Source organism: Chlamydotis macqueenii, chromosome 5, assembly GCF_036417535.1.
Source record: "Chlamydotis macqueenii isolate bChlMac1 chromosome 5, bChlMac1.mat, whole genome shotgun sequence".
In the NCBI taxonomy this organism is placed as follows: domain Eukaryota; kingdom Metazoa; phylum Chordata; class Aves; order Otidiformes; family Otididae; genus Chlamydotis; species Chlamydotis macqueenii.
In genome coordinates this window covers 69,346,445-69,906,870 of record NC_141560.1, presented here as the reverse complement: position 1 = coordinate 69,906,870, position 560,426 = coordinate 69,346,445, and the positions used below count along the sequence as shown (strand labels likewise).

Sequence of the window (560,426 nt, the reverse complement as noted above, 5' to 3'; positions counted from 1 at the left end):
TGACTAAAACCTCATCCTTAGCTGTTTACATTTGAGCATGCCTTTTTTTTGCCAACGCACATCATTTGTGTACTAACGGCCATCTAATCATCAAAGACTATTCTTCCCTAATCTACTTCTCAATATTAATTGCTCTCATAACCATTCATCCCTTTTTTGGGGGGGAGAGGACACAAGTTCACAAAGGAGTTATTTTGCCCTACGGGAACAAGAAGAAGGAGCTAGCAAATGGAAGCTGCAGTAGCAGCAAGTGATGTGTGTAGAAATTTGTTTTTGTGATCTCCCTTGGCCATTAATTCCTCCTCCAAGCCCTCATCGTGCTTTCTGCCTTCCATGTGGTGGTGACCAGCTGTCTTTCGGCTTGAACCATGGGCACGGAGAGCTTGGAAGCCCCGTGGTGCTGGTGGGAAGGTGGGACTGATACCCCTGTTTGGTAGGCATTTGGCTTTATCCTGTCTGAAGTCCATCTCTAGTTTTGCCATCACTCATGGAAGGGAAGGTGGGATGTCTCCACGCTATTTCAGGGTGCAGGAAATGGCGAAAAGAAGCAGATGCACGGGGAAAACTAGGTAGGCAGAGCAAGCAATTTCCTCCCACAGCTTGTCGGAGTGAGAAGAATGAGGAGGCTGACCAGCGAGGAGCTTTTATTTTGTACAACGGAGGAGGAATTGCTAAGATAATGCAGTAGCGCCAACAGAGAACGGCGCATTAGGTAACGTGCTCTTGCGCTAACTGGGGCATCTGTGTGCTGCCATTATATAAATATTAAATGCGCTTAATAACAGCAGTGTTCCTCCAGCTGGAAGAGAGTGTGGGGACTCTGAATCTCTGCGTGTCTCTGAGGGGCTTGCATCTTGCTGGTAAGCACAGTCAGTCCCAGGGCTGGCATCGTAGCAGGGAAGTTAGGCTGCAGGCTAGGCCTAAATATTCAAGCCAGCATTATCTGCAAGATGCCTGTGTGTGTTTGGGCAGAATCTAGTACACTGCGCTTTCTGACTCGATAACGCCGTGTTAATATCGCACTAACAGGGTGGCGGTAATGGCACTCTGCATTTTAGAGAGGGAGAAGAGAGAAGATAATTGTCTATGAGATCCCTGAAAGAAGTAGGTTGTCATTTCCACTCCCATCTCTCCAAGAATAATTTATACATTGGGATAAAATAAAGGCCTGTAGACGATATTATCTTTGTATTACAGTATGATAACTTACAGCAGAGGAAAAATTGTTCTGGAGCCTAGAAACGTGAAAACTTAAAAATACTCTTGGTTTCTCGCACTAAGTGGAATAAATTAAAAAAAAAAGTTTGGAGCAAAGTTACAGAAAATAAAGTTTTCTGAAATGAGAAACCAGTTCTGAAGGGTCAGTGAAGATGACGACACAGGTGTAAACACGGAGCAACGGGACCTAAACGCAGAGCGTTCCCCAGGCAGCACTGACATCCACATCCCACATGGGTGGCTAAGGACGAGCGTGAAGCACGTGGATTCCTGTTTTTTCTCCTTCCTGACAGCTGTTCAGAGATGCCACTTTGGGGCAGGTGTGCAGAAAGACAAACAAGGCTACGGAGATAGCGCAGGATGGGGCTAAAATCATGAAGGTGACAGGTTGAGCAGATGGAGGCTGTGGTCAGATGGGCTCTGGTATTTGTTTCGGAGGCTGCTGCAAACCTAAATTGCCTGAAGGAAGAAATGGTGCCAACGTGACCGTCTACCTTGTGCGCTGCTGGATGCATGAGGAGGACTAACTGGTGAGGGTAGTAACGAGAATACTGGCTTAAAAGTTTCCATTGCTTTGTAAGGATACAGATTTTCTTGGGTTTTATTAAAATACCCAGTATTTTTGAATGCCTAGCTAGCCCAACAGCATTTTGAGGGTGCGACAAGGCGCTTTTTTCCCCGTTTGTGTGAATCCCAAAGAAGTCCTTATTCTCATGGCCGCTCTGCGCTGCATTCAAGCCCGTGGTGCTGTAATTCATTTCATGCTCAGACCCCTATTTCCAGAGATGCTAACGTCTTCCAGAGAACTTCAGGCACCCGTCACCATCAGCCGTCACACTACTAAATGTTGAAGCCGCGGATGAAAACATGCACAATGCAGTGCAATCGTTTAGCTCACATCCCAAATGAATGAAGACAGAGTCTGCAGCGTGGCACCAGAAAAAAAAAAAAAAAAAGATTAAAGCGATTAAGATGACAACCGCATCTGAAATCTAATAACTTTTACAGTCTGATGGGTTTCTTCCTTCCTGTTCCCAGCCATTTTAATGTTGTAGTCTCCTGTAAATTAAGGCTTGTTCTCTGTCCCGTGTACCGTGGGATGAGCTGATTGACGCTTGTCTGGGAAATGCTGGGGCTGCAGCTGGGCCACACCAGAAGCCAGCCAATGCCAGGTACTGCAGTTTGCACACCGAAAAAACGACGATCCAAACTATTGCAGAAGGCAAAATGTAAAAGCTGCTGCTGTCAGACAGAATGTGCAGCTTGCTTTTGTGCTTGTGAGTATGTTCTACCCCGGAGAACTCAGAAAAAGGACTTTCAATCCCTTCCTCTCTCTGAAAGCAAGATAAATATAACAATTGTTCTGAAAATTCCCTTCCCTAACTACGCGTCAGCCAGTCGTTATAGTATGAAAGTGGTTTATCTTTGTTAATGTCTGTATTAGTTCACTTTATACACTGTAATGTAATGAGGTAGTGGAATTTTACTGGAGACTTTGGCATTGTTCATGCGTAAGTATAACAAACTAAAGGACAGCTCGGCCCTGGAAAGAAGGACTTTGCTTCTCGGAAGCGTAGAGCTCTCCGTGAAGGATAGCAGATACCCCTGAACAACCGAGACAACGCCAGCGTCGTGTTGTACCCGCACGTTTGAAGGGTGTAAAACCCGGGATGGGGTGTCCTGGTTTGGCTGGGACACCCCGCACACGTGGGCGCTTCGCCTGTGGATTTCTTTCGGCTGCATCCAAGCCTCTCTCCTCGGTCGGCACGCGCCAGCCGCGAATTTTCATGACGCTGTGTGCGCCTATGCCCTTACTAACCTCGGCCACTTCCGCTGCGTGACATCCCTTCTCTCTACGGGAGATTTATCAGAGGGCCTCACTTTTTCCTGGCGTTTGACTTCATTTTCTTGCTGAAATTTAAGTGCATTGCGGTCAGGCCCACACACCGGTCGTTTTTGCAGGGCCGTGTTTCTCTCCCATGGGAATTCTTCATCAGGCTGGGAAGGTAGCACCAGTTCATCCAACCTTTCCTTGATCATTCTGTTTTCTTCCACTGAATAATTACCTTTATCTCATTTTTTATTGTCCTGGAAGATAATTTTTTCCACCCCCTCGGGTGGCACTTTTCCCCTGGTTTTATTTGCTTGCCCAGAGCACAATTTGAACAGTTTGCAGTCGGATGTACGTTAAGCTTTTGCTGGGAGGAGCACGGCACCTTATCCATCACCTCCGAGGAGCCGGGGGGGGACCGGAAGGGGGACCGGATTGGGGGGGGGGGGGGGGTGCGACCGCCACAGGCCAGGCCGCGGGTCCTCCCCGCCGCCAGGGGGCGCTGGCGCCGCCGGCTGACGTCTCCCGCCGGGGCGTGGCGGATGCTGCGGGGGCCGCGCTGACGGGGAGGAGGCGGCGGTGACCGGCTGCGCTCCGCGGGGCCTGGCCGCCCCACCGGCACCCCGCAGGTGAGTGAGGCCGTAGGGGTCCGCTCCGCCGTGCACCGTTACCTTCGGCTGGGCTTCGGCGAAGCTCTCCGGGCCCGTCCCCGCCTCCCGGGGACGGGCCCGGAGAGGCAGGGGGAGCAGGCCGGGCCCAGGGAGGTGGGGCGGGGAGGGAGGCTCCGGGCCCTCCTCCCGAGGAGGGGGTGTCCCTGTGTTGCGCCCCTATCCGAAGCGGACTGTGAGGTGCTCCGTGCTGTGGGGATGAGGCGTTCAGCACGGGGACCCCCGCCGAAAATGGAGGTGTGGGGCGGGCGGGCGGGTGTCGTGCACCTGCGGTCCGAGGCAGCCGGTAGCACCGCAGTGCAGGGGCGCCAGGCGGGAGGAGCTGCAGCCGGCTGCTCCGGGGGAAGGAGCCCGCTCTCGGCACCGCACCGCACCCGCGCTTCGCTGGGGGCTCCGCGCCGGTCTCCTGTTTCTCCAGCGGTGCGCTGTTACGGAACAGTGCTTCCCATGTGTGTTGTTTTTGAGAGGAAAATATGCTCAGCGTTATTAAATTGTTTTTATAACAGGCACAAGTAATAGCAACGTCAGTGTACTGCTATATTAACTGCAGAGTGCTTGTAGTCTGATTAATGCAGCTTCAGCGTTGGTGCTTCTTCGCTGTATGTCATATGTTTGTGCAGGTTTTGTCCAAGAGCTTTTGAGTCACAGATGGCACAGACCATTTGAAAGCAAGTTTAGCTAATTCGGCAGAAGAACCAACGTCTTGGTAAGCCATCAGACAAGGATAAAAGCAAAAACATGCAGATACGATAAGAAAATAATTACATCTTTCAGGGTGTGCATGTTTAAAACACAAAGTTGTTGTAGGAAATTGATTTAAAATAATAAAACACTTACCTGAGTTTTTACACACTTCTGCTATTGTCTGTTTTTCTGCTGTCCTCTTGAGAAAGAGAGGAGAAGGGGGTTGCCTTCTTTGGTAGTTAGAGGAGCAGAGTTCTGCCTCAGTGTTTTCTTCCATTGTCTGTATTTCTGCAAGAGAAGGGGGAAAGGTCCCACCTTAATAGCTTCGTAGTGAGAACTCAAATGAGTGCGCTTTGAAGCCATTTTTCTATCAGAATGGTTTTGGAATAAATGGGAAAGTAAGACAAACATGAGCAGTTCTGTGGGAGTTGGTGGACTGTTTCTCTGCCTGAGCAGTCAGCCAAATAGGTGTTTGTAGCAATGCCGTGCGGTATGGTACCGTATAGATTGGTCACCCTCAAGCTGTGGGACTTGTGTGACGGCTTCAGTGCGAGCTGCTGCTGAAATCTGTCCTGTTTGCTCTTGTGTGCTCCTGAGTGCCCCTTGAGCTGGGCCCTGAGACATCTGACTCAAGGGAGTAAATAGAGTGGAAACTATCCAGATGAATAATACACAATTAGTTGGTTTTTTTTTAGCTGGATTTGGCTGCAGCCAGTGCTGTGACAACAGAATGGATGAGTATGAAGGGAAAGCTGTTAGTGAGATCTTTCTTTCTGGTAGTATTCTGTTACGATAAGAGCCAAAGCCTCAGTTGTGCGTTGAGCATCAGAAGAAACTTGTTTCATAAAATCAAGTAGGTGTCTGTTGTATCTTGTGGAATTTGTGAAAGGTTCCGCTATCCTGCCTCTTCTTTAGTGAAGAAGAGAAGTGAGTGCGCAGTGGATGGCAAAGAGTGGTTATCAACACAGTAGAATATGCAAGATAAAGAGCAGGATGAGATACTGGCGGTGATGAAGGAATGTGGAACCTTGGAAGTGAGGGTGAGCAGTTTGAACTTACAGGGGAAAGACAAATTTTCCGTTGCTCTGAAAACTTCACATGCTTGGTGCCTGATGGTGCTATGTCCAGGACATAGGCTGCCAAGGGAAGGAAAATGGTGATAGAAAACTGAATTGAATTCTATTTGGATGTACTGCAAGGAGAAGGGATCGAGTTGAGTGGTCCAGCATTCAGATCGTAGCTTCACCAACTTCAGTGCTTTAAGTTGCTCTCTGTAGCTCAGAACAGCAGCAAAAAACTTTATTGGTTGGCTTCGTGCTGCGTAAGGAAAGTCTGGTCAGTTTTGTTTCCCAGCTTGATTTGGAAAACTCATCAATATTTAGTGTCCCTAATGTAAATACAAATACATCAGACAGTAGCAGCTAAGGTATTCAGGTCGGAATGCTGGCACATGAAGCGAGCAAAAGTGACTGCATCAAGTCAGAGCTGGAAATGAGCTGAAATACTCATAAATTAAATACAAATGCACCACCGTGTTACGTCTGGTGAGTCATTTTGCCCTCTTTGTACCTGGGTAACCTTTTTATGTGTCTGGAAATGAGCTCTTCACCGAGAACAGTTTTGATGTTACAGCTCTGGAAGAGTTACGAGAGGAGGTTTTTACTTACCAGTTCTGGAATTCTGATCCCCAAGCCCGTGCCTCGTTTGTTGATTTTAACGTTAGAAATGATTCTTAGCATAATCCAGTTTGGCCTTGTAGGTAACATAGACCATCGATTACAGCCTGTGATTCCTGGATTTAGCTTTGAAATGATAAACAGCTTTAAAAGCAGCCTCTGCTATCACTCTGCATGCTTTTTAAGATAAGCTGTGTGCTAACGTTTATTATAAACTGCTTTCCAAATTCAGTTCTTTAAGATAAGCTATGTGCTAATGTTTATTGTAAACTGGTTTCCAAATTCAGCATTGATCTGCGTGTGCGTATTTCCAAAGTCTGTAATACAGTTTAGAAAGGACACATTATTTTCCTTGGGAGTGAAAATTATTGAACAGGTACAGCTTCTCTTCTCACTTCATGCTGCTATTTGGAATATTATCCAGAGGCTGAGCAAGATACATTAGTCTGCTCCTAAGATTATGTCTCCAAGACACAATTTGGAATTTACTACGTGGGCTGTTTAATAGATTTTGCCCGTTTTTTTTTCTCAACCAAGTTTGTCACTGTTCCTCAGTAAAAGATCTTAACCTTTGAGCTGCCTTTTACCTACACGATCGTTAGGATTTTGCTTTTGAAAACCTTGCTGTGGCCTATACTTGTGTTTATTAGGAAGCTACAGCTTTCCATGATCGGAAGCTGCGGTTATGTATATGTCTGGTACTCTGGTGCCGTTTAGAAATTTGCAGTACGTGAGCAAACGTGAGCAGAAGAGGCAAGGAACACTTGCTGGTCCCATGGTTTCAGATGCAGGCATTTTTTATGCTCATCAGTGACCTCAAGGGTAGCAACTCTCCTTGTATTTTTCAGATATGCAGCAGTTGCACGGTAATTAAAGCAGTTTGATGTTCTTGTTTTTAGCCTTTATGTATGATTTTATAGAAATATGCGTTGATATCATCCATGTTATATTGCAGTGGAAGGCAGTGTTTAAGGTCGGGTTAAATATTAGCAAACTATATGTGGTTTGTATCCTGTATTTATATGTGGGAGAAGCAACTAAGCTGAGCAGTGCTTTATGTCATTTACTCTTTAAAGAAGTCACTGGATTATTTTTGATAGCGTTGACATTTTACTGATGGGCAGTTTTTAGAAAAGGCAGATTATGCGTATTTTATACATAATTTCATTATTTCTCAGCAACTAGTAGTGTGGTGGAGATCACAGGTGCTGTCAGAATTCAGCAAACAAATTAGTTTCAAGCATTTTACAGTGAAATATGTAAAGAGAAGTACAAGTTAATTACAGTTACCTGAGAGTCACTGATACTGACTGTGGAATGATTTCATTTGTTTTTTCATAGCCGTCCTGAAACTATGTGGAAATGGGGTGGTGGAGATGATTCTCCTTCCAAAACAGGAGTAAGTATTGAATTACTATTAAAATAATATTTTCTTAAGAATTTCTGATGTAGAGAATCTTTAATCGATGATATACTAATCGCATGTATTTGCTCTTTTGCAAATAAGTTATTTAACTAGTTTTACCATGACTCAGTTTTAGGACTCTAAAAAGTCAGGTTGGATTCTTGCTTCCTGTCTACTTGGTTTCTAATTTCTCACACAGCTGTTCTGTTCCTCTTCATTATGCTTATCTTGCTTTAAGAAGACATCTGTAGGAATTACATAAGCTTTATCCCAATGTATTTTTGTGTACAGTATGTCCAGTGTCAGCGTTTTATTGCCATTAGGTTCGGTTACACTGCTGGTTGTTACAATGCAAATCCAGTAAATGAGGAAATTTGTTTTTAGATACCTAGGATGCTTTGTTTGTTCTTCCTGTATTTCAAACAAATATTCCTGAACCTGTTTCCAAGGTTTGTAATTTCATGTGTCTGCTGAAACCAGTCTGGTATAGGTACATAAAATACATTTAAGTTTTAGCATTGCAATCTACTAGATTTGCTGAATGTTTTTTAAAAAAACTAAACAAACACCAAGTGAAGAGTTTTTGCAGAAGCAGTATTGCCTGCACCGTTTCCTTTGTTCAGAGTATACTTACCCTCTGCAGGCTGCAGGCTCACAAGATGCAAGAAGCATGTCGGTGACAGATTTGACCGAACAGCTGACAAGTACTGAACAGCTGGTAGCACAACTAAAGGAGCTTGTCAGAGAGAAGGATGCTGAGCTTCGAAATAAAGATCTTCAGTTAAAGGTACCGTGCGTGTGTTCTTGTCAAGACGACTGTTTAAAAAACCCCTTCAGTCTTGTTCATCGTGAGCTATTTTCGTAGATAGAGTCTTATATTTAGTTATAGCGACTCTGGGAACACACGAAGTGTTGGTCACGATCAACTGTTACGGTTCTTGGGTGTTACTGGTTTTTGCCAGAGTGTCTTCTATTCCAGAATTTTAACTGGGTTTGGGTATTACACGGGCAACGTGTGTTCCTTGTATGAGCAGATGCACTTAATAATTGCAAGGGGACAGACTGACTTTCCGAGAGCTAGGGGTGCATGGTCATTTTAGGCTAAATATAGGGAAAAATACCATCCAGATCATTACTGGGCATTTAGTGAGATGCCGGCTTACCTCAAACTGAATTTCTGTAGATAATTTTAAAAAATTTCTCCTTCCACTGTAAGTGTCTTTTCATTGTATAATGATCTTACTGCTAATACCGCTGTGTATTATCCTCTGCTTTTGACTGGCGTTAGGAAGGAAGGAACCAGAAAAAATTTATATCTAATATCCTAAAGACTTTCGAGGGTTTGTCTTTTTTTTTTACTCTGTTTTTTAAACAGTCATAAGGTTGGTCTGTTCCTGCAAGAGGCTATTTTTCCACTTTTAAAAAAAATATCTTCTGTGGGCACTAAAAGCCCAGTGTTTAAATACTGCATTTTCTAAAACCGATTGTAAATTAAGTCATCTCTTTAAACAAAATGAAATATGCATTTATATACGCTTATTATGAAAGTGTCTCTCTTTTTGCATTAAAAAAATCGAACAAACACCCTCTTCTTGTTAAAAAGTCAAGCCCTGAATTTGTACTGCTATCAAAAAATAGTAACATTTCTAACATTGTGTTGCCCTGGATTCTGTACAATAATAATAACCGTGTACAGAAAGTTGTAATAATGAAAGCAAGATTGTTTCATATATGCCAACCTGTTGCACATGACGTTATAATGTCTCTTCAGGGGAAAGATTTTTTTGGTAATAACTTTTAGATTTCTCTCCCTCCCTCTCTGTCTCTTAAATGGAAGAACTGAAAGATAACCATTCTATGATTCTATGCGTTTTTTCATGTAGCTAATTTAGTCCTTCATGACTCTGATGCTTGTAGGAGGAGAAGGAGTCTGCTGATGCCAAACTTTCCAAGTTGAAACTGCAAAACAAAGCCAAAGTTGCATCGTTAACCTCGCAGTTGGAAGAACTTAAGAAACAGTTATCGGTATCAGGAGGCTTAGAGGCAAAAGCAGAACAGAAAAAGGTAAGTGTCTTTACATTTTAAAGCAGACAGAATTTCTGTAAGGCTGTACACAGTTTTGCGTACTGGACTCAAATGTGGAACTGAAGTTCAGATTTTGAGCTGAGTCAGATTAGGATCAGGGTAGACCATGTGTGTGCTGTCAGTCCATCTGAATATTTCTATTTCATTCTTATTTTATTTTTTTTCTATAGACATTTAGAAAATTGTACATTCATTTAAAATTGTTCCAGTAAAAAAAAAAAAAAAAGATCTCAAACTTTTAACATGTGAAACAGGAAGATAAGTTTTTGAGAAGAAATGAAAACAAAACCTAAGTTGTTACTTTAATGTCCAAGATAAAACTAGAAATATAAAAATATCCTCGGAGACAAAATGTAAATTAAGTGCAGGAAAGTCTGATTTAAGTGATCAGTGTTTTACCATTAACAGAGACTCTCGGATTGGTTTTTAGTAGTGTGGTTGTATTTCTTCAAAATAGCATTTTTTTAGTCCATACAGGTTCTGAAATAACTTTAGTGAGATTTTACTATTTCTAGGACATAAATTTTTTAAAGGTATGCTGAAAGGGAGCAGAAACAGATCAGTTTGAGGACACACTTCAACAAAGACATGCAGTGTTCATGCTTCTGATCTCTTTTGTTAATAAAACATATTCTTAGGGATTGCACTTGATTTCTTTTGTAGTGGCAAGTAATTTTTGTAGCCCAGTAGTTACACCTACTGAAATTCTGATTGGAAACACTCAGAAACAATTTATGCTTTTTTTTTCCGCTATAGTCCCTTTCCCCTTCTGAGTTGTTGCCAGATAATAGGGGTTACAATTGCCAGAGGAAATGAGTGCCCTTATTGCACGTTCCAGTCCACTTTGCAGTCGTAATTATCATTAATAATTTAAATATGAAGATTTTTTTATGAGCTTGATGTAAGTTCTGTGCCTGCTTTGTCTTGCTTCTACGTGGAATGTGGAATGTGTAAGAGAACTGAAACACAAACCATGAGTAAAGTCCACTTTTTCTCACCGGTATTATCTAAACAGGTAGAGGTGCGGAAGTCAAGTGTTACCTGTTTACAGAATGCAAAACTCCTTGTTTTGGCAGGCTTCAAAAGATGGGGACCAGGAAAATGCTGCGGCAAATCGTGGGAAAATACTGGTACTGAGAAGGAGAATTGAAGAACTGGAATCCCAGATCACACAAAAAAATGAAGAGTTACAAAAAAAGGTGGTGTTTCACATGGTGCCAGTTGTGTGGCTTTTCACATTTGTGGTACAGGATTATGTTTAAATAGATTTATTTAAATACATTTGTGTATTAATTATATGTTACATTGCTAAACAAATATTCGGAGAGTTTTCTGTTGAGTAGCCAGAAAAGTTTATATGCTACAACCTGCCTGAGCAAACACGGCGAGAATTCTGTCCTTGTGTCTTCAGTGAGCAGTGAATCCTTCTGTAGTAATTTGAGAACGGGTGGGATAGGATACACAAATAGGAACTTTGTGGGTTAATGTCGTAGTTGAATCTTAGCATTTTGAACAAAAATGCTGTTTTGCTTCTTTTTTTTTTTTGTTGCAAAAATAAGTCGTAACAGGAAGAAATGTAGACGAGGGATGATTTCATGTTATGATTTGTAGCTGTTGTGTGCAGTGCTGTGTTTTGTGGACCTCACTGTTGGCTGTGGAGAGTGGCAACGTGAGTGCTGCAGAATTTCAGAGAGCAAGGCTCGCTAGTCAAAGATTACAGTTAAAATTGAACCAGGTTATAAATTTAACTAGTTTTTTCAGTACCCGAATGCAGGCAATAGGGAAATAATGCAAACCGTTCTGCGCTATAGATAGCAGAAGTACAGATTGCAAGCAGTGCTGACTTTTCATTTTCAGACTGTTGAACTGGAGGCCCAGCGGTGTCGCGGAACTGAGATGGATGCAATGCTGGCAGAGAAAGAGAAGAAGTTAGCTGAAAGAGACGCTTATATCATGGATTTACAGATAGCCTGTGGATCAAGTGGTGCTGCCAATGAAATACTCTTGCCCAATGAAGAATTGAAGGTATATTAGAAGCTCAAATATAAAATCCCCATAGAGGTTTCAAGAAATCAACAAGTTCTGGTGCGTTGTATGGTGGATCCTTCTCTGAAGCACAAATCCTCTGCACTTGCTCATGTGAATAAAAATTCTTTACTGATTATTTTCATTTATGGTTGTAGATCTATGTTTATTTACTACTTTTGTCAGTGTTATATATTTCAGTTTTGACTTCAGAAGCTGCTGACAAATTTCATTCAAATTAAATCCGAACCTGAATGTTGAGTTTAATGTTGCTTTAACTGAGGGAAGGGCTAGGAGGTGGCTTCGTGATGATTGCTTTATCTTTTTTTTTGGGTCCATTCTTTTAATTGTTTTTTGGTTTGCATTCTAAAGAATCAGCTGGCTCTTCAAGAGTCGTCACTACAAAGCATGCAGATTCTAGTGCAGAACCTTACCAAGAAGGTTGGAGACAGTGAAGAAAAATGTAGTTTGTTCCAGGAACAGATTGAGAGTCTTAAAAATACTCAGAGCAAAGAAAGAGAGCATTTCCAAGGAAAAGAAGCTACTTATATGGAAAATGTAAGTAATCACACTGTAGTGATTTTGGATTATTGTAATCATTCTTGGCATAAATGGCTGTTCGACAGACCACTTTCAATTTTGCTGTGAGCTGTCTGGCACATTTTTTAGCGTGAAAACATGGAAAAAAATTGTGTTTTCCTCCTGATGGAAAAATAGCTGAAGAAGTTTGGGGAACTTCTCCAGAAGTTAGCAGCTGACTAACAGGCCAAGACAAACAACGACAACTTGTTAAATAATACTTTAAAAAAAGAAAAAAGAAGTGAACTAGGGAGCATGTTACCCAGTCCTTGATGTTACCAGGTTCATCCAACTCCCTTGGAAGCTAAATCTCAAATTTTAATGTGATGTGGCTGATCTCTCAGCATTTGTGTTCTACCATGTATGCAACTATTAATCTGGCATCATTTGATGTCTGAATTTATTTTATCTGTGACAAAAATGCAACTTTTGATCCCAAACATGACCACACGTGTTCAGTAGTACACAGGGAACTAGTTTTGATACAGGAAAGAAAGAAAAAGACAGACAGTTGAGACTGTAAAAGCCATTCTGGAGAGCACAATGGTGTCACTCAGATACAAATCTAGGCAGGACTGTGTGTGAATTTATTCAAAAAATCATTAGTGAGATTCCAAAAATTATATCCAGTTTTTATAAAAATTGTAAGATAACTAACAAAGACATGTTAGAAGTAAAATACAAGTTTTTGAGGAGGAGGCAGCTAGGTTTCAAAGCTACTGTTTGGGCTTAATAGGTAGAAACTTGGGTTGGACTAGATGACCTTTAAAAGGTCCCTTCCAGCCCAGACTACTCTATGATTCTATAATCAGTGCAAACTTTCAGAAATTAGAAGTTTCAGAACAATGGCATCCAAAAAGGAAAGGTGAAGGTCTGTGATATTAAACAAAAATGAACGGTACCATGCTTCTCGTTTAAAGTTTGTTACTGTGGAATTGAGACAAAAGTTCTGTAAGTTGGAGGTTTATCTGCATGCACCACTGATGTCAGTAATCACTGACTGGATACTATGTTGGCTGTTAAGTGGAAGCAAAATTCAGACTTAAGATAAAATACACCATCTTGCTGCACCTTTAGTTACACAATTCAGTGTACTTCTACTATACCTGTGTGGGCTGGTTTTGTATTTACTTTCTCTGTGTTTTTAGATACGTGTGTTTCAAAATATCATCCAGGAAAAGGAAAAGGAACTGGAAGCACAGAGAGAAAAGCATGAGCAGGAGCTCTTTAAATTAGCTGCTAAATCTGACGCGAGTGCTGACCTAGAACAGGTATGTTGCTTTGGAAACTCAGTAGCTTGCTTTAATTTAGACAGACATGGGAATTTGGAACCTAGTAATTACTAACCTCTGCAGCACAGTTCGGATGTCTGGTTGGTAAAATAAAGATAAATCCTTTTTCTTTCTCTTCTGAAAGTTTTAACTCCTTTATTGATTGCTTGATTTTTTATTTTTTTTTTTCTTCTGCTAGCTACTGAAGGCCTTGAAACAGAAGCTCCATGAAAAGGAAGAAGTCATGCTGGGAAGGACACAGGTGATAGATGTCTTGCAAAAGGAACTGGATGCCAAGGACCAGCAATTGAGAGTAAGAAATAGCATATGTGCACAACTGAACTCATCAGGTCAAATACAGGTTGAAAAAGCTTTTTGGTTGTGCATAACAAGACAGTTTTGCATAACATACTTGGACAGTTTTCTGGGAGACTTTGACATGTGCTAATAATGCAAGCATAGTTTTGCAAACGAATCTTAATGCCAATTAGGAAATTAGTTAAAGGAGAGGTGAAGTCCATAAAGTAGAAAACTGTCAGCTCTCACGCATAGTTTGTCTTGATTCATTTTGGGAACTTGCCATGTAGGGAAAACTTTTTTCTGTCAAAAGATTTCAACTTCTCTAACTAGAGACTGGAGTGAGCCCCAAAACTGAGCCTTTCCTTTTGCTGTATTTCTGCTGATTGCAAAAGCAGTAGCTAAGCAAGGTTCTTTCTGTTTAAGCACCTAGCATGAACTCTGTTTACACCCTTTTGAGTGCTGCTGCTTCAGTTCAACCACGTAGAAAAAGGATGTTTCGGTCTCTCAGATAGGCTTCTGGGACTCTTGGCCAAAACGGACACATTATAGCCTGTCTGGGATGTGCCACGTCCAGCATTTTAGCTATGCTATCTCCAGCAAATTTTCCACTTACCAAGAGGGCTTCCATCATCAAAATCTTACTAGAAATACTTTCAACTATGGACCCAGGTAGTTGTCCTGCTCAGGTAGTTAAGCCTGTTTCAATTATCCTTCCCATTTGTTTTTCTCCTGTCTTATGAAGGGTTGTTTTGTTTTGTTTTGTTTTGTTTTTTTCTTTTGGGTTAGATATGTCTTCCTAAAGTGGTGGTCTGCAAGAACTGATGGTACCTAGTGCTAGTACGTTGAGGAGACAGAAATGCACACCTTCAGGGGAGGGGGAAGGTTTGACTGTGACAACATGAACTTCAAGCACTTAAAGCTGAGATTCCATTACAGTTTAAGTATTAAAACAGCAGGAAGCCTTGCTTTATTTACATAAACAGTTTTAACCGTATTTTGGAAATATTCCCTCTGCTGTTCTGCACAGCTTCTTAGGACAGTTTGTATTCCTAGGTTTACGTATCATCAAAGTAGTTTTTTGAACAGCAGGTCTAGTGGCTGCGTAGCTTTTGTAGTAGAGGCAAGTTACCAACAGTAGTCCTGATTTCTGATTAAAATATATGTAGGAATACAGATGTAATACTTGAGAGTGGTACTAAAAATACTTTGCATTAAAATATAAAATGTTGTGTGTTTTTTTTTTTTTTTTCCCCAGGAGATTAATGAAAACCTGAAACGTGTTCTGTCTGAAAAAGAAAACCTCCAGTCTAAACTGGATGCTGAGAAACATGTAATGAGAGCTCAGTTAAGAGACATGATGGAGAAACATGAGCTTGAAATGACAAAAGTTAAGGAGAAATATAATGCTGAACTGCACGAAATTCAAGAGAAACATGAAACTGAGCTGCAAGAGAAAGATCAGGCTCTGTTTCAGCTTAAGAAACAAGTGGCAGAATTAAGTGCTAATGGACAGACTAACTCAAAAGAAGTCGGAGATCTGGAGTCTGTAACCAAAGAGAGGATGGAAGATTTAGAAGGTAGTGTATTTAAACAGTTGTTACGTATAAAGGCTTCCTTTGCCCCATACTATTACATATGTACGCCAATGTCGTACCTGTTGCAAGTAGAATCACATTAAATTTGGTGGAAGAGTTACTGCAGTGCTAATTAAAAAGTGTCTGTGATTAAATACTATAATAGTGAGGGTTATAGGAATACTAAGATAATCACATGAACTGTAAATTTCTCACTATGTTCCTTAGTGTTATGTTCTTCTTTAAATGCAGTTGTCTTGTATAAGTGTGTAACTTCCAGTAGCTAAAGAAATTAAACATAGGTCTTGTGTTAATAATCTTTGTAGAGTTTTAAATAATTTTTTGTGTCTTGTTTCTTAGTACAAGTGAAATTGAAAACAGAAGAGGCCAGCAAATCGGAAGCAAAGTTTCTGAAAATGAAGGCTTGGTCTAAATCGAGAATCAAGCAACTGGAGGATGAACTAAAAAACGTATGTGTAACATTGTTTCACGTTACATACTTGTTTTTAAAACTACTGTGCTTGGAGATTTAACTGAAAAAAAAGTCAAATATAGGATAAATAGAATAGTAAAATAATTTATTTAATGGATCTTTATATATGAATAAATGTATAGAAGTTGAATGGACCTAAAATGTTGATACAGGATGGATTTTAACAAAAAAATAGTACAAACTGGTGTTACCAGCATTCAGGAGTAAATTTGTTAGGGATTATCTGGTTTATAGCACTTTCAAATATTAGAAGAACAGTTATTCTAAATCTTACTAAAAATTCAGAAGAAAAAGGTTGCACTGACTTTGCTGTGTTTTTGGTATTTTTGTGCATTTCCAAAACTCGTAACTTTTTCATTTTAGTTTTCGTCAAAGAATAATGATGTATCTGCCTTAAACAATCGTGTCTCAGAATTAGAAATTGAAAATGAAGAACTACAGTCAAAACTGCAATCGTTACATGAAATCAGAACTCAAAATGGTAAGAAGAAAAAAATCTATTTTGCAGATGATTGAAGTTAAAGAGCCAAAGACAAATGAACTTTCTCAGTTTCATTTTCAAAGTGTGTCTTTTTTTAAAACAGATTCTGAAGTAACTTCATGCAACTCTGAGCAGTAGCATACAGAATTTAACTCAGAGTTACAGCTCAGCTTTTCCTACCCTAAATCCACCTGTGTGTAATACTTGTTGCATTTCAGCATAGGCGGAGTATGTGTAAACTTTTCCAGGAAGTAGAATAGGCATCTTTTTAGGAGTGAAAATGAGACCAGACGTATTTGGGAAATTTATCAGAGTATATACAATAAACTTTTGAGAGCAGTATGTTTCAAGTAAAATAAGAATTATCGCAAATATTTTTGTTCTGTAAGAATTTGAGATAGGAATTTTGCTTAAAGCCTCAGATAGTTTAAAGTAGAGCTCTGTGAGAGATTTTTCTGTTTCACCATGTGTTATTTTCTCTTACTTCCTTCCTGTAAATGGAAAATGGTAGAATTTTTAAGTTCATCAGTCTAAATTGTTAGCAGGTTAGAATTAAAGCACTCATCAATATTTAATAATCAAGAAGTCAATTTCCTGGGTAGATGGACAACACAGCTCAACAGAGATCTTCTAATTGAAATGAATTATCGTCAGAAATTTCATTTTGAATCTTTCTTTTAATTTTTTGTTGATCTCCCTACTGGTTTTGTGTCCTAATGAGCCAAATTTATTGTGTTTTTATAGAAGAATTGCTGACTAAGCTGGAAGTCTATGAAGAGCAGCAAAGGAAGTTACAAGCTGATCTTGACCAGGTTACAAAGAGGGCAGCTTCACAGGTTAACTTGAAAATTGATTTGTATGAGCTACTGATTAACTCAAACAGTGCTAATTAGACTTTGAAATGTGTCTTAACTGGATTTTGGAGATGAAAATTAGTGATGTATGGAACTGTCAGTGTCAGTAGCTGCTCAGTGGGATAACAAACTGACAGGTTTTGAATTACTTAAAAAGATTGATTTCTACTTACTTTTCAATGTACGTTAAATTACGTTTTTCCAAGCAGTTTACTATTAACATGAGTCATCCAAGTGTGGCTGTTATTCTGAGTACAAAATGAATAGAATGGAATAATAGCTGTAACCTTGCCAAATGTACGGGTCCGGATAACAAATTGAGACGACTCAGAAAATCCTGTGAAAGAGCTTTAGATGGACATCAATCACAGTGACTTTGTGCAGCCCTAGCAGCAGAGCCAATTTGAAACAATGATATTTTGCTAAAAAATAATTGGTTTTTTTCCAAATTTTATGGAGAAGTTTTTTTTTTTTTTTTTTTTTGTAAAAATCTTGAAATAGTTTTAATTTTGATGGGAAAGCAGAAACAGTTTTATTCTGTTTGCAGAAAAAAAGGTTAATAGAGGGTTTCTTATCCTGTATAAAGACAGTTGAGTATTGTTTTACTTTGTAACATTGCTAAGATGAAAATGTGCAACAAAAATATTTTGATTTAAAAAGCCATTTTTTGTTTAGGAGTGTTTCAGATTAAAATCGCAACTGGCAGTAGCATTTTTGATATTTCACAAAGTGATGAGGCTTGCTTTTTACATCATCTACGGTAGCAATTGTCGTCACTTTCGTAGATTTTTATTTATGCAGAGTGGTGAATTACAATGGATTGTTTTCTCTGTGAATGGTTTGCCCACTTAAAATGGTTTTTATGTTTGCGGTGGGGCTTGGTAAATATATTTTCAATGCCAATTTGTCTTGTTAGGCCAGCGAATCAGGTAGTGTGGATGAATTGCAGAGTCAGCTCTTGGAGTGGCAAGAAAGCATACCAGAGTCAGAGGAGCCGCATGATCAAGTCAGAGAAGAGAAATCTGCTATGGCCTTGAGAATGGCTCAGATTGAGGAGGAGAGAGAAGGTGAATTGTTTTATTTAAGATAAAATTATCATACTTATACGTGATATATACATATGTGTCTGATAGCACACCACCATGACGCATGTCTGTGGTCACAAGATTTGTATAGTAAGTGAAGTTGCTTAGATTTGCAATTTCTGGTTTTCCCCATTTCTGTGAATCTGTTTTTCATACATTGATTTTTTTTTTTTTTGTCATTTTTATGAGTAGATGTGCTTGCTTTACTTGTCTTCTGAGTTGCTGCTCTGTAAGACTGCTTGAATTTACTTCAAAAGCTTATTGTCTGCGTATAAATGATCAATAATAAAAAGTTCACCGTTAAAGTATTAAAACTGCCTGCCTAGAGCAAGCAGTGAAGGTGTGGGGAACTATAATATTAGTTAGAATTTGATGAAAGAAGGTAGTGCTTTAATAAAATGTACTTGAGACAGTTTCTCTTTAAATATAATTAATGAGAAACCTTTCTTAGAATATTTAATAATCTGTTAGTAAGTGTCACTTCTGTAAGTCAGCTGAATGACATTAACTGGCAATGGTTTGGAGCTGATTAAAAATACTAAATTACCTACAGAAAATAGCATTACAGGTAACCTCAGGTTTTATAATTTTCTAAATAATTAATAAAACAGATGATGAGAAAATGAAGCAGCTTTTATTAAAACTTATAAAAGTCTGGTTAGCTTTTACTGCTTTTTTCCATGCCATCTAATACTATATTATAATTTTTGTCCTGTTAGTTAACTCCGTGGGGATAAATGGCAAATTTTAATGTGCGCAACCTACTATTGTAATTAATGAATTAGTTAACTTAGGCCTTCTGTTTTTAATCTGTGATAGAATAATGTACAAGATCAATTTGGAAGTTCAGTGTGTAAGCATAGAAATGTTTTAGGGATCACGTCTCTTCTTTTTGAGCAATTTAAGCTTATAATGCTTTGGAATTCAAAGAGAATAATATTCCCTTCATTGAAACTACCTGTTATCTCATCTGCAGTAACTACAGATCCACGTGAAATATTAATAACAGTTGTAAAATTCATCTGCGTCAGCCCGTGGTTTAATTTTGCATTTTTTTCCCCTTGGGATAAGCATGACTTTTCTGTTTCTTTTTTCCTGCCGTTACACCTGATGAGCGCTCAGCGTCCCTTCCCCCTCCACTCCTACCCTACACTGCGATTTGGTCAGCCAGTGAGAACATCGTTTCCCATCAGTTTTGTGCATGCAGGTTCCTGCAGCGATGGCAACTTGTAATGTTCTGTTGCTGATTTCTTCTGGTTTTTACTTCTTTTGAGGAAATCGCCAACAGTACCTTATAAGATTTGCCATTGGTGGTATGTGGTTTTTAGCAATACATGTAACAAATGCTGGTTTTAACTTGATTTTTTTTTTTTTCTGCCTTGCAATACCTGTTTCTTTGTTTATATTAACAGAATCAGGTTTCTTCATTTTCCTTTGTAGTAACAGCTGACTCCATATTTATGTTGTAACCTTATCTAGAGAAAAATTTCTTGGCTTGCTGCAAGTGGTTGTGACTAAGTAAAAATCAAATTCATTTAAATATTCTTGGTAGTACTTGAAATTCAGCAGTATTTAAAAAAAAAAACCCAAAAATCCCAATTGTGTTTCATTCCATAAATTGCAGAACTTTACATGCACTAATATTAGGTACCAATTTTTTAAGCGATGTGTAAACCCAATGTTCATTCCTATGACAGTTTGCCATTTGGCAATTGTCTCTTCTGGGTTGAACGCGTGGGGAGCTGCAAAAGCATAGAGGATGACAGTATTAATTACATTTATAGACTGGGGCTTGTTTCCTCTGCAAACCGCTAAAGATTTAGCGTGAACAGTGACACAAGGAAATACAGACACATCATTAGTTAATTGAAATGCAGTGTTTATCTGAAGAAAAGTGTTCTGGGAAGTTTCTCAGTTTTTACGTTAGGTATAATTGTAAATTAAAAGCTCCATAAGCAGCTGTAAAGCAATAGAAAATGTATTTATTTACTAATTGTTGTTAAAGCAATGCTTTAACTGAAAGTGTTTTAACACTTGCCTAAGTGTTCTAAATCATTCTAAAACTCTAATTTCTATACTTCCATTTTTCATGTGACAATGGTAATGTCATTCTTTTTTCATTATCAAATACTTAGGAGCCTAAATATTTTGGGTTCCTCAAGGACACTGTGTTACTCATTCTGATTATACTTAAAAACAGGTTGCCTCAATTTCAACTTTGAAGAAATTGAATTTTTGGTTTTTTTTATTTTCCAAAGAACGGGTTAAGTTATTATCTGGAATAATGCTTGCTCCTTGAATTGCTTCACTGACTTCAATGTCAGTTCTGGTAAACAGAGCTTCAAGGCATGTGATCGAAATTTGGCATTCTTTTTATGGCTTTTTATAGCTTATGCGTAAGGATTAAAAAAAATTATAGAACCTATACTTGAAAATAAACAAAGATGTGTAAAATTACTGCTGATAAAGTGACAGTGCCAGAAGCCAAAGTGTAATTAAAGTCAAAAGTAAAACCCAATTTAGCAGTTCTATCTTAAAAGGGTCCTTAATTTTTTTCTTTAACTGTTTTCCTCTAATCTTTTCTGACAGAACTTAAATCTAGTAGGTCTTACAGAATTGGGCGGTAATGAAATTTGTGGTATAAGTAATGCTGGCACAGCTCAGAGGAAAGCTGAGTATTCCCCGAAGGGCTGAATCTCCTACTAGTTTCTGGTGTTTACCTCACAGATTCATCGACATAAGTTCTCTGAATTCTGCATGCTGTGAGGACAACTGTGGAGTGATGTGGTTAAACTGAAAGCTAAATTTGTAATGATCTAATTAATCTAATTTTCAATTAAAGTATGGAGCCACCTTTACTTTCATTTCTGTTCTCTGGCTGTTCTGTTTTGTCTGCTTTGCATGAAACATCTATTTCCTAATCTGTTACCCCAAACATGTTTTGTCGTATCACAAAACAGATGGGAATGTACTTTAAATGAAAAAAATCATTTCTAACAATGAACAGGATGCATACCTAAGCTTTCATAGTCTCAATTTATTCAGTGTGGTTATTTACAAGTGATTCTGTATTTGTCTTCCAAAGAATGGTATTATTAATTTATGATAAGATGGTGTGATGCCAGTTTGCAGTGTAACACATGCTTGTGACTTCCTCAAGTTATCTGGCTTTGTAGCTCATACTAAAATTAAAGTTGAGAGGCACACATGTCATTTCCATAAAAATGACTGTGATTGTTCAGATTATGAAAACCACAGCTGTTTCAGCTGATGCCTTTATCATACAAATTAGGTGTATTTCAACCTGGTAAATGGAAATGAGACGTAATTTGGCATTGTAATTGGCTGGCTTTTTTTTTGGTATCGGCATAACCTCACCCTTTCCAGTCTCCTGTATAAAGTCTTCATTTAGAGCTGATGAAGAAGTAAAGCTAGGCTTCAGTTTGCTTCTTCTTACTGAGATATGCAGACTTTATTCTGATGTTTTACGTGGTGATGTTGGAGGGAAATCACAAGGTGAACGCGATGGATTGCTTCCTTAATCTTGTTCCTGTCAGTCATTCATAGGGACTTCAGCCTGTCCCTGATCTCTTTTCATGTAGTCGTGTCTGATATAAATGTAACTGCTTTCCTGTGGCACAAAACTGATTGAGGATGACTGGTTCTTTCCTGGCTGCTCTGATCCAGCCATGGTCTCAGGGCAACAGGAGCTGGAGGAGGAACTGACCACAGTTCAAGGAATGGGCAGGCTGCAGCAGGCAAGAAGAAAAGGCAATCAGACCAGCAGGAAGCTTCAGGTGGGTTAAAAGAGATAAGAGTTTATTTTTACCTGTATGTTAATGAAAGTATGAGAACTACTATTATTTATATGGTGTTCTGCACTTAAAAACATTAAGAGCTTAAGAACTTAGATTAGTTACGTCACTGAAAACTTTGGTTAATTTAATGACCACATATGTAGCCAGGAAATGAGAAATTCCTGTGGCATCACACCTCTGTTCCTTGAATAACTAGGATACTTGATTTTACATTGAAAAATAACAAGCTTCCATCTGGAGTAATTCACGTGCTTGAAGCTATGTGGACGCTTAATATGTGAAGGCTATTTTTTGCGTAGATACAATCTTTACAAATCTATCTGTTGGTTTTGCTTTCCTGAATAATTAGTAAGTAGTGTCAGTTCATTCAGGTGTACTTCTAGGCAGCTGATGCTATAACTTGCATGAAGAAATGATAATCTTTTGTGAGAAGAATTAGGATATCATTGTCACATTGACATACCGTTGGAAGAATGATTTTGTTCAGTTAACTGATACTCTGAGATTCAGAGGACTCTATTACCTGTAGAAATGAGGGGGCCGATTAAGGTATCCAAACGTAGTTATCCGTTGGCCTTTCAGATGCCTGAGAGTGTCTTCAAAAGCCTGGCAGATACCATACAAAACCTCAGAGAGACTTGGTTTTTCTGGAAATAACAGCTGGAAGTTGGGCAGGCTACTCTAGTGTCCACAGCAATCCCACCTGAATCAACTTGATGAGCTTTAGGACTTTTAGTTGAAACTATGCTTTTAATAACAGAATATGTATTTTACCCTTGCTTCCTTTCTTCTTTAAATTAAACTTCATCCTCACGTTTTATGTGTAGGAAGAATACAACTTTGATGGAAAACCGTGCTTTCAAGAATTGAACGTCACCTCGGATAGCACTGATTCAGCTGAAGGAGAAAATATGGGAGGTTGGTGGCCAGAGTACACTTCACCTGATGCAGGTGTGATAGCGACTAGACAGTTTATTAAAGCATGCACAGCATCTGTATTTTGTGTCTATTTTTGTTTTCAAATTCAACTAACAGCCCATTTGTGGTGTACTCTAATCTTTGTTGAATTTTTTTGGCTTGCGTTTTCTTCCTTTTCATTTTAAAGCATGTGCGTGCTGGATGAACTGCCTAGTTTTGGTTCAGAAGTAGAATATAAATACGGTTAAACACTGGAATTGGCTGAGCCTCGGTGCCCGTGAAATATCCGATGTGGCAAGATGATGTGTTTTTTAAGTTACAAGTCTTGTTCCTGTGACTGTCTTTCCAATCTATATAACTGTTGCGTTGCAAGACAGAATTGCATTCCATTGCTGTATGCTTCTTTCAATTTAAAAATCAAATTACTACCATTTGAATGCAAATGTTTTTATATTGGTGGTAAAGGCTGTACATATATGTTGTTAAAATGGAGTAGACTCACTTGCAAATTTTGATACAGACCAGTTTACTTTGTTTATTAATAAGTGTTTAAGATCTGATCCTGCAAGTACACAATTAACTTGTGATTAAAGTAACGTGCGCCACACTATTGATTGAGCCACAATATTGTTTAGAATATTCCTGCCAGGTTCTCAGAGTTCTTGAGCTATGCAACTTTATTTTGGTTTTTCAACAGTTAAGGGTACTTCTGCCATCTAATTTTTGGAAATGCAGGGCCTCAGGCATTTCCACTGGAGATGGTTGAGATCAGATTGTGCCCGATACTGGTGAGAATAATGAATAAAAAGCTGGAAGTATTTCCAGACTTCAGGAGTTTTAGTACACCTTTCTTGAAATAATATTTCTTCTCTAACTTAAGTAGGTTTACGGAGTGTGGTGGAAGAGTTGGAATTGGAAAGAAATCAACTGCAGGAACAAATTCTTTTTCTAGAAGAGCGTTGCCAGAATTTGGAAGATAGGCTGCAACTTCAAGGTAGAATGGAGACTCTTCAGGTGAGCTTTTGTAGATATTCTTACAGTCGTAGCCTACAGTAAGTAAAAAAAAAGTCAATTTGCAGCTAGCAGGAATGTCTAAAGCCTACTTTACACTTCATAATTATGTTGGCAGAGTGTGCACATGCTATATTATGCTCTGAAGTTGAAGCCGGTCACTTCTGTTCAGCACACTGAGAAACCTGTTGGGAAGTCAGGCTTTGTTTTTTGTTTTAGAAACTTAGTAAAAGGCAACATGATTTTCATTATTCTTTGCAGGTGGCCTTTGTCAAAAGGTCCAGAATGAGATTTTGTTACTACTGGCATAAGGCTTCCTCTTCTTACATCCCTCAAGTTTCTTTTCTATAAGTGTGTGTATCATTATTGACACACACACGTATTTATAGAAAATAAACTGTATAAATACAGAAAAATAATTAATAATATAATATTTGTTTATATACATATACAATCTAAACACTAGATATTAATTCAATACAAATTTATGTTGTAACATTATTCAGTGAAGACACCAAAAGGAACAGTAAAGTATATATTTCTCAGCAAAGTTATTTTTAGTGTTGCCTGACTGACAAGTTATTATGTTTGATAAGTTGTAAACCTTATTTTCACTAAATTACACAACTGATCTCTTAATCAAACTCTTTCAGGCATGGTTCATTACTTGTAGTTCTTTATCTGTTAAATTGCACATGTATATAAGAAAAAATAATGATTTAAAGATGAAAGACAACTGTATGTTAATTGTTACTTGAGAATCTTGTAACCAAGCCTTTCAATGCAGGTAACGTTTGGTGTAGATGAAGAAGGGCAGCTATTGAGGGCGGTACAGGTGTGTTCTGCCTCCTCCAAATGCTAGCTTACTTTCGTTAGAGGTGACACGTTTGCCGGTTTGTCCTATTTGCTGTTGATTCTGGATATGTGTTCTGCTTTTGGTTTTTGGTTGCTGTTGTGAGATTTTTTTTTTTTTTTTGTTTTATTTTTGAATTGGTGCAGTGGATCTGCCTAGAGTAGGGCATTTGTACTGTGTTTGGGGAAAAAAAAAAAGCTGTGTGAATGAAGCTTGCTTCCTTTTTTCTCTTCTCCACAATCTGCAGGTTTCAACTTTCAACCTAAAAATATAGGCAAAAAAATTTGCAAGTTTGGTAGTATTTTCAAACCAATGAGGAAAGTATTTTTTTAAAGCAGTAGTTTCCCCCGTTGAGATAAGTAAGCTGCCTTAACACAGTGTGAGTGTGTGTGTTGGTTTGGGTATACAGCAATTGTCCTTGAGTTCATGCTCAAGGAAGTGTTTCTGAAAGGTGAGTTGTGTCTATTTGAACTAATATCATGTCTGAATTTTTTATATTAGTGTTTTATTTTACACTGATATCTGCTGAAGTGCTAGAATAACGGTCTCTTACCATGTAGGATGTAAGTCTCCTGAAGAGTCAGATCTTCATGACTCCAGTTATCTCATGCTGTTCTGGGTGTTTGTTTGTGATAATGCTCTTCGTTATTGTTTTGTTGCAGAATGAAAATGAACGTTTGCAAACTCAGCTCACCCAATTACGCAACCAACAAATGCGAGATGCGGAAAACCATCAAATTCTGATCTCTGGCTTGAATGAGCAGCTTAAAGGGTAAAACAAAGGTTCTTTACAACTCCATCTAGGACTAGCTTTGTTTGCTTTAAGCTTGAACTTCTAGTGAGAAGTATAATCTCTTAAAACACTTGCAAAAGAGTTACTTGATTCCTGCTTCTGTTTGCAGCAATGTTATTTTTGTACTTAGAAGTTTAAATGGAAAGTGTAAAAATAATTATTCTGTTAGGAAAATAGTTTGAGGCTATGAAGTCTAGAAATCTTAAAGCAAGCTTTGGTTTCAAAATATCTAAATCATAGAACAGTTTGGGTTGGAAGGGACCTTCAAAGGTCATCCAGTCTGACCCCCCTGCAAGGAGCAGGGACATCTCCAGCCAGATCAGGTTGCTCAGAGCCTTATCCAACCCGATCTTGAACGTTTCCAGGGTTGGGGCATTCACCACCTCTCTGGGCAACCTGTTCCAGTGCTCTATGGCCCTCATTGTAAAATTTTTTTTTTTCTAATATCTAATCTAAATCTACCTCCCTCTATTTTCTTCTTAGATTAAGTGACAGAAATAGCTTCCTTGAAAATTCACTTGGAGAAAAAGAACAAAAACTGTTGAGCACAGCAGAAAAACTGGAACAAATTGAAACTTTGAGGAAACTGCTTCAAGAAAAGGATCTTCTGAACAAAGAGCTTGGTGAAAAGTTTGTGCATAATGAGCAAAAAGTAAGTTAAAGCTATCGTTAAGTAGTATTTAATTTATTAAAATGGGTGAGCATTAGCCATAACTTTCTATTTGTGTCCCAGCAGCAATATTGCTCTTTTCCGTATCTGAAGGTTTTTGCCCTGTTTCTTTACAGGTTTGTTCACTTCGTATAATGGCTTTGCTTTAAGTTGGGTGTAAGGATTTCTTAGAACCAACACAGAGCTTTGCATTAAAGTATTTATGTTTTATTGGGGTGATAAGTTCGCCTCATTTATTAATTTCCAAGTATGAACTCCATTGTTGTGTAAATGCAGTAACTCTAACATCACAATTTTAATATAATTCTATATATTTCTATCACATTGACTTTTATTTTTAATACTAAGCTGAATGAAGCCCTAAAGAAGTGCAGTGTGTATGAAGTGGAGAACAGTGAGCAGAAAACAGTCATCAGTGATCTAACAGAAAAAGTTGCTGCGCTGAAAGAAAAGGTAACTCGTTAAAATAGAGAAGAAATTTTACGTTCTTCTGACATGGCCCTTTTAAATGTCAGCAAAATAACAGCATTGGCTGCTTTAAATTTCATATACTAAACTTTCCGTATGCTAAAACAATCTAAAGAATAACATGGTTATCTTGCGACTGTACACTTGGGTACAGAGTGATTACCTTAGATACTCATTCTACCTGTGGAACGTACCTTCCATTTCCCTCTAACTTACCTTTGAAGCATTCTTGTAACATTATTTTCTTGATGTTTAGACTTTGAAACAAGATGGCGTGGTGGAGTCGATGCAGCTGGACCTGGACCAGACAAATGAAGAGCTTGACAGATTGAATACAAGCCATTTAGAGGAAAGATCTCAACTTATACAAGATCTCCAGAAACGTGAAAGAGAAATTGATAATCTTAAAGAAGCGCTGGCAGAAAAAGACAGGGAGATGTCTGTCCTGTCTTTGAATATGACAGAATATTCTGAACAGGTTATCATCCTGAAGCGTCAAGTGCAATGCAAAGAGGAAGAAATACAAGGGATGGAAGAGGCTTTATCAAAGGCTGAGAGGGAAACTCATTTACTGAAAGAAGTGCAAACAGCTGATGTAAGAGATGCAAGCGTGAAGATATCTGTCCTTTCTGAGCAGAGTAATACAATGAGAGTAGAGCTAGAAAGAGTTCGAGTTGAGAATGAAGCCAAAACCAAAGAAAACGAGGAATTAATAAGACAAAGCAGTGAGAACAGCGTTACAATTAAGGATCTCCGTTCTGAAATCAAGGCCAACAATGTCGCGTACCATAACAAACTCGCCGAGTGTGAGTCACAAATTACTTTGCTGAAAGAACAAATTAGTAAATCATCTGAAAAGCTACAAGAAACCGAGGATAAACAAAGAAAAGAAACTGAATATTTGAAATCTCAGCTTGAGGAAAAATGGAACAATTTGCTTAAAGAGAAAGAGAGTAAAGCACAGACACTTGAAAATGAGTTAAAGTCAATTAAAGATTCTTACAACAAACTAGTTTTGGAAAATGCTAAAAAAGATGAAGAGTTGGCTGAGTTATCTAGGCAGCTTATAGAACATACTGAACACCAGGAAACAATAAAAAAAGAATTACAAGAGAAACAGGAGTTCATTATTTCATTAGAGCAGAAGCTTGGGATTTTGGAGCAGCAAAATGAAGAGACTAAACTTAAATTAACTGGAGATCTGAAAGCCAAAGAAACATGTTGCGAAGAACTTAATAACCAATTAAATGAAATACATAAACAAATTAACAAGATGGAAATAGAGACGCGGGAGAAAGCTTCAGCTAATAAGCAATTGCAGGCAGATCTTGAAGGGAAAGAAGAAAAATTGGCAGAGCAAATGAAAGCAAATGAACATCTGAAAAAAAGTATAGATATGGTGGAAAAAGAGAAGGAGCAGCTAATCGGTGAAAATGAGAATTTGTCCAAACTCCTGGATGTAAAGGAGTGTGAATTGTTAAAGAAAATCCAGGCTCTGGCAGAAATAGAGAATAAGTTATCTGTTAGCACTGCTGAGTACGAAAAAACTCTTTCAGTACTAAATTGTGATAAAAACACTCTGGCAAAAGAGATTGAACAACTTTCAGTACTTGCCAAGCAAAAAGAAAATTCAGTTGCAGAGCAGCTGCGGGAGAAAACAAAGGAATGTAATGTGCTGGCTGGTCAGTTGTTGGAAAGCAAGGAACAGACACAACAGTTGCGTGAACAAATGCAATCACTTCTCATTCAGCTGAAGGATACTGGGGACAAAGAAATAAAGAAAGAAGAAATGTTAAATAATAAGTTATCTGAATGCAGTAGCCTAATCCAAGAGCTCAGCCACAGTAAGGAAAAGAATTCACTGCTGCAGGAACAAATTCAAAGCGTAACTTTGGATTTTGAAACTGCAAACAGGTCTCTAGAAGAGAAAATCCTTCAAAACGCTTCATTACTTAAGGAAGTGGAAGAGAGTAAGCTTTGTATTGTAGAGTTGCAGGGTGAAAATAAAAGTCTTAAGGATGAAAAAACAAAGTTATCTCAGTTGATAGAGGAAAGAGACCTGACTGTAAAAAGTCAGGGTTCAGAACTTGAAAAGTTTCATAGGCAAGCTGCTGAAAAAATGGAAGAAAGTGCAGTGTTGAATAATCAGCTACAGCTGTTAAGGAAAGAAATGGATGTGCTTAAGCATGAAAAAGAGGACTTTTCAAGCTTATTGAACAAGAAGTCACATGACTGTGAAGTTCTTCAGTCACAGGTGGTACAGCAACAGTCTGAAATTACTTCAGCAAGGCAACAAGCACATACAGCCGCTCTAGAAAATGAAAAATTGAAAGTAGACATTGAAACAGTTAATGCTATGGTAACGAAAAAGTCAGACGAAGTAGCTGCTTTAACTTCACACTTGTCCCAGCAAAGTCATAATATTTTAGCTCTCAAGGACCAAATTGATGGCCTGTTGATCGAAAAAGAAAACTTTAAAATTGTCTTGCAAGAAAAAGAAACTCTCCTTTCTGAAAAGGAGGCTTTGATTCAGCAAATGAAAGATAGTAAAATGGCGGGAGAAGGGCAATATATGCAAATCATTTCAGATCTGCAAAACCAAATACAAGCCCTAGGTTTTGAAACTAGCCAGCTTAAACATGCAATGCAGGAAAAAGAAAATGAATTTAAGAGGCAAGCTCAAGAATTAAAGTTATTAAAAGATAAATCTGAAGAGTCTGATGTACTTAGAGTTCAACTGTCTGAGAATATGGAGGTTATTTCTGACCTTCAGTATCAGCTTAGAAATGTGACAGAAAGATCGTCCCAGTTGAATGATTTAATTATACAGAAAGATGAATCTTTAAAACAGAAGTTAGATGAATACATCAGCTTAAAAGCACAGCTTTCCGAGGTACAGGAATCTTCTGTTTTGCAGCAGAAACAGTTAGAGCTTTTAGCCTCTGAAGCAGAGCAGTTTAAAGTCCTTGTTTCGGAAAAGGAATTAGCCATCAACAATATTTCATTACTGAGTGAGAATTTAAAGACACAACTTCAAGAGAAAGAGAATGAACGTGAGGTGTTAAAGCAACAAGTGGTAGAGCTGGAGGAAGTGAAAGTGAATTTACAGAAAGAAATACAACATCAGAAGACTGTAATAATTGAGATGGAGCAGTCCTTATCAGAAAAGGAATCTTCTCTTATGGAAAATAAAAGTCTCCTCAAAACTCTGAAGGAGAAAGCAAGCGAAGATGAAGAGAAGACAAATTTGATTTCTCAGCTCCAAAGTCAGGTACATGAACTAACACAAGAACTGCAGAAGTCTAAAGAGCTAGTCCATGAGAAAGAAAATGCCTTTTTATCTCTTCAGGAGAAAATTGAAGCACAGTATGATTTAAGAACTGAGTTGAATGTAGCTCTTGGGAAAAAAGAAGACGTTATTGCTGAACTGCTTAATTCTTTAAAGGAGAAAGATACCAGTATACAACTGGCAGATAGCAATGTTAATGTTCTTACTAGTGAGATTGAGCTTCTCAGAGAAAAATTAGAGAAAAGTGATATAGCCATGAGAAATCTTAATAAGGAATTTCAGGAAAAGAACGAGAAACTTGATATTAATCAGAAGAAAATAGATTCTTTGACAATTGAACTTGACCATCTGAAAAACGAACACCAAAAGGCACTGGACCAAATAAGTACATGGAAGGAAGAACTACAGCAAAAAGAATTGGCTGTGGAGTCTCTGCGTGTGAAGTGCACTGAACAGGCAGATAACATAGCATGTCTGAAATTGGAGTTGAACAACGTAAGTTCCAAATCATCTCAAGACTGCCATGACAATGCACTATTGATAAGTAGTCTGCAGTGTCAGGTGCAGTCTTTAGAGAAAGAAAAACTTCTGTTACAAGAAGATGCTGAGAAACTGATGTCTGAAAACACGCAACTTACTGCGTCTCAAAATCATTTGCAAAAGAAATTGGAAGAGCTCCGAGAAACCAATGAAAAACTAGAAACCAGTGAAAATTATTCAAGAATGCAGATAGATGCTGTCAAACTGCAGATGAAGACTGAAAATGAGAAGTTACAGATGCAGGTTAGTGTGAAGGGTGAAGAACTTTCTAAATTAGAACTTAAGCTTGAAACTCTAGAACAAAATCTACTTGAGTCAGAAAACAAATGGGTGACAGAACTTGATAGGGCAACTTTACAAAATAATAATCTCTCTGAGCAATTGAGCAGTTTAGAAACTGAAATGAAGTCGAAGGATAGCAAAATCCAGTCTTTGCAGCAAGAGCTGGATCTTATAAAAGAGGAATTAACTCAAAGCATAACTCCATTACTTAGTAGTAGGTTTTTATGTAAAGAAAAAAAGGCACAGACTTCAGATTCTGAACTGCAGCTAAATGATAGTAAAATTCAGTTGGAAAAATTGTCCGCTCTGATAACCACTATTTTGAGCAAAGAAACAGAAGGAGAACAATTGCAACTGGTGCTTTTAGAAAAACAGAAAGAAATAGACACCATGAAAGATGAATTAAAAAGTATGCAGTCACTTGAGAAGCAGAAGGAGTTGCTGCAGGATGATATTGAAAAGATGAAGGACAAACACAAATCTGAAATTAAAAGTCTGTCAGAAGAAATGGTCACAGTCAAGGAAGCATTGTGTAAGCAACAATCTCTCTTGCAAGAAAAGGAAGAGTCTTTTGCAGAGGTAAATAAGCAGGTTGAATTTCTTCAAGACAAGATAAATAAATCAGAAGAAATAGTAAGAACCAATCAAGAAAAACTGCACGTTGAAAGTAAAAAAGTAGCAAATCTCGTTGAAGAAATGGGAAAAAAAGATCAACTCATCGAAAACTTGACTTCGCAGGTAAATCAGCAGAAGGATTTAATTTCTGGTCTAAGCCAGCAAGTGAAAGAAAAGGACTATTCTGTTACCCAGATCATGGAGTCATTGTCTAATGAAATGCTGAGTTTTTCTGAGGAGAGAAATACATTAAATGCCAAACTGCAAGACCTTGAAGCTGTTCATAATAGTTCTGTTGGAGAACTAACTCGAGTATTACAGGAGCTTGAGGACTGTAAGAAAGAACTGGAACATAGTCAGGTTACACTAAACAGCAGAGAAGCTGTGTTTAAAGATTTAATGAATGAAAAAGAGGAGATGCAGTTTAATCTTGAGAAAATGGGCAAGGAAAAAGAGAATCTGAAAAAGAAGCTTCAAGCAGCATTGATAATAAGAAGAGATCTAATGCAAAAAGTTGGAAAACTAGAAAAGAGCGGACAGGAGGAAATAGAAAAAGAGCAAAAAAAAGCAGAGGAGTTGTTGAAGAAAGTTAATGAGTTAACAGACAAGCTAAAACTAGTTGAAGTACAAAATAAAGATTTTGAGTCTCATCTTGGAACTCTGAAGCAACAACTTTTAGAAAAAGATGCTAAAATAAGTGATTTGACTGAAATTTTGTCTTCAAAAAACTCTTATTTAGAGGAACTTCAGAACAGTATTGCAGAACTAAATGATGTTATTGCTGAAAAACAAAATATATGTGAGCGGAACCTAAAATCTTTAGAGGAAAAGGACTGCATGCTTGCTCATATGCAGTCTATGCTTGATGAAAAAGCAAGTGCATATGAAGAGGAACGTTCTCAGCTGCTCTTAGCTCTTGAAAAGGTGAAGTCTGAGGTTAAGAAGAAGGAAGAATTGTTGCAAAATTCCAGTTCAGAAGAGCCTGATTTAGGTGCTGGGGACAGGAGGAAGTGTCTGAACGCTAACGATGACAATGTCATGAATCAATTAAAAAAAGAGAAAGAGGCATTACAGAGGGAGCTTTTGGTCATGAAAGAAGATATGAAAAAGTTTCAGAAAGAAAGGGAAGAGCACAGTAAGCTTGCAGCAGATTTTGAGGATCAAAAAAATAACCTTGGGCAACTCAAACAAGACTATAAAGCACATTGGGAAGTTCTTCAGACAAAATGTAAGGAACTTGGCTTTGATCAGTTAGAAGAACACCCTGTATGGAAAGAGCTGGCTTCACTTAAGGCAGTGCTGGGAGAAGAAGCAGCTGACCGAAGGAATTTGGAATCAGACAAACCAAGAAGCAAACTTCAGGTTGCATCCTTAAAAGAGTCAGAAAACATGATCACCTCAGTGGCAAGTAAAGACACAGAGTTAAGAGAACTAAGAAGTAATTATGCAAAACTTCAGGAGGAAATGGAAATGTTAAAGAAAGAGTTGAGAGAAATATCAGTTGAGTTTGGTGATGAAAGAGAAGAAACAGTCAACTTAAACTCTTTGAGACATCAGGAGCAGGACCAGGAGCAATATAAGGGCAGCTTGTTGGAGGACATAAAGCAACTACAGAAGAAGCTGAAAGCATACGAGGGTGAAGCTCTGGACATTAAGACAGCGCTTGAACACATGAATAATGAGAAAAAAGCACTTATTAAAAAAAGTGAGGAGGATTACAAGATGTGCCAGGAGAAACTGCAGAGATTGAGAACTGAAGCTAAGAAGGAGGTTGCAGAAAAGAATGAGGAAATAGAAGCATTGCGTTCTTCACTTACGGCTTTAAAAGATAAACTTGATCTGGAAAAGGAATTATTAAACAAAACTATAAAGGAGGGACAGGAAGAAGCCCACCATTACAAAACAGCATTTGAAGAAATGAAGAGCGAAAAAGAGAAACTTGTCAGTTGTTTAGAAAAGTCCGATTTAGAACTAATTAATATGAAAAAGGAGGTAAAACATTTCAGTGAAGAAAACAAAAAACTTCTGACAGAGCTATGTATGCTACGTGAGAAGGCTGAGATGAGTAGACCTGTGGTGTCGCACAAAGAGCTTAAGGAAGAAAATGATACTGAAAAAGAATTGGGAGAGGTTTGTTCAGAAAGCAGTTCCCTTCAAGGAAAGTTACAAGGTAAAGGCACCTCTTTGGAACTATCAAAAATTGATAACTCCAGGAAAACTCAATTGAGAGTAGCAACAGAATGTCAAATCCAGGAACAAATGCAAATGATGGAAGAGCCGTTGGCAAAAACTGCAAACGTTGATGATTCTAAACCACAAGAGCAAAAAACTATAGCAGAAGAGAAGTCCAGAGAGCGCCTTCAAAGAAAATTACAGGCAGCTTTAATATCACGTAAAGAAGCCCTGAGAGAAAATAAATGTCTAAAAGACCAGGTTGATAAGCTGATGTTGGAAAGAGAAGAACTGGTGAACAAGATAGGGATGCTTGAACACTTGTTGGAGCTTGGTAGAGAAAAACAAAGTTCAAGTACTGTTTCTCCGTTGTCTGAAGAGGAGAGCCTTGTTTCTGAAAATGCTAGACTGTTGACTGAAAATGAAAACCTCACTGCGGCATGTGAAAGTCTTAAATCCACCATGGAGACTATAGTTCAGGAGAAAGAGGCCTTTTCTTTTCAACTAAATACCTTAAAAGATTCTCAGACAGTTGAATTAACAGGATGGAAGGCTAAACATAGTGAATTAAAGCAGGAGTATGAATCCCTTCTTCAGGCGTATGAGAATATCAGTGGTAAAATAGCAGATATGAGGCAAGTTATTGATCTCAGTAGAAAAGAGAAGCAAGAGGTCATTCAAAGACTCAGGGAAGGAGAATCTGAGAAGGAGGCTCTTGAGAAGCATTTACAAAAACTCATTGATGAAAATGAGGTTATTAAGAATCAGCTGAAACAACTCAGCGAATCCAAGAAAATGGAAGTTGAGGAATTACAAAGTAAAGCAGAAAGGCAGATACGTGAGCAAGAGGCGAGGATGCAGGAACACCAGGATCGTCTTCATGAACTTACTGAACAGAATCATCAGCTAATGGAGGAAAATGAGCAGCTGAAACAAACTTCTGAAAATTTAAAGCAGGCTTTAGAGAAAATTCAGGATGAAAATCATATTCTTCATAATAACATCACTGTAACTAAAGCAGCTTTGGGAGAGCTCCAAGTTCAAATGGAAGTGTACCAAAATGATACGCAATCTAAAATAAATGATGCATTATGTGAGAATGAATCATTGTTAAAGGACATTAATGTGTTAAAGGATAAACTCTCTGAAAAAGAACAAGATGTGTTTGTCCTGGAACAAGAAAGAAAATTGATTTCAGAAAAAGCGCAAGAGACTGAAAAATCTTTGGCCCATAAAAATCATTGTCTAACAAAGCTGGACATGGAATGTAAAAGTCTTATGCAAGAAATTGTTAGTCTAAACGAAAAAGTTAAGATTTTAGAGGATGATAAATGTCTGTTACAGGAAGAATTAGAAAATGTACAAGAGTGTTCTTATAAAGTGAAGAATGAGAGAGAATTTCTTGAGACAGAATTGCTTAATCATGTTAAAAAAGTTGATAATCTTACTGATAGAATGCGATCAGCACAGGCACAGAATAACTTGCTGTTACAGCAACTGGAAGAATTAAAGGCAGAAAAATGTAACATGATTAGAGAAAAAGAAGAACAGCAGTTACATCTCGTAAAAATTTTTGAGGAGAAGGTGAAAAGTGCTCAGAGGGATAATAATGGAAGTAAAAACAAAACGAAAGAATTGCAAGAACTCTTAAAGGAGAAACAGCAGGAGATCAACCATTTGCAAAAGGATTGTATAAGGTTCCAGGAGCTGATCCTGGATTTGGAAAGATCTGTGAAACTGTCACAGTCAAAGAGTGAAAAATTGGAAAAGGACTTAAGTAATACATCAGAAAAGCTTGCAAAGTCAAATGAAGAAATACGTCATCTCAAGGAACAGCTTTCTTCGCAGATGAACTTGTTGCATCAGTCAAAGAATGAAGTGGACAGGCTTACAGATGAGAATCTAAATTGGAGGAAAGAACTTAAGAAGAAAGAAGACGAACTGCAGATTCAAAAGAGGCAATATGAGAGAGAATTGGAATTTAATCTTCAACAATTAAAATCGGTTCACGAAAGAGAATTTTTGAACGTAGAGGAAAGACATGGTGCCCTTGAGAGAGAAAAAGATAGGTCAATTAGTGAGATGCGTGGTTTGCAAGAGGAAGTCAGCATGAAGGACTCTCAAAACAAGAAACTTCAAGCAGATCTGAATGCAGCTTTGGCACGATTAGCTGCTTTTACAAAGTCTATGTCCTCTCTTCAGGATGACCGGGACAGAGTGATCACTGAAATGAAGTGTTGGGAAATGCAGTTCAAAGAGGCCATCCAAACTAAAGAGAAACAGATAGAAGACAGTCAGAAAAAAATCATGTCTCTACAAGATGAACTGAAAGACAAAATGACTGAGATTAAAGAATTAAATATCAGATGTTCTGCGGTAGAGGAGAAAAAGGATGAACTGTACTTGAGGCAAAAATCTGTTGACCAACAATGCTATGAAGAGCTCTGCAGAATAAAGGAAGAAAATACATTTCTTTTAAACAGGCAGCGAGAATTGGAGAGTATTCTTCAGTCAAAGGAAGAGGCTTTGCAAGCACTCCTTAAAGAAAATAATTCCCTTAATCATCTCATAGAGAATAGTGAAAGTGCAGGAAAAGAGATAAAAGCTCTGGAAAGTAATTTTACAAGACAGGAACAGGAATTGCAACAGCTTCTAGCTGAGAAGGAAAAAACAAAAGCTGAATTGCAAAAGCAGGTTACCATTTCGGAGCAACTGAAGATCATGCTAAATAATAAAGACAAAGAAATTTCCTTACTCATTTCTTCAAAAGGTGATGAAATTTCTGACTATCTGATTCAGGTACAGACTCAACATAGAAAACAAATCCAGGAATATGAACTTCAGTTAAGGTCTTTGCAACTAGAAAGACAACAGTCTGAGGAGTCCTGCCAGAGGATGGAAGATGAATTGAGAAATCTCCAGATGAAAGCAGACAAAGCAGGCCAAGACAAGGCCGCAATTGCCAGTGAAATAGATGCCTTTAAAAAATCAATGTCATCTCTTCAGAATGATCGGGATGACCTTTTTTCTAAATACAAAGAGCTGGAACACCTTCACCGAGATGTATTAAATCAGCGAGACAGTCTTATGGTTGACAGTGCAACTGAGAATAATGCTTTGAAACAAGAATTGAGGGTCCTTCTCAATCAGATAGATGATCTTCATTCTGAAAATGCAATGCTAAGTGCACAGTTGATAAAGTACAGGGAAGATCTTAACCAAGTTTTGTCTCTGAAAGACCATCAGCTGAAAGACTTACTTAAGCAGAAATTGGATTGTATTAAAAGCCTTGAACAAGAAAAATATGGTCTTCAGAAACAAATAAAAGAAATGCAACTTGCCAAGCAGCTACAAAAGGATACCGCTCTGTCTTTGGAACATGAAAATAAAAAATTAGTATCTAAAGTAAATGATTTAGAATCTTTAATTGCATCATTAAACAAAGATAAACTTGTTTCTGAATCTGGAGAGAAACTACTAACTAGTGATAACACTCAGAAGAAAGAATCTGTATCCAATGGACAGTATGGAGAAAATCTTCAGAAGAAGATTCAAGAACTCCAGAAATCAAGCAGCAGAAATACTAAGGATGAGAAATACAGTAAGACTCTTCTGACACTTGAACGTGGAGACGAACCTGATGCTTTTGCACAGAAGATGATACTAGAAGTTCAGTCTCAAAATAATGAGCTGAGGTCCCAAAACGAGGCCTTTGGGAAAGCAATGACTGCTCTGCAAAACGACAGAGATAGGATAATAGAGGACTTTAAGATACTTCAGAGCAAATACACATCTGAACTCAAGACGGCAAAAAAGAAAGGAAATAGACTTGAAGCTGAATTGGATAGCTTTAAATTACATCTTATCAGTATGCTCAAAGAAAATTCTCTTCTGAATCTGGCTATTTTTGATGCTGCAGATAAGGTTTCACTTGATCAGATTGCTGATGAAATTAAAAATCTCTGTAGGACGTTAGTCAGTCGTGAGATGGAGATTAGCAGGCTCTTGTCCGAGCGTGGGAACTATGTTCACCAGATTGAAGCGTTTTCCAAGGCTATGGCCAGTCTTCAGGATGACCGAGACAAATTGCTGCAGGAACTCAGCAATCAGAAGGTAACTTCTGAAACAAAAGAGGGCACAGCTTCATTTCCCATTGGTTGTAACAGAATCAATGAGATGAATTCTTTAAAAAGTAATTTGAGTAGGAAAAGATTGATAAGTTTTAATTAGCTACATCACTTTTTTTTTAATGCGGAGAATGCTGAGAGATATTATGGATTCTGAAGTTTAACTTTGTAAAGTATGAGTGCTAAGAAAGCATTGTGTGACTAGAGAAGGGGTGCTTACAATTTTGAGAGTTTAGGTCGTTTTCCTGTTGAACAGGAGCAAATCGGGGAAAAAAACATTACTCCGTAATTAGAATTCTAGCAGTGGCAACACTTCAGTCATGTAGTTTCCATTCCAGTTCACTAATCATGTTTATTAAACTCAGGCTAAAGAAGGAGCCAGCCTTGCAGCTATTGAAATATCAAAACTGAAGACCAAGGTTGATGATTTGGAGAAGGCATTGCATCAGACAAAAGCCTTCCAAGCAGAAACGGAGAGAGAGATCGCATCGTACCAGAATGAGCTTGCTGGATTGAGGTATAAATGTTCAAATTAACAAATAGTACATGTGGCTGTTTAGAATTCTTCAGTGACTTCACAGCCTGATGTAAAGCTGACACAAAACCAAAATTATGTGTAGTTTAACAGGAAGTAGGATAAGAATATTTTCTGTAATGTGCAAAACCAACTTCCACAGAGTTGTCTTTGCTGTTATCCTTGTATCTTTATGTGATGGTCTCTTTGTTTATGTAACGTTTCAAGCAGTCTTAATTAGAATCATAGAATGGTTTGTATTGTAAGGGACCTTCAAGGGTCTTCTAGTCCAGCCCCTCTGCAAGGAGCAGGGACATCTTCAACTAGATCAGGTTGCTCAGAGCTCCGTCCAACCCTAACCATTTCTCTTTTTTGGTTTTCTCTTCTGTTGATGAGCATCAATAGTTTTTTCTAATTTTTCCCCCAACTTTACATTTAATTGAATTCAAAAGGATGTAAATTATTTCATGCCCTATTACAGCATTTTCTGGAGATGTGGCCTGTTTGTTTATTTTAGTCTTCTGAGTCTAGGGTGTACTTGCAGAGGGTAGACTGGCTAGCTTGAGTGATGCTCTCACGGCTGCAACCTGGAGTTGCTTTACTGCCTAACCTTATTGTTTAGGTAGCTGAAGTATTTATTGCATTAACAGCTGTTAGTATCTTTACAGCCAGTGAACTTCTCTCTTCTCCAAGCCAACGAAGCAAACATGATGTTATAACTTTCTTGGCTTTATTTTCTCATACTTTTTTTTTTTTAGCAGATGTCTTTAAACGGAAGTATATATTGCGAATGTTCATGTAGTGCTCCATATTTGCATGTAACTGTTAAAAAAATACGTTTATTTCAGAAATAATAGTAAGTACTGCATTATCCTTTTCATTGACTTGTATGTAGAATATCATCATTTAACATCTAGTCTAATATCTTATGTTCAGAATGGAAAAAAACCTCCTCCTCTCGGAGTCCCAGGCACTGCGAAATCAGTGTCAGATCACCGTTGCTGAGAAGGACCGACAGATTGCCGAACTGCAAGAGCTGCAACAAGACATTGTGAAGAAATCAGTCTCCGCTGGCAGCAGTTACCCAGTCAAGGTAGACAAATGGAATGTAGCTGGAGGCACGGATCTGCTTCCATCAGTTTATTGTGTTAAATTTGCAGCCTGCTTCCCAAATGAGAACGATACAGCATATGATTGTGAAGTGCGGAAGGCTGATGAGTGCGTTAGCTGTATTTCAGCGTTGCTTGGGGTCAAATCAGCAAGTTACAACTATTCCAAGCCAATGAGTTGCAATTATTAAAACCAGTTTTTAATGGAGTCTGTTATATTGATCAACTTCTTTTAAACAAGGAAAAATCATGAGTTTCTCATATGTTGATAAAATAACAGAGAAAACTCGCTGGTGTGATGAAATGAAATGGAAATGTGTGGAAATGAAATAGTTGTGAAGCAAAAGGCGAAGGTCGTGAACCAATAATGTTTACTGATTCTTAGTTAAAAAGGAGTAACAATTTGCTGATGACTTGGATATATCTTATTTTTAGAAAACCAGTCTAAATCAAATAAGTTACTTGAATGTTGAAGAAACAGTAGGAAAAGTGGTGCAGAAAACATAATTCTTGATTGTAAATAATTTGTAGTACACTTCACCTCAGCTTCACAGAAGTATTACATGGCAATACAAAGTTTCAGAGGAGAGAGGTGGAAAGCATCTTAATAGAAAAACTTCTATGAAGAAAATTCAGAAAAGATTGGGATTGTTTGCATTAAGAAAGAAATAACTGAGAGGGGAAAAAACCCAACCTATTAGTACTGTGGGATGTAAGTGAAATGAGATCTACACTCTCGCTTGTTTTAAAGCCAGAATAGGGCACATGTGGTCACAAATACAAAACTAGTAAAAAGATGTGCTCTTTCAGGTAATGTGAACGTGTTTTCAGGTACGTTACAGCTGCAGCCTATTTTTAGGGACACAGTTTTTAAGAGGATCAATAAATAAACCTTGATATTTTACTATTATCCCAGTTTTTTACAATTTGTGTACTTGATGCTAACAAATTTTAAAGATCTAATAAAGCTCATTCTTCAGAGCCTACTTCAGTCTCCAATTCCTGCAGATTAGAATAGGACCTAAGTGGGCGAGAGGAGAGAGATTGTCCATAATGGAAGTGCTCTTGCCCTTCCATGCAGCAGCTGGAGTTGGCTTCTGCCAGACACAAAATAGGAGATTTAGAGAGGCAGCAGCTGAGACCCAGTCTGGCAATCGCTGTCTGCTTCTGTGGGCTGTCATTAAAGGTTCAAGGAAAGTGTTATTTTTAGAATAATATTCCTATTTGCCTTTTCTGTGCTAAAGGAAGTAAACTGTATTCCTTTTTAATTTCATTGAAAACAACGTTTTAGGTGGTCGAGTTTTTGTCTCATATGCTGTTCATTTTCGGTGATTAAAATAATGAATAAAAGCAAGTGAACAGTAATGTCTGTTGGGTTATGGAATATTTTATGTGGTAGGAGTCATTTATTTCATGATTGTATAGGAAAATAGATTCCATAAAGCATTAGAGATGGCACACTTCCCTCCATTATTGGAGATTAACATCAAAATGTTGACCTGCCAGAGATAACAAAGGCCAAAGCTGTTAATCAGTGATAAAGTTGGGGTTTTCTTTTGGTTTTGCTTTTTTTTTTAAATGGACTTTCAGCTTTAAATTAGTATTTACAAAATAGCTGTTCTTCTATAAGTCATGAATACCCTATGGTATTAGTTGGAAAATAATTTTTGAAAGATGTTACATATTAATCTGGCTTTTTCTATTTTTTCTCCTTTTTTTTGTGCTTCACACTATTTGCAAATTAAAAATTAAATCGAGTTGCCTTTTCATGGTCATTTTTTTTTTAAATTGAAGTATTTAGGTTGAAAAGACTAAGTAGAAGGGTTTTTTTTACAGAAAGTCTCTTGCAAATGTGGTATTAACTTATGAAAGGGAAATGATCTTGTGAAAAGGAAATTATTGTGTAGTCCGTGTATATTTTTAGTGTTGGGGTTGTATATTATTTAGAAAATTCCTATGCCATTTACTGTAAATCTGCTTATACTTTTTAAGGTTTTAGAAACTGCCTCCCTCGCTGGAAGTGCCGATACGCCGGAGGAAGTGAAACATGTCTTAGCTGAGAAGAACCAGCTTCAAAATGAACTGCAGCGCTGTCTTCAGGAGATGCACCAGAAGGATCTGCACTTCCAGCAGATTAATTCAAAGGTAACTTAGAACAGCAGCTGTGATCCTAAATAGCTCGTGTGAACCTGAGCTGGTGTCAACATAGAAATATTGCTAAATTAACCAAACTTTTGGAACGGGTGTAGAAATCTCAAGCTCTTACAAGTGGAGATGAGTGTTTGGGTAACGGCTGGAGACCCCAGTTACGATCTGGTTTTTGAAAAGATGAAAACTTTACTGTGCGTTCCTGAACTGCCTGGTGAACATGTTTATATTATCAGGTTTATTTGGCTGTATGCATTGCCATGAAGTATCCTGGTTTTTGCCAGGTGGTGATATCATAGCAAACACGGGGAGGAAAGCATTGGGTTTTAAACCCCTGAGTTTCTGATTTGAGCCCACTGATGACAGGGGAAGTCAATACTCAGGTTTCATTATTTCCTCTGCTCGTAAAACAGCTAGTTAAATCTTAGCAAATGGTGACCTTGCCAAAAAATTAATGCAATTTTGAAACTGGTGCTCAGTTGTTTTTGACAGCAAGTCTCGGATCTGTAGTGATTTCCTGGAGAAGATAATAATTTATGTGTTCGTTTCTTTCAGGTTGTGCAGTCAGCAGAAGAGAATGCTGTCTTGTCTGCCCAGTTGAAGACTCTTTCCCAGACTCTAAGGGATAACCAGCTTCGTTACACTGACTTGCAAAATCGTTATTTAAGGCTGGAGAGGGAATGTCAGGCAATGCAAGTGACATCTTTCCAAGGCACTGTTCAGGTAAAAAAAATATATGGAAATGTTCTTAGTTTTTTTTCTTCTATGCTTATACTTTTCTGGTTTTTGTGCCAAAATGAAGTAAATACTTTTTGTTCTACTGATTCAGTACTTTTGCTAGCCAACAATGTGCTGAAGAGAACTGTCTTTATTGTTGTAAAGCTGTTTTTATTTGACTTTTCATTTAAGGAAGCTGTTTATACATCCTTTTTTAATTGTGAAGTATCATTGTTTTTTAATTGGTCTAGAGCTGACAGAGAGAACTGGATGATCACTAATCATTGGATCAGCAAAGTTTAGTGATAATTTCACAGCAGTCATGAATCATTTTGCAAGGTGTTTCAATAATATTTTCACAAGTGAGGTCTGTATCACCAGTTCAGCATTTCAGTACACTTTGCCAACCCCTGATATAGATGTAAGCTTATTCCTTTCTGATATCTTCATTTTTAAGAAGTTTTTCCTGTACTGCATTGGTTGTTCAGTAACAATCAGTTAATATAATACCCTGAAATAGCTTATGGATGCATGTGTAACAACCCTTACTGTTGCATAAACAGAAATAAACACACACAAGGAGAACTGTAAACTAAAAAAAAAAAATTAATAACTGCATCACTTATGAAACTGCAGTCAGTGCTGTATTACTGTGTGGATGCATTTCTTCCACTTCAGACATTGTTCAGAGATCACTGCGTTATGCAGTGTGCATGTATCCTTCAAGTCCCGCAGCACACAGGCAGTATTCTCCATCAGCTTCCTGTTGGAAAACAGGTTTGGAAAAATGCAGCTCTGGAAATTAAAAGATTAGATGGCACAAAGAGTGATTTGTTCCACTGCTTTGTGGTGCTTAAGGCTTTAAAATTGAAATAAAGATTTTTAGCAACTAGAAAAATGCTGACTGTCTTTTTTTTTTTATTTTTTTTTTTTTCCCCCGTTTTAATATTTTCTAGGATGAAACCAGAGCAGAAGTACCCCCTGGAGCACCACAGGAAAGATCTGCGGTTATTGTTGAAATAGACAATATGGAGCTAAATGAACTCCGAAAAAGGTCAGGATTAATGGCATGTATTAGCAATATTGTTTTCCTGACAGCTGTGTTGTAATGCTTTTCTATCCCTCTAAGGCATTTTGGGGTAAAAGGGACAGAAGTGGATTTACAGTGGATTAAATTAATCATAGTCATATTCTTGAATTATTATTATCTGGTAATATTTGTGGTTTGTTTTTGTAAAGATAGATACTTATTGGTGACTGTATTTCAATATCTAATCTAAAGTCTCTCATTATAATTAAGTTTTTATCACAAAAAAATAGCATTTCTTAATGAAAAAGAAGAAGAAAGTAGTTCTTTAAATATGTTACATATTTATTTCAGATTTAATTTTGTCATAGGCTTGCAGAGACCGAGCAACAGTATGAGTCAGTGCAGCAGGTGCTCTCGCAGCTGACGGAGACGCTGTCAGAAGAGAAGAGGAGGAGAGAAGCTGCAGAAGAGGCTCTTGAGCTCGCTGACGAGCGAAGTAACAGGTAAAATACTCCTCTATGTAAAACATGTTTTTTTTTCTTTTGAAATAAGTGTCTATAGAACATATTTACTTTTTCTTTCATATGCTTTTGAAATACGTGACAGTTAAATCGCTGCATTATATGGGTATTGAAAAACTTGCTGTCTCAGAGGGCCAAAGCCATCTTTTGCTTCTCCTTCCTCTTGGACAAATGCGTAGTGAAGTTTTCATTTACACTGTGCGTGGAGTAAATGCAAAGTGTGCTACACAACTGGAAAATGGAGGGTCAGGTTTTTTGTTTGCTTTTTATTTTTAGTGAGATTAGCGTTCCATTTTTTCCTATGGGTGTTAGATTTCTGAGCAAATAATAGAACAAATAGATAATAGAACCTGTTTCAGGGTTCACAGTACCTGAAGCAATTAAAGTGCCTGTGTGACTGTGTTAAAAAGCCAGGTCTAACTCTGGATCAAGAAAATGTTACGGGCTTTGAGATTTTTTTTTTCTTTACTTAATTTCTTGCTTCAGATGTTGGACTCAGTAGTCAGTGATACTTCTTTTTTTTTCCCAAGTTAGAAGAAAATCTCACAGCTTTGGTACAGCTACTGTTTAGATTTAAAATATCATTATCCATCTGCCTACATAAAGTGTCTGTCACCGCCATCATCTGAAAGTCACTGTTCCTTCAACTAGCGGTGGTGGGGGTTATTCTGAATAAATGAAACACCTTGAGGGTAGACTGCAAATAGGGACTGAAAAAGACCTGGCAGCATAAACTAAATCTTACTGGTTTTTATGGGGTTCTTCCCCTAGCAGTGTAAGTACACAAAATAATATTTCTTATGTGTATTTGGTGCTTAAGAAGAGCAGATAACTCAGTACTCCGTTGTCTCTCTTCAATTTTTCTCTAGATTTGAAGTAAGCAGTTACAGGTCTGTACCTAGCGAATACACTGTTCAGATGGAAGCTGAGGAGGAAAGGGAAGCCTTAATCATCAATCCTAGCGAACATGTTATTGTACGAAAGGTAAGTAAATGAAAGCTTTTAGAACCCCTGAATTATAAACTGCTTACAAGTGGTGTGCTAGTTACAGATGGGATTGAAGATAGAACAGCTCACTGTCTCCCTTTTTTTTTTTTTTTTTTTTTTTTTTTTTTTTTTTTGTCTTTCCTCTGCTATATCTTTCTTTCAACTGTCATTCATTCTTGGAGTGTGGATTTCCCTTCTGTGACTGGGAGTCACTGATTTTGAGTTGTCCTCCTTATATGTAAACACTGGCATGAAGCAGCTACTTGTGTCATCTGCCTGCCTCTGAAAAGCTGACTGGGAAGAACTCTTTTATTGTGTCAAGTATCATGGGGATGGGTGGGCCGTAAGGGTGTCTGTATTCAGAGTAGCAAGCTACTACTGAAACTACATTTTACTGAAAAAACGTCCTTAATTTCTTTCTGTTTGGGTTGTGGATGGTGAGGCAAATACAGGCAGCTGTGTAAACCATGCCATAGAACACATTACATACGTGCAAATTAAAATGTGGGTCATCACATATATATTACACATGGCCATTAAATAAAATGTGTATGCATATAACTGCATTTTCATCTCTAGTATGCATATGTAATTACATAACATACAAATCCATTCCTCTCCCCTTTTACTAATGCTGCTTTCTTTAGCCTTTAAATCATTTATGCTTACAGCCTGTGCTGCATCGGCGACAAAAGGTGTATGGGGCCTCAGAAATCTAAGTTGCAGTGGAACTTCTTGTCTCTATTTGTGATGACTTATTTGACGTTTTTTGTTTCCTACCCAGATGAAAGGAGGAGCCCTTTCCTTCAGAAGATGGCTTCGAGGACGAAGTCTTTACTGTTCGAAGCTGCTGACCTCCAGAGCAAAATCCCGCTATTTATTCCTCACGTACCTAGTTACACTACACCTTGTTGTTTTACTGTGCCTCACTGGTGTTCTCTGAATAGACTGCGTTTTCTGGTAAATTATTTCCCTGTAGGTAACGGTGTGCCAATTCAAGATCATAGACTCTTCACATGCTGCTGTTAAGCTATGCACTGGACACAGTTGTATATATTCTTGTTACACTACATGAATCTTACGCTTCTGAAAAGAAATTTGTGTCTATCACAGTTGCTCCAAAGTTGACTTGAATTGCTCTTTAACAGTGGAATATTATATTTGCTAAGGAGAAAATATTCCCCTCTGTTTGCCCTATAAAGAAACTGCTGCATACAAGTTATTTAATATTGTTTGTGAGTACGTAATGATTGATTACTACTGAATGGGTTGTAAATGATATCTTTTCTATATAAATTTTATTTTAAGAGTTAAACTATAAATTTTAAAGGAATATTCAGCAATTACTGTTTATTGGCTTCTTGATTATAACAAGAAGTTTTATAGAGTGCAATAAAGGAAGAACTACTGGATTATTGATTTTTTTTTTTTTTTTTTTTTTTTTAACTGAAAATAAAAGATTTAAGAAGGTTGTTCTTTGGCCATGCAGTTCGTAATGGCTCTGGCAAGGTGCAGAGATATGTATGTGGTAATGAGGTAAGCCGATGATTAAAGATTAAGAATTGAGATGACAAGAAATGTCTTCAACTTCTTATATTCCTTTGCTGTTGTTAAAAGGTGCAATTTCTGTCATTTTCCTCATGGTTTTTTTGTTTGTTTGTTTGTTTCTTTGATTATTTTATTTTATTTTATTTTTTTAAATTCAATTGCACTTCTTGTCTTGGTGGGCTTAGCTACTGTGTATTTTAGTGGCAAAGTGCTACTCAGCTGCTCAACAGGTGAAATTCAAGCTTATAAAGACACAGCCTTACAAATTTTACATACTTGGGCTTCGAGATACAAACAAATAAAGGGTACGCTTTCAACTAAGAGCCCATAAGAAGCAGAGGATTTGTATTCAGTTTTTGTAGCCATGTGATAGTGTTACGTGCTGCGTATTAATACATCCATCTTTTGTTACAGTGTTCTCTGAAACTGTGCAACTATTTCTCTGCTTCAAAAATAGCTTATTTCTGAAGACTGTGGCCACTGGAAGCTGGAAGGTTGTTTTTACACCCCATATTGTTTGTTGGTGTTCTCTTCTCTCTGTGTTTCCGCTCACATCTGTATAAAATGGAGATATAAACCAAACAAGCAGAGTCTAAAGGAGTAGACATGAAGTCACAAAAAAGGAGTGGCTGTTTGATTTCCTGTTTGCTGGACTAAAATCCTAAAAATCTTGTGGGAAAAGAAAAACGCAGTGAGTATGGAAATGGAAGGATTCCATCAGTTTTACTGATGGGGAGGTACAAGGCTGATTTTGAGCAGATGTTGAAGTAAATGATCCGCTTAAGGTCCAAGGATTCTTTTATTTGAGGTTTGCTGCGCAGTTGTGTGACAAGTAAGAAAGAGAGGTTGGTTGGCATTTACATTTGCAGAGTTAACATTTACCAAATTCTGCATCATTTGTGTTTGTCGTATGGAATGGGAAATACTTCCAGCCGTAGTTGCCACTGGAGGCAAATCCTGTAAACTTTCTTCTTTTGGTTGTTCTTTAGTAGTTCTTAGTCTAGTAAAGATCTGGATTTCTATATAGCTGCAGTGTATTCCTATATAATGGATGTATTTTTTTTTTGTAAAAAGGTAATGGCTCATCTCTTTTGAATGGCTGATTGCTGATTCAGCCCCCGTTTTCAGCCGCAGTGTCACCCAAATACTGAGATAAGTCGGCTATTTTCAGTCTTTGCGCCACGCGAACACCAGGTACAGTTGAAACATGAGTACTGTACATGGTAAGACTTTTCCCTTCCCAGCTTGAAGATGGCTGTTAACAGAATGATAATGAGCTATTCTTAGCTAATTGTGTTATAATGAAGCAGAATGCTTTCCAATGACAACAGTGGACCTACAAATCCTTCCAGTCTTACTCATCCCATGTGAGGGATTTTTGTCTTCGTGGGAGAAAACAGCCCTCTGTCATGGGGCATAGCAGGTTGGTGAGTGGGAAAAGAGCCAGAGATGTTAGAAATTGTGCCCTAATTTATCCAGGCCTTTGTGCTGTCACTGTGATAAGCACAAACTGAAAACAAAAAAAAAAAAGTTTCCAAAAATGGCTTGACACGTGTTGATATTCTGCGAACTCCATTCCAGAAGCTGATATAAATGTAATGGAAGGTGAGATCATGTCATTTACAAAGAGGCTTTTACAAATCGTCACCTTTTCCTGGGTAAGTATTGCCCTGAGAGGTTTTTGTGTTGCAATTCATGATTTTAATGCTTCGCTTCACTTGGTCTGAGATCTTTCGGGGATTTACACGCTTGCTGGACTTGGATGCCGTTTGCCTCAAGCTTTGAAGGAATTCCAAAGGGTCTCCTGGTGTAAGGTAATTCAGATTTGACTGTGTGGTTGCAGGGAAACGTGCAGATCTTCCTTGTCCTCATTGCTGGAAGGATCAGTAGAGTGCAATGAAACCTACTTAGTCTATCCAAAACCTGGAAGAACACTTCAATAGTGTTTGCTGTCTGGACATCAGGCCTTATGCAGACACCAAAAAGGAAGTTCTCTGTTAATTGTATTTAATTTTGCACTGGGAATTAACAGAATAAAAATTGAAAATAAAAAATTAAAGCAAACTTAGGAAATTGATTTAGGAACTTCATCTGGTGACAAGATTTCCAAATAGCTGCTTTGTGAAAACGATTATTAAACCTGTAAATTCAGCAGCTGTAAAGCAATAACATGACTCAATCAACGAAAATTTTAAGTGGTGCTCTTTATCAGTTCATTCACCTTGTAATTAAGTAATGATGAGCAAAGAAACAGTTGCTGCCGGGACTGTGAAGTGTAACTTGTATGGATCAGCTGGGCTTTCCCTCTGAATTTTGTTTCTCTGAGTACGGCTGTAGTTACCTTAGTTTTACATACATGACTGCGTATGAAATTGCTGTGTGCATGAATGATTTGGAGTATTTGGAGTATTATTCCTCACCATGGAGGATTAAATATCTTGGTCCTGTTCAGCCTTCTTCAGAGCCAAGGAGTGATGCTGAACTCTCACAGCTTTGTAGCATTTTTCTGCTTTAAAATTCTTCACTTTTGAATCCTAGTATCCCATCTGATGTCATTTCTGATGTGTTTAAGAACTGAGTTTCTCTCCGGATGGAGTCAGAGTCAGGGTGCAGTTCTGTAATGTTGGGTACTGCTGGTAAATGGTTGGTTTATTGCATTCTAAAAGCCTTTTCCTGAGGATTTTAGAAGAAAATAACAATCCATGGTAGCATGAACAAATGCTCCAAAATACCAGCTATGGGAACTAATTGTTAAGCATTCTTGTATTAAAGCTGTTAACAAATTTATGTGATAAAATCATTCTGCTTCCTGAAGTGCAAAAGAATCTTCCAGTCACGGGTACATCAACAAGGATTAAAATTATTTTTCCTGTTTAAAATAATGTCGTATTTTGGAATTATGCTTCCATTTGACCTGCGAGCATTGGGATCATTCCCAGAGCATCCAGGAAAGGGTTGAACAGGAGGAGCTTCATGCAGCTCAAACTTTAAAACCCAAAACTCTTCCTGTTTGTAAATCTCCAGGGACTTTGGATGTTCTTGCAGGGACTCTCTGAAGAGCATGAGAAATTTTAAACTCTGCAAAGAGGATGGCATGAGGTGATTGCAGGGCAAACCCAAACGCTGATGGCTGTGGTGCCACCACTCCTGGCCCGCCTGTGTCCACAGCATTGAGGTGGGACTGCAGTGCCCTCAGAAGTCAAGTGCATTCTTGCATTAATTGAAAAATGATACTTGATACATTTTTTTTTTTGCATTCTTAGGGACCAGAACATTGCTGAACAAGTGCTGTTTTAAATTCCTTTCCCATTTCTGAAGTATCCTTCCCTACCAAGTGAAGTTGCCAGAGAAGGAAAAATAAAATCCTTCCCTCTCCTTGACTGCCTAAAGAGGCAATCGTACAGTCCTAAAAATAGCTGAGGAATCTGAAACAGAAGTCTTGGTGAAATTCAGGCCCCCCTCCTCGATGGGAGTTTTGCCATGAATTTCAATGAGTTCAGGACTTCGTCTGATGTGTTGGCCAACCGCTGAAGTTGAGTTGTTCCTGGGTGGTTGTGCCAGCTGCCTCTTGTTCTGCTTCCCAGAATAACCACTTTGATAAGGTGGTTACCACTTACAAATATGGACCGGGTCCCGTAGAGAGCACTTCACCTTACAGAGGAGCTGTCGTGTAAAAACACACAGCAAACGCTTCCCTGAAACTTTTTCAGGGGGTTATTTTTGGTTGGTTGGTTAAAGTTGGTGGTGACCCTCTAAGAAAAAGGCAAATTTAAAAATGCCAGTGGGGATCAACCGTGGTCTTTGAAGTAATGAATATTGGGTGATTGTTATTTATCATCTCTGAGATTATCTGTTATTTACCATACTGAGATTATACCTGGTAGGTGCATGTGATCAATTCATTTTTAACAAATGAAATTTCTAAAAGATAATTCAGCCTTGGAAAAGCTTGGACTTGCTTGTGTCCAAGTAGACCTGAATGTCTATCCCTAGCTGGACTTGTCTCATGGTCACAAGGCCAATTAACAGAGAATCACAGGACTCCTGGAGGCTACAGCACAGGAGATGTCTCTTTTGGAAACGAAGGCTGAATGTCCTGATTAATTTGCTTCAGTAAAACCTATTCAAGCTGAAATTTATATGGATAATTAAGATGCTTTGGAAGACTGGGGCTTTAGCATAGACTTTGCTATTGAGGTTTTTTTTTTTTTTTTTTTTTGCCAAAATTACAGCATTTTGCTGTCTAAATAATGGAGAGTTGCTTCTGTCCTGTTCTATCTACTCCCCCCTTCCAAATTACTATTTTGCAGCCAAAATTGTGAGGCACCATGTGTGATGAGGATGAAACCACTGCCCTTGTATGTGACAATGGTTCTGGGCTTTGCAAAGCTGGGTTTGCAGGAGACGATGCCCCAAGAGCTGTATTTCCATCCATCGTTGGACGTCCTCGACATCAGGTCAGTTGGGACCAAAGTGGAGGTGCTGACTGGTTTGGGTGGTTGTTTTGGGTTGGTTTTGGTTTTTTGGGTTTGTTTTTTTTTTTTTGAGTCTTTAGGCATGGCAATGATAAAGCATCAGATTTATTCCGGTAGGGGTCCCATCGGCCTTTGTGGGAGTTTGGCTTGTTAACTGGAGGATTGAGCTGCATCTCTTTAAGGGAAACTTCTTGATCCTTTGGAGAAGATGTTTTTCAGCCATAAAATGTTAACCATAGGAGAACATCAGTGTTACAATGATAATGGAAGTGTATTATGGAAAGAAAACCCCCAGCTTTTTGGATTAATTAATACTTGCTGCATCAGTACAAAGAGAAAAAGATAGACAGAACATTGCTAACATGAGAAACCAAACAAATAATAGTGAAAAGTTCATTTTCTTCCATTAAGCTACAATATGGCCCAATAAACTTCAAAAAAAAAGGTTTCTAGCACATGGCTGTATCAACTCAAACAGGACTGGAATGGATAAATGAGGCTTTTCTTAATCTCAGAAGGGGTCTTTCTGCTTAATTAGTTTCCCAACAGTTCCTTTATAAGTAGAAGATGCAGATTTTTGTTCATTTTATTCATATCTGAGTCAGATTTTAATTTTCTGGGCTGTAAAAACCCTTCCCTGAAGTTCTGTGTGTTCTTTTGCTGCACTAAATAAGCCTGGTTTGACAGGCACAGAATACTATGCATTTTAAGGAATACGTTTTGAACACCACCCTGAATTGCTGAAGGTGAACATCGGTGATTGGAAATGTGTCTATTCTCTAACCTCTCAAATTGTTCATTGGCTTTTATTGGTGATTAGAGCTGACATGGAATTTTGCACAGTTAAGCAACTGAGCAGCTGTATTATTGAATCCATGGAATTAAAATATATCTATGAGAAAAAATAAATATTTTTATGCTAGTTGATAAATAATATTTTACTTTGTGTGATGTTATGTTATTTGAGGCAATCATGATAGGCTTCCTAACGCAAACATGATAAACCTAGCAAAACTATTATTCAGTAAGTGAGTTTTCTTTTAGAAAATCTCTGTTTTATATAACTGAATGCTTTTTATCGATACGTATACTTTTCAAAACCACTTCACTTCCAACAAAGAGGAATAATGTCACCATTTAAAGGCAATGGTGGAACTGCCTATATGCAAAGTGCGACCGAATATATAATCTGTGGAGCCAAAATGAGATGACATCTCTTTCACCTGTAATTCCTTTTCTTCATTCCTTTGTGCGATGACAAAGGGCCCATCCCTCGTGGAGAACCATGAGCTTGCTGATGCCTGCCTTGGCTGGGCTCCTGCGTGGGCATTGGTTGCACCAAGTGCTTGCACCAAGATGCCTTCTTTCCTTTTTGAAGCCACCTTGCTTTTCCTGGTGGGTTGATAGGAGATGTCCGTACGGAGTAGGTGATTCCCAATAAATTCACATTTTACTTCCTTGTGGGTACGTTCTGGAACAGCAGTAGCAGGTACAATATTTCACACGAAGTTTTAACTTAAAAACGATGTTCTTTCTCTAATGTGCATGATGTACTGCAATAATATTAGAATAATATACTTTGCAGGGTGTTATGGTTGGCATGGGTCAAAAAGACAGCTACGTAGGGGATGAAGCACAAAGTAAAAGAGGCATCCTGACACTGAAGTATCCCATCGAGCATGGAATCATCACTAACTGGGATGACATGGAAAAGGTGGGTGCTTATTTTTAGTGTAGTTTTTTTGAGGCATCATCTTACTCAAGACACACAATTTGCCATTAATCTTCTTGCAAAGCAAAGGGAAAATCCTTGAAGAATTTGTAATCTCAGTATAGGTAAAGGGATCGTACCATATGCTAGTGCAGGTCTTGGCACTTCCAGAGTTACTGTTCTTTTAAAAAGTAAATGCTTATTACTCACCAGACTTGGCAGTATGTTATGAAAGTGTTTTATCCTTTATACATACTGTTTTCAGTCTTGAGGCTCATGCTGAGGCAGAATGCTTGACAATGATAGAAAGTAGCTAAAGTAAAAAAATAACAAAAACAAACAAACAACCAACCAAAACACAAAAAATCCAACAGGTTCCAATTCATCAGAGGGGAATCAGAGAAATATTAAAGATACATTACTGAAGTTGGGATCAAAAACTGAGGTGGAGGGGTGATTTTTCCCTCCTCAGTACTCGCCTACATGAAGAAGATGATGGGTGATGCCCACATCTCGTATTGCACATGACATTCTCACTGTCAATTAAAGAGGAAAAGACAGATTGCGGCTTCCTATCCCTACACCAGTTCTTTGAGAGTGGGATTTTTTTTCTTTTTTTTTCCCGGAGCATGTTTTTCTGTTGCCAGTTCTGGTTAGTTCTTAATGTCTGGATGGTGAGAAGGTGCCTTTATTCCGTATCAAGCGCGACTCTCTTGACATGTGGCCAGTGCAATGACCGCTCCGTGAAATGCCCGCTGAAGGACATCCCAGACCAGGCGCAGGCGACAATGAGGTGTGCTCGTGGCAGACGCTGGAGAGGCAGGAGGAGTCCTGAGGGCACTCTCGCTCTGATATCCCAGATGTCCTGGTCTCCTCGGGGAGCATCTGAGTCTGTGGGTGGAAACATTGTACCTCCCAGTTAGAGACAGGTTTGCCAGCCAGTCCCTTGTTGTCTCCAGGTGGAATGGGCTGGGAAGGAAATTCCACAAGCTAATTCTTCCAGTAATGTTTTCCTGTGGAAAATACCACTGAAAGGAAGACATGGGGCCGGTGGTGTTCTGTACTTCCACTTGCTGAGACGAGATGTACGCAGTTATAATGCGCATATCTAAAGCCAGTTATGGTGTCATGTTCATGACCCCAAACTGGTAAGCGCAGAGTGTTCCAGATGAACAGATCAAAGTTGATACAGGAGCGACGAGAGTGCCTCAGTTCATCTTTGGAAATAAATTGCCCCCCTGCTCCTCTAGATGGAAGCATAGCATTTGCATTTCATTACTGCACTGCTTCCTGGGAGGACACCTCGCTCGTTTCTGCAGAGTAGAAAGTCACCTCCTACATCCCATTATGTTGGTCTTCCTCATAATTTTCCCGCTGTCTGCATTCAGCAAGAAATTATATTTTCTTGGTTTTGAGTGTAATGTGGTGGAGGCTTCAGACAGTGCTGTAATTCAAATAATGGTCAGATACCATACGGGTTCTTGTCGGTTGAATTTTCCTTTTCTTTGTTACTTAGATGGATGAAGGAATTCCTTGTGAGAGCAGGTTCCTAGCCCAAACTTACCTTCTGACATACAGCTTGCAACGTGCAGCAGCTGGCAAAGACGCTCCGACACGGAGTTGTGCTTGGACTTCGTGCTGAGCTCAGGAGCAGAGCGGGACAGAAAGCAGAGGCTGCTTTCAAGCGAATGAGCAATGAGTGGAAAAAAAGGAAAAAGAAGCATGAGAGAAAGGCAGCACTGCTATTTGTGATTATTGCAAATAAATTCTGAAATGCAATTCCTAAAGTTTTAATGCTAAGGGAATATATTTGTATATGTATATATATTTTTCCTCCATAAGATTTTTTTTTTTTTAAAGCCAATTGCATGATTTTCATCCGTAGCACAAATTTCTTTCCACTGCTTGGGAATAATGTGGAAGAAACAAGAGAATTACTGGGTAATGTGCCAAAAAAATGGGACAAAGGCATAACAGTGCAGCGCCCAACCGCCCACACATTACAGAAAGCAGGGGGTCACCAAAAGATGAGGCTGAGTGCGCGTGAGGATGCCGCAGGACGCGCAGACATTCGTGTGAATCGGGCGGAGGACGTGTAGGCAATGAAACAAAGCATTCTTCTCCTTGTGTGCTTCAGTTCCCAATATTCAAATTGGGACCGCTCTGCTTCCCGCGGGGTGGGAATACTGGGCATTGTACATCACTGTTCATTTGTTCCCAGCGACCGAGCTGACAACGTATGGGAGGGGAAGCGTTGGGGTGGAGGTTTTCTGGCTCTGGTGACTACCTAAATATTTAATTTAAGTGTTGGAATAATTCTTCCTCAGTAATTTATCTTTGCTGTTGCTCTCACTCCTTACGTCGAATTCTTATGACCTATAAAATCCAACACCGAACTGTTTCTGTTTCTTGTAGAATATCATTATCCGTTCACGTTAGGGTTATCATTAGGTTGAATCTAATGGGCTGTACAGTGCTGAATCCTGCCTGGGTTGGAGGAGAAACCTACAAACTGCCCGAGCTTTAGGCAGGGTCCTGCTTTGTGAGTCCAGGTTTGTTCCTCGCTGCCAAAATTGCCGGTACATTGAATTGTGTAAGCACTGAGGTTTCCTTTTCTTCCCTTAGTTCTTTCCTGTCTGAAATAGCAGTCTTTTTCTTTGTACGTCTGATTTATATATTTTTCAAACTTTTACATGATTGCTTTCTGTTTTATTTAATTTCTCCCTGTATTGGTATTTTAAACCTTCAAATAGAAGATGGCCTGACAGCCCAAGCCCCAGTTCTGGAAACATCTAATTTTTTTTTTTTTTTTTTTTTTTTTTAGGGGACTGAGATGAAATTAAATTTTTTTGAGGGGCCGCATAATTTTCTTAATGAATAATTCCCACTCTGGACAGCTATTGACTTTGTGGGTGCTTCAAATTCAGAGAAGATCTTTTTTCCTCTTAAGTTCATTTTGGAGCATAATAATAGTTGTTTCTAGGATATGAAAAAATACACTTACCCATAAAACTATCCTGATGTTTTATGCTCAGAAATAAGCTTGTTGGGTCAGACCAAGCTGAACTAAAAAGAGAAAAAAAAGAAATGAGAGTAGAAAATAATTAAACAAGAAGATAAGAGATATTTTGTCATGTTACTGAACAGTCTGTCTTTGAGCTGGCATCAAGGAAAAAAATCCTTTCAGTTCCTCACAAACATAGTCCTCAGACAATCCAAGCAAGCTTCTTTTGATAGAGGTAGCACCTTCCAACGTGGAAAAATATGACAGTGCTTTACAGACTGTGACTAAGAAATTTAGTTACTCTATAGTAAATGAGAGTTTGATTCAGGATCTACTGGGTGAAATATCTGTGACGTAAAGGGCCTTTTGCCTCTGTGTTAATAATTAGATTTCTAACGATCATCTTGCAACTGGATCGGTCTCCAGTCTACGGACTACACAGTCTCTGTCTAGTTCTGTGGTCAGAAGAAATAATTTTCAGAACGCTTTTCTAAAGCGATTTTCCTTTTTTAGATTTGGCATCATTCATTCTACAACGAACTCCGGGTTGCGCCGGAGGAACACCCCGTCCTGCTGACCGAGGCCCCCTTGAATCCGAAGGCCAACCGTGAAAAAATGACTCAGGTAATCATCTGAATGTTGTGCCGCAGATCATTTCTGCACATAAGCAGCTAAAAAAATATAAATAGTCCTGGGTAGTCAACTTTCTTCTTAATCTGGCCAATAATCCCTTAAGGTTTATTGTGGATTAGCATGCTGGCTAAGGCATGGTGACAGAGCAAAAGTTTCTTCTGCTCATGCAAGTTCTCTGGATGGCCCAAAAATGTTTCATGCTTGTGCATGGCAGTGACATTCATGAAAACAGCCTCTTAAAAGCTTGAAGTAATTTTCTTTCTTCACAAGACCGTGTGTGTGCTCAGTTTTGGAAGCGGAGGCTATGGCGGCTTCTGTTGCCGAGTTTCGGTGTGTAGGACTGTGTGGAGGAAACGGACCTGGGGGTACTGATTGATGCTCAGCTGAGCATGAGCCGACAGCGTGCCCGGGTGGCCAAGAAGGCCAATGGCATCCTGGCTTGCATCAAAAACAGTGTTACTAGCAGGAACAGGGAGGTAATTGTCCCCCTGTGCTCGGCACTGGTGAGGCCGCACCTCGAGTACTGTGTTCAGTTTTGGGCCCCTCACTGCAAGAAAGACATTGAGGCCCTGGAACACGTTCAGAGGAGGGCTACGAAGCTGGTGAGGGGTCTGGAGCACAAGTCTTATGAGGAGCGGCTGAGGGAGCTGGGATTGTTCAGTCTGGAGAAGAGGAGGCTCAGGGGAGACCTTATAGCTCTCTATAACTTCCTGAAGGGAGGTTGTAGTGAGCTAGGGGGTCGGCCTTTTCTCTCGTGTAGACAGTGATAGAACTAGAGGCAATGGTTTCAAGCTGCGCCAGGGGAGATTCAGGCTGGACATTAGGAAATATTACTTCTCGGAAAGGGTAGTCAGGCACTGGAATGCACTGCCCAGGGAGGTGGTGGAGTCACCGACCATGGGGGTGTTCAAGAAACGTTTGGATGTTGTGTTGAGGGATATGATTTAGCTGAGAAGTATTGGTGATGGTTGGACTGGATGATCTTTTAGGTCTTTTCCAATCTTGATAATAATTCTGTAATTCTGTAATGTCAACCCAGGATCCATGTATTTTTTTTGGACAGAGTTATGAGTCATTGATGTATTTAAATATGAGGTTTGCAAGCGCTGTAACAGGGGTCATGTGCCAGCTGAATCACGCTTCTGTGTGAGTTTTGGATCAATGACACCTCTCATGTGCTTACCTCTGGCCACCAAGAGTGCTCAACTTGTAGAGCAACTCCTCAGCTCATGCTCTACCAGCTCCTGCTTTCTACCCTGAAGATTGTCACTTTATCAACACTTTTGCATCAGACAAAATGCTAGTTATCTTATCAGAACGGATTTTTTTCTTTTTTTTTTTTTTTGAAGGTTTGAATAAACATGTTTGAAAGCCATCAACCAGATGACTTTGTGGAGCTCCCAACTGGAGCTCCTCTTCAGGGATCGGGGGAAAAATGTTCAAAAACTGGAATGTTTGTGCTGGCTTGGGAAAATATGTTGTCTGAAGCATTCAAACTGAAATGAGGCTTTGCTAAGCATTTTTGCCTATGATATACCCAGTGATTTAGCAAACTGAGATCAGAACCAAAAGTCGACCTCTGAAGTTTGTATATTTTCAAGGATCATCTTGGCCAAAAGGCCACATTATAAATTTAGCCAGTGATGTAAGCAGAAGGAAGTGCGATTTAAGTACAGATATAGGTGTAAAATCTGCTGGGAAAATTAGATGTGGCTCTGCGCTTTCCTTTGTGCCCACTTTTGGCATATATTTAATAGGAAGATTATGCATCAATTTAGCAACGGTGTAAATAAACTAATTAAGTAGTGAGCTTGACAGCGTGCATTACTGGGAGAGAATACAACTGGGACATAAACAGCAACAACAGACTATAAGAAAAGCCTGGTTTATAACAACTGGGAGGTGTGGTTTATACAGTAGGCATGCCTAAGACTGTCTCTCTGTCATTATACTGTAATGATAAATCCTGTTTTCCAGATTGTTTAAAGGCTTATTGTTTATTACTGATTGCATTAAATTAATTACATTAATTAACTATGAAATATCAGTAATTTGTGTATTCTTTAATTGAAAGCATACTTTTCATTAAAAGTAGACTTTGTTGGCGAAGGTATTAGCTTACGAAATCCGAAGTTTACGTTTAACCCCCTGATGTCCGTGGCTCTGATGGGTACAATGGTGATGGTTGAGTCACCATTGCTGGAGGTTTTTAGAAGACGTGTAGATGGTAGACTAGGGATGTAGACTTAGGGACATGGTTTAGTGATGGACTTGGAAAGATGGAAAGAACTGGAGCTTGTTAGAGCAGAGGAGGTGGGGGATGAGACAGGAGAATATGGTTGGGATAGCCATAAAGAGAAAAGACAAACTGTTGTGTTTGCTGGGGGAGAAGAATGGGATGTAATGAGTTTAAACTAGAGCAGCTGAGGTTTTAGCTAGACATCAAGAAAAATCTGGTTATATTCGGTATAGTGTATCACTACATTTGTTTGCTGGAGAAATCCATGGATGCTCCAGCAGAGGAATTTCTGAGATGTGATGTCAGGAACGGCTGATTCTTCCTTGAGATGGGAATAGGCAGATTATTCCTCGTGACTTCTTCCAACTGTGTCTTCTATAGATTTTTTTATATATGTGTGTTTATGTGTGTATGTATGTAAAAACCTTAGACTGCTGCATTGCTGTAGTCCTTCCATTATGGTAAAAAAAAAGTTATCCCGTGGTGTCATTTTCACTTAACATCATCAGTAAAATCTGACCTACTCTGAGGTTAATGGAAAGATATCCACTGACTTCAGTGATGATTTTTTTTTTTTATGAAATATTAAAGAAAACATAGTGTGCTGTTGATGAACCGCAGTTGAGGAGATGACTGAGGAGTAGTAACTGGCAGCATTCATTAAAAAAAAAAAAATTACTGTCTCTTCAGATACTCTTGATCCTAAAGGTTTTCAAATTCTTGATCCTAAAGTTTTTCAAATTCTTCGTTCCAGATTATGTTTGAGACATTCAATGTGCCAGCCATGTATGTAGCAATTCAGGCCGTGCTGTCTCTTTATGCATCTGGAAGAACGACTGGTGAGTCTTTCTGGGAGCCGTGTTTTCCCCCTATCTTTCCCTCGTGGATGTACACGCACGCACACGCGCAGATATCTGTCAGTTATGGGGCCCCAGCTGTGTATGAAGAAGAACTGATAGCCATATGGAAAGGGAATACTTCCCACCGTGCTCTGCAAGTACTTCTGTGTTGTTTTCAACTTCACGGCAGGTACGGCTGTAGTTTTATGACTTTCTGCTTCAAAAGCTCAAGTGACTGCAGCTCAACAGATGAGAGACCATACAGTTTGATACTGCCCTTAATTGCATGGGATGGAGAAGAAGCTGTATCTTAACTAGATTGTTCCAAACCCACGGTTCCTTCTTACTTTAGATCTACCTCTATTGTTAAGCTCCATTCCCAGTAGAAAAAAAAAAATCAGTAGCTAAACGAAAATATTTTATTTAAAAGTTGAATTTCAATCACCTAATGAAGTCTGCTGTTAAGCAATAATTAGAATTGGTGTGGAGCTGTCTTCTTGTTGCCATTTAGAATCTGATCAAGCGTTGAGACAATAAATTACATCTTAGCAGCCCTTGAGTCTTCATATACTTTGAAAAAATTAAAATACCATCTGTCTTTGTAGACTGATGCCACAATATAATTTTGAATAAAGAGATCACCAGCTTATAGGAATTATAATTGTCATAAATACTTGTTTTATGCTTAAAAATCAATTATGCCTGTGCATGTTAGGTATCAGAAATGCCTTATTAATTTTGAGTGGAAAACATGTACTTCATTTCCTATCCAAGAATATAAGTAACATGGCTGTGCACAGACAAACCATTGTTGTATTTTCCCTGGAATGGCTTATGTCAATGGCAGTTGCATGTTTCTGTTGAGGACATGGAGTACGTGGAGACTCTCTATCACTGGGAAATAACCAACTTCTCCTTTCCTTTCATGTTCCAGGAATAGTTTTGGATTCTGGGGATGGCGTGACGCACAACGTGCCTATCTATGAGGGCTATGCCTTGCCTCATGCCATCATGAGACTCGATCTGGCAGGCAGGGACCTGACTGACTATCTCATGAAAATTCTTACCGAGAGGGGCTACTCTTTTGTCACCACTGGTAATGAGCTGGGCTTCGGATGCACTTTGCATACATTTGTTCTGTTGTCTTATTGGGCAGGAAGCGTGTAGCTGGTGGGATGCATCAAAATCCCTATGGCTAGGTTGGCTTGGGAAAAATAGTTCGTGTTAGCTAACGGGATTCTCCTGACTTTGGCGTTCAGCGTATATGTAGAGCATCAAGGATGAGGCTGTGACCTTATTAGGAAATCCTAAGTCACTGACAAATACAACTGGTTGTTGTGTCTGATCATACCCCTTTCACGGACAAAGGAACCAAGTTAGTAGCTGGCAATGGATGAACCTCTGGGGATTTTGGGACGTAGACGTGTAAACATTAATTTTTACAGTATTCTGTAGCACAATATATCTTTTATTTGTTGATGAGGGAAATCTGGTAATGCAAATGGAAAATCACGTTGTTGAGACAATAGAGAGGTCAGAACCCAATGAACCGTATGACCCTCATGAACTTGGGGAAAAGTGCGTGAGAAAATCTGTGTCCTGGCTGTCATACTCTATCTTGATTAAAAACTTATTGGCTGTCTGCAGCGGAACGGGAGATTGTGAGAGACGTCAAGGAGAAGCTTTGTTACGTGGCTTTGGATTTTGAAAATGAAATGGCAACTGCTGCTTCCTCCTCCTCCCTTGAAAAGAGCTACGAGCTTCCTGACGGACAAGTCATCACCATTGGAAATGAACGGTTCCGATGCCCGGAAACTCTCTTCCAGCCATCCTTCATAGGTGGGACAGGACTTTTTTTTTCTAGGGACTTGACAGGGAATGAAAATAAGAATTTCTTAGAGAGTATAGACAACCTTCGGCTGTAGGAACCGAGGTATTTATTATCAAATGTCCTTAGAAACAGGCAGCTTCTTTTGGACTTAATCAGCTCTTCACAAGCTGTGAACGCTGCTGCCTCAGCTGCTGAACGAAAGACGCTTGCCAGTTTAGAAATACCTGAATCCGAAGGTGATTTCAACTTCTTATGAATGCAGTAGTTTATAAGGTGACATTTTATAGTACTGTCAGAAGATCATTCTTTTTGTCCTTATTAAAGATAAAACTACTGGAAAATAATATACAGTTTGATTTTGTATTATTAAATTACAGATTAATATAATAAAATGATAAACAGAAGCAGGATCTAGATAAAAAACCCACATAAGCAGCTTATGCAGATCTTGAATGTTAAAATTCCCATTCTATCCAGTGGATGACTGACACTTGATGTGGTAACTCATGCTGCCCTCACAGATTTCCCACTTCCCACTTGAATTCCGCTCTTGAGGAGAGAGCAAAATGGTTGCAGGCAGTTTGTCACGATTTCCATTAAAATGAGTGGTGAAGATAGGTACATATTTATGTATCTAGGAAGGAAACTACTCAAACATTAATATAGCTCTGAGTTCTGTATTTGGACATCAGCAGGATAAATTCTCTTGAGTAGACAGAGGGAACTGGCTGCCAGAAGTTTATCAGGGATCAGAGTTGGTGCTCAACAATGGTCAGTATCAGAAACGTAGCGATGGAAATCAGGATTTCCTGGCTCACAGATCTTTGTCAAAATGTGAGTGTTAATCTAGTTAAAAAGTCTAGTACTTAAAGTTCAGACCGTATTCCCAGTGCTGTGTCTGGTCTGTTCATTTTCTTTAGCAAAATTAGTACTGTGCGTTAACTTTACTGGCATTCAAATTAAACCAACACCTCAAAAGCAAGGTAGCTCACTGAAATGCCAAGTGGTCTTCTATTTCTAACTAATGGCATCATAAAAGATTATAAAAATGGCAAACTATTGCAGTAAGACCTCATTTTATATTTTTCCTGGGTTTTTTTTTTTTTTTTTTTTTACTTGAGGAAGTAAAAAAACCCGGTATGAAATCATGATGTGGATCTTTCTTCTTTGCAAGTGTATTTTGCTTATATAATTACTATGCTGAGATGGTAAAGAAGGTGAAGAGTATGTCTGAGTATGTCCTGTCTTTCTCCGTCCTCTCCTAAGCATCACATAGGTTTTTTTTTTCTGGAGTTTTCCTAAGGGAGACAGCTTGGACTAGTGAGCCCTCCTTTCATTATAACAGTAAGAAGAAGGAGGAAACAAAGAGAAGTAACATGTTGAAACTTCTTTCCACTCAGGGATGGAGTCTGCCGGTATCCACGAAACTACTTACAACAGCATCATGAAATGCGATATTGACATCCGTAAGGATCTCTATGCGAATAATGTCCTCTCCGGAGGAACCACCATGTATCCTGGGATTGGTGATCGTATGCAGAAAGAGATTACAGCTTTGGCTCCAAGTACTATGAAGATTAAGGTAATTTTGAACACCTGCACTTACCAAAGAAGCTTTTGTTGGAAAGCTAGATCTTATAAACAAATTAAATTGTCCATAAGAGAACGTCCTGACTTTAGGAGAGGCTCAGACAGCCTGCTTAATTAAGACTTGTTTTCTTCTACCAACCAAAGCAGAATTAAAAGAGGGACTTGAGAGGTGCTGGAATAAAAATAGTTGCTGAAGCCATGTGAGTTGATGAGGTCTTTTGGAGAAAATGTGAAAAAACAGTTAAGGAAGAGTCCTGTGGGATTTCCAGTGAAACAGGGCTATGAGGGAGGAAGGACACCACAGAACAACAAGGGAGGTAGGGAGGACCCTAGAGAAGATGAAGCTGTAAATACTCAAGGGGCCACGAACAACTTGAGAAGATACTGGGAATATTATAGACTTCAAGGCTTAGCCATCAGTGAAAGTCATTAGTGAAAAGGGTGAAAGAATAAATCCAAAATCCAAGCAGCACGTAAAGTCTGCAGCTTGTTAGCTATTTGAAAGGACCCCTTCGTCTGGGACTCAAGGCAATGTATAGGAAATAGAGAGGCCTTTTATATCAGACAGCAGACGGCGTGTTGAACAGACGTGACACGGAGCGCCAGGAATGGAAACAGGAGCACGCAGAAGCAGGGGGGTTCATCCAGTGTATTTTAACAATTCAGTGGCTGAGGGGGAAATCAGCAGGAGGTCTTCTGGCTTTACATCTAGTGCTTAGCTAGGCACACAGTGCCGGCGTATCTCAATGTTTTGGGCTGGGATTTTTTTACATAAAATAATTCTTCTATCCTTTAAGAAAATACTCAGGTCATTTTATGAAGTCCCAGCGGTCTTTACTTACAACCAAATTAGGTTAATATTTCACAACTTTCACATATGCTTATAATTTTTGGTAGCTATGTTATGGGCCATCTACAGATGTCTCATGGGCTGCCATATTTGTCTGCTCACAGTAACATCAACTTGAGGTGGAAGAAAAATATGGCAGCCTTTCTACCTCTAAGGTGCTTTACTTCATCAGAGTTGTGCCTCTGTGATGAAGAGACTTTAATCCAGTTATTTCATCCAAAGAGACGTTTACTGTGTTATCTGCTTATCACTTCACTTACAACGGATTGCACTTCTCTTCTAGATGATTGCACCACCAGAACGTAAATACTCTGTCTGGATTGGGGGATCAATATTGGCATCTCTGTCCACTTTTCAGCAAATGTGGATCAGTAAAGATGAATATGAGGAAGCTGGGCCCTCTATTGTCCACCGCAAGTGCTTTTGAATACTTCCATCGCATACTGTCAGTGATAAGTAGTGCTCTTTCTCTACGCATCACCTGCCCTCGTTCCCCTCTGAGGGTGGTTTGGCTTTCCTCCACATGTTAAAAAACCACACTGTATGGATGTCATATGAATTATCAAATTACTTCTAATTTTTGATGCTAAAATGAGAGTAATATTTCAGTGATAGGTGTTTTCCAAGACTAATAACAGTAGTTACACTGTACATTTTGATAGACATCCCTTCCCCCCCCCGCGTTTGTAAGGGTGGCGCTGCCATCCAGGAGGTGACGCACAACGCTGCTGTGTGCTGGGCTCCGCTTACCGCTGGTGAGTCTGAAGTATGCACAGAAGTGATTCTTCCAAACTCAAACATAATGCAAGATTTGGGTAACAAAGAAGGCTTATTTTAGGCAGTTAAGGGGTACAGAGGATTCACCTAAGGGGGTTTCTTTTACTGAGGATGTGGCGGATTCACGTGGGTACCCATGTGCGTGTGGGTACCAATTCTTCCAGTAGAGCCTGAATGGGTATCTTTCCTTGGCATCCCGCAATTGTTTACCAGGAGACCTTTGCTCCCCGTGACCACCGCTCCCCATCAGTAAGGAGCTTCAGCAAGCTACAGTACTTCTGAACCTACGTGTAACAGGTTAATTTATTGGATGCATTATTGCTTTCTTAATCTCTCTTCCTAAGCAGTTATCTGATGTTTCATTTACTTCTGCTATATACGTGCTATGCTAAGCTAAGCTAATGATTATGGAGTAAATAATAACCTTTTGCACATGTTACTGAACTGCTCCGGGTTTAATGGATCAATAAAAGTGTAATTATCCATGTAAGGCTGCTGTGGCTTACATTAATTTCATAGTGACTAGTTTATCTCTTAAAGATAACATAATAATTACTAATTTATATTTTAATTTTATTATGAAAATGGTTTCATTCCCTCTGAGTTTTCTAGCTAAGCAATTTTAAAATGTAAACAGAATTGTTTCACAGTTTCTATTTTAAAAAAAAAAAATCTTCCTGATGACAAATTTTTGTAATATTCTCTATGAAGATTAGAGTCAACTATGAAGACTTTACAGTTTCAGATACCAAGTGAATGTATTCTATGTGATTCTGGGTGCCACGGACTTTGAGACGATGTGATGTCAGGTTTGATGTGCATTTCAGGATTTAAATCAAACCTGTCAAGTTCTTGCCAGTTAACACAATATCCTCTTTCCAAAGATGGGGAAAAGATGCAAGTTGGACTTACAAACTTCTGAAAATGCATCTAGGGGATGTTCTAAAGAATCTTCTTACTACTATGAGTTCCACCTCAGGGTGATCTCATTTCTGTATTCAAATGATCTCTTAATGGCCAAAGCTGAACGACCTAAAAGGGAAGGATTTTTCAGAGGTCTGCTGTAGCTAGTTGATAGTAAATCAGTTTACGTAAAGGAGTAGCCCTGTTAACTGGCCGTAAGCAACATAACTTACAATTTAATCTTGACTGCTTGTAGGTGTGATGTTCAAGAGCATAAACCTGGATATTTGGATCTCTGAGTTACATTTGCAATCCCTTGTAGTATCTCAGCAAAATTCCCTTCATTTGGCTAATTATACACTTGTCCTTATTTCAATATTAAAAATGAAGGATCTGCTTTAGATTTGCATTTTTTAAAATATATTTCAGTATATACTTACACCTTGTTAATCAGGAAAAAAAAAAAAAAGAGAAAATGTTTAAAAGTCTGTATTATTTTTTTTAAGTGGCAAGGGAGGTACATGTTTACAGCATCTGCATATACCTGAAAGAGATTTTTGGGCTTTTCTTCTTCCCTCCCTTCCCCAGGTCTCCTTCTCTCATTCTCCACAACAAAATTCTGTTCGGTCCTTGGTTGGCATCTCTGGCTCCTGGCACAGCTGGGGCTGAGACGCGAATGCTCAATGGCCAGAATGTGAATCCTCATCCTGCAACTGACTCCTTTTTCAGTCTGGAAGAGCGTGATTATGCTCTGAATACCTCCCTAACAATCTGTATGCGGAATCTTATTCAAAATTAACGTGCATTTTGAAAATAGAATTAATTATGGTGCTAAAGAGCAAATACAGATAAAAATAAGTAAAACTATTAGGCTGTTTGTGTGATTTGGCAAACCTCTGCTTCTCTGAGAGGAAATTGCCTTAGCCACCATGCAAGCCCTGCTTTTCCGTATGTGGGTGTACAGAACGTGAGAGCGGTTGGAACAGAGAGTAGGGAATACCCATAGCCAAGAAAATAGTCCACAGTTTTCTCCAGACACTCTCTTGGTGTTCCCAGCTACTCCTTGGTTGCCATTTCACTTTACGATTGTCTGCAAACCCTTGGAGGTGTTGACCTTTATACCTGTGTCATGCCTGACTCTGTAATCTGAAGTGGAAAAGTAGTATGGCTGACGGTAAGTATCCTAAATTTGAAAGAGCTTCTGCAGAACACGTCTGTGTAATATCAACAGTGCCACCAGTGCCAAACATGCAGAAGTCACCTTGTTCTGGAGAATGGCTTTGCGGTTCAGTTTTCTAATTTAGCAGGTTTTGCATGCTTAATGTTCACTCAGATGTTCTTCTCTACTGCCATACAGGCTATAAATATCTTCTTTAAAAAAAAACAAACAAACCAAATTTCTCTCAACTTTAGAAGTTAGGACTCAGAAGACACCTCCTCACTGAAATAATGTATCTTGAGTTTCATGATAATTCATGGCTTTAGTGTATCATATCAAGGAGACCTCATGGACAGAGGTAGTCCAGAAATTTTTTATCTTGGAAGCAGATTGTCGTAGTTCAGCCCCAACGGGGACCAGACTACGCAGTCTCTCTCTCACTCCCCCCACTCTCCGAGAGAATAGGAGGAGATTTGACAAACAAAAGAAAACCAGGAAAAAAAAAAACCAAGCACGCGGGTTGAGATTGAACAAAAAGTAAATTTAACAGTAATGACAGAAGAAAACAAGAGAGTGATGGAACACAAATACAGTACAATAGCTCACAACAGATCTCCACACCCAGTCTCTTCCAAGTAGCAGGGCCTCCCTTCAGCACCCTCCTCACTTATATACTGAGCATGATGTCAGATGGGATGGAATAGCCCTTTGGCTAATTTGGGTAAATTAACCCCAGCTGTTAGCTAATTAGTTAACTATCCCAGCCATACGGGCTACCAGCTTCAGTTCTCCACCCAGCTCAGGTGAATATTAACTCTATCCTGGCCAGAACCAGGACACAGATGAACTTGATAGAGAAAGAAGAAAGATTGCCTTTGACAATGAGACTTTTAGGTAAGAGCTATATATATTTTTAATAGATTCTGTTGTTTCTGTAAATAACATCAGCTTATAGATGAGACACTCCAAAGGTAGAACACTTCTCAGAAATGTAAGACAGCAAATCAAAGGCTACAGATACTCTTTGTATGGCTGGGGGCGATCTACTTTGTTCAGTCCATGATGGTGATTTAATCACATTTTTCTAAAAAGCAGGTAGACTATTATCAACTGAATTTGAGTCACTGTTTTACTTCCAGGTAAGTATATCAAGATCTTTTAATTAGAAGTTGCCTTAAATCATTAAAGTGTTTGTGTCTTTAGAGCAGAAAATAAGAGCAATTGCTATGCACAGTCAAGGTGAAAGGAAATTCAACAGCTTGCTTGGTACAGGCCAAGAGCTGTCATATCCTCACTACGCACAAACTGATGCGATGCAAAGGAAGCGTGTTGCACTGGTCAGAGTTTGTGGCTCTCTTGGAAACAGCATCGTGCAACAGAAATACTAAAGGTAATGGCTGTTCTTCACTGCTTTTTTTTTTTCTAGTTGTGAAGATGTAAACTTACACATCAAGAGCGTGCATTCTGTCTGGTGGGGACTGTTACTGTTCGCAAAAGGGAATCCTCAGCTTCCTTTGGGTGGTTTGGGCAAAGAGACTTCTCCAGCTTCAATAGTGAGCCATGTTCAGTTGTGGATGCTATGTCTTTGTTTTCCGAAGGTGTGATTTTTTTTCAATATATTTGCAAGGTAAAATTCTTAAAATTCTCAACACCTGTTTGGTTAATGCCACATCCTTTTATTTGACCTTTACTAATGCAAAATATACTCCCTAACAGATCATTTTCCTAGCGTGACTCTAATTATTTTACCCCCTTCCTTTATCCAAGAAATGTACGTCTTCACATTCAAGACTCTTTTATAGCTTTAGTCTGTGTCCTCTTTTTCTCTATCAAATAGTTGATTTATGCTACTGATCAGCTTCTCTTTCAAATCAAGCATGCTGGTGCTTTTTTTTTCCCTGTGGAGCCGCTCCCTATAAACATCATCTTCACAACTTTGGTCTTTCTAAATGCTTCTATAAACCTTTATAAGTTCTTGATGCCTCTGCATCCTAAGCAGAATTAGAAGCTCAGATGGTTTTCTATCAAGTGTTGCCCTGCTTTTTGCCACCCCAATGTTACACTTTCTCTTAAATTAAAAAGTTCTCATGGATAGGACCCATTCTTCAAAGCAAAGATGGTCTTAAGTAAGAATAAGAGTGCTTTTCAGACTAATATTTTTTCAGACTGATGTTGTGCTAAATATATTTGATGTCCCTGTGTAGCCCATGAGGTTCATCTCAGAACCCTGCTGCTTTCAGACTGCTCAAGAAGCTGTCTCCTACATACTTTAAAATTTTTCAAGTTTTTTTGAACTTCATAGTTGCTTTTTTTTTTTTTTTTAGTTTGGTAATAGCTGAAGGATAATAAGCTTTCATTAACATTGTCAGAATTGCTTTGCTGGCAACATGTTAATTAATGTGTCACTGCAAAGCAACCTCTTCTCCCATGTTCCCCCTAACAAAGAAAACTTTCTCACCATCATTTAAATGTTTCTTCTACCTAATGCAAGAGTAAGCAGATATTACTCCTCATTCTTTCTCCCAAGGGGAATTCCTTCTATTCATTGGAATAACTTGTAAGGGAAAATATTAATTCATGTGAAGGTTACATGTAAACTAGCATAGCTGCAGTTGCTTCTCTGTGGATGTAATTTATTAAATCCTCTGAATGTTTGACATCTAGCTTTTAAGTGTGAATGTTATCTTGCAAGTGATTTCTGAGACCTCAGTCTCCTGTAACACTGCCTTTCAATTCTGCATTTCGCATCAGCGATGCTTTCCTATTAAAGCATCGGGATCCAAGGTGAAACACTTGACATCAGTTATATCACAGATCTTGATGTTCACTCAGAAAATACCAACATCTTTTTGAAGGTCTCTTTTGGGGGCTTTTCCCTCCATTTTTTCTTCAAAGTTAGATGTTGCATCTTTCGTGAAATAGTATTTTCTTGGAACTTTGAGCTGGTAAACTAGTCAACTTGGTAGTAGGGCTTTGCTGACATTCTAAGAATCTCTAAAATCTTAGAGAGTTAAGAGCCTGAGGACATTTTTTTTTTTTTTTTTTTTTTTTAAACAAGGAAATCTGTTTTAAAAAGCAGTAGCATTTTGGAGAGACACAATATGCAGGCACTTGGGTAGCTCCAAATGTCAAGGTGATACAAGGGAAATGGAAAATCCCCCAACTAATCATCAGCTTTTGATCAAAATGATCGTTGGTCATTTTAATCGGGGACGGTGGGCTTCAAAAAGCAAATGACATCTGCTTTACCTCATGTATGCAGAATAGGGAGGGAAGAGAGAAAAATGTATGATGAAAGCAGATCTCCTTTGTAGAAAGCTTCTTGAAATCACTGGGGGAACCATACTTGGGATGAACAGACCCTTTTCTTCTATCTGGAAAGCTTTTAATGAAAGAGGAAAAGGACCTGGTGATCTTTTACTGCAAAGGTTAATAACATAAAATACCGATGAGTGTTTTATGTAAGAGGCAAAGCCCGCAGATCTCATTACCTCCTGATTGTGCATTCGCGTCCAGCAGGAGAAGTGGAAAATACATTTGACACATTTCAAGGGTTATAGTGGACAGCATTCACATTTCTGATTGCATTCCCACTGAGGTAATCCAGGCTGTCTTCCAGCCCAGGCAAGCTTGTTCCCTCACCAGACACTGAGAGCTAAGAGACGTGTCTGACTGCAATGAACATCAAGGTGAGGGCAAGATTTGGGCCCCAATTAATTGATTAGCAATTACTGTAACTCATCATCGGTTTTGCTTGTGTCAGTTTTAGATAAAGATCTTGATTTCTGTTGCAAATCTACAGCTAGAAAACCTGGGGAGAGGTGCCGTCAGTGACTATAGGAAGTGCCACAGCGTGGCCGAGTCTTCGTCGCATCGTGCTGGGACCAGTTTGCAAAGCATTGTACAGTGAAACCCACCCAAATGACATACCGCTCTTTAACAGGGGATTTCAGAAAACAGCAGTCCTGAGAGAAAGAAGACAAGAATCGTAATGTAGCGGCAAGTTTTGACATGAATTAAATTTGCAGAGATGGAAGCCATGCCCAACAACATGACAAGTTAATATGGAGGAGAATGAGATTAATGAGTTGAAATATCTCTTTCCTGTTTAAGGTTAGCCTCAGGCAAGAATAAGTTTGTTGGTGTAATGTCTTGTTGAATTTTAATATGGAAATGTCTCTTGGCATGTATTCCAAACACCCTACAAACAGTGATATTGATCTGACCTTCAATTAATGTGAGAGGCCCTTTGCAAAAATTGGATCTGGGTTTGAATGGCAAATAGCTTTAATATTCTGAGGAGAGCAGATCAGTTTGAGACTATAAATCACCAGGATTATGGCTTTTTTTTTTTATTATCATTTTAATGCAGGCTTGCTTTCCCTGGAGCAAAGGACCAGAAGTGTGGTGCATCATTAAAAATCACGGAGAAGATGTCAGCAGGTACAGACAACAAATAACATATTTATACAAAAGGGAGTTATTTGAAAGCCATTCCTGCTCTCTGTCACCATATTTTTCAGGTATCTGCTCTCTTTTTGGCACTGGGCTCGAATGAGCACTCCCCATCTTCAGCATTTGCACAATCCCTGGGTGTTTTTCCTCTTTCTGATGGCCAGCCTGTGCCTCCCCTTCTCCGCGATGCAGTATCCCATATCCCATCCTACAGTAAGGCATCGTGAGGCATTTGCACTCACAGCTTGTTGGTACCAAGACTACAAAGCAAGCTGAGTGGTCTTGATACAGCCATCTGTTTTTTTAATTAAAAAAACCAATTTGTGTATTTGTTTGCTCGTGACAATAATACAAATCTAACAAGGAGGCTTATATACTTTTATGTGTTCTTGAAATCTTTATATCATCTTTATGTGACCAGAGTCTCAATTCTCACACAGTTTCATGAGTACAGTAACAGCTGGGAGTACTTCTGTGGCTGCCCACCCCTATTTTAGGGAATACCTTAACTCAATTAGGCACCAGTCCACTTTTCTTACAGATAATATTTTTTTAATAGCAGTCTTCTTCCATCTTTAGCCAAAAAACTTTCTTAGCCATGAATTAATACATAGTTTCACTGATATTGAGTAGTTTTTTATAGAACTGTTTATGATCCAGGTGTGAATTTTGGAGGTTTACTCTCAAATTGATTTCCCGTCTGGCCCAGAGAAAATAATGTTCTTACAGGACTTCAAAGCCTCTTATTTAAACCAGAGGAGAATTTCAGCCAGTCATGGCCTCCACTGGTCTGTAAAATACCCAAGCTGAAAGGTCAGGTTGACCAACTGGACTCCATTGTTTGACAGTAGAGCTGGGGTTGACCTCATGCCTGAAGAACCATCCTTCTGTGAAAGTTTGACCTTGGAAGCATCACTTCTATTTAAAAAAAAAAAAAAGTGAAGATGAGCTCTGCCTAAACTTGCCCGGATCCAGATGACAATGCTGACTGTCCGCTTTCTGCTGCCGCTTAGTCTGACCTGTGTTATTGGATGAATCTACATACTCCTCTGCTTGAAGGTGGAGAATATGGATAAATTGGATTGAGCTGAGAAGATGGATGAATTGGATAGAGCTTTGCTATAATTTCAAGGTGAAAAAGCATTAAATAAGTGTTGAGGTCTGGTCTTGGATTTTTTTTTTTTGTAAGATTTTTCTTGTACAAGAAAATATCAAAAGTCCTCTTCTGATTTCTTCTATAGACTTACTGTACGTAGCAGTCCACAGGAGTTTGTCTTGAGAAAATATCACTACTCTGGGCTTTTTCCTACTCCCATTCCAGCTGCTGAATATTTTGCTCTTGGCCTTGGTAAGTACGAGGAGATGTGACTCTCTGAATATGTGCGATTCTCTGAATATTTCCGATTCCCTGTGTAGCTAACCGCTGTGAGGGCTTGTGAGGAAGGATTCCTTATGGTAGCTCTTTCACTCTGGTAGTCTTGTAAAGAGCATTTTACATTGCAGGCTGCACACTACATCAGTTGCTTGGCTCTCACACAGAGCTGCTGAATTAACATGATGTGACCCAGAGATGCAAAGGGATTTCTTTCATTAACGGTGCCGGGATACCTGGGAGAACGCGAGATGTGTTTCCTAGACAACAGCTGATGTTAGTGAGTAACTGGAAAAAGTACAAAGGCTGAAAAGGGAGTTTATGAAGAGTAGGGCTCAATTCAGGAAAAGAATGTGAATAGCAAAATTAAAGTTCTTTTACAAAATGTAAACCAAATCAAACATAGGGACCTGCTATAGAGTCTGTGAAACAGCTGTGATGGCCTCAGAAATAAAAAGCCCCACAAAAAACCAACAAAGAAATGCGGTGTAAAACACGTCACCTCCTTACGTCTGCACGCGCTGTCCTGTGAAGAATAAATAAAAGTCGGCTGAAGTGCCATCTCTCCTCTGCTCTGGATGCTCGCGGTAGGAAGAGTGATGCAGACTTTTGGTTAATATTTAAGTGGCATTCCTGACAGCGGAATACTGTGCATCAGCCTGAGAAATCAGCTTGTCTCTAGCCCTGTGGTTCATTTTTGAAAAATAGGTTAGAAGCTTGGATGCATCGCTTGCCTGCTTTGGTAGCTAGAAAAGCATGAATTAAATTTCCCTCACCTAACCATCTAAAAATGATTGAAAAGATTATTTTTCTGTGCTTACAATTACAGTTGCCTGGGCTGACCATTACACTAGAGAACTATTTTAGGACCTAAATGTGTATGGTATTTAGGTTGCGGTTTCACAAACCTCCAAGCTGGTCTGTTGGCTTGCTGCCATCAGAAAGGCACGGTCTTTTTCTCCCCCCTCAACTCTTATCCTCCCTTTCCTTTTGCCAAGACTGCAGTGACTTTTTCACTAACCTGACAAAAAAAATGCCCTCTTTTGTTTTGGCGAGTTAGCTTTCAGATGGGTTAGCGAGTTGAATTGTCTTTTGGATAGTCCTGGCAACCGCCAAGGCTGACACAAAGCCAAGCGACGCGGTGGGGGACGACGGGGGAGTTGGCTGCCCCTTTCGTTGGCAGGATGCTATTGCTTTACCCTCCTGTTTCGTGAAATTGCAGTGTTAGGGGAGCGAATTTTATCTCCAAAATTCAGTAACACCTCTTTCTATGGTCTTGGACCAGGGCCCTTGCATCCTGTAATTCACCTGAGGATTTAATAATATTTTACAGTTAATTCTCATGAATTAATTAATATGATAGGAAAAATGAAATGCTACATCACCTTGATGTAGAAGGAAGGGAACTACAGGCCAGTCAGCTTCACCTCAGTCCTTAGGAAGATTATGGAGCAGTTCTTCATGAAAATTGCTTACTGGCACATGAGGAAGAAAAATTTGAAAGGCCAACATGAGTCTGTCAAGAGGAAATAATGCTTGAGCATCCAGACTGACTTTTATGATGAAAGGACAGGTTTTGTGGACGAAGGGACAGGAATTGTTCATGTTCACTTGGACTGGAGTGGACCACCTTTTGGTGGTCTCTCACATATTATATTAGGAGCTACATTAAAGAGATGTGAACTGGATGGGTGGAGTACGAAGTGAGGGAAAAACTGGTTGAAGGGCAGCAGTCCATGGTTCAAAGTCTAACCAGCATCTACTTACTTTTCTGATCTAATTTTTTTCTTCATCTGTGATTACTCTACATTTATAAAAGAGAAGAAATAATTTGTTCACTTGCCCAAACTGTCAGAAAAAAAAAATCAGCAAATCTGAAAGCAGACGTTATTGCTGCAAAACTTTCTCTAACCAGCTATGCTATCAGTTCTGTTTATTAAAAAAGGAGAATTATTGGAGAAAAGGGGTAAACACCTCTGACTTTATTGCTCGCTTTTAATTAATATCTTTTTCTCTCTCAAAAGTATTTACTAGACAAATATCACTCTGTGAGGCTGACATTGGGCAAATATGTTGGTAAAGTTTGTTGGAGTAAGAGGTTACATGAATGTCGAGCTCTGGGACGCTGCAGTTTATTGAGCTGCTTGCTCCAGAGGTTTTACTCTCTGCTACCTGCCAGTGGGTGTCACACTTACACAAAAACGGCCTATCTAATGAGCCAAATTTCTACTTTTTCCACTAAAAAAAAGTGTTCTCCCGCTAAATCTTTACATCTCCTCAAATGAAGTTTTGACCTTAGCGGGACTGTAGCCTGAGGAAAGACAACAAATTTCAACATAGACTATGTATTCAAGGATTAAAAATATTTTTATGACGGTTGCATGTGTATAAATAGGTTTTACAACTGAATCTTATTTGATGGTGAAAATACTGTCTCTTGCTTTACCTTTATACGTTCTTTACATTTATAGTGGAGAACTTTGGCTTTGACTTTTAGGAGAATAGGGTAGAGACAAATGTGGTTCCTGCTCTCTGGTATTCTGTCTTGCCAGTGATGGACCAGATGGGACACAATTTCTGTCTAATGACTGTATATTAGTACAATGATGTAAACTGTGGTTGTATTACTGGTGCTATAGTGGTAAGACAGAGATCCCAGATACAAAATCGATGGGCTATGCATAGAAGATGCCTACAGTTGAGACACGTTGCAACTCAGTTTCCTGTGCAGAACTTAGAAGGTGAGCTCTCGCTCGGCCTGCTTGCTTTGACCACAGCTGTTCCTGGTGGCCGGGATCCTTGCATGACCCAGCAGAAGGCTGGATCCAGTCCCCATGAGCTGAAGGATGCTACGCTGTCTACGTGTCCTTCGTACTACTACTGCGTGAAACCATGCTGTAAAGCTTATCGGCCACCTACCTACCAACATGATTGTCACTGTGATGAGAAGGGGGTGACCTTAGGTGCAACCTGAAGGGAACATTCTCAGTGAGGCAAGAGGGGAGACCAAGAAATATCTTTACATCTTGTAACGGTGTCTGCTGTCACCGTTAAGTATTTCTTCCTGGCCAGCACGATGCCTCCAGGGAAGGACCTCCTCGGTGCACCTCAATGGCAGAGCCTTTAATGGAAGGGAATGTGGATTATGTTCCCGGAGCCTCCTGCTTTGGCAATGGAGATAGAGCTTCAACATGGGGAGTAACATAATCATAAGATTTTTGACGTTTAGCAGGAGAATGGATGCTAATTTGTACAGCGGTGCGTGGCCGAACTGTGCCGCTTAGAGGCGAGCGCCTGATCTCCTACTGACATAATCCTTTGTCAGAAGATGCCGGAGAAAAGGAATTATCAGCTGCTCCAACAATGGGAGCTGAGATGAGAAAGCCTTTTCTACCTTGATAATTAGGCAGGGACTTGCCTAGCAGTGCAGCCCTGCAAAGAGGGGAATTTGGGAAGCTGAGTTTGACTGTGGGAGGGCGAGAGGAGGACTGTCAGCACCCGGAGTTCAATGTGAATTTAAATGAAACACCGGCAGTGACAATGGAAGTGACATTTCCTAGTGCTGGAAACTGCATTCTAACATAAATTCATTTTTCTTTCCTATTTGCTTCCTCGGCAAGGTTTTAAAGAGACTTGAATACACTTACACGGATGATTGCGGAGGCAGAAGTTTTGTATTTTGGTCCAAGTCTGTCCAGACCGGTTACAGGTGGTTCAACAACCACAGGTTAGCTGGGGAGGGAGGGATGTGTAGAGACTGAGCTATTTGAGCTCTATATTTTTGTTAGGCAGACGTGGAATATAATAATTCCACTCTAGATGTCAGTGGGTAGCAGTCTGAGTTTGTAGCGAAAGGGGATACAGGCAGCAAGTTGGAGATATTGTGACATCACAAAGTGTCTAATAGTGTAAATAATATAGTTACAATAGAAAACAATAGATACATTTACAATATAAAACATCTAATGAGTTCTAGCCATTAATCATGAAAATTGGTTAGCAAATAATTTTTTTTTTATAAGCAACATGCCAAATTTCAGTGACTGAAAGGAAACCACCTGTTTCCAGCTGTTTATTTTGCAATCAAAGGAGAAAGAAAAGTAAATTCCAAATATTTCTTTTAAACTGGGATGAATTTTAACAGTCTTCACCTCTGCAAATCAAAGGAGCAGACTTTAAGGAGATTACAGCTTCTGTTTGATATAAATCAACCTCTTGCTTGTAAAATAGATCGGTTTTGGTCAGCTTTATGACAGTTATCAAGACCCAGCAAAACACGTCAGAGACTGCCACGTGTGAAATCGCTCCAGGCGTTAAGTATCCTCAATTATTTGTTGCAATTTTTTTTGGTATTTAAATATATTAGATTTTGGTAAATTATGTTAACGTTTTTCTTAAACATGCATCGGGATCATAGCTTCTTTACTATTTAAGTTATAAAATCTTCCTTTATATCATAGATTCGTTCACGTTGTGAGGGGCTTTGGGAGGTCTCCAGCCTGAGCTGATGCTCAGAGCAGGGTCAAGCCTGAATTCGCGTGTGGCCAAGTCAGGGCTTTGTCTAACCAGAGCTTCAAAACCTCCAAGGACAGAGACATCACAACCTCCACGGGCAATCTGTTCCGATATTGAATATTTCCTTAGGACCAGTGGGAAGGTAGCTCCCTTCTGTAATGACAGCCTCAAACCTGAGTTAGCCGGAAGGCAGTTACATAGATTTTGAAGGCAGAGGTGGCACAAACGAACTCTCCAAACAAACAGCTCTTGTGTTATATCAAAAATTTCCCCCGGCCGAAGCAGCTCTGTCCCCTTTCCCTGCTCCGCTGCCCTGCGTGCACAGCCTGGTGATACCTCCCTTGTCATTTTGTTTAACTTCTGCGTTAAAAAGTACAAAGTTTTCTGATGCTTTTATTTTTCTTATAATACAACTCAGCTATAACATACAGCTTTTCATCATCATTAAGTAACACAGATGTTAATTAATTAATCATGCTTACATATCCCTCTGTTAAATTGCTTGTCTACGAAAATTTATCCTTTCTATTTCCTAAAGGTATTTGATATATGAGTGAGGTCTTCTGTTAATCTTCTCTTTTCCACAGCACGTTTAACCTTCTTTCGCTTCTCATTTAGGGTCATTAAGGCTTATTATCTCAGTGAGCCTCTCCTGAACCTTCTGTATTGTCCGTTCTTTTTCTTCCTCTAACCAGGGCTGTGTAGTTGCCCCAGATTCTCTTCTGATTAAGTGTAAAAAATCAGGAAAAACCGAATCAGGGTTAACTCTACCAAAAGCCAGGCTGTAGAGCCATTCTTGGGAATTCAGATATTAATAAGATTTGTCACTGTGTGCTGATCAGGCATTTCCTAGTAAATTGTGTGCAGCGTATGTGGGCACACGCTTCCGAGAGAAAATCAGAAATTTGGAAAGGATGGGAAAAAAAGATTCCAAGAATGATTTGGAGTCTCAAAATCACGATTGATAATGAGAAACTAAAGAAGTTCAACCGACTCCAAGATAAAGTAACTTGAAGTAAACCTGTGGAACCTCCAGGGAGAGGATTGCAGAGCTCGGAAATCTTAACAAAGGTGCCACACAACCCGGAGTGTGAAAACCTGGAGACAGACTAATTCAGAGTACGTTTAAGATTCACTGAGAGTAATTAACCATGAGAACAATTAACCTATGGACACAGTGAATTTGTTGTTAAATGTAGACTAAGTGTATTTCCTGGATATGTGGTTGTCCAGCCAGAAATTACTGAGATTCATTTGTATTGCGTTCTATATGAAATCAGAATAACTCATCACAGTCTCTTTAAGCCTTAAAATTTAAGCCTCTCAATCTCATATGCTCAAAACTTCTTTTTTTTTTTTTAATTTTTTTTTATTTTTTATCCCCCTTCTAGGTGTTTGGGGAAGGGGATTTGGCTTATTCCTAATTAAATACAAAACATCACCTCTCTTGGGATTCTTGCCCACGCGCATTCCCAAGTGTTTTCCTGGGAATAGCGCTGAAATACGCCTTGTCATTCAAGACCCTTTATTTCCTTTGTGTCCTGTAGCGTAAGATCTCTTTTAATTTATTCCTGTTCTTTACTATTTCCCTTCCACCACAACAGCGCATTGACTGAAGCTGGACTGTTGCGGTTGCTCCCCTGTGGATGTTTAACTTCCAGCTGGTTATTCTGTCAGAAGTGTTTTCTGCAGGCCGTGTAATTATACCCACGGATTCTCACGCTGTAAAATCTTTTCAGTTATTGCTGCTTCTTCAGTGAAGCAGTACGAGATTTGTCAGGCAAGCTCTCTGTGGGTAAGTGCATGCTGACTGTCTGCAATTTAGCTATAATTTGCTAAATGTTCCATGCCAACTATTTTCTGCTATTCTTATTATTCAAATCATGCTTGTAGAGCCTTCTCGTTCTGGGTTGGTTGTTTTTTTTTTTTTTCTTGAGATCCATAATAAATGTACCATGGACTTCATCCTTCTCCTTCTGCCTATTCTGTCCATCCCAAGGAATCTGTTATTGCTGTTAAGGCCACACAGTAACGTTTGGCTGATTTCTGCAAAGTCAGAGATTTGAATTGTCATTTATCTGCCTCTCTCCCCTCTCTGCGTTGTGTACAGTCCCTCCTCGCTCTCTTCATGAAAACCAAGTGAAGGATAATGGGGCTTTATACCTCTTATGACAATTTTCTTCCATTTCTACCTCTTTTTTAACCTGTTTTTCCAGCTGTGTTTTTTTTTCCTCCATAAACATGCTTCTCTTGTCTACCTGTTGCTCCTAGCCTGCGAGCACATCCCATGTTGCAAGCATTTGGTCCTCACCTTTACGGCCCAAATCCCTTTATTTCTTATGGTTCCTACTGGCAGTGGGCACCCTTGGTGATGAGTGAGTTAATCTGTTCCTCACCGTTATGTGTTCCAGCTCTCCAGCTCTTTCACTTCACCTGGGATTTACAGAGTTGAAAGCTGTCTTTTGCATGGAGTAGACGATTGCTTTTCTCTGTATCTCACGTCCGTGCTGCAAGTGGAACATCTCTTCAAGGACCGGCTATCAGAGCCTCTTGCTAACGCATTGGTGACCCATTTTTATTTTGCATCGTGCTGTTCAAAGACAAAAGAAGGTGAGACCATCTGAGGGAGCTCTCGTGATTAATTGGTCTGCGCTACCTGTCCCAGAATGCAGATTGAAACTGGAACGTGCTGGCTCCCAAAGCTAAATTCACAGAAAGCAGCTGTTTTTTTTTTTTTTTTTTTTTTTTTCCAGATAGGAAGCAGAAAGGCACACCTGCCACTTAGTGTGTGAATGATCTTTAAAATACGGGGTTGTTTCCACCAGATCAAAGCAACAATGGCTTTAGATACAGTCAGTTAAACCCATTTGCATCCTCTTCCCTGTTGTGTGTCACAGCCATCGAGAGGCACTGTTAAGAGCGATGCCTTCCCGTTCATTCTGTTCATGTTCCAGTTTAAAGCCGCCGGCGGGAACTGATTTCCATTCTTTTGACTGTATGAGATCACGTCTGATAAAACCGTTCATCTGGCGCGCGAGTAATGACGGGGAATCAAGCTACAGCACTCGTACCATCGTTGTGACGCTCGAGCTGCTTGCTATTACATGTGAATTTGTTTTCCAATACTTATGCAGCGAGAAAAGTTATGTCCCTTTTACAAAAACGAGGAATAGAAGCATACAGATATCCAAACGTTTCTATCTCTGTATGACGAGTAACACTGAAATCAGCAAGCCTCCTCACAGGAGTAAATTCAAGCATTGAAATGAGTATTTGAAGAAATCAGAGTAGAACAACTACACTTTCAGCCCAGGAGCATAAAAACGCTTTGAACAGATGGGAAAGGGATCTCCAGAGCCACACGCCAGCACTTAGAAAGCTCTGCAGCCGGATGGAAGGATATCTCAGTTAGAATAATGCGTAAGGGGAGAAGGGGCAATAGGAGATATGGCCACAGCTAGGGGATAATTAACTGGGCCCTCTGAAATCTTTACAAATGAAGTTAGTTATTTGATGGAGAAACACTTTGGAATGACTTACTCTGCTCCAAAAAAGAGATTGTTTGTTGATCCTTGTTTATGTGTTTGTTTTTGGGAAGGGTAGGTAATGTAAGGATCCTGTTGGCACTTTTAAGATGTTTAAGACACCTTTACTTTAGGTTTTTGTTCCCTTTAGAAGCCTGAAAGCACATACCTCATGGGCTCGCTCCGCAGGTGTCACAAGCTTAGCCCAGGTAAGCACGTCTTTGGCTATCAAAAATGCTGGGTCACCAGGCTTTGTGTTCTTCCGAAGTCGTGATTTGTATGAGGGAGCTGTGCCCAGCTGGACAGGCTTTCAGTCTGGGTCAGATCGCCCAACTTTGCTCAGTTTTCGCTTGGTGATAGGTGGCCATCTCCACTCTGCCTCAGAGCTACGCGCTTTCTGCTATTCAAATTTCATGGTGCAATGAAGCAACCGATACCTGCGTACAACCGCTCTTGCTGAGGATGTGAAAGTGGAGAACCTTAATTATTTAACGCTGTAAAGTGTTCTGGGGATCTAACCTGGTGGTACAAACCCTTTTCTTGTTTGTTTTCAAATGCATGCAACACATAGGAGAGCGTAAGGGCTTTCCTAATTATTGACACCTCTGGGTAATTCTATTCAGGGGCAAATAAACCATTTCCATACCCTGCGCAGGCACCTGATACCCATGGCAGTATCGCTACGAAGAGGAGGACGTCTGCTTCTGTAGGGATCTTACGAGGACGCACGGGCGAAGACCAGCCAGGTGACGGCTTGTTTCTATTTAGCAGCTGTCACAGGTAGACTCAAGTATCCGTATTAGCTGTCACCCGTTGGATGGACAGCAAATTTGTTTTCTAAGAAGGGCAGAGGTTTTATTATTCCCTGGGAAGACTATGAGATCTGGTAATCATTCCGAACGTGAAATGTGGCATCTTACATTTCTTACATTTCATTTCAAGCTGCCCAAGCAGCTTTCTGAAGGGAAGGCTCCCACAGCTCGTGGCAGCCTGGAAGGGAAGGTATGTTAGTCGTGGGGAAGGACAGACTTTGTAATGGTTGTATGTATGATATGATTTTAAAATTTTATATATATATATAATATATTTATTATATACATGGCATTTAAGTAACTGCAGGTTGTTGGAAATCACTGTTGTGTACAGAAGATAGACACTCAAAACAGTAAAAAGGCTACAGCCTAATTAATGATCAGAATATTAAGACAGAAATAGTAACTGCGGTGAACACTGTCATGAACACAGATAACACATAATGCTGTTCTTGTACGTGGGCTGTGGTCAGACCCTGAGGAAATCCAATCTGTTACAGCCGTTCTCGAGACTTCTGTGCCAGTTCACATAAATTCACTTTATCTTTAGCGCTGATGGTTGGTATTTAGCTCTCTTGGGGCACTACGAACATCAAAGGTGCAGCCAATATTTTACAGATTTTTCTTCTAGAGCTAATCCAACCCAAACTCTATGTTCTGCCACAGCACAACGACCCGGCAGGATGGGTGTTACAGTCAAGGATAGCACATAGCTCCTTATTTCTGGGTTACCATAAAATGATCGTGCCCTGCAATCTACCGACAGACAATCTGGGACAACAAGGCGCATAACATCATTTTGGTATTTTGAGAAACGGGGACAAAAGAATTAGAACATTCTTGTCGACTGCCTTAAAAATTTCTTCATGACAGCAAGTAAAAATTTTACAGTAGGGAAAAATTCCTAACCTTTTCTATGGCAATTTTTTTAAAAAGCAAAAAGGCACTTTATTGATATTTTTAGCAGTAAATGCAGCTATTTAAAAAAATTAATTGAAAAAAGGTATTCTGAGCCTTCCAGCAATGAAACTGTATGATTGCATTTCCCTCACCAGCATAATTTCCCGCAAAGATAACGTTGATGAAATTTAGATAAGATTTTAAATTATATATAATGATAACAGGAATTTAGTGTCTGTTCTAATGGCAATGCATATGCTAGCTTTCTAACAGAAATTTAATTATAGGATTTGAAATCACTGTTGCTGGACCTAACACATTTGTAAAACTTCATGAACAAATACCTTTCATCTTGACTTGATAAATGACTTGATGCCCTGTGCATCAAATTTTGAATTATAGAAACAAGCAATAATCTTTGGAATATATATTTTTTTTCTGCTGCCTTTGGATTTAATCCACTTTCCTATTTTTAACTTTTACCAAAGTTAAAACCTTATAAGCAGCATGCAGACCTAAGTTGTCTTTAAAGTACCACTTAAAAAATAAAACATTGCTTAAAGTTATCCAGAAAACTGGATTCAAAGAACTGAAAACATGCTAAGATAGCGATTGTACGGTAATTATTTCAGAGGAGTGGACCAAGCATCCTCTGCCTGGGAAAGTTGTCCCTAAATTCAGGCTTACACTGGGGTATGGGTTCAAATGGTGTTCACCTTATCGACGTAGAATTAAATGGCTGCTTCGTGCTGTCTACTTCATTAAGACAAATCCCATATGGAAACCAAACCACCTTTGTCTGTTCCTAGGCTGTACTATGAGTTTGGTGTTCAAGTTATTACATAAACACTCCGTAAATGACTGGCACGGATGCTGCCTGCTGTGAAATGTGGAGTATTCTGTGTTGATGATGAAGAAAAACTTTGAGACAGAGATTATAGCCAAGGAGGCTTTATTACAACTGAGAGCTAAGTAACCTTGGTGATGAAGGAGGAGAGATGTGTGTCCTGTTCTTATCAGGCTAGCAACACTGACCCTACAAACCACAGCTGGTGTGCACCAGACTCTTCTAGACCCTTAAATAACCTGTCACCCATACAACATGCATGCCATAGCAGATAAAAACTCAATTACACTGCACTTACCTTTCTTACCATGAGGACCCTTTTTTCCCCCGGGATTTTGTGTAAAGACCACAGAAAAACTCAACTCATCTGCCTTTCCCTATGGGATTAAGTTAAAGATGCCCTACTTTACCGTCGCCTTATTATCTGAGACCCAGCGTTGACCATCCTCATAAATTATCTCAGTTAAAAGCTGTCTCTACCACTTGGGATAAAATAGGTTTTCGAGATGTTACCAACATAATTTATAAAGGAATATGGATAACTAGGGAAAGTTTTCAAGAAAGTTAGATCAAATTGGCTAAAATAAGCCACGGAATATTTTACATGTCTGAACATTGTCATATTTTACACGTGCAAGTACAGCAGATAAACTGAAAATCACTCTGAAAATCCAACAATCAGCATTTCTGTATCTCGCCAGATGTTTACCTATAGCATGGTTTTTAATGTCAACTGCAAGTTGTTTTTAAAATCTGATTTTATGCAAACTCTTTTTTTCAAAAGAGTGCAAACAAGCAACTTCACTGGCTTTAGAGGAGCACTGTATGGTTGACTTAGCTCCCTATTGATGTAGAGAGGTTTGCTTGGATGCAAATTCAAGCAGGGAAATGGGATGGCAGTTAAACAGCGAGAAGCCAATGAGTGCAGCGTGACATTAAATGCCCTGAGTGTGTCACAGTGGGCTCAGCATGGTTTCTTCATAGTGTATGAAAGTCTTGGATTTTTGCAAATCGAGACAGACCATCGAATGGTTTGCGCACGCTTAGCATTACCTTGTTCTCTGCTCTGCAGGTGTCCAGTGTGCTTTGCAGAAAATTCACAAAGGCAATGATCTCAAAATAGCACAGAAAAGCAAAGATGGAAGTGGTGAGAACTCTTCTTTCTTCTTCTGCTTCTTGGAAATTTATGGACCCACAGGGGTGAATGCTGTGCACCATCCAGATGAGTTTGGTGCATCTTCTTGACTAAGGCTCATGAGTAAAGTTGGGTCCAGGTGTCTTTCCTTCACTGCTTCCCTTACAGATTTCAACTGGAGATGTCAAGGTTCAGTCAGTCAGTTAAAATCCTTAGGCTCAACCTTAAAAGCAAGTGATTTTTTTTTTGGTTGGTTGGTTGTTTTTTTAATGGCTAAATTAGTTTTATCTTCCATATCCCTGGGTAAGTTAAAGCACATTTTCAAGCTGTTCACAACTATCTGAAATGGGTGACAACACAAAAAACAATTAAGAAAAGAGTGAAAAAACACAAACAAACAAACAAACAAGAATGTTTCTAGTCTGAAACTCAGAAAATTGAAGTAGGTACCTACTTTTTACGTTAGTTAAGTGATCGAGCAAAATCACGTACTTTCAAAGAATGGCCTTTTCTGAGCCTGTCGATATCAGGACCTTTAACGCAGAGACACCTGACATCTATGTTTGTGTCTCTAAATGATGCTTGTCAGGAGATTTCATTCTCTCCCCATGGCCCGCTCCCAGGGTCTTTTTCTTAAAAAAAGGATGTTTCTTTGTAAATGCTCCACTCCCAATCTTCTTATTTCATATCCAGTGTATGCTTCCTTGGCTCCAGGAGGTGATGGACTCTTTGCTCTAGTTTCAGAGTATACATTGTTTGTATAATTGTCCTTCCTAGAGTTGGTAACTACTCAGTTTTGTCTTTAAATAGAAAGTATTTTCTCATAACTCCATCTTAATTTTATTCAATCCCACAGGAAATACTGACAAATTTGTGCTGATCTACCACGGAGATACAACAGTTGCTTCTGAAGGACGCGTACTGGAAAGAAAGCAAAGCCACGAAAATCCAGAAGGCAGTATTTTTAAATTATTGTTTGTAATTTTGTAATGGAAAACTGAATCTCTGTGCATCTGCACTCAATTTTAGGCAATCCCTCCAGAGCGGAAAGCTTTTAAAAGCTGTGCATAGGGTACTCACAATATAAATGTATACTTTTATATACTTACATATAAGTATCCTTATATTCTAAAGGTAGTGTAAGTTAGTTTTAATTAAGGTAGTAATCCCTGAGGGAGGGGAAAGCGAAAGAGGGAAATTTTATTTGCTTGTAAACCTGAAGTAAGGCAAAGGGCAGTTAGTTGTTAAATTATATTGCAAATAGCAGATCAGACTAACACTACAGCACAGAAACTGTCACTCTGGAAGATCTGACAGGGTGATTGTTACAGCAGGGCATGTAATTTCTCCCCAGTGAATTTTCTTGCTCTTTTAATTTACAGAACTGCTCTGAAGTAGATTCTCTCATTTTGTTTCAACGTGAGGATTATTCACGTTATGCCTAGCCATGAATATTCAGAAGCTGAGCTATTATTTGAATGCATTTGGCCAGATACATTGCATGTAATGCCTGCCTCTTGATTGGAGAAAAACAGAGGAATTCTTTGTTCAAATATTTGCATTGACACATTTTCCATTTGTTTTTAAACAATATTCACACATTTGACTTTTAAATGATTTTTTTTTTTTGTGAACATTGGTTTATGAGAAGTTGATTGCTCAGATCTTTCCGCAAAACACGCTCAATAACGACGTGACTGTGGCCAACCTGTTTTAATCTGAAAACAAGTAGGAATATTCGGGATAGATTTTTCTATCCTTTATGCCTAACTTTTATGAAATCTATTTTTTTTTTTTTTTATGCACAGGTGGCTGTGAATCATTCGACTGCAAAAGCTGCTCAGCACAATGGTGGTGCTGGTATCTCGGTCCTAGTGCTTCTGAAGGCAGTGCTTACTGGTAACGGCCTGACTGTTGTTATTAAATATTCAGGAAATTCTTAGTGAAGCACTGCTTTTCAGCTGTGATTATGACACAGTTTGATACTCAGAAGGATATACCTTGAAGGATAACTGAGTGTTGAACTTAGAGAGCAAATCTGTAAATCACACAAGTACGGTTGATACGTTTGCAGCATCTTGTTTGCCTTTAAGCTCATAATTCAGGTTGGAAGAAACCCTTAAAATCATTGAGTGCACCTGTAAACCTAACACCGCCAAGTCCACCACTAAACCTAAGCGTCACATCTACATGTCTTTTAAATTCCTCCAGGGACTGTCACTCAACCACTTCCTTGAGCAGCCTGTTCCAATGCCTGACAACACTTTTGGTGAAGAAATTCGTAACGTCATGCCTAGGCAAAATGTGAAAACAGAATTAAGAAGGTCAGTATCCCTTGGAGAATCTGGCAGAGAATTTCTGGCTGCTTTGGGACTAAAAAATGAAGCTTGGGCTCCGTGTGTCTATGTTTGTGTGTCTAGTGCTGGCTTTGCAGAGGTGGAGTTACTCTTCAGTTAGAAATTATGGACATGGGGTGAGAAGAAGCAGCTGTAAGTCATGTTATCTGCTTTGATTATGATGAATATTAGGCTACTTGACCCCTCCACTTGTTCAAAGGACACGTGGAGAAAGCTACAGGGTGAGACCTGCATGGAGCCCCTCAGAGGTGCTCTCACTATGGGCGCACAGAGGAACTGGTGGAAATTTCTCAGTCTGCATCTGCACGTTTGCTCTGAGTAGCTGAAATCCATAACCAGAGCTCATGATTGTGTTGGTTGCTCACATTTGGATTTTTAAACATTTTTTAATAAAAAAAAAAACATTGAGGATTCATGTCTACTTTTAATTTCAGTAGCTGGTTTAGGGCTTCATTTTGTTTTTCCCAGCTATTGGGCTGCTCCTTGTAATACACGTCGTACTACCACTGCGTCAGGTTTCACGCCAAAGGAGGGATGAGGGCGACGGCCTCTTTGCTGCTCCCCAGTTAGGGACAAGGCTGCAGTTTCAGCTTGGATGAGCCAATAAAGAGAAATGTGTGGACTCATAAGGCGAAACAGCACTGGAAATCACCTGTCATATCATTAGTCACGCTCGCATTAGTTCATACCACTGCCATCTGAATTTCCCAGCCTCTCTTCAGACAGCTGCTTGTTTTCCTTCCCGTAACGACCATTGCCTTCAGCAGGAGGGGGAGGCCTTGCAGGTTTTTCTGCTATTCCCCAAAATCTCTTCGGGACCTGACTGACCTCTGCATCTCCTGACACTGACGAAGAAGAACTTGTACATCAGCACAATTTGCTGGTGACCGTGTATCTGTCTGCCTCCTGCATTTGTACCAGTGAGTGCTGGGAAAACCAAGTCCCATTTTCCCTGTCCCATCAGGAAATAGTAAAGCACCTAAATATTATGCAGACAGAATGACCTCAGAGCACCAACAATTTAGATTAGTTCATAGCAGGGGCAACTTATAAAATGCATACATTTTTAGGTACCGTAGGTTGCTCTGCGTTGCGTTGAGGAAGGCACTGGTCCACCCATGACTCCTTGGTACCTGGAGAGCAGAGTAGGGCTGGCGTACGGCCACTACGGCTGCTGTTTGTCCAGTCTGGTGCTCATGGCATGCCCGGGAGACCACGATATGGGTCTCATGGTCTTTTTTGCACTCAAGAGAAGCTGTCTCTACAGCAGTCCCCTTGGCTGTCTTGCTGCAACAGGTCTAGCAGGGGGCTGAGGCACCCCAAAATGTAACTGAGCTATTGGAGTTGCAGGGGAAAAAGGACAGTATTACTGTAAGTAGCACATGATTACTGGTGACATTCAAAGGGCCGAGAGGGTAGCAAAGCTGCTAAAAGGTGCAGAACACCCAACACTGACGTGGCTCATGGAATTTGTTACAGGCCGAGTAAAGACGCTGATCCCGAGCAGCACGATGTAAAACGATCGGATGCCCAAGTCAGGGCCGTTTTTTTCCCTCGCTGGGGTTTCTGAGGTGACCAAGTGCATCCCTAAAGGGAAAGAAACCAGTCTGCTCCATCCGTTGTCAGTTTTAGTATAGCAAACATGTATAACAGAATGATTTTTTTTTTTTTTTTGAGAGCAATAAAAACTGTATGAGATTGCAAAAGGTTTATGTATGTTTTATAGCAGGAGCAACCATGAGAGTAGAACTACATTGTTTTCCTCTTTCATGCTTCCTTTCTGCTTTCAGACCACATTCCCTGTGAAGTCAAGCAGGAGGTTCTTTAGTTTCAGTGAAAAAAAAATCAGCAGTTACAACGACGTATTTATGCAGCGGCATTAGGCAGATTGTAAATCAAACATTAGAAATCAAACAGTACCGCCAAACAGGAGGTTATTTATGGTAATGCAGTACGTCTCCCCCTCACATCCCCCAATCAAGAAGGGAAGTCGGGGTGCAATATTTTTGATGCAATTCACTAAAGTCAACGGCTGGAGTTTCTCAGGTCCAACTCCACTGGGTCTGCTCCACCTCTGATTCTCTCCATCTTATTTCCAGTACAAAGGGATTTTCAGCAATGTGAAATGATGTCCTGAAAACGCTCCGTGACAAGCCCATAGACAGTATAAAGTGATTTAAATGAAGAAATGCTGTGCATGTTTGTTTTTTTTTCTGTAAGTAGATGTTGGACTGAAATGGAGCTCTCGGGTTAGAAAATTCCATGTGTTGCTGTTAAGTGCAGACATATTTTGAGAGCAGGTAATTTTCCAGTTCCCAGTACTCCTGGAAGGCTGGTGGGCTTGTGACACCCAGAAATCTTCTTCCAGCTGACATTGTTCTGTTTCCTGAAGCACAGATTGACTCCTGTCCCCCCTGAAGTCAGGGTCAATTTGTTGCCTTTGAAAGTAATAGGAAAAGATAACTGTTTTGAATTAGGGAAGAGTCAGGAGCAGAGGAGGAATGTACGATCCTGTAAAACGTGTACGAGAGCAAGCTGCCTTCTGACTCAAAAAAATAAAAGGATTTTTTTTTTTAAAAACAGAAAAACAAAAACCCACAAAGAATTGGTTGCACCATTGACTCAAAGGATTTATGTTATGTAAAACAATTGCCATGGGAGGCTATAAATGTTACGGCGCTCTAAATTAGCGGAGGATGACGATGTCCTCTAAATTAGGTGAGGATCAGTGTGTCCTCAGACCGCCTTCTGACTGAGGGAATGTATTGCCTATCACTACAGTAATCTGCTACAGAAAATCCAAAACTAAACTGAAGTTGAGGCCTTTCCCTACCCCTAAAACAAGCACTGTAATCAATCGTTACATTCTAGTAGTTACAAGTCAGTTTAAATACTAATTAGCATTTAAGTGCTAATTAATATTAGCATTTTGCATCAAAGATTTAAAATGAAAAATCTAAGCATATCATAATGGAAAAAAGTTTTTCTGCAGGAAGGGTGTTTTGCATCAAATGAAGAATACAACTTCCACCACTTTTAACTAAGGAAAAGCCGGCTTTTTCCAGTCAGAAATACCGTTTTCACCAGAGTCTCGTTAGAAAAATACCCATTACAAAAATAATGTGCTTATTATAATTTTACTTACAACACCTGAAATTACTTTTAAAACAAGATCCCAGTCCAGTTGGTTATTTTAGACGCAGCTTAGATTTCTCCTCTGTTGAGTAAGGCATTTAAAGACAGGTTTATCTTCAAGAATTTGGTTAAACTCAGTTGTTATTAGGTACAAGCATAAGTGCTTTGCGGAATGGGGATAGATTGCTGCAGCAGGCTCTAAATGGACACGGAATCAAACGGATAAAGGGATGCTTCGGGTAAACTGTGCTCAGTTTTAGAGAAGTTGAGATCCCCGCTACAGTGAACACCACGCATCCATCTTAATCACGGGGTTAAAATTAGAGTCTCCATTTTTCTCATCTGGAAATTACGATGCAGGTGGAGGTAGCAATTTGCTCTGGTTTGTACGGTAAGTGGGATGTGATTTTTCAGACCACAGCCAAACGCGGATAAGTTGGGCTTTTCAGTAACGACGTCTATTCCATTCTCATAAGGGGAATATTTTCCTTATTGATTTGAGATTTCCATCTGATATTAATGAGCGCTATGCATGGCCCTTGAGGAAGGACCACGCCACAAGGTAGTCTGGTTCTGTAAAGTGGCTACTCCATAACGAAACCTCCTATATTTCTGAGCTGATGGACCAAACGCCCTCCCACTGACTCAGTGATGAACCTGGCCCATTATTTCCAAGCGTTACTGCCTGCACATGTTCTTACTTGACTGTCGTACGGCTGAAATAGGCCGGTGAGCGTGATTAGACGCAGTGTGTGCACAGAGGACCATGGCAGAGACCAGTGTGGCTCGTTAGGACTGACTGAGGGTGAAAATGAAAAAGTCTCGTTGTGTAATGGGCTGTTCCAATAGAGATCTTGTTCAAAATGTAAGTAAAAAAGGACAAATTCTTCAAATTAACTTTCCAAAGCCTTGTTTTGTTTTGTTTAACTTCAGCTGAGATACAGAATGAATCATTTTCTGTAATTGACGAGTAATCCTGAGAAGGCAGGGAAATACTCTACGAACAAGTTCCAAACACATTTATAGCTTTCACATTTCTATAATATCAAAGTGAAGAGTCGCAAAGGGAAACTGCTAAAACATAATGTTTTTCTGCAAGACGGTGCTGAATTCTGTGAAAAACTCAGACTTTGCAGTTTGCAGGGGTTGATCACGATCATCATCTTCTGTGACAAAACTGAGGAAAAAAAGAAATCCATAAAATAACAGCCTGCCCATTTTTCTTAGACTAATTCCAAGGGGTTGGATGATTACTTTGAATATTTGTAGTACTGAATTTGTGTTCTGATGTTTTTGTAATTTCAAGTTCATCTTACACTGGCCAATTCATAACTAGAAAATAGTTGGGTATTTTTTTTCCCTTTTTTTCCCTCAATAATATTTCACTCTTTGAAACATTCTCTCCTTTTATAGGCACTTTCTAGTAGCTCTCGTGGAGTCCAGGACTTCGGGAACGACCCTTAATTCCTTCTTATCAAGCAGTAACAAAGAGAGGTACAGAAAACGTGGTTGCTGACAGCCTGCCTTGTTATCTTCTATCAGACAGGATCCAAGGAAAAGACTTTGTTCGAGGCATGTCATCTACTAAGTTGTGAGCTATGATTTTGAAGTTTTTTGCTTTTTTTTTTTGTTTACTTATAAGCTTTATGATTATCAGCAAGATTGTTAAAACATCCCGGATTACGCTGGAAGAGTGTATACCCAAGATATATCCAAGTTTATCCAAATATTTATCTGTCATCACTGAAAAAGTTAAAAAAAATTTACAATAATTTTAAAAAGTTAACAATAATACCATTTTACTGAAATCTGGTAAAACTTTCATGGACTTCACTGTAGCCAATATACTATCCGGGGCATATGCGTATGGAAATGTAAGGCTGAGTGCATCACCTTCTGGGATGCGTTCCAGATAACAGCTCTGCCTTGGACGTATGGATAAGGGAAGAGGAAAAAAAACTGTAAAAGCTGAGAAATCTAGCAGAAAATAAGCCCTTCTCTGTTTTGGAAGTGTTACTTTTAACAAGTCCTACAGAAACTATGACTTCTTTCAGGCTTCTGCCTTCTCTTTACCAAACCCCAGCTCTTTCTATAAACAGTGAATGGATTTAGGACCTGGTCTTGCATTCAAAACTGCTGCTGTGAATCATTATACTCAAAACCACTAGAACTTTGTGCTGGCTCCAAGGTTTCACTCACATATAACACCCTGCAGAATAAACTGCAGCCACAGTTGTCCTAGGAAGAGCCTTGGGAGGATGCCTCAGTCAATATTGTGATCAGTTTTTAAAATATATTTGGTTATCATCCTTGTTACTGCTTTACAGTACAGGGACTTGTACTTTGAAGTGAAAAAGAGAAATATTCTACACAGAGAACTAAACAAAGCCATCAGGTCCATGGAGTAGTCGCTGAACTCGATACAAATCCATGATACAGCCGGTTGCCGCATCAAAGTTTTGCTCACTGTGACCAATGCCTTCAGCTTCTGTTAAACTTGGAGAATTGTTTGTCATGTTCACAGACAGATGCCGGAGCCCGTGATGTCTGGGTTTCTGTTTCATGGCTCTGAAACCCAGCAGATGTTACTAGAAGCAGCAGAAGCAACACACTATACGGGGCCTGAGAATTTGTACTTGAACTTTGATTGTTCCAGGTGAAACTTGCTGGTAAATAATAAATAATAAATAAAAGAATTCATTCCACTTTGGTATCTCTACTGTCAAATCTATAGAAATATTTGACAAAGCTGGCCTTGCATGTATTTCAGAAGATTTCTCATTTTAATCCATTTGGGATGGCCATAGGAGCCTAAGCGTCACAGAGAAGAAAGTTATTAGCAGTTTCTTGTTTTGACTTCTTGAATTCCTAAATATTTTAGTTTCTGTCTACAATTCAGGTTTTGTTTTTCTACTGCGTTTCTTGGGTGTTTTCCTGGAATCAAGCTGAAATTGTGTAGCTGTTGCACACGCTCAAGGAGTTTTGCAATGTCGACCTCTGGCTCTCTTCTGACCCCTCCATATTATCTGCCAGTATTTCTAGGACTCCTCATGACATACGAGTATTTGCAGGAAATGCATAAACTGCCAGTGAAATTGTGATCTTTTTGTTTTCAGTTGTTTTACACACAGAGATTTACTTTGACGTCAAGTGATTTTTTCTCTTTCTTTACGTTACCTTGGAAAAAATAAGTTATTAGACTTTCAGTTGTCTTAAACTGTTGCTCAAGTCAAGAGCTGGTCGAGGTTGCCAAGGTGTCTCCAGGAGATGGTTAGTGACATTTTGAAGTTGGCACATGCGGGAGCTGAATTTCAGAGGGCAGTGAGCTTTGTGAACAGCTAGAACTTTGCTCTTTTTAACTGCCTTTTACTTGCTTGAATAACTGTAATTTCTATGAAACTAAGTAAAGCAATGGTGAAGGAAATTAGATGTAACGACTATAAAAATAAGTGAAGGAGAAAGAGGACATACATGACTTCAGTGTAACTTTGACATGCTGATCTGTTGTTCTTCACTGATGTAAAGGTTGAATCCATTAACTGGTGGTCTTCCAGTGAGGACAGGGAGCTGACAAGGCATGAAGGGCTCAGGCCAGCAAAACCACCAAGTACTTGATCTTTGGATGTATGACTTTTATTGTCAGCAGCAAAAATGACTTGACTTTCATATGTTCCCTCTACGTGTGAGGAAATGAACGTAAATTAATAGCTACAGTAATTTCCTCTGGGTAAATCCATCTAAACGATCTTAAATATTAGAATGCTGAAGGGCTAATGGCTTGACTATCTGGTGTGATGAACATCTACAGCTGTTTGTGAAGCCAAAGGGAGGTCTGGGTGCTCACTGTCTTTGAAAATCAGGTCACAACACCAACGACATCTTTATACAGAGAATCCCCTTGATTTCAGTAAAATTTACAAAAACTTGCAGCATCATAACAGCCTGATGTACCAAGACTATAGTTGAGCCTCTGAAAATCACAAGGCTTGGAAATGATTGCCTTGATTGCCTTCCAAGAGATGTTAGACTATGGGTGGAGTGTTTTTATCCCTAGCTGTTGACTGTATCAGTGGTTTGCATTTATTCTGAAGAGTGAAACAGTCTGTAGACCTGAAGAGTAAATCGTAGGAAACGAACAGCCGATCTGGGGTTTGCAGTTCACATGTATGAACTCCCCCTGCTAGAATTACTGTTCAGTGATAAACCAAACTAAAATGTTCATCTCAAAGTGATTACAATTTTTCTGTGTCACAAGGTATTTGTAAATCTGTTACACAGGATGGCTATATTTTTATTTTGTATTTATTGTATTTTTTTTTTCTGTGAGGAAAATGATTTCTTGTCAATATTGTCATTTATTGGATAATCTTACCAGAATATGCCTTTAAGGGAAATAATTTTAAGATTTGCCTACGCTGTATTTGTCCATTAGGACTCTGTGCTGGTGTGCTGTAATGGTCCAGACCTGACTCAAAATACAGCTCTCACATGTTTTCTCAGCTTCTTGTAGTTTTACTGTAGCAATCATTCACTCAAGATACAGCCAGATAATCAAAGTGACCAAGTTAGCAAATTTTAGAAAACTGCTTCCCAGTAATGGTTATGTACATGCAGCCACTCTTGCGTAACAACAAATAAAATAGATTAGCCATGAAGATCCAATTAGTTTATTTGAATACATGGCTATTTAAATCTGAGTTTACCTGCCCCCCCAGCTGAGATGTGTAACCACGTGCAAATTCCTCCACCGTTGCAATGAGAAGCAAACCAGGTTCGTCCGAACGACTACATCTCGTAAGTGGCAGACAGGACTCTTGCTCGATGACTTGCTACCATCTACTGTGGTCTGTGTTGTCAATTGAAAGGAAGGAGTGATTGTGCCAAGCCAGCAAAGCAACAAAAAAAAAGAAAAAAAGCCCTATATTTTCTCTCCTTTCTCTTTGCCCAGGGTCTCTGTAACATGGCAGCCATCAGACAGTATTCTCATATATTTCCATTTAAAAAAATGATTAATTGATTTACAGTTTGCATGAGCCTGAGAAGCAATAAAATCTAAGCTTACCTAACACCTGGTAGCATTAACTACAGTTCAGCTACTTCATACTAATATAAGAGGGAACATCATTTGGAGTTAGCAAGAAGCAGGATTCATGGATTCTCTATCCACTGTGACTAATTCATGCCTTTGGGAAAGTTTCTTAATCCCTATTTTTACCTTAACAGATCCACATGGAAAATCAACTTTCATGGGAGTGCATTGAAGGTATTTATGAACTTTGAAAATTTTATATAAATAAAAACAAGTAGCCAATGATTCATAAAGACATTTAAATGCTAACCCTAAAGAAAATAATCTATCTGCTTTTCTTTATAAAAGGTTGCTTCGTTCTCCCTGAGGTGCTGATTAGTGAATGCAGAATAAAAGAGAGCACTGCTTTGCTTCGTTTACAAATTGGAGATTACAGACTTGCGGAACAAAAGACTGGTTTACCAGCAAGCATCTCTTCCCCTTGGTGAGCAACCACCTCACTTGGCAGAGAGGAGCCGGATAAAGACAGAGCGCATGCTTAGCTTGACAGCAGAAAGCCTTCCAGGTTTTTATGAACTCAGTCTTTTAAAAAAAACCCTTCAATAAACTCTTATTTTTAAAAACGTGGGCTCTAGGTAATCCCTACTTTGAATAAATAAACTGTAAAAATCTCATTGTGTAACTTTCAAGCAAGTGCCAGTGTTAGTAAAAGAATATGTATGGCTCCAAGTGGTTAAATGTGGCATATTCCTGATCCTGAGGAATAAGTTTTGAGACAGAAAACCATAACGTGAAAAAATGTTAGTAAATATTCCTATTGGCATGAAAAGGAGAACATCTGCTGGAGTCACGAGTGGTTTGTTGCCTGAGCTAGCAGCAGGGCAGCCTACAGCTGATTAGCTATGGCTTGATAAGGGAACAGGAGGGCAGTGGATAGAAATGTTTGTCATGTGAAGTTGCTTGAAATCACTCTAAAAGCATTAAAAACATGACAGTTCGCTTCTTTTTAATTATTTCCTTGGTACCTTCAGAAACTGCTGTAATGACTGCTTAACTATTAGTACATCTCCAAACTGATATATGTGCATAAAATGTCCTGATTTGATCTCATCTTTGCTGAAGTATTTAAGCATTTGCCCGTTCCTACCCAGAAATGTACATAAGCCTGTGCAAAACACTGAGTGCGTCTTACAAAATCAAGTTTAAACAAATATTTAGAGTTTCCCACATAGGCTGAGGCAACACCGAGATTAGCCAGAATTAGAACATTTGCATTCTTTTAAGCCCATGTTGTGGGTTTGGTCCTGAGAGCTGCGATGCCAGTCTGAACTTTGGACCACAGGCTGCAAACAGTTCTTACCTGCTTTTTTCCTAAACTCACTCCGTGCATGGATATCTCCGATTTAAAACGGATCCAGCAATTCAAGCACCTTTGAATCTCAGCACATTGTTTTAAGGTGACATATGGTATCGTCCCAAACTGCACATCCCCTGACACTGCCTATCCGAACACTTCTTGAATGGGGAAAGGAGAGGACCTTCTGTCACTACGGGGTGACGTGATGAGCGTCACATCGTGTGGGATGGGATGGTGACTCAAGCCGTAACTGGAGAACTCTTCCTGGCCCCAATGGAATTGGGTGAGGACAATCTAGCTGGAGGATGGATCTATTTAGCTGGAGGATGGCAGCTTTCTCAGCCTGAAGCCATTTTCCCTCTCTGCCTCCAGGACCCTGGCCTTAACAGGCCATGAAAATTCCATTGCCTGATATTCTACAAATGAGCCTACCAAAGGTAATTCTGTGCTGGCTAGATAGTAAAAAGAAAGTTTGTTATCCCTGCCTTACTCAGTTTTGCAGGTGAATAAGGGCAAGCTTTTTTCACTCTAGTATCATAATTTATATTTTGTGTAAGATGCTTCATTCTGGCATCGTTCTTGTGAGAGTTAAATTCTAAATTCCTCTGAGAAGAATATAATTTTTTTAAAATGATACCTATTTTTTTTTATATAGGAAAAATCTATGCAAAGAGCACATGCATTTGAACAAGGTAAGTACCGCTTGCTTTTCCTTAGTATTTGTGACTGACACACATCTCTGAATTTTCTTAGGTTCCCTGCACTTACCCAGCTTTGTCCTTTAGCAAAAAGCGTGGTAAATGATCTACTTCTCTGATTATTTCTGAAAGTGTATGGATGACTTCTGATTTTCAGTTTTGTTACTACCCAGATACAGTAAAGAGCAATGGTAAGCCTTACCTTACCTGTACTACATTTAACAGTGGACAATGGATCTGGTGTCCAAAAAGCCAAGCAGGACCGGAAGAAGAGGTGGAGAAGAGGACACTGCTCCATAAAGTCTGTAAGAAAAGGACTGTTAGTGTTCAATCTACTGAACCCAATAGTGCATCTTCATTTCTTTACTCTACACTAAGATCTGGTGGCTCCAACTTAAAAAAAAAAAAAAAAAAAAGAAATTAGCAAGAATCCAGATATGATGGCAACTATAGAAAGCATGGAGAGACTTCACGCAAGAAAAAAGGTTAAGAGACTGGAATTACTTAGTTTAAAAAATAGATGTGTGTACAAAATAAGAAATCGTATAAAACAGCATAGTTGGTCACAAGAGTTGGGGAACTTTCAACGAAAGCCAGAGGTCCTATATTTAAATTCCAGGTTTTTTTTGTTGTGTTCTATTTTATTATTCTCATTTATTTCAATTATTTCAGAGAGTAAATCCAATTGATTAAAGGCTTGCAGTGAATGAGGGTTCAGTGTGAAGCAGAGGTGCACAAGTACAATGTCTGCTTGCACCCAACAATAAAAATGAGGAGATTATTTCAAAATGACATTTGTAGCTGGAAGAAGCTGTGGTGATGTGGAGGGACGGCTGTGCGGTGGCGCAGCTGCTCTGAAACACGCTCAGGAGCGAGCACGGCTCCGGGGAGGAGGAGAGTGACCACTCGTACCTCAGCTCTGGACTAAAACACAACCTTCCTTCACAGCTTCAGAGCAGATTAAGCAAGACGTCTTTGATACTAATCTTTAAAAATTCTTGGGTCGGTTTATGCACCTCATGAAGCCAGTTCTATTTCTGTTGCTTCTTGTCTCTGGTAAACGACTGCCAGCAGAGCAATAAAACCAACCAAGACGAGAACTGTAGAGGTACCAATGGAAGATGTGAATTCGGGAGGTCATGGTTATGTATAATACTCATGACAGGCCAAGTGCAGCCAAGTTCTTAAAATAAACGCTTGTGTAACTGTGTCATTATGCATGTAACCTGAGGAGGAAATGAATTAGCCATTGAAATCAGAACATGCATATTACAAATCACAAATTTATCAGAAGAAAAAAAGAAAGACACTCCAACTTTCGATACAAGAAAATTAGATAATTTATTGTTTAATGTTTGCTATATAATAATAATTTTTGCTTGTATACTAATTTATAGAAGAATTACTTTCTTCAACATGAACAAGGTAAGGAGGGGAAGTTAGGGAAGACTTTCGTTCTCTTTCTTTTTTTTTTTAATAAATGACTTCATGGTAATTTACCTATAACAGAAAAGGAACAGATTTTTTTTCCTTATCAGTCATTAATTTAAAAAAAGTATTTTATCTTGGAGTGCAAGGAACCTAACAAAAATTGACACAAAGCATTTAGATTTAAATGGCTTATTATTTCAAAAGGTACAATAATCTTACATCAGGAGATATTCATGTGCTTTACACCTCTTCCAGATCTGTGTCTAGCTGGTGCTTTTAATGACTTTTATTATTCTTAAAGGACATAAAGGACTGCTGGAGAAATCTATTCACTGTCACAGGAAAAAAAGTCTGCATTAATTTAACTTGATCTTGGTTTAAGCTTAATAACATGGCTTATTAAGGCCAGCTGATAAACCATTTCGGAATAGAAGGGGGAAAACAGTTACTGAAGAAGTATGGAAGCAAAGTACAAAAATGGGATAAAGATGTCAAAACACCTCACCCAAAAAGAGCTTAGGAAGTCCAACTTTGAGATTATTGAACAGAGCTTAACAAGGATTGTGAATTCAGCGGGGAAGATCTTACAAGCAGTACTTGTAAGAGGGGTGAGTGAGTGAGGGGTTTGAGATCTTATGGGAAAGCAAATATATTCTTCAAAACTATTTAAAAGGTTTAATTTGAAAGTGCTTTTTATGGGTTTTAGTAAATGTGCAAAAAAATCTAAATAAAATTCCTAGATAATTTATTCAACTTCATCTTTTTGGAAACATAAAAATGCTAAGGAATATGTAGGGTTTTTTCAACAAAATATTTCACTTTTTACCTCTTGTACAAGAAATCTGCGTTTGGAGTCTGCCACATTATTGTTCTAGTCCTACCTTGATTTCCGTAGTTCAATGCCATGCAGGTTCTGTTTGACTGGAGTTTTAAAAATCTTGTAATCAGACTAATAATAAGTCTAATGCTGAACTTGCATTCAAAATTATCAGAATGCGCGGAAACCAGGTCATTGATTTAAAACAACAAGAGTTTGAAAAGTCCTTGAAACTTCCTTTGCTGTGAATAAGAAACATGGGTTTCATCCCATGTAACCCTCTCAGCCTACAAAGTGTTTGTTCTCCAGTTTAATATGATTCCCGATACTTCTATAATAAAAGGAAAAAACTGAGCAGCTGCAGGTGGCCTGGCTCAGACAGTGCCCAGGATCAGATAAATCCCATCCGTAACGGTCAGGAGTCGCCTTTTGCTGGTTCAAGGAACAGAAGCGCAGTAGCCCCCAGTGCTGCTGGAGCTTTATGGGCTTCCCGAAGTTTTATGGCCAACCATAAAACGTTATAGAAATGAAGAGTCAAACACAGTCCTGAAAGAAAGTTCCCCGAAGCTGCAAAGTTGTGTAATTTCAGATAGGGATTTGCTCTTGCTGTACTTCCCTTCCTATGATTTTGGGAGGATAAAATGTTACAGACAAATTTCCTAATATCACATCGCAACTTACCACGTTTTTCACGCAACTGGTTATAGTTGGGAGTAGCTGCTTTGTCCCAGTTTTCTTGGCTCTTATTCAGCTGAAGCCCCTGAAGGTCATCGTAATTTTTTTTTTTAAAGGAAGAATCCTAAAGATCTAGAAACGGAAAAGGTATTTAATTATAGGTAAAGCACTGGCAGGACTTAACTCATCAAGGGAAAGTTTTAGACATCACAGTTAAAAAACTGGGGGACATAAATTTGTTTGTGGCTTGCTGTTGTTGCCATCAGTATTTATAAAATACTTGATGGATGCCAAATTTTGATTTGATTTGATCGTACTTTGCGACTTTTCATTTGAAATTGATGAAGACAGTATGTGTTAATTAGATGCCAGTAAAAATACGGAGGCAGAATTCTGCCCTTCATGCAGAGCAACTGTCAGCTGTTGCCACTGATGTAATTTTCATTTGCACTTTTTCTACACTGGCCATTGGATTCAATATCGAGTTTTGAATTATAGCATAAAAAAGAATGAAATACTTTCCACTGTTTGTTGTTTTATGATTTTTTTTTTTTTTGCTGCTGTTGCTGTTCACTGTTTGCAAGTTTTTAATTGTAAAAGATGCTGCAGATGGAGTTTTTCTTCTTAGCACTGCTGTCCTATTTTCCCCATGATATCCCCCGGGGATCTAACATGAGTTTAAGTAAGTCCATTTTTTCTCGACTGACAGAACAAATGTTCAGATGCTTTAAAATTTAAAGAGCAAAATGTAGGGACGGGTAAATCAGTTTAGAGGAGGTAGCAAATTCCCATTCAAATCAAATAGCCTTCTTTTTGTTTGTTTGCTTGCTTGCTTGCTTCTGGGTTGTTTTTGTTTGCTTTTAATTTCCTATAACGACGTAACATTCTGAGAGCTAGGCAATCCCAACATCCTTCCTGATATCTAAAAGGATATCTAAAAGGAAAGACCTCCCCCTATCACCAAGGGCTTGCAACCAGGAGGGAGAACTACACGTGAACTTTGCCAGTGAATGCACCTATGTGCGTAAGACCCTTTGCGTGAAAATTATTTTCATGGCACGCAGTTTAATATGCATTAATATTCATGAGGTGCATAGCCGTTCTGTGTATATTAAAAAATATTCTCCTTTTCAAGGACGTTTCTTGTTCAAAAAGGGCCGTTTGAGAGCTGCCACAGTGAGTTGTTCTTTAACTATACAAAGCCGTTCAGAAAGTCCAAAAGTGAGTTGCTAAAACTATTTACACGTATTTCATGTTCTATTTACTTTGAAATGACTTATATTGAAAAAATACAGCAAGAGTGATTGTTGCTAAAGATCAGTGTGACATTGTGCCTTAAGGGTTGACTCCTTAAAGTGGTCTAAAATCCAAATTATCACATGAAGTAACTTGAAATTTGCACTGAGGGGCATTATTGATTTGAAATTAACGTTGGTTGGGTTTGAGGATAAAGAGTCAAAGATACAGCTTTTTTAGAATGATGTTCTACCAAGTACTGGTCCCAACGTTGTTGCATCCACCAAGGACTCAAACGCTGGTTCTCATGTCTCCAAATCCTCTCAGCGGCTTGGCAGTGACCCGAGCTGGAAATGAGCGTTTACCAGCGCGAGCTGTTGGAGATCCAACCCGTGCCGTGACAAACTGCGGTGTCAAGCCGTAGCTACCCCCTGTGATGTCTGGGATGATGTGGAGAAAAAGCAGGAGCGCACGCACCATTGGAGATTGCACGAGACGCAATCCCACTGCGTTTGCGTCCACGTCTCCATCCACCATTTCACCTCAGCTTGACATCTGGGATCCTTGCACCCCCACCCTACACTTGGATCTCCCTCTGGGTCGAGCCCAATAGCTTCCGCTCCTCTAGGAAAGGATTGTGGCCGTAGAAGTTTCCAACTTCTCGCATCAGCTGGGATATTTGCTCGTCCCTACCGCTGGCTGTTGTGTGGTTCTGCGACCCGGCCTGCCAGCTCGTAGCTCCCCGGAGGCCGCAGCCTGGATGCACCCATCGGGCTGACAGGGTTGGGACCCATCGCCGCAGCCCCTCAGGGAGCTGGCAGGGCCAGCTGCGGGCGCAAGATTAAAAAATAAAAAGAAAATAGCCAAGAAAATTCAGTACGCAGGGACGGCTGGTAGCTGAGCTGCTGGACAGCCCCTCCAGGCTACGGGGACTGACCCGGCCCGCCCCAAAATGCAAGTATCCCGCCGGCTCGCCCCTCGCCCCGCCGCTTCCGCGGAGCCGTAGCTGCGGCCCCCGCGTAGGTTACGCGCTGGGAGGCGGGCAAGGGGGCAGCGCCGGTACGGCGGGGCCGCCTCTCCCACGGCCGCGACCCGCCCGGCGGGGACAGCGGGCGGCAGCCGGTAAGCGCGGCGCCGGGCACCGACGGCGGGGTGGGGGGCGGGGGGAAGCAGCGGGCCGGGGAGCAAGGCGGGCACTGCCTGTCTGAGAGCGGGGGGGGCGGCTCCCGGGCCCGGCCCCGGCCCCCCCGGTCCTCCTCGCTCCGCCGCCCCGGGAAGCGCGGCCCCGGCGAGCGGAGGTGGCGGCAGCCGGGGCGCGAGGGCAGCGCCGTTCCCGCCGCCCCCTCGCAGCTTCCCGCCGCGTCCCGCCGCAGGTAGGCACGGCCCGGGGGGTGCGGGCGGGGGGGGGGGGGTGTCTCGCCTGACGGAGTGAAAATTGGGGGTCGGGGGAACCCCCTGGAAACCCGTGAGGCTGAGTTGCCGGCAGCCCCTTGACTTTTTGGGTGCCGGCTGGGGACGGGAGCGGTGAGATGGCCGGTTTGGGGGTGAGGGGGGTGCGTGGCTGTGGGGAGGCGGCGAAGGGGGAGGGCGCGGCGTGGGCCGGCCGGGCAGGTACGCGGGGGGACCCGGCTCTCAAATAGCGGGGGGCGTGGGGGGGGAATGGGCAGGATGGGGTAGGAGAGGGATTGGGGTGTGAGCGGTGGGAAAGCAACGGGGAATTCTTGGCATCCTTCGCCGAAACACCTGTGTAAGTTAGGCCGCGCTCCCTAAGTCACAAAACCTCCCTGCAAGTCACTGAACGCGCCAGTGAATTTATTCTTCTCCTGAAAGTTTTTACATCCTTCCCTTTTTTTTTTTTTTTTTTAGGTCTTCCTTTTATCCTTTCCTCTGGTCTTGGCTCTGTTTAGCTCCTCTCAGAACAACCTGCCTTGTTGAAGGGAGTCTCTGTCAGAAGGGACAAAAAAAAAAAAAAAAGTCCTCAGAAACAAACGCTATCTTTGTTTAAAGCTATTTGTGGATTAAGGTTGTGACTTAACTGTGAAATAGCATGGCTCTTCTTTGCTTATATTGAAAACACAATAACACGTTAAAATAATCCAAGTCTTGGGAGGCAACTGGGCTGAAAATGCGGTTCAGCAGCGTGAGACTTCAACGTAGGTTTTACAGTGCCCCATCTCTCTTGTGGATAAACGCATAATTAGTGGGAGACCTTTTTGCAGCTTCTGATTTCATGTTTTATTTGAAGTCGTACTTCTAGGTAGGGATTATAATTGATAATACTTTTAACCTTTCCCACTTTTTCCTGAGGTCTGTAGCTGCATCTTTAGGTGTTTGTTTGTGATGGTATTCTGTGTTGTTTTATTGGTGCAGAATGTTATTGTAAAACCTGTTGTGTGTTGGTGTGTGGATTAGATTTCCTGTGGGCCTGTCTGAATTAGATTTATGATTGCCTAATTGCCCATGATTGTGAAGAATGAGGGTCAATAAATAACATCGTCCTCCTAGTCTCATGTTCCTCTTATAATACGTGTGTATCACCTAGCACAGCATGGCCTTAATCTGCTTGTCATTGTGGAACAAATAATAGGGAATAGCAGTGTTTTACCGGAGGGAGTACGTCGCCAAAGCAGCAGCCGCGGTTGCCCTGGAGCATGGTCTTCAGGCTCAGTAAGGTGCTGATGAACACCCCACCTCCCGTCTGCACTGGGAAACTGGGAGCGCTACATCCACCAGTTTAGATGTAACAGGAGACAGCAAGAAAATGGGTTAAGGTATAGATCGGTTCTTTCCAGGTTTCTGTTCTGTTTAAAAGTTGCAGCTACAATTAGTGAAGTGGAGCACCTGCTGTTAAATTTTTAGATCCATTGCTGGATGACTTCACAAGAGTTTTCAAGCTTGAGCATGGATGTGAGTGGAAGCTAGCAGGTCCTCAGAATCTCTCAAAGGCAGGGATTTTTAAACAGACGCCTATGTATATTTCATAGCTCCGAGGCACTGAAGTCCTAGCTGTGCTCCTGGGTTTCCCAGGATGTTAACTTTGTCTGTATTAAAAATCCAAGGACTCCAGTTAGCCAAGTGTGTTAATCCCCCAGAAATAAAGTGAGAGCAGAAGTGGCAAACAGAGCATAGGGAAGCAGAGATGTCGCAGTGGCAGGAGGTAAGCAGGTTAGCTGGATCCCAGTTAGGAGAAGCACTTTCAGTCTTGTAGGAGGAGGCAAGATGGCTTCAAAAGGAGGCCCTTCCTGAATAGGGCCAACACTTTTCCCAGTCCCAAATTTGGCAGCCCATATAATCTTACATATGTTAGGTATCAGCCTCACCTAGGCATTTGCAATGATTTTTTGCAGCACCGTCAAACTACAGTGCAGCTTTGGTATTTCTTCTCTGGCCACAGCTGGTCTGATGGTTTACAATAATTAAGTTGAAAGAAGTTGCAGCTGAGTTTAGGTAGCCAGGCTTGAAGGCTGGCCAAATGCAGCGTTATTCCTGTGAACCTTTTCCAGGTGTTTCTCTGTAAACTGGAATTAAAAGCCCATGAAGTACAGCTGAGAGTCAAAGCCATCTGACAAATTCTTTCTATTGATTCTGACTAGCTCTTTTGATAGCTGCTGTTTTATTCCACAGCACTCATGCTTCCTCCTGCTGTTAGGGCCAGAAAAAAATAATTTTTAATTTCTTCAGATTGATTTTCCCCTGCTGCCATCCCGACTTTTCTCTTTTTCCCCACACTTGTGCTTCTCTGTCTCTCAGCTGAAGTTATTTAAGCTTCCTGTTTTCCTTTAGCTCACAAATTTCTCAGATGCTGTAAGCCCTGGGTTACTTCTTAGATCCCCCACTCAGAAATAGCCCTGGCTCTTTCTTACTGTGGGCTGCTCACAGCTGGCAGCCACAGCGCTTTCGGAGTAGTTTGCATCTCAGAAACAGGACTTCTCCTCCTTGTGTTCCTGGAGTGGGTGGTCCTGCGGCTTTTGCCCTTTAGGACGTGCCTCGGGTAAGGAGTCTGTAGGGTATCTGGGATGTGAGCAAGGAGGAGGGCTGGGGGCGTGGTGCTCCTTCTCCAGATCAGCCAAGAGCGGTCCAAAGAAGAGAAAGTGAATTATGCAAGAGACTCCCATGGCTTGATCAAATTTCTTTCTTAAGTTTCATTGGCAGACTTCAGTTTCGCTGCTTCTGAGGTCAGACTCTTTGGTGAGCGTTCGCTGTGTAACAGAATTGCGAGTTTCTAGAGAAGCCCCTCAGAGCCCCAGTGTGATGTAGGTCTTCCTATCAAACTAGTTTTCTATTAATTAAAAAAGTATGCACCCTAGATAGTGTGAACTCTTTGCTAAGGATAGTAAAGACAAGTTATTTATCTTCAGCCTTTTAGTACTTCTTTTGACCTTTGCTTATTTCTTCTGTGTTTGTTATTCATGTCTCTTGCATATCCGAATCGTCTTTGCTGAAACCCACAGCAGGCTCGTTGCTCTATTTTCTAACTTCTCAATCTTGTCCTAATCAAAAATGTAAATACATGCATAGCGATTTGCATTCCATTAACTTCAGAAAAACACTGTCATGCTAAAATCAATGTTTTTGGAGTCTAATTTTCCTGCCTGTCTGAGAAGTAGCACCTGGAATTCGCAAACCTAGAATTCTGAAAATATAAACTACTTTCAGCACTGCTGTTTACTTTCTGCATTTTTCAGTTCTGCCAGGGAAGAACAATAATTAAAAGATATAGTGATAGTGCTTTTTCTAACCAGTTTCTCTCTTTAGTCTTCATGCTTCAATAAAAAGCTTTATTGCGTTTTTATTTAAAAATGAACAAACTTAGTATGGTATATATTTGAACACAACTTGCCAGCACTGGTCTCATCGTGATCATTTACAAACACAGCATCTAACATGTTCCAGAAATATCAGGGAACGTACCTCCACCTGTGGAGAGGAACTTGCAGGTTTGGAGGAATACAGGGAAACCAGGAGAAAATAAGGTTGTTGGAGCTAGGGTAGCAGTGTAGCTGACCCTGGATTTCAGTTTCCCTAGCGCAGAGCTGTGTGTATGAACTAAAGATCAGGCTGTCAGGCTCTGTGTGGAGCAGTCGGTAGACGAGGGTATGACACAGGCGCTTTGCCAGCAGTTTACGCAAGTGTTTTTGCCTGATGTCAGAGATGCTGAGAAAACAAATTCTTGGGTTCTCGCTTGGTTATGGAGATGATTGTCACTGACATCTCAGACATGCTGAGTATGTGTATTTGACAGTCGTTCTACCTTTAGGAATACGCAGGTGAGATTTAATTCATGTTAAAAACCTAGGGTCTGGAATGAGCCCTCGATATTCATCGTTTGCCCAGAACTCAGGTCTTGTTTTAATAGGCTGCCTTCAAGTCAGTGAGTCTGTAAGCCAGCCCAGGGTTACTTTGGCTCAGATGCCATAGCGTGCAAGGGCTATCCCGATCCGAAAGCGCTCACAGTCTTTGAAAACAGGATTATCAGCAGTGGTGCAACTACTGCGTGCTGCTGGAGTGCGTTATCCTGTTGGTTAGAAGTGCACATTCTGGACCCCTTAGGAGCAAACAGAAAATGCCACTGTTATTGATGATTCAATATAACAGCTTTAAAATGTCTTTTCTTTCAGGAAGGAAAGGAAAACAATGTACAGCATTTCTGTTGACACAAATAAAGACCTGCTTCTAAGTGGTGAGATAAAACATAACGCAAACTGTGGATCAGATTTAAGTTCAAATTATATTTGAAAAAACATTTTGATTTTCTTTGCTACGACACATTTAGCGTATGGTTCTGTCTGATGCCTGAGATATGGAAGCTGTATTCCATGCTTGACATTGTTTCTAATAAATTTCTGTATTAGAAGTAAACAGTATATTATATCTCACTTTAAAAAAAAACCCCTCAAACAACGCCCTTTTTTTTTTTTTTTTTGTAAACCAGCTAAGTTTTTAGAAACCAGCTAGGCTGTTGTGTCTTTTTGATGGAAAGAAGCACAGGAGAGCAGTGCACTCATGTTCACTCTTGAGCATTTATTCTTGTGTGTAGGGGTCCGCTGTAGCGTATGTGGAAATGTGCATTGTGCTCAGCAGCGTGCGTGCTGCGAGGATCTCGATAGCTCTGCATGGCTGAGCAACAGGATGCTTAATGCGGGGATGCTGAACGATGCAGTACGTGTTGTGCCAACACCTTCTTAGAGGCACCAGAGACCATGACTCTGCAATTAAATAAAATAGGCCAGTGGCTGTTCTCCGTCCCCGAGGCCAAATGGCACGGCACGGCTCCCTCCTGCACACCTGAGCTCGCTTTCTTTCCGAAACAGAGTGGCGGTGACCAGACTGTCTGTTGGGGATGGGTCCTGGGTTCTCTGAGCATCCAAGTTGTGCCTGTGCACTCACTGCCTGGGATCCTGGGGCGAGTGGGCAAAAAAATATGCTAGCAAGAGCGCAGACGATTAAGCAGCACAAACAATCTCTGGCCTATTTTGTTTACTGGTAAAGCTGTAGCTGTAATGTTCAGGACCTATGGCATCATTCTTCCAAAATCATTATTCATGTAGAAAGAGTTGTTGTACATAATTGATTTAAACCGCTTCATTCGTACGTTTGGATTCTAAATGTCTCTGGTTTAGGTTTTGGTAACACCGTCATACTTAACCATGTACACCAATTCGTCGTTGCAATTTCAGATTCTCAGTGCATGTGTGCTTTTAGTTTAATTAAACTTTACAGACAAAATATCAGCAGAGTAAGTACTTGACAAAATTTAAGAATTGTAATGAGGATGCAGTAGTTATGGAAATACAGACTAACATCCTTTCAATTACAAACAGGGGATATTTACTCTGTCTGAGTAAATTTTGAAAGAGAGCCTTAGAAAAACAGTTTGTTAAACGGTATTTTTATGTTCAACACTGAGACTGCGAAGCTATTGAAGCTTTAAATCTGAAGTTTAATCACCAGAGTATAACAGAAAATACATTCAACAGTCCTTATCAAGATACTCCTCCTTTAATTTGTGTTAACACTGCAATGTAAGTATTTTAAATCATCCAACCATTCCACTGTCATGACTTTTAGCTGAGGGTGTGAGAAGAGGCTGTGTATCTTGAATAGTGTGTAACTTCTGCAGATTGTCCATTTCTTGGTCATTTACAGGAGCCAGTGGTCACTGGTGGGTTGTACCAGCTAGAATGAAGCTCAATTAGAGTGCTGAGGGGAAAAAAGAGTAGATGAGACAGAGGAACAAAGATGACAGATATTAAAGAAGGAGAGAAGTACAGATGGAGAGAAATGACTGAGAGTGAAGCCCATCACTGTTAAGGTGTTGCGTTATGTTAATCAGAACCAAGGAGAAAGTGTTTGCTGACCTTAACGTGGGACGTTTGGGTAAAAATGATCAGTGGAAAAGGCACCAAAAGAAGTGAGAGAAAAAGTCTTTAAAATGCCAAGTGTTTAATCCTGCTGGTAAAAGAATCTCTGTTGCTGGTGAAAACTGTCTGTTTCCCACTCCATAAGAAACGTAGAATTTTTCCCCAAATTTAACTTTGCTTCTTAATGCACCCTTTGGCTTTCCGCATTTCTGATTGAACTGGTGTTCAGTTTCTTCATTAGCTGTAAAGGTCGTAGTTAGTTAATTCTGCAGCTGAAAGTCTGTGATGTTGACGTAAGTGTAGAAGACTCAAAGTTACTTGCCCCTTCTTGGGATATGTTTTAAGTGTCTCCACTCCGAATTTTTTTAATAAAAAATCTGGACCAGTCGTCTTGGCAGCTTATGGTGTCACAGAAAGTGCGTTATACACCGACTCTAATCTAATTTTTAACCAAAATGTAGGCATATAATTAAACTAGGCATATAATTAAAGAATTGGAGATAATACTTTTCTGGGTACAAAAAAAAAAAGATGCTTTTGTAATAAGAAAAGCCTGTGCTCAGATCCCATCAGCCTATTTTAAAAGGAGGGCTGATGGCAGAAACTGTGATGTGCAGTAGCCTGTTAGTGAATTACGTTGTTGTTCCTCATATGTATGCATTTTGAAAGCAGCTTTTCCTGTGAAAGAGAGTGATGGAAATAGTGTGTGTCACTGGAAAAACTGTTGCATTTTTTGTTAACAGTCACGTTTTGCTTAAAATTGTTGTGTATTAACATTTTCCCGTTTCCCCACTGTTTTCAAATGTTTTACTGACCACTGTAGCATACTGAGATTTTTTTTCAGTTAATCAAAAAGAGCGCACGGAGTTCCTCCACCACGTAACGCCCCTTATGAGGTTATGAAACTGGAGGGATTCCCACCTGAATTGTGCCCCACTGCCACGCTGCAGACGGGGAGGAGGAATTGAGCAACCCCCGCTACTGCTCACCTCCTCTCTAGAGTGGGACTTTCAAAAGACCTGAAAAAATGAGTGTAGTAAAACTTGTGCCGCTTGCCAGCCTTCAGGTTACTCCCAGGACATGTCCTTACAGGTTTGATGTTAGCAGAGAGAATAAAAAAAAAACAACCTGACCTCAGAAATCTTCCCCTAGCTCTTTTATACCAGCTGCTTTCCGATTAGGTTCCCCTTACAGCATGCCATCAGTGTAGCATGCGCAGTAATTTGGACCATTAATTTAGTCTAGCGTGTGTACATATCTGTAGCCATCATTTCTGAAAATAGATTTTTAAGTACACCATAAATGATGGTAGCTGTATGAAACATTATGTCCCTCTTAAATGATATCTATCCAATTAGACAATATTCTCATAGGACGTGACTTTGGGGTAGTATATTGTTATTTGTTTTGTTATTATACATTGCTTTAATAAGACTACAGACTGATCCTCCCATCAGTGCAGTGGACTGTACAATTTCTGTCTTCTCCAAAAAATATTAAGATAGGATTTTCTGAAGCATATTGTAGCCTGAAAAACAGAAGCAAGAAGGTGCTACTTCTTCCTGCTACTGATAATCACATGTTTTTTGTTTGCCGTTGTCTGTTTCTAGGAATAATAAAAAGAAGTGTGACTGCAGGCTAATTAATTTTTAAAAAACTTTGTCCTTGGTTGTTTTATATATTTTTCGGTAAGAATATCTCGTGTTAACTCACAGAAGCTGAAATTGCTGTGGGAGCAACGAAAGTTGATGTGTATCCAAAGACCTTAATTCGGCTCAGCCGCTGCCCCTCTCCTATCACATACTGATGTGCTGTTCAGATTAGACCTGAAAAAGTTAAAAAGTTTAACATGAAATGGCAATATTTTTCGGTAGACAAGGCTTGTCTACCTGTCTACTGCAGGCAGTTGCAGTTTATAAGTGTGTAATTCATATTAGGATCAGCAAGATGTGTCAGCTGTGGGCTCCTGGGAGGAGGGATCTGGCTGAAGACTCCAGCAAAGAGACATCTTTTTGGTTTTTTCACTGCCTGCTATCATGGTGAAGCAGGGCCAGGAACCAAGGCAAAATTGTGGCCTGCAGTGAATGGCTTACTGGCCTTTATTGCTTTAAAAGACATTTAATTAAGGATTGGTTTAATTTCACCTAACTTAAATGTTTAAATGCCTACAGTGGTGAATAGAGAATGGTCCTTCTGGAGACCCTTTCTTTCCATGTGGCTCAGCCATCTCTGCAGGGGCGAGTTCCTTTATCCTGCCTGAGTTTGCTTGGCAGGGACGGCAGACCTGGCTGCTGGATCCCGTAAAAATCTGCATTTGTGCTCCGGTGACTCTCTGGCTTGAGAGGGGAGGATCCGAGGACCTTCCAGGTGGAAGGCTGGTCCCTCCCCTCACTATCATCTTCTGTCTAAAATGGGCCAGTCAACAGCTCACAGAAATTTAACATTTTTCCTGTTTCTCACTTTCAGCCCTGTTACATCTGCTTTGATCCGTCTGCTTCTCATTGGAAAGCACAAGCCCAGCAGGAGGGAGAAGCGGTCTATGGGCTCACCTTCACAGGCACCAGCTGCCATACGAACCACTCTGCTCTTGGACACGAGGTAAGGTCATGAAGGGGCAAGAGTCTTCTCATATGAGGGAAGAGCAACCTCGAGGTCAACACTACATATCCCTCCTAGCTTTTCATCCCACAGAAGTTGTCTTGTGCCTGTGGACACTGTTTTTTTTTTCTGTTTTCTTTCCCTTGGCTCTGAGATCCCCCAGTGCTGTCCTCTGTGTAGTTACAGCTGTGCGAGGGATGTGAGCTGGTGACAGAGAGGCAGCTGTCCCTCTCCTCCTGCAGTCTGGCCTTAGTTTCGAGATTTCCTACGACTCCCACTGCTGCTGCTAAGTCTCTGCATAGCATCTTTACGGTTTGTCCTCTGATGTCTGCTAGCTTGCCAGCCTGTAGTTGAGGGGTTATCTATGCTTTGAAAATACCATGAGCACCACCTGTAAAACTGAACTGAACCTGGCATTTTTCTATCTGATGGAAAAGCACTACAGAAGAAAAATATACTTTTCTTTATTTTTTTTAAATACTCCTGCTGTGTGAACTAGAAAAATGTGCTTCACCTGATAGAGAAGATTACCTCTAAACAAATATTTGAAAATGTTATCGTGAAAGAATTTAGCTTTTCACAAATTCTTCTTTTCACTCTGGCCTTTGCACTTTTACAGTCAGATTTGAAAAGTTATGTTTTTGTATCACTGTGAATGCCTCTTAGCTTGTCAGTCATCTGTAAAATGGATGTGCAGAATAAAGCAACGTGAAATTTTTAGACTTCAAAACCCCTGAAAAACATTTGAGGAACAAAAGTGTTTATTTTACGTACTTTGAGATCTTCAGCTGGTGTGAGCAGCTCTGCTGAAGTCAGTTATTTATGACACCTCAGAGCTGACTTCAAAATCACAAGCGTTAATGCAAAGAGCAGACACTGTGAAGCTGCCTTTAAATGCCAGATGGAGGAATATATGTCAAGGTCTCTGAAAGATCCATACTACAAAAAATAGTCCAAGGTAGTATTTGGCTTTTTTACGCTTCTCCTTTCTCCTCTTTCCCTTCCTATGGTATCCCAGTAACACTGTATTCTTTGTTTTTTCTCCCAAAAAGAGTGATACCTCCCACACAGCTGTGTGATGGCAGTGCCGTGGCTTGTATCCCATGGAGCTGCATCATAGCGTGTCACTGTTTCTTTGGTTTCCAGTGGATTATATTTCTAATCCCAAATGTCTATATGCAACAACGTTCTTCTGTCTGATGGCTTTTCCGCCTTCCCTTCTATTGAGGACATGGTCCTCATTTTTAATGAGTTTCTGAAATAAAAACCTTCCGTATGTTTCAAAGGCAGAAAAGAGAAAGAGGAGCCTTTTAAAAAGTTTGACTGAAAACTTAAGCATTTCCTTGAAATTTTCTTTCTTGTGGTAATCCACCAATTTGGTATGACTTTCTCTTCTGTTAACAAAGCTGGACTGAAACTTTGAGGATTACTATGAAACTTTCCTCACTTGAGACTTCAGATTGGCAAAGAAGTTGTAAAACTCCGTGAAATTAAACTCGTCGCACTACTTTCTGCTTCCCTTTTTGCAAAGCTCCCTCACTTGCCAAACCAGATGAGATGAAAATGCAATGCCAGTTACGCTGAATGTAGCAGTTTAGGAGTATTCCTGGCTCTTGGTAATACACCTGTAGCGGAAAATGCATAGTGACTTTTTTTTTTGTACAGTTTGTTTACACTTACTATTTTTATTCAGAGTAACAGAATATTGTGTAGTACAAAATGACATGTATGGTAGTATATTCTTTGTATTAATATTTATCGATGCCTAACATTCTATAGTTTTTAACCTAAACTGAGAATAATATCTTACTGAGGTCCTGAGGTATCAAAATTTCCTTACTGGTCATCTAGAGGTGTAAAATGGTCCCATGAAGTGGCGTCTAATTAATGGCCTTTCATAATTTATATTGCATATAAGCGTTAACTCAAGCCCTGCTCTCCAGTGTTGTTGCAAAATTTTTTGTTCTTATTTTTTTTCCTCTTAGCCCTCTAAGCATTTGACTACAACTGCATTGTTTATGAAATAACTGCTCAGCATTTCAGCTTCTCTCCAGTTCTGTTAACTCGCACTTTGAAAACTACTTTTAAATCTCTCTCTCTTTCTTTCTTTTTTAAATTTAGTTTTACTGCTTGAACTAAATAGTAGCTTTAGCCTTTCGGTTTGGAAGCTTGGGATTTTTTTCTTGGTAAACAATTTATTCTGTTGTAATCTCTCAGTAAGTAACTATGAACTGTAATATTTTGAAAAGTTTGTAGAGCGAGAAGCATCACGTACACAAACTTTTAAATATGTCATCTTTGAAAGGCATCTATTCAGCTGGTGACCAGAAGAGTGAACAAGATTACTTGTTTTCTAGACCTTTATTTGTATGCCAGGTGGTTAAGAGGTAAGGACTTTACATGTTTCCCTGAGTAATAAAGAAATTCTGTGATTGTAGATTCAGATTCACGGATGCAAAACAGCACAAAAATCAAGTTCAATATGAAAATGCACAACAATTAATTTAATTCCTGCTTGGATCCCCGTGGGAACTTCTGGCTAATGCGCAAATTCTTTATTTACTAAACATCCTATGTTTCATCCTAGAGTGTGCTCACCCACAGATTAATTTTATCAGTTTCTCACAAACTGTATACAAATGTTGTGTCGACAGTTGCAAGTACATACAAAAATGTTTGTGCTCCAGTAGCACCTAGAGGTGTTAAACAAGTGGCATTCCATCGTGCTACATACTGTAGAGAACATTGGTTTTGCCTTGAAAGCTGCCTGGCTTAAATGTGATGTTAAAATGGAACGGAATTAAAAAAACAAACCAGCAATAGAATTGGGAAAAGTAATAAAATTTGGGCAAAATTTTGGGCTATAATAAAATTTGGGCAAAATTTTGTGAGTTAAAACCATGCTAATGTTTTTTTTTGAAATGGATTAATATATTCATATGAAATACTTGAATACTATGAGAAAAACCAGTAGTGTAACCACTGAAGTGAGTTTATTAGGTAACTATAAATACTGCTTCCAATTTGCTGCAGGAAAAAAAAACCAAAACATTTTGTACATTTTTTTCTGCATGAGTATCTTGTATACTTGATATTTCTGCTGTGTGAAATGCTGAGAGGCTGGTGCGGTAGATGTCACACCTTGTACTCTCCCTATGTCTGTAAGGGTTATTTGGTGAATGTTTATTTTATTTTCAGACTTCTTGGGGAGCTTGTAAAGTCTCTGTCACTGAACACTTGTAAGAATAAGTAAGAGATACCTGCTGGGATATACCAAGGTCTATTTTGTCTTTTTTTTAGGGGCAGAGAATGCACTAAACACCTTCTTGCTCTCTGTTTGCCTGGTATTCAATCTACCTGAAGTGGTCAGCTAAAAGCTTGCAGGAAAACAGTTTATGGAGCTGAGAAAGTGTAATTGAATTTATTTTTCCTGAAGAAATGTATTCACTGAATGTTACACTCTGGTTTTTTTTTCTGCTGATGATAATCAGTTAACTGTTTCTTCAAAATCTCTTCATTAATTCACCTGTGAGTGTGAGGAAGAGCAAAATCACTTGTTCATTAGCATTTTGCTAAAGGAATGTGTAGACCTGGCGACCTTTCTGGAGTCAGGATGTACCCAGTATGGACCCATTACAAAGCCAGGGAGAACTGGTGGTCTGGAACAGGATGGGGATGTAAATTCCTGCTCTAGTTTCTGGATGTGGATTAATGGACTGGCTGATAATGGGGACACGCCTTTAATCCAGGCATTCTTAAAAAGGGCAGAGTGTGGCAAATTCCCAGCAGTCTCACTGAGTTCTAATGCTTTCAGAAGATTCACTGAACTAGTTCAGAAATATTCTAGGTGCGCCGATCAGGTGTTTAGCTGGGTGAATGCCAACAGGATGTCTGTGTTCCCTGGCTGGAGCTGCTCAGAGGTAGATGGAGAGACTGTTGGCTATTGTCACTCCTGGCAATATATAAAACTCACTGGAATGCTTGAAATTACATTCCCATGTACTCTTCCATTGCAAAGGCTGTCGTTATTTTTTTTAGGTCATGGTGAAACTTGTTGCCCTGAGGACTGATCAGTGAGGTCTCCTAAATGACGTCACTAAGGTGGTCTGTCCTTTGTAAAATGCTTTGGTTTCTGTAAAGAAGGAAGAGTGCGGTGGCCTAAGAACAGTTGTTCTCAAGTTCTTGAAAAGGCTGAGAAGTGTGTTTCAAAACCTGCAAAAATAAAATTACATGTAAGCAGCTGACAGTTGGGAAACTTTTTTTAAACTATTGCATCCCAAGGCACAGTAGCAACAGTGATCCCAAAATCAGGTATTGGTAAGGTACAAGGTTTTTGTGTAGTACATTTAAACTCAAGAACAGAGAAGTGTGCGGAAGAACAACTCTGCTGACTTTTAGTTCTTCCAAAGTAAATGTTATTTTAGTTCTGCTGGCATCCTCCAGAAAAGAAGCTGCAAACACAATTAAGTTGGCTTAATAGGATTTTAGAAATTTTATTATGGCAAAAGAAATACCTAAGTTAGATTTTAGTTTGTCTTACCCAGAGCATTCACATCCACTTTATCCCTTGCTAGGGAAAAACCTTTAACCGCTCTGTTTTATTTCTTATTTACTGGATGCATTTCAGAGTTGCTGTGGAGACTGCTGTTGTAAATGTCATTGGTGGCCATGTGGTAAGGGAAGCATTACCTACCAAAGTCTTTGGTAAAAGTTTTCTCCCTTTCTCAACAGAAATTTAACAGGCAGTTAAAAGCAGAGACTGTAAAAAACGTTGGGCCAGGCAATTGTGGGAAAGAGAAGGACAGGGCAGCTATCAGTCAGCGGTGGGCGTGGGTGGAAGGAGCAGGACTGATCTCCTTGCAGAACAGTCCTAGAGCTACAGGAACCAAAGAGCGGTGAAGCTGAAAGTCAAACATTATAATCCTTTGAACTTTCTGGGGTTATTGTGATTTAAACCGTGCAAGGAGAAAGGGTAGCGCGTAGCTTTAGGGCACTTGAATTAGACGTGGTTATAGGGATTGTCATGAATGCTGGCTGTCCTTTAATAAGCAACAATTCAAGTGTGTTGCAACTGTTTCCTTTATTTTAAGGTTGAAGAGAGGTGATCAGTGTTGTAATAGGGAATTGGGTTATATGGGTTTGAGATAAGGAAAATAATACACTTGAGGTTTGAGAGAAATACAGACAAAAGCTTGAAAGTCACATCAGAATTATCGAATTACATCATTCACATACAACTGTGTGGTCCTTCAACAGCAAAAGGCCTCACAGGATGTCAGTAACATTGTTTAAAGCAGTTTATACAGCGCAGTCAATATGAGGAAAAGTGTTGGTTGTTTTTTTTTTAAAGCCTGTATTGATGCCTAGGGAAAGACTTTAACAATAGGGCAAATATACTGCAATACGTCCCATTCTGCCCTCCAAGTGTTTGTTTTTCAGGGAGTTTATTTAAATCTCTGTCATGTAGCCTGCGTGCAGAACAGTTACTCGGTGAATTCAAGTCAGTACATGATTTATTTTCTCAGAGGTCTGTGTGTCAGCTATGCCATGGAGGGATGGGTTGCACAGCAATAGTTACTGCATTATGATATACAAGTTCTAATTTTAAAGACTGCTGTTTTTAATTTTCAGAGATCTGTATTGTGTTAGGCCTGAACAAGAAGGTCCTGAGAAGAAGACTGAGGGCATCATTTTTCTGAATGTGAAGGACCTGAGGGATTGCCAGCATGACGGTTGTCGGAAGGCACTTAGGAATTGCGCTTTATCTGGGGAGAAGAGAATCTGATATTTTTTTTTGTTCTCTCTCTGTGAAACAAGGTCTCAATGGATAGCAGGTTTTCAAAGCATCTAGGAGCTCCAAAAGTAAACCTTAGTGCATTATAGGGAAACTCAGTAACCTCCTAATTGAAAATGTTACATTTCAGGGGCTTTTACTGATAATGTTGTGTTTTAAGGTATTCAAAGTACTGTTTGCAAATTGAATGATAGATGATGAGCATAAATATCCAATTTGCTAATTATGATGCTAATAGGTCATTAACAACTGATTCTATTGGCACTTAGTGATGATACTTAATTTGGGTTGCTTACTATTGTGTTTGCCTTTATTGGTACTAATGAGGCACGGATATAGTCCTGTGATTTGTCCTTTGAAGATTTATCTGAAAAATACTGCTATAAACCTAGTCCTTATTGTTTTCCCCTCAATACCATTTATTCACTTTTCTGTTTCCTGCTAATAATCAAGTAATTATAATTTCCATGTCTGTAATTTCCATGCAAGTGCCCTGTGAAATTTATGTTCAAAGAATGTTCTCTGTACTCCTTTTCAGTGCCAGATTAATTTATTCCAATTTGTTTGTGATTGGTAGTGTTATAATGCACATAATACCAATAAGAAGGTATAATGATCTGACTTGTAATTGAGATGCTGTGTAGATAGCATCCACTCACACCGCACTCCGAAGTGGAGGTGGGGAGTGGATAGAGAGAGACAGAGACGACTTGCAGTGCACGGTGTGGCCAAACTGGACCATGGCAGGTGGGCTTGTTAATATGCTACCAAATTAGATTTTGACTGGATAACATTGGATAGGTTAGATTAATGGTTTTGCCCTGATGCTCGTGGTGTCTCTCCCAGCTGAAGCTATGGCCTCACTGAGGCACTGATGCAGTATCTCCAGAGCCCTTGATAGGTTTTCCTCCAGAAGCGTGTTCCGTTGCTCTTTGAACTGACTTTCGGTGACTTTTCTAGTTCCACCCTAGCCCATTAAGGACTGGGAGAAAGCAGAGGAAGACAGGGAAAAGAATAGGGACAGGACCTACATTTGACGTATTTATAAAATGACTTAATATACTTCAGTTTGTTCTTTATTTCTCTCCTAATATTCTAGTTATTCTTGTGAATGCAACACATAAAGCTGACATTTGCAAAATCCTGTCTCTCTTGAATGGCAGTAATTAGCTCAGTTCTCATTGCTGTTTGTGTAGAGCTGTTTTTGCCTGTGTCACTTCATATTTATCAACTGCATAGTCGATCTGCTGTTTTCTTACCCAGTCATCACTTTCTCCTGCTGCTCCCTGCAGCCAGCTTCTTTCCTCCCTTCAGATTTCTCCCAGACCTTGTTGAACATTAAGCTGGAAACACTCTGAGAGCGGTGTAAGTTTTACTATTTGATAGAGCTCCACAGACAACTAGTGATCCCTTCTCTGTAGGAAACAGGACCCAGAACTGTTCTTTGGAGGAAGAGCTCTCTTGGGAATTCCTCAGGATAGCTCAGAGAGGTCAGGCTGCTCCGATCTTACTCTCTGGGTTATTGCCAGTAGTGACTTTTACAGCTATCTTGTGCTCCCTGCTTTTATTTATTTCTTCCACGTTGCCAGAAAAGCATACCTGGTTATCTAGAGATGAAAGAATTGCCTAATGGAAGCCATACACTTCTTTCAGCACATGAATATTTTTGTATTTCACATGCACAAATGCACTCTTTGCTTTTTTTTTTTTTTCTTCCTTCTTTTTAAGTAGTGGTGCACCTTGGAATGGTAGCTCAGGTCAGGGTGACACTGCGCAGCATTAACTTTGCTTAATTCTTGACAGACGTACGCCTTGTATTTTTGGGGGGAGGAAGGGAACGATTGTTTCTGGCTGAGATTGCATTTGAATGAAAATATTCTGTTTCTCAGGGTAAAGGTCCTCAAGCAGAGCTTACAATTACCCTGTGTATGTGAATATCTGAATTCACTTAACAGGCTGCAAGGCCATAGACTTGCTTTGGGGCATATTAACATTTATTTTTTCTGCATGGAAGCTCAGTTGCCCATATAGCAATCTACATATTAGTGGAGTGGGTTTAATATTCTATAGTAGCTGAGCATCTTTTTATATGTATATATGACTTTTAATACCTTATTTTTGGGGTATAATTTTGCATAGTGTTGCATTACTTCATAGTATTTATGGGGTTAAACAAACAAATTTATGGATAGCGAAACTAGGTCACATGGACAAGACTAATTAACCTATATGTAGGCAGATAAAACCAGGGAAGGGAACAGGCTGTGAGTAGAAGAAACACATGACAAAAAGCAGCATGACCCATATTTGAAGTTAGGGAAAAATGTATGTGCTTTCTTTAATTGTGTTGAAACTTCCTATGTCTAGACAGGTCCAAGTTTGTAAAAACTGAGGACCCTAAATTACATTCAGACTTTGAGAAGGGATGTAGAGCTGAATAAATCCCCTGTAGAAATAATAGCTGATGTTCTGTGCTGTAGATCCTTACTGGAAAATCCAAACAAATAAATGAATTGATGCCTGATGTAACTCCATTTACTGCAATATGTTACATGCGCAAGGATTTTATATCCGTGGCTCAAACCCTTTGTTGGCATTAAGAAATGAAGTTCCACTAATGTGCTAAACACCTCTGTGGTGATGCTGAGAAGGGACAATATTTTTTTTTTTTACTTATCCACAGTACCCAAGTCAGCAGTCCTTAAATTCAATATGTTGATAATAAATGGGCCAAGCCATCATATGTGGCATGCACGGCCATGTCCAGCTAGGCACATAACTAGCAAAAAGCCACTGGGAGGGCTCACTGGGACAAGGCTTGTGCCATCCATGGGAAGGAGGTGCAGTGGGGAGATGGGTGCACAGCCGCCTGCCAGAACACAGTGCCAGTGGAACAGCTTTCCTGCAGAGTGAAACCGGTGCATCGCTGATACGCCGGTCCAGAGCTCATGTCTTAGCATCAGTAATGGTGTGCAAACACAGGGAACACTGCCTCTGAGATGTGTTTCATGAGGGGAAGTCAGCGTGGCACAGCTGTGTCTCCTGGGAGCTCGACTTGAGACACCTGGAGTCAAGTGTTCTTTACATAAAACATCAGAAGCTGCCTTCTTAGGGGTTTCTTTTCCTGCTGTAATTCTTTTGTCATGAAAATTTCGGTGTATTTTCAGTGAAAGTAAATAAGTGTTGCATAATTTGGTTGATTGGCGTGGGTTTTATTTGCCTAACTCGAGATCTCCACTGAGATTTGTGTACATCTGTCATTTTTATTCTCCTTTCTCTCATCCCTTTGTCAGAGAAGGTGCATTTGCCTGGGAACAGTGACTTCCCTGGGGATAGTGGCTTGTTAATGAGACTCAAAATTGATACCTGGTTGTTTTGAACTGAGATTGTGATCTTAGTTCATTGCTTGCATGTGGTTGTCCAAAATCTGCAGAGACTTACGAATTCGTAAGTTGTGGAAAGCTTTTCTGTTCTTCCATTTGTTGTGCTTCCAGTTTCATTGACTCTTGTTTGTTTGCTATCTGTATTCATAAGGGAAAAAATAGTATGCTATCCTAGAGTGAAAATATTCATTTAAAAGACAGTTGGTACAGACGCCTAAGATCTGCTTCCGCTCTACATATCTGCTGTGTTAAAGCACACAAACGTGTTGTAATATAACTGAGTTTAAGCTTGTTGAATACTCTCCAACATATATGGGATTATCCCATTTAGGCAGCTCACAAAAATCATGGGAATATTTTTTTATCTACTTATGCTGGCAAGTCTCATTCGTTGTAAACTGTGCTCATAGCACGGTATGATGCTCACGTTTTCTTGTGGTTTTGTTTCCTCGTCTGGTTCCCTTCCAGCTCACCACATTACACAAATAAATCCAGGGCTGGATTAGGAAGCTACATCCCAGATCCTGTTGAATCGAGCGATTGCAGTTGGGGCGGCAAACTCCCTCCAGGAGCCTGCCTGAAATCTGCTGCAAGGAAAGGCTCGCATGCTGCTCGTGTAAAAGGGCATCTTTCCCTGTACCGTGTTAATGGAGTGAGGAGAATGTATCCCTGGTGATCTGAGTTAAGCGGAACAACTTGTATTTTGACAAGCAACATATACAAATTTTTCAATTGCGTGTGGTTTTCACTCCTCCTTGTTTGTTTTGCTTGTAGTCTTCTCTGTAAAGAGACTGCAACGTCAGATTAATTGGGCCTGATGAATTTCTGGAGATCATATGGCAGCAGCTCTTAACCTTTGTAGCTTGTTATATGCACAGTGATTTACTTGCTAAACCTTAACAAAATTTTAAATTAGCACAAATATTTTCTTTATTATTGACATGGCTGTCATAGTATTTTTAGTAAGAACAGTTTAATCTTCCATGACAGGTTGATAAAATTATTTGAAATATATTGCTGCATTTTATCTTGCATTCCTATTTCCTTTAAATACTGCTAGCATGATATAAATGAGTTTATTTCTTCTGATAATGGCAAATGTTTTTTTTAACCACATTTTTTAACCCAATCTCCCTAAATACTATCAATCCTGTCATCTCTTACACCAGCCTAAATATGTTACTGATAAACTGAACTGGATGGGAATGGATTGAGCTGAGTGTTCACACCGCTGGAGTTGCGGGCAAGACCTGGCAGTTGAATAGTTTATTTCTGAGCAAGCTGGCTCTCCTTGCACAGGTCAGCCACAACTCCTCTTTCTCTCCCTTTTATTACTCCATCTTTCATCTCTCTTCACTTAGCATAGCTCAGCCAGGTAAGTTAATAAATTCCTGTCCTTCACTAAAATTCCTGTCTTTAAGGGAATGACAGAGGCTGCAGCTGCCCTCAGTGATTTGTGATTTATAACGGGGAAGTAAACTTCCTCCTGTTGTCAAAACAGTGACAAGTGTTTCCACAACACAGCAATGATTGTTTAGATGGTACACGTAAATAAAATGGAGCCGCCTGGGCTGCTGAAAGCATGACAAACACAATACTCTGCTAGTTTGGGTAGATTAACGCTCTCTTCCTTTTAGGTAAAAGTAATCTGTGGATTTCATTCCCTTCTTGAAAATATTTTCTTTTTGGTCAACGGCTGGTAACATTTACAACCCTATGAATGTGGGGAAGGCAATAAACAAGCAGCCCACTTTTGTTTGGTAAATACAATTGACGGGCTTTCCTTGGAGGTTAGACGCAAAATCCAATTACAGGGTTAGGTAGAAAATGGGCACAAGTCGTTCTGTGAATCTAAGTTTCAAAGTTGTCCACCTTATAGAAGAAGAGAGTAGAAATTTTGCAGTGCAAAATTTAGGCTTGACTTCATTGAGTCAGACAGATCTGATGAGTTACATGAAAAATTACATCCAAGGTGAGCACCTTCTGGCTTTTTGAAAAGCTTTTATTATTTATTAGTTATCATGGATTTTGCAGTATTCGGGAAATGAAATAATTATGAGCCATGAACTGAGGCTAACACATTTGTCTTTCAACACTGATTGCTTATTAATTGGCAGTAATACGTATTACTTTAATTATATTGCCATTTTATGTTTAGATACGCATAGGCAGGAGGTATTTCTCTTTCCATAACTGAAAGTTTTTTTTTTTTAACTTACTACAAACAGGCAACAAAAATGCAGGATCTGATTCTAGTCTTTGTTTCATTATCGTAAACTTAGGATTTAAGCTGTTTGAGGTTATGTTATTCTTTATAGACCGTGGCTTTCTGTTGTAGTAATATGAGTCTCTCTCAGCTTACTTTTTGAAGTGAAAATATTTCATTTTAGAAATGTTCAACATAGACATTGAATGAGTTTCACATCGACTATTAGTGAGGCATCCTGATATTTTTCTGGGATGGAGAAGGATTGTTGGCAGTGTACATTTTATTCTTGAGCTTGACTTTAATCCTCAGTGTAAGCATTGAGTATACTGCAATTGTTTTAGTGGCTACAGACTGTCTCTTAATGAGGTGCTGCACGAAAAAAATTGCTTTTTGTGGTCTCTTCCCCTTTGAAGTGTCCTGAGTTGATGACACGCTCAGAGGTCTCAAGATTCCTCATCATATAAGTTAAACCATGCTCCGCTTCAGGTGATTGTCAGTCCAGCTCTTTGGAATACAACTGCTATTTAAACATCTTGCAAGCTCTTCTGATCCTGACTCTTCAGTGTTTTCCCTGAAGGGACCTTGTTAATGAAGGTTACACCACACTAAGTAAACTGCTAGAGAAGCCAGCAGCCGGGAGTGGTACGCTCTGAATTTGTGACTGTCCCACTTTACGAGAGGAGGAGGGAGATCTGGAAAGCTGTTGCCCTAAGGGTTCCTTCTGTAGCTCCTGTACTTGGGAAATCTGTGGTGTAAGGCAGCACAGTGACATGTTGGATTACAAGTTCTGCGAGACTGTTTGGGTAGTGGTGCTGCCCAGTAGTGTTTGGAGTTTGGGAAGGATTTTTGACAGTTACTGTGCTTGTCCTATTTAAGGCCCCTGATTATTTGTTTTCTACTTAAAAGTGGGGAATATTTGTATGACAGACCTGAATTCTGCCTAAATTGGATCAGCTAGTTACATCCAGCTTATTTTAAGATAGTAAATTCTGAGACTTCTTAGATCCTGATAGGTTCATATTTATATAAATTCATTTTTTTAATATAAATTCATTTACTTATGAATTTACTTATGGATTACTACACTCCACATTTATTCAGGCTGATCAGGCTTCATACATCAAATAAGTAAATCCCTGGCGCTTGCTGTCACAAGAAGGTTTTGCTTCATATGCTGGTGCTGTTAGCACCACACACCCCTTTTGGCTTCCAAATGCAAGCAGTCATAATGTTCTGGCCAGTGGTGCTCAGCTTGTGTGGCCGTGGAGCAGAGAAAGTGTGTCATTGCGCTTCAGCGAGGGAGTAGCACGTACTCTTGACTTCACCCGTTCCTCTGCATTATGCATGGCCAAGGTGTTAAAAGATCTGCTGTTTGCATGCGGGTCACAACTACTAAGTGAGGGCTAACAACTATTTAATTTGCTAAGTATTTTGGAAATGGGCTTAATAACGGCCAGTAAAATCAAGTCAGGTGTAACACAGGTGCAAGTGGGGTCGTGAACATTGCAAAAAACTCTAGGAAAAGTAAAAATAACTCTTGTTTAGTCCTCTGCTGTTGCACCGTCTGGGCAGAGTCTGTCATGAAAATGGTCTGGGTCTGCTGAGCTGGCCCGTGAGGTGACCGTGAGCAGCTCAGACAGGTGGGATAACGTCCTGCTCACGACTGTGCGCTTTGTCTTCCCTTCCTTCTCCAAGTCCAGGGAACTGGAAGAAGCTGACTAGTGCCTGATCAGGAAGGGGTGGCTGAGGGATCTTTTCTGTACGTCTGCTTTGCACTGACATGGAACATCCCTGCTTTTGTGCTAACTTGTCTCATTTTAGCATATTCTGTTGTCCAAATTCTTGATGCTGCCTTTTTCCTGTGTCTGTTAAGTGTTTTTCAAGAGGCAATGTGTGGGACTGTGGAGGTTCTCTGTGTCTTTAGTGTATATGAAATTAACAGTACATATTTATATTGTCTGTATATTGACAGGAATTAAATTTGGGGTTTTTTTTTTTGCTGCTAGGATGAACTTGCTGCCCTAAGTAGTGAATAATCTGAAGCTGCAAAGCATCTGGCATTTTTGAAGGCCATTCTCTGCCACCACACAGCATACAAGCATTTAAACCGTTATGTTTGGACTGCTGAGGGAAAAACGAATAGAGTAGTTGAGCACAGCAAAAAAAAACAAGAGTCACAAATATGTGAGTTCATTTCAGTAAGTGTTCCAGCAGCTGTAGACTTCATATTTAGTTCTACAAAGGTCCGTGTGGAGTTCCTTCTTTCTGAGTGTTAAATGCATGCCCAAATGTGGTCTCTCCTGATGAATGAAATAACTATTTCTCCACTTCCTCAAACTGTTTGCCTGACTCTGTTCACATTTCAACCTTGTGAACAGACTTTGTTTGCCCTGGCTTTACATAATGGCAGAATTAGATGATAGTAGTCTCTCAAAATCTCAGATAGCTCTTCCCTGGCTAAATTAGTTTTTCAGCTTGTTGCTTTGTTCTTTGCTGAGCTGGAGTCAAATCAGGTTTGCTTATCAAGTCTCTCTCAAGTAGAATTTGAATCCATCATGTACGTACATGCCAGAGACACAAGCCTTGGTCCTAGTACTTACTTCAGTTTTTGAGCTCTCAATTCAACACGGGGAAAAAAAATACAGAATTCAGTGTGCGTTTGGGGTCTATTAGTGTTGAAGATAACTGTGAGTCTCTGAGTATCACTAAAGTAACTCGGTGACATTTTTGTGTACATGAAAATAGAGAAGGAACACTTCGAATGCTATGATAGTATTAATATTGTAAGGGCTGTTTGCGTTCAGAAAAGTTCAGGATAAATTAATGAAAGGTGTTGTTTTAAATTGTCTTAATTAAAACATGCTAATCCTTCAGTTGCGTACTCCCAAACGCCTCATTTTTGAGTGTTTCAGTATATCCATTTTCTGTGCCATCTTGATGCGTTTACAGAGATGGATATTTATGTCTGTACAGACATCTGTGCAGATAAGCTGCCTGGTCAGCTGGGAGACAGTTCAGAACCAGAAACCGGGGCCGCTCTGGCCCCCGTAAGAAGTTATGCAGAAATATTGAGTTTGCCAATGCGGTTGTATAATTTTTTGTTGACTTGTGCTTGTGTGAGTCAGAATGCTGCCAGAATAAATGCATGTTTGTCTGCCAAGAAGCTTATAGACATGCCTTATCTACTCAGTGGCTGAATTTACTTGAGCTTTGCTCTTACTCGTTAATAACCTTTACTTTCTTAGGTGTGCACCGAAGCATAGAGAAATACCCACAACCAACCTTATCTTCCTGTCTGGAAGATTCATTAAACATACATATTACCCTCAAAAAAAGGAATGCAAAAATTTTGACGTTTTCATTCCACTCCTTAAAATTCATAGAAATATCGAAGAATTTCTAATTTTGAAACTTGCCAAATCTGGGGGAAGGTTTGACCTGTGTCCTTTCGGGGGAATGTTTATTCCTCCTGCAATGGAAGCAGCTGCAGCGCTCTGTGTTTGGGAGGCGGCATCCCGGTTAATTTGCCGGGGGGGGGAAGGAGCAGAAAAGGGAAGCCTCAGAGAAGCTGAGGAGGGAGGACGATAAATACTGCATGGCTGCAGCTATGCTGCTCCGTAAACCCAGTTGCTATTGCTACATTGCACACTGCAAAATTCTCAGATCTCTTCACTGTACAGCACTGAATTGTGTGGAAATAACTAACTGTGCCGTTCCTCTCTGTTTTGGCTTGGAGTTATGATTTGATGTTTTTTTTGTAGATAAATTTGATAAGGAAAATAGCTTATGTGACTGTGCTGTCAGTCTTTTCTCCCCTCCTTATCCCTCTCCTACTTTCCAGTGGCTTTTGAATTTATTGCTCAGCTTCAGCTAAATTTTTTTCAAGGGAGCAGAAATCTCTGGAGATTTTATGTTCCTACAAATGTGTTAAAAATGGGCTATGAGGTACAGGAGAGACCCACGCTAGAGCTCCCACGGAGGGAAAGGCATGAGGTCAGCAGTTCCCCATCATGTCTGGTGCATGGCCTGAGGGATGGATGAGCCTGTGCGTGGCTCTCGCCCAGCCACACGTGAAAGCAACGTCTGGAAGAGAAACCTGTTTTGATAGGAAGTGCTAGGGATGTGCGAGTAACTTGGGATTTCACCGCACAGAGGTTTATTTAGGGACACGTTGGAGGCTCTGAGGTAAAGAGGAGCTGCTTCTCTACTGATCCTGTGATTGAGGAGATGAGAAAACAGGATCTGGGGAGAACTCAGGAATTTTTGTCTGCATACAGCTGTTAAGATGATCCTTTTGCAGAAGCAGAAGATAGGATGGTTGCTCACTTTTCCAACGATGGTGTCTTTCTTCTTAAAATTCACCCAGCCTCATTAAGAAGCCGGTATTGGCACCATTTAAGTTGTTTTCTATGAATTTGCGGTATGCAAATACTCTCATTTAAAGAGCTTTTGCTAGCTCTTGGCGAGCCACTGTTTTTGACGTTGATTTTCTTATCCTTAGGGTTAGCTCTAGCGAGTACTGTGAAAAATAAGTTAACATCCAAAATGCAAAATGGAGTCATGCCACTGGGTAGTTTTTGTAAACAAAAGCATTTGGCGCTAGCATTCTCCTCCCTTCCACAATGAGGTGCAAAAATTCCCTGCAATGAATTTCTGCAGCCTTTATTGTTGTTGGGTATTTGGTAGCTGAATGCTTAACATTTTTCTTGCTTCTTTTATTTATGTAGTTTACCAACAAAGTCCCAAATATATACTTAAGGTTCAGGCTATTGCTGTGGATATAACTTTAGTAAATCTTAGCAGTAGCTACCCAAAACTGAGGAAGTTGTAAATCTTTCCCTAAAACCAGCAAAGCTTGTTTTTGGCATGTGTTGAGCAGATGTGTCAGCATTTGAGAGCAATTTTGGAAAGTTTCATCTGGGATGGGTATTACCAGTCTCAGGCAGTTCTTCCTCCTGTGCCTCTGGATCCGTGTAGAAACTGGAAGCTGGTGTGTGTGTAAAAGAGACGCTTCAAAAGCGGAAGCGGTTTATCTGGTCTCTCAGAGATTAAGAAACCTGTTAGGTTAGTTGGTTTGGGTTTGCTTTAAATCTGCTGGCTTCTTTCCTTGTGTGGATTCTGGTTTTTGCCTCATGAGAAACAGCTGATGATCCTTCCTTGCCTACCTTTCCTGTGACCCTCACAATTGTGGAGATCACGTTTATATCTCCTGCTCTAAAAATGCAAAACTTATGAGGTTTAATCTCAAATGAAACTTACTTTCTCCTCGGTACAAAATACAGTAGTTCGGTGTGGGAAATATCCTTAAATAGCTTTTTTGTTGTTGTTGTCGTTGCTGTAAGATAGTTGTGCAGAATTATGCAGGTGCAGGAAACAGATTTGTAAGTGTTTTCTTCCTACTCAAAACTTCTGGATAGGTTTGTTTATATTTAGTAAAATATGTCAAAGTCTGTCTTTACTTAAAATAAGGAATATGCTTAAATACACTGAAAGTATGTCTGAGTGTTTGAGTACGCGTGTGTATATTAGCATTAACTATTACTTGAATGTGCACAGTGGGAAGGATTTAATACAGCACAGAAGAAGGACGGGTGAATTTAAGGTGAATTCTGTTTTTATTTCTATTTGAGTAAATGGTGCAGTGCCAGTGATGTTCACAGGATTATCCTTGAGTAATTCCAGTTTCACTTATGATCATGTTCTGTATTTTTTTCTGGCACTGCATGACTGCTTTCCACTTTTCTTGTGTCGAATAGAGAGTGCCTGTTTAGACCTCTTAATGCTGTTAGAAGTAACAGATAGAACGTAATCAAGTATTATTTTTTTGATGGAGTACTGCACACCAGAGTAGCAAAAAGTAAAAAAGTTTGTGAAACTTGCTTTCTCAGTGGAAACATCTGGATTTCCCCTTCCATTTATATCTATAAAAGGAAGAAATATGTGACAGACAAGACTTTCTTCAGCATGAGTTTTTACCCGTCAATGAAGACAATAAAATTTGAATCTGTTCATACAGGTGGCTCGCTGTAGGCTGTCCCTTACTGTGCTGAGAGCTGGGCTGTGATGCTCAGCACAGGTCTGCTGATCTGGGGATGTCTGCTCTTTGTGGGGCTGGGAACAGCAGATTGATTTCTGGATCTGAGCTGGACTTGGGAGAAAAAACCAAGCGTCTTGCTGCTCGGATTTGGGTTGTTCACCAAATGCATGTGCCCAGGACACTCAGTACTTTGACAGTGCTTAAATCAAGGAAGATGTCCGTGGGAAGCAGCAGAGCAGCATCTTTCACCTTCTGTCAGATCTGGCCTGAGATGATGTCTGCCCTGATAACCAAGAGAGCCTGGTTTTGCCTGAGTGCTGACCTCATGCTGCCAGAAGCACTCTGGAGTGAGTGAAGTTACGTCAGGCTTTGCCCTTGCAAAGCGACACGTAATATTTATGTTACAGCATGACAAATATGTTGGAAATTTGCAATGTGATAAACTTCCTTTCTCTGTTGCAGACTATCATATCAAAATCCCCTTCATGCTGTGAGCATTTCTGCTTTATAGATGTTAAATGAGGTGGCCATTAGGTCACTGAATTTCTTCCTCCACAGGTCAATCTTCTTTACATCTTCCTGTATTTTTTTACAGGAATCGGAGATGAGAGCGAGCTAGATTCCAATGATCATCTTGACACCGTTGCTGTCATCTGTATATTGACAGGTAAGTGTGCCAAACTGTTTTTTTTTTTTTTTGTGGAGAAATCATTGAAGTTACTCATAGCAGGTGGGCAAACCTACAGTTACAGGCCAGGATTTCAACCGTGTGTCTTGCTGGATTCTGCTAAGGTGTATTTCAGACTGGTGGTGAAAATTCTTGAAAAACCTACTTGATCCCCAGCAAGGAAAAGGTTGCTCATCCTGCTTGGCAGTGTTGGGTGGATTACAAGAATGATCTCAGAGCAGAGGAGTTTGCGGTTTAACTGTAACCTGTAGTGAAGACGGCTGGCAGGTCTTGTTAACTTTTATCCTCACGCCTAACAGCTCTCTTCCTCCTCCTGAGTGTACTTGAAACAGGAACTAGCAGGTAGACTAATGTTATAATACTTCTTGTATTAGACATGTTAAACCCCCTATTTTTTTTTATAGGAGCAATTTATTAATGAGTTCACTGTAACTTTGCAACTGCTGTTAGATTTGGATAAAGAATTTCTGGGGTTTTGTGCTGTTATGCCCTTATCATACAATTCGGTGAGAATTGATGGGCTAGAGAGGCAGTGTAGAGCCTGTTGTGATACAGCACAAACATGTTCCTTATATCCTTTTATTTTTTACCTTATCTGAATGCTGCATTTTCTGTGTTTTTTACTCAAACAGGCTTCTAGTCTCTACCTTTTTTTTTGAATCTTATATTTTCTATGATTCTTTTAAAATACCATTTTAAAAGTTTTGGTAGTACTCCAGAGATGACGTGGAAGTTTTTGTGCAACACAATTTCTTAAACTAGAATTTTTTTATTGGCTTCCAGTTCAATCATGGCAAAATAAATAGAAGCTTTAAACTCAGAAATCAGAAAATTAGGACAAAAAGGACAGTGATTTAAAATTTGGTTTCTTTTGGTAAAGCTTGATACTTCTGTATGATCTGAAAAGTAAAAAAACCTCATTTTCTCTGTGGTAAGAAAAACTGAAGGTCTCTTTTCTTACATTACTGCTATGGTTTCTGTGTTAATTATGAACATTATGAACACAGGTCCTAGCGCTGTCTTTGGATGAGCACTGAAAGGAGAGTGAAAATACAAAAATTACGTAAAATGTGTGAAAGAGTTTGCCGTAAAGTGTGTGGTGACATGAAGTACTATAATTTGGAGCAATAGCCGATATAAATGGAAAAAGGAAAGAAAGATTAAAAAAATTGCATACCTCACAGACCAGTGCAACAAAAATTTCTGGCTTATCTGGCATTTAATAATTGACTGTTTGCTTCTGTGGCTAGTGCCACTGTCAAAGATAAATATTTGTGCCAGAAGAGGAAGGTAATGGTACCGAAACGGGTGTGCAAATTTGGATTCTAAGTATGGAATTTAACAGGGTGTTGAGATGATGTGAATAATTATGTTTTATTGGCCGAAGCGTTTAAGTGAGTTTGCGGTTGTGGTTAGGAGCTTTTCAAGAGTCAAGCTGGTCTTTAGTCTGTGGTGTGACCCAAATGATCCATCTGCGCCCGCGCTGTCGCTCCCTGGTAAGGGATGTGTATGTTTGAGTTGGATACAGAATTGAGAAAGTGTGGATTGTGAAAGGAAATATGTGAAATAATTCTAAGAACAGGAAAATGAACTTAAGTTGCTCAATTTTGAAATTATTTGCTCGGTTTCCCACTCTTTGTTGGAATAGAAAGACCTCAGTGTGTGGCTGAAATAGCTTTCAATAAGTTTAAGATATAGATGTGATTGTGTAAGGCTTCTGCTTGCCTTTTCAGTCTTGGTTTCTTTTTTTTTTTTTTTCTTTTTAATGCCCTTCTTTCCCATTTACATTCCTAGCATTCACAGTCCCTGCAGATGTGAAAAGCCGACGTTCATGACTGAGCACGCTGCGGTTGCGTAGTGCGAGCCAGCGGTGACAGCGATGTTTGATACAGGCTGTAAACACTCCTCTGCGCTTTACGTGCTTTGAGTAGTCAGTGAAGTGCAACTATCGTGCCAGTTCTGGTTTTCTTAAAAATATTATTGTAGGTCTTTGTTGCGCATTTGGTTTTGAGTCTTAGGTTAGTGGGGTTTTTTTTTTTTTTTTCCATACTTATATCTATTTAACATCCTTTATTATAATATACAAAATGTAATTTTATATTTATATATCTGGTTATTTTTAATATAGCAAAACATGAATTTTGTATGCCTCTTTCTGACTTGCTATGATCTAATGAGTCTTCCTGAGGCTAGGAGATGGTGGATCCAGCCCTGCACCCTGAGTACCTGCCTGGATCCAGGCAGCCAAGCCAGCAGCCTGGGTGCTGCTGCAAGAAGAGGTGGTCTGAGGGCCATCCCACCTTGCCTGGTCCTCCTGCAAAGGCAGTGGTGGTGCCTAGTGTGGCTCAGGTAGGAGCGAGGGAAACCCTCCACGGCAAGAAAAAGCAAGCTATAGTGGTGGGAAGTGCAGCTTCCAGGGAGAGAGCAGCCCCTGGTGACCTACCTGTTGGGTGGAAAGTTAGGAGACAACCTGAAATCTTGTACAAAAACCTAGGAAGGAGCTGGTGGCTCCCTGAGACAGGAGAAGTGTCAAAATTATGAAGTAAAAATGAAAGCATATAAGAAAATTAAACTCTGATATGCTTCCAGTACCGCACAAAGGGCAGAAATGGTCACTGTCCACGCGTGGCTGAAAAGCAATATGAAGAAGGGGAGTTTAGATTTAGTAAGGCCTGCGGAAAACTTTTGAGAGGAGGCAAGTGTTAAAAAAAACCAAAACTGTAAGGCAGACTAAGTAAAATCAATGGGAGAGCATGAAACAGACATAAAACCTAATGGCAAATATCTTTTTAATGCTTCTTTCCTTTAAAAGTGTAAATTGACCAAAATATATTTCTAGTTTTATATTAATGCTGAAAAAAAGAGGACTTTTCTCTTTCTGTCTCTGCCTCGTTTGTTCCTACAAGCAGCCAGGCAGAGAGTGGGTTCAGTAAATCTCAATAATGGGTATGTCCTGAAGGATTTGGTCCACATGATGGGCTTAATTATTTCCTTTCCTGCACAGCAGCAGTACATGGCAAGTGGAGCTGCCTAGACGTTGTTCTTCCCTTAAAATGAGATGCAGGGATAGGTAGCTCTGACAGCATCAACAGCGGTCTTAGGAAATGAGCTTTGCATAGAAATTGTTCCGATTAGCAACGCACCTGGAAATATTTGAGCAGCAAAATAGAAAGAAGTTAAGCAAAGCGAAGAGCGCGTCTCACAGGGTCACCGCAGCCCCTAGATTTACAGAAAACTGGGAGTCCTGTCAAGTACGGTGTTCTTGGGCATCGCTGCTCTTCGTTCCTAGGGAAACGCAGTCCCGTGTGGGCGGCCATCACAAAGGCTTCTGCCTGTGAAATCCTGGATCAGCAGCTGCTCGATACCTATGGAGCGTGTAGTAAGAACTTTCACTAAGTTCCTACTGAACTGATAGCAGTATGCCTGGAGTTTGAGATGCAGGTTTTTTTTGTTGGGAATATTTTATACCACGATTCAATCAAGATTTTTTTTTTTAAAGTGCTTGATTAGACTGTGATAATTTCCATGGCTGGAATCTCCAAAGTATGCCATCATAAAATTATAAATGGTAATGAATTCACTTAATCAAGTCTTACAGGAGTACAATCAACACAAAATCTAGTCAATTAGAAATAAATCCGTTTAAAGTATTTCTAGTTCTCCAACAGCCTCTTTTTAGGACTCAGATTCCCTACGACTGAATTAGAGACCTAAATACACGGGTAGAAGTTACACTTTATAAAGAAATCACTGTAAGTGGTCTGAACAAATCCAGAACTTCTGGTGATGCTGAAATTTACCTGAGCATCTGTTGTAAACTACAGATTGGACTGTTCATGCATAAAACGATAGATTCAGTCAATGATGATTTAAAATGTGATGCTCCCTTGAAGAACACAAGAAAGGAGTATTTTCCTGGTGGTAGATTTAACAGCAAGCATGCATTTGTGTGGTTGGAAAAACTTTATACGCATGAGTGTATTTTGCAGTGTGTAAACATGTGAGACCATACTGATTGCAAAATGTATGTTTGCTGGCATGCTAACTTTCAAGAGGTTTTATCTTAGCCCTTACAGCTCTATTTCAAAATAAAATACAGATACAGGTGCTGCATTTTGCTGTTGGCCTCAGTAAGATCAAGCTGTCCATACATCCAGCGTGGTTGGATATGAGAGAAAAGTGACGATACCTCTTGGCTTGGCACTTGGTAGACTGCATCTTGAGTACTGTGTCCAGTCTTGGGCAATGCCCCCACCTGCAATACAGGAAAGATGCTGGCAAACTAGAGCAGGTTCTGTGGAGGACCGCCAAGAAGGTGGAGGCTGAAGTAGTTGTCCTGCAAGGAGAGGCTGAGGAACAGGAGCTTGTTCAGCCGCGTAGAAGAGATGGCTACAGGGAGGATACTGAGATGACAGAGCCAGTCTCTGTGCAGCACTGTATGGCAGAAGGATGAGAGACAACAGTCATAAGTTGAAACAAGAGAAGTTCAGATGAGTTATAAGGGAAATCTTTCCCTATGAGGACAGTCAGGCAGAACTCCTCAGAGAGGTTATGGAGTCTCCATCCTTGGAGGTTTTCAAGACAGACCTGGGTAAAGGCATGAGCAGCTCAAGCAGATTTCATACCCGGACCAAAGACCTCTGGAGACCCTTCGGACCCAAATGGCTTGATGGTCCTCTGACACTAAGGCACAACAAAGAATCCTTGTCGTTGTGTTCATGGAAGCTGATATTTATCTTGATTCTGCATAGAGAGAGGGATAGTTTAGAAAAACAGTACTGCTGGTACTCTAAACTCTGTCTCTAAATCAAAAGCACTGTGAGCAGTTATCCCAGGGTGATTATACTATTTATTTTTAATATTAAATTCCAAGCTACACCTGGCATTTCAGTAATGAAAGCTCCAAGAGCTTGTTGTGAATCTTTCTGTATTTTTAAACATTAGTATTCTTTGTATTTTTTGTTTCCCTACTTCTACATAGTAGTCATAAGCCTGTATCTCATTCTATTTTCTTCTTGCCTGGAAGCGATCTTTTATTTCCTGAGCTGTTTACCGGAGGCAACAATTACTTGTTGGTAGTCAGTGAGGAAAATTGGTTCTTTTCACCAGTTTTATTGTGTCTTGATTGCCTAAATTTTGGCTAGATATGATTTGGTAAAAATGGGTTTCTTATCTTTACAATAAGTTGAATCAAAATTTCAAAGGTCAAGAGGATAATTTATTTCTTAGTTCTTTTACAGAATCACTGTGCTGCCTGGGTCATCTTGGCAGATCATTTAACCTTTCTGAGCTTGCAGATATTTTCCCCAGCCTCCCAGCACCATCACTGTTCACGTACACAAACCCAAATCGTGCCATAAACTGAGACTAGCTTGTACAGGCTGGAGTAAAGCCCAAGTTAAAGCCCAAGATGTGCTTACCTTGAGTTGGAAAATAAGCAGGTGAGATGCAGATAAGATCAGCAGAGTCCCTTTTTCAAAATTTCCTCCGAAAAAAATCAGGTAAGTTTTTCTGCAGTTAAGAGAACCTTGGAGACCACCTGTCTCTGGGAAGCAGGGATGTTTGCTGCAGACATACACAGATGTGTGCAGAGATAGCAAGAACACAGCACACGGCTTTACTGACACTGGAGTTTGGCTAAACCACGGGCTGGTCACCTGCCCTGGTTCTTCTACAGTGTGCACATCGTTCTGCATCACCATTTGTTTGTTGCTTCCCTATTGATTAAGGAAAGAAATTAATTTTTAAAAAGACCAGGTAGTTCCTTCTGCCTTTCTTCCTTCCTCTCTATGCAATTTGGTTTAGGGGTCCTCACTGGGGCCAGAGCTTGTTCCTGCTCAGCTATGCAGAAATAAAGGCAGTAACTAAACTAGACATTTATTCACCTACTGTATTGCCTTAGGTATTGCCAATGTGCTTACTGACGCTGGTGAAAAGTAATGGTCACAGCTTGAGCTGTGTTTGTACAACTGCTCCTGATCTGAGATTTCTGGACCCTCATGTTAGTAATTCAAATGAAACGTAACTACAAACGGAGCTGATCGGTGAAACTGGTGTCTGCATCTGACAGCTTGCAAACTGCTTTAGTTAAGCAGATCTGTATAGAGAAAAAAAGTTATATTTTGCAGAGGATTTCTGTATTTCAGAACTTTATTTCTTTGGGTTTTTGGAACAACACTCCTGTATTTTGGTGTCCTCTGTAGAGCAGTGCACTGGTGTAACTTGGAAATCTTCAGCTGCCCTGCGTCTCCAGGGCACTTTGGCAAGGGACTGCCCCAGGCTTGCAGACCTGGAGAGTCTGAGATGGGAGCCCCCAAATCCCACCTAGCAGGCTGCTGAAGACATTGGGTACCCAGTGTCCTCTACAAGCATCAAGGGGTGTTTCCTGATGAGTTGAAATAAAAAGGAATTTATTGAAACTAAACAAGAAAAAAACTCAACAGGCACAACAAGAAAGGGTAATTAAATTTTTTTCAACCAGCTCTCGAACAAAGATAACTCATCGTTTTATAAGAAGAGCATCTGTTTGAAGCTTTGCTTTTTTTAACCGACGTATTATTTCTTTGATTAAAATTATGCAAACAATGAGACTATTTTTGTCTATACAGCAAATAAACTGAAATAACATAGTAATCCCCATCAGGATCGTGTCTGAAGAAAATTCAGGTTGAACTTTAGAGCAAACCGTAAATGCTAACCCATACGTAAGGAGAAGAGGGAATCTGCTTTATCTGCTCTCAGGACCTGATCTTGTTAGACAGCAATGGTGCTTCACTGTTAACATTTAATTATGTTTGTATTTGAATTATCACAAAAATGTTTTCTGTGTGGATAAAGAGGAAAAGGGTTGATAAGCGTCAAATGCAAATTGACAAGCAGCTAAGCTGCTTTGTCCGTCGGGGAGATGAACCTGAGGTAAATACGTTCAACAAGCTTTGAAATTTTTTCGAATTCCTATTGTAAATCTTCAAAAATTCTCTGATGTCCTTTCCCTTCCAAGATATTATAATCTTTTTGATATTTACATAGTCAAGTGCAAGCAGAGGCTGGAAACAGAAAGTCTAGAAGGTGAAATTGCTTTCTCTACATGCTTCTGTTTTGTAAGGAAAGTTTCTGGGGAAACCAAACCGAGCGTTATATCCATCTTTCATAAATAGATAACAACTTTTAAAAATTGAGTGGTGTAATACTTCCGCATTACTTACAGGACAATTCGTAGCTAGTTACTCATTGTGTCACTCTTGTTTTAGATAACTGAAGGGGATTTTTTTTCTTTTTTGCATTGCTGAAGTTCGCAACTTTGAAATCTCTAGGTACTCTGTGCAAGTGTGCTTCACGACAGTAAATATCAGTTGTACTTTGGACTGCGGACAGAGTCAGCGTAACAGCTGAATCTGTAGCCTGTTTGCCTGGTTTGATAACTGAAAAGCTGTCCTGTTATGAGGAAATGAGCTATTCCTGAAGTAATTCTGTTGACTGCGGTGGGATTACATACATGATTGATTCCCCATGCAAGATACAAAATTGCTTAAAAAGGATCTCAAAAGTTTACTCTTTATTTTTGCTCCAAGCAGGATCAACAATATAAAGATTGTATGACAGATCCAACCCTACTTGCTTAGAAAGGGTTATTTGTTTGAATTTATGAGTCCAAGAAGACACAGGTCAGATTTGGGATGCTGGTGAACTTTGGTATCTGGGATAATATGCTTGGTGTGTTATCTTAAGAAATTTGGTTGTTTTTCATCGTATTTGAATTAGTTATTTAGTTGCTACTTATTTAGTTTCTTTTGCTTGACATCTGTTTAAAATGTTTTAGAATTCTGGATTAATACATCGTCAACAGATGAATTTTCAAATTGAAACTTATTTTTACGAGTAAGTGTATGCAATTGCTTTGGGATGCTGTCTCTTATTTCATGCTTCAAAGTGAGGTGTGGTTTTGTCCTACATAAGTTGTAGTATCCATTGCAAGCAGTATTTGAAGGATGACTTGTGAGTACTGTTGGAAAATGGAAGTTCTAATAAATGTGCAAAACTAGAGGCTATATTAAAAACAACTATAGAAGTGAACGGAGCCTAGAAGCTACCTGCCCTGGGGCTCGCGAGGCTGGCCGTAATTCCTTGTCTAGAAGAATGACCTTTAAGTAAAGGTCAGGCAGAATTGCAGTGGAAACCTTGCAGATCCTTAAAAGAAAGCACTTAGATATTATATTGCCAGTGGGAGTTGGCCTTTAGTGTAAACTTCACCATGGTTAACATTTATAAATACTTGCTATGTTTCCCCTAGTAATGTATTTCAATCTTTTAAAAAGATTTTAAACCATTTTTAACCAACCTGGTTGTGCATTTCTGTGCTAAATATTTACACCTGGTTCCTCTTTCTTCTAGCAGGTTCTGTTTTCTCGTGTCAGACTCCTACTTCAAATGTTTTTCTGTTTTCTCATGTAGAACTTAAACTTCAAATGTTTTTAAGATTTTTCTACATCTGTTTCTCTGCTTGTCTTCCAGCCTTGCCCATTCAGTGCAGTAAGTCAATTATCTCTTCTTGGTATCTGTCATTCCCCAAAAATCTCCCTTTGCATCTGCCTGATTGAATGTCAGCCTGTCCATGAAGATACCGTGACTGGCTGAATAAATACTAAGTGGAGCAGACAGAGGACAAAGGAGAATTTTGGCATCTAAAGCTACGTGGAAACTGAAGAAACTTTCAAAAAACTACCCAATACTTGCCGAAATAGGTCGCATGTGTAGCTTTTGTATGCGCACAGGAGTGCTAATGGTCAAGTACATCTGTTTAAAAAAAAGAATTGCATTCTTACAGTCTGATCTTAAGACCCACTTTAATCATATGATGTTGGTATTTAAGACTCTAAATACCAGAAGTTAATGGGGCTTAGCCTCTTCTTGGCAAGTCTGTGCTGTGCAAATATATGTGAAGAAGGGATAACAAGCTGCCTCAGAAATAAGGAGCAGGTTGAACAATTACTTCACTCAATTTTTTCTTTTTTTCCTTAAAAAAAGAGGGAAAGTGTCACTCTTGAGCCCTTTTGCAAAACAGTTTGTCAGCTGTGCAGATCACCTAGCAAAGAAATCAAGGAGTGCATCAGTCTGCCCTTAAACAGGGCAGTAGGAAGAATCTTCTGGTGGTGCCGGTGAGAACAAATGGATCTGGCCATTGATTTTCAATACTGAATTCAAATAAATATTTAAGTTTTGAAGTAAGAGTTGCCACGCTGAGAAACAGCTTCTGAGAAAAGAAAAGGAGGAATTATGCGTGGCATTCTGGTATGTTAATACTTATGTCTCAGCACACATCTTCTAAAATATTTATTTGGGTGTTTCAGTTATTTAAGAGAGAGATCAAAAATGCATTACCAGACAGTGTAACCAAAGTGAATTTAAGTGAAGGACTGGTGTAGAGGGAATAAAACCATAATTATGGGGGTTGTGAGTAGCAAAGTATTGTAGGATTAAATTTGTTTAGGTAATGACTATGGAGGGGGATTTTTTTTAATAATGTGCAAGTGATTTGGTTTTCTAGCATTTTCGTCTACAGTGTGCAAGTGCTTTAGAGAAGACTCCAGAATCAGTTGTCCCATTTTACAGAGGCAGAGCAAGGGAACTGCAGGATAACAAATGAACTTTCTTAGAGCCTTGATACATGTCGTCGTTCTTTATTTTTCAGTCTCCGAAACTGCATCTATACTTGTAAATAAAATCCAACCAGGAGGTGTTCCCTGGACTGTTTGGAGTGATGGTATTTCGGTACTAATAACCAAGAGATTTTCATCGGAGTTAATCAGATGGCCGTATTCCTGTCGATTTCTTTCCTGTCACTTAGGCAGCGGTGTCTCGGGTTCGCTTTACACTGGCAAGCATTAATAGTGCCTTTGGAAAAAGCGGTTCTGCCCTTTTCAGGCCCTCGCTGTTTGCTTCTGGCCTTCTGCCATCTTCCTCCTCCTGCTTATGCAAACATTTGCATAGCGATCCAGTGATGGATGCTGAAAGTAACATCCCGAAACGAAAAAAGCTGGTGTTTAACCTGGATCGATGCTTTGTTCTGCTTCACTGTTCATGTTAGTGCCGGGATTAAAGCAGTCTGTGGGCAAAAGTGGAGTGGTCTGGGGTGCAAGGGAGGGTGGGATGTCTTCTTCGGGGCCAGTGCCGGTTGTTGCCAGCTTTAAAGTGAGAGTACAAAGTGGAGATTGAACTCATTCAGTTCCAAATTGTCCATTGGACTCGGTCTTAAATTCAGATTTTCTTCTAGGCGACCTCTTCTGCATAACTTGTGGGGAGGTGTGAAATGCATGGCGCATTGGGATTCTACCCCCCCATCCTCAGTTCTGTCTGAAATGCATTTTTGTTTTAATATTAATATGATCGGAAAGGGCAATGCTTGATCTTCTCCAGCATTTTAATTCAGTAACTTGGCGAGCTGGTTCATGTATAATCCCAAATAAAGCCGCAGAATCCAAGTGTTAGGGGCTCTGGCAGGTTTTACACACACGGAAATCCCTTTCCTGAGTAGTTTTTCTTCAAAGTTAATTATTAAATACCTCTTTCTAGCTGTTGCTGCTATTCTAACAGCAAACTTTTCTCACAGTCTGGTAAATGGCATTACTCAACGCATAACAATGCCGGCTCTGTATCCGAGATATCCCCACAGGTAGGTTTTTAACTCGTCTGACAATAGCAGTCTAGAGGACTTCTCCCCACCTGCAACAGGGCTGTTATTGTGCAAATGAGTGTTTATATAAAAACAGATTGTTCTTATTGTGACGAGGAGCCCAGTGACTCTTGAATTTGAAACCTTGCTCTGAGATCTGGCCTTGTTGGCCTTGGACAAGACATTTGATGTGTGTGCCTCCGCTGTATTTAAGAGAGAGGAGAACTAATAAATATTTTAATTAGTCTGAAATGGCCACTCGTGTAAGACACAGTTACAAAACCAAAACTTCACAGGTTGAGGAAGGAAGGATTGCATTCTTTAATGTCCTTTATTATGGTTTCCCTACCAAAAGTTAGTCTCGGGTGCGTTTCCTTCTGTCTCACCATACGTTTGTCTTGCCCACTGCAGAAGCCCATGGGGAGCCTTCACCTTAGCTTTGGTGTTGCTCTGCATGGTCTTGGTCCACGTAGCCGTTCGCTTTTGGTGGCTGTCAGATATATACTGTCTGTTGTGTTTGCTCCAGGCAAACTGCACAAGCACACCTGCCCTCACCGTATTTGCTGGTGCTGGCACAGGATGCGATAGGGAGGGGACTTTCTGTGGGACACATCCTTTAACATAGGTTTTTGTGTGTGTATGCATTATTATGTTTCATATTTAGCAATATGAAACTAGATAGGAAGGTTTGGTATGTCGCAGGATAAACAAAATTTACACATAGCCATAATTCAGTGGAAGATTTTAAAATGTGATTTTTTTTTTTGTAGTGGGCAACTGTTGTGTGTCTTATAATACAACATCTTTAATGAAGATATCCTGGCCAGTATGTGTCCATGTCAATGATATTTTAATCCCTTCAGTAAATACCAAGTTTCTAATATTAAAGATAATTTAAAATAACTTTAAACATATGTATTTATTAAATTCTTTTCGTATGATGCCTGACAGCCCTGAGGCTCCAAAAAATGGGTAAGTCTGTTGCCGCTCTTCCTTTTTTGCCCTGCCATGTCAGTTTGCACTCGCTGAAGCACACCATTCAGAGAGAGAGCCAGCGAGCTCTGGGAGTTGAATTTCTTGCCTTTTGATGATCTGTGGACTGTTTTATTTCCCGTGTCTTACAATGTGTTCTTAATCTTTTTTTTTTTTTTTTTTTTTTTTAAAAAAAAAAAGGAAAAGGCAGTTAGACGGTCACGCTACTTGCCCATAGTTTTTTTTTTTTTTTTATTTATTTATTCGTAAGCTGTTTTCAACTCCCCTTAATGATGGGTTGGTAACAAATAGCAGAATAAGAAATTCCTGCACATTTAGTGAAAGTTGCTGGCTGAATAGAGAAAGAAAAAATATCTAAAAATAGCATCTGTGAGGGGAGGGCAGCCATCTTATTTCATCTGGCCCATTGGCCTGAGAAACGTAACCCTGCAATAGCTGTAGAGGCAGAGTAAACACCCTGGTGCTCCCGCAGAGCTAAACGGCAAGGTGCTGAGCCGAGGGAAAAGTAGAATAATAAGGGGAAGCGCAAAAATGCGAAGAGGGGACGTGAGGTGGAGCAAAGACCTCACCTTGTGGTGATAGTTCCAATGTGAATTTACTTCCAAGGTCTTTGGAAATCGGTTTTCATCCATTTGCAGAGAAACTTTTCTTCACGTGGCACTTCTCTGTGCTGAAACCAGCCACTGCTCTCTCATGTTGCTATAGAATACAATCAGCTTGACTAGAGGAAGCAAAGATCTGTTGTGTTTTTAAGAAAATGAAAGAAGACGTCCCAGACAATCACATCAGCAAAACCTAATGTATATTTTAGTTATATAACATCCTTTTGAACCAATGGATGGGAACCTGGGATGCGGTATTTTCTCCTGCTATGCAAGCCTAGGTAAGCCAGGCAACCTGCCTTACTTTTCTCAGGGTAGTAGTTTCAGTTATGGACAAGTCTTTGGAATATCACTGGGACAAAACTGAAGCAGTTCCTGGAAGATGATAACTTCCCTGTCAGAGCTGTGGTAGTGAACATCTCTGGTTAACAAATGGTGGGATCTTCCATTTCCGTGCAACTCAAGAGCCAACCAACCAAATTCCCCAAAGGTGTCTGTAGATTTAGGGAGATATGCTTGACCTCTGCTCCTTGGCAGGACCTGCCCTACACTGGGACTTGTCTTGTACTGATTTAGTTTCTCCAGTGATTAGGTTGTCTTGTTTAAAAACAGACATTTAAATGATCTGCTTCTCCATAGCACTGGTGGGGCGCTGTAGGTCCAGTCTTTGGTTATCCTTTCAATGGTTACTTGTGCATTTTTCTTTTTAATCTGTATTCCAGAAAATTAGGTGTCTTGTGCCTTGTTGATGTGTCTCCAAGGAGTTATTTGTCCCACTATTTATTAAACTTAAGTGCATGATACCTGGGAAATTGTTCTTCAGCTAATGATTTCCCTTTGGTATTCCATAATGAAGTATTTCTGGATATTTATTTTTTTTTTTGTGTGAAAATCCACTTGCCAAAGCCGTGGGAAGTTTTTTTCCTAATTCAACTGTTCATTTGTGTGCTTTATAATTGCAGTTTACTGCTCCCTGTCAGAGGAGTTGAATCCATTGCCCTGGAATGTGTTACACTCTCAGATGGCTTAGGGAGAGACAAACTATGTGATGGTCTTAATGTCTTTTTCCTTGCACCCACTCGCCTATACCTCTTCTACTCTTAAATGCCATGTATCGACCTACTGTATTTTGGCTTCATGTGATTTAGCCCTGGTAGATAAATAGGGAAGCCGTTGAAATGTTTATGCTTTTTGTTGACTTAAGGTGCTTTGGAGAGCAGCATTAATCTACAATTCAGTGAAGCAGTAAGAAAATGAAATACTCCCTCAAGAGTTTTCCTTTGTAAACAGAGCCTTGCATTAAGCTGCTGTGAACTGGCGTGCCTTCAGATTTTTGAATGTACTGTTTTTGTCTTCATTAGTCATTGGAATTGTCTTTCATCAGAAATAGCAATAACACTTTGATGATGTGGGTATGTGATGAGCTTTGGAAATGCTTGCCCTTGACCTCGAGCTTTGGGCATGCCTCACCACTGCCTGTCCTCTGGTGTGAACGCTGGCCCCGACATATGGTCACCTTAAAACGCTAAATTAGAGCGGCAACCTTTTATGCCTGCTTTGTAATTATTGCGGTATAAATGACTGGACAACGAAGAGGAATGAGTAATCTGGTTGTGATATTTAGTTGGCCCAAACTAAATCATGAAACACAATGGTAAAAAATGGTCTCTCCAAGCTGAAGAAGTATGTGGTTACAGACCACTGCACAGTTTATGGTGGTATTTTCAATTTTTTTGCAGTATAAATTTATTTCCCATTTTTCCATTGAATAATAATTTTCATTTCCTGCAGGCGCTTTTAGTTGGTGGGACAAAAAAGGTCTTTGCTGCTGTAGCTGGGAAAACCCACAAGGAAAATGTTCTGCTGTTCTTCCTCACTTTCATTTTAGCCTAATCTGTGTCATAGATTTAAAATATTTCTAAAATCCATATCTGGGAATGTACAATAGAAAGGTTTCGGTAGCGTTGACAGTAAAGGGTGTTGTCTGAGCCACAAAGCAGCATCTGCATCTGTCTGGCTCCCTGTAGTATTTAATTTTTTGGTTGATTCTGCTGTTTGAAAATACTGTTTTGTATTGAAGCCTTACCTGTACAGTTTCTCATTGTACAGGATGATGTTAGTTTACACCTGTATTAATTTCCTGAAATGCCTCTTTGCATGGGGAGAAGTAGGCTTCCAAGCCAGATGTGGTCCTAAGTACAGTTTACAACACTGCTCTTTAGCAGAGAACCTGGTAATTATGCTGGGTTTTTCTGGATCATTTGAGAAGCTGGGTGTGCCTGGGAAGAAAGGCCATCTTCCCTTTTATATCTCTTTTTCCTTCTCGTGTCCTTCTTCCTCTTCTGTAGTAAATTGGTAGCCAGACTTGTATCTGTTACACTCTGCCTACACACACAAATTGCAGGAGGAGATAAAAAGAGCATAGAACATACAACTTTTTTGTTAAATGCATGTTACTTCCAGGAAAACAAAACTTGTAGCTAATTCATTTTATGACTTTAAATGTAAGTTATCTTTTTCTCTTTTTGCTTTTTTTGGCAGGATAAAAATCTTGAACATGCCTCGTAGCCCAACATCAAGTGAAGATGAAATGGCGCAAAGCTTTTCCGACTATTCTGTTGAGTCTGAATCAGACAGCTCCAAAGAAGAAACTATCTATGACACAATCAGAGCAACTGCAGAAAAGCCAAGCAGCAGAATGGAAGACAGTCAGAGCAACACATTAGTGATCCGAATTATAATACCCGATCTGCAGCAGACGGTAAGGGATATTGCGTTACAATAAAAAAAAAAAAAAATTATTAGCTTTGTTGGCTCCAGTCTGCAGTAGATCTGTTCTATATTCTTACATTTTTTAAAACAAATTATAGGCAAAATTTATGTCCTGTTTTCTTTTAATGTCTAAATTTGTTACCCCAGTTGTATGTCTGACTGATTGCCTGAACTAAAGGCACCATCCCATCCAAGAGAGCGTATTTAGTGTGTTAACTTGATGAAAGCCTGTCTGACCTGCATTCAGAAGTGTTTGGGTAGAAAAAAGAGAATTAGGCATCTAAAATCTCATCAGAAGATGAGGGTTGAACTCCAAAATAACATATTACCTCTATGAAAGCCTCATACATATGTAACCCCTTTGTCTTCCCTAGTTTCCCTGTTCATGAGATAGTTTCTTGTTGACACTAAACTGGGGTCTGGCAGGAGGTCATCAAGTTCTCTCTCTCTCTTTACCATATTAGATGGCTTTCTCTGTCATCCTCCCGTGAGAAGTTATCCTTGTTGGATAGCTGGCAGCTTTTAGAACATAAAGATGAGGGAAGAGAACCACAAATAAAGCTTTCTTTCCTCCTTTGTTGCTATGCCTTTACGACACGGTGTTGTTCCTCAGACCTCCACCCAGAGAAATCAACACACTCAATTTGGAGGAAGAATAAAGCGTGGCATTGAACTGTTCCACGTTCTTACAATGACATGAAATCACTATTTGGTTCACCGCTTATACTGGAAACATATCAGAGAGGATAAAATGGACCTTTTCTAATTTACCTGGAGGAGTAATTTGCAAGCTAAGTTGTGGACCTGTGGCTGTATTTCACATCCCTAAGTCTATTGGGTGAAAATGGAGAATTTTCAACATAAGATTTAATCTCTCACATCTTATAGAAATAATTGAACAGACTTTTCATTTGTTAAAAAATGTCTAATTAATTGAGTAAATTAGAATAAAAGTGTTTGGTTTTTTTTTTTTAATTAAAAAAAAACCATGTTGGCTGTTCCTTATGTATTAGAAATCTTCAGTACAAATTCCTCACTTTCTCTCACAAGGAACTAGCGAGTTGTGTTTCTTTTATGGTTGAGTGTGTAAAATTCAGTGTCTGGAATGTTAGGAGTATAAAGTTGGAAGAGTTTGCTGTTGTAACTTTGCAAGTAAAAGAATCATTGTCCTCGGCAAGTGCTACGATAGGAATAACACTCTCATCCTGGAGAAGGTCTTGGGAGTTACTGATTCTACCTAGAACCACAACCTGTCCAAGTTTGTGATTATCTGAATTATCCTGGGCCTCCTTGAATGCTGTTGTTGGGTTTTTCAACTGATGGTAGGCATCAGACTTTTTTTTCATTTCAAGATGATTATAAAACTACAATTCTTTTTATGGATGTGTGCTACATACATCACTCTGTGCTGACATTTGAGATCTACATCATACTGTGCTGCCACTGAAGATCTCGCTCAGATGAAATTGTTCCTTTCTATTTAATTAAGTTTATTTTTAGAATGATAGAGATGGCCTATCTACAGGCTGACAGGGAAGAGCTGTTTTGACAGCGTGGCCCCAGGTGTGGCTGTAGAGCTCTTTTTTTAAAGCTCAGTCTACACAGTGCTGCAGAAACCCAGAGAAATCTGAGTTGGGCTTAGGAGCATTACCTTTTAAATTTTTGTACTTAAAATATTATTTTAGATGAGGATTGCTGAAATTACAGTACCACTCCATTAGTTTATATGGCGTGAGATTAAACTCTGTGAAGATGAAGTGGTGTGGGACCCAAGCTGGACAGGAAGGCTTCGGAGAGCAGAGCAGGACTGGGGCTGATGTGAGCCACACGGGATTTTTATTAAATCTTGGCTGAAGCAGTCATCACCTTGGGTCTTTCATTTCAGTATTGATTGAAATACTGAAATAAAATTTAAAAGGATTTTGCCTGTAGTGAAGTCCTCTGTCAAGACAAGCTCTATCTGGACATGGTTAGGATTTGTTGATGATCCTACCAGCTTGCTGTGTCTTTGACTGTGTTCACAGCTCAATGAACAGATCCAGTACAATGGAAAGATTAGCTTTACTTGCTAGGTTTACTCTGCTGTTAAAAACAGAGATGTTAGCCTCCTGAAGCCCTCTTATTTCATTACTCATTTTTAGATAAGTTATTTGTTTGACACTGTTGAAACAATTATTTTTTTTTAAATCCATTTTGTGCAGGAAATTAAATAAATCAAAAAGTATTTTAGGTTTTGTGTTTCACTTATTTGTTTTTATTGCATTACTTTTTGCATTTTTTTTTCCTTTTCAATAAACTTAATGAAAAGTAACTAAATTGTTTTAAACAGTTCTATAGCAGATGATCTATTACTGATTTAATTTATCAGCCCACAAGCTCTTGTACAGAAAAGTGAAATCTGGATTCAGTTTTGCAAACAAGGAGACTGATAAATATAATGTAGCAAAGCTTGGAGAAGATCATAGTTCACGAGCTGTGTTAGAGCTACAAGCCAAATCCAACGTACACCCTGTTTGCTGTATAATTATAATTAATTTAACGTAAGACGTTTAAAATTGGTCTGTTTAATCAAAGGAGCACGAAATGGCATCATTTAGTTTTATATTTTTATTCTTTATCGTTTTTTAGAAAGTATGATTAAGAATATATTTGCTTAAAGAAAGGCAAATTTAGGGTTTTAGATAAGACTCAACGCACTGGGAAGCTTTAAACCCCTACCTAAACTCACTAGGAATGAATGTTTGTGCATCCGCAGTGACTGTGGTGTAAATCGCCTTTACTTCATTGTACGGATGAGATGAGCACCAAGCAGCATAAGCAGGATGTGCTGCTGCAGACTTTATAACTTACCACCTGTTGCAGGAAATCTGCCTTGTTGCCCTTTTATTCTCATTTGAAACTTTAAAGATAATATAAACCTTGACAAAGAAATACAAAGCTCTTGTGAAGACTTAACTTTTCTGTTCTTACATCAATTCTTTTTTGTCTCCTTTTCCATTCAGATGCTAATCCAATGTATTGGTATTGAAACAATACTTTGTAGAAAGAGTGATTTCTTATTGTTTTTGTGCGTCATCGGTGTTCAAGTAAGTGTCATCCTTAGCACAGGACGGTGGGGAGTGTTTAAATGAGTGACAGAAAGGTTCCCTGAGCTCAGTACAATTATTGAGAGCATAGAAAGCCCTCCGTATTCACAAACATACGTGCATAGGAGAGTGGGGAAAAAAAAATTGTCTGGCATTTAATTTCCTGATTTAATAAGCGAGGAGGCTCAGCTTTAATAGATCCTTTATGGAGGCAGGACACAGGTGCAATCTCTTTTGATCAGAAGCTTGTTTGCAGTGCATCCAGCCCAAGGGCTCTGGCTTGACGATGACCCCTGCTTCTTGCTGTTGAGTTGGGAATGACAGTACCTGAGTAGTTCCTCCTCTCTTTGCAGCAGTGGTGCAGGGTTTCTTGGCAGCTTAGGCAATGTTCGATTGTCTTTGCCCTTACCGTGAGGATGCTTCATCCCCAGGGCAGCAAAGCTCAGTGCCACGCTGTTGGCAGCACTGGTGGGTGTCAGATCTGCATCTTTCCTCCCTGGTAAGCAAAGTTCACAGTCAACAGCCCCCAGCACTCTGCCGCCCAAGGCGACTGCCTACCTTGTGCCTAAAGGCAACCGTGTCTGCGGATGGCATCAAATGGCTTTTGGGCAGGGAAAATCGGGTGAACTAATGTGTCTGCGCTTTTCTCTGCGATGCCTGGCCTATCTGACCTCTCCCTAGATCTTTTTGGTCTGAATCGAGGGTAAATCTTCTTGTATCGGTTTCCTTTATCAGCCCATGACACGTCACAAGTGATTCTGCCTGTATCTGGAAAGAGTCTGGTTCTTCTCTGGTAACTGTTGTCAAGAAAATCTCCTTTGCTTGATATTCTGACAATGATGTCTAATGTTTTGTGCTTAGAATTGCTCTTTTTCCCAGACTTCAAGAACAGATCTGTCAGCTAATTCTTTTAAGGAATGTTTTCATCATTTTATTATCAACACATGCTGGTTGTTCTGCTCTTTTGTTTTATCCTATACTTACGTGCTCCCTCTGGGTTATGTTAGAATCAAAATGCTCATATTTGTATGTTTTTTTAAATTGTGATGCTGAGATGGGATTGGGTCTGCTGAAGACTACCTTGAAATGCTTTCTGCACATCTGTTTTGCTCCTCCGCTTCAGTAATGAGCACTTACTGACTCCTCCCTCCTCTGTTTTTTTTCTTTCTTTTTTTTTTTTTTTTTTTTTTTTTTAATGTTGGACTTTCCATGCAAAATGTTGTTTGGTAAGTGGCAGTTTGGTAAAGAAACCACTTAAGTTGTAGCCACTTTTTGGTTTGCCATTTCTGCATTGCTTTGTATACTTTTGTATCCTTTCTTTACTTTTCCCAGTTTTTAGGATTAAGAATCTTTTCCTTTTGTGCTTTTCTTCCTTACATAAAAAACTTGTTTAATTTATGCAATTTTTATCTTATGGAGGTAGGGACCCAGTTGTCACAACTGCACCTTGAGTCACGTTTTTGCTTAGGATGCCTCCATTTTCACTTGTTACCAGTCTGTACTGGCATCCACTGCCTCAGATCTATTCCGTTGCAACTTTTCATGAGTATTCTTCTTCTGTATCCAGTTTTGTGACTGATCATTGCTGCTTTTTGCTTGTAGTTGATCTTTTTATCTGCAGTTTGATGATGGAAACATTGTGGGTGCTGCTGGCATCTGTTCTTATGCCCTTGGTCTGGACAGGTGATCTGACTTGCCAGCAGATAATGGTGTGACCAGACTGTTTTTGTTTTTTTTTTTTTTTTTCCCCTGACCTTTCATCTCATGAATTCTGTGTTTTCTGAACGTATTTTGATGAAGGGAAGTGGTGCCTCCAAGAATTAAGTTGAACACCGAGCACGAATCAAAATGAGCGACTTGCTCCATTTTTTTCATGATACCCAATTCTCATTTACATTTCCTACTTTTTGGTTGTCACATCCTTAATATTGACGTCTTCCCTTGAAAGGAATAACTTATATTTTGGTATTCTGACAGTCACATTTTGGAGGTAGCTGTACAAACCATTTGTGATGGTTCCTCTGTCTCAGCACAGTTCCTTGTGATTGACAGCTTCCTGAGTCTGATGAAAAAGATGTGTTGGTTGATAGATTTTGAACAGATAAATGTTATTCCTCAGAGATTCTGTGTCATTAATGTTATTCCCATTGAATTAATATCTTCCCTTTAGCTGGAGCAGATGAGCTGCGTTTTTTCCTTGCTTCCAGTTCTATTGCGCTTAGTGACTTGCTCTCACCAGCGTGCAGGAATGCAAGATTATAATTGACCGTGTCTCTCGGGATCCAGACAGATTTAATATCAAAACCACAGGTCTCGCATTTCAGCAGCCAACGTTGACGTGCTGTCTTGCTGCCAGACTTGAATTTTGAGTGGCCTAGTGTGGTTTTGGCAGTGTTTTTGAGCTGCTCAGGGCTGCTTTTTCGATTTGTATTTGAAAGAACTGTTAGAGTTTTTATAGCATATATAGAAAGGGTGGAAATAGTAGATCCCACATCTACCAATGCAAAATGTCTCTTTTTTTTTTGTATGTGTTTCTCTAGTTCTTGATCACTAAACTATCCCTATTTTTTGATAACTTTTTTTTATAATAAGTTGTTGAAGATTAGAAAAAGTTGTCCAGCTTTTTTGACTCAGCTACTGTCTCATTTCCTTGTGGTCACCACACCATGTGGATCTAATGAACTCTTCCATATTTCCTAACTAAAGCAACCTGTGTGTAGGTTCTGCTGTGATTCAGCTGATGTTTTCTGAGGGTTGAAAGCGTGGCGGTAAGTAATGACTTGTCTACACGATCGAGATGATGACTGTGGCCCTGGGAGGGCTGCCAGACGGATAGAGAAATGGCACAGGGCAGGCTGATCTAAAATGCACCTTGTGCAACGTTTGAGTGGTCCTTCTTATCTTCTTGGTCAGCAGCTGCCTCCAAGAGAGCTGTAACAGCCTCCATCTCTATGCTGCCTGGCTTCATGGGAAGCATAAATAATCACTTTTCTCACTTGTTTCATTTATCTGAGTCTGAGAAATTTTGGTTGGAAACAGTTATTCAGTTATTGACTTGATTTTTACATAGTTGTTATTAATTCCTTATAGATTACTAATGGGATCAACATTTATTAAAATAAGCACATTTTTGTTGTGGATGACTAGAAGAGCTGGGGCTGTGAATAAACTAGTTAGTGACATTACTAGTTTCAGACTGCTTCTGTGTCTGTTCTACCATTGAGGACTCTACAAAATATTGTAGTTAGTGTGATTGAAATAAAATAGTGGTATATTTATCAGATAAGTAATTTTAAAACAAATCTTCAAGCTACTGCACAAAAAGAATTCCTCACTGCCAGTCAAGTGAAGATGGTTAAACCATCATGTCCTGTTTTCATGCGTGATGTGAACTTGCCAGTGTCAGACCTGTGGAAAGCGAAGTATTTCAGAAGATAACTGTTGTGCATTACTGATGCAATGTGCATGAACATTGTAGAAGGATTTATTTTCCATTGAAATGATTTTGAAGAAATGTGAAATTATTTATAATTTCACCAATTTAGCAAATCTTTGAGAATTAGAAATAGACACCATCATCTGCAATATTTGCATACAATCCAGAACAGAAGGAACACAAGAACAGACTGAACACAATTGAACGTGTTGAATTCTCAAGATGCACTAAAAAAGGCGAACAATTAAATTGTGATCAGAAGTTAGTGTTCTGTATTGTTAAAATCAAAACAGTGTCATACAGATCCAAAAATAATTTGTTTCGTATAAGGATTTCATGTAAGAAAGATTTTCCTGGGGGAAAAAAAAAAAACAAAACAACATGTAATTTCAAAATTATCATTGCTTCTTCCCGTTTTAATATAATTTCTTATAATTTTTCAGAGTGTGTGGATAATGACAAGCCACTGCAGGGTGATATAGCGTGTAGAAATTCAGCTCAGAACATACACTGTAAATGACAATTTTTAGAGCTGCTGAAAACTGCTGGTGTTTTTGTCTGAACTTTGTATTGAAGTTCCGATCCATGTAAGAGTCATGGAGCAGGTGGGGTTCAGAGCTGAAGGAACACAGGGATTTAAAACACATTGCCCTTGCTGCTAAGTCAATACCTTAACTACTGGGCTGTTCAGGAGTGAAAATGCTGTTTGTAATGTTCTTTCTGTCTCCCTCTCTCCTTCCCTCCACCATTTAAAACCCCCCAACTTTTCACAAAACACCTTGAAATGTGAAATGTGTAAGGGGAATGCAAGCTGCTGCTTTTATGGCAAAATCTAATATCTCATTTGACGACATTTTTATATTTAAGACTGTAAAGGATTAAAGGTATCTGTTATTTCCTAGGCCAAAGCATCACCTGAGCATGTTGCAATGTAAGTTTTATCCCTCTTCCCTTACATACCCTGAAATGTCTTAATGTCAGTACTTGAGCCATATCTGAAAAAGTGCACTTTGTGCAGGAGCTGATGAAAGACAAACCAAGTGGTAATTGTTAATAATTCATGCTCAGGAGCAGTGGAGCTGGACAGAGCCTGATATTCACGAGCCTGCGTTGCTTCCTCGGGCAAACCCCTGTGAGATGCTATCACGGCAACTTCGGTGGCACTGCTAGTCAGTAGCGATGAATAGAGGACATCTCGGTATCAGTGTCTGTCTATAGGCTTCGTATCTGAGGATTAATTCACGGAAACAGAGCCGAACTCCTCACCTTCAGTATGTTGTGATATTCAAAACCAGCTAGTCATCTCTGCTCTGATAAAGTGAATATATACGGAGGACTGGTTGGCTGCAGTGTTTGCTCAGTTAAAAATGGTTGTTGATTGAAAATCCTCCATGTCCTGGTTGCACTGTTCACTGTTGAAAATGTTCGCCACGTAATATTTAAACAGTCAAGACAAAGACATTGCGAGCATACAAAATTTTGTGACTTCTGCCTTTGAATTAGCTCTTCAGAATTCAGAATTGAATTGTTCAAATGAAGTCATTATTTGATTTGTGTATATGGGGTCGGAGATTACTTTCAGATGTATGCAGAGCTTGGCAGGATAAATATTTTTAGTACGAAAAGACAAAACTGCAACCATTTTTTTACGAATGACCTCAGGACTTAAAAGATGCCAGTAGATACTGCAGAAGTGAGCGCTACAGAAGCAGCTGTGAGTAAAGTTAAAGGAAACATTTCACTTTCTTCATAAAACATCAGTCTTATTTTTACTTGCTCTTCTGTTCTCTTACGTTTACGTACAATTATAATATGAAGAGTAGCAGAAGTCTTCAGAAAAGGCCTGAAGAGTAGTTACTGACATTATTACTGTAGCCAGAATTACAGCTAAGCTCCTGGAAATGTACTCATAAAAAAAAAAAGATATATCTGTGAAAATTTCTCTTTGGCCCATGTGCAATCCCTGCATCCTGTGTTGGGCCATCCTTTGAGGGGGCGAAGCAGGGACTCCTGTGCTGTAGCTCTGCCGTGGCAGCTCGGTCCAAGCCCTTCTTGTGGTCCAGGATGGGGCGAGTCAGCCGCACCATACGTTGACAACACATATCAGAGGCAACAAACTGGTTTCTGGGCATTGCCATCTGCTGGCAGCTTGTAGCCAATGACTGCACCATAAGCTAGAATTGTGAAATTCCTAAATTTAAAAAAATTCCTAAATTCCAACTTGGTAAGAAGCAGAGAACTGGAAAAGATTTTCAAGGTTTTCAAGTCTTCTGCTGCTTCACATCATATAGTTCCTCCCATAAACTTACCCTAAGATAAATGTAGCTTAACATGAATTACAATTCCTCCCTGAAATCCTTTTTTTTTTTTTTTTTTTTTTTGTAAAATTGTTGTGGAGCAGACTGATTGTCAGAACAGCCTAGAATCAAGTGGATGGTTAAGCAACTTGTAACACTTTCTTGGCTTTTCAAACCAGTTTGCCGTGAAGGTATTCTTTCTCTGAAGAAGGATCCGGTCTCTGATGTTTGTGGAGTTTTTCCAGTACTTGTGCTTCAGTTGTTGTAGAGGAATGCGTGTCTGAGATGCAATTCTTTTGATGTATGTTTTGTAGGTTTATTGTGTATGTTTGTATGTATTTATGACTTTTGTAAATTATAGAAGGTAAGACGCTGTTTAAATATTCTTTCCTTAATTAGATTTTAAAATAATTTCTCTTTGCAGAAATGCATTAGATTTAACCCAGAAGCCTCAGTGTGGGTTGCAAAGCAACGAATTTTGTGCACTTTGAATCAGAGTTTGAAAGACGTCCTGAATTATGGACTGTTCCAGCCTGCCAGCAATGGGAGAGATGGAAAGTTCTTGGATGAGGAACGACTTCTTAGGGAATACCCACAGCCCGTGAATAAAGGAGTTCCTTCACTTGAGGTATTTTTAGGTCTAATATGTGAAACATTTGTATTCTGATACAAACCATACAGTAAGCTGTATCTGAAGCTCTTACATGCACCTGAATTGCGTTTGGGAATCAGCAGGTCTGAACTGGAACCTTGCTCACAGAAGTGCTGGCGTTCCCTTGCACGGTGGACCTGTTTCGTGTGTTATTTCCCTGAAAGGCTACAGAGAATCAGCCTCTCTGGGAGATTTGATTTTGGAGTTTTCCCTCTGCTGAGAACACAGGAGATGTATCTTACTCTGTGATTTAATAAATAAATGTAAGGTTCTAGAATAAACTTTTGGGTCTCTGATTAGGTTTGCAATAGTAGGGTAGCAGTTGCTGAATAACTCTCTGCTTTCTCCCAAAGAGAGGATCTTCCTGTCTCAGTGAAGCCTTTTTTTTTTTTTTCCCCGATCTAGTTCCCTCTGTGCCCTCCTTCAGAGTGCACAGATTTCCTGTTGTCTCTCTTCAGGGAAAGCGGTAAGGGAAGAGAGGGGGATATGTGTGTGAAGCAGTCACACACGCTGGAATTTCCTCCCTCGCTGTTGCTCGTGCAGAGCCTGTGCAGCTGGGGGACGAACTGGCCAGAACTGTTACAGCACTGGGGGACCATGGAGCAGAGCCAGATCACACCGAAACACAGTATAAGAGGAAACTGGGGCATGAAACTAGTATTTAATTAATTTAGGTATTGCTTGTATGGTGCTACATCAACCACTAATAATCTGCAGTTAATAGACTTACTAACGCAAATCCAAGCATAAAGAATGAGGGTCCAGAGAAAGTTTGATGTCCTAGCTTTTCTAGCAGTTTATTTCAGAAATTCAATCATTGATGTCCATATCATAGCCATAAGTAAATTAAATAACCAATTTATTTTTTTTTCTGTTATGTTGTTTTGTGGGTGTTCACTGTTCACATAATTCTCACTGCAGCTAAAGAATGGCAATTCAGGGGTTAAAAACGGCCTTGTGAAAAGCCTAGATGAAAGCCTCATTCAATGCGGTCTCCTTGTCCAACAGACACGCTGTATTCTTTCAATTCTGCGTACTGTGATTAGATAACAGTAAATTATAGCGATGTAAATCCCATTATTTTTGTCATAGATCTTGCTGCTCTGGCCGTAGGGTAGCAAACTGTTCAGGGTAAAATGTGAGTGAGTTTCAGCCAAAAGAGGCAATCCTCTGGACCTCACTCACAGGCCCAGTCCTGTTGAACATCAGAACTATTCCCATGTGTAAGCTCTGCCTATGTTGACTAAAGGATTTGTCAGGTTTGTTTTTCTTTTTTTAAATTTCAGAAATGCCACGCTGAGATATTGAAATATGTATTTTTTAATTTAACATGCCTTCCCAGTTCTTCTTTCTGCCAGAGACTATAAATGAAAGTACACAGATACCCTTAGGGAAAAGCTCTTTTCACTGTTATTCTTGCTTATTTCTGTAGATTCTAGAGGCTGATCTCATTTCCCATACACCTCCACTGAATTCAGTATATTTGTACAAGATACAAATTTTGCTTGCATGAACTGTAAATTATGATGCCACTATGTTAAGTACAGCACTGATTATTGGTGAATATTCAAAATTAAATACTAAGCCTTTTTTGAGTTTTGCCTAAATATACATCATCATAGATGATACTTTCTGGTAAGGTCAGAAAGTGATATTATGGGTTTTTAAATTTATTCTTTTTTTCCTCCCTCAGTTTCGGTACAAGAAAAGAGTGTACAAACAGTTCAATCTTGATGAAAAACAGCTGGCCAAGCTTCATACGAAGGTATGTCAAATTTACACGGTGAACTTGCTGAGGGTGCACTCGGTCCCACTGTCCACATTGCTGACAAAGGTGCTAAACAGGGCCAGTCCGAATACTGATCCTTGAGGAGCACCGCTCATCACCGATCTCCACTTGGACATCGAGCCGTTGACCACAACTCTTTGAGTGTGGCCATGCAGCCACTTCCTTATCCACTGAGTGGTCCATCCATCAAACCCACGTCTCTCCAGTTTAGAGAGAAGGATGTCGTGCAGGACAGTGTCAAATGCTTTCCATAAGTCCAGGTAGATGGCGTCAGTTTGATCATCCCTTGTCCACTGATGCTGTAACCCCGTCATAGAAGGCCACCAAATTGGTCAAGCACAATTTGCCCTTGGTGAAGCTCTGTTGGCTGTCACCAGTCACCTCCTTATTTTCCATGTGCCTTAGCATGGTTTCCAGGAGAATCTGCTCCATGACCTCTCCAGGCATAGAAGTGAGGCTGAGCAACCTGTAGTTCCCTGGGTGTTCCTTGTTTCCCTTTTTAAAAATGGGGGTTGTGTTACCCCTCTTCCAGTCATCAGGAACCTCACCAGACTGCCACGACTTCTCAAATATGATGGACAGTGGCTTGGCAACTTCATCCACCAGTTCCCTCAGGACCCGCAGTGTTTCTGAGAAACTGGAAATAAAGAGGAGTTCATTACTACCTGGGCTGGACAACAAACAGTGGGTGTTTCCAGCACCAACAGTAATGTGTGAATTGTGATCTGGGAAGTTCTCTCGTAGAAAAATTCCCGTGATTGACTCTTCTGTATGTATACAAGCAGTTTTAAATGAACCTTACTTCATAAATTCAGCGTGCTTTCAGCTTGCTGCAAAAATGCTGATCTATGTCTTTAGACTCTTTTGCAGGTCAGAATAATAATGATGATCACCACATAATCCTGATTTCTTAAAGAATGAATCTTTCAGTCATTTTTTCATTAAAACTGTGAAAAGCAGAATCTTTTTACTGTGTTTGACTTTTGAACATTATAAATTGTGGAGTTTATGCTCTCAGTATAAAAGCAAGTTATCCAGGAATGTGAGTTAGGTATTGACATCAGTTGACACAATATTTCACTTCTAGTAAAAATTCCCTTTTTTAAAATTAGAGGATGATTAATTTGAAACTTTTTGTTTCAGGCTAATTTGAGAAAATTTATGGATCATGTCCACCATCTCTCAGTGGAAAAAATCACAAAAATGTTGGACCGAGGACTGGATCCGAACTATCATGACCTAGAAAGCGGAGGTTAGAACAATAAAACTAGCAGCATAAAGTAGTTTGTTTGACCTGAATTGATTAACAGACTGAATCTCGCACATTCTTTCTATTGCCTTCCTAACTCTGGGCTAATGGAGTCAGTATGGTTTTGCTGCCTGAGGGAGAAAATTGATAATTTATTATTTTATTTGAGCAGCATTTTTAACTTACCATTTTTAAAGCAAATATTCTTCATTTTATAAATTTGCTCATCTTTTTTTCAAGTGCACGCTGTTCTCTTCTTTAGAAACACCCCTAACGTTGGCAGTTCAGCTTGACAATACAGTAGAAGTGATAAAAGCTCTGAAAAATGGAGGAGCACATTTGGACTTCAGAGCCAAAGATGGAATGACAGCTCTGCACAAAGCAGCCAGAGCCAAGAACCAAGTAACCCTCAAGGTAAATGCTTTCAGTAGCAAATTCTGTGTAATTTTATATTAAAAAAAAATTAAAAGGAGAATGTTTTCAGTTAATTACTGTGTTTGTCCTCAATGGGTCTGTTAATATGTGCTTGTTCCAGTGCTTTCTTGTGGCTTTCAAATCTTAGGATTTGCTTTCAATAAAGAGCCTTTTTGTTTCTGATTTTTTTTGGTAGGAAGAAAAAGTGGTGCAATTTACCTTATTTGTTGAAAAATTGGGAAAGATCTATCTGAAGAAATATGAATAACGTTATTGTTGCTTATCTCTTTGAAAGCAAATCCCAGTGTCATGGATTACACATTATATCTTAACAGAGTCTCGTCTGTTTTCTTTTGTATTTTAACAGATATTCTCAAATCACCTTGCTATTCTAGATTAAGTCTTGGTTTTGTGGCTTTTGCTTATTTCCTTTTGACAGATAGTCAGATTGCATGACATTTTTGATAAAGCATCTTGTGACTGAAGAGGAGAATGTATTGCAAAGGCGATGTAGCATTTTCAGAACTGAGATTTCTGAACTTGATGAGTGGATGGAAATTGGACATTGCCACTCATCCTTTCCTTGCTAATCCCATAGATTCCTTTAGGTCCTAATTCTTCTGAGGTCATTCCTTGCTTAACTTAGTGCTGCAGCCCATTCTAGCGGCTTATAAAGAAGTGAGCAAAAAATGTACGTCACAACAAATAACCTTTTTCAGGTTAGAAAAGTCCCTTTATAGTTAGAAGTCCCTCCAAAATATATTTTTCACAGTTTGTGATTGCTTTCAGACCCTTTTGGAGCTTGGAGCGTCTCCTAACTACAAAGACAGCTGTGGCCTGACACCGCTGTACCACACTGCTGTTGTGGGAGGGGACCCTTACTGCTGTGAACTGTTACTTCACGAACACGCTACAGTCGGTTGCAAAGATGAAAATGGATGGCAAGAAATTCATCAGGTAGGAAAGATTACCTTTGGTTTGGAGTTGAAGTTGTGTGAGGAGATATGCCATGGTTAAACGCTGTTCTGAGGGTCGTTTGGGTGCATTTAGTTCATGCACATACAAGTATGGAATTTCTTCCTTCTCCAGTTTGCTTATTACTTTGCATCCTGCTGTGGTGAATTAGAAGTGGAAACTGTTCCAGTGGAGTTCCGTAACTGTGAAATCCCATGGTTACTGTGGATTTTGCCGCGGAAATTGCACTAGTCGTATTTATGTAATGGACTCCTGGAAGTTTAGCATCCTATTAGTGGCACTTCAGTAAAAAAGCGTAACTCAGTTTTTAGTTAGATGCCAATTTTAGTGTCCTTGGTAACGGTTCTTCTGTGTTTGTCAGGGGTACTTTCTACTTTCTCTCTTGTGAACTTTACAGGAAGATTTGCATTCCGGATCCTTCAGTATATTGCACTGGATGATGTTAAACTCTTACAAACTCACAGTTTGAGTCATTTTACATTTCCTGCCTGTGTGGAAACTGGGATTCTAATGATTTTTCTTTTGCTGTTTGTACACGGGTTTTCCTTTCCTCCCTTACGTATTCAGTGTGTGGATAAAGGTAGTAGCATGCTCTTTGAAGAAAAAGTATTTTAAAAAATAGTCTTTTGAGGTTCATGGTGCTCATGATACCTTGAGCCAGCTATGGTGCCAGAATTCATCGGGCGCTGGCACATCTTGGTCGGCTTCACCTTAGCTGTTGGAAAGGCGGACTCCTTCCTCACCAAAGACCTAAATGGTATCTCTTTAAAAGACCTACAATGTTTGGTAAGGCATTTTCTTAAAAAAAACTTTGTCTTTGAACTCTTTCATCTTGTCTTCTCCAGAAACGTCTGGATATTATGCAACAGTTGTGTAAGAATGCTTTATTAATTTCTCTTTGCAGAGCGGTGAACTCAGTGATTTACAAAGTTTAAAGATTCTAGCAGTCCTAATGCCTTTGCAACTATTTTCTGCCTTTCCTCTCTATGGATGAGTTTGAGTAATCATAAAAAATGGAACTGATGTCGTATGATCAGATAAATAGTCAGCCTTACAGGTCTGCTTAGGCTTGGTAGGCTCACTTTTTTTTTTTTCTATGCACTAATCTTTTTAGTATACAACTTATTTTCTTCTTTTCTGTGAAAGAAATGGGAGATAGCTTTGGTACCGAGGTTTGGGCGGAGATGTGAGCTTTTTTGCTGTGGAAGTGTGTTCAGACTGAGGTTGTTTGGATCCATCTCTAGTAAGAAAAAAAAAAAGAAGATTAATTTACTACCATTTCTGAGGATGTGGAGGAAATGGATTGTAAGATCAGAGTGTCACCCCATCTGGACTTCCTGAAAACAGAGGGAAAAATTTCCTATTTTGAAAACCCAGCCTTATGCCCATATGGTTATTATTTCTTGTAATGAAACAGAGCTTTCCAAATCTGTTGTATTGGTTGTAATCCTGAATAAATCAGTGTTTACATCTGGATTACGGGCAATCTGTTTTCAGTAATCAATAATACAAGCATTCCTCAGTGAGTTAAGAAAGATGGTGATACGGTGCAATCCCATATGTTGTCTGTATGAAGAAGGCAAAGTTTCCTTGCGTGGCAAGGAATTGACAGCAAGGGTATTTTTCATTTTGCTGACACAAGCTTTAGCTGTAGAAGTTAAGCCTGGGTTGCCCTGATAGTAAGGGGAAGAGCAGAAGCGGTTCATGCTGTGCTAGGAAGTGACAAAAAGGAAATTCTTTGGAGATACCTGTCTCTCTGTATTGACCATACTGGGGAGCCCAGATGGATGGTTTGTACAGCTCACCGACCACACAGAGCCCTGTCACGAGGCGAAATGCATCTCCCGTGCGTTGGTTGTCATCCAGCATCTCCCCATAAGCTGAGTAAGCGTTACTGTCAGGTTGGCAAAGAGGAGGCAAATCCTGCTCTAGCAAAGGACACAAACTGAAGAGAGGGCCTGGTTTCAGTCCAGTTTACTGTTGTAAGAATAGGAAGCTGGAACTAGTTCTTGTATTTTAGGAGTTACTTTAGTAATTACGTATGCACATTCATACCTAGATGTTAAGTGACATTTAGAGACGAGACAGAATTGGTAATTTATAGCTAATTGTGCATTTGCTCTCGTCTCCGGCACCGTCAGAAACACAGTTACGGTTTGGTGCTGTTTCTCCCTTTGCTTGTTGTTCTGTTGCCTAGCCTTAAAGTATTTATGTTCTAATACCAACTTGCATAATGTCTCCATTATTTTGTCAAAGAATTTGTAAATTAATAGACTATTTAATAAACACTGGGGTTTTTTTTCTCATTTCTGTGTGTTGAAAATAGAAAGTAGAGGAAGAAAAGATGTAATGGTTAGGTTAGGATACTAGACTGGGATTTGGGATGTGTCACAGATTTAATTTGTGTATTAAGCAGTATGCTTCATTTTTCTGATCCAAATTGCAAGATATGTAGGTTTGTAACTCCCACTGAAGTCAGTAGTAAATAGCTGTCTAAGACAGAGTGGAATGGCTTTGTATACCTGTATCTCTCAGCTTCAATTCTGTGTTATTGTACAGGAATTACACTGATCTGAGATGGTACAAAGTTAAAAACATTACAAGTTGGGAGGTGCTCAGTTCGTGTGCTATATAGAAGGCGGCAGTCCAGTAAATGAGGCTGGTGAATGGAAATACTGTGATTTTTCTCAAATTTATTTGCTGATCAGGACAGTTTCAAATTTCAGTGGTCTCATTCATAGAGGTTTGTTCCCTTGTATTCAGGGTCTAACATTTCATTTGTGTTACTGATAAAGTAGCTGTTGAAGGTTTTCTCTCTTTTGGATCAGTACTCTGCATACACTGTGCGTCTGCTTGATATCACAGAATCAAGAAGATTATTGCTTGAATTTTGGCCAGATTTCCCTAAACTGTTTTCACGCCTTAAAAGCAGACTTTGAAAATCTGGTCATCTTCAGTGCCATCTAGTGGGCAACTTCCCGGAGATTACCAGGACAAAACGGTCTGTTGATCTGCTTGTCACATTTGGCAGATTTGAATATTAGTGGACAAAAAAGTGCCAAACTTTGTGCTTTCTCCATACCTTGAACTGCCGTTCCTCAAATAAGCAGATGCTTAAACTTACGCACGGACTTGCTGTGCCTGAAGTGTACAGATTGGTGTTTACGGGCGGGTATGCACATCTGGGTGTTAGTCCTCCCATTCAGTCCAGGAGTGGTTCTAACAATTAGACCCTAAGTAAAATAGATTGTACAATAACCAAAATATGAATATTTCTCTTTACAGGCTTGCCGGTATGGACACGTCCAACATCTGGAGCACCTCCTCTTCTACGGCGCCGATATGTGCGCGCAGAACGCCTCGGGAAACACAGCGCTGCACATCTGCGCCCTGTACAACCAGGTGAGCTGGCACGCGCCTCCTCTAGCACCAGACCCAGTTCCCCAGAGTTACACTGTCCTCCTTCAGTGACATAAAGGTCCCCGGCGAGAGCAGAGGGGTGCCTGGGGTCCCCTCTCTGTGGCTAAGTGGGGGCAGATGTCTTGCTTTGGGAGAAGATTAATGTGGGGAGGCCGGTACTGTGGAGACTGGAAACCAGTGCTGTAAGAGAATGACGTATAGCCAGGAAAAAAAGGTCTAGTTGAGGTACAAATGGTAAATCTTCCATATCCATCCAGAGAATAGAGGCTTGTTGAGTTTTCTGTTGAAGTTTACTGGTTTGGTGTTAGGCTTTCCTGAGATGCAGTTTCCTTGCTTTTAATAAATGGATTTGGGGATAAATTTCCCATTATTATTGATGTATAAAGGCAAGCTTCACTGAAGAAGAACATGCCTAATTATTTTTCATTTGATTTATTTAATACACAGCAAAGTGTTACCGCTTTTAAATAGCGGTCTTAGAAGCTGGAAGGAACATAATTAAAAACTATTATTAGTATTTTATTCACTGATTGCACGTAGGGCTGCTCATTGCAGGTAGCAAGAGTACACATATTAGAAAATAAAACAACATGTGCTACTAACTTATATTTTTTTACTATCATATCTAACTATTTGTTTCCTATTCAGAATTTATTGCTTTTTTTTTTTTTGCTAGAATTTAAATTAGAATTAAATGAGAGATACCTGGAAAATACTGTGGAAATACATCTGTAGATTATAAAGAAGTTATAGGATTCTCTGCTGTTTACAACTTGTGTAGACGTTTACAAATAATAGATCCATTAGATTTGATAGCATTTTATAGTCTTTTTGGATGGATGGAACGGAGAGGGAATTAGTTTTACAGCTGAGTTACAACACAGCACATGTAATGTTACATTGAATTAGGAAGAAAACACAAGCCATGAGATATGACTGTACCTACTGAAACATCTGTTACAGCATCTGCTTCTTAATTAATTACCATCTTAGTTGTTTTCAAAAGTCTTGCCAAGAGAGATTCTTCAGTTAGGTCTAAAATACCCTCAACTTAAAAAAAAAAAATTGTGAATAATTTGACATTTTTCAAGACTGTTGATTTGATATGCGTGTGATAATTGATATCAAGCCTTGAAGAGTCTAGCCATACAAATCTTCCCCGTTAATGCTGATTTGAAGCATGCAGCGCATCAGTGGCAGCAATACCTCTGTGGACTGCTGCTTGCTCACTGTCTACCAAGTGTCTCCAACAAGCTGTCAGGTACCTACATCAACCAGTTTAAGGTTAGCAATAGTTTCTTTGCTCAGCTTGGATGGCTTCTGCGACTGTAGGCATACAAAGCTTTTGCAAGTTAAAATTCCTAGAAAATTTTGCAGAGAAATGACATTCACCTTCATCTCAACAAAAAATTTACGTTTAGGTTTCACATCAAGAGCTTAACATGTGTAATAACTATAAGCATTTCTGTTGAAAAAAAATAATTTAAAATATTCACTTTAACCACATTTACTTCACTGTTACTGAGTAAGAATTTTGAAGCCTAGACCATAATGCACATATAAACTTAAAAATGTGAACTGATTTCTGGTTTTTTGTATTGCAGTGTTTTCTTGATTACAGCTGTTTACATGATCATACACTTTTAGCAAAGGATATGCAGTATGATGCTGAAATTACAATAATCCTGTAGAATGACAGCATTTTTTCATGCAGAGGTGTATTTTTCTCCTGACCTCAGTGGAAAAAAATTGTTATGTAGAAGACCCGGAGATTCTAGTTGAAGTTGCATTTACAAATTTGCAAATATTTTCGTAGTCATTAAGCTTGGCTTTGTGAATGGCAGTTTAACATCTTGTGACTGGACTGTCATGATTCTGTTTTTCTTAATCAGGCGTATGTGAAAATGAAAAGTTTTTCTCAGGGTGCTGTGAACAATAAGCTATGCTGATTTTTTTCAGTGTCCCTTTTATTGGAAGTTTTTATTAGCTAATGTGGAAGGAACCGGGTTGGCCTTTTCTGGATGGAGAGGGTGGAAAGGACAGCAAGATCCTTTTTACCTCTTGGTTCCTGTAGATGGAGTCATTGCCCATTTGATTTTTCCCTTCCAGTCTTCCCTGGGGGATTTTCTTGGGATGCTATCTGAAGTTGGTAATTCTGAGTGTCAGCTAAGTGCTGATCTGAATAAATTCTTGTTTTTTGAAGTTATTTCGTGGCCATCCAGTAGCTGATTAAAATCTAAACAGATCTTATGCATCTGTATTTTGCAAATAACAATGCTGGGATGAGGTGTGCCTTCTTTCAGTCTCCAAATTGGATTCTATATGAAAACTGTTGGGAGTTAAATAAGGTAATAAGTTCTCAAGCAACAATTTGAATCTAATCTACTGACAAGCCCACACTTCCCTGTGAAATTGTTTTTAATCTTATGAAGTCTAAAAAGCTACTGAATATTCAGTTTATGTATGATATAATGAACGAACGTCAGAAGTTACTAGGTTGTCAGAGCTGAAATATGTGCAACCAGGAGTTATGGCATTTGTAGACAGCACCTTGAAAATGGAGAGCTCTAAAATGTGGAATTGCCATTGAACTGACAAAGGAAAAGTAATCAAAATAATTTCTGGTGGTGACTTTTTTGCTTATTCTTCCTAATTTGCGCCCCTTAAAACTGGAAGGATGGGAAAGAGACAAAAGGGAGAGAAGATGAAGCTAAGAATGCTTCTGTTTGTTTTAAAAGAATAAATAAACAAATGCAGTACTTCATCCAAAACAAGCTTTCTTGAAAATCCTTAAGCTGAACAACTGTGACCACTTTTGTCAAAACTTTTCTTATCAGAACCGTTTAATAAATAAATAATTGTGTTTTTCATTACACTGCAGTGCAGACACAGCTTAGTTAATTTTGTAAATCATGTTGAGTCTTTAAGTATGTAATTCTTTTGCTTTCGTAGTGTTGAGTTGTTTATTCTGATAATCAGATGAATAATCAGCCAGTAAATACAATAATGTTTCTTAATATCATTTTTTATATCCTCAAGTTCTTGATCAAAATTGGGCATTTGAATGCTAAAGGGGGTTCTACCAGCATTTCCAGTATGTTCACTGAGCAGTACCTGGTGGAATAGTGGAATAGTTGTTGTTATGGGAGTATAATATCATGTGAAAACTTAGAATCATTTAGGAGTCAGTCAAAAAGGAATTATTGGAAAAGTAACCCTGAAAAGAAATTTGTTTTGTTTTAAAAAAAACCCCAGACCTGGGGGGGTCTTCCTCTAGATTGCAGCACATTTATTTACTTCTTTTGGATGCTTGCTGATACAGAACAGAGAAACATGAGGAGATGACACCTAATGCCCAGATTTGAGTGCAAGCAAATGAGACTATCTCAATTAATTATATATAATTAAAAAATTACCGTCTATGAGATGATTATTAATATACCGTCTTGAGATACGATCCATTCTGTTGTTTCGGCCTGTTATGCAGAACAAGAAGTGTGGGAACAAAATAATGTCTTTTTGGAGTGCTGAGTGTTGGTGAAAGGGCAGGATAGCCTCCTCCTCAGATATATTTAGGACAGTGCTGTGATGGGGGAGGATTAATGGGATGAAGAATCTGGCGTGGCAAATTGGAAACCACAATGATAAAAAAATATTTTCAATCGTAACTTCTGCACATTCACTTCTGACTCAGAATCTAGTAAATAAGCTTCATTTCTGTCACTAAAATAGCTAAATTACATGATTGTCTTCTCTGGCTGCAAATTTGCTGTTAAAAGTGAAAGGTAGCACATTGAAATACCTCATCAGGTAGAACTCCCTAACACAACGTGACAAGAAGTCTGGAAAGCACAACAGAATTAATAAAAATATTTATGATGAGGAAACATAAGCACATTTTAAAATGTGAACTGGTTTGCATAAGGTCCTAAGATGAACATCCAAGATGACAGGTAGGAAATATAGGCTGTATATGGCTCATCAAAATATCTTGTATTCTGAGGACCGTGCCAGGGCCGCAGAGGATTTCTAGCAGGTCATGGTCAGTCATATATTACTTAAGCAGTACACTGTATCGTCCAAAAAAAAAATCTTTTTGAGGGACTTTGTTTGCAGATTTCCTCAGTTCAGAGGGCCTGAAGCTGTACCTTTCTCTTGTTAGAAGGGCTGTATTTGGCTTGCGCTGGAACTCTTAGTACTTTTTTTGGGGCGGGGGGGGGGGGGGAAAAGGTAAGACTAGTCAGTGCGGTATGTGTAGCCAGACCAAATAATTTCAGGTATATTTAAAAAAAAAAATACATAAAATGTTTAAAATTGAAGATAGGTTGAGAAGAGAAAAATGAATGCATGCGAGCAGTAAAGCTGCTTTGTTTAATTGTTAGCAGTAGGGAAGGGTATCATTGATCCCAGGTACTGTTTACTGTCCTGTGAACAGTACTGTTTTCCCTACAAAATAGGCAAAAACCATCTGAGAATCAAATTTCATTTTGAACTAACACGTTTTCTGCCAAAATTGATTTGTCAAGCATGGAATTTGCAGCGTGTACTGCAAAAGTACTGTCCTGGTTCTGGCTAGGATGGAGTTAATTTTTCACCTGAGCTGGAGCTGGTGGCACCTGTGGCTGGGGGCACAGCTGGGATAGGTTACCAATGAGCCACCAGCTGGGACAGGTTACCCAAATTGGCCCAAGGGCTGTTCCCCACCCTGTGACTCAGGGTATAAAGTGGGGATGGTGCTGAGGGGCAGGTTTGGCTACTCAGGAGGGAGCTGGGTCTCAGGATCCACTGTGAGCTATTGCACTGTAAATTACTTAAGTATTTTTTGTTATTGTTTTTTTTTTTTTTGTTTTCCATCTTCTCCTCTGTTGTTCTCTTAAATGTTTTTTGTCTCAAGCTGTGAGTTTTACCTTCTTTTCTTTTGGATTATCCTCCCTATCCCACTCTGGGAGTGAGGGGGGGAGTAAGTGAGTGACTGTGTGATATTTTAGCTGCTGAGTGGGGCTAAACCATGACAAGTACCTAAAGCCTTGTAGCGTTTAAAGTACTATTTTAATAACTTAATTTCTCATATTATTTATATATTTGTTTACCTCTTCTCTGAGGAACTATATACCAAACAGCAGCACATCTCATAGCCATGATGTGTCTTTAGTAGCTAAAGACTCTTACCAACACGTTTACCCTTCTACCGTTTCCAGGAGAGCTGTGCAAGAGTGCTGCTGTTCCGAGGAGCCAACAAGGAGATTAAAAATTACAACAGCCAGTCTCCATTTCAGGTAAAAAAGAAATACCCCTTTCCTCTGCCCCCCAGAAACGTTTGCAAGAAAATCTCACGTGAACTTGGCTTTGTGGAGAAGTTACACTGCACGAGGCTGAAAGCAGCTGTAGAGTAAAATAACTATAATTTTGGAAGCTGTGGCTTTTGTGTAACGCAATAAGTGAAGTGTCCTGGAATAATCAGGAATGAGAGAAAAATGCACTCACTCTGAGCTGTTCGGTAACACTGTCAGTGTGTTTCAGAATTATGAGCTGTTGATGACAGAATGTGAAATCATTGGTGTCCTGTAATCAGATGTTCCTTGCTTTCATCTCCAGTCCCATGTAAGAGAGATCCAAGGAGTGACTGGGCAGCTGAGCTTTGCTTGGCCACTGTTGAATTAGCCACAAAGAAGCTGTTCCTTGGATGTGAGGCCAAAGAGCTGGGCTGAGCTTCAGGGATGGGGCTGATTTAATGCACTGTGAGTGGTAAAAGTTGAAGGTGTCGTCTGTGTCTCTAAAAGAAAATGAAGTCTTTCTTTGGATTAGTCAAAATTGACTAGATGGTTTTTTACTGTTTTCTTATATTAAAGTACTTTCAGAAAGCTTAATTAAAAATCCAAGTGGAAGGAAATTGTTTGTCCTAAGGGTTGTCCGGTATGCCTGACAACCTTAAGCCCTTATTTCTGAAGCAGTCTTAATTAGCCTGTATTTCAGAGAAGCATTCATAATGCAAGCAGACATGTGGGAAATAAGGATGAAAGCTATAATTTTTTTTTTAAGAAAAAGGAACAGAAGGAATTTTTTTTCAAGTTAAAGAAGATAGTGCTTCTGGAGGAATGATGACACAGTACTGTTACAGGGAACTATCCTGTTGTGAAATGTGAGTGGTTATTTACCAAAAACCAAGCAGGCTTTCAACCAGAAGAAAGCCTTATTTACCTTTACTTGTTGTATCTTTCCCGTTACATCCTTGACCCGGTTTGGATAATGCTGGCGTAGGATTCAAGGAAGACTGCTTTTTCTAGCATGCTTTGATATAGTTGGAACACTAGCTATGTCCATGTGGGTCTCTGAGGTGGCTTCTCAAAGTTTACATGTAGATAACACCTTTGAGTTTTGTTTTTTTTTTTAAAAAAAACCTCAACCAAATATTTCTATATCACTTTAATTATCACTGTAATTTGAAGGTTTTCTTGCTGGAAGTTGTGTACCTCAAGAGCTTAAGAGTTCTGCCTGCAAATCTTAGCCAGATCATTGTTTACTTTTGGGACCATTTTCCCAAAATTGAGGAAACAGTGCATTAATAATTTAATTTTAGACACCATTTTCAGACTGCTGATAAGTTTGCCTTTTAAATATATGCTAAGCACAAATTCACTGGGTACTAGATAATACTTATCACTGCACCTTAGAATTACAGAGTTATTAAAAAAAAAGAATAAGACAAAACCCTAATTATTGGAAGGATGGGTTCCAGTGTCATCTCTTTACTTTGAGAGATTAGATTATTTTATTACTTTGTGTCTTTGAGATTAACTTTTCTTTTTGTTTTAAGATTTCATGTGGGGAAGGTAAATGGCAAGTGTAGTTTCCATTTGCGTTCCTCTCTGTGCTGACTGCTGCGATGCTCCTGTTCTTCCTCTTGGAACAGAAAAATACAGGGGGAAAAGGCAGAAAAGAACACGTTTGTAAAAGCTAGTGCTGATGGTTGTAGGGCTTCAAGAAGTGAAAGATAACTAGCTAAAACTAAAAAAAAAACCCCAAGTCAGCACAGGAGACGGATGAAATAATTTTAACAGAAGGATGTGGCTGTGGAATTGTGCATGCTGACCAGTGAACTATCTCATGTCCCTCTAGAATGAAATCCTATTTGTTTTCATTTACTATATGTTACACTTCTGATGCTTGGGCTTTTGACTGGTCGTCTTCCCTTGCATGGACAGAAGGGCTGACAATGACGTTGACTTTGTTTTGTCCTTTCTAGAGCCACATTACTTAAGAAAAGGAAATTACTTTCCATCTTTTTACTCTGTGGTGTCTTACATTTAGGTGTAAGAAGTGTAGGAAAATGTTTAGGTTTTTTTTGCAAATGGAGTGAGTGGAGAAAACCGTGACGCCAGCACTGCAATAAAGCAGCATTAGAATTAATTCTGTGCCATCTGTCTGTTGCTGACCCAGTCGATCAGACACCGCAAGTGGAGCTGTTATAAAATTACGCAGAATCCCCTTGAGTTAATAGGATTTTGCATACTAAAAATGTTTACTCATGTAATCAGTCGTAAGGAACATCGAAGCATCTCATATGTACACGATGAGAACGGTTGTAGCCGCAGCATCTATTCCTTTGAGTAACCTCTGTTGTGTTGTTTTCTCAGAAATCTGAAAGGACAATGCTTTTGAATTGCTGCTTAGAAAACTGATGATGTGAAAACTGTGCTATTCTGTAAAACAAAATATCCAGACATGGAGAAATTTGTGTGTTGCTTTCAAGGCTTTATTTATTTTGATGAAAATGAACAGCAGAGTTTCTATCTAGCATTAGTGTCCAATGAATGTAGTGTAGCTTTACACACACACACAAAAAAAAAAGCGCTTGTGTTCACTTCTTACCAGGTCACAGTACTTATTAAAACAAGCAGGAGTTTACTGGATCATATGGAAGGAAAACTAATCTGGGCTGAATCTGTACCGCTTAATTCCGGTATCCCACACTGCGTACGCGTCTCTGCCTGCGATCCGGCTGTCCTTTTCGCCTTTTCAGTGTCTAGCAGGGCTAGCTTTGGAATGGCATTGCCAGGTGTCGAGGCCCTGGAAAAGCTTGTCTGTGTTTCCCAGTTAAGCACCTAAGCTTTTCTTAGCTAAATTTGAAGGAATGTGTTTCATCCTGACTGATTACTGGGGCCCATTAAGTCAGTTACTAATCAGTGTTGGGTACAGTTGGTGTTGTCCATAGCTGAAAATCTGTCTGTGACTATCAACCCGAATGGATTGTGCTGGTAGGCTGTACTCTGCAATAACAGACTATGGGTCAGCAGAAATTTATCTTTTTTTTTTTTTTTGTGGCATTCCCCCTTTGCTAGTAAGTACTAAGACTTACATAGATGTGCGGTGAATCTCCTCTCTCTATCCTCCCCACATATGTTCTGAGTAGAGGAGGGCAATCCCTCCATCACTGTCTTTGGTCCAAGTGTGAGAATTTTTTGTGTACTGTGCATTTTGTTTAAAGGCTGACTAGCAATTAGAGGTAGGATGAAACCTGTGCCACATCATTATATTGCCAGTTCTGTTTATTAATCACTTACTTATCCATCCTGTCTTGGCTGGGTAGTCTAAGTACCTTACATGCTAATTATTCTGTGCTAACAGATGGGGGGGAAAAAAAAAAAAAAATCAGTGTTACAGAGCTGCAAGTGCTGGCTAATAATAATAATATAATAATAACAATGTATGCTTGTATACCTTGTGCTTGGCCGTTTTTCTTCTGAAGTAACTCAGATCGGAGCAGGTCTGTGCTTCCATTTGTAGCACTGAACTTGGATGTGCCCTCAACCGTGCCTGCTATGACTGATGCCTCCACAACTATTCGTCCTTACAACAGAGCTTGCCAAAATGTGATGTTTGCCACCAACATACGATACATCGACTTACAGCTCTCATAAACTGGCTTGTGAAATGCTGAACTGTAACTTCTGTTCCAGTTATAGGTTAGCTTTACAGTTTCCAGTGATTTTTAGATTTTTTTTTTTTGCTGTTACAGTTTGTGTTTCATTAGTAAAAATTTCCCAAAATATGCTTTTAAAAAAGCCGTGATATCCTACCAACATCCATAGCTTCTTAGTTTTGCACATATTTTATGTGCTTCTAGGTTAATGCAAAATAATTTCTTACCTATCTGGCAAATATTAATCCCATAACTCAGAAATCTGAGTTTTGCAGTGTTTACAAGCTGTTGAAATTCTGTGGTGTAAGTTAAAATGAACATACACCTTGTTTACCATGTTTTCCCTTTGGTGAGCAGAAGCTCTGTATGAATAATTCATGTGTTTTCATATGGGCTGTAAAGCTCTTTGAAGCGTAGAGCTAATAGTGCTAATAATTAGTCAGTGTTTTTAAAGCATATGTGTTCAAGTATACAGAAGAACTACTCTGAGGTGGCATTTAGTGACACCTTTTAATGGCAGAGTTGTACCTGAGAATGATTTCTCTCAGATGTACCTTATTTTTGACCATTGGTGTCCCAAATCAGCATGGGTTATGGCACGAGGAGCATCAATCTCCCACCTCCCCTGCAGGTAGAACGGTTCCTTTCAGCGTGTTGGCTGTACAACTATTTTGAATTGCTCATATTTTTGCCAGATTTGAAATGAAATTTTCCATGCCTGGTATCTCAGGCAGCATTGTTTGGAAAAACAAAATGATTCAGCTATTTTGGGGTATGGGTGAGGGAAAACATGTGTTGTTTTGCTCATACTGCAAAACTCTGTTGACCCACCTCTCCTTGTCCCATCTCCCCTGTTGTGTTGTTTTGTTTTGTTTTTGTTTTCTTTAATTGCCCTGCATGCTGTCGGTGATCTCCGTGTTAATAACGTGGCAGTGTAAACTGGTTTGCAGTCTGACTCAAATACAGGGGCTCCAAAACCAGACTGCGTATTTGGAAGCTAAGCTGGCTGGAGGGAATGTAGACAGGCACAACTAGGGATGGGTGAGTAAACATTGAGCTTGGAGATGGTTGGGAAAGTCCAAGTCCAGCTGAGACTCCAGCTGGGAGCCTGAGCTGGAAAGAGTAGAGTAAGTGAAGTAAGACCAAGACTGACAAGGGTCTTGGGGAGATTTTTAATCATCAAGGACAAAAGAGAGAGACTTTCAGATTATGGGGAAATTGAGACTGACTCTATAAAAAGGGAGTCTTGCTTCCGTAAGTGATGCTGGGAAGGAAGCCTCGGACTGGAATGACTGAGCTGGGAGGCCAGGGAGGGTGAAGGTGTCACAAAGTGGAAGTGTGCAGTGCTCCCAGTCCTGCTAGTGGTCTCTCAAAAAACCCCTCATCTTGCTTATTATCCAGCCTATCAATAGAATGGCTTCCCAAACCCCAATATTGATTTAGTTTATTATAATTTTGAATTTTCATCTTTTTGATTAAATTTACAGGCAAAGGAGAAGAAGTTATTCTCAGGTATTTTTTTGTCTCTCACATTTTTGAAAGGGTGAAACTCTGAGAAAGCTAATTTTAAAACCAAAAATCTGTCTAGTGCCTCAAAAAGGCATCTTTATGGATTTGAAGTGATGTGTTCTCTCTTGATGTTAAAATATGTAACTTGTGTTAATGGAGCATATGAATTACACAAGGACTTTGTTTTTTGCCAAATATTTATTTTCATCCAAATTCCTTTCCTGAAGCACCTGTGTGAAGAACGCATCATTGAATATTGAGTATTATTGGCAAAAAATATAGCTCTTCTCTCGTGATGCATTCTGCCTTCAGTCAGACTTTCAGCTTTTTCCAGCTTTTGTCTTGATTTGAGTCAAATAATGGAATTTATTCATACTTGCTTTGGTTGTTTTATTTTTTTTTTTAGTGTTAGGTCACTGCTTGTGTTGATCAGCTATGTTGTGTTTGGCACTACAGAAATAATAGGTAAAGGACAATCTGTCATGGAAGAGTGTACAATCTAATCTGCACTTAGCCATTATTTCTGATATTTAGATATCGATAGGAAGATATCTAAGATTTTAGTCATGTAAAAACCCCAAAAGTAGTAGAATAAATGTAATAAAATTCTACAGAATGACTTTTAAAGAGTGGGACATAGAGGTATTAGTAAGAGTTACATTTAGCATTTTTAAATCAACACAAGTTACCATACCAGAACAACCTATGGATTTTTCCTTTAAAAATAGAGTGTGTTAGTATGTATATATGTAAGCATACTCAATCTAAGAAGACATAATTAAAGTTAAAAAAAAAAAAGGGCCAGCTGTCATGTTGATACATCCAGATGCAAACAATGATTAGTTATGATATGTTTTCTCATCACTTACCTTGAAGTGCTATTTATGCAGAGGAACATGCGTTCTCATTTGAGAAAAAGGCTTTTTGGGAATTTTACTCATCACCTTGGGCATATTTTTATGCCTTTGTGGTGCTGATATTTTGTCTGTTGGCGTATTAGAGGAAATGTTGCCAAATGAAAATATTCCTGAGAGTAGTAGAGATAGAAGATACTGTTCCAAGTGATGCTTCCAACAGGAAAGTGCTTGGTGGGATGTTAGAGGTGACCTCAAGTGGCAGCAGATTCCTGCTACCGTCAATTTTGAAGTATTGACAAACTGTTAGGCAGATGCTTCTCCTTACTGGCACATTATTGAAGGTCAACATTTGGTTCGTTATACAGCTGATGACAAGTAGATAACGAAGCAGGATGTAATACTGTCATTGAAAATACGAGACAGCAAAGATGCTTCAACTGCTTCTGGAGATATTGCAGCTACTTTTGAAAATTCAGACTTCAGCCTAAGGGACTTTCACTAGTTCTCTCGCTTGGCTTGACAGGGGTTGGGTATAGCGAGAGATACAGGAGCAGGAAAATAGATATGGTTACAGAATGGGGTTAAAATCCATTCACCTTGACCCAGTGATGGTTTGCCTAGTGTTGGCTGATCGCTCCTAACCGTTGTCTTAACCCTGGTCATTTTTCAGAAAAGCAGACAAATGGAAGTAGTATAGTAAAACATAAAGAAATTCAATGATGTTATTATCTTTTACTGAGAAAGGCAAAATATTGCCACACTTGGAGATGCTAAAAATACTTACTGTAGAATGTATTTTTAAAAAAAAAAAAAAAAAAAAAAGTTGTTGTTGCACAGTTGTTATGTGAAGGTAAACTTATGAAGGAGTGTCCATGAGACCATCTTTTGTACTGCACTCTGTGTAAATGATCCCAGACCCTTTTTTCCTTCCCCTTTATACTTTCTCTCCCAGCTCAGACGGGGATGTCCCGCTGAGATGCCCCAGGTGTTCTCACAGGCAGCGGGATTTCCCTGGGAAAAACAGTGTCTCTGAGGTAGCTAGGAACCAATCTGTCTGTTTTTCCACCAAATGGATAAACTTCCAACAGCTCAGAAGCAACAGAAACTGGGTTATAAAAAGGGAACAAATTAAGCAAACTAAATTGTAAGGGTCACTAACAGTTCTTGCCTCAAAGTAAGAAAGGCTCGTGTGTGATTCAGACACGATTAGTTGTCATGGCTGAAGTTGCAAGAGGCAATAGCGATTTGTATAACCTTAATTTAATTATAGGGTTTTGAAAGCAAGAGTGAATATCCTGTGATTTTATTTATGCTATATCCTGGAAGAGAAGGCAGCAAGGGTAAGTTCTTAAACAGCCTGATCGTAGCTGAGCCGTTGCACATAGCGTGTCTTATCCTTGGAAAAAGGTCAGCTGCGACAACTGCATGTATTTTTTTTTCTCTATAGCTATAAAGAGCACGGTAAATCTTGTCATTGGAAATGCTTTATTTCATTGTTGTGTTTATCAGAAGAAGTTTTTGTATTTTTATTGGTTTAGAACAAATTTGGTGTGATTAAATGTTGTATCTCTAAGGTACAAAAGACGCCATTAGCTCTAAGACGGGAGCTATATGAAGAAGATGAATATAAAATGTCGGTTTGTTTGCATTGCACTGTTGCCAGAGACATGTGTTGAAATGGAAATGATAGGCACCATCTAGAGAGTGACAGATATCCAGTATTTTTTTCTTAGTGTCCTTGCAGAAATGTGTATTGTATCAGACTGTGCTCCGGTTTTAGCTGCGGGAGAGATGAGATGTTCTTTTATGAGTTCTTGATACCTCTATCTGTGGTATAAGAATGTTAAAGCTTATGGGAAATTTATTTCACAAACCATAGATAAACATGCTTGTGGTAATCTGCTACGTTTAAATTTTTTTTTTAATTGTTAAACCATGTTATTTTGAGATATTAATACTATTCAGTTTATCTCTGAAATGTAATACCTCATTACATTTTATATGCTGCTGTTATGTGTGTGTAATACCTTTAGTAGCATCCATTGAATTAGTCAATACTAATGAAATATAGGAGAAGCTGAAGTCCACCTTTTGTGCTGACGCTGCTTCTGCCATGATGACTGGGATGCCCAACCATGTCCTGCTGTCATCCCACGTTCCTCTGTCTGCTTATATCCAAAGAGATTTTCACAACTTCAGATTTGATATAAGGAAGAAATATTTTACACTGAGGGTGGTGGGACACTGGCCCAGGTTGCCCAGAGAGGTGGTGGATGCCCCATCCCTGGAAACATTCAAGGCCAGGTTGGATGGGACTCTGAGCAACCTGATCTGGTTGGAGATGTCCCTGCTTCTGGCAGGGAGGTTGGACTGGATGGGCTTCGAAGGTGCCTTCGAACCCAAACCATTGTATGATTTTTATGAACTTACGCTTGCATTTCTGGGCAATGATGATATTTTTTTTTTGTGTCCGTGCGGTGCTGAGCGCAGCCTGTGAGTGGGACTTGTGGGCACTTAGGCTTGCGAGTAGAGATTAAAGATCATAGTGATGATGGACAGGTAATGTGGTGGCATGATCGCTTGCTTTTGCGTGACTACACAGGCTATCAGTGTTAATTTCTGGCAATATCTGAGCGAGTTCTTGTTGCTTATAAAAATGGAGGATCTATGCCTCTAGGGCAGGCTTAGCATCTTCTTGTGTTGTCGTTTAGAGCATTCATGACAAGCAGTTGGCAAACACTGCCGTCCCATGTCTGTCTTCCTCAGAGTGTGTTATTGGCGTTGACTTTTACTAGACTGCTGCTTCCAATGGTTTTATTATAGTTAACCCACAGAACTTGGAATGAATCCACCAAATGTATTAGGAAAAATAATCATAGTATTTTATTATCCTGATGCATTTTATCCTGAGGGCTTTCAAAAAGCATTTTCAGCCGCTCGGGTTAGCAGTTTAAGCAACGCCGTATTATTAAGTGTTTGCAGAACTGAATCCCGTGAACAGTTTTTACTGTGAAACAGTGGGCAGCATCTACTGCCTGCTGTGAGTAGGAAGACATTTTTCTGTAAATGTTTGGGGAAGAAGCTGCTAATATGGCACATCTTGGCTTCTCTGTGAGATGGGACTGTTTTCAGAGGTGAAAGTTTTTACCCTACAGCAGCAGAGACTTGTACCCACTTGAGCTGAATTTTCTGTATAACCCAACCTATACTGTAATTTCAAGGAAAGCAAAATCTAGCAAATAGCACACTCGCTCAATCTTTTTCTAAAAGAGTTCTGCTGAAGAGGATTGCATTTCACGGCTTTTTGATTTTAGCATATTATCGGGAGGGAGGAAGAAAATTAAGTCAATTTTATTACTGGCTGTGTCTTATCTGATTCATCTGATGCTGCAACCTGGCTTTATCTGCTTTTAGTAAATACTCCTTTGAAATTGCTGCTCGCCCATGTAGCAGTAATCAGGATTATGTAATAACTGGCTTTTGATGGCTCTTTCCAGCTTGAGCTCGATTTTCCTGAGGAACGCATCTGTAATTTTAAATGTGCGTGTATCGCACTGTTTGCTTTTTCTTTTCCATATTAATTATTAAAACACAACTGTAGAAAAACGCATCTTGCGAAGGACTGGCTAGGTGGCATCTTAGCAGAGAAGCAGAAAGAATATGTATTTTTTTTTTCTCTACTCTTAAAACAGAAATAAACATTGAATTTCCCAACGCATGCGGTGACCATGGAGGAGGCTTAATACGATCTATACAAAGTAGGGTAACCTAAAAATCGTCATTATTTCTCATCTAAGGAGAGAGGAGGAAATAAAAGAACGCTATGAAGCAGCAAAGTTGTGCCTGGGATGAATTTGCCTGCGTGTTTCTTTTTTCCTTTGTGACATGTTTTGTCGTAACTTTAATTGACTTGTCGGCGTATGCCGTTCAACACTTTCTGGCAAGCTGGTTCTTGCATAACAACGGATCCTTTTGTGATAGGAGTTAAGTTTACATTTCAAAGCCGAGAGAGTGAGATGATTTAGAAGTGATTTGTTCGCATGTGGTGAGGAGAGGACTTACATATTTTATCTTGGTGTCCGTGCAGGGTTAGTTTAATCTGAAGGTATTCAGTCGTGGCTTATTCGTGAATAAGAGCAGTTAAGTTTTAAGACTGCAGTTGAAAGGACAGTGGAAAATAAAATACAGGTTCTGCTTTTTAAATCATAGTAAGGTTACTGGAAAACAAACAAGGCTGCCTAAAGGAATTTGAGGTGTCAGGCCGGTATAGAGTCCTGCTAAGATGGCGCTGCAGGACAGAACGACACTAAAAGGAGGTCATTCGGTGTGATAGCCTTCTCTTTATTTTGCCTTGAATTCGCTAAGCTGGTCAGCTCTGGCAGTGTTTCATGGCTATTGTGTGTATTTCAGAAGACCCAGAGGGGCTGTAAAATCTCTTGCAAGCAAACCCAACATTTTAGCGATGAAAATGTGCCAGCACTGTTATGCTTGCAGTGTACTTTTTTGGTACTCAGCTAAATATATACTGTGAATGCATGTTGTGTAGAATCCTAAGCTTGGAAGAGACCTCCAAGATCATCAAGTCTAACCGTCAACCCAACACCACCATGCCTACTAAACCATGTCCTGAAGTGCCACATCTACACGTTCTTTGAACACCTCCAGGGATGGTGACTCCACTACTTCCCTGGGCAGCCTGTTCCAGTGCCTGACCACTCTTTCAGTAAAGAAGTGTTTCCTAATATCCAACCCAAACCTCTGCTGCTGCAACTTGAAGCCATTTCCTCTTGTCCTATCACAAGTTACTCGGGAGAAGAGGCCAACACCTGCCTCCCTACAACCTCCTTTCAGGTAATGGTAGAGAGCAATGAGATCTTCCTTCAGCTTCCTCTTCTCCAGAATAAGCAATGCCAGTTCCCTGAGCTACTCTTCATAAGACTTGTGCTCCAGACCCCTCACCAGCTTTGTTGCCCTTCTCTGGACATGCACCAGCTATTTTAAAAATACTAATAGCTTAAAAATATTGTTGCATTTCTTACAGTAGCCACTGCTGCAGAAGTCTTTATCATTGCCCAGCTGAGACACTGACCTTGTCCCACCCATTGTAGGGCACTTTCCATGAGGCTTAGGCTCCGAGGGTATGAAAAACACTTAGATTTTAGTGCTGTAAGTAGTGATACTTGGAGTTTAAAAACCTAGCCTTCAATTACTATTAAAAAATAACGAGAGTATCAGATCCTCACCTGGGAAGCCGTTGAGATTGCTTGGAGGGCTTACATAAGGGATTCCACCCAGCACGGCGGAGCAGCCTACCACTGCGCCGTGGAAAGCACAAGTACTTTGACCTTAATACTAGGGCGAAGTGATCGTGGCAAGCCTTTGTTTAAACACTGCTAAAATGATCAAGGGAATGATGAAGAGCCTCAAAGAAATATTGGCCCTTTCCCATAATTTATATTTTCAGATGCTAAAACTAGTTGTTGAGCAAATGCAAGGTGTCTATTTTAAGATACTGCATGTCAATATCTGACTACAGATGGCTCCGTGAATCATAGTTGGAAGAAGGAAAATGTTAGACACTAAGATATTGTTGCTAAGAGATTTTTGTACACAGTATGCTAACATGTGCTGGCAAATTTGGGAACAGTAGCGGCAGCATGCTTTTTGAGAAAAAAATTTCAGTGGTGAAGAAACTGTCTTCAAAGGACTATTTAAAGGATAGTAACATTATTGTGCTTTGTTGTATCAAGAACTGATGAAGATGAAATTGTCTTTCCAGCAGATAACATACAGAAAACATCCAAAAGGTAAAGCTAATCCTGCTATCCAATGAAATAGAAAGCGGAGACTAGAAAGAAAAAAAAAGAAAAAAAAATACTTTGGGGTTTAAATTAAGCAAGTTTCAAGATGATGAAAGGTGATGGTTGCTGATATTTTGCCATCTGCTGGACATCAGATATATTAATATACAAAGTTATTTCATTTCAAAATGCGCAATATGAAGCTTGTGTTACATTATAGAATTAAAATTGTTAAAAATTGTTTTCCATCCTAGAAAGAAACGTGTGAAAATGCTGAGTGTGATTTTTTTTTTTTAACCTATATTATTTCATAACGTTACTATAGAGTAATTTAGGAAAATTACCAGGATTTTATTACCCTGGTAGAGAATGTGGGTTATTCCTGCACTTAATATAAATCTTTACTATTATTTAAAGAAAAAAAAAATGCTTTTCTTTATTCCATGTATATCTTATTAATCTTATTTTACTGAAACTTGAAAATGTTATACCTGAAATACAGCTTCAAATTGATAAAATTAATTTATCAAATAAAACCTTTCAGTTGTTATATTTTCATCAAAACAATATTATCTTATTATATCCAAAATATTACACAACTATAAACTTTTCAAAATAGGAATTTGCATCTGACATTTTTCTAATTAGATGTATTACATCTCATCTTAAAAACTGATTATTTTTAAATAAAGTTTTGGAGCGTAAATATGTCTCCAGAATGTAAGCATATGTATCTTCTTGAGGTCGTGCTTCGTGTCATCCGTGTTCTATGTATTCAGGAGGACTGTTAGAAAAAGAGAGTGAATTAGTGATATTAGTAGAGTATTAATCAAGCATTTGGCTTTATTTATAATAACGTGAGCGAAGAAGCTTCCGCTAGTTTTATTTTATGATGTTGTAGCCTCCAAGTAAGAAATCAACTGTGATCAATACAACTACAAAATGTGGGATGATGCTTTGCCCTTTGAGTTTGGAAAGTGAAATACAGAATTCATGATTATTCAGCATTTCTATTTTAGATTATCTAATTGTTATAACTGTATAGAATTTTCCAACTGGTTTGGGAAAAAAAAACTCCATTTTGTTGCATTTATTGAATTCTTAATGTCTTTTCTAATTGAAAATACCTGAAGTCTATGTTGTGATTTGAGCTCAGAACGATACTTGTCAACTTGTCACATTTTGCTAAGATATTACAAGATTATGTATTTCTAAAGGAAATTGAGTTCTAGACATGTTATTGTATTTATTGAATAAACAAACATACCTTCAGGTACAAGCTCTCTGAAATTGTGTAAGAAACCGGTAGTGTGTGATCAGTACATTTTTCTCCTAAACCTGTGGAAAAGAAATTTGGAACACAGATTGCTTTTCGCTTTTCCAAACCGAACTCCATCTGTACCACTGAGGAGGGTTTTAAAATCTACATGCTGCTCATATATGAGAGCAACAAATGCGTATCAATATAAGATTTTTTTTTTTAATTTTTTTTTTTTTTTTAAGCCTGCAGAGTGTGCTGCGTGATTTTGTGTCACTATTTATCAGAGATGGAACCTCATGGTGCTGTGAGCTGCACGGGCATATATGAAAGCAGAGTTTTTGCACTTAACCTAAATTGACCTTTCTAATGTCCTTGTGGATGCCTTCTGAATACTTGATGGTACACAGTGACAAACTCAAAAAGCATTTACCTCTTTGTTTTATTAGGAAGAGCTTTTATTTTGAGATGGCACGGTAGAAATATGTTGAAGTTGAACTGCGTTGCCTTCTCATTGCCCTGCAGTAAGCACCATTAGATTTTCATAATCAAATTTAAAAGGTTTTGGTCTCCAGAGTTTTTGATTATAGTGGGATGGTTTAGAGGATTGTCATCTTTTTCTTGATATTGCAGCTATTGCATGAATTGTTGATATAATTATTGTCTGGAAATTTAGACTTAAGAATGATAACATTTCTTATGTTTTCGATATTAAGAAAGCACATCCTAATCATGACATATGGAAGAGCTTTTCAGGTGGCTTTTCCATTAAGGAGGTGATCCCAACCGTTCTTTCTAAAAGCACTTGTGTTAATTTCTCACGAGTCTCTGCCGATTGTGAATCCTATTTCGTAATGACTGCTTGAATAGGGCTTCTTCATTGTTGAAATAATATAGTCCCTAGTAGTGGTTCAAGGACTGATTTGTGATTTTTATAAGTCTGTGATTTAAGACTCTCCAATTTCTGGAGAATCTTAGAGTTACAGTCTCGTTGTCAGGCTTGTATCACCTCTTCCTTCCAGTTCCACCTGAAGGTGGGAACACGTTGGGTAGATATACCTCAGAGTAGCCTGCATGTCCATCTGCATTTCTGCTCCTTGACTAAAACTGTGCAAAATCAAGACTGGAGTCGCATTTTGTTCTGGGATAGAGCTATCTTCTCTAATGTATAGTGCCGCGCCTGAACTCGTTGTTCTTTCAAGCTTTCTTGAAAGACTGTCACTTAGTAAGCGCTGCAGAGACAATGGAAGGGTAAAACATCAGCCCTGAGGGAAACAATAATGAAATGTGCTTTCATCAGGAAGGTGAAATTGTCTGCAAGAGAAAGGGGAGAAAAAGCAGGTGAGGAGTACCGACTGTTTTATCGTGCACTGCATGCTGTGAATTGCAGCTTCGACTGGGCAGCCCAAACTGCTTCCTCTGTTCTTCGTTTAGGCCGAGCATCTTAAAGCTTTATGTCTCGCCTGGTCTAAAGTTTAAGCATGTGCAGAAGGAAGTGCAGCAGCCTTGGTTGAGAGTGAAACATAACTAAACTGAGAGGTTCTCTCCTCAGTCCCATGTAGAAAACTTGTCAGAGTCCGTTGGCTGGATTTCAGAGAACTTCGATTTCTGTATTTTTTTGTATTGTTTCTCATTGTATGGAGCAGATTGTTCCAAAGAGCGGTAATGTAATGTTAGTCTTGGTGCTTGCCTTTCAGGGACTAACTTATAAAGCTCTAAAATTGTGTTTGCTAACAGGCTACAAAGATCTTCTCTAATTTAATATAATCTCTACCTGTGATACATTTAAAGAGCAGAAAAAAATCAATTGTGAAAGGTTAGTGACAGGTAAAGTGTGTATATAATTTCCGATTTCCCGAAAGGAACAAAACACTGCATTAATCACAGTAAAAAAAATTCTAAATTCTTGAATGTAAGTAATTGATCTATTGACAACTGCATTTATGAGGCTGAAAAGAGAGACGTTCATGAGTCAGTGCTGCCGCTTCTGTCAGGTTCAGAGCCTGAAAATATTATGAAATTCTGTCGCACTGAAACCTGTAACTGGACATCTGTCAGGTTTCAGTGTTTACACAAAGTAGTCTTATTTGCCAGTATTTAAACTGAATTTCTTTGGGGGGCAAGATTCAGGAAAGCAGAACCAACCAGATGCGTCACATGTTTAATTTCTGAATTGACTTCTGAGAGCAAACTTAAAAACTGCCTGAATCCAGAGGGAACGTTTCTGACTGTAAATATTAGAAAACCAGAGGATGGAAATATTGCTGTGCCAGGAGAAAGGAATACCCTTCTAAAGGTGTCTCACCAGTTCCAACGGTTTCGTTCCTTGACTGGTGCCCTGGGCTGGGCCAGCGATCACGGCGTGCCCCTGTCTCTGGCCTGCTCCCCTCTCCCAGTCCCTGCCTTGCAGCGACTTTATTCATTCAGGTTTCTACTTCACTGAGCTGTCACTTAGTTACCACCCATAGCAACTGGCCAAGTGTCACTGAAACTCCTTCCCTTCTTCGCTAAATCGGTGGCAGAGCATCTGGCATCGCCTGCCCTGGCAAATTGTAAGACACTGTAACCGGTTGCACGATTTGAAGGAAACATCTGTCCGCAAGACGGCGAGGTGACTGAAACAAGCTTTGCTTCTAGCGAGGCTGGTCAAATATCTGTATAAACACACAGCTTCTGGTCACGTTCTGCATTGTGTACCCTGACAGCAACAACCAGCGCTCATCTCTGCTCCGCTGCCTTGCCCGGAGAGTCATTAACCCCGTGGCTTGGGCCTTCGCGGCCTTCTGAGTGTGTCTCAGCTGTGACCTCCTGCAGCAACTCCATTAACTTTTTGTTACGATGACATTACAGAGACAGACTGTTGTGGAAATAGGAGGCGATACTGCCAGTCTAGCTGCGTGGCTCTGCCCTTTCTTTTTATTTTGCATGAGTTACCTCCTAAGATACGTCTTCCTGCTTAGCTTTGCTTTCTACTCCCTTCCCTGTTGTAAGTGTGTGTACTTATACTGGCCAGTCATGTATGTTATCAAACGTAATTTGAAAATAATTAGGTGCCCATGTTCACACCCTTAGTGGGGTCAGATAAACATGGAGGGGAGGGAGCTGAGAAATTATTCGCTTTGGTTACTATAATTCATATAAAATTGTCTCTAATGATGATAAAAAGAAAAAAAAAACCAAGAGTTTCTATTCTCGGTGTTGTACAGTAGAATATATGGCAGAGATCCAACCAAGAGTCAGTGCAGCAGAGAAAGATCCTGGTCTGGGTCTGAAAGCACTGTGCTCCAACTACGTAGTTGTTCTGTTCAGCTGGACTTGGATTGACACCACGCCATGACGCTGCAGGGGTGGTCTTTCTGGTTCCGGAGCTGATGGAAAGTAAATACACCCTTTAAAAATAGGGCAAAAGAAAAGTGACTTTTAGTGGAAATAGTAAATGAGTAATTTCTTATTTTCTTTTTTTTTTTTTTTAGAAGATGCATAAACAGGGTTCATCAGGTTTACAGAATAATGTGACTAAGGACATACGGATTTTTGATGTAAGATAAATGTCTTGTTTGTGGCAGAAGGACAAAATGAGCGGACATTTGCTGCAGGAATGAAAGGACCTGAATTATAGCAAGATTGCCGTATATGCAGTTTATAAAAAGCTACAATTTTTGAAGCTTCAGCGTGACAGAGTCTGTGGAGACCCTCTAGTTGTGAAGTGTTACCTCCAGCCTTTCATGGTAATATCTCCTGTCCGTAAACATGCCCGTGATGCGTTTTGATGACTGGAATCCAGTTCCCACTGGAATTGGAAAAAAACCTTTCCCTGTAGTTTTGCTGGCTGTGTTACTTTTTCACTGCCAAGAAGAGATGTTTTGTGATTGAGAAAAACCCCAAACAAACCTCCTTTCATGCCATAACCTCTCAAGGAGAAATCTTGTGCTTTACTATAGAAAGTTCTGAAAAACAAAATATGGGTAGTTAAAAACGTGTCTGCTATGAAGCGTGTAGACAATCAAACTCTAGTATTTTCTGTGAAGATACTACGTTAGGATTTTTTTTCTAAAGTACAAAGAAATTTAGTACAACTATAGAGCTTCAGTTAGGTTCCGATTTAGTTTTCATCTTGATTGAGGGGAGTCTTTACCTTAATTTTGGTCAAGCCTTGGATCTTGTGAAGACCATTCGCTTGCCCTAACTCATTCACACTTATAGTTTTATTTGAATGGACTCTAACTTTGGTTCAAAGTAAATTTTAATGGAAAAGAGGCTGTGGTTGCTGTGCTTTATAGTTTGCAACTGTAAAAATTGAATGAGTATAATTTTATATCTTTCAGATTTTTCTCTGACTTTACTTTCTCCCACACTCTTTACCCATCAAATTCCAGTGAAGTACATGGAAGTTGTGCCAAGAAATATTTGTACTGTTTAACTTCTTGCTTTCTTTAGATCGTAACATATTTTTTCCTTCATTTTTGCTGTTAGAATTTTACATACTGTTTTTAGCAAATGGAAGTAAATTAAATTCAGATAAATGATACCTTGAGCTTGCCGAATCCAGCGCTTGATTCAGAAGCAAGTACAGGAACAATTCTCTGTCAAGCTGTCTCTCAGTTATCTGGCAATATCTTTTTTTTTTCTGAGTAATAAAATGTCTTTATCACTTGAACAGCATGTTTATACTTGAGTTTTAAAATAAAAAATTCTTTCATTTAAGTACCATGGCTGCTGTCTAGCAAGCTGCCTGTCACTGGTGAATTCCCTGTTTGAATTTTACGTGCTAATTAGGGGTGATGTGGAAGGGAGGTATTATTGCTTGTTTATAGAACAAACCCCTGATCTACACAGAAATGTTGTTTTTATGAACGTGAACCAAGCCAGGCTGCAGAATGTGGTGTTAAAGAGACAGCTTTTCTACAGCTCTGCTTTTACTTTGATTGTGCCGTTTGCCAGGGAGAATCGTGGGTTACACGGAGGAGGCTGGGGGCTAGGTTCTGATGTGGTATCCATACTGAGAAGCAGTTTATTTCAGGAATAATTCCTGGAAAAAAGGTTGTCTTATGAGTGGTTAAAATAGTAATTTTCAGATGGATAAGTGCCTCTGTTGGTGACGAGGTGACAGTGCACCAATCTACTTCTGTCTCTGACCTTCCTGATTTTTCAGGTATTATAGCATGCAGAAGTCTTGTGACGTATCTGAGAAGAAACACTCTCTTTTTTTTTTTTTTTTTTTTTTTTTTTTAAACTGCAATCTAAAAGCAGAAGTGGGATGAAGTTGAACCAGTGTTATCAATTCATAGTAATGCATTTTGCTCCCAAGAATTGGTGAACATTTGACATAACACAACTAAGAAGTGTCCAAAGCAAAGCCTTTCCTTACTGTTGTAAAGAGAAAATAATTATGATTTTCACTAGTAAGTATTGTGATTTTATATGTGGGTTAATTATTTAAAGGACAAAAATGATTATATTGCACGTGCCATGCTCGTGGCTGCCTACTGAGAAGTATTTTAATACACAAGTATACGTGTGTTGAGTATAACTGCGAGGTGCTATACAAATATGGAACAGAATTTCTGAAATAGATGCATTTGAAATGAAAACGCGATTACTGTATTTAGCCATTACGTTGGACAGACACTTTTAATGAAACAAGAAGCACACGATTACGGTATTTAGCCATTACATTGGATAGACACTTTTAATGACACAAGAAGCAATTTGCCGAGAAACAAAGACAGAACCTGAAAAGCATTTAAAAAAAAAAAAAATCAGAGGAAAACCTGGATTCAGGGCATAAATAAGATAAATGGTGTGCTTAGTTATTTGTTTTAAACTTTGCTATTCTGATAGAGTATTATACTTAAGATTTGGTAGTTTATTTAAAGTCTTGCTTGTACTTTACTAGCCAGTAGACTTCACAATCTAAACTAAATCAGTCTCTCTCTCTTTAGACCAACTATTACTTGCTTAGCACCAAAAGATAAATCAGACTTTGCTGTGTTTGAAATAATTTGTTTAAATCTGGCTCTTTCCACAACAATTTCCAGAGCTGCCGGCACAAAGGATTCATCAGTAATGGCTTGAAGCAGGTGACTAATGCAATGGGAGTGTTGGGTCTAAAGAAAGACCTTAAAGGAAGTCACCAGCAGGACTGTAGAGGGGAGAAAGAGTGTGATAATCTGGCTTCCAGCAATCCCATCTAGTTTTATTTAGGTGTACTACAGTGAGTTCTTTTTTCTAAGACAGTGCACCCATGCCTTTAGCAAATCGTCGTCATAATACTGCCTTTCAGTGAGACTTCTTCCAGTGATGCGGTAGGATAAATGGTAAGTCCACTCTGAGCCCAACATGAGACATGTAATGGCAGGAGGAGGCACAGTGTAAATAGTTGATGCTGAATGAAAAGTGCAGAAAATATATGTAATTATTTTATTTTCAGGGGAAATGTATGTAATAGTCAGGACTCACGATTTAAGCCTGCTCTGAGTCTACCATTTACATCAGGTGTAGAAACTCAAATACATAGTAGTCAAGATTTTCTGTCTGTACCTTGTTGCTTGTGTGCAAAGTCTTCACTTTCAGGATTTTCTATATTAGTTTGTTTTGGCTGCTAGTGAGTAAAACTGTCCATTCAATTTCCGGCGGTCAGTGCAGAAATAAGATCTTATGCTAGTTACGTGAAGGGATATTACTCATGTTAACTGTGCTTCCTACACCTCCCTAAGACCATTTCAGCACTTTAGTCTTCTTTCACATTGTCCTTCATCCCTGAGACTTTTGGAGTGGTACAAAGCAGCAGACAGTCTCTTTTGGTCATCAACTCAGAAATTTCCCTGAGTTTTCAATAATTTCTTGTGACTAACAGTAGCCTTGTATCCAGAGGAGTCCTTAAATATTTTTTTTCTTTTTAAATATTTTTTTTTTTTTGCCTGCACCCTGTGTATGCAGAAGCTTCTATGAGAAAGATGAGCCCAGCTTATCCCCCTCTTACCTACATCAGGAAAGCCATAGTGCCTTTAGGGGAGCAGTATCTGTCATAATATAAAGCTGTGAAATGGAGCTAGAAAAGGCATTTGCTGAATATTCAGGGCAAAAATAGGAGAAGAAAAAGGGAGGAGGCAGCGATGGCATAAGAGATGTTTCTCTTTTTAAGTGCATTCAGCTGAGAATTTGGAGTATGTAGTTACACATCTGTGTTCGACAACCAGGAAATAAATGAAAAAGAAAATTATTACTTTAGAACTATATTTATTAAAACACTTTGAATTCTATACATATGCATAGACTTCACCAGTTCCTCCTCTTTAGTCTTTTTTTGGTTTCTTAGAGGTCCCTGAATACTTGTAGTTCTTGGTACTTTCCTGATTATTCCACGTACGTTGCCTTGTAGCCCCTGTTGTCATTCTTCAGGTAAGAAGCGAGGCAGGAGCAATGAAAGAGAAATATCTTTGATGTGTCTCCGAGCCCGCTCCTGTAGCATTCTCCACACATCTGTATAGCTCCCAGGGCTTTGCGGATGGCATGTTTAACGTTCGCTGCTGGTTTTGGCTGCCACAACATGAAAAGCCACAGCTCTTCTAGCAGTCTGCTGAGACATCCATGATGGCGGTGTTCTTACTGAATGGGGAACTGGGTGACTCGCAGTGCTGCTTACAAATAGATTGAGATATCATTTTGCAACATTACTTCAGAAATTTATTGCGTGTAGTAGTTGCAGAATAGTGGTAGTAACCAGTTACTCTGCTTTGTGAAATGAAAATGTATTTGTATGATGTTTATCAGTAATGTAACGTGCGTATTTTCCTACTTAATACGTGATGACAATATATTAATTGTAACTATTTTACGATCCTTTAGGTGGCTATAATAGCGGGAAATTTTGAGCTCGCTGAATATATCAAGAATCACAGGGAAGCTGATATTGGTAAGCAAAATATTTACAGACACTGAAAATGAGTTGTTACATGTTTAAGATTTTGTGAAGATGTTAAATCTGATTCTGTGTGAGATGTGACTGCGGGGCTGATGACAGTATCGTTTCAGGGAGGTTTTAAATGTAACTTTTCTTTAAAGAATGAAGATGGGGGAAAAAGCTGAAATGTTTTCAAAATACGCTCTGAAAATGAAAATTTGATAAATAATGCAAAAAAGTGGTAGATGCTTCATAAATCTAAATTAGACAGATTAAATACACATACCTGAAAGAGCCAAATTGGCTCTTGCAGACTGTTTTGGCATCAGCCTAAAGCAATTCTGAAGTAGGAATAGTTGGCCGGAAGAAGAAGAAGATAAAGATACTTCTCTGCAATTAAATTAATATATGGCAGAAACTGTCTATCCATATCCATAAAACTTTTTCCTCTCTCTAAGTTTGGTGCGTGGTATTGGATGAAGGCTAGCGACAGGAGTTAGGAGCCCTTGACAAAAAAACTTTGAGACTTTTTAAAGGTCTTTTTTACATAGAGAGTTTTGCCATTAAAATAAAAACTTGTTTGATAAAAGGGATTTCTAATATATAGCTGAATTAAAATGAATTAAAATGCTTTAATTCAAGTTAATTAAAGTTCCACAGGATCGTCCTGAAATTAAACAAAAAAAAGGCATTCCTTTTGAAGCAGGAGGGTCTGTATAGTCGCCTGCACTGATTTAACTCAGTGATGCAAATCTATGACTTGATAGTGTTTAATTTATATGGAAAACTAGGCCAGCTCACATGATATTTAGGACTGTGAAAGAACTGTTCTGGATTAAGACTTCCTTTGCATTTCCCTTCCTGGTTGCATATGATCTGCAGGGATATAGTTAAAAATTCTTCATGGTTATGTGAATTATTGTAGCACAGTGATGCTTTCAACTCTTTGCAGTATGCATTGAGAAAACCGAGGACACATTGCATAAAAGTTTGCATAAAAGACTTACTTCTGCATAAAAGATCATAGTGTGGTTTGGGAGGTTTTTAACTGAGTCTTCATCCTTTTGTATTTATAAACAATCTGATGTAAAAAAAAACCCTAAAAAATAAGTAAAAATGAATGAGTTATTCCTAATAAGGTGAGCATCTTGTTGTTGCTTATATTTATATATGGATAATGGGTTTATAACTTTGTGAAGATGTTGAAATGAGAGGAAATGATTGTTTAGTTTCAAATGTTCCCTTTATTTCTGTCACGAGTTCTTGGTATTTTGGCTTGCGTGTAGTCAGTGCAGAACAAGTATTGCCCATAGACAGTATACAGTATTACGTTTTATGTTTCTCTAAATGGATTTTGTTTTCTTAAAAATACTCATGTACAATAAAAGAAAAGAAAAACTAGTAAAAGAATGGCTTGCTAGTATTAGTTATGTATATGCTTACAGTATGAGTAACTACAAGGAAAAGTAACACAGTACACTTACAAGCAGTAGCCTCTAAACTGGTTTGCTTGAAACCACATTGATGTCAGTGTTTTTTGAACTGACCAGTTCTGCACTAGTTTTCCTTTCCCCTGACCAATGCAGGTTCCTAGTTACGTCAACGTGTGGGAGAAACTGGAATGTAGTTATGAAGTAGGTGGATGAAACTCAGTCGAGGAAACAGGTGATAGCCACGTGGCTGAGGCTCTAGGCAGAACGTATTATTGCTGACTGTAAAAACTTTCTGTAGGATTGGATGGTTTCTAGAGAAATGCTTAGAAAATTTCTGTGGGAAGATTCTCAGAATTTTCCTGATGCCTTCACATTTCCACAGAAAAATAGAAATATTGGTACTTCCGTGATTCACTTGTGTTTCTTTGCAAGATGCTGGTGGATTACACGTAACTATTTAAATCAGTTTATTTGTCTTAAAGAGTAAGCATTACATTATGTTGTTTCCTCCCAGTTAATTTACTTTAACTGGAAATTTGTCCCTTAAGATTTATTACTTTTCAAAAAAGTGAAAACATTGAAATGTCTGTTTCTGGAATGTCTCCCAGTTTAAAAAAAAAAAAATCAAAGAACAATATCCTGAGCGGAAAACCTGAGAGCTAGTGTGATGATGAATGTGCAGAATAATGTCAGTGTTTAAACTTCAACAAGTTGACTTTTATTTATCTCACTTGTCTGGTGATCTGCTATACTCATGTAGTTTTGGATGTATTCCAACATGTATCATTTGAGTAATGTGCCTGCTTAGAGCCCAGAGACAACTGAGTGGGAAGGAACAGCAAAGAGCTTGAGAAGTCTCCTCATGAAGATAAGGAGGACAGTTCACACTATGAAGTCTCTTGAGAAACATTTCATCTTTCACGTCTCAGTGTATTTTTGGTTAGATACTGATTTTTGATATTGAATCAGTTCATTAAACGTTGTTGTTAATATTTCAGGCTGATATAGTAATTGTAATTACTTTGTATTTTGTAATTATTTAAAACTAATTTAATAATTAATAAGTTATATTTGTGAGAAATTCTTTGGAGTGTGTGCAGCTTCAGGTGGGTCTCTCTTCTATGGAGGTTTAACCTGGTAGATGATGAGCTGCTCAATCATTTAATAGTAAGCTTGTCAATGATATTCATGATTATTCGCAATAGCATTCATTGGAAGGAGGGGTTGGTGATGCATTGGGAAAAACTCCGTGTTGCTCTTGATTCATTGGAAAAAAACCTGTGCATTGCTCGTGGAAGATTTCTGACCTCATCTTTTAACTTTTAGTGACCTTTTACACAGTGTCTTTAGCTATAGATAGCTGTATATTAGGCTTGCATTTAAAAACTAAGTAATGTAAATGGCAATAATATTTTTTTTTTTCAAAAAGAATCTGCCTGCTTTCCTGGGAATGTCAACTTAAGGATGGGAAATTGTTACTTGGTGGTAGTGATTGGAGGCTGGACCTAACTTAGCAGTTTCAAGAGCAGATTTTATCTGGTGACAGAAACAACTTTTTACATTTCTCAAACTGTCTGAAATATGAAAAATAATATTTGCTTGAATTCTCTAATGTTACATAGTGAGGAACTACACTATCTGTGTCCATCTGTTTTGACATGTGCTAATTAGCATTATTCTTAGATAATTTTGTTGTCCCAAACTATTGCAGTAGGAAGTCGCTTGTACTTTCAATGCAGAAGGCATTATGTGGGTGTCTTCCAGTTTGTCAGTAGTCACAAAGCTGTTTCAAGTCATGTTGCCAAAACTGCAATTATGAGGCTCTACCAGCAGTAATGTAATGCTTGTGATTCACGGGCCTGTGCCGTGCGTTGCGGTGAATGAGCTGCTTTGTTCGGTGGCAGAGATCGTAGCTCAACCGTTCCGGGGAAGGAGGGGATCGCTGCCTGTGGAGTAAAGGGATGACTCTGCACCGTGCCAACAGCCAGAGCACTGCATCCTAATGCATGGGTCTAGAAGAGCTCCACAGAAATAAATATTTACGCTTAAATGCTGAGTATATCCCTTCTTACCTATTCCACCTTTGCGCTGCCAGTTGTATCTCACTGGCATTTAGAGCAGAATACCATTTTAAGCTGTACGCAAAGTCTGGGGTTGTTCAGTTAAAAAGAGGCTGAATTGCATGTCTTAAAGGGTATCTTTTTTTCTTTTTTCCTTCCCCCCCTCCCCCCCCCCCCCCCCATTCTTTGGCCTGGATCTGTGCCAGACTGTAGTGCCAAGTCTGTGTTGTTGAAGATGATGGAGAAGCAGCTCAGGTGGAAAATGACCAGGGTATCCTCTAGCAGTAGAAAATTCTAATTTACATCAGAACCACTCAATGTTTGTTCTACCAATCAAATATTACAGAGGTGGTTTTTTTTTTCTTTTTTTTTTTTGTTTAATTATAATTTTTTTTGTTTAGTTATAAAGCACTTATATTTCAGTTGAAATGCTGAAAAACTAGGCATATGTAAAATAAGCTTCTTTGCAAGAATTATGGCTTCTCACTATTCTGTAAAAAGAAGAAAAACATAAAAATACCTAATGATATATAATGGTACATTGAGTAATGTGACATCTGACTCTGAGAGGGATGTTCTTCTAAGGTGCACGTGTCTGGTTATCTCACTCAGATCTTGCCAGATAAAAGCACCTACTTAGGGCCAATGTGAGCATACATGTTTAGTCAGAGAGATGAAATCTGTCTGGTTCCCTTTTATAGAAGCAAAACAGAAGCAAAACAAAGTGTGTATCTAAAACTGATGATGTAGACTCCATTGGCAACCTGATTAACCCAAGAAGTCCCTCCCTAGTCATCTGGAAAAAAGAAAGTGGATTTTGCTGGTAAGGTTTCTCAGCTATGTGAAATTGTACTATAGAGGCTACACAGTTGGCTAAGCTGAGTGCGTTTCAAGACAGCTGAGGTCATTTAGGGTTTCAAAACCATTAGGAGAGGTCAGAGCTGGTAGATGTACTCTGAGCAGCAGCTCTTTGGTTGAAGAGCATGTACGACAACGGTCCTACCTACCTACCTCCACGTTGTTTCTTCAGTCTGGAGAAGCCTGATTTCTGTCACATCTTCATTCTGGGTGGGTGCAGCTCCCTGTCTCTTTGACAATTTCACAGAGGAGGCTCGTGATGAAATGAGGGGTCATCTGTGGAACGGGGAGACCTGGAATCCAAACCTGTTGACTGACTGATCTACAGTCCATAAATGTTTGGGCAAAGTTGCACTAAGCAGTTATGTTCCTTTTTGTCTGTAAGCTCTTGTGTCTCCCAGCAAACTGGAGTTTTGTAGAACCTGCTTCCGTTTAGTCATGATACCAGCATAAAAATCTTAATTTTTCTGTCCTGTTAAAAATTTTGACCTTTTCATCTGAAGGTTCAAAATTGTGTGGGTTCTCTCTCACATGTTCTCCCTTCTTCTATCACCAAGTTGCATCTTCCTTACCTTGCTCCTTTTCCCACCGTCAGTTTCCAGTTAATCTTTCCATCTCAGGTGGTACATCAGGTGTGTGGGTGACCAGTTTGTTGAAACCGCGATGTGAAAAGTATTTAGCACAGCTAACTTTTTTTTTTAACTTGGTGCTGCAATTTGCATACACAAACTGAGGAATAAAAAAAGAAAGCCTTGCAAATGATTCACGTGGCTTAGTACAATAAAAGACACCTTGCTGTCATTAACAGAGAAAGTTCACATTAGTCTCATTTCAGGCAGGGATGATGCTGTTTCGCAAGAGTAAATCATACATGAAAGATAAAGGAAGGAAAAAGGATATCAGTAAAGGATTAAAGCCAAGATCCAGATTTCATTGTATTTATTTCTTTTATGAGGTTCTACACATCAGGGAATCCCTTTTGTTTTCCTGACAGACATTTAAGAGGTGAATGAAAATTCCTGTATCATTTAAAAAAATAATCCTGTTAGAAACAAATTAAACTAATACTTTTCATAAAGCAAGAAAACCTATTACCGTAAGGAACTTAGAAACTTGTTTCACAAGCAGTATGAAATACTTAGCCTAGCTTCTCAGATTGTTTCAATTCATCATGCCCCCAAATTAGTTTTTTGAGGAACAATAAAAACATTCAAGCAGCTTATTTTAATTATCACTTATTTTGAGTGTCTTTGGAACCCAGAAGTATCTTGCAGCTCAATTAGTATTGTTCCATCGTCTTTTCTGCTTTGAGGGAGATGTTACGTATACTCCTGATGTACAGCACAGCAGTTACACATCGTTAAAATAATAGTAGTAATAATATTGCCCCTTTATAAACTTATTTTTTTAAATAGCTCTAGCACATTTATAACTTACTTAACTGTACACATGCATTTATTGCAAACTAAGAGAAAGTAATAGATTAAAAGATGTGATGAATAGAAAAGTTAATCCCTGATTGTTTTCATCCAGCCTGCAGCTGTCTGTGAGTAAATGAGCGCAGCAGATTTAGGAAGCAGCATTTGCTATACGGAATTTGCTATGGCTTCTATAGGATGGAGGTACAAACCCCAGTCATGTATGTAAGGATGTTGACGCTTTCATTAGATACAGATACGCAGATATTAAGTATGTTGCAAGCTGATAATCCTTTGACTTGGATAACCTATTTTTAAATCTCTCTTTTTGCCTTGGTGCTTTGTGATGAGATGAATTTTCAGATGGATTAAATGACATGGGTTGTTCTTCTTCCAGTGAACAAGGTTTGTTTTCTGTTGTACATCTTGTCCTTCAGCAGCTCCGAAGCTAGAAGCGATAGGATTCTTTAGTTTTATTTTTTGTTGCTTTTTGCTTTAAAAAAAAATGAAACACAGTGAGCTGGTGTGCGAGTCTTTGGTAGTTGATTAGCAGACTAACTAATACTTGGATACCGTTGCTAGGCTTCAAGTCAGAGTTCCTGTATTCCTCTATAATTATGCAGAGATATGTGTATGTGATGGTTTGTCTGTGCTTTCACATGGATTTTTTTTTTTTTTTTTAAATACTGAAAATCTGCTAATATGGTAGGCTTATCCTTTAAAATTTACATATTCCACACTGGGCAATTGCTTTTAAATAAAACATTTTTCAAGTGTGAGTAAACGTATTTATTTTCATTGGAATTGTGACTGTAAATATCTTAAGAAACGTGCATTTTATTGTAGAATAAGCAGAACAGGTCTTTCAAAACACAAGGATGCTAGCTGGTTTGTGGTAAAATTGCTTTTTAAACCCATTTTCTTTAATTAGATCAGAGTGATTGAGGTCAGCAAACTTGGTTTTTCAACTGCAAGTGTTTCTGTTAAATGCTCGCTGGCCCAATGAATATTCTGTTTGTTTACTTATTTATTTTGGTTTGGGAAACCATTTAGTAATTTTGATTTGCATAAATCAAATGCCTGCAGAATACTTCTCAAGTTAGGGGAAATCATATTCGGAAAGATAAAAGCAGAACCAAGAAAAGGCAGTAAATCAAAAGACTTAAAAATCTACAAAACTGTCAGCAGCATGCAAGGACTTGTTCTATTTTTGTCGCGTGTTACTTAATAGAAGGAAAAGGGACACAAGTGTGGATTATAGCCCTCTGTATTTGTCATTTGAGTGTGAATAACATTAACCTGTTTCATACGCTAACAGGCATGTTAACGTGGAAAAACGATGATATTAGTGTCATCAGGATGGCAAAGACACGGAGATCTTCATTGCCCACATTTTAAATGCGTATTCTTTGGTAGATTGTCAGAATCCTATGTTCACTTTTGCAGTTTCTTTCAAATACCTGTGCTAAATTAATAATTATTTCTCATGTCTATAGAAAAAAACCTCCTTTATTTTAATGACTTTTAAGCTGGGTTACAGGCCAACGTATATTGATTGATATGAAATAAATTTATTGCTGTTATTTATCTCTTTTTCACTGAAGAGTTGCAAGGACTAGAATGTCATGTTCAGTTTTGCTATGTGGTATCAAACAAATTAGAAGACTGGGAATTGTGATCTGTTAATGTAATTACATACCGAAATGTAGGACAGAGCTTGAAAAACTTAGTAGTTTTCTTTTTCCCTTTGATCTCAAGTAATTTTTTTTTCTTCTCTGTGTGTATTAGTACAGAATAGTGCAGTTACTAGTTTTATTTCTAGGATTAAACTTTATTTTCAGAAGTTAATTATTTTTCTGGGCCTTTGAAGTTCAGTGTATTCTGTGCATGTAACGTGGAGCAGAGTAGCACCAATTGTCGTGTGTAGTCATGGCCTGTAACTTCTTAGGCTTACTCTACATTTTGAACAGGAGAGTAAGGAGAAAACCGATGCCACGGGTAACTGCTGATATAAGTACAGTAGATTTCAGAATGATTTGACCTGGTTTTGTAAACCAGTCCGTAGTGTGTCCTCGCCACCTGCCAAGTAGGCAACGATTACTACAACTACTCCTGTTAGAGTTTATTTCACAGACTGAACAAGAACCACCTTGCAATTAAGCTGAAAAAAACTACGGGAGGAATCCCGGGCCGTCTTCAGTGCCCGTGAGCTAGTTTTGGTCTCAGTCAAGAGCTCTGTGGTCTGAGCAGTGGGCGCAGGTTACGCAGGGCTCGCTGGCTTGTCCATATTTTTCTTGAGTTGTTTGAGATGTTTGGGAGGATGGCAGAGGAAGGGGAAGAATTGAATGTTTGAGCCTTGCACTGATCTTTGTGCTCGGACCCAAATGGTTGGAAGTGTTTCCAGGGTCCATGGCTCCTGCTTCCCCCAGATGCGGCTTCTAGCTAGCACCTGGTCTGCTAGCTCCTCATCAGGAAGAAAGCTTCTCACCTTCTCTGCTACTCCTAGGCTGGGACCATTGTATCCAATGGCTGGGAACTGTGTTGGGGTTTTTTTGGGGGGTTTTTTTTTTTGTTTGTTTGTTTGTTTTTGTGGTGGGTTTTTTTTGTTTGTTTTTTTTTTTCTTGGTAATGTTCCTAAAATCAATGTGCTGTTTCATCAAGGAGTAAGGTCAAGTTACCTCTTCCTAGTCCTTGGAGGATACGCATGCCATAAGGCATGGTTCTTTCACTGGTATTAGCAGGTTTTTGCTTTTTTTTTTTTTTTTTTTTTAACAGCTTTCGCTGGCTTGACACCACTGAGGGAGTGTACAGGAGAGTAAAATCAGAGGCTGTGTACAGAACTAGTGCAAGTCAGTGAATTAAAAAAAAAAAGAAAAAAAGCCATAAAACATAATCAGTAGGAAAAATGATTGAGGATACCAGGGATAGTTGCTCTGACGGGGGACAAAACTGGAATGTGTTTTTGTATATCAAGCAGGTTGTCGAATGAATAAGGTTTGACTTCTTGTAAAGCAAGAAATCAGTAACTGAGTGGATTGTAGTATCCTAAAAATTCCGGTGAAATACATCAAAGGATAATGCCATTGAGCTAAATAGGCAGGTGAGGGGTCATGTTGTGAGCAGACAGCAGTACAAGTACCCTAGAACTCTCAAATCCTGAAATTTTTAACTGGTATTTCAGCCAAACTGGAACATAGGATAATGATTTTCCGTTACTCCCTGTGAGTGAAATTCAGTGTTGTTCAGGCTGGTGGCTTGATCCTTCTAACCCCCATATCTCCCTTTGAAGTAGCTGGAAATGGTCAGCAGATGGCCCACCCCTCAGGAGTCCACTTTCTGATTCAGTCTTCCAGACAAGGTGCCTGATCCTTTGCCTGGGTGTTGGGGGACAAGGGCAGGTACTAGAATAAGTTAAGGAGCTGAGTTGGATGTAAAAAGAAAGTAGCACTTTAGAGTTTATATGGGATCTGAAATGTGTTCGGTGATCTCCGATTTGATTTTGTAGGTCAAAGATCATAAAACTGGAAGAGGTTTATATGATCATGCTGTCTGACCTTCTCTGTAGTGCAGGTTGCAGAACTTGTATAAGCTAATTCCTGCTTGAATTGGTTTATAACTAGAAAAAAACATTTTGTCTTGTCAAAGACCTGCAATAATGTAATTGGGATTTGGAAAATTGTATCCTAGTCTGATGATCTGATGGGTTTGGATATGTTCAAGAGTTGATTACCCCTTCGTTAAACAGACATATCTTGTTTCTAATATTAACTTACCTGGCTGTAGCAACTGAACCCTGAGTATAACTGAGTCTTCTCGACTTTACTGCATCCACGTCCACGTTTCTCTTCTAAAGCCACTCCTTAGTGACAAGGAGCTGATCTCAGCTATTAGAGAGGAAAAACTCTGAGGAGAAGTCAAACTTGAATGGAGGTCTAAATTGAATATAAGAAACTACCATGGACTTCGGGGTTTAAATTTCTATTGCCATTTGATCAGTATTCTCTTAAGTGCCTTTCTGCTCGCTTTTCTCAGGGTCCACTGAAATCTGTATCCCTAGACTTCTCAGAATTGTGGTGTGGTTTTTTTTTTTTAAGAGGGTATGCCCTTTGGAAGTATTGTGATCATTTCAGTCGTGATGTGTACAGGTCTCTGTGTAATGAAACAGGAGGGTTTGGATGGCCATACCAATATGAGGATATTGGAGGGCCCACACCCAGTACGACAAGGCAGGGAGCCTTCAATGCCGGTGTAAGATACGAGGCAGCTCAACAAGGGACAGTACAGAAGAAAAATTGTTTGAAGTGTCTCACAGAGAATTCTAGTATTCCTGAAAAGTTAATGTATTTCTTTTAAAATGTTTTTCAACATAGCCCCAAGAGCTCTCTAAGATAGTGTCAAATGCCAGGTGAGACTTCAAACAGTGGAACAGTGAAGCCAGGTCAAAAACAGAGGTAGGACTGATGGAGAAAGAGATGTGTGCAGAATCCCATGGGTTTCTGTTTCTCCCGTTTACAGTGGTGAGAACATAGGAAAAAGAGATGAAAGAACATGAAAGAAATACTAGAGTTAAAAAAAAAAAAAAAAAAAAAAGGAGGGCAAAATAGAGATTGATAAGAATAGTCAGGAATGCTACCTTGTGTTTCGGAAAGTAAATACAGAGATAGACTAAAAACCAATCAACTAACCAAACAAAAACAAAACCAAAAAAAAAAAAAAATAAGAAAGAAAAGAGAAGAAAAAGAGAGGGGGAAGAAAAAAAAAAGAAACTAAAAGAAACTCTCAATGTAGTGTAGTCCTTATGCTGAGCGCTTCATCACAAGCCTTTTTATGCCCCCAATAATCCAATAATTTCCTTTATATCATTAGGATACCAGTAGACTACGCAGTTAAGACTAATGCCATGAGGACAGATTTGTAACTGCTGAATATGTGGATTTCTCTGTGCCATCGTCGTGTTATTGAGAATAATTAGGTGCAATATAACTCCCATCGGGGGAAAGGCACGTCTTCCATGGACTGATTGGATTTGGATGAGGATAGCCTTCCACATGCAAAAGCAACTTGGTTATGTTGCCAGTCATATAAAACAACTATTTGCATGAATAAAAAACTGAGTATTTGTATGAACTTAGTGATTTTAAGGATAATATTTTTCTTTTACATTGGTTCGAGTAATGTTCTTAAGTTGTTTTTCAGTAATAGCTAATATCCTCCATTTTGAACAAATTTATTACACTTCAGCGACTCCCTTATTTGGAACTCCTCTTTCTATTATGCTAAATTTATATTTACGTAATTTTTAACAGCTAAACATACTGGTTTTCTTCCACACTGGATTATTTATCAAAATTAAGTTGATGTTATGCTTTCCATTTGATATACAAGGGTTTGGCAATTTGCCTTAAGAACTATGGCTTCACTGAAAAAAAAAAAAATCTTTTGAATAATCTGATTTTCATAACAAGATATTAATGTCAGAATTTTTGTGAAAATTGAGCTGGTAATATGCAGTCTCTTTAAAAGGAAATAGCGTCCTCGTAGAAGACCGTTTGTTGTCAAATTATAGATGAGGCTTGATAAAGGGACAGGCTTTGAAGCATACTGCTTTGTAATGAGTGTCATATTTCACACTGTATTTCACACTGTTCACAATATTTCACGCTGTTGCTGTTACTCCATTTAGATCTCAGTCTCCTGGGCTCTGTCTGAGTTGACAGTCATTCCCTTGGAGTTGGGGATAAGGCTGCATCCTTTTGCAGTCAAGATTTTGTCACGCCGTGGAAGATATCTTCAGGGTAAACACTTTCCGAGTATTTAATTTGGGTCTCTTTAGGGTTTTGGACAGAGTTCCAAGGAAGTCCAAGGCCGTTGATACTGTTTAAACCTTTTCCATCCTTCCCTCTCTATTTTAGTGAGCTGGTGTTTGGAGATTTTTTTTTTCTCCCCCTCTTTTTTTTTCATTGCCAAATGTCCACTTCATTGACGGAAAAAAATGTTTGAGATGATTTTTCTGTGTTTTGCAGTTCTAAGGGCAGCTAATCAGAAGAATGTTTACTGGTTTCCATGGTTCTCTCCAGATCCAAGTGGCAGTCCTGAAGGACATATATGTTTGGTTTTTTTTTTTTTTTTTTACAGTAACTGCCTTTTAAGGATATTGGAGAAATAATTACTTTGGAGTTATCTGGCTTTGTGTATTTTCAGGAATAGTTGAAAATGTAAATTATTTCTAAACATAGTAACACAAGACAGGCTCTATGGATGGCACATGTTGTTGAGGGATGACAATTTTAATTTCTTTGATTTCCAAGTTAACCAATTAGACAAAGTTTTATTTACTAGCCTATCTAAACCTATTTTTGTATTTGAGTGTAACTATAGATATAAATAATAAATGCTAATTAGTTAACTGGTTAGGGAATGAGCTTACTGTTTTTGCACCTCTTTCTCTGGAGCATCTCTCTCTGCTCATTCCCTGGTGCACAGAGGGACATCTTCCGTCTGGACAGCTGCAAGTACCGGACTGGGCCACGCACTCCGGTTGGCCCAGGGCAGTGTTTACATGCATTGGGAATCCTACTGGTGTGCAACAAGATTGTTTTCTCAGTGATTCTCAATTCTGTTTTGAGTTTTTTTTTTTTTTTTTTTTTTGTCCTTATCTTTTCTGTGTGCGTCTTGATAATTTCACATGCTGGTTTTGAAGACTATTTTCTCCTCCATTTTCGATGTAATGTTGCTGAAGTAATTGTTCAGAGTTTTTCATAAAAGACAAAATTAGGATACCATCTTGATTCAGAAGGGGTTGCAGAGTAAATATTATCCAGCAGAGTGGCTATAATTGGGTGACATCCATGCTGAATGAAAACAACAAAAGACTTATTGAATTGAAGAGTCAGGAAGATGTACCGCTTTAAGATTGTATTATTTGTGTGTAGGAGTATCGCTGGTTTTCTGTTAATTATATATTTCTGCTAACTGCAGTTGGCTGGGACTTCAGTACTCTTGTAAAGATACCATCTTGAAACCATCATCCTAGCTGTTTGGCTTTCAGAAATAGGGAAACTATGAAAATAAAATGCCCAGTTTTTGTTCCTCCTCCTAAAGTATTCTTTTACAAAAAAAAACTCATTACATGTTAAATTTCCGTTCTATATATATAATCTTCTGTATTGTAACATTTCCTCCTTGGGAAACTGCCTTTTTACATCTCTTTGGAACGTCTGAGATAGGAAAATTTCACATAAATTCTGTGATGTGTTTTCAATGTGCCTTATCAAATCTATAATTCAACACAAATAACTTATTTATCCTGAAGAAATTATTTGTTGCTCCTGAAAAATGCCTTCTGAGTGCAGACTGTCAGCTTGCTGGTTTGTCCTTTGAGTTTCTCTTTTCTTTTTTTTTTTTTTTTTTTTTTTTTTTTGAACTAACACTCAGCAGACTAAAATTAATGTCTTCATGTGCGTTACGTGCCCTCTCCCTGCATGTCCCACTGATGCGAGTGGTCCTGCGGAGATGAGAGTCCCCGTAGCCCCCATCCCACAGAGATGTGCCGTATCTCGTGCTGTAAGCCTGATCCCAGCTCGCCATCTTTGCCTTCAAAAGGAAACCCAGTCCCTCCTGCTTGTCGACGTAGCACGTGTCCAGATGTCTGGGGTCACACCTTGCAAAAAAATCGAAAGAGGCTGTGAGTCCACAGAAAGAAATTTTTGTGTTAGTTCAAATTTTTCTTTACCCTTCTTTTGAGGGCTAAGCTTTTTATTTTGGGTCAAAGCATGGCTTATCTTGCCGGCTTCATTAACACTCTTGAGAATGCCAGGTGCCAAAGAGCTCTATTTTTGCTGCGCAGATCAAGTGTGTCTAGTTTCTTGTGGCCTATTTTTACATATTTTTTCATTCTGTGACTAGGAAAAGCTGTGAACGGAACAAAGAGGTTGTGAATAGCCAGAGAAAACTGCTATGATATTGTTACAGGAAAATAAAGGGGAGGATATATCTGTGAGATTCTATTTCTGAGAGGGCATGGAATTAAAATTAAAGGCAGGAAATGATGCATATAAAAACAAATAAAATAAAATGTGAGAGAAAACATTTTGTTAGCTGTATTTTATCAGTCAATTGGCTATTTCCAGATAATTCTGAGAAATGCTTTTAGATTTTTGAAGAAAGAATTCTCAGTTACCGGTGGCTCAGAAATTTTCTCCTTTATCTGTGGGTATTCCAGGGCGTTCTTATTTATTCATATTAAGCAGTTATCTGCAGAAAGTGAGAGGATGAGAAGATGCTGAGGAAACAGATGACTCTCTCTCCCCAGAGGAGGAGGCGGCATACGATGTACTGGGAGTGTGTGCTTAAACCCGGTGGTCCCGTGTCTTAAAAATGGAGAAAAGTCTGGGCTCCGGGGACCTTGGAAGGGAGGAAAGGAGATGCTCTGTTTGTTTGTGCAGAAGCCACCAGCTAACACAGGGACTCTCACACTGACCTCGCCGCAGAGAGCGAGGACTGGGATCTTGCTCTGTCATAGTTGATGTGCAGTTGACATTCATGGGATGAAACCCAGAAAAATAGCAGGGAATCACTTAGGATGACTTGCAGTGTAGCAGGAAGGCAAGAAAAAGTTGCTAAGACTGAGCTTAACCAAACCATTTTCAGTTCTCCCATAGATCCTTTGGATTTTTGAACACTCTTCTTGTCCCCTGAATTCTCTCTGGTTGATCCATACCCAATCCTGTGCCTGAGTACCAGGAACTCGGTGCCTAGGACAGTGCTCTCCATACATCTTAGCGTTGTGTTTCATTTTTTTCTACAGCACTTTGACTCCAGGTGTATCTATGTCTTTTGAAGGCAATCCCAGAAGCCACTTAAGCGGAAAGGCATGAAGCTAAGCTTTGCCTTGAACTGTGTTTAACATCAGGAAGCCTCCAAACAAGCAGGTGGTTAGCGTAGCTTGGTGCTGTGCTAATGTAGGGATCCAGCATCAGTCTGGCGTTGAGGAACGGTTAAAATGAGCTCGCTTGTCTGCCCCAGCGATGCACAGTCTGTTTGTGATCTGCTGGAACATCCAGGGCCTTTTCTGCAGCACTGCTTCCAAGTACTCATGTTCTGTCTTGGATTTGTCCAGCTGCTAATTCCACGCACAATAAGGATTGTATAATTTTTTTCAGCTGATGGCATCTTACCTGTTTCAGATCACTTTTTCATTTAATCGTGATTGCTTTCCTGTGTCTTTCCTTCATTTGTCACCTTTCCTCATTTTTTCTTTTGCTTTTGTCACGGCCAGCTTTTCTGTTCTGTACCGGACCTCTGTGCTCTCCCAGTTCTTCTCCTTAGTTATTCACCTTCTATTCCCTTATAAGATACAACCTTTTCCTGTGTCTGAGGAGATTGCTAAGATTTCTGCATGTTGTCTTGTTCTTTCCTTCAGCAATTTTGTAAGATTATGAGGATAAAGAAAATACTTTCTTTGCCCTTTGTCCTAAACAAGAGCAATGCTGAATTTCAGCCGCGTGCAGGATAATCTCTGGACTTTTTCAGAGCCTGGCTGATACAAAGCTAAAACTGTCTTTGGTTATCGAGCCACTGTGTGTGTAGCAGTTGCTCTGAATGGCAGTAAATTCTGAAAGTGACATCTGAGATACTTCAAGTGTAGAGGGTGCCGTGGTATCTTACGTGCTGCTCTGTCACAGCTACTGGCAGATCTGGCCTTGGTTTGTGATGGCATTGGGCTGCTAGCAGTGGGTTGGATCCATGAACTTCTATTATTTTACAAGTTCTGCAACATTTGGTTTGGAGTTTAGGAATTAAAAATAGCTACAAGTGATCCCCAGAGTCTGCCATTCTTCCTTTCTAATCTGTACTTAGGACAGAGTTGTTCTGTTTTGGTGGTTTTTTTTTTTTGGTTTTTTTTTTTGGTTTTTTTTTTTTCTTTTGACCCATTAACATAACATCATAACACCTATTTATTCAGACATCTTCGTAAGCAGCTGGTGCTGTGACGTTAACCAAGAGAGACAAGAAATGTAAGAACTAATCTGACATTGTTTATTTCAACTAAATGAGATGAAACTTAGCTAGAATCCTAATTCAGAAAAAGCTTTGGATTTTTAACACAGGACTGTGGTTTCCTCCTTGCGGTAAATAATGCAGTAATCGTTTTGTTGGTATTTGGGGCGGGAGGGGGGATTTGGTGTTTTTTATTTCTTTTTTCATTTTTCCTTGCTAGCTTGGTTGTGCATAGTGGGTGAACATTCATTTTCTTATGATGATTGGATCATCTTTGTTGACAAAAGCTAAAGTTTACCTCCAAAGCTTGTGGAGGTTTCTCTCCATATGCCTGGACTGAAGGAATTATTTTGTGAGTTTTTTGTTTTGTTTTGTTTTCCCCCAAAAGAGAAGATCTAGTTGAGAAAATGCCTGTGGGTTAACAGTGCTTCTGTTCTGGTTCTGGCTAGGATGGAGTTAATTTTTCACCTGAGCTGGAGCTGGTGGCACCTGTGGCTGGGGGCACAGCTGGGATAGGTTACCAATGAGCCACCAGCTGGGACAGGTTACCCAAATTGGCCCAAGGGCTGTTCCCCACCCTGTGACTCAGGGTATAAAGTGGGGATGGTGCTGAGGGGCAGGTTTGGCTACTCAGGAGGGAGCTGGGCATCAGGATCTGCCATGAGTTGTACTGTAAGTTATGTGTTTAAGTATTTTCTGTTATTGTTTTAGTTTCCCTTCCTCTATTGTTCTTGTAAATTGTTTTTATCTCAACCTGTGAGTTTTGCCGCCTTTTCTTTTCAACTACCCTCCCCATCCTACGGTGAGGGGCTGTGAGGGGGGAGTAAGCAACTGTGCAGTGTTTTAGCTGCTGAGCAGGGCACAACCACAACAGCTTCTCATCCTTCTGTGGAGTACAGGTTATTATCTTAGAAAGTACATTTCAAAAGTGATTTCCTGTCAGAAATTTTGTGCACTTAAGCATACTTTTTGTCCTGTCCAGAGATCTGGAGTGAGTAGTATTTACTAAGAACTTGTTGATGATCGTATGGTAGCATAAATTATATGAGCACAGGCTGAGAGAGTTGGGGCTGTTCAGCCTGGAGAAGAGAAGGCTCTGGGGAGACATTATAGCAGCCTTCCAGTACCTCAAGGGGGCTTATAGGAAAGCTTCCTCTCTGCAAAAACCAGCTAGTGTTTCGTTTTCCACCCGTGGCTACGTCTAAATAATCAGTTGTGGTTTATTCTGTGCCAACTGATGAGGGAAGTAGTTCAATTGACGGGGGGAAGTTTTTCTGATGTCTGAACTCTGTTACGCAAGTGACAAATCGTGTTCTGTGTTAAAGAAGTGTAAATTTGGATCAAATCCACATAAATTGTTAGGGATTTAGGCTAGTGCCTTATCTTAGGGTGTGTTCAGGTTTTGTCTTTGAGAAAAAAAAAAAAAGACAAAATCTGTTAAGTCTGTTTCTGGCAGCTGATGGACTGTGTCCTATGCAGTCTAAAAAATATCTGTGCAGATTAAAAAAAAACCTGCTTGTCTTCTGATTTGCATCTTCTGTCTAAGTGAAAAAATGGAGTAAGTTGGGAGTAAAGAGTTGTTTAAAACCAAAGATTCCCCATTCAGTTATATTTAGTATTTGGTAACGGCATGTTCTTGACATATGAAGATAAAACTGTAATGCACTTCTGATACCCCAAATGTTTGTACTGATCTAGTGCTATATGCAAATTAAAATCTAAAATTATTTGATTAATACTGGGTTCATGTACAATAGCAGTTATGCTGCTTTCTGAAACAGTAAGTTACAATGACATAAGCTTTGTATCTCGCTTTTATAGATTACACCAGCATATGGCTTAGACACTTGGTTACCAGCCCTAACACAACAGGCTCTAATTTTAGAATGTCCTTTACTGGTTACAGCTAAATCGTTTTTGTCATATACTTTTTTTTTTTTTTTTTTTTTTTTTTTGAGAAAAGTAAAGGGTTTTATTGTTTCTGGTGTTTTAATAATCATGCTCAAGTCCATTAAGCTTTGTGGAAACGGGGAAGAAATAGGAAAACAATGAGTCATTAAAATACATGTTGTAGAGGATTAAATTCTCTATGCTGCTTGAAATGCTTCCAGGCAATGAGGAAAAGTCAGCCAAGTATCATATCATATGTTAAAGAAGTCTCAGAAATTTGGCAAGTCTTTTCTGTTTTTTCTTGATAAATACTCCCAAAACTTGACTTTGGGAAAACCAAAGTCATCTCTACTACATAAGAGGTGCCTGTAAGGGACTGGGGAAGCAGGGCATGATGATATTGGGTGGCAGTGGTGCAGTATGGAGTCATTTGACCTCAGTGACCATCAGTGGTAAAATAAAGTATGTTTCTTAACTCATATGTGAGTCCTTGTCACACAAGATCGGCTTTTTACGAAGTTATTACAGGGAGCAGAGCTATTTAAAAAGGCAAGATGTTCAAATCTAGAATTTGTTTTATGGGATGTCAGGCTAATACACAGGTAGAACCATTAGAGATCACAATCATAGAATCATAGAATGGTTAGGGTTGGAAGGGACCTTCAAAGGTCATCTAGTCCAACCCCCCTGCAAGGAGCAGGGACATCCCCAACCAGATCAGGTTGCTCAGAGCCTCATCCAACCTGGCCTTGAATGTTCCCAGGGATGGGGCTTCCACCACCTCTCTGGGCAACCTGTTCCAGTGTTCTACAACTGGCATTGTATTTTAAAACCATTACCCCTCGTCCTATCACAACAGGCCCTACTGAACAGCCTCTCCCCATCTTTCTTGTTTGCAAGAAATGTATTTTAGTCAGAACACTTCACCTATAAGCTCTGACCATTTTTGTTTCATGATAGAGCTATTACAATTTATATTAATTTCATAAAAGCTCCAGGGTCTCCTTTTCAAATAGCTTTCACATTTTTGTGTTAAATAGCATTTTATGGGTTACTTAAGAGCTGGCAAGTTGTGAATAGACATGTTTAAAACAATAAAATCCAGATCAGTAGATAACTCCAGTAGTCTTCTCCTTTAACACATACAGATTTGGGAGAAGGTCAGTGTAGTTTATATGTGAAGAGAGATGCCTGTTCTGAAATTATTTGACAAAATATTTGGGTACATACTTAATCTCCTTTTTCTAGAATGCCACTGCTTTGTATCTTGGATCAGCAGTAGAAGCATAGGAGATCTCAGTTATTCAACGCAAATGAATAATTGATTTAATTAAGAATCATGAATATGTGTGTATGATGTGCTAGTGATATAAAATAACTTATTGTAAAGGATTTTTTTTTAAATTCAATTAATCTTAAATTTAGGGGTTATTTTTGGCAAAGAAATGCCTCCGAACAGGCTGTGGAAAGTTAAATATAGCTTTCTAGTGAAAGCATTGTGTTTGAAGTACCTAGGATCCTACGAATCAGAGGTTGAAGTTCTTTGAGCATGCATTTGTGCTTGATCTTCCTAGGGAAAGGCGTAGAGATCTCTGTGGAAATCTTCAGGAGGGCACCATGAAAGTAGAGTTTTGGTCTGGATTATGTGAACAGTAAAGATGTCTTGGTAATTTCCATAAAGTGAGAGCCTCACTCTGGTTTTGCTGTCTTGGAGTCCTGTTACCTTTGAGCAAGCGACGTGTTGTCACTGCACCATCGCTACAATACAGTGTAGGTGTCACACTCCAGATGCTATTCCAGCAGATCCAAAAGAGCTGGTTTAACTGAAAATCCATTGAACTAGAGGAAAATGAGCTGCTAGTATAGTTGGTTTATGTCAGTAGTGTTTCTAACTGTGTAAAAATTGTGTGAATATCCTAAGACGCTAAACAAATTCTTACTGAAACAATATTTCACCTTGAATTTTAGGTGGAGGTGGTTATTGGTCTGGTTTTCTTCTTTGTCAACAGCATATTTTTCTTATTGTACCTGGAATATCTGACATTTAGAATTTTTTTTTTGTCTTAGGTTTTGTGTCAATCAAATGGATTGCTGAAAGGATTGCAAAAATATATGGCCTTACTGGATTTTTTTTTTTTTGCCACCTAGATTCATGAGAATCAGGTCTAGGGTTGGCAAGAGAATTTTGGGGTTCAACCAGTTGTTGAAATAAATAACTAGTTGATGAAATCTAGCTGCCTTTTTTTTTTTTCTTGAAAATGTTTTGTCTGAAAAATAAACATCAGTTTCCATTGAATTGAAAACTGTTTTGCTGAGTGCAATCCATGGGGAAAAATTACACTGCCTAAATACAAAGAGTATAATAATTGTCCTTAAAACCAGAAGGGTTAAAGCTATTAAATCCTGATAAAGAACATTAATGCACGGAGTTTACGACGACCTGAGTATGCATCGATGGTAATAAATTCAGACACATGGAAATACTTCATAATATAGGGTTTATGTAGATTTTGTGGAAAACTTGTCCAGGGTAATTTGTAAAAACTTGAAAAAATTGTATGCCTCTACTGTTCACATTAGCTTGTAAGTAATGGTGTATAACTGCTTAATGGCTAACTGGGCTTTTAGTTTCCTCACTGTGATTTAAAAATCAATTTATTTTTTCTAGCCTTAATGTTTACTGTTATATACTCCTAAAGAGAATAAAAGAATTGTTATAAGTCATAGTGTAAAGTAATTCCCATTGAATGTTACTGTTGAAAATGAAGACGGTGACAGTGATAACTTCTTCCCTCCTTGGAAAGTTTTTTAACATGACTTTAAATTTGTTTTATGCTTGACTGTTGTATGGCTGAAGTTTCATAGCCAGATAAAGAATGAATATAATTGTACTCAGTGCTACAGTAAACAGAGGCTTTTAATAATTAAAAAAAGTAAATTTTTCAAAGGTTTGTGTGCCGAAGAACCCACCTTTACTGACAGGGAGTGAGAAACTACTTGAATGAAAATAAAGCAAGTTCCTTTTCAAAGCATGGGCACAGGTCAGCGCTTTTGCCGTCCCTGCAGAAAGAGGCCCGTTTGCAGGCGAAGCTGCACCCTGCAGCCGCCGGCGTTGGGCTTGTCATCAGGATTTGTGCGGCTGCCGCGGGAGTCTCCAGGCTTGCGACGCGGAGGAGTGTCGGGAGTTCGGAGCAAGTTGTGAATGATCCTCGTTCTTAAATGCTTTCCCTTGATTTGCATTTGCTTCTGAGCTGCTTAACCACTGGTAGATTATTTCAATTTTCCTGGTGAATAATGCATGAGGGTATAAAAGTGGATGTTCCTTGGCTGAGTGGGCTGCAGATGAAAAGTGTCAGCTCCTTTGCAGCATTAATGTATTTTTTTTTTTTTTTTTCCCCTCAGGTTAAAGCCATAGAGAACTTAGATATGCTTTTTTTGGATAACTCCTACAAGTGCCAAAATATTGGCAATGTTTACTTTTCCTCTTCTTTTCCGTTTGAATACCTGTTATTACAATGAAAAGTCAGTTGCCAATTTTCTATTCCGAGCTTATTTTCCTTGGGACTCCCCTTCAAGATTTCAATGTTACATTATTGCACCTGCTGCTTAAGCTTCCTGAAAATTATCAGGAACAGGATTTTTTTTTTTTTTTTTTTTTCTGCCACTAAGATTAATTTGTTTTACCACCTCAGAACACCTCCTTCTTACTCGTTATGTGCCCAAGGGATAATTGGAGTGTCCTTTCCTGCACAGGCAACCTTGAGGCAGATACATGCAATTCTTGTGTATAATATGTGCAATGTTTTATGCAGGTCGATCTAAATGCATTGAATGCTGTAGTAATTGAAGCAACGCTTAAACCGACCCATGATCCACTTCGTCCGAAAACCCTTTCAAACTTTTCCCTCACTAATTTACTAAGGGGCCTTTGAGTGCCTTAACGTATGCTTGTCTCAGTCCCTGGGGTACACAGATATTTTCTCCTTTTTCAGCTTATTGAAAAATATCCTTTTATATTCCAGAATGCTAGAAAATTAACGCGCAACCCTTGTTTTTGTTTGCTTGTGGTTAGGCTTATAATTAAGGGAGATCTATTCAAGATTGTAATTTGATCCTTAAAATAGCAAAACTCTGAAACTTATGGGCCATTCTAAACAAAATATTTAACTGGAATGGTCAAATGTGAAATGGGAAAACATCCAGGGATGTATTTGACATATCAAATACTTGAGAAAATGGTGTTTGATATAAGAGTCCAGTGGGAGTGTGGTTAGAAAGAACTTCCTGAAATATGGACTCATGCTACTGAAGAAAACAGTTATAAAATACAACTCTTCCAAGTTCCCCAACTGTTACAATATCCTTTGAATTTACAGGCATCCAGACGTGAACTGTAGATAAGTGTATGGTAAAATAATGCTTTTAAACTAAACTTAGCCGGACATTTAATAAGATAAAAGATTGATAGCATGTGAAATTGTAGAGTTATAGTAAACAAGGCACGGTTATGCAAATGGTTAGAAAGCAGATATAGATTAAAAGCTATAATAACAGAATTACATAAATGTTAAAAAACATTCCTATGAGTATTTTGTGGGCTTTTCATAGTATTTGATGTAGAGGTGCTGAAAATTGCACAGATAATATTTGGCAGAAATGTGCATTCTTGGAAGGGCTAGTTTCAGGTTGAACAATATGAATTCTCGAAATATAACCAAAGAATAATGGAGAGGAAAAAGAGAAAAAATATTTTTAGAAGAAGGTATTTAAGTTTGAGATAATTACAAAACCTGCTATAGAAGCCGTTTTCCAGAAAGAGAAGTGATCTTTTTGTGATGGTGATTCTGCAATTCCAGTGCTACCAGGGGGGTGGGGGGTGGTGCTGGTGTCTTGTCCACCACTACGGCAAGGTGGTCCTTGGCTTTCAGATGTGTAATTCCAAATGCTGCAGTTAAAGCAATCTTTCTCATTGTTCTAGGTGTATCACTAAGATATTCTGGTCTTGCAAACCCTTTGTCGCCTTCCTCTGCCATCCTTAATCACGTTTAAGATTCTTCATCACCTTCCATTACCTCATTTTCGTTTCCTTGTTTCATGTGCAAAGTGGCAGGGACAGCAGAGTAGGAGAAACTAAGAGAAACTAGAGTTTGCTTCCTCATCTCCTTTGAATGTTTACTTTACCCACTTTTCCATTTTCAAATCATGCTATCAGAAGAGCTTCGCTTACATAAGCTTCTGCTTTCAAATTTTCCCCTTAAAGTCAAATTCTGACACCTAACTTCTTTTTGATGTTGCCTTCATTCCTTGCCCTTCTTAAAGGATCCTGCTTCCCATATCCAAGTAGAAGTCCCTGGGATCAGTTGCTGTCAGGTAAGGGTTAAACCATGGTAATTATTCTGTTTGGGGGCAGTCGTAGAAAGGTCTGATTTTTGGTGCTTTTATTCCTGGTGAAGAAAAATTAATGAAATGTAGAGGTATTTTAGGAGCATAGCTTTCCCATAAGGAAAGGTTTCACAGACGTATGTTCTGTTGTCTTGAGCTCTGTTGAGTTGGCGGTGGATGAAGAAGGGTCTTCATTAAAGATTTTAAGCTCCAAATTACTCTGAACTCTGCATTTTGGCATCAGAACATTGAAAAGGTGGATGGAATAGAGAAAGCGTTTTCAGTGTAAGCTGCTGTTTGTTGTGACTAATAGAATGATCTCTTCTTAATATGTTTAATCCTGTGAACGTATATATGAAAACATATATCTAAAATTGCGGTTAAATGCTGTATTATCCCAGTCAGTATGTCAATCAGAATGCTGGGGGCTATATTTTCTTGTGATGTTTGAGAGTAAGATGCTCTTGTTTTAAGAGTGGTGTTACTGTAAGGAGTGCTGGATATTTATATTGTCAAGGAAAAATAATGCAGTTCAGCACCTCATCTCAGAGTCTTCTTGTGGGTGACATTTCAGCAAGGATTCTGTCTACAAGTAGCCTACTCTACGTGGTCCTACCTACCTTTTTCCTGGGAAAGTCAGTAAATGTGCAGTAGGAAAAGGACAGCTTTTGGTTAGGAAATTTCTGCATTAAAAAAATAAATGTTTTATAGTATGGACCAAATCAACAATTTTAAAATGTAATATGTCAGAACAATAGATCGAAAAAGAGACTAATATGCATTAAGGTTTTTTTTAACCGTATAACTACAGATTAAGATGTGCATTGCAGTAGATGGGGTGGTCCCCAATGGATAGTTCTCTATGTAGAGCAGAACTCCCATCCACTGTAGAGCATCATCCATTTAATTTTGGTGCACTGTGGTTTTTGTGAAAACCTTAAAATGCGTTGTTTGATTTTAGTATTTTTCACATGTAATAAATAGGGTACTAATTATGTATTAATATTTCTATCAATATAGATATTTTTTTTACAGGTTATTTTAAGAAAATGGTTATTGCTTAATGTATACTGAGATGTTACTTTGTTAGTATATTGTTATTTTAATGTGGTTTACAAATCAATTGTTAATAGGAAGACTCTAAATTTCATTAAAAAAATGTAGGCTGCACATTTTTAAGTATTAGAAAAATAGCTGCTTAATCTTTATTCAAAGCCAACAGAATTTGGACATAGAGGTCCTTTTGAACATTGTAACTTTGGAATTTAGTTGAGACGGTGGCCCCGATGCTGCTGGGAGATCTGCGAGGTGTCCGCATGAGCCATGCGGAATTCCAGGGACTCTGCAAAGGAGGAGAATTGTTGTAGGAAATATGAGCTCAAACTTGCTGTATTTATTCATGTGAAGTGTTTATCAAGAACAGATTAGACAAGGAAAGCTTACGTGAAGAGTTTTTGTAGGAAGCCTACGGCAAGCCCACCTGTCTGTGGACGTGTGTACATACATCTGGGTATATGCATATTCATTTTTGTTATGGTGCAGTGAGAGACGGAAGCCATTTCAGAGTAATTAAGTTATCAAAACTTGAAATAAAATGCTTCCCATACTTTAACAAAGAAAACAAATCTTAGATTTTTCAGTGTCAGTATTATCGGAAGTATAAAGGAAATGTTAAACGTACTTTATTGTTATTTTAGGTATGTTTGCCTGTACTCTTCTGTCGCTTTACCTGTCCTTTATCTCTTTGTGAATCTGAGTTTTAGAAATGAGCGTGACTAATAGTTTGCTGCTGGACCAAAGGAAGTATTTTCAGAATTTCAATACGTGTTGCAGCAACAAAAGCCACATTCACAGTTTGCTAAAAACCAAATAAATTTATTTAAAATCAGTAGTAGTAACCAATGCTTTTGTGATGAATGTAAGACATCGTTCAGATTGTTTTCTTAAATGGTTGCACAGCATGTTTTGGAGGAGTGAATCACTTGAAGATAGTCTTTGTGTTATAGTAGAATTTGGCTGTCTAATGTGGAGGAATTTTGAAGATAAACTCCTGGTGAGAAACATTCAGTTAGAATAAATGTCATTACTATCAGTTGTCCCTGTTATGTCTCAAAGGAAAAAAAAAGAAAGTGAACGTGTAGTTACACAGCACTGTAAGAAGTTGTTGGGATGTAGTTTCTGTTGGATTATGAAGACTGGCAGTGCCTGGTCACTACGGTATCGAAATGATGGACAGCTTTTAAGTTTGCCTGTGCAATGTTGACCCACTTAGTGCGGCTTAGAAATTTCCAGTAACACTTTTTTGTTCTGGAGGGGAGTTCAGTATCAGTGAAGTAAAATTTTTTGGAAAAAGTTTCAGTTTAGTGAACCTCTGAAAGATTGTGCAGTGGCAACTCTGCTCGTTGTCCAGTGTAGAAAGTTGTTATCTGTGCCTGGAGACTTGACAGTAAATCTCCAGTCTCCTACGATCGTTTGCTCGGCGTTCCCCTTAGCACTCTCGTCTCCACTCAGATATCCTTTCAAGTTCATTTTCTGTTAGTTCAGCCAAAGTGGCGGTGTGCTGTGCTGTAACTGGAATGTTTAAAGCCTTTTCCCTTGAGCCCTAGCTAAAATATAGGAAGTTTTCAATGCAGTTTCATTAGGTTTTGTTTTTCTTGGTTTAAAGTTAAAATGTAGTGGCTTTGGAGATTAAAAAAAAAAAAAAGTTATTCAAACTGTGGTATAACTAGGCTTACAGGTTGTCAAAATGAAATCGGGCTGCGTTTTCTACCATAGATACAGCCTTTGTAATGAAAAGTATGGATGTACTGTGTTCTGGTTTTATTAGAAGTTGGAAATTATCTTGAGGACTGCTTAGTTTTATGACATTTTCTGCTCTTGTCAGAATCTGCCATGACAATTGCTTAACAAGGAATTAAAATCTCATGGGTTCCTAATTCTGCTCCATCTTTGTCTGATAAAACATTTGTAAACACAAGGTATGGGGCATCATCTTGTATCTGTGAAAGAGGCACGGAGAGCTGCTCTAATTCTTAAAACTATGAATGTGCAACTGAAGAGGAATTTGTACAAAGTAATTCTGGAATTTATGCAACATACTGAATACCAAAATGCTCAAATGGGTTTCAAAACCAGTAAGCAAAACTACTAGTCTTGCTTCTGCTAATTTATATCTCTGTAACAGCTTTGAGCTGATCCAGGCTCGACTTAACTGGTGGTTTAGCAGATCCCTAAGCCCAGCAAGCTCAGTCCTCCCTGTTTCATGAGGCACAGCTAAAGCGAAAGCGTGACTGAGCTGTCTCCATCATCAGGCGTCCCTGACTTGATGGAACGAGAAGCCCCATTGGGGAACTCTGGTTTAATTAGCGGAGCTTTGAGTCAGCGCCCAAATGAAGCAGCGCAATGTTTGCCTTAAGTCCATTTTGTACAGTTCTCTTCAGTGCCCGTATGACAAAAATTAAGAAATTGAAGATGATGAGCGTTTTGGAAGCTAATGAAGGCGTAGTTTTATAACTACGCATTTGGGCAACGTGGACCGCTAATGCTAGATAGTCTGAAATCCTGTTCAGTCATTGAAAGCAAGTGACAACTTCCCGGTAAGGGCTTCAAAGCTGTTAGCTGCCTTCTGCGCTTGGAGAGGCTCCTCACGATGTGTAAGGGAGGTTACACGGGGACACATCTTTTGATATCATATGACACTGTGCAGTGCACCCATCACATTGCATCATCATTGGTATAAACACTGTTCAGATCATGTCTTCTTCCTTACATTAAAGCTTAATGACAAAAAATTGAAATTGTACAATGAGAACAAATGGGTTCCTGCTAGTTGTGTTTCTGTGTTTGGTTTCAAAAGCTAGGGCAAATAGAGATGGAAACATTTCATCTTTGCTAAAATCAGCAATCCTAATGAACAGTTACGAAAATTCAAAGCTTCACCCTTTGTAACCTCCTTGATGTTTTATTTTTCAAAACTTAGCTGGAGAAATTGGGTTTGCTGTGTAGTACAACAGCTAGTTGAATCTTATTTTTCCAGCTGAACTATCTCCCTGCAACATTTTGTGTGGGTGTTTGCATCCTGTTTAGCCCTCCATGTCTCCACCATTTCCAGTTTCCCCTGGCAGAGTTTTTTACATTCCAATGCCCCTCATTGTGAAAATGTAAATGGTACCATTTTGATGTTGTGAGAAGGCATGATAGGATTGCTAAGTAATAATTATTTAAAAAAAAAAAAAAAAAGGGATTCTTCTTTCATGATACTCCCTTTGTGCTTATTGAATGGAGACACCATTCAGGTCAGCGCCCAAGCTCTCACATGATTCCATTAAGTCATGATGTTGAACGAAGTCTGCTTCTACGGCTTTTTTTGACGTTCTTTTGGTGGCATGCTACTACAGTTTGTACTTCTCTCTTCACATATGCTTCTGCATAACGCCTGTAGGGAACTTCAGCAGTGACTTGCACGGTAAAATAGCATTGGTGAATTATTTAAAATGGGTATAGTCACTTTACTGTGATTTAATAATTAAAAAACCCTTTTAAGAAAAAGACAGCTCTGCAGAGACCTTTGAAATACCGAAGAACCCTTGTTGGAGAACTGGTGGCTCTGGCCAACAGCCCTGAAGTTTCTGGATTGCCATGACATTGTCAACTGGGACAGTTATGGGAAGATCCTATCAAGCTGCTTATAGTCCCCAGCGCCTTATTTACCTTCTTATCACTGAGAAAATTCAGACTTGAATTATCATTGCACATTCTGATCATTAAAACATTACCCCTCTCCTCTTGCCATTGCTCTCTTTTACATAATTGTTTAATAATGTAAATGCATCTAATAACTTGAATCTGTTACTTTAAATAAGCAATTTTTTATTAACAATGCCAGACTTTTTATATAAAATGTGAAATGCTTGCTCCCTTTCTCTTATCCACGCATATGCACAGGTACCTACAGTTAGAAAGCCTATGGCTAGCGTTTTATTTTCCACATAAACAGCTATAAATCTCTGTGAAGCCCAGTGTAAATTGTGATGTTAGCTTTAGAATGCAAACAGCTTCATTTAGGAAACCGTGCAGAGAAAGGTATTGCCTAAGGCTGTAAAAATATTTTATTTCCCTGAGAAAACAAAGTGGTTGCTATGGGACAGAAAATGATCTGATGATGACTTTTTGCAGATGCATGCTACTGGACAGATTTAGAATATTCAGACCACAGTGGGCGAAAGTGTTGATTTTTCTAGGATATATTTTTGAAAGATTTTTCCTGGTGTAGATCTAGATACTTTAAAGAAAAATAAAGAAGCAGGTATTTTTCTATAGGGTAAAATTTAGTTGTGTTTTCTTTTCAGTCCTCCGACGATATTGTGCAAATGAGACATATTTATTTAGTCAAGCTAGTTCTTAAATACCTGTGAATAAAAGTGCCGTCCTTTGGAATGCTGAATGGTGGTTTCTTAAGGTATCACCTAGTATAAGTAATGATTTCTTTTTTTTTTGTGTAGCGATATATAAAAATCTAAGCAATAAGTGAAAGTTATTCCATAAGTTTAATAATAACCCTCTTAAATATTTCCCTCACTTAAAAATCCCATTTAAATCCTGGTGTTTGAAATGCAACTGTGCCAGTCCTGAAAGCGCCCTCAGCGCCATCCTTTAACGAACTGATCGGAATTATCGACGCAAACGCAGTTGGGCCGTCTGGGGGCTGTTTAGCTCCGAAACAATGCATTATGATCCATCGCAAAGCTTCTAATTAACTATCTTGTTCCATCCTGCACGTGTAAAGGCTACGGGTCTGTCTCTTCTCTTTCTCTTTTCTGGTGAGATTGCCTATGAGACAGCAGTTTTTTAACAGCCCCTGATCTTCCCTGTATGGCAGGGCTGCAGTGCTGCTCCAAGTATGCCCACGTGGAGACTGGTAGAACAAATTACTTCAGCTACAATTAAACACCGTGTGATATGGGGCACAAAAATGCTAGACCTTTACGGGTAGTTGATGCCTAATGGTGTAGAAAGGTACATTTTAGGATTTTTTTTTTAAACTGGTTGTATGTTGCCCTGTTGAAGTATATCTTTCAGAATTCAATTAAATGGACCTAGAAAAGATGCTTAATGGTAAATCCACCATCCCATAGCAGCATTGGCAGTAACCTTTCACTATCCAGAGCAATGGCAACCTGGCGTAACGAGAAATTGCGTAGAGGCTTCTCAGGTGGATCTACATGGAATACTTTGAGTAAAGGATGGCTTTTAGCTCTAGCATAATGCTCGCCTCGCCAGACCTTCCCGACTCCTCAAAAATCACGCATGAGCCATGTTCCCTTTTGCTCTTTGATCTGGGAATATGCTGCGGAAATGCCCAAGTCCGACAGTGTCTGCTGGATTTTGCTCTGTGCTTGCCGCGCTCAAGTGCTTTTGTTACTTACATGAATTACTTAGTGCTTATCCTCTTAAAAAAATTATTTTAATATCCTTCCTACCTTATTACGAAATCAAATTTTTAATGCCTGCAGATTAGTAATGAGTAAGTTCCTACCTAATGCTTGAGAAAAATTGATGTGTTCTTGAATGAAACGAAAGTTATATAATACCTGTTTTCATTCCTTTCATAACTTTATTCCCCTAACAAGCCTGAGGACCTTAGAGGTCTTGGTTGTTGTGCTGTGATCATGCTCGAAATTCCCACTAGCTGTGTGTGGCTTCCATGAACGCGTGCAAAAATCGCTGCTTTTAGAGCATCTTGCTTTTGGCACGAATAGCAAAGAAGATGATCTTGCATCCTTGTATCCTCCCAAATTCCCTGCATGTAGTACCAAGCTAGGTACATCTTACTTGTGCTATGGAGTTTTTTTTTTTCCTCTCCTCTTTTTCTCTGTGTGTTTGCATGTCTTTTTTTTTTTTTTTTTTTTACAGCACTCCCTGTTAGTGAAGGCGTGTTCCTTACCTGGCATTGACAGTTGTGTGTTGGGGGGTTTGTTCTGTCGCTGACTCTAGGCACCACCTGCACTCAGTAGGTATCGAAAATGCAGAATATTGATAGACGTAAAGCAGCAATGTTGTGAAAGCCAAGAAAATTGCCATCAGCCATAGAACTTTAATTAGGAGGTAGCTACTTCCCCTCCTGTCCACCTTTTTCCTGTGAAGGAAAGTGATAGAATAGATAAGAATAATCAATTTGATTTACAGACAAAGGTTTTTCCAGCCATAATGGAGCATAGCAACTGGTAGTTCAGACCTTTAAGGAACACAGATGAAGGTTAGAATTGGTCAGTAAGGCCTTAATTGGTGAGATTCTAAAATAAAATCCACGTTGAGACAGAGCAAGGTGATGATGAGGTGAGATAATCTGTATTTTGTTTATGATGTTACTTACCCCAGCAATATGTATTTCCAGAAAAGGCTATCCATTCAGTTAATGATCAGAAATTGTCATATAGGCTCGTCTAAAAAAACCTAACAGAGTTTAAATGCTAAGCGTTTTGATCATGTCAGAAAAAGAAAGTACTATGAAAACCCTGCCCATTCTTTTGATAATGGACCAGTGGAGCACTAGTTAAAAATGAGTTTCCGATTTAATGTTTTGAACCTCGTCTATTGAAATATTTATGATGTTTGAATAATGAAATGGAAGGCTTACTGGCTTGTTCTTCTGTTGAAGTTGTACTCTGGAGAGCACGATTCACGGCGATTTCTGTCTACAGTTGTGAAATTTTTCACTTTTGCTCCAGACTATTCCACTCCCTTGATGGATCAAGGCAGCAAATGGCTTTTCTCTGTTTATTTTGCTAAGCCAAGGCTGCACTAGAATACAGGGCAGCTGTAGAGGTAGGGATCCACTGCGCTGCTCCGTACAGCTTTTGGACTGAAATGTGATTTGTTGTCGTGACGGGCTGCGGAGAACTGCCTTCCAGCTTATCTGACTGTTGTGAACCAGGGCTGCGCCCTGTTTGCTCTTCCCAGTTATGTGCTCAGAAAAATCCATGAGCTATGATTGTTCAAAGGAATGGTAGGGGGAGAGGAGAAATACCTCCAATTCTTTCTATGCTTTTATACTCTTCTATTCTTCTAGTTATCCGACGTAGGTTATAGGTAATAATCCTCTATCTTGCACCATTCCTTTATTTCTTGACTGAAATTCTGGTCCTATTGGGGTCCATAGCAAAAGCTAGAACACCTTTACTGGGATTAGGATTTAAACAGCTGTGTCTTTTCTGTTTGTTACTTAACCTGTAGAATAAGAGGTGCATCTCTTCCAAGTTAAGCCAGTGTCAAAACTCTGTGATGCTGTATCTCCCAGATGTGCTGGGAATCACTGGAATTTCACTGTATATTCTTCCTGTCTTCCAGTCCTTCCACTTCCATTTATACTTTATTTTTTGGCCTCAGATGTGTCCTGTGAGTCCTATTTATTTCTCCTCCTTTTCGGCTGACATTCCTGTGATACTCCTTGCAGCTTCACACCATAAAGGAAAGCATGGTTCTAGCCAGGGGACTTTAGGGTGAGTTATTTCTAAATTTCTTGCCACATTCTGGATCAGGAAAAAGATATTAAGGCTTTATGGAATGTTTAATCTTGCAGTGATTCTATAAAAGTTTTCCCCAACTTCATAAATTTGTTTATTCTTTTTCTGTCCCACCACCTTTCCACCAGTTATCGGCCAGCCAATGGAGTGGCCTTGGGCTTTCTTGACCCCCACTGGGAACATGGTGTGGGGGATGCAAATAATCTTTAGCTGTGTTTCTGTTCCCCTGTTGCAATGGAGGTGTCCTGGGGACTGTGGTCACCTGTATGTTGTCTAGAAGCAGTGGTTCCTCAGAAACCAGAGCTGCTCGGGGCTCATTGCAGGATTGCTGCACCACAAGTTCCCGGTGAAACCGTGTCTGGTGTCTACTGGTAGAGCTGAGGGTTGGATCTTTCTTTCATTTTGGATCTCTACTACAAATATCAGTAAACAAGAAAATATTGCAAGTGGTTTGAATTCACTTCTCAACTGAAGCTTCCTAATGTGATATCTGAAATACATGGTTTGTGTTGCCCAGAGAGGTGGTGGATGCCCCATCCCTGGAAACGTTCAAGGCCAGGCTGGATGAGGCTCTGAGCAACCTGATCTGGTTGGAGATGTCCCTGCTCCTTGCAGGGGGGTTGGACTAGATGACCTTTGAAGGCACCTTCCAACTCTAACCATTCTATGATTCTATGTTACAGTTTTATCTGTTTGATCTTATGTACCTTTTTCTTTTGATACATAGTGTATTCTTCATGCACAATTTTTTTGCCTATAAACATGTCCTCTGTATTGCTTAAAATTCTCATACCTGAAATTGTGCCTTTGAATATGTGAGTACAATCATCAGCTCAGTTTGGATCTGTTTCTCTAGACAACGCCAGGCTAGATCCTAGGTGGTTAGTGCCAAACGGTCCTTCCTCGAACGAAAGTGCTGGTGCACACATATAGCAGTTACACATGTGTACAGCGAATGCCAACATGAGAATAATTTCTCTCCTAAACACACAGTCTGCAATTATTCTGAAACACAAGAATCTGCACCTGAAATGCCATGGCTTAGTAGAGAACAACACATGCAATTTGCTGATTTATGCAATTACTCTCCTTTCTCTGATCCCATTCTTTTTTAGGCATGTGCATTGCTGTTTCCTACTAGCTTTATTTGCATCACTTCTTGTCTCGAAGAAAACAGTTATTTTGAAACTTGAACACGGAAGTCAAATTTTATTGTAGTACGCATGATGTCCGGGGGTGTGACTGCCAAATAATATGCAGCACACTTCTATTTTCATAGTAACGTCTTGGACGTCAGCCACGCATTTTCCGCTGAATTAATGAATATCATGTCGCCATATCTACCACTGCTGCCAGAAATGTAAGAATAAGTGGTAATATTTCTGAAATAGTATGTACATAAGGTTACTTTTTGATGCTGGGTTTTAAACTTGCACCTTCTTTATTGTTTCAGTTGATCTTATTTGCTTGCTCTGACTTAATAACCTGTGTGAACAAGAGTTCTTTTTCATATCCCTGTTACAGAAAATCTAAACTCAGCTGTCAGTGCACCATCTCAGAACTTAATCTGCAGCCATCGAGAAACAGGCTACACTGATGGGGGAGAAAAGTCTTCCCTTAAAATTTTCAGACATTGTAAAATGCAAGTGAATGATTTCTTGAACCAGAAGTAGGCATAGTATTGCTAATCTAACTTGAATTATTAATCCACCTCAAACTCTTCAGTGAGCAAGCCTTCCTTTCTCAATGGGATTAACCACGGAGAACATTACGAATGCAGCAAACACCTACAGATTTGTACAAAGATAACCCCCTGTTACAGCGGATATGTTCTTTTTTTATCCTTTCTTATTTATACCAGCATGATTCATTAACGGTTATTTTTGAGATGAAGAAATGTAGGCTACTAATATAATTTAAAATGCTGTTATTTTAATGAATAAGTCAGCAGTGTTTTAGTTTCTTTTTAGCACCAAATGTCTAAATGGAACTAAGGATAGTGAGACAATTATCAGCTTAAATTATTGGGTTTTATCTTTTCAAGATCCTGCTTGATAACATGACTTTAGAGCTTGCTCTCCTCTGTTTAGAAGAGAAGGTATTTTGAGGGTTGAATGGTTGCATTGCATATCTACTACCTGTAAGCATAAAAGACAATCGGAAATTTGCGGTGGGAGACTCTCTGCTCAGGGAACCGAAATGTGTGTGGTCTCAGAAGTGTAACTATAGCTTAGGAGGGAAGAAATGTGTGCAGAGGATAAACATGGGGTGCAGTAATGATGGTTCTCATTAACTCCACATTTGAGAAGCTACGTCTAGAATTATGTAAATGCTTTTTGCTTTCTAGTTTGTTTTGCAAGTCTATGGAATATGGAGGTCTTAGTGGCTTCTTCCACACTCAAAACTGACAACAGTGTCCTCTCCTTAAATTCTCCTCTCACTACTTACAGATTCATGGGCTTCAGGGAGGCTGCAGAGTCAACAATTTAGTTCTCTTTAGTTCTCTTGGCACTTAGTTTATGGTTTTGTTGATATAACCTCTGCCAGAATAAGAATGGGCTCCTTTTGCTGCTCTACTGTAAAATAAGAATGAGAGTGGTAATGCACAGTTTTGACATTAAATGCATCATAAAGTAGTGTACGCTTGTAGGAAGCCAACCAGTAGACTGAAAAGCTCTTGCAATTCAGTAGTTCCATTGCTGGCGGCTGAAGCCCAGCTGTGTCTCCTCAGTACAATAATATATTATTTGCTCAATGAAAATATTACCCTGAGAGTGCAATAAGGTGTTAAAAAGACATAGTAATGTCATATTAACTGCTTGATTGTTCCCTCCTCTCTTCACAATTGAACTTCATCACATGAAGTTTGGGTGATTTGTTTTCCCCTCTTCTTAGACATTTGTGTGATGTGACCTCCTATAGATCTTCCTCTTCTGTATGAAATACCTTGTATACAGTTTTCTTGGCCCCTCCTCAACCATTCCGTCCCTATCCATTTGCCTTCGTTGCTAATTTTATGTAACTTTGCTATGACTTGGTATCTTCTAGAAATTCTCTCCTGCGTGTCATTTATTTCCCATTGGCTCTGCGTGGCAGACAGATGGATTATCCTCAGAGAACTGGTGATGGAAGCAGTGAAAAGTGACGGTAGGGTGTGAGAAGGAGGGAAAACAAGGATGAAAAATGGCAGTGAAAGACACCGAGGTTTAAGAGTTGAAGAAGAGGGAGGAGCTGGAGCTAAAAGAAGATATTGTGGATTTGTTTCTTTGCTGTTTTATTATAATTGCTACCTTGGGCTAGCTCACAGTCATGCATGAGCTTTAGTGTCATGGCTTGGTTTCTTCTGTTGTTTGCCTTGCAGTAAATCATAGAATCATAGAATAGTTAGAGTTGGAAGGGACCTTCAACGGTCATCTAGTCCAACCCCCCTGCAAGAAGCAGGGACATCCCTGACTAGATCAGGTTGCTCAGATCAGGAGTAACTGTATGTTTGAGAAACACCTGAGCTGAGGATGGGCTCTAAAGCTGGCATGCATAGTAGCTGCACTTTCCATCCTTATGCACCTGGTGTTAACATTCAGACTTCTGCACAGGGACTGTAAAATGTTGCCAGAGCCAAGTGGAAGCATTTAATACCCAGTGTGCTGGGGGAGTAGTGCTGCAAGCAAAGCAGCCTGGAGAATTGGATCCAACTGGCTGACACCTAAAATAGTACGCATGAATTTACCCAACACCCTCATCCTCCCAACAATTACTTATCTACATAAATTCTCCTAGCATAATGCACGTGCCTGTGGCACGCCGTTTGACCACTTCGACTAATTATATATTGTGTAACTTCTACGAGAGTCCAATCTTTTTTTTTTAATTTTTTTTTCCCCCCATTGAGAGCAATATAAACTTTTCAGTTATGAAAATGGTGTTATTCTAAATAAAACTGACACGATCCACCAACACTTTTGGAAGCACAGATGCTTTGTCCCACTATTTACTAAAGAGGTTCACACTTAGATTAAAGCAGTGAAATCAAATCACTGAATAAAGCCGGGAACAACACAGTGATTTAAGGGATTCGTTGAGAGCTTTTGGTAGGAGGAAAGTTCCACAATGGCAAAATTAGATTGTTTTCCGTACAACAGCAGAACACAGAAGCAGCATGCAATTCAATATTGGTGTATTTGTTTTTTCTAATCATCTTGTGTAGCTTCATTTGTCTTTGTTCTCTTCTGCAACATCAGACTGCAACCCACAAATTTGGATGCTGCATCCAAGGCCCATCAGTGTCAGACATTAAAAGAAGAATCAGGCATCTTTGCAGGAGTTACCAGCCATGAAATTCTCCTCTCTCTGAATGACACTGCTTTTTTTTTCTTTAACATAAACTATGTGGGTTGGGATATGCACAGCCCTGTGATGTTAAATGGTATTTTTCCCAACTCAATGTATATATAATGCAAAGAACAAAATTAATTTGTTGTGTAATTCAATGCTTCTGAGTGGTGCTGCATCAGGACTAGATTTCCCAGCATATTATTAGTGGAGAAAATTGCACCATCCTTTCACCGGCTTGTTTAAAAAGCATGAGAATTTGTAGTGGGATGTAATTATATTTGATTTGTATTTTGTATCTGATTGTTGGAGGTAAAAGAATGCAGCTTCAGGGGTTCACACTTGAATGCTTTCAGTTCAAGCTGATCGTCTGAGCTAAATAGATCTTTCTGTCCAGATACCGTATAAGTTGTTCATCTCTTGCTTCAACGACCCTTCTGAGTAGCCGGTTGCTAACAGTGCGCTGCGGTATAAAGAGGAACGATCCTGGACGAGCTCTACTTGCTGATGAAAACAGACCTTGAAATCAGCTCAGCCCGTATTTAAAGAAATCACTTAAAACAAGTGGTTTCATGTTTCATCTACTGCAAGCACCCATTGCCTTTTTTGAAAAGGTTCACCGTAACTGTTTATTTTTTAAAAGATTTTCTTTTTCCTTGTCTTCACAACCAGTGAGGAAACTTTGTTATCTGGCTGCACGAATGTAGAGAAGGTAGATACAAATATTTATCTCAGTTGTTTGTATTACTCAGGGTAAGACTGGATGTTGCTTTAAACTCAAACATGCAGAATAGAAATGAGGGGCTATAGGTGCTCTGGGAATAAAAAAAAAACTTGAGAAACCCTTGTTTGCAGTGGCGCTCACCACATCTGTCTGAGGAAGAATACTCTGCAGAAACAAAACTCCATAAAATACAGGTTTTTACTGGGATGAGCTGCTTTTTCTTTATGGCAGTATACCTGTTGGAATGAAAGTGAGCCGTACATGTTATTCTAATAGACTTTTCTCTTCGGCTTTGCTGATGGATTTCCATCATGTTTTAAAATTCTCCTTCAGCCACTGTGCTTTTCTCTCTCTTCAAGCTGCTGCTTGCAAGACACATCCCTGATTACGGGCCATTGTTTCCTCCCCGCTTCCAGCCTTTCACACGAAACTGGAGGGTTTTGTTTCCTCACCTTTTAACCTTCCGTTGTTCCACTTCTATCTGCACCCCTGACCCAGATTCCTCCCACTATTGTGGGCTACAAAGCAGCCTCCTGTCCATATGAATGGAGGTTTTATTTCGGTTTTCAGGTAAATTCTGATCTGTAGATCTGTATCGCTGCAGAGCTTTGTATATGTGCAAGTATTGCCACATCAAGCCTAGTAATTTTTTTTTTTTTTTTTTTTTTTTAAAAAAAGGGAAGCCCCATGACATTCAAGCTCTTTTGGATCATGATTTCTAAACCTATTATCTTCTAAGCTATCAAAGAGATTTCAGGCATTTATTCCTATGTGTAACAAGTTTAAAGCAATACTTCGCAATTTTTAATATAATTTGAACAGAAGATTCTTGGTATTTTCTTGATGTTGTGTAAGCATCTGAGAGTAAAGCCTTAAGGTGAACATGCAGGAGTGTCCAGCTCTTTGTTGTTCTTGCATGACTGCTGTAATCTTAGCAAAGGCTTATTTATAATCATGTGAATAAAATAAAGAGGGATTGATTTTCATTTCCCATGATTTTTAGGCACATTTACGCGTGGCAACTGTATATTCATCAACTTCTAAATTCCTTTGAAATATACTCCCAAACACATACATCACATCCTTAGTATATACTATATACTGCTAATAACAGGAATTGAGTGTTTTCTGCAGAATTGCGGAGCCCAGCAGTGGCCAGTTCACCACAAAAAGAGTTGCCTCCACTTAAGCCTTCCAACTCCTTGTTGTTGATTTTTAATCAAGTTCTGTGATTGCGCTGGGTTCCTCAGCAGAGCAGAGAGAGAGTGGCCCGTGTCACGCAGAGCAAAGTTTGGGGACGGCCACGTGATACAGTGCCAGGTGACGGAAGGGATGTCTGCCACATGGCTCTGGTACTTGCACTGCTATTTTTTTTGGTTGTTTTTTCTAATTGATAACTCCTGCCATCTGTTCCTGAGCCATCCCTCTGCTGTCCTTTCCTACACGTGGTCTCCTGCCCCCATCCTACCCTTCAAACTTGGCTCGACTGCCTGAAGGCTGCTAACAGGAGCTGATGGGTACCAGTAGTAGCTGGGTGGTAAGAAGATGCTAATGGTGATGTGGCAAGAGAGATGCTAAGGCTGGGCTCTTCAAGCGCCGTTTGAGTGGGCTCAGATGCTTCTCTCTCAGTGCTGGTTTAACTGCAGTTTCCTGAGCAAACTCCCCAGATTTTTTCAGAAAAATAGAAAAAAAAAAACCTCCTTTATAAAATAGGTTTAGTTGTTCCCCTGAGGTGGATTCCTTCTGAATCTGTCACATCTGCCCGAGTTCCTTGCTACCTTGCGGCTTTGTGGAATAAGTATTCTAGAGGCACTGTACCAACCTAGGGGTTTTTTTGGTTTTGTGGTGGTTTCTTTTTTTCTTTTTTTTTTTCTCTTTTTTTTTTTTCCTCTCCAAGAGTCTTTTTGTACTTTGCAGTCTATATTTGAATCTGTCTTTTCTTATCTAACTCTCCATTTGGTGGCTTAGCATACGGGAAGCCTATTTTATAGTGGCGAGAAGTGCATTTGTACATGCTAAGAACTGTATTTTTGTCAAAAACCTAGATATGTATACAAGTTCAGGGGATTTTTCTAGCAAGAATTCCCAAATGGACAAAACCGAAGAAGAATAAAGCATGGCATTGTAACTGTGTTCTACCATTATCTGAGGAGCCCTTGCTCTTAGAGATGTGTTGGTGGGAAGATTAAGCAAGAGCCTAAGTATGGTCAAACAGATAATTTTTTGCTTTTTCTGAAGGCATTTAACTGCCTAAAAATAGATCCTCAAGAGTATATAAGTCAGTGATTTCCACAGATTTCCAATGGGATCTATGGACTGAAATACCTATAAAAATGTGGGAGCCTAGTGTTACCAATGTACAAAAAAAATGCTACTAAAAATTAAATTAAGAGCACATATTTTGATTTCTATTTAAGGTGGCCTTTTCTTCTCAGAGACATCCCCGTGCAGAGCTCACAGACATTTTCCTGAGCACCCACGGGAGAAGTAGGGAGGTTAGGGCTTAGCTCACCTCTATTTGTAAGATTCTTCATGATTTTTAGATTATGGATGCTGATGGCTTGTGGGTTGTGTTGTTGGTGTGTGCTAGCGTAGTCAAATTATTAGGTTTTTGTCCTGAGCTAATAATAGAAAGACTACCATTGTGAGGCAGAAAATCTTTCAGGAAAAGGTGCAAGCTGCTGGAGTATTTTCTTTTTTAACTTCTCAATGCCACAGATTTTAGGACTTCAGTTTAAAATAAACAAATACGAATAGGTTATTAGTGAAAATGAGGAAAAAAAACCCCAAAACTGCAGCTGTAGATAGTTCACTGACTTCCTTGATTGTCATATTTTCCAAATGTACAATGGTGTTTACTGCAGTAGGCTCTGCCATGTAGGAAGAAATTATATTTCCTGCGTTGGGGAAAAGACAGTTAAATAGAACAAAATGATCAGTCATCAGGTGATACATCTGATGGTGTGGATCAGGAGTTCCCACAATTTCCATGAAACTCAATAATTGCAAGTGACTTTAGGATTTTTTATGTTTTTATAAGACTGATTAGAAACTGCTAGATGATGAAATGCTGCAGCTCTGGGAAGAATCTAATAAAAATACCCCCTGGGATTGATTTTGATTGACTACAGTTGCCTGTCTGTTTTTATTTTACTGTATATGAACAGACGTGAATGAGCACAATTGAGTTAACCCTTTCCTCGCCCCGCTGCTGTGATGAGGTACGTAGGCTACCGATACTCTGAAACACTGACACCCACATCAAGGAAAAGGCAGTTTGAGGATTCAACTCCCAGGTTTCTACACCAGCAGAATGTCCTGGGCCTTTCAAGAAAGACAAGCAACGCTGAGGTCCCATCCCTTTGGAGATAGTTAATGCTTGGCCTGTACGTAATTTTTTTCTGGATATTAAACCGCAGAACTGAGCATAGGGAGGCAGTGATTTTCTTCTTTTACTCTGGGCACAACAGGTAATTCTCCTCTGGAAGTAGACAGGGATCAAGCTATGCTCTGCATCATCAAGAAAGTATATCACCCTACACTGTGTAAAATTAAGATGCACTCCCTAGGAAACTTGTGCCCACAGGCGTTACAGCAGTGCCTGGAGCTACGGAGACACAGATCTTCTCCTGCGATTGCCAAAAGTAAGGATCACCAGCAAAAGCAGTGGCATGGTTATTCTGGCATGGCACTTGTTCTGAAAATATTGATTCTTCTGGGGAGCTAATTAATGCACATATTTCAAAGTTAGTGAATAACACTTCAAAGTTATTCTTTAGAAAGCTTTGCATGTTTGCAAAGTTGAGAAGAAAATTCTTCCTGTCAAATAAAGGCATTTAATGATGTACGTGTGCTGTGTCCTCTGGTAAGATTTCCACCTACTAAGAGCCCTTGCTTTTAAAGATAAATTGAACCAAAGCGTAAAATCCTATTAATTAAGGTAAATATTCCTTTCTTTATAAATTAATAACTATGTAAACACTGGAATGTTAAATGAAATTCAAACCATTCAATTTATTTCTGCTTACTAATGCTTTTCAGTGTTGTGTTAAATAGGAGATCGTTATGCATACAGAGGTTAAATCCATTTAAGTAATTTATTTTCTGTCTGTCTTGAAGCAGTTTCCTCAGTAAGAAAAAGACCGAATTTTCAAAATACATGCGTTATAGTGATCAGCAGAGATGTGTGAAATGGAATAAATATTTATTAACTCTTATGTAGTTTATACTATTTGAAGGCAATTTTTTGATGTAGATTACTTTTTAAAAAAAAAAAAAACCAGTGAGTTTCCTATTCTTTGGAATTTTTATATCTTACATTTAACAAGTTATGGTTGCAATTTTTGTGACTTTTATCACCTCCCCCCTGCTTCCTCTCTACCCATTTCATTCATGTGCTCTTCTTCTGGGAGCAGGTTTGCACTGGCTGGCATAGCAATCTCTAGGATTTTCTGTCAGAATTAGTACTTTAAAAACTGCATTGGCTGCATCGCTTCTTTTCTGGCATCTGCATTGGATTTAGTGAAACAGCTTGGTCAAATTTTCAAAAATGTGCAAAAAAATTTCTGTTTTATTGCAATGCAGTGGAAGAGGAGCGGAAAATAATTGTGTTTGTCTCTCCTCTGTTTCAGGCTGGAATATAGGCCACGTGAAGATATTCCGTTTAGTGGCAGTTTTGTTTCTGTTCTTAACATAGTCATTGTGTGAAGCTTGGGGTGATTTGTACTTCTCCTCAACTTGCCTCTGGAGCATTGCGATAAGCAAGGGAACAAACAGCCAAAAAAGCCCAACAGACAGCCAAACCCCGTGAGCACTGAGGGTCAGCTGTGCGAGCGTAGAAGGGAAAGGCACCTTTACAGCAGCTCTCATCTCTGTCGAGGTTTCCCTTTCCCCTGCCGAGCACCGCTGCCAAGCGCGTGTTCGCACCTCGCTCCCCCCCTGCCCCTTTGCAAATTTGAATTTTTGGCCCCCTCGCAGCTCCGGCCGCCTGCACCTCCCTCAGCCCGGCATTCGCTGCCCTACAAACGCAGCGCTCGCGGATGCGAGAGCATCGTCTGCGAGGCTGTGGCGGTGGTGTTCACATGACTAATGCTGTGAAAGATAGCAAGATTTTTTTTTTTTTTTTTTTTTTTGAGCAGCTCCAGTCTATGCACAGTTGGCTCCCAGCTGACAGACAGAATGTGGGGTGGGCTTTGTCACCAGAACGCCGGGTACTGCATGCCCGGCTATGCTCGCAATTCCACAGTGCCCAGAAACCTGCTGCTTATGTCAGGGTGCAGGCAGCCTGAACACATAGAAATTGGGTAGCTGTATTTTTATTTTATTTTTTTTTTATTTTTACCTCTTTCTTCCTAGCAAAGGTTATATAATGAGGGGATTGCTGCTAAAGTAAAAAGGGAAAATGAAGTCTTTGTTAAATGCCTTCACAAAGAAAGAAGGTAAGCGATGAAAGCAGAACACTTTGATGTTTCAGAGCGGTGTTTTCTTGTGTACGTTGAATATGATCGGCTTAGTGACTCTATAATTAATCAGTTCCTGCAATTTCTTTTTCAAAATTACTTTGTGTTAGACACTCCGTTTAGACAAGTGATTATTAAGGCTGGATGTGACTTGATTCATTTTAGATCTTTTTTTTTTTTTTTTTTTTTTTTTTTCTCTGCGGAGTCAAGTAGTTATAAAAATGTTTTTATTCCCTAAGAAATGCATTTGAAGACATGTAAGGAATTTCCTAGGTCAGGTTTCTCAGGGAATGATGCTGAATTGCCCCTTTAGATGTATGAAATGCATCTGAGAGCTGGGGGAAGGATTAAATGGTACTTTCAGGTATGCTTTGAGGGATGATAATTTTAAACTTGAGCAGCATGCAATTAGTTCAGATGTTTTCCTGTCATTTTATATCCAGTGTTTTTACCAGACAAGTTTTGCAGCAGTTATACTTACAGTTCTGAACGTGGTGAAATATTAGGGAAAACCGGTGCCCAACAGGGGTTAAAGCGGGGACATTTGCGTTTCATCGTTGTGTGTTGTAGTTATTTTTTTTTTTTTAATTGTAAAAATAATATAAATAATGCCTATAAGAAGCAGCTAAAAAAAAAAATCTCCACCCACTTACAGTTTGCAGATTGCTGGGGAAAAGAAACAGTTGGGTGGAATATTAATCACTTTAGGCACGGAAATGCTTATTTTTAACTCTTTCTATAAAAGATTGGTGTTAGACACACGTCAATTGGGGGAATTAGCCGTCCCCTTTCCTGTTTATTTTCTGTAGGAGAGGCTAATTTTGCTTGTAGTTCTCCCTCTCCTTAAGAATACGTTAATAGCAAAGCAAAAGCTAACTCCTAAGTGGCCATGTAAAATCCTCGTAAGGTATGCAAGGAAAAAAGAATTAATTTAATCCGGTACCTGGAGGGTGTGTATGTACAAAACATACCCTGTTTTTCCATAGGAATGATGCGCCAGTTGTGTGTTTTCTAAAACCTGTCTGTATAAACGTGCTCAGCTCTTCTCCGTCCGTCCTGTCGCCGTGCCCCTCGTGCTCCCTCCCACTCCTGCCAGAAGATATCCCACCAGTCTCCCCAAAGTTAGAGTAAACAGCCCCAAAATGCTGGCAGTATTTCGTTTGATCAGCCTGTGGCTGGAAGGCTCGGCAGTCTGTGTGGAGCATTACCTGGTTAAGTTCATAGAAAAATTAAAATTGAAGGGTCAGATGCAATTTTTGCTGAAGTCCAAGACAAACTTTGGTGACCCGAAGGGAAGAGCGTTAGACCTTCAGCTAGCAAACCTCCGTGTGCAGAACATTCCCTGTATTCGGCGTTGTGTGATTTCCCCTTTACTGAAATTATTACAGTAGCTGTTCTGCTTTATTCTACCTGGGGAAGATCCCCGTCTTCAGTGAAATAATTTTTAGAGTCGTATTCTAAATGTCAAAAATACAAGAAGGCAGAAATGGCACGTTTGTGTCAGACATCTGTCTAGGGGATCTGTATATATCAATTTTGGAAATAAGTGCTGTGAGTTTTCTTTAAATTAGTAATAACTTGGGCTTTCATCGTGACATTTGAAGCACCAAGGTGCTTTCAGTGACATACTCTGCTGCTTTGAATAGGAAATATGGAAAAAAAAATTGAAATATTCTGAAAATTAGACAGAACTTCTGCTGGTTTCTAGCATAAATATTGGACTTTTATGCTTTATCCCCTTTAACTGCTTTTAAAGACTACTTCCCTTATTTCAGCTTCATTTCATATGAAATACTAAGAAATTGAATTTAAAGCCTTTTCTGTGCACACTGTTCTCTTGTTGGTTGTTCTGATGTTGTTGAGCTATTTACCAGAGAAAGTTTCAGCTCATTAGAAGTACAAAGGATGTTATTTTAAAATATTCAGAATCATAGTTAATCATAAACTGATTCTGGTGAAAATGATATAAAACATGCTTTTACTTGCAGTTACATCTTTTTTTTTTGTTATAAATATGCTTTCAGTTTTGCTCTGAAACCTTAAATTTTGCTGTGTTCTCTCAATTAAAGGCTGTATTTCAAGGCAGGACAGATTGATTCCTATGTATATTTGTATTTTTTGTGACTTTATTCACTTGCACAGTATGACAGACGTTCTTATTCTGGTTTTTGTGTGGTTTTGAAAGGTATTGAATGCGTAGACATTCCTGGCACTTTAGACATGTAGGATGATATTTTTGTGGAGCTTCTTTCCCAATTGAAATACAATTTTTTAAAAATAACAGCAGCTCAATAAAGTCCTCGGAATAATGCCTGGCTGCCTTTTGTTAGTGATACTGCTGTGACTTTTCAGATGTCAATATGTACACTTTGGATAAATCCTGCAACCCACTGAGTTCCACTGGAATTAGAATAGTTGCATGAATGGGGACCGAGGCGAGCGTGAGTTTTCAGGACCAGATCCTTTATTACCTTATCTTATGGGAAATGCCATCGCATATAGCGATAGCTGGGTGCCTTTTGTTAGAAAATTTGCCTTTTAAGTTGCACTTGGGTCTACCTGACCCATGACAGCGAGAGAAGGAGATCTGGAAAATGTGGGGTCTGCTTGTACAAACCCTTGTGTGAGTGCAGCGCTGTACCAGTAACAGTGGTGAAAGGATGGGCCCTCTGGTTTGTTTTACATCCTTATTGCCCTCGCTTTTGTTTTCTGTTACGACTATTTCGTTAAGTAGTATATTGCAGCCTTTGGATACGGTCGCGTTCTCTTTGGGACACAGCACGTGACAGAGTGAGCGTATTACCCTGGGGTGGTATGTTCTATATACAATAGTAATAGATGCTGTGGAAATGCCTAGATTAGAAAGAGAGGAATACCTGGGGATTATAGCAATGTAATAGATTCTGCCAGGAGAAAAATCTCTGTCCTCAATTTTTAACCTGGAAGATGGGGATAAGGTGACCGTTAACACTACAGACTTTAGGTTAGGCCTGAACTTGAAACAGAACAAAACTCTCACAGTTTGGGTGCTGATGGGAGCAGGAGCTTAGAAGATCGCACACTAAACATTCTGGCGATGAGCCCTGTTCCATGGCTCTCTGATTGAATATGACAAAATAGCACGAATGTGAACTTTTTGAGACTCAAACTTGACAACAATGAGGTGTTTCCTATTTCCTAGACCACAGTTCAGGCTGTTGAGCAGACCCATGCCGCTGTTGTTGCCTAACTATTTATTAAAGCCAGTAAACAGGTTAACATTGCCCAGTTGTTTTTGTTTTTAATAATGTTTTAAAGATAATGAATGCAATTAGCTATGCAGGCAAGGTTGAGTTTGTCTCCGCAGAAGAAACAATGCCATATGTTGCTAAATCTTTTTATGGTGTGGTAAACATATATGAATGGTGAAATCGTCTGAGAGTACCCTGGATGTCTTTCTTCACACAGTGCCCTTTAGAGAGGCTCCCACCTATTCGAACAGAAGGCGGAGACCTCCAAGCACCTTGGCAGCACCTCGGATCTTACTTCGTTCCAACAGCGACAACAATCTGAACATCAATAACCTCCCCGAGTGGTCAGCCTCCTCCTCTGCTTCTTCACACCGCAGCCTTTCACCTCATCTACTTCAACAGATGCAGAATAATCCTAATGGAACTGTAAAAACTGTGGGGAGTTACACTCCGTCCTCCCGGAGCCGGTCGCCATCCCTAAACAGGCTGGGAGACGATGCCAAACGGCAGCAGCACAGGCACATCAGGTGACTTTTTGACTCTTTGCACAGCATGAGATATCCCTAATGTCCTCATGCTGGACTGACGTGTTCTTTTATGTTACTCATATGCCCATTTTGCACTTTGTATAGGTAATAAAATGTCCAAGTGTGAATATTTTAATTGGAAGCCCCGCTCAAAGCCAGCTGTTCCCTCACAGAGCTCCAGCAGCCAGGCACACTTTAAAGTTCAGCAGAGCTCAGCAGTCACTTATCACTGAGCTTGCACTTCCAAATTAAGGTGCTAGTTCTGAAGATAAAATTTTAATAGTCAGAATAATGATTGTGGTTAACAGCAAAGTAAAATGTTTCTGAGGTACTTGATCCCTTCATGAAACTGTTGGTCGTGCTTGAAAGCTGTGTTGGAGCTGCTCATTGGTGATGAAGCACAGGCTGTTTAAGTTCTCCCTTTTGTAGACATCTACTAAACCAAGGAGTAAAATAGGGGGAATAAGTGGGGCTGTGTCGGAAGCTGTCTGAGAGCAAAAGGGGCTTCTTGAGGTGGTGGTGGTAGAGGTCATGGACTTCTGTTATTATCCTTGCTGCAAGGTTTTGCATTCCCTATGCCTTCGCTGCTCTTTCTTCCCTCTTGAATTACAAACGTGTTTAGCAGGCATTCTCTGCAAATATCCCACAGCTATGTCCCACCAGAGAGTAAATCCTGAGTAATTAGAGAGATGTAGGTGTTGTGAGTAATACAGTAAACCAGAGGATTTTGTCTAAGTTTTGGTCACAAATGGGGGCTTCAGCTTCATGAAACCACTGCCCTGCGAACGGGGAATTTCAGCTTTGGTTTGAGGAGGGCTCGGGAATCAAGTGCGCAAGCGATGGAGCTCCAATAGGATGAGGGGTTAAAGCGCGGGGCTGCAAAAATGAAGGGAGGCAGAACTGAGTACTGATGGAGAGATTTAGAGTTTAAATGTTTTGACCAAACAGATTTAATTCAACAGCCATTTAAAATATCAGGCTTTGTCCTGTTTCCTGATATCAAAAAACATCCACTGTTCAGAGTAGAAAAGGACATGAGTGTTGTTAAGAAATGCTGCCGTTGGTTTCTGTCTTTTTTAAGTGCAATGGATCTTTACTTGAGTTTTCAAGTCAGTTAAAAAAGTCATCATGTAGTTGAAGCTGTCACCTGTTACCTTGCACTTTCTTCTGCTCTTCTTGGCTGTAGGCACCCAAACTGGCAAGGGCTATTTGTGACAGTAACGATACTGCTGGAGAGTGGAAATACAGTGCATTGTTGGGGGGGTGGGGGGGAAGTTAGCTGAGATGTAAGAATCACTGGAAGGAACAGGACGCAAGTTTCTTATGCCACTGGTTTCATGCAGTAGAGCAAACTCATCTTACCTTGTATGTTACAGTGGTGGCAAAACCTCATTTGAATCTTAGAATGGTTAGGGTTGGAAGGGACCTTCAAAGGTCATCTAGTCCAACCCCCCTGCAAGGAGCAGGGACATCCCCGACTAGATCAGGTTGCTCAGAGCCTCATACAACCTGGCCTTGAATGTTTCCAGGAATGGGGCATCCAATATTTGGTTATAATTTGAATGACACTTCCTCACAGAGCCCTGTATCAGCTTAAGAACGTGTTGTTGGCAGTGAGGCCTCGCTGAGGTGAGGAAGTAGCTGCAGGGTGCTTTTCAGAGAACGCGTGCCCTTGTCTTCCACTGGAATTGGTATCCCGCGGATGCCACCAGAGTGGGAGGTTTTACCGTAGAGTCAGTGATTATTTTAGCTGGAAGGAATAACAAGTACCTTTTCATCAGTATTCCTGGGACAGTGCATTTCCAAATTCTTGAGGTATAAACAATTCTTTGATGGAGAGAACAATTACAAATTTTTTTTGACTAAGTAAACGTTTATTTGCTTTGGCTTTATTCAGCCACTCTCCTCTTCCCCTTCTAAGAACATGTGAGTTTGAAAACTAGCACGAGTGATAGTGGGAACCAATTGAATGCCTGAAATTTTGTGGAAAGAAAAGTTTGGTCTTAGTGTATCAGTATCACAGCTACTTTTAAGTAGCTACCCACCTGCAGAGTTTCCCATGTATTGTCACGATTTGTTTTAGAGATATCCAGAGTACGTACAAGTACTCAGAAGAGAAGAGTTGTATGACCACCTACTTACTGTCACCTAAATGTGGGAATTGTTGCTGTCTCTGCTTATTATTTGCAAATAATACATTTGCTGTGAAGCTGTTGCTCCCCTTAGATGAAGCAGCCCTTGTTGACGTAGCAGTACGTTGGGTTCTGGAGCAGAAACAGGCAGAAGGGGCGGCTAAATGGGGATTAGAGTATGAAAAAGGGTTAATGAGGTTTGTTGTGTTAGCGTTATGGAAAGAAAAGAGGGCTGGAAAGTGATGCTGGAAGGAGTTTGCGTGGTCTTTACAGCCTGTGTGGCTGAGATGTTTTATCTTCTCATGAGGCTTCTGCTTTTCATACCAAATTGGTTTTGTGGGGGGCTGGAGGAGGGAGGGGAACTGACACCCTTCATGTGGAATTTGTTCCGTGGTGATTAGCGAAGGGAAGTGCTAGAACAGCCTCAGTCAGGGCTGAAGCATCAAGGATGCCCACCTTCTTCTGGGTGAGTGCGAAACACATCCACACGTCTTCAGAAATCTCTGCATCCTCCTCCTGCTCCTTCATGGTAGGGGACTTGCTGGGCTGGGAGCCCAAGATGGGAACAAGGAAGACCTTTTTTTAAAGAAATCTATCCCACATTGTGGCCCTGGTTTCCATGAATAAGCCTGTCTCATGAGATGGTGCATTCAGTGCACAGTTAAATGTGCCATTTCCCCTCCTCTTTCAGTAAGAGAGAAAATGAATGAATTTTCTGTGATAGCAGTTAAAGATGCTGGGATATAAAATTGTGAATAGCTGCTGCCAGACTAGGCAGAAAATACAGCTTGATACAAGTGGAAATAGGATGTGTAGAATCCAGTTTATAGATCTGGATTTTTTTTACGGCAATGACTATTTCTTCGCTTATGAGGAAAAAGGAATGGAGCAAAGGAGCTGAAACCTGAACGGCATCTTTTCATGTCTTCCTTTAAACAAGTAAGAGAGTTGGCTGAGGTTTCTGATGCAGACTCCATCTCAGACATGCAACTGGAGCTCACTTTTACACTCTTGAGTATGGCTTATCTTTACAGTAATAGAAGAACAGAACAATGAGGTGAAAGGAAGCTGCTCTTCCAAACGGTGGAGGAGTTACTGTGGGAAAACAGAAGTGTTCCTGATATGAAAGATCCACTATGTTTGGTTTTTTAACAGATTTGGTTTCTTTACCTAGATTAAGAGCCTTTTTGACTCCTCTTTTGGTAGGGGATTCGTTTAAAGAAAGGGTGAAGAAACAGTAAACTCCAGCCCTCCTATTTCATTTTGCTTTACAGCAGTTTGAGATCTTTTCCTTCTCCTTATAAGAAAGTAAATTGAGTGTTGCAACACGAGGCCACCATTAAATAATTCTTCTTCCTTTGGTACTCTATCTTTTTCCTATAAATTTTTATTAATATTCTTCTTTCTCATTAATATTTTCTGCTTCTAGACTTTCTGGGGTTTTTTTCTGGTTTTTTTTTTTTTTTTTTTTAAGTTGAATAGTGATGTATTGCAAGTTTGTTATGATCTCTCCTATAGGTTTTTCTGCCCTCTTTGATATCTATCTCTTTCTCAGCTTTTATTTTTGACAGTTTATTCGTTTTTCTGGAGATTTAGAAATTCTCTTATGCATTGTTCACTGGCTTTTAGTAGTTTCTTCTTTATATATCATAAGTAGATTGTGTGCTGTTTGATGATGTATGACTCTTCTGAGCATACCACTCTGAAGTCGTTGGGACAGCTATTGATTGCCATCAATAAGAAATTATATTTTGGAGAATATGATAGCCATAAGAACCATGCTTTGTGCAGATCTAAAATTTAGCTTCAAGCCTTGAAGGAATGAAATAACTTGATTTTTCAGTCTATTCAGTTAATAATTCAGTTGTCTTGATTGTTCAATTAGTATTACAATATTACAAAGATATCCATTCCCAACAATAATCGTAAATACAGATGTTTTAAAGTCTTTCTGATAAATTGTGTTGCTTGAAATGTGTGATTTGCATATAAATTTAAAACTTCGTCAAGGTCTGTGAATATGCAAGTTTAATTTGCAGAAAACCAAAAAAATTTAGTGGTACGTGTTTTATTTTCTAGACCATTATGGTCAGATAAATATTGATAATGTTTCATACAGAAATATTTCAGTAATTAAAAGCATGTGTTTAGAATGTAAAAACATGTTTTTTTTTTTTCTACAGAGTTAGCTGTGTTACTGGAAGACAATTATGTTATTTACTGCTTAATTTAATCATGTTAGTGTGATGGTAAATTATTAACTTTGCCCATATTAAATAACCAGTTAATGTTATTTTTTAATTTCAATTTCCAGTGCTGTTTACAGTCCTAGTGCCAACAAGGATACTCTGTCTGCCTTGGATTATCAGGGTCCAAAACGCAAGCTTTACAGTGCTGTACCTGGAAGACTTTTTATTGTCGTAAAGCCATATCAACCTCAAGGAGAAGGGGAAATTCATCTACACAAAGGAGATAGAGTCAAAGGTGAGTACATAATTAATTTTGAATACACATTTTATTCTGCTAGATGGAGATTTTATTTTAAAATTATCTTCTGGTTTAGGGAAAAAAAATATCTGTTCAGTAGTGCTTTTATGCTTTTTTTTTTGTTTTTTTTTTTTGTTTACTGGGTATTTTGCTCCTAGTTCTATTTTGTAACCAATACATGTTCAGCTACCACTTGAACTTTAAGTGACTTCAAAATACCTCTAAAATTCAGAAATATCTGCAGTAAAGGCAGCATGGTCTTTTACACAGAGCACGTAATTTGCTTCTGTAGTCATTATAGAAAGACAACTCCAGGGCTTTAAAAGGTTGTAAACACGTCAGCTATCTAAGCAGCTCAGGAAGGAAATGGGGATAAGGTTAAGTCTGTTTCAAGCCCTTTTCTCAAGGAACAATTTATTGGTTAAGTAGAAAAAGTCCCCTTGTGAGACTTAGGATAAGTAGGTAGGTAGAACCTACTGTAAATATTTTGAGGGCAAGTGTGGCGGTGCATCTATAATTTCTGTCCACTGGTGCACTTCCTAACTGAGAATTTGTTAAAATCAAGGCCAAATGTTGTGTTATTATTTTGAAGACAAGAAGTACTTCCAGGTACGGCTTAGAAAGCGGGCAATGTGGTTTGCAGGATTGACCTTCCTAAGGGTGGTGCGTAGTTACCTGGTTTCAGCTGTGGTTTTGCACATCCAGGTAAAATTGGTCATGGAATAAAATGACTTTCTGCTTAATCTATACAAACCAAATACCAGTTAAGGAAATCAAATAAAAGGGTATAAATTCAGTGTTCTAAATAAAAGTGTTAAGCAGATAAAAATTTCCTTGCAACTGAAACTACTTATCTTACAAAGGAAAACTTCAAATATCTCCTCCCTTGAGCCTGAAAGCAGTAGTTAGAAAAAAATGTGGAGCCATTAGAAGGTGGTTCTGTGTTTTTATTTTTGGATGTGACTGATTCTGAAGTGTTTGTGCTTTTAATAATTTTTTTTTGTTGACATTAAGCCTTCAGAAGGTGTAGGATAGAAATCTGAAGAATGCTGCACTTAAAGATAAAACGTATCTAAGGTTCATTTGAAAGGCAGGGATGAAGGAGGAAGGTTAAACTTGGGAGAGCTTGTGATGTCTGTATGGCTTAAAAGATAATTTTGCCGTTCTGGGAGACTGTGCCCTCATCAGGCAGAAAGCAATTATTATGATCTAAAGAAAATAGTGCACAAGAAATTTTGGAAGAACCCATATGAACACTCTGTAAAACATTATAAAAGTTCCCAATTAACAAAGTTATCTAGGCTAAAGTAAAATTAATAGAAGGCAAGCAAGGTTATAGAATTTCTTGGGAATGCCAAATATCAAGTAAAGTTCAAGTCATGGAAAGCAGAAATCATCTTCAAATTCAAAGAAAATTGACAGAGCTTTGCATAGTTTGGGAACTGGCTTTGCAAGCACCCAGTATATGAGAATAAATGCGAGAGAAGTAATGCATAATGCCACTCCAAAAAAGCCTTCAAGTGTCAAAAGAATGGGTACAATCTAGAGAGGTGAAGCTACATTACGAGTAACTGTCATGCAAAGTGTAAAGTAAATTAAAAGCAGATGTGATCGTTTCATACCTTTACAAGAGAATACTAGCTCTTGGGTTAAAATGTGAAGGCCTGAGGTCTTCTCTGTGGACTGTGGAGCTCTCGCTGGAAGTGTCAAGGAACAAAATGTTGAGAAAGATGGAAAAAAAAAGATTTAAAAAGCAAGATTTAAGCACACCCTGGAACTTTTTGCTTATGTACAATCTCAGAAAATTTAACAGCACCAGGAAGAACTAACAGTGCCTACCAAGTATGAAGTTTTGGGTGTCATGAGTGGTACTAAAGAACCTCCTACGCTGAGTGTGTTTACAGAGATCTAGGAGGTGCCAAGAGATAAAGAATGAGTATGGTTGAGCACCATCACCTCTTCTTTGGGGGACGTTGTATCCCTGCACAATTGTGTTCAATTGACTTGTTGGGTTTAAAGACGTAGCGATGTTTTTGTTTACGTAGAGGATGTAAGTACAGCATAGATTCTTGACACCAGAATGTAACAATAAAGACTCCAGGCAGTTCTGGAGAAAGATGAGACAGAAAAATTGTGTTCCCTGGCAAAGGAGGAAACAGTGCAACAGGTTGCTTGGGATGCTGAATTTTGTAGGGGCATTCATTATCTGACTGCTTGTTTACATTAGAATTTGAGACTATTATATGCAAAAATTTCCCAAGAACAAGGGATTAAAATTTCAATGAAGACTTTAACGTTTGAAAAAACGTAGTTCAGGAGCACTTGCTTCTAAGATATTATGACAGTAACTGGAAAACAATGCAAGAAGAAGTTAGATCGCTTTTCAAATCTTCTGGAAATGGTATGATCTAAACTTGAGACTTGGAGAGAGACACTAATCAATGAATGTCAAAATGTTGAAATACAAAATGAAATTGTGTCTGTGAGTTTTGCATTTTCATTTCTGGGGAAAATCTGTGTTTACTGAAACAGCCTATAAATTAATTATTACTGTCAGAAAAAGAGAGACATGTCCATCCAACACCAAATGATCCCTGCAGGGATTTTTTTTTTTTTTTTCAGTTTCAAGTATATGATTTGCACATTGAATTAAAATCTGGCAGAGGTCTGGAATTTGCAGGCACACTTGGATTAGAATTTGCAGAACTTCATAGAACCTTGATATGCAGTAAAGTCTAGTGAGATTTTTATACATATCAGTCTGCTTTTAGGAAAAAGTTTGGAAAAAGAAAAAGTGTACGTGGGGATTGTCAGTGTTAACATTTAGGATGAAATCTTGTGGGGTGTAATTTAAGGCTGTTTGTATGTCAAGGCTGGAACACCGTATGATGGACTCTCATTGCTGATCGAAGGAAAAACTTTCAGAACAAGATCAAGTCCTGTTTTGTGTTACATGTCAATGGTTCCTCAGTTGTCACGAAAAATGTCAGAATGAACACAGCAAGGTCATATAGAGAACGAAGAGTCCAGGTAAAATGACAGTGATGCTGTGAAAAGGTCTCAGTTGTGTAACAGTTGAGGAAACCATTCAAACTTAGCATATGTGACAAAAATCCAGGTTCACTTAAATCTGGATTCACGTCCCTGTTCCAAGCAAAATGTGGTCCTTTATAGAGAATAAAAAAAATTACTCTAGTGTGAAAGATTGATAGGCTCCCTCTCCGTCATCCAACAGCAGAGGCAATAGAGCTCGAATAATCCCCAGTGCTTCCTGCATGCCGTGCGAGTGCCAGAACCACTGGCTACAAGGAGGTCCTGCGTTTTTCCTTTCTGACCAGAACTTCTATTTGGTATGGGATATATATTCTGCCTTTTAGAGACTCACTTAGCGAGACCGTGATCCAGTCAGCACTGAGGTTTTGATTTTCTGGGGGTACATGTACATCATGTACATTTTTGGGGTTTAGCAACTTGCTGTGTGGAGTGCTTGGATGAAATGAAACATTAAACCCCATGGAATTCAATTTTTCCTCACTTTGGAAACACCTTAGCCTCACATTTAAGAAATAAAACCCCCTTGTCTTAGCCCATTTCCTCTGCCAACTTAGTAGCTGCGCTGTTCTGAATAAAACACTGAAGTACCAGCTTCTTGGATTGTTTTGGAGGATGCAAACGTGTTGACATTTGCTGTGGGATTCTGATCTGTGTTCAGCCTGACCCCGGGGAGATGCTCATCACATGTACATCCCATGAGACTAATCACAGTAAAGATGTAGCAAGGCATTTATTACAGGGATAAAAACCCAGAACAACATATTAGAGAAAGGGATTAGCTGGGAAATGTTTGTATGGATTTTCTTTTTTAACTTGGTAGACTTAGAAGGGTCATGGAGAGGGATGACTTCCTAAACTCTTGATGAAAAGTGGTTTCATCAGATGAAGATGAGGCAGATTTTTTTTTTTTCCTTTTTCTTTCTAGAAGTGCATGAGTGACAATAGTTCACAGTATATGATACAAGGAAACTACTCAGAGAAAGCTGTGAATGGACAAGGTCCAAAGAAAATGTAAACTAAACAAAATGGTCTTGTATTAATAGGATATTACGTAGCCTGTACAAAAATATCTGCTTTATTTTTAGTTGTTAGTCATACATACTGACATCATTTGTGTGTCTGCCACTCATGAGAGAAGGGCCATGGCTGTTGTAAAAATAAATCTGATATCTTTATTTGTATGAGAGCAACTCTGATCTTATGTTTTGAATGAAGAAGAGCTAGCTTCATTCCTCACTGTGAAACACTATTAACACGTTGTGTTTCTTCATTTTATACCTGAAAGTCCATAGCAATAAATCTGCCACAATCCAAACACACGCACACATAAAGTATCTGTAAAATGTGTTTTAATCAGCTTTTGCATTGCTAAATTTAATTCTTACACTGGAAATCAAGCGACCTCTTTTATAACAAAACTCAGATGTCTGAAGAGGATGCAATGCTCCAAAGTTCGTTGTGAGCAAAGAATTAACAGTTTTCTGTGCCTTGAAGATAAAGCAATACAGAAATACCTGCATCCTTAAGGTTACCTGGGATTCAAATTTGTACTGGCGTGCCTTGTTGGAAAGGTAGCAGATATGAGTTCTGGGTACCCGTCAACGTGGTGCAGACCGTCTCCAGTCACTAAGAAACAACACAATCAAAATCTTTTTTGGAATCTGTATTATATTGAAACGTACCTGAAATGCATATGAGTTACCCCTCACTGACCTAGAATGAAAAAAAACACGAATGCCTGATTCAAATACTTTGAGAGACTTTGAAGCCTCATCTTGCTTGCAGTTTTGTTTTTCTTGTCTTTCTATGTGTTTCTATTACTGAGTTTCCATTTGCCATGTTATTTCTAGTTGTTTCTTCCAATTTTCAGGTCTCAGGGGATAGCATAGTTTGTTCATGGGTGACTCCAACTGTAAATTTTTACTTTCCTCCCTTATTTTTGTTGCTTGCTCTGATATTACTTTCTTACTCTCTTTCACCTGGAAGGCAGAATACAGGGCTAGTTCTGGAAAATGCTCAATTTCTTTAACTCTAACTGTGATGAAACAATTTTTCATGTGCTTAGTATCTAGAAAAACGGGGAGTTATTTCAGTATCTTAAATATGCTCCAACAGATATTTTCATGAACCTTCTGAGATGCCTCCTGTGCAGGCACAGTCTGCATATCTGAAAAGAGTTCACCACAACCGAGGTCTGTTCTCAGCTACATTCTCTGGGGTCAGAGAAATGGTAGTAATTCAGTAGTAGTGATTCCAGCATCTGTTCTTAGGCAGAAAGTCAGTAGTTCCCAGCATTAAAAACACTGACCCTTGCAAAGCTACTTTTATTTCGCTGTGATCTCAGCCAGTAGGGCAATCCAAATATATCGCTAACATTTTTATTTCTTGTGAAATCTACTTGTAAGTCATTTGGAACAAGGAAGATTATTAAACCCCTGCTGTGCTTGAGGATATTGCCAACAGACAGTGCTTGTGGGCAGAAGGAAAGTTGGTCTCCCGGGCTTTTGCACTTGTTAGATGAGTAAATAAAATACTGGAAAGGGGAGAGCCTTGGAAGTGCTGGTGTATTTCTTCAAGAGCTTTTTGTGCCTTCTGTGAATAAGTATAGCAGCAAAATTTAACCTAAGAGGTTTTCGTGAGCATTGTTTTGCTGCTTTTAAATGAAGAATGGTATTAATGTGAAATGGAATATTAATCTTACCCAGATTCATTGGGCTATTTTGCTTCCTTACTGTCTCCCAGCTTGATCGGTTTGATTTAAATTCCTGACATAAATAATTATGACTCATCACAGATAATACCCAAACTCATTTCTTCACGTTGCTTGCATCTGAAGAGCAGGGGAGAGTTGTACTTCAAACTGTGATATATCGAAGTCTTGTAACAAAGACATGGCCTTGCTCCCATTCCAGCAGGAGAGCTGGCTTTGCTGTCAAGGCTTCGAGAAAGTGATGAGGATGTAAGAGCTTCGACGTATCTGCCACAGTAGCACAGGCTCCAGATCTATCTTGGGTTGGGACCTCTCCTCAGATTAACGCTCTCTGCTCTGCATTCCTCTGACCTCTGGTCTGGGCATCGCTGTGGAGAAGAGCAAAGTTGTCTCTGCACCTTCCTCAACAGAGACGGTGATAAATGATACAAATGGGTGGATTTTTCCAATGCTTGGCTTGTATTTCTGTCCAAAATTTAAATCAGTGCAGAAGATTTTTCTTATGCTGTTTTTCCTCTCCTTGTCTTTCCCCAAACTATTTAAGAGTGTTGTGGTTTTGTTAGTGAGGGGGGCCTAAGGTGGTAGCTTCAGTAGGAAACTGCTAGAAGTCGCTCCCCTTTGTTCAGGGGACTCGGCCGGGCCTAGGGCAGACCTGCTGCTGGCCAAGGCCGAGCCGATTGGTAGCAGAATGTTCCGTGATAACGCCTCTGCGATAACGTATTTAAGAAGGGGAAAACAGAAAAAAAAAAAAAAAAAAGGGAGAAGAGGTGAAGAAGCTGAGCGGGGGGCAGAGAGGGGGAGGCGCGAGCCTCATGGGCCTTGCACCGCTCACCCTCTGGCCTCTCGCCAGATGGCCAACTGGGCCTGACTTAGCCTGGCCCGGCTGCAAGAAGTGGAGAGGAGATGAGATGGATGATGTGAAGAGATTCTGAGAGGCATCTGCCAGCCTGTTGTGAAAAACTTTTCTTGTGAGAGGAACGGCTGCAGACGCCAAGGTCAGTTCAGAAGGAGGGAGAGGAGTAATGCGGCTCCTGGCCAAGATTCCCCTGCAGCCTGTGGTGACGACCATGGTGGAGCAGGTTGTCCCCCTGCAGCCCATGGAGGTCCACGGAGGAGCAGAGATCCACTTGGAGCCCGTGAAGGACCCCACACCGGGGGAGGTGGATGCCTGAAGGTGGCTGTGGCCCGTGGAGGGCCCACTGGGACAGCTGTTCTAGAGGGACTGCACCCCGTGGAAGAGATGACCCACGCCGGAGCAGTTTCACGAAGGACTGTGGCGTATGGGTGGGACCCCACAACTGAGCAGGGGAGGAATGTGAGGAGTTCTTTCCCTGACCATGAAGCAGCGGCGTAAAACAACGCGTGATGAACTGACCGCGACCCCCATTCCCTCTTCCCCCCTGTGCCGCTCGGGGAGGGGAAGGTAGTAGAGATAATGTTAAGCTTGGGAAGAGGGGAGGGGTGGGGGGAGGCTATCTTGTTCTCTGTCTCATTCTCCTGCTAGTTTTAGAAATAAATGAATGGTTTTCCCCAAGTCGAGTCTGTTTTGTCTGTGACGGTAACTTCAAGGATTTTCTCCCTGTCCTTATCTCAAACCTCGAGCCGTTTTTCCTTATATTATCTCTCCCTATTCTCTCGGAGGGTGGGGGGAGTGAGAGAGAGACTGTGTCGTCTGGTCCTGATTGGGGCTGAACTACGACAAAGAGACATTCAAATGATGGATAATCTTCCTAGAAAGTTGTTGGTAAAGATAAAAAAGGGGGAAAAAAGAAGAAAAGTACAGGGCCAAATCTTGAACAGTTTGCTCATTCAGTTCTATTTCAGTTGAGCCTGATTTCCTCAGATTTAGAGGATTATGTGCAGATTATTGTATTTGTAGATTTTGATGTAGTGAGTGGTTGCTCTGTTAATAGTCACTCTCATCTTCTCATCGTAAGGTCCTTTTCCTGAACGTTGCTTGTTTGCATTGTTTCTTCCTTGAGAAAGTAGAGGTGATAAAAGATGAAAAGCTGTTTTAAGTCAGGATCTAGCCTGACACTGATTATGGCCGTGGCGTTTTGGGCTGGTGACATCCACCCGAAACCTGAAACTAAGGCTCCTTATTCTTAGTGTCTTCTTGCAGTGTGGGTGGCCACAGGAATGGATGGGACACAACCAGGAGATACGTAGTAAGCTTGGGGTATGGCTGTTAGACTGTTCGGAGAAGTCGAACAATTAAATACTGAATTACAGATAGGTAAGGTTGGTTTTCAGCAGAGTCACTTGGGCTACAGAAAGGTAAACTCCTTGAATACACAGCTGGATCACACTTTTGTTTTGGAGGCAAAAATGGAAGTGAAATGTAAGTTTAAAGAGGGAGGAATATTTTCTGTCCGTGTTATTTCCCCAGTTTGGTTTCTCTGAGAGGTCCCATAGCCCAAGATGCGAAAGAACTGCTGAATTTGCTTCTTCATTAAAACAAATGTCTGTGGAGCCACAGTCAAATCTGACTGCTCAGGTCAATTCTACAGAATCATTAGCTGCAGATACACAAGGCTTTCCTTCCAGATTGTTGGTGGCCTGCACAAGAACATTTTCTACATGGGAGCTGGGGCACAGTCACTTGTTTGCATGCTGGAGGCCTTAATGTGGTTGTCACGGGGGTGACAGACAATGATTTCCTTTCCAGTCCTGTTGCGCTGATCTCAAGTTATGTCAGTCGCTCTTGATTAAGTATTTGAAAGCCAGAGACGGTCTTGCACATAAGGCAGAGCAGACAGATCCTGTTCATCATTAATCACAGGAAGGGAGGGATATCTATCAGGAACAAGGAGGGGTAGATAAAGAAATAGAATAAAAAAAAAACTAAACCAAATTTTAAGAAAATCATCGCTCGTTAAGAGAGAGCAAGATTTAGCAGTAACTTCTGCTGACCTTCATTTATGTTGTGTGTAAAGTCCGAGTCAAGTTGAGCTTCAGATGTAGAGAACAGTCGCTCTGCACGGTACTTGTCTTAATATTGTTTTCTGTATGCACAAATAGCTCAAACGGTGAATTTTTGTTTACATTGATATGTACACTTAGGTAATAAGCTGTCATTACAACTCAAAGTTAAGAGCATATGTAACCATTTTAGGGGCTGTTTTAAGCAAAACTGAAAAAGGTACTCTTGCATAGATTATCTGTCATTTGGAAGCTCTCCTTCCACAAGGCAAATAATTCTGAAAATTTCCATCAGACAACATATTTCTACAAGAGAAAAGCCTAAATTATAATATTAAGTATTTCTGAGAGAAAGAAGTTGGATCTCTACCCATGGGAAATTAAAAATCTACTTTATTTTTAAAAAAGGAAATCCGGAAGATTGTTACATTAGGAGAATAAAACGAAGTTCAGATTTGCACTGAACCTTACTTAGCTAGAATTGAGATGAAAACTCTTTACATTTCATTAGGTGAGTAGCATTTGCGGTCGATAACAGAACAATGCAATCAAGGTAAATAACATATTCATGGTACGGTTGGAATGGAAGGGACGCTGTTGCCATCCCTTGGAGGTTAAGGATGAAGTGCTGAAGTTTTCTGCTTTCTACTGAGCGGTCTAGAGGGCTTTCAGCGCACGTAATTCCACATCTCACTAAAAGTATTGAGCTCTTCAGCCGCTCTTGATTAGCGGACATAACTTACTTTTAGCTCTGATAGTTCTTCCATCTGCATAGGCTAGTTCAGCTGCTAGGTTTTTCAAAGGATTTTCAACTTTGCTTTCTACGCTACTGCAATTCTGTTCATTTTTCTTTTTTCTCCTGGTTAGAGAAATGTTCTTTTTCCAGAAGATCATCTGTCATTCCCAATCCATATAATTATTTATTTTCCTGGGAAAGAAGAATGCCATTTACACAGTACCAAAAATTGATTTTGATGTGTTGATATTACGAAGACATTTCAGATATATCCTACGGCAGCTATAACGACAAAGGCATGAATTTGGCTGTAAATATTATTGATATTGTTGCAAATAAGGATACCTAGACTAAGTCACTCATTGAAATTTTAATATCATAAAGAATTTAGAAATGGTATGCAGCATCATTGGATGGAAAAATATTCTTATAGCCTATTTCTCAGCATAATGAAGGGAGCTGTAATGTGGAAGAATAAAATTTTGTTTTTGTTTTGAGTAGAGTGACTTTTTGGATAGTAAATTCAGTAATTAAGCTGTTTGAGATGAGTATGTTTTATTAATATTAGTTACAATATATACGTTGTAATATGTTGCATTGTAAAAATTTGCAAGAGACAGTACTTCCTATGCTTGATTGGCATTATATATAATTTTCTTGTGGTTTTTTTTTTCTGGACTTTGACAAAGGAGAATCTGACTGATATTAAGTATAAAGACATTAAAATATAAGATCCTGGTAGGCACCTGCTTTTACATATTTTTCCTGTTATTCAGTTGTTTCATACTTGTCCAATTTTGGTTTGCAGTTTTGTTTGTATGACCGAACGTAATTCTTGTTTTGAACTATACTTTTGTTGTGAAAAGTCGTATCAAGATTCATGATGTTACTAGAACCTTAATTTTACTCTTCTAACATCAGATTCTTTTTGTAATTCATGTTGTGTGTAAAGAGACTTCGGCCTGCTCTTGCCATAGCAACCACATCTTTTGTTTTTACTAAAAGCAAAAGGAAAAAATACTTGAAATGGTAAAGCTTAATTATTAATTTTGGGAAAGTTATCCTTTGATTTACCATTGTTATGTCCTTCAGAAGGGGAAATGTTGATTAGAAAATCTCTTGCTGGTACCAAATTATCTATTACAACATGTTTCGAACACTGTGAGAGGGAAAAGACAGAAATTAAGGGCTCATTCTAAAAAAGCATTAATGGGTACAAAAGATAAATTGTATTTTTTGATTTATCCTTTAAGTTCCCAGTTACCCACATTGGAATAAATGAAGTGTTGCCAGTTTTTATAGATATGTAGATTATTATGGCTTTGGCTCCTGCTGCAGAATTTCTTATTAGTGGCACCACCTGAGATATATTAAAAAGATTATTTCAAGTTTTTTGGTAGTGCAGAACCATCTAGATCTCAACTTGTACATTTTGAGTATTAGGCTGTATGCGCTTCTCCTCCATCTCACCAGCAGTTTGTCTCTGTCTCTGCACATCAGCTGTGTCTCTGGCTACCCCACCTTTGCCTCTCGGGTCATCCTTGTGCCTCTTCCAGTTCCATTGGGCTTTCCCTTCCTTTCTTGGTGCCCATAATGATGTTTTTCCTTGATTGTAAGTCCAAAGGTACCGTAATTTTGTCTGTAGAGATGTAATCTTTAGACATCTCTCTGAACCAGCATTGTGAAGGCTGTCTGCGTTCTGGCAGCACCTTATTTCCCCTTCTACCTCCTCCGTAGGCGTTATATCTTCAGGCAGGACTTACACATATTTTTGCTTTGCTCTTGCTATTAGTAATCACTAATATTTAATAATTCATGAAATAATGATCTAAAGTGGGACTGGTTTTGCTCTGTAGTGATCACTTTTTGCCTTCCACTCACAGATGGACCTTACAAAGCAAATTTCCTTTCCCATCTTGATTTGGAAGTCTTGTCAGCTGCTGCTACCATAAACACATGAAATTACTCTCTGAGTGTGAAATACCCAACTTCCTTCTTACACTGCAAATGCTTTTTGGGGATGGAAATATCCGTGTCATTTGGAGCATCAAAATAGCAGATTTGACAGATTAATAAAATACTGAGTTGGGGAAGTCTTTCTCTAAGTAGTTTTTGTTCTCTCTATCTTGACAATTTGTGGAGTGAAGTCAGGACTGAGATTCAATGCTGAAAACTCACTCCCCTCAAAAAAAAAAAAAAAAGAAAACCAAATTACTTTCAACAGGAATCTTTCACTGTCTTACATTTCAGAATTTCTTTTGACTGGAGTCCTGCACTCACTTTTATGGTTTGAAGTTAAATCAATGTACGGTAGCATCCTACAATAATGATAATATCTAGAGATGTTATCAATTACATTTTCCTATGTCCTTATCTCATATATAAGAAATACGCTCTATTCTTATGTGAACAGAGGCTACGTTGTTCAAAATATCCTGGAAGCTGATGAATATCCAGTATATATTGGATGAATGAATAGGCTTCTGGTTGATGCCATGTTGAATTATCAGATTGACTTTGTGTGTTAATGCGCACAGGTTTTAACATTTTTCAAGAAGAGCTGGAATTTATCAACATATTTGTCATTAATTATGCCCCAAATTTATCTTTGTTATTTTTATTTATGTATTATTTATTTTATTAATATAATTAAAGCACAGATCTGGTTTCTTCACTTTTGCTTACATTTAAATGTAGAGATGAAATATTTTCTGCTTATGTTAACAATATCAATAGGTGTTGGGTAACTAAAAGAAAAGACGTGATAAAAATTTTTTATTCAGCTTAAGTGTCACTGTAGAGTTGTGGTGTCTTCGAAGGTCAGTGCCCTCCCCCATTATCCTGTAACTACCTGGGTAGGTATCGATTTCCTCATACTTGTCAGAAAGATGCTTGATAAATTGTGCATTTGGGACTCATACAGGTGTAGGATTTTGCTTTAATGAATCTGTTTCCTGGGGCTTAATACGTACTTCTTATGTACATTAAAGGACTTAAAATTGACACATTTAAAAACATTTTTCTGTCAAATGTCTATGTCAATAAACATCCATGTTCTGTAAATAACACAACAAATAGCTTAGGATTGCGTTAACGAGAAACTAGGTAAGCATTTAATTTCAAATGCAGTTTTACAGATCCTGGTGCGTCAAACCAGACCTCTTACCACCTCTTCAGTTTTACTAAGATTTTTTTTTTTTTTTTTTTTTTTGCCTGTCATTGGTTTGATTTTCATCTTACTCTATAGTAGTGCAAATCAAGTTCACGTTCAATGCCATTGAGTCACAGCAGTTCCACTGATACAGAATTCAATTGCAGTCAGGCTTGGGAACGATGATTTTCAAGCCCGATAAGGTATGTTTCAACAGCACAAAGAGCTCGTGTTAGAGACCATCCAAACAGCTCTGAGCAAGTTCATATCCCTTACGTACTGAAATACCCTGCAGAGATATTATCTCAGATCTTGAAAACCATATGCATACGTTAGCAGAGAGATGTGCTTGGGCTAATTAGCCTTGATTTTCAGCAGGGCCGGCTAGCTTGGCTGGCTTGGCGAACACGCAGCTAATGGAGCTGTGCCTCTTCGACTTCCACAGACTTATTTTTGGTAGCTCAGGGACCTCTCCTCTGAACGCTGTGTTTTGTACAGAGGTACTCTGAGGACTTATGTTGTGTGGCTGAGCTACATTCCCAGTCAACCTATTTAGAAGAGCTAATGGTGTTTTTATTAACCTATAGTATCACCTTTGTTCCAATATTAACGTATAGTATGTTTTTAGTAGTACATCTATGTTCTTTTAATGTATATTAAACATACAGTGATTTGTAGAAACTTCTATAAGATTAATTTCAACATAATACCTAGCAAGTATTTAGGATCCTTTCATTTTTGTAATTAATCTCCAATTGCTTACTTGTAAAAAGCGTATGTCGTTCTGCTGTCTTTCGTCACAAACCTTGTTGAGTCCTAACATTAATATGGAGATAATTAGAACTACAGGATAAAGCTTTTTCTCCTATTGGTAAATCATTCTCTTCCCTATTGTCACTGTCTTCTACTGAGAAAAAAAAACACTGAAAAGTTTCAAAAGGCACATTGTGTATTGCACCTATGGGATGTTCAAGTGCTCGCTGTGTACTCAAACCGTTAAATCATATTACTCGACCTACATTACGAATCTCTGGAGCTACCCACTAAATAAAATAGCATGTTTCCGTAAGAAGTAAAAAACATACAAGGTATCAAAATATGTATTATTAAAACCCAATTTCAGTGTGGGTTCAGTTTTACAATGGGTTCAGCACTTCAGCTTAATTTGAAGAGGCAAGACAAATTTTTATGGTCTTAGTATGACCATGCATTTATGCATGATAAGAGCAGCAATGAGAAAACTGAAAATGGAAAGAATTGTGTGAGGGCCAAGGAAACTTGTGGCAAAAATAAATTTGGGAAGAGGTCCCAAAGACCGATCAGGGAATGGTCGCATTTAAAGGTCACTCTGTGCCTGTTTTGGAGGTACTAGCGTTTGAGTTATTGTACAGCGTTTGCTTCTGTCAACGTGATATTCAATTATTGCTGACCATGTTATGTGACTAATCTTATATGTACGTGAGAAGAGAGAAAAGTCTAATGCTTCCTATGTCTCTTTGTTTAGTTTTAAGCATCGGTGAAGGTGGATTCTGGGAAGGCAGCACCCGGGGACATATTGGATGGTTTCCTGCAGAATGCGTTGAAGAAGTTCAGTGTAAACCAAATGAAAGCAAACCAGGTAATCGGATCAAGTTCCTGTTGAATCCTAACAACGACAAATGCGATGTGTCTGTCCAAGCAGAGAGGCAGGCTGGATGGTGATATGTTATACAGCGATGCGTTTGTGCAATACTAGAAATGGGAGAATTAAATAAAGCTGAGCTGCTGAATTAAAAAGTAAAGATGGCTTTATTGATCAGATTTTACTGGATGCCATCCAAGCAAGCGGTCTTTCTCATGAGGGACCATGCTGTGACGTACTACAAAACTGTTTACACAGAACTGTATGCAGACATTTTGTAAAGCATTATGCTGCGTTTTGGTTTTTTTACAGTATGGGAGAATGGCTGATTAGACAACTAAACAATGGAAGAAAAACGGATCAATCATCTCTCAATCTGAGATAGTCATAGAATGTATTTAGCATAGCAGTAAAGTTGCCTCTGTTGACCTTTTACTCAATTTTAGAGAAGACATCCATTAGTGAATGACAAAGGAAGTAGAATCCTCCTTTATCGTATGCTTGTGCTGCCGTAAGTAAGTAAAACACAAGTGACTTTAAACAAGGAGTCTTTACAGTTCTGGTATAACAAAAGAAAAAAATGTACATTGAAGCATGTTATTTTAAGAATTACCTACCTTCTCACAATTTCTGCTTTTAAGAATTAAGATATGAGGACGTCCTCTCTAATTAAAAGCTCATTGTAAATGGGCTCTGAGAATATAATTACTGCTCTCCAGGAGTTTATGCAGTTTTACATTAACTCTTGATGTGTTTTGGATCTCTGATATATTGATGAAGAACTTCTGGCATTGCACAGACAATACACTAAAATTTACACATCATATCATTAATTCACAAACATTATCCTTTAATGTATGTCCTTAGGAAATGCACAGGTGTACTTTTCTGTTTTTATATATATCCCCTGTATAAACATGATAGATTGGAACGGAATGCACTGCATGAGATAATAGTTCCAGAGTAGTAAGGATTTGGGAATGTTTATAAGATTTTGTAATTATTTTAATTTCCTTGGCTGTAATGGAAGCTGTGGTAAGATGAAATGGACTTTAAAGGATGAGCAGAAGTGGAGGCAAAAAGTTAGCTTTTGTCATATTAAAACTTTAAAAGAATGAGGGAATGAGGCATTGAGGACACTGCTCCAGATAACTAAACACTGTGTGAGAAGGTTATACTTCCTTTTCTATTTCCCTTTTGAGAGAGAAAAAGAGAAGAACACAAAACTAGATCTGATATCTGGAGAAAATGGATTTAGGCTCTGAGAATAGTTGTGTAGCTCTTCAAAGGGCTTAAGAACAAATAAGAATTTGAAGATGGAGGAATATTAAGAGGAGATTGAGGTTGCACTTGGCAAATCTAAGAGCAGTGCAGTTCTTAATACTAGGTGCAAAAAGAGATCAACAAGTTGCAATTTTAGTGTGATTTCATTTGTTGGAAACGTTATGGAAGATGAATTAATTCAGTCAGCACGGAACGTGAGCTGGTGAAGAGCCACATAGAATGTGAGGTGTTCTGAAGATTCTTCAATAAAACCTTGTGGTCACTTGATTGAAAGACTTCAGAAGGATATAGTCTATGTAAGTCAGTCATCACTAACACATTTCTTGAGTCTATCACGGCAACTCCGCATTGAATCTGAGCTATACGTTTTTCTCCAAATCTGATGAAAATTAACTTAAGTTCTAAAATATGAAAGGAGTTTTGCCACTTCTTTAGATCTGTACAGTGGTTTTGAAGAGAAGGTAACCAAACCTGTTTGTCGCAAATCCTTAAGGATCTTTTAAAGACATACTGTGGGAAGTAAATTCAGTATATGACGTGGTTGCTTTACTATATGACAAGATTGTTTTTGAGCAAAATTTTCTTTGATCATTCAAAGGAAAATGGAAATGTTTAAAAAAATTGTCACAAGAATAGCAAAAAGGTTACCAAAGCTGTAAGTGCTAAAAGAATATCAACAGAAACATCTTGCAGATTTTCTGATGTGAAATTATGAAAGCTTATGCAATATATTTTGCTAAACTGTCTTGAAAAATGTCCTGCACCCGGAGGGCACAAGCGAGGGACAGTGTTTGTCTGTGTAACGCGATGGAGGTTGGAGCTATGAATATGAAACACAGGAAATCCACAGTATGTGCGATATTATTATTGAAATATGGTACGGACTGAAAGCAGCTGATCACTGAATTGCTCTGTGCAGTGAGCGTCATCCCTTTGAATAGGAAACAATGGAAATGAAAGGGAAGAGCTTTACAAGCAAAAATCAGCCAGTACTCCCTCTGAGTACGAATGCAAAAGTAATTTAGAAAAATGCGTTAAGCATGGTGAAATGATTAGAAATTAAATTAGGTCTGCTGGGATGGCTGAAAGAACATCAGCTGAGAAACATCACAAACTTCTGCAAGCTGCAAGGATTTGCATCGTGGACTTTGCAAAGCAGCAGAACTTCTTATGGTAATGATTTTAGAAAGTAGATCATCTTAATGTGTAGGAAATGAATCTCCAACTCAGCCTTTTTCAGACCAGCACCACAATAACAATTCTTTCCTATAAATGAGATTTAGGAACATTTCTTCAAACAGCTTCCCTTTGCTATTAAGTTTGAATAATTGTGTTTAATAGTAGCTTGTCATTTGCACGCCATGAATGAAAGAAAGAGAAATAGTTCTTGGAAAAAACAAACCACAATTAAACACTACATGCCCAGTAAAACTGGTGGGCAGGTGTTTTGTGTCACGCTGATGTATAATCTCCCTTCTCAGACAAGTTCAGTTTTCAGGGAGCTTCATTGCCATCCAGACTGTTCTGGGGAAGCAGGCAGTACAGAACAGCACCTGGTTCCCGTGGTCTCGTCAAAGACATCACGCTAGCTTGGCAAGTTCTGTTTTCCAAAAAAAAATCATGTTGACTGGCATTAATTCTATATCCCTTCTTTAATCCTTCATTAATTGCGACTTGTAGGAATTATTCTGTTATTTTGCTAGGATTGATGCCAGGCTTTTGGACTTTTAATTATCCAGGTTGTCTCATGTGCCATTTAATAGCACTGGCACAGGACCCGCTGCCTTTCAGTCTTAAGAAGTTTCCTTGACATTTCAAGGTCTAATGAAAGAAGAATGATGAAGAAAATTCAGTGCTCTACTAAGTTCTTTTGATTGCTTTTAAAAAATCCTTAGAGACGAAACCTTCATAATGTCTCATTTTAAAAAGTGTAGCCTTAATGTCAATTTTTAACATTCTCTAGAATTATTCTTAGAGTGAGAGTATTCTTTCAGATGAGATTGATACATCTTGCTTTTTCCCTGTACAAACACAAAATACAAGTGTTATGTATTTCTTCGTTCTGCATTGACAGTTTTCCTCTGTTATTCAGTAATGAAGCAATTCAATTCTTAAATTTCTTTGTATTCCTAAATATGTGATAATATACTTTTTTTTTTTCTCTGAAATGTTCTGGGTAGATTGAAGAAAGTTCTGTGCAGGAGCAACTTGATTCATATAAAATCCAAGTTAACTGAAATCTCTGCAGATGTGAGGCACTGCCTTGGGTTTATGGATGTGTTAACGGGGTTTATTAGCTAAGTGCTGTTGGTGCTGCAGAGAATCATAGGTCATCTCAGATCTCTGGCAGCTGTTGTTTGCGTCCACTGAGAATACACTATGTGGCATAGCTTTCTTTAATTTTTCTACCTGTTAAAAAAAAAAAAAAAAGGCTTTTCGTCATTCTCCCCTTAAAATTCATTGTCCTTAAAATAGTAAGAATTCCTACCTAATAACCTTCCAATGGGAAATGAAGTACAGAAGAATCTGTCATCCATAAATTTGGCTGTCCTACCAAGGTTGCCCCAGACAGTTTTCTTCTTCCTGCTTAAGTTTAGATATTTCCATTTGCTTTTCTTCCATCATAGGACATAGGCTTGAGAGATTTGCTACAAAAATGCTTTCTCTTGGACTTGTGACTTTATATTCCACGTCCTTGAGAATTCAGAGATACAGATTATCTGATTGCTCATAACTGAGGTGAAGTATTCATTTTGTTTTCAAGCTAGAAGTTATCTTTAATTACGTTCTGCCTGTACTGTTTATTATTCTTTCCTCCCTCCTGATGTGCCTGAAGAACTCTTAGATTTTACAAATGATACAGAAATGAAGGCAGACTCGGCATGTCTTTTAGTAAGTCTTGCTGCCTTTCAATTCTTGCCCTTCTCAGTGCAGGTTTCCTTGAGCTCCATGATCATCTTTAATGTTGTCTTTGGTAGGTCAAGGGGTAATGGTTTTAAAATAGAGGGAGGTAGACTCAGGCTGGATATAAGGAAGAAGTTTTTTTGTGCTGAGGGTGGTGGAACACTGGCCCAGGTTGCCCAGAGAAGTGGTGGGTGCCCCATCCCTGGAAACATTCAAGGCCAGGTTGGATGAGGCTCTGAGCAACCTGATCTGGTTGGAGATGTCCCTGCTCCTTACAGGGGGGTTGAACTAGGTGACCTCTACAGGTCCCTTTCAACTCAAACCATTCTATGATTCTGTGATTCTTTGGGGTGACTTTTCATTCAGTAGCATCCTCCATGCGTTTTTGTATCCTGTGGTCTTGGAGTACACCTTAGTAGTAGCAGTTGCTGTTGCCGTACGAGTCCTGGGAGTTTATTTAAGATTAGATCTAATCCGGGTATGTGGCTTGAATGACTGTCAGCAGTTGTTCAGGAGCTTATTTTTCTGCAAAAGAATCCAATTTGCAGACTCTGAGGTCTGCTCAGCCCTGTGGGCTGCAGCGGGATAGGCAGCACTCACCAGCACACTCCTGGCCCAGACTAAAATGCTGGTGTAGATGCGCCCGTGCTGACCTCTAGTGTCACTGGTGCTCTGAGCAGACACCAACCAGCATCTAAGCTGGGATTTCTCTCTCAAAATATGCGTGCTTAAACGTTCAGTGTAACTTTGTCCTGAATTTCCAGCAACTTGAAAATATGACGACAGGTTATCCAGTATAATACCGTTCCCTTACCCGTTTCTTTCCAGCTGTGCAAGCGTACACAGATGGTATCAGCAGAAATGGCAGCATTTCTTTTCCAGCGTTCTCTCTAGGCTTTAGAAGTTACCAAACAAGTCAAAGTTGTGGTAATAAAATGAACGCTTTGCTACACAGACTGCTATTTCTGAAGTACAGAATTTTCTTTATTCCGCGTTCTTAGTTTCTAACATCTTGTGCATTCAATAAAAACAGATTTGTTCCTCATTTCCGCCATCCCTTTTTATAATTAGCACAACACCTTCCCAGATGATCTAGTCAGTCAGGCTGCTAGAAAATTGAGTTGCCTGCTTGCAAAAAAAAAAAAAAAAAGTTGCTTTACTGGGAACTGAGGAGCTACATCTGTGCCGGTAGCTGTTCGGTCTTCTGTGGACAAGCGGCTTGGCACATGCTGTATCTGAAAGTTTTCTTTCCTTTGCCTGCTACATCAAGGTTGCTTTCTCCATGCTGCCTTTTGGATTGGTCACCAACATTTTATTTATTTATTTTTTTTTTTTGGGTCCCCAGAAGTACATCTGGGTACTGTTTGGAAGAATAATAGTTGGCGTAAGTGGAAGTTGGGCCAGGGACCCACTAACAGTGGAACAGGGTGGATGGTTACGCACCAGAGCACCGGCTCCAGCCTTGACTGTGTTCTCTATGGACATATGTAGGCTGCCTGAGGTTCTGAAAAGCTGAATTTCCCCAACTTATTCTCTTACATAGCTTATAGTTAAATTTCACACATATCCTGCTTAACCTTTCATGAGAAGAATAGGTGCCAGAAAATTAAATTTTGACACACTTTTTTTCTACATTTATGAGCATCTCAGGGTAGTGATGTGATAGGTATGTTATGAAGACATGTCGTTACTGGTTGTACTCCATGAGGCAAATGGACACTAAAGCATACCACAGAAATTTGGTCTGTGTGCGTGCACCCCATTGCATCTGTGTGGAACAGAAGTGTAATGTGCTGAGCCTGGAAATCGCCATCCCCAAAACATCAAGCCCAGAGGACACAATGGAGCATATGTTCACATATATGGATTTATTTCCTGAATAAAAAAGGGAAAAAATGGGGACTCATCTCAGCGTGACATCCAGACAGAGCACAGCTTGCATTGCATCCAAAGACTCCAGTGGGGGACTTGCTGTGGAATAGATCCTTGCCTCAGCTGGCCACGCTGGGCTTGGAGCACCTGGGTAAAGCCATCACCCTTCTTCTTTCTGTAAGTTCGGGGTCACCTGATTTTGGCAGTCAGGGGCTACGTGTACATAGTTGGAGACTTTAAAATGTATTTGAAATCTCTAATGAGGCTTTGCTCAGTTTGCATCCAGGTATTAGTTCTTGAGCTCATGTAAAACTGGAATTTGTGAGCTGTAGCTCTGGTCCTTCTAGAAGAAGCCTTGGTTTACCAAATTTGCTATTTGGACATAATAGCCAGAACATAGTCAGCTGTAAAAGCTATCCCTAATTGCATATAATTATGCACATAAAGCTCATCACTGGAAGTAAAAAGCAGAAACCGAAAAAATCTTTTCATCTAGCTTCTGTCCTTAACTGCCCACCTTTTATAAATGATGCAAATCAACAAAATCTTTTTTAAGCAACTTTTTTCCTGTTTTGTTAGGATCTGTTCTGGGTAGTTGTTTAACTACGAAGAGAACTGTAGGAATAGATGTCAGGAAGAGGGTTTCAACAAGGCAGAAGAGCCTGCAAATGAGAGATGCTATCTGACCAGATGAGCACCTCGAGGTTTTTGATAATAAGTTTTGATAAATGCTCCTTCCACACGATTTCACCTTGAACAGAAGGTACCCATGTATCTGTGACAAAGTTATCATGCAACTTAAACTGTTTGGCATGAACAGCAGCAGTTAAGGATAAAATATTACCATAGCTGGGAGGACTAAATGGAGGTAATATAAAAACAATTTCATAGAATCATAGAATGGTTAGGGTTGGAAGGGACCTTCAAAGGTCATCTAGTCCAACCCTCCTGGAAGGAGCAGGGACATCCCTGACTAGGTCAGGTTGCTCAGAGCCTCATCCAGCCTGGCCTTGAACGTTTCCAGAGATGGGGCCTCCACCACCTTTCTGGGCAACCTGTTCCAGTGTTCTATAACTCGCATCGTAAAAAAATTTTTCCTAATTTCCAATCTAAATCTGCCCCCCTCTATTTTAAAACCATTACCTCTCGTCCTATCGCAACAGGCCCTACTAAACAGCCTTTCCCCATCTTTCTTGCAGGCCCCCTTGAGGTACTGGCAGACTGCTATCAGGTCTCCCCGGAGCCTTCTCTTCTCCAGGCTGAACAGCCCCAACTCTCTCAGCCTGTCCTCATAAGAGAGGTGCTCCAGCCCTTTTATCATCTTCGTGGCCCTCCTCTGGACCTTCTCCAACTGGTCCATGTCCTTCTTGTGTTGGGGGCTCCAGAACTGGACACAGTACTCCAGGTGGGGTCTCACCAGGGCAGAGTAGAGGGGGAGAATCACCTCCCTCGACCTGCTGGCCACGCTTCTCTTGATGCAGCCCAGGATGCGGTTGGCCTTCTGGGCCGCAAGGGCGCATTGCCTGCTCATGTTAAGCTTCTCATCCACCAGCACTCCCAAGTCCTTCTCCTCAGGGCTGCTCTCAATCCATTCCCCGCCCAGCCTGTATTTGTGCCTGGGATTGCCATGACCCAGGTGCAGGACCTTGCACTTGGCCTGGTTGAACTTCATGAGGTTGGCACGGGCCCACCTCTCCAGCCTGTCAAGGTCCCTCTGGATGGCATCCCTCCCTTCCAGCGTGTCAACGGCACCACACAACTTGGTGTCATTGGCGAACTTGCTGAGGGTGCACTCTATCCCACTGTCCATGTCGCCAACAAAGATGTTGAACAGGGCCGGGCCCAGCACGGACCCCTGAGGGACGCCACTCGTGACCGGTCTCCACATGGACATTGAGCCGTTGACGACCACTCTCTGAGTTCAACCATCCAGCCAACTCCTTATCCACCGAGTGGTCCGTCCATCAAACCCATGTCTCTCTAGTTTAGAGAGAAAGATGTCGTGCGGGACAGTGTCAAAAGCTTTGCACAAGTCCAGGTAGATGACGTCAGTTGCTCATCCCTTGTCCACCGATGCCGTCACCCCGTCATAGAAGGCCACCAAATTGGTCAGGCACGATCTGCCCTTGGTGAAGCCATGTTGGCTGTCACCAACCACCTCCTTGCTCTCCATGTGCCTTAGCATGGTTTCCAGGAGAATCTGCTCCATGACCTTGCCAGGCACAGAGGTGAGGCTGACCGGCCTGTAATTACCTGTGTCTTCCTTATTCCCCTTTTTAAAAATTGGGGTTATGTTCCCCCTCTTCCAGTCATCGGGGACCTCACCAGACCACCACGACTTCTCAAATATGATGGCCAGTGGCTTGGCAACTTCATCCGCCAGTTCCCTCAGGACCCGAGGATGGATCTCATCAGGACCCATGGACTTGTGCACCTTCAGGTTCCTTAGATGATCCCGAACCTGCTCTTCGAGTACAATGGGCAGTTCTTCATTCTCGCAGTCCCTGCTTGCACCTTCTACAGCTTGGGCGGTGGGACAGGAACTCTTGTCGGTGAAGACTGAGGCAAAAAAGTAATTGAGAACCTCAGCCTTCTCCATGTCCTGGGTAACCAGGACACCAGTTCCCTTCTGGAGGGGGCCTACATTTACTCTGGACTTTCTTTTGTCCCCTACGTACCTATAAAAGCTCTTCCTGTTACATTTTATATCCCTGGCCAGATTCAGTTCTGCCAGGGCTTTGGCCTTCCTTACCTTATCCCTGGCCACTCGCGCAGCCTCTTTGTAGTCCTCCCAGGCTACCTGTCCCCACTTCCACCCTCTATAGGCTTTCTTTTTCACTTTCAGTTGGTAAGTTTCATCTTTTGGTAAGTGATTTTCTGCCACAGAATAAGTTTCCCATGTACAAATTTGTAATTTATAAAAATGTGAGTGGATGACAAAACTTGGCAGAGTGATCATCCCCAAAGATACTGTGTTCTGTTTTATGGTTTAGAAAGATCAGGAATATGCTACATACCATATTTTTGCATAAGCTACATTGCTTTCCATCAAACAGTTTGGAAAAAAAAAAGCTTTATACTGGAATAAAAAGGTCAATGCAAAGAACTAGATCTGAGGTGCTGGCAAGCCAGTCCCCAAAACCCAGCTGACGTAGAAGCTCGGTGCAGTAATAGTCGACTAATTGTGACAGCTCTCTGTGGCTGAGGATGTAAATCAACTCCCCTTTTTGTCTGAAGTAATGGAAATGTAAAGAATGAACCTCAGCAAGTTTTGACACTTCATATTTGCTGAGCAAAGCATTTGTGTTCTCAGCGATGATAAACAGCACTTTGGGAAAAGACATTGAAGTGAATCATCCTTCAATAATAATGCTCGTTTGGAAGAAGAGGTAACTTGAGAGCTGTTTTTGTCTGCAAGCTGGCTAGAGGATGGAGTCGTGCTTCCCACACTTCTCTCTGACCAAGGATGCTTTGGAAGACCTCGCGTTCTTTCACTCCTGGTTTTCTGATCGAGATGCAGTAAAGGTTTCTTACTATAACAGGAGTATTTGTGAGAAATGCTTTGGAAGACTGAGTCTGCCAACTCATTTTACTGGTCACCTTCTCTCTCTCAGATTACAGTGGTTTTCCTTTGCTAATGATGCGAGTTTTGTTTCAAGAAAGAGAAAAAGAAAGTATTCCATGATAATAACAACTTATCCGGTTCTTGAGAACAGCATAAAGCAAAACCATGAAAAAAATAGTTCAGCAGAAAGAAAATACAAGCCTGGGTCTACAGCTTGTAAAGGATGTAAGCCTGTCTGCATCTTTATCTCCAAATAAGTAATTTTTAATTCATAATATTTTCCTGTCTCGGCTCCTCAGCTGACATGCACTTCATCCCTTTCACTCTGATTTTCATGCTTGCTAAGAGCCGCTTAGGAATAACTCTCATCAGCTGAAAAGGAGCAACACAATTCTCTAAAGCATTGAAATAGGCTAAAAGTAAACTGCACAGCAATATAAAATTAAACTTACATGTTAGGAAACTCAGCATTTCAAACGCTTCTGGGATTGCTGATGTGTGAAATCGGACATGCAAGTGTAGATTTTTTTTTTTCTTTTCTGATTCTTCGTCCTTTTTTTTTTTTTCTTAAAAAAAAGTCTATTATCCTGTACGGTTTAAAAAATTGTGAACTCTAAGGGATGTCTCAAAAAGAATGGAGTTGCCATTATAGCATCTTCCTTTTGCTTCCATTGATGCATTCACATTTTCTGTGCCAAATCAGTCCATCTAACATTAAGAAGCAACTTTTAAAACCTGAGAGAATATATAGGTACCAAAAATGTCTACTATTACAAATTACTTTATACCTTTATCTTCTTCATACTTCTAAAGTGAATTATTTTTAAAGTGATACAGCCTTCTGAGGAATTTAGGCCCAATTATTGGTTTAAGACAGGATACTTCAGGCTGTGGCAGAATTTGTGCAGCCCTAATTATGCAATGTGCTAACAATCTAGAAATAATACATAATTTTTTGATTCCTAGCTATTCTTGTGGAAGCTACAGATATAACAACCTTTTTTCAGCCCGTTGAATTCTAGGGTCAAGTTACTTGAGTTTTAACCAATTTGGCGTAACTTAATGATTGCTAGTAGGCAAAAATCTTTTTCTTTCACCTTCTGGAATTTTGGAGCAGGTCAAATTTCATATATAAAGAATATATATTTTGATAGTAACATCTCTTCCCTGCACCAATAGTTCTTTATTTTTCTTGATTAGAGGCACTTCTTAATATCTTATGGTCCTGTGATCAAATATACTTGGTCTTTGCTCTTTCTATAGATATCTTAAATTATAGTAGCAATAGGTTTTAGCTTTTAATCTTATTTTACTTTTTTTTTCCTGAAATTCTATTTAATCAGGATTCTCTGATGCACATGTGCAAATATTATTTGTATCAGAATACAACGTCTGTTAAAATCATTCTGTGTATATATCAGGATTAAATAAAGTGCCATATTTCATTTAACTCATTTCATTTAGCATAACCTAACACTTTTTAAAACCATTTACTTAAAATAGCTGATATAAAGCAAGGCAAGTCGTAGATCTATGCATATTCTGAAAGTGCTGATAACTCATCATTCTCTTCTGTATTCTCCTCTGTTAAATGACACATTTGGGTTTTTTCCCCTCTCATTTTTAATGGCTCAGATAAAAGGCTTGACAACAGAGGCTGAAAACTCTTTGAAACTCTCTCCATTTATTTGAGATCAAATTCGTATTAATTTAAGGAAGATGACAGAGCATCGACTTACAGTAATGGCGATGCTGGGGGTGATCAGGAAAATGATGCCTAAATAGCAGCAGCGGTTAGATAATTCATATTCTGATCTTAAATTATGTCACCGCTTTTTACTTCTGTACCTGCCTGCGCCAAAAGAGAATGGAAGGGGGCTTTTTCCAGCTTGATACGAGACCCGCCAATGCCTGATGGTGAGAAAATGGCTTGATAGGGTGCTACTTGATGACAGCTACTGATCATAGCAGAAACAGCATGAAAACAGGCATGTAATTTTGATTCATTAAAAAAACTAATCATTAGTTACATTATATACTACTTGCCGATTTTATTCTGTAGTGCAAACCACGTAAGTGGAATTACCTCCTTTGCTAGAAAGCTCTGCTGATTTTGTTATTGGATCCATATCAAAGGGAAGCTCTGAGGTCTCATCTTGCCTTGTGAACTGTGAACCCTGACTGGTGAGGTGAGGATTTTCAAGTTTAATTTCTTCAAATGAAGCTAATTTTCTCTCTGATATTTCATCTTGGGCTCAATCAGCTCTAGGTAGGAAGCCCCAGACCTGACCAGGTGGCCTTCAGTGTGATCACAGAGCTTGCAGAGAGAAGTTTTTCTGCTAGGGACCTCACACCCTCTCCTTCCTGGCTATGTTTGTTGCTTTCCATCTCCAAATGTCTTGTTCTTGGATAGCTGCCACTGTCCATTTGTGCTTGCAGGGCAGAGTCAGAAGGGACTGGTCAGCGTCGTTACAGCAGATTTTCTGTGGCGGTGATTTTAAAGGTTATGCCTCCAGTGTTGGGCTTTGAAACTTGCTGTGTTTGGGGTGTGCGTATTCCGACCATCGATATCCCAGAGTGGGTTTATTTAGCTGAGTCAAAGAACGTCACATCAATATTGATAATCTTATTTTTCAAGCCAGGAATACATTATTTGTCTTCAGATAAACCAGACAAACCTGAGTAAGTGTTTCTAATTCAGAACTCACAAAATGTATTGGATTTTAAATGGTAATGGAACTTGGCTACATTATTTATAAAAGCATGTTTATATTTGCAACTGAGTTTGGAAATTTGGTTCTGCTTTCTGATCTGAAGCAAAAGATGCCCAGGGACCTTCTTAATCTTCAATTCAGGCTACAAACCACAAATATAAAAAATGGCTGCGAAAGTCAAGATGATTTTGAGGATGATTTACAAGCAAAAAGGACTTAAGTGTATTGTTTTGGGGCTTTTTTTTTTTGTAGTCAAAAGCTCAAATATAGTTATACAAAAATCACAGGAAGCTATAGAGTTTTTACTTCATGCTTATAGATACGGTATACACATGTCAAGCACTGGTTTAATGTTATCCAGAGAGACATTTAAAATAGTTACATATTTTGGCTGCTCTCCTAGAAATAATAAAAGACATTCTGTTTAATTTCCCATACAACTTATTAGTTGTTTAAGGAAATTAAATATCATGAGTCCTTGTCTCATTTATCTGAAAATTCCTTAAGTTTAAAAAATTAGTTTGTGGGGTAAAGGTTAACGAGAAACCTCTAGCAGCTATAACATTACCTTTTGGCTGAATAGGGAAAATGTTGGATGACATGAGTTAAGAAAAGTACTTCTACTCTGTGGACACATTTGTGCAATAATACGCTGGAGGAGACTGCAAACTGGAGGTGGTAACAAGAGTAGAAGTCTTTGCAGCCGCGTTATAGTGAAAAACGGGGGGAATTGGTGTTTCGGTACGTGCTGGGAAAGCTATGCATGGTCAAAATAAAAGGTTTGGGAAAAGCGTTCCAGTCAGATACCAGCAACAGTGATACAGGCAGGGATTGGAAAAATCTTGGCGGTGGAAAGGAGGAAGATGTGCTGAAAAGTGATCTGTGCCGTGAGTCTGTCTTTAGCAAGGTCTGTCTGGAGGAGGGAAGGGAAAGGAAGAGCTTTCGTGCTTTTAGCACATCTGCACTTTGGAAGTTGTCAGTTGGAAGGTACCTAAGCACAAGAATAACCCAGTATTTCTGTAGAGTTTTAAATTCAGTTAAAGTTAGTGCAGACATGCTTGCAGATTCTTTTATACAGCTATGTAAAAGACAGACTTATCACTTTATCAGTTGCTACATAAACTAAATGTTTATCGTAGTATCTCAGCCTTGTACGATGCTGTCTGCATAATCACATCCTTTTTGGGTGCAAATTTTGTGCAACACTGTTTTCTTTGTCAATTACAATTTTTTTTCCCACTCCCGATTTCTGCTCCGCAGTTGTATTGGCACAGAGCTTTGTGTGGCTGCATTTTGGACTGAAAAGGAAAAACATAGTGCTTTTTTTTAAAAAAAAAAAAAAAAAAAAAAGTTGTTTGTTAGATTTTTAAGGCTGTCCTGGAAGCAGACACACTTGGAAAAATGATCAGTGGTTATTGGAAAGGACAGGAGTCCCATCGGTTGATACGACATAGAACTCCAGCCTAAGCCAGCTGCCTGATAACTCAGCAATTACGGAAGGGCAGGAGCTGGCAAGCACCCTCCACTTTACTGTAATAAGCTGGTGGCAATTATAAGGCACTTAAAAACAATTAATCCTTTCCTGGATACTTCTGTAGTATGAGTGCAGTTTACCTGATTGAACGTAGAGAAGCGAAGCTGCAATGGGGAAAGATTCCTGTCACCTAACAGGACAAATTTCTGTGGTATTAACACCGCCACCTGAGCTCAGCACCTTCAGAGACCTTTCTACCTTTTTCTGATGTCTTTGGGCTTCAAACATTTAGCTCAACCCGTGAACGTAGGGATGCAAGCCAGTCCTTTGCTATTCAGATTTAACAACTGGAAATGAGGAAGCGGGAGAAGGATGGGAATCTTCATGCCGTTATTTATTTGCCATCAGAATTAAATTCCATGCTAAAAGATTTCTAAAGGAAAAAACTAAGAAAAAAGCCTTTTTGAATAGCAGCTACTTTTTCCATTCTGAATGTTTTGTCTCTCAGATAAGTTATAAAACTATTTTTTTTACATTATGTTAGCATTTGTTAGTAAACAGTAAAAAAAAAGAGAAGAAATGGTTATGTTCCTCACTGTACATCCCTATAGATTATAGTTTTCCATTAATTTGCCACAATAAAGCTTTGATTTAGTCTCATATGAGGCTATGAAGACTTTGAGGCCTTAGTAGGCCACTGGTGGACAGGAAATGCTTTTATATATATATGTGTGTGTGTATATTTATATATATTTATTTATATATACAGGACTTGTCCAAGGCACTTCCAATCACAAATCCATCTTGCTAAGATACAGTTACATGCAGTGGACAAAAGAGTACGAGAAAAAGCAATGCCAGGATTTATTTATTTTTAAGAGCCAGAGGACATTTAAGGAGTAATAGAAAGAATGGTGATTTTTTGTAAGTGCTTGCCCCGGAAAACAGAAGGGCAAATTGCAGATAAAAACACTGGTTAGTGCTGCAGGAAGAAAATCTTAGATAAAATCAGAGGAGAGGTGCAGGACGAAATTGGAATAGAAATGTAATCTTTCAAATTTTTCTGTTTATTTGGTAAGTACTGTTGTGATCCTAGATGTGGGCTGTTTGCTGCTGATAAAATAATGCTCCTAGACAGAGGGAGAATCTGGCCAAAGCGTGAAACAGCGAGTCTCGAGATAAGGAGCTCCGTTGGCTGGAAATGGACTCGCAGTGTCGCTGTAGTTCTTTGGCGATAACATCTCCATATCCAGTCCAATTTTAAACACTTAAAACTCTCTATCTTCAGACAATTCTGTTCCACGGCATAGGGCTGCGAAGTAAAGATTAATTTAAAAAAAAAAAAATTATCAAAGCTTCTGTAGCTCTGGGGCAGTTCTGGGCCTTCCTCCCTCCATTCCTGTGATCACCACACAGCTCAGCTTTCTTCGGTTTCTTCTCCTGAGCTTTTCTCTTTTCTTGGGCAAACAGCAGAGAACTGAGACCCCTTGTTTGCTCCCACCCTCTTTGCTAGCTGACGAGCGGCACTTCGCCGCTGACGTGACACACCTAAGCTTTGTAATGAAACACCCATTTTGAACTGGTTACCAACATCCAGACATCATTATTTACAGGTAAGAAGACACAAAAATCACATATTCTTTCTGGTTTTCTCCCTTTTTGTATTTGCTCACTCGAATAAGGAAATAAAGTGAAAAATCTTCTAGAAATGTAGCAGTACCCAAAGCTGAGTTACTGGGAGGAGTTTGGCAGGACATGCTGTATTTGAGGGGTGCAAGGCAATTGAAGGAAACTGAAATTCCTATTTGTTAATTAGGTAGGAAAACAGGTAAATCAGAAAAAAAAAAACCCTTTGGTTTGTTCTTCTCTCATTCTTTCTTCACTTTGAGAAAACAAGCTTAAAGGGTGTAGCTTGTTTTTTGAACAGACATTTGAAATCTTTGCATTATTCTTACTCATTGGGTTTCATTCTTTCATCATAAATGAATGCCATTTTCATGGTGTATGCTGCTGACATGGTGAGGTGTTCTGTGTTTTCTGGGCAGCAGATGGACAGATGAAAGAGGAACATTTATGTTTTCTTGGATATGTTTTCTTTAATGGGGACAATGGTAGTGTCTGTAAAAAACAGGAAGGTGGAAACGGTTGTCGGAAGGATCATGCGTTCTTGCTCTGCAATTAAAAATAGGTAATCCCCACTTTTTGTCTTCTAATTCATACCTACGAGTGTGAAAATGCTGTTCCTGCTGAACAGCCTAGCGTTCATTTTCTCTCTGCATCGTATCTCATCTCCTGAGGATGCCTCCTATGCTGCAGTGTGGAAGACGCTATTCTTAGGGATGGATGTCCTCGGGTCCCCACTCCCCCAAAACATATTGCGGTATCGTTAAGAAGTACAGATGCTTAGTAGTACACGTAGACACAGTCCCAGACCTTGACACCAGGGCTTAATGACTCAAAGTAGCTTGGGGTGGGAAGTGTTTCTAAGACTGATAAGTAGGGAAAAACACACCTGGGAAGCTGAAGAGCTGACAGGATTGCAAATGCTGTTGGCTCTGTATATTTTGGTTCACCACTACCTCCAGCTTCCCTTCTGTTTTGTGTGTGTATTTAGCCGTACGTTCAGTAGTGGCACTAACCTGTGAAATAGATATAGGTTGGTTTTGTGTTAGGCTGTGTGTAAAACTCTTTGTAAATTGGTCCTAAAATAATGACTGACGCGTCTAAAATTGAAGTAATCTTTAAACTGAGTTTGTGCTTAGTCATGCCTCTATTTGTATGGGAAGAGAATTGTAGAACATTACTGAATTTCTTTTCCTCGTTAAACAGGAGTTGAGTTCATTAACATATATCTTACTAGCTTTCTGATAAGGTAATGCTGATTATTTAATTAGAAGCTTCACCTCTAACAATATATTTTTAAGTATTACTTTTGAGAGATGTGTTAGGATTCAGTTCTGAAAATACAAAATACTTAAACCTAAGGGTGAACTACAGTCATTCACACAACCTACACCATAGGTGCTGGATTTTGGAATTCAGTGAGATTTCACCACGTAGATAGATTTGGAAGATTGAAACGTGTTACAAATATTCTTCTTCAAAAGTAAGTCTTCAGAATTTCTTGAAGTCCTAAACTTACTTTGTGGGATGTTGCAGCTTATACGCTGAATTTGAAAGTTAATTGGAGATGCATAAGTTAATGGGTTTTCAAGCACCAGCCAAACATTTGAGAAAGTTCTTGCAAAGCTGTTTAGATAAATTAGGTGAGAAATTTATCAAATACGGGATATTTTTGAATGACACTGAACTTGACTGTTTTCTGTAAAATGGAAGCCTAGTGTAGATATCTCTCGTGCATATTTCTAATGTAGCACAAACTGCTGTTTTGCAGTATAAAGTTAATTTAGTTTCTGGTCCCAGTTGGTTGAGAAATGGACATTGGCAATGGTCTTTGAAGTCTTGCATAGCTACGTTCTTAAATCGTGACAGTGCACAGGTTTATGGCAGCCGTATCAGTTTTATGACCTCTAAGTAGCTACTTTTTGGGTATTGCTTGAAAATTGTGTAAAACCTGTCATCAGATCCACTTAGAATCAAAAAGTGTTACCAGTTTTACTTAGGTTGTACTATATGAAAACAGTATTAAAGTACTAGTTAGAGCATCGTTAAGCATAAATACTTTTGGGACTCTCCGAGTGTTCTTGAGTACAACTATAAGCATGGATACATTTCAAGTTGTTATTTATGAGAGACAAACTTGAAAAAGCATCGGGTAGGTATTCTGAGGAATACCATGTAATTGTAAAGGTACGCGTAGACATATTTCCTTGTATTTTTGTTCTTTGATTTGTGGCATCCTTTTTATTTTAAAAAGCGATGTTTATGTTCTGGCTTTTCTGGTTGTTTTGTTGAAGCTTTGTGAGCACGCAGAAGCTGAATATGGAACAGTATAGCTTCTCTTCATCTGCTGCCACTTTTTACTCATTTTTTTTACATAAGAAATAGTCGTCTCTCTGCAATGTGTGATGTGTGGATTTTTTTTTTTTTGTTTAGTAAAGATCTGTTTGGGCTCAAAAGTGATGTTTCTAAAGGGGAAAAAATGAAATTGTACTGGAGATTATAGGTCTTCATGCTTCTTTTAGTGGTAATCTACATTGAGGTTATACCAGTATGAGAAAGCACATGTGTTTTTCCCGTTGCACCGTATTTTCTCATTTGGCAATGGACTCTGGTACGTGATAAATAAACTGGAAAGCTGAAGGGTGATAAAAGGGATGGATCCCTTGGCATTGTGTTCTGGGGAGCAGGGGAAGGCGCGTAAGGGCAGAGACTGGCTTGTTAATCAACTGGCTGTCGGGAAACCGGGCTGCTGCTCCAGCCTCCCTCTTCCCAGGCAGGGTGTCTGGAGGAATGGTTGGATGAAAATGGCTTGAGGAACGTGTGGTCTCAGGATGGCTTCTGCCCCAGGAAGAGGAGAATGAGGGCGATGGGGGAAGTGGAGGTGCAGCTTGTTGTTTGGAGGCCGGGGAGAAGGTGCAGGGTGGACGGGATGTGTGAGGGGTTGGTGGTCGTGGGCCTTGACTGGCAGCAAGGCGCCTCTCCAAAGCCCATGTCTGAAAGAAAGGAAGCTTTCAAAGACTCCATGGGGAGGAAATGGGGAAGTAAGGGAAGAAATGTGCCCTCATCCTGGTTTTGTCAGCGGCTGAGGCTGTTTGTACGGTGATAAAAGCATTGAATTAAGCTTGTATGGGGAGGTCAGGAGGAAGGGACTCCAGTCTGACACTTGCGGCAACTAGACACTTTGTTGTCAATTCTGGGGAGAAGGATGTTTACCAACAGGCCAAACGCTACCTCCATGGCTGCGCACCAAGACGTTGCATCCAAAATGCTGCATCCAAAGATAATGACTGTAGAAGTGATCTACTGAAGCAATAAAGTGGATGAGCAAACTCAGAATATTCTCCTGAACCAAACAAGGAAGCAGAATATTTTAAAGTAGTAATTAAGTAATAGGACACGCAAAGAGGCAAAGTGATACCAGCTTGAGAGTGTGCATGCTGTAAGCTCGTGTGAGTGAGGAGCTGACGTGGCTATTGAGCGACGGTCCTGTTGGATGTTCCTCAAGCAAACATAAATGCAGCTGAGAACAGATTGTCATCTGGTGAGCACACCATCCTAGTTTGAAAACGATGTGAAGAAATAGAGTTTTTACTCTAGAAGTGTCTGTCTGGAATGTGTTTTCCTGGTTCAGTGGTGTCACGGTCAGGTGGCACCACCAGTGTCACCAGTCTCAGGTCAATTTGCATTGCTATTTAATCTGTTGCCATTGTTGTCCAGTGCATGCAGTAGATGGTGGGGCAAACACCTTTCTGGGCTGAGTACTCTCCTCTCCTGCTGGTGGCTCTGTGTCCAGGTCTCCTCTCTTCTGTGCCACCATCACCTGGCTTTGGAGTGGGCAATGGAGGAAACATGCGTTCACTGAAATCCCAGTCAGTATTTGAGGTAAGAGTATACAAGGGGATTGAGGAAGCCACATGCAAAAAGCTGATTTCTGGGAGAGTAATTGCACTCTTTCCTGACGCATTACACAGTTCTGAGGGACTCTACCAGCAGGAATCAATTGGTTCATACATTTACTCCAGCCTTGCACAATGCACAGGACACCCTAAAAGTGATGCAAGATGAACCACCAGCTCAGCAAACTGTTTTTCATACAGTCACAGCAACTGTGCCAGTAAGTAATTTTTATTGAAAGCCACGTAGAGATGTTTTTTTTAACCTTTTTGTGCTACCACTATTTGTTTTGAGTTAATTCAGTGAAATATATTTCATAAGGGACTATATGAACTCCAATTTAAAGCTCACTAATGAGTTAGTGTCTCAGAATCCTATGTGCAGTAGGCTACTACCATCCATTCTTTGGCCAAGGTGATGGTAGAATAGAAAGAAAATAGTTGCTAGCAGTGTCACAGGTAGTCTGTTGCGCACAGGGAAGAGGATCTGGGCTTTCTAAGAAGATTCACCTCAACAAGGATTTTCCCTTAATCCTCATGTTTCAGGTAGCTCGAACAGATTGCTTGGATACTGAAATGGGTAGGCTTAAAATATCATTTATTTTTTATTGCTGGAATCTCATCAGGGAAGCATTTAGGAGGACACTGATTGTTTTGGTTTTTAAACCAGAACTTTCAGATTAACCTTGGAAAACCTTTTATGGTGCAGGCTCTGGTTGATGCGACCTGTCACTAAGTGGCAGATTTATGGTTTGACTTTCAGCTACCGTTTCAAAGCAGAGAGAAAGTATGCTAATCCCAATAGCCTGTTAAACAGCTGATTGTTTTTAATGAAAATAAATAAGCTTGAAATGGTTCTTGCCTGAATATTACTTAATTCACAGTCTGGCATGTCCACATCCACAGCATGAGAGCAGCCCTATCATCAACCCAGATTTGGGCTCATCTTGGAGGCACAGACTGGGATAACGAAGAGTATTTGAGTTGCAAAAAGGTTGTGGGTATCATGAAAAGTAGTCTGGTGTGAATTTAAATTGCCTTAAATCTCTGTCATTCTGATTTAAAATTGTTTTAATCCATTCTAATTTTATGCCTTTGGGTGAAATTAATTTTGCCCAAGTAGTTTCTTACAGTTAAGCTTTAAGGTAAAGATTGTAGATATCTCATTTAAAGGAGGATGAAAACAAGAAACCCAGTTCACGCCACCCTCTGAAACATGAAAGAGTTGCTGTGATGTTTTCACAAATATGTATGCATAGTTATGAATTAGCATTAATGCTATTCATTAAGAGACCAAGCTAAACAGTGTTTTGCTTGAAATATGCCTGATACTAAGCATCAGGACACTTAAAAATTATATCATTGCTAATAAAATATATTTTTAAAGCTTTAAATTAAAAATTATACTATTGCTAAAGTATTTTTTTTAAGAAAAAGCTTTAGCTTACAAAGATACACTTTATTTTTTTTTTTTTTAAACCTGCGCTATGTAACATTGTGATTTCCCCTCCTATAAAAGCTGTGCGTGCCATGCCATATGAATTTTAACCACCTGGTTTTGAGGCCCTTAGGCTGGTTTTACTGGTAACTTTGCAATACCCGTTTTGCTTACATGGTCAAACGTACTTTTATGTGCATATGTATGCACCGCTGATTTGTATTGATTTTTCTCCTCCTTGTTATTAATCAAGACTGAATGTGGAGAAATTTCTGAAGGCTTTCCCTCTAATTTTCTTGGTAAGCTATTCTAGAGCACACAAAGAAAAAAAATACAGACCATCCTACAAACGTTCACAATATATGACCTAGTGGTTGTTAACATACCTCCTTCATGGATTTTTCAACATCTCAAACAAGAATGTATTTTAAATTGTTATTATATGCATTTGATGAGCATTTAAGTCAAGGCATTTTGAAGGTCCAGTCTTGTATTGCACAAATCAGCTAACATTGTTAGTATATAACTTTATTCTCCTGTGGGGACAGGCTGAGAGAGTTGGGGCTGCTCAGCCTGGAGAAGAAAAGGCTCCGGGGAGACCTTATAGTGGCCTTCCAATACCTAAAGGGGGCTGATAAGAAAGCCTTTGACTTTTGACAAGGGCATGTAGTGATAGGACAAGGGGTAACGGTTTTAAAATAGAAGGATGCAGATTCAGACTGGACATAAGGAAAAAAAATTTATGCTGAGGGTGGTGGAATACGGGCAGGGGTTGCCCAGAGAGGTGGTGGATGCCCCATCCCTGGAAACATTCCAGGCCAGGTTGGACGGGGCTCTGAGCAACCTGATCTGGTTGGAGATGTCCCTGCTCCTTGCAGGGGGGTTGGACTGGATGGGCTTTAAAGGGCCCTTCCAACCCAAACCGTTGTATGATTCTATGATTAAAATCTCCAGCATCTGTTTAGGAACTTATTTCTCGATAAATCTGACTGTTCTGGTATCTTTATCTGGAACATCGTTATTCAAAAGCTTTCCTATGTTCTTAACTTGCTGATTGCATCTTTTCCTCACAGAAAATCAATTACTCTTACCTACAGTAGCAGAATTTTAACAAGATACAATCCAAGCTTGAATTTCCTTCTCAAATTTAATTTCTGGATGCTGCGTGTGTACATCTCTTCCTTGTTTAAATTCCCTTTGGGTGTCAGAGAAGGTAGGCAGTGTGCTGCCTTATTCCAAAAAGGCTGGCACAAGGATGTGCTTCTTTCTCCGAGACCTCTCATATCAACCGTTACGACTGTTCTCCAGAGCATGCTGCGACTGTTGTTTGTGTTCCGTTTGCTCTGTCGATCAGCTTACAAAGCAGTAAACCCATAATATTGTGAATATTGTGTGAGAGTTTCTCTTTGCTATCAGGCTGTATATAGAACATGACCTTGCTCAAGTTTTCTAATGAGACATCCCAAGTGAGGTGAGGTTTTCCTGTGATAACTGAACGTGACGTAATATTACATTTATTGCTCACAAAGTTGTTGATGAGCATCATACCAGCCCAGCTGCTGGAGGTAATGGCAGCAGTTGCTCATCTCTGCTCCTGTTACCTGCCATCCAAAAATTAAAATTTTTACAAATGAAGGCAAAATTAATCTGAAAAAAAGAGTATTGTAAGAATAAATCTGTTACTCAAAAGCCAAATGTGTTCTCCAATATGAGTAGAAAAGCAATGACAAATAGTAGGAATGTTTTTGAAACAGGAAACATCTAGTAATATTATTCAGATGAAGCTATTCTGTTTCTCTGAACTTCTTATTTTGTTTATCAGTGTGCTGCGTAAGTTTGTGTGTTACACTTTATGACATTATTCTGGGCATTAGCCACGCAGCAGGACATACTCCCAATCTTCTAAAGGAGGGAAGCAAAGATGAGCGAGGGAGGTGTCGCACCCCTGAAATACTCCAGTCTTCAGTACCACCTCACAAAATGCGCCCTTATCAGACAGTACGATGCTAATATGTTTCTTTCAGATTAGTATGTGAGACTAAGGCTTGTTTGGGGAGAGCAAAACATTTTATAATTTTTGTTACACGGTGTGAGGTCTTGTTAAAAAGTCTTAGCTTTAGGATATTTATAAAATATGGTTTGTGTTCAGCTGTGTTGCAATTTTCAGTGCAGGCAAGATGTATCATCTGTCTTTTATAACAGAATGTGCTGTGTAAGAGGTATTGTCACAACTCAAAGTAGCTTAGATAAAGAAAGTGCTTTTTTTTAGTTATTATTATTATTTTTTAATGATATGGAAGTAATCTCAATATTGCTTCTTAAGGGAAAAAAAGAGAAGCTGAGTAGCAAGAGAAAATGGGGTCTTGCCTGTCTAGAAGATGCTGGGAAACCATAAATGCCCCAGAGTTTAGCTGTTTGTAGGTGCATTGTCTACAGAGACAATTATCCTAAAAATGTTCGGTAAGCCAGAAGCCACCTTCCCGATGGAGTGGTTGAAGCGCAGAGGAAGTGACAAATTTGCCGACGAATGTCAGAAATCCTTGAATAAAAATACTCTGGTTAAGAATTTCTGCTTTCTGTTGCTCATCCAAGCACACACGCAAAAAAATAGAGTAATAAAATGAACGTGCGCGTCATAGTTAACGTGTCAGATGTTATCTGAACAGTTGATGTGAGATGCGTTACTGATATCAATTCTTGTGTGCAGTGGCTGGTCACTAGATGGCATTCTTTGGGTACAGAATTTAAGGGGAAGATAATCTGTAATGTTTAATTTGTATTCAGCCACATTTCAGTCCCCCGTCGTTTCTGCCGGAATATGAAAACTCAAGGAAGGACATGTTAGGGCAGGAGGAGAGAGAGGAGAAGGAAGCGTTTTCCTGTAATTTGTTATTTCAGAGGCTGCAGTTTTTCAGCAGTGTAGTTTTTCCTGGACTCTAATCATACTGTGTAAACGTTTTTAATACTTTTTCCAGTTAATATGTGTGGAAATATGTTTTTAGATTATAGGTTAATGCAGTTCTGTGAATCTGTTATGTGTTTTGCTCGCACTCCTTACAGGCGATGACTGATCCTGATGAAACGTTCTAGATAAGTTCACCTCTTCAAAGCACTTAAAACTGAAAACAACTGATAAACAACGCAAGCTCTCTTTGTGGAGTAGAGCTGCAGGAAAGCTCTGGTCATCAGAGGATGAGTGCGAGTATTTACTCATATTGTGTCTTCTAGGCTTGGGACAAGGCATGTGTGTAATGCCATCGTAACCCGTCTCTCGGAAGCTGATCAGAAATTCCATTTACACCCCCAGGACCTTTTCTTGATAAAACCTGTGGCAAAACTGTCACACTACTGCAGAGTAGTACTTTACTTACAGAGTAATTAAAAATATATTATTCTAGTAAAAGCTGTATGTACTATCTGGCTGCATGGCGGTTGCCTTACTTCAGTCAGTGCCATGTTTTAGGATGAATAAAAGCAGTCATCATTGATTTCTTAGCTGTGTTTCAGATCTGACTCATCTGTTTTGTTCTAATTCAAAATGAGAGATGAAGTATCTCAAGTGGCTATAAACACCGTTCTGTGAGTGCCGTTGAGTAACAGCAGTTTATTGCAGGCAGCGTTCTCTGGGCTTGTTTGCCGGTTGTTTTTATTGCCTCGGCGGCACGGCGGAAAGGGCTCGCTAAGGTAGAACACTGGTTTTCATGCTGTCTACACTACCTGAATTTTTCTGAGTAACTGGCGAGATTTGGGGTATCCAGCTTGTTTCAGATATAGAATTATTAATTTGCTGGCTTTCTCTGTGCCAATCTCCAACATGCCATCGTCACAACCTAGGAACCCTCTAGTTTTGAACCAGTTTCTAGCAAGAATTCCCAGTTTAATACCAAACCAACTTCTGCAACAAAGAAAAATGACGTTCAGTACTCTAATCCTCACAAATTTAGAGACTCTTTTTGTGTCTTTATGTATATACAAGATAAAGTAGAACCTGTTATCAAAATTCTCATTATTTGAAGGTCATATTAATCTCTTTCCTCATAACATATAAAGGTGAGGGTAACTCAGTAGGTGGCACTCCTCTTAAGCCAAAGAAGAAACAGTGTGAGCTTAAGGGACTGGAATTGTGAAGGGAGTAAGCTGTTTATTGAATATTTCCATGTCATCTAAAGTCAGTATAGCTTGCATCTTTTATTTAGATTCCTCCTAGCTATTGACAGTTTCTTTTTTATATCTTGAGCTGTTCTGTACAATCGTGAGATAACCCTCTAAATCTATTTGAGGAGTTATGCTGTACAAAATGAAAAAAAAAATTGGATGAGCTTCTGTATTTTTCTTCCTAATTTATCAATATTTGAGCTTAATTTGAGTGCTATTTTATACCCTTCTCTGAAGACAGGTTCTTCCTAGACATAATTGTAACAGCGCTAGTACATCAGCGTTTGGCATTCTTCTGACCAAGCACTATATTTTTATAGGATAATCCTTAGAACAGAAATTGGCGTTCCTCTCCCCCAAGTAAATGTCCTGTGCTGCTGAACAACATCTCCTCTTGCACATTTCCCAGCCCCTAAATCCTTTGTATATGGTCTCAGCTCAATAGCAGAAATGAATGCTTCTGTGGCAAAGGTGGTCTCTCATGGGTTTGTGTCGATGGTGCCGTGGTATCTATCAAACAAATTGTTTCCTTCCAGCTAGTCCTCCTCATCGACCGTGTGAGAGACCTCTCTTTGATTCAGTCCTCTTGGTTGCTAAGGGAGAGGCTTTATCTATGTGATAGATTTGTGTCCTCAGTAGTATGCAAACTGTTTGAAAACTAGTAACACAAAAATACACTCATTTAAAAAAAAAACAAAACCAAAATCAAAACAACAAACAAAAAAAAACCAGCAAAAGCTTTACTGATATAAACCAGCATGTGTTCTAAACATGTTAAACATAATTCATATTGCTTTCATCCCCCTGTGTGCTTGCTTCACTCCCAGGCCCTTTCAAGGAGGCTACAATCACTTCTCCTCCTTGTGAAAGGAAGACACATATAAAATAGATATCTTAAAGCCAAAGGGGTTGGTTTTTTTTTCATATAACACAGCTGATGAGGGTGTTATAGGCAAAAAGCTCTGATAAGTTACTTAAGCTGCTGGAACAGTGTTGGTGGAGACATGGGAAGATCAGGTGTGAGCAGGTCGAAGGGAGGTTTTGATAATGTTTGGGAAAGTTTGGCAGTGAACCTGTCTTGTTCTTCTTAAAGAATGATAGAATTGTTTGGGTTGGAAAAGACCTTTAAAATCATCAAGTCCAACTGTTAACCTAGCACTGCCCATTCTGTGGTTCTATGAAGTCCACCACTATGTGTTTGGCTAGATGTAGGATATGGCAAAAAAATGTGGCAAAAAACCCAAATATTGCCTGGAGGTCCCTGAAGGCTAGACCAAAGGGTCACTGGATGATGTCTGAGGGAGATGAATAAACGTCAAAGGGAGACCGTGTGTATGGTATAAAAGTGAAAATTCCCAAAAAACTTTGGGTTCTTGATTCATTGTCTGCCTGCACATTGCTGCAGTTTTAATGGTTTTGTGTTGGGGATGTGTGAGGGGGATTGTTTGTTTGGTTCTGCCCAGGGCTGGATGGTTCATGTGTGAGAAATCATGGAAGAGATAACCAGAGAAAACTCTTGTGTCCCATGAAGCACTCGATAGGAGTAAATGGACAATGAGTTATTATGTAGGATCCTTCCTAATCCTCCACTGATTGCTATGCTGTTTATTTATGGGCATGTTTATTTGGGATTTTTTTTTAAAATATGGACAATATTGCATAATTGGGAGCAGAGAAGCAGCAGAAAAACTGAACTATAAACCAGAAATATTTTCTTGGCAAGATTTGAATAGATCTTGGATGATGTCTGATCATCAGAATACAGCTCTTGTATTCTTGGTTCTGCATTAGTAGGATCTGAATTCCTGCAGGCATCATCTTCTAGAATGAATTTCTTAAAAAATTAATTTAAGTTCTGATTTTTAGAAAACTCTGAGTAGAATCACGGTTTCCTATTTTATTCAGCTACAAGCAGGCATCTAGGAAAGGAATTCATGGTTTCTCATGTGAAAAATACTGCAACTGGTGTCATAGTACAACTTTAAAATGATTAAGATATTCCAGAAATAGTTAGGGAAGGAAAAATTTGTATATTAGGGGAATATTTAGTTGTGCTTCTGAAACTTGTGATAGGTATCCATGTATATTCATTTTACTTTTCAGGGTGGGTCTCTTGTGCCTTTTAATCCATCTTATAGGATCGGAGGTTGAGTTTGTGCGGCAAAGATACTGACTGTATTGTAGTTATCTAACATAAATAATTACATGTTATTTTTATAGTCTTGTCCACTAGCAATAAATATGCTTTTTATAAAGAATAACATTTCATCACTTTGCATAATTTACTGGGAATGTAGTTAGTGAATTAGAAATAATTAAATGAAAAGAGAGTGGTTGGTGGTTCTTTCATCTTTTTATACACGATGTAAATGCCAAAGTAAAATATGCAATACTAATAGCTACTTAATGATCGTGCAAGATATTATGCAGTGGGAAAATAACTCTGCAAATGAATGACTGGTATAGAAAACTGTAAAAAAAACCCAGTAAGAGAGCGACATAAGTTTTTACTGTGTGAAACTATAAAATAGATTGGAGTGTGATATAATCTTATCACTACTGCGCTCAATTGAGCAGAAGTAACACAAAGTTGCCTACAATTACCTTGACGAATGTCTTGAAATCTTTGGTGATCAGAGGCATAATTTTGAGCTTCCCAGTGTCCGTAGTCTTGCTTTTGATAAGTGAAGAAATCAGATTCTGGGGTTCTGTGTCCCTAGCTGCCACTACAAATTGCGTAGCTAAATAAATCTTCAGATAAATTCTGTTTCCAAATAGTTGCATCTGTACAAATGTAGGTGAAGAGTTGAGCATTTATTCAGACCATGTAAGAAAACTTTGCCCATTTGCTTAATAATAGTCACACCTCAAAGGTATGAAGAAGATAAATAGAAAACTTTAAGGGTAGATCCTCAGAGGGAAATAAAGGCAATTTTTTCAATCTATGATATTGAAGTTTAAGGAGGAATTTGAGTTGCCTTCTGGAATCCTGGTCAGAAATTATTCTTGTTTCTGAGTTGATTTACTGCTCCATATCTACAGCAAAGCAACAAAATAACCTCCAAACCCTGAAAACTACTCTACTCAGTAAAATAAAAAAAAAAAATCTTATCTAGTTGGCGATTTTCCTCCTATACGATAGCTGCAGCACTGAGACAGATATGAGAGGGAGCAGATTTCAAAAGGTGGTTTATGTCTTACTGGTATACCCAGGGCCAGCATTCGCAAGAAACCTTTGAACCCCGAGGTGAAGTAATGGCCTCAGAGCGCTCTGCGGATGGTGGGTCAAAGGACTCTTTCTTACCTGGCAGCTCTGTGCTTTTCACCCTTTATCTGAGGGACAGGAAGCACTGCATGATAGTTCTTCGTAGCCTCAACAAGCCTGGAAAACAACAGGGGATGGTTGGTGTGGCAAAATCCTGAATCCTGGCTTTCGTAACTGTCAGTTGAAAAAACAGCCCAGACGTAAAGAAAATCCTTCTCTCACACCAGGTAAACTATTGCTTTGGGAAGGGGAAGAAGTGGTTGGTTGGTTTTTTTTCCCATCAGAGATTCAGATTTAATAATGTGCATTCATGAATTTTTGCAAGTAATTACAATCTGTCTTGATACCAATGTATTTTAACTGCTAATGTGCAAATTGACTTAGAAAATCTCCCCCTTCATTTTTCTTAAAATTATTTATCTTTTCAACATAAATTTCTATTAAACCGGTAAATGAAGTACAATCTAGTTTTACTGTGATACCAGAACTGCCCACGATGCTAGAGATGTGGGCATGTTTTATGTGGAGATGACCTTACCTCCTTTGTCTTGTTTTCCATAGAGTGTAGTTGAGCTAACCAGTTTGTGGAGATGGTTTTATGAATCTCAAAGTCAAGTGGGCTATGGCTCATGCCTCTGAAACGGCATATGCATAGTTCTACCTGCTTGGTTTATTGATATTATTTTTGTTTGTTTGTTTTTAGGAGCTCTTCATGGTTTGAGAGGGTTTATTTGTCTTGTTTTGGGAGGATTTTTTTCTATCCTTTTTCACTAAGATAGTGTTAATGTTTTGGTCCTAATGTCACTCTTGGGTTTGTCCCTATGAAGATGGCCAAAAAATTTACTTTAGTAACATTGTGTGAATATTTGATGTATTTCTTTATAAAGCAAGAGTGTTTTGAGTGGAAATGCTTTTCTTAAAATCAACCTTCTAAATTTCATTTATTTATCGACTGTTACAATGCTATTCCTGCTGCTACGTGCCGTGGCTTGGAGTAAATCCGTGCCTGTGCCCAAGTGCTACGTAGGCCCCAATGTGGCAACTCAAAATGCACGTTTAAATTGTACTTGATCTATAAAATCTAGAGGATCTTTCTTGTCTCTATAATTTGTACTTACACAAAGCTGTTGAGAGCTTTTCTTTCCTCCCCCTAATTTCTGCCCTTCTGACTTTTTTTTTGGGTAAAGAAGTCCGTTTCATTAGATCTCTAATTACATATTCAGGAAACTATTCATTCCTTTTTTGGCTAAGTAATGACCATTCTGCTTCGCTTTATATCAGAGCAAAATGTATGATGGCTTCTGTTGCTTCAGGAATAAAACAGATGGCGTTCAACATAACATCTGGGGGGAAAAAAAATAAATCTCTGAAGCTTATTTAGTAACGTAAACACTACTAACATGAAATGATAGATTACTGGCCTTACTAAGAATATCCCTGAACTCAAGGCAGGTTGTTTTAGTTGCTACCAATTTTGAGTGTTTTGTATTTACAGACAGGATTAGAAATAGTTATGTGTAACTAGCATTTCAGTTTATGACGTTTTGTTGATGAAAAGCTTTGAAAAATAAGTGTTATTACTACTTTAGTTCTGGGAGGAGCACCCTGCTGATCAGTCCTGAAAACACCTTGGTGGATCTGGGCGAGTGCTGTCAACATTTAACACCTCTCCATTGATTTTTGTGATTGCAAGTCAAGATGAATAAAGAATTCAGGTTTTAAAAAAAAAAAAAAAAATCACTCTGAATCTGTGGTAGTTTCCACAAGAATCCTGCAGAGGTCTGAGCATTTGTGGAAACATGTGAGGTCTTATTAATAATCTGAGTTATTAATCAGATCATTTTCTGATAACAAAATGCACTTAAACCTGGCGGAACTAGCTTTAACTATAAATAATAATAAATAATTTACTGTGAATAGCAAGCTTACCTTTAGTCACCTTATTCCTGTTAGCTGTTTCTAGATGAGATGTTTCCTTTCAAACAATATTATCTTAAAATTTTGACATCATAATGTTGTTGAGGTGGCAAGTTGTCAACATCAGGTTATGTGATGGGGAGAAAGATTATTTAAAAGCAGTTGTAGGTCCTTTCTCCCCTAAAATGATTGTGATGTCATATTTATGCCAATGACTTGTGGTTCCCCAGCAGTCCTGTAAAGAGTGGTTAGACAGTGATGTATTAAAGCGTAATTGTTTAACCAGTTAGATCGTTCTGAGTGTCCAAAGAACTCTTCAAGCTGTGCAAATCATTATCACTGTGAGGAGATTATTCCTTGAACTGTCTGTGTGCAGGATTTATGGTAAATAGAATGAAATGGGATTATTTTATGATATATTTGGAGGGTTAGATTTGCATGGTCTCTTTGAGGATTAAGTTCAAGTATGCTGAGATGCAATTTATGTGTGAGAAAAGAGATAAGGAGAGAGGGAGCATGGTGAGAAGAAGCGAGTGTGATTGTCAGGTACAGAGAGATGGCTAATCCAGGTTGGTTTAATATATTCAATTACATTTTTAGAAAAAAATAGACCTACTAGAACATATCTCAATTAAGTGTGTCCCATGTTTGAGACACCTCTACAAAACAAAAAAATCACTGCTTCAAAATCTCTTCCAATTCTCTCTCTTTTTTTTTTTTTTTTTTTTTTTTTTTCCTAGTCAAATTTTAGATGTCACAAAGTCCGCAACATAAAAGCTTCTATTAGGTCAAGGCTACATTTTCAGAAAGTGTTGCAAGTTTTAAACTGGTTTTGGGAGGTTCACTAATTGGTTTGGGAGGTTCACCAAGTCAAGCCTTTTACATTATTTTTCTTTAAGATAGAGGAAGAAAAATGCATTCGGATTCTAGAGAAGCCTGGCAATCATGGTAGGTTAATAGGCTGCAGAATTACCTCTCCATTATCTTCCTCCTCTTTTTGTTGGATGGAAACTCTTCTAGTCTTAAGTGCTTTGCAGAGCAGAATAGTAAATCTTCTGGCACCTCCAGCTGCCAGCCCAGTGCGCTGGTTTGCCCCTTTGTTTTTGGGCCCCAGTAAAGGAGAGATCAGCAGTTCTTTGCTTACGACCAAGGGCCAGTTTTAGTTGCATCTTTCCCCTTTCTAGGGTGAAGCTGACTAGTGCTTCTCGTTCACTGGGACTCGGGACCAGAGTATGATTGATATATAGAAGAGTCGTTAATGTTGATTATGTGTAATGTATCTGAATACCTGTTTTCTTCCATCTCTACCCCTTCTTATCAGTCAGGCTCCTGGATTTTTTTTTTTTCATGAATAATATACTTGGAGAATTTGATTTCTTCAGCTATAATGGTTTACAAACCTCATAACTAAAAATCTCATAAGTGCCGAGATATAACATAATTAGTTTTTTTCTTATTAGTTTATAGGCATTAAGCGTGATATATATTGGAGTTTCAGGAACATATCAATCTTGAGAGAATTCATTTCCATATCACTGCTTGCTTCCAAGAATTAGTCATTTCGAATTACGGAAAACATCTGGAAATGATAACAGGTTATTTTATTTTTTTTTCCACATTCCTCCTTTTTTAGCCTTTGGATATCTTAGAAAATATGTTTTGATTTTTTTTTTTAACAATTAGCAAATGTACATATTTTATCTTATAAACTTAAAGCTCTAATGCATTTTCAGCAGAATACTTTAAAACAGGTTTATTGTCTTTTACTGTATTCTTTGGCGTGCTGTTACACTCCTGGTGCCTTAGTTCCCTAATTCTCTAAATTGCAATGCTATTCTGAGGAGAAATACCCTGAAGATTTAGATAGTCATAGTGACTTTATGAACGTTGATCTACAGTAATAAGCTTGTCTTTTACTGTTCACAGTGTTCACAGTGATCATTTCAGTGATGATTTTCACTTAAATTCAGACAATTTCTTCCAAATGGCATTATATGAGGAATAAGACTTTTAATTTCTGAAATACTTACATATGCCTACAATTACATGCTCAAATATTATTCCGGATTTGTGTATCATCGCACACTCTTTGCGCTAGTCTTCACTGAAGTGTGTCTGAATTTTGATCAATAACTGATCAATATTCAATTTAATCAATGTGCAGTTTAAAGCCATGTAATTTTCTAGTCGTCTCTTCATGGCATTGTATTTCCTAAGGGTTTCAAAGTGTGTTATAAATAAAACTTTTTAAGTTTCTCTCATAGTAGGGGTCTAAAATCTTAACTTTAAAAAGCGTTTTACTGTCACTTTAAAAATAAATTCTTATTCTAGATTGCATTAAGTGTTAGAAAATGAAACTGGAAAGGATTTGGCTTGAGGTGTAGATAAAAGATTGTCAGATTTGAGAAGGAAGAGCTACTTTCTGCTGCTTTTTTGAAAACTTTAGGTGAAGAAAAGACATTTAGGTGCAAGTGTTAGAACTAACAAGCTGAAAGCTAACAGAAAGCATAGTATATATTCAAGCTGGTTTGCGGTGTGATCTTTTAGTGTTCTTAATGTACATATGTGCTACTTGCCTTTTTTCTTTTTTTTTTCCCCCCAAAAAAATTGAGATTGGATACTGTAAACTTTATTTATTTCTCTGATAGTCAGTTACGCTAATATACCAAGAACATGGTTTATTGCAAAATGAAATTTCCTAATCCTGACAGTCATGTTAAAAAAAAAAAAAGTATGAATTGTAGGTATTCATCTTAATGATGTAAAAGCAAACAATTATTTCTTCTTGCATGACTTTTTCCATCGTATTCATTGTAATGCAAGTGTCTTGTCTTTTGTAGCGTTGTGATGGGCTACAAACCTATTCTTCATTAGTCAAATATTAATTACCATTATTATCCATGTTTAGTAATCATGCTTTCAAGCAGCACATCTTTTCATTACACACCTAGAATTGTTGCTGTCTATGCTTTCAGGTTTGCATATATAGCTCTTGCATAGCGTTGGTATCGCGTGGGTAACCAAATGGCAGGGAGATGCAGGATACGTGTATAAAGTGACGTGAACTTCTTGCTTAGATTCATCAGACTTGACTATTCTGCACTCATAAATCTTACCACTGATGCAAAACGTATGGGTCTTATGGTTTGGGAGTTCCAGGCTTCCCATAACTGCTGAAAGGTGTGGAATAAGCAGCCTCAGGTTGCAGTAGGGTAGGATCCATTCCACTGGAGGTACTCTTGCGTGGCTTGTTTGCTTCGTTACTCTTTGGTCCTTTAGTCCCATTTTCCTATGCAGCTTCTACTGCGGCTCCTGTCTTGTTTCACGCTTTCTTCGCTAGCCTTAGTCTAAGCTATCTTTAATTTCCCTCATTCTGGCTTTTACATCCTATGAATTTGAATATAACTAATTAGACGTTATTCCAAGCGATGCCTTGATGCCAGCAAGGAGAACCACAAGCTGGTAAGAAAAAACCAGTTCTCTACCCGCTGAGTGCTTGCTTCGTTTGACATACCCAGTGCTTCAGGGTGGATAGAGTGCTTCACTGTGGTCTGGAAATAGTACTCATGCAGAACAGAGACTTGAGTGCAATTAAAAATTTGAGAGGTCCTTTCCTCCAGAAGCCTGTTCCCTCCTTCTCAGATCCCACTGCTTGTGGTCTAATTGCACTGTTTATTGGCAGTAATTTCAAGTAGACTTGTCAAGAGGAGTACGGATAGCACGTTCCTGGCATGCATACGTGTAGCATAGATGGTACATATCAAATCTACGCTCCGGGCTTCGGAACAGTGCTATTTATTCAGTAACCTCACTTTATATGTAATTACAACCGTTTGGGAGGCATTTTCTGTAAAACCTGATACAGACAATCAGAACTCAATAAAACTGTCATTGGAATCCTAAAACTGGATCTCTTCAAGGCTGCCCAGTGTTTCCTCTTACTAGATGTACTACAATAGTTCGTTCCTCAAGAGTGAGGGAAGGGGAGAAATGACTGGTCGGTAGTACTAAGTTCAAACAGTCTGAAATAACTTTCTGCCTTTATGGCAAAACTTTTGTTCATACACAACAGCACAGTCCCCGCTCCAGATCGCTCGAAATTTTCCAATGTGACAAGGTAGGAATGGGCTGGGAGCAAAGCGTCAGGAGGACGGGAAGGCTAGGAACATCCCAAACTGCTTGTGTGCCTGCTACGTGAACCAGATGAGAAGAATATGCTATGTGATGAAGGTGAAACTTGGGCAGGGGTCTCTGGAGATCTGTACGTGCGGTGTAATAGAGCTATAGGCACTTGGGTGCCCGTAGCGCTATATGCTACACGCCCGGAGATACTATGGGTGCTGAATTCCAGTTATCTTTGTAAGTACAGACACACCTGTGCCTGACATTTATGCTGTGCTTACAAATGGATGGTTAGTAGCACATTAATCAGACATTATATTTACACCAATTTTTTTTTTTGAGGTTCATTAGCCCTTTAATGCAGATCAGAGTATTCACTTTCCTGTTGCTCATCGAAATGGCTTAAGCGAAGGCTCTTTGACTGGTAATGGAAAGACAAGTTTTCATGTACAATGGATTTTCATGGCAAAACAAATGGATGTTATTAACTACATTTGTGTTTTGCAGCTGATACGGTCTGACTTCATTGTGTGCTTGTTATGTGAGAGGTATTTTTTAATGCTTTTGCTTCTCCGCCCCCCCCCTTATAGGCAGTGAAAGGGGGGTTTAAAAAAATAGAGAATCAGTTTTGTTTTTAGAACACTACAACAATATATAGAAGTGATAGCTGTGGCACATTCCTAATAGCTGGGTTGAATCATATTCTTTTCCTCTAATGGCATGCGTAATTGCTCGAGGTTTTCAGACGTCCTTCACCCGCACTTATTTAGATTAGTGACTGATGCATTTCCATGGAAACCTGCAGCAGGGGAAAAAAAAAAAAATTCTCTTGGTACATTGTGAAACTGAAAGGATATGGGCTTGGAGTCTCAGCCTATAACTTGTGTAAAATCAGACTTCTTGTTTGTGGTCATCTTGATTTGGGATTTTTGTTGTTGCTGTTCTCTAACAAGTAAGAATTGCTTCCAGCAGCATTTTGTATAAAGATTTAGAACACTTGCCAAATCCTACATTTCTTGAGAAGCTTCAACTTTTTAAATACAGTTAAAATAGTGCAATTTGAAATTAAATGTCTGGGATGTTTTTCTTCGTGAGGATGCAGAAGCACACAAATCTCAAGTAAGCTGGTTAGAAACTATGGCTGAAAAGTCAAGATCCAAGAAGAGAGTTCATTTTGGAGGTATTGTGTATAGCTTTACTGAAGAATGGCTGGTCTTTTTTTTTGTAGTGGTGGTGGGGGAAACGGAAAGGTTTTGTGTAAAGAGAGTAGTGACCTCAGTCAATAAAATGCTTGGGAAATATGAGTACTTTTAACGAGTTTGCACTATACTGCATTGCTTTTCTCAATGTCTGGTACATTCTTAATATGCACTGCCTAACATATAATATCTCTTTAATATCTTATTTTTAGTACTTTCTTAGGAAAACTTTATTCTCAACATTCCCAGCAATTTCTTCTAATTTCCAGGAGTGTTTAAGATTGCAACAGATCATAGATTTTCAAATGTGTTCTTTTAAAGTGATTGCTCTTATCTGTCTTCACAATGCTGAAAGGACGAGTACCTCCTATACTGTTTGAAAATTAGAAATATTTTCAGATTTTGCTGCTTTCACACTGCAGGCATCCTAGCGATTCTGAATACCAGAACCATTTCAAATCAATGGTCAAACTACAATTTTCATGTGGTAGTTGTTCATTTTTTAAAAAATAATTAGCCTGTGGTTTGACTCTGAAAACTTCTGTTACTTAACAGCCATCAATATGAAGTATCTCTAACCATATCTATTTATTATTTTTATATTTTATGTCATATAATGTGTATGATGTTTGTATTATTATAATATCTACATAGAGCTGTATCTGTGTGTTCTGATAAAGCATCCCAAGTTCAGTTGATTAAGTTTTGTACTCCAGTTTCCTTAAAAGTGAAGTGGTGTTCTAAGTACTTTTGCTGTTGTGATAGTTTTGTGTTTTATGCGCGCTCAGTAGTGTGGCAGGGAAGGAGTTCTTCCTGTTGAGCGGGGAGCCGTATGCATCTGCGTCTCCTTGTTCCATCCGTGGCTTCCCCTCCCCAGTCCTGTGCAAACTTGGGTACAACATTGCTTAGCAACATTCTGCTCTGCTAATCTGAGCTGTTTGTTCGCCCTGACTGAAGTAAGAATATTAAGGTATAAGTTATTCTGAGGCCCTTACAGTGGAAGTCGCAGAGTATTCCTCTGTAGGTCTGCTGGGGTTTGGTAATGGGATTATTTTATCCACAGTGAAATTCAGACTGTAAAGCCCATATGCGCAGTCAAAGAGGGAGGAGAAGATACTGAGTGAAGACTTTTAGCTTTTGCCGAAGCATTGTTTTGTTCTTAGGAATCATCTTCATATTATAATCTTTTAATACACGTCACACTGTCCTTACGTGATGTTAGCATGATTAATTTTGGCAAGATTTGGGAAGAGAGTTTAAAAAAAAAGTGCAACCTCTATATGCAAGACAGTGAGAAAGTTATTTTTTGAGACATTTTTACTAATGCCTGAAATATTCCAAGAGAATTGAGCACTCCATCTCGTTGACTTCAGTGCCCCTTGGTAAAGAAAAGGGAAATCAGTATGTTCTGCACAGGGCAAATGAGTTCTCCATATGGCTGATCTAGCAGAAAATGTTAAAAATGCTCTCCTGGCATCCCCGTTGGCCTCTCCGGGTAGTCAGAGGCCTGTTTGATGGCGGGAAGAGGAGAACTATGCATCGTTTGACTCAATAACTGCCTGCGAACATGGCAAAAAGACGTTTGAAGCCAGTGAGCGTGTCAGGGAGTGTTATGGTAAAAAAGATGGGGAGGTTCCTTGAGCTTCTCGCCTATCTCCAGCGCGCAGCAGGTGACGGCTTCTTATGTATTCAAAATTTCATCTATTATTGAAGTGAGGGAATTTGATGGATCGTTGATCCTGAATATAGCTGACAAAGATTTAGACTTGAATGAGGCTTCCGTAAGGGAGGAAATTGAGGGGAAACACTTCTATCGCCATTGATGATAAAAGTCCATGATAACTCATGTTCAAACTTGCTGCGCGTGAAAATTAATGATTTTTGAAATTGAATAGAAGAATGGCTTTTCAGGGCCTGTTTTTCCTAACCCAGCCCAAAATAGTTCTCCATCTGTTCTTTCCACCTTAGGGTGCAGAATGGCCTTCTTCGAAGCAGTTGGTTATCTTTGTGTGACTGTAAACGTGTCTCCGGAAGGAGTAATCTGTGTTACACAGAGCAGATCGCAGCTCCTGCCACCCAAGCAAATGTGGAGTTCCTTCACAAACTTCTAATGGATTTTCCCTAAATTTAAGGCAAAGCCGCTGAAAATTGTTGTCTGCTGCTCTGTAATAATATTGAAATGAGTATTTTGATTTGATTGCTGTTCAGGTTCTCCTGGGAGATTTATAACCAGGTGGAAATGATTGATTGCAATGGTTTCCGTAGTGTCATTTCTCTTTGGAAAATAAATACCAAAGCTGGCACTCTGACTGACCAAAATGAGAAGGCTATTCTGATGTTTTGTTGTTCTGTGACTTCTGAGGATACCTGCAACAGGGAAAGTGGCACTTACTGTCACTTGAATGTTTACAGGAAACTTGCTGTGGAGATGCATCTGGCACCTTCCCAATGGTTTGTACTGGTTTTTTGTTTGTTTTTTTTTTGTTTGTTTGTTGTTGTTGTTTTTTTTCCTTGGGCTTTTAGGTTGTCTGTGGAGCTAAAGCAGGCTTTGTCCCTGTTGGTGGTCAAGGTTTGGGTTTTTTGTTTTGTTTTGTTTTTTGTTTTGTTTTTTTTTTTTAGGGGCATAAGTAGAAACACAGCTAAACTGAACATTCTGTTAGCATACCAACAATGAATTCGCAAAGTCTCAACTTTGTTCCCACCTGTAAGTACCTTGTTGTGTTGTCTCTGTTTGCAGTGTGGTTGTTTGGGACTTCAGATGGTCCTTGCTGCCCACAGACATGTATTCTTGACTGGAAATGAATGACATCTACTGAAATACTGGAATTTATTATTTGCATAAAGTTGAGCATGTGCAGAAGCATTGCGAGTTGAGGGCTGCAGAATTAGCATCCCCTGGGAGTGAAAAATAAAATCCCACTATTAAGCAAATAGTTAAGCCAGGTTTCACCTGACTCCTGCCCTTTGTTACAAGCCATCATTTTGGATTATGCTGCTGCTATCATTGAGAACACTGCAGTCATTCACTAGAATATTTGCAGGAAAGAAGGAAAATATGAAATAAGGTGTTATGATTGCAAACATTTGTGCCACAAATCAGTTCCAAAGAACTGGAACATCACACCACCTGAGCTTTGTAGTTGAACAAACCATCCTGACCTTCAGGATAAGTAATATTTGCAACAGATGATAGTGCCAGCAGGCAACAAATCAAGATTTCTTTGTTCTACCTAAATTAGAAAAACAAGATGCCTTTATTTACGTGTTCAGGAGCAATTCAGATCGACAATGAGAACTCCTTTTGTGAAGTATACACTACATATCGCCAGTCTGCAGTAAAGGGTTAAGCAAAGTGCATTACTTCGGACCTGATTTTGAAAAACAGCGTGTTTCAGCAGTGATCGGAACATGTGCAAACGGACCAGCTCCACGCTTGGTTGCTGGAATCTCCGAGACCTGTTACCAGCCCAACTCAACATCCCTCTCTTCACAAGCAACAAAGTCTGTCTTGGGGCAAAGAGGGGAAAAAAAAACAATTCTTGTTCTCCCAACTGGTTTCCTTTGATGACATCACCCAGATCTATGTCTGTGTCTGTTCCAGACGCTGAGTGAGTAATTTAATCCTCTGTTTCAACAAGACCATGGACACAAAGCCACCTTGCAGCATTTGCAGTAGGCTGGTTAAGTCTTCTGCTGGAGATGGGCTGTAAATGAGGGGCAGGGACAACAAAGGCCCAACAGGAGAGCTTTGTAGCGAACGATCAATTGAAATTTTGGAAATTTGGACATTTTGGAAATATTCTGCAAAAAGGGAAGAGCTATGCAAGACTAAACTCAATCTGCTGTGCCTGCTCAGCAAACCAATGAGCAACGGTTTGCCTAACACAGGGAAGACCTAGTTCTGAAACCAAGTCTGCCTCGGAGATTTGCCTCAATTTTAATGAACGTCTAGCTTTGCTTATTCGTAAGACGACAAATACAAGCGGATGAAGTTATGAAGTTAGGCAGTCAGATTTAAACTTTAGCAACAGAATTGTATGTGTAGCTGGTGAAGTTGTTAGAAGAATGCCGATTTCCCCCTGTTCAGCTCCGTAAGCCTTATTCAGTGTTGGAAAATAGGAAGCAAATGTTTTGACAACTGCTTGCTGGGTTTTTTTAGGTATAAATGGGCTTTTTGATAAATTAAAAGGAAAACTAATGACATGAGAAACCAACATTCTTCCATAACTCCCTCTCCAGTGGATCTAACTTGCATATTTCAGTTACTAAGGTTTCTCTTGCTAACCAACCTCCTGATTCGCTGTGTTGATCAGCTGTTTCAGCATCCTTTGTGAGTAAGCTAATTCACTGGATTCCAGCTAATCTTTCTCTGAGGATGCAGAAGGGAATCAACATTAGTCTTCCTTTCTTTTTTAAAAATAGGAGTTAACAGGAAAAAAAAAAAAAAAGAAGGGAGACGTCCAGGGATTTGCAATTCCCGTTAAGTCATTGTCCTTGAGATGTTTTTATGCCTATTCTCAAATCTGAAAAACTTCAAAAACCACATAAGATTTGCTACTTCTCAGCTTCAACTGAAAGACAAATCGGCTGAGAGCACTACATGAACTGAACACTGGGATTAAAAAAAAAAAAAATCTACAAGCTTAAAAATAAAAAGGAGTAAATTATGAATTAAAGGTTTTCATTAGTTTACAATTTATAATGCCTTCATCGTATATTTCTTTTTTCTTGATCCTCATTATTTATTCCTTCTAATGAAACGACGGTGTTGTTACTTCAGATAATTGTAGCTTCTTCTGAGCTCTTGGGCAGTAGATACCTGCAGATTTCAGTTTTATGAAGTTTAATACCCGTTTCACAGAAGCGGGCTGTACTTACATGTGTTGCCTACAAATCTTATGAATTCTTTATTTATTCTAGCTTCAAAATTATCCATAGTAATGTTCAGGAGAGAGAGAAATCCTGGTCTAGATTTTGAAGACAGCACATAGGAGGGGCTAATGCTTTGATCCCTTCAATGCAACAACTTCTGTTTTTAAAACAGAAGGAGCCTGTGATCAAATAGGTAGAGACAAATTCCATTTATATTTCTTGATTTCATTGTTACATTTTTTTTTTTACAGCTGTTTAGAATCAGAGATCTTACTCTGATGGATTTGGAGGAGGATCTCTAAATTTATTCTTTTCTATGGCTCAAATGATTGCTCAAAGAAAGAAATATGCAATATTATGTTCTGCTCACTTATGAAAATTTTAATGTACCATATTTGATGGAAAATCCCAGTTTTTATGAATCTTCATTTTCTGGGGAGGAAAGGGAATAAGGAAAATAGAGATTTTACTTGAAAAGCTTATTGAGACTTCACAGTGTGTGATATGAAGAAGATTTTTTTTTTCCTTTTAATTTGATTCTTTTCTGTAGCAAAGTTCATAGTGTGTGTATTATCAAGAAAATCACTTGTTGCTCGAAAGCAAAATGCATATTGAACAAATAATGAGTTGAATCTGTAAAAATCTGAAAGTTATGCTTGTAACACCGAGAAAGGAAGGAATAGGGTAACTTCAGTGACAAAATGCTTCTGTCTGGCTAGCTGTGACATTCATTTCCTTACTGCATTGTTTCACACATAGTGTATATTACATTATCATCTAAATCAAAGCTTTACAAAGCTTTACTTATGCTGTGATTTGGTGGCTCTGTAGGGTCAATTTGTAGTCTATGGCCTGTGTGTGAAGCAAGCGGGTACTTAAATTATGTCTGTCTTTCATTAATCTGGTCAGATAAAATAGCACTTTTTTGACAAGAAAATAATATAGAATTGGTTATCCCACAGCAGCACGGACCTGTGATTCAAATCATAGAATCACAGAATGGTTTGGGTTGGAAGGGACCTTCAAAGGCCATCCAGCCCAACCCCTCTGCAAGGAGCAGGGACATCTCCAACCAGATCAGGTTGCTCAGAGCCTCGTCTGACCCGGCCTTGAATGTTTCCAGGGATGGGGCATCCACCACCTCTCTGGGCAACCTTGGGCCAGTGTTCTACCACCCTTATGTGCTTGTTTTATTTAATAGATGGGAAAAACAGGTGCTAAACAAGTTTTAGGATGAGTACATCCACTTTAAGTCAGTTTTTTTTTTTTAGACATAGGTTTATTAACGAAGCTGCTACCTCTTTTTGCTTCTGGGTTCCTCTACAATAGAGATAGTTTGGCATCATTTAGCATGGCGAATATTTTGAATTTGCATGTAGTTGGGATAGAAAAATAAATGTTGCTCTTAGTCATATTTTCAATCCCATGTACTTTTTCATCACTTCTGGGTTTTTTTGAGGGGAGAGTCAAATTTTTTTGAGATATTATTGGATCAATTTTGGGAAAAGCTCATAAGGTGGATGCACTGTCTTGTTGAAAAAAAAAAAAAGTGTAGAGATGATGGCTAGCACACTGCTATTAACTTTGTCTTATCTGTGTACCTGGTAGTAATAAAGAGTTTTAGACTGCTTTCCTCGGCTTTGAGTCACTTTTTGTCTAACCCTCAGCGCAAATAGTTGTGAAAACATTTTTTCCACAGGAAGGAGAAGGTGCACAGTCAAAGCCGTAGCCTCCTACCACGGTTGGGTATTGCTTGCCATCAGACACATGCAGAGTGCTGTGCCTGATCCTCTTTTAGCAAAGAGTGTTGTAACTATCTATTATGTTAGTGAAACATCTCTCAGAGATGTCAGTGGGGAAGAGAGAGGTAAGAAAAGCTTCATGTTTTGCGATGGTGTGAAATTTTTGAATTTACTGTGCCCAGCTGGAGAGCAAAGGGAAGGACTCTGGCTCTGACTTTTGAAAATTTTTTTTTTCAATATTTGGGTTGAAAAAGCATTTCCTACTGTGCAGACTTATTTCTTCTTGCTGGAAATTGACTGAGAGCAGACTGAAAACATTTCTTGAATTCTTCTAGCATGACAAGTGCAGTAACTAGGTTGGAGTAGCGGTCTCCATCTGACAGCATCGGTGGACAAGGGACGAGCAACGGATATCATCTACCTGGACTTGTGCAAAGCTTTCGACACTTTCCACACGACATCCTTCTCTCTAAACTAGAGAGACATGGGTTTGATGGACAGACCACTCGGTGGATAAGGAGTTGGCTGGATGGCTGAACTCAGAGAGTGGTGGTCAACGGCTCAATGTCCAAGTGGAGACCGGTCACGAGTGGCGTCCCTCAGGGGTCTGTGTTGGGCCCAGCCCTGTTCAACATCTTTGTTGGCGACATGGACAGTGGGATAGAGTGCACCCTCAGCAAGTTGGCCGACGACACCAAGTTGTGTGGTGCCATCGACACGCTGGAAGGGAGGGATGCCATCCAGAGGGACCTGACAGGCTGGAGAGGTGGGCCTGTGCCAACCTCATGAAGTTCAACCAGGCCAAGTGCAAGGTCCTGCACCTGGGTCATGGCAATCCCAGGCACAAATACAGGCTGGGCGGGGAATGGATTGAGAGCAGCCCTGAGGAGAGGGACTTGGGAGTGCTGGTGGATGAGAAGCTCAACATGAGCCGGCAATGCGCCCTTGCGGCCCAGAAGGCCAACCGCATCCTGGGCTGCATCAAGAGAAGCGTGGCCAGCAGGTCGAGGGAGGTGATTCTCCCCCTCTACTCTGCCCTGGTGAGACCCCACCTGGAGTACTGTGTCCAGTTTTGGAGCCCCCAACATCAGAAGGACATGGACCAGTTGGAGAAGGTCCAGAGGAGGCCACGAAGATGATAAAAGGGCTGGAGCACCTCTCTTATGAGGACAGGCTGAGAGAGTTGGGGCTGTTCAGCCTGGAGAAGAGGAGGCTCCAGGGAGACCTGATAGCAGTCTGCCAGTACCTCAAGGGGGCCTACAAGAAAGATGGGTAGAGGCTGTTCAGTAGGGCCTGCTGTAATAGGATGAGGGGTAATGGTTTTAAGATAGAGGGAGGTAGATTTAGATTGGATATTAGGAAAAAAAATTTTACGATGCGAGTTATAGAACACTGGAACAGGTTGCCCAGAGAGGTGGTGGAGGCCCCATCCCTGGAAACGTTCAAGGCCAGGCTGGATGAGGCTCTGAGCAACCTGATCTAGTCAGGGATGTCTGTGCTTCTTGCAGGGGGGTTAAACTGTAGAAGACCTTTGAAGGTCCCTTCCAACTCTAACCATTCTATGATTCTATGACAACCTGACTTTAACAATCAGTGACATTTGGAAGGTATCTGCTGCTCGGTGTTGTCTCTCCAATATCACACATAAATTAGGCTGCTACACCTTTATTTCCTTTGTTCACCCTATGGACGCGTTGATCACTCCAGGCCCTTCCCAGTCTGACAACGTACCCGCTGGCAGAGCGGCCCCTCGCAGTTTCCTAGGAAACACGGCCGCCAAAATTCCCTGTGAAGAGCAGCAGGAAGAATAAAAGGAATGAAGACAGTTGCTTTGGGATTTTTTTTCCCCCTAGCTCTTTACTCTTCCAAACAATATCAAATATGTAAGCAATCTACTACAAATCATAGTGTCGGTGTGGTAACCAGGTTGTCTGTTGTAAGGTGGCTGCACTAGTGATGTGCTAATCACTAGAGAAAGAGAGCAAAAATGAAGGTATCTGTCTTTGTGGATTAAAGCCCAAATTTTATTTCTTGCTTTTCATGTCAGCGATTTTGCAGCTTTTGATGATGTCTGCAGGAGCTGTCGGAGTCCTGTGGTCAGTTATGAGGCTAACATGGTGAAGCTATGGGGAAGTCACAGACATATTTCCCGGTTGAGGAAAGCCGTAATTCTTCCTAAGGTGGAAGAAGAAAAGGAGAAAATGTTTTTCACCTGTGTCTTCTCAATGCTCACCTTTCTTCAAACCCTATGACTTACGTTCTGGAGTGGCATGGTCTGACTCTGCTTGCTGAAATGTCTGCAACAGCAAATGATTCTTACAAAGAAAAACCTAGGGATTTATTATTTGTATTACCACTGTTACACAGTGCAAATGACTTATTTCTATTGCAGCTCTATTGACTTCACTGGTCAACAGAACAGGAAAAAAACTTGACATGTTATTTTGTTCCTTGCAGCCTCTTCTGTGGCTCTCATCATACTGGGACTCACATTGCTCCTAGGTGACACATTAATTGATGTGAATAAAACCTCTTCAGTGGTTTGGGGAAATTTTTTTGATATTTTCTTTTTAGTAGAAAGTGGGGAACTTTACGGTGATACTGTGTTCTTATGGAAAATTATTTCAGTAGTTGTAAAGAAAGCCTTCATTTTCATAGAAATGGTGTTTATTCTGTCAACAGAAGCGCAGTACTTTGAGAACCGAGTTGCTAGCTATGACTTTCAACCTGATGCTTCATTCCCAAGCATGTCCTATGGCTGTAACCTAGAGATGGGTGACGGCCTATGGAGAGAGAGTCTTCTTACCAACTATAGATATTAGGAAAAAATACAATGGAGTAACTCTGGTAAAATATGGGCTTCTCAAGAAATATAGAGACTCCAAATAATATACCAACGTTCCTTTTTTTTTTTTCTGTCAATGTAAAGGAAACTATACCGTTTTTGCAGACACTGGTGTTTTGTTCTACCTCCTAGAATAACTTTTGAACTGATCCAATTTGATGCAATAACTTTTCATCTGTGGTGACAGATATTCTTCTCAGTAGCAATGCAGTAATAGATACGCAGCTAAATAATGCTTTTCTAGACCTTCTTCTCCTTATCTTCTTGCTAGTCTTTCTAATCTGTCTGCAACCAAGTTTTAAAAGAAATCCTCAAAGGATTCTGCGAGTAAAGACTCCATATGTTCAAGGCCAGGCTGGATGAGGCTCTGAGCAACCTGATCTAGTCGGGGATGTCCCTGCTCCTTGCAGGGGGGTTGGACTAGATGACCTTTGAAGGTCCCTTCCAACCCTAACCATTCTATGATTCTGTAGGATAATTAGTCTTAGGTGGTCCTAACATGCTCCAAAGCACTCTGATTATAAGTGCTGGTCTTCAGAAAACCTAGGGACATAAGAATGGGTAAAAATGCAGTGAAACCTGGAAAAAACCCCTTGGTGCTACTGTACCTACAATAGTGCTGTTATGCTCTGTGCGGCCTGATTTCAGAAAAACGTTTGTTAAACATTTGCCTATAGGTTCTTTGTGGTCTGTAGTCAAATTAGAGACCGGAACCTTTAAGTGGGGTGGTTGTTTCTGGTTTTTTTTTAGTATCAAGTTCATTATGATGGCACATTCCTGATTCTTCCCTTGTTTTTGGATGTCTGTACTTAAATGCTGTGTAACGGAACAGACTGGGATCTGAGTCAGAGGTTAGGGAAAGAGAGTAATTAAAGAACTTACACGGCAACCTGGGAAACGTACCACTTAGCCTCGAGTCCGGGGATTTGTGAGGCTAATGGTTTCCCAAATAATCCCTGTGAATACGATTGCACACAAAGGAGTGGGGGGAAGCAGGGGGGTGGGAGAGGCAGGGAGCAGATAGAAGCTGCAGCTGAAGAGTGCTGGCTTTGCAATACGAAGTAGCTGAACAAAGCTATCTGTCTTACTGCGCCTTTCCGTTCCTCCCACCCACTTTGTGTTCGTTAATAGCGCTGAAATATCAGGCTATAGAAAACAGTTTCTGCGGAAGAAACATCTGGCTCCTTAATGCTCTAGCAGTAGCTTTAAGATTTCCAAAATATTCTCCATTATATTTTCTTCTTTTAATTATTTATAAGTGTCTTTCTGAAAGCAGGCTAGTGGTAACCTCTAAGTAGAATCCAGGTTTTTCTGTGTTTCTTCTGATTGTGTCTCTTGATACTAATCAAGAGTTTTTAGGATGCTGTGACCAAGAACGTTGCTCGATGGGGAATAGGCTGCAATTCATGCAGGTGGCTTTATTCCACGTCACAGCAGGGCGTTGGATTTTGAAGCTGAGCTTGTAAACTTAACAACAAAGGCTTGACCCGTAAAATTCACTGAACCCCTTACAGCACATGAAGAGGTACAGGCCTACGGTGAGCTACTTCAAAGCCATATCTCTTTGAGCGGCTGTCGTGTAGCCTTGGGTACCGTTGCCGCTCACCGTGCTTACGGCTCTTATTCCGCCAAAGGCAGCGTGCGGTCCTCCAGCCCTGCGGCCAACGTGCTGGCTGGCCGAGCTTTGGTTGTGTCTAGCTGGGTCCTGGGGAGAGTTGTGTCCTTCTTGGGTGTTCCAGAAAGGCAGGGGGGGTAAGGGCAGTGGGAGCCGGAACCTGGGGTAAAGGGTGAGGCTGCTGTGGCAGAAAATGTAGGTTGTAGATGAATGACAAAGCGACAAAATAAGCCTACACAAAACTACCAAGTAGAGTTCGTGTAACAGAGATTTTCTTCCTCTTTGACCAACCTGTAGGAAGGAGGCTAGCTAGCCTCCACAAAAATTTTTATAAGTGCAGATATTTTTATTTTTTTCTTACTACTGCTTTTCTTCTATATTGCTAATTGTGCTCAGCTCTGAGGAAATAATGTGCTTACTCTTTTAGCCAGCTGCAACCTGCACGTGTATTTTCAGCCACAATTCCTCTGCATTATGTATCTATTTGTATTTATGTCTCCAGCTGGGGACACAATCCGGTTCTGTGTCAGCTGGACTGGTTAAAGCAAGGAAAGATGCATTTTGTCAACCCTTCTTCCCAAAGTCTGCCTCCCAGTACTTTCTTCTGCAGCCTGCGCCTTGGCCGCGTTTAAAGCCTGTCATCCTGCACTGATTTTTTTTTTTTTTTTTTTTTTTCCTATCTGCAGACTACCACTTGGTCATCTGACAGCACTACCTCTCACAGTAATTTTTAACATCCTTAAAAGTTGTGACATAGAGATGGTGTACCTTGAGGGCTGTGTCTGGCTTGGAGATCTAATAAAATCCGTTTGGATGGAGTCAGGCTGTCCTTGAATGAAAAATTCCTCAGCCATGCAGATGAGAATTTCACGGTCACAAGCTACACCGGAAACTTTTCAATTTGATTTTTGATGTCTGTTAGCCTAGCTTAATGTGATTGCATTTGAAAGCCAAGCTGTATTTAGGCAAGACTTTTTTCCTGTCTCAGAAACTATGTTTTCTGCATAAGTATCTTCTCTTGGATGAAAAAGCCATATAAAAAGGGACTGCACTAAAGATACTAATTTGAGGAAAAATCAATACACGAAAATGTTGTTGTAAAGGCTAAGACTCAGAAAATTGATACATCTGAATAAGAGTTGTTGTAATACCTAAAGCTACCAAAGAAGGCTCCTTACTCTCTTTTTTTTTGTTGTTGTTGAAGTTTTACTTTGTTTGAATGCCTCTTTGCAAGTAAGCTTGGGTGTTTTCCTGTCATTCTGAAGAAGAATCTGACATGGAGTTGCCTACATTCTCTAAAATCCTATTGTCCTTCCCCAAAAGTGTAATTTTTATCTATGCATGTATACGTATGTCGTCAGTCTGCTTTTTGCTCTGCAGACTGAAGCAACCAAATACTGGAGTAGCTTCTGCATCATTCCCACATTCTTGATTTATTGGTGCTCATGGAGATACCCATTGAAGGCAATAAATGAGGGAGCAGCTTTCCAGTCCTAGAGGAAGAGAGATGTTTAGCTCTGTTGTCTGTCATTCTGTAGTTACGGTTCTAAACTACTGACTTCAACTGTTGTACCTATCCTAAACCGGTGTTAACGTTGGTGAATTGTAGAAATACTCGTGAACATACAATTTATAGTCCTGTAGGTTGATTTAATGCTGCAGGTGCTAGATGTCGGAGCTGCTTCAGTGGGATGGACAGGTTTTTTTTTCTCAAGAAAAGGCATAAATACAAAATTTTAATGTATTTGAGGTTTTAAATGACTTTTGTAGTAGATATATTGTTGTAGCTTATTTCTTCGTTCTTTGTTTCCCAAATATGAGATTTCTTTGGTTTTTGCGTCGCCCTACATCCTCTAGTCGATTGGATTGTTTGCTTTTGCTATGTAACGGTAGTACAAGTTTCATAGCACTATTTTCTGTGAGATTTGATAGATGGCAATGAATGTGGGCACCTACTTTTCCCCTTACCCCCTTCTCCGTATGCCTAGTAAAATTATAGAAATAGCTCTAGTTTTGTGCGTGTGTGTTTAAACAAAAAATAATTTTGCATTCTTCTGGATATTTTTCCAACCTTTCCAAAATTTGTTCCTGTTTTTCTGCCTGTCTGATTGTATTTTGCCTCTTAGCCCAAGATATAAGAGAGCCAAAGATTGGACTTGAAAGATGTTACTACTGAGAATGTGGGTGGAACTTCAAAACTTGTGATTGATACGATACATGATCTACAAGAAGATCTCCTTATTAACTTGATGTGTATGATATGATAAAAGAATGTCTCAATTCCTAAGTGTTTTGTTTTTGTTTTTGTTTTTTTTGTTTTTCTCCCAAAACGCCTTGAAACCACGTTAGTTCACTGTCAGGGAGCATAAGAAAACACTTTTTAAACACTTTTTTTACTGTGAGGGTGACTGAGCACTTGAATAGGTTGGCCCAGGAAGTTGTGGAGACTCCCTCCTTTTGGATGTTCCAAAGCTGCCTAGACATGACCGTGGGCAACTGACTCTAGGTGGCCCTGTGTGAACAGGGCAGTTGGACAAGATGACCTCCAGAGGCCTCGTCCAACCTCAACCATTCTGTGATTCTATGAAGTATTGTAAATCTTATTTTTTTGATGTATAGGACAAAGTCTGCTTTCAAATTGCAAATTAAAACAACACTTGATTAGGAAATACAGAGGTATTATTAAAAGTTCTCTTTTCTTTGTGCAGAAACACGAACAGATAGAACAAAGAAACTGTTTAGACACTACACAGTTGGATCCTATGACAGCTTTGATGCTTCAAGGTAAGAGTTTTTCTTTTCAGTTGCAATCTGTTTACAAAACTGTTCTGGGTTTTATTTAATTGTTACTTTTTGTCTAGACTTTTGAGGGGAAGAGGGAAGCAGATTACTACACAGAGCTTCTCAGGTATCATTCTACCTCTAAACTGGTTTTTATCACAGCTTACTTTTTTCAAATGGGATGAGTCTACAAAAATAGTGAGTAATGAAGTAATGAGTATCACTGTTTTGTTTTCCTGAGTGGTGAAAGAGATCAACATTTCACAGAAGCAATGTGTTCCAGCTGCTTCCACAGTCAAGGACCACTTAAGTTGTTGGATACCTCAAAAGATCGGGCCTTCTCTATCTGTTCACAGAATCGTACTTGCTGACAAGAAAACCAAAATAGCATATTGTGATTTGTTGTTCTGAACAGTATCTTAGATCCTAAGTAGAAATAAGGCTGTTAGAAATGAGAAATTTAGAAAGTAGATTATTTATTTGCAGTTTCTGCTGAGTATTTGTGTTCTTTAAGCATGAAGGTTCTTCTCCCACATGCACATACATTGGACATACAGCCAACTTCTGGTAGAAAGGATGATTTTTGAAGCGCAGAACCTCAGTTAGCTGTTGGTGTCTTCTTGATAAAATCATGACGGCATACTGGAGTCATTACGCTTCTTTCCTGACTGTCTAATTACCGCTTGGGATTTTTTTAATTTTCAAGAAAAACACCTTTTTTTTTTTGTAGAAGAATAATTCTGAAATGTGTAAAGCAATGATGAAGGAGTTTCATATAGGGCAAAAAAAAAAAAAAAAGAAAGAAAATGTGGTAAATTGTTTCTATTGTGTGATCTTAATCCTTGTCTGAGGGTCGTGCATAGTTTCTGTGCCAGTTAAACAATTTTGTGGTGAAGGATGGAGTTCAAGTCTGCTGAAGTAGTTTGGATACCCGAGATGTCCTCCTGTGTTCGTGGTGGTCGGTGTGCAGAGCTCTAAAAGGCAGGGGGCCTGTGGTTGTCCTCTGTATACAGCCTGTAAATATTTGAAAAATACAGTCTGCAGTCCCTTGAGTTGTGGTTTGAAAGTGTGTTGCAGTGTTGAATGAAGAGGGAAGGTTTGGTGACGTGGTGAGAGGACGCACAGGCTTGGGGGTTGGCTACAATCATCCCATCTTGGAAGTTCTGATCTTCCTGTTACTGTATATGGTGTGCTGTGGGGCATCAACTCTTGCTGCTGTGACTTAGGAACAGAGAAACCCCATTTCAACGCCTTGCCCATTCCCCTATCGTCATCAGCCAAGTTAGCAGACCTTTGCGCTGTTGGAGGACGATACGATTGACTGAGTGGTCTAACAATTAATTACAAAGTTGTCAAGAGGAGCTGTTAGTTTGTACTATGAAACACAGAACTGCTCTGCAGAGCAAGCTATCTGGTTGCTGGTTACATTTCCAGTGAGCTGAGTTGTCTTTTTGCAAGAGTTTGGTCATTATTGTATAAAATTCATAGCCTTGTCTCTATATTTCGTTGTTAATGGATAGGGTTGTTTCTGTAAAGCTAGAAGCTGTGATCGCAGCGTGTTGCCTCAGAGATACCAAATAGTCCCACCTGGAAACCTACTCCTACTTTCTAACAAAATATTTTTTCATTAGAAACTGTCAGTTCCATTTTTTTTTTTTTTTTCCTTCTGGGAGGTGGGAGAGCTATTGATTCTAAAGCAGTTGGATTTTTGTTGTCCTTTTCCCAAGAAAATTCAGGCAGGGAGCAATGCCGCCTACCTTTCTGAAACAAGCGGTACTCTGTTGTTTACAGAGGTTATTTTGAAAGCAGGAGTCCAAAAGCCATATTCAGACCAAGGGCTTGAACCTCGTCTCAGTGCTCAAGTATGTCTTCTAACCAGTGAGCTGTTGGGAATGAATGGATTAAACTCCGGGCTTTTGGGAAGTCACGGAAATGAGAGATGTTTGGGGGTTTTAGAGGGAAGGAAGGGAGGTCGTTGGTTTATTTTTGGATTTTTTTATTTTTTTTTTTCCTCTCAAGGTATTGAGCTTGTGCAATGCAATGGTAAAGCTTTCAAAGAAATTTACGTTACCTGATTCAGGACTACAGCCGAGCAGGCGAGTTTATCAGATAAAATGATAGTTTTTGTACAGCCTTATTATTGCGAAATTAGGTATGAAGTATGTCTGCAATTGTTCCTGATTCTGGCATCTATGGTTATTAATTATCTGAGCAGTAAGAGGGGAAGCAACACAGCTCTCCTGGCAGCTTCTGAGTAAAGCAAAGTTTTGAAGAAAACTCAAATTTCCACAGAAAAGCTGAAAACCAGTGGACTCGTTTTGAAGAGTAATAATGGCAGGCCAGCAATCCAAGTGGAAATTGAGAATGAAAGGTGGGAGAGGGTAGAATTAACGGGTAATTCCAAGAAATACAGTGGAAAGATAGACTGACTTACCACACTTTTAAAAACTGTGTAAAAACTACAGTAATTTTAGAATTTTTGTGAAGTAATACTAGAAAAAATAGAAAACTGGTTTTGGTGTCCAAGTTTCCAAGCCCAGTGAGTTGCTAGAAAAGTAAAAACTTGTTCCTCTGAGGTGCATATAATAACTTCCTGTAATGACGTATTTACAGAGAACGTGGACCATGATGAAAGGTAAACTTCCTTTTTCATCCTCTACAAACACGACATACAGCAGAACACTGTTCTGATACTTTTTTTTTTCCTAAAGACTTGCTGTCCTAAAACTGCAATAGCACACAAAGTTGCATTTCAGATACTTGACCAAGGCTGAAATGGCTTTTTGCAAGGCTGCAAATCAGCTTTTTGTATGTAAATGGTAATTTTACTGGTGCTTACGTATTACTGGTAAAAAAAAAAAAAAAAAAAAAAAATTCCTTTACGAATCTGACTGGAGATTCGTATGTCTTGTTAGTATGTACAAATTTAATTCCTAGCATGGGCTTGTGCCGAGAGGGAAGAGGCAAACAAGATGTCGATCTATCAGCAGTTCTCCGTATTTCCAAGTTTGTACTGTTTTGATTGCTTTCTCTGCATTCACAAAGCTGATCCAGTTCCTTTCTGGAGATGGTGTGGGGGAGTGAGGGGAAGTGTCTGCTCCCTTCTCTTTTTCCTTCCCCCTCCCAAAGGGCAAAAATTGCTGAGTAGAAACGCTCTGTTCAGAAATCTGTATTAATGGGCTTATTCACATGCAGGAAAATACATTGTACATGGCATTTTTCATCTTTAGGAAAATGTGCAGCTTGAGTAATGGAGGTTCATTAAATCCTGTTTCAGCTTTGCATAAGAGATCAGTTATCCATACATTAACACTTCAGGAAAATGGATAGTATGCTTACTAATACGTAGAAAGGCAGTGAGACTTGCTTGCCAGTACAAATAGTCATTAAATATCATACAAATATAATATTTGAAACGACTAGGTCTAATGTATTATCTGCTTTAAATGCTGACTGCATACATTAATTCTGTTATGCAAAAATTACGTTGTCTCTTGCAGTTGTCACGTGCTGCTGCTGACGTTCCTTTACGTGGATTCCTTTATTATTCTTTTAAGAACTATTTATTTGCAATCATTTTCCTTTAATCTGATGGAGATGGACAAACATTGAATGGAAAGATAGACTTTGTTGCAATGGCAAACGTGAGAGAGGGTAAAGTTTCTTTACGCTAGCGGGAGATCTCGTTGGACAAACAGGAGTAAATACGTGTCCCTGGACGTTTGTCTTGGGCTATGGAGGCTGGGGTGGCAAGTGGGACCGGCAGAGCTTCCTTCTGCCTCCCCAGGTGGAGCAAGCAAGCAGCACGCGTGGTGTCAGACCCCAGGGAATGCTGTCGCTCAAGCCTATCCTTGCTTGACTTACCTTGTAGCCAGAGAGAGAGAGGAGCAGAAAGCAGGCATGAAAAAGTCATCGAATGGTTTGGGTTGGAAGGGACCTTCAAAGGCCATCCAGTCCAACCCCCCTGCATGGAGCAGGGACATCTCCAACCAGATCAGGTTGCTCAGAGCCGCGTCCAGCCTGGCCTTGAATGTTTCCAGGAATGGGGCATCCACCGCCTCTCTGGGCAATGTGTGCCAGTGTTCCACCACCCTCAGTGTAAAAAATTTCTTTCTTACACCTGCTCTGAATCTACCCTCTTTTAGTTCAAAACCGTTACCCCTCGTCCTAAAGAGCAGATACACCAACCAAGTTGCGAGGAGGTAGTGTGAGACTGCTTTGACGTGGCTCTGGATTTTGTGTCTTCCCTGTATTTGTGGGCAGCAGTGGTCAGGACAACCATGGGACATGGTTTTTGAGAGCCAGGGCAGGGGCGGATCCCATTGCATTTGTTAGGAAAAATGTTTGTTTGGATCTGTCTTGTCTAGGCTGGATGGGCAGTACTGTGACCAGCAAAGCAAAAGCTTACAAAGTATTGTAAATATTATTTAGAAGTCTAGTTTAGGACTACCTTTAATTCAAACAAAATTATTTGTAGATCTTAAATCAATTATTTCATGGAGTCCTCTTTCATCAAGATCAAATTCCAGTTTAGTTACAGAATTTATTACTAGGACGTAGAATGGATGTTGGAATTTTATAAAAAATAAAAAATAAGATAAACCTTTAGAAATTTTCAAGTGTTTTTTAACTGAAGTGAGGGACTGGATGAATTCTCTCAAGACAGGTCAGTAAATTGTTCGATCGGGAAAATCAAAAGACAAAAATAAATTATCAAATCAAAATATGTGAAATTAATTACGTTTAATTTCAAATGTAAAATGTTAGCACCTTTCTAGATGTGATGTGACTGATGATAAAGTGGCAACTTAGTTTTTATACTCTGGAGACATAAGTAATATGAGCAATTTGAGTGTTATGTAAAGACTATCAACTTGATTTGGTAGAAAACATGATCATGTTGCCTTCCTGGCTTTGGAAGCTTTGGAACACAACAGTACAATCGACTTTCACATTTTTGAGATTTTTTCCTGACCACTGTAACTAGTGCTAATGACTGCATGGGAGAAGTTCTCCTGGTGCCTTTTCTTGACGTCCTATGGCTAGAGCAACATTAAGAAGCTCACAGGAGGGGACGTAATAATAAATAACCTTTTTCAAAGGCTTGTTGCCACAAAGTTCAAATTGATTTGCCTTCTGTTTTCAGTTGTATTTTTCTGGATGAAGAAAAAGAGGAAAATTGAATGTGTAGTCCAGGAGGTATGTGTAAGAAAGCTTAATTAAAAGCTTAATTCATTAATCCAAATGTCCTTACCTGGAGTCAGGTGGCAGCATCCATGTCTCCTGAGCGTAGAAGCTGACAGAAGCAACTCCTCAAAAGCCAATTTACGTAACGAAAGGCAAACACGCAGCAAAATGTAGAGGTTCTTCTCAGCCATATACCCCGGCAATTCTCTGTTGATGTCATCCGTGCTGTCGGATTGAGCAGTGTAAACTTTAATCCCAGGCAGCTCAGAGAGACTCTTTGGTGCAGCTGAAGCTGATTACTTCCGTAATTCAGCACGCTGTGTAGTGCTTATTTATTTATTTATTAAACTCCCAGATTCTACCTGTTGAATACCTCAGTCTTTGTCCCAGAGTTGTGATGTAAATGGTCCCGTCTTAGCAGTTTAAGCATTAGGTGTGTTACACAGTAATTACACTTTTTTTTTAGCAGAAGATAAAAAACCAGCTTTCGTCTGGTTTGGGATTTGGTCTCATGTGGATATTTTACATAAATAGGTTGTCTTCCTTCTAGAAAAATGCAATTATTCATCAATCTAAATATATATTTTAAATGGGTGGCAACTTTTTGAAGAATTCTGGTCATTACAAGTCACGAGGTGTGTAAGAGGGATCTAAGGGACCTTTTCCTGGTTATGGCTTAGCCGGGGTCCTGTTTGGGCATTGTGGTGAATCTAGTGTGTGTGCTTGCTGAGTGATGCTTGCTTGTGCACACCCATCAGCAACAATCTGTTAAATCCTGGGAAATGGTTCTTTACAAGAATTGAAGGAATGTATAAGAGCCGTTGTTGTTGGTTTTTTTTTTTTTTTTATTATATATCCTACTTGCCACATTTTCGTTTTGGTTGTCCCCAGGCCTGCAGAACAGTGAGGGAAACATTGAGAGAAGTGTCATTACGTGGAGAATAGGCCTTTCTGTATTGAAATATCTGACTTTTTTTTTGTGGTTTTCTGTTGGGTGGCACCAGTTCCACTGTACTAATGTTTTATGTGAAGTTTGTTCTGTTCGGTTGATCTCTTGCACGAACTGGAGTAAGGATATTAAAATGCATATGTTCATTCTTAAAAATAAATTAGTGATTTCTGTTCCTTTATTCTGAGGTTGATGCATTGGTAATAAGTAGAAGGTGATTTTACGGTTCTTCTTAGCTGCAGGCATAGGTTTTAAACATAACTCTTGATTTCCTTTTCTTTGGTGGAAAGAAGTAAAAACAGTAGTGTTTTAACTTTACATAGATACATAGCTCATTTTTTTTTTGTCCAGGAGATAGTAGGGAAAATGTGAGTATGCTCAAGGTTGTAATATACATACAGTGTAAGGTATGCAAAATAGAGATATGGATACAACCATGTGATGTAGTGATGTGGTTACATCACACATGGCTGAAATTTTAATGGTTTCAGATCTCTGCGTACGTGATACTCTTGGTTATTTTAGGCACAGAGAACAATCAGCGCCAACGAAATTATGGAAAACAAAGTCTACAGAATGTTACTTTATTTGTAAAGATACTGCGTTGGGCTTGCCTGATGCCTCTTCTGAATGAATTAATTGACTGTGAGTGTAATAGTCTGATAGCGCTGAACTGCGTTTAATGTGTGAGGCAGAGAGACGAGGGTAGCTCTTTTTTAATACTTTGTGCCTCATTAACTTGAAGAATATAATTTAATACAATCTGGAAAATTATATCTATGTTTAAGCAATAATTAAGGCGTTGTGTATTTTGTGGAACAGGTAGAGCTGTAAAACGTGGAGTCTTTCATTTACACTTATTTAATTTCTCAGGAAAATGATCTCACTTGCTAATAAACAGCTTTGCACTTTGCCTCCCCGCTGTTGTGTGCTGCCATGACTGAGCTTTTTATGTTGGTGACTACAGAAAAATATTTAAAGTCTTTGCTAAGATAGGAGGTAAAAAGAGTGTCTGTGTGGATGCATCTGAACCGTAGCATCTCTTTGAAATGGATAGTATAATTGCATGAAGATGCAATATCAAAGTCTAATACAATTACAGGAAAAAGCAAAATCATGGTGAGTGGTAAGAGTTTCCATGAACTTGTAAGTGCATTTTTAAGTTGTTTGCTGCCTTAATGATGAAGTTTGTTTAAAGCACTTCAGTAAGATCCTGCTTTTAGCAACTGATGATTAAAATTTGTCAGACATTTTCTGGGCTAGAGGTTTGCCTAAATTTTTTAGATGGAAAGTGTTAGCAAAGAACGACCAAGAGTTTCCAAAACTAAAGTTGAAAAAAAATAAAAAAAACATGGCCCCTCCCAAATTTAAAATTAGAGTGCTCTTTCTGAAAAAAAAAAAAAAAAGGATCCACTTCTAGTGCTAGTGAACACCTAAGTGTGTAACTATGGGTACAGAAGGTTCTGATTGCAAGGGCCGTCATTTGGTAGATGATGCCATAGCACAGCAGCTGATACCCTCAAGCTCAACGTCATTTTCTCTGCAACTCCTCCGACTGGATGCTGAAGGACAGGATGGATTTAAATGTCAGAACTGAAAGCAGGACCCTCTATCCTGTGCATAGGGAGGAATGAATTTTTCTGAATTAGAATAGAGAAAAGTTTTTTAAAAAAAAATAGGAAAAAGGGGTGGAAATAACAGAAGGTGAGGACAGCAGGAAAAGGTTGTGAGGGTGTGATACCAGGTTAGTTAGAAACAGGAGCCACGTAATTAGATGCAAGGACAGAGCAGGGGAAAAGAGGAGATTAAAATGTTTGGTTTTCAGGGAAAAGGAATAAGTTGACAACAATTAGTGTTTTACATCCCTGTCTCCTAGCCTCCACTGCGATGACTTAGCTTCCTCTGTGTGACCCTTAATTCCTGCCCCACTGCACCTTTGGCTGCCTTCCTCTCACCTAGTCGCCAGATGAGCAAAAGCTGACATATGGTGCCTCTGATTGTAAGTGATGCATTTTTAAGTTTTGGCAGGCCAAAAGGAACAAATAACTGTTGAGCTCACACCGTGGGCTTTCCTCCAGTGGGAGCAGGGTTTTTTTTGGTTTTTGGGTTTTTTTTCCTCTTTCCAACTGGATTTTCGCAAATATTTGTTGCATTTGCAGAAGCTGGACTACAAGGCAAATTCTAAGGATGACTGGCAGGCAACATACGGGGTTTTTTTTACTTTTAAAAGAATAAACTATTAAGAAGTCGGAAAGGGATTGACTTTCATGCTCTAAAGCTGATCACTTCCATTGTGTAAAACATAAGGTTGATGGGAGGAGGATGTCTCGTTTTGTCTTTTGTCAAATAGATGTGCTGGAGTTGTATTTCCTTATCGATTAGGTGGGGTCAGACCCTACAAAGAGGGACCTGCTAAAGAGCAAGCAACTGCTGGTGCCAGGGTGTTCACCTGGAATAAAGAAGTTCTGAGCTGGAGTCCCGTGTGTGTTAGACTGCTTTGACTTAGTCCCATACCTGGTATTTCTGATGGATGCCAAGAACCTGGTGGATAGAGCGATTCTCTATCCAGGTCTTTTGAAACGATTATTCTTTCACTAAGCCAAGAGACAGATGCTAGCTCTGTCCTCGGAGGCTGTGGCATGCAGGTGGGGATGCTAGATTTGCACGATTGGCAGATACACCAATTGAGTAGCTGCTGGTATTGCTGGGGGGGCCTGCTCTCTCTCACATAAAATTTCATCCCATATTCTGGAGAAGTATTGTCCAACATAGGCTTAATTTAGACTAAAACATATCAACAAAAGATTTGCTGTAGTGGAGAAGCATTTCACAAAAACTGATTTCATGGCAGAATTCTGAACAGAAGAACGGTGAATGTGAAGTTAAATGCGTGCACTTGGAAATAGTGGTAACTGCCTATTTAGGAAAAATACCGTTACCCGTGTGTCTTCTAATTTATCTATTTTTTAAAAGAAATAAAAAAAACTCTGTGCCCACAGATAACAGGTCTCAGAATTAAGAGTTTATTGCTACAATGGAAAACTAGGACTGATACGGAGAAGATGATGGCGTGAGCCTCTAAACTAGCATTTCCAAAGACTGATGGTGTAGCGCTGTCAGATTCGGTGAGAGGTGGTTTATACCTCTACTGTAAACGCTTCAGAGAGAATGAGTTCTGAAATACATTTTAAATTAAACTCTCTGTATCTTAAGTAAGTCACTCAATTGAGTTGAGCTGATAAACCGAAATTTTTTAACATCTCCAGCACTTACAAAATCAAAGCTTCGTATTTCTAGAAATTACACGTCAGGGCAACCAGCGACCCATAGCTCAAGGTCAAAGGAAAAGGGGGCAATAAGGAGAGATTCCAGTTCAGCATTCACTTAATTAAGAAAGGTAACTGCCAATTTAAATAAAGCAGAGTTCTGTCTCTTCATCAGCTGGTATCTGTGAAGTCAGTGATTTTTCACTGCTGCCAAAGTTGTGTGCTAAACTGGCCATGCTTTGACAAAATTGCTGAAAATTACGATACTGGTAGACAGGAAAAGTGCTCAGATGGACATCTCCTCTCAAGCTGGTTTGCAGGTAAGTAAACAAAATTTGGAGTAAACTTAAAATAACTCAAGGGATTAGTGTAATTATAGAAGTGGAGAGAGGGGAGGATATATTTCAGAAAAAAGGTAGAGATGCCACCTCCTTTTTGACGTTAATGAGACTAAAATATTATGGCGATTAGTCAGGATTTTTAAAGAGATATGTGCAAATTAAATTCTAATTGAAGCCACCTCAATTTCTTTTCAGTAAAATTGTGGAAAATCTAAGTTTCTCACTCTATACTGTGTTTTAAAAGCTCTTGAAGAAGAAAAAAAGTGGGAAAATACTTGCAGAAAAACTTTTCTCTAAGCCTTTGTATTAACTTAATTTGCTTTGAGACAGATCTTGAAAATTACTTTTAACCTGCCTTTTACACCAAAGTGTAATAAAATTTTACAGGAATTTTACCACTGATGATTAAAGCACTGTACACTTCTGTACAATGTAGAGTGTTAAGTGAAATACATCTGTAAAGCTGAAACGAGCAGTCAGGCTTAGTCAGGCTTGCCGTTAGAGGTGTATTTAGATCCAAGGAATGCAGGACAAGAGGACGATAAATCTTCAGGGGACGATAAATTCCAGGGTGTGATGGAAACCCTGAGGGGTCCCTTAAAAATAATTTGAAACTCGTGGTTATCACCAGTCTCTTTCCCCTGTTCCATAATTTATTTATGTTTAGCCTTTAGTACGTTTAGACTCTCTGAATGGCTAAGTGAGCAGATCTAGTTCCGATACTGAAATGTGTGGTGAGCTGAATAATTGTAAAGACCTGCAATGTCAAACCTGCTACCTTGAAGAGCTTGTAACACATTTAAAAGAGTTAATAAAAAGTGTTAAGAAAACACTTTTTTTTCCTTTTTTTTTTTTTTTTAACTGAGAGTGTGACTAAAATGCGTTATAGAAACTCCAATCAGGAGATCCTGACGCAGATGGATATAATCCCATCCATCCCGTTCACCCTTCTCTGCTTTTGGCAGGGACAGGACGTTGGGGTGCAAGGACCGACGTGTCCAGCCCGGCATGGTTGTGCCTATGTTCCAGTGACACTCTAAAAAAGGAAGGAAAAAGTTCAAAGTCCTGTCTGATGTATGCCAACTCTGAGAGAAGCACAGAGGTTGATTAGTGAGCTTTATGAACTTAGCTCAGATGCTGCATCGGCAGAGAAAAATCTTTATTATTATATAGTTATGGTTTTACATTCTCATATCATTCTCTCAGATCTGAGTTTACTTCCCTGGTTCTACCTTTGTTATTTGTCCTGTTCACCAACCTTGAACACATTATTTTCCTTGTCATTGTGGTTGTCTGTGCTAATACTGTCCACCTTTAGCAAAAACATTCCAAAAATTATTAATTAAAAAAACTACATAGAAAAGCAGTGTTGTTATTAATAGCTGCTATGATTATTATTCCTTTTGTGTAAGTACTTTATAAGTTAAGGTGCTTAGGGAGAAAATTCCCATTTCCATGGGGTTTCGTGGCAACAGCAGGGGCTGGAACTGCAGCTGGTTTGCAGTAGAAAAATAAAAACTTAAAAGGAAGGTAAATAAATATTCTAGTTACCTAAATATTTGTATGCGTTTGTACAGTCTGTTTGTTCAAGGCTCGTAGTGTAAGCAATGAATATAAATATTTTTGTAGTGCAGACTTGGATTGCTCGAATGTTTGATAATTACAAGGGAAAATTGTTACTGAGTTTCAGGTGTAAGTGGAGTGTGCTGTAGCCCAAAATACAGATGTGATTGATGGAACATCTGTATGGAGTGGTTTGAAGGGCTCTGCATTACAAAACCCTCCTGTTCTACACCGGGAAACTTGCCTGAGCGTTTCGTGTTTAGTTTTTACTTTGTCATGTGAGGTACTTGAATTGTCTATTTTTAAAATACAAATGAAACGAATTAAGGTGGTGGAATGAAGCTGTGCTTTTTTAAATCTCACTTTACCGCTCTCCTCACCCCACCGTGCTGCTTTGTTTTCTCCCTGCCAGCGCAGATGCAAGAGAATAGTAACATTTCTCTTTAAAAAGACCAGATATACTCCTTGTGGTGTGTGTATATAGTGTGTGTGTATGTGTTCACATGTGGATATGCGTATAGCCGCACGTATGTATCCTGTATGTATGTATATAGGATCCTGACCTTACCGTTGACTTTTTTTTTTTTTTTTCCATATCCTATCCTGAGATTTCTGTGTAATATAAAATCAGGCTTTTACTGGATGGTTTCTGTTTCCAGGAAGTTCTTTGCCTTCCTCTTTTGCTGTATCAATCTGTTACTTCAGCGGTTACAGTTTCACCAACTTAAGGTGAAAACAGCGAGAAATAGAAAAGTAATACTAGCCAAATCAATTGAGCTGGATATTACTTTAGATTACCTACTCCCTTTTCCTACACACCAATAATACGATATTCAGTGTAGTTAAAGGCTGGGTAGAAGAACGTGGACTGGTATACACAGACAGAGGAAATTTCCCCTGATTCTGCATAAAGAAAACATGTAACTTCTATGCACTTGTGTAATAAAATTTAATATTTCTCTTTGTAGCATAAATTCATTGAAGTATGTGGCACTGTTACTTTCTTTAACATAGGTTGCTTCTTTGTAATGATGGTTAATCTTTTGGGCAACTGTCAATCACAGGGCTAGAAAAAGTAGCACGATCTTTCTGATGTCCTAATTCTTATCCAACCACTTCATGACTGATTTTTTTTTTTTTTTTGATAACTTAGTGAAGAACTGTTCATTTTTTACCAAGGGTGTCAGATGTTGAAAATCCAATAGAGGTGGCTTGATTACTTGTTTAAAAGTGTGAATGAAACACCTTTTTAAGTGGGAAAAGTTATATGCCCTGTCAGGTTTTACTGTAATTTCCTCCCAACGCAATATAGACTCGTGCAATAGAGGAGTCAGAGAATATTGAAATGTCTTTTATGGCATGTTGCAAATGGATCTCAAGGGAAAATATGCAGCCTTGCTTTTTCTGATGATCAAAGATGTTTACGTGATGTTTGCTGAACTCTGTAGAAGCAGCACGGATACAGGAGATGTGAAAGACAAATCTATGGATATAGGAAGCGTGTAGGATCAGTACTGAAGCATCCTCTCTTCTTTTCCCATTCTTTTACTTGACCTGAACGTAGCCAGCTGAGGAAGATGTGGCTACGCCGAGTCAGCCGTTCAGCCAGGGAGGAAAGTTGACTGAGGAGAAATTAGAATATGTCCTTGCTATTGCAATTTGAAATTATTTGCTGCAAAAAGTAACACCAGAGAGAAAAATAGTGCAAGGGTGGTAGTCTTAGTCTTTTATTCTTTCACTGGTTTTTGGTTTTGTTTTATTTGTTTGGGTTTTTTTTTTTTTTAAGTATCTTTACTGCAGTAAGAAAGCACCTGGGAAGCCGGAATCTGTAGGTAGTACTAAATATTTTATTCCATACTGCGTATCCGCATGCAGCCCTGATTTTGTAATTGTTTTTCGGTGAAATAGCAAAAGGACTTGCAGTCCCTGTCGTTGTGAATGCCTGATGAAATAATGCTTATTCTCCAGTGTAACTATTTTGAATACGCTAAAGAGTATTTTGAGAACTGTATTAGCTTTTATGGATGGGCAGCTTTGTGAGCTCCAGATATAACTTCTAATCCATGTAATTCAGTTTTGACAGTAAGTGTTGTACGGTGAGAATTCTGGATCATGATGATGAAAACATTGTTTTGGGAATCAGCTCAACTTCAGCCTAACTTCACTTTATGTATGGTAGCTACATGGAAGAAAATATAGGCCTGTGCTCTGATACCTTGTCTGAAGAAACAAGAAACAGTGGCATCTGTAGGTTCTTACAAATGCTTCTGATGTTTTGGGGGATAAGGACAAGAAAGGAGAAAGTCAAACACTGCAAAGAAGGGAAACAGTGTTTTTACTTGGATACCTTACTGTGAGAATCTCTTGGAGTCAGATATTGAAGAGCAGAAAGAATGACCCTGCATTTTTTTTTTCTTCTGTGTGATTCTGTTCGTCCCTTCTCTGTCATATTTTAATTATTGTACCATCATTATACTCCTGGGACTTCTAGCTTCAGCTACCAAATAAGTTTTTCAACTTGAAGTTAACTATTCTGCAGTATTTCTGTTCTGATGGCAGATTGTCTCTTCCTTGAGTATCACGTTGAGGTACTTGTCCACAATCTATTTGAAAACATTTTCTTACTGCCCTCCTCCCAAACACATCTTGCTATAAACTTCCAGATCAACATAAATTCTAAAGGAAAATCGTTTAGGCTCATCTTATATGACTGAAATTACATTGCCAGGGTTGATGAGTTGTGCAGAGTAAGTGCTGTGCCTGTGCTTTTGACACAGGGCAGGACTGAGCACGTAGTTGTGTTTTTACAGAATATCTCCTCTAAGAGTATATTGTGCTTGCAGAAGGTGAGGATGAGTAGTGGAAAAAGGCAAAATGTAGCAAATAAACACACTTTCTGAAAAAAGTAAAACATTTTTCACCAAAACAGCTGTAAATTTTTATTGGTTATTTAAGATGTTATCACAATAAACTATGGAAAGATTCTATCAAAGGCAGTAGCACTGGGTTGTGAATTATTCAATAGCATAATAACCTGTTATTCTTCAAACCTATATCATATATTTGCTGAACAAGCACATTCTTAAGCCAAATTATATTGCATTGTGAAAGACATCATGTGAGGGAATCTCTGCGTGTGATGGCACCGTATTACAGAGGTTACTGTGAGTTTGGATATACTATTGACTATGTCTTGCTGTTTCTGTTTGGGTTGTAAGTGGGTTAGGTAGGGACCCATCTGCGTATCTTCCTGTTTGCTGTGAAAGAACCACGCTCACTGGTGTAGCTCATACCTCTTTAACAAGTGATTGCTGTTCCGTGTGTTACCTGAGAGCTGTGAAAGCTCCTCTGTAGGACCTACAGCTGGATGATCAATGCCTGGGAAACTTGAGCAATCACATACCGAGTCTTCATTAACCTTAAAGGCCTTAATTACTAGGATTAGCCAATTTTCCTGGAGTTATTACAGTAGATCACTATAAATAGTAAGGTTGACCTCTTCCAGCAATGAGATCAAAAGTTTTTGTGCTGGAAGTCTTATCTTAGAATAAGATTTACTCTAGACATTATTTCCATTTTGTATGGTATCGAGACAGGTAATTTTTTTTTTTTTTAAAAAAGAAATATTTGGAGAGAACATTCTTTATGTGCTTTTAACAGGGATTGACTCTCAGAATGAGCAGTAAAGATCTCTTCCTAAATAGATTCACAGAATGCATTTCTATGGGCTTGAACGTAACCATCATGAATTGACTGTTTTAGCCCAAAAGGAATTAGTGCCACTGCTTTCAGACATAGTATATAAATTTCTGGAGTGGTTTAGATATTGTTTTATTGCATCTGGCAAAGTATAGAAAACATAATTTCCTTTATTGTTGGGCTGTGACTTGATCCTTCTAACATTTCGCTAGCTGTGAATTCAGTAGATCTTTCAAAAAGATGGAAATTGCATGAGTACTCAGGAGAGGATGTAAAAAAGGTCTGTGAGGAGATTTGTATTTACTTGGCCTACTGAAAGAACTGTACTTGGAGAGAATAACTTCTCGCTGAAGGATAGAGCAAGCCATCTGACTGAAGGGGATATGGGCTGAGAAGTCTACTCATTTGGCTGCAGCTCCGGTGGTTTGAATCTCATGTGTGTTGAGTTAAATAACTTCTCTGCCTTAGGAGGTTGTAGGCCAGTTTGTTAAATCTGAAAAGGTTAGAACTTAGATTATGATTCTATAGGATGCATGATTTGAGAGAATCAGGAAAATAATTCCTATTTAAATTCATTTTTTCTCTGCCTTATGGAGTGATTGATATACCAAATGCCATTTTTGTTCCAGATAATGATGATAATTTCCAGTGGAATGTACTCTACGTGCTATTTTTCAGTTTGAAGTCAGCAATGATACACACGATACAAACTTGCCTAACCATATTTCATTGTCTTGATAGTTTCCATCTCTGTAATTTAGTATTTTAACTTTTGCCTAACCATATTTCATTGTCTTGATAGTTTCCATCTCTGTAATTTAGTATTTTAACTTTTGGAGCAAGTCCTGCTTTACGATAGGGTGTAGTTATTCTAGTTGTGACATGGAAGCTAGGTTTCATGGGTTTGCCTCCATCAGGAGCCTGTGCTTCCACCTTTATTTTCTTTATAAAGGACTTTACAATTCTACTTCCTTCTTCGAGTTTTATCTTAATGGGCTATTAGCAAAGTAGAAATTCTTGCTGTCTTGAAAATTCTACACAAATGATGGTTGTTATGTTGAACATAACACTGCTGAGTTCAAATCTCAGGTGTCTGTCTGACCAGGGACAAATCTCTTTATTTCCTTTCTGCATTGGTAAGTGTGTAAAAATATGGAAATTCTAACAGCTCTCCGCAGTTCTCGAGCCTTGAAGTGTTAGAGAACCTACATGAACCAATGAACAAGTATTTTTTAATAATATTTAGTGTTTGGATTGAGCAAAAGCGATTTTAGGTTGACTTTTTTTCTTAGTCTGAAGTTTTTATAATTAAGATTGTACTTCATGCAGAAATATTCTATCTGTTTGATAGAATGTATTCTGCATTTAAATTTGTACGCGATGAATCTTGGACTTACACAGCCCAAAGTCAAAGTCATGCGTGCCCTATTTAAGAAATGAGCTATTGATTTTAAAATTACTCATTTTATTACCATAATACGCAGCTAGTAATATTCTGAAAACTCATCTCCGAAATGGCCGCTGTTTAATTTCATTTTGAGATGGGGCAGAAATGGACTTTGAGGCTTTTACTTGTTGAAATTTGGTGTTACCACAGTCAGCAGGGGCTGTTCAGCCTCACGTAAAGCCGTACACGGTACCCAAAGCGTCTGTGGAGAAATGCCTCTTCCTCTTGCGTGAGCTCAGACCTCTGAACAGGCTTGTAACGTAATGTCCCTTTTATTTGGCGCTGGTGGCCATACCCTATATGTATTCTGTTGCTGAGTATTTACATCACCTTCAGGATGAAAGAAATAGTGCCAAGAAGGCTCAGGGTGATAAATTTTGACCTACTTTTGCATTTGGCACCACTTTGCCTGCCAAGACCAAGCAGACTGTGAACAGACCTTCAGCGTGTCTTCAGTGAAGAGGTCGGGTCTGACTTTGAGGTCCCCTCATGCAAAGCAAACAAAGAGCAGTATTGCAGACAGTCAGAGATTTGACTTCTTTTCCCCACCTCTGCCCACCTCTCTAGGGGATGCAAAGTGAATTTGCTGGGAGAAGCGGTGCGGAGGTTGCAAGTTCGGTTCATTTGTGTGTGTATATTTGTTTTCCATCCTTTTCCTGCTGCGGGTTCTTAGCTCGGCAGCACTGGGGTGTGTGTGGAGAATCAATTTGCTTTCTGTGATTGCTTTAAACAGCTTGGAACTGCTCATGCCATAAGGTCATTGCAAGTTCCCTTCTCCTAGCATGTAAATTAGAAGAAATGGCTACTTATCTGGTTTTTCAAACCTACGTTTTTGCTTTACAGACTGTGATGCAGTTTTCCTTGTGTAGTATGTGGTTGAAACACTTTATTAGTAAGCTGTATTTGTCAAGTAACGGAGATCAGTTTGTACTTTTTGTTACCAACCACTCATGTTGCACTACTCCTTCCCTTCCCTTTCCCCTCCTTGTTGCATGTAAAACACAAAACTTTGTAAAATTTTGGCAATTTAGCGTTCCCAGTTCAATGTCTAAGTTGGTGTATAAAACTGGGTGGTTTATGTGAAAGGACCCTGGATGCTTTTTTTTTTTTTTTAGTGTGGATGCCTAATGTTGATCAGGTGAGTTGATCCGAAGTTTTCCGAGCACTGCTTTTGGACCTTCAGCCTGTAGCTTTTTAAGGAATGATATGGTGAAGGTTTTTTTTTTGTTTTGTCAACAAAAGTAAAAGGACCAGAGTAAGGTTTGAGGAGATGCCTAGCTAGTAGGCTTCTGAATTCTTCATCTTAGTGAGTGGAGATGAAAGTGGGATTTGAGTAGGGGAGAGGAAGGGTTTCTTTTGAACCGAACACTTTCTATTATTAGGTTCTCAAAAGCAGCCTTCTGTCTGCTATTAAGCTATGGATTGTTTAGAAGGAAACTTGAAGGGAAGGGTTTTATTAATTTGACTGTGTATTGAGAAAAATTCTGGAGACAACTTTTCTTGTGGACTCTTCAGTGGATAAGTATGGAGCCCCACCTCGAAAATGTGAGTGGTGAACTGAGGAAAATAAGCCAGTTCACTTGTGCGTTCAGCCAGTTTCTGTAACGTTAGGATGTTGATGGAGCAATTCAGAGCTACAGCATGGGCTGGAAGGGTGGCGTATTCCATCCCATCCCAGTATCCCTGAACAGGAGTGTGTTTGGCTTTCTTGAGGAATAGATGTGTTCTTATTTTATCCTTTCCATAGCGGGGGAATTAAGTGTCAGAGAAGGTAATGTCTGAATTAAACAGTAAATAACAGTAAGTTGAGAGACTTCAAAAAGCTGTTGGTACTTATGGAGATCATCTGTTGCTCAGAAAGTCGCCATTGTGGTAGATTTAATTCATGTGTTATTCCATTCAGTGGTGTTTAAATACTTTGTAGTTTGGAAGATGTAATTACATCATCACTTTAGCGGTAACGTGAAGTTGCATCCCTCAGAGTTGGAAAGTCACCAAGAGGATAGTCTGTGATGCACAAAGATGTGGAGTTTGGAGGCTGCCCATTGGTATTCTGATAGCATCATCCTTGCCTTTGCTCAGACCTTTAAATAAAAAGGTCACACCAATTTTCCTTTAATTTAATTAGTTTGCTCCTTCCCCTCTGGATTATTAACGGCACTGAAAGAGATCCAATATCTTATTGCATGGAATGCTTTAGCAACTAGATTCTGTGCAAGGCCAGCGGTAACAGTAGTTGGCTAGTTAAAAATTAAGACAAGAAAAGAAAACTTGCTCATACTTCTTTCTGTCCTAAATAGTTTTGTAGGTGTTTTAAAGCCAACCTAGCAACGTGTTTTGCAGTGCTTGCGATTCATGAATACTTAACCCCTGACACTGTCTTTATTCAGAAGAATGCCGTGCAGCTTGTGCTGTGTAATGGTTTCATACTTTAAAAAGCGTTCAGAATATTTTTTTTTCTACTTGGAGTTTATTTTTAGTAACGTAATGTTTAATGAACGACACTAAACAATTCAAGGCTTTCACAGATTGTTCCTTGTATATGAAAAGTCCCATTTTAATGTGGATTTTATGCATTTTCCTCATCCACCGTCTACTTTTTTCTTAGCCAATGGCAGTAAGATTCCTAAGGCTACTTTCTCTTTAAGGACATGCTGCTTACATAAATAGTCCTTTACACCCTCTCCGTGTTTTATAATATTAATTGCTTTTCAGAAGACGGGAAATATTCCTTAGAAATGTGTTTTCCTGATTGTGCATGCCTTGTTACTATTTCAATTATGCAGATTCTTGATGCTGTGGAAATTTGTGCCTGATGACGCCAAGGCAGCTGCACGTTGTTAGCATTGTAGGCTGTCAGATGATCATGTGGGATTCTTGCAGCATGCAACATTCAATAGGATTGAAAAAGGGCTTTTGATGCAAGGCATAGCTTTCAGAACATATTTGTGCCTTTTAGTTAGCTAATATAAAATCATAATTTATTATCTTTAAATTTAAAATGCTGCCTCATTTTTCTTCTGGTTGGTTTCATTTTGGCTTCACTAGAAGATGCATCTGGTACATCCACGATTGAGGAGTTTATTAATGATACTGTCGTTCAGTTCACTTACTTTTTTTCCTTTTAGAGTCCTAGCTAGCCCACAGATTACATGATCACATGTTCATTCAGTCATTCATATAGAACACAAACCACCATGCATGATTTCTTCTTCTTTCTTTTTCCTCTCTGCCTTTTTTGTTCCCTTTAAGTTGCTTTGTCATGTTCTCTTTTATCATTAAGCTCAGTCTTTGTCTTCCCCTCGCTACGATTTGTTCTATCTTTTCCCATGCTTGCTTACCGCAATATTATTTGATTAACGGGCTGTGATGATGATGAACCTGCACACTGGAGGAGCAGCTACTACAGTGGTGATGAAGGGATGTAATAATGGTCGCTATCCTCGGAATTCTCTCTACAGTGACTGCATAATAGAAGAAAAGGCAGTGGTCCTGCAGAAAAAAGACAATGAAGGATTTGGATTTGTGCTCAGAGGGGCAAAAGGTACGTGCTTCTGTGTGTGTGTGTGTGTGTAATGTGCACTGGCATGAAGAAATTTGTACATCTCTGAATATAAGCAGGAATTATTCTTGGTGCACTTGGTTGCTAGACAACAGGATTCTCTGTATGCTGTACTACTCGGGCAGATTTTAGTGGCTTCTCTCTGAAGCAGTTTGCATTTTTACATAGGAGAAGCACCGTATAATCGGTTTGGGGGGAGAAAGTTTTGTCTGTATTTTCATTGTGTTGGTGTATGTAATTTTTTGCCGTTAATCTGTTCTGTTATGCAGTTTACCTAACTGTGGGAAACCTGCTTTCCTTATAAAACCTGCTTCTTTATTTCAAATGTCAGTCTGTTTAAATAGGTCTACGAGTAGAAATAGACAAGAGAGTGATGTTTTGTTTAAAATAGGTGTGGATCTTCTGCAAGGTGACATTGGTGCAGTTTTAGTATGAAAATATGATCTTTTTTTATATCTTCAGAAGCTGCACGTATGTTGCATGGCCTGTAGCGTGCTCATTTTAAAAGCTGTTCCTATGTTAAACTGCATGTTACTTCTGTAGCCTAAAATCTGTAATGATGGCATTCTGAAGAGTTAAAAAAAGCATTCTATTTAATGCTTTGCTTTTTAACTTCCAGTCCAGTTCGCTCCTTTTGTATTTAAAACATAAAATATGATGGTATGTCCCGTCTCTTGCTCCCCCTCGTTTTACATGGGTTCTCCCTTGCCTTGCTTGAGCATGAAAATTATTCCGTAGCTTCATCCTTGGGACATCATTTTTGCCTCGCCCCGGTCCCCCTCCCCCAAACCAGTGCCCCCATAGGTTTCCAGCATTGTAAAAGCTTTTCTGATTTTGGCTAAATAAATGTTTTTGGGGCTCTGCTAGGAAAGCCACTGCCTTTTAGCTACCCCGTTGCCATGAGTTGTCTGGGCATCGAGCAGAGGTTACTGCCTCTGTGTGAGCCCAACAATTGTCCCCAGATTTTCTCTGTAGCAGTGAGGGCACCTCGGGTGAAAGACCCAAGGACTTTTCAGCTTGTTCGTGTACTTGACACAGAGAGAGAGGGCTGTTACAAGGCCCGCTGTGCCTCCTTTCCTAAAAAGTGATTTATTCTGTTATCTTTGTACTATGCATCTAAATCTAGAGGAAAAATTCAGTTTGATCTTTGTCATCCTTTCCCACCCACCTCATCTCTCCAGTTTGGCCGGATGCTCTCTTCTGGCTCCAGGACAAAATTAATTTTTAGTTGGATGTTGCCAGAGTTACAAGCATTTTGCTGGGCGTGCAAAAGGGTTCCTTGAGCTGACACTGAATATCCTGGAATACTCAGAATCCAGCTACTGCCTCACGCAGCTTGATTTGGTTTGTGTCAGTAAAGCAGCATGTGTTTTTTTTCTCTCTGAATTGAAGACCTGTGGATTGCTATTGCAGAGAGATTGCACTCTGTTCCCAGCATCTTGATATCCTCTGAGGCAGAGTCCTCTTTACTTTTAGCACCCACCATTTTTTAACCATCAATTAGAATGGCCCATCATAGGCCTTTAGTCAAGTGGTATTTGCAAGCACTTCATAACTTACTTTTTTTTTTTTTTTTTAATGTGGTATTTATTTTTAAAGCTGACACACCAATTGAAGAATTCACCCCAACTCCAGCCTTTCCTGCTTTGCAGTACTTGGAATCTGTGGATGAAGGGGGAGTAGCATGGCAAGCTGGCCTGAGAACTGGAGACTTTTTGATCGAGGTAGGAGATCCTGAAATTTCCTTCTCAGCTGGGGAAAAGAGTGATGCTCCCTTTGTAGAATTTACTTTGGAAAAAAAAGTGTGCGATGCTTCTGAACAGCAAGTTTGGTGGACTAACGCCAGTGATGTACTTCATCTATTTTTAAATCTCGTGCAACGTTTAGGAAAGCAGTGAAAAAGCACAATGTTCACGTGGGCTGGGAATTTTCTGTTTGGTTTTTGTGGTTGTTGTTTGGGAATGCGCTATCAGAGATACTTGGGAGTTTTTATTCTCCTTTGCATTATTGAATTGAAATTTAGATTAACTTCAATATTTCTTGTAGGCTGTCAGTTCTGTGATCTTCTAAATATTTTTACAGAGTCACCACAATTAATGACTTTTTATGCAATTATTTCTGCAGTCAGAAAGATCAGTGGTCTAAAGCTGTTTAGAAACCATGGAGAGTAAAGCAATTTACTTTGGCTTGGAATTAAATATTTCCAACAGTGCACTGTAAATGCAGTCATATAAAAAATAAGCAATGGATGCTATTGCAGTACAAATTACTTAATAAAAAGAGTATATTTAAATACTCCATTCATACAAAAAAAAATGTCTTCACGTTTTACTTTGGAGGATTTTTTGGTTGGTATTTTGGGTTTTGTTGAAATCGTTGGTGCTCCTTTTTAGTGTTACTGGGCAGTTTGCAACAAAATCATGATTTGGGATTTTCTTCCTCCTCCACTCACAACCTTTTCATGACCAACAAAATGATGCAGTGGTTCCCTGAAAGTAGATATTTGAAAATAGGTCTTTCCGGATGGATCGACCAAATCTTACCTGTTAGATCTAAAATTTCATTTTATTTTATTTTATTTTTTTCTTCTAAAGCGCTTATGTGTTTTCTTGAAGTATTTATTGTTGCTACAGCATTTATTTCGGCAGAGCTGACCTTTGCATCTGGGAGAGGATATAATATACAGCTTTTATTTGTTGTGTGCCTTGAACTCCCATGGTGACTGAATTTAAATAGTTGCACCGGTTCTTCACGTTGTAACAATGAAAGAACAGGCTTTGCAGACTTCTGAAGTAGATAGCTGTGCATTTTTGTCCGTGCCTTGAAAGTACATTTTCTTACTGTCTCTTTACTTGAGAACAAGCATTTAGCAAACGATGAAAACGATGGCTTACAGATTGTACTGATACATACTCTGTGCAGGGATGCTTTCAAAACTATGATTACTGACATTAAGTGAGGGTTGGTTTTTTTTTTTGACAATGCTTTATTTTTAGAAGTTGATTTCTTGTTAGGCTTTTAATCTATAGGAAGCATGAATAATCTGTACTGGCTGATTTCACAGATAGGTTTGATGGTGGATAAATGTGTAATTTAATGGAGAGGATTACAGAAGGATAACTATGCCTATGGATTTTTTTTAAAGATCTCTGAAGGGATGCAAGGAGTCTGGGTAACTGGTTCCACACAATGCTTTACTGGTTTTCTGGCAAATGAAAGATGAATTGTAATTAATTGTCCAGACAATTTACTCCGAGCCTTAGCTTAGAAGAGCAGTTAAACGTGCACATGCATTGCTGAATCAGGCCATGAATCCATACTCTACAAATGGATTACGTATCTGTAATGAATTCTTAAAGAAGCAGTTGTTACATGCAAATCAACTCCGTTTCTGTGTGATCTGTGTTCATTGGGGTTATTCTGTTCAGAATTTTGCAACTTAATTAAGAGGATGTGGTCATCCTGAGAAACCACAACTTTGCTGTCGTGGAAGACTTTTCTGCTGGAGAAAGGCAGGGTGGTGTTTCTGGTTTATGAACTGCATCTGGAAACCTTCAAGGCCAGGTTGGATGAGGCTCTGGGCAACCTGATCTAGTTGGGGATGTCCCTGCTCCTTGCAAGGGGGTTGGACTAGATGACCTTTGAAGGTCCCTTCCAACACAAACCATTCTATGATTCTATGTGCAGTGCACGATACCCTCTAGCTGTGGAAAGCCATCTTTGAAGATATTTACACTGATGCAGAAGGTTCTACTGTTGAAATATCAATGACTGGTCCACCTGCACTTCTGGGAATGCCAAGCTGCTTTATTTCTTGTGTTGAACCGAGAAGAGTTAAATGCAGTGTACAGCGAGTGGTGGTTGTAACTGGTGTAGTTAGCCTGTCTGACCGTTAAATGATTTCTCCCATGACTCTGAAGTTCATGCTGCTGTGTGTAAGTGCCACCTCAACAGTTTGTAAGCAATATAATGCATTTATCATAAATGTCGTATGAATAATAAAAGAGTAAATGGGCAACTAGGAGCCTAATTAGTTGCATTTATAACACTTGCTGGAAGCATCAGGCTTTAGGGACGTGCGAGTCCAGTTTGGCAGAAGGCAAGGGGAGAACAGATGTTTTGCTCTTGCTCGAGGTGGTTTGGTGGCTTGGGGTTATGGACATAAGGGGAACCTCCTTGCTGTGGAAAGACAGGTTTGACAGGAAGATGGATCCTTTTTTTTTGGAAGCATGAGGGTAGGTGAAAAGAAGGCATCATGTCTTCATGTGTAATTATGGTCTCTGGATCTTCTGAATGGGGTAAAACTTCAACAACAGCTACTGAGCGTACTGAAGTAGTTCAGTGTTGAAGATGATGCATGTTAAGCAGAACAAACAAAAGATCTCTACAGAAAAGGAAGAAAAGGTGTTGTCTTGCTTCAGCAGGTAAACAGAATAGGTATTAGCAGGAACAGGGCTGGCGTAGTTTCATCTGACTGAGTTTTTATTCAGTTTGCAATTTTTGTGAAAAGCCACATGATACTGATCTGTCCAACCTGTACAATTAATTTTAACATGAGACTTCAGAGACTAACGTTGAAATTGCCTGTGGAAATAGTGTTCACAGACTTAATTGGAATTTCTGACAATATTTTTTTTTTTTCTCCCTGATTCAAACCCAGTCATATTTTTTTTTTTTTGAAAAAAAAACTGTAATAGAGGACAAATAAAATGTAGTTCTAGAGCTGGAACAGACAGAGACAGCTGTCATTGTATGTGAATTTTCCTAAGCCATTCAACAGTTGCCAGTTCACATGATTTTTCTTAGCTTTGACAAACAATCATAATGGAGTATGGGTGTGACTTGGTTGTTACAACTGAGAGAGATTGTATAGCTTGCTCTGTTTGCTATTTCTCACTTTTTTAGTTGATGTTTTCTTGAATCTTGATATCTGCCCAAGTTAAAAGACGGATAAATGTGAAGGTAACGTTAGCGCAAGTGCTATCCAACCTAAAAATCCCCCCCTTAGAAGGGGATTTAAAAAGCTGCAACCGTCATTAATGCATATACCAAATCTAAAGCCGTTGCAGGTCATTGTTAATTCACCTGAGTGACTGGATTTCTGTAGTACACCTGATCAAGTTTGTAAATGCTCGATCAGAAAAAACACCAAACCGTCAGCTGGTTTGAGTTATTACTTGAAATATTTGCAAGAAAGCAATGTGTTAGCTCTGACTCCAAATCTCTTCTGTATGGATAATCATTATGAGCCTAAGCCTTCGTTACCTTTGTTGAGTGTAGTAGTCAAACTAAACATAGAGGAACCGTTGAAGACTACTGAGTGCTGCCTTACAGGCTGAGTTGGAGTTCTTGGTGTTTTGGGTTGTGTTTTCTTTTGAGACTTGCCTTGATGACGTATGCAAGTATAACCATCTTTAAATAAAGAGATCCATTGACGTGGAAGAGGTTTTTTTATCTCTGAACATTTTTTTTTTGTTTTTAGCATAATACAATATAGACTATCTTACTGAATTAAAAACCAGTGGATTATTAACTATTTGTTATTGTTGTACCCATGAGCATGCAGCTGATTTGCAGGTGGTGTTTGATGTGATGTGCGAGGATTTTTCATCTACCACAGGGCATCTCATACCAAACAATAATGTTGTAATATCAATACTTAGAAGTGAAACTAATTCTGCAATATTTTGCCAGAATAATGCATTTTTTCTCTAAATGAGGCATTGGAGTTTGCATTGTTGCGCCATATTATTTCTCCAGATAGATGGAAATGTTATTGTCTTCAGAATAGGATGGCTGCTTATTTACGTTCCAGTTAAAATGTAAAATAGATAAAACCAGTGTGTTATCCATTAAAAAAAAAGAAAGAAAGAAAAGAAAAAGAAATAAAACCTTAAATTTTTTCTTTTTTTTTTGAGGCTCAAAACCAGAGATGGTAATAGAAGAAACCTCATCATTTTTCTGCAGAATAGTTCAGTTTGTACTTCTACTAAAACATGCAAAATGATCTGTGGTATAACTGCCTGTATTTCTTTATCTTCGAGAACTTACAGAATTTACTGGTACAAACTTTTCTTTAAGTAGTGATAGGTGGAAAATAAACATACTTTTACTACAAACAGCATTATTTTCTCATTGCATTAGATAAAAATATCTGTCCTCTGGCTGTATGTGAGAAGTAGCAATAAGCATTTAGGGAGACATATAAAATATCTGGAATATCTTTTTTTTTTTTAAATACCCACATACACACAGAGTAACTTTAGATTCATATTTAGCAATAGGTTAGATTTTTGGTTTATTCCAGTAAACACTTTATACAAACTTCAAAACTGATCTGGAAAGGAAACTTTTAACTTTGTTGTTGTAACTTTTATTGTATAGTCATTATGAGTATTTTTGGCAGCCATAGCAATGTTATGTCTTAAATTTGTGTCCAATGGCTGGATGAATTAGTGGTTTTACAAAGCCATCTGTTACTGATTTAAATCCTTTCAGCAATAGAGAAATCTTCCCATCCTTAGGTAATCTTCATTAGTTACCCTGTGGCTGAGTTTTGTCTTATTTCTAGTGTGAACCCTGCTAGCTTCTGCCATCAGATATAAATCTAAACTTTTTTTTTTTCAGGCAGCTACATGGGGACCACGATATTTTTTCTCTCTCAAAAATGAACTGAGCCCCCCTAATATTGTGTGTAGGAGGAAAAAAGGAGAAAAACAACAACATTCTTACATTTTTGTATGCTGTCCTTACCTCTCACGCTTAGGCTTTTTGGCAGACCAAAAGGCTGAGGTCCACTTTTAGTTCTCGATCTTGCATGAGGGTGTTTTTGTTGCCAATTTGGCTGCTCCTCGTGCCCATGCGGTGAGCCTCCGCTTTTGCACGCTCAGCAGAACAGCCGGGCTCGCTGCGGCACGCTCTGGGCTGTTCTGTTCCTAGACAGCGTCTGGTTGGGTTTTTGGCATCTTTTTAATGATGAGAGATTGACCAAAACTGCAGTACTAGTGCAATGTTTCAGCCCATAAATATAGGGATATGTGATATATATATATGTAATAAATAGTGAAAGTGTGTATGTGTGTACCTCGTTATTGCAAGGGGAGCAGGGCTCTCACTGACCTGCAAATCTTGCAAGTCAAGGCTAGGTACCAGTATTTTAAAATCTGTATATTTAATTGATGCGTAGCTCAATTCAACCAACCATTAGAGGAAAAAGGTAATTTCTGTTTACCAGTTAACTCATCCTCTTGGTGACATCTGTACATGATATCTGTTAAGCACAAGGCTTACCCCTGGCTCCTCTTAAAATGAAAGTTGTCAGAGTCCAAAGGAAACTTTCTTCCTCTTTCGGTTTTGAAATTCTTCTGCTTAAGCATAACTACAGATATGCTGGAGAAGTGGGACAATGGGGTCTTGGAAAAAGAGCAGCTCTGGTCCAAGTGTTGAACAGTCTGGATTAATTTTTCGCTTGATGGAAAAGTATTTTGCTTGCTTTCCACTTAAACTCCGTGAGTGAGGGTTTGGCTTTGTTGGGTTTTTTTTTAATTTATGTTTTTAGGAAGTGATGGCAGCTGAGTGAAATTATTGTTCCTTCAAAGTGCTTTGGATCTGCACAAAAGCACTGTAGAAAAATGACAACTATTTTGAGTTGTTCTTTTTGTCTGTTTCAATGCAGCCTCCACCCTGTAGGAAGTGGTTGGCATTCCAAATGTGCTCAGTGTGATCATAAAGATGGACCAATCTTGTTTAGTTCTAAAAATACACTAATAAGACTGTTACCTTTGCGGCATAGATGGAAATGGGCAGACAAAAAAGAATTTGGTTCTTACAAGTGCCTCAGTTATTCACGCCTAAGCAAATAATATGCTCTAAAATAAGACTGAAAAGCAGACAAAAAAATGAAATCACTTTGCTGCTGTCAGACATACAAAACCAGGCTGTGAGCGAAACTGGGAAGTGTTTTCCTTTAGTCTTGATTCTACATGAGGTGCGTACTGGGCTTGTAATCCCAAGGTGCAGGAGAAAATAGTGGTATTTATCTGATTTCCCAGAAATGGAACAAGTACCGATTTGATACTGAGAACTGATTTTTACACTTTTTTGAGAGGAGGATTTGGAAGGAATTTGGGTGATAATGGCAGCAACAGTCAGAACTAGCTCTGTGTCCGTTCAGTTCTCCGTTATCAGTTTGGGGGCATTTTGACCGAGATGCCACAGTATTTTTAAGGGAAGTTTGCTAACGTTCCTACCCTGAAGGATTCTGCCAGAGCTCATGGGACTGACTGTGGAGCTATCCATGGGGAGCTTTTTGACCAATATTTCCCTGACTTCCTGCTACAAAATCCTCTTAAAATAGCAAATTTGTGTACAGATAAGCTGCTTATTGTAAGTAGCCAATTCTTGGCCACCTAGAAGCCATCCAGTGTATCACACAGAGCGCAGCTATGGACAGTCTTCACTCTTGGCAGACATCTGTCCGTCCTCCGATCAAATAATACAAGAATAATACAACTCCTCCATTTCTAGCTCTTAAGTGTAGAGGTTAGATATTAAGACGAATAACACCATATAAATAAATGTCGTTTTTAAGGTATAGTTTGGAGATTTCCAGAAGACTTTATATTAAAATTAATTTCTCCGAAGCCTGTTGGCTTTTTTTAGTCTCTTGATACTATGGAAACCTGGTTGCCGGAATGGAGCTATATGAAAAACAGTACTTGTGCCTGGTATTTTAGGGGAGAAAATACAGTTTCTTTTAGTTGTGGGATGTTGCTACAAACCTGTACAATTACAGGTGAAGGGAAACAGATGAGTCGTTTTAAATAGTGGAGAATGAAATGACAGATTTCTATTGTTTGTTACTGCAGAAGAACTAATCAAATACCTAGAAATTTTTTTTTCCCCTCTCCTTTTTTTTTTCAGAATGTTTAAGCATCTTACAAGCAGGAGAAATATAACGTGGAGTTGCATGTGTCTGTCCGTCATTTTTTTTTTTATTTGTTGCCAGTTTTCTTTTTTTGGCAGTCAGTTTGTGTGATGCTGAAATGCTAAGTTCACCTACTAGTTGTGTTTCATGGACCACAAGTCTGTCCAGAGGTTAAAAGGAAGTTGCTTGATACCTGATAATCACATGCTTCATGAGCAGTAGCCTTGCCCCTCTCTTCCTACCCATTCCTTCTTCTCCCCACCCAGAATTTCTAGTTTTATGAAGAAATAACTTCATTTGCAGTCACTAACTGTGCAAATACATCTTGACTGTCACCTCTGAATCTGAAAAAGCAAATGAGAACTCTAGAACCTGGCATGCATTCCATTAATTTAGTTTGCTTGGTAGATTTTCCTGAAAATCATAGTCTTTTAACCTATACTGTGGAATGTGGTTCCTAAACTGGTTTAGATGTTTCAGAGGGGTTAGCTAAATCCCTTCATGTTGGTACAGAACAGGCTCCCCACTGCTTTTGTGTGGGTGCTCGTAGCTGCAGAAACATTCTTGATTTAGAGAAGTTCTGATCTTTTGAGTCTAATCTGTCAGAAGCTCTGCATTCGTTTAATTGTTATTTTGCATTCAATTTCTAATATGTGTCCTCTATAGAAGAGTGGCCATGGGTTCAGGTATAATCCGTTAATTGCTTAAAAAAGCAGGAGAAGGCTTCCTCCCCTCTTCCTTTTCTCATCATGCTATGGCTGTGGATATGAGAAAAAAAAAATCACAAACTTCTAATTTGGGTCCTTACACAATATTAGGGGATGTATGAACAGTAATAGGGGATCTATCTTCTATAATAGAAAATAGAAGTGATCAAAACCAGCACACACAAGGCAGCACAGTTGGACAAATGGTCTAGAGAAAAGCTTGCTGATTTTAATAGATGAGAATGTTCAGTGTTGGAGGTGTGCTGAGCTTGATCGCAGTGGATGGTTGGTCATCCCTCTCAGAGAGCTGCTGTGCCCCTCTGAAGTTATTGTGCCACTATGCAGGAGGCCAGGGAGAGAAGGTAACGACGGAAGATGGCTTTCTGAGGAACGCCTGCCTTGTGTTCTGCTACATACAAAGCGTTTCCTACGGCTTGCCCCTGTGGGCCTCGGCAAATTTATCTCATAGGGAAATTGAAATATACTTTAAATCAATGAGATTAGAAATAACATTTTTATATCCCATTGTAGCAGTGATAGGAATCTTTTCAGAGACTCTTGTATATAACAATAGGGAATATAATAATAATCCTTTATCTCTACTGCTTCATTTATACTTCATATATTCTGGCAGTAATTTGGGGAGCTGGATTCCTGGTTCTCCTCACCTTATGGTACAAAGTTTTCACTTGTTACAAAAACATTATTTCTCCATGGTAAGAATTTTGCCCTCGGTTTCCAAATAAGAGCTCCTGGATAGTCTTCATGGCAGGCGGCAACTTTTCTCTTACGAGGTGCTGGATGTGGTTGGGCTTGAAGGTCTCTGAAGGCTTTGGTGATGGGCACTGAAAATTATCCTAGCGAATACGTCAACGATTTAATAGAGCTTTTCAAGAATGGGTAAATAGGGTGATAGGATGAAAGTGGGTAGCTAAATGTATCTTTATTTGCTATGAAGAGAAAATTTGAAAGCATGTATGTACGTAAAGAAGAGGTCATGGAAGAGCTCGTTTACAAGCTAGACCAAAAAGGGTTGGTTCTGGACAAATACCATGGTTGTTTAGATACTCACTGGAATAAAGAAGAGAGTTGAGAGAGAATCATGACAATCCTGGGCAGAGTAAGTTGTTGCAGAAATAAACCTCACCATGAAATACCCGTGGTTAACTACTTTAATAGTTGCTACAGAATTAGTATTAAAGATAGCAGAAAAGACTTGGCTCAAACTTGCACTGATATTGTGTAATAAAATATTGTAACCTTGCATATATTTGATGCTAAAATAGGTGAGGTTACGTGTGAACCTCCTGTTTTGTACTCCCAAAAGCAGGTCTACAAGGCAGACACCAAAGTCCTGCGTTAGCTATGTTGTGTTTTTCAAAGAAATGTAAACTGCAGAATCGAAGAACTTTTTTTTTTTTTTTTTAATTCACAATATAAATCTCTCCAGTATTTTTATAACAATTCTTTCTTTCGGAATTGTTCTTGTAACAGGCATTGAACAACTGTTATTGCTTTTAGTGGAATCAACCTGTGGCTTCGCTTTTCAGCACTGGGTAGATTTGTGTGGGGCAGTAGTCATTGTTGACAGACTTGTATGTCGTTAACAGTGCGTTTGGTATATTTATTTACACTGAAGGTTATTATGACTCACTTGAACCGCTAAATTAAAGAGAGAACTGTTTTTAAAAGACCAGCAAAACATGGATTGTGAATATTTTCTTAAAGTTTGTTGTTAGTTTTTATACCTGAATATGCTTTATTGACTGTGCCTATTACAGAGCTGTCTTTTACAAACAACGAACAGACTGGGAATTGAATTTAAGATGTGTTTTGTCTGTGAGTAGGTATTTGGTTCCCATAATTCCCTGTGCATTTTTAGCATCTGTTTGAGATATTTTAATAGAAATCAAGTGTACACCTAACGACTTGGTTGTTTTTCAGAGTTGGAGATGGTGTAGGCACCTGTTGTCCAAGAATCAAAGGCTAGGATCATTCATCCCCGCATGTCATTTTTCTGCAACTTTTGTCCATTTCTTCTCCCTCTCCCATGCAAACTTCTTGAGAAGTGCTGTTCAGTTCTGTAGTCCTTTCGCTTCCTCCCAACGGTGTGGGCCCAGCTCTGGGTGCTTGAACTTACCCCTTTGGGTGTGCCGAAGGTGTACCGCTGTGTTCTGTTGCACTTACATAGCGCGTCGATCGACGTTGTTTTCTCTAGATAAGCTATGAGCTGCATCTATCTTTTTCCATCTGTGAAGGTGTTAGAACCTCAGTATTGAGACAAGATGCTTCTCTTGAGGTACTGCCCGTGTCTTGCCCAGTAGCCAATAATGCAGAATGGGCTACTGCTGCCATTTTAAGACCTGCAATGTGATATCTTTACCAAATAGTTGGGATAACTTGCAGCATTTTGGAGTTCTGTGAGACAGAGTTGCAGCTTGCTGTGTTCATTGTAATTGCCTTATCCAGGTGTCCGTGTTTTGACTGGTTTCCTGGAAGTGGAAACATGGGGTTTAATACCTTCCCGTGATGGGTAAATACTCTGATGGCTACATGTGGTGGCTGGATCCTTTATGAACTATCCAGATGCACCTGATCTAGCTACGTTAAATCTTGTACTTTATGCAATGACCGGTTTATTTTTCCTTCTTCAAGGGAGATTGAAAGGAAAGCCAAATTAATTTCTTCTACACTACGGTGTATTAATGTTAATGTTGACTGTCACTGGAATAGAAAGGCTGCTTAGATGGATTTTTCTGTCTCTGAAGGGGTTATGTGGATGATAAGTTCTTGTGCTTAGCAGTAGAAAACAAGAAGGGTTTGGAACAGAAGGAATGTGAACTGGTACAATATGTTACACTGCTGTAAAACTCATGAAGAATACCTTTTGCGGTATTCCTTTTTGGAATATTGTTGGCTTTCTAACATTACAGAGGAATTTTTAATAAGCTAAATTTCTCCTTCATTTGCATAGTAACCCATATCTAATTGCTAGATTACTATTTAAACATCAGCTTTCCTCTCTGTTTATTAAAAGTATTTTATATTTTAAGTATTTTATATACTCTGTTTTGCTGCTTTTATTGTACAAATGGATGTCATTAATCCAATTCAATTTTTAAAATATTTTTTCTAAAGACCTTTTGATGTAGTGAGGTGTAAACATTCATTTTAATTTTTTTTTAGTGATGATCTTATATGCAAAAATGATGCTGCTAGGCAATTATCCACCCAGAGAGTTTTCAAAACAGTTACTCATAACAAACACCAGATCAGTGACATGACGACAGTTTTTGGTAGAAGCATGATCCCGTTCTAAGTATTGACTTTCAAATTAGCATGATTGTGCAAATCCACATTTTAGAAAATTCTGTTTGTTTAGAGGAGAGAAGTATATAAAACTAGGTGAAGGAAGACGCTAGAATTAAGGTGAACCCACTTGCAGGGCTACTGCTCCTGGGGCTCAGTCAGCGGGACACAATCAGAGGGTGGGTTTTGCTCACAGTAAAAGGTTATATGCTTGAGTTTAAACTGCTGCAGAAGCAGTTTGCATTTTTTTAATTATTTTTTTCACTAAAATCCAGAGCAGGTTCATCTCACAGTTAGTTTACTCCATTGCTGTGTTGCTTAGATTACTGTTTAAGGTGCACAGATTAAGTTAATGTGCAGGAGCAGCTTTGTTCAAAATGTTTAGCCTCTAGCTCAAGGGAAAAAAATATAGCCAGAATATTATTTCCAAAATTATTAATATAGTTTGGATCTTACACACTTCTCCAGTACCCTGAGTAGGACTATTTTTCACACTTTTGGAAAGTTCTGTGTTTTTAAACAAGCATATTCAGTTGCCATCAATCACTTTCTGGCCGTTTCCAGTGCTACCAGCTTTTAGATTTCTAATTCTTGCATTTTGTACTTCCAGTTTTCGTTATTTTTTCGTTATTTTTAATTTCCGTATTTTTTTTCTGTCATTATCTTATAAAATAATACTCATTTCAAAATTAAAGTTCTCATTTTCATCTTTAAATATTTTTGTTATAAATCCATAAAGTAAGGAAACGATACATAGATATCTGGTTATTCACATTTTATCAAAATCTCATTATTGTCTTTTGTTAAGTGTTAGTTTTGTTTGGTTCTGGCAATAGGGAGCAATATATATAGTACTTAACCTAATGCCAAACTGTGTTCGTGTTTTGAGGTGGCACTGAGAAATGGCTCAGTGGTATGCTTTATTTTTTTTCCACGCTTATTGAGTCTATTAGTATTATTGGCTGATTTCTCATGTTGACTGCTTTGACAGTTGTCTGGTATTTCTGTCCTCAAAAGGTCTTCATGGAAAACTAGCAACGGTGTCTTGGTTTTTTGCTATGGGTTTAGTGGTTTGTTTTTTTTTTTTTTCTAATATTTAAAGTTCATCATTTTCTATAGATCAGTTTTTTGCCCCCTTCTGATTTTGATTTCCAGTCCGTAGGGTTCTGACTAGAGAAACATTGCCTTCAATGAAATATCCCATGTTTGCACAACAATGTCTTTTATTATTCTGTAATAATACCTTCAGAAGTGTCTCTTTTGGATTATTATTTTAATTAGTTTTTATTCACTTTGATTATCGTTCTCTCCTGTGCATGCAGAGAACTGTCTTCCAACAGGGTTTGTTGTGAAAACTGCCCCATTACATTTATAGACATTAAAAAGTTACATATCGAGTCCTCCTGACGCTGCTCATCGCAAGCAGAGGAAGATGCTTTGAAGGTTTATCTTGCCTTAGACACGCTGTTCGAAAGCGTCACCGCACCGGGCTCTCCTGCAGCGTGTGCTGCAGGCTGGATCTTGCAGGAACTGAGTTCAAACCCCAACCTCCTCAGTAGTTATGGAAAGGTTCCTCCCTGACTGCTCTTCCATATCCTAAACATAAAATGGGTTATTCAGTCTGCACGACCTGCAGAGCCGAGTGTTTGCTTTATGAGGAATTTGTATATCTCAGTGGTGGAGACTAAAACTTAAGGCAGGCTAAATAAACTTAATACTAAAGAGTCCTCCTGGTCTCTGAAAGCCCTGTCTTTCTAGCACAAAGAGAGTTTGATTGTATTTGGTGCTTTCAATACATATAAAATCTGTATTTATGAAGTTTTGTAGGGTCCATTGATGTCTTACTGCCTTCTACTCATCTTCAATAAGTTAAACTTTGAGTGTTGTACTCTGATTTTGAGTGGGATCCACCAACTAGTGGAAGAACTGCTATCAAAAAGGCAGAGAGACCAAACATAGATAAAACGTAATCCCAGTATACTTTTCTTTTTGCTAAAAAAAAAAAAAAATCAGGAAAAAACCCTTATAAATGTAATCCCCAAAGTTGAAAGAGCTGGAGAGAAAACAAGAAAATTTGGGAAAAAGTTATTAGAGTTGTTGGGTGGGCTCTTTTCTGTCAGTGTACTGAGACATTTTGATTCAATGATTTAACAGACTGTGGTATAATTTGTGATGCAGAATAGGACGTCAAGCTATCAATCTGCGGATCAACTTTGTATTTGCAAATTATCAGCTTGACTGAATGGTTCTGTTGGGTTTTTAGGCTAGTAGGGGTGGGTGAATAAAGAAGGTATACTTAGATCTAGAATTTCAGAAACTAATTTAAAAGGTAGCATTTACTAAACCTACTATGTAATGTAGAAAATGCATACCAGCTTCAAGAAAGAATAAACACCAAAGGCAGGCTGCTTGGGTCTTCACCTTAAGAAGTTTTCAGTAGATGGCGTGTTTTGAACCAGCCTGCATTGCTAAGAGCTGTCCAAGTCAAAGTAAAAAGTAAACTTCTTGAAAAGATAAAACTATGGCTTTGTAGACAAGATTTCTTTCTTAAGGACTCCAAACCGCAGCTGGACTTTAAGCAAGGGCCTGGTTGTCCCAGGTTAGGGACACAAGTGCTGAGAAGGCACTTCAGGCAAGCACATTAGTTGGGCTGGGTAAATCCAGTCCATGTGTTTCTGCATAAAAACTAGTAGGAAGACAATGACGGTACAGGGTTTGAAAAATTAAGCGTTTGAAAATTGTCAGATTTATGGCTGTATATCAAGGTGCTGAAGCACTCAAGGATCTGTCAACAGTAAAGTATGTAAGTAAGGCTTCTAACATCTAGTTTATGTGTGGAAAACAGCATAAATGCAGCACTTCCTAATATCTGGGAATTCTGACGAGTCTTTAAAAAAAATTATCTGAATTCCTAATTTTTGAAGGATTTCTTAAAAAGGTAAAATCATTGATTGTAAAATCCATGCCGTCCTTTCATCCTTCCATGTCTTGTCATCTTAACGTTAATGCCAACTGTACCATCTGATTCTTCTGTCAGTTACTGTAGAAAACCCTGTAGTTCAAGCAGAGATGCCCAAACCTTAGCTCATCGTCACAATTAGGCTTCAGAACCCAATAGTACTCAGCTGGTATTGAAAAATGAGAGTCCAACTACCTGTGAGAAGTGCTGTTGCATTTCTCAGGTATTCAGGGTTCCCAGAGACACTCAGTCCAGATAGATCACTTTTCTCTCGGCGTCACTAGTACCGGTGGTAGCATGAGCTGGATGTAGCTGCTTCAGCTACCATATGTATCCATCTCTTCAGGCTGTTCATGTTTTATGCAGTTTTGGCAGTCTGCCAGGATTTTTCTGACTAATGCGAGTGGTGGGGAATAATAATATTAACCCCTTTGTGTCTTAGCCAGCCATGAGTAGGATTCTGTGGAGCAGAGAACGCTTTGTAACCTCCCCTGCTCACCCTTTCTCCTCCTCAGTGGCCCCCAAATTGTACAGATCATAGAATCACAGAGTATCTCGAGTTGGAAGGGACTCATAGGATCATCGCGTCCAATTCCCTGCTTCTCACAGGACTACCTAAAACTAAAGCATATGACTAAGAGCATCGTCCAGATGTTCCTTGAGCTCTGACAGACTCGGTGCTGTGACCACTGCCTTGGAGACCAGTGACCGACCACCCTCTCAGTGAAGCAGTACGCCTGTTGAGGCCGTCTGCCTGTTTAGAGAGGTGGATACGGATTAGCTTTCTAAGGAGGTGATAATGTAAAAAAGGAAGATATGATTCTCCTTCTACATTTTTTTTCCTGGCAATTTGATAAGATAATGTGTTATTCTTTGTTTTCCCCTGTTCTACTTGACTGCCAAGGTCAAATATGAATGGCAACCACAGTGGCTAATGCCGACAGCCTTTCTTCATCCTTGTCTCCCTCCTCTAAAAGTGAAAAATTTGCAGTAGCAATATAATGCAGCACTGCAGGCTTTTTCTTGGATGAACCAAAAGCTAATGCTTCCTCATTTCTCCATGGAGTGATTTCCACATCATCAGAGGACACTAATCCTCTACTGAGAGCTGGTGGCTAGGGATGGTTGAGTTATGGTGATGTTACTAAAATATTGACAGCCTTAAGGATAAAACAACTGTACTTTGATAAAGGGAGGTCAGAGAAAGCATGAATAAAGTGTTGTTTTCTAACACAGGGAAATGAATGGAGAAAAAAATGCTTTTGGGCTTGAATTTCCAGGAAAAAAAGAGACAACAAGTAAATCTATTTTACTAACACTGCTGATCAGCTCTATCATGTTGTCAAAGTCTTCATCAAAGATTGAGATCTCTACACAGGCCCAGACAGCTGTGCCAGACACCCTTTGCTGCTTTTCTCTGCTAAGGTTAGTGCCACCTGATTACATCTAACAGCCTTCCTCCTCTCTGCCTGCCTTCCTCACTCTTTTCCTGGAAGAGGTAAATTTTATGCTTCACTGCTGTCACCTGTATTCAGTTGGGAAAGGAAGGTCCATGTTGTTGACATGCTGCAACCTCGCATGGCGCGTTGCGTATCAGCCCAGTAGACCTGCACGCCCTCGGACTTGTTTGTGAGCTTCCCCAGGCTTCCTGCCTAGGAGCAAACAATACTGCTTAACTAGCTCTCGAGTCGCCACTAATTGAAGCGGCATAATTATCGAATACTTGGACTCATTCCACTTCTGAAATAAAACAGCTGTGTTATAATGTTATGATCAAATTCTTTCCCTGTTATATGACCTAATAAATTAACGGTCGGGAATCATGCGTTTGTGACTCACGGTCTGTCACTAAAATATTCTAATTTCATCAATGGTCTTTTGGATAAATTTCTCTGAATGGGCACTGGTTTACTTAGTCTGAAAAGAAATGTGGCTGTTTCACACCATCAGTTTGAAGAGGACTGAATTAGTGGTCTCTGGTCTATGGAAAAGTAATGAAGAAACTAGAAAATCGTGAAATATTTCTGTAAAGAATTGACTTCACAGGAGACTGACTGCCTCATCAATTCAGTGAGAGACGTAGGCCAGCTCCTCAGAGCTCTCAAAATTGTCCTGGGTTGCTGCGCAAGGAGCTGTCTGGATACACTTTATGTAGATTGATCGCTCTGGAGAAAGAGTAATACAGCATATTGCAGACTAAACCTTTCTACAACAAGCTCAAGGGTGAAAAATTAAACAATTCCAGACTTGCTAAGCAAAAGATTAATATCGTGTTTGCAAAATTATGATTAGTTTAAACTACAAGCAATAAAACATTCTTCTTCTAAATTTAAGTAAACACAACTTCTCTTCAGCTGTTCGAGTATTTTCATTTGCTTGGGAGCTGGAAATTTGTCATTCTTCAGTACAGGTTGGCCTGCCTTAGACACCTTTCAAAACTAAAGATAAGTACCTCTTTTCTTTCTTCTTTTTTTTTTTCTTTCTTTCTTTCTTTTTTTTTTGATCAGGACTGCAGCCACCAAAAAAGGCAGCAGAGTTAAATAGCTTCTAAACAATGTCATTTAGAATTAGGAAGTCTTATTTCAAAATTGGAAATGTAAACAGGGAAGAGATAAGACAATTTAAATCCTGCAGAGTTAAAACTGTAGTATGGCTCACCATAATAGGTCTTGAGGAAGAGCTAGCTAAAGGCATAAAATCTCATGATAATTTTTTTTTTTTTTTTTTTCTTTCAAATCTGCCAGAAATAGGAAGGTCTGCCAGAGGTCAGCAGACCTGAAAGATCATAGCCCTGTAGAAGGCAGGACTTTTGAAAGAGAATGCCATGGACGAAAACCTCAGTGAGTTCTTAGCGGCGGTGTTAACTATGGAGCAACTTGGTGTACGGCTGCTTCCTCAGGACACAGACTATGAAAACCAATGGTGCAATTTTCCATTTTGCTTAGGTCAGTTGTGATCTGGCCTGTAAGTCCTTCACCGTACCTTTGTCCTGAGGTGCAGGCTTCTGCCTTCCCCCTTGGGTTAGTGCTGCCATCCTCAAGTGATAATTTGCGAGTCTAGCTGAAAAGTGAAAGAAATGAAAACTGTGGGGTCAGCCATCAGCTTAACCATCAAGGACCACCTAGAAGGCCTCTTAAATGCAGGTGTTACCACAGAATAGCAGTTTACTGTTAAATCAATTTAAGCATAAGCCTACCCTGAGGAGCAATGTCCGGTTTCATAGACACCATAGAAAGATTTCGTAACTGACTGACAAAATGAACAGTAACAAATCATCGGGACAAGGTGGTGTTCTGAGGGTAACTCAGATATGAAATTTCTGAGCAGAGTACTATCTGTTGCTTGTCTATTGCTTTACCTTGATAGCAGAGGAATGGGACGTAACAACAGCATCGCTGATTTTAGCATTGTAGAAATGACCCTGACAACTGAAGTAGGAAGCTTGTTTCCACTGCTGGAGAGCTGGTACTAATATCAAAGTTCAGAATTACTGGAAATGTGGTTAAAAAAAGGATGAACCTCCAAGAGTCAAAATGGCATTTATAAAGGGAAATCGTGTGTTTTGAAGGAGCCAGTGGTTATATGGATAACTACCTTGACTCTGGATTTGGATATTTAGAAAGACATGCTTAAAAAACAGACTATTGTGTAGTAAGAGAAAATTACCTCTAACGTAAGAAATAAAAGGTAGAAATAAACGAACAACTTTTGAAATAGAGGGAAAAGGAGTGAAGTTCGAGAGGGCTCTGTGCTGTGAACTGTCCTGTTAAATCTGCACACAAATGATGAGATTTAATCTTAGGCATAATTCAAAGGAAGTAAAGCATCTAACAGGATTTTTAAAGAATTGTTAAAATACTTTAGAGAATATGAAATCATAGAAAAAATGGCTTTTTTATATATATCTTTCCAAACACGTCTTGCCTTCAGAAAAAAAAAATGAGAAAGCCTGCCTTCTGAAAAAAAAAAATTTGTGTTTCAACAAAAACTCCTAGGAAGTTGCGTGGGTACCTTACAGCGTGTATCAGTAGGTCAGGTACCAATCAGTAAGCACTCAGAAGGTACCTAAATCTGATTGCATGAAAATTTGTCAGTTTTAGTTAGGAAAGAATATCTTCTCACTTGTGTTGGCGTTCATCTGCGTAGTTATACCTACAGTCTGCTTTCCTGCTTTGTCTTCCGAAGAGTCAGTGTAGAGACCAGTCCTCGCACGTAGGTGGAAGCTCCAGTCTCGTTTCATACTGGATGTGAAGACAGTAATTTTAGTAGGACTGGTTTACAGGTGGGCTTCAGTAGGTTTCTATGTCTGCTTCCAAGTGGACAGGCAGCTCCTGCCTTAGTCACTGATGGTTCTACTCTGTTGACTAGATGCAGATGTCTGGCACCGTTTTAGATGTCCTAGGGTACCCAGGTTATCTTTTGTCTTTTACTCCAGGAGGCTTTTAGGTATCCTGGAGGTCCTGTGTCGTATCTGCCGGTCATGGTCTGATCTCTGTGATAACCATGGCTATGGGAGTATTCAAAAGCTGGCTTTAGGTGGCCCTGCTTGAGCAGGGAGTAGGACCAGATACCTCCAGAGGTCCCTTCCAGCCTCAGCCATTCTGTGATTCTAAGGCAACTGAAGTGTGAACTGTGGGCGTGAAATTTGCCAGCTACCTAAAACCCAGCTATTTTCAGACTTTTTGTACAAAAATGAAGGCTGGTCGCTTTTAATTTTATCTCAGTTTTCTGTTCTTTAAATGTATTTGTGGCTATATTTCATGGTTGACTTAAAATACATGCATGCAAACTGCACAATATGTCAGAAGTGTGACCAAGGATACCAGTTATGAGGGGACAGAAAGAGTGTCAGTAAATAAAATTCTTCAAGTTTGTATCAGGTAGCTCTGAAAATGCTATAGATTCCTATTCGTAAGAGAGAGAAAAATAAGTTTTATATCCTAATATTGAACAAGAACAAAATACAACTACTAATTTGTAAAGTATGTATTTTATTTCTTGAGCAAGGGTATTAAATATTTCTCTTGTCCTGTATAATGACAAGTTCCACTTTTTTTTTTAATAACTGCTGGGAAAATACTGTGGACAAAATTCAACAGTGAGAAATAATCAGTGCGGTTTCGAAAGGCGTGCGAAAACGTTTTACTGTCGTGTTAAATGTGGATCAAAAATGTATCAGTAAGGACAGAAAACTTGCGAAATCGTTTCCTTCTAAATACCTAAAATCTCTTAATCTGCAAGAGTGAGGAAAGCAAGCCCTGAGCAGTCAGTGAGTACCAGATCTCGTCTTGACGGAGTGTAACAGATCTGTGCCCGTAGCGCTGTTTTACAGCGCGAGTTGCCTTGTAACGCAGCAACTGTCTCCAAGCAACTGTGCCACCGACCGCGAGGTACAACCGGGGTGTGCAAACCCCGCGTAGAGGCGAGGGGGAAGCCAGGCGGCTCTGCCGGCGCGCGCCCCGTGCCACCGAGCCTTCGGGTCGTTCCTCGTGCTGGAAAGAGACGGGCTCCGACTGCGTTCGAGATGGCCCTTTGCAGCTATTCCTGCAGGTGGAAAATCGGATTGGGTCACCGGTTGCCCGCGTCAGTCTTTTTGCCAAAATAACTCTAACGTATTAATCAATTCAGCGCTCTCGTCTGCACTAGTAGTGCTTGGCAAAATGTTATTTTTTTGCAGCTAACTGAATCGAAATAAGCTCTCAAAACCGAAACAATGCCTTTGCAGGCCCAGCTCAAAATAGCTATTCATGTAGATTTGATCTAATTAACTACCATCGATATACATCACAGAAAGAAAATATATATGTTTAATATAATTTCTTCCCAGCTGCTTTATTTAAATGCAAAGCTAGCAATACATATAGCAAACTTGCTTTAGAAGGTAATAGTGTACATTTGTTGTCCTTGTCCCTCTGATGAAACTCATAATTTTGTCATTTGTTGCATTATGTTTAATTTAGGACCCACTCCAACCATTGGAGTTGGAGTTCCATAAACTGCAGGAACGCAGCAGTCCACATTTTTTAATCCTTTATGGAAAGGAATTTTAATCTAGGAAATAATTTGTTGTAAAAGCTAGTGACTGAAGATGATTTTTTTCTTTTTATAGTGTAATTTGTATAATCATTCATATGATTGTTGATTTGTGGACTTCATAGTTTTACGAAACTGTTTGGAGAAAAGACGTTAGTGCTATTTCAGAGCTTTATTCTTTACTTAGGGAGATGAAGAGATGGAAGGAGGGAAAAGGAAATGGAAGAACTATTCCCAGAATGGGAACAAACGCAAGATTGTTTCAGTAGTACAATTTTGTTATCAGGGCTGATGTGTTTCGCCAAAACTGTTCGGGCAGTGGCAGTTGGAGTTCAAGCTGAAGCAGCGTAGCCCTGGGTTAGTCCTGACCCACGGAGTGGGACCAGAAACCTGTCCACCTTGTGCTCCCCACCACTATCCCTGTGACGGAACTACGGGAGGCAACTCTTCATTTCTTCTCAATTCTCTTGTGCAATAGGTTAACAAAATGTCAAACTAGATCTGCTTTTTAGTGGTTTGTTTGCTGGCAGTTTCCTTTCCCCTGGCCTAAATTGGCAGGTTTGTGGGTGATGCTGGGAAATACACTGTGAGGTTTGCCTCATTTTTCCCAGTTTATTCCCCTTTCTCTCTTCTTCCAAAATTCTAAAAAGTCCACTGTGAATGAGTTCTGTTAATGACCATAAATTAATAGCAGGTAACTATACGCTCATTTTAGAGATACTTGCTGTATTGTTTTGACATTCGTTAATGCTGTCCCATCCAGAGGTACTATTTTACCAATCTTAATAGGTCGATCAAAAAAAAAAAAGTGGAGCATTTTTATATCACAGATTAAATTCCTTCTCCAGCTGTAATTATTTAAAAGAAAGTAAAAGCTTCTAGGTAAGAGACTGTGGTGCATTATGCTGCAGAAACACATCAGTGAGCTGACAGTCCTTCATGAGTACTAGCTTCTAGCTAGTCTCTTTTCAGTCAATAATCATTATTATTATTTAGTAAAAGTTAAGTGTTATCTGAATTTGAAGTTTAGGCAATGAATTGACATTCTTAAACACGAATGGACTTAAGGGAATCACAGAATGGTTTGGGTGGGAAGGGACCTTTAAAAGCCATCCAGTCCAACCCCCCTGCAAGGAGCAGGGACATCTCCAACCAGATCAGGTTGCTCAGAGCCCCGTCCAGCCTGGCCTGGAATGTTTCCAGGGATGGGGCATCCACCGCCTCTCTGGGCAACCTGGGCCAGTGTTCTACCACCCTTATTGTAAAAAAATTCTTGTTTGTATCTGATCTAAATCTACCTCCCTATATGTTAAAACCGTTACCCCTCATCCTATCACAACAGGCTCTGCTAGTCCAGGATGTGTCCTTCTCCTCAGGGCTGCTGTCAATCCATTCTCCGCCCAGCCTGTATTTGTGCCTGGGACTTCCATGGCTCGTGTACAGGACCTTGCACTTGACCTTGTTGAACTTCATGAGGTTCTCACAGGCCCACCTCTCCAGCCTGTCAAGGTCCCTCTGGATGGCATCCCTTCCCTTCAGCGTGTCAGCTGCACCACACTGCTTGGTGTTGTTGGTAAACTTGCTGAGGGTGCACTCTACCCCACTGTCCATGTCGCCGACAAAGATGTTGAACAGGGCTGCTCCCAATGCGGACCCCTGAGGAACACCACTTGTCACCGGTCTCCACTTGGACATTGAGCCGTTGACCACAACTCTTTGAGTGCGACCATCAGGCCAATTCCTTATCCACTGAGTGGTCCGTCCATCAAACCCATGTCTCTCCAGTTTAGAGAGAAGGATGTTGTGTGGGTAGTGGCCTGACACTGCAGTCCTCGGAAGTGGAAGGAATTTGGACTTAGGTGTGGGTGCCGTGGGATAGGCTGGTTGAAAAGTAAATGAGCTGTGAAGGTGCACGTTATGTTCAAACTGTTCTGCTCCAACTGGAGCAGAAAATTCAGTGCAGGGATAGCAAATAACTGCACACAGGATGGGATGCTATGGATCATCTGAACCTGCTAAGACTAGGCTTTCTCCTAAACTATTTCTAGTTTGCAATATCTATAGGTTTTGTTGCTAAATACTGTTAACATTTTTTAAATTTATTTGTGTGTGGTTCATTTTTATTGGTAACATAAATGCCATACAGTCAGCATTTGGTGCACACTCAGTACATTACAACTATCCATGTTCTCGAGATGGTACCATCAAATGTCTGTCTTCCCCTTTACAGCAGCCATGAAGTAGCTGAATAGATCCACTTATGAGTCAGATATCTTTTGCAGGCTGCATTTTGGTTGCGGTCCTTGAAAAGGTTTTATCTGAGTCAGAAATGTTTATATGAACTTGATAATATGGGTAACGTGTTTCTGCCAATGTGACTTTAGGATGTGTTACCCTCTGTTAACCTTTGAAGGATGGATTGATAGCTTGAGATATATATAGAGGTATATACATATATGTATGTTGCCTTTTGCTTGATAAAAAGATTAGCGCTGCATCCCACCCATTCCGTGATTAGATTTCCATCCTGAGAATATGAGATACATATATATTCTCTTCCTGTGAATATAGATTAAGCTGCCGATTTTCTCCCTTTCTTCATGTAGAATATTTTTTTCCGGTATTTTCAGGGGAAAAGAGGCAGATTGTTCTCATTAGATCAAGGCAGCAGCAAAAGAGAGAAAGCTGCCACCTCCTGAGGGAGTCTGAGGGAGTCCTGAGGCCTGAAGTGCCCCAAACCTTTCTATGAGGTTGCTAAGGGATCGGGAGAGCTTGGTGGGGCACACCAGGCTCGGGGCTTGGTGCTGCAGGCAACAGTGAGGCAGCTCAAGCATACACCTCTGCTGCCCTTCTGCTTCCCACCAAGAGAAATGAAAAATATGCCGGCAGTCTAACTCCCTGGCCCACTCCTTTCCTTCTTTTCTGCCTCCCGCTCCAGCCCCACGCTGGAATTTTTAATAAATCTGTCAATAAATAAATGAATGTCCTAGAAGTGGAAGGCTGAGAGAGTTGGGGTTGTTCAGCCTATAAAAGAGAAGGCTCTGGGGAGACCTTACAGTGGCCTTTCGATACTTAAAGGAGACTTATAAGAAAGATGGGGACAGACTTTTTAGTAGGGTCTGTAGCGATAGGACAAGGGGTGATGGTTTTAAACTAAAAGAGGGTAGATTTAGACTAGATGTAAGGAAGAAATTTTTTGCAGGGAGGGTGGTGGAACATTGGAACAGGTTGCCCAGAGAGGTGGTGGACGCCCCATCCCTGGAAACATTCCAGGCCAGGTTGGATGAGGCTCTGAGCAACCTGATCTGGTTGGAGATGTCCCTGCTCCTTGCAGGGGGTTGGACTGGATGACCTTTGAAGGTCCCTTCCAACCCTAACCATTCTATGATTTTATGATATTTATCTTCTTCAATTGATAAAAGCACATAGTTTGTAATTTTTTTCCATGTTACGCATCATGCTGCTCCTTAGAAACCTATTGCTTTACTTTATGCCCTAGTACCGGGCTGAACGGGCTCTGACCCCAGTGGGAAAAACGGTTTTCAGGAGGCATCCCTACTTGTTTGTTTGTGGGGAAAAGATGGGTTAAATTGGCATAAATGATGAATCTCTGTGGCATTCCAGTCTTTGTTTCGAGTCCATGCTGAATGAATAAAGAAGCGTAATTATTACAGAAATAGATCGGAATATAGATCAGAAAAGTCATCCCACAGTTTTCTGCACTGTGCATGGGATTGGTCTGGACCACAATAAAACGAAATCACTGGGTTTGTTACTACGTTACACATTTCAGTCAGTCAGGACAACCTACAAACAGTCCTTAAAAGATGTGAATGTTTACAAATGTTCCCGAGCCTCGAAATACAGGTTTGCATTTCCCTCTTGTTCCAGTTTGAGTTAAGACTTTTTTTTGTTCTGTTGGTCAAGTGATTTTTTTGTCAGAGAGCATTTGTTTTCTAGCTTTAGTGCAATTCATTGGTGATGCTGCGTGTGTAGTGTTTGTCTCTTTCTTTTTTTTTTTTTTTTTGTTTTCCATAGATATTAGCAACTAGAAATAGTCTGTAAACATTTGCAATGTGACATTTGATGTCACTGCTCTCATTACCATCTTTTTCCCAGTTTTTTTCCACAAGCTTTTAAGATACAGGTTGACTTTCAACATTAGAAATTCAAAAAACAAAGTTGTCCCGTTAATTCAATTAAGCCTCCTCACTGTACAAAATTTAATCATGGAAATAACTAACTTTGAAATTTACTTGCATGTGCGTGCTTTGTCTGCTTATGCCTTTTCAGAAAAAAAAAAAAAATTAGATACATCTTGAACTTGTTATGAGGATTTCTTGTATGGTTTTCCACATAGAAGAAATTGGGAAAGGAAAACAAGATGATGCCATTCACTGCATATTTAGCTTGGTAAAGCTGCTAATATAATTGTTACACAGTTCTGAGGCTTGTTTGGTTTTTGGTTTTGACCTGTGACAATAATAGGGTTTGGCATAGGAGGCCACGTACCTCCATGTGTATGTGTGGTCATCAAGGACTTGGTAATTGAATAAGCGTTTTTTGGATGAACGATACAAACACACTATTTGTATTTAGCCGCTGTTTACCTTGTGTACAACTTCTCTTCATCTGAGGTAAAATGAAAGTTACTTAATAGAAGCTACACTTTCATGTATGTGTGTCTGAGGAGGCAAAGTTCAAAAAAGTCTAATGTTGTGTATATATTTTGAGAGTTTTACTTTATCAGAATACATCGAGATATTTTTAATCTCTCAGTGAAGAGCAATTGAAGTGGAAACTGCTAAAAATAAGGCCATAGGAGGCCCATAGCCATCAAAGAATTTAGAAGAGGATTACAGTCTGGTAATCGTTGTGTATAATTTTGTGTGTATCTTTGACCGAAATGCAATTGTAGCCTGAAGTGAAAGACAAACTACTCTAGGGCGTACGAAAAATGGTGACAGCCAAACACAGCTAAAGAAATCGATTTGAAGTCCTTTATAAGCTCTAATTGCAATACTTACATATAAGTCCCTTGTAAGCTCTAAAATAAGTCTGTGCTTAATGAACAACAGGGATTTATTAATCATTTTGTATGTGCAGTGTGTTACTTAGTATGTGGTGTCTTAGTTTTAAGATTTACCTCCCACTCCTGTAACATCTCTGTTACAAACCTTTCACTTTGTGTTTCAGCTTGGTGTTATAGAAATGTGACAGGAACAATCTTCTCCCTTCCACCTCCCCACCACCTCCCCACCAAAATCCTGTCAGCTGACTTGGTGAGGGTGCTCAAGACCTTGCCATATAGCTTTTCCAGAAGTCCCTCATAAACACAGCGCTCAGTCATATTGATTGTGAAGAGGTCGAAGATGCCATATTTTAAGATTCTTATTCCATAATTTGGATGTCTCCTAGTGCAAAGCACTATGGATGCACTTTTATGTGTTATTGTGTATTGAATGATATATGAGATTTACTTTTTCCATGCTGCTAAGCACTTTTAATTTTTATTTTCTTCCCCCAATCTGAATGCAATCCAGAAGCTGATTGATACAGGCTTTATTCCTAAGCCTTGTCCGTATTCCTTTGCCTCTACTTCTCTTGCCTATTCAGTCCACGTCCATCACAGCAGCATGAAGTAAACGCAGATAAATAGTATTGGATGAGCTTTGACTTTCTTTTGGTTCTGCTAATCTGATCAAGTGACTGTATTTTTAAATATCCAGAAGTTTAATTTCATTTTCCTGATCGGTAATGCTAATAATCATTTTAGTTATATCATATTACTGACTATTTTAGTCAAAAGGACTCCATGTGATTATCACATTATGTATCATTATTAGCGAGATGAAGAAAAGTAGCTGAATTAAACAAAAGTCTGATTCGACTGATTTTTTTTTTTTTTCTTCATAGGTATAAAATATTTTTTGTTGGATTTGAAAATGCATGAAGGAAAAAAAAAAAAACCTTTAAAGAGAGATCAGTTTGGAGAAGATCAGGTGAAGGAGCCTGAATTCTCAAAGAATGAACTTCTGCCTCTTACGTAAAAGATAATTGTTGGGAATAGTATTAGATATTATTTTTAACCTGTGATCATCGATACATACAACTGCCATGGACTGTAGTTACTTCAAATTCTACATGACCTTTCCCTCCCCCCCCCAAATATTTAGTGAGATTTACACACCTTTAATTTTCAGATTCTGATGGTGCTGGGTTAAATTTCCCTGTTTAAAGACACAGTGCAAGTTCCAGCCTCCTTGTTATACTAACCAATTTTGTGAAATAGTGAGTGAGTGGGCAGGGGTGCAGCCATGTGTCCTCAGTGACCGTGATCATGGTCCTGCCGTGTGATGGCCAATGCACGCACCAGTGGCAGGGACGTTTGAACCACAGCCTTTGGTTGTCAAGGGCTGTGGCTGTGAATAACTCGGGTCCATAAATCATGCCTGATGCTCGCGTTGGCTGGTTATGTTTGCTATTATGTGCTTCAAACTCCATCCAGCTGCCACCTCATCTGTGGATATTTGGGGTTTCCCAGGTATCACATTCCACCTCCAATCAATCACATCTGCTTCTGGGAATTTATATGATCCCCAGTCCTTGCAGTCTGAGAAGTCCAGGACATAACCCATTCCTGGCTCTCATCTGGGTCAACCAACCAGCATTCTTCTTGGATTGCGTTAGGAATTTGATTTTCTACAAGAACCTAGAGTGCAGAAGCATGCTATTGTATTTTCTTTCCAAAACAGACCACCGTCTTAGCCAGTAGGTTTTTTATTTGTTTGTAAGGATGCCTGTGATCCCATTCTTATTCTGTTTTAATGCATTTTATGTTAAGGTTCACCGAGACGGATGCAGGGAGCCAAAGGGACTCTTCAGAATACGACTCAAGTCATACTCTAAATTGGATTAAAGTGAAAATCTTACTTGAAGAGTACTCTCTGGCTTGTTTTTGTGCCAAGAGCTAATGCTCACACATCCACAGTGCTCGAGCCCAACCCCCTGTAAGTGGAAGCGCCTCTGCTTGGCGAAGTGCGGGGCGTTAGATGCGCTCTTCTCTTGAGCCTTTCCTGTTATCCAGGGTAACTCCTCGTTCAGTGTGCTGGAGCATGGAGGTCATTTTGAGGTGTCTAATTTTTCCTGAGTGTGTATGCTTAAAATACCTATGCGATGGACTTTCCTGTGAGTGCTAAGAGGAAAAACCTGAAGATGTTCCTTGAGGCTTCACCTTGCAGCACCTAATCTGTTTATGGATGTTGGCTAGAAATTGTGAAGCACGACCAACCATTGTTTCTTGTTCATAGAGCTTCTGCTCTGCTCTGGTAAAGCAAGGACAGAAAGAAGGGTAAACAGTGCAGTGATGTGTCTGTCAGGTCCTTCTCATGCTAGAGGTCCAAGTCCCAGGAGAGATCTGGGCTCGCTGTTCTTGCCCTTGGAGGTGTTATAGGCGGGTTGGAGCGTTTCCCTCATGGCTGTTCCCCAGTCCCATCCCTCCCCAGCCCCCATCCCTCAGCTCTTTTTGCTTCGCTGAGTGATGTTTGCCAGTAGGTTGTCCGGTGTTTGTTGTCCTTCACAGATGTAATTAGTTTTTGGTGATTCTTGTGCTTTTTTTTTTTTTTTTTTTTTGTAATTTTTGCCTAACTGCAGTGATAGCCCAGATGCTCTGGCTGTTTTCCAGATTAGCTTGCTGATAATACTTGAAATGCAATAACGCAAAAATTCTCACATCATTCCACAAGACGGTTCTTTTTAGTCATTAAATCTGCTGAACTGGGGGTTATGTACTTAAATCTGTTGCCAAAGTAATTAACCCTGGAATGTAATTCCCCTGCCAAATCAAATCAGTTTTTTCTTGGAATTATTTTTGAAAAACAGTAATTCCTGCCAGTGTACACCAAGGTCTTCAAGAGAACTGCGAAATCAGGTTTAAAGGTGTGCCAACTTCTTTCTTTCAGGCTCGGTGGAAGAAGCAATTCAGTCTCTTTGTTGGGTAAAGACGTCTCCAGGCAATTGTCGTGATAGACTGTGTAGCAACAAAGGTGTAGTGTGTGAACATAACTCTTGTTTGATAGAAATTTGAGGCGATCTCACCCCAGAGTTCAGCAGAGTACTGATCCAGTATTTTTTAAAGGAAAAAATAAATATGAAGTAATAAATACAGATGAGGATGAATTTGTTTTTTTTTTCCCCTAGAAGCCTCATAGCTCAGCTCTGAAGTCAAAACAACGCAGGACTGGGACACTGGAGCGGGAAACAAAGAGGGCAAGATGGAGAGGCAGGAGGTCAGTGGGGCCTTAGAATACCTTGAGACAACTGTTTTTGAGTCCTGTTTAGGTTTTTCTCTGATTATGTAGATTAAAATATCATTTTGCAGAACTGTGGCACAGTCGGAGGTTTCCGAGTGAGGAAACTACCTGCTGTTTGTTTCTGCTGTGTTCCCAGGAAATGCAGCTTAACTCATTATTTTTGTAAATAAGCAAGATGATAGCAAATAATTGTTCCAAATAGCATAGCTGATGTGTCACTGATGTCTTAACATGAATATCCTTCGAAGGCCCTAGATACTGACTAACCGCTTTACCTGAAGGACGGTGCTTAGGCAGTCCGCGGCACTGAAATAATGAGATTTCAGACTGTGCTGATGGCCTCAGTAGGCACAAGTTTTTCTGTAGTCCTAAAGTGTAGGTAGTTCACACCTGGCCCAGGAGTGTTATAAAAATTTTAATGCTAGGGCTATGTTTTTTCATACTTAAAAAAAACCCCAAACCGTACCTTTTCCCTAGAATACAAATGCAGGGTGCTACTGACTAATTGGAAGAATTATCTCTAAACTCATTATTTTGTCTTTTTTTTAATTAATATTTTTAAAATCATAGCAGTCAAATAAATGCATCACAATCCACAATAGTTTTAAGACCTTTCCATTTTTATGGAACCTAGAAAAAAAAAATTGATCTTGTCTAGTTTTCTTTTTTTTCCTTTCTCAGAAGATGACACTTTTGCACAGGAGCAAGATGACATTCCAAAATGAATTTTGCGCTTGTGTTGCAACATGCAGCGAAACTGCTAAAGGTGTAATGTTTTCAGTCGTGTGTGCCTTTGGAAGGACACCAACACTGTATCATTGTCCTCCAAAAGAGGAGAAAAGGTACAAATAGCTTACAATTGCTCAGTTACCTTTTTGATGCTCTTTCTGCTCTTGCTTGCCAGAATAATTTTTAGTCTCTCTGACTGTATGTGGCCTGAGAGCACTTAAAGAATTAGTAGCTGAGATGTCAGCTCATGCTGACATTTGCACTTACAAGAAGTCTCATGCATTCATCTGATATTGATCTCATAGCAACTAAGGAAAGTAAAATCTGCAGGTTGAGTTTAGGTTCTCAAACTAGTCCTGAATTCTCTTTATCATTTTAATATTATGAAGATTTTGGTCCTTGTTCAACTTTAATCATGTATATTCTCAAATGACTTGAGTAACAGATTTGGAAGCAAGAGACTTTATTTCTTTTTTTCTGGACATTCTTCATCCAAGGATGCAAAAAATAAAGGTCACTGGGGTCATCGTTGTACGGGAAGCACAGGTTGGGACCTTGTTAGAAGTAGCAGAGGTTGAAGTGAACAGGTGGTAGGACAGCACTGAGATGGTGTTCTGGCTCTGGAATCTGGAAACAGTATGGTTGTCAGGGCTAATGCTCTGCAAGCTACATTTTTGGTGGTGTTATTTTTGAAATCTGCTTACCTACATCATACAAGACCTCAGATCTCTATAGAGTCCAGGATTACAAACTTGGAAGAAGTGAAAGGGGACAGATCCACTGGTGAGTCTAAAGATTTGTTTTAAATGCATCTTCTGGATCATTAAGCCACTCCAGACTCAGAGCACTGGGAGAGCGCACAAGGGAAAGACCTGCATACGTGGGCTGATTCTTGGATTCTCTTACATAAGATACTGTGCGAGTGAGTTACTGGGTACTATTCGAAAGACAAGGCTAGGTGAGATGGACTGGTGGTTTGGCTCCTTATGATGGTTCCTGTAAATCTTACTAACTCATTTAACTCAAATAAGTAGACCACAGTCTACAGAGAGATATTGACTTACCTTCAGATTTTCAAAGACTTCAATTCTTCTAGCCCTGAATTGGAATACTTTTGTTATTTTTTACAGAGGTTTTAACTTATTTAATTAATTTATATAATATGACAGACAGATTTGGTATTATTAAGTTTTTTAGGTCAATTTCAGAGGGTTGGCTTCTTGTTCTCCTAGTTTATTAACCCTGACTGGAACATCTTTATGACTATGAATCTACAAGGCATAAGCATATAAAAATAAAGTTGTTAAAAGAATACAAAGACTACCTTTACTGCATACAAATATTAAGAACATAATTAAATAGACGGTTAACAAAATCTCATTTCTAACTTGTTCCCATAGATATTACTGTGAGCTGCCATCTATGCCTTGAATGAGATTTATTCTTAAAGATCTTTCTTTCAAGTGGCTTATACTGGCCTGAAAACATGTTATTTAACTTTGGGATTTAATATGACTTTCTCTCTCCACATCCAATACATAATGTAAAGAATAAATTCCCATTTTTAGTGTGAATCAAGTTCTTTTACTGAGTATTGACATTGACCTTATGCTAACCTATTCAGAAACTGAAAGAAGTAGAAATGAAAGGGGTCACCCTTAGAAAATTAAAAATGTAAAATCAGTTTTAACTTGTGATTTTTGTAGCTGTTAACCTTGATTTTGTAATTATTTCAGATTGTCTTTATTTAAGGAATAACAGTGCTTCAAAATATGTAATATTTAAAACCCGAGTGACAAAAGAGTTTCTAAAAAAACCCAAAAAAAAAACTCAAACATTTTTTAGGTTACTCTGCACCAAAAAATAATCAGATAAAGTTAAATCTTGTGTGTCACATGTTGTGATTTGAGGGTAGCTCATTTGTTTTCCCTGACTTGTTTGGCAGGAAAAGGGAAAGTCGTCTGAATTCTATTTTTGATATTAGAACCATATTGTAATTCTTGCATTTAATTCACTCCCTGGTGGGAAGAACATTGAATTTTTTCCCCATCGTTGTAGTATACCGAACTTTTAAATGCATTTCTTCTGTGCTTTCCTGCCCAGAGATGTTTTATAAAATGTGGATGGTTTGATAGATAGACCAGTTGATTGATTTGGGCTTATACATGTATTTATATAGATATATAGATACACTCATTTGTACATTTATGCATGCATATATGTTAGACAAAGCAACAAATTTTATAGAAAATGGAACTTGCAAGGTTTATATTTTTCTAGCGTCGTAGGAAGGCATTTTTGCTTTTTGATTATGGTATGACAGCATCCCTATCTTCAGAATGTCAAGTTATCAAGAGAGAATTTACATGTTTTTTGAGACAGCTGGTAGAATTTAATAATGTTTGAGGAGTAAAAATCTGAGTCTATTTAACTGTCTTCTCAGTTTATTTCCATTACCATTTACAGGATGCAAATGTTTTTTAAGCGTTCTGATATTGATGATAATTTGTGCTCATGTTGCTATTTTACAGTTGAAAAGGTGATTATTATGGTTTTCTGCTCTGTAGTTTTGCCTGTGACTGGGACTATTCTAAACAGAAGTTTCATTGAGTGCTTTGTTTTTTCAGTGCTTTATAGAGATCATGGTGTTTAAAAGTATGGCCTGGGTTGCATTTCTGAACTAACCATATGTCCATTGAAGAGCTGCGTATGTTTAGCAGGTTTAGCTGACAGCAATTTGTAATAGAATTTTGAATTTATTAAATGTGAGGAGATACAGATATTGGCTATAATTGTTGATAGTAACTGGCTAGGGATGAAAAGAACTGACCCTAGGAACCTGTGAAATTTTGCAGGAGTTTCAAATGTGCAGCTCAGCAAACTGGGAAGACACTTAGAATGTTACCAGTTTGGAGGAGTAGGAAGATGCTGAGTGGAGGTGGTTATAGACTGCACATATTTTAGCTATAGCAACAGAGATTTTTCTTCCTTTACTCCTACTTCTAGTATTTGCTAAATAGTCTCTAAATAAATGTCCGTGCAGCAGCAGTGAACCTTTATTAAACAACTGAACATAAATGAAGAAATTAATAGTAACTTCGTATACAAATACCTAACCTAAAGCTGAAGTCAAGAGTAAATAGAAAAACCCAAGTGGTTTCTGTGAAGTCAGTAAAAATCGTTATATAATCATAAATATGTTAGAACATTTTGTATTACAATCACGTCCCATCTATGTTATGAACCGAGTACCTTGAAAAAAATGACTTCTCTAGCTGAGAAATGAAACCTTTGCACACTCGTGTTTCAAAAGTGGAGTTTTCATTTTAAGTCTGATGTGCAGTAGATATAATGAATGTGGACATGTATAGGGGACAGCCTTTATTTGCCACATATCTTTATCAAACTTGCCGAAAGGGGAAGTTGTCTTTAAAGCTAGTAGGCTTTATTACTGCTGTATCTGACCTGAAGCTTGCTAGAATTCCATAGGGTGGATGATGGGACCCATTGCCGAACAGGTCTGCTCTCTCGTGTTTGAAGAATGGATTGGTCAGTGATCTTTATTCTTTCTTATCCACTTCTTAAACCTCCAGGTAGATTCTCCAAAGTTGTCCTCCTCTTGGTGTGGTCATATTTCCGATCCTAGCCAGTGCAGGCCAGCAGTAGAGGAATAGGACATCTTTATTGGTGATAGAAAGCTGAAATGACCCACTGCATTTTAACACTGATTTCTACGTATTGTGCTTCCTGCTAAGAGCTACTGGAGCAAAACCACTTTTCTAAAAAGCTAAACCTTTCCATAGTTATATGTATTTGAATAACAGAATTCCAAAAAAGCGATTGCACTTGATTTTATTTGTGATGTGTTACCTGCAGGGAAGGTTTTGCATTCTATTGATGGATGGAGTATTTTGGATGTGGAGGTATTAGAATGTTTATTTTGCTGTTCCTTGTAAAAAAAAAAAAAAACAAAACAAAACAAAAAACTTGTTTTCCAAAATGGAATGTTGAAAAGCCTTATTTTAGACTGGTAAATACAAAAGCATCTATCTTGAACATGAAAAAATACCTCAGGCAGCATTTACTCTTACCTCCCTTGTAGTGCTTGGTGATCATCTTGATACCTGTTTTAAGTTCTGACTTAAAGGAGTCTCAACAATCTAGATTTATATTTCTTGTAATATATCCTCTGCAGGTCTAGGATGTACTGTAGAGGCTATAAAATTATTTTGTTTTGGGGAAGTTTGATTTTACTCTTGGCTTCAAAACATCTCTTTTAATAGGTGAGAAGACCAACTTTTCCTTTTTAAGGAAACAACAATTTAAGTAAGAGCAGTACTAATCAGGAAAGACTGCAAAATATTCATGGTATGTATGTCTCAGTGTCTAGGTATTCTAAACATAATGTAATGCATAAAAAATGTAATTTGGTATAAAGGTGCTACCCGATTGGCATCTTTAGATTTCATGCATCACCTTACATAGCAACAACAGGGAACGTCAGGATATTGGTCTCTGGTTGGTGTTTGAGGCATTGTTCCTTTAATTGCTATCTTAAAGTTGTGGAGGTTTGTTTCCTTACAGCTTTTGAGTCTCGTTTTTTTTTCTGTAGTGATAGGGAAGAGAAAATTCTGTATTAGAATCTGAATTTGGCAGCCTCTACTTTCAGAAGCCTGAGGCAGGTTTGAATTTTACTGCTGGATTTTTTTTTTGTGTGTGTTTGCTTTAAATGTTCCCTGAGGCAGGTGTGCTCTGTGTCCAGTGGTCTTTTGTAACGTTTTGGTTTTCTTTTACCACTGTGTTAAAGAAATCAGACTTTCTCTTTGTTTGGAGGATCGCTATTGGGCTGAAGGTGGGGTTTGTAGGGACTTTCTTGGTAGAAAACAGATTGGTAGTGTCAGAGGTACAAACCATTTCTAAAGCAGATTCCTAGTCTAGGAAAAAGAATCAAATGTTTCCCTCATGTGTCAAGTATTTCAAATGTCCCAAAGCTAAAGTTGGCCATAGAATGCTTGCTTCTAATATGCATTTCTTGGATCCTGACTGTTAGCGTGTCAGTAGTTCTGCTCAACTCCCTAATTTCGTGTGACTTCTCTGTACTATTACATCCTTGATTTTGAAGTTGGGTGTTCTGTTTCTCTTTTTACCAAGCAGACTGACTTAAATCATTTCATAGGAACAGAAAGTTTTTTTGCTGGAACTGAATCCATGAGTCCAAATACATTAGTACTCTGATAAAAAATTGGAAAAAAAAAATTGAACAGACATTCCCAGAATAATTTTTTTTGTAGGAAAACACTTTGCAGACTTTTACTTAAATCTTGTGGATGACATTTAATATCAGTCTATATTTTAACCTTTTATCTTGAGCTTTTAATGAGGAATTTAGTCTTATTTTCCATTTCTTGCAATTGTATTGTGCTAGATCTTTTCAATTTATGGGAAACAAAGAGGTAGGAAAAATGGATGGAATGCTCTTGTATTAATGGATTATGCCATTTCTGGATGGCAGTGGAAAAGGCTCTATTGGATTGCATTTTTTTCTTTGGTACAGTGACTACTGTTAAAAGAAGAAGTTAAGAACTTGGTTTTGGAAAAAAAAAAACCAGCATTCACAAGTGGTTGAGGTTTGAATTGATGATGTGGTTGTGTTAGATCCCCAGACTCTGCTTCCATGCATCCAAGACATTTGTAAAATCTCTGCTGTTTTATTAGGCTGAGGTCAAAGCTAGCATAGAAAAACTAGCACTAATACTTGGGTGAGCACAAAATTTGAATGGAGAAGTCCTGATGCTAGTGGGGAAGTTGTCCCCATTACAATGTGAAAGGTGCTTGTCACAAAATAAATTCAGTAATTTTTTTCTTCTGTACTACAATGTTCTTGTGATGTCGTCACATCAGCTTGATGTGACAAATTCTACCCCTTGGTTGACATTGATACGGTGGTAAAATTGGCAATGTTGCTGCAGCTTTGCTGATGTGGAAGAGCTTTTGTTTGCTTAGCTAGTCTGTGCTGTTTTCTCAAAGAGGTGGTCTTCTGATGCCAGCAGAAAAGCTCCTCTTGTCAGCATTTGCTATCTGCTAAGAGGACTCTGCTGACACAGCAGTGGTGCTATAAATGCGATAATATAATAAATACAAAATTAAACTGAAAATTAGAGAATAAGGAAAAAAGCTTTAGGGAAAGTACAGGTCAACAGTAAATAAATTGTAGATTCAAGTCTACTTTGTGTTGCTGTGCCGGTCCATTTAAACAGAGGCTCATGCTTCTATCTCTGCAAAAGTAGTAACAGAGCGTGAACTAGAGCATACAGGCAGGAAAGCCTTCTCTGAACTTGTAGTGCTTTTGTGTGGAAGGGAGGGAGGGAAAAGCCTAAAAGTGAGGAATCAAATGGGAAATCTGAAGATGTCATATGAAGCAGTCTGTATTTTCATACCATTTAGGTTATAAATAAATGAATAAACAGTTATCTCAAACTCTGCTCATGTCTGGACAATGTTTGTAGACCTGTTTAAAATAAGGAATTGACTTATATCTGAATTGCTGATCTCCAAGAAAATAGACTCATAGAACAGTTTGGGTTGGAAGGGACCTTTAAAGCCCATCCAGTCCAACCCCCCTGCAAGGTGCAGGGACATCTCCAACCAGATCAGGTTGCCCAGAGCCCCGTCCAGCCTGGCCTTGAATGTTTCCAGCGATGGGGCTTCCACCACCTCTCTGGGCAACCTGCACCAGTGTTTCACCACCCTTGTTGTAAAAAAATTTTTCTTTATGAAGTTCTCTGGTGATTTATTGGTCATCTGGTACCTTGGTATATTTTCAGAGGGAAAAGTGGCGGTAGAGATTACTTACTTCATGACATAAGATGAAAGGAAAGCAGGGATTTCACTATAAAAGCTAAATTGCCAGTCCCAACGAATGGCAAAAAAACATGATTTATATTGAATTGAACTCAGCATCTATGCTGGTTCTTTTCTGCTTATGTGAAATAATCAAGGGTATTTTGAATACAAGTCAGATGTGATATGACTTATTGGAGAATGTTTCAGATCATGCTACTTTTTACAAAGCCTATTTGCTTTGTATGAAATATTTATGTGTTGTTCTACACAAAGATTTGTTAGTAATATATAATGCAAAGTGTTGAGTCTTTGGCTATATTAGCGTCTTCCATTTTAGCTAGCAGTAGGCTTGCTGATTTAGATATTTTAATGAATGAGTCATAATCTTTGTATAATAGCACAAAAATTATAATTGTCATTTTATTATATCCACTGATGTATTTTTAGTAAAAAAAAAAAAAAAAGAGTTTAGGGCAGGGAGAAGTTGTTTGCAGGCTCAAATACAAAACAGCAAAAAAAAAAAATCTAAACTCTTAGTAGGTTTTGTTAAATACTTTGTGTAGCGTTAAAGATGAAAAATTCTGAGGGATTGGGAGATCAATGATATAGGTGTTTTTTTTTTTTATTACCTTTTCATCAGAGATTTTACAGCTCTCAGTTCTCAATTTTAGGTATTCAACATCATTCCATGTAGTAGCCGGTTTGTAAACTAGTGGAATTCACTTTAATAAATGTGTAGACCAAATGTATTGTACTCTATTTTCTTCAGAAACATTTAATATTCTACTTATCATTTGAACTTTGGATGGATTTGCAAATTGCTGATTGGTGAGGTTTAAAATACTTCGGATGTAGATCCCAGACTGAGAGTGGCTTTTTATTCGGAGAACATTTCTCCCTCTCTCACACACAGGAGTCAAGGAAAATGTCTTGTCATTTCCAAACCCAACAATCATCCTTTTCAGTCTTCTGACTTTTAAAGGTGCCACCAGAAAAATTGCTGTGCTTGTAGGACGGGTACAGCAAAGCCTTCACCGGCGTGTATTTAACTGAAAGGTGCTTTTACAATTCTCTTACTTAGGACAAATGGTATAAGAAAAAATATTTGTCACAGTCATTACTTTACAACAGCAAAACAAATAAGTAGCACCCAGAAGTTAGCAAATATTTTAGAAAGTGACTTCTGTTTTGAACAGTCAGTTTTTGGTAGCTTGAGCATCATTTTATGGCATTTCAAAGATTTTTCCAAAGAATTGTTGTCCTAGTTTGTGTTGTAGAAATATGGGAAAATCTTGATTGTCTGGAAAAGTCAGGGTTTTTTTTTTTTTTCTGAAGGATGCTTAATTGGTTTCCTTATATTCTGATGCATGATTATTCCCTCATACCCCGTAAGGTTTTGATGTCTCACTTACTTTAATTGTGAAGTACCACAGGCACAGTATAAAAATAAATATCCAAAGGCAATCTATAAATACATCTCTACGCTCAGATGTTTGCACAAGATCTAGGTGTCTTGGAAATCTCAGGCAAAACGTTGTTAGAAATCCTGCTCTCAACAAAACAGTCAGCCTGTTTTATGATATAATGATTCTGTGAATCAAAAAAAATATTATGTTGTTACAAGAAAACCCTATGCAATATTGAAAAGCACAACTAAGAATTTTTTTTTTTTTTTTTTTTTTTTTTAGTGTTCAGGCAGGTATAGCAATCACTCTGTTTAGAGCAATAAGCATGATAATTCCTCCTTTGGTGACACATGTCTAGTAGGGACATCGGACTTGAAAAATGTGGATCACGTAAAGAAAGCCCAGAGGAGACCAAGAACAAAATTAATTAAAATTAACATCATGGGGATTTTTGTGGGCTTTTTTTTTTCCTGTTTTTTTTTTTTAATTTTTTTTTTAAGGTAGTAGTTACTTTCTGCTGACGGCATTGTGTAGAGTTTCTCCCATCAAAGCCGCAATGCCACTCTAGCTACAAGCCTGAGACACCTACGCTTCCAGTCAGACTAGAGCAGCCAGTCTTTTAGGGTCTGACTTCTTGGAGAATGGCTGGGGAGGAAGTCAAACAGACTTGAGAAATACTTTTTATCTAAGTTCCAGCCCTCAGGCTAGTCTGCTTTAACATAGAAGATTTTTTTTAGTATACTAATATCTGTTGCGAAAGGCAAATACTTAAGAGTGCCATCTTTTTGAAAAGTTTTCACATTTTTCATTTTATTAAGAAGATCGTTGATTTAAAGATTCTTAAGGTGCTAGAGAATTCTGCTAGCATAAATAGTAGAGTCTTCATTACTAGTGAAGGGTGAGATAAACCTCCGCTGTATATATTTAGGTAGAATTGATGCTGTTGCAACAGGAGGCAGATTGCAAGAGCTTTCTAGGTTTCTTCCAGGCATTTTTCTGCTTCTCATATCAAAAATCTGCTGCAACTCATCACATCATACACTTTCCTCACTAGCTCAGAAGATTGCTAGAAATTTATTTATTTCTTTTTGAATTGTTTTTACCCTGCAGTAGCAGGCTTGATGATTATAGAGCATATTTGTTCTGGAAGGCAAGTTTAATTAGTTTCTACAGTGATGCCCCCTTCATAGCTACTTTATTTCTGATGCTACGTGAAGAAAGATTCTGTCCTTGTTGCCCACCAAAGACTGCCAGCAGTCCACAGGGCATTGCTTTAACACCCTGATATGTAAACTGAAGCAGGAAAAGGTAAGATTTTTATTAGCAAGTGTTTTTTTTTCTGGAAAAGAACTCGTTCAGACTTCTGTCATCTGCTAGAGAGAAGAAGTGAAGAGGGGTTCATGTACTGTGATTAGTTCCACCATTTCTGGAATAAAGGTTTGCAAACCCTCACGAATTTTGCATTTCAGTAGGTTACTCTCTTAGAATTTTATGGGAGGGAAAACAGCTGTTTGAGTTCCGTGAGCAGGAAAGGACCCTGTAGAGGAAGATGACTGGATGGTAGCCTTTGTGTACTTATTAATTCCTCCTCTGTTTGCCTGCCTAACTTGTTTTGTTTTGGGAGGTTGGGCATTGATTTCTTTGTTTGCTTGTTTAATGTGGAGTTCATTTTGGCAAGAACCTGAAAAGATTGTGTTGAAAAACTGCCCAAAGTAGTCTAAGAGTGTGTGCAGTGGATCTTGCTTGCAATTAAATATACCCAGTAGTGAGATCGAGACACTGGACCTGTCTCTGAATCCTTTATCATCCTTGTCTGTTACTTAATATGAAATCTTAGTTAAGCTCCCCTTTGTCACCGTCAAGCCTTTAAAGAATTGCTTAGTCACATCTGAGGCCTTAACCATTTCTAATGACCAAACTCACTAAATGTTTATGTTCATGAAGGGATTTTTATTATAGGACTTGTTATTATAGGAAATGCACCGTGCTTGGTCTCATCATAGATATTCATTAATGGAATCTTAAGGGTGAAGATATTGTGAGAGTGATGGTTAATAAAGAAGAGAATTATTATTAGCCTAGCATGTTAATTGGGCTATATGAAGTATCGGACATGGGGCTTCACAGAGTTTCCTCCTATGCAAATCTGAGTGCTGTACACCTCGTTTTAAAGGTGATTTTTCCCTATTTCCATCCATTCATCAATAATAGATAGGAGGTAAGAATTTCACTGGACAGGAACAGTTTGTGACACGGGGTCAAACACATGTGCCTGAGATCTGTGAGGGTGTTACGTTCCTCCTCCTGTTCAAGTAGATGCTTTTTGCAGCCCAAAATTTGTAATTTAGCAGAGAAAATTGCTCTTTCGTGTGATTTTTGCTTCATATACTTACATGAGTAAAATCGAAGAATGAGAAAGAAGGGGCTAAAAATTTAAACTACATCCCATTTGCTCAGAGATGGAGTTAGAATGAGAGGGAGGATGGGGGGGAAGTAAACCCTGAAGTTCATATTTTAAGTTATACCTTCTTGCCACTCCTACATGGGTTTCTATGGAAACAGAAGCAGAAACTGGGCCATCGGCAGCCAAGAATCCATTTACACTTTAAATTTGCTGCTTGAGCAGCCATGCAGTTTTCTTGTCCAAATTAAATCGTGATGGAGTAACACATGCTAAGTAAATTGGGGGTAACATGAAAATACCAAATATTAAGTATCCTTCCATTTAAGATCTATGGGTATGTGAAAAAAAAAATTTTTTTTATGAAAGACCTTAAAATGACAAGATAGATTATGGTTTTTAAAAAGGTGCTTACTTATGGCAATACAAGTACACGGTGAAAGTATATGAAATAACGCTGTTATGTTCTTCAGGTAATTACGCTATCTACTTTAATTGGGAACGTAGCTAACTCTCTTGGGCAGCTCAGCTGGTTTTGTGCTTTGGATGCAGAAAAGAAAGAAGTTGCAGTTTCCTTGCTGCTCATCTTCTAATAAATTTCACGGTGGAATTCTCAGGCACTGACACAGCTCGTGGATGTTGTATAATCACTACTGATGTTTATTTATGGCTTATTAGAAGATAAGACTGCTTATACCTCATGATACAATATCCTCAGATACTTGCCACTGTTAGAGACTTTACTAAAGTTATTAAGCATTTGCTAAAACTGTAATTGTTTGAGTCCATGTTTTCTATTTTAGCTACTTGTCTGCTTTTTGTTGATTTTTTTTTTTAATTCTAGTGAGCTTTGATTATAAAAATGATAGTGCTCTTATGCATTCGAGTAGGAAGTTTTCTTCTGAAAACTTATCCAAATTATATGCTGTATTTGGTTCTGTTTGTCTGTTCTTTAATTGCACTTGTTTCCTCAGTTGACCTTTCAAAATCTGGTGGAAATCTCAGATATTTTTTTTTTTTCTCCAGTGCTAATAAAGCTGAACTGTGGGTACACCTGGTTAGAAGACTGTGAGCGAGGGAGCAATCTTGAATTAACGATGAGTTTGTAAACAGCTGTGGAAGAGAGACAGGAACTAGAGAGAAGCATTGATAACCTAGGAAACATGTGCATGGAGGGAAGAAGTGACAGGAAGAAGAGAGGATGAACTAGGAAAAAAAAAAAAAAGAATGGATAAAGAGAAAATGAGATGGATTGTGAGAGGCAGAGGAGATGAAATGCCTAAACAATGAAGAAAAAGGAAGAGGGGTGAGTGTATAAGGCAAGTGAGACTGAGGATAGGCTGGGAAGAGTGGGACTGGCAGAAGATGGAGGCTAAGCCTGTGCTAAGAAGTTTGAGGAACAGAGAATTGGCAAGGAATATGGTGCTAGGATAAGAAACTGTGCTGGGATAAAGATAGGTACGAGGCCTCTTCAGAGCCTGAAACGGCAGGTAAGAAAAATCCTGGAGAGGTATTTAGTCTGTGTGTGGGAGCTCTCTCAGCTTATTGATGGATTTTCCCTGGGTGCTGGACCAAGTGAGACCTGGTGTCCCAGCATGGCTGTTCACTCAGCGCTGTGGCAAGCATCTGCACCATGGGGAAGCTGGTTGTGCCTCTGCAGCCCGTGGAGGACCACACCAGAGCAGAGATCCACACTGCAGCCTATGGAAGACCCCACACTGGAGCAGGTGGATGTGTCCTCAAGGAAACTGATGTCCATGGAGACCTGGCACTGGAACAGACTCCTGGCAGGAGCTGCCACCTGTGGAGAGGAGCCCATGCAGGAGCAGATTTTCTGGCAGTAGCTGTTTTTCCTGTGACAGTAACTGATATGTGATTTCCCTGTCCTTCTCTTGACCCTCAAGCTTTTCCATCTTATTTTATCCCCTGTCCTGTATGACCAGTGAAAGTAGTAGTAGAGCTGTGGAACAATTCTGATCTTACAGAAAATGAGAAGGAAAAGCCAGAAGCATGTGCTGTGTGGAAGGAAAGAAAGAGCAAACCATAGAGATCAGAAAAAAAAAAAAGTCATTAAATGTGTCCAGTATCAGAGTCACAATAAGTTAGAAATGTTTTGAGAGATTAAATGTGAGGATGACTTTACAGACTGCTATAGCCACAAATAAATACACCACGTATAAAAGATCCTTGTCAGTGGGGGCTCGTGAAAAGAGAAGATAGATCTGTTAGGAGAGAATCTAGGTAACGATGTTGACGGCAAAAGGAAGCAATACAAACTTGTGTTTGAGGAATATAAAAGAGGCAATTTATTGTTATTACTGCTGGAACAAACAGTGCAGCCAGATTCTCGCTGATACAGGGTGTGAAAAATGCTCCAAGTCATTGCAGCTTAGGTGAACAGTGGGATTCCTCTAGAGAAATAATTCAGAATCATGAAATGTTTTTGAAAATAGTCTGAAGGGAATGGTATTACCAGGGGAGAATTGGGATGTTTGATTTTCTTGAGCTAGAGATGGCAGCTTTTTTTTTTTGTCAGACTGAATGTCACCTGGGTAGCTGCAGGACCGTGAGACATCAAGACTAAACATGCAAAACACAATTAGAAAGTTAGCTGTAGCTTAAATATAGCAAAATTATAGCGGCTTTTTTATGTATTCTGTTTTGTAACCGTGCAATTGGGGCACCTCATATGGGACACCAAACTGAGGATTGTAGAAATAAAGCTGAATGGTCACGATGGGCAGGAAAGCAGTCGTGGTGGGTTGACCTTGGCTGGCTGGCAAGTGCCCACCCAACCGCTCCCTCACTCCCCCTCATCAACAGGACAAAGGGGGAGCTTGTAGGAAAGATCGTGGCTTTACTTGCACGAAGAAGCTTTTTGAGGAGGATACAGGAGGAAGTAGAAAATCCACAAAGATTTGAAAGGAGATTCAAATATAAGGAAAATTTAAAATAAAAAGAATGCAAACAGTGATAACCACTGTGATTTGCATTTTGTAAGGCGTATTTAAATAACAAAAAAAAATTGTTCATTCTTATTAATATTTGGGACATATATAGCATGTTCACACCTCCCTCAACATGTAGTATTACCTCTCCTTTGCCTCTGGAAACAAAAAAAAAGAATGCTTTGCGTCAGCCTTCAGTAAGGTTCATGTTGTGCATGTGGGTGACTAGGTCCCTACTGAAAATGAGCCTGACGAGCACCTACAGAGCCGGTAAACAGTATTTATGTCGCTTGGATTCCTCAGGAGTCCAGGTATAGTCCAGCATGAAACACGAGTAGTGAACATAACATCTGTATTCAAAAAGATAAAATATGTGACAACTATAGGCCAACAGATTTTCTGATGGTCAATTCTGGATGAAGTTTTAAACCAGAATTTTAGAAAGAATAGGCGGGTAACCGAAAGGATGTGTACGTTCAGTTGGGAAGTGGTATGAATGGCAGTGTGCGTTTTTTTTAAAGCTACTTTGTGAAGACTAATGAGAGAGAGATTAGCTGGTTTCTTAAACAATAGTAATGCAGCACAGTCAATCAGTTTGCGTTTAAACAAAACATTTACTTTAGCATTCCATAGAAAATAATTATTGGAAGTGGAAAAAGTTGGATAGGAAGATGGCTAAGGAGTCAACTACAAGAAGCTGTGAACAAAATACAGTTTTCAGGATGGATAGAGATTATTCATTATTTTGTACAGTGATTAGAAGATATTCTTAGATGTTTGCTCATTAAATTTTGGCTAATGTGAAATTGGGAGGACTTGCTCGAACAGAGGAAAACTCTTCATGCAGGGCGGATACAAAAGTTGTCAACTGAATCGGTGGATATGGAAAAGTCATAGGGCAGCGGTGAAAGTTGTGCTAAGAACTGTAAACTGGGAGCGATGAGGAGGCACGAGAGCCAGAGATACTGGTCTGTGGAGGATGACTGCAGCTGCAGAAATTGTGTGGCATGGAAAGGTCAACGCAGGCCTGAGCAGCGCTGCGTGAGGGATGTTCAGTCGAAACTGAGAAGCAGCAATTTCATGTAACAACAGCTCGCCGTCTGCCCTGCCTGAGGCCCTCTTTTCCTCCGTCTGAATTCTGTGAAAAGGCACAAGAATTGCCTTGATCTATCCTATAAAAGAACTATTTTATTTTTTTTTTCCCATAACACATCCTTTCCATTTAAGCAATAGTGATACCAGAAGTTCTCAGAGCACTGCTGCACTCCTGAAAGAGCTTTTTGGTCCATCCTGATGACAGCGGATGCCTCTGTGCATCAGTAATAGACTATTTTGCTTTCGTTATCGTCTATTTACCTATCAGCAGTAAATATGGGGACATTCAAGTATATTCCCTTCTCATTTAGGAAGTTCAGTTGTCATGTAATGGAAACTGTGAGCAGAAGTACCTGTGCAATAAAGGACAGGTCTCTTGTTGTCAGCGCTGAATGTCCTCCGTTCCCATAGAGTAAATTTTCTCTGGTATTAGAGTTCCCATCTACTTTCTCCTGCTGGCTGCATTTTGAAATTTCAGTCAGCTCAAGCTCTGACTAAGAGCGGTTGTCTGCTGTGGTGCTTTGCCTTTTTGCTACTCAGCCTCTTTCATTTCCATCGTGGAAGTGTGGGACATGACACCTCCTTTCAAGGCACTAAGTGGCATGACTCATTCCTTCGCCTTTGTTTATAACCAGGTTCTACTTCATGGCTTCACCTCATGCTTTCGTAGTCTTTTGCATGGAGCTTGTCAAAAGGGCTTTGGAATTGTGAGTAAACTGTCAGGGAGTTTCAGCTATCTACGTTTCATTCTCCAGAGTAGACACATGCCGGGTTTTCTCTTTGCGGCTTTCCTTTCCTAATCTGTGGTGGTTTTATAGCTTTGTCCGTAATTATTTAGTTCAGTTTTCCTGTCACAGGTGAACTGAAGTGGACTGTGTGCTTAGGGTCATCACAAATGCTCCAAGTTAGAAACAGCATTGGCCTCCTCCTTCTGGAACGGTGTTAGATTTTAATAGCAAGTTAACTTGCCGCTCTCCTAGATATAGGAATATTCTACACTTTCTGTATTATAAATGAGGAAATACAGATCATATAAATTTGTTCCTTGGGTTCAAGACAACTTTTGATATTCATCTTTGCATCTCAACAGAAAAAAAAAATCTCTGGTTTTAGATTTATAGCTGATTTAGGTTTTTTGTAAGCGAAAATAAAATAAACACAATTACATGAACATGAGACACAGGAACACATTAATTTGATTCCATCTGCTAAATAATTTTTGTGAATTTAATTGCACCCTGGTTCTTCTAAACACATTAAGACATATGTTCATAAGCTAATTGAATATAGCTTCTAGTCTTGGCAGCAGTCCAATACACTGTTAAATCAACAACAATATTCTTAAGAATTATTTCAGTTGTAGGATGTTAAGCGTTCTCTTCATCATTTTCAATTTTGAAAATCCTGGGACAAAATGAAATATAGACTTATAAAAAGCTAGCTAAATGTCCCAAATTAGACACTAGTTGCCAATAAGCTTTCTGATTTTAATCTTATTGATTTGCCATTTGTGTGTATTGGCTGTAAATTTAATATTGTAGCTCCTTTCAGGTGTTTTTGTTGGGTTGCTGTATGTGGCTGCTGCAGCCTCAGAGAAATTCTTCCTTGCATTCCTAATTTAAAAATATTTAAACATCATGAGATTTCTTATTCGTGAGATTACAGAGCTGGTTATCAAGACATGTTGAAAATCCGCTTCTAAACTCAGATCTTGTTGTTACAAATGTTGATAAATTTTACCAGACCAATGAATCAGGATATCTCTATAAAAGATAGAAGACTTTTTTTACTGGTTTTTTTCGTTTTTTTTTTTTTTTTTTTTACTGTTCACCTCCTTACTATGTTGAGTGATCTGCTGAATTTTGTGGCAGTTGACTCTTCCTAGGTCCTGTGCAGTCTATTGAGATTGACAGCAGTCTGAATAGCCTGCGGTAAAGCAGAAAGATGACAGATATTTGCATGTAGAGTGAGAATTTTAAAGATTTCTGCTATTTCCCATCAGGTTAATTACAGAACCTTTTCTTCCTCCGCAATTAGCAAGCATGTAGGATCAAGAGGAGACATTGAGCCCAAAGTAGCCTGTGTGCTTATTAACACTGTGTCAAAAAATTTAAATAATCTATCATATAACTGTATTATGCAGAGGCAAGAGTGTTATTGAAAGAGAAGAAATAGAAGTAATTGCTTCCTCATTTTGAGAGGGGATGCGCGTTGGAATGTCAAGGCACGTGTTCTGGCTTGTGTGGTGACGTTGCAGTAATCTTTACGCAGTCAAGGTCGTTGCCTTCTCCGAGATGTAGGTTGCAGAAGTGCAACTGGGTACTTTGCATATCATGAAATTAAAATTATGTAAATTGCCTTGGAATTTTTACTGTGTGCTCAGTAGGTCTCAGCCCAGTATTAAGGTAGCTTGAATAAACATATAAACAAGCGTTATTAAATGTTGCTGGGGTTTAAAGGCCAGGAGTTGCTTATACTGCTTGGTCACTTAAACGAGTTGGTAAAGATACAAAAATGTCGTAATGTTGTATTTATCTGCTTAAATACTTGTGGATTTGGGTTATTTTCAGAGTAGCTTTAAATAATTCGTCAGGTGTATCTTTTGCTCAGAGTATTGCTTAGGAGTCACATTTTGAGTTAATAAGTCTTTTTTTTGTACAGAATCACAGTTCACATTAAGAAATTTTTTTCTGAACACAGGAAAAATACCTTGAAGGATGTAACAGCCCTGAGAGGGCATACTGTAACTCGTCTCTCTATCTTTTTAACCTGTAGTTAATAGATATAGAATTAAACCTACTCCAGCTAGTAACTGACTTAATCACCTTAGATGAAGAGGAAAGCAAATATTACTAGTTTCACGATGACAGTTTCTAACCCAAAAGGTATGAAAGAATTACAGAATAATTTCAAACCTTTTTGTGCGGGAGTGTGTGTATCAAGGAGGTATCCAGTCGTACTCTCTTGCCCTGAGGAAGGAAGAAACTCTACCTAATGATATATGAAACACTGGGCATGAAATTGAACCGAAAGCCTTGAAGAAGGGTTTGAAGATCAGGCTCTTAAATATGGTGATGTGTTAACATACTAGAAATAATACAGCGGAACTTCAAAGTAGCATTTCTGAGGGAAGAAGGAGGAAGCAAGAGTGTAATACACTAATAATTCTCCTTATTTGAAAGTTAAAAAGGTGCTGAAACAGAAATTGCTCTGTTCATTGCATGCTGTTAAATGACAAAATACCTCTTCTGCATCCCAGTTTTTCCTTAATAACTAATCTTTCCTTTCTCTTCCTATGAAAGCGTTTACGTAATTCACGTATTATGTGAGTAGATGTTACTGTGAGATATGTAGCTGTTTGCTACAAGCAAAATATCGATTCTGGAGTCCCCTTTTCACATAGGTTCAGGTTTGTGGAAGTTTGAGCAAGAGGAAGATTCAGCAGGAGGAGACATAAGGCCGCTTTGTTGTAAAGCTTTGTAAAGCTATGGCTTTAAGCCTAGCAGGTTTTGATACCCTGCCTCAAAGCAGATAATTTTTAAACCAGTTCATTTCAGGGATGCATTTCACGGATCCATTCTGCAGAAGGTCGTACCAAGAGCACAGCCAAGCGTCTGTGGTGACGGGATGAAGTTGGTACGAGCGTTGTCTGTATACAGATGCAGTTCCCAAGTGCTTTCAGCCAAGATCATTTCCAAATTAAAAGAAAATTTTAGAATTTTAGCTCAAACACGCCTGCATGCTGTTTCTCGAATCAGCAGCAGCTGCAGTCTTTTTGTGCTATGTTTCACTGTCCTTGTGCTGCTTTACATGTCGATTCATTTACTTGCTTATAATAAGAAAAAATAAGATACATTTGAAGAGGTACATGCATATTCTTCATTCCTATCTGAAGAAATGTGACCTTTCTCTCTCACAATGATACCACTTCTCTTGTCACACTCTATGTCAACTCTCTACTGTTACGCTTTATAAATGCATTAAACTAATTTTTTTCAGAGGTTGAAAAACCGTGCAAGTTGTGTAACAGGAGTGTTAAACCCAGAGATGGTTGTATAGATTTTTGTTAAAGATGGGATAAATCCTAACTGACTCATTTTCGCTTTGCATTTAAAGAAAAGTAGTGTTTAAAATCTTGTTCACATGTCGAATGTTTATTAAGCATCTAAAGGTTTCTGCATTGAATATGCATTAATAAATCATAAGAATTAATCATTTACAGTAGAATATAGATAAGAGATGATTTGACTTCTACTCAGCTGCGTATTTTGGCCCTTTTGTGTTATGACATCCATCTTTACCCAGAAAATTTAACTTAATTCATCAACATAGGAAAAATAGAAATGAAAGAAGCTGCAAGACAAATCTAAAACTACACAGGGACTGGCTCCACCAGTCTTTGCTCTGTATACTTTGTGATTCCTAATGAATAACTAAGAGTTAAATGGGAAAGGCCACCAGGAAAAAAAAAAAAAGAAATTTGCTTGATTTTTGGGAAACAGAATGACTTTTGTAGAAAACATTTTTTAATAAATAGTTCTGTTAGTTACAAGTGTACAGAGTCCATAATTGCCTGGGTAAATTTTCTGTGCCAGGAAGTTAATGGAATTAAATACATTTGATTTTGAACTCAACTAGATTTAATTTATGACTATTAATATTAGAAAATTTAACTGTGCTAAAATGGTGACCTGAAAATCTAATCCTTTGAAGTATAAATTCAATTTTGAAGAAACCAGTTAATGGAAAAGTCTACGTAGATAGGGCCAAGTGCTTAATGCCATTTACAAATGTGCTGTTTTTCACCACTATTCTGTAGGTCCTTTTTGAATTTCTGGCCTCAAAACAGTATTTAAATCCCTTTTCCTTGCCTAAGGATAGACCATCTTACAATTTTATTTCTCAGAGGTCATCAGGAAGTCTCACGACGTGTGTTTTACTTTAGAGTCACTGAGCCAAGCTTTGCATCTGCAACAGTTGTATCACAAAGTCTTCAGAGGGCCAGGGGCGAGAATGCCTCCAAACACTTTGTCTCTCTCTCCGTTAGTCGCAGGTATTTTCCATTTTCCAGCACAGACCTGCCTTCTGCAGTGTGGGTGCCTCTCACTTAAGGGCACGCCGCTGTCGCTGGCCAAAACACTATGTAATTTGCAGAGTGTTGTGGTGTTGAGCCCTGCAGATGCACAAGTAGAGCTCCTCCAGGTCCTGGGCGCTCTTGAAGGTTGCTGCCATCTCCAGCTGCTACACAGTCTCCCCCGATGACTCCATCGGAGCCGCTGCTGCAGCATCTCAGGGTTTGTAGGCTGGGAAAGACAGCGTACGCCTGGAAGTGTACTGGGCATCCTTCTGTAAACTCACTGCCTGGATGTGACTTGATTTCTTCAGTTTTGATGAGCATTTCTTTGGTGTTTTGGTTGAGAAAGTTAACAAAATTTAGTTATTCACCATGCAACAGACCATGGTCTACTTAAGTCTGAACAGAAAAGTTCAGTGGCAATTCCCCCCTTCCTTCACCCAGCCAATCTGAGTGAATGTGGATTTTATCACTTAGTTTCGGGGAGATCTTTCTTTAATTTGGTGGCTCCTCTTCTAAATTGTGGGTCAAATAGCTGTTTGAGCATTCTTTGGTGTTCAGAATTCCCAGCTCAGAAATGTATACTTTTTAAGAAGGAAAAGGGTGGGTTTTAAAATTAATAATAAAAAAGTAACTAACGCTTCAGCTACATAATCTAAAAAATGATTTTCAAACTGATTTCTAATATGTACTGATAGGTCCCAGTTGTCTGTTTCACCAGCCACATCACATCTTATCCTGTGGGAGAGATTCAGATAAAAAGTTGTATTCCTGGGTGATGGCAAAATCTAGCAGATTACAGAATATTGTGTATTTATATCATGGCATTTTGTTTAAAAAAACAAAACAAAACCAAAACAAAAAAACAAACATTTAGACAAATTGCATTCCAGAGATTGAGAAGTCAAACCAAATTTTCATCTAGTTACTACTTCCAGCAAGTAACATTTTTACTGCCTTATCTCCTATGGGGAAAATGCTCATTAAAACTCCATTTAATTTGGTGTTAACGATGTCGTTAGCTCCTCCACATCTTTCATGTGAGTCCTCCCCCACATCTACATTCTTTTTCCCAGTTTTCCTCCATTCACTTGCTTCCCCGGTTTGTCCATCCCCGAAGTCTCTCCTGTTGTGTTCACAAATGCCAGGCAAGTCTACGTAGCATACTTTGCAAATTCAGAAGAAGCAGTAAAATTTGTGTGTTGAAAAGAGTTTTCTTTGGGAACGCTTTGCTGCATTTGTCGCATGTGGCTGTGTCTTTAGAGGTCAAGGAAAAGCACGTTGTGTTACAGGAGAACATTTGGTTAACAAATCAGCTGTCAGCTAGGAGAAATAGTTAGATTCTGAATTTCAGGTCTCTGCAGAAAGTGTCTTGCTGTGCCTCCCATTTAAATTTTGGCTAGTCTCTCGTGTCTTAGATTCTTCATGCAAAAAGAGAATCTGCTTTTTATTGTATCTAACTAAAGATTTGAGTATTTTTTTATCTATATGGTTTCTCTACTGTGTTTTGCTTTTATTTAAGCATCTAGGTTGGAATTGACTTAGTTCAGATCAAATTTTAGCTGCATTTTGTATCATAAAGACTCATAAACTGAATAAATAAATGCAATATGAGAGGTAAAATACATAATTACTCTACTTACGCTTGTTTAAGAACATAGCCAGAGTTTGCTGGTAAGTGGAAAATATTTTATCATTATCTTAGTGTGAGGTTGATGTTCCATTTTTTTTGTTTTCATGTAATTTGAAAGAACAGCTAATCTGTTTTAGCTGTTTGTAAACATCAAAGTTATTTCACTAGCTAACTGTATTGCATGTTTCCTTGTTGATGGGGAGGGGATGTTGACGGGGTTGTTTAACAACCGCGTTTCTTGTTGTAGAAGATCTTATTTCCCACAGCTAGTACTATAATATGATGGCTGCCGTTTCTACAAGGAGTTTTGGAAAAGGGTGGTTGCTGCCTTCCTGTAGGAGCTCTAAGCTGGGGTGCCCAGGTCTGGTTTGCTTTGCTAGTTCCTGTCTGCAGAGGCTTTGGCAACGAGTGCCAGGAAGCTGGGAGTGTTAGCCCACGTACTTATACAGTCTTTTCTTCCTTGCAAGTCCTGTGCCCTGCATCCTAAATGTGTTTTACCACTGAAGAACCCCTCTCCTTTAAACCTCAGATAGTCTTCACCTGCCCTTCAAAGCACAATTTAACTGTAGCATTTTCCTCATCAAGACACAAATTTTCTATTTCCATATATGTCCTACTTCACTGGAGAGAAGGTTTAGAATAGACGGTATAATAGGCTCCCTGCAACGAGGAAGGGCAGACAGATTCAAAAATACTGGGTCGGCTTAATTCCTGCTGATATGAAACTGCTTTAAATGGAACCTTGTTTGCTAGCACACTTTTATTGTGGAATTGACTCCTCTTCTGAGGATAAATGGTTGTCAAAGAAATTTAGGATAAATTGACTTATCACTTAGATTTTAATTTTTTTTTTTATTATTTTTAGACTGGCTTCCTAAGGGACAAATTTTGCCATTTTCATGTCTGCCTGTTCAGCCATTTATCACTGCCCAGCCTCCTCCCCATTTTTCAACAGACTGGTTAATTTCATACAAATTTGACAGAGCCAGAAGTCATTAGATCGAATCATTAGTCATAAGACCTAGTCATTAGATTGAAGTCATCAGTCATGAGATCGTCATTCCTACAAAATTAATAAAAACTAGTGGTTGATTTGATGATCGAGATCCAAAGTAGTCCTTTCACTTTGGGCAGGAAAGGCCCAGCTTAGGCAGAGGCTCAGCTTGGCAGCAACTGCTTGGCATCCTTGCATGCATCCTTGTTGGGGCTGACGCATGGGAAGTGGAAAGGAGAGCGCAATTCCTCCTCCAGCCGCGGAATATTTTGCTTCTTGTACAGTTGTCTTGTTAAAACAAATATGCATTAGAAAGAAAGTGTTACAGTGGTAGAAGAGCTTTAGTGGACAGATACATGAGATTCCATTTGTTAAAAATAATGAAATAATGTTTTATTGAACGTTGTTTCCTGGGACAGCCAAGAACCTTATTTTTCTTAATCTTTTTATTGATAAGAAGAGTACTCTATCAGGTTTTCCAACTCCCTTTTCATAGTAATCTTCAGTGTTTCATAATTACTGTTCCTAATAGGTTCCTCAGGGAATAAATTAAGCCAAACTAATGAAGAAGTCTTTCTAAGATTTCAGCAGCAGCAAGTGGTCTTTGACTCACAATTTTTTTCCAAGTGAGTCTGGTTTTGGTTTTTTGGTTGGGTTTTATTTCTTCCATTGGCAAAAAAAAAAAAGGTAATCTATGCAGTTTACTTTTGCACTTCTGTGCTGTGATAGTCTGAGATAAACCACGACGAGTGTAGAAATTTAGCTAGCTGAGGTACCAACCTAGCGAAAGAGAGAAAAGGTGTTTCTGATGGTTTGGACTTCTTTATTGTGTGTTGGCATACACAAAAAAAAAAACCATCATTAAATGTTAACTTGCTTATTTAGCTTCATTAGAAGTATTTTTACAGATTATTTAGAAACTCTTAGAAGAAAGTTCAGAAAAAAAATATACTATTTTTTTTCAGGCCAAATTCTTAAATCTGTGTAACTCTTTTTAGTCTATAAAGTGCTTTACTTCAAAAAATACCTAGTGGCTACTCCCGGATGAATCACGTGGCTTCTTTGTAGACTCCTTTCTACCCAAATGATTTTTTCCTGACTTCCTTTGTCTCTCTTCTGATTGTTACGGCACAGTGGACAAGTCTGTGGGCTGATTTTCACTGCTTCACCAGCACCATGTGCTCATGCATGCAAATAGTTGCCCTTTTTTGTTGTGCTCTTGTCTTTAAAGCCACTGGTTTTTTTTTTTTCCCAGAAGGACAGGTAATACAATCAGTGATGCTTTTCAAGAAGTTGTCATCCAAACTCCTTTTTTTTTGCTTTTTCCTACATTCTTTTAGTGAATGTACCCTAATTGCATAGAGTTGATTACAAGCAGAGAGGAAATTTTTGCTAAAAATCAGTTACTTATTTAAAATTTTGCATTCCAGTCAGGGAGTATATGTTAATAAATGACAAGACAAACTGTCTTTCTCCTTACCAAATGAGCTTAGTTCATCACTTTTAATGGTTCTTTACCCAATTAAATTCATGTACCCGTGGTTAATACCTGACACTGAGAAGGTAAAGGTGGGATCCTGGCTTCACTGAAGTCAGTGTGTGATAGACGGAGTGAATTCACCTGTTCTTTTTTCTTTTTTTTTTTTTTTCCCATTTAGTATATTAGATTTTTTGCTTGTTCTCAGATATTTATATGATTGTATTTAAATAATCAAAAAAGTAAATTAACAGCTTGTTATATATAATACAGTGACCCCTTTATGCTCGTAGTTTGTCACAAATCCATACAGAAAATGGAAACATTAGATTACATTGAAGGAACTGAGATTTCTCTATGCATTAGATTGGCCATGTCTTTCAGAAACTCCAGGGAACTTGATTTGTCACTCATTTTATGTAACGAATGCTGATATGCCCCTCCAAAATCCTAGAACAAACTGTGATGAAAATTTAACAAGTGAAAAGTTTAAATATGCTCCAGTTGTTTATATTGAAAGGAGGAAAAGAAACTTTTGAATTCTCCCATCTGCTGCTTTAGAAGCACTTTTTGGGGGCAAGCCGTAGAGCAAGCTGGGCCACCTAGCATAGGAAAAGAAGAATATTCCATTCTTCATTAATGTCACTTCCATGAAGTTAATGGAGTAATTGTGTGCTATTACTCTCTGATGACGAAGTACTCTTACAATAACAGAGGATTTTTTTTTCTTTTGTTAATAATTCTTCTATTTTTTCTGTCTGATTATCCTATACGTGAGAGAAAGTAACATTTTGCGGGCATTAAGAAGATCCAGTCAGACTGCCTGTCTTGTAATGGATTTAGTCTGTTACAAATACAGCTCTGAGTGTGAAGAAACGCCACCATCAGTAGGGGAACTACATATGGAGAAATTAAGGACCAAATTCTGTGAAGCAGCGCTTTGTCCATAAAGCTGCGGGGATGGTGGTGGACGTGATGGTGTTGGGTTGGTGGACATGGTGATGTTAGGCTGATGGTTGGACTTGATGATCTTGGAGGTCTTTTCCAACCCTAAAGATTCTATGATGCTCTCTGGTGCACCTTGCTGTGGTCATGCCACAGATTCTGCCACATCCTGAAATTGCTGGAAATGCCATGGAGAGGACAAGTCCTGCCACTACCGGCTTTGCCGCACGTCAGTTGCGGCTGCAGCCTTTGCCCAAACCGTTAAATCAACCTCCTTCTCTGGATGCTATTGTGTTACAAGACTCTTTCTGGAATATGAGCTGGAAAAGATTTGTTTAGACTACCAGCTGTGTTAATGAAATAAATGTGACTGATTTAATTAACTGGTGATGTATATTGTGTAGCAGCAATGTCAGACATATGTCCTGGTTTTAGCACAAAATATTTTTTTTTAAATGTAAATTCTCCTCTGGAAGACAATAATTTGTTACATAATACAAAAAAAAAGTTTATAAATCATGTAAAATATTTGCTTTGGGAGCAAAGTTGTACCATTTTCAGTGTTGATCTTACATATCTGTTAAAAAAAAAAATAAAGCTGTATCCACTTAACCTGGGGTTAAGCTTTGGCAATAAGATGTGAGAAAGCATAATATTTGCAGTTTCTGTGAGTTTGAAAGGCATGATGGAATAGAAACTGCAATTCTCTTATTTTGAATCTTTCACAGATCTTTAAGGATGCATCAGTTTTAAACTGCAATCAGTTTAAGTTTTTATCAGTTAAAGCTGATAAATGATCTAATAGAGTATTTTGGCTTTTTCTATAAATAACAGAAAAACAGCTCATATATTGATTCTTTCTGAAATAGAAATTGTGAATTTCAGTGGATTTCAGTGTATTTTCAGGTTAAATATTAATTTCATGGGAGGAGTTTGAGTTTATCAGATGTGTTTTCCATGTAGGCATGGTCAAATGATGAGATAATCAAAGGTGGCTTGTTTATACTGAAATTCAGTTTTCAGGTCCTTATTTTAAGGCTGGATCACGTTATTTCTCAAATGACCAGTGGTGATACATGTGCTGGTTTTTGTTGTGCTCCCGTTTGGAGATCGTGACTAAGCTAGCCACAGGGTTTTTTATTTTCTTCTGAGGGTGAGCCATCGGATACATCACGTGGTCCTGAGATTGAAAGAAACTCTAGTGTCAGCGTGAAAGCCAGACAACATATTTAGTGACAGATGAGATGTTGGTATTAGAGAGGAATCTGAGTAACAACTTAAATCTTTTAGTTGAAGGGGAAAATAGGAAAAAAAAATGGAGCTGAATTCATGCAAAAGCTAGATTGATTTTTCTGATGGTTGATGTTTTCTATCTACTGCATGGGATTTTTCTAATGGGGAGGGAGAGATTTCACTACTGTAAGAGCAATACAGACTGAACAACAAGAGCAGCAGGGTTTTTTAATAGGGCTACCGGCACAGCTAGTCGTCAGGTGTGGATTCAGCTTGGCTGTGGATTCAGCAGATGCAAGTGAAGTAGCTGACACATATCTGAAATTCCATAAATGCAGTGCACTGTGTGGAAGCCTGACATGATTCACTGCTAACTTACGTTTTTTTGGGGGGAGATCAAGGATATTAAAACTGTTTATTTGGTTGTATTAAAAGGTTTATGGCTTAATAGGCATAGAAATGAAGATTCCAACCTGTTTGTCCAGGAAATTAAAGGGACAGTGGAAACTAGTGTTGAGGCTCAAGGGATAAAATTAATTACTCATCTTCACTTATCAGAATCTCAAAGCAAGGATGATTGCCGTTTTCATGAGTGAATATGATTGAGACAACAGGGATAAGTTGTTAACTGCCAGTGTGGGCTGCAGAGCGATGTAGTATGTGTAATGATTGTCATAGAGATGTAAGGCTGAGGTGGAGAAATAGAAAGCAGCAAAAGAGATGAAAGAGAACATCAAATATTTTCTTGCTCTTGATCAACATTCAATTGTTCATCTTTGCTATAGCTGTAAATGAACGGGTTTATTGTTGTAATCTGGTTTTGCATCAGATTTTGGAGAACGCGATTGTGAGAAGGTCTTAAGTGAAGTTAAGGTGCTACGCAAAGTTGTTGGAATCATGAAATTGTCACATATATGATCTTTTTTTCCAAGTGGTGAGTACCTGGGTTTGAGGACTCACAGTTCATATTCAGAGATGGCTGCTCAAGATGTACAATAGGGAGAAGAAAAAGAAACCAGTGTTCAAACCAATGTTCTGTAGTGAGCATTTATCTCTTCCTTTGAATACCGATATTATTCAATAGCTTTTATGAGGGACTAATAATTTGCCCACATCGGTGCAGGGCATTTCAGAAACCTCTATATTAGCGTACCCTCATGCTCTTTATGCAGTTCAGTATAAAATATTAACTTTAACTTGAAATCCCAACCTTGATTCGCAACGCTGACTTCATATACTTAATAACAAATTTGAACATATTTCAATGACATTATCTCTGTGGTGTTTAAGATACTGTGCCTTAACTGCACTTTTTAGGCATTAAAACATTGACAGTAGCACACAAAAACAGAAGCCTCTTTGGTCCTAGTTTTTCTTTGAGTCTTGGTATATTTATAAAAATCTAACACCAGTGTCTTAGTATGGGTGCTAAGAGGTTAGCTTCAATGTACCTAAAATACGTTTTGAGCCTGTAAACAGGAGGTGCAGTCTAATGAGTTTAATCACAGTCATTAACTGCCTCTCCAAGCTTATTTCTAATTGAGTCACTGATAATGGCAGGCGCTTGATTGGCTCCTCTGACTTTGTTCATACAAAAGTCCTGCAAGAGATGAGTAATCCCTGGATATGCCTATTCTGCCGTCGGAGCAGTTATTGAATCATGGTGGAGCAATACTTGTGCTGGAAAAAATTGTCGAGGGTGTAGACTGGATGCAGTCTTGCCATTGGCATCCTGGGTAAATTTCTGTTCCTGGAGGTCAGCGCTGTTGCAGGTGTTACTGTCACTTCTGCATCTAGACATCTTAATTAAGATATTAGCAATCAACCTTGTTAGGAAATCATAAAAATGATATAAAATATGTGTAACAGCAGCAGGATTTAGAAATCACAGCCGTGGGGAGCATCACACAATAGAAGCGAATCGCACAATGATTAGTGTCCTCCTAGACACGTTGTGAGGGAGTCGTTTCAGGAGCTTCTCCACGCTGTCGGACACAAACCACGTGGGGAAAACTGCTGCTCCCAGACTGGTTTGCTGCTCTCATCAGCTTCGTAAACAAAGACTAATTATCTCCCAAGAGCTATGCGTAAACAAGTGACCGCGGAGTTTATTTTAAGTGGATTATACATTTTCATAAAAATTGTATTTGTGAAAATCTTGGTGTATAAATAAATAGGCTACAAGATTAATTTCAATTAATAAATAATGGAGGTGGAAGAGTATTTTTAATAATATAGAAAAGAAGGTTTATTTTCTGGTAGGGATAGGAATTGTAAGGCTAAGTGTTACCCATTAAAAATTATTTTACTACAAATAATTAAGTAAACCCATTAATATTCTGAAATTTACACTGCGCTTAAAAATTTGCCTTTTCTAAGGTGAAAACTAATTCTAATAAAGACCACATGCAGCTACCATCTTTTGCTGTGACAAACTGATTGCTTTCACTTAGTTTCTTAAATTATGTTTAAAATGATCTTCACACAGTTTAGTGATTTCAGGAGTAATAAAGGTAATGAAATTTATTGGAACTGTTATGTGATTAGAGGAGATGATTTTAAATGCTTACTGATGTTCCAATGTGCTGCCTGTGGCTTTTTTTTTCTGCTAATTTTAAAGTCACCATGATTTGCTCCTAACGACCAAACAATTCTGAATGAGAGCGAGGTATGGAGACAGGCAGTTTTGAGAACGAGAGGGGAAGGTTCAACCTGTTGATGCTGTTGCTAGAGAGCAGCACGGTGTGGTGCGAGGATCTGTTGCCATCTCGCAAGTTCATTGCTTTGCAGGAAATGAGACCGGGATATTTTTGATTTGTTCCAAACATCAGATGGGGTTTCTAAGAATTTAACGTAGCCTGGTAGATTATAGAACCTTCCATTATCAGACACAGAAATGTCAATATGAGAAAAAATATTTCAATTCCTATTTAACATAGATCGTGATACCAGCAACAGGAATATTAATTACCCTTTATGTGGAGGTAATTTGGAAAGGGAAATAGAACCCCAAGTATATTATCACACTGTCTTTGGCATAGTACTTTCCAGCCCAAGTGGGCAAGAAAAATTTGTTAAAAAGTACTTGCATTCTTTTGTGTTTTCTTCAAACATAAATTAAGCAGAAATTAAATGTGTTGAAGTTGGGGAGACCTTATAGCGGCCTTCCAGTACCTAAAGGGAGGACCTACAGGAAAGATGGGGAGAAGCTCTTCAGCAGGGCCTATTGTGACAGGACAAGGGGTAATGGTTTTAAAACAGAGGGAGGTAGATTCAGATTAGATGTTGGTAAAAAAAATTTTTACAATGAAGATGGTGAAACACTGGAACAGGACAGGTTGCCCAGAGAGGCGGTGGATGCCCCATCCCTGGAAACATTCCAGGCCAGGTTGGATGAGGCGCTGAGCAACCTGATGTGGTTGGAGATGTCCCTGCTCCTGGCAGGGGGGGTGGACTAGATGACCTTTGAAGGTCCCTTCCAACCCTAACCATTCTATGATTCAAAGCCTTTCTAGGCATAGATCGTGATAGGAAGGATTCAAACTCTGCATGTGTAGATTGGAAACATTACTGATGAAAACTGAGTTTGTGCATCAGACCTCTTGTTAATAAACTGATCTCTGTGTAAATGAATCTCAGCTAACAGCCTTTAGTGATCAGATACAGTAATGTGATATGCATTACCTGTGGGAAATAAAAGATACAGTGATCCGTAGCACTTGGCATGGAATATTAAATTTAAGCAATTGAGAGGGCTGATCTGAAAGGGGAAAGTCACCTTCAGATCCTGTGTATTTACGTAAAAGCAGATTTTAAATATAAATTCTCACTAAACTGATAAGATTAAGAATAGCAGAATCATTAGATTTAGGAGACAAAGTCACAGTTCTTCAATTCGTTTGCCCACCCTAAAAAATGAATGGCTTTGATCATTCTATCTGGTTTTGCCTGTTTGGAGAGAAGGGAGGGAAAAGGTGATTGTTTAAACCGACTCGAGGTGGCTCTGCTGAGGGGAAAGATGTGCACAGGTGACGCAGGGGTTAGCAGCACAGGCTGGTGTTGTAACCCCCGTCTCCCAGATTTCCCCGTGGTGTTACCAATAGAAACGTATGGCATACTATTTTATACCCAGGATGTTTTCTTTAATATATAGACACGTGGTTAATTGTAAGGTCCAGCATCTACAACAGAGAGCAGGTTAATTCTGTAGACAAAATTCCATGCTTCTAACTTCTTACAGTAGCACTGTCTTTCTGTTTTGTTCCATGTCATAATCTTAAGTGTTATTGTCTACAAATATGCTCCTGACCGTAACAGTACGTAGCACAAGGCTGCAGGTTAGCAAGAGGCCAGAATTCCTCGCCCTTAAGTGTGTCTGAATTGGAGATAACCTAAATTCTGCTTCTGTGACTTAGTGCCTTCTGGAGCAGATTCTGTAGGGTTCCTGTAACAACGTTACTAAATCATTACTTTCCAGATCAGTGACATTTTAACTCAGCCTGTATCTTGGGAGAAATCTAATTTATTCCATTTAATAAATGAATGCAGTTTGAAATATACTCCGTACACTAGAGTCTGAGAAACTAATACTGTACCTCTCTCTATTTCACATGGATGTTTTTTGCTTTTTTTGCTTGGATTCTGAAGATTCCAATGTATCTTTATTACACCAGTGTTCTCAGCTGGTGTTTATTCTTTCCTTTAATACCATCTCTAAAATAATTCACATTCTGCAGTTACAGAATAGTATTTAGTTTTGTCTTTGTCGTTTGGATCGAATCCTTGCTTGGGAAGATGAAATAAGCTTCTTGCTGCAAATTGATGTGTCTTTTGCCCAGTTTCTCTAAGTAATTCTGTGTGTCCTCAGTGTTTTTGTCCTGAGAACTCTATTCTTTCACATGTTTCGCATTCCACCCGAACTGTTCTTTTTCACTTCCAAATATTCTGAAGTCTTTTTTCCTTTATCTTGACTTCCACTTTCTTATTTTCTAGCCCTTGACTCATATCCAGAATTAATAGCTCTTGCTTTACGTTATTTTTATAAGTTATCTGTTTCTTTGTCTTCCATCTCCAAAATGAATTCCTGTGGCCAAAATAATTTTTAACGCTTCAACGGTGATGCTGTGCTATTCAGGGTCTGCATACAGCTGAAATGCTGTGTCACTTTAAAGATTTTCTAGATCTGTACACTTTCTGCTTTATTCTCTAAGCAACCTTCAGTTTTTATCAGTCCTTTTCATATTTTTCTCTAGCGATCGTCAGAATTTTCACATGCCGTCTCTGACGCTGACCTTTCCCTTGTTCAGAACGACCTCCGTTTTCTCTTTCAAATCTGCTGCTTTCAGCATTTCTTTCTAAAAAGTGTCTTGACAGCATAACTGTAACAAAGTCAAATGGGACTCCTCCTTGGACTTGTTTTATTATTCAGAAGTCTTTTTATAATACTTCTTGGATATTGCCCGTTTTTTAAAGAATGTGTTATCAAACAAATGCACTAGCGTACATGAGGAGTAATTTCAAAGCCGATGCATAGGTGTACGAGATTTATGCCGTTAACTATGTACACATTTGAAAGGAAGCTTAGATGTCTATCTTTGTGGGCACAGGTCATCGCTTCTCTAGAGACGGTGGGAATCATGGTGGTTTAGGGAATCAGCTGCTGGATATGGCTCCCTTGGCCTGTCTAGCATTAAAGATCTTCCTGGGAAATGATAAATAATGAGGAGTTCCAGTGTCATTCCCTTCTGAGCTGGATTCCTACCGTTGCCAAAGGAAACTGTAGCATGTTGTAACAGAGATGAACCCTTCTCCTTTTCCTGTCTGTTTTGCTGCTTGATATGTTTGCTCTAGGTTAAAACCAAATGGGATTCTGCAGAAGATTATTTTGCTGATGGCAGTAACTAATAAGTAGTTGCTCAAGGCTTCATTCATCCAGTTAGCATTAGGTTTTGGTATTAGTTTTGACTTTTTCCTAACTACCAACAGGATTGACAGAAGAATAATTCATAAATATTGCTGCCATCATCTTGGAATGCTAATATGTATTATATATACATATAAATTCCATATGTTTACATCCTATAAAAATTGGTAAATGTTGAGGTTTTTTTAATGAAGGTATAGGTACATAGATATCGAATAAATTTTGAGCAATCGAAGCATCTGTTTTCTGCCCAAGGAAGACAGAGTGTAGAATAATCAAAATACACCAGCTGGGTTGTTTCCTCTGCTGAAGTACCATCAGTTGACAAAATACCACACTGAAGGTGAATGCAGCGCTATTTGTAGTGGACAAATTACGGCCATGCTTTTTTACCTACCAACCCACGAAAATTCTTGGTTTATTCTTTGTTTTTCCATCTATGTACATCAGCGTAAAGATAAATAAGTCGTTGTTTGACTAAGTTTTTAGCTATTATTGACTGGTTTTCACCTTCATTCATTAATTTTAGATTAGTGAAAGAATGAGAATTAACAAATTTTAGCTCACAAGAGATTGATCAGCTTCTAATGACAACCTAACGTATTGTTGACTTAGAGGCAAATGCCATGCCATTACCTTGGTAATTGAGGGCCAGGATGTTAAATGTCTACTCTGCTTTTAAAGTCTGAAATTGATATCCATGTGACTTTTCTTATTTAAAAAGGAATGATAATTCAGGTGTGTATGCTGAAACTATCATGTAGTCAGTAAGCTTAAAATTCACATTTTATAGTTATACATGAGGGCTCCTTTAGTGCAAATCCTGCTGGTTCTTGCATTTCTGTCAATTTATTCAACAGAATATCTCTAACTTTATTTATTGTCGTGGGAAACTTCCTGGTTTTTATTCCTTCCCCAGAGGAGTTTAAGAACTGCAACATTACTGTGTTACTTTAGGCCAAGTAAATCTAGCTGAACTAGCTTATTTTGTTGCTTTTATTTTTAAAAATTGGTTATCTGCAAAAAAAAATCGTTTGATTATCATTTCATTATAGTTTTTATTTTTAGGTTAGTAATATTTTCAAACAAAATAGAAATTATTTAATTAATATACTGCAAGAAATTATGTAATAAATCAATTTTCTTTTCCTGATTTTTTTTTTTCTGACCCTGCTCCTTCCATTATATACGTATCATCTATACACCTTACTTTTTTTTCATTGTTTGCACTCTGATTTAGCTTCTGAAGTGGCCATGTCTGCTGCCCAAAGTCTCAGTTCAGGGTATAGAAGTCTCTGTCTTCTGCAGCTTAATATTAAGCAAATATTTTTCAGAAGTAAAATAAACTAGTACTGATGATCTGGGTTTAGATTTTTACATTGTACAAGCATGTTTTTGCAGATCTTCATGATCCTCTTGCTTTCCATCAGTAGATGCCAAAACATTTTAAATGGGGAATAAGTCCTTTCTCACTTTAGAGATGAGTAACTGAGAAAGACGAGGTTTTGCCGTGCGGTGCTGCCTTAAGGCACTGTTTGGTTTCCTGTCCGCCAGCCTGAGGATGCTGCTGCTCGCTGTGCCGTTCTGTGCAAAAGATGGCTTTCCTATTAGTTGTCTTCACACTTAGATTGGTGGTTTTTAAACCTGTACTGCCAAGGAATGATCTTATGTTCACGTTTACTGAAGAGACTACTTCCCAGAAACTCTCTTCTAGGAGAGTGGAAATATTTATTATCTGTCTTAAAATGCATGATATAAAATACTCCTCCTGGATTTGCTCAAAGGGGCTTCATCTCTTTCTCTCATCCTCTCTTGCTTTCTCTTTTACCTCTTTTATAGAAAGCAAATATTCAGTTTGGTCATTTTGAGATGACGCATATATGTATGTATGTGTATATTGTCATTTTCAGTACTTAACAGTATCAACAACTTGGAAACTGATGCTTCCTTTATTTAAATAATAAAAATAGTAATCAACTTACTGTTTTGGATATTGGACTTACTACTAAACTGAATTAGCTAGCAGATTTTTGAGCTCATGTTTGCAAATGCACATGCCTATGATTAGGCATTTTGGTAGATTAACTTTCCTCCCATCAAAAAAAGTCCTCACCTGCACATTTTATGGACTTCCGTGAAAGTCTAGTCTTGCTCATGCCTTTTGGAAAATCAAAGCTATTGTGGGTCAAGGTGCATTTTTTTATAATGTTGGTCTTCAGTATCCATCTCAAAATTCTTGTGCTTGGTAAATGGAGAATCATCTGTGAAGCACATTTAAGTAATATCTTGAAAGAAGATGAAACAAAGCTGGAAATTATTTCAGTTACTTCCTAATTAGTACCCAGGGACTTCTGTTAGTCGTCTTTTAATCTGTCGTAAACGCACACCTTCACTTTCTCGTGGTGAAAGTTTAGATAGCCAAATGGGTGTTACGTGCTTTCCTGGAGCTGTTGTTATTCATTTCTTATTAAAGAGTGGCTTAATGGAAACAAACATACTACATAGTGGGAAACAAATACTGGACTGTAATACTATTTCAGAAATAGGGTGAAAAATAAATAAATGTTATTTTATAATTTGTGGACTTCCTTCAACAGTGTGAGTTCTGTACGTGATAGTGCCGCAGTTGATCCCGAAGAGATTCCAGCATCTCCACCCACACGCCCTTCCTCACAGCAATAGCATTTCCTCACAGACACACTTAAACAGTGACGTATTTTCTTATTCCTCTTTCTTCTTAACATGATACAGTCAAAATCAGATGAGTCTCTTACACGTTTGGAGAATCTGCTTTTCTCTACAATTGCTTATGTTAATACACAGAAACTGCTGTACTTTCATTCATTACTCTAATTGGATTAACTGATTTTAGTTTTGTTTAGGGCATAATGATACGAATATGCTGGACAGCCTTTGTCCCTAAAAACTTAATAACTCCTGTAGAAATTGCTGTAATTCTCCTCTCCTGATTCCTTTTCTGTATTGAGGAATAACTTGGGTTTTACACCCACAATGTACAGGAAGGCCAGACGATGTCTGTCTTAAGGACCAGATTTTCAAAAATACCCGGATTCTTGAAATTCAAAGTCAACAATACTTTTGATATCCCCTCTAGCCACTTCACCTCAAAGTCTAGGGAACTGAATATCCTCTAAGAAATAGACTTTAAAGAATTTTCAGTATTTGGAAGAAAAGCACTAGATTTTTTTGAAACAAAAGTGGGGGCCACATTTAGAAGAAAAGTCAGCTCACAAGGGTCTAAAAACATAGATGAGATGTTATAGGCGGAGGGAATATAGGGATGACGTTCTCGCCTAATTATTCGTTAACTTATCTCAATGCTTCAGATGAAAGGAGTGTCATCGTTTACATTATTAGGGCAGAGAGGATCACAAATTAAAATGAGGTCAAAAATAGCTAAAGGTTGTGATAAGATGATTACATGCAAGGCAGAATGAGAAGTACAAGCAAAGTCTGTAGATATGAAATGCTAATGCATCCCTCTGGATCAGCAGTATCACACATCAGTAGTGGCCCAGTGTCCCTTCCCTTGCTGCAGCTGCGTGAGAAGCTCGTGCCATCCTCTTTAATTTGGACCGTGCAATTGGTCCTTTTGTCACTAGACCAGTGTAATCAGTTCTGCAGTTGTCTCTGAATGCTCTTCAGACTCATAGAAAGCAAATCCCTGCAAACATAGTAGTTATCTACTCCCTGTGGAGGTTTCCTCCTCCTTTCTGGTAGTATGTAAAGCCCGCGTGGTTTTCCAAAGTGCGGATGATCAGGACTCACTGGTAATGCAAAGGGTATCATGCTCCACTTAGTCACGTGTCAGGTAAGTCAAGGGGGTGTCTTGATAGCCCCTGGTCATGTCTCTTGAATTAGCAGCTCCAACCGGTCGTGCTGCTGGCAGCTGGCATACTTACAAAGAGAGAGCTATATATGCATTTGTATATCTATGTATATACATAGAAACTATATACATAGTAAGTATATATTATGTATATACATACATATATGTATGTATATACACAGGTGAGGTTCCATTAAGGTTATGTTATAGAGAGCAGAGGCACCAGAGCAATGAGGGTTCAGCAGCTCAGGCTTGCGCATGAGATAGTTGTCCAAGCACCTACTAGGACTGCACCTGGTCCAAGCTGAATCCTTCATTATCGTGGCTTCTCCAAAGCTCGTTCCAGTGGTGGCACCCAGTTAATAGTATCTATGTGACAGTACATTGAAAACTGAGAGATGCCACTTCTGCAATGAGTGTTTCCTCATGTATTTATCATCTCTCAGAGCCACAGACTAACAAAACTCCAAATTGATATTTCAATAGGTAATTTTTTTTATTTATTTTTTTCATGGATGGCATATATTCTAATAATTCATCAGCTGCAGGCTTCTGATGTGGATAGTAATTGTCTAGATGCTGCAGAGATGGATGCTAGAAATTGATTTTAGATGATCCGTGCGTTCCTCAAAGGCCGCTGTAAAATGTCAGAGCCTTTTATTATTGGGTCAGTGATAAAGAAAAAAAAAACTTAAAGGAATTTAGGAATGTTTTAGTGATGGAAGCTGCCTTCTTGAGTTTATCAGTTATAGAGATTATGGAGAAAAAGGGATATGTTTGAGGAAACTTCTAGTAAAAAAAAAATTATTGCTAACAAGAGAAAATGTATCAATTTGTACAGCTTGTTTGATGTTCTGAGAGAGGCACAGGACTTTACTATTCCTTTCCGTGTTATTCACTTGACTTCCGCCTGTTTGTACAGAAAAGAGCTGGAAGAGACGTCAAATTGCGCCACTGAAATCTTGAATGACAATAGAGGAGGCATAAATCTGCATTACAAATGTTTCTCTCTTTTTCCGCTATCTACCAATGAAATTTTTATGTGTGTTCCAAATAATTTGTATTTTAGCATATTTTTTTCTGAAGTGCAACACTCAATTCATTTGCATGAGAAAAACTATAGGTGTTTCTGTGGTTCACGTGATGGTGTCCACCAGTGGAAGCTCTCAGCTTTATGAGCACTGCTGTTATGGCAAGTAGAGGTTTATTTTTACCCATTGTTACTGGGTGATGCTGTATTAAAGAATAACAAAGATTCCCAGAGGAGAGGTTAACACAATTGCAAAACATTTTGGTATCTCTGGCATTTTTTTTCTTTCTTTTGGCGTGTGCAAGGGTTGTTTTTACTTAATGTTTTGCTTTGAAGTAGGATTGTGTGGTGATATCGTGAAGAAAAGTATTTATTATTTTGGGGTACTATGTGACCTCAGTAGTCATGCTGCCTGTTCTAGATTTTTCTTTTCTTCTTATGAGTCTGTCTCTTCTTCATGAAGTACCATTTCTGTTCTCTAACTCTTCAACTTCCCTCCTTCCATTCTTGTCTCAGTTTTTCCCCATCTCTTCTTTTCACCATTTCCAAATCTTCTCCATACTACTGTCTCTACATCTTCCCTTGACTTTCTAGTCCACAAATGCTGCTTATTCCTTCTAGATTTTCCAGATCTTGCTATGCTACTCTGTTGGATGGCTTCATCATGATCTTCTCGAGCTCTGTCTTCAGATGTGGTAGGATTTGATCACAATTCCTGAAGCCGGGGTTTCCAGGATCCCATTCACCTCTCATTTCAAAATATTCTAATTTTTAACCCCCAAAAAATTATCTGATTTTTTTTGTCATGATATTATGACACCTGAGATTTGCATACTTCTTTTTCCCATTTCGCTGTGAATTGAGTAAACTGTATTCTAGATTAGCTGAAGTTCATAAAATTGTATATGCAGCCTTAATCTGACCCAACACGTAGCGAGTGAGTGAATGAATATTATTCATTACAGTAACCTGAAAAATAGAACTTGCATATTTCCATTTACTAGTCTACCATAAATACAATAAATTATGCTTCATTTTCTGTCCATCTCGGTAACAGGGCAATATCGTGGATGTTCATGCCCGTTACTGAGAAGTTCAGAGATAACATCAGAGGTAGCACTGTCCTTCACCAGCCAAACCATGTCTGCATGTGTGCTTCTAGTACCTAGAGGGTGGACTGCACATTTCTCACGTGTTTCATGTGTTTATATTCTCCTTGTGGGGAGAAGGACCAGACAGTCTGCTGCCAGTTTCTGTAATAAACTGCTGGTAGAGGTAGAGTTTGGACTGGTGTTGAGTCCCACCCTGTAACTCACCTAACGTTCTGGAGGGAAAATGTTTGTTTCTTTACAAGTAGTTGTCTTGGTTTTGGCTGGGGTGGAGTTAATTTTACGCTCAGTAGCTGATGTGTTCTGGATTTCCTATGTGAAGAATCCTGATAATACACTGATGTTGTGAGTTGTGGCTAATGAGACCAAGGTCATTCTCTGACTTCCCAGGTTTCACTAATGTGCAGGTACGGGAAGCTGGGAGGGATACAGCCAGAACAGTCGGCCCAAACTGGCCGAAGAGAATATTCTATGCCATAAACGTCACGCTCGGTACTTAACTGGGGGTTGGCCAGTGAGCTCTCGCTTTTCTCTCATTTTTCGGAATCGTTCTGGGATCATTTGCAGGGTTTTGGTTTTTTTTCATTCCATGATTGCTGCTCAGGATGGGCTGTATCGTTGGGTGGTGAGACATTGTGCATCATTTGTTTGGGTTTTTTTTTCTTTTTGTTTTTGTTATTATTCCTACTGTTATTCCTATCATTATTATTTTTATGTATATAATTATATTTTCCTTTACTATCCTAGTAAACTGTCTTTATCTCAACTCATGAGTTTTCTTTTCTTCCTGATTCTCTCCGCTATCCTCTGGGGAGGGTGAGGGTGAGTGGCTATGTGGTACTCGATTGCTGACTGGGGTTAAACCGTGACAACAGTTCTCAGTGATAGAGACAGAAAAATTAGGAATATTCCCAAGTATCCCATTATGTTTTGTTAGTTGAACTGTGCTCTGTCTAGCCAAGATGAAGGAAAGAACTGTATACACACTAAATAGCTGAGAATTTTGCTCATATTAGCTATTTTTCTCTTACTATTGCAGTTAGGAAAGGCCGAATTTTAATATTGTGCTTTCTTCAGGAGCTTTGTGATTTGTTTTTTAATAAACTAAAACAAAACCACTGGAGTTAACATTTTAAAATGTATCATTACCATCCTGGGGTTGATGTTCTTGTGGTTACCTGTGTCTTGGCAGTAGAAGAGCACACAGAGTGGCAAAGTGGACAGTGGTAGAGCAACATAATAAAACAAAGAAAGTAAAGGTGAGAGAACTGATGACTTGTTCTGGCTGTTGTAAGATTTTCCTCCAAAAATGTTAGGGGGCCACGTATTTGCTCCTTTAAAGGTTAAGGATCATTGTAACTAATGTTATGACTAATACAGTCTGCAGTTCTTGGCAAAATTAAAACTACAAAGTTGTACCTCATGTCACAAAAGAGGAGCTGTATTAAATATGTAATTTGTGTACTGATAGTTATTTGAATTTAATTAGACAGTTCTTGAATGTTTGATTCGAAGGAAGGAATTCAGAGCTGTTGCTGACTCCTAATGCTTATTAGCATCCCCTCGAACACACATCTTAAATTAACTCCTTTTCCCCCAACTTTTTCTGCCCATTACTTCTCCCTTCCTATTTTACAAAGGTCTGAGTTGCATGGATCCTCAGAAATTTGGGGAATTAACGGACCTTTTAAGCATCCGTCTGGGATATTCTATGTGAAGCATATGGTGTGCTGGGAGAGATGTTTGGGAAGGCAGCGACAGGAAGGCAATCTCCACTCCTTTCTGCCGTGCAGGTGCCTCCCTCCCAGTAGAGCTGTAGACCTCCGTAACGGTAGACCTGTTAGAGATTTGCTGGAATATAGCCATTCTGATCATCATCTTTCATTCTGCCTAAGTTTACATTCTGAGAAAGTTTCTAACAGCCTATTAGCTTAGGAGAATATTTTGAATCAGTATCTATAATGAATACTCATGGCAGCTGTCTTCCTTCTTGGATGCTGATGGGGAGGAGATTCTGGAAGTTTGTATTAGACACTTTTGCTGAGTCTTTTTATTTAGTAAGGAAATTCTCCTTTCACTCTCACTGTCATCTGCTCAAATATTTTCCTTTTGCTTTGTGAGGAAAAATATGCCAAGTCATTTTTTTTTCTAATTTACTGAATGGATGACTTTTAGAAGAAACTTCTATAACTGTATGTTAAAACCAAGGAAAAAGAATTTGACACTGTGCCTAAGCTTAAAGTTTCTATGAAACAGAAGAAAGATAGATGTAAAGATATAAATCAAGCTTTGCAGGGATGTGGGGTGCGCAATTCTTCCACTACTAAAAGGTGTGTACTGTCTCCCTTCTTTCACTACATGATCAGAAATCTGAGATTTACGACATACTGCATGAAAACAATATGCTCAATACTTGCTAGATTGTGGGTTTTGCTTGTGTAACACAACGAGTGTAGGTGGAAAGTATTCCAAGTTTTCACATATATATCACTTTATATATATGTATTTTTATAATTTTTTTTTTTTGTAAAGGCTAGGAAGAAACTGCTCTTGCTGCCAGGACAGTTGCTTTTGCCAGAAATAATTCCAAAGTGCACAAGAAACAAGATTAAATTATTTTGGGGTCTCTGATAAACACAAATGACATATGCTTATGATATGATAGGGACTATGAAAGCCATGAAAGAATCTGTTGTTACTTTGTTTTCCAAGTTTGGACACATAATTAAAAGCAGAAATTAAAAGTTACATGGTGTTTTTAAATCTTAGACAAGGCCAGTGACAATGTTTGTCTAACAACAGCCGGTCTTGGTTGTCAGTTTTGAAGGACAAAATTCAGTGACCTGACAGCAATCCTGTTTGAGGCTTGTAATGAAAGATCAGTTGTGTTGAACCTGCAGGGTATTTTCTGTTTTTCTACAGAATAGTTTCCCTCCCCAAACAAATATAAAATGTGTTTTAAAAATACTATCACTCTGACTGTGATTAAATAAAATAACTCTGGTGCAGAGGTCAGCTCTAACCAGGATAAGTCTTCGCTGTGCAGAATGCTGATCAAACCCAGAAAAAGTGATTGATCCTTGACGGGATAACGGGAAGGCTGTCTTGAGGACAAGCGCTGATACATCAAGTCAATTGTCTAGCTGTTGTGTTAACTGCTAAGATGAAGGAACAGGAGGTGATTGTTATGGAGAGGATGGAGAGCTTGACAGCGTCTGAAAAACATCTGTTTAAATACGGAGAAACATAAATCCAATACAGTTGTCTGTAGGACAGGAACAGCTTGTCTGTTGGGATAAGCATGAGTCCTGGTCCTGTTGTAACTCAAGGAAATTTTCCTTTCATTTGAGTTTTACTGTGCTATGAAAGGTTTTGTCTCTAGATAACATTACCTGTGTACTTTCTGCACTCTACATAGATCTAATATTTTAATTTTTTATATAAAAAACATTGGAGATGGTTATACTCATTCTTCCCCAATGACAGAAGGCCATTTAATGGTTTAATAGTTTTCTTGAAGTGTCAAAATATAGTTCATATGTTTATTATGGGATGGATATGTTGAAAATAGCCTCGCTCTGTATAGAAGAGTTCACAGACATCATTTATGTCTTAGGAGTAGGTACTATTCCTGTTTTCTAGGTCCCTACTGCAGTCAGAAATCTATCTGCCTTTTGGTATCGCTGTCATGCAGGATTAATGGATGGAGAAACGCTTCTGTGATAGCACATTTCTAAAATTGCTGTGCCCCACTGTCCAGTGTGAATTATCAGTTTTGATATCAACATTAAAACAAATCACTACGGTAAAATCAGCTGAGGTGAAATTCAGCTGTGAGTGTGCTGTGCTCCATACTACTGTTTTAGTAATAAAATAGTTCCAAGCGGGGAAGACTCTGTAAAGATGTAGCAGCTATTATTAGCGAGACTGCCTCTAAAAAGGTGTTTATTTTAGTCTTGCATGACTCATCCTTATTCTTACATAAAAGACACGACAAAGTGCAGTTCACTGACTTTGACCACTAATCAAAATACTGGCAAAACTTCAAAGTCTGTGCTTTTTCCTTTGTCTGTCTTTTTAATCTGCCTGTTACTGCATGACAATGGGAAAGAAACTAAGTAACCACCGTTTATTGTTTCTGTTACAAAGTATGATCTAGGAAGCTTGTAACTAATACAACATCTACCATGAAAACAGTTCTGAAGCCATATAATGTTCAGTGAGGTTTTTGTCGTTTGCTGCTTGTTACTAGCTGTCATCATACCGTATTAAAACATAGCTTTTGGCCATGTTATATCTCTCACAACCTTCCGGATGGGCTACAGTTATGTCAGACAAAATTCTTCATCTCTTCTTGATAAATTATGGGATAACCCTGAGGTGAGACCAAAAAAAAAAAAAAAAAAAAAAAAAAAAAAAAAATCTGGTTATACGTAGTTAAGTGAGGGTGTTCTTTATTAACCTGAGGGCCAATGGTGGGCATGCTGGAGAGGGAGGAAGCTCAGAGATGCTTCGGTAACAGGCAGCCTAGTAGTCTAAATGAGAGGCTGCCCATGTAGCTTTGTAAACGGGCTGTTCTCATTTTAAAAAGCATGAAAAGGAAAAAAAGGTAGAGCTAGCACTACTGCTTCAAGCCAAAATGATTGTAACTCTTCTTGTGAAAACAAAAAGCAAAAATAGGAGTAAAGAAGGTAATTGGTAAGCCTTCAAGTCCCAGTTGGTAATTATAATTTCCTGATGGAAAGGCCTAACAGGGCTTTGCTAATGTTTCAGTTGGAGCCTTGATGAATGCAGTATTCAAGACTTAAAAAAAAAAAAAAAAAAAAAAAAAAAAAAAAAGTATACAACTGCATTTCCTGCTTAGAAGGCAAAGCGAGAAGTAAAAACAAAATATATTCCTATCCCTATGCTTGTTTGAAAACTGAAAGATTACTTCATCTTTTCCAGATGGAGGAAACTAACCTTCATTTTTTTATCATAACCTGCAATCCTTCTTTCCTTTCTATTTTTGGCTTTTAAAAATGTTCCATTTCACCCTCTTGTTTGGGAATATATCCTTCTGGCTGAAGACAACAGACTGTCCTACTTATCAGTAATGCTTTGTTAGCTAGTGGCTTAACTCCTCGGCGTTATGAGGAACTTTGTGACTAGAGGACAGAGTTTGATCCTAATTCTTACTTTACTGGTGTTTCCCTGATTGTTTAGTTGATGTTATTGCAGTGAGTGGGATAAAGATGGTGGAAAATGTTTTCTATTTGCAATATTCCTGCCTGGTAAGAAGGATCTAGAATTCATAAAGTCTCTAACTGCAGTGCGGAGAACGGAGCCATCCTCAATGGTAGTAGACTTTAGTGGCACCAGAATAAGGCTTTAAAGAAATATTCTTAGAGCTCATAATTCAGGCAGACTGACTCGGTTTGTTGTCAAGCAATAATATATTTTCCATGCGTAGCAGGAGTCATATTATCAAAACAGGGTAACATTTCAGTTGATTGATTTGTAACTAATAACATTACAATTATACTGTCATGATGGAAAACCTTAAGTTATAAATAATCAGAAAAAGTTACCTACTCTTATGCATCCTTCAGGTTTTGAAAGAGAGAAGTTTGAATCACTAAGCAGATTTCAGAGCTGTTATCAGTTTAATCTTGGTGCAGATAAGTAATGATACAGTTCTAATTTCGGCCTCGTTTCTAAATTTTTAACATATTTTCTTTATTTTGCTTAATTTCTGCATATTTGTTTATATCCTAAGGTAAGTGGTCTGGATTTATGTGAAGGAACCCGATGTAATGAAAGATGTCCATATCCATGGCAGGGGGGTTGGACTAGGTGATCTCTAAAAGTCCCTTCCAACCCAAACCGTTCTATGATGCTATGATGCTATGATAATAATTACTTATTATGGAACAACGTTGAAAGCATATTAGAAGGTAAATTGAGAATCAGATGCTTTAAGGAGGCTACATCCTGTTTTCTAGGTCTTTGATCTAGATCCGAATGTCTGGCTTTAGAGTTCTTGCATCCACATAACTTCCTACATATGGAAATTCTGTTTATTCCATGGACATAGGACAACTTTTCAAAGAGTTTTTACTGTTTTCTCACATATCCTCAATTTCTGAGTAATGGTCTGTGATATGCTCTCTTCTTTTCTCCTTGAACATAAAACTAGCCAGGAAAGTACTTATCCTAGATCTTTCTTTTATGAGCATGGTGCCTCAACTCATGAAGACATCTCAGCAGTTTCTTTCTTCTAACAGTGACCTCTTAACCTGAAAGTCATCTTTAAGAGTGATTGCTAGTCCCTGGTCTTTAGGGTGGGTTGTTTTTTGTTGTTGTTGTTGCAGTAAAGAATTACTCCGTAATCCAAGTGTGACTTCTTAAAAATTAATTGCTAATGCCAGTATGGGAAACTGACTGTATGTGTTGTAGACCTGGTACAGCCATACCACTTAACAAAAAAAAAAAAAAAAAAAAAGCAATACTCTAAATAATGAGCAATGTAAGAAGCAAATGAATTCAAATTCTTAGTCTTTCACAGAGAAAATTATCACTTAGCAAAGTCATATGTTTAAAACAGGCTAAAGAACACTGAGAAAACAGGAAAACACTAAGCTGAAGATGAAGTAGATATCATGTAGGTAAAATAACATTGTAATGGCCCATCTGTATTACAGCTTATTGTAGGAAAAAAAAAAAATCACTGCTTATACACCAGAAAACACCTAAGGATGTGTTTACTAGCTAAATTAAAGCTTGGTTTGCAGTGTCTCTTCCCAGATTTACAATCTTAAAATCTCTTAACTCTAAAATGCCAACTGCATGGAGGGGGAAAGTAATGTTACCCCATCAATAACTAGGAACTGCACATCTAATGAGATCTTTGACTTTATTTCTGAAAATGTGAGTGTATTGGGAAGGAGTGAGAACTGATTTTGGTAGCTTTCTGAGCAGTTTGAGGCACAAGCTGTAGTGAGGAGTCAGTGGCTGGACTCTTTAGAGTATCCGTAGTATAAATATTTTTCTTGAAAGTCAAGGAAAAATCTGGTCACAAAATGACAGGGTTAGCCCTTCTTCCTCTGGCTGAAAAAACAGAATTCTGAGCAAGTAAGAGGTGAAATCTTTACAGTCGTGTAATGTCATTTATCTATATCTTTCAGCTGCTGAGGGATAACTGCTGAATGCCTTGGCTAATTAATCCCTTATGTTCCAAGAATACTGGAGTCATTAGCATGCAGAATCATATTGATTTTGATTAATTTTTGAAAAATACACTTAGCACCTTCCACAGCAATCTTCGCATGTCATCCCTGACCGTTCTCCCGGTATATTTAATGTTACTGGTGTGGGTGCACACATTAACACTGTGCATGGTCTGTGGTGGAAAGAGCCTTGAGCTGGCATTGAGCGTACCAGCTCCGAAAACAGAAGTGACAAAAATGTGTTGATGTGGTGCTAATTAGCCTGAAGGCAGCACCATGCTGGCATGACTGCATTTCTTCCAGGATTCAAGCTCATGTCTCTGCATGGTGTCACGCTGCATCGTTGAGTTATGCCAGATTGCTCAGTGCTAGCTCAGGTGCTTCTCATCCAGTATTCACTCACACACCTTGGGAATCCTTCTCTCTCTGTGTCCTAGACGTGTCCTCAGAATAAATTGGGATGAGATAAAGGATGAAGTGCCGTTCAGTGTCTTAAGATCAAAAGGAGAGGAATAAGGACATTCAGTGTGGATAGAATGGTACATGGATAGGATGCACAGGAGCATTGCCGCGTTAAACAGGGATTGCAGGGGTTCCCAAAGAGACAACCATCAAGCCCGTGGGGATAGGACAGGAATTCAGGGAACCCTAAATATTTGCCCTGACCTTGACAAACAAAGCCAGTGAGCTTTACAACTTAGTTTTTCCAGATTTGGATAAAGTCAGTTTCTGAATTAAATAATGAGATTCAGTCTCTCCAGGAGCCCAAGATTTCCAACTTCTTCCTTCTGAGCAAGAACAGCCATGTAAACATGAGCAAAATCGCTTTAAAGCTTTCTAGCTTTCTGTTGAGACAACACTAGAATTGGAGTCAATATGTTGTTGAGAAGACTGAATTATTTTCCCAATCCATTGTCCTTTTGTGTTATTTTTATGTAGTCCTTGCCTGTTGTACCATGATTGGCTGTTGGATGGAGTAAGGAAAGGCTGTGTCAGATTATAGCTACTCTTCCCCACTTAGAAAATATTAAGGACTAGTTAGTGGCATATTTTGCCTGCTTTATTTATTTATTTTTAAATTGCTGCCTCTGAACAGTACAGTTTTTGCAGTTCCCGAAACTGCAGAATTATTTCTGGTGGATCTATACATTGTCAGCACACACCTGCATTTTTCTCCATTCCTCTGGACAAAATTGTGCTTCTTCAGTAAGAAATTATTCTTCCCGATAAGCATATATTATATATGTGTGTGAAAGAAACTATATATTATTAACAATTCATCACTTAACTATTTCAGACAGCATATATTTAGAATGGCTAAAAATATTTTTAATTTCAGAAGCTCTCAGGAGCTTTGGTTATGGATCAGGAATTCCTTGCCTTCTGCAGGAAGACGCTATGAAGACTGAGAAACATGCAATAATGAAACCCAACGGCAGAAGACATTCTGCCTCAGACTGGGGCAATTCCACCAGTGCTGCCTGTACAGGACTTGGTTTACACATTAGTATGAGTGAGTAGAGAACATTAAGGTTACTTTTTACAGCAAGTTTCCTAGAACTGAAACTTTTGTGTTACCATGGTCAGACTTCAGGATCTAAATCACATTTTTTCATGCCTGTCTTCCTTGTAGTCTAAAAAAAAAGCACCTAGAAATCAATAAAAAGAGTATTAGGATACACTGAAATTGTCCCCCTGCCATTGCCAGACTGACTTGTCAATGTCAGTAACTGGGACAAAACTAATTTAGGTCAAGGTATTTGGAGATAAATCAGTTGTGATGCTGTTTGGGCAATTAAGTAAAGAGCTAAGAGGCTGGGATAAAAAAAGATGTCATTCAGAGACAATCAATTACTGCCTTAAGGTCTAAAATTTATACATTAGGCTTGTGATATACCTCTTTCTCACAGTTCTACGTGTGAGTGTATCACACTGCAAAGCCATGTGAGCAACGTGGCATAAAGAAATGGTTATTGCTAGCTATGCAATGAAATCTGTAACTACTATTGGGATTACTTGATGCATGTTTGGCAAAATGCAAAGTTCTTTTTCCCAGATATATCCCTTGCATGTAAAATTCACATACGCTAGCGAATTAAAGTATTAAAAGTTTTCTGGCATGGGTGGCCGCTGGCGTGGAACAATACACTATTACAAAATTAGAATCAGCCTCCAAAGCAAGGCAGCTGGATCCATCATTTCTCCTGGAAATGGTCCTCAGCCCATGCTGGTTCCCAAATCCTTCAGTGGGTCTGGCGGGAGTGCCCTTGCAGTTGCTGGCCAAACAGGATTTAGTAGCCCAGCAGGGGTTCAGCGCTCGGGAAGGCGGCTAGGTTGTGGTGCGTAACTTGCCATCTGTGTTCCTGTCAGGAGCAAACATTTGACTGGCCCTTCCCTGATGATGATGATTTGGGATTAAGCTTTGGCACATCAAGTGTTCACAGGCATCGTCCCAACATCTTGGGTAGCCGTATCTCCTTCGCGGTGGGATGCAGGTTGCTAAGTACTTCAGGAGTTTGAGCTCCTAAGTCTCCCTGAAGCTGTCCATCTCAGTTTCAAGGGTAGTGCACAAGTCACCCAGGCCCAGCTTTTGATGATTATAACTTCAAGGGAAATAATTGGCTCTTTCCACAGTGCCTCTAAACCTTTGCCTAAGAACTTGATTGACACTTAAATTCCACTCTACAACACTTAGTTACCATTCCATTTAATTTAAATTATAAGGGATTTGCATAATATTTGGTGTTTAAATCCAAGCTTCTCTTCCTTATTTTTGGAAGCACCTAGCATTTCAGCCCTTCAGTGTATGGCAGCATCATCCCTCTCTGTTCTTCCTTTGTTGTCTGTACTTCATAAGTTCCTTTCTGAGCTTTCCTTGCTTACTTTAGACTTAATTCACATTCCAAAATATTTTACACAGAATCAAGCTTACTGGGGTTTTGCTGTCTGTGAGTGTCTCGGGTTTGGTGTCTTTCTTTTTTTTTTTTCATTTAATGCACAGAAAATAAAAATGGCAGGCTAACGAATCTGCAAAATTACTGTTGTTATGAACGAGGCTGCCATTTTCTAATTGGAAAGCCTGTTTTGTTATCTTCGCTTGTGCTTCATTTGTCTCCCTCTCCTCGGTGTCTGTGTTGGGTTTTGTGGCATGTTTATTTCAATAATATGCTTCTGATGAGTCGCTACGTTTTTACATGCTCGTATAGCTCTTCAGCGTGTTCCTAAAATGTCAGTGCGTAAGAGCACTGATTCATCCAATGCACTGCACATCTGACTTCTGTTTGTAAAGCAGGCAATTTTGTTGCTAACTTTAGGTGTTGAAAGAAAGAGGAGGGCAGGTTTGGGTTCCTTTTGGCCACTAGAAGGAAAGAAGTGATTCCAAAGGAGCGTTTCCAGCTTGTTTTGAATCAGAATTTGACTGTGGAGCAAATGTTTCCAAAGGACAGGCTGCATCATCTCGTTGCCGCTGCAGGCACCCACAGACTCGGAGCAATGCGTAAGGCAAAACATTGCTCAACTGGTTTTTGCCTTTTGCTGTGAGGATGTTGCCTCAGGACTGGCATTCTGTGTAGGCTAGGTGGAGCCTCTTTAAAGGCCAGAAATTTTCCTCGTGCTCCGTGAGTCATCAGATCATACAAAAATAGATTTTTTTACTTCTAACTATTTACAAATAAAATCAAACTTAATGGAAGGTTTGTCGGTGATTCGTATTCGCTATGACAAGATGCTCTGAGGAGTCTGCTGTTATACTTCTATGATGCTTGTTCACTAACAAAAATAGATCGTTCCTTCTTAACAGAGAAGCTTTTTGCACTTATACTCTTCCTTGAGATGATAAAAAGTCATTCTGTGTGGATAGCAAGGAAATTAGAACGTGGCTGCTTTGAAGTGGTAGCAAAAAGACTCTTTATGAATTAATGAAGTTGCTCTTATCAGCCAGTTTGTTTTCTTTAAAGAGAACTGCAAAAGTTGTCTTGTGTTGCTTTTGAGTTTTGGTTGAGTTGATGTTGGGTAACACTGTATTTGCGGCTAGTGTCTATTCTATGTGATAATTACAGATATGCATTCTGATATTCTTTTACGAAGTAGGATGGGCAGGATTTTTGTTGTCTTTGTGGGTGCATCTGGTGAATTCTGACACTCCTCAGCAAAAGCAGGTACTAGACGATTGTCCATTATTGTTCTTTGTAATGTGTCGTGCTTCCTAATCAAATCTGCTGGAGCTTTCCACCTCCATTGGCTGGGCCTTAGTGGTTGATGGTTTGTTAGATCTATTACAGTGGATTAGTTATTTTCCCCTTTTCAAGTCTGTTGAACTGAAGCATGGGTTTAACGGTCACAAAGTGAGTCTCAGGTGAATTGGGATTGTAGTGCAATTCTTACGCAGTATTAAAGGAAGAGTAACTTTGAAATAAAATAATGGAGTTCTATCCAGTCATCTTAAACAAAAAAAAAAAAACCAAAATAATCAAGACTAGCTTGAACATAAATAGTTGGGAAGCAGTTAGAACCAACTGTTACCTGCCATGCAAGTAACACATTCTAAGCAAGCAAATTTGGGTACTTGAGTTTTACACCGCATCGTTAGAGTTCCAGGAGCTGTTAACCTCAGATAGAGGACCATCTCTTTCTGCAAGCAAGCTGCCACAACTGGAGTGGATTTTTTTTTTTTTTTTTGGCCTTAGTAATTCCAGTTCTTTGTTTATAGATACATGTAATTTAGTTTGGTTGGTTATTTTCTTCTGCACAGGAGGCAACATTTCCATGTTTGTAGCTATGGTGTGCTATGACTGTATAATTGATAGCTGTTTTTTATTTTCAGTTTTGAAAGTCTTGCATAAAACATGCACATTCTTTTGGCAAATAATTGAAAACTGCAGTATGGTTAGTGCAATTAGTAATTTTCTAAATTAGGATGGGACACTCCTAACATCACCAAGTTCATGACTCAACTGACGGATGCGCATTTCCTAAATCTAATACAGAGAACATTTTTTTCGGTGAGTTTGATTATTCAGTATGTGCTTAAGCCGGACTTCAGTCTTCGTTCACTCTTTTTCTCAGGCATAGCCATGGCAAAATGGTCCACAGGAGTGAACTGTTTACCAGTTCTTTAGTGGGTAGTTCTATTGAAGTTAATGAGCATAAAGTTAATCAAATCAGGAGTTTGTTGAAATGAAGGATGCTTTTCTGTAGTACAGATTGGCTGCATGGCTCTACTGGGCAAACCCCAGCCAAATGATCCAGTGATCTTAGAACAGCAAATGGTGCAAAACTTGGGCCTGCCCATAGGCTTGATGGGTCCACTCCTTCCCGACATGAATCACTGAAGACAAACATCAAGTAAAATGCGCTTTACAACGAGGTCTGTGAGGTTGAAAAGTCAAGCTGGAGCTGTTCCTGTTCGAGTTTCTGTTTCTGGAAGCAGTCCTGCTCGTGCCCTTCCACAAAGACAGTGAGTGTATTGCGTGCCTGACTAAGGAATGTTGGCTTACATTTGTTTTACACAGTTAAATCTCTCTTAGGTAGCTCTTATTTCCTTGCAGTGTGTAGCTCTGAAGAGCAAAATAATTACCTACAAGTCTCACTCTAAAGACATAAATGTTTTCCTGCATTTTCTTCTAGATTCGTATAGCAAATGCCATCATATACAGCCTAAGCTTTTCTGTGAGTTTTAACAACATGACTGAAAAAAAACCCCAAAACTTACAAACAATTCCATGTAAGGCACTGTAGTTAAAACTGAAATGACTTTAAGAAAGAATTATCTCTATATGCTGTAAGACTAAGCTTTCCTACATAAAGAGAAATACATGAATACTTTTTTTATTATTATTATTGCGAGTGCAGATGCATTTTCTGGAAAGTGACTATATGTGGGAGGAGGAAAGATAGATTATCTGTATTGGATGACAACACATTCTGTCAATATATCTGTGTAGTCTCTGTAAAGGATTTAACTGGAAATCGTTGAAATACACAGAACTGATCAGTTTATATCACATATATAAAGTTCAATTTTAAATTGTGTTTCCTGACTAATGTGTGCTTACCTAATGAAAAAGAATATTGGGCTGCATTATTAATGCTCGTAGATATCTGTATTTTGGTACATATTTTAGTATTCTCTGCCTAATGGCCTTTAATATAGGTATGCACAGGTTTAAAAATAGAAATGCTCAGCCTGCTGTCTTCTACCTGTTGTAAATACTTACCAAGTGGTTCATTCAGAATTCAAATAAAGATCTATTGTCTTCTCAGTGCTTGCATAATACTGCTGTACTCCTGATTTAAAAAAAATAAAAAGAGGATGTATTTTTAGGGTTGAACATTGCCTCGTGTTTTTATGAAGTGTTAAGATGGGAATTGTTTAATTGGGGTCTGAAGCATTTCATCACTTCAAAGGTCAGAGCGCGGCAGACGAGTGCTGTTCCCAGAGCGTAATTGCACGAACACCTCTAGCAGCAATGCTGCCTTCAGCATCCTCTGCTGCTCTTCCATCCTGTCCCCACGGATCTGCTCTGCTGCGCAGGTGAAGGTGTTTGTGAAGCTGCTCAGTGAACCAGCTCCAGGATCAGGCTGGGCTTTGAGACACAAAATGGATCCTCTTCTTCATGGTGCCCTGCCAAGAGTTGTCCCAGAAGAGCCGAGGGGTGCAAGAGGAGTGTATGCTAGTACCGTGCTGCCAAAAGGATGCTTGTCCTCAACCTGTCATCCCAAGGGACCACGTTCTGCACACTGTGGGGTTTTTTTGTTTTGTTTTGGGTTTTCTTTTGTTTTTTTTTTTTTTTGTTGTTGGGTTGTTTTTTTTTTTTAGTCCTCTGGACTCAGCTTCTCAGAAGGGCCTCACAAGGCATCAGTGACTCTGCTTGAAAGCGTGGTAAACGGCTATTGGGGGTGGGTGGTCAGCAGAGGAGAGTAGAGGCATAAGACTCTGCTAGACTTGCTTTTCTGCTGCAGACTGTTGAATGTGCAGCTTGGGTTGCGTTTATTTTCTTTACGTGAAAAAAAACCAGTTTGCTCAGAACAAACCCCAGCAGAGGTGGATGAGTATGGGTATGTCAGAGAAATGAGGTGAAAGCGGCTCCGGTTGCAATGGTTGAGCAGTTTTAGATTTTCAGGCATACTTTCATCTGTGAAGGGCAGATACGCTAGAGATGTTTCATTAGTATATGGGTGACCTCTGTTTTGCTATTTTTGTTACCCTGTTTTTGGTGCTGGCTGTGTATGATAATTTATAATATAATCTGAGAACAAATTAAATGTAAGAGGCGTGTTCATGAGATGAATGTTAAGATAATTTCTATTACATTTCAAACTTCTTTTTATTTTTACTAAAGTTTAAATTAGAATGTTATTTTTAAAGCATTGGAATTTGAGGGAAAAAAAAATAATTATCAGCTTATCTTCATGGAGTTTATTTTAAGGCAAAAAGAAGCAAACATCACAAAGTGGACAAACTACCAGGCGCTAATGGAACTCAGATAAACAAAATAAGTGCATGCTGAAAAACGAAAGGAGTAGCAAATAAACACAATGCCCACAAAACTAGGGCAAGGGGCGAGGTGAATGCTAAATCCAACCTCTGTGATTAAATTAGGCCACCATCCTCCTAAGGATTATTGTGACCCAGCCAGATGACATATTTGGCTCTGGCGTGCTCCTGAGTTCTCAGGACAGGGGGAGGGAAGAGGAGAAAGATTTGGTAGACAGAGGAGATGAAATCTTAAAATGGTGCCTGGACTCTCTTCCTAGCTGTGGACCAAACCTGTGGACCTCCATAGCTTGTTCCCAGGGGCAAACCTCCCTGTCTAACAACTACTCTGAGCATGGAGAAATGGAGAACTGGTCAGAGACCTGTCCAGATGACTGCTGCCCATCTTCTCTTCATCTTTGACATCCCCAGACCATTAAACGTTCAGTGAACATAAGTCATGTTCTTCAAAACAGGTTAAAATATAAAATGTAGATCGCAACTGCCTTGTGTCAATATATATCAATTAGGAGTAATACTATTCTGAAGGTTCCTCAGGAATTGAAACCTTTTCAGGTCTGTGTATGAGAGAGCAAAATAGATGTCTACAATTCACTTGATTATTTTTTTTCCTAAGAGAAGTTACGACATGAAAAACTGCCACCTCTTGCACCTGAAAGCCATTGGACAAATTCACCCTAAGTGTAATTTAATTGATTGCGGTACACTGCAATTCAATCAACTGCAATAAAGTTAATTGAACCTCTTCTAAGAAATGTGACTTAAACCAATTGATTCAAAATAGTAACAGGTACTGATTAATGGAGACAATTATTTTAAATAGGAATGGGTCCAAGTAATTGAGTGGTGTTTAAATGTTCTGTATAAGGTAGTCTCATGAGGACAGTAGTTACTTTCAGCAGCTTTCAGATTAGATGTAAGTAGGCAAAATGCGGAATTTTAGGTTAAAATGCTAGTTTAGCGTGGTTCCATCTTTTAAACCATGGCATGGGTAAGAGAGAAACAGCAACTTTCAACTCTGCTGCTTTTCTTATTGCATATGCTTTCGAGTTTCACCCTGAACTTAACCATTGAGTTCTGTACAGAAACAACACTGTTGTGTGTGTTACTTGGCAATGTTTTTAATGGGACAAAATAAGACATTATTGAGAACCCATTTTGATATATTATTCCGTTGCTTGTTTTTTCTGGTAAGGCTGGATTATTATTGAATGCCCTGAATTAAAGCAAGCCGAGGATAAGGGAAGTTCCATTAAAATATCTGGTTGTGTTTTCTTTTTATGCTGTGGTTTTTTGCATATATGTACAAAATTCACAACTTGACCCTTGTGTAAAATGATTGGGGCTTTTGCAGTTTTTAACCAGCGTTGGGATCAAATATTTTGCTGCTCAACTTAAAGTCCCAAACATTTTCCACTGGCTGTGTGTAAGGAACTCTCTCAGATACTGAAAAATATCTGTGCTTCAGGTCAACGACTGTGAGGAAGGGGATAGTGCAGGCATTCCCCATTGCATCTAGCAGGTTATTAGAAGAAAATGAGTTGTGTGTTTCTCAAGAGAGAGGTCAGACACTGACATAGGTGCAGTGTAGGTTAGCTGAATACAGGACCATCTTTATAAGCTAGTTTGACTGAATTTAGACACATTAAAGAAAAAAAAATCTAGCTTTGAAGTGCTGGGCAGCTGTTGTGCAACATTCGGGTTTTAGACTCTTTGTCATAATAGATCATTAAAATGCTTGTTTAGGCAAGACAGGATGTTACTCCCACCTAATCTTTTTGTAGAATGCATGGAGAGTAGGGGGAACATAGGAAAAAAAAGGATTAGTATAAACTAGGCACACCTAGGATGGAAATTAGAGGGTGTTCTGGTTTTGTTAGTGAGGGGGGGCCTAAGGTGGTAGCTTCTGTAGGAAACTGCTAGAAGTCGCTCCCCTTTGTTCAGGGGACTCGGCCGGGCCTAGGGCGGACCCACTGCTGGCCAAGGCCGAGCCGATTGGTAGCAGAATGTCTCGTGATAACGCCTCTGCGATAACGTATTTAAGTAGGGGAAAACAGAAAAAAAAAAAAAGGAGAGAAGAGAAGATGTGAAGAAGCTGAGCAGGGGCAGAGGCACAGAGGGGGAGGCGCAGGCCTCATGGGCCTTGCAGGCCTCACCCTCTGGCCTCTCGCCAGGCAGCCGATTGGGCCCGACTCGGTCCAGCCCAGCTGCAAGAAATGGAAAGGAGATGAGAAGTGAATAAGATGTAAAAAAAAGATTCTGAGAGACATCTACCAGCCTGTTGTGAGGAACGGCTGCAGACGCCAAGGTCAGTTCAGAAGGAGGGGGAGGAGTAATGCAGCTCCTGGCCAAGATTCCCCTGCAGCCTGTGGTGACAACCATGGTGGAGCAGGTTGTCCCCCTGCAGCCCATGGAGGTCCACGGAGGGGCAGAGATCCACTTGGAGCCCGTGAAGGACCCCGTACCGGGGGAGGTGGAGGCCTGAAGGCAGCTGTGGCCCGTGAAGGGCCTGCTGGGACAGCCGTTCTGGAGAGACTGCACCCGTGGAAGAGATGACCCACGCCGGAGCAGTTCCACCAAGGACTGTGGCCCATGGGAGGGACCCCACGCTGGAGCAGGGGAGGAATGTGAGGAGTTCTTCCCCCAACCATGAAGCAGCGGCGAAGAACAACATATGATGAACTGACTGCAACCCCCATTCCCTCTTCCCCCCTGTGCCGCTCGGGGGGGGGGGGAAGGTAGTAGAGATAACGTTAAGCTTGGGAAGAGGGGAGGGGTGGGGGGAGGTTATCTTGTTCTCTGTCTCATTATCCTGCTGTTTGTAGTAATAAATGAATAGTTTTCCCCAAGTCGAGTCTGTTTTGCCCGTGACGGTAACTTTAAGGATTTCTCCCTGTCTTTATCTCAAACCTCGAGCCGTTTTTCCTTATATTTTCTCTCCCTGTTCTCTTGGAAGGTGGGGGGAGTGAGAGAGAGACTGCGTAGTCTGGTCCGATCGGGGCTGAACTACGACAGAGGGGAAAAAAAAAAGGTCCTGAAAAGGTTTTGGGGCCTAGTAGGGAATAACACGGACAAGAAATCTAAGAAGTTCCAAGATGGAGCTTGGCTATGTGTTAAGAAACACATTATGTGATGCAGTTACCATGACAACAAAGGAGTCTGGAGTTTATGATCCTGAGATGCCTCTTCGTTCCAGTGCTTCTATCAGAAATAGATGTTCCTAAGTGCCGCTGAAGATTTTCAGTACCGGTGCTACTCAAAGAGCCAAAGCCTTTCTCAACAGGGTGGCTCAGAGGTCTCTAGGCAGAGACCAGTTTCATGCTGCAGTTCAGAAGATGACAATTTTGCCACCACGAAAGCTATTGAAGGAAAAGTCTGCTGCTTGGCTGGGGCAGCCCTGCAGGTCCTGGGTTTCTCCAGGGAGCCTGCGCTTCAGCCGGGCCTGCGGCCCTTGCAGGGAGCAAGCACCAGGCGGTAGGCCTTCGTGCGAGCTGCCGTGAAAAAGACACAAAATTCCCCCAAAAGGAAATAGCGGGGAGTGTGGTGTCAGGATGAAATCTAAAGCCTCAAGACGTAGTGTCTCCACAGGGTATTTTCCTTTAGGTATCTTATATCTTGTTTGTTTACCATAATACTTGATCTCATGCAAAATAAATTTGTACTGTGGCAATGCTACTAATGATTTTTTTCCTGTACTTTCTGGAAGGGGGTAGGTGCTTCCTTATGATACTTTTTCTTTTGAAGAAACCCCGTAGAATCACAGAATTGTTGAGGTGGTGGGAAGTCACCTCTGGAGATCACCTGGTCCAATTCTGGGCTTGCCAGCTTCATCTTCTTTATAAGCTCCCATGCATTAAGGCCGCCAATCCAGGCAATTCTATGACTATTAAAAATTTACTAATGCAAGATTTCAGCTGGAGTTTCCACATGCTTGTATCTCTGGTTCTGTGAAGTTGTTTTTAATTTTTTAATAGTGCCTTTTAGGTCAACAGAGTGCATGAAGTCTCTGCAGCATCTTTTACATTAAATTAGATTACGTGGGATATGGTTGAATGCTAATAGCATTCAGAGATGTTTGTGTTGGAGATCAGAATGTAAACTAGCTTCTTATTTGTATTAGTAGGTTTTCAGGAATTTTCCAGAGACTCTTCGAGGCCTGTTTCAGGACCTCTTCAAATAAATGAATAGTTGAGGCCCAGTGGACCGAAGCCATCTGCTTTTGTTTGTTTAAGCCTCTGTATTATGTTGTGAATAATTGGGTGTACAGATACAAATCCATAAATTAATATCTGTTATGAGACTCATTTGTATGTTGTATTATTACTTTCTATTTTAATCTAAGACACAGAATAAACTTATGTGCCAGCTTTTGGAGATGAGGAATCTTGAAGTTGTTTGTGGTTAAATGCATTTTATAAGTACATAAAATACCATATAAATCCAAAACATGCTAACAGAAGGCAAGTGCTGGTAAAAGCATTCAGCATTTGGAATGGATTTAAGGGTTTTAGCGTAAAACAAATTATAGGATTTTTTTACCCTAAATATGCTTGTAGAGTGCAAATTTTGGATGGTCTAAGTTTGTGCTCAATACTGTTTCAGCCCATCACAAATTATTTAAGGCCAGCAGAACCATAGACGCCACAACCGGTTGGATTAGCACTGCGGATATAATGAGCAAACAAATAACTTCCCAGAGATTCTCTAGGTCACTGTGTCTTTCTTTGTCTCACATTTTAACCTACGGAATAAGAATACTTCACAAGTGGGAAATTCATGCTGGTTTGTGACATGCTTAGGCAGTGTTATGTGCACAACTGTGTACCTACTTGAAATGCAAAAGTATAATCTCAGCCTACAAAATTACTTGTATGCTATTTATTTTGCTGGTACAAATTGTAAATGAGTTAGCATGTGTTAAGTATTTAAAAAAAATGATTTTTAAGAAGCGTGTAGGCAGGGGTTTGTAAGTTTGTGTAATGGGTTTGGTTTTTTTGTTGTTTTTTTTTCAAGTAGTTCAATGGATAAGAAGAGCTTCTGAGAAGCTTATTTTGACAGAACGTGCGTTCCCGACTGCAAGGTGGATTTGTTGACCATTGCACCAATGCAGTGGTCATTCTGAGGAGAGTGGTTTTGTCCTCTTAATTACTGTTGAAAATTATTTACTACATTTTCCACTGAGAGAATGTTTAGATAATGGAAGGATGAAGATGATGTGTTGAAGAAATTAAGACTTTTTTTTTAATTAATAGAACAAACTTTATAACAGTCTCTTTTTCTCTGATAGTGTTTTTTCTTTTGCACCTTCCTACGAGAAGGCTGCTCTGGTGAATATGTTCCAGCTCATGCATCTGCTATTCTACAATGTGCAGGTTATTTTATGTTATTTTATTTTAATTTAATTTAATTTTTATTTTATTTTATTTTGTTTTGTTTTACAACCCATTGCATAGTTACAAATTACAGAAAAAAACCACTTTTATGCAGCCTGTCCCACTGTACATAAAATCTACCCCAGCATCTCTGGGACACTCATTAATGTACTCTTCAAAAAAACTCCACATTTTCAAGTAGTAACATTTGTTCTTTCCTGTCCTAAATCTGCGCGTGTAAGTAAATTAAATGCATGTATTTACACAGTGAAGAGTCTGTTTGCAATCAAATTTTGCCTGGTGATGGTGTGTGGCAGGAGAAGAGGGACCCATCCAGTTGTGGCTTCTGGAGGGAATGAATCCGATAAAGATTAATGCACTCTTTAATTTTCTTTAAGATATGGAAGGACAGGTTTATTTGAGGGGCAGAGGGGTAAATTTAATCTTCAGAAAACAGATTTCAAGGTAATTCTATCCCTGACTGTGCTTCTAAAGTAAATACTAGCTGCCCTGTAGGCAGTATGGTGATCATTTAGTGGTGTGTTAATGTACCTGAAATGACCAATTTCCAATTTTCTGTACCTCTCAGCAGCATCTCTGTGGCCACACTGACTTGCACTCTCAAAGTAACTTCCATCCCACTGCCCAGTTCTAAGCAAATGATAATAAATTATGAATTTCAAGAATATAAAGTTCTGAGGCTTTACCCGAGAGCTGGGAATGGATAGAGGAGAGCTATTGACATCGTTGGCTGGCCCAAGGAAGGATTTTCCTTGCATTTGGCTTGTTGGATGACCAGTTGCCGTTGATGTAGCATGGAAACAGCCTCAGCATGTATCTAGTTCTATAATCTATTTTCACTTATTTGTGAAGGACATGGGAAAAAATGTTCTATGCTGGGAGGTTTTGGGGGAGAGTCAAAGAAAAAAAAACTTAAAGTTTTGCAGTGAAAGGTCACAGAAAATACGCTGAAAGATTGGGTTGAAGAAGAGAGAGAGACGCAAATTTGTGCCTGCAAACCAACTTTGCTAGTTTAGCTATTTATAGAACGTCCTTCTCAACACTTGGCCACTAAAAGCAAAAATATTTTGTTTAATGTTTCGAAGAATGTGATCACGTTCAACACCAAGTACACACGTGATTATTAAATTAATTGGCACAGGTGAAATAGAGATCTTTCTTACTGATTGGGAAGATCTCCCTTCTTCAGCTTGTTTACAAAGCGTAGATGAGCTGCAGTGGTCATCTCCCCACTGCCAAAGCTTGAGGTGGAAGCAGAGATACACTCTCATCAAATTATTCACACCTGCAGAATTTCGCTGAATAATATCCGACTAAAACTATCAAACAAGCCTGCTAGAACTCTGGTGTCTTGTTGTTTAATGACCATTTCTGCAGTTATTTGGGTTATATGTAAAATATTTAAGAAAGTTAAAAGTTATAGTGAGTCCGTGACTGAAATCCTTATAAGCAATTGACAATTCTGATGTTACTGCTTCGTAACCGTGCTCCAGTTTTGCCCACTGAGATGCTAAAGACAGTGAAGATGAGGTACTGCTCTGCTGATTTCATTATTATTTTGTTGTCAAGTATTTCTGTAAACTCTTTGACTTAAATCATCTTCAGATCTCCTATCAATATTTTTATTTTTGCAATATAAGTCTTTTTGGTACCAACTTTTGTGACTGTGCCTTTTAAGCAAAGCTGCTATAAACAGTCATTTACAGGTTCGGTTTCTGAGACAGCTTTAAAAAATGTGCCGTTTATATCTGCTCTTGCTCTAAATGTTAAATATCATTGCACATAACAATGCGAGCAGATGGTATCCTGCATAAGCTGTTTATCATTTTACACATTTATCACTTTGCACTAGTGAAGTGTACATGTGTTTGATTAATATTAACTTTTTATTTATTTGGAGGTTTCTATTTTTTGACAGCACTAGGGGATATATTCTAATCCATACTGGCTTCCAACCTTAAAATTTAATTCCACTAAAGCTAGGGTAGATGCATTCTGTAGTTCTTGATTGCGTGAACTTTTTCGCTGTAAAGAAGAATTACCTGGTTGAGGTTTTAATGCTGGAAGGAATTTGGAAGAAAATGGACAACTCCTTTTTAGATTAAATTTAGACACCATTGGTCCAGTTCAATAAATACCCTATCTTGTAATTAAATACCAGATGCTGAGAAGGTATAAAATAAACCAAACCAGCAACAGTTCTATTCAAATTGATATTCTTTTATATCCTCCACCTACAGAATTGGAGAACTTCATATTTGCCTGCTCAACAGTTCTGGATGTTCAGCATGTGTTACACCTACATTAATGTATAGGAAACTAAAAAAGCATCTGAAAAAGTACCTCAAGCCTGTAGACAGGGCGCACAGACCAAACTCTCAGACTTCTGACTGCAGCATTGTATTAAAAATGCGGTTTACCAAGATGTTATTTCATCATAATATATTTTGTCTCAGCTAAAGCCTGAAAAAAAGCGCAAGATTTTCCTTTGATGCGATGGGTGGAAAAAGGATTTCAAGTTGGAATGGGTCTGCTTGTGCTTGTTCTGCTAAATGGCAATAATATTTAATGAGAGATTTTGCTCTAAACTGTAAATTCTTTAGAGTGTGAAATGCCCAGCTTGTCAGAATAAATAGAGGAGGCTAAAAACACTGAGTTTGAAAATGACTGTTCATTTTGGAAGGCACTGAGTGATCTCAGTGAAATATAACTGAGTCAGTTGAATTTTGGATAGAGATCAAGTTCCCAGCATGAATTCTGGCAGCATCTCTTCTTCGCTGATTCCACTCCTCCGTAGCTTTTATGTTCAAGTAGCACGTGCAGCACTTCGGTCTTATATGCTGCTATAATTCAGATTTCTGATCACTTTCAGTGACTTCTTATAGACCGAATTAAAAAATAAATTACCTTTATCTGTGCTTATTTACAGTTTTTATGCTTTCTTCTGTGTCTGATAATATTATGGAAAGACGTATACAGCAAAAATGATGATGTAGCACTAGGAATTACCCGGAGAGTATACATTTTAAAGTTTAATATTTCAGTGCAATTTAAAGTTTAATTGCCATGACCATAATAGCTGGTCAGGGCTTCATATCGTTAGCTCCTCTTTTTCCATGAAGACTCTCTTGGACTGCTGTGGCTCTGTTGCCTTTGCTTCCAGGACATCAGATCCTTCCAGAAACTAGCGAAAGGAAGATGCTGGGAAATGAGCGAAGAATATAAAATAAAAGAATGTCTCTTGAGCATTAGAGTTTGCTTCAGGAGTGAAAAATCTTTGTTCCTAGATGATCTGAAAAGAAAAATTTTTTAATACCTCGTTGGTTATGTTAGAGAGTGTAAAATGCATATAAAGGTTTGTGGATAATGCACTCATGAAAAATGGCTATCATTTAAGAAAATATTTTCAGCGTATGAAATGCAGAGTTGTAGCATGCTAATTGTTGGAAATAAAGTGTGTAAAGGGAAAGATTTGGTTGAACTCATTAACTTTTTTCTTTTTAAACTGGTAATTATAAGGAAATTAGTTGCATATTTCATGAAGAGCTAGCTTTGGTTTCCTGTTATTATGTCAGCTATACGCTGCCTCTTAAATACGTATTTTTATTATAAGACCGTAATTAGAAATTCTATATCTTCCTGTTCTTTCCACCTTCTGTTTTTAAAACTGAATGAACAGCATTTTCCTGCATTTTTGTCTAAAAGACTATTTTCTTTCTTTGCAGGTTAATAACGAGAATGTAGTGAAAGTTGGCCACAGGCAGGTGGTGAACATGATTCGGCAAGGAGGCAATCACCTAGTTCTTAAGGTTGTCACAGTAACCAGGAATCTTGATCCAGATGACACGGCTAGAAAGAAAGGTACATTTTCCTCTTTTCCTAATAAACTGCTTTTGGTCTTGCTCTGCAGAAAACAGAATATGGATGCGAAATTACTGTTTTATCAATTCTACTTTATAGATTTCACTTATAAATTTTTGAATACTCTTCTCTTATTTAATTTAGAGTCTATTAATTCCAGTGAGTTATGCATTAATATGTGACAAAAAGGTCATACTTGCCATGAAATTTCATCTTTATGGATCTTTATACATCTATATGTTTGAATATCTTATAGTAAAGTTTCTTGCAGTATTGAGAGAGAAAAATCACAAAGAACAGATTATCTTTTATTGATTAATTCCAAATGTATTTCAGATTAGGTTAGTTTGACTCCTCTTGAAATCATTGAGAACTGACAGTTTTGTAAAACACGTGTTTTAGAAAGGACCTCTGTAAGAACAAGGAAAGCAAGCAATATGTTTAGACTGAAGTTCTGGTAGCAATCCAGCCAAGGAAAATTCCTTCTCCTCCCAAAACCAGAAAACATGCACACCTTCTTTTTCTGCCACTTGGCTGCTAGTCAGAAAGCAGCTACTCCAAGAAAGGTTACTACAGCGTCATGTGCCACAAAGACTTAGGGAACAAATTGTCTGGGTGCAAACAGGACAAGTTTTTTTCCAACCTAGGCGTTTGTTTTAATGTTAACTTTAATGGAGATTATGGGTAAATCTATATCATAACATTGAGCTACTCTCTTAAGAATTTCAGTGTGTTACCCCTCACCCACAAAAACACCCCCAAAACTTCACCAAAAAAAAAAAAAAAAAAAAAAGAAAAAAATTTGATTTTGCACTGTTACCTTCACCTTAGAAACTCTTTGAGTTTGCTCAGCTACTCTGGGAAGTCATTAGGCCCCTATAATTATCATTAAGCACAAAAGATTACTGCTGCAAACTAGTGTTCAGTACAGCAACATCACATTCTTGAAAATTCCTGTTCCTCCCACAAGTTTCTTGAATTGTCACTCACGGCTGCCTGGCTCTGCAACACGAGAGTGGACCAGAAGCTGGCCCCCGAGGGCTCCCTCTTTGTCCATGAGTAAAACTTTCTGTCTGCATTGTGAGCGCTCCTGACATCTACAGCTTTTAAAAATACATAAATGAAGTGCCTTAGGAGGGGAAAAAAAGGCTCTATTAAAGTAAATAATGTCCAGACATGGTCCTGCATGATTTTTATCTGGATAGAATTACTATTCACACATTTTAAACAAACCTTTCACCTCTGCCTTTTGGGATGTGTCATATTGGCCTCAAAGAAAAATGCTGTTGTATACAACCCAAAGGGAAGTTGCTTCTGTAAAAACAAACTCAGTTCTTTATTATCTTTCCAGAGCCTTCTATTGTCTTCTATTTGTCATTTGCCAAAAACATTCGCTTTTGATTCTCGTCCCTTTTTGCTGGAAGTTGGTTGCCTTTCTTGTTACCTGGCAATTGCCGTTGTGCCCTAGGAATTGTGTGGAAGGATTTTCTCGCCGTCAGTCTCCTTTATAGTGAGGCCAGTGTCAGATACCCAGCCTTGTTTAACAAATCCAGTACTTTGTGCAGTTTCCCTCACAGATTTGTTGTCAATTCTCTTGTTGGGCAAGGGCAGACCTCAGGCTGAAGCGGATGTGTGCAGTACTTACACAGCCTCATGTCTGGCACTGAACCTGAGCTGGATTTTTGCTTTCTTTTGACACACTGTCATTCAAGCCTCTGTAAGATGATGATGGAGCTTAACAGGGCAAGGATGACGCTAATATAGTTGATATAGGTGATGCAGGAAGAATGTTGTCTACTTCTTTCCCCCATCACTCTTTCTCGCCCTCAAACTGCTTTGCCACCTTTTGTCAAAAGGGTGTAACTTCATGGTATTGACCAAAGCACTTAAGAATCTTTTTCCTGCTGTACCTGAGACATTTCTGTTTAGTGGAAATCCCAGAGAGGTGGTAGATGCCCCGTCCCTGGAAACATTCAAGGCCAGGCTGGATGGGGCTCTGAGCAACCTGATCTGGTTGGAGATGTCCCTGCTCCTTGCAGGGGGGGTTGGACTGGATGGCCTTTAAAGTTCCCTTCCAACCCAAACCATTCTATGATTCTAAATCTCCAGCTTTTATACCAACATTGGCATGTTATACTCCTTTCTGGCTGCCAGAAACATTGGTTATCAGACTACTAAAACACCTCCTGGGTTTTAGTTTCTGTGCTAGATGATTTCCTTCATATTTTCAGTTCTTATTTATTCTGAGGCTCACCTGTTTTCCCTAGTCTCACCGTAACTGTTAAGATAAATTTGAATCTTCTTTCTTGTATTTCTCAGATTTAACAGTTTCTTCAAAGATGAAATTAATCTGGCAGAGATTGGCTGGTCTCCAGGAGATCTTTAGCTATGTACATTTCTTAGAAGGAAGGTCACAACCGCTGTGAGGCACTTTCTCTAGAAAGTCTTATTCCTACTGAAAAATAGAAGTGCATAGTTATTTAGCTTTAAATGTTTCTATGCATCCCGTTACATAAAAGCTTGCTGATGTGTCAAACAACCTACGCTAAAAGTAGAAATGGTATAGAAATTCAGTACGTGAAAAGCCTCTCAGGGTTTTTTCCTCCGCTTGCATGTATGTATTATTACCTTATTTAATGTAGCATATTCTTTGAAATAAATATGGAATTGTGTATGTGAACATAGCGTTTGAGAGATGTGTATTTACTTACACTGTATATCCTTCTGTTTATGCAAAGCTCCACCACCTCCTAAGCGAGCTCCAACCACTGCACTGACCTTGCGGTCTAAGTCAATGACCTCAGAGCTTGAAGAGCTTGGTAAGAAAGTGTTTTTTGACAAGCATGCTGGCATAATAGAAATGTAAAAATATATATGTATATATTTTAAATTGACTAAAAGGAACGGCACTGTGTACAGTGTATAGAAGAGAAAAGGTTTTAAGAATGCTGCATCTTCGGAGAGTTCAAATATGCATGATTTGCATGAATAATTTTTGTTTAAACTTGTGCCTTTACTGCTACGCAAGAGAATGTTGATACATTTTATGCATCATCAAAGTTTGGCACATCTACTAAAAAGTAATGCCGTATCATATCTTGTTAGCTTTGCTTTCTAAATTTTCAGTTCATCTAATATTGTTTTATTTTAAATTTCTGTGGCCTCTCATTAGTGGATAAAGGTAAGCTGCCAGAAGCTGTTGTTAAAAAGCTGACAGTGTTAAAGCAGCTTCGACTTCAACTTGTTTTCATTAGACTCTGATCTGAAAAAGTGCATATTATGATATCACTTTGACTTCTGTGCATGATATAAACTTAATTCTTTTCACTATTGGTAATAAAAAAGTATTGAGCATTCAGTCTTTTATTTGCTAATTTTCAGACATGTGCTTGATCATCCACATTCTAGATATGCATAATTCTTTGGGAATTTTGATTTATTTTCTAGAAGTGAGGAAGGCAATAGTTTTGTTCTTTCTGGTTTTAATCATGTAGGTCATTAAAAAGTAGAATTTCTGCAGCTAGAGTAATAAATACGTTATGGGTGGACCATCCATACAAAGAACAAAGCTCAGTGCATATTTATATATGGCTGTTACACTAGAACAGTGTGTTTGGCAAGTTATAACTGGGTATAAAAACCAACCATGTCCCTCATTACAGACTAATAGTGTCCATCATATAATAAAACCATTTTTCCATGTAATCCTACATTGATTTAAATACTTACATTTTATAATTTTTTTTTTTTCTGGCATGGACTCATATGAAGGCCAAGTGGAAAGAATCAAAGCCTTGTGGCCACTTTTTTTTTTTCCCCTAGAAGTCAGTGTCTTCTGGGGCAGATGAACTCCATCCATCCTTTAGTGAGTCAAGTCACATAGCTTCAGAGGGAGTTCTTACCAACAAAGGGTGCTGGAAGTCATTACTGTCTTCTTTATGGTATAACAGCCAAATGAAGACCAAAAGTCTGGTTATTTAGCTCTAACAGATATCAGAAAATTTGATGTTTTCTGTGCTGGGAAATTTAGGAGCCTAACTAAAGGTTTCAGCAGTATAAGAATGCTCCATAATTTTTCTTCCAGGATTAAGATGTAAAGTATTTCTGGAGTCGCTTTTTCGGTTTGGGTGTTTTGATTTGTTTTCCTTTCATGGAGTGCTAGGAAGGTGTAAAACTTGACTGACTTATCAACAAGCTTTCCCAAGGGGACAGAAATTCTTAGGCATCGTTTTCCCCCTTTCATTATCCCCCTCAGCAAATCACTTTCAAACTGAGGGTACTCTTCTATTTCTCTTACTTTTCAGTCTTACGTGGTAGATACTGCTCTTAAAGCAGAGAGAAGCAGTGCTCTTTTCTAGGTGAAAATAGCTTATTACTAGTAGTTACCTCTGCAATGAACACCACGTATTTTCGCTTTCTCGTCCCCCTGTTCAGGTTCTAGCATTAGATCTGCTAGTTGTTCTCATCGGCTGGTAGAAACCACTGCAGCTCTTGTGCCTAGCAGCCGTGGGACATACTTGAATCCTTAAGCACATTTCCCATCCGTGTCTTTATCCAGATGGGGCAAATGTTACAGTGGCAAGACTTTCCTACTGTGGAGAATAGTCCTGAAAGCATGTTCCAGAAGTTATGTCCTCTAATTAAGCTGTGGTAATGCTAGAGCATGGCAGAAATTTATCTTCTTCCTAAGCAAGACTGTAAATACGAGCTCTGAACATCTGCCACCCTAGCAAACAGTATGCCTACTGTTCTAAGTAACATCTGTGGTCTACTTATTTTAATATTTGACCTGTAAAAGGGCTATTGTCAGAAGGAGCAAGAATTCTTAAATTGCACAACAGCCAAACAAGCTTCCAAAAGTAAAATGTTCTCACTATCATCAGTTAAAAGTTGTCTTCTGACATAAAACACAGACTGTATGTGTGTATTTATATATAATTTATATATCTTTATATGTATATGTGTATATATTGGACATCTGTATAACTATGAGAACACCCACATTTTTATATCCATATCTAATGAATAAGCATTTTTTTCATAAGACATATGTGCAAAGTAAATAGGAAGTATGTACAGATGAACACTGCGGATGTTCTCATCAATATATATGTGTAATCTTTTTTCTGAACTGAAGCAGCTCATGGTCGCAATAATGTCTTGTGGCAAAGAATTCCACAGGCTAATCCTGTGCTGTGTACAAATGTATTTTCTTTTTATTGGTTTTAAATGTGATGCCTTTAATTTTATTGAGTGTCCCTTGTTATATAATAGAGGAAAAAGATAAATAGAAATTCCCCATTTGTTTTCCCTTAGAGTATATATTTTTGTAATTTCTCCTAGCTAAGCTAAACAACATAATTTAAAAAAAAAAAAAATTGCACATCTTACAGTCACTTCCTTTGCCTGGCTCTTAATTCTGCTTATGGTTTTAGTGACACGTTTTAGCTACTCTGTTCTCCATAATACTGAGCAGACCACGTCAGTTGTTCTCTTGCAAATGAGTTAATCCAAAATATGGCAGATACCGTGTGCTAATGATTCCTTTCCACTTCAATCTGCAAAGATTTGAAAACGCCCTGTTGTCATAGTTTTGAAAGCCCTGGTGTCAATAAGTTGCCCCAATTACTATTTTTAAAAAAAGAATTTAGGAAAAAAAAAAATAGTACGTGTATCCCTAATATTGGCAGGAGAGCAATTTCTTGTAGTTAAGGTCTAAACCTTGATAAACTGTGCTTTTGCCAAGCTGTTTATCTGCTGTGGTTTGATAGATACGTGCGGAGTAGAGGCTAGCAGGGAGAGGCTAACTTCTTAGATGGAAGAGAAATGTTTATGCTCAAAATGACAGATGAGGATTTAGCGTATAAAAATTACCTTCAGAATTGATTCACAGTTCATTCCCTTTCTATTTCCAAGCTTCAGTACGGAAGAAGAAGGGTAAGGGGAAGCATTTTGTCTCTTGTTTAACCTGTTTCTCACCTTTCCATAGTGAAGGATAATAACATAATGTAAATGTTGGCATATGGTCCAGTTTATTTTATGGTGTCAAATGTACATTAATTACTGTATATGTTTTTTAGTTATTTAGTTAATAAATTGCAAACACACTAAGAACTCAAACAGAAGACTACATTTGAAAATATTCCCACATTTCTTCCTTTTGTCTCCTTTCCTTCATTTTGCCTTTTTTCCTTCTTTGTATCCAACTCTTTGCCAGACCCTTCCATACCATCTCCTCACAGTTCCTGTGCTAACTGGCAACCACAGAGAATATGTGGCTAGTGACATATCCTCAGTGTAGTCCGATGTTAGTGATTCCACTTGTCTTTTTAGTGGCCAAGTGTTGCTCCCGTAACCACACTGTCTCTGTCTCAGGAAATAGGGATTTTGCACACCACACTTGAACCTTTGACCTGGAGAAATGCTGCTCTGCACAATTTTAAGTTCTCAGTACCACACCTTCCACGCTGTCCCGTATGCATGGAGTGCCCTCCCTGAACTGATTCATAAGGCCACTACCTTCTCCTTGAAATCTCTCCTTAAGACCCACCTCCCCTGTGATCCCTTTTAAGCAATCCTCTCAGTAACGATGGCTAGGCAGAGGGGCAGGTAGAAATAGCGGTGCTATTTTAATAGTTTTTGATAAATGTAACCCTATATACATGTATACAAAGTTTGTTTGTGTTTAGCTGTATTTTTTCCATACTCCTGTATGTCATTTTGCTTTCCTAGATTGTGAGCTCTCCTGAGCAGGGACCGTGTCATTCACACGTTTTCATGATGTCTAGCCAAAGGAAGAGTCTCAAACCTCCCTGAGCCCCTGGGTGATAGCTGGTAAAACAGTCCTTGTCCTGCTCTTCGGCAAAGTTCAGCGTCACAGAAAGGAAAGCTAGGCTGTAGGCAGTGTCTTCTCTCACCAGGGAAGCTTTTCCTTTTTAGCATTAAACAGGACAAAATCAGGTTATTTTCCACTCTTTATTTTTCTGCTCTTTCCTGACCTCCTTTCAGGTTGCTGACAGAGGTTCCAGCTAGTGATATTTTCTATTCTCCATGCAGAGAATATGATAGCATAAACCCATTGCTACTGGTATTTTTCTGAAAAAGTATGTTTTGGCAGCATATAAAGAAATCTTTACATTGTTATTGTAGAATATTCTGTCAACCAAAAATTCAGTTTTCTGGGTCATAGGTGAGGGAAGGAGTTAAGATGAAAATAATGGCTCTCCTGATTTTGTTTGACTGGTTGTGTTGGTTGTCTTGAGAGGGGTTCTGGCTCATTGGGAGGACAGGAGAAGGGAAGGACGTAAGCTGTATTTTTTATGTTCAGGATAGAAGGTATGATGTTTGTGTCTAAAGCGATAGGTAATAAAATCTTTAGGTTCCCTGCAGTATGGCATGGGCAGTATTATCACTTTACTGCAGTTACATAACACAAATTACTAAAAATTACTAAAACTGTACTTCGTCTGTGCCACTGACTTTCTGCTTACAGTAATTGCCTAACTCAGAGAGATAGCATCCAACTTCCAAAATGTATGTTTGGAGAGGATGGGATTTCAATAATAAAACTACTTTTTGGGTTTTGTGGGACATTGGGGAGGAGGAAGATGCCTTCTTTTTTCTTTTGTGGCTTGCAGGTTTTCAAGAATTGTTGAATGAGTAAGCTATGGCAACATGTAAACTAGCAGTTAGTTGTAGCAGCAATTTTTTGGAGGCAGTACTTAAAATATAATTCTGGGTAATGTGTAGTCAGCCCATTAATACTGAAGAATAACCAAAAATTTCATGCAGCAAATTAAAATGAAGATTTGAAAATACTCTAAAAATAAAACATTAAAAGAAAGTTTGTGAAACTCCCAATGCATTTTTTCAGTCGTAATTTTCATGGTCACTAGAGAAAATAGGTATAATTAGAGGTTCAAAATTAATATTCTAAAATAATGAGTGTAACTCTTCATAAAAAATGCATGTGGCTCATGAAAAGCTTTGTTTCAACGGGCTTTTCCTTCATTTTTTATTTGAACTTGTTTATCGATAACTTATTGTGGATGGAGAATTTTAAAATGATACTTAAGCAACACATCCATAAACTAAGATCTATAAATATCTAGATACATGATTTAAAAGTTTTATACTCCTAAGCTTTTTTAACTGCCAAGAAATGGGTTTGATATGGTGAGCAATTTGGAATTTTTGGTGAAAGCTAAAGTGGACAGTGTTTAATTTTAAAAACCTAATATAAAAATCTTCTAAGAGAAAATACAAAATGAAGAATAGAGCAGGTGAAATTTTTTAGTGAAATGGAATGGCAAGAATAATTAATCTGCATTAATATTACAGTTGTGAGCCAGGGGTGGTGGTTGGTTTGTTCTTAGATTTGATGTGGTAATCAATATAAAATAATCCCTCTGTACGTGTTGATAGTGATCTTTGGGTTTTGATGTCGGCTACAGTACCAAATACAAATGTAGGATTTTCCTTCTTTGAACAGTTTAGGGACTAGTACCACCTCTCAGATACAGAATAACTGTGATATCATCAACACAGAATATTGTTACTTGGCACCAAGTCTTTGCGGCATTTGAATAGAAAAATATCAGTTGATGGCATTCAAAAGAAATATTATTAGCTCTGTCTGCAATAAGCATTCACACTTCATCCCATTCCTGTTGTCCATTGTTTCAAAGGTGGCACATTCTAATGGCATCTGAAACAATGAAATTGCAGAGCAAATATATATAAATGAATGCCAAACAGCGGATTAGCTTACAGTGTTATGTTGTGTTTGAAGAAACCGCTCACAAAGACGTCTGGGTTCAAAAAATCATTTTTTTATTTCACTGTGGTGGAGTTGATGATGGAGATTTGTCTGCAGGAAACAATGGAAATACCATGAAAGCAACTTTTACAGCACTCACGACATCGACTCCTTTGATAGTTTCCAGCATCTGCAGTGCTTCTATATAGGAAGAAGGTTTTCTGATCTTCACCAGACACTGTATTTTAGAAGATGAGAGCAAAAGGCACCAGGCTTAATGAAGAATTCCTCAAGGGTATCCTTGTAAGTAATTGATTTGCAATACATATTTGAAATTCTAATGAGATAGCAACATAATAATAAGATAAAGGTTGTCATCAGGTTGTCATTTTGCACAAGCGTAAAGCAGTGACTCTGGGTGGAATTTGTGAAGTATATGTGTGAAAAAATATGAGCCCCATCTTTCTGCTGATGTAGCACGGTTACAACTCATGGGGACTCCACCACAGTCTAAGAAGGATTAGGATCATGCCATATGTGCTTTTAAAACACTTAATAAGAGAAAAGTGTTTAAAGTTGACATGTTTCAAGGCGAACAATGCTAACCCTCTGTTTTCCATGGAAAAAAAAATTGGCACCTAGCTGGCAATGCGCTGATTAGCAACTTTTGGCACAGAATCTTAAATTAACCGGTAGGACTGAACACTTCTCCAAACCAGAGTCTATGTTACTTGAGGTGGGCAGCTTTAACTAACGTTTTTAAAAACACTGGGAATCCTGAGCAGAGGTCGGTTGGGTCTCTGTGTGGGTGTTCTCCTCATTTACACTAGTATTATTTTGAATTTATCAGCTTATAGTTGAGTATGTAGCGCCCTTTCATGACACTTGTTTTTCTTTACTACAGGACAGTAATCAAAAAGGTTTTCAAAACCTTTCTGCATCAGCCACACAAGACAATGGTATAAAAGAAGTTGGAAAAGGAATTGTAAGTGTTAAAGAAAACGTGGGTTTTGTAGCATTTTGAAACAGACAAATTAAATATGTTGGCCTACGTGAGTGTCACTTGCTATACTCAGATATTATTAACTGAATATCTAACCACATATTCAAAATCATGAGTGCTTGAGGAACAGTAGAAGTTGCATGTGTTTCCCAACATGGTACGGTTAGGGCAGTGGAAATCTTTCAACACTTTTAATGTGTTCTCTCTCTTTTTCAGGAACCAGGGAGATGAAGGACTTGTCTCCCTCATCTCAAATCTCCCTTTGCTGCTATTTTTTTTTTTTTTTTTCTTCAAATGTTCACATACTCATGTTAATTAATTTCTAATATAATTTAAAAATAAATGTTTTTAGATAATTCATCATAGTTCGTTTGGTTTTTCCCCTCGGTGTGGAAGCACGAGAGTAAGTGTAAGAACAGAGAAGGCTGCACGTGTCGTAGGTCCTCCACCTTTCTTTTTGTTTTCTTTCAGTTGATTGTCTTTCTTTTGTGACTAGGACAAATTTTCAAATGCTGTCTCTTAAACAGAATATGAAATTGCCGCTTAAATTCCACCTGGCTTGCAGGGTAGGAGTGGGTATTGACTATATTCTCTGCTTTGTTTTTGTTCTTAAACAGAAACCACTGTTAGACAATGACCATTCCTCTTTCAAGGTAGGCCGAATTGTAAGGCTGCAGGATTGCAGGTGCATTTTTAATGCCTGTATAATTATTTCATTAATTGAACATACTGTTAAAGAGCTGGTACTTGAAAATTGTATCTACAGAAAGAATTTGAGCATATCAGTTGTCTGCCTTCCTTAAAATTGCTTTTGATGGTGTGATTATAATATGTAAATGTCACTTATATATACTAATGTGAAGATATTTTCAGCCCTGGAAACACGAATAAGACTTTATTTCAAGAAAGTTTTGATAGTTCTTTATTGTGAACACATACAAATCATTTTCATAAATCCTGTAATGGCTTTTATAGGTACTCAATGTTAAATGTTTAATTTTAGTCACTAAACAGGTTTTATGTTTTACTGATTTATTCTACATAATTTTCCCTTTTTTTTTTTGCATTTTAGTGTACTTTGTAGAGTTTACAGTATCCCAGAGAACATACAAGTATTTTTACTCAATTTTCATAGAAGGAAAGTGTTCTAAATGGTTTATGTTTTCACTGTATTGCAAAGCACTTTTGTTATTTCCTCATTATGCTAACTGTTAAAGTATTATTCTCTGCCTATTGTTTGCAGTATGATAAATATGTGGTTTTGGCACTGTGTTTTAAGCACAATCTTGCAAATTGTTCATTTGGGATGGAGCTGGAAGACGTTAATTCCAGATTAAAATGTGCTTGTGGTGGCAGATTTATGAGGATTAGCCTAATTGTCTAAATGAAACCTCAAATCATTCAATTTCTGTATATTTTTTAAACTATAAATTTACATGACATAACTGTAGGCTGATCTTGTTGTTTCTTTCCTCTAAATATGATCATAAACAGCAAACTTGGATTTAAATCTTAACCTTTAATATTTTTACTCTGAAACAATGCTTCAGCTAAGGTTAGTCTTTCAATTCCTAGCATTGCATTGAAGGCCTAGTTATACTTTACCTACTTTGGGTCTTTGACAATTTTTTTATACATCTATTCCTATTTGAATAGCTACAAAGGAAGACTTGAGTTTTCAGTGGACGTAGCTAATGTAACGGAGATCTGTTTTTAACCATCTGCAAGTAGGAGTCAGCTGTTTTTCCCCAGAGGAAGTAGAAATCTGTTCATCACGTACAATGGCTTCTACAACAACCCACATTTTCATGTGAACTTCTGTAGTCTGATCAAGCTTTCTTGTGAAATCAGTAGGTTCTTGTCTTTCTGCTACCACTTCACTAGTAATGGAAAGCCGTTCTAGAATTTTGTTCATCCGCTTCTTTGAAAGTGTTGTCCACATTCCCATATGTACCGTTTGCCCAAATTGCCCTCTACATCGTTCCCCCCACCCACAGACATTTGCCCTGAAGTATTTATTACATTACTTCCTTACAAAATAAGCAGGGCACGGTCTTTTGCATATATGTGGGAAGTGACAAAACTCTAACAGGAATGCAATGTAAATAAGTGCACCTACTTGTTTTAAATGCCTTTTTTTTTTTTCATATATGCAAACTTATAATTGTAGGCTTAATTGCTCCTGGTCTTTGTGCTAAAAACAAGCTACATAAATCCAATCAATTTTAAAAATTAATCCATAAATAAAAGCAACACCACAGCCATACTTTTATGTAGTTTAAACAAATCTCTATGCATTTTTAATAAGCATCTGTAAAGATACCCCTTAAGATTTAGTACCACTTGTGTAACTGATTTTTGCAGATTATTGACAAGGAAACAAATTTTTTCAGGTAACGAAAGAAATTAAACTAAACTTGCAAACTCATATATAGGGAAGGCGATGGATCAAAACATGTGCATGTGCGGTACCTGACATTAAGGGCCGTGTGCCTAGACCTGTTGACACCAAGGAAGAACGAATGTCCTGTGTTCCCACCACTTTTCAAAAGGAAAAATACATGTGCCAAATATTTGACTGTGGTTGACTGCAGATGCTAGACAAGGTGGGTGATACTACAGCATATAGGTGCAATTGGCATTGTATGAAGTTTTGCATAACTGATTGCGCCCGGTACAGTTTCTGTCTGTATCTATCTTAGGTATTTACAAGGCATCTGTCACCTTGGTACCTAAGCAGTTTGAAAAATGCACCCACCCCAGGAGGCATGATGCAGATACAGGCAGAGGCCCAGGTCCAGAGCAGCAGAGGCAGGTCCCAGGAAGCTCCCCAACTGTGTTACCGCTGTTGTTGAGCTCCTGGCCCACTTGTTGTGGCCAAGGAACATCTCCACCTACCTGTCAGCAGGAAGACGGTACCCCACCCCTCACGTCCAGCTCCACTGGTGGGGAACCTGGAAAGGAAAGATAATGGAAAAGGCAACGATCCAGTAGCAGAGGTGAAACAGAAATGGTGGGATTTCAAAAGGAGGGATTCTTAAAGAGCAGCACATCTCAGGGGAGGGATCAACTGCCAGTCCAAGTGGCAGGTAAGGCACAACACAGGCATAAATCTCAAATAACCTTCAGTGAACAAAAGTTAAAGAAATACCTCTGATGTCTCTAAAGTTTGTCTGTATCCAAAGCCCTGCTCTGTTCTTGGCCTCTGTCTCAGTCCTCTATCCCTACAGCTGAATCAACTGTTCAGTTCTCTGTGTATCTCAACCCAATAATTGCTACAATCCAAAATATGTCTAATAACAGACTTAAAGGACTCTCACTGGTAACAAACATTGTGGTGCAAAGAGACAGCACGGCATAGCAGTGCTCCAAAATGGTGGACATATTCATGAAACTAAAAGCTGGAATGATCCAGGCTTCTAATCACCATGTTCAGAACAGGATGGGGCAAACGGCAGATGACGAAAGATGGAGCAGTTCTCCTGTGGCCTCCGGGAGCAATTGCTGATCTGCCACATCAGACCAAGCTCTGTCTCAGCCCAGTGCAAACACCCATACAGGCAGCCAGCGATGGGCTTCGCTGCAGAGATGGAGGACCTATCTAACAGAAGGGAAAGGAAGATAGCCAGGACTTTGGTCACTAGTTACCGTTACATGGACCGCTTTAATAACAGATCTCATTTTTTCTTGGCTGGTGTCACTAGGTATAAGTATAAAGAGATCTATAAAAGACGTAAGTGACCTATTTTGCCTGTTAAGTCGTATATACCACTGTGAGCAAAACGCTGCCTGCAGGAATGGTGCGTGAGGTGGGAACAACTCAAAAGATTAGAGAATCTGACCTCTGGCCCTTGCTTCACACCTAAGGAAGCCAGCTGTGCTTCTTTGTACCCACTGTACTTAAAGCTTGATTTTAAAAGAGATTTTTTTAAACCAAATTGGCAACCAAGTGATATCAACTGTGTTGATATATAGCTCAATCTATAGCCAATTCCCACTTGGCAGTCTTAGTTCCCTCTGTTTTTTCTTTTGGAAGCCAACACTTTGCCAAGGAATTGAAGTAGAGGCACTTAGTTGAGGTAACTCTTTCCGCCACCTTCAACCCTACTGTCAGCAGCTGTTCAAACCAACCAGCCTCTTTTCTGGCCAATAAGGAAAATTTCTGGCCAAACCAAGTTTTTCCAGTGTCCCTACTGTGGCTGGCACACCTTTTCCACAGCACCAACCTAGCCACTGGTGCAATCCTATTACCAAGATCCAGTCTGAATTTAGGGCGACCTTTGGTCATCAAGGAATGGGTTTATTGGGCAAAGACTGACACGGTCAGCAAGGTGGTGTCAGCCATTGACCTTCAGGCAGTTTTCCCATGATTGCTTTGTAGTGAACGGAAGCTTGTGTAAGGCCGTGCCTGTAACGCACCCTCGGTTTCCCCGTGCCCTACGTCAACGCTTCACAAAGTTTCCAGAAACCAGAGTTACTAAAGTCGTTGAACACTTTGGTATGAATAATAGCAGTTATGAATATTCCTCCTTTTCATTGCTAGTTGAGTTAACAAACATATCCTAAAACCTGTGAATGTATTCATTATTCATAAGTATTCGCCAGTAATTTCCACAATTAACTTTCTGCCCATGGGTTTTCACAGACTGTTTGCTTGGACTCTTTGTCATTTGTGTTATTGCTCACCTATGCCAGAGACTGTTCTTTCAGCTCTGAAAGGCTGAAAATACTGATTAGGAGGATGGCAAGTGGTAAATTTTCATAGAGAATTAGGAACTTTGCAAAAATTTATTATGCTGTTTCTGAGAAACTTTTATTTGGAAGCCTCTGGCATGTGTGTAAACATGCACAAATAACAAAAGTGTTACGATCCCCTGAATCTGAACAAACTAAACTCAGTGAAACTATTTACAGAAATATTCATAAATTAATGTGGGGTTTGGAGTTTTTTTTTATTTTGTTTTGCTTCAGTTTTTGGCTTTTAATTTAGTTTGGGTCTATTACTTACCAATTTCTAGGTGGGGTCTGTTTAGAACACTTATCAGGAAAGTGGAGCTTTCAGATACGGGGAATTTTCTGATGATGTGTCAAAAGAAATACAAAGACATTTTGTATGACCAGTGGCTCTACCAGAATGAATATATATATGATCCCTTCTCTTTCTCCGATTCCATAGAATTTAACTGAAACGTGTGTTTGCTATGTGTGGTAAAAATAGGTCCCCTGGTTTTTTGTTCTTTTTTTTTCATGTGTACTCAAATAGGAAAATGCTGAGAAATAATTTCATGGTCCTACACTGTAGTTGTCGAGGGAGATTTGTTAATGAAGGATTGCAGCTACGGCTGAATTAGGCAAAGGGGGAGAGGAATTGCCAAGAAGCAGTTATTACAGTTAGGTTGACATACGGTCCCTTTCAAACCTCCATGGAGTGGAAGAGCCAATGATTGCATGACAGTTTGTCCCTAAAATTCATTTTCATAAGGAGCTCATGCCTTTTTACAAATACGATCTCATCCTCACTTTCCATAAAACATGCAACTGGACAGTCCAGCCAGACACAGAAAGAATGTGAATACTTTGAATGTGAATACTTTGAAGTAGGGAATATGCTAAATGCACAAATAATAGCTATTATTTTAGCATTTAAAAAAAATCATAATTCTATTAAGCCACACAGAATCCCTTTTAGAGCAGTGTAATGTCAGAGGCACTGGGGTGTCGAAATGATGAGTGCCACATTAGGGTAGACAGGGACTGATATGTAGGAGGAGGGATCCTTGGGTCTGTCAGAAGGAGCTTGCATTTAAAACCATATTTTAAATAAAAATCAAACAAAAAGAACCCTCTGGTTCATAAACAGAACCAGAAGTATCATTTAACAGGACCTCAGCAACACCTTCCAGCTGTAAGCTTACAGATTCAAATTGAGACCTGAAGAGCAGCATATAAAGTATTTCACAGAGCAGAAATGAATCCTTAAGGAATAACATTTTTCACGACGGGGATGCCAGAGCGTAGGCATGCCACCCGGCTGGCCTTCAGACCACTGTAGCGTGGGCAGCACAGCCAGCCAGCTAGCAACGCTCAGCCGCCGCCGTCCAGGTCGCAGCCTTGCCGACAGCAGCGCTCCTCTCACGTGTCCCTTGCCTGAGTGTGAGGAATGCAGCCTCTCTGGGCTACCCTACGGCAAGATGTTAGCCAGACCGCCCCAGATTAATTTCTGATGACCAAATTGTCCCCTTCAAAAAAAAAAAAATTGGGCTACTATTTTTTTTTTAATCTGAAGCACGGAAAGGGTGAGAGTTACAGTCACTGACTTGTGTAATCAAGAATGATGTTGGGCAGATCACGCTCTACTATGAGCCGGTGATAGCTGCGGGTGCAAGAATCTTAGCCATTTCTAGTCTTTGGGAGTGCATTTTCTGTAGGGGAGGATTTAGGGTAATTACATACATAATATCCTCCTTGTTAACATCTATGAAAATGCCTCTTTGCACACCAAGCTGCCACAGGGAAGCACTCGCACCCCGATTTCCACCGTGTGCCCTCAGGCAAGGGAAGAGGTAGCCAGGGCAGGGCAAAACTCAGTTTATTTTCAGAAGACAATGAGATCCTGGCGAGCAATGCCCTCAGATAGCGTTACCTACTGTTTGGAGAAAAGAACAAGAAAAATCTGGCAAATGTTGGGGAGGGCATTGCTCGCGGGATAAGTGCTGTGGCTGGCCGCCCTCGTGCTGCTGCAGTGATTTGGGAGAGAGCGCGCTGGGGGTGGGGGTGACGTGAGCCGTCGGACAAAAGCGAAGATAGCCAGCAGTGCTTCAGAGCAACAAAGGGCTGCCCTCAGCCAGTGGTGGAGCACATCTGGCACCCCAGGAAGCTCAAGTGGACCCTTGGCCCTGAGCTCGTCCCAGGGATTTCTGACTGGCACCACTGCAGTGCATAGGTGAGCTTTTTGATAGGTTCACTGACATTTCCTGTCACGGTCACGATGAGGTGAATGGGTAGTTCCTGCCTTGGGATGCAGCACGGCTGTGTGTGTTATGGGTACAGGACAGTGTGCATTTATACCAAAAGCAGTTAATAACGTCAACTGCCACGTGCCCAATGCAGTCACTAAACTTTAGTCCGCCCTTCCGTTTGCCCAAACACATACACTCTGGCTTCCCAACTGGCTTCTTTCTATGTGTTGTCCAATGCATGTAGATACCTCCATCTGCCTGGCCTCAGATACAGTGGTTGTTGCTCCTTTATTTGATTGCCAGATGTCACTGGGGAACAAGATGGGGAGGTTCCTGGATCCTCGGGGCAAGCTGGCCGTCACCGAGGGAGCTCGCCGTCCACGCCGGCCGAAGAACAGGAATCTTCGGTGCCTGCCTCTGACGAAGACTCACCGGCCAGGACCACAGAGAGCTGGCAGTGGCCGTTGTCCTCGTCTGAAACGCACAGCAACGTTGGGGAGGATTTTGAGGGATTTCAAACGCCAGCGCGGACTCCGGAGTGTACCATGGACATACAGTCTCCCGGGGATCAGTCACTCAGTAGGACTCCTCAGTTTGAAAGTGACTCTCCTGAGGAGGAGGGAAATGATGAAATGAATGAAGAGCACCGCGGTGTTGAGCCTGTCCCTAGGGATCGGGGTTGGAGAGGGCAGCCCCAGCTAACAGAGGGAGAGAAGCTGTTGATGGAAACCAACAGTAGGATTGTGCAGCTGCTGGAAAATATCAAGAGGGAGCATGCACAGTCCATGGGTCTCATGTCGCAGTCCATGGGCCGTATGGAGCTGCAGCTGGGCATTGTGGCTACCTCCACAAGAGCCATCCATAACTACCTGTCAGAGATTTTAGCTTTCCTCAAGCAGCCAAGGACGCAGGTCCTTGAAACGCGCATCTCCCAAAGAGCCACCCCCCATGTCGAGTTAACTTGTGCCTCGACATGGACTGGTGAGGACGCAGTGGCATCCTCCACTGTGTGCTTACCGGGGGCCGAAGGGACGAGCGACTCTCGAGAACCACCGCAGGCCACGCTGCCTTGTCGCAGTGGCCGGCTGCAGAGAGCCATAACCGAGAGGGCCTCGTTGCCCATGCCTACACGCCAGGCAAAAGGGGGAGGGAAGAAAAAATAACCACACCATAGGATTTTTAGGGTTTTTTTTAATGTGCCTGTCCTTTTAATTCTTAGCCATAAGGCCATCGGTGGCAGAATTCAACCATTTCCTACATTGGCTAACATTGTATTCTGGCTGACTAGATTAGTCTAACATTTTGTAGTTTATATTTGCACTGTTAACGATGTGTGCTGCTGGTATTTGAAGAACATTTGCCTCTGTTCTTTCACTTTAACTTCATACGAGCATTTTTTTACTCTGTGCCAGGCATTCATTGCTTTTCTTACAAATACAAGTCATTTCTTGAGGCAGCTGTTTTTTGAGTTTTCTTTCTCCATTGCCCCATCCCCTCTGAGCAAGCATTCTGGACTTGGTGGTAAGTATACAGGTCTTGGCAATACTCGCCTCCAAAACTGTGTTCGATCAGTCTTTGCCTGGTGTTTCTGGCATGCCAGCCTGAGGTGTTGGGGTTAGCCTGTACCGGATCATGATCATTCTTATCCTCTGTGGGTCTGACAAGCTCACTTTCTAAGACCCTCGGTGGAGCTAATCCACATGTCTTGGCTATGTCGTACGATAAGTAATGTTGCCAGGATCATACCTCATATTTATCTTTTGGGGCCTGTATAGTGATGTGCCACCAGATCTATCTAGGCACCTGGCTCTCATTTTCAAAGTTCCTTTTATGATGGATCTGGTGGTTTGACGGGCAGCATTATAATTTTTCCTCTGAGAGAGTCTGGGGATTTGAAACAGGAGTCGCTAAGCAATGTGTTCTACGGGGATAAGAGCCATCTCCTGCAACCAATCTATTAGGAGGAGACCGTCCCCTGTAATTATCACAGATATTAATTATTTAAGAAAAAAAAAAAAGCCACTTGCCTAGCAGCCAGACCTCCTGAGAATGTAAAAGTCATGACATGCTGTTGGGTACTGTGCTACTATGTCTGTGATTAAGAGCTTTTCATCAGAGACGACCTACATGCTGATAAAATGCAACTCCTTTCTGTGCCTTTAGGCCATCTAATTTCCTGAGGGCTGGCACCCTGAAGCAGAGCACGGGTGCAATTGGTAACCCACAGGGCAGATGGAAACGCACTTTGCAATAAATTATTTTATATCTCTTGGTGCTGCCTCTCTCGGGGGAATTTAATATAGTGGCACTCAAATGGCTATATGCATGCAGAGGCATCAGACTGGCTTATACATGTGATATCCCTGACAGTTCTCCGAAAGGACGCTGTTACCAGGAGCCCCATGAGCGGTGGTGACTAATTATCACAGGTGTAGCATGGCTCCTGTGTTTGACTCTCGACATACCATTGTAACTTCTCGTCAAGGTTCAAAAGAGTTTATGTGGCAAAGAAGTGACGAATTCCTCCTTGGGCAAATACTAGAGAGTAATAGCAGGCCTAAAAATCCTCTTCTGTGATGACGACTGAGCCGCGCTCTCTGCCCAGTGAGCCGTAGACTCTTCTTCCCTGTCTTCCCGCGAGACTGAAGTTGTTTGCGATAAAGCAGATAGCGTTTTGTTACTCTACTAGTCAGCCACAAATTGCTCCCTGATAAGTGTGCGTGCGTGCGTGCTTGTGGCTGTACTTGGCTAAAATGACCAGTTTGACGATGAAACGCAGCTGGCACGGCCAACCTCCAACGTAGGCTTTTTCCACTACGGAATATTTCTTCCACCTACATCCAGCTGCGTTCATTTTAAGAATACCGTTGGAGGTGTGCCTCTTTGGCCACACTGTCAACGCACCTCTACACTGGGTGCAAGTTTTTGCGCCCGTTCCGTGGCTTTTTAATACCTCTTTTGTTAACACCATTTGTAAAGGTATCCTCTGATAATTTCCAACACAAGCTTGTAAGGTTCCCCTCTCATTGGTACGAGAAATGCGTGCTGCAGAGTATTTAAGATCACGAGGAGGTTGGGGAGAGAAGCCAATTAGTAAGCCTGACAAATTATTCCAGTATGTGCGGCCTTTTGAACGTGTGTTTCTGGTGCTTACCTGGTTTGCACACGGGTACTGGTGGATACGAGCAGCCTAGGTAAAGGCAAGTGGAAGTTTGTCCCAATATGCTTACGTCTTATTTCTTTGGGATGAGTTTGAATGAAGCTAAATACAATTCAGCCAGTTAATTTTCTTGGCCTAAGTAGCACGTTTGATACTAGAGTGGGAATGTTTTTATTTTACGTAGTGCTTTCACTTCAAAAGTGTGGTGCAGTTGTGGCCAGACGCTAAGATTTTGCCGTGTTCTGCGGGACCCGCCATGTAGCTGCTGCCATTTAGAGTCAATCTCGTTCCACACGCTGGCTGCTTCTGTAGCTTCAGATTATTTTTTTTTTTTGTTTAGTTTTAAAATGACAACCTCCGCTCTACCTTTGCTTTTCTGATCAAAGGCGGCAGAGCAAAAGAAGAAGCTGCGCGAGTGCAGCAGTGCTGCCGTTGGAAATACTCCGTGAGGAACCCCTAAAGAGTTCCTTGCAAAGCAGCTGCAGCTTTAACCCGCTCTCCTCTCCCGTTTCCAAGCGCTTTAGCTAGACCTGGCAAGGCACAAAGCACCGCTTGAATGGGAGCAGCTCTAGAGAAGGACCGAGAACCTGTCTACAGACAAGAAACCGGCTATAAACTTACACAAAACAAAGGGTTTTTTCCAACTGGGAATAGTAGATGGTGTTAAGAATTGGTACCAACTGATATTTTGGTCGGATCCAAAGTTAGGATCTGACTTCTAGTGTTGTCTAGCAAAATCAGTGCAGTTGGAGGGTGTGTATGTGTCATCCCCAAACAAATATTTTCATGCTTTTCAAGTGTCTGTCATAGCCTCATCGCTCTTTCCCTGTAGCTTTTTGTTGTCTGAATGGGTATATGGTTACATGTGTCCGTTAAAAATAAAGGGGATCGGTTCTTACCTGGTTTATTGATATTTCTTGTTTACAGATTCTGAGTACCTAGTGCTTCAGTTTCCAAAACTTCCTTCTTTCTGTATCCTAAAGGCCAGTTGTTCGGCTTCTGGGATGATAACAAGGGTGGGAGAGACTTAACAGGAAATCTCTGCCCAGTTGAAGCTCTTGGTGATAGATCCCCTGAGTACGATGCTACAGTCTAGCCGTATTTTTGCTGTATAGGTCAAATGTTCATGGTTGCACCATTGCTTTCTGATGCCTTTTGCTGAGCAGAAGTGCAGATATTTTTCTTTCGGAAGTTCACAAGTTTGTATTGCAAAGTCTTATGAAATGTGACCTGAAGTTTGTTTTATTTTTGAATGCGTGTGATGATTTTAAGAATTTTTTTTTCCTTTTCTCCTTCCACTGGATGATTTTAAACACACAAAAATAAAAGCAGACCAATGAAAAGAATTGAATGCTAACTTCCATTGAAAAGAAACAGCCACCCTACTCTTGTGAGACAGTTTTCAACAGCGTTCAGCTTCCTGATTCTGCTCAACCTTTCCTTTCCTGCCTGCTCCCTGACCCTCTGTGACACTGAGATATCCACTTCTGGGACAACCTTCTTCCTCACCAGAAGGCTAAAAGTTCTTCCCTCTCTTCTTCTCCCATTTAAAATATCCATCCTTGCATCAGCCAGATCTCCTGTGTAGGAGGGATCAAAAGCTCTTTTCCTCCTGCCTTATTCCCATCCATATCCATATCCAGGGCCCCGAGTGCGCTGCTCTCCAGCGAGAGGTAAAATCCCCCAATCCAATGCTTGACATAGTAACACAATCTCTAGAGCATCAAAACCCTGGGGTTTTTTAGCTCTCCAGTGTACTAATGAAGTAGCTATCCTCATTTGCTGGAGCAAATAATCAATCGTTTGGGAGACGGATCTAATTGCTGAAAAGTAACGTTGCTCTGACTCACGTCGTGGAATCCTAGGAGCCAGGCTAAGCTATTTCACTCACAAAAATACCACAGGCTATGTAACTAATCCTTACTTTGGTGAAACTTCAAAGGAAAAGATGCTAAATTAACATAATACAGTGAAGTCTGTGCTTTCTTGGGAAAGCAAATGTGACGGAAGGGCGTAGTAAGGAACCCTGGTGGTATGATTAAAGTTTGGATTCTAGGTGCAAAAATTGACCGATTCTGCTGGCTTAGGCTAGTCATTTAATTTCTCTATGCCTTAGTTTCATAGTCATAGAAGTGGCAATAAAGGAGCTGTCAGGCTGTAATTAGTTGATTATATGTTACTTTGAGGTCTTCAGTCTGAGGGAGTAACGTTATATGTTAAATACTGATAAACCTTGTTTGTGAGCAAAGTTGGAGACGGGGCTAAAATTAACACTCTAAACTTCAGAAGATCTTGATTCAAGTTTTCCCTATATTTTACCATCACGTCGTATGGTAGATCAGAATCCCAAATCCAGACGTTGAAGTTCTAGTTCAGATTTGGACTTGGCCTATTTGGTCTGTTTCTGACGCAACGAAATACATTCCCAGACCTCGCAGTTATTAAAAGATAAAATACGCATGAAAGTTCCATTTAAACAAATGATGCAGTTGCTGATGCTAATCCAATAATCCAAGACAGAATAAATTAGGATGTGATTACTTAAGAAGAATAGGCATAAAAGAGCACTTCTGGAGTACTTGTTATTGTCCAAAATATCACTGAAATTCTGATGACTAAGTACAGTCTGCTTATCTCTATTTGAAACAGTGCTGTACAGATTCATTATTTCTAAAGGTCTTCTTTCCATTTCTATGTAGATATTCTCCCTTCACATTTTGAAGGTTTGAAGAAGAGGATTGTTTTTCGAGTCACACTAAGTAAACATTAAATGCATGCAGGCTTAAAACTAAAGCATGCATGTTATGTAGCAGCAATAAAAAGTGCTCGGCTTGCACGACTTATAATGCTCAAGCGTTGCCTTGTTAAAATGCCAAAAAAACTTTTTCTTTGCATTTTTTTGAAAAGTAAATCTCTTCCTTTGACCTTGCAATACTTAAATTTTCGGTTTTTGGACGAAAGATATTTATTTTACTGAATACTTTTATATTACAGATAAGGTGGATGAAATAGTACCAGTTTCCAAGCCATCAAGAATTGCAGACAATGCAACTGTGGACTCAAGAGTGGCAACTATTAAACAGCGGCCTTCTAGTAGATGTTTTCCCTCAGCTACAGATATGAATGTGAGTGGTAGCTATGAAGTACTGCTTTCGTTTCCGATACTGATTGGAGCGGGTCTTTTGGCAGCATAAACCAGAAATCAATTTACAAATGTTGCTTTATATACTTATTTTACTTTTCATATCTTGTAACTTGAAGGTCTACTCTGCATTTCCAATAATGCTTTTTTAACAGAAGAGTCTGCATACTGCTATTATACTTTTCTCGTTATATACTTATATTTATTTTGAGACATCAACAAGATTGCTGCCTCAGCGTTGTTCAGACAGATGTGTACTTGTTCTGCCTGTAATCTGAGCTGGTGAGACACCAGTGAGTTCTGAACTTGAAGGTGTCAGTAAAACACTAAACGCAAGCCAAAAAACTTTGCTGGAAGTCGAGGTGTGCTGCTTCAGTTTTCAGAGTTAGTGCAGCCACACGATTTCCACTTGTGTGAAGTTGCTTCTACTGCAGGTTTTTATTATTCCTAATGGCATATATAATATCTTGATTAAATAATGCATGATGATGATTTGTAAGGGAAGAATTGACATTAATACGATAGCACGTATTAAAAATTTAAACTCCAGAACTCTGAAATTGGATTACTCAATTGCAGAATTTGCTCTTATGGATCTGCATGTGAAAAAATAATTGGTTTTATTTCAGTTTAGATGTATTTTCACATTGCCCGCCCCTCCAAAAGGATCTCTGAGATGCTGACTGCCAGTGTAACCTTGCGGAAGACACCTTGTGTCTGTGCAAGGCTCCAGTAATGGGTCTGTTCTTCAGAAGCGAAGAGCGCATACAGCTCGGTGCAGAGTGAACGTTAATGCCCATGCGGTGCCTGGTTAGGTTTTTGGAAGTGAGTGAAACAAAATGCAATTGCTCATGCTTAGTTTTCTTACGTCTTTCTTCGTTTCTTCACAAAACGTGCTGGAACATGTTGCCTTGTAAATAATTCCGACTAACTCCATTTACAGCTGGTGTCATTTTATGAACGTGCAAAGAACACCTAGCTTTCCCTTTCTCTTCTCCCCCTTTCCGAAATAACACCAAATTTGTTATTTTCCATAAGATTTCTAAGTAAAAGGGGTAGTGGATTACCAGATATGACAGAAGAGTTATTTACATGTGAGAGAAAAACGTGCATTCTTTAATGCTTGTGGGGTTTTTTGTTTGCTTTTTTTTTTTGTAGTCCATGTATGAGAGACAGGGTATTGCTGTGATGACGCCCACTGTACCAGGGAGTCCTCAAGGTCCTTTTCTGGGTATACCTCGGGGTACAATGCGAAGACAAAAATCTATAGGTAAAATACTTCTCATGTATAGTTTACTTGTTCATTAATCACATACTTTTAGTAACTTTGCTTTGTTCTGAAAAAGTATTTCTCCAGCACTTTACCTCAGTGGCTGACTGCTTAAGTTTTATACAAAGTTCATGGAAAAAGAAGTTTGTGTGTAAGATGCTATAATTTCCACCTTCTGCTTTGATGGCAGTAGGCAAGTACTATGGAATGATAATTTGATTCCTTTCTTTAGAATCCTCCCTCTGATGAGGAAAGGCAGTGAGAAGGGAAAAAAAAAAAACAAACAGGACAAGCCCTTTGCAATGCTTTACCTAGGGCAAAATGTTATTAATTTTTTCTTTGTTATTGAGGCAAAAGTGTTGTAATGCTGTGTAGTTTACAAAGAAATCTCTGTTGACCAAATGGAATAAAATTCACCTCTTTTTTCATTCCAAATGATGACAATCAGTGATTTTACAAAAGAGGGAAAAAAAAGAGCAGACCAAATTTGGACTTGCTTTGTTCTTAATAGTAGTCTTAGTAGTGCTGTTTACCAATTTAGAAATGCATTATGCTGGTGTAAAATTAGCATCTATATTCTCCCAATATTACCTACTTTATTTATGTTAAAAGCCGTATTTGTAATAATGTAATGCCATCTTTTGAAATGAAACAGTATGATTTTTTTTTCCCCAATAGAATCTTCACAGTCCCCTTGCTAAGTTTCAAATGCATCTTAAAAATTCATTCGATTTCTAAGTTGCATTATTGTATGCATTTAGAGAGTGCTAGAGCAAGGCATAAGCTACTCTTCTGCACAAAATGTCTTCCCTGTTCAATAATTTTCAAAGAAAATGTGCTTCTCTACAGCTACCTTGATGATACATAAAACCAAAACATTTGCCTACACATCAATGATTGGTTTAATTAAAATTCTGTAGCATCCTTTTTAATTCTGGCACCTGGGTCTCTGGAAGTTCAGCAAGAAAAAATGCTTACGGTAGGAATCAACCAAAAGACCGCTTGTGTAATTTTGCGTACGTCTTATGTCATGTGAAAGGCACCCTGGTATTTTAGGTTGGACACAGAAATAATGCAATGTTAGGGATTCCAGTGGAAGACTGTGTTTTAAATATACTTTCTGATTTTTAGGAATAACAGAGGAAGAACGGCAGTTTTTGGCTCCTCCTATGCTGAAGTTTACTAGAAGTCTTTCAATGCCGGACACCTCCGAAGACATCCCACCACCACCACAGTCCTTACCTCCTTCACCACCGCCACCTTCTCCCTCTCTGTACAACTCTCCCAAATCCCCGACATCAAGGAGCTATGGAACTATTAAACCTCCGTTTAATCAGAATTCAGGTTCAAAAATTTCTTTGGTTAGGCCTGAGAACGTGGGAACGATGATAAGGGACAAAGGGATCTATTACAGACGAGAACTGGACCGATACTCTCTGGACTCTGAAGACCTGTACAGTCGGAGTGCCGCAGCTCAGGCAAATTTCAGGAACAAAAGGGGTCAGATGCCAGAAAACCCATATTCTGAGGTTGGGAAGATCGCGAGCAAAGCCGTTTATGTGCCAGCCAAACCAGCGAGGCGGAAGGGGATGCTGGTGAAACAATCCAACGTTGAAGACAGTCCGGAAAAGACCTGTTCTATCCCAATCCCGACAATTATTGTGAAAGAGCCATCCACTAGCAGCAGTGGGAAAAGCAGCCAAGGGAGCAGCATGGAAATCGATCCTCAGTCTTCAGAGCAACCCGGGCAACTCCGACCCGATGATAGCTTAGGTGTGAGCAGTCCGTTTGCAGCAGCCATTGCCGGAGCAGTGAGGGACAGGGAAAAGAGGCTGGAAGCAAGGCGTAATTCTCCAGCCTTCCTTTCCACAGACCTGGGAGATGAGGATGTTGGACTAACACCACCAACACCACGTGTGAGGCAATCTAAATTTACTGATGAAGCAATGTTTAGCAGTGAAGATGGATTTAGACAGCTTATGTCACCGTCGCCAATTCCCGCACCTCGAGAGCCTGAAAACCTTTTTAATAGCAGTGAACCCAGCAATCAAAGTGATTCAAGGACATTAAACGCTTCGTCCAAAACAAAAGGTACTGAAAACAGTACAGTGGCAGCTAAGTCCACAAATGCATCCAGCTCAGATAATTACGTTCACCCGGTCACAGGAAAGCTGTTAGATCCAAACTCGCCGCTAGCCCTCGCTCTCTCTGCCAGGGATAGAGCCATGAAAGAACAAACACAGCAGCTTCCAGGCAAAGGAGACGCTGTTAAGGCTGACCTTAATAAACCACTTTACATCGATACAAAGCTGAGACCCAATATTGAAACAACTTTTCCTGTTACAGCTACCGTCAGTAGGCAAAATACTCGCGGCCCGTTGAGACGGCAGGAGACCGAGAACAAGTACGAAACAGATGCGGGGAAAGAAAAGAAAGCTGAGGAGAAGAAAAACATGTTGATAAACATAGTGGATACTTCACAGCAAAAGTCAGCTGGCTTGTTGATGGTTCATACTGTGGACACAGCAAAGTCAGATGATACGCCTGAAGATGAAGAGGAGAAGACAGCTGAAATGGAACCGAACCCTGAAAACCCACCAGAGGGGCCAGAGGGGAGCGAGGAAGCGGAAAGTGAGCTGAACGTGCCTGCTGCGCCCGAGCCACCGGCATCTCCCTGCAAAACCATCGTGGCAGCGAGCTCTGTCGACGACCCCGTCATCCTGCCATTCCGCATCCCTCCACCACCCTTAGCATCCGTGGATATCGACGAAGAGTTTATTTTTACTGAGCCGCTACCACCCCCCTTAGAGTTTGCCAACAGCTTTGATATCCCCGACGACCGCGCAGCTCCCGGTTCAGCTCTAACAGACTTGGCGAAGCAAAGGAAAAATGGCACGCCTTCACCTGCACCCTTTGCCCCCAGCCAGTCAACAAATTCCTTAGACAGTAAAAAGCAACCGGGTCTTTCAAACTGTTTGCCTGCCTCCTTTCTGCCACCCCCTGACAGCTTTGATAACGTCACTGACTCTGGGATTGAGGAGGTAGACAGTCGCAGTAGTAGTGACCATCACTTAGAGACAACCAGCACTATCTCAACGGTGTCCAGCATCTCTACCTTATCCTCGGAAGGGGGTGAGAACGTGGATACTTGTACAGTCTATGCAGATGGGCAAACATTTCTGGTGGACAAACCCCCAGTACCTCCTAAGCCAAAAATGAAGCCCATAATCAACAAAAGCAATGCACTTTACAAGGATGCGCTCATTGAAGAAACTGTAGACAGCTTTGTTATTCCTCCTCCCGCTCCGCCCCCACCTCCGATCAGCGCCCAGCCCAATATGGCTAAAGTTGTTCCCCAAAGGACATCTAAGCTATGGGGTGACATGACGGAGGTGAAAAGCCCAATTCTCTCAGGCCCAAAGGCTAATGTCATTAGTGAATTGAACTCAATACTCCAGCAAATGAACAGAGAGAAATCCTCAAAGCCAGGGGAAGGATTGGAGTCACCTACTGGAACAAAAACTGCAAGTCTCAGTACAAGGTAAATGTCATTAACCAAATAATTTTCTAATAAAGACTTGATTTTTTTTTCCATCCCTTCACTAACTTCCCCTGTAAATTGCATAGGTTAAAGAAGAATGTACTCTTTATTGTACACATTGTCTATGACAAACAATTTTACAGAGGGGAAGGGTTTCCAACATTGTCAACGTTTCTGAAGGATAAGAGTTTTAGGAGCTTTCTCAGTCCTCCAACTTCAGACACAGTTTACACAAACCTTTCAGTTGTTTTGATGTGACTTACTTAGATTTATTTTTAAGTAGTACTTTTCTCTTTTAAAAAAAAAAAAATTTAAAATGTGGCAACAGTTTAATTTTTCTTCAGTCCCATAACTTATTTTGGCTTCAAACGGGTTAAAAATTGTTTTTGCCCAGGCTTAGTTCACATTCACTCTGCAATGTCATTTGATTCACGCCAATGCCTCTGATAATCCCCTTCATCACGAACTATAAACCTGTCTGAGAAAAATCACTCATTGAAATCACTTTGCGCTATTCACGTTATTAACTAAAAAGTTAATTTAGCATCTCTACCACTTAGTATTATGAGCTTTACGTTCTTGCTTTCTGTTGTACGTGCTTGTTAGCGAGTAGTCTGTGATGTTTACGGGTTCAAGGATGTGGCTCAATTCTCCCCGGTAGTGCAGAGCAGTAGATTTGCCTGTAAGTGGTTTGCAAAAGGTACTCAAGTTATAAGTGACTTACAGTAGCCAGATGTAGTCACATTTGGGTGGAATATGGATGTAATATCGTGAAATCCACGCCTATAAAAAAAAAAAAGGTTATTTTCTTAGTTTTATTGAGAGCCTAAGGTGTTTCTTTTTGCGGTTTGGCCTTACATACAGCAGTTAAATGTGTCTTTCACTGAAGTGTTGCATATTGTTTGGCCCAGACTGCTCCACAGAAATGCCTTTTTTTTTTTTTTGCAGAAATGCAGTGCTGACTGCTTTTTTTTTTTTTGAAAAAAAAAAAATCTAAGTAATTTTTTATTGGAATTATTCCGCTGGGTAATAACTAACTTGGCCTTTGAAAAACTACTGTTCTTTGCATGCATAAAGATAATTTGTTTTTAGGGAAAGGGTGGCTCTGTTAATTGCAAATGATTGCTCATTCAAAAAATAGTGTGATCAAAAGGCTCAAAGTCAGGTAGTTGTATGATTATAATTTCCTGCAAGATAGAAGTCATCAAACCGGCAACGGAGAGAGGCACGGAGGTTATACAGTTATTAGAATGAAGAGATGGAAGAAAGACACTGAAATTCTGGAATTTCTGTCAGTGGCACCTGGCTAAACACAGTGGGAATTGAGTTGTCTGTACAGGGAAAGCGTTAATGCACAAGCGAAAAAAAAAAAGAATGAAAATTGTACAAGAAAAGCAATGTGTACTGGCTGCCTGATGAAGGCAATCTTTAAACAAAGTGAGCCCAGCAACTGAACACTCACCGTCTGGGAATACCTCAGGCAAGCATAACGTCAGTACTTGTGCGCTCAGCTTGACTTGACAAAGTCTTGTCTTGCAGATGGCTCAGTTTCATTTCATGTTATTTTTCTTATGACTTCAGGAATGCTATCTTTCTTGTTAAGCCATGTGAGCACGTTGCCCCTAGTTTCATGTGTATAATATTAATCATCTTTTATATTTTAACTGATAGTTATTGCCGCGTTACCGTAGAGATCTTTAGCATCCCTGTTTTATTAGAAAATAACTGAGGCTAGCAACTACAATATGCTGTAAATATGTCAAAGTATTATCGTTACTGAGAGAAAAAATGAAAAGTAGAAGCAAATTGAGTTACATCTTTTTTTTTGTGAAGACATTTAAACAGCTATAAAGGCTGGGGAAAAAAAAATTAAAACTGCTTTATCACTTCATTGGAGAAAAGCAAACTATCATGTAAGGAAGAGTAGTGCCATGTGTGTTACATTTTAGAGAAAGATCTGGCTTGGACAGCGTTAGTAAAGTTACATTGCTTTTCTATCCTTTAGCTTTTTTAATTCTTACGAGTCAGATTTGGCAAATTCGATAGTCTTCATTATGGGATACAGAAACTCAATTTGGAACCCAGACCACACAAAGTATTTTGATGTGGCTGAAATCCTACTTCTTTCCTGAAAAGTAAACCCAAATGGGCCTCTTCCTTTGCAACTAGAGAGGGGATCTTGGGATCCAACAGTACGGAAAGCCCTATGAGGTAATAAATAGGAACAGTTGACGGTGGCATAGGGCAGCAAAACTCTCGGCTGCCATTTGACTGGGGAACAAAATGACACTGCCACAGAATTCCCAGTGGGAACGGAAGGTAAGAGGGCTGTATTTTCTTTCCTTCTGTTTTCAAACATGATGTGATTACACATTGTTTTTCAGTTGAGCTCCAGAAAACTGGAGCTAATTGAAGATGCTAAAAATGATCAGAAAAGGTTACTCAGGATTTCTTTTTTAAGCTAAGGAGTAAATCAGAGACAGTACAAGAGAGCCAACCGTCTACAGATATTAAAAGTACGTTTTAAAAGGTGCTGCAGGCAATCCCTTTTCATCTTCACGTGAGAGATGTACATTGAGAAGTTGACTTGGGAACCAGCGGTGGTTTGTTCGGTGACACCTGTGCCGAGTTCCCGGCTGGCACCTTCCGCTCTCCGAGCTCAGCCGGCTCCACATCCAGGGACGAGTGAGAAGGGATTGGTTTCGGAGCTTCGGTGAAAGGGAGCAAAAGGCTAACAGCAAAATTAATCACAGTGAGGAAAATGCTCCCATTTCTTTTTGTTGTGCTGTGTATGTTTATGCCCTGAACTGTTGAATTAAATTTCTCTCTGAGTTCTGCTCTCAGAGATGCCCGTATAAAAGCGATGGAGGTCTGGTAAATGCTTCCCAGACAAAGGCATTTTTTTTACTGCTTTTACTCCTGCCTTATCTTTTAAAAGTTAAATAAACAGCCTTAGTAGCCAGCTGCACAACTGACATTTTTTTACGCAGCTGTCAAATATGACCAAGGAATTCCATCTTGCCAGAGTTCCAAATATTAAAGCTAACATTTAAATTTTAAAGCTAAAATTCTTAGAGTTTCATGATTTTTTTCTTCCTAATAGCGTCTAAAGCCTAGGACAATCCATTGCAGAGCTTGTAGCCCTTTTTTGTGAGGTAGCTTTAGAAAGGGAGCAAGGAATTTTAGCTCACGGGAAGGAGGGATTCTGCTAAATTAAAGAACAGCTCGTTAACTCTGCTAAAGGAAAAGCGATAAAAAATGAGTATGCCTGTTCATATCCTTCAGCCAAAGAGAAGTACTGGGAAGCGTTATAAATAGGAACATTGTTCACGGGCTCACTTGGGTTATGTTGGCAGCACTAGCAGCCTGATGAAATTTTAAAAAAAATTTATTTGCTCATGGGGACACACATGAAGTTATAGCCCAGATAGCAATCCTAGTTACTTTTGCAGAGCCCGTAGACATATACTCACCACAATTGCCCCATTGGGGTAGCATAGAGGTGAACTAAGGCATAGATAGTCAGGTAATTGCTTGCTACAGAAACTCATGAAAACACCTTCTTTCTATATTTTTGACAAATGAGGATTAGGAAGAGATTGTTCTACAGTACTGAGCAGCATTTCTCTCTCAATTATTACCTTAAAAAATGACCCTGAACTTGCTTTTTTTTTTCTCTGCGCATCGCTTTAGCAATAATTTTACACGGTGTATTTATAGTTTTCCGTGGTTCTTTTGGAGACACTGAGTTTCAAGATTTTTAAATAGAGCATGGAAATGTTTGGCTGGAAACCATCTGCTGCTCAGCGGCAGTGACCGGCCGTGGGATAGGAAAAAGGAGACTGGTAGGGGAAGGAAAAAGAGGAAGAAGCAAAAGGATGTGCTTGCTTACTTTGTACTAATAAAAGCGTTATTAAAGGGTTTCTTCAGAAGGTTCTGGACCAGAGCTAATCCCACTCCCAATTTTGACTATCAAATTTTAAGAATGTCAATTTTAAGAACTTAAATTTAAGAAATTTTGGAGAGTCCTGGTGATAGAGGTTGTTATCTGCTCTGTCCATGTAATCAGGCCGCAACATCCGACCATCACTTCCTCCATTTTTACCCATCCTTCCTTTCAGAAAAGTGAGAGGGTGTTTGCATACGGGGCTCCATTTGACCCAAATACCCAGAACCAAAGCCCCAGCTGACGAGCTCTGGTCCGAATGTGGATATGCACAGGTACAGCGATGGGAAAACCCAGCCTGGGGGAGCCCCGCGGCTCGGCCGGCGATGCTCTGCTGTCAGCGAGCGGAGCAGGGAGGACGGGCCGTGTCACGGCGGTATCGACCACGATGCTATAAATAGAGCGGTGCTATAAATTCGCTTGAGAGGCCACTGGAGCTGAGAGAAGGAATAGGGAGAAGAACTAATGGAGGGGTTTTGATCAGGTTAAGGGAGGAGGGCTCGCTCTGTCTGTGAACCCGGCAGTCGCTTAGCAACATAATGATCAAGTGCAAGGCGGCGAGATCGACTGAATAATGTCAGCGTGATTAACGCAGAACAGAGCCAGTGGCCGCGAAGGAGAAAAAAAACACAGCCCCCAGTGCAAACAGCATCCTTCCACCACAGCTCCAGTGCACTAATAAGGAATAATGAACAGCAACTGCTGCTCCCTGTCGTCACTGTACCAAAACCATCGATAGCTTGGCCATAGGGAGAAACAATTTCTGTTTCAAACGGCGCTTATCCTTCTCCAACTGGGTTTGCACAATGTCCCCGTGGCCTCTGGGGCAGATTGGGCATCACTCCTGGCATTGGGAAATGCACGTTATGAACGTGGGAGTTATGGAAAATGCTTAACAATGCATTCCTCTAGGAATGGCGTAGCAAGTTGTAGAAGTGCCCATGGCCAGGGGTTTTGTCCATTTCTGATTTTATTTTTTTTTTTTATGGCTAGCTGAAAAAGTTCTTATTTTTTCACAAGCAGGTAAGGCAGAACTGAGCTCAGTAGTGAGTCCTGCACAGGGACTGCTCCTACGTTTGGTTTATTGTAAAGCGTGTCTGGCTTTCGCGGATGCTGAAATAGAAATCTTGTGGGATAATTCCTGGATTTTTCAGTGTACTGCTTTCCCATTAGATTCATTTCATGTCGTTAACCGCTTGCCAGCCAATTTCACGGGATTGCTTGCTTTGTCAGTAATTTTTGCAGTGTTTCAGTCATTCCATTTTGTCATTTTTATTTGCTCTCATGACTGCTGTTGTCAGAAGAGGGCCATGCTGAAGTGCCGTGAAGTAAGTGACGACCATAAAGCACAGAGTATTCTATGTTGTACGTTCTGCTGCTTTTTAATCCTCACTCATTGTTCTCGCATTTTAGTGATTTTGGTGTTGACTTCGTTACAAAGTGCAATGTGGATTAGATCATCCTAATCCAGAAATGGTAGCCATTCCAAAACCAGAAATAGGATGTCAATTCCAGCTGAAATCAAACCCACTTTCATCAGAGGAGCATTCAGCAAATGTTTTTATGACATGAGCACACAAGAGCAGATTCCTGAACTTATGTCTGAGTACCTAAATAAGGGGCATGATTTTTTCAAATATGCCCAAATTCTGCTGGATTTTTGGAGGGTGTTTAGGGGGGAGGTGGTGGGATGGGGAGGGATTACTGCAGTTTTACACACTTATGTGAGGTTACAAGTAAAGACAATCCAGCCCTATGAATAATCACACTCTGCTGCAGTCCTCACTGTGGAGTCTTTCATCCTTGGAAGCTGTGGGATTTCCCCCTTTCTCCTCCCAGCTTCTCCTGACCTTTTTGCCCACAGCTTGCCAAGGAGAGAGGGCTGAGGCCAAGTTCTGGCCCTCTGTTCCTCATCAGCACCAGTCCCTTCCGCTGGTTTCCCAGACATTTGTGCCATTTGCGTGGAAACTGCTGGTCTTGGCCAGACTCCCATAGACCTTAGTGATTATTCTTCACTCCAGCTGAACAGGGATACACCAGACACGAACCATTTCTCCATTCCTCTCACTTAAATAACGCTGTTATAAAGCCGCTCTGTATCCTGCCAGTCATCACATCAGCCCTTGGTCTTCATCTTCTCCAAACCAGGCAATTATTGCCTTACTTTCCTACCATACAATTTTCCTTTGACAATCCAAAAATGAAGTCAAAATATTCTAAGAGATGAAGGCAAAATTTTGGGGGTTTGTGTCCTCAAAAATCTGAAAAAAAATTTAATTTCCCACGGTGCCTCTGTGTAGGGACTCATTGGTTCTCAAGATTTTTTTTTTCCTCTGACAGAATGGAAGAGCTTTGTCGGCAACAGCAAATCTTTTGGCGAGTTGCAGGATGAAACAGCTCCCATGAGACCATAATGTGTTTTTGTTTTTGGTTTTAACATGGGAGGCTCCTAGGAACTGTTGCAGCGTGCCGTCTTTCACTGATTTGCTTCTGATATTAAGTTAACAGTAAATTTGAATCCTGCACATCTAGTTCAAAATTTAACAGAATTTCTTGCCTGCTGCATTGATGTCTTTTATACTTGGAGGCCACATCATTGTGACACAGGAATTACATATTGTGATTTTAATATGAGGCAACGGAATGGGCACTGCAATCAGTGCAGTCGTACAGCAGCCCATGTTTATAAGTTACCACCATATGCTGATTCTAATAGAGCAAATTTTACTTAAAATAATTATCAGACTTTTCACCTTTTTGAAATGAAATTTGGGTTTGGGCAGGTTTAATATGGATTTAATATGTTTAGTGTAACAGATTATCAAATAAAGCCTAAGAAATTGCTCTTATTAAAAATCTGGAAAAGCCACAACACGACAAAACCGTGCCTGCTCTCCAGCTGGAATGCGCTTGCTCCTTCTTGACCGGAATACCAATCAACCATAAAACGCAAGACAGCTGATGGTTTCAGGGTTGTATCTGCATCACAGACTGTATTGTAGATGTCATAAATTATCAATTCGGACGCGGAGGAGTTACACAACTACGGGTGGTTTTTCCCTTGGAGTACAATTAGAGTACAGCAGTCTCTATAACATGCTGTAGCTGATATGGCAGGTGAAAGGAGGGGGGGAAAAAAGAAAAGGAAAAAAAATGATTCTTGGAGTTAAAGACTTGGAACTGGAAGCCTGGAAATGCAACTGTGAGCTTCGGCAGACTCGTGTGACCTTCACGAGATGCTGCGGAGCACAAACTCAGTTCTGCAGTTTGCCGAATAGTTTTGCAGGCAGCAGTGACCTCAAGTTGCTGTGGTTAAAACTGGTCCTAAACGGGACGACTGCCGCAGCGGTGAGGACACAGACTGACTCACAGGCTCGTCTGTGTTCCCACGCGTGCAGCAGAACTAATAACTTCCTTGAAGAAGGTGTGTTGCCGTAGGATTAAGTCTGCTAATGTTAACAAAGTGCTCAGAGCTTTCTCACAAAAGGGTTAATATTTATAACAGCTTGAGTACTGATGTGGCTGTAAAATGAGCTTGTATTAAAAACCTCATTATTTAGCTAAAATAAAAAATTTTCTTATCATTGCTAAAATAAAAAAAAATCTTATCGTGGCTAAAATAAAAACAAAAATTCTTGTCATTGCACAAAATAAAAAAATTTCTTATCATTGTTCTAGACATGTGCTTTAATACTCAGTAGTCCTGAACCTATGGCTTGAAAAAAACCAAGATAGATCCTTTAATATTCTTTGTCGCCGTGCAAAGCCATTACTTTGATCCAGGCTGACAGAAGGCAAAGTACAACGTTGCCTCTATCGCTTTGCCCGCCCGGTGTTACTGCCAGTGGGTCTGAGGTGGTCGGGTAACCCTGATCTAAGGAATGCTTAAAACAGGAGCCCACAGCTGGCTTTTGAGGATTTTGTTTCAGTGGCTTAATCTGCCTTCTTTAAAGGAAGAGTGACAATGATTTCCTCAACGAGGTTGGATGGGGAGTCTATGGAAGGAACAATACAGAGAAGATGCAGAAGTGAGTGACAAAGCAGAAGGTGTACACCGAGCGTGGAGCTGTCAGTCAAGTAACAGGAATGATCTTTCAGCATCTAGCATACCAGAAGATAGACTTTCATCATCCATTTGGCATTGCCACAATGGGTGTGAATACAAAACCGTGATTTCTAGTGTTTGCAAGACAGGGAGGTAAAAGGGTCATAGGGAGACATTTCCACATTCATACAAAACTCATCCTGCTCTTCTCGCAATCACTAGGGATGGCATTACCCCAGCCTTCTTCCAAGCAGGTTTTTGGTTGATTTAAAATTATATCATGCCTTATTAAAGTGTGTGGGACTCCTAATTCTAAGTTAAAGCAGGTAGAAATAACTTGCTCCCCTTGCTTAGCAGAATTTAATAGTTTCTTGCCATCGACTTTTGATTTGGAAGAATGCTTAGCTCCATTCCTGGAAGACAATGAGAGCCATTAAGCTCCAAACAAATCACAGGAAACACTCAAAACCTTGCCAAGTGTTTCCTTTCTTTGTTAAATTACAAAGACATAAGTGCTAAAAGTATTGTTCCTACTGTGTTTTAAGTGAAGTGCCGATCTTTCAGCTCTTGAAAAGATCCCCCTGTTCCCATTGAAATATATGGAGCAATTTGTGGGAAATCAGTGGGATTGCTCATGTGTTCTCCAAAAAGTTATTCTTGGTGCCTCTCTAATAACACGGTGTTGGAGCTTTATGTGAATGAGGCTCGCTGTGATACGAGCGTGCTCTGAATCTCAACGGAGCGGTGCTGTAGGTTACCCGGTGCCTGGGTTTGTTAATTCTGTGCCAAAGCCCTAGACGTGATGCAGGGAGTATGTAGCCAACAGGGCTCTCAGAAAGCAAGGGAACACTGAAGAAGGTGTCCAGTTGAGTACTACCAGGACTGCAGTAAGGCTTGTAGGAGAGAAAGGGATTAATAGCTCGTTATCGTTGCCTCAGGTTACATTTCTTCATAGGAGGAGCACATTAGGGTAGATGAGAAGGAAGTGCTGGTACCACCATCTTTTTATTTAAAATTTTAACCGCTCTTCTATATGTAGGTGACCAAAGCCAAGTCAGTCCCTTTCCGCAGGTGTTCGCAATTGCATCGCACTGGGGAGCAAATCCATTGAGACAGGAGAACCCTACAAGCTACATCCTCCAGAGAGAATAGATGTGGGGTTTGACCCCTGCTGTATAGATCACTTTTTGTGGTACTTCGTTTGGTGGCAATTAACACGAAATCTTCAAGTGGTGACTTAGGAAGAGACTGCAGTTTCTTCTGTAACAACATTTTAAATACAGGGGCTGCAGAACCACGCTCTTCCTTTGGCTCCTTAAGATCTTTTCCGCACAGTGGTGAATCTGCATTATTCATTAAAGCATTTGTATCTGGCGTGGTGCACCCAAGTCATCTTCAGTTCTGCCCAGGCATGACAGGGCATCCTCCAGATTGTCCTCTGGAGTCCGTGGCATCACTTCAAGGATAAATAAATCCTTGCTTTGGTCTGGAAGTGCCTGAATTTAGTTATCTGGCTTTCCTAGTTGGCAGGGTATTTTAGAAGTTAAAAACTTGGGAGCTTAAGGCACTCAAGAGTTCAGTGGAAGACCTGACTGGCAGAGTCTTCTCATGAGAAATAGGGGCTGTGGAGTTAAGCATTTTATGATACGAACAGACCTGAACCTGGATCTTCTGCTTCTAAATTTGTTCCCCAGCCAGTAGATAAAAGCAGACTCGTCTGCTCCTTCACCCACCCCATCAGCCTCACCATCAGAGCTAGCCTCTCGGCAAGTTCCAGGCCTGCTTCGTTTGTAATCCGAAATTTCCTTGAGGCAAGAGAGAGGTGCCGGTGACTTGATCACAACTACATCACCTCTGGGCACACACAGTAACAGGAATTTTTGTCTCCTTAAGTTTTGTGGTGAAGCTGCCAAAGTATCATTTCTGTGTAGAAGGAAACGGGCAGAGAAGTTGTTTTATGAACCTTAGAAGGTTCATGTTTAAAGCATGAAAAAGCCGGCTGAACGGAAAGCAAAATAAGAGGAGCTTGTGGAGCATGTTCTGTGAACGAATGAGAATGCAAGCATAGCCTAAAATCCACCGAGGAGGTGCCCAAAGATCCAAAATCCAAGTTAATAGTGTTCATTATTAACTAATTATTTATTAATGAATTAATTATTAACTAAATGTTTCCAATACTTTCCGTGACTACTACTATTAGCTGCGTTACCTAACAGCGTGTAAAACTGGTAGGCTAAAACTAAAATGAAGGATCCCACCCCTCCATACAATGAGGGGAAGATCAGCTCCTGGTTGCACTTCACGGGGAGCACAAAGTGCCCGTGTGCTTATCCCACTCGGTGTTTCTCATTTAACCGTGAGTCAGTTTGGTGTAGCCTTAAAAAGGACGGATGTGCTCTGAAAGGTGTTTTTCTGAACTGCTCGTAAGCAAAGGTTTTGTTTTTAACTATGGCTTACCATTGGTGATTGTTTTATGAGAAAGATGTAATGATACCATCTTAGTACTCTTAACCTGCTACTGCTCATTAGAAAATGGAAATATTCCAGTGTTCCAAAACCATATTTACCACGCGTTGATGTGGACAGCCTTTCGGCTGGTGGCTGATAAATCTAACTTTCTATGTCTGTTTGCAATTTCAGGAGCACGGAAGTCATGAGTACTGTCTCAGGTACACGAAGTACAACAATCACTTTTACTGTCCGACCCGGAACCAGCCAGCCGATCACACTGCAGAGCAGGTCCCCAGACTATGATAGTAGGACCTCAGGAGCAAGACATGCTCCAAGCCCTGTGGTTTCACCAACAGAGATTAATAAAGACATCATGCCTGCTCCTCTGACTGCTTCTGCTTCGGCTTCATCTCCTTCTCCGACCTTGTCCGATGTATTTAGCCTACCCAGCCAGCCCCCTTCTGGGGACTTATTTGGCTTGACCACAGGGCGCAGCAGGTCTCCTTCTCCCTCAATATTACAACAGCCAATCTCAAATAAGCCTTTTACAACTAAGCCTGTCCACCTGTGGACTAAACCAGATGTGGCAGATTGGTTGGAAAGTCTAAACTTAGGTGAACATAAAGAAACGTTTATGGACAATGAAATAGATGGCACTCATTTACCAAATCTACAAAAGGAAGATCTGATAGACCTTGGAGTGACTAGAGTTGGCCACAGAATGAACATAGAAAGAGCTTTGAAGCAGCTGCTGGACAGATAAGAATAGCTATTTTGCCTCACAAACTTCTGTTGATAACTAGAGATGGGCTGGTACTGAATTACCCCAAATGCCTTGTGTGTCTGTGAGTGCCAGCGAAATTGGGGGTGGGAGGGGGAAAAGAGTTTAATTCCTGGTACTCAGGTCATGCAGACTGTATGCTACATGCCCAAACGTAAACCTAAATATGTTACACGAGTGGGGCCATTTTATTTCAAAGTTGTGGGGAGATATGAGAGAGAGAGAGAACATTGTTAACTTCAAAAATCCTATCTCTTGATAATGCCCTTCTGCTGGAACCATTACGTACCACCTTTCTTTCAATTTAAAATTGCATTTCATTTTTTTTTTGATTGAAAAAGCACTATATTCTCTTCTTGACGTCCCGTCTCCGAGCAGGCTTCCTTTCCCAACCCCTGGTTCATTTTAAAAGGACAGAGTGCTTCATTACCATTCCAACTCATGTTTGGTAGTAACAGAGGCACAATATTAAGACGGGTAGAGGAGTTCATAATACTGGGGTTTTTTTACTAGTTTAGCACTCTGGTTTGTTGGCAGTGCAGCTGGTTGTTCTGCTGGAATTAGTTCCAAGGTAACCTTGCTCTGTTTTACCTGGTATTTCTTTATTTCTGCAGTTATACGTAGCGCTCTTCCAAGGTGGCAGAACAAGTTCTATACATGCTCCATTGACTTGACCTGTAAGACGATGCAGACGTTGCGTAAAAACTGAGGCGGAATGCACACTTAGAGGTCCAACAAAATGAAGCTAGTTTGAACCTGAGACCCCCAGTTTTCAACCAGCTAAACTACCGCTAAGTCGCAATATGAACTCTACAAGCCAGTAGAAATTTGGGGTTATGTACAGACGCATCTTTTGGATTTCACAGTCAGATACTCAAATATGCCGAATCCTGAGAGAGTGAGTGGTAAGTGCTTGGCTATTTTGAACATCAGGCCAAGAAAGAAGAAGATAGATGGATGGATGTTCCCATTGAACTCAGTGGGAAGGCTGCCAGTATTTTAAGTCAGAGAGGGATTTCAGCCCGGTAGCAGAAATGGAAATGTTTCAGCTCATTAAAAAAAAAACAGAAAAGGTAAAAAGGTGATGCCATGATGGAGAGAGGTATATAGCATCTCAGAATGCCTGTGTTATGAGGGCCAGGAGAACTGGGTAGGTATCCAGTTTCTCATTTTTATCGTTGTTAACTGGTGTCGGCTTCGTGACAAGGACAGTGGACCAAGCGCTTTGGGGGAGCGGGATGCTGCCCGTTGGCCTCCAGCGGTTTGTTTGCACGGCTGTTAGTGAGGTGGCAGGAGAGGGGCCCTCACCCTCCTAGAGACCAGGGATGGGTGGTGGGGTGACAGAGCTCCAGAGCTTTCCAGGAGACTTCAGTCAGCAGCAGGGGAACACACAGATTTGGTTAATCTGACTTTTCTTTTCTTTTTTTTTTTTTTTTTTTAAAGTTAACAAGTCTCTCTCTGCATGTTTGAGCTCCCCTTGTAATTAACATCTCTTACTATCTGTGAATTTTGTAGGTCTTTATTAACATAATATTCAAGACGTTCAAGGTGGGTATATCGTGTGTGGATGGCTTGACTGCCTACCTACCATACTTTCAGGTTCTCTTACATTTTGCAAGGTACCTGAACTTTCTTTCCTTGATATGGTCCTTGACATGGTCCAGCCTATCTCTAATTTTTTTATTGTGATTATTTTTGCTCACAAACAAGTGTCTAATTAGGTCTGCAACAGCCCTAGTATGAGTACATAAAGTTTAGCATTTTAAATATCTTTCTTTACTGCAAGTTTAAATAGTTGTACAGATAGTTTATAAGCACAATATTTTAAGAAAATAAGTGGCTGGTCTACTGGGCAGCCTTTGTGCCACTTCAGTGCTAGAAAGTTAAAAACAAAAAAAAAAAAAAACAAAAAAAAAACTTTTGTGGTTTACTACTATTTCTGTGGAATAATTATAAAGTCTTGACCTTTTTAAAAAATCAACCTCATTTGGATGCATCTGAACCAGCAGAGCTGTGTTATATTTTCTATCTTTGCTAGAACTTCTACAAAGGAGGATGAATATTTCTTCAAAAGTGGTTATAGTTACCAACACATTGGATACTCATAAAAAGCAACTTATTTAGCCTCCTGCCCCCTTTACGGAACAACCAGTCTTTTGACTTAACATCTGTTACTACGCTCTATTTGTATTTGAAACTTCCAAGTAACCTTGTAATAAAAACCGAGTACTAAGGCGTTTTACTTTCAAGAGTACTGAATTTTTCCGTAGGCGTTGTAGAAAGCGGCAGTTTCATTCAGATAGTCGATAGAGGCAACTCGAGGCCATCAAATACTTTTAAGGAGTGTAAAAATGGTAATTTAGCCATCATTGTCTTCCATTTGGTGATGCGACAGAATTCCGTAAATAAACCACTAATGCCATGCTCTTTTTTTTTTTATTTCTTTGGGTACAGTTGATATTACCTCTATAACGTGCCAGAAATTACATTAGGAAATACGGTAGTAAAAGGAAAAAAAATGTAGAAGTTGACTTTTAAGCTGCTTTTTGATCACAACCTTCTTGTTGAATTTACGTTGAAGAAGTGCTGATGTACGCGGTAAATTCCAGTTGACGGGAATCCCTTTCTTACGCAGGTGTGTTTCTTGCTCGCGTATCTCTTCAGGTACTGAAAGACTAGGTACAACGCAATTAGTGGGGAAAAAAAAGAGGTTTAACGCATTAAAGAGCTAACGAAATAGTTTATTTTTTACGTTGTGTCTTACAAAGTAAAGGTAAGGAGACCGGAGAGGACCTACTTTCACCAATAAAATACGCCTCTGCCAAGATGAATTGGTCTCTAGCTCTGTGTGATGATTTTGCTACAGAAAGCAATAGTAACCGAAACGACGTTGCCTCCGAGTATTTTCTTCAGGCTGGAAATGTTGGGGGGAGGAGAGAAGACCCTTTTATTTCATGCTACTATGATAGTGAAAACCAAGTTGTTAGAGATCTATGATATTCTGGGTTTTAGGATCAACTTTTGTTTATATACTGTAATTTAAATAAATTGCATTTACATGCCTAGTTTCTGTAATATTTGTGTATACAATACCAAAATCTTACAAGATGTAAATTGTGTATAACTGCACAGACTCCTTTCCCTAGGTGTCTGAGAACATTTTAAGTTTAATTCATATATTATAAAATGACTAGATGTGACTGTTGATTTACAGAATTTACATATCACAAAAGTTAATTATTTGTGGTACTTAAGTTAATAAAAATAGTGATTTTTTTTTTTTTCTCAGTTCTTAAAAAGCATTACCCAGTTGATCTGGCGATGATTATGTGTATGAGCCACAAATATTGCTAATTTTTCCATTACATTTTTTCTTTTCTTTTCTAGATATTAATATGTTTCTCGCTATAGTTTGTGTAACAACTTGTGTTCACGTTATCTATGTTGCTGTAATTTTTGTGCTTTAATTCCTCTTATTTCAACTGATTAAAAAAAAAAAAACAAGCTCCTGTAACTTGCACTTTTCCCCAATCCTTAATACTCTTGTATGGCAACCAAAATTACTGTAAGAAATAAATATAATATTGCACTAAGGTTGTGGTTCTGATTGCAAACAGAGAACACTGTCTGAATTTTTATTAAAAAAAAAAAAAAAAAAGTTGCCAAACTTGCAATCTGATGTTATTGGAAGAGCATAAAATGCTTTAACAAAATGTAGATAGATAGAATTAAGGCAAAATAATTGATTTATTGTTGGGAAAAGCATTTCCTTTTCATGTCTTCTGTTTGGTTAAAGCATCCTTTATGCGGAACATTAGTTCGTTGACTGAATTTCAGCTTCATGTTTGAAATTTGAAAAGTAAAACTTTTCAGCCAGAGGTAGAACAAAAATACCTATCTGTTTGCCTTAAGGTGGAGTTCAAATAATGATGGAGATTTTTTTTTCCTTGGCTGAGCATGTGTGTGGGAATGCATGCTCTCAACTTCTTAGCACTTGTATAAGGCACTCGGTTGTGGATCTGTTCGGCAATTTCAGAAGGCGCTGAAAAGTTGGAGGGGAGGGGGGCTGGAATTTTGGGAGAGCAGAGCAGCTTTATGGAGGAGAAAAGGAACCAGTGCTCCTTATCAGACTTTGTGCATCTTGTGACTAAAAAGAAAAAAAAAAAAAAATGTACCAGCAGGGTATATTTGTACTGTGAATAAACAAGGCTTAAAATGGAAAGAAAAAAAAAAAAAAAGAAACAATTCACATCTTCCTTTGGCTTAATCTAAAAGTTTGTTTTTCTATCTTTAAATGGTGATGCAATGAAGAATATTTTTTATTTTTATTTTCTAAGATCTTGGAATAAATGCCTAGAACTGTTGCCATTTGGTTTCATATGTTCCTTAACTATTATTCTCTTCTCAGATGTTGTTCTAGTTCATCGTTTTTGTATTTACCTACTATTTCTCTCATATTTTTCCAACCACAATTACTTGGCAGCTTTGTTTTGTTAAAAAAAAAAAAAGATAGAAGGTAAAAAACATTTTTTTTTTTTTTTTTAATTTCAGGTATTGTGGCAATCCAGTGATAAGCATCTGTGTAGCTAAATAAAGTCAGGTATTTACAGCGCAAAACAAAGAATGCTTTGCGATTGTTGATGCTTTGTTGGGCAAAGAAATGAGAAGATTGGATCATTGCTGTTGCACTGTACATTGTATCAATGTGTTGTGTTTTGTTTCATCCTTGATTTTCTGTATTTGTCTGTATTTTTCTGCATTTTTTGTGGTCTTTCATTCCTTTTGTCCAAAAACCATGGAAAAAAAAAAAAACAAACCAAAACAACTCAGTAGCTATGATGGGCCAGCCAGAGTAGCACAATTGTAACAACACTTCAGAACACGTGGGTTTTTAAAAAAAAAAGTACGTGCCTTAGAATTTTCAACGTGGATCAGCTACATGGAATTTTACATAAAGAGCTTTATCTTCAAGGTGTCATAGTACCTGACAAAGGGAGCCGGGAGAGTTTTGAAGTGAGAAGTCCACGTGACTGCGTTAGGGGAAAAAAAATGGTTAGGAAAATTGAAATTATTTCCATCTGCTTTAGAAAACATTTTCAGCATTATCAGGCTGATTTGACGTCGTCTGTTCAAATCAAGTGAATGAGTGGGGGGGTGGGGAAAAAAAATGCAACGAGACTGTTATTTTGGGTTCACTTCACTACCACAAATACTTGCTCGGTTAGTCGTGTAGTTGACGTGTACAGTTTTTCGCAGACAAGGTAGCGCGAATAAAGAAACCGAGTGGACTCAATGCTTGTAAGTCTGAAACGGACTGGTTCCATACTGCTGACATCTAGTGGAATCTGGTGGACACAGAGCAATATCAGATCTTTCAAATATGTGTTTGTTTTAAACAATTATTCTTTCTACAAGAAAGAATTTTAGCAAATTTTTTATTACTGTAAGTAAGTTGGCCTGAATATTTAAGTCAGAAAAAAAAGGCTGACTGTATAATGACACAAATTATACACTGGATGAGAAAACTTTAAAGAACGGTAATGTGTTTTCTAGTTTATATGTGGTTATGTTTTATCAATTTTATGTTTTGAATGTTGGCATCTCCATTTGCTCCTTCATCTGCATCAAGCATGTTTTTTGAAATGAGAATATAATTTTTGTCTCCAGTGCTGCAAATCTTGGAGCGTTCGGAACGATTTCAAACGTTGCAGTCGGATGAAGAGCGGATATTTCAGCTCCAAACTGCAAAAGAGTGCAAGGTATTTAGGTCAGGAGTTAGTTCAGACCAGCCGGTGGGTTATTTCCCAGATGTACTTGCAGAACTGATGTTTCATTTCTCAAGAAATATTTAAGTTTTTCCTCAGGACTAATGCTAGAAGGAATACGTGCACGTGTGTGTGAGTTCTTGTATGCTTTTCATGTAAAGGTTCTTGGACAGCGTTAGAAATTAATGTACAAATAGGACACCAGTGTTGCATGTGCTTAAAAATGTATCGGAATAAATGTTGCAGTGTACCTTTTTGCTTTGAAAATCTGAAGAGAATACAATATATAGAAAACTCAAAATGTAATTCATGTTTTAATGGGTTATTTTCCACTTATATTTTTGCAGTATCTAAATGTCTTTAATCTTCTAGCTTCCTTATATACTTAAAAGCAATTTAAAGCAGTTCCTCATAACTTATGAAAAAAAAAACAAACCCTTGGAAAAAAAGGCCCTGTGCTGCACTGCCTTCGGAGCCCTTTGATTCCTTTTCCTTAAGGATGATGTTCTTCAGAACATATCCTGAGGGAAGCGTTGCCTCATTACCACGATGCCAAGAATTCCCAGCTCCCAAAGCGGGCGCTCCGTTGGCCGTAATGAATTGTGAGAACTCCCGAGCATGGTACTCCCTAGCGAACCTGCCCCCCTAGAAAATATTTAGGGAGGAACTCTTGTGACCATGTCCTTCATTTCTCATTTTGTTTTGACCTTGTTGATGCAGCTGGAGGTCTCGTTTGAAGCTGGCATCAGACCTTTTAAGACGAGCAGTAGTGAAGTCATGGTGAAAGCTCTCAATCTCTCATTAGAGGAGGACAGATAGAAAGGTGGCTGAAACACCATTTGCAGTGGTCGTTTACTTATCAGTCCACACGCAGTGTTGAAAAATGAACATTTTTATTACCAAATTGGAGTTTTGTGTCCAAGTGTGCACAAAATAACATTGTGGCTAGAATTTTATTGTTTCACTTCAAGCCATGCTGTATCCTCTACTCTCCATTCGCTCTGTCTCAGCAATTTTGTTAACAAAGCAGTGGATGTTGTTTTAACGCGTCCAACATTCTGTGGTTCTATTTAATTCACCCGTAAGACTTTATAGCGGCCCAGTAACAGATGACGTGCTGTACATTTCACCCAAGGTTATCTGAAATCTCTAATGATGCTAATTGTTCTGCATTACAGAGAAGACCTGAAACAAGGGTAGGTGACTTCCAGAAGATAGATACTTTGCAATTTTTAGAAAAGATGCTTTCTTTCGGAGAAAAACTATTCATGTGCTATGTGTATTCAAAGCAGATCATTTACACACCTTGCCTTTTGGTCCATCATTTCTGCCCACGTCCTCACCCATACTGATAGGCAATTGTCAACCCTTTAAAGGAAAGTCACTAATTCTAGACCTAATGCTGCGTGGATCACCTGTTTGTGCTGACGACAGGGCTGGTTTATTCCCAGGGAAGAGCAGTATAGCACATTATACACTTGGTAAATCAGTGCAATAGAAACAGGGAACATTTGCTCGTACAAAAGGCACCAGGCAGGAAAAAATCTCACCATGGATCCATGGACTGATCTGTTGGAGGTGACAGAAAAATTTGTCTTGATGAAGACATGCACAATACATAGCCATGAAAAGGCAAGGCATGTTCAAGAAGAAATAAAGACCTATTAATAGGAGTGGGCTGAAGGGCGTTCGCAGGAGCTCATCTGCAACAGGAACAGGCGGGATAGGTGTGAGGAACAGCTGCTGGAGAGGTGCAGTGAGTAGGGGGGCTTGCAGCGGGTTTTACAATGACTCAGTCTATTGAACCAAGCAAATAGAAGGCTAAAATGAGATGTTTGCTTTTCCCACTCACATGAGTGGGTGAACAGCCAGGAGAGGGATTTTTAACGAAAAGGACCATCGGCGCTAGAAGAACACGTTACCAATGGGCGGCGCGTAAATTCAGATTGGAAGCTGGGAGAAAGGCCTGACTGTGAGTGGAGTGGGGCCACAGTGTGGTCTCCTACAAGGAGCAGCCTAGCAGGTCATGACCCCAGGTGCTGAAAGGTCACAAATTGAGGGGAAAGCCTCTGTGGATTCCTCACAGCATGCGGTTTACCCCAGGGACCCTTGTGTGCCAACTGTTCTGCCAACAACGCCACGGGCTGGGAAAAAAAGAGGGTGGTGGGAGCCCAGCCTACCCGGGGAAGCTGGATGGAGGCACTGAACCAGTGGTTCCTGGCTGGACTGAGGCATTTGCATTGCACGATGAGGGGTGGCTCCTTCCACGTGAAGCCCTTACTTTACAGGATTTCTTATCTTTTGGCCCAGCACGGCATAGGGGAAGCTGCAAAGCAGGGTGGGACATGCAGCTGGGAAGCCCAGCTGTCACAGTGCACTACACCTGCTACAAGATGTGCTTATATATTTTACATTAAAAAAAAAAAAAAAAAGAAAAAAAGATTCATGATGAAGCACTGGAGCAGAGAGGGAAAACCTAGGGACTACAGCTAAGATGCAAACCCCTCTCTCTAGGCTATAGCATTAACAAGCTTCAGGGGAGAGGGGCCATGTACTGGCAACGGTTTGTTCAGGAAAGATAAAAATCCTGCCACCTCTGCATGGCAGTGCATCCCCTTGTTAAAAAAAAAAAAATAATAATTAAAAGTACGGGTTTGTTTTTCTTTTTTTTTTTTAAAAAAAAAAAAATTACGTGTTTGAGCTGCAGCTTATTAGGGATTACATTCAAGGCTACATCATTCCAGGACAATGCATCTAGCCCTGATGTCACCTTTAGTAAGTGTCATACTGGTTGTTCCTCACCTTCAGGTTTTTGTTTGTTTTCATGGGGGTTTTTTTTTTTTTGTTTGTTTGTTTTTTGTGTGTTTTTTTTTTAAAAATAAATAACTAAAACAGCTCAAGACCATTGGCTTGAGCCCAGCATCGCTCACAGCCTGCCCCCTGCAGGTGGAGGGTTTGTTAGGGCTTTTTTGGGGCAGGTTTTGTTTGTTTGTTTTCTTAATATTACGTCACTGATGACACCATATCCTAGATCTCTCTAAAAAAGATAAAAGCCAGGAAAGCAAACATCAGGTTTTGTAGTACCTGAATTGAAGAGAAATAAATTTAAGTAAGTTATTCTTGACAGTTTGTTTTTTTTTGTTGGTTGGTGGTGGTGGGTTTTTTTTGTTTTGTTTTTTGTTTGTTTGGTTGGTTTTTTGTTAGTCAGTCTCACACGTCCCTCTGTAACAGGGTGCTCTCACGTTATCAAGCTGGACTGAGGTCTCACTAAACCCCACACCCAGGGACGGGAAGAGGTCTCCTGGGAGGCCATGCCCGAGCATCGGGGTGCAGCGGCATAGTTGGAGCCAGGCAGAGGTGGCACCATGATGCACGGTGCTGCTGTCTCTATTATGTTAAATCATCTAAGCAAGCCACTGTCTCTGCGAGATGTATCTCACGTTAGATGAAAGTTTCTGAAATTCGAAGTGCTGGTCTGGCATCTGGTGAGGTCTGCTCCACGTCACATTCCTTTACCAAGAGCCTGCTAACGAGAACATAAATTATGCCAAACAAAGGCACCTGACCCCAGTTCAGAGGCATTTCCACCTCCTCCCACTTCATTGCCTGGTCATGTGGTTTAGCCACGGGGCTCATAAAAGAGAAGGAGCGGGTAGTGGGCTGGTTCTTACCTCTCTGTTGGGAAGAGCTGGGGTTGGAGCTCTGAGGCTGGAAGTCTCCTTCCTTTCCTTGCACAGCTTAAGGGTAAGGATTTTTAATTTCAGCCTATTTTGTTTGAATAGCTCTTGTTTGGTCAGTTTTTCTCCTCCTGCAAGCTGTCTGGTGTTAGGTTATGTCATCCCCTCCCTTCCTCCTTCACTGTAGCATAGAAGTTATCTGGGCAAATAACTAGGGTTGAGTTTTTACTTCAACTTGTAAGCAAGGATAGCATAAACCTTGTAACATTCTCTATAAAGCTTGAAAGCGTAATTTTTAGCAAAACACATCATTTTTTTTTTTTTTTTAAACACTAAATAACAGATGAAGGAAACTTTCTAACTAGAGGATGCTCCATCAGATGGGGAAAATCCTGTCTAGTTAACCACAGTTATAAATCCTATGAAGAACACTTTTCAGAGATTTGAAAGGCAAATCCAATATTCAGAAAAACAGAAACCAAGGTGTGAGTGTCCCCTAAAGGCTGACAGAAAACCTGTTAATGAGGATAGCAGTGTTGCCATCCAGTTGGATAGTGACAATATTCTATTTGTTCACTTAGATAAAACTTCTGCTTTCAGTACTCTAATTATTTGGGACTCTTAGGTTTTATTATAAGAGAGTAAGTTAAGTTTTATCCCTGAACTGTAAATGGAGGCGCAAAAAAAAACTTTCCAGAAAAGAAAACCAACTCGTTCTGGTTTGTTTGGTTTCAAGTCTAAGAACTGTTGAATGGCTGAGGTTGTACCACCAGCCTAGGCTCATCAGTACTGCTCCAGTTGATATTTTGGTGATCTTAATTTGGTAAGAGTGAGTATTTGTACTGTCACGTACACCTAACTATTAAAATCAGAGATAAATGTTAGAACAACAACGTCTATGCAATAGGGCTAATAAAGGGCACAACTTAATCAACAACTTCTAATACGTTTAGAGCCCTTCAATAGCATTTCTTTATAATACGAATACTTACAACTTCAGTGTAAGAGCATTTGAATTTGGATCAATTTTGCAGTTTTGTTTGCAGTTTTCAGCTAGAAAAGCCAAAACAAACATCTAAGGCTTACAGAAGGAAAAGGTTATTTGAGCGCAAATTAGCAGCGTATGCAATTTTCAAAGCTGCAGACCCAGGTAGGACGAGCTTACTGGAGAATTTGTTTCCTGATTGCAATGGAAATAACACCCAATATTTAGCAGAGAAATTGGCTGGAATGTGTGTAGGCCAATGTCCAGGGCTGTTTGACACCGATGAACGTCTACTTTTGACTAACAGCAACGTTAATAATAATGTTAGAATGAGTACAAATATAAATAAGCATGTAATTATGTAGTACCATGTGGGTTAAATGGACGTGCACTGCTGAAGAAAATTATTAAGCGGCTGAGCTAGGGTGTGGAATGGCACTCTTAGGAGAAGATGGCCAACAGACCTGAGAAACCTCACCTGAGGAGACAGTTACTCTCTCCTGCTTTTTCTCAGCATGGCAGACAAGGGATCATTAGCTGATCTTGCCTATAAAAGTGCTTACCTTTGTATTAGGAAGAGGTGGTAACTTGGCTCTTCTTGGTGTCTACCATGAAATAGGAGAGCTCTGGTAACGGTTGTTGAGGGGATGAAACCCAGCCATGAAACAAAGAGCTGTGTCTTGGCTCTGGATCTGGCAGTTAGCAGCTTCCTTCCTTCCAAAGCTTCAGCAACAGCGATTCCTGTCCAAGATTCAACAAAACACCCAATGCTATTTTAAGAATGTCTTCGCACTTCTACAGGCCTACCTGAAGTTTAGCTTTGATGTCAAAGAAAGGCCATTAATTACTAGTGACATATGCACCGTAGGCTTTATTCCAGAAAACCCAGACCTTTAAATTAAGATCTTTTGCATTAAATGCTAGACTGTGGACCTTCCTTACAAAATCAACATGACATCGCTTTCACTTACAGCAACTACTGCAAATCCAAATATGATCCAAAATATTCTCTAACAGAGGTATCAGCTACAAGGTTGCCCAAAAGGGCTTCTGAAAAATCAAAACTGAACAGTCGCAGGTAGGATTGCCTCACCTGAATTTTCTCTCACAGTGTTATTATCTAGCAATGGCCTATCCATCCTAAAACAGGGTCATCTCTGATGTGACAGTGCTAGCCAGGCATTTTTCTTAGCCCCATGCTATCATCTGTTGGTTTAAATCAGACTTGCATCGTGGTCTTATCTTGCCAAGGAAGGCCACTACAGCACAGCTACGGTCAGGAGTCCACAGAAAGGATGGCACAGCTTCAGCACGACACAAAGCTGAAGTGTTAAACCACTCTCACCATCGCTCACCTTTATTTTACCAAAAGTAGGAGATGTGAAATCAGAAACTACAGATGCTGCAAGAGGGAACCGGCGCGTGGTGGGATGCACAGAGGACTGCGTTTATCAGCTGGAGCTTTCTTCAGGTCACAGCGTGAAAACTGGGACGACAACTGGCAAAAGAAATAAAGCAGTCACCCAAACAGCTGTAACAGCATCTGCATTTACCAGGAGCAACTGAATAAGCCAGCAGCTATGGAGCAATTTAATTCATGCTGAATTTGAATACCAATCACTTATTCCATAGGGCTATGAAATGACCATGGACTCCTTTTAGGCTAGTGTCATCCTGGGAGCTTCAGATTTTTGAGCATTAATTCACCAAAGAATGTAACTTTTAAAATTCTTCTGCACAGAGGAGTGATGCGGGCGCAGGGTGGATGCTGGCATCGTACTTGCTGCTGCCTCCAGCGCAAGCTCCTGCGTGTGACTGCTTCCCGGCCTGTCTCTAATCACTGATGCTACTGAAGCAAAATATTTCTTTATCCAGTTAAAAAGTTCTCATAATTAGTCAATGACAGCTTTAGTAGGCTCAAAACAGTGAGGAAAATTACTATTAATAAAAACATTTTCAGTGGGCTTAGATAATAGCAACAGCTGAAACAGCTAGATTTTTTTTTGGCTACTTAAATAGCAATAATGGTTACATTAATTTTGGCCAATTTAGAAAAAGGTCATTAAACTCTGATTTTGAGGAAAGCTGTAGCAGACTGCCATGTGCCTTTTTTTTCTTCCTTTTTTTTTTTTTTTTTTTTTTTAGGTTCCCTTGCTGCCTGCAAGGTTCTTTCCAGGCAGTCAAAGATGCATCCCCCCTTTTCTGTCTGAGCTTTCCAGATTCTGGGACAAATGTGTCAAGGAAAGCTCTTTTGATCAATTCAAATTCCCTTTCTGGAAGCCATCCAAGGCACTACTCAGTACACTTAGCATCGCACAGTTGAGATCGATTTTTGTCCTTTTCCTCTCTCCATGGACTAATACATCAATTTCCCTTTTGCCAGCTAACTTTACAGCAGTTTCTGTAAATCATGGTAGAAGCAGTGTGCTCAATGTGAGGAGAATTTGAAGAAGCTTCTTCAAATTCAGTAAAAATTAAGCACCAGGTCTTCAGTATCAGAAGATATGGAGAAGCATGCAATAACGTGTCTAGAGTATTGCTGCCTGAACCTTGAAGGCTCCACATCCTTGTATAACGTAGAAAGCCTGCAGCAAGGTGAATACCAACTACACGAGATGGCAGCAGTTCTTGAACCTCATACCACAAGGAATCGCCTTGCTGGTTGAGCATTAACTACCTGTGGGTTGTGCTCTGAAAGCTCCTCTTACAGGATGAAGTGTTTCAGAAAAATCACAGGTGGCTTTAAGTCTGCGCTTTTGCAAAAGCACTCATCTAAAAGTAGGTGCTTCAGATTAATATCCTTGGTAACCAGCATTTGCTGCTCTTGATAGAAAAGCAACTTTTTAAAACAAGAACACACTGAGATGACTGTGGCAGTAAACTTTCTAGGTTCAGGAAAAACTGTGGAGGACACATACAATATGAAATTTTGCTGGTATGCATCTTTTTTCTAAGCCAGTTCCTCTTCAGAGGAACTTCCCTGTGCTTAATTTTGTAATTTCCCCTGCCTCCTGCTTCTCTTCCTTGTTAAAAGTCAAAAACCGGTTAGGATGATTCTTGCTATAGGCAAAATTAACAAGTTGGTAATGGCCCATTGCACATAAAAACCTAGCAAAATACTCCACAGCTTCAAGGCTTTATATAAAATAAATTGGATGCAGGCGCATTCTTCACCATCCTCTTAAGCCTGCCATCTGTGCAGACTAAAAATAAAGCAGCAGCTTAAGGAGAGGTTTGATAAAATGCATCTGAGAAATGCATTGGTAAAGCTCTGCCAGGCTCTTAAAAATGACTTTGAGATGCTAACCCTGCACGCTGCAGAAGGGCTCTTCATCACTCTTGTTTTTCAGCCAGCCCCTACGCGTTCTGCTCGATGGGTAGGACAACTCCAGCATCATATGTACAAATACTTTACTGAATGTTCTTACTATATGCTTACCTATAATTAATTTAAAGAATGACACTCAGAAGTGTAAAATCATCAACTGATTAGACAGTGAATGAAATCCATGCCCCTGCTGCCTTCTGTCAGCTGCAGCCCCAGCATGCTGAGGAGCGACAACGCGATTGCATTAAGCAGCCACAGGATGAATTCCAGGTGCCAGGAAAGTAAATAGCTCACCCAAAGTCAAACAGTGAATCAGTAAGACAGCCATTAACAGAAATGAAGGGGCTTGCTTGCTGCTCCCATTAGTTACCTGGGAGGAGGGCTGAGCCAGCCCTTCTGCTGGTGAATGCAGATAGTGTGGAGTAGGTTTGTTGTTTGTCTTTTTTTTTTTTTTTTTTTTTTCCTCAGCAGCAACTGTTTCAGGTAACTTGAGCAATTACTGCTGATGAATAAGAGTGATCTCCACACTTCAACACTTGACTGTATCTAATCTCATAGTAGCAACAGTACAGTCATAACACTGCTACCTAAATATACCTGACAAGATATGAAATCAATCTCCTATAGAACATCTTGCCACACTGTGATAGTGAGATCAGTAGTTTAATTAGGGATGAAATCTTCTCCACTAGGTGAGGCAATCCATGAATGAGCTCCAAAGACTTAATATGTAAAATATGGCTGATAGTGTCACCTGATTTGTTCTTCCAGTAACTCAATTTCTTCCATCTTACTCTGACAGAGGAGATATAGACACAAGACTGCGGTATTTTCCCCATGATGCTATTTATGACATTACCTGCAGTGAATTCACACATGGTGCTGCTACTTTCTGTTTGAGCTTTTCCCTTCTTGCTAGAAGCTCATCTCTTGCCAAGCAGGGAGTTCTGGCAACCTCCTCAGGGCCTGTCAGCAGCCCTCATACCTCAGACCCAGACCTTGCAGCCATACCCCATGTGCCTTCATCCAAAAACCATCAAAAGCTTTAACAACCCCACCATCCAGCCCCCGAAAGCCTACCTGGGTGTGCATGGTTTCTTCTCAAATCACGTGCTTTTAGGGTAGTAACGGCTCTCACTCACTGTATTTTAAGACTTGCGGCAGTAAGCTCTGAAGCTTTGGCTTTCCTGTTAATATAGTAGCATTAAATAATAATTAGAAAAAAGGTGTTAGGATTTTCTTTCTTAGTATTTCCAGCAGCACATCATCAAGTATCAGGTTTCTGAGAAAGGTTTAGGATTTGAAACTGTGAAAGACAACAAAGCAAGTACACCTTTCTGAGGCTGAGGCTTACAGGAGCAAAGCTTTGGGTAGCACCTGACCTAAAGATCCCTGCATGAACAAGCTTTTAAGTAAGTGATGTAAAAGCTTATTTGACCATAACTGATGGTTGTATTTTCAAGAGCACTCAATCTCCTGCAGCCACCAGTATTCCCAAAAGCCAGGAGCAACTCTTCTTACCAAAACCACAGCTCACCTGTATTTAGCAGAAGTAACAGGCACGTAGAACAGCAGACCAAAGAGATCGTGTGTGGTGTTTTTTTTAAAAAAAAAAAAACCTGAAAAAGTATCTCTCATTCAAGTTCACCCGAAGTCTAATTTTGACCCAAGTATTTCCATGTGGGAATAGGAGTAAAAGACAAAGCAAGTGAGTTTCTGAGGAAGGGAAGTACATGGAAGGTGGCAGCAACCTAGGATAATGTAAGGTACCCTTCACGACAGCACGATGCAGCAGCTCTCCGCAGGAAGTTTGATTCCTTGTATGCAGGCTGGTCCCAGATAAGCTTGAGACAAGAATGACAAAGCAATTTAAGAATACAAAAATATTCCATGCAAATGGTTCCAAAAGTTTATTGAATATATAATTTACAAAAATCATAACCCTATGAGGTGTTCTATGCAAAATTGGATAAAATAAACTGCATATAAAACCCAACCCTAGTAATGCAAATTCAACACAGAAATGAGACCATGGAAAGGAAAAAAATATATAATCATGACAGACATATGACATTCATTAAGGATTGTCCCCAACCATCCAAGAATTGGTTCAACATGATGCTTTCTTCCTAGATACATCATACATTTTACCATTTTATACAGGTCTTCTATATTCTGTTGGTCCAAATGTACAGTTTATAAAAATTCTTTGCATTCTTCCTTAGCTACTACACCAGTTCTGCCATTCCCATTCTGATGAAAAGGTGGAAACAGACAGTACAGACATTGAACATGTGCACTATTAGATGCAACTCGCTATCTTTGGTAGGGACCCTAAATTTGCAGGGAAGTCGGCTTTCTAGAACAACAAGAATTTCAGTTTTGGCAAAGAACAGGTTTAATTTTGTGGTTTAGTAGAACGTTACTGGCAGTTTCTGTTGAACACACAAAAAGTACAGCTGTCTTTTGTGTGGTTTAAAAATGGAGAACACTTACATGGGTTTTAAATCTAGTTACTTACTTGTATTAACATTCCTTGACTCAAATATGATGACATAAAATGTCATTACTGCACAGCAGGCCATTCCTTGTATGAACAAAGGCTGTATTGCACACAGAACACAACTGCAATTCCATCCTGCCTTTTTTTTTCTCCCGTTTAAAGCAATGAGACTATTCCCGCAGGTAATCACACAGATCTGGAAGCCAGTTTCCCTTTGAACAAGTTGGAATCTCGCTGACTGACTCAACACTTATTATATAACCTTTCCAAGTTTTCCTAGGAAAGAGGAGGGTGAAAAAAAGCCAAGAAAGTAAAGAAATTTGGGATAATCAGTGCTAGAGTGTTTGCAGCCCTCCTCTGGGATAACATGGCCAGGAGGAGCAGGGGGGAAAAAAACAAACAAACAAAAACCCACAATGCAAGAGCCAAGGAACTTCACTTTAAGAGAGAAGGAAAGAGTAACCAGACTGTTTCCTTCCTAACATTAATATTCCATAAATACTGGGCAGCATTTGATTAACTGCCATTAGCTGCAACCTTCAAGCATTCTCTTTGCTTTTTCACACACTAGCTGGAAAAGAAAAGAAAACGTTATGCACCTCCCCAGTCCTCCTCACTCCTGCTTAGTGGAAATGCAAATAACCTGCATAGCCATGATTTTCGTAGCTGAAAACATTTAGTGGAAGACTAACTAGACTTAAACACTAAGTAAATCTGCTCACTTATGAGTAAAACATGCAATATTACGACAGACAGCTATTTGTCCTTGAGAAGGCTTTTTATGACAATTGCTAATTTGGCAGAGAAGAAATGTTTCCAAATGCATGAAAATAATTTTTAAGAGCCTTAGTGAAGAACATAGTAGTTATAATATATTAGCGATTTCTGTGGCATTAACATTTTAAAAAGCATCAGCAAAGTATTAAATATAAAAGCAATATGTATATACCCCTCCATCCTCAGAAAAGCATCATGATTTGTAGTGTATGAAGTCAGATTTATTGACTGGGGAATTAAGGCATAACCAGTAGACAATAGTCTTCATTGTCTGAGCTCCACGTAATTTGCAGGGAACAACCCGTATCGGCCTTTGCAGACACCCCTCCACCAGCCGTCATCAATCATTTCTATGTTTGTGATGATGTCATCTGGGTCAAAGGAAATCTCGTCATCGCCCGCTGGAGAGAGACAGGAAGAGGCTCAGTATGTGCGCGGAGGCAGCCTGCGCTACAGTCCCACCTCTCAGCCCACCGTCGCTAAAAACAACGCAGACACCCATCACCTTCCTCTCTCCCACCAGGGCATTTAAAATGGGGCGCTGGGCAACAGCAATCTGTGAAGACTGGCACTTTCTCATCCTCTGGAGTGGTGAGGTGGTTGGTTCTTACCTACTGCAGTTTGGGTGCTTTTCTACCTTAGAGCAACAATTGCTACCTAACGCGCTGAGAACCACTTTACTTTCCTGATCTCTGCTCAGAATTAACTGATCAAGATTTTAAACAACTACATATGCCAAGGGTTTAACCAGAGTGTTAACACCTGGTTAAAAAAATTTTGAAAACTCCCACCATGTCCAGAAACAGTCACTAGTAGTTTTCAAAAGTGTCTCAGTGCTATTGCTAAATCACTAAATTCCTAATTCTTCAGATCTTAATTTCATATATTACTACAAGATGAAAGGCAAAGGAAAAATCCAGACTTATCTGTGCAGAGCAGAGTTTTCAAAGACAGGGTTAAAAACAAGAGCTTTGCTTACCAGCCTGATAATCATAAAGGGCTATGGCTGTAATTCCAAGTTCATTTTCATATTCATCATAAGTGTTTTCTTCTAAAGAGAAAGAGAAGAAACAAATCAAAAGCATGAAGCACACTACCCAGCACCTCAAATTCTTTTCTGTGGTGCGCGCCTCCTTTAATTCTACTTCTAAACCCACACAGGAAGCAAGGAACAAACTATGCAAGTTTTTAGCGGTGCTGATGTACCTTCTGAAATTGATTCCCCCCCCCCCCCCCCCCCCCCCCAAAATCACACACAATTAAAGCCTGGAAGGAAGCACTCACAAGCAGGCATTTCATGAAGTATAAAATAAAAATGACCGGCCTTGTAACGCTTCTGTAAAATGTGACAGGACAACCGAGCCCAAGCTCAGTGTGTAAGAGACTATTTGTTCAAGGAGCATGTTGTCAGGGAGGAAGGGGCCCATTTAAAATGTCCAGGTTTGTGTACCAGAGCAAACAGGTTTATTCTTCACCCTCATTTAGTAACCAGAAGAGGTGAGAAAAATAGGAATTCAAAAGAGTCGTATTCTTTCAGTTTCATGAGTTTCAGACATCCTCACTCCACTCCCTCATAGGCACAGAACATATCACACCAATTTCCAAGTCCAAGAACTGCTGACAATTTTTTGCTTGGTAGGCCAGCTCTGGCTCAACACACATTTAATCTCTGTATCTGTGCTTTCTTCTCAAGTAGAGCTGCATTAGACAGGGTGGAAACTGTTACCCCTACATTTCTTTTTGAACCAACACTCTAGAGAGCACTGTAATTATTCCAATATCATCTCTCAAAAATTAAGTAATTTCAACCTTGCTATAGCCCTGTCTTAACTTCCTAATTAAAGTTTGTTGCTGGAGAATCTAAAAAGTCTCATCAGACTAAGATTATAGAAAACTAGGACACTGTGCTATCAGCACAACTGGTCCTTAAGTCATTGCCCAAGGAAATAATCTTTATCCTAAAGGCTTTTGTATCAGAAACAAACACTCTACCTGCTTGGTAATGGTCTCCTGCTCCTGCCACTTCATAGACAGTCTCTGGTTCGTATTCCGCCTCTCGCTGACTCACTGCTTCTTGGTAGTCCGACTCTGCAGCCTTGTAGCCAGACTCTGGCTCGCGTGCAGCTGAATACGTTGTGCTGGAATTCTTGTAAGCAGAATCTGCTTCATAGGAAACTGCATCCTGCAGAAATACACAGGTGAGGCTCATCAGGGTTTTGTTAAAAGATTCCTACACTTAGGATCAAAAAGCAGCTACGGAAAGGGATTCTAACAAACCTCGTAGACTGGGCTTGAGGGTGCCTTCTGCTCAGCTGGCTGCGTGGTAGGAGATGGCGGTGGAGTTTGTTTTTTGGCTTTAGCTTGTTCCTAAATTGAAGAGAAAGAAAAACTTTAGTGCAGTTTAATCATTGATGTCACGACACCGAACAAGAAACAACCCTCCAATAAGAAAAACAGGCAGCATACTCTGCAATAAACTGAACCGAGCAGGGAGCAGAAGAGGAGTGGACTGCCTGCATCGTTAGACCTGCCTGAAGGTTTAGACTGGCTGTACAGTGAAGCCTCAGAAATGCAGCAAAGCAGAAGAGAAAAAAAGTGAAGAAACAAAAACCACACAGTATGTATGCACACATGTGTTTCAAAGAACATTGAGTATTCTGTTTTTACATGTTTCTGTGGCAGCTGAGGGGCTGAAATGTTTCCATAGGAGCTGCAGGGTTTCTGTGTTCAATATATTCCTTCTGTTCACTAGCTGGCTGGCCCTCATGTCTCATTTTAGCATAAATTTAGAGAACCTAAGCCTGCATGTTTTAATTATACAATTGATACATTATCTTTGATGAGAAATGATCCTACTCTTGCAGACCTGCAAAAGACTGCATAGCTTGGACAAAATCAAGTCCTATATACCGACAATGAGGGGATTCAAACATTCAGAAGAGTTACACGTGGCAGAAATAAAAGCAGTATCGCTATTGTATTCTGCGACACAAAGAACGTGGATCTGAATCGAGTGTTCTGGCACTCAAGCACTTCACGCTGTGCCATCCCACCTGTGAATCAGAGGGCAAATCCAGGATCATAATCAGAAAACCATTCAGTAGGAAGCCAGGATACTGTAGCGCAAGAAATGCTATGTTGCTTGCACGACTTAAAAAAAAAAAAAAAAAAAAAAAAAAAAAGACTGTAACCTAGCTATTTCATAGCCTCTCTTTACCATAGGGAAAAAGAAAATTGGATCTAGGGCCAAACTTTCTTTTTTATTGTAAAAAAAGAAGAGAGAATAGAAGTTACAGGAGACTGTGCACTGCAGTTGTTTAGGTCCATCAAGCCACAGCTCCCCAAAGGATCCTCAGGAGAAACTGTAGTCCAGAGATGAAGTGATAGGCTTCTGTTACAAAAACATTCTTCCTTTCCTTTGTTTGTCACAGCAAAGAAAAAATACATCTAACAAGAAAGCAAAGCGCGTCTTGAGAACAGAGCCAGCTTTGAAGACAATTCAAAGCTTAGTGCTGTGCTGTGCTTTCTGGAAAAAATCTGTCCTGATGCGAACAGTTGTCCCCCACTTTTAACTCCTGTGCTACAGATAAAAAAAGCACCACGAAAGTGTTTATTAGAAGTCAAATCTAAGTTTGGGGACAAAGTAAGTAATATCAATCCATTAACAATGTCAAATGTGCTAACAGTTTGAGTAATTTGCCCTAGAAATGTCTGCAACCCAGACTACAGTTTAATTACCATAAAACATTTAAATTGCAATGTCCTCCCTCAGGCTGGGTTTCTTCCACACTGAAACACTCCATGTGAAATAACATCTTGCCTTGTTCTCTTAGGTTGCAGAGGCTAGCTAAATCACGAGGCACCCGTCGGTTCAAACCAGCAGTTAAAGAAGAGCTCCCTGTTCACCCTTTGACTGTGTGACATGTGAAAAGCAAAACAGGAAAAGGATTACCAGTAAACAGGGTTCTTGGAGGAATGCAGTCCATATGTACGTTCCCACTGTGGGAGTACGTATGCCCACATACTTTCATAAAGTGAGAGAACTTTCTATCTGTGCAAGGAAGTTAAAGAAATGAAGTTCACTTAAGTCAAAGACCATCCCCACCCTTTACAGTTTCTGTGGATGGTGTGCTTGCATCCCTCCCCTTTTCATGCTCAGTTTGTGAGCGAGGGGCAGTGCAGCCAGTGCCATTTCATTTTCCCCTTAACCTCATCCTCTCTCCCTCATTTTCTGCAGAGTCACACAATTAACCATGGAGATGTTCAGTCTGAAAGAACATTAATCATCTGGTTTCAGTAAAACTCAAATACCAGCTTTGGAAAAAAAAAAAACAAAAAAAAACCAAACTTCAAATGTGTCCAGGCAACAGAATCTTTGATGAGGCACAAGAAAAAGCAAGTATACCGGCTTGAGTTTAACCCACACTTAGAGCAAAAATAACAGAAAAGAAAGTAATATTTGAGACAGAAAGGAAAAAAAGAAAAAAGACATAACAGTTCAATGACTCATGAGAACCTGTGTTACTACATTTAAACCCTTCTGGAGAACTGTTTCCTCAGCAGGAGGAAAGCTCAATGAAAAGCTGAAATGGGTAAGAAAAACCTAAATTCACCACCCTCCATCCACTGATCTTATTTACGAGCATATGATCACCCAAAATGAACGGCACGAGAGCTAACGGAGAAGCTGAACTTCTTCCCCAACTCAGCCCAGACTACAAACCCGTTAAATGGAAGGGGAGAACCTTCTCTCAAAAAAAAGCATCAATACTTTTTGTGTCAGCTGTGCAACCTTTCAAAAAAAAACTCACACAGCCACCAGAGCAGATTTCCTCCTTCTCACTGAGGACTGCAAAGTAGCTCTGCTGTCAGAGCTGAAGGACAGACACGTGTGAACTCCAGGGAGGCCTGTTCTCCCCACACCTATCACTGAGGGCAACTGCTGCCTCCAGGGAACAGAGGATCTCTCCTAAACCATATTACACTGTCATCACTTATAAGCAAAGCAGGAAAGCTCTGTCCTTCAAATGGACCAGATCTCCAGAGCACTGGCATGTAGCTGCTGCTCCTTGTGAAAAATGCAACTGTGGTGCAATGAAATTGAGCGGTATTTTAGAATATACTGCCTCCTTGTCAAGGCAGACAGAACATAAAGGGCATGCCCCTGGAGACACAGCTGCCACCACGTGAAGCACCTCCTTGCATCTTGAGGAACGTTAACCTTGCTTGCAGCAAAGATGCAGAGCAAAAAACATACATGAAGTACAGAAAAGATCAGAATGAAGTATCAGAGCTGCCACATGCGCTAGGAGAGAGAGACTTTCACGAGGTAGTTGCTTAAGAGGTGAAGCACTGAGTTAAGGATAAAGTAAAGTATCTCGAGACCCTGCAACAAGAGAACTCTTAGCAGCTGAGAGTTCATGACTGCTCTGTGACAATGAGTCAAGTTTTTTACTTCAGAATATTCACTTCAAGACCCAGGTGTTCAAGGATGGACTGCACTATCTACAGGGACTAGTCTTTTGTAGAATCCCCTAGAAACAACCAAATCGAAGTAAGGAAGTAACCATCCTCAGCTGAGGAGTGTTGCCTAGCAAGTACCATCAGCATCTGGAAGATGACCTAAGAAGCTTCAGACAGGCTAACTGAGAAGCCCTAAAACCACCAGACACCTTATCTGAGAATGAAACAGAAGTAGTGATGATGGAATGGAGTTACCGCCAGGTGAAAATATGCACGTCAGAGAAAAAAAAAATGAAAGAGCAGGATGAATGCTGAGAAAGTCCATTTTCCTTTGAGACTGATACTTGTTAGCTGAGGGATTCAGGAGGATAAGGAGTGAAAAATCCCTTTTTTAGGGAAACAACTAGATGCTAGACCTAGATACTGGCGATGCACAAGCTTAAACACACTGAAACACGCTGGGAACAGTGGACAGAAGCTCAGGAGCAGAGACGGCCCGGCAATAGCTAGAGGAGCTACAGGGCTACCAGCTGAACAGCTACACAAGAAGGTGGCTGATATGCTGATAGCATTTTGCTGTGGCTCTGAGTGAGCAAGTGCTGAAGCATTCAACTTTTCTCATCTGAAGAGCTCCCAGAGCAACTGTATGGCCTGGATGCATTTCGGCTTTACTGCTCTGAGGAGAGGGGAACCAAGTGACTCCCCCCAAGGCAAACGTTCAACTTTTCTCTGTGTGGCTCAGAGCAAGCGCGCTGACCGTGTCAAACAGAAAAGACCAAATTCTCCACGTCGGCTCCTTATTTCTTCCTCTCCCAGCTCTAAGAGAGTGCTAGATGCTGTGCTGAAGGTGTAACATATTTGTCTCCAGGACAATAAAGAAACCCAAACAGTGGCTTGGGGAAGGTATTAAAAATCCACAGGGATGAAAAGCAGCATTAGAAGAAATAACTGATACACAAAGATGAACTCCCATTCATCTTGTGATACATGTATGCAGTGAACATATGGTCACACTGTACACCTTGAAGCCATAAGGCAAAAGAAGTGATATGCTGAAAGAAAAAAAGAAAAAAAAAAAAGCAGCAATCACTTTAAATGGAGAGACTCGATTTATCCTACAAAGCTAGAGTTTCCCAAATTTCAAACACAGCTCAAAAGGCAGTTAGCGGTTTTCAGAAGTCAAACTATACACAAGATACACGAGCCACGCAGGTTCAGCACAGCACAGCTACAGAGCTATTTCAGAAGCAGCACTGGCCCGCACACCTGCAAACAGCCGAGCTGAGGAGCCAACCAACAAACCAGGCAGGAGAACTGGTTTGGGTTAACTAGCTGTTTCACTTGGCAGGGTTAATTTTCCATTTTTGTGCGACTATACAGATGCTTTGCTAGCATACAGAGTAAGGTGGCTCGAGAGCGCTGCTATTAGCAGCCACGCTAGTTTAGCCTAGCTTAGTTAACGTGAAATAACATGCAGTTCCATTGCACTGTATTTTTCTTCCTTTAGTAAGGCCAGAGCTAGGTTACTATAACCCTACCATGCATTTAGGTTTTCATACCTGTAAAACAAATTATTTACACCAAGTCTAAATTTGTGATTAGTTAGACCATATTGATGGAACGGGATGAACACCACACCCTGACATCCTGTAGCAGCATCCCACTAAGGGGAAGTATCTACCACATCTGAGAAACCAGTCGCTGGGTCTGCCCCATTTGTTGTTAGGCAAAGGGCCAAACAGATCTGAGAAACCATCTGACAGTCTTTCCTGGCTTCCAGATGCCTCACAGAGGATGTTGAGACAAGTTCATATGCAAGAAGATTTATTAGTGGGATCTGCAGCTGCTGGCATACATTGGCTCTAACAATGAAAGATACTTTTGGCAGAAAATAAAAACAAAAGAGGAGAAAGAGAGAGAAGAAGGAAGGAAATAGGAAAACTCCCCCACAGCCAGCCAGAAAGAGCAGTGATGAGGGCCCCAGACAAGCATTCTCCTCTGAAAGAGTCTCTTCAGTGTAGCAACTGGCAATGACAAAGATGATGAGGACGACCATTTTTCTTCTGCATCTCCTTGATTACTATACATTTTTCATCAGGACCTGCTCAGTCTCCCTACTGGTTATTCAGCTGGAGCGTGCTACTTCAGCATCAGTGTTGCATACTGGCTGGCTCTTAAGTCTCAGTGCACATATACAGCAGGTAGCATTTATTCAGATTTTAAAACACTACTCTCTTTTTCTGTCCTGCTTTCAGTCTTCTCTAGTATAAACTAATAACTGTAAAACAGGTGAAGGAGAAGAGGAAAAGAGGGACTGTTCTTGCACCCGCATCAACTGCTTCCCACTCCTTGCCATAATATCAGGGTCTACAATTACGAGGCCACAAAATCAGAATAACAGCGTGGGACCGCAAGGGAAACTGCCAACAAGGCTCTGGACAAACACTGCCGCAGCAGCTTGCATAAAAGGTTACACAACTGCAGACAGCAGGCCCTCAGGATTACTGATTATAAGGCATCTCAGGCACTGGTTAATGAAGCAAATGAACAAGACACGAAGGACAAGCTACAATTAACGCACCAGTCCTTCCATCTCGGCAGCAGTTTCACCAAATATGCAAATTTTATAAAGCAGATATTTCTGAGTATGCATTTTCTGGCATTATTTTGCTTAAGAATAACACAGAAATCACAAAGCTTTTAACCATGCCAATGCTAAACTAATTTTCTTAATTCCCAAACTAAGATTCAGTAAACATTTGGAATATTATTTCCCCTCTTCTCATAGGTGTGTGCTATACCAATGGATGATACCACCTCCATTTTCCACAATACTGACTGAAAAAACCCAGCATCATCAACTATCACCATGCTGTTAAACTTCTCAGACAAGCGTTCATAAAGGGTTTTTTGGGTACACGTCTCTCCCCTTACAAGCTCCCCCGTGCCCAACAGAATCTGGTATTACTAAAAGGCAAAAGTGCAGTAGGAGGTGGTCAGACAGCAGAGATTAGTGTTCAAGGCTAGCACAGGTATTTTGGGATAGGCTAAATAAAAACCCTATACACTAGTAAGTGTTACCCTGTCACCCTGTCTGACATCTGATGGACACATGGTGCACGCTGAGAGACGGCTGGAACTGCAAACAAGTAAAGCACAGGTACAAACACAGGGAAACACATACACACAGAAACAGCTTTAAAGCTTAGCTGGAAAGAAGGAAAGTATCTTTTCTTAAAAGATTATTTTCTGCCAATATTGCATTGAAACACACTAGACATGTTGCTCAAATGGGATTTGAATCTCACTGACCTCCAGCTTCCTTCGAGCCTCCTCCTGTTCTTGTTTCTCCCTGGCCATTCTTTGTGCTCTCTCAGCTTCTGCTTTCCTTCGGTCTTCCTGCTCTTTTTCCTTGGCTAGGTTTTCAAAGTTAGCTCGGATGCTGCTTGTTTTATTAGCAACTGTAACATTTAAAAAAAAATAAAGTCAAATGTTGTTGTTAAAGGTTGTGTATAAAGGTAGCCTAGAATGAGTTTTTGGTACAAATTTCTGCTAGGATTGAACATGTTTCTGCTCTTCTGCTCTCTGAGCTCACAACCCATTCAGGAAAGTCCTTCTAGCCCTCTTTCTCCATCTCCCCTTCCAAGACCAAACCTCTCGTGCAACACATTTCTCTTATTTAAAAACCCCTGCAACACTTCTCCTCTCTCCATGGTACAGTCTCCACTCTGCTCCCCTACACAGTCTCTACTCTGATGACCCTCAAGGAAAACAAACAAACAAACAAAATCCCACAAACCAAAACAACCTCTAAAGGGAGGAGGGAGAGAGCAGTTGAGGTCAGCAGTTCTCTCTAGGTGATTCTTACTCATCACTACTACATCAACAGTAATATCCTGGGCTTTTGAACGTTTATCCAAAGAAAGGACTTGGGGTCAATGCCTTACCAGCTTCTATTGGCTTGGTCTTCTGATAAGTTGATGCTGGTTTCTCAATATCTTCGAAAGTTGCTGCATTCTATAAGTAAAGCGAAAAAGCGTACATTTAAAAAACACAAATTAATTCAGACATTCAGACAGCTTCAGCCTGTGACATTTTATTGTGATATTGCCTCTATGGCTTTTTTCAGAACATCAAAAGAAAAATCAGGAAGAATCAAAATTTGAGAAATTGAATAATCCTTTCTGTAAATCTAACTACATAAGAATTAATCTTCAGGGGCAGGTTAAAACACATCAAAATCTTATTACTTAAAAAAAAAGTAGTTTATGAAAAACAGAACTAAAAATGAGGCATTTTTAGTTCTGCCTCATCAGAACTAAAAATGAGGCAATGTCCTAAACATTTATTGTCTGGCTGTTGCTGTTCCCATGCACGTTGTGGAGGATTTCTACCAAGGTAAAATCATGCCGTTCCCTTACAAAAGCAGATATTGTTAAAAAAGACGGAGTATTTTGAGAACATTATTCAAAATATGAGGGTTTTTTTTTAATGAATGGTCTTGAGTCCTGACGCCACAAATAAAAAAAGCCTACACAGACTTTTAAACTCCTCCACTTTCTCACTTTTAAATGTCCTACATAAAGCTTAGAGTAAATTTATTCAGCAGATAAATCTCAGTGAAGACTTTTTCATCTTCTAGCTTTTTACACTTAGAAATGGAGAGGTAGAAAGGGATATCAGCTGCCCTATCTTTCACTGTTACAGAATACTAAAACAAATTCCCCTGGCCTTCCAGTACCTACGCAGGTCCTACAGGAAAGACAGGGAGAAACTCTTCAGCAGGGCCTGTTGCAAAAGGACGAGGGGAAATGGTTTTAAAATAAAGCGAGGTAGATTCAGACTGGACGTAAGGAAAAAAAATTTTGCAGTGAAGGTGGTGGAACACTGGTGCAGGCTGCCCAGAGAGGTGGTGGATGCCCCATCCCTGGAAACGTTCAAGGCCAGGTTGGACGGGGCTCTGAGCAACCTGATCTGGTTGGAGATGTCCCTGCTCCTTGCAGGAGGGCTGGACTGGATGGCCTTGAAAGGTCCCTTCCAACCCAAACCATTCTATGATTCTACAGAGAAGGTCCTTGATAATCAAAGCAGGCAAAGTTGGTAGATATCAGACATCTATTTTAAGTCCGCTAAAAGGATATCCTAAGATATAAGGTGTTAGCTAATTGTTAGAAGGCATGACTGAAATTGTGGAATTAATGGATTTTCTCATTCTTTCATATAAATTTGGCTATTCTTTCATTTTCATGCTTCAGTTTTCCCTACTTAAATATATATCTGCTACACAAATGTACACACATACATGTGTGTATAAGCTGGCATCAGCTCTGTCTGTATAAACACACGTTTTAAAGATTTAGAAAAGTAACTCTACTGTTAGACTGGACAAGTACCCAGAAATAAAGAGCTGAACGCCACAGATCTAACCAGACTATTTTGTATCCCTACAGACTACTTAAGTCATGGCTCTTATAAGCCACTTACCTTATCCATCCGATCTTTCTGTACACCATACTTCCCACCAAATCCTTTGGAATAATCTAAAAGCAGGACAAAAATGTTAGAGTAGGGAGTTTGTTGTCCCTCCCATCTTTCTGCCAAATGCAAGTAGCCATTTCAAATGCAAATAGCCATTTCAGCTGCATGCAGAGGTACAGTGACAGCCGCCAAAGAAAATGCAACTTGTTTTTTGATGCAGAAAGGATACAAAACTGCAAGAGCCTTCAGGTAGACCAGCAGATGACAGATTGTGGGCCACATGCATTCTTTGAGTAAACATTAAGCTGAGGACTGATCAGGTATCAAGCAAGGAATAAGGGATGAGCCCCTCTAATGCATCACTTCTGTAACACAGCCTTTCACAGCACCAATTCTTAGCCCTCTGCAGTAATCATATAACCTAAGCCATTTTGCTTTGCTCAAAGGAGCGATATCCAGTCTTCGGTGACCACAGAGGTGGTATTTTTCTCTTTAACTTGGTAAATTCTATGAATGGCAGGAATGTGTAACAAATTTCTCATTCCAGTGGATTTGGTCCTGATCCTCAACTGATGAACGCTACAGTCATTGGTAGTAATTCCCGCTCTACATATGGAAAGTGGCAATTCCACAAGACAGCACGAGCCTGCAACAACTCACCACCACAGAAACGGGGTGGCTGTGCTATTCCGTACCACCCCTGAGCTGCACACTCTTACTCTCGCCTGATGCTGATTCCAGCGCTTGTTAGACTCCAAAGTCAGTTTAACTCATTAGTGGCATTCACAAGAAAAACAACAAACAAATCCTAACAAGAGTAGCTTTCTGCTTTTTCTAGTGAGTTGTTGTCAGAGAAACGTCTGACGAGCACCAGAGCCAGCACAACAGAAGCAGCAAGAGTGTGTGGCTGGAAAAACACCTCTTCGTGGTGGCAGTGAGCTGCAGAAACATGCCCTTAGACTCTGTAGATGGACAGGCTTTCCTACACGTCCCTGGAATATAATTACAATTACTCTTTCACCTCTCAGCCCCCAAACCACTTGGCTACCCTAGCCAGCTCTTTTAGTGTTTGTACTTGGGCTCTGCTAAGGCACATCTAACACTCAAAGTTTTGATTTGTGTCACTGTAGCACAGAAAAATATTGACTATTAGAATGAACAACCTCATTTTCTTCAGCTTTGTATGTATTTTCAGCCAGAATAAATATACTACACTTACATTTTCCTGATCCAGACTTCTCACTTTAAGATAACGGAAAACCAGGAATTCATGGGTTGTACCCCAACTATTTCACAATGAATAAAGAGAGCATTATAACAGTATTTGCTCACCCAAGAACCACAAACATCCCCTACTTCTTGTTTTAAAGACTACAATCACTTTTAAATGATCTTGCCATAACCCGTTGCTTGTTAATGGTTACATGCATGGTCTTTATCTGAATATTTTTCCAGCACTTTATCCAGGCAAAACTTCACATTTTGACTCTAAAACTGGTAAGCACGACGTCATTAACATCATACTGATAATACTAGAGATACTAATGTCGTTATTATCACGCTGTATGTATAGCTATTAAATAAATGCATAATGTAGAGCTGTTAACTAAACATTGGATATCTGTTTCTTGAATATAGGCTTGCTTTATGTAACATTTTAAGACTAAAATGGAAGAACATTGCTAGATCATGTAGGAATAGAAGCGCAAGAAAGTGTCTGCACATTACTAGCATCAATCTACTCAGACAACTATTTAAGACTGTGTGAGAAGTGGCTGCACTGTTAAGAAAGTAACAAGTGAAAACGGTGCCTTGTTGAGATTCATGCTTGGCTAGTTTCTCCTTGTAATCAAACCCCACAGCAGATGGGTCCTGCCTTTCTGTCTGTACACCAAATTTCCCTCCGAAACCACTCTTATAGTCTGAAAAAGCCACATGTAATAAATTAAAATGAAGAGAGGAAAATAAAGAAGTTTAGTCAGAGACACTCAAAATAATTTTTGCAGTATTTCTCAATTAGCAATAATTTTGGATGGTGAAAAAAAAAAAATCTCAATATACTTTTGTAAGAGTAAATTCAAAAGAATTTTCCACTTGAGATTAAGATGTCAATATGATTTATCAGACATAAGAACACCATTCTGAAGTCACAGAAAAAAGCACTTCTCAACGTTTTTCACACATACTGCATAATGCACTTGAATTTGATCAACATGATGAACACAAACACACATAAGGTATATTCACTGAAACAAAACACAGAAAAGGATACAAGAGAATAAAATAAGCTTCCTTCATCAGCATGGTTAACATTTGTACGCTACAGGTCTGACTTCTAAAGAGGTGTTAAGATAGAGTCCACAAAGACTACCTTTCAGATATTCCTACACAGCATTGTTTAAAGGAAGAAGGAATATTCCTGCTGCCACACAGGTTCATCTCAGCTAAGAGCTATGACCATTCCCTATTGTTGCCTTAGAACAGCCAATTTAATATAGGTATAAAATCAGGACATTAAAAAAAAAAACAAAAAAAAACAAAAAAAAGAGGATTCAGGTAATTCTCTCATAACAAATCTTCCTGTATCTTCCATACTGCTCTAACAAAAAAAAAATTAAACACAAATAGCAACTTTCTGAGGATCCCTTTTAATGTATTTAATTTTTAAAAATAATAATAATTTAATTTATTTAAGTTAAGAGTGGTGACAGGCAGAGGGCTGGAGAGTAATCATTATTTTGCAGCATATATATAACAGAAATCAGAAAAGGGAGATTATTTGTGGAAAATACAAAGAAATTTCTATTTGTGATTTGCACAACTCGACTGGAAAAAAAGAAAAAATAATCCAGGCTACCTGCAGACTAATAAAGCTTCTCAAGTGAGAACTTATCACTAAGCCTGAGCTTTCAGGGACTCAGTCTCGGACGTGTTAAACCAGCTGTGCAGACACCAGTACAACCAATACACAGGAACCATTCAAACACAGAAAAAGGAGATGTCAACTACTGTAAGGCTGGGGCCAAAGATACCAGGGGAGGAGGGTTCACACAGGGAAGAGAAAAATCAAAATGAGAGAAGTCAGAAAGAACAGCAAAGAATTGTGAACGGATGTACCTTTCTGGGATTCATGCAGCTGCACCTTCTCCTGGTGATCCCAGCCAAGCGCACATTTGTCTTGTCTGTCTGTCTGCACTCCAAACTTGCCTCCAAACCCCTTTACATAATCTGTATGCATAGAGTTTCAAAAAACATTATTGCAGCTTATGACTGTAAACAGTACTTAATAAAAAAAAACAGTAACGTGTTACGGGCTAAGGTGATCTGTTGTTAACGAGACTATCTTTCACTCTTTTTCCCCCTGCTACGCTACCTCGACGTAGCGAGAGGGGAAGGATACCCATTCCGTAACTCTAGGATCGTGATGTAAGGATCCTTTTCATTTAAGGGAAACAAAAATCTGCATACACAATAGGCAAACACATTTACTACAAAAAAAAAAAAAAAAAAACAAAAAGAAAACCAAAAACAAACCACCCAAACTAAATATTTTTTCACAGGTTTAAAAGGCTAATTGATTTGAACCAATATTTTTAAATAAGATAATAAAAACCTTTCTGTGATTCATGTTTTTCCGTTTTGCCTTGATATTCAAAGCCAACAGCACTTTTGTCCACTTTGTCCTTGTCAACACCATATTTACCACCAAAGCCCTTGGAATAATCTAGAGATAAGAGTGAAGAACTGTGTTGTAAGTGTTCAATAACAAAATATTACCTTGAAAAATTGTGATAATCAGACCTGCTAACATTACATTATATATTAAAAGACGCACTGACATCCCTGGTTAATCTTTATTCCAGGCACTGAAGTCATGAACACTTCAGAATACATTCTCTCAGGACAGAAAATACAGTAGCATCATATGGAGTTCAACTACTGGGCAATATCAGCAATTCTACTACTTGACTCCTGGATAAAATTCTGAAGACATATATAGCAAAGTGAACTTCAAAAACCACGTCAGCAACAGCCTGGATGCTTTTAAACAAACACCTCCTTCCCTCTAGCATTTCTAGAGCGCAAACGTGTTTTTTTGAGATAAATAGAAAACAGATGGCAAATATGTCAAAATTTTTCAATTAAATGGTTGATTTTCATCAGATATGCCTGGAAACCCAATTAGCAACACAATATTAACTCTAAACACAACTAACTCTGATAAGTGTTTTAATCTACAAACAGCTGATTCTTTCAGAAATGCCTCTCTGTTGTGGTTAAACTGCTTACAGCCTCAGTACTTTTATCTACAGCTTTTCACAAGAAGTTGCAAAAAGCCTCCAGACAAGCCTATGTGTCCTGCTTCCAAAATAACCGTAGTTGGAGCATCACTTAAAACCAGGCAGAACCTACGTTTTAGGTTTCTTTTTCAGAAGTTAAAAGATTTCAGCAACATAACTTTTCCTCAGTGTTGACTTTCAGCAGGTTAGGAGTGCGACAGATGTAAAAAAATTTGTGTTTTGCAACACTGCCTATCATGAATGCCCACTACATCAGGGTATGAACCCACCAACCCGTGTGTCTACTCACCCTTCTGCGACTCGTGTTTCTCAGTTTTACCCTGGTAATCAAAGCCCACTGCACTCTTGTCCACTCTGTCAGCCTGTACTCCGTATTTTCCACCAAAACCACTTGAGTAGTCTGCATGGAGAGTAAAGCACAATAAAAATGAAATTAAGAAGCTTTTAATAGAAACGTGTATCCTAGCAATTGAGGGGAACAAAAAGTTATTTCACAACCGAAATATTACTCTTTAGCATACAAAATTAAGTTTAATTTTAAACACAGAAAGTAAGATGGGCAATAGTCCCATAGTTTATGATGGTTACTCTTAAATCTACTCCCTAGTTCCAATAGGGTGCAGTACAGCAAAGAACAACTCCCAGTCTTTACAAAATGTCCTTAAACCTCACTTCTAAAAGAAAAGTAAGACTCGACTCACGCTGACAGGATATTTCCTTCTCTTAAAATCTCATCAACTCATGAAATTGCTTTGAAATTCATTTTTATATCTTCTCTTCCACCTCAACACTTGATTCACTGAGAACATCATGGGAAGGCCTCACTAAATGAGATCTTTTACAAACAGAAAAAGAACAGAGATCTATTCTATTATTTATAGAAACCACACATGTACAGAGTTGACCTCCTCACCACTTTACCTTTTTGGGAAGCATGCTTCTCAGTTTTCCCCTGATATTCAAACCCAACAGCTGACTGAAAGAGAAATAAAAAAGCCCATGTGACAAAGAGTTAGATATTAGTAGAAGAACTGCACGCACTTCAGTGGACAAACATGGGAAATTCCTGTGTCTTCCATACGGCTCTAACCTTCTTACTGGGAGCATAAATACCCTCTTAACTTACAGGCCATATACTAACTTACCTGATCATTCAGCACATGCCTTCATGGCAAGGGTTTTTGCCACCCCTTGCCAAAGCAAACCGCACTAGCAACATTTTCCAGTCTTGCCAGGTTCACAATTCAGTACAACAGGAACTTGGTGTTTCCATGCAGGGGTTGTTAAACAGTTTTGGAACTGGATGCCAATTATCCTACCTAGTAGCTCACGGCCTCCTCCTTCTGTATCATTCACATTGATTTTATCGTCATCAAAGAACACAGCCTGGCTAAAAGGCGGATTTTAACATCTCTTTTCAGTTTTCTTTTTAACTCACCTCAATTTCCCATAAGGGCTTTTTTCTGTTTTTTCTCTGTTTAAAGAGAAATTTATCCCCTTTAGTTCACTGCTAAACCTCAAACACAGCAGGAAGAGCAGACCACACCAGCATTTTAAGGTACTGGAATTTTTCAGCTGTACGTACAAAATAATAAACTCAACTACATTGAGTATCTGCAGTACAAGATGAAATTGCTTACCTGGTCAACTCTATCGGTTTGTACTCCAAACTTGCCACCAAACCCTTTCACCGAATCCACTTGGGAGCAATGCTTAGAAAGTTTGGATTGATATTCATGTCCAACAGCTGACTAAAAGAAATTGCAAAGTTCAGAAACAGGCAGCAGTTCTATACGGTTCTGTATGTAAGAGAAAACGCTGCACCAGGTAACTTGAGGGTAAGATTCATTACACTCATGCCTCACAGCCACTCTTCCTGTTCAGACTAACTTCCCCAGAAATTGCTACTCACTTGAGAAGCCTTTACAAGACTGTCGCCACGCTACCAGTACAGCCTAGGCAAGGGAAATGCCAGGAAAGAGTCTGACTGCAATGACAGTATCTTATAAAGACTGTTTTATACTCTGGACTTTTATTTCAAAAGCACAGGAATGAAAACAAGAAAGATACAGACGGAGTCTTGATGGTGTTCACGCAGAATTTAAAATAAGGATTAGTTCCAGAGAGAATATACAGCCTCGTATTTAGGCACACAGCTGCAGATCTCTTTTAGCTAATATTAGATTGCAATCAAATACAACTACAGCCAGGTTTCTCCTTGACATTCTTTTAGGGAGTCACCCTTATCGTCTGCATAAATCAAAATTAGACACCTTCTCTCTATAGCTTCTCACTTGCAAAATGGCATCGCAACACGAAGCGGTGCATCCACACCAAGATAGAGCTCCCCATGCCAAAGGCACCCCAGCCCGACAGTCTCCCATTTGAGCCTGTCCCTGGAACTCAAACTGAACACAGCAAGCCGAGGCGCAGTTACATCGCGCTTGACTGGCTTCAGGTAAGACACAAGGATATGTAATTACACACCTGAAAGTCCATCCAGATAGCGTTTGCAAGTGTTACACTAATCTAGTGCTAGGACACCCTTCTAGATCCTGGAATCGATGCTAGAGCCTAGCACCTTGAGGGGTACTATGTAACACAGCAAAAATGTTTTTTCTTGTCCAGTGCCTAAACCGAGTGGTGGCCAGGACAACCTGCAACTTGCCACTTTAATCTAACATTTGAGTCTGTTGCTCAAAAGCATGTAATTCCTGACTGAGGCAGAAAGAGAAGACCTTATACCCTGCCACACACAGCCTTGTCCAGACTGAGAGGCTGCACCCCATGACAAGCACCTCTCCTGACTCCATCACCTGCCCCACCTGCAGCGCCGCTGGTTCCAGCACCAGGCCCTGTGCACAGGGCAGTCGGCGTCTTAGGAAAGTAAAAGCACTTAGGAAAGTAAAACATGACCACACATAATGGTTGTAGTAATTGCCAGGTAACAGAACAAGGATCTCAGTAACAGGACACTACCTTAACTTATAAGCAATATAAAATCTTGCTTTTTCCTGACTGAAACAGTCATACTCTCATTCATTTTGCAGGTGTTGGTGTTATGTAGCAGAGTAACTGTTAAACACGACAGAAAAGGCTCCCACTACCTCTTCTTCTTCCCGTTACCCATTACATTTATGGGAGACACAAAGCTCTGAAAATCCTAGGTTTTATGTGGTTTTATACGATCCCTCTTTTGTTCTATGAATTCAGGCAGGTAAGGTTTAAGCACGTTGTTTTCTTCACGCAGTACCAGAATTTTATGCATTTTATTTAAATACCAAGCATTACAACATATTCTATTTAAGAAAAGACTTAGAAAAAGATTTTCCTTGGAAACCTGTATTTCAGAGTAAATTGCCCTCATAATTCTACAGCACAACACTCTGCTACATTTTAAATCAGTTACGGAGGTCTGGCATATAGAATGACATAACTGTTCACTTTAAGTCACCATCAAGGTTTTGTCCTAAATGCAGCAAAAACCTGCACCAACACTGCAGTAACACTTATTTACTTCAGGTGAGTCCAGCCTTAATGCTACCACACTGGCACAGAGCCACAGATACTTGCGAGCAAGAAATCTCACTGACTAGGTTTTAGAACTACAGTTATAAGGAAGAAAGCTTTATTCAAAAAACAAATTATGAATGTCTCCTACCACCAGTATCACTTAGACGGGTACGACTATTGTGTTTTTCCTGATGATTAATTCTGGCTTACAGGAAACAGTACTCACTTTTCTTTCTTTCTTTCTTTCTCCCCGTGGATACAGGTGAGGGATAAACTGCTGACACTAGAGAGCTATGCAGCTTCAGAACAGGCCTAATGGTTGAATCCTCCCAGCAGCTCCTTTCCCAGATTCAAAGGTTAGATTAGCCTATTTCAAAGGCCCATTGAGAATTTTAGAGCAATTTACTCTGGAATATGGAAATTCAGCAAAAATTTAAGGCTGTCAAATTGCTAGAAACCCAAAAAGTAAATAAAGTAAGAAAATAAAATCATTCCTATTCAGGAAACAGTTTGGCTCTTATTTTAACAGAGTATATGAAAAAAACTGGCCAGAAGTTGATATGCCTGTCTAATTACCACATGCCTAATGAATTACCTTAAGAATTATCACTGCTTTTGTTAATAGAGCATAACTTAAACAGCCATCAAATCCTTATGTGAAACAGCACCATCTGATTGAAATACAATGTTTTTTTTTAAATATTTGGATTACTTGCCACTGTTCACAGTTCACCGCTGTTTAAGAGAGCTGCCCTCTAATTTAAAAGCAGCAGCACACCCTTTTCTTCATTCTTTGGCAACTCCTATACGCACAGAAGATCTGGCACAGCGTCGAAACAAAAAATACTGGATTTATTCATGCATTAAGTAATTCCTTAATTTAGCAATATACTTTTAGAAACCTCAATCTTGACTCCAGGGGAATCCACCCAGGACCTAAGCAAGTAGACTTGCTCTGACTGAACCTAGAGATCTTTGGCAAGCTCAACTCACATAATAGTTGTGCTGGCCACAGGCAAGGTTTGGCTTACAGCATCATCCCTGGGAAGCCTTCATACTTACTTTATCCATGCGATCCTGTTCAACGCCAAATTTCCCTCCATAGCCATGGGAAGCTTTTGGTCCTGTTTCAAGCTCCTTCTCTTTGAGGTTCTGGTGCTCTTGGAATACATTCTCTCTCAGCTGATGAATACTTTAAAGACAGATAATTAAGTAGTAAGTTTTACTAAGAACGTTTCAGAAGGTAACTTCAAAAAGATGCAAAATAAAAAGATGATAAAAATATCATCTTCATTAAAAGTTGGACAACTTGTATTTTGCAAGCCCTTCCCGTTTTTTTCAGCGCACAAAGCATTTCTTCATATTCTGAGAAGCAGAATTTACTCCACTGCAAAACATTTGTAAAAAAAAAACAAAAAAAAAGACCAAAATGAAAGCCTTGGTTTTAAGACTAAGATGGAAGGGTATTTTGCTATTTGAACAATCAATTACCCAGAATTTATACTTGCCTGAAACACATTTTCTTCTCATGTCCCCATTTAAGTTCTTCCCAACACTTTTTATTTAGACGGCAACATTTCAACATTTCAGAAGAGGGATCATCTCTTATCACACAGTCCCTATGGTAACAGGGCTCTAATTCTAACTGAGCATTTTGGACACAACTGTAATGCAAAAACGAGGATGCAAGGAGACATGCACCTCCTCTTCCCCAAATGTCCTCCTGCAATATGCAGGAATTGAACTTATGGCAGTGCATACAAGAACGACAAACCAAAATAGTAGTCTGCACCTTAAAACACTTGCCACCTGAGTTTAAAGCTTCCTTAGGCGTAATTCAGCCAGCAGGCGTCCCCGCTGCACTCGAAATAGGGCAGAACAAAACAGCCCTGAAGTAAGCCAGCCGCATAGCTGAGTCTGTCCGTTTGCAACACTGATGACATTTATTCTTCGTTTTATACCGCAAGGGTTGATGCCCCAGAAATACACAAGCAAAACCAAAACGAACATCACAATCACAGATTTCCTCAAACTACTTTAAAGTTAAGTCTTAGACACTCTTCTTAGCAAGTACGAGATTCAGATGATGGATCATTTCTGTCTCACACAGCCCTTTGTGATGCATTCACTTTCTTTTCTGCCAGAGGGCTCAATTTGTTACTTTGCCAGAATTTTTATGAGTTTGATAGCAGTTTTCTAAACAAAGCCTAAGAATTAAGGGTTCAAATGTATCCTTAAGGTACCAAAGCAGAGCTGCTCAGATCACCCAACACAAACTTCTCCCCTGGCAGTATTGGCTCTTGCACCAAAACAGAACACAGAAACATACCAGACACAAAGAGGCAGGTAAAGTAACATTTCCAATTGAAAAGAAAGATTTAAGAGTCTCTACACCATATTTCCCATCTTAATTTCAGTTCTGAAGATGCTAACATATTTGAAAGACCAGCAATCTGGCAAATAATCAATCTTCTACAGAGACTCATTTTAATTATGAAGATACAAGTAACCGAGAACATGAGTTGATTAAGTCGCCTGGGATTGTGACTATTAATAAATTTAAAAGAGAGCTGCTTTACTTGATGTGCTCTTGATGGCCGGATCCTTTCACAGTTTTAGCTCCCCAGCGCTGTTCTTTCTCACTCACATCGTTCTGTGAAAGACACAAATAAAAAGAGTTAAAACCCCAAAGACATCACTTGTTATCTGCACTTTAGAGTTCATAGCAAAAGCCTGCAGCAGTTGGAGAAGATCAGAAGAGTTACAAAAACAGTTAACGCCACCTTCATTTCTCTCCTGCTCTGAGCCCTGTGCTTTGTCCACTGCTGAAATCCATGGAACACACATTCAGCCCCAAGAAGCTGCTGCTTCTTGACACAAATCTCTTTTGTACAGAATCCCCTGTGGCACCCAGCCAAAAGGTAGCGTGGTTAATCACACACAGGCAAAAGCTCTAATTCTCCCTCCTGCCAGGAATATGCTCCCATCAGTTTATTTTGCTGAGACGTAGCCCTCGTCCCGAAGAATTACTCTTTAACGGGTTATGTACACACTTCTGCTGAATCAGTAAAATTCAAAAGCCATACCACAAAATCAGGATCCGTCTCCCAGTCATCGGCTCCATCATCCTGATTGACAGAAATGGTGTGGCCTGCGGTAGCCTTCCACATCTGCAATGCCATCAGAAGCACTGTCACACTCCAGTAACATGTTAGCTCATTTTATACTGTGTATAAGCCGACAGAGACGCGATCCAAGACTCCCAATAAAGCATGTTATTTAACCACGAACAGAAGCTATATTTGCAAGTACATTTCACCATTGGCTCTCAGGTTGTCTTCTCAAGCTGGTTTGAAAACTCCTTTTAGTTTTTCTACTAGCACTGCAAAAACGTTAGGAGCAATTGCTGACGTGACTTCAAAGAGAACAAGGAAGTCTTTCCTTGCCCAAATTAATGTGTCTTTTCCTCATTCACTGCACTGAAGGAGTTCTCTGTAAACAGGTCTCCAAAACAACATCCACTTCTGAAGACTGTTGCCAATTCTAGATCCCATCCAGATATTTAAGGCGTAGGAATAGCTATTTTTTCCCAGCCATTAGTAATGATAAGCATGATATTGTTTATTAGGCAGTATAACCTACGTTTCCTCTATTGTGTAATGAGTTTCAGCATTATAAAAGAAATCCAAACAACTGTAAGAATTTGCATGCAATCTAGACATCAGTCCACCCACCTGCAACAACAGAGAACACGAGGTACTGTGTTTCCCAGCTAACCCCCTGTAAAATACACACGCAAACTCAGGGCCTTCCTGACTTTCACGAGAAACAGAGGGTGAGTGCTGGAATACTGACAGCAGGAAGCAAAACTCTTAAAAAGGCAAGCAATAACATCTAGAAACAACATTCAGCGCTTCAGAGGCTCATGATTTTGGGCATCTTCCTTCCTGGAAACTTTATCCCCTGTGGAGTATCAAGTTAGATGGTTTTAATTCACACTTCTGAACGTCACTAGTGAGCAGAACACCTGACCTGCCCGGTGCTAGTGGCTGTATTTTATACCCTTTATTCTAGGTAAATCAAAACAAATAAATTCTAAAAAGCAAAACAAAAACAACAGGAAAAGCCTTCTCTGTTCTCCCAGCTTTTTCAGGTACACGAGTCAGAGGAAGGATTTATTTTCTCCATTGCTTTTTCACTAGAGATCAGTTCTTTAACGTACCATAATTCTGTGCATTTACCTTTATCTTTCTAATTAAGAATAGACTATAAAAATGATTATCGTAGACTATTTCAATCACACAAGCAGAATTCATTAGGTGGAATGAAAACTCCCTTTTAAATGCATAACTATTAACCCATAGGTAAAGTGCACAGAGGAAAAAAACACTACTTGCACTGCAGCCTGACAGAACGAGCTGATGAGCCAGCTCTACGGAGCATTTCAGAAATTTCAGGACTGGTAACAAGAATGAAAGCAACTGAAAAACTGGTGTTCAAACACCAAGGTAGCAAATGATAGAGTAGCCTGGAAAGAGGATGTAAAAGCAGAGCAGGTGACATCCTGATACAGTAATAGTGCGTTTCCCCTCCTGCTTCTTCAGGTCTCCCATCTCCAAATTCCTATGGCAGCTGAGGAACTAGCACTTGTTAAATTACTTAATATCCAGAAAATTTATGAGACTACATGTTTACAATAAAAACCCATAGAACACTGGTATTTTATCATTTTCCTTACGACATTCTGACTAAAGCTTTCTCTCACACAATTGCGTCTCAGGTTCTCCTTCTCTTCAGTTTGCCACATGGTCTTCAAATCAAATCTTTCACAAAAAAAAAAGGGTCGGAAAACAGAACTGAACTAGCTCAATAATGAAACTCAATATGGGGTCAGCATTCTAACTCTGTAACCAAATGCAATCCCACGGACGCTGCTCAGAGGGACGGCTTGTATCCCTCCCTCCGTGCTCCACCACACCGTACGCTGTGCAAGTCACCGGAATTCCATTTCTAAACAAGAGCTGAAGCGCAAGCACACATGCACGTGGTTACTCTACGTATTAAGTTGGGCAAAACATAACTTCTTCCTCCAAGAACGTGGTTCGAGGATTCATTTGATTTTTTGTTTGTTTGTTTTGTGCATTCAGCTGTACTTGGGCATTTAAAAGAACAAAAGCTAGATCCTTAAGTCTAGATTTCTTTACTTCCTCCCCAAACTCTCACAAACAATAATGAAGGATTTCTCGCACATATCCTTATAAAATCCAGAATCCACCACATTTCTTCCTAAATTACGCACACAAACGCCAACATTTTTCCACACCTCAACCCTGCATTCTATGAAGTGAATTACAAAAAGAAGCAAAGCAATCCAGTAACGAGGGATCTCGGGCAAGACCTCCGATTGCCCATGGGGAGCTAAGAGGAATAAGCCTGGTTTCCAGAGCGGCTTGCTATTCTAACATCTCTTCCAAAGCAGAACGTGGAGAAATATGATCTATTTATGAGTCACTGACTCACATGGTCAAATTTCTGAAGGAAAAAGAAAACGCTACAGTTCAAACGCAAACTGAGGCTAAATATACGCTTTGAATTTATCTGGCCGGCTGCGCTCTTCGCCGCCGTTATGACTAATCCGCGGTCACAGCATCCTGCCCAGCACCTCGAGCGGCACCCTCGGGATCTCACCTCTTCCCTGCGGCCTAGGGACAAACTCCTGGACGGAACAAAAGGAGATGCCAACGCTTTAAGCCCAGACACAGCACTGCAGGTGAAGGGAACCAAGCCCTAGGCCTACGTCAAGGCTCGACGGGGCTCCGCGGGCTCATCCCGGCCTGGCTACCTGCTGGGGACCCGCGGCTCGCCCCGGCTGCTTGCCGTTCCCCTGGGCAGCGCGGTCGGGGCACCGGAGGCAAAGGACGTGGCAGGGAAACCCCTCTCTTCTCTCCGGGCCCGACCTTCGCAGGCCACGGCGCGGCTCAGCCCGTGTTCCCTTCCCTGCCTTCTCCAAACCCCCCGACAGTCCGATTGCAGATGTTTTTTTCTTCTTTCAAGTTACCAGCTCTGCAGCCTCTGAGCTACCGGCAGCTTTAATTAGGTTTTTTTTTTTTTAATATTTAAAAAGAGATAGGAGTAACGTACGCCTGGCTCGGCCCTTCCCCAGCACTATGACCCACGGGGGCAGCGCCCTCCGGCGCCCGCACGGAGCCCCGCGGGCAGAGGCCCGGGGAGGAGCCCCTCACGCCGGCCGGGCCTGCGGCTAAAGGCCGCGCTCCCCCCACCCCAGCCCTGCCCCGGGGACACCCCGCTCGTCCCGGCCCAACAAAGCCAGCCCCGCCGGGGCTCCCCCACCGCCAACGGAGGGCGTGGGGGCTGCCCCCGGCCCACTGTGCCCGGCGGACCCCTCGCCCCCTCCCCGCCGGGCTCTTACGCTGCCACCGCCTTCTTCTCCTGCGGCCGCCGCTGCCCTGGCTTCCCCGCCGGTGCTTCCCGGGCTGGCGGCGGCGGCGGCTGCTGCTGCTGCTGCAATTTCCGCTTCTCCCGAGCTCCCACTTCCTCTTCCCGAACGGCGGGGCGGCTCCAGGTGGGAGCGGGATCCGCCTCGTCGGGCGGAGCGGCCCGGTAAGGCCGCAGGGTGCGGCGGCCGGCGCACCCGAAAGGAAGACACTCCATCTACACACTTAAAAAAAAAAAAATTAGGAAAACATATACAAACACATATATCTACAGTGAAGCTGGCCCTTTCCCTATTTCATAAAATCGCTGGGGAGAATTAGATGAGCAACCATGACTACTTCAAAAAAGCACCGTCAGGAGTTTAAAAATGGCTACAGCACATGTGCGATAGTTTTGAACGTACTTGGGGTTTTTCCAGTGTCTTTTTATTCTTTTTTATTATTATTTATTTATTTTTAATTTTTCATCTTAATACTCACTTTTGCACGATCATGGTTTGGATATGGCCTCGTCTTGAGGCGTTTCTGTCTCTTTTAGCAGTGGGCAAAAAGGTTAGCAGGGTTTCTAAATTAAACAGCTGCCAAAAGGAAAACAATTGGGTTTTAAAACTCAGCCTCAGAACTTCAGTTTTTTGTTTGCCCACTATTGGCTTATATCTTTCAGAGGAGGGGAAACAGTCTCTCCAGAATGACATTTCTAGCAAAAAAAAAGTCACAAAAATATACACATTGGAATCTAATAAAAGGTAAGATAAAAAAATCCAGGTGAAGTTTCACGTTTTGGAAGGAGGAACATGACTTACTAATGTCCAGTCATGATGGGACAGCTTCCTCCAGTCACTACAGCCAAACGTAGTCAGTTCACATAAACAGGATCAAATAATTTTTTTCCTGTATTAAACACAGGGTAATTTACCCTATAATCTGAATACAGCGTATTTTAAAAATTGGGCTAAACTTACTCTTAAAAAGATGTCTGCTAGAGCAGAAAGCAGGCTCAGAGAACCTTGATCTTTTTGGCATTACTTCTGGCTCTGGTGCTGTACCCCTTCGGAGAGTCTTCACCCGTCCCTCTGTTTACCGGTAGGAATACCAGTCACATTTACACACCATTTTTCATCCATCCATTCCTACATCCTATATAAAATCACAAGGTGCTGCCACCTAAATTAGACTACGATTGCCTTTCTTTTTTTTTGCAAAAAAAAAAATATTAACAAAAAATAAAATTAGTAAAACTTACAATAACTTGAGTTATTGTAGAATAATAAAAGCAAATAACTCCTTCAACAAAAATATCACCCCTCAGATAACTCTTCCAATATAACATTGTGTCAATTTTTATTTCCCTGAAAATTATTTTTGCTGATCCCTTCTCCCAGTCTTCATCTAGTTCCAAGCATGAATTTTACTTTGAACTACTTCACATACGCGCTGCTCAGTTTTGGCATGACAAATCACTACTGTCCATAAGCCACCGCAAAAGCAGCTTCTCGTCTTTTAATTCTACATCAGTTTCAAAGAAGAAAGATTAAGTTACAACATCTGTTTTGAGATTCCCTGCCCTCTAAACAGCTAAAAATTGGAAGCTTAAAGTTCTCCGAGATAATTCTACCATCTCCTTATTGCAGATAAAATGCATACTTTCATTTTTATAGCCTTCTTTCCAACTAAAGCCTTTAAAGACATTTGGCAATTTACAAAAAGTTATATTTAACCAAGTCTTATTTAAAGCTTACTGTACCACATCCATATGCCTTTTACACATGCACCTGCATGTTTTTCTTGCCAGGGGGAGTTTATTAAAATCGAGCGAGAAGTGTTTTTCTCGATTTCTCCGAGGTAGCTCTGCTGGATCATTCAGAAGGAAGTCAACACACAGGTTTGTCAGTTCGCGAAAGCTTTTTCTATTTCAGTCATTTATTCTAGCTCTCATGTCAATTCCATTGTTCCATAACAGTTAAGGTTTTACAGCCTTAAAATAATAAACATATTTTCTTTTCACATTTCACAAGTCTATTCCGCGTTGTTTTCACTTTTGAGAAGCAACAATACATGACTTTGAACACCTACTATCACATCAGTGACCAGAAATGTCTATGCAATTTTTTTCTAAACAGTGAAGTTTAGCTGAACAGTGAGTCAGGATCTCCTTCTGCAGTTTCATTTTAGCTTTTTCTAGAAAGACAGATTCTCTGAAAATATAAAAGAGACTGCAAATGATCAGATAGCAACTCATACAGACAAGCTAGACAAACAGAGATGCATTATTGAACAATGTTTAAAGCATCAATCACAATATTTCTCCATTCCATGCATTCCACATCCTGCTGTCGATCTAGAGGACATGATGAAATATGCTTCACTACTGCTTCAATTATTCTGTAAGTTTATCCTTCTGTCTTCTCTTCTACACAAGAAATGGTTTACAAATATATTAAAATTGACATAAACAGCCCTATTTGTGACCCAATTTTGTATTGGTTCCCTCAACTCTGTTTCTCCCCAAATATCAGCACGGTCAAAATCTCATTTTATTAACAAAGCAACTGTTGCTGCTATATAGAAGGGCACTTCAGTCTTCATCCCATGGACCAGAATACACTGAAGTTGCATGATAGTTCTTGTTACTTTTTTTAAAAGTAAATCATAGCTGTAACTACTAGCAGAAGTAGGCAATAAAGCAGTTCTCTTCTGAAAACTGGTTTTCAAGAGCTGATTAACGCATGTGAACGTGAACAATTCCAAAGAAAATGTCACACCTAACAGAACATTTTTTCTACTGGAGAAAAGTCACCATTTGAAACAAGATCTACAGGGCAGCAAACAATCATCAAGATGCTTTATTGACAATATCCACTCACTGCAAAAGTACCTGCCTGCATACAATTAATCTCAGCTTTTCAATAGTGTTTTATTGGCAGTGGAAAATGCATCAGTACTTTATTGAAAGAAAGCAATAAATAATACTGTGATAAAAATAGTTCAAAGGTAGACTGTACATATTGTTACATAATCTGAAAATACACAAAAGATTAATAGAAAAACAGAATAGTAACAATGAATTTCAGTTTTACAAGCAAGTTAAAAGTGGAAAACAAAATAAGAAAAAAGACATGCTTATATATATTGTTGCATAATAAATAATGCACCATCTGAACAGATTCTTGCTGGCTTTTTAATATGCCATTTACAAGTGTTGAATACATTTTCTACTCATACAGTCCAAAATGGCTACAACCATCAAAATTAAAGTCCAGACAATTCTTTAGAACAAGTGTACAAAACACAAAAAGATGACTTACATAAGAAAAGTAAGGCTTTTATTAGAAGTTGCACTGCTTTAGTTTTCAGCCCATTGTACCTTCATCGTTCACCGCTCATTTGACATGAGATTGCAGTGCTTCACGATTGGTCCATTAAAACTAGTTTCACCAGCATCTTTCCACAAGTGTTTTCAACCAAAAGAGATCTAGGACAAAAACTCTCTGTGGTCTGTGGATTACGACCAGGAATTATTATGAAGTCTATCTTCCTCAGTTAAGGAAAAAAAAAAAAAAACCCAAAAAAAAAACCCAAACAAAAACAAACAGTTCTTGGTTTATGGCTTGTTTTCAGTCACCGTGAAGATATGCTCTACAAATACAGCAGAGAGTGTTATGACCGAGTCAATCACTTCTAAAACGCATTCCGCAGTGTTATAGTTCCTCCCAGCTTTTAAAACAACTTATATTTTAAATAAAGACAAATTCCCAGTACTTGACAAAGCCTCTTTGTGGAAAGGTACAGTTCTGAAAAGAAGAACAATCATGTACCACACCTTCGACAACAACATAGGCTTACCTGAAAAAAAGCTGGACTTGTTTTCAGATTTAAGCTAACGTTTCCAAAAGACAAAATATATACTGCTTGGTGTCGTGATACTTTTACAAAGGTATTAAAATCCTTTTCACCTTCAGTTTCATTATTAAAAAACAATGATAATTACAGTAACTGCATAATTTACAAAAACCCTATATTACTTATAGGGACATATACATACAAGCATTACAGTACATTCAGTTGGAAAGACTAAAATTAGAATAAAAAAATCAGCAATGATTTGATTTGTAGACTGAATAGAAACAGAAAAAGTAAGTAACTATATAAATGAGAAGTCACATAAATATAAGAAACATTTAGATTCTAAAATATTTTCTCTATAGTACTCATGAATTTATTTGCTAATTAAAAACTCTGTAATAAAATATCTCAAAGTGTCCATTTAACAAGTATTAACAGGTTACGGGTTCCAAATGTTCAAAATGCTGCATATCACCGGTAGAAATAGTGTGGGTAAACTGTAAAAACAATAACGAAACAAACAAGAAACACACAAAAAGAAAAACAAAAAAAAATTGATTAGCAGTTTTTTAAAATGCATTTCATTCTAAGTTTCTGACTAACAGCTCAGTAGTGTAGCAGTCATGCACTGAATCATTGCCATGCCATGATGGATACAATTTTATTGCCTTCTGTAACCTTCAGCTGCAAGGCAAATTAAAGCACATGAGGTCAAATATTTCTGCTTCCTAGATTTTTATCCTAGGTCATCTGCCTATAGAAAATCCTGAAGCAGTGGGGAGAATTTGAAGCAGGGAAAAACTTAAAAGTGCGGTGTCTTGAAACTAAAACAAATTTAGTTTTAGCCCCTCAGATTATAAACCGACAGATCCACACAATCTGTGTTGCTGTGTGCAAGAATTTCCCTTCTCAACGTTTCAGAGGTAAGAACTTGTTAGAACTAAATTGTATATGCAAAAAGGTTCAGAATGTGAAGAAGAGGCAGCCAATACGTGAGTTGGTAGAGGTGTTACTGGTGAGAAGAAAGGAAAGAAGCTGTAAGCAGAAGAGACAGGAAATTTATAGCCCATGGAAGATACCAGCTAGTGAGAGAAAGATTCACAGGATTTTTTTTTTTTTTTTAATCCAATACAGAAAAAGTTAGTTTGCAGACTTGTTTGCAAAATGAGAGAAACACTGTTCCTTGAAAAAATTAGGCTGCTGAAGAAAAATCATTCCAAATCCTGGAGTAAGGCAGGACTGTGTATCTTTCATACGTGTATTTTGTGTTAGACATCCTGGTGTTATCAAGCTGCCTTTTATTGTCAGCACTGCTCGCAGCAACCCAAATTTAGGCTGCAGGTAGCCAAATCCAACCAGGCAGCCCAAGCAATCGCAGTGGCATGAAGTATCCAAGAACTGGAAAACTATGCAATTACCCCGTAACAATTCAATATTGAAGTATATTGTAGTGGGGTAGCTTTGACCAAGCAATAGCTCTGAAAGATCAATAATCTGAACCACAGTGTCACACACTAAATTATTTTCTTTCTTTTGTATGCCTAATTTAGTTGCCCTCCCTCCTACCCACTATCACTAGGAGTTTCATCCAACCTTTGATTCCTACATAGCTATTTAGCACACGTCCTTTTTGAGACTGGTTAAAAAAAAAAAAACTAACGCTCAAAACCCCACAATATTTACAAAGTAAATATTTAAACATAGTCTTTGTTGTAGGAAATAAGCTCTGGATTTTCAATACAACAATCTACCCTGAAATTATGAAATAGTTTAAGTGTGTAAATTCCATATATTAAAATACCTGATGCCTTATTTTGTAAGTAGCTTCTCTACTATTACACCTATCAACTTTACTCACCAGGAGAAGGCTTTAACAGGAGTAGGTCCTTACTGTAGCAGAATCCAATCTTTGTGTTCCTGATACATTGCCTATTTCAAGAAGCATGGGAAGACATGCAGAACACAGCATGCATGTTAGTTTTCCAAAAAACCCATCACACAGCAATGTGATTATAGCTACTGTACTCACCCAACTCTATGGTTACAAGTTAGAAAAGCAGAATTTATTTTACATTTATATATTAACCACTTCTAGTTTCAGTGGCTAACAAAAAGAATTCTAAAGAAAATCTGCATGCCAACTAGTATACAGAAATTGGCAAAGGTCATTTTATAAGTAATTTATTTTCTATTTTATATAGTTTATGTATTTTCCTTTTTTTATCGTAAAAAGAAAGGGATTTTACATGGTAAAAACTCCACTTACTTTAACTTACAGAATTTTCCACATTAATTCTGGAACATGTTTTGTGCCAGTGACAGTATTTAAAATTGAAAAGAGCTCACATTTTAGAGAGTAACATCAGATGCAAAGGTTGCTTCTTTGAGCTTTACTCAAAAATACAATTTTCAGAACCTGAGATAACTCTGACAGATTATGCTGAAGTTCTCATTAAATATATTTTCCATTTATTTTTACTTGTGTTTTATAAAACGAATTCAAGTAAAAGTTTATTATCATGGTACTAAAGAAATTGTTTTTAAACAGACAAGATACCTATGTGACAAGTGATCAATTTCTACTTCCAGCTGTGGTTTTTTTTGGGTTTGTTTGGTTTTTTTTAACTACTTATTTGTGTGTGTGCATGCATGCACACATATACATATAGATCATTAAGTACACAGCAATGAACAAAGCAGTGCTTTCAAGTATGATCACACTTAAGTGACTTAAAATGCACCTTTACCTCACGTTCTAATAATCTCAAAATTATCTGAGTTTACTCACACCACTTTTGAAGGCATGTTACTGTGTTTTAGAAGTGGGATGTACATTGGTCTAATTGTTGCTAATTCGAAATTATGCGTCACATGATTAAAAGACTTCTACTAAAATGCCATTTTATTTTCCTAGTTTAAAATAAATTTATTTCTAACTATCATTCTCATTTTGTTATTCCAATGAAGTAAAAAGAAACTCCACATCTAGTAGTTTCCTGAAATTATAAAGCACCCTACGGTTAAACACAGTGTTATATATACAACCATGCACAAGGCAGATGCTTTTATGCAGCAAAAAGGTAATTTGAACTTAATTCCCCTGTAATCTCAAGCAAAAAAAAAGCACATCATGCTTAAAATAATATAAAATCAATACCATCAATCTGCATCTTCTTTGGCTGCATAGAGGGTGAAGACATTGAGGTTGTAACTCTGAAATTTGCAGGAAGAGTCTCTGCTGATCCAGCAGCTAAACCTCTTATGTCCTTTGGTCTAAACTTCTTTCTCCATGAAGGTGCTCTCCTAAAGCTCTTATCATCATCCTGTTACATTGATAAACATCATTAGTGATTTGAAAAATGTAGGACATTAAAAGGATTGCAGTGACAATCTTAAGTAAATGCATCACCACCAAATGAGTTAATTTTCAGAAGCTCAGGTGCAACAGCAGAGGGGTTCATTCGCAACAACCTGTGTTCATTTCCTAGAGTGTAGGCTCTTCAGCTCGGTAACTATGGAAATTCACGTGCTTGGCACATTTAGGAGAACGTTCTGTACTTCATGATTTGCAGTAATTCATAAGTGTCACATCACTCATTTTTAGGGGATACGAGGAGTGGAGCAGATAAAAGCTGCTTTGGGAACACTGACATATAGAGGCTGAATTGGAATAATTGCTTTTAACCTTCAACTCTGTCTTACAGGAACGATGATACAGCTATTGCGCTTTCTCATGCTACAAACTACAGGAAGTAATAGTGGGGGGGGGGGGGGGGGGGAAGTGTAGTAAATACTATATTGCCACGCAATGTTTTGCTTAAGCACTTGGGTAAACTTAACTTGTAATTACCCAGGTGAATTCCCCTCCCCTGCATCTCTGAAGTAATATTCCTCTTCAGAAATAGCATACTGCACTTATTAAATACAACAGTTTAAATTCCACTTCTAAAGATGTCTTTTGCAGTGAAGGTATTATCAATGCAAATATACCCATTGTGCGCCTCCATCTGCCAACTTTGCCTTTAGAAACAGTTCAACGACTTGAATGCCAGTTTCCCTAAAATTCATCTCCTTTCAGAATTAGTAGACAAGCGTCTGCATTATTTGAAGAGATCTTCATGATCAATAAATTGCCCTGTGCCACTAGAACAGGGCAAACATACATTGCCTCAAAGCTCCTTCTCTTGCAGTTTGAAATCACTAAGGCAAAAATACCTTAGAAAACTACCAAGCTGCTTTCTGGCGATGTTATTAAACCCTTAGTAGAGCCATACTGAGAACAGAGCTGTCAGGATGCGCCACAAAAGGGCTGCAACAAGTCCATTAGGCAGAAGACGAACGCAAAACCACGCAAGGTCTGTCACAGCAGCCTCCTTCCTCAGCATGCTGGTATGTGCTTCACCTCACTGATCCAAAAGCAGTTCAAGCCAGCACTTTCACCCTTCCCCTGTTCCTCTTCCTCATACTAGCACAAATGTTTCTGAGATATCATGGACTGGTTCCCTCACCTGGTTAACCACGTTAGGGTTTTGCCATCTTAGTCTTAACCTGAACCATTTCTGCCTACAGGTCCTACCACAAACTCCCATTAGCGCCAAAGAAGAGGTAGCACAGAGTTAGATGTCTGTTGGGGAAGTAACACCAGCCTGAAGCTGTTCACTGAGTTACAGCACAAAGCAACTTAAAGATGTAACACTTTCTCCTTTATGCTATAAATTCACAGGGTCTACAAAAAAGTCTCACACTTAGTTTGTCAGAGTTTTATGCTCGTTACATTTGAATTAAGTTTATACACTACAAGATCATAGACTGCTCGACAGAAATTACTTCGATGTGCAAATGTACCTGGTGGTCATCTACACCAGTATTAACAAATATTAACAACAAAAGCTTTCTTGATAAATACTTGGAATTATCTGAAATACTGCTCAGTAGGACAAAGGTTTGAAGTGTACTATACAGTGCCTTTCTCTATCATAGCTTATTCATCTGGAGCACTGATCCCTAGTTTTCCCACATTTTAAATAGAGGATTCAGCCCAAAGTGCTGCTATTAGACATTAACCATGCAAGCTGCAAAAAACAAGCTTGCAAATCATCTCAATACTTTCATACCCAAAGTTATCTTACCATAATACACAAAAGCTGCCATATTCAGAAACTCTCAAAGACAAAGAATTTCTAGTGAAGTTTTCTGTCACTATTCTGTCGTAGCTTAAAGAGATTCAAGCTGAATTCTTTCACTTAACAGATCTGATAAAGTTCCCAGGACCGTGAAATGGGTCAACAGCTGAAGTAACTTACTTCATCAAGTCTTCTGTCAGTGCCCATAGCAAGAAGGTTATTAAATTCCCTCTCCAGAACAGCACGAGCCTGAAGTTTACAGTACAAAAGAAACGGAAATTAATTCCAAACTATTAGTAATTAGTAACTTATAGTAATTTATAAAACTTAATATAACCCAAATTGTTTAATACCTTCTTATCAGATTAATAAACATATATTGTAATTTTTCCAAGTATTAGGTTGTAATTTATTAAAAATCTAAGGAAGAGTTAACAGCTCCCCCTTCCTTTTGTTGTGATATGAAAGCTCACGATTTCTAGCTCAGACTTAATTATTTCAGAATAAAAACCAGCAAGCACCAAAAATGATGAGTTTTACATTCGTGTTATGAAGATGGGCTATGAGGAAAATATTCAAACAGTATTTTTTGTTCAAGCAAATTTATCAACCAGAACTGTTATTAACAATTAGAAAACAGTAAGAAAAGCATAGTTCTATATTTTCCTCATACAGGATAATGGAGAACTTTCCATTTCTAAAGTTTCTAGAGTCGAGAACAGAAAGACATGCACATACCTAAGGAGAGAAAAAAAAAAAACAACCAAAAAAACCAGCTCCATTTTTAACCTTTCTACAGGGGAGAAAAACAACTACTACTTCTACTTCTTGCTTACCTGTGTGTTTTGAGTGGGTATCTGTAATAAGAGAGCTAATGCATTGTAATCAAATGATTCATCTAAGGCCACAAGTGCACCATGGACTCCGCTCTCTATAAGGTTATTCGCGTATTCTTTAAGACCAATGGACGCTACCCAGTGGATCATTCTTTCGTTGCTCCAGACAAGGACATCTATGAAGGGGGGGAAAAAAAAGTTGCCTATTTATAACACAACTTTTCTGAAGGAAATAAATAAATAAAATAAATCAAACCACAGTCCTTTCTTGATCTGTATGCTGATGTTGGGATTGATTTTCACATATACACAATTCATCATGAATTCTGTTAAGTAGCCCTCAAGGAATTGTTATTTAGCATTTACGTTGTGATCCAATCTGCCCCTGTCTTTTTGGTGTGCATGAAACGCATAAATTGGCAACAAAACTTCATGCTTATACTCCAATGCTCAGTATTGGAACCTTTCCATGCAGTAGTTTTCCTTGCACCCAGAAGGAATAGTCCTTGCTCAGTCTCCTCTCTCTGCCTACAAGGGAGGCTACAGTCACAGTTATGAGACAAGTGCAGCTGGGCACAGCGTTCATGCAGCTGAGGAAGACAGGATCTTCTACTTTACACAGCCACTTCGGGGCTTCTACCTCATCCAAGACAGATTAAGCATTTTGGGGGGGGGAAAAAAAAAAAAAAAAAATACCAGTCAAAAGAAAAATCTTGTAGCAGTTTCTCATGCACTTCCTACTGAATTTGAACAGAAAGCTTTTTTTATTATTGCTTAAAGCTTTATTATTTATTAATTTTATAATCTCATCTACCTTTAAGTTCTGAAGGTGTTCTGAAGGTGTTCAATTTAGTAACGCACCTTGTGTATGCATACTACCACACCTTTCCACAATCATTAAATTTGAAGTGGAAAGTAAACATATTAGCAGTTTGCTGGAAGGCATTTAATACCATAACAGTTCAGCAATCAATATAGCGTCCTCTTCAAACTTTTTCAAGGAAAAACATTCTAAAGTAGCATTCACAGGTTCAGCCCAAATGTCAGAACAAAACCGATGTTCTTACAAGTAGTTTTTTCTTACACTACTCAGGAATGTCTATACCAATTGAAGGGTTATAATGATCTACAGCATGTTTCTGGCTTGTGTCAACTAGTCTTCTTCCCAAACAATTCCCAGGAGGAATTTAAGAGTTACACGTTCCAAGGAGCAACAGTTGCAGTCATACCATTAGGGAGGCTAAAAACGCGTACCAGCCACAACACAGTTTCATGCCGGTTAGTTGCAATTCCTGGGAACGTCCTCAGGCACAATTAGGAGAATAACCACCAAAGGGTATCAGCACTTTAAAAGGGAAGGGGAAGAGCAAGCACAGGGCCTTCTAAGCAAATTTTGTACAAAGTAAACCTAAAATTTTAGTCTAAGATGTCAGAAAAGACTGCTGATGTTAGTTAGAGGACAAAATTTCTACAGAAAGTCTTGGAAAATACTGGGAATTCCCACCCTGCTTTTTCTTCTTCCTCCTTCCTTGTCAAATAATCATCATGAATATAGAAGATACAAGCACCTAAATCACCCAGTTAATTTTTCATAAAGCGCTAGGTAATAAAAATTACCAGCTGCAAGCAACAATAAAAATCACATAGATGCAAAGTTATTAGAACAGAACAGGAAAAAAACAACAAGAGAAAAAAGAACAATTTTCAAAACTCTCATCCTCCTAAAACATTTAGTTTTGTTTCGAACTTCAGAGCAGTATGAGTTTTAAAAATAACTGCGTTTGTAGAACATTTCTGCACAAAGTGAAAGATTTAATGATGTGTTTCATGATACACTGTTTGGGGCCTGCATCCAGACACACCTCCTGTATTTTACACTTGATATTTTATAAATAATTCCTCCCTCTAATGTCTTTTTTCTTTAAATACATTTTTGAGGCCGATAGTGGCTGAGGTCAAGACAATGCACTAACCCTTAATTTCATTCTGGCTTTCTTCTCTTTTTCTTTCAAGTTCTTTTCGATCATAATTCAGTCTTCGTAGGCACATAATTCCACACTGAAAACTGTTTCTGTTTAAAAAAAAAAAATTAGCAAAAAAATATTTAGAGGTAACAGAAACATTTACTGTAAGTTAGGTGTCCAACTTAAATCTATTTACCTGTGAAAGCTGTCCACCATTTTAAGTTGCCCCCGCAGATCTTTTTTAGTTAAATGATCCAGCATTCGAGCATCCACAAGACATTCCATGAAATAGCTGCGGTACTGAGGGAGCCCCAGACTAGGGAGCCACTCATTGCCAATCCACTCGTGGTTCATATCACCATACGCTAACGTCTGTTTTTAAAAGATTAAGGAAAAAGCTTATTAAAATGAGAAATAAAAGAAAAAAAGCTTTTTTTTTTAGACAAAATATTGCAAAGAAAAAAGTAAAACAATGTTTACTTAATTCTTAGCCTGTAAAGATAAGCAAATAAAAATATCGGATACTACATGTATGTTTTCTCAAGAAGTCAACCCCATGAAGAAAACCAAGTTTAGACACTCAGATGAGCAAGTAAAACTGCCTTAATTTATTCCATGTTGAAGAGTAAAAAAAAAATATGCAAAAACTAATAAAAACAGACTAATCTATATGGTTTTGATAGCGAGAGCCATAAAATTTAAGATGCTGAAAAAAACCCAGCAGCTCCTTATTTCAAAAGTCAATGGTAATAATTCATTTTTACTGTGCAAGTAAAAAAACTTCATCTCTCCTCTAGAGGAAGCACCTTCTAGAGAAGAGCAAAGCCACGTAGAAATGCATTTCTTCAAGCCAACACTAGGTAGCAGGCTGAAAGAGCACGTTACTTTCTTCGTGACAGGGAAGCAAGCTACGATTGTTATCCCTGACAATCTGCAAATGAGCATCTGAGATGTAGTTAATGGGACTTAAATAGGTTTAAGCTGGAGGGCAGCCAAGCAAGAAGAGACTACACTGTCCAAAGATAAGGGTCACAGGCAAATCCTGAGTTTTGTTTATACCCCTGTATAAAATACTCAACTGTCTCAGTGCCTGAAAATACAATTAGGATTTGTCACCACTTTAAGGGAAAACAACTCATCAAGGAGGATTACAGAATTAGTGCGCAGAAATCTGCTTAACTCTCTAGGCTCACTGCGTCTTGTGGCACACCTGTGATGGTGGCCAGATTGAACAGGGAGTTTCTGCACATAGCAGATATTCTTGTTGGACTTCTGGCTTCCCAGAGAACCATCCTCCACCAAAACACACCAGGCATGTCATTAAATTATTTTAAAATTTGACCTAGTATGTTCAATGCATAGAATACAACAATACTTATTAAGAAAGAGTAACTACATTTTGGTGATTCATGAGCTAGAGGATAAATATTTCAGAAAGCTAGTGACAAAGACTTCTGAATAGCCTTCCCCATTAACAGCCATATTATTAAAAATACTTATGCATAGCTTTTTTTAATGATGTACTATCTAACAAAGTATTTTATAAATTTTCAATGATGAACCACCAAACCTTGGAAGTTCTAGAAAACATGAAAATACTTAAATCACCTAAGTATAAAAATGTATCTTCCACGTACGTATTATACAGAGATAAGCCTGTAGTTTCCCCCTCTCCCAATCCCCAAGCCACATCAAGTCACTAAAAGAAACTGCAATAAAGAAAAAACAGATTCTTTCATGCTCTAATTATTGTGACAGTTTACATACAGTCTATAATATTACATAAAGTTTCCAACCTGAGCCCAGCTTCCCTCCTCATCTTCCTGTTACGTGGTTAGAAAAGCAAAAGAACACACATGTATTAGTATTTAAGTTTAGTAAGGAGACCAAAGTTAAAGATGCACTGCAAGACTCAGCCTACTGCATACCAAAAAAATCTAGATAAAGCAAGCATCATGCATTGTATAAAAACATATGAGAGGCTGCAAAACTCATCTACTGATTAAGTTTTCTGGAGAGAAGGAATTTCCACACAAGTAATTCAGTTTGTCTATTAGTTAACCAAATCAGAGCTCCATTTTACAGATTAGAAAGTGTTTTGTTTACAGTCTCATCAGTGTTGATTTTTCCCCCTCCCTTCTGGAAAAAAACCCATCAAGATGCAAGTTACAGTGTTAATAATTAGAAGAAGCAATGATCCAGAATTTTAATGCATTAATTTGGGGGAAAAAAAAAAAGAAAAAAGAAAAAGAAAAAAAAAAAAAGAGGACAAAAAAGACCAAAAGGCACTTGATTCAAATGCTCAAAAAGTGGGAAAAGCACTCTAAGGAACAGAAGTGGCAACACTATAAACTAACCGTTTGTTGTGTGGCTGTAAGATTTTCCATTTCTTCATGTGTTACCCAGACATTTCCCGTGGTCTAATATGACCCCACAGGGAACCAATCCCATCCAGTGAAAGGAAAGCAGTAACAAAGAGGAGAGGTTGCAGAACATATAAGCAATTGGTACATGTAAGGAGCAGGCATGGGCAAAAGCAATGGTTTCTAAAGTCTTAAGTACAGGTATATCTATGGAAAGTAATGGCATGGAATCAAAGCCTATTAACATGGATCACTTTTCTTCAAAGATATTAACAAAATTGAATGTGATAAATCACTTACGCTGAGGTAATTAATGAGTAAACACTAGACTCTACTCCAAGCTGAAAAATGCACTTGTAGTCTAGAACGTAAGCCCAGGAATCTCAGAAATAACTTCAGATTGCAGGGCAGAAAGATGATGAGAGGGAATTCACATGAACATTAAGTGTCTAAATTTACTGTACTATAGAGACAGGTGGACTCCTAGTTTATGTAGGCTGAATTGTTATTTCAAATTAATGGCTTTCTACATGAATTAAAAGAGCTTCCAACTATTTTACAAATTTCTGTATGCACATGAATCCTTCATCAGTATTATAAATTCTTCTGAGGCCAAAAGATGAGGCAAATAACATGTACTTTAAATATTGTGGATTATATACTTAGACTGATATCAGCTTCTCTTTCCCTTAAGAAAATGTACTTATTCCTTCTTTCAATTTCCATGAAAGGAAGAAACATATATAAATAATGTGTTCCTCTACAACGTAGTTTCTAGAAATTCTTATTGGAAGCTCAAATCCTTTCAGCTACATGTTTACGGTAGAATTTTTGGAAATGCTAATCGTTCCGGAAGATGTGTAATACTGCATCACGTTCCTTACCGTCCTTGAGGTGGGAGGGGCAGATGGACTTGTTAGTGACATGATTTCTTGAATGGCCAGCCTCAGCTTCAGCCTGTGCAGAGGATTGCTAATTCCAATTTCGCGCTGTATTTCTGTATCAGACAAGGCTGACATGATAGCACCGCTTTTCACATTTGCTCGGCAAGCAGCCACATACCAGGCTGGCATCCCAACCCACAGCTGAAAAAAAAAAAGGAAGTAAGCAGGACCACTCTTTAGAAGTCTGTACATTGAGGTTTTTATTTATTTGTTTATTTTTATTTATTTTGGAGGGACCACTTACCTCCAACCACACAACTACAGTAGGTCCATCCCACTGTGCAAAAGGTAAGCCTTGTCTTCTGGCTTCGTCAAGCAACTCATGCCTATAATTACAGAAAGAGTTATTAATAACAAGAAAGAGAAACAAGTTATAACCAAATGTTACAACTTAAACACTGTATTCAACTTACTATCTTCTTCCCAATAATGAGGTTCCTTCCTTTCTCAGCCTTACACAATACACCCACTAAGGCAGCCACAGCACACGTACAAGGACTACACGGGGACGTAAGCTGAACTGGATAGGAAATTTCACAGTGGCAGAGATGCTGCCTTTCAGAAACTTGTGCCTGAAACTGGTACAGACACTAACCAACACTTCCAACACAAAGTGGAGATGTCAGACTTATTTCTCAGTCAGATTCTCAATTGCTGGAATTTTCTGTTCAGCAAATTAGACTGAATTAAAACAGTCATTTTTCCTGCAGATTTGAAACTTGTGGAAATGTAGGAGTACATCAGATATCCATGCCATCAAAATGGTACCGTCCATCAGGCTGTCAAGGCTGGAAACTGGGACAGTAACCATTTAATTGGAGAATTTCAGTCTGCAGCAGCAGACTGTGCCTGTCAGAATGTCAGGCACAGCTTCAGACAACCATCATATTCAGAGAGCCACGCTTTGGCAATTCTGTTCTGAAAGGCTCTGTACTGAAACTCAGCTTTCATCTCCTAGGATGACACCATTTCCTTTGTTCTTCTAAAACAGAAGAGACTGAATTTTAATATTGACAATTCAGCTTACAGAAACAATGGAAGCTCACAAAATCCCTATAAATAGCTGCCAAAATCGTTTGAAAAACCGAGAGACAAAAACTATTGTTGCAGGTATAAGCATGCAATATTCCTTGGATACATATGTCTGAAAAAATGCTTACAGTTTGGAAAAAGCATATCGAAGCTGCCTTTGAAAGCTAGTTGCATGTAGTTAAGTCTCTACTCACTCTCCTCTGAGGTTTAGAAAAAACAACTTCACCTAATTGGCCAGTTTTTACTGGTTTATGCTTTTTATTCATGCCTGCAAGTGTAGAATTCAGATCAGCAGCAATACTACAGATTCATGATCCTACGTTATGTATTTATACTCTTTCTCACAATTTAAACCAAACAAAATCTCCTTGCCTTCAGACTGTAACATTGAATACATCCGAGATAAAATATTTAAGAGCTACAGATATTAAAAAACTACCACACGAGGCATCTTGAAAATGGGTTTCTGACAGATGAGCCACTTTCTTTGCTACCAGTGCAAAATGGATGTGCAGTATTCAGCTCTTTTAGACTTGCCAGTATACCTAGGAGCCTCATGTTATATGGGTAGATAGCAAATAAAAAACAATCAATGAAGTAGTAAGTGTGCTAGCAATGGGTTTAGCAATAAATACTACTTCTCCACCTGCATGTCAATAAATTCCTATTACTCTAGAAAAACCTCCCCATATTTTATCCTAATTAAATGCACTGCCTGGGAATGAAAAAAGGGGAGGAAGGAAGGAACTGCCAGACAACTGGTTACAAATATCCATTCCAATGTACCCACTTTAAGCCCCAACAATTAAGGCGGAAACAGCGTTCAGCAGTTAGCAGCTCAATAGCTACATTTCACTAACAAAGAGGATCATAAAAGTGAACACATATTTATACACTTCAGAAAGATACATATATTTCCAAATTAGGAATAAAGGATCTGCTATTTTCCTGCTATTGTGGAACACATTACATTAATCCCACTAACAACCAGCCCTGAACACATTAAGTTTTGCCTGACTGTGGTTTAAAGATTAAATAAATAAATAAATAAATAATTTTTTTAAAAAAAAGAGAGAGAAATAAATTAATAAGGTATTATGAAATACTGCTTGGTAAGAACAGAATAAAATGCTTAATACTGTATTTGCCAGAAAGGAATACAATGTTTTTTCCAAGTAGTTTAACTTCAAAAATTGGTGCCTTTGTCTTCCTTTTTGGTGCTTGTGGTAACGTGATTGGTGCAGCGAGGGAGGCTAGCGATGAAAGAGCAGAGACGTGCCCAAAGCAGCCTCCGCTGCCACGAGGATGTGTACTTCAGGTTAACCATGAAATAGTAAATCGCGTGGAGATGAGCAGCAAAGAGGATGTATCAAAAGCATAAGGAGAGGTTATGATGCAAACTTGAAACTCATGGTGGTATCGTATGCAGAAAACAGTTGCATGGCTGGAAGGAAGCATTATGTGATGGAGGCAAACATGTAGAAATAAAAACAAGCAAAACAAAAAAATGTTTATTACATAACTTTGTGTGGAAATGATTCAATGGATCCAAAGAGGAACAGATCTATGAAGGAGAAAATTAACTGCGGAATTTGTTCATCTGCAAGAAGAGATAGAAAACTTGCCTGCACGGGAAATCATTAAACTGAAAGTTCAAGACCTAGCACGGGCACAAAACATCTCGTAGGAAGAATTCAAAGGCCAGCTGCTGTTTTGTCTGCAAATGACGCATTCATGTTTTTTTCCTATAGCGGAGAACTTATTTTCCAACAACTACCTTCCAACTTCACTAAGAAACTTGCTGCATTCCAGCAATACATGATCAGATTATGTAAAGATCACAACTGACAGGCCAGTTTAGTTTCAGAGGCCATCCAGTTACACCATTTAACAAGTGGGTGCAAAATCCAGCTTCATATCTTTGTGAAGAAGAAAAAAAAAAAAAGAAAAAAAAATGCAGTAGTGTTGGCAGTGTTAACAGATGGTGTAAAGCTGGCACCGTGAAGGACAACAGAATGTCAAAGGAGTAGCTGGCTACTGGAATAACTCTTAGGTGACAAAACCAAGGGATAGGTGTCTACAGACTCAAAAAGCTGGCTGAACATCACCAGGAACAGGCGGCCAAACGTGCTGCTGCAAGAGGGGAACATTTGTGGTTAAACACATTCAAAAAAGGCATCTAACAGCAGCTGTGGAGAACAAAAACTGTGGTCATATGGGATGAGAAATGATGTCAGAACTGCAGGTGCTTGATGGAGTAACGAACACACAAGGCCCTTTAAAGAGCATTTGCAATATTTGTATTTAGAATGGCTCTTGGCAGGCAAGCATACACTAACCCCACCAGGAAAATCAAACACCACTTTGTCACTGGATTAAGACAGCATAGGAATGGATAAATCCAGAACTTACAGTCAAAGGGGAATGCTGTATTCCAGATTTCTGGGTGGAACTGAAGATAACTGATGTGGAAGAAGTTGAGAGTAGAGAAAAAACACTGTAGGGAAGGTGATGAAGGGAGTGATAGAGATGGAAGTGACACAAGTCACGAGACGTAAAAACTGAAAGGCAAAGGCAGCAAAACACGAGATGAAAATAGGCTAACCAGGGATAGCATCAGCGGAAAGTTAAATCCTTATTATATATTGATTTCAGGAAAGAAATCCTTATTATATATTGATTTCAGGTATGCAATAAACTTTTTGTGTATAGTTTTAGGAGAGTTATCTTAAATTTAGGGTTGCTTTCCTTTTTGATTAATACAGTATTAAGTTTGTTGTGTTGTACGCAGAAAAGCACACACACAGTAGTGGCAAACACTGTCAATAGTACAGCTCACAAAAGATGAAAAGCATGAGCAAAACACTAAAACCAACTTAAACTTAGTAAACAAAGAGCAACAGTTTTGCAGAAACACATCTACCTTGGAAATTAACTGCCACAAACATCTACTATTGCTAAGCAACTTTCAAAATCCAGATTACAAAACTAATTAGTAGGGTTTAATATGTGCATTATAAAAATTCACATCATGCAAATTAAGACAAGACGTTGAATGAGCATTCACACAGAACTAGACGACACTGGATTTATTTCAGCAACACAGCTTCACAATAAATTCTTTTGAATCTAGTATCTCTCATAATTAGACTTTTCTGAAAAAAGTTAGAGCTTTGAACATATTGCTAAAAATTCCAAATGAGATTTATCATAGTTTCACAGCAATCCTAATAAAATAAATACAAACTTACCCTGATTTTGCACTACCACATCAAATGGTAAACAAAAGGAAAATAAAACAATGAAGGAAAAATATAAAACTAGGATTAAACTGAACTCAAAAGCATACAGAAACAGACAAATAATGGATACTGTAATTTAATTCTGTAACTATAAATAGGTTTTTGTTAGTAGAGACATTGAATTCTGCCCTCAGCCTGTTTGTGTGCATGCATGCAGAAATCAGAAAGATAAGCAAGCAAATAGGGATTAGAGACAACTATAAATAGAAGTCGCTGTCATTGGTCCAAGAATGCAGGTAACTGGAATTCTTTTTGCTGAATACAGGATTTTATAAGTTAACAGTCAGCCTCAAGAATTTGTTTCAACCCCACCCTCCTCCAGTATCAAAGTGAAAAGCAATTCAGAGCAGCGTTACCACTTTTTCTTTTTTGATAACGAGCATCTCAAGGCAGCAAGGGACCTTTGACACCTTGGATAATACTGCTTCCTATGTTCAGAATACCCTTCACCATTCTGAAACAGCCGGATTAAAGTATCTTGTTGGGCTTTTTTAAATGGTAAGATGTGCTTCTCATGGAAGTTCAAAGGGCCCTGCTGCCACTCTCAGCAGTAAGAGCAATGAAACTAAACATTATGATACAATCTCCATCACCACAGTCTTGTTTCAAACCCATTTGCACTGAAATATCTGAATCATAGATACCTCCCTGTGAATAAGCACGTACTTGTATTTAATAGCTAGGCAAGGCAATTTCAAACTAAAAGTTTCATTTGTCTAATATAGACACCTGCATTTTAAGTAACCAAAACCATGCAGTCACTAGGTATGCTCTAAGTAATACCAGTGAATTTTTGAAAGGCAGAATGTTTACAAAGAAAAGTCATGATTTATCTGCAACTGCTTTTTTTTTTTTTGCATTTATTAAAGCAAGACAGTAAATATTGTTTTGCTCTGGAATTAATTTTTTTGCTGATATTGAGAAAGATCTATATTGTTCAAAGAACAGGCCAATCACTATTTAGATATGACCAGACTAAAACTATTTATCCAACCAAAATGTGGTATGGCTTTAAAGCTCTGTAGAAAAGAGAAAATACCAGATCATAATAATGAACGATTGCCTTCAGTGTAACAGTCTGAAGAAAAACAGCTGAGCTTTCCGTTACACAAACAAAACCACATTCCATTCTGACTTTTCAAACCAACACACTGCTGGTTTTCATTAGCAGTCACCAGGCATTATTCTTATTTGTTAACAGAACTTAGGTACTGCAAGAAATCTCTCTCACAAATAGAAAATTAGCATATTTTCTTTTCAACATTCACTATTCTGTCCTCAGAAGGCAAGTAAAAAAGCAAGACACGTCTGATCTTGGGTCAACTTTTCTGACACAGAGTTGAAGACAGCGGAACAGAACAGAAGCAACAGAAGTGCAAGATACATGGCTCAGCTTTGGGTGTAAAAATATAGAGAATGCCTGATCCTACTTAGATAAATTTGATTGTTTCCTGAATTACCATGTAAACATCAAGTCAAGATTTCTACTAGTAGCAGTAACCTACGATTACAGTCTTTGCTTCATCTCTTCTAAGTCTGGGAACATAAAAGCACGCAACAGATACTCAAAAGGTGAACATTAAACTAAAGATTTTCTTGGACATACACTGAAAAATTTCTCATGACTAGGAACAAGTAACTGCATATCTAAAAAGTGGCATAAAAAAAAGGAAATAGTCACAATTTATTAAAAAAAAAAAAACAGGAAATCAGGGGTATATGGTGCAAGGAAAAAAGATTTTGGTCATTGAAATAGATGAGAGCGCATGGCAAGAGAAGTTTAAACAGGAGTAAAAGAAAAATAGTGAACACAGCAGCAGTTAGCAACTGCAACACAGACTTCCAGAGTCACCTGCTAGAAAGGAACCAGCAAATGCACCCGGAGGATGTCTGTACAAAACACCTCACGCTTGCACTCTGTCAAGTCTTTCACACTCTGGAGCAAGTAACAGCCAAAGAACAACTTTGGGAAATCTTCCAAATAAAATTAAACCCAAAGCAGGTATTAAACATACCAAATTTGGGGGAGGGTTTGATAAACAGCCCACTTCTATCTCCAAGTTTGTTTATTACAGCATTTCAACAAGAAGCTTTCAGCACTGAAATTAATTTCAAACTTACCATGACCTATGCTACTATTAATCTTCTGGAAAAAAAAACAGTAAGAAAAATTTCTACAGAGGCTTAATGGTCATAGCTCTATACTAGGCAAAAATACTTGAAAACAAAACATTTTTAAACACAGCAATACCTTAAAAACAGAGCATTAAAAATATTCAATGACTTACTTTTTCTGCATTTTCCTGTTTTTTTCTGCCTGACCTCCAAGCTTGTTGAGACCTAATGCATCCTGAGAGGAACTATCTGCTTCTGCCATGCCAACTACAAACAAAAAACAAAACCCAGTCTTGTTATCTTGTCAGTTTTGGCCAGTTATAACTCAGAAATCACTACTGCTTTCCTCAACAGAAGTATTTAATCCTTTGTAATATTCCAAAGTTATGTAGTCCAAGTTCCAAAAAAATGCTGTACATCAGCAAAAAAATAATGAGTCATAAATATGCACATACTGATACATACATCATAAAAACCAGTCTTTCACACTCTCTCTTACTGGGCGGAGGGGGGAATGCAAACCAACCTTGTCCTAATGCCTCCTTGCTTGTTTGTCCAGGTCGTCCCTTTTCCTTCTTGCCAAACAAGCGGCCAATAGAGGATTTGATCCCCTTCTTTTTGGGAGCTTTATGAAGGGAATCTTGGCTACTATTGCTGCTACTAGGATTACTTGTTTGCCCATCTTGCGAGCCTGTTGAACTTTACCAAAAAAAAAAAAAAAAAAAAAAAAAAAAAAAAAAGGAGTCTTAAAGGAGCACAGGTGTAATAAATTCACTACAGCATAGTGAGAGACAAGTCCAGGTTTCTGTGCAAGTTCACAAAAGCTCAGTAACTCACTAATGACATCTAATTTCAGCTTTTAATGAATCACAAAAAGACACATACCTACTAAAATAAATGCCACTGAACAGAAAAAAACAGTGGAAACAACTAAATCACGCAAGAAAGGAAGGAATATAATCTTTAGTCCTATAACACAGAACTACAAGTCAATTCTTACTTCAAGAAATAAAAGTGTTTAAAGTGCAATTCAGAGGCCAAAGTTGACAACACAAGTTCCTAACAAATTGAGGCAGACAACGGAAGTTTGAAATATTTGAGTGGAATATGTTCCAGATAGTTAGGCACTTAGAAAAGAAGGTCTGTCAATCAAAATGATGGTAATTTTGCAATTTATTTCTAAATTTATAGCTAAATTTCAGTCTATAAAAGAAGACTGGAATTGCACATCTTTCATTTCTTAAACATGAAGCAAACTTAATGAAGATCTTGAGTACCAGAAGAATTCTTCACATGAAGTCATTTCTGATGATTAACAAAATCTATATTCTTACTGTTTATGTAACACAGCCACCCATTTATGCGTTCATACTCTTTACTTTTGAGAAACACTTCAATATCTAGATCAGCCAAACAGATTTGCAGTTTTAGAATTTTATTCTGATGATCAGAAACACTAAGTTACTGGTAGGTCTGACTTATTCACAACTACTTACTTTCTAATGTCCCTGATATCTTCATGGCTCACTGTATGCAAAGCTCCTTTCTGAACTCTATCCAAACGCAAAGATCGAGGTGAGGAAGGTGGCGATGTCTCACATTTTATTGTGGTTTTATCATCTCGTACCTCTTCTCTAGAAGCTGGAGACTAATGGAAAATGAAAACTTGAAGAGTTACTTGGAAATGCCAAAACATTAATCAAATATCAATGCTACACAAAGCACCAAAAGAAAAAAAAACAATTATTTCAGTGTTAAAGGATTACTCCTGCCCTCACCATTCTGCAGTTGCCCATTTTTTGTTTGACTTCTTTCTGGATTTTCTGTTACCTTCTGTGACAAACTATTAAATTTCAGTCTTAACTAGTGAAATGAGCAAGTAGCACTCATCTTTTATTCATTCATAGAGCTAAGAACTACAGTAATGTCCTCGGCACCATAAAACTAATACATCTGACTTCAGCTTAAGCAAGTGCAAAGACATAAAACCAAAGAGTCCTGTGAAAAGAAAGCATCTCAATTCTCACTGTTACAATGTTTAGACAATCATTAGCAAGATTACCAGTCAGTCTATGAAGTCAGTTTCTACACACCTATGCCTATGGTGTATCTCAAAGTCTGAATAACAGACATTAAGATTTATCTGTGTGTGCACTAACAGGTCGTTAAATATCGTTTCATGAAGATTGCAAAATATTGGTTACAAACAGAAAGCAACACAACAGTCCTCCACACTAGTTAAAAAAGCCAAACAAAAAAAAACTCACACAAAACAAAACAAACCCAGACTTACATTAAGATGAGAAACTATTTTACATTTAATATCAAAGAGCATATAATGTTGTTTTATTATAGGGTTACCCTGCAAATGCTTTCTTTTATGTTCCTGTTATCCATTAATGAGTTTGGGGACAGGGATGGAGACAAAGGGGCACATCAGTAAAGAAACTAAAGATTTACCTTTCTACGGTGTTTCCTTAAATCGCTAGGCTGACAGATGCATGAAAAGAAATTTGGAAAAGCCGTATTTATTGTAAACTGTAGCACAGACTGAAACAACTACCACAGACAAAACATACTAGGGAGAATATAAATAACAATTACAGAAATGGCACAGAGAACGATACAGAGTATGAAGTACTCTTCAATTCACAGATTACTTAAATGTATCCTGAAGAGGGGAAAAGAAAGGAAAAAACAAAAGAACTCCAGACTTATAGTTGATTATCTACAAAAGTACCATAGATATTTCGATGCATTTGCCTGATACCACAAGCAAATTAGCGCCCAAAACGTGCATTACCTTCAGCAAGAAAAGCAATAAAGCACATGGGGGTAGTAAGGTGTTGCTTTTAAAGAGTGAGAGGATTTCCAGTCATATGTCAAGGGCTTGCCTTGAACTATACAACCTACATGGTAGCCACAGGCTTAACACGCTGTCTGCACTAAGTCCCTTCTCACACCTTGGTGATTTCCTCATTTGTTTCCTACGTAGCATAAAAAGCAGCCATACTTTACTAACTGTGACAGACAGAGCACCAACAATAGCTGATTTCTATACAGTAACAGTATTCTGTTTTTTACTGCGTTTAAAGCGCTGGAATGTTTACGCAAGGGTCTACCACCAGTTTTATTTTAACCTCCACCTGCTCCAGAAGGCGCCGTATCTCACTTCCTAGGTATTGCCACCTCTGCCCTGCACAGAGCAAGGCAGCAACCCTGAGTTACATAAACAAATTATCAAGTTATTCAGACTGATGCTGACAAAACTTTGAGATAATTTGTTTAACAATTATCATAGTATTTGTCAACAATTAATTTCAAAAGACTGTAGGCAAAAATAAAGCCAGTTCCCTTTGAAGTTCGGTGGGGGAGTTGTGTGTTGTTTCCCTCCCACGAATGACAACTTTTAATCCTTTTTTATCTAGAATACATGCAAACTATGCAGCACTGTGTAAAGTTTTATTTAATCTGATCGTAGAGTTTTATGTTAATAAATCATAAGTTCACAGAAGGGTTTGGGCTGGAAACCCTTGGACCTTTAAAGGTCATCTAGTCCCTCCTCAAGTTCTTAGACAATGTGCAGCAGACTCATTTTACCCTTGCTGGATCTTTCATCTATTAAATCCAATAAACCATAAAAATGAAAACGTTTGCCATATGGAATGAAAACTGTCCACAAGAACTTTTCAAGAGAGCTGTAGGTTTCACAATTTATCATGCTGATGATTTTTAATGAATTTTACTCATGAGGGATTTTCAGCTAACTGAATTGCTGAACACCACTACTGCAGTTAGCATTAAGGCTCATGCTGTCATCGTGCTCAAACTAATGCCACTTTTGTGGGGAAAAAACCCACAAGAACTCATTCAGTCTGGTAATTCATAACAGTCGTTCCAAAAAGCTTCTAGAAAGCTCGTTCTGTAATTCTAGAAGCATAGCTTCTTGTTTTCATGCTTTCAGAAAAGCCTTCACAAATCAGCTGCCAGGTACTAAAACATCAGACAAGCACAACTGCAAACAAAGGATCAAATGCCTTTGAGTCACAATTATTACAGTCTAAAGCGAGCTTAATTATTTTACTTTTGTTCAGTTACATTAAATTTCAACAGAAGATATACATTCTTCTGATCTAGTTTTCAGGAAAATAGCTACTTAAATTTGTATATGGTTTTCTGTAACAGGACTACTTATTACTGTGAAAAATTAGAATATAAATCACTGCACGTTTTGAAATGTGTTAGTTTCTGTGCTTGGCCCTGGATATATGGCTACAGCTGGTACAATTATTATTTTTTTTAAACGCAAGAAATGTGAAATTATTGCTTTTTATTAAAAAAAAAATAGGCTTTCTGGTATACATGCAGTCATTTTAAAAAGCCGTCAAAACTAGTTAACTGAAATACAGGATATTTAAAAAGAAGTAAGAGATCCCAAATGAGTCATTTACAGTCCCCCTGCTCTTACAGCGATGGGTAGCATTCCTTGTCTACTGATTGGTATAGAGGCAGGACACAAGCGCAGTAATCCAGGACAATAAAGTATGATGTTGCACGTACAACCAGTAATTACCATTTCCAAATGCATATGGAAATCTGGAGACAAAGTAATGTATCTAGAGGTAAGTTAGAGAAGGAGCTTTTCCTGGAGACTGCTTGCAGATAAATACCTGTATCCAAGACGCTCCTTGGTGAAAAGTATTCCAAATATGAGAAACTGTTAGGTTTGCTTAACACGTATGTAAAAACAAAGAAGTGGAAAACTTGTATCTGTTTTTTTTTTTTTTTTACAGATAGGTTTACATGCATAAAGCAGGTCCTAGAATGATTTACTTTTCTAAGTAGTCACATGAACATCAAAAGAATGGATCCATCTTTCTCTAATTACTGAACTGCTAAGCCCAAGCTACTATTTATCACCTACTAGGTCTAAAAGATACTTCTTTTATCTGCCAGTCTCAGTAAGCTAAAACAAGACACTAGCACTCATTAAAACAGCTCTGATACCTGCAAAATCTTCAATATTAATGTAATACATGCAAATCACTTTTTAGCTGATTATTTACTGGATTTTAGTGGACTGCTAAAAATAAAGTTTAAAGCAGAGGGAGAAACTGGTTGCTGCACCAGGGGTTGAAAACAAAACATTATTTCTTCTAGGAACAGGAGTCAGAAGAAAGACCATAACAGCAGATGAAATACTTAGGCATGAGATGTTGACCAAACAATACTTGAGTTCTGAACGTTTTTCCTAATCATTATGACTGTATCTTATACTTTCTATAGAAGTTGAAAAGAAGCAGTAGAAAACCCTAGAGAAAGGAAAAATACAGCTGAGTAAGAAGGAGAGGAAGGGGAAATCAAACAATCCATTTCCTAGAGAAAAGGAAAGCTCTTCCGAAAAATTAAAGTTAATGGATACCTACCAGTGTCATGATACCTAGTCTGTCCACTTCCCGAGCCGGGCTATGCGGAATCCGCCTCGGGGTGGAGCGGCCGCTGCCAGGCGGGGAAGAACCAGCAAGTGAACCACTTGCATAGGGAGGAGGAATGGAGCTCATGGACCGGAATCTGCCATGGGCGTCTAAACTTCCACTACCCACTCTGCTTTCAATCTCCTCTGCACGCTGCTCGGTGTTTTCCTTTTCTTCTTGTATAAGTCTAAAAGAAAAAAAGTTTCAAAGGAACATGACATTCAGATAAGTTTCATATAAACACAATGGCTGACTGGCGTTAGAAAGAAGCAGCAAAACAGACACACTGAGAAATCTTCTAATCCAATCTGAACAAAGTGGTAAACACTACTGCTATTACCACCATGGAGGGGTTTCTGTCAATCTAGTAATACGCAATCCCTTCCACAAATGAGACTGAAGACAAAGAACCAGAAAAGAGTACTTAGGCATCAGCAAACTAATTACTTCTGTGAACATCTCCCCCTCCCTCCAAGAAACTGAATGGGCAGCCATCATTTTCTAAGCAACCACATGAAGGATTTCTAGTGTCACAGAAACTCATTTTTATCAAAACCTCAACTGCAGATGGATCATACCTAATCTCTTTGTTGATTGCATCCAACTGTTCTTGAAGCATCAGGGCCAAAGTCTGAGCATCAGCCTGACCGCTTGGCGACAGCAGATCAACTGAACTGAATATAGTCTCCCTGTCATCCTCAATATCAGACACATCAACATCACTTTCAAATGCCTGTGCCACATTTGCCAATACACTTGCTTGCTGGGCTCGCTCCCACTCCTGCTCGTTCAGAGTTTGAACCTAAGAGAATTAACAAAAAAATAAAATCCAAACTCAAATGGGAAAATCATGATATTTGTACTGTTTTTCAAGACGTTGAAAGGAAAAGCCCACTTACATGCTGAATGCATCCATCAAGACAGCAATGTTTAGAGAAATGTAGAAAAGAAAAGCTATAATGTAGAAAACTTTGCATCTTACACGTAAATGAAATTTAAAAAAGGATAGTCTGATTGAATAAATTAAAATGTCACATATCTTGGCTAGATACATGTTAAATTACAGCAGAATTTTGCTATCAAATACAATGAGAATTCTAGAATCAGCTTTATGTAATGAGGACTTATGAGTCCTGAAAGGGACTTAAAATTGCTTGCAGAACAGCAACATTTTAGATTAGCGCATAGACACAAAAGTAGGAGTGTTTCAAATTCTATTTTACAGGCTTATCATACTTAACACAAACTGAACTTCAAAATAATTTTGCAATTATTTGTAACAAATTAAAAAGATCAGTAGCTGTGCATTGTTTGGTAAACTAGGACACAGATATCAGTTTATTGCTAGGTACTCTTATTCTAAAAAAGCCCTGCGGTAGATCAGCCTCATCTAATCTATTTTATTGCCGAAGTTTCATTTTTGTTTTCATTTCAGTGTTCTATTACCTTTGAAGGTTCATCTCTGAGAGCTGCCAAACGTCCTTTCTGGGGACGCCTTAACACTGATGAGGTGCCATAGGAGTCTGTGTGACTGTCAGCCACAGACGAAGATGCCATAGGGTATCTGAAATCTGGTCGGCTAGAACACGAAGAAACAATTTATCCTTACGAAGGTAGGAGGAAACAAACCAAAAAACCCACCCAAATTGCTCTTATTGTCCCATCAGTGCCATTTTTTTTAAGCAGTATAACAACTACTTTATATGCTCTACAAATAATCTATTTTATAGTTATGACTAAAGTCTTTTCAGTTATAACAGACAAAATTTCATTTAGCAAAGTGACTTCAAAAATATTAGAAAAAACCTGAACTACAATTAAGTGCTGGTACCTATGATGAAGTGATGTGGCTCTGAGTCTCACTTGGTCATTTTCAGCCCTTAATGCTTCAACATTTAATACAAGTTGATCCTGTAAAGACAAATCGAAAAAAATATATAACAATATGCTTAAAAAAAAAACCAGCGTCAAATACTCATTTATAAACTAACATTTAGAGGTTTTTTTATCTCATTTCTATGAAACTCAAACAGATTTTTAAAACACACCCTTCAACGACATAGGACAGAAATGATTTTTGCTATACACAATAAAGTATGACAACAAAAGGGCGTCCAAGAATAATTCTGCTGCCTCTCTACCCTGTGACTCTAGGTAATGACAATGTATATTTTAAAAACAGCTACTAAATAAAATTCACATATTAACTAACGTCACTGTAATTAAGTGATAATATTTAATAAGAAACAAGAAATTTTCAAGCTCTGTGCACAAAAGGTTCTAAACATTCTCTTTTACCTTGGACATTTTTACAGAATTCAACAACACAGAAATCCAATGAACGGGAAAACAATGAAAAAGTAATAAAAAGTGGCTGATGATGAACATCTGTGCCTTGTGTGAAAACTGCTGGCCTACACATACAAAAATTCAAAGCACGTTCTGCAAATATCTGAACGTGTCCTTCGTTTTCTTACAGAAGCACAGCCTCCACAGTTTGGCCTAGCTCCTTACTAGAATGGTTTGGGGAAACGCAGTACACCTGTGATTTAATAAGCAATAACAGGTATTTCAGAACAGAGAGTGCGACAACAAAATAAGGATGCAAGGAAGTGAAAGGCCCCATCACTACTATTCAAGAAGGGAACTTGTCAGTTCCAGGACAAGCCAAACACCAGACAGCTGCTATTGCAAAGGAACAGCCAAGTCTAATAAATATTTCTCTCCCTGTCCCCCAGTTCTCAAAACCTCAAAAATTTTTTATCAGTCAAACAAGCATTTCATGATACCCAGTGCTTTAAGAAAAATCTAATGGGAAAATACATAATATTTAAAATATTCCTTTTTTCTTTTTACTGTCCAAGGTCATATGTACAACAGTATGAAAATTCCGTGCAATCTTTGTCAAACTGCCAATACATCCAGCTATTTACATATTGAGAAGTGTGCTAAGTCTTTGAGTAAAAAGCTATGGATTAGCTATAAAATAGTCATAAAACTGAGGCACACAATACCATAAAATGAACAGTAACAGCCTCCTACTTTTAAACAGACCAGGTAGTGTTAAGTTTTATGGGAAAATGCAAATCTAGTCCTACTCTGTAGCAATGCAGCAATTATTTTCCCATACAATATTTAAAAAATGTGTTGTACCTTTTCATGCTGAAGTTCCTCTATTTGTTTTTTCGCATTTTCAATTTCTCGAAGAAGTGAATTCTAAAATAAAATGCATCACAAATTACGTTACTTATAAAAGCTTTCAACTCTTAAACCATAACCAAGATGAGTATCAAGATTTCCATCAACACTATACAGACACATGTTAAGTTACAGATACTTTATTGCTTACATCATTTTGCTTTGATGATAGTTGAAAGTTTATTTTTTCAGGTGTTCAGCCCTCTAAACAACAGGTTTAGTAATAGTGCAAGTTCAAGCATTAAAAAAAAAGGCAACTTGTTGATGTTATAACAAGGCCCACGACAAGAATTTCTGAAGTATCAGGAGTAGTTGGAGATGTTGAAAACAGTTAGGCTAACTAAAAAACACCAGACAAAGTCTGCAGCCTTAGATGCCAGATGATAAGCACCTTTATAATGAACTCAAAAGACAAGACCTACATTTGTTCTGCACTACCCGATTCCTCTCAGCTCCAAGAGCACAAAAGCAGGGAAAAGAAGGAATTAAATCTTTTTAATGAGCTGAGGTGAGCACAGTCCTGGAATTTCAGAAAGACGTGTCAGGTACCTGACTGATGGTTTAGGGATGAGAACTCAGCTGATATGAATGCAAGAGACAGCAAACATTTAAAGTCTGAATACAAAATTAACTGAGCACAGGGGAAAGCTGAGACGTTCATTGAAAACACAGGCAACAGCATATTCGCATTCACGTAATCTGTCTCAAAATTATCTACCTGGGAAGAAAATGCAAGATTGTTTCAGCTTGCAAGAATCCCACAATGACTCAGGGTAACGGGCAAAAGCAGTGGGAAATAAACTGAACTGAAAAGGTCAAAGTTTCAGTCCTAATTCTTCAGACTTCCTGTATTAAACTGGATGAGCCTATTTATGCAGTTCCCACCAGTCAACTAAGAAAGGATAAAGCTTCTTAAAAGATGCTTTCTCAACACTGTAGCACAATGTCCAGGAACAATTTAAAAAAAAAAAAATTTAAGAATTTATTTTCAAAATCCACACTAGGAAACAGTCTTGACAGAAACTACTTATTAATAAGGATTTAGTATTTATTTACTGAAGTTAGACACATTGCAAAATACAGAAATCACTACAGAATGTTGACCATGTAATCAATGTATGTGCTGGAATGTCACTTGTTACCTTATCTTCCAGGGCAGCCATCCTCTCCTTGAGATGAAGCTGAAGCCTTTCATTAGATTCCGACAGAAGCTTATCAACAGTTTCTGACAAACGTTTATTATGCTCTTCATTCATCTTTTCTCTCTGTCTAGCCTAAGATACATAAAAGCTACTGAAGTAACTTAAAATTTACAATGTCTATAACAATTTTCAGGTTGTAAAAACAGTAAGCTTTCCTGAATCCGAATGCATTTCATTTAATAGAAACATTTTTCCAAGGGAATAAGGAATACTGCATGTATCCCTGTGGCTCTGTAAGGGAGTATAAGGGACACTTAAGACTTGAGTAACTGTTCAAGATCAGAAGCTTGAAAATCTGAGCTTACAGGTGAAGTAAAAGCAGATTTTAGAACCAATTCCAGTATTTATCACCTAGGAACCAATTTTTCCATAGTCACTTAATTCAGCAAGTTTTTGATCTGTCTCCTCATCAGAAAGCAAGACTACCAATTAGGTATTTCCAAACATATTGCAAACTTTGATTAGAGACTTCCAGCTTTGTCTTGAGACTTAAGGTTCGCCATAGCACAGTGGCTCAAATCACCCAACTACCAGCCAGCCTAAACTCTGGTTTTATTTTAGAGATGAGAAATAAAAACAGCTTCGCTGAATGGCAGGCAGTCATGAAGGGGATTAGAGTCTTTCTTTCAGCTTTGTATCTTTGCCAAAAATATGTACGGTACCCTTTGCAGTTCTTGATTCTTTTCTTCTAGCTGTGCTTCCATCTGTCTCAGTCGTTCTTCTATATTGCCATGTCTCTCCTCAGCCTGTCAATTTGAAAAAAAAAAAATTACAATTTGTTTTTTTTAAATAAAAGGTTTCAAAAGCATAGAAACATTGAAGCACAATAATATATCTAACATGCTTTGCGCAACTGCCATTTATGGTAACACACAATGCAGAACAGATGCCTTTCTGTCACTAAAAGAACCTAGTAACAGTTCATATGTTAAGTAACAAAATGATGAAGCTTGTCACCCTTAAGTACCATGAACCAACTACTATTTGCAAATGAGCTTGCAGTAGCCGTTCATTCAAACCCCCAGGAATTGGAAAGGAAAAAAAAAAAAATTCCAAATTAAATGCATTTTCAGCTTTTCCTCACTCGCCTAGACAATACGACCCTTTGTTAGTAATCATGACGAAGCAGAAAGCAGCAAGCAGAAACAAGGACTAATATACAAATTCTACCTTCCTAAGCTTGGTGGTAAGTTCCAATACTTTAGCATCTTTAGCAGCAGAGCTCCCAGGAGACAAAAGGTCAGACTACAGAGCCAGTTAGGGACAGGAAAGATAACAAGGAAAGAAATGAAACTGAGACTTGAAAAGAAAACACATACACACTTGAAAAGGCTCATTTGTGGTTACTACATATAATTCTTCACACTTCATTATTCCATTTGCAGCCTTCTAAAAATCTTAATATTAATGAGTACCATTACTTCTCTCTTTCCCCACAGCAGAAGAAATTTGGGTTTCCAGTTCAGAAATAGTTCTTGTTTTAGAAGACTTTATGTCTATTATTGAATGAATTTTAATAAAAAGTAGTAAAATAATAATAATTCAGAGAGACATTTTTGTATACAACAGAGTTAAAAGAAAACTTGCTCAAGTTCCAAAGAGCAGAAATAAAAATAGAAAGAATTAAAAAAAATAAATAATCAGAGTGTGTTCAGAGAGATGAATGGAAAACACAGAAAACAAGGAGAAACACTTTCTGAACTTTTGCGGGGAAACACAGAAGCACAATGTAACAAACCCAACACTTGAAGAACGGATTTTGTGTAGCAGGACACCAGCAGAGAAGAGAGTCTTGAGGACACTGTTGAGCTGACTCACCTTTGAAAGTGCTGCAACTCTCTGTGCCAGCTCAGCTTCCACCTCCGGCAAAGTTTCAGCCTTTCTCAAAGTCTGCTGCAGCTTTTGCTCAGCTAGTTCCAGTCGTTCTTGCAATTGCCTGTTCTTATCTTCACTCTACACAGGATTATGATTAGCAAATGTTTAGTGTTAAATGGCAATTAAGTTTTATCAAAGAGGAAGGTACGGATACAGCTCACTACCTTTACTAGATCTATGAGAACAAACTGTCCAAAACCAGTCTTACAGCCAAAGATGTGGCATCCTCTCCTTCATTACAAGAAAGAACTTTTTTCTCTACAAATTGTTTTCTGCAGACAGTTTTGTGTATTCTGAAAACAACTACATCACCAAATAAACACTGTTATGGTTTGGGAAGCAGCACAGAACAAGTTGTGAATTTTCAAAGTCAAGGATGTGCTAAGACTTTGAGTTACATCAAGGAAAAGATTCCTTTATATTTGAAGTAACACTATACATATTACCACAAAATTTATTTTTATTTAAAGCATGCACAACTTTTTAAAAAATTATATTAAAAGGGACACCTCCTTGTTGACTGAGTTTTCTGGCTTTATCTAGTCAGAAAGCCATTGGCTAAACAATCATTTCTGGTTTTAAGTTGGACTGCTTCATGTCAAGCCTATGTCACATTTCCCTCCACAGTAAGGCAACATCTATTTCTATTACAGGCTATAAAAATCACTACATACTACCCAAATTTTAAAACTGTTTTAGCTTAGAATGAGTCATTCTCACCCATGAAACTAGAGATGCTTGGATACACATATAACAACTTCAAAATCCACAATTAATACGGACAACATCTCTCCTGCTCCATGATCAAGTGCTTTAAAATGCTCAAAACGATTTCCCCACCCCAGTAAATTGCCTCATCTTTATTTCCAGGGTGAAACTCTAATGTGCGCCTCAGTTACTGAAAAACAATCACTAACAATAGCACACTGCAGATGATACTTATCTTCCTAAAAGCAAAGTGCTTTAGTACAGTATGAACATTTATTTCCATTAGTTTTATGCTGAGCAAAATGTACTTGATCTTATTTCAGATTACAACCTGTCGATGCATGGAGTCTTTAGTGGCAATTTCGTTTTCAAGTTTATCATTGAGGTCATGCACAGATGTAGCTTCACGTTGTGCAGCGAGGTAGCGTTTCTCAAGAGTTGTAATTCTCTCTTCCATGTCTTCCTTTTGGGCCATAGTCTATGCAAGACACAAGACAGAATTTAGAATATAAGGGACAATTATTTAGTGATCAAACTGCGGTAATTAAAAAAATAAAAATCAGATATTTCTCTCAGTAAAAAAAAAAAAAAGAAACAGTAATCTCACTTAGGCTTACAAGTTCAACGACTTTTTTTTTTTTTTTTTTTTAAATGGTGAACACTTAAGAAGACTGGTCTTTATTCATTACACCATGGATCTGCTACTTACCTTTTCAATGCAGAAACAGGGCAAATCTTTACTACCTGGGGACAGTCAGAGAGGGTTCTTGGATTTAACTAATCTCTTTCTATTTAATAAGGACATGGTACACTGTGGTACATAGGACCTTGGAGATGAGTGATTGATCAGTAACAGGAACTGTCAATCACACCATTAAAATTAACATGATTTCTCGACCATGTACACGTTTAAAAATAAAAAAATTTAACTTCATGAATAAGCTTAGCATTTATGACAAGATCAAGCATCTTTTCAAGAACCTATTAAAGTTCACAATGCTAGATCTCTAATTTAATATATTTGTGAAGTATCTAGTTAGTCTTAGATTTATTCTGAAGACAAATTTTCTTAAGTGTCTTTTAAACAAAAAACAGCACCATCATGCTCGAAACAATTTTCTTCTCGCCTATCAAACTGAACACATTCAAAAGCATAACAGTGTAACTGAGCACCAATGACACTGAAATTTTATAAAGCAACTGCATTTGTGGCTACCCAAAATTTAACAGTTTATTCCTCACCTCTCGTACATCTCTCTGTAACTTTGTATTAATTTCTTCAGATTTTATTAAGTCTTTTCTAGCTGTGTCAAGATCTTCTTCCAGCTCTGTTACTCTGCTAGACAAAGCAGTAAGGCGTTCTTTCATTTGCGTCTGCTCTTTGTTTTGCTTATCTATGATGTCTTGGAGTTCAATCACTTTAGCAAGATTTTCATCGTGGCATAAAGAACCATCAGAGGATCGCTATTAAACAGGGGAAAAAAAAAAAAAAAGGCATTTGCATGTTATACAGAAATTTGAAAAATAAACTGTTACTTACCTGTAAACGTCCCTCCCCCAAGATAATTTTATTATTGGATAGACTGTAAAGATTGAAATTGTGGTAACTGAGACTTTTTAATTAAATCATTGCTTAAAAAAATCTTTTATTATAGTTTGAAATTAAAATATTATAGTCAATGATTAAAAATCAGACATCGGCTAAAAAAAAAGAAATAGCTGTACCTTCCCATTTGTAGTTGGTGTATTTTCTTGTTCATGATTTATATCCAGCATCCCATCTGGAAGCGTTTTCTTCTGATTATTTTGCTCTTTCAGAATCATTAACTAAAATAAAAGAAAAGCTTATATACATATGTTTCAAGTCAATTCCTTTCTCACTGATAATATAAGGAACAGCTGCAAAAGCAAAGGAGCAAAACAATAATAACCGATTGTACTGCAAGGTATGTATTAATAAAATATGGCACAGGCACTCAAAAACTTCTACCCCTGCAACCCAAAAATTCTTATTTTAAAGCCACAAGAACTCTTTGTGTTGGATTGCAGGGAGGTTCTTTTTCCTTTCCTGCTCTTTCAAAGTGATTAAGTTAAAAATTATAGTTATCTCATTTGGTTAAGAAACAAAAATCAAAACCAAGAAGTGAAAGTGAACCTTAATTGAATAAATTGCTGTGGACAGATATTGACTAAACACCCACAGCACATACATGAAAACTACTTTTTCAAAAGAAACCTACCTCTTTATGCGTAGTACCTAGTTCTTCTTCCAACAAGCTACACCTTTCAAGTGCTACTCGTAACCTCTCCCTTACCTGAAAGAGTAAATTCAAATAATTTGAAATCTTTCAAATTGAGAAGAAATCAATTTCACTTACTGCCATACTGCCATACCCTTTCAGATAGCAAATGACACTATTTCCATCACACTTAGAGACCTGCTTAATCTTGAGTAACTACTAATTAAAACATATGCTACAAAAAACCCTATAGAGAAACAATGCTTATCTTAAAAGTCTAGCTTTTCTTTTTTTTTGTCATAAGCAAATCACATCTCAGCATGACCTGTACATTTAGGTTAAGAATGAAACATATCCAGAATTTGCCTATCCACCTGTAAGGCACAGACTGTGCATGCTTTTGCTTATCTGCAACAAGGAAGAGACAGAAGCCTAATGAAAATAATTTGACAGACTTTACATACAAGGGTCACAAAAGTTAGGTAAACTATGAGCTGGCAGCAAAATTAACAGTAAACTTTACCACTTGCATATCCTGTTGCCAACATCAGGCAGAACTACAGGGTGGAGTTCCTTTAATTCAGCTTTACTTTATATCACAGCGTAAGCAGATTCCTCTCCTCCCATGCTCCCTAGTCCATTTCTTGTGTTACATAATCGAAAGGCTAAAGCCTGGTATTATACAGGTAAGCAAATGCATGCATTCCTACAACAAATACACTGCCCCAAACCACGCTTAGTTTACATCAGCACAGCTAATGAAGTACTAGAATAAAATACAGCACCTTGTTTTAGTGCAGCATATTAATTTAGAAGGGCAATTAACTGATGCAGTTATAGCAAAGCCACTATCTTAACACAGAGAAAAGTTCAGAGAACCAGACTTCTACAACTTTAGTATGAACAACTGCACGGTTCACGCAAAAGAAAAAGGGCGCTGGATGAGATGATGTTAGCTCCTATATTTAATTACCTTTTCATCAAGGGCTTTATGGTGTTCAAATAAAGATTTTAGTGCTTTGAGAACTTCTACTTCACTAGAAACTCCTGCTGGAGACTGAGCTTGTCTCTTTACAACAGTCATTCTGAGAGATCGCTCATGCCTGGAGACGAGACACTCCAAATGTTCCAGTAATAGCTAAAACAAAGAAAAGGAACGATGTTTATTATTCTGCATAGCCGTAGAAAACTTTGCCTCCTAAAACACTGAGTTTTGAGTTCTAAACCTCAAATCTGAGAGCCAACGACTACTGCAGCAAGCGTAAGGACCTGTTTTTAAGATTTCCTCCATATTAGAAGTGGTATCAGACCTAATACATTTCCCACCTCTCTCTTTCAGCCTGTCTTTTAAATGAGGTTTCTTCTTAGCCAGGTCTTTTCAGTTCCACCACCAATCTGAGGATCTGCATGCTTGTCAGAGGGATACACATAGGAAATGCTCTAAATTGGAGAGCAACTGTTCTGCTGGCAGCAGTGTAAGCTGCTAGAACAGATCACTACAGCTTGCTCGCTCTATTCTGCTGATCTTGGGTGTTGTATGATTACAAAACTTTAACAAGAAAGCTGAATGACTGGTTGTAGTGCAGTCTTACAAGCTTTTCCTGATTCTGCACAGCAGCATTTGGAGCTGTGCATGATCTTCCAAACTTTCTTCATCAACACACATTCACGCTTACAGAGGAATTCATGTGCAATTATCAGCAAAAAACCACTTTTAGCTTTTCCAATTCAACATTCAATGTTTTTCTCCATGTAGTTGGATGCTTTAACAATGGTAATCTTGGAGAAGACAAGGAACTAACCCTCGTATTATTTCTTTCTGCTTTCAGTTCAGCGATTTCTTCTTCCCTTTCAAGCAGCTGCTCCCTACATACATTTAGCTCTTTCGTAAGCGCTGCAAATTCCTGAAATAAACCAGACAGAAATATAAGCACACCAAATATCAGGATATAGTGAGAGTAGCTTCATATGAACACTTGACAGGATTTCTGGAAGTATTCATTTCAGATGTCTAAAGTCAAAAGAGTTTTATTAGTCATGCTAGGCAGGCTTAAGTTCAAACACTTAAAACCGTTACACTGTCAAATGTAAAGATAAAAGATGTCTGACCAGTACTTTTGAGAACTCATTTGTCTCTTCAAGGCAGTTTTCTGAATTGGGGTATCCCTGGTAAGCAAAGGGGAAAAACCTATTTGGAATGCACTTCATTATTGTTTCAAAAAGTTGTTTGTTTTTCCAAAACTACTGCTGAGGGAGACATGGAAAAACAGAGCAAAACCAGAACCCAGCAAAACATGACAAATTTCACGCAGTGTTTAATCATAAGAGACAATGCATAACCCCGGCATCTACCAGAACACACAGGTTACTACTTCGTAGTAACAGAGCATCCTTGCAGCTTCACCACCGAGGACTCAGATCTTTACTTGTATTTACCCACTCAAGCTACATACAGGGAATTAATTTATACCTACTTTTAAATGTCATAGAACAGAAGTGAAACAGCCCTTTTCCTACAGTCCTGCTAGAAATCTCAGAGGATTAGAATCAGAATTTTCTAGAGGCCGAGCCCTTGGGCTCAAAGCCCTCAAAAGGCTTTCCCTTCAAATTCAATAAAGCTTTCACTGAACAAAACTGAACCAAAGTGAAACAGTACATAGATTAAAAAGTCATCAGGGAACAGGAGTTACTGCATGTTTATTCGAACGTTTTTGAACATTGAGATTAGTCAAATTTAAATAATATATTTCAAAGTGTTTGGGTTTCTGTCAGGAATACACGATTGTACTGAATATATGAAAAAGCCTCTACATTCTAAACTATTTCCACTCTATGAACAGTCTCACTAAAAGTACTCAGCATAAAAGGCATTCAAAATTTGGGTAAACTGTGTGAGCATACTCTGGACAGAATAAAAGATACACCTATACACCCCAGTTACAAGCAAACACTGGGCCTAACCTTATCTACCTACTTACCCTGGCAAAATTTAAGTTATAATCTGACCCACATTAAAAATTATTATTAACAGTAAGTGTGAATGTGAGCAAGTCTATGCTTTAGAACAGGGCTTTGTAGGAAATGGGGGGAAAAAAAAAAAAATCTCTTGTGTTATCAATGCAACTTAGGATGCGAAAATAAATCTGCATCGGTCACTCCAAAGGCCAGTGAACACTTCAGAAGTGCTTGTGTAAGAAAGCATTGAAACACTAATAAATAAATTAGTCTAGTCTATTGTCTAGAATAAGAAAAACACACTAATAAACAAGAGCCATGTCTAATAAACAGTAGGTTAGCACAGCTGAACTGACAATGATCAAGACACAATGAACAAGACAAACAACCAAGAACATTCTGTGGAAACACACTGTGTGAGCAAACACAGCTTCCTAAATTTTCCAAATTCTGCAAGATATACTGCTTAACAGACAGTAGCTCCATATCAGCTAAAAGCTTAAGACGGAGTTGTTTTGCAGTAAAATTCAAAGTGACAGAAAACACATGTTTAAAAACAAAAGGACACATCAACAAATTATACTAACACATCTGCAGCTAAAATAAACAGACATACTCAAAAGACACTGTCTGTAAATACAAAGATTAATTTAGTAAACTTTATTCTGAAACATACATGTGGCTGAAAAGAAAAAAAAAATTAAAAAAAACTGTTGTGTAACATGTACCTACACTGAGCTTCTTTGGAATTACTAATGTATTAGGTTTCAAACTTTGCTGTGAAAAAGACAGTAATACCACCACCACAGATCCAGAATCCATCTCCGTAATCAACCTTTCTAAGTAAAAATCTGCTAATTTGAAACACAAATCAGTATAGTCCCCCTAGTTCACCAGCAAATGACAAGAGCTGATGGAAAATAAATAAAAAAAAAAAAAAGACTCTACTATGAGGATTCCCTCCAGAACACTCCTTCATGTCCAAACTTTTCCTGTACTTTCAACAGCCCAACTGTGGGAGCTTCCAGGACTCCCAAACAATTGGCAGCACACATCCCTTCTGCTCCAATACAAGCTTAGGTAAACCAGAACGTGGTCGCAAAGCTGGAGTTCTCCACAGGCCTTCCCTACTTATCTTTATGTATTCAATAAGGAAGTACTACGGAAACTACTAGAAGTATTAATAGACTCAAAGTATTTGCAAAAGACCTTGACATGAACTTATTTTCTTGGTGGGGTTTTCGTCCTTTTCAAAATAATTTTTAAAACGTTGAAAATTCCAACATCAAAACTCACAAGCATCAACATCACGTAATTATCCAAAGGGCATCAGACCAGCATGGAACACTCTGTATTTTTCCAGTCTGTACCTCAAGTCTTGAGAACAGGACCAAGAAAGCAGTGAAGAGTACCAGACACCATTTCATCATCCCTTCTCAACTTAAAATCACTGTGTAGCATTAACACACATTTTCTTATCTAAGACATGTATGAGCTCCATCTTCTGAAAAACAGCCGTACATTTGAAAGGAGGTCTGTTCACTCTTCTGATGATTACGGCACATAGTTCTACTCCACCGCATACTTCTGTGCAAATAGAAATTGTAGCACAAATACATCGTAATTATGACATGGACCATCACACTGCTAGATGACCCAAAAAAGAACAATGCACACAGGAATTTATATTGCTGCTGCATCAACAGACCGAGATGTATTTCTGGCATTGTGTAATACCGCCATTGCTGTTTGTTTCGACAAAACTGTTTGTTTTGAGTCCCATAAGCTGCCTAATAAAGAACACTTGAATGTCCTTAGTTTCAGTTGGCACTGCCAAACGACATGTCCTTTCTAGTTTTATTACTTACCTTCACCAGTAGCCAATTTGTTCAAGCAGTTGAAAATAAAAAAATTTGCAACTTTATTATCTCAAAAAAAAGTTTGAATTGTCTCATAATTTCTTCTTTGGCATTAAAAAAGAATTAAAGGAGAAAGAAAAATCCTGAGAAACTTTTCTACTTGTCCACAAAGCTGTATTACTTTTCTCTAATTAAAGAGAAAATTGAGAACAATCAGAACAAAGTTCTGCTCTGCTTCTGGTAGCCATCAAAATAATAAATACCCAGCTCTGAGGGCTGACAAGAACTGAACTCAGAATAAGCACTTTAGAGCACTCACAAGAATCAGTCAGTGTCAAATACACCAGGTAAGGATCCCCTGTTCATTAGGAGATACCGACTGACAAAAATCCATACTCTATACTGAACTGAAATGTTTTCTCAAGAAAGTAACTTTCTGAACCAACTGAATCATTCCAAACATGACACCCTGGCTGCCAGAAACAAATACTCTCAACAAAAAAAAAAACCTAAACTGAGCAAGTCAGTTTGCTGTTGTTCAGTAATTTATTATTGAGTTTTTTTGGTCCACAAACTCCATGATTTTTTTTAAAGCAATAGTGTTTCTGCCACATCAATCTTCAGAAGCGACCTTCAACCTTTAGTAGAGGCCACAACATAAACATCCCTCCAAAAGTTGGGACAACTGGTGTCTAGCTGTCAAGCCCATATATATCTGATGTCTGAGCCAACAGCCACTTGGTTACTTGCAAGATCTCAGTCCAGGAACATCACAGCTTTCAGGGAGAAGGTTCTCTTCGTGTTTATTACAAGCGTAATTTATAGGTTCCACAGATAAGTACGTCACAAACCAATAAACGCTACATGACAGGAAAGAGTATTTAACCTAGGGAAAAACTTGAAAGAAACAGAAGTAATCCGTGAAAGTCTATCAACATAAACTGTGTTAGGGATGCTCTACAAAGAGCTGTACGTTTGCTTGGAATTTCCTCAAGAAAAAAAAATTTATTCCGTAACAAAATGCTACAGCACTCTTGAGTGCAATAAGGAATCATGGATTACAGGGAACAACATGACTAGAAAGTTTATTTAAAGGATGACAAGATACAAAAAAGAAACATTCTAAATTTATCAAAGAAAATATTAAATACTATTACAGTAGCATCTTCTGGCAATACAAGGATGAAGATGCAACTGTTGCATCTTTAGGAACACCTCTCCCAGAAATATGCGAGTGGAATTTATCTGTTTAATCTTCAAGCAATATTTTGTTTTCCTGTTAACATTCTGTTCTGTAGCTTGCATATCAAACAATCCACTCAAAAATCTGAGAAGCTGAAGGGAGCTTGAGAAGAACAACTGGGGAAAGTGCAGGCCATCAGGGATGATAAACCAATGGAATTTGAGATCGGTTTCCATCACGTTATTTACACTACCTATAAACCATAATTATTCCAAATGATGCATGAAAATGACAAACACAGTCTTAAACAAAACAACGAAAACCTAAGTATCTAAGCTTAACAGGGTCTTCAGTAGCCACTTCATTTTAACCCTAACAGTTTTGAGTAGCACACAGTGACCAATAACCCCAGTATATTTGCAAGTTCCTAGCAAGCAAATTTTTGTACCTATTAAGTCACACCAGGTTTGATTTTTGGTGGGTTTTTTTTTTAAGTTAACAGTCAGAATTATGAAATACCTCAAGGATATTTAGGGTTAAAACTGAAAAGAATTTACATATTTTAACCATTAAATCCAGCCTTCCAAGAAAACAGTTACAGACACTTTAACAACAAATACAGAAGAAATAACAACCGACACAAATTATGCTTTGCTTGTTCTGCATAACCTTTCCATATCTCAGGCATGTGCTAATGGGAAAGAGAAAAATCAGCCTAGAGTGTGTAATGAAAAATATTTTTCTTTTCACCTAGTGAAATTAATTTCCAGTAAGTATCAAGCAGCCTGGAATTTCTCTACTGGAAACATAAAACTTATTTCAAGAACTAAGAGAATCAGTTGTATGAAATAAGTATATCTTTTGCTCTCAAAAACTCCAACTTAAAAGAGAATGTAAGAAAACATTTTAATATTAAAATATGGTTATGTCAAACTCTAGCATTTCAGAGCATTGAAAGGTTTTTCATGCTTAAAGGAGCTGTTTTTCCCACTAGAGCTAAGTACCCCCCAGAGTGAGAATATACTGTACTTTATAAAATAATTAATGTATCAACCTCTTTTCCTATTTCTCCTTATGTTTCATAACTCAAAAGACCACTACCAAAACACAGGTGCGGAGTTTATTGTTAAAAAAATTCTCACATTCCAACTAGTGGCATTGAGTTGATTTAGTACCACCTTTAGTCAACTGTCAGAAGTTTATATTTTCCTTGACTCAAAAATCATACCTTTTTTTCCCCTCTAGAAAAAACCGCAATACTGCATGAAAACACTCAAGCAAATACTGCTGCCAGTTGACAGTCAGTGACTAATACTAAACCCAAGTAACTTTTTTAGCACTCCAGCTCTTTCAGTACAGTATTCTTCATGCTCACTTCTTGGATTGACCTATCTAGGCTTTGACACTAACACTGCTCAATCCTAAACAGGCAATTAAGTTTTAAAGTGTTTACAGTTGCATAATGTTATTGCTCTGGAATGAAACTCGCTGTTTCCAGCCCTCTTTGAATCAACTGCCTAGCGTTTGACAAGCAAGGAGCAAAGGAACTCTTAACTCACAGCCAGTAGGCATCAAACACATGCCCAAGAGCAAAATGGAAAAGCTTATAGTAAGACCAAGTCTCCATGGTAATAAATAGGTTTCCATCCTGAGTGAGTTGCTTAAAATTTATGGGCAGTGTTCACTGAGCCTGAACTACAAAGCACTAAATCCGGGCTTTGCTGCCAGGAGCTTTCAGGAAGCGCTGCGTGTTGAAGTGCAAGAAAACATAAATGAAGAAGGGTGGTAGTTAGGAGCTTTGCAAGAGAAATGCAGAAGTAACAGGAAAAGGGAGGTAAAAACACATCAGTTCCATGTTCTCCCTCCTGTAGCTCCCTCTCTCTGACCTAACACATTTCTGATAGACATTTCCTATTGGGATGGTGGGGGGGTGGTAAAGTACCAGAACATAAACATGGCTGGATCCAGCCTCTCACTCCTCGAAGGATCAGACGTCTTCCTTTCGCCACACGAATCAATACTCAAACTTTTTACGCACTACAGAGACGCCTGGAAAGCAAGCCTGTAAGCCAGAGCAAAGCACAGGTTGGAGACAGGCAAACAAGAGCCACCTACGCTCAAATCATTAACTACAGCCTGTGTAAACCTCCCAGACCAGCAACATCATTACCGCCCATACTCTTGCATTTGATTTTCTCTTAAGCCAGCAAAACAGTGCTATTATGTACACAAGACTAGGGGCAAAGCCTCATGCAAAAAATGTATCTTTGTGCATCCTTGGAGAGCCAACAGTCACCAATTATACATCGTACTCTGCACTGCAAGGTACACATGCCAGTCTCTGAGCATCTTCCAAGCTCCACCATTAATTAGACCTCCATACAAACACAGTGAATGCAATAGTCACACATGTAACAAACAATATCTACAAGAGTGCTGGTAATGTGCTGGAAGTCAAAACTAAGCCACAGCTGCACCCTATTTTCTTCAGTGCTACACCAGCCTCTTTGTAGGTCTGTGAAATTAAGGAAAGAGAACATTAAATGGTTTAAATAAGTCAGAAAATTTAATCCAGTTCCTTCTCTTTAGATCTAACAACTTGCAGTTGGCTAAGTGTCTTCCCATAGGGGTACCAACCTTGCGATCACTGAAAGAGTAAGAATCCATAATTTCTCCAGGTAGTTTGTTAATCTTTTCATCAATCTCAACAAACCATGGCCAGCATCTGAGGCTTGTTCCAAGTATGGCAGACCACACAGGGTCTATTTCCAGACAATCCAGAGTGAATACAATCCATTTTTACCATAGCCTCTTAAACACAGATGTTTAAACTACTTTTAAAGCTACAGATGTGCATCAAAGATCACATGTCAAACCAGTGAACAACTATACCAAACTACTTATTTTTTTCCCCAAAGGCTTTCTCCAAATACTCAATTGGAGGAGCGAACCTTGCAACTTAATAACACGCACAGAGGATTAACAAAAAATTAACAAACTCAACACTAACTAGGAACACTAGAGTCCAGTTTTAAGTTATTTTCTACTCTTGTCTTTGTAAAATACTTTTAAGATGTTGTCCCTACTCAGGCAACATTGTCAATCTTCTGAGTAAGGAAGTCAAAAAGTAGAACCATTACAACAGCTGCCTAGCAGCAAGCACAGGAAATACAGAAGCGCTCTTCAGACTTGCATGAAACTTAGCATTTATTCGTACGCAGTGGCTGAAGAAAGCCTTCTTCCATCACATGGCTAGAAACTTCTCCTTGTGGCAGTAATGCAAGGAGTTCCACCTTAGCTGCTCTTGGATGTACAGAAACACATCCCCTGAAAGTTTGTTCAACTTTGAAAAAATGTACAAGATCAGCTAAAATATGTATCAGGGAAACTTTAGTCATCATTGAAAAACAGGCTTTTCAACTTGGGATGTGTCTGGCTACTTTGTGCAGAATTGTGGCTGTTGAGACTGGTCAGTAAGAGGATTATCCTTTCCAATACTGCACTTGTCCAAGTACCAATATTCCAGAAGAATACCTTACCTTAACACAGAAATAAGTTTACAATACTTTGGGAGTGTTAGAAAAACAAATGCCTCTCAGTTACACTCTGAATCAGTGAATTCTAAGGGTTTCACAATATGAATTACCACATTCCTGCACCCCTAGCCTAGTCTATTTTGATTAGTAACTAATACAGTAAGGAGCACCACAACTTCTTAGTTGTAGCTTTAGGCATCTCCATTTTTGGAGTCCACATCAGTGAAAAAACCTACCCACACCCATACCCACTATGGCAAAAGGAGACTACAGTTGTACTTAATTAAAGAGGAAGAATCTTGCATTACCAGTTTGACAAGGTATGGGACAAAACCAGTCTCCATCTTTAGTATGACACTATACAGACTCCATTGAAGTTTTTCCTCTGCACAGTAAGTTGATCAAGATTTTCTGGGATCTCATACAGGATTTCTCAGCATACAATGCTCCTCAAAAATGCCAAACCATAAAACAACTGGTAGATACACTGAGAAAATTTAACAAGTTCAGTTTTTTTCCTGGGACCCCCCATTACGGAGGCTAAGCAGCTAGAGCAAGATCTTTTCAGTTGTAAACAACATTGAACTGTCACTCTCCTGAGATGTACATTTGTCTATCAACTCTAAACACACTGCACTCACAAGAAATAGCACAATTCTGCCTCAGCTGACATTTAATATTAAATTCCTATGACTTATTTTATTAATTAAAAATTATTTAATTTAATTTATTAAATATTGCATTCTAGCATGTTGAAAAAATTAATCCTCCCATGACTAATACTGCAGTACTTTTTAGAAAAAGACCCAGGACAAGATCCATCATGCACAATTACTCCAGTGACAAGATACTTCTGCTTGCAGAAACTGTACGCAGCAGCTGAGGTGCTGCCCTGCCCTATTCTAATCATTCATCTTGGCCTCTCGTTGTCAGGTTTAGTTCTGCGGCTCATAGCTGTAAAGTAAGTTTTTCACACTATGTTAAAAGGGAGTGCTTGGGAATATCTGAATAAGGCTGGCCAAGCCACTCTCGTTAAACAAGCATCAACATGTACATTCCCTTCAGTGTTCTCCTACTATACATTTAATTTTTTTGCCAAGTGATGAACACTTCGGTCTTACAATTTCAAACTTGTTTAAGCAAGTAATACTCAATGAGGACAGGTACATGCCTTCAGCAGGAAAGTCAACTTACAGGCTCTTTACATTTTATTTTTGTATTCTATCACCCCAGTTTACATACTAAGTTAATTTAGTGGGCTAACTGAGGATAAATATAACCAAATCTGCAATATTCGGAATAAAAGCAACCAGACCATCGCATGGAAAAGTTCCTCCATGCAACGGAGCCCATGCAAAAAGAGTATAGTCTCAGGTCTTAAGAGTCTAGTATTCAAACACAGAAAAACTTAACTCAGTAGTATAGAAGTGTTAAAGAGTTGTTTTACAGTGGTTTTTAAGAGGTTTTTTAAATGTTCAAAGTAATTTTTTGTCTGCCACGAAAGATACCCAAAAGGAAAAAAAAAAAAAAAAAAAAAAAAAAAAAAAAAAAAAAAACAAAATACAAGGGCCAAGGGCAGTGTGTTAACATGCTGTAACCAGCCAAAGATGGATTGGTGAGGAACCTGGTCTGAGGAGAGGAAGAAGCTGCTCCTGTTCCACACTGGGCTACAAACAAGGGAAAGATGATGCAACCAGGAAACCCTGCAGTCTCCTACTCAGTTGAGAGAAAAGGCATGCGTGACCCATTTCTCCTTTACTACCTCCCAGGTAATCTTTTAGAACCATTGCAGAAAATACAGAAAAGCGTTACACAGTCTGTCTCTAAAGACGACAGCTCCAACAGGGGATCAGAGTTACACCAATGTAAGTATCAGCATAAATAAGATTAGAGGAGGGGAAAAGGACAGCTTCTTTCCCGCATCGACAAGCGGTGAGAGCTAAAATCCTAAAAAGGTTTTTTCATTTCCACTTTACATGAAGTAAAGTAATTCCAGATTTCTCAAAACAAAGGCTCAGCTTTTGGAAGATAATGTTGAACCACGCCCTCAAAAGACATCCTGAAAACTCAAGTTGCATATTCTAAAAGAAATAAATTACTAGATGCACCTGCCTCATCATTCTTCAACACAAAGCTAAAAGAATGTTGTGACCTTCCAAGTCTTCTCCCCATGAACTATAAAAAGGTGATAATACTTCACAAAAAATGTATTACTCAGGAATAAAATTAAAAAAAAAAAAAAAAAAATCAGTGATATCCCAAGGCATCCCTGAAATTAAACCAAACTTCCAGTCATTCACTCAAATGTAACACAGCAAGTACCAAGAGCTTTGAAAAAATATTCTGAAGTTTATCTAAGACACATAAAAACATGTAAAAACCCCAAACAGATTCACCCATACATCCAACACCACCTCCATACATGCTCTGCTGTTCCAACCTTAGTCTCTCAGGTGTAGAGTCATCCCTTACACCCATAATTAGATCATCTGAAGAACTTATAATTCTACAGGTAACTCTGGACAACAGAATCCCATTTAAATCTTTAAATGGCCTTTGATTTGAGTCAAAAGTTCCTTTTATTTCTGGATTTGCAAATTAAACCACAAAAAGGTAGCCCATGTCTTAAATCTTAGTAGAAGCAAGAAATTCAAGTGCGAGACGTCAGTCAGCACTTTAAATACAATACACAACAGAACCGCAAAGGATATAAAATTACACAGAGTTCAGGTTCCCACTGGGAACAGACAATCTGCAAGCCTTACTCGGGCACAAACTACGTTCAAAATCACAGCTAGTAACAGAATTTAAGGCCAGTATTACTCATTCAGCAAAGGTTAAGGGAGACCAATGAACCCCACCATGTTACAGAACACCACTTCATCTAGCAGATTTCCCATTTACGGATAGGAGTGCAAAGAAAAGGAGAGCTTTGACTATGACATTCTGTTGGCAAAAGTATACATTACTAAATTATTGTTGCAACAGGCTCACATACGACATTTGAGAATTACAACTAAAATCCACAAATTTGCATTTTAAACCCTGCCAAGTCCTTTCAGATGTGTACAGTAGAACTCCCTTTATCCCAAATTTTCTTTTTAAAAATAATTTTGATTTACACAGTGAGAAAACTTTCATATCAAGCATTCTGTGAAGCACACAGCAGAAGAAGCAATTGCACTTTCAGATCTATCTCTCCCTTTTCAGTGGTTTGTTTCATGATCATGCATGAAAACTCAGAAATAGTACTAGAACAGCTTAGTAAAATTGGTTACCATTTACTGAGGCAATTATGGATCCAGGACCATTAAAATACCAGGAATTCATGATCCTCTTTATTGAGTGAGCCCTCTCCACATTAAAGACAGTTTTAGCTTTTACATCAAGGATTTGGGCAGCCAAAATTGCTTTTCAAGTCATTCAAAATAAACACCATTTCTCATTACGGGAAATTGTCAATGTTGAGAAGACAATGATGAATAAACCTCACCAACTGCAAGGCAGTTTCTTTACATGAACATCCGTAGTTAGATCTTTCAACTATACATCAAGTCAGTCTAAACTTTGTATAGGTCAACACAAAAATTCTTTGTTTAAACTGCACATCTTCAGGTGGCTTTTTGTTTGGTTTCGGTTTTTTAACTATGTAAATTATCAGCTACCTAAGCTTAGATAATTATATCCTTATACTGCATGCTGCTCTGTAAAATTCAGGTGCGGGAAAAAAACGTCACTACTTTTCACAGTAAAGAGTTTAAAGAGTTTATTAACTCGCGGTCTACATTCTTTACTCATTTTTACCAGATAAGGTACCCTGCAATTCCTTCTAAAAGGTAAACACACATTTAAAACAATGTTTCCCTACACATTATTTAAACTGAACAGAATCAAATTTGGTATGTATTTTTATATGGGAAGTAGGATTTTTAAAAGTAAGCACTACACTTTAGAAAATTTCTAGACAATTAAATGTGAAACAGAATTAGATAGCAAACTCTACCATGGGCTAGCAACAGGAGTAAGGCACAACACAGCATGGCTCAGGTAATTCAAATAGAGACTACTGCTCTACAGGGGGTGGTGGGGGGAGAATATTATATATATAAAAAAAATAAATAAATCAAAGGCTGCCCACTTTCCTACCACAACAAATAGAAAACACTTATTCTCCAAGTGAAAGTTGTTCTTCTCCTCAGCAGAACTAGAAGGACATGCATATCAAATTTTGCAAGCTTTTTTTGCACATAACCCCTTAAACAACTGATGGTCCTAGTTGAAAATCTGTCCTGAAGGTATCAAATCATGCCTAATACTGGTGGTGTAAGGACCTTTTCATTAAGGAATCTCAGAGCACTTCACAGAAGTTCTAAACCAAAATACTATTTCTAAACATTCATATTTCTGAGAACAACTATAAAACAGAGGAACTACAGGAAAAGGTATGTTGACTGTTCTTATTCATATATACCCATTAAAAGTTATTGCATATTTCAAATGCAACCAAAGTTATAATCCCATTGTGATTTCCACTACCATCCTCAAAAACCATATCCTGAGTAGACACGAACATGAACACACAAGTAAAGTTCAAGGCTAGCCATTGTGGAATAGCAGAAGAGAAGATTAAGCAACAAAGCTCTTAAAAATGTTACAGCTGTAGCCACTGTAGGAACAGGCTAGAGAGCCTTCTCACGCCGATCAGAAGAAAAGGAGCTGATTTTCAGTAGAGCTTATACGAAACCCAAGGTAAAGTCTGAAATAGAGAAAGGTAAGAAGAAAAAAAAATCCCAACTTAACAAGCTATTCACATGAATTTACAGAGAATCTAAAGGAAAACAATGCATCAGAATCAAGCCAAGCATTAACTTTAACAAGTACTGTAATCACAGTACTCCTCCAATTATACAAACTAGGAGAGTAATCTCCTCAAGCAGCCTACAGATACATATTCAGCTCACTACACAATTATCTGGAGTTTACAAAACGCAGAAACAGTATTTCCATGCACTTCTGTGAAAAAGTCAAGTTGAATAAAAAACTCACTCCACTGGACAGCAAAATAACTATTCTTCCTTCAGCCTGGAGAATGTGAAAACATTTTTCCTGGCAAGAATTGCCATACATTTCCCCGTTTGTGTTTGTAGAATCCACAGGCAGGCTTACAAAAAAATACACTTGGAAAGTTATGAACACTCAGATTACCTGACACACGCAATGCAAATTTATCGCTTCTCAGTGTTCGTAGCTTGAGATCCACATGCACAAGAGATTATGCTAAGTATTTTTAATATATGTCAACAGATACCAGTCAGCCTTACAGACTTAAATTGGCTTAAGCTGCCTAAATTGCTAAAAGCAGCTTACATGAAGACCTCTATCATATTCCTTTAAAGCAGGAAAGTTAAAAAAAAAGCAATATTAAGCTAAAATGTGAAATATATTGAGTACTGGGATGCAGTGTCAACTTTTTAAGTGCAGAAGCCAGAATTACTGACAGAAAGCTAAAATTTTCTCCCCGAAGAGTGACGTTCTCTGACAACATTGTTAACTATAAGGGATCAACATATATCAAAACACAAACAAATGTGTACTCTTCGCTCTAAGATCAAATCCTATAGCAAGTAAAACCAACATCCATCTCTCCTAAATAAACACCAGAAAGGAGTACTCAAAGTGACAGGCCAGTGGATGTTAAAACACTAAGAACTTGCTAAGGTGGGGGGAGAATTGTATTTTTAATTCAAGTTTATCCTAAAAAAAAAAAACAAAAAAAAACCAAAAAAAAAACCCACTTCTTTCCTTTTTTTTAAACATCCAGCTGGAAATTGCAACCACGTAGCCACACTGAATGTTTAAGTCTTGCTTGTTTAAATTAGACTCCAGCACACCAAACATTAATAAATCCATTATCAGACATTTGTACACAGTAACAGAAGAGTAGGAAAAAATAATCACTAGCTCATCTTTCAGGGCTACACCCACAAATCACTACTGAAAACAAACAAAAAGCATTTCTGGGTCATCATCAAAACATTCTTCCTACAAGCAAACCAAGGAAAATAAAAACAATAGTTTTAGACTTCATAAAATCTTTTTATTAAAGGGATTGACGGGATATCATAACAGTGCTAAAGTTCACCCTGAAATACAAGAAAACTTTAACCCTAGGTTTAATTTAGCTAAAAGGACTATTGATAATCAAGATAACCTAAATTAAAAGCACAGTATAAACAGCAAGTTGCTAACAACAGGCAAGCAGGTAACTGCTGGGTAGGGGTGGGATGTTTCAATAAACAAACTCACCCAAACATATTTAAATGAGAAACAAAGAAGTCAGAACAAACGCTAGAGACTTGGTCCCCAACATATTCCACTATACTGCTGAAGTGTTGCCACACCACTTTTTGTCCGATCATAGAGTATACTTTCAGACAACTTCATATTCTGAAGGTTTTGGACAAAAGCTGTCTGTTTCTATGCTTTGCAAAGACAGACATGTTAGGGAAGTTGAGGTTTATTGATATAGTCAGTGAAATTTCCAAACATTAACTCCTGTCTCCATCTGACTTAAACTAGTGTAGGTAAAGACAAATCTATCCAGTAATTCAGTAAGAGACAAGTACGATTTAGCAACTGAAACAACACAGAAAAGATTAAAGCTATAGCTGTCTGAAAAAGCAATGGAGTCATGATCACCTTTGCTGTCAGAATGGGATGAGAGAAGTGGAGGATATGTCTGCTCTGACATATATTTGCACATCTGAAATCTTTTTGGATCTCTATCCTGGACACACAGGCTCACTGCTGGGACTAATGGCTTTATTTAGAAGTCAGTAACAGATCTGCTAGAGTAAGAAGTATAAGCTGTGTCACCTCAAGGCTGAACAATTCTGAATACTGTAAATGGAGTTGCACTTAAAACACTCAGGAAGTTTCAGCTCCTGCGAAGTTTGGCAATGCTTTTACTTAATGTACTTTCTGCAACTGTGTTGTTCATATTATGTACAATTCAAAGCTCATTTCTGCATCTATGACATCCTGTATTATTTAAAACTTGTCTGGAGGAAATCCAACCACCACCATTATTAAAATGGCACCTAAATCCTTAAGTTCATCATTATAACACAATACCAGGGCAGTCTTCAGCCCAAGTGTTTAGATATTTCTTGCATGTGAGACATTGAACATGTCTGAAATCATCTAAGGAAGATCGTTCTATAGACACATTTGTGAATTTACTTGAACACAAACAGAAACAGACACACACTATTTTTAACTGAAGTGTGCAGCAGTGATAAAACATTTACTATAGATGGAATGCAACTAAAGATGGCCTGCTGGGGACTCATCTTAAATTAAGATACAACGGGCAACCTGGTGAAGCCAAAGCCAAACCAAAATTATAGGCAGCTTTTTTTCCCACATTTAACTCCACATTACAGTAAAGTGCTCTTATTCACACACAGACACACAGCCTCTGACAGAAACTTCTCATCTGCCCCTATCCTACATTGCTGAATACAGAAATTCTGAACAAGACCATCACAAATACAGAAAAAAAATCTAACTTGTATTTTACCTACCTTGCATAGAAATGAAGATAAAGTATGATAAATTTAAAACCAAAAGATTGGAAGTACAAGATTAAGATGGATCTTAAGAGTGTTGCTGTATTACAGAAGCATAGTATTTGTATATCAGCTTATAAAATCCTTTACATATTAAAATTGTCATCCTGATAAGAGTTGCTGTGAATTCATCAATCAACTTTCATTTTTTCACAGAGACTCTGTATATAAACTCTAGTCTTCTCCACCCAAAACAAACACGCTGTTGTCATTTACAGAAACTTCTACATTAAATTCTACCAGCAAACTGAACCCTAGCCTGGAAAACCTTACTAGCAAGAACTGCTAGTCACTTGGAACTCATCTACGTTAAGTTCCAAATTTAACTTTTAAATGTAATAGCATCCTGTATATTTCACAGATTGACTTACACATTTTAAGCACGCAAGCCTTGAATTTTGTAGAATACACTCTAGAAAACACATAAAGGGCATAATTAAATCCACTAAGGTCATAACTAGATCATATCTGAACGTGTTCACATTAAGAACAAAAGTTCTCTAACTAAAAAGTTCATTTTCATTTTTTTCTGTTAAAAATACTAGGAAAAATAAAATTATTTTTAAGTTCTTGCACAGCAATTTGATCCCATCGAGCTGATCTTCCAAGGTCAGAGTACAGTTTGACTAGGGTAATCTGTAATAGGAGGTAACTCCCAGAAAACAAAAAGCATTGCCAAGAATTCAGTTATTTTATCAAGACAATGTTGATGTATTTCATTTCCAGCTGTCCATACAAGAAAAACTTGTCAGTTCTACTCTGCATAGATGTAACATATAAAGCACATCTACATAAAGGTTAGAACGCTCTTCTCTCTGCCATTAGAATCTGAGTGTCTTCATACTAAAAACAGAGTAATTTTGGTATAGAAGCAATCCATCTGGCATTCTTTCTTTTATACAAGGAGTTTCCACCAGTCATCAGAACAGTGTAACTGGCTGATTCGGCTAGATACATAAAACAGGAAAAGTGTACATACAAACAATTCAATTCAAGGTTCCTTAAGACAAAGCACTCCAAAATCAACTACAAAGATGTGTTACAAGCTACATGCCAAGCCTGAGAGAGAAATAACATATTGGTTACACAGTGACTTAGTAATCCACGCAATTATGCTAGTATTTGTACAACTAGTTAAATTGACCTTCACATCTCTTTCTACTAAATTGAGAACAACTACTATAATAAATAAACTTAAAAAAAACCCACACTACTAAATCCCTTCTTTCCTGAAAAAAATATAACACACTTGTCAGTAAATTTAAAGTTTTCCTGCTTCTACCTCTCCTTGAAATCCACAGTTAAACAACGGGTCGTTTGAGACAGGAGTTCAAAAGAATGCTCAGCTTGAAGTAATTAACAAAAAAGTTTGAGTAGTTTCAAATACTACAGTCACAACAAAGTTGTCGTAGTGAACACTTATTGGAATTAAAAAAAAAAAAAAAAATTGTTTCACCTCATCAGAAATTTACACCAATGAAGTAACTTTACCATAACAAAAACTTGTCAAATATAGAAGTTATTTCTGATTGTAGCAAGAACAATAAAATATTTTTTACTTTCAAAAGCACCGTCATCAGCTGCCACCATCATTTGAGCTTAAGCACAACTGAGGACAAAAGTGGCATAGTTTCACTACATGATAACAGTATTTTTCAACAGCAATCTACAAAAATCCATACATTGCTATATGTTTATATAAAGTTGCAGTAAAATTTATCTTTCAGCTGAACTATGAGACTTGCTTTCCTACAGATTTCACATGAAACCACAACATTGTGACAATTTGGAAAATTGAATTTTTTTAAACTGCATTAATCTTTTAAAAATGTTCAGAAATAAATGTTTACATCTAAGTAGCTTACAAGATTCAGGAAGGAAAGCTGAGAATTGAAAAGGGAAAAGAGGAAGAGTACAGTTTAGAGCTTGAGTGATTCTACTGAGTCATAAATTCAAGTACACCAGTTCACAGATCATACAATTGGTTAATGGCATTCATTAATGTAGCAGACCTGAAATAGCCGCTAAAGAGAAGCCACAATTACTACAACGGAAAAAAAAAAAAACAAAGAATGATTTTCGCCTGCAGCACATGATTTAACACAGGGAGCCACAAAGGTTGGAAACTTCTCCTTTCTGATTTCCATCATTACCGTTATAACTCAACTAGATTGATGTGTATTACTTTTTAGTTTCTATCCCCAAGTAATTGCCAGTACCCATGACCATACCAAGAGTCATACAGTGATTACATTATAATGAGAGCAATGCAAACAGAAGGGTTTAAAATGACTGGTTTAGAGGGTATAAACAGTAAATACAATATTTAAGGATATGCAAACATTTGTAAAAATAGTGAGTATTCTTAGAATAACGTATGCAAGTGTATCATCATCATGACATACCTGGGACAACCAACCGTGCTGGGAAGTGCAAGGCTATCAACTGACACCTGAAACCACCCTCTGCTTTGCCTACAAGCACACAATTTCAAAGTATTCCAAGTTCAGTTGTATTCTTTGTAAGTAGAAGGAATAAAAACCATGAAGTTCTGTAGAAACCAGTCACATTTCCTAACCTAACACGCTACTGCCCTATGTAACACACTGAACACTACAGGCTGTACGTTGGTACACTGCATCCTCCAGAAGTCAATAATTAGCAACTCCCTAGCAAGGCCCAAAAAAAAAAAAAAAAAAAAAAAAAATAATAATAATAATAATAAAACACCACACCAAATCCAAACTCTCCAAAAGGAAATAATAATAATAATAAAACACCACACCAAATCCAAACTCTCCAAAAGGAACTACATAGGTAAAACAACAAACTTGGACTTCACTGTCATGACAATTCAGCATGTTCAGTCTCTTCAGTAAATTAAATATACAAAAAGTCAACAAAATACCACAAAGGGTACAAAATAATATTGAAAGATACCTTCCTTTCAAAATGTCCATACCTGTGGAAGCGCAGTATTGAGCTGTCTCTGCAAGGAATCTCTCTCATGACCAACTTCATGCAGCTTGCCCTGGGTCAACGCTAGCGTCTCCTGAGTTTCTCTTAGTGTTTCCAGAAGGCGATCCCTTTCTTCCAACATGGATACCATTAATTGCTCAAAATGAGAATCAGCATCTGACTGTAACGGGGAACCTGAACCGTGGCCTCCATTTCCCCCAGAGGGAATCTCTGCCTCACTGATGGTTGGCATCACCTCACACATCATCTTGAAACAAAATAAGACAAAACAAAGACCATAAATTTAAAGTCAAACAAATCTAAACGGGATAAGCACAGGAACTTTGGATACGACCCATAATACCAACTTAGCTCTCCTAACGATAGTATCAGCAAAGTTGCCAACACCTTAGTGTTTGCCACTACTTCATTAAGACTGTGGGAGAAAAGGTATACAATCAATTTAATCAAGGCATCGCTTCATAATGAGAAACTTGTGACTTCTTGCAAAACCAGATTTTTACAGCTGTGTTTCAAACTGTGATCTCATTTTAATGGATTTATATTTTTGTTAAGAGTAAACTGCTGCTGAGATCTTTAAAAAAAACAAAGCATGCAGCATGCCACCAAAAATTATACATTTCAACCAGTAACTGATTACACTGCGTATTTTGAGAAACATCATCTGCTTCTTCCAACACTTTAAATACACAAATATATTATCTAAAACAGGACTTACGCTGGTTATGTATAGAAAATCTATGGTAAAAGTGATGCATGTAAATTAGTGGTAAATCCAAAGAGCCTAACTCAGGAGATACACATGTAAAGAAAGATAAAAAGCAAAAAATTCATTATGAAGTGGTAGCAGCTGTCACTGTGGATAACAAAAGTAAAGGTAAGCAAAAACAATTTAAGGCAGAATATGAATACAATTAACAACACAAATCTAAGTACTGTAATACTGTTATTAAGAGACCCTAACAGATCCTTACAAGAGGCTAAGGCATCAAGTTTTTAAAAAAGCATGGAAAAAATCCACAAATGTAATTATTGCGCCCTCTCACTTAATCACTAAGTTCTTCAGACAGCCTCTCTCAACATCTCAAACCTACAACAACCTAAGGCAAACGAGAACAGTCCTCTCAGCCTCTCAGGTACCAGAAAGTCTGTTCTCAGCCTCAAACTTCACACTCATATCTGAACATTTTAAAGAGCAATTAAACTTATTCTGAGCCTTACAGTGGGACCTCTCAATCCCTTGAAAGACCTGGAAAAGCCTGAAATGCTTTATACCATTTCCATGCATGATTACAATAAGCCACAACACCACAACATTATTTACCTTGCTCAATAAAATAAAAAGGCTTGGAAAACAGGCCGCAGGTTTCCCGCAGTACCAGTTCTTCTCTGGTTTTAGTAGTTTGTTGTAACCCCCAAAAACCCTTCAGATTGCAAAGTATCCATTCAGCTCCAGTCCAACGTCCATTTCACTGAAACATCCCGTGCACACGAAAACAAATAAACCTGCCGAGTAAAGAGCAGATCCAGTAAAAAGCAGCAGCAGTTTCAGCTAACTAGCCAAGTTCCCGGAACAGAAGAATGCGAAAATAAACTGTCTCAGCTTCCCATCTCTCTATTACTGGCCCATAGGTCCTGCAACAGCTGCGATGGGGGAATCATATGCTGAGGAAAAAAAAAAAAGAAAAACAACGTAGTCCAATGCAGCGATGCAACAAGCTTCAATAGTTCATCGCTCATAAAATTCCACTCAGGTCACAATCGCATTATTAAACAGAGTACAGACAGCATGGGAAAACGGCACGAGCTTTCTTGGAAAGGATCTGGAAAAGCCTCCCTCCTTTTCTCTTCTGTTAATTCCAACGGGAGGCTCTCCTTTCAGTTTCCTGGGTCTTAGTTCAAACATTTATAATCCCAAGAGCGAGCAAGGCGTTGGTATGGCTTTAGAAGGCGAGGAGAGAAGGGAGGGAGACCTGTTGTTTCCTCAGCGTTAGTCTTCCTCCCGTTCTCGCTCCGGCCGGTCCCACCGACGATGCTCCGGAACCGAGATACCCAGCCGACAGGAGTGAAAGAAACCCGCCCAGAACAGAGGCAGCTGCCGGGAAGCACAGGCGGGGGAGGAAGGCCCCGAAGACAGACGGGGGCACCGGCAACCCGCCGCCCGCCTCTCCTCTTCCCCGCGGCAGGGCCCGACAAACAAAGATGCCGGCCGAGGAGACGGGGTTTTTCTGCTTTCTCCTCTCTCCCTGCTCCTCACGGGGAGCGCCGGGCCGGGCCTTCCCCCCGCCCCCCGCCGCAGGCCCCAGCGGCGCCGGGAGCGCGGCCCCGCAGCCTCGGCAGCCCGCGCGCAGCCGGCTCGGCCTCAGCGCAGCCCCGGAGGAGCGAGCCCGGCTGCGGAGGCCCCGGCGCCGTGAGGGCTGAACCAGCCCTTCCTCCGGCCCCTACCGAGCGGCGGGGCAGGCTCCCCCGCGGCGGGAGGACTCGCGTCCCTTCGGGCCGGGCCCGGCTCGGCTCCGCCCGCTGCCGCCGCCTCCACGTCCGTGGTGGCCGGCAAGGGGCCGGCTGAGGCCGGGTAGGTGCCGCTGCGTCCCGCGGCGACGGCGGCAGCGGTCTGGGCCTGGCGGTACCGCCGAGGCCCTGGGGAGCGGCCGAGGCCCTGCGCGCTCGGAGAGCCCCGATCGCCGCCGTCGCCGGCCCCCGAGCCGCCGCGCCAGCACCGAGCGCCGCCGCCTCCCGCTTCTCCCGGCGCCCTCCGCGGCTCCTGCATAAATCAGTGCGGGGCCCAGAATGCACCGCGCGGGGAGGTTCGGGCGCTGCGGGTCGCGGGTTCGAGTCCCGCTCCCCCGCGCTGCGGCCCCGGGAGCGCCTTTTCCCTTTCCCTACAAGCGATACTCCCGCCGCCCACGGGTGTCCGCCCGAAAGGAGAGCTGCTCCGTCTCTGGAGCAAGAGCCCCGGGGGAGGAGGCGTGCTCGCTGAAGGCTGAGCAACAGGGCAGGAATGGAGTCATCACCGCTGCCTGTGCCAGAGTCGCCCCGCAATCGCAGTCCTTCCCGGGGCTTGCATGTCACGGCAGGGCCCTGTCAGGCGGGTCCGCCCACTCCTGCCAACAGTGCCCTGCCTGCTGTGGGCATCTCCGGCTGAGCAGGAGCTGGGCCCTGCCCCGATTCCTCCGCCTGCTCCCACGGCCCCAGCCCGCCCTCTCATCCTTGGCCTGCTCCCCTGGGCTCAGCCCTTGCCCTCCGCCTGCACCCTTGCAGCGTACATTCAAAAATTTGGTGGTACATTCACATTTGGTGGTGGTAAGCTGTGCGTTCAAACTTCACAGCTCCATGGTTTTGACCAATTAAACGGTGTAATGAACGGCTCTGTGGTGAGGCTGGAGGAGCCAACGCCTGCGTGGGTCTGCGGGACGCAGAGAACAACAGTTGAAGCGGTGTAACGATCCGTTTGCTGTCATAAGGGGCTTACAAGAAAAATGAGGATAAACTTTTTACCAGAGCTTGTTGTGTTAGAACAAGGGATAATGGTTTTAAACGAAAAAGAGGGTAGATTTAGGTTAGACATAAGGAAGAAATGTTTTACAATAAGGGTGGTGGAACACTGGCCCAGGTTGCCCAGAGAGGTGGTTGGTGCTCCATCCCTGGAAACGTTCAAGGCCAGGCTGGACGGGGCTCTGAGCAACCTGATCTGGTTGGAGATGTCCCTGCTCCTTGCAGGGGGGGTTGGACTGGATGGGCTTTAAAGGTCCCTTCCAACACAAACCATTCTGTGATTCCATGATTCATACAAGATCTCTGTGTGCTTGGCATGGGCAACAAAGGCTTCTCCCACCTCACCCTGTGAGGAAGCAGTGCCACCATATCCTCAGCACAGCTCTAGTGAGGGGTACTTTGCTGGCGTACCTTATTCTCCACAGGAAACAGGGTTTGGCTGCACTGACAAAAAAACCTCTTTTTTTTTTTTCCTGTGTAAGCTGTTTCCAAAACAGCATATAAACATTTTCCATTTGCATTTATAGAGCTTTTACTCTGTTCCTAGGTAATTGTGTTTCTAAAGCTTTTTCCATGCACCTGAGTGAGGTTGGAGTCTGTAGGCAAAGCTTAGAAAAATCTCTTTTCTTTCTTCCATTTGTGTTACTACGATGAATAAGGTATTTACATTTTGGACCTTATTCTTGCTTTTATAGTGGAAAGCTCTGAAAAACATCATGGGCCAGTTACGCAGACAGAGGCACATCATACCAAAAAACACTGAAGATTGTGCAATTTTGTGACTGGACTGTGTGACACTTGATTTGTAAACACAAGATATCGACACCTAGCGCTGGATAGAAAGGATCATTAATGAGTCACCCTTCCTTCCCCCAAATACGAAAATCTTTACAATTACAAATGTACTACATTGTGCTCTTTCCCTTTGGTATTTGAGCCTTTGCAGTGAATTCAGGCCACACTTTCAAGCTTTTTCTCTACAGCCACGAGGTCTAGATTTTTCTTTTCCTTCTTGAAGTTCCTGACATAATCACATGAGCCTGGGAGCTGTAACTTTAAGGGAAAAGCCAAATATTATGAGGCACATTCAAATCACAGGTTCTGACAAATACTGGTTAGCACAGGTTTAAAGCTGCGTAATACACCATTGAAGGGTAATTGTACAAATACTGAGATCTGACTTTTCAGTATAGAAAAAGTAGCAAAAAAATTTCCAAAATCAATTGTGCTCTTCCTGAGGAAACTTCCCAATGAATTAAGCTGTGCTGTCAAATAGTCTCAGTATAGCTCAATGCCATTATTTATAAGCTTTGATGTATTTATATCGATATATTTAGGAATTTATAACTTTGATTTTAACATAAACTAAATTGTCGTGGGAAGGGAGGAAAGAAGGCATCATTCACTTGGCCCTCTCCTTCAACCTGCTGCTGAGGGTTTAACCCCACGGAGGGTGGAACTATCAGCAGACTCTGAACCATGAAGCACAGCAACATGTTTCTGGGGTCAAACAAAACCAGTTACTTAGTGCTTAAAACTAGGTCCTGAAGATTACCTTGAACGTAATCAGCTCTTTCTTTCTAAGCACAATTTCTGCAGACAAATGCTTCTATTTCATTGCCCCAAACTCCCTCTTTGACTTTACCTGCATCAACAAAATTGTATCCCGTAACTCGCGTGCAATTCATCGACCACTGTATTCCTTACACAGCACAGGTGGTGATTATGTCTGATCCTTTAAAGAAAACAAAAATATCCTGCCAGCTTCACCTGCTTCTTGAAAAGTTAAGCAAACCACTAGTAAAACTACCTAAACCCTTCACATGCAAGTGAAAAACAATCCCAGTTTTCTAAGCATGGTCACAAATACATAGGATAGAAATGTATTAGCTGACTAGGATTTCAGATAATTCTTTCCTTCCTTTATAATGCAGTATTCAGGAGGGTAATACAAAAATATAAATAAGTCAAACTGATACCAGTCTAGTAAAGTGAGACTTTTAAAACTGAAAAGCATTTAAAAGAAATTCCTCTTGCTGATTAAGTAAAATATATATATAGTAAATTTTTAGAGGATTAAAGTTTTTTTCCCCTGCTGTCTTCTTTTTGTTGTCACTTATACTGCAAGTCTAATATCAAAGTGCCAGCCTGCTTAATTTTTAGTAGAAAGCTTCAGTATTGAAAATTACAGATTTCATTGTGACATAATTTATGAATAATAGTCTACGCACCAGCTTTTCTACCTGCAGGCCAAATAGTCTTTCCACCTTGTAGTGGCAGAACAGCCGTTTCGAACATTATGTCCACTCATCTACTCCTGGTCCAGTTTATACAGTTTCTAGATTTCATTCTTGCACAAAAAAAAATATATTTTTGAAGCAAACAAGGGTATTACATGTTAATTCTGAGAAGGGGGAAAAACATATTTTACAAACCAACTGGTAAAGGTGTATGAAGAAATGCTCATTTTTCTGTCATTCTCCGAATGTTACTAGCTATGGACCCCTGCAGCTGAACTATGGTGCCTGAACTAACTGCATGATGCAACTTCAAATAAAATGTGCCGGCATATCAATTAAAGTGTGCTAAAATAAGCTACCATCAACTGATTACAATAATTTCTTAGGCTTCTTTATTATGAGAAAAGCAAAATTTTTCCACTGAAAAATTACAAAAACTACACGTTTCAAAATATTTTCAAGAATTTAAGGGAATGATCTTGTTGTCACACAATAAACAGTTCCAGCACAGCAGCGGAGATTGGAAAATGAGAGCCAGTGTAGGCAATTGGTTCCCAATGCTGAGGTTTTCCCTGCGGCAGGGTCACCACCAAGTGCTGTCTTCACTGCAGACCTTATAGGCTGTGCAGACCTCAGCTTATTGCCCCTTCCTAAGCTGAGGTCTGAATTTTTGTTCCCTGTGAATATGTTTCTCGGGTGCGTCAGCTGCGGTCGTGAGGGCGACGGAGTCACGAGATACCTTTACTGATAGGACAGCGCTCGTTATTTTGTCCTCATCCTTTGGGAGTCAGAGTTCAAATGTGCTGAAACTCTTTGACCTGGTTCTACTTAACCAGCGTTGCAAGTCGAGAAAGTCATTCCAGGTCAGAATTTGGGTGAACAAGAAAATCTGGGTGTGCCAAGAAAGGCAAAATCCTCACCTTTCATCTTGATTACTTCTGCTGTACCACTTCTGTGGATGAAGTCTAAGGAGCTGTCAAGGGAGCATCTTCAACATAACGTGTTCAAGCAAAACCAAAACAAGGCTGAAAAATAAAGTGGAATTTACAGCTGCGTGAACAAACACTATTTCTCTTCAACTCATCACATATAAAAAAAAAAAGAAAACTAATAATGTTACTAGAAATAATCTGGCCTGATTTGATTTTCATTTAATATATGAGTCAAATGGAGACTTTGTGAATGTAATGGCAAAAGGTTACGTGCCGCAATAGGCTCAGAATTTATAATCTCTATCAACTTGGACACTGCAATATATCCAGTCAGATAACCTGGATCTCAGACACAGGTTATGTAGAATAAATTCATAAGTGATCCTTGGTATTCACCTAGATCCTAAAATATCTCATTCCCTTTTCTTTCAGTTCAGGGTGACTTTGTGGTTGTTTTGTCATTTGAAACAAAGTTTTGGTTTGTCCTTACATCGTTAAAACTCACAATAAACAGTTGTATCAACTATCAACTATAATCACGCTTCATTACAAAAGTGAAGACCCTTCCACACAATTCTGAAATGGAGAATAAATATGAATGAACTCCATATATTCATCTTCACTTCAGTTTCTTAACGAGGCACAGACGCTCTCACATTCAGCTTTCCCAGCTCCTCTCACCTCTGGTTGGACTTCCCATCTAAGAAACAGGAGGTTTTAGCTGTAGACTCTCCTCAGCCTTGAGGAGTTGACACCTTTCTCTGTGTCACCTCCAAATCACGTATCCCTTGATACACAACTTTCAGTGGAGAGATGGAAATGTCAGCAATTAGGCCCTTTCTTGAGAAATGGGTTTCAGCCTCAGGTGGGAACAGAGTTCCCATGGCATATAAACGCCTGCTATATGAAAGGGAGGCCCTTTTTCCTCTTGTATAAAGAGCTCAGTATTTATTCATGCCCAAAAGGATGGCTCAGTCCAGGAGGGATCTTGAATCCAGAATATCCTAGCTAAGGAATATGCCTCCCACATGACATGCTGCAAATACCTTTTAGGCACCTCGCTTTGTGAATGCCAAGCTCCAAGCCCCGACTGTGGGTACAGCAGAATTTCTGAAGTGCCTCAAAAATATCTGAAAGGCCTGATTTAGAAGCCATATGGCTATCCCCATGTGCAGTCCATCGTAGCCCAGAGCAGATCAGCGTAGGGTCAGGGCTTCAAATACCACAAATATGACTGAATAACCAGGTCTTCACATGGTGCTCCATGTTGTACACAATACACGTAAAATAATAAAGTCAGGAGAACTCCCAGGTATTTACTGCAAAATACTAAAACATTTCTCAGCATTCCTGTTTATGTTGTAGTACAAGGCAAAATATTTCCTTTTTTCTTCCTCCTGGGCACGTAACCCAAGAAATACCGTGCGGCATCAAGAGCACTAGCAGCTCAGATCTTTTTAACTATATGAGTATGATATCTCTTTTACAAGTTCAGCAAGAAGTCTGGCTCCATGTCCGTGTCATTTAGTGAGCCGTAAGACTTGTAGACGTGTTTGGAAAGAGCCATACTCTAAATCAGCTGACAGTAAAATAATCAGTTCAGAGACCCAGGTTAAATATCTCTTTGCACCTCCAAACCACATGATGAAATTCAAACAAAAGCTGCTAAAGGGAGAAGGAAAAAAAAAAAAAGCTTTCCTCTCCTGTCACATGATAAATTAGATCCTAATGTTTATCCAAGCTCAGCAAAACAGCAACCTCTTCCTGCCAGCGCGTTTTACACGGCGAGGTGTCGGGGTCCGGCTGGCAGCGCGGCTCTGAGGACAAACACCTGCTGCCGCCCGCTCGCCGCGAGGAAGAGCTGCTCATCAGAAAGCGGAGGAGCAACGCGCTCCCCAATTCGTGTCACAGCGGCGCGGGGTTGCATCCGC

General features: G+C 39.2%; 6 protein-coding genes and 1 long non-coding RNA gene across 22 annotated transcripts; 5 read left to right on the top strand and 2 right to left on the bottom strand.

The window, feature by feature from the left end:
* The first annotated feature begins 3,592 nt into the window (after positions 1-3,592).
* LOC104477053 (uncharacterized) lies at positions 3,593-46,223 on the top strand. 8 transcript variants are annotated; one of them, XM_086749899.1, is made up of 30 exons: positions 3,593-3,678; positions 7,419-7,476; positions 8,126-8,269; positions 9,400-9,546; positions 10,644-10,766; positions 11,425-11,592; positions 11,965-12,150; positions 13,320-13,442; positions 13,642-13,755; positions 14,998-15,319; positions 15,677-15,786; positions 16,173-16,290; positions 17,035-17,126; positions 18,061-18,211; positions 21,917-22,026; positions 22,875-22,965; positions 23,849-23,979; positions 24,764-24,811; positions 25,492-25,601; positions 26,106-26,274; positions 26,641-26,745; positions 27,017-37,771; positions 38,151-38,302; positions 39,236-39,392; positions 41,401-41,553; positions 42,112-42,279; positions 43,230-43,327; positions 43,672-43,806; positions 44,694-44,808; positions 45,596-46,223. In XM_086749899.1, the coding sequence occupies exons 2-30, from the start codon at positions 7,432-7,434 to the stop codon at positions 45,752-45,754; spliced, it is 14,499 nt and encodes a 4,832-aa protein (XP_086606025.1). In that variant the 5' UTR covers positions 3,593-3,678; positions 7,419-7,431; the 3' UTR covers positions 45,755-46,223. The 8 variants fall into 8 exon arrangements, with proteins under 8 accessions (XP_086606025.1, XP_086606024.1, XP_086606023.1 ...); XM_086749898.1 differs by having other exon boundaries at positions 23,846-23,979; XM_086749897.1 differs by having other exon boundaries at positions 22,875-22,998.
* A 138-nt stretch (positions 46,224-46,361) lies between these two features.
* On the top strand, positions 46,362-64,798 carry LOC104474300 (actin, aortic smooth muscle). Of its 2 annotated transcripts, none has more exons than XM_086749907.1 (10): positions 46,362-47,050; positions 47,434-48,017; positions 50,670-50,816; positions 52,420-52,548; positions 56,063-56,173; positions 59,176-59,260; positions 60,195-60,356; positions 60,908-61,099; positions 62,492-62,673; positions 63,815-64,798. In XM_086749907.1, exons 3-10 carry the CDS (start codon positions 50,688-50,690, stop codon positions 63,956-63,958), a joined length of 1,134 nt encoding a protein of 377 aa, XP_086606033.1. In that variant the 5' UTR covers positions 46,362-47,050; positions 47,434-48,017; positions 50,670-50,687; the 3' UTR covers positions 63,959-64,798. The 2 variants fall into 2 exon arrangements, with proteins under 2 accessions (XP_086606033.1, XP_086606032.1); XM_086749906.1 differs by having other exon boundaries at positions 47,434-48,173.
* Positions 64,799-77,916: 13,118 nt separating this feature from the next.
* Positions 77,917-84,023, top strand: LOC147600623 (uncharacterized). 2 transcript variants are annotated; one of them, XR_015258693.1, is made up of 5 exons: positions 77,917-78,260; positions 79,132-79,322; positions 79,466-80,445; positions 80,597-80,982; positions 82,758-84,023. It is a non-coding gene; the product is annotated as an uncharacterized LOC147600623 (long non-coding RNA). The 2 variants fall into 2 exon arrangements; XR_015258692.1 differs by having other exon boundaries at positions 79,466-80,982.
* Positions 84,024-97,922: 13,899 nt separating this feature from the next.
* LOC147600622 (uncharacterized) lies at positions 97,923-128,715 on the top strand. Its single transcript, XM_086749633.1, has 4 exons — positions 97,923-97,931; positions 101,689-102,038; positions 110,493-110,624; positions 128,643-128,715. Exons 1-4 carry the CDS (start codon positions 97,923-97,925, stop codon positions 128,653-128,655), a joined length of 504 nt encoding a protein of 167 aa, XP_086605759.1. The 3' UTR covers positions 128,656-128,715.
* Positions 128,716-137,912: 9,197 nt separating this feature from the next.
* Positions 137,913-456,838, top strand: SHANK2 (SH3 and multiple ankyrin repeat domains 2). 2 transcript variants are annotated; one of them, XM_086748644.1, is made up of 22 exons: positions 137,913-138,023; positions 143,541-143,760; positions 153,015-153,218; positions 154,936-155,007; positions 156,175-156,283; positions 156,543-156,694; positions 157,484-157,651; positions 160,955-161,071; positions 166,288-166,365; positions 187,283-187,349; positions 232,859-233,168; positions 237,615-237,784; positions 251,865-251,978; positions 301,189-301,264; positions 321,175-321,257; positions 322,875-322,999; positions 414,033-414,168; positions 416,907-416,987; positions 437,043-437,173; positions 438,349-438,460; positions 439,592-442,001; positions 452,633-456,838. In XM_086748644.1, the coding sequence occupies exons 2-22, from the start codon at positions 143,557-143,559 to the stop codon at positions 453,204-453,206; spliced, it is 5,493 nt and encodes a 1,830-aa protein (XP_086604770.1). In that variant the 5' UTR covers positions 137,913-138,023; positions 143,541-143,556; the 3' UTR covers positions 453,207-456,838. The 2 variants fall into 2 exon arrangements, with proteins under 2 accessions (XP_086604770.1, XP_086604771.1); XM_086748645.1 differs by lacking the exons at positions 137,913-138,023; positions 143,541-143,760; positions 153,015-153,218; positions 154,936-155,007 and adding an exon at positions 155,436-155,482.
* Positions 456,839-468,874: 12,036 nt separating this feature from the next.
* CTTN (cortactin) lies at positions 468,875-495,551 on the bottom strand. Of its 4 annotated transcripts, XM_086749252.1 has the most exons (17): positions 495,445-495,551; positions 492,101-492,184; positions 491,594-491,667; positions 490,077-490,206; positions 487,142-487,252; positions 486,423-486,477; positions 485,791-485,901; positions 484,814-484,924; positions 484,318-484,428; positions 483,012-483,122; positions 481,207-481,262; positions 479,670-479,739; positions 479,035-479,183; positions 472,537-472,626; positions 472,252-472,441; positions 471,239-471,310; positions 468,875-470,660 (listed from the first exon to the last, which is right to left on the bottom strand). In XM_086749252.1, the coding sequence occupies exons 2-17, from the start codon at positions 492,182-492,184 to the stop codon at positions 470,524-470,526; spliced, it is 1,662 nt and encodes a 553-aa protein (XP_086605378.1). In that variant the 5' UTR covers positions 495,445-495,551; the 3' UTR covers positions 468,875-470,523. The 4 variants fall into 4 exon arrangements, with proteins under 4 accessions (XP_086605378.1, XP_086605375.1, XP_086605376.1 ...); XM_086749249.1 differs by lacking the exon at positions 483,012-483,122 and having other exon boundaries at positions 495,445-495,528; XM_086749250.1 differs by lacking the exon at positions 484,814-484,924 and having other exon boundaries at positions 495,445-495,528.
* Positions 495,552-497,352: 1,801 nt separating this feature from the next.
* Positions 497,353-554,527, bottom strand: PPFIA1 (PPFI scaffold protein A1). Of its 3 annotated transcripts, XM_086748386.1 has the most exons (30): positions 553,156-554,527; positions 551,815-552,078; positions 533,491-533,592; positions 532,662-532,826; positions 531,689-531,763; positions 531,174-531,275; positions 530,691-530,912; positions 529,780-529,926; positions 528,684-528,818; positions 528,036-528,110; positions 527,528-527,611; positions 526,806-526,937; positions 525,619-525,681; positions 524,297-524,376; positions 523,912-524,044; positions 523,044-523,267; positions 522,418-522,652; positions 518,488-518,639; positions 517,518-517,690; positions 517,165-517,258; positions 510,787-510,868; positions 510,483-510,683; positions 509,593-509,655; positions 507,432-507,607; positions 507,245-507,342; positions 505,272-505,447; positions 504,616-504,684; positions 502,470-502,635; positions 501,171-501,241; positions 497,353-499,809 (listed from the first exon to the last, which is right to left on the bottom strand). In XM_086748386.1, the coding sequence occupies exons 2-29, from the start codon at positions 552,076-552,078 to the stop codon at positions 501,183-501,185; spliced, it is 3,747 nt and encodes a 1,248-aa protein (XP_086604512.1). In that variant the 5' UTR covers positions 553,156-554,527; the 3' UTR covers positions 497,353-499,809; positions 501,171-501,182. The 3 variants fall into 3 exon arrangements, with proteins under 3 accessions (XP_086604512.1, XP_086604510.1, XP_086604511.1); XM_086748384.1 differs by lacking the exons at positions 509,593-509,655; positions 528,036-528,110; XM_086748385.1 differs by lacking the exons at positions 501,171-501,241; positions 509,593-509,655; positions 528,036-528,110.
* Between the last annotated feature and the right edge of the window lie 5,899 nt (positions 554,528-560,426).

Excerpts from the sequence above, each read along its gene's own strand:
- LOC104477053 (XM_086749896.1), top strand. The coding sequence starts at position 7,432 with ATGTGGAAATGGGGTGGTGGAGATGATTCTCCTTCCAAAACAGGA. Across the intron at positions 13,443-13,641 it reads CGAGTGCTGACCTAGAACAG|CTACTGAAGGCCTTGAAACA; the intron begins GTATGTTGCTTT and ends TTCTTCTGCTAG. Across the intron at positions 43,807-44,693 it reads GCTGACGAGCGAAGTAACAG|ATTTGAAGTAAGCAGTTACA; the intron begins GTAAAATACTCC and ends ATTTTTCTCTAG.
- LOC104474300 (XM_086749907.1), top strand. The coding sequence starts at position 50,688 with ATGTGTGATGAGGATGAAACCACTGCCCTTGTATGTGACAATGGTTCT. Across the intron at positions 59,261-60,194 it reads TGCATCTGGAAGAACGACTG|GAATAGTTTTGGATTCTGGG; the intron begins GTGAGTCTTTCT and ends TTCATGTTCCAG. Across the intron at positions 62,674-63,814 it reads CAAGTACTATGAAGATTAAG|ATGATTGCACCACCAGAACG; the intron begins GTAATTTTGAAC and ends CTTCTCTTCTAG.
- LOC147600622 (XM_086749633.1), top strand. Across the intron at positions 102,039-110,492 it reads CCCGCCGCGTCCCGCCGCAG|CCCTGTTACATCTGCTTTGA; the intron begins GTAGGCACGGCC and ends TCTCACTTTCAG.
- SHANK2 (XM_086748644.1), top strand. The coding sequence starts at position 143,557 with ATGCCTCGTAGCCCAACATCAAGTGAAGATGAAATGGCGCAAAGCTTT. Across the intron at positions 301,265-321,174 it reads GACAGCTTTGATGCTTCAAG|TGACTGCATAATAGAAGAAA; the intron begins GTAAGAGTTTTT and ends TTCTCTCTACAG. Across the intron at positions 323,000-414,032 it reads CTGGAGACTTTTTGATCGAG|GTTAATAACGAGAATGTAGT; the intron begins GTAGGAGATCCT and ends CTTTCTTTGCAG.
- CTTN (XM_086749252.1), bottom strand. The coding sequence starts at position 492,184 with ATGTGGAAGGCTACCGCAGGCCACACCATTTCTGTCAATCAGGATGAT. Across the intron at positions 484,925-485,790 it reads GAAACACGAGTCGCAGAAGG|ATTATTCCAAGGGCTTTGGT; the intron begins GTGAGTAGACAC and ends TCTTATCTCTAG. Across the intron at positions 479,740-481,206 it reads AGAAAGATCGGATGGATAAG|AATGCAGCAACTTTCGAAGA; the intron begins GTAAGTGGCTTA and ends CTTTACTTATAG.
- PPFIA1 (XM_086748386.1), bottom strand. The coding sequence starts at position 552,078 with ATGATGTGTGAGGTGATGCCAACCATCAGTGAGGCAGAGATTCCCTCT. Across the intron at positions 530,913-531,173 it reads CACCAACTACAAATGGGAAG|CGATCCTCTGATGGTTCTTT; the intron begins GTACAGCTATTT and ends CCTGTTTAATAG. Across the intron at positions 502,636-504,615 it reads CTGACAGAAGACTTGATGAA|GATGATGATAAGAGCTTTAG; the intron begins GTAAGTTACTTC and ends TCAATGTAACAG.